The following is a 475480-nucleotide window of genomic DNA, read 5'->3' on the forward strand; positions in this document are numbered from 1 at the left end:
AAAGGCAACCAGCCCAACTGAACCGAAGCTCTTCTCATTCATGAATGGCGCATAACCAAACCTTCAAGTGTTTCAGCTCAAGATAAAAAAGCCATGTGAGAATCTAAAACTAAACAACCTCGTCAATGGCTTAAGAGGAAGAGGGGTCTAAATGGGCACTTAACTGCACTCTGACGGCTCACGTCCCCCAAACCATGGTGCTAAACGCTGTGCATTTGATCTCTTAGAAGGAGTGGCTGGCTCTGGACGCGCTCCCGGCATGCTATGGTTAAATAATCCAAAAAAACAAAGGTGTAAGACACCTGTCCGCATCTCCAGAGAACCTGCCAGCTAAGCTGTCTTGAAACACTAGTGTACTATTTTTGAAAAATACATAGAGTAGTGAGTTCGATCAGGGTGACCTAAATAAAATAAGCACGGGCGAAGCGTTAAATAACTCCTTCTCCTTCCCAATCTAGTATGTCTGTTTTGCTACAACCTTTTTTCCTCTGTGGCAAAAAGTCTCACTCTACCTCTGACAGCACGTTAGGAGCACCAGTCGCTGAGCGGACACTGGTCTAGTCAAACCAAATGGGCACATGAGAGAACAGGACTTAAACCCAAAGTTAAAAGCTCATATAGGTGCAAATCATATCACTACTTGGTAACAATGCAGACCTCATGAGAGAGAAAAAAATGAATAGAATACATAAAATAAAATAAAAAACTACAAAAAAAAGTTATGTTCTTTAAGATTTCAGAGTGTTGACTCCATTTGATATACACTATAATTCAATACATGGTCAAAGATGAGAAATGTGATATATTCTTATTGCCCTCCTCTTCTCCTGCACCATCTTTTCCACATTTCTGTCTTCTGTTGTGAGACACGCTTGGACGCTCGTCAGTGTCATTTAGGTTCGTGTTTATGAGGGATTCGCACCAAACGTGAGCGAAAAGTAACGCTGGTGAATTTGCGCATGCCTTGTTTTTATTTTCTCCAGCTTGTAAAGTGAATTAAACTTTGGGATAATAAAGGCACAGTGGAAACATTAAGTGAAATTAATCGGTCGGGTGGGTTCAGGACGGGCAGTCGTAGGGTTCTTCGAAAATCTTTATTGTGAAAAAAAAAACTCATGAAAGTCATTGTGCAATACTTAATGTAAACATGAACCACAGGTTACAGGTGGGCTGGGAGGGTGTGGACTTTTGAGTTTTTGTTTAATCTGTTTTCTTTATTTTATTCTCTCATTTTTGGGGGCTGTAGTAAATGGTCTGTCAGTCTGTGAATCTTTGCAGTATGATTCTGGTATTGTTGTACTCTTTACTGTGTAATAAATATGTTCATACTTGCATTGGAGGCTGTGGATTTCCTTTTGTCTTTGTTTTAAATAATCTAAAAGCAAAATAACCTCTTGCATCTTATAGGTGAGAATACATTCTGGTAGGGTGCATCATTTGCATTCGTTAATTTAACAATTTACAAATTAGGAATACAAAAATAAAAATTAGATTCATTCTAAAGCGGCAGAAGTGCTGTAATACAATGTTCCAAGATTATTCAAAGGATTAAAGACTAAAATAGAGATACGTAAGAAATAGTAAAGGTGTAGAGTCAATTTTGACTTTTTATCTCATAATTTTGACCTTGTTTCTCATTACTGTGACTTAATATCATAATTATGATTTGCCAGTCATGATTTTTTGAGTGCAGTCTCTATAGAAACCACAAGCGATTAGAAATGTCATGGAATTGGTCAAAATGTGTGAGAATTATATACTTCATAGCTTGATTTAAATGGCTTTTTTTACAACAAATGTGCCCAAATCTAAAACTACTGCAAGTAAGAAGCATTGGCTACTGTTAAAAGTTGAGTAAATTGTATTTCAGTATGTATGCATATATGAGTCGAGTAAAGCTTGAAGTGAAATTAGGCTTTGAAAACCCCTTTCAAATGCCTGCTAAACCCAAAATAAGTGGCCTTGGAAACTGAAGAGTAAATGCTTTCTGAAGGAAAGCTATTATCATGGAAGGTCTGTATTTAAAGTGTCACTTAATTCCCATGTCCCCCATTTTACCTAATGTTGAAATGTTAATATGTCCAGTATTCAGCCCACTTTGTTCTGAAATGTGACAGCAACATTGACAAGGCAACACACTAAGTCAAGCAATTACCTTCGTCCCAGCCGACAGGCTTTATAAATGCGGCCGCCCCCCACGCCACGCCAAAATGAAGCCCGGGATTCATCGATCGCTCAGCCGTGACGAAACCTTCAGAATCACACGACTCTTCCGAGAGGTCTATGCTTTTGTGTAGCTCTCACGCCTCTTATCTGCGTTTATTACCGTTTAAGAGATCATAAAGCTAAGGATGAGTTGAAACACTGTGATATTCCTGCCACTTACCACCTTTCGCGTTTCAACTCGCGTTTTTTATCAAGTGGCGAGAATTGACAGACCCTCAATTAAGTGAGGTCTGGAGAACTGTTCTCTGCCGATAACAATACAAATGGATTCTTTAAACAGAGAAAAACCGCTGTCTCTATTATTTGAATGCTTCACCTTTCCCCGCTCCATTAATTGGGTCTTTGATCACAGGCAGAGGTGCAGAGTGCCTGATAAGAAAAAGGTTATTAGTAAAGTGGCCTGGAGGACCAAGCAGCGGCCTAGCAAGGGCTGTGTGAGATGAGATAAACCCGTGTGTGCATGTGCTCATGAGCGATAGGGCTCCCATCTGCCTCCGAAACGCTTGCACGAGGAGAAGAGCAATACTCCGACGAGACGATAGCTAATGCGGGATATAAATTCGGCTTCCAGGGATGGAACGCAGGATTAAACTCCATAAAGAGTTCGCCTCTAAATGGTTTACATTTTTTGCCTCTAAATCAAACTGTCGCAGAATTTCCCCTTGCTTTTTTTGAACCCGATATGCGGCGAGGAATATTACTGTAGGCCTACAGTGACGGAAGAGAAAATAACACTCTGCCTTTGAGAGTCAAACGAGAGTGTCTCTTTGATATGCAGCTGAGCTAAATTCGAGGTTTTAAATCTGATATCATCTAAGCCTGTTTATAGTCCCATGTCCACGGATGAAGCGCTGAGTGATTCGAAACACCTCGTTGAAGAAGCTCCGCTAAAAAAACACAAAGGAATACAACTGGGGGTACGAGAGCATATTAGGTCTGTTATGGTGGGGGCAAAGTGACTCTATGGAGAAAACATTTTTGATTAAATTACAGAACACAAGGTTATCTTTTTCAAGCACATTCCTTACTGCCCTGGGCCTGGATAATCTGTTAATACCATTCAAGCAAAATGACATTATTAAGGAAGTGGAGTACTGTCTGCATCTCTACCCAGGCCTGAATGATGCATGTAGCTGACCCTCCGTCATCCAAGACAGAGAATGTGGGCCAAGATGGAGAGAGAAAAAGAGAGAGGCTGGCTGACAGTGACAAAAGCAATGCTTAAATGTCAGCTAATGGTACCACGGCACCCTGCTGATGAACAGGGCAAGAAAGGAAGAAAAAAAAGAGCAGAAATATATCTACCGTTTATCTCCAGGGGCTGAAGAGCTCAAGCCTATATTTATCCAGTGAAAAATAAAACAACACTGCTCTTTCTCACACTGTCTTAAAATCTGCTACATTGAGAAAATGTGTAATCCATTATAGTTCTTGGTGGACATAAAATCTCTGGTTTCAAAAATGTGTAAATCTTTGATCTAGGTTGAGTAAATCAAATGTAAATCTAGATTTTAAATCTAGGCTACGGGAAGGTGCATGTACAAGTCAGTGCAGCAAAATCAAACAATGTCTTATATGTATGTGTGTGCATATATATATGAATTTGGACATATTACTCTTCCCATACTGTTTTTCTCATAATGGTATGGAAGTAGGCATATATGGACTGAGTGCATGAGTGATTCGTTGAAAGAACTGGCTCATAAGAGTCATTTGATGTGATTCACAACAAATGACTCTTAAGAGCCCAGCGTTATTGACTTGTGAACTGGACCACTGGACCAGTTCTCTCACATTTCGCACACAATTTACTCATTAAGAAAAAAAACTAAACTCAGCTGAGTCACCACTATGTATTTTAGATATGTTTCATAGTGAAATAAATGTTTAGTAATACACAAATCAGTGTTTATAAATTGTTCATATCTGTAAAATCAGTAAAACAGTAAATCAGTCTAGGCGGAAAAACACCACACTCCAGTACTCCCAGAATGTTTTAGATGTCTCCCCATTGAGCACACTAACAAGATGATGAGTTGAATCTTGTGTTTTAATCAGCGAGATATCTAAAACATTCTGGGAGTTGAGAAGTGACCTATATGGCATACATTAATGAGAACAGATCAGGAGTAGAATTGCAGAGATGGAGACAGCACAGAAGAATCACCTGAAGGCCCTCTGAAACTGAACTGGAGCTGCATTGCGAGAAAAGTGCCAACATGCACATCGCCAGAAGCCCAGAGGTGTGGGTCTTACCCAGCTGAGATGACTGATGGCTAATGAGAGCAGAGTGAGGACCAGGCCGACTGCTACCCACTGTGTGTTTAAAGCGTGATTGATGCTTTTCATGGCTCCCCGACCCCCTGTTCACAGGAACAGCTTGCTCTAAACACACAGGGCAGCACTTGCTGACTTAAATACAAACTTTGTGCTTACGAGAGCCAGCCTAGTGCACAATAAAACTTTAGGAGGCATATGGAACCCACAACTTTCAGACCTCACTGGATGTGCTTTGCATACTGTCAGTTGGCTAGACTTGAACCTAATGCAGCTGTGAAACAGGCACGTGGCTTGTCTTATGACCTTGGTGCAGTGTAATAGGAAGAAAAACGCAAGGCCTTGGTAGTAATGTTTCAATCAATTTAGGGTCTGTTGAATCATCATAGTTCCTTGAATTTTCCATGAACCCACCAGGGTTTTGGCACTAGAAACGTCTGAATTCATGGAGCGGGACTGTGTGCTATCCATCATTCTGCTAATATAGTCCTCCACAGAGGATTTCTTGTGTGAGATATCACACCAACACGATCCCGGCTGCCATCGTCGGAATATTGCAGCCAGCTGATACATATTTTGTAATCTGTTTTGTAAACTGTTTTGAGAAATACTGTTAAAGAGATCTCAGCTGGCAAGTTTCTGAGTAAACAGAGTTGCCATACACTGTGTGCTTATTATGTTGATAAATGGTTGCAAATAATTGTAACTTTCATTTTGGGTCAGGTGCTGCCCAACATATGTGTCCTCCTTTTTCAGAGACAAATGTATTTATTGTGACGTGAAGTAAACATTCATTATTTCTCTTATTAATAATAAGAGATTTATAATCTCTTATTATAAAACAGTTAGTTGTTCTGCATTCCACAGTGACACACTGTGTGTCTTTAAGGCCCACTCACGCTAAGAACGCTAATTATATTGAGTACTGCAGTTGCTATTAAAAATAGGTGTCTAGATAATTTAAAAATAATTAAAAAATAAACATAACTGCTTCAAATTTTGTTTTTTGTTTTCGGGATGGGTCTGTTTAATTCATATTGTACAGCAAAAGTATCATCAATTTGCATTAAACACAGGCCTTATTGTACTCATGAATTGAAAGCAATTTAAGCCTTTTATGATATTAGGTGGCAACAAGTGAATGTCTTTAAGAATGAGTCATTGAATCATTCACCCATTCACCAAGACTCCTTTAAAAACAATGATTCATTCAGGAAGAAAACAAGTCTTTATGAGTAAGTTGTAAATCATTCACTCAAATGATTCCTTCGAAAAAAAAAACTGATTCATTCAGGACGGAAACAACTCTTTATTAATTAGTCATTGAATGATTCATTTAACCAATTTGTTCAAAAATACTGATTTATTCATCAGCAGAGCACCACTGCTGTATGTTGCCTGGAGACGTACAGCTAAAAAATAAAAAATAGACAAAGTAATTGGCCAATATTGCATCTGAAATGTAAGTTACACACTATGAAAATTTTTTGTAATTGAATTGTTATTGTTTAAAAGCAAGATCACACTTACAATCGTAATGTTGTTGTGTATATATAGAATAAAAACCATAAAAGAAGCATCATTGTCCACCTCATTTGCGAAAAGCTATGTACTGTGAATAAGCAAGACTTCCAATTTATTAGCAAATAACTAGAAGAATAAAGTGCAATAAATTATTACAATAATAAATTAAAATAATATGATAACAAAAACCAGTTTGCAACAGCAAACACAGCTAAAACAACTGAAAACACCTGACACCAGAAGTCCTGCAATGCTCTTAAAAATAAGGTGGATAGATTGTTGGGTTGAATTTGAGATCAAGTCATCCACAGGACTACACTGTGATGTGAATTGGACTTTTATCCTCATTGGATCCTTACTCAAGTTTCCTCTCACACACAACTGCACTGATCACTGAAGGATGTGAGAAATTCAATGTGGCAAAGCTGGTGATGTGCCTTTCATTCCAGCAAATAAACAGCCAGAGAGAGGTCATAAATCAGAGGGGCTCCGTCAGGCCTCCCCTCCCCCATCCTCCTCCCTTCTAAACGCACAGAGTAGCGGCACGAGGATAGAAAGCAGGAGGGAGGCGAACGAGAAATATAGAGCAAAAGAGAACTATCGTAGATGGGAGAAAAAGCAAGAGAAAGATTGGAAGTGAATAAGTGCAGCTGACGGGCAGAGGAGTGACAGGACACACCTGAGCTCCTGCACATGATTAATAGTGCTAGAGAGACACGCCGGTGTTAAGTACCCAGAGTTCCTGCGCAATTTATAGCTCCTGCCGTACTCTCCCCCCATGTTCATCTCTGCCGTCCCCCCACCACGGTCTTCCCCAGCTGTTCCACACCTGGACGAGGGCTCGAGAGAGAGACGAGCCATCCATCTCTCACAGGCCACAGAGGGAGGGGTGAGAGCGCACGAGCACCCAGCAGGTGCTCCATGGAGTTTGGATGGAGAGAAAGCATCAAAAACACACAAAGCCAAAGAGCATTGCCGATGAATGGATCTCAATGCAAAATGCAGCAATCACGCATCTGCCACATTTAAAATTAGCAAGCTCTCAAAGTCTGCTTATCAGGCCCCCAAATCATGTTTCATGCTGACAAGCGTCATAGCTCAGATTCCTATAGAGTCTCCAGAAAGCAAATAAACCACCTCCTTCGGTCACTCTTTGATGAGATGTGATAAAAGTGGCCCCTGTTGGAATGGGAAACTGTATGGATGGACGATTCCTCAAAATGTGGAACTGATTTGCCAGTAAATTAAAATTTTTATAGCTTTGAGACTTAAAAGGCAACTTACCGTCAACATGGGAATCCCACCCAAGACCCTCAGATGATTTGAAATCTCTAAAAAAAGGGGGGGGGGGGGTAATTGCAGCTGCAAGATCATGGAGAGCAGATGAGCAAGACTTGTTAAGATTGGCAGTGTCACCTTATTCACACTCGTTCTGATCAATCCAGTGGCAGAGACGACACCTCTAACCCCTCGTGAGACAGATCCTGTCGCACATGTCACAGCTCTTTCATTTTCACCTTCACACGTATTGATGGATGATCTCATCCTCCATACCCTCACAGGAGCAAAAACTACTGGATTTTACATTTTCTAATGGAAATGTGAGCAGTACTGGTGCAGAACTAACTCGAACAATCCTAAAGTGGTTTCTAGGGCATTGCTATGCGGTTGCTAATGTGTTCTTGGACATGTTTAGAACATTTCTTCTGCAGTTGCTAGGGTGTTTGTGGTGGTGGTTGCTAGGACATTATGAGGTAGTTACTAAGGGTTTCTTAATGATTAATAGGTGGTTGCTTATTAGCAGTGATATAATTTACTAAAATGGAAACTAAATAAAAAATTTAATTGAACTGAAATAATAATACAAAGTTTAGATGAAAATAATAAAAGCTAATAAAACCTAGACGAAATTGGAAAACTGAGACTAAACTGAAATATGTTTTCATGACTAAAATGTAACTAAAATAAAATAAAATAAAATTGGCCATAAACTTAGTATTTTTAGTACAGTATTTTGTAAAGTTTTCAAATGTTAAAGCTCATCTGTATTAAATATGAAAAATATTTAAGTGATCATTTAAGACGATGACTTTGGCAGCACAAAAATTTCACCTAAAAAAAAACAGAAAAAGAAAAGAAAAAAGAAAAACTAAACCATAGAAATAAATAGAAGAAATGGAAATAAATAGAATAAAGAGTCCAAAAGCCCCTATTATGGCTCTTGGGAGGGAATTATGGGAACTATCAAATTTTATTTCTCAGGTTTTTCGTCATCTTGGTTGAAATTGTGCCTTAAAATTAAAATTCACCCTATATATTTTCTAAATGCATGTTATAGATTTTACTGTGAAAGATTCATCCATGTATATGTTTCTTTCTCTTTTTTTAATGACATAATTTTTAATCAAAATGTCATAACTGGATGTTTATTTTTTCTTTTATGATAATCCATTACACTTAGATGTATGTCACAAAAGGGAATAAAATTAAGGCTGGCATTGTAAAAATGTAATAATTTCTCATCAGCATGTTTGAGATACTGTAACAGATCAAAAGCTGTATTCATGTAGAAAAGATGCAGTTTCACAAACAGATGCAGAACAACATAGTGTGGCATACTTAGCACATAGTACCTGTAGGCAGTGCAGGTCTGCAGCTGTATTCAGCATTTGTCCTGCAGATACAAGATAAATGTGTGACAGTAGCCCATGTAAATGAGACTCCATGTGCCAACTAAACCATGTTCCGTTCTCTTCCCTCAGGTGGTTCGTAGCTGCAACCTCACATCCAGTGTCATGCTTGCCTAAATCATGCAGAGATTTACTACCCTCTATAATTTCTTCAGTATTATACATCTTTGTTTTTCATAGCCTGCGCTTCCCTCCAGCAGTGAGTCGCTGGGCTCAGCAGTGTGATTTCCTCACCCTCTGTCCCAGCCATCCATCTACAATGACTGATGCCACCCAGATCTAAAACAAATGTTTGACCAAGCTGTTCCACTATATTATTCAGCTGTGCGAAGGACCTGACACATTTGACATAACGCATTTGCCCATTTAATTATATAGATTCCAGATAAATATTTACAGATGGTCTTTTGTCTGTCTCAGTGAGAGTGATTTATTCAGATGTGCCGGAGGTTTCTGCCTCTCTGACTGGATTAAATGCATCACGGATGGAACAAGCTGGAATTTCCTTGCATTGATTTTTCCTTTCCGCTGATGATTTCTGTGACACATGTCAAGCTGGCACTTCTAGACAGTTGTATAGAGCTGTCATACCGAACCAGTCTGTTAAGAGAAACCTGTGAATACAGGAAAAAGGAAGATTAGTTGATGGTATTCCAGAGAACACATATGGACTCATATGAAGACGTTTAGAATAACGAACATTTGTTTAATAAGTCATGTCTGCACACTGGAACTTGATTTTATTGTCTCTGCGGCATCTGATAAAAAGAAACACTTTCTAACTAAAACATTTCCATTACTTGAAATAAAATAAACGTTAACTGAAATAGAATAGAACATTAAAACTTAAATTTTTATTGCAGCTATAGCTGCCAAGACCAAAAAGTGTCGGAAAAAAGTTCCTCTAATTAGTCTGTTCTATTCTAATATGGTATGGTGTAATAATGAGAAATGTGGACTTATCAGCTCTCTCAAAAATCATGGCCGCTATATCAAAATGTTCAACCACACCAGCTCATCTCACAGGAGTTTCTATTTGCTACTAGTTCATAACTAGACAGTCTAAATATCAGTCTCAATGGGTCACAGTCTTCACCGTCTTGTTTTCGAAATGTTCCTTGCATTACCAGAGCAGTAGCATTAATGGGAGGGTCGAGGGGCTTGACTTAAGCCAGGTGCTCCAATTAGGCTGGCTGTGTTCCAGCACATAGGCTGCAGTGCCGCCCGTCACCAGTGATCAGAGCGCTTTCCCTTCCACAAACACACTCAGCCTCCCATAAGCATGCATAATCAATATTCAGTTTATTGAAAACAAAAACAGAACTGTTGTGGTTGAAGATCTGTGACCTTGCGTGACCTACTGTTGAGAAATATTGGTGAATAATATGTGAGAGATTATTGGTAAATAACATGTCCTATAATAGATCTGTTATGACTCTGGGCTGTGTGTAATGTCAAAATCCTGTTTTCATCTTAAGTCTAATCATGTGTGCACATATGAGCCAGACATATGGCAATGCGAAAGGGTAAATGTAACATATGACAGGGCAATGACTGATGCTGTGGTGGAGCGTTACTGAAATAGAGAGCGGGAGAGAGAGATTAATGAATACAGCGAACTTATTCCTCAAGGACGTTGCTCCTGTCCCTCCATATGAAACAGATGTTGAGCCAGTCGAGGTAGAAAGCCACAGGCGCAGCATGCTCCAAAAAAATTCAGAGTACAGATGCCTCTACCTGGGTCGTGCTGGTGTCAGCTGCCTTTCATATTGAGCATGATCCTCGGGCCATGTGAGCCATCAGGGAATGAAGAGAAAAACAGACACAGAGACCTACACTGGGACGGTCAAGACATTATGCTGACTGGCAAAAATTACATACAACACTTGATTTCCACAAGCAAAGGAAGCATTTATGGCAAATGTAGAGGTACTTTTCACCCAAACCTTTTTAAGGAATTTGGAATAAAAAATAATAAATTTAAAAAAATGCATTTTTTATCACTTATAAGCATTTAAAAAAGACATTTAATTTATATAAGCATTGACGTCAACAACATTTGCAACCCATTTTATTTTGTGTGTTTATTTTTTTTATGACAGAATAAGGCTTTTGAAGCTTTACAAGCATGAGACTTGAAGCTCAACTGACAATGATTCTTTATATGAAGTATTATATTAAATAAACATGTTGACAAGCAAATTACTTTACTAAAAATACTTGCTATTATTATTATTTTCTTCATTCTTTGTGTGTGTGTGTGTGTGCGCGCGCGCACATATTCGCCATTCTGTTGTGTATTTTGAATACTTTTTTCTTTTGTACTTTTGTGTTTATTTGATATTATTGTTCAGTAAAACTTTCCTGTCAGTGACTCTTATAGTCTTAAAGACACATGTCTTTTTTTAACTGAATCAGATTTGTAATGTAGATACCCAATAATTATATACATATTTGTGTGGAATGTTTTCTTGGCTCTGACTTTAATGTGACATATTTCTGGGTGGAACATGATATTCAAGGTGAGAGAAAAATAGGACTTGGGGGACTTCATCCTGAAACACCACAGACATCCACCTTTGAGGAGGTCAAGTTCACCCTCAAGAACATCATAACGTTCAGAAAGGTCAATTCAGAAGTGGAGCAAGTTGTTAATATTAATTAAAATTTTGAATAATATGAACTGATAAATTTTGCCCCATGTTTACAACAATTTTGTTTTGATTTAATCTGCTTTAAATAGCATAATGGACTTATAGAAGTGAATCATCGCTCTAGTTACTCAGTGCTCAGACAGTATCATCCCCAGTGTCTGCACACAATTTGCTGACCTTTTTTCCTATTTCTTTTTCTTTCAAGCAAGACGCATCAAAGGATTGTTTGGTTCAGTGCATCCGCAGTAGTTTGTTTCAAATTACAAAACTTGAAAACTAACCTCCCAAGAACAACAAAGCCTCTCAAAAGTATGAAAGAGCCCTAGGTTTATAATTCCCTGTGGATAGTCTACAGTCATTATTGTGACTCTCAAAGAGCACGAAACAAGATTAAAGCTTATTTGTTCTTTGAAGTTTTTTTTTTTTTTTTTTTCTTCTTCTGTGTTTTCTTGCTCTTAACAACATAAGGTGTTTTTACAGTTGGAAAAAGGGGCGAATGACCCAAAACTGCCACAGTGAAAGGGCCTTTCTGTGGTGCTCCAGCTAATGAGGAGAGGGCCAATGATGGTACAGCCTCATCTTCACCTCAAAGCCTCCACACCTCACTCTGTCTAACACTTACTCTCATTTGTTCTGAGCCGAGGCAGAAAAACAAAGCCTTACATGGCTGGGATGATTCTGAATGTGCCTTTTTCCCTTCTTTTTATTTTTTATAGAATAAATATATCAGTATACCAAATGAATACCACATTTTACTGGCTTTGATATTAGCCACAATTATATATAAAATTAAATCAGACAATCTACAAAGCTTGACGCTCAGTTAAAACCTCAGTCAATTGAAGTCTTTTGGGCTGAAGCGGTGCCTAAAAAAAAATAAATAAATAAATAAATATTTTCAGTGTTTCCGATTAATCATATTTTTTTGGTTGCATTATGGCACATCTCCAGCCCCTCTTAGCCATTTTGTTTAGCGTATGGTATTCTCATCCTCTTAGGTGCTTTCACAGGCTCTGCTTTAATGCTTCTCAATTCTGCTTGCTGTCAGGACGTTAACCAGAGAGACACATTGCCCCCTAGTGGTGCCTAGAAGTAGTGTGACAGATTGATTGTACAACCATCATGTTGACAACGCCTTGGTGCCATGCCAGCAGCTCAATAGGAGAGCCCTCGTTCAGCATAAGATGCCAGACAATAGATTTTCCTGATTGGAGAGTCCTCTTCTTAGCTTGACAGTGGTTCACTGCGTGGTATTGAGTAGCTGTTTTTTCCCTTCTCAGAAGCAGGCCAATACACCAATCAATGATGCTAATTTTAATACTTGAACTCAGAAGATAACATCTAAAAATCGACCCACACCAGACATATTCAGAGCCTTTTCTCCCTAGAGATTTCACATATGTGAGAAATGAAAAACAAGCATTGATGTATAAAAGTAATGATGTGGTCTCACTTTTCTATGAGGCAAGATGTAATTTACTTACACAAATTGGATATAGAAGTGGTAAAAAAAAAAAGATGAACAAATATTGTTTTTTTTTTACTCTTTCAGTCAATATTCTTACAATTAAAAGGGTCAAATTCTCTTACCAGCGCTCAAGGACATTCGTGGGTATAAAGATGAATCCGCAAGACTGGCCACAGCAAGGAGAGATGAGCAGGGATGCCTCCGGCTAAGCACAATCAAAGCAATTTCATTCCGGTTACACACGTGTTAGAGATTATGACAGCAATATGGTGTGATGAAACCTTGTTTGGCTGATCTGTCAAAGTCCAAGGTGACAATAAAGCACTGTCAGTATCTTATAAACAATTCATGTTGCGTATATGATAGATATAGTGAAGTATCAGACTGCAGGTAAATAAGGTGAGTACATTATGCAACCTATTACTGCTAATATTTAAGTGGGAAAAATTCTGTGTTCCATTATAAGTGATGCCGTGATGCATTACGTTGAAATCTCTGAAACGGGTCAAACGAAACCCAATTAAAGAGATCTAATCCATAACGTAGCCACTGAAGCGTCCTTAATGTGCGCATGTTTGTGTGTGAGGGCTTGATAAGAGCTTAAATAGTCTGACAAAGAAGAAATGTAATAAAGCTCAGGCTTTCCAATAGATCATCCTGAGTGAATTTGCCAACATTACTCTTCCCGTTTCAAGGCTATTAAAATTTATGCACACCTACTTTATCTTCCTTTACGTTCCCCTTGAGGTGGCGAGGAGCTATTCTCACCATAGGCAATATTCCTTTTCAGTAATTATATCAGTGTAGACTTCCTAATTAACATATGGCATACATATAGTTCTCCACAGCATCTCCCACTGTGCGGTATTTTCTCCACTGATAGATATTCTGCATTGCTATTAATGTCAATCAAACACATTCTCTCTATTCAGGCAACACAAATGCCCACCAGACATGTGGTGACATTCCCACATCGTTGATGTATGAAAACAACAGTGAAGTGTTTGTGTGAAACGAGGTTAGCAAAACAAGAGGAAAAGCTGGGCTCTGTTTTAACAAAGTGGTCTGACAGAGGAGATCCGCTCATGCACATCTACACATTCACAAACACATACACACACACTGACACCAGACAGGGCCCGAGGCGGTCCTGCTGCTCCAGTACCCCAACATCTGCTCTCTGGAATAATGCATGTTTCATTTCAGATGCTCTCTCGCTCTACAATGCAGCGGTGATCTGCCTGTAATGCAAAGGCCACAGATCATGCGGTAAACTCTGCTCTGGTAGCCTCAAAGCTGTCCTCGGTTGCTCAAAATCCAGCTACAGAGATGGAGGAGACTGGTGCGCCATTTGTTTCCAGTGCACTGAGTAATGGCTGCCACTGGGCTCTCCCAAAAAGACAGGCTGTTTCAGACTAGACATACAAAGAAATACGCTGGCTGGTGTGTACACAAATGTAAATGTGCGCAAATTAATTAACAAAAAGCCCTCTAGCCTGTATGTATTTTAAGCTTACAATATGCTCTGTAAATAGAGATTGAGATTTGTGAGTTCTCTCAACAATTGCTTTTAATATTAGCTGAACATCATTAAGTAGAATATGAGCTCTGTGCATTGCCACACAACAAATATTATACATAGTTATGTGTAGTTGTTGTTTAAAATCGATATCACACTCAATTATTGTTCTGAATGGCAGCACAGCTGTGATTACCTATGGCCTCGTGCCATGCATTTGGAAAACATCACTCTTGTTGTGCCAGTAAACAGCATGAAAAAAGTGACGGCTAAACAGTAATCTTTCAATGGTTACAGCTTAATTTATTCATGCATCACCGAATGTCGGGAGTTTGAAATCAGAAACAACCTTCAATATGAAATTGTTGGTTCAGACAACTCTACTGAGCTTGTTTGGGTCAACATTTTGGGGAAGAATTGCTGGTCTTTCAAATGTAGATCTTGACTCAACAAAGCTGCATGCTGGACCGGTTGCTTTTTTCGTGCCAAAGCATGAACTAAAGATCCTTATGTACTCTTGATGATTTACAAAGACCTGGGGATCTTAATACATGGGATGGTTCAGGAAGTGCTATGTTGAGAGCTTTGTCATTTGGTTGATTGATTTTGCTGATGTTTCAATACAATACTGTCTTATCGTGGCCGAGCGAAAAGTAATTTAGTAACATCAGACTAAAACAGACTTTTTTACACTATCTCCTCTCCTCCTTTCACAAGGAGTCCATATACCATTTGTGAGGCGCATTAACGCCCGCCAAGTGCACAATCACTTGGAAATTGAGGCAACTGCTATAGAATAATGGCTGAGTTTGACTGAGGGCTGCAGTGGACATCCACCCAGTCACCATTAGTTTCCTAAGTGCACTTTTCCCCTCGCTTCTAAATTGATTGAAACAAAATGTCACAATTATGCCCTGTAGCTCAAGCTTTAATTATTCATCAATTAGCACCCCCACCCCCCTTCTTTTTTCTGAACTGATTTTTCATTCAGTTTGCAGAGATGTATGGTTCCCCTGCTGTTAACCAGTCCAAAGTCATTAGTTTCTGGCTTTGCAATTAAACCTGCTGCATTATTCATCAGGCCCAACTTGTAGACGCTGCTCAGAGCTCAGGAGGCATGCATGAGAAATTAATTTGGAGAGATGAAGTTTCCTCTCAGGTCAGAACAGATGCCATTGGCCCAAACAGAGGGAAGGTATGGAGGAAATTATAATGGCAAGTGTAAAGCCAGTCTATAGAAAGGAGCAAAATGTGAATGGAAAAAATATCAAAATTGGGCATAGCCTGTGGCAGAGTGCTTCAGATTACTTAAAAAATGACTTTTAAAATCAACTCAGGAGGAAATATATAATGACTACATATAGTATAAGTCATACAGTGCACTTAAAAATGATTAAAATAAAACATTTTATTTCACTGTAATATAAAAATCGCTTTTAATTTTTTTTTAGGGAAAGCATAAAAGATTCTGATTAATGATAGAGAACTGCATGACATTTAAATCTAACTTAGAAGCATACCGATGCGTATTATTGTGACAGTCATATAAAAAAAAATACTGTATGACTGAAATGATTCACTTCTGCAGATCAAAGCTCGTCAGTGATCAAATGTTGCCATCTGCTGGTGTATAGCAAAAACATCAACTATTCATTCTTTATAATAAACAGAGATTTAGAAAAAAAATTATCATGATCAGTCATGGGGTAAAAAGATGCATTTTTTAATTTATAATCGTACAAGCCCATAGTACTGATGGTCATCTCTGTTGAAGCAGTCGTAGGAACACAGAAGAACTCTGACTGGAACAGACTGAGAGCTTTTCATCCCCATGTGCTGTTCAAAGACAAAAGAACAGACTCTGATTACTCTGAAAGGATAGTATAATATTCTCTTGTACTTTTATTGACATGCAATGTGGATCATGCAGAAAAAATGTAGTAACATATTGGCATTGTTGTTTTGGCTAATATTTACTAATCAGGGGCATAAGTTAAATTGTGACCCTGTTAATCTTTGCTGATTCAAATAACAAATGTCGTCTGTGTGCCTGAGGCATATTAAACACTTATTATGCAAGTGTCAGGTTGTCAAACTATTAAAGTGTCATAAAAACATCCTAAGTGAAGCATGTCCTGCCAATTTTCAGCGAGAGCTACTGACTGCCACAGGCACTGAATGCTGAACACTGGTGTTATGCAGAATGAGCTGATACCTTCCTGGTGTTGATGAACTGCACACACTCCAGCCAGGTGGTGAGGAAGGGCTGTGAGCACAGAGCACACTGGCCCCAGTGAGACAGCATGTCCTGCAGCTCTGGGTACGCTGGCAGAGCTCTGGACACCACTGACAACTCATTAGTGCTCTGCTGGAGGATCAGCCTGGCCGAGAGCTCCTGGACACATTCAACTACAATCAGCAGCACCATGGAAATGTTAAAGTTAAAACTAACCATTTCAAGATGCTTATTTCTAATGACTTCAGATTGTTTTCCCACTACTAACATCCTCTAGTCTAGTGGAATACTAGCAAGACAGGAATTGGATTTGTGCAAGAATGTGCAAAAAATAATAATCTTTTTTAAAATAAAAATAGTTACCTTTAATGAGAGGACTTCTTTCTCTTGAACAGACTCCATCAGTGTGAATGGAACTAAATGGTTTCCTTCAAAGAATAGTTCCTCCAGTGTGAGAAACTGAAACTAAACATTAGAGAGAGAGAGAAAGAGAGAGAGAAAACATTTTTAAAATATCATTAAAATATTTTATATAGTATATGACTTCATGAACAAAAGTTAACATTAATCCTATAAAGCCAACTGTGTTGTATTTAATACGCAAAGGCCTCTAAATGATCAAACTGATAAAAACTTTGCTGGAAAACTTTCTACACAATCAACTACATGCCTGCTATCACCTGGTTAAGTTTATTCTTTTTTAAGCACATTTTATATTGTTAGTAATATTTCAAGATGAAAAGATTACTGGACTGGAGAAACTTAAAAAATAAACTTTTGGAAAAAGTACGGAGCTTTGATCTGCTATGATTTGTTCGATTGATCTGCTATTCTGTTATAATCTAACAAAAGCCTAGTGTATCAAATATGATATTAAAAAAAAGTTTCTTTATTTCTTTTTTGTTTTAGTGACTTCTGTCTATTTTCCAATGTCAGACCCACTAATAAACATTTAGAACAAACTACATATTTCAGTATAATCAGCTTATTTTATCAGCACATTGTCTAAATTATTAGTAAATAACTAAAACATTTAAAATAGCAACTGAAATGGCTGGCAATTTGTTCAAATAACTTACACCAACTGGAAACACAGATAAACGATTTCCGGCAACATCCAAGATCTTAAGATTTTTCCAACCAAGAGCACCCTAAGCAAAGAACGAACACATAATACACTAATATGCATAAAAATTAGGTAAAGTATGATGAAGTCGTCTGTCTTGCCTCTGGTAGTTCTGTCAGGTTGTTTCGGGCTAAATATAATTTCCTCAGCTGTGGTAAACTGTATAACTGCTGTGGTATTTGAGTCAGTTTATTATTCGTGAAGTTAATCTCAGTCAAACACTTCATCAAGCCCAGTTCAGCTGGAATCTGCTGCAAAAGATTGTCTGTGACACTGATGCTTTTTAGACTACACAGCCTGCAAAGAAACAAGAAGCATTTCTAAAATCAGATATCATGCTAGTCAAATAGCAAAGAGGGGGGGATACAAGTGTAAAAGATGTCATAAAGTCAACAGACTCGAATCATCTCACCTTTTTATTTCTGCAGGAATTACTTTGATTCTATTGTGGTTCAAATTGAGAAGCTCAAGGTTTGGTAGGCCCTCTGTAAATACAACACAACGCAATCAGCACTACTGACCCGCTTCAATAAAACAAACCTGAATATGAAAGAGTCTGATCTTACCCAGCACCTCTGGGGGCAAATGGATGATTTTGTTTCCATATAAATAAAGCTTATTTAGACAACTTAAGTGTTTTAAGACGGGTGGGATCTCCTCAAGAGCATTATTTCCCAGATTGAGCTCTGTCAACTATTAATACACAATGAAAATGAAAGTATTGACTATACACAATGTATGCAGTAAAGTTAATCTAAGTTCATTATCTTCTATGATACATGCAAATAATATACAATTCATTTATTGCGCTGTTTCTCGCTTCCAATGTTTTATTATTAGTCAAACTTGTTTTTTTTTTTCTCTTCTGTTCAGTATGGCTCATATTTTGTTTTGGGCTCTATCATAGAATAATAATATTAGTATTGAAAAGTATTAAAGCTATGATACAGATAAAACGAACTCACCTTCTGCAAACACATCAGTTCAGACGGAAGACTCGACAGGGAATTATTATTCAGCTTTAATACAACAATCCATGTCAGCCTCGCAAAAACCTCTGGAAGAAGTGTAATTTTCCTAGAGCTCAAATTAAGTGACTTTGATTTCGTTTTTAATGCTTTGATAATTGAATCGTTTACCATTTTGACACATGCTTCGCAAACTTTCACCACGTTTCCATGGAGATGCAACGCGGTTTCTGACGTGGTGTTGACTGAGGCGCCGCCTGGCGGACAAACATGAGAGTAACATGATGTCACTGTAGCCTCAATACTACAGAGACGAGAACATCAAAATATTTAACACTTTCCACGATTAGTGTATAAAATAGGACCTGAAACGTTATTTAGAAGTATTTTCTATTTCAGCAAATGCTCAGTGTAAGGTTGTTAATATATTTTTTTTCTTTTTTAGCAAAAAACATTAAATAAACAAAATAGAATGAGATTTACCCGTCATCATGATTTGAAAGTGTCCAAGTGTTATTTTTTCTGTGTAATTTAACATTATTTTGTGATGGGGGGAATCATGTAGTAACAGGGTTTGTAGGAATATAAACCTTAAAATTTAGTCATTTAAAATTAATATCCGTCTGTTTACTACAATACATTAAATATCCATTGAATAGACTGTCAAAATTAAGTGATATGATTTTAATTGTTGGATAGTCTAACCCCTGATTTGTTTTTTCTGCATTTTAAAGTGGGTGACTATTTAATATGATGTTATTTTACACAAAAGCTTTTCATTGCTAGAAAGTTATCTTTATTTAATGATGTAAGCATGACCATGATCCAGCATCTCTTCAGGTGATGATAAACGGGGCAATGTTGCTTGGGCTCTTTCCCTTTGAGAATGGGCAACAAATTTCTATCTGGATACTTAAGATCAGTCGTGGGCCCTGTGTCTCAGTGTTAATGGCAAGATTGCCCCGTGTATCATTACCTTCCAGCAAATGACTTGCAGATATGCAGATTTCAAGAACAACACAAAGCACATAGCAGTTTATTCATGAATAACACTGGCAAGCATGGACTATTGCATTAAGCGTGTCCAATGCAACTGAAGAGACCAGCATGTGTTATTTCTTCATCCTCTGTGAGCATCCTGACCGAATCCACTGACCCTAGCAAAACAGAATCAAATTCCAGAAGGTCCACTTCTGCAGGCTAATTATGCACAGATGCATATATCAATGTGTCAGTGACTGGCTCAGCCCTCTTCCTCATTTGCCAAATCTTTCAGAGGCTCCACAGAGTTGTAGTGCTCACCAAGTCCATACGCATGCCGCATATAACTAAAAGAGACAGTGAAATGCATTTTAGTACAGCAGTAGAGAAATTAACTTTTTGTACCAAATGATATATTTTTAAATAAATAAACATATTCAGTCATTTACACGAGTGTGATTGGCAGCTTGACATTTTCTTCACCAATAATAATAGAGGGCGATTCTGCCTGAATGACTTCTATCGGTAACTGTAGGACCTGTGAAAGGGCTTTTAACTGACATGGAGAAAATATAAAAAACATTGATATTAAAAAACAGGCAAATTATTATGACTTTCTAATGTGCAATTTATACATATTGTCTGATATTCTTACCTCTAACTGTCCGCCCCAAGCAGCTGTGTCTGCAACATCACTGCAGTACTTCTCAAACTCATCTAAAGTGAAAGTGAATCCAGAGTTAACAACAAAATCCATTCATATCATGTAACACCAAGCATTTAGCTTTATGACATACTTCTGCGCATATCCATTCAAAAGTAAAAGGTGCTGAGAAATCAGCTTTTGCGTTTACAGGAATAAATGACATTTTAAAATATATTAAAATAAAAACCACTTATTTTAAATTGAAATAATATTTCACAGTTTTAACTGTGTACTGTATTTTCGATCATATTCGGAAGTGTGCGACACTCACCTGCAGTGTACATGTCTCCTGAATTGGGGTCAGTGAGGAACGGGAGAAAGTCGTCTGCATGGCTCCTAATGTACTGAGCTGTTTGAGCCCGAAGCTCTTTAAGGCTGAGAGGGGCGCCTCGCTCCGTCAGCTGATCCTCCACGGCGCGGTACATGCAGTGACCGTCAGAGGAGATCTCTCTGATCTGCAGGTGCCTCTCCATCAGCTTCTGTCTCAGCTTCAGACCCTCCTGATGACGGGAGCCGGCGAGATTCTCCACTTCTGCCTCAGCAATCCGACTCTCCCGCTCCTTCTCAAAAGCTGCCTTTTTGTCCTAAAAACAAGAATTTTCAGTATACTTCAAATAAACTTTAAACTACAGCCAGCCCAAATGAAAAAGTTCTTACCCGCCTCTTCTGGGCTTTAGATGTCCGAGTTTGCTTGCTTGAATCATTTGGTTCCTCATTATTTGCCAAAAAAGAATTTTTGCATCTGAATCATTTGGTTCCTCATTATTTGCCAAACTCACAAAATCCACTGCATCTGAAACCTCCTCCACCTGAAACCTCTTTGTATTTTTGCTATGACACCAAGAAGACTCGTGTTTTTGAGTGAGCTAGTTTATGTCTTCAGTCAGCTGTTTTCTCCTCTTCTTGTCATTTTTGGGAACAGAACTTTGTATTTTGCTATGACACCCTCTGCATCTGAAACCTCCTCCACCTGAAACCTCTTTGTATTTTTGCTATGACACCAAGAAGACATCTATGTTTAGTATGCAATGATAGTATTTTTGTCTTACCTTGCTGGTCTTTCTTTTCCTTGCGATGCTGTTTGGCTATCAGCTCCTCTGCTGTCTCCACTTCCTCCATGTCAAAATCAACGAAATATTCAGAGCAATAAAACTTTTGCTAAAATGGAGCTAAACCATAAATATGTTACTCATTTCCATCAGTTTGAGTTATTGCTCGACAAGGACTGGATTTATTTTCAGCTCATAGAAATCATTTGATTCTCAGTTCCATTGATCTGCAAGTCAAGCGCATGGATTCAATGGGAACACAGTAACAGAACACATCCGGGAAGAATACAACATTTCAAAATAAAAGCCTTAGATACTGTTTTCCTCTTGATATTTTGATATAATGGTTTAAAATGACAGAAAAAATAAACAGCAGGTCCAGTGATGCGTCAGAAACAATAAATAACATCTAAAAAAAATGGGGTCGCATATTTTGGTGCGGTTGATCGCTTTATTTTGGGGATTGTTCTCCAAGTGAAATCTGGCAACACTGTGAGACGGAGCTAATCGAAAATGTTCGCAACAGCGCTTACGACTGATCGACACACTCCATGTGATTATGTCTGACGTGCAATTCCTGTTGACAGTTTTAGCTTACTGGCTTTAATACCACAGAATCCTTTAAATAAGGGATCATTAGTAGTAGAAGCGAGGTTGTTGTAGCCTCGCAGGAAATGTTGGGAAGCCAGGGGATTCAACCTGTCACGCTAGTCTTCAATAACTCCAGAAACTGCTTTCTTCAACTGTCATCAAACTTCGCCACTCATCTCTGTCTTCAAGAGGTTTGTAACCAGCTAGCTGCTTTATAATATATGCACGCCAGTTACTAGTCTACCACTGTACAGTGTTTGTCTAAGTTCCATCATAGTTCTGAGTCATGTAACACTAATGTGATGTCAGAACCAGATCCTGGAGCTGTCATGGGGTGTCTCTGCACCCGTGTTCCTCAGCTGGACCAGGTCCAGGTCTTCAGGTCCAGAGGACAGAGTTGAGATCAGCAGACAGCTGGGAGAGAAACTTGGGCTCAAGCAGGGAGAACAGGTTTGGCACTGTTTAAAGGGATAGTCCACCCAAAAAATGAAAATTCTGTCGTCATCTCATGTCATTCCAAACATGTTTGCATTTCTTTCTTTTGCAGAACATGAAAGAAGATATTTTGAAGAATGTTGGAACCAAATAATTAACAGTATGGACAAAAAAATAAATAAAAAATGGAAGTCAATGGAATCATTCTTCAAAATATCTTCTCACATTTTCCAAAGAAGAAAGAAAGTCATATAGGTTTGAAATGACATGAGGATGAGCGAATGGTGCTAGAATTTTCTTTTTGGCGTGAACTATCACTTTAATATGTCACAAGTGATTTGATTATTAAACTGCTTTGAGCTGATGTAGAAGCATGTAACAAGGTAGTGATGTGTTGTAGGGGTATCTGCGGCCGTGTCATCAGGTGCAGTCAGTGCAGCAGGTGTTCGTAGAGCCTCTGTCTCCAGATGACTGGGAGATCTTGGTGAGTTCACGATGGCATCATTTCATTTATCTCTTTTTTTCATTCTCTAGGAGATGTTTATCTAATATTTAGCAATATATGTCCACTAAAATGCATATACAGTAACTAGAAACCTAGACTTTCATAATACACATTTCTAGTCTTGTGCATGACTCCTTCGTGATTCACTGCCACTTTGCATTAATGTCTTAAACATTATTAAAATTTACTATTAAAATCTGATTGAACTTTGTTGCAGGAGCTGCACAGCATGGCTCTGGAGCAGCGACTCTTGGATCAGATCCGAGTGGTCTTCAGTGAGGGTGTTTTTCCTGTGTGGGTGGACCAGCACACTGTCATCTATATCAGGATAGGTCAGTCAGCCCTGTTTTAAAGGCATGTCATATTGGAGTTGTTGTTGGGTATGAACTGATCTTTTAACGCTAATGATTGGATGTTTTTTTAGCATCCCTCTCTCCATCTGTTCCGTTCGGCCGACTGGAGCAGTTCACTGAGCTTGTTGTCTCCCCAAAACTACATCCAGGAGGTGAACAACAGCTCCAAACTCGATCAGAAGAGCCAAGCCAACATCTACAATACCAGAACATTGATGTCACATCTTCCTCCAGCTCAGTCGTCCATCAGGATCCCATCAGCGGTCATCTGGAGAGTCTGAATGAAGCCCATTGGGGAGGAATAGCTGATCTGAAAGGCCTGGTTAGATACCTGTTTACAAGAGGTTTTGAGCCTGCAAAAGAGAATCTTGCGGTTCCCACAATTCCCACCATCCTGAAAGACTGTATCCTCCGGACCTGTGGAACCCCTCCTGGGTCTGTCAGCCATCTAGGCTCATGTCATGGAGATGTTCATATACTGCCATGGAACCTGCAAGAGAACTGTAATCCAGGGCAGTCTGCACTAACATACGGCAGGCTTTCAAAGATCCTTTCTCCTAAAGAACTCAGGGAGAAAGTCAAGCAGGCCATGGAGAAGAAGAAGATCAGAGATGGACCTCACAAAGGGAACGAAACAGAGGAACATAAGGAGAACACTGTTGTGGTCAGGATGCTTTGTCACAATATAAAAAGGCTGCAGGAGGACCAGAAGTTCAATAAATGTGAGGAAATTTACTCTGGGAGAGTTTGGGTAAGTTATTCCATTCAAGTTCAGTTATAATGTTTCATAGAAGTATTCTTTATCACCATAATTTCTAGGGATGGGACCTTTCCACTTTGGCCAATAAGAGACCACCTAATAATCAACCAGAACACTATAGTAAATGTTTAACAATGTGATAAAAAACACCTTAGCAACCGTCTGGCAAATCCCTGTTAAAATATTAAAAAATATGAAATATTTAGAAATACAGTAGAAACTCTCCACGATATCAATAGTCTGTTGATTTCTACATTTAGATCACCGTTGTTTAACTTTTTATTAACGTATTAATTTAACGACCATGTTAAATGTAATCTTTAGCACATCTATCAATATCCACACACAAACACATACATATATAGATAGATATACAGACAGATATACTTTTAGTTTTAATTTAATATTAAAAGTATATAATTGGCTTAAATGATTAGGCCAAGAATTGTAATATCTGTACACCCTTGCATCTGCACAATTACATATTAGACAATATATACAGTATATACAATCCTAGTATAGGCTGATAATGGGTTTAGTACAGATATATTGTGCATCCCTAGTAAAAATCTAGTTACATTTTTTGTTGTTGCAGATCCCAAAGGTGCTGCAGAGGCGTCTGAGGATAGAGCCTCGATCAGCTGTGAGGATTCAGCCTTTGAAATCAAAGCCAAGAGTTGCAGAAGCTGTCATGGTGCAACCAGTACAACCGTTGGTAATTTTCTCTTTCTGACTTAATGCTTAATGTTGTCAGATAATGAAAATATTGTATTGTATACTTATGTCCTTTCTGTTTGCAGGCAGTGAATGAAAAAGAAGAAGATATTCAAACTGCGTTCCTCAACTGGTTGCATGCTCTGAGCCATCAGCCTTTGAGCTGTCTGACAGGCCGCACTAACATCATTCTCTTACCTTGTGCTGAAGGTGTGAGAAAGAACCATCAGAATTGATGTTTTTAATCATATTACTATTATTGCACACCAACCTGGGTTTCCCTCTTCTCAGGAAAAGAAGAGTTTGTCTTGACTGTGCTGAAACCAGAGCAACAGCAAGAGGATGAAATGTTCTTTCTATCAACCAGTTTACTAAAGAAAACAAATCTGCAGGTATAAAGTCAAATGTTGTTTTTACAAATTCATTTTTCTGCTCCTGCCTTAACAAACCAATCTCTGTTTAGATTGTCAGAGAGCCAGATGATTCTGACCACAGTGGCTCTGATAATGATAGTGAAGATCCACATCTTGGCTTTCCCTCCCTCAGCTCTCTTGGGTATGCTTGTATTCTTTTTAAAAATGAGAAACATCGTTGTGTTTTCTTTTATATCCTTAGCAGCAAACAAGATTCACTTTCTGATGAGTCGGTGTAGCCGTTCTTTGTTGTTTGTGATTGAATCTGTTTGCTCAGTGGGGTAGAGGACATATGCAGGTCTGCTTTCGAGCACATCTCTCACGCTCTAATGGGAGGTCCTCTCTCGCGTGAACTGGTCTCCACAGGACGTGGACTGAGGGGCGGAGCTCTGCTCATCACAGGTGCAAAGGTAACCTTCAGACACATATGCTACAGTCTTTTCAAAGTCAGATATGGGATACTTCTGCTTGATATAGCTCTCCTTATGCATTAAGGCAATGCCTTTTTCATGTGTTTGATTATCAACAAAGAACATTATTCAAGATCATGCAGTATAGATCTGTCTCTGTAAATATTTTCTAAGTAGGTTTTATTATCATTTCACGCAGGGAATTGGACTCATTGATGTATTTAACTTGTTTAAAAGTGATTAAGCATATATTAGTGAATAACTGTGTCCACACATGTTGCCATGTTTGCTTGACTTCATACACTGCTGTTTGAAAGTTTGAGGTCGGTATTATTATTATTTAATCTTACTGACCACAAATGTTTGAACGTTAGTGTGCATCTGAATCAGAAGTCAGAGTAAATATTTTTGCACAAGTTGTTTTTGACATCAAGTGCTGTTTCAAGTAGGACGTTTGAAATGTGAGATGAATGGAATGGATAAGTTCCCAAGCACATGATTACTTTACATTGTAAATTTATTTAGACAATAACAATCGAATATTGTGAAAATAATGAATGAATAAATAGATGCCGTACAAGGTGTCTGTGATACGTTTCCTGCTTTTCTCCACAGGGCAGTGGAAAATCTTCTCTCTCCAGAGCACTGTGTCGAAAGGCCAGTGAAGAGCTAGATGCCCACGTTCAAGTTGTGGACTGCAAGACACTGAAAGGTAGGCAAGAAAATTAGATTGAGCAGATTTGCTGTGCTTTCCAACTTAACATGCAAGATTTTTGTCTTTTATTTCCATCAAATTTATTGATGTTATGAATGAAATTCCTAGGTAAAAGAGCAGACAAAATCAGACTGAGACTGGAAGAGGTTTTTGAGCAGGCGATCTGGAGACAGCCCTCAGTGGTCCTGCTGGATGACCTGGATCACGTGACTGGTGCCGCAACCTCACCTGAGCACGAGCATGGGCCAGAGGCAGTACTGCGGCAGCACATCGCACAGAGTAAGAAATCTTCAGAGACATACCTGGCTCTACGTGTATCTCTGTGAGGAACCATCTGATGGACATCTTCGCTCTGCGTGTTCTCCGCAGGTCTGAGGGATTTGGTGGATGAAATGGTGGTGCGCTCCAGTCTCATAGCTCTGATGATCACAGCACAGAGTGAACATGCCCTTCATCAGACTCTGACTGCGGTGCAGGGTTCACACTTCTTCCAAAGTTTCTGCAAGATCCAAACACCAGATCAGGTGAGTTTATGAAACTGCAATCTAGGGCTGCATGATTTGGGTAAAAAATTAAATTGTGATTTTTTTTTATATATTATTTTTTTTTTTTTTTTTGATAAAAATTTGGATTTAAAATGTCTGTTACATGTTTTTATTGATACATAAAATTAATACATACATAAAATGCATATTTGTATTATATATCAATGGGTTTTAGAATTATTATGGATTATGTATCAAATAGATCTATAAAATTATTATGCTGATAATAAAATCAAATAATAATAATAATAATAGCAATTAAATTCAATATTTAAAACTATGAAAATTATGATTATTATTCCTAAAAAATTATAAATTTTGCTGCTGTAGTATTTCACTGAAAAGTTAAAAAAACAAAACAAAAGCAACAATAATAATAGCAATAAATTAAACTTTAAAATTACAATACTAATATTAATGACTGTCATAATTTCTTCTTTTCTTACTAAACAATGTCACCAATGAATCATGCAGCTCTACTGAAATCTAACAAAGACATTTCGACTTGTGTTCCCAGGTACAATTCAAGTCACTGGTTTTGCTTATGGATTTGCTTCGTTTGTGATGTTTCTGTTAATGAATCCTTGCCAGAATAAGTTGCAGTGTGGACCAGACATTATGCTTATAGTCAAAAGTTTTTTTCTTGCTTGGTGTTTTATTTCCCCGCAGAAAATAGTGACTGTAATATGATGGTTTCTCTTTATAGACTCAAAGGGTTGAGATTCTAAGGTCTTTAATAGCCAAAAAGAACTTCCAGGACTGTGAGACTACTCTTGACCTAGACAGTGTTGCCAGAGAAACAGAAGGATTCATGCCACAAGACCTGAACCTGCTGCTCGAGAGAGCCATCCATGCCAACACTCTACACAGCGGGAACAATGGCGGCTCTGAAGGTGAGTACTTAAACTAGTTATATCTTTCTATGATACAGATGTTTTGCTGAAATCTATGCTTTCTGCTTTCACAGATTTAAATTATAACGACTTCAGACAGGCCCTACAAGGCTTCACCCCACCCTCCCTCTGGGGGGCTCAGCTGCAGGCTCCCACCGGGGCCGATATGGAGCGTATCGGGGGACTTCATCAGGCACGTCAGCTCTTGATGGACATCATACTGCTGCCAGCTAAGGTACAGATGCTACTGTGTCCATTTCAGTGGAATACCAGCTTTCCCAGACTAAAAATCCAGCATATATGCAAGAAGAGTGGGCTATACAGTCTAGACTCGTCACAAATCGACTTTAATATTTTCAGTGTGTTAGTAAAAAAGAAAAAGGCTTAAGATGTCGTGGATTGTTTTTTTTGTTTTTAATAGTGAATCAAAAAATTTCTAAAGTTTTGCAACTTTTTTGTGAGTGCTTGTGTTGCTGGCAACCCATGATGATCATAGCAGTCTATCTTCTATCTTTTCTCAAATCTCAGTGTCAGGACCAGGGTTATTATCATTAGCTAAAATTAAAATCATAAACAAACAAAATAAACATTAACTGAAATAATATAACTTAAATTTATTTATTTGTTATTTCAGTTTTGCTTAACTTGAAGTAACTAATAAAGAAAAATTGATAAAAACTATATAAACATATTTTTAAAAAAATGAATAAAATTGTCAAAAATGATAAAATTCGTTAAAATTAAAATGAAAACAGAATATAAAAATAAAATCTAATTCAAAGTTTTAACAGAAACTATAATAGTATATCAGTGGTCCTAAAAAAACACTTTTCAGGATGTTTATAGTGTTATTCAAAACACTAATAAATATAATTGTTTAAAAGTACTAATTCAGAAAATTAGTTCAGATGTCTCTTTAAACTAATTTCTGCTATAGATACCAGTAATCATAACTGAGAAAGACATGGAAATTCATTGGTCAAAAACTGTGAACTCTGTTGTACACATGTTCATGTGTGGTGTCCTGTTGTGTCCAGTACCCGCTGCTCTTCTCCAGTCTGCCCATGCGTCAGTGCTCCGGTGTGCTGCTCTATGGAGCTCCTGGCACAGGCAAGACGCTACTGGCTGGAGCTGTAGCCAAAGAGAGCGGCATGAACTTCATCAGCATCAAGGTAAGGAATTAGCATTTTATGAATGTATAAAATTGTATTCATTATATTTATATATTGTGATGTACTATGTGTTTCTTCAGGGTCCTGAACTCCTCAGCAAGTATATTGGTGCAAGCGAGCAGGCGGTTAGAGATGTGTTTCAGAGGTCTGTCTAAATGCACAGTCTCTTCTGTATGAAATATAGTAGCGGTTCACTTGAGTCATTACCGAATGTGTGTCTGTGTTTCTGCAGGGCTCAACAAGCTAAACCTTGCATACTGTTCTTTGATGAGTTTGACTCTCTGGCCCCTCGAAGGGGTCACGACAACACGGGGGTCACTGACCGTGTGGTTAATCAGCTACTTACTCAGCTGGATGGAGTGGAAGGGCTCACAGGTACTGAAGATCAAATGCTCACCTAGGCTTTACAGCAACAGCTAGAGGTTCTGCTTTTTCGACCTGCTTCATGGTCTTAGTTTGTTGATCTGTGTGCTAGTTAATGTTTGTCACACAAGAACTTTTTTTTCCATTCAACAGCAGATTTGAAGTTGGATTGTTAAATATTATTACATTTAAAATAACTTGTCTATTTTAATAGATTTGAAAATGTAATTTATTCCTGAATTTTTTTCAGCAGCCATTACTCCACTCTTCAGTGTCACATATTTTGCTGCTTAATATTTTTGTAAAAATTATGAAACTTTTTTCAGGACTTGTTGATGAATCATTCAAAAGAACAGCATTTGAAATAGGAAGGACTTTTTGTGATGTTACAAAAGATTTCTGTCACTTTTGATCAATTAATGTATTAATATATATTTTTTTAATTTACTGACCCTAAAATTTTGAACAGTAGTGTATTTATAAGGTAGTAATAAAAAGTAGTATTATAAAAACTGTATAATTATATTGCAGTTTGTGAAAAAATGTACAGCATGTCACCACCACTGGGCACTGTTGAAACTGCTTTAAAAAATTGTATGTCAGCTACCCAATAGTTCATATTAATGTATTGTTTATTCTACAACAATTTTGAGAAGTTTCATAGTTTGTTGTTTTTAATATAGATGTGGTTATTACCTATAGCAACAACCCTATCTTTATCAGCAAGATAGATTAACTTAAAGTTATTAATTTATATTGCTATCATCTAATCCCAAATTTAAAAAACAAATTGTTTTGCCAAGAACTTGCTTAAAAACATCAGACTGAGACTGTAGAGCAAAGCCAGTTGTGTCAATTGTTGTACAATGTTGTGAAATATCTGGAGTGTATTTTTCTTTAAAAGATTGCATTGTTGTATTTGTGAGTTCTCTGTAGTCAATACATAGTTTCTTATTTTTAGGGGTGTATGTCTTGGCTGCCACCAGTCGTCCTGACCTGATTGATCCTGCTCTTTTGAGACCCGGGCGACTGGACAAGTCTCTCTACTGCCCTCCTCCTGATCGGGTGAGCATGGTGTCTGGCATACATCGGTATAACCTCTTTATTCCTAGATGATCTACAATATAATTTTACTGATTCATATCTGTCCTTCAGGAGGCCCGGCTGGAGATCCTGAAGGCTTTGACTCATTGTGTGCCACTGGCTGCAGATGTGGACTTGGAGCAGATTGCTGTGGCGACAGAGCTGTTCACTGGAGCTGACCTAAAGGCCCTTCTCTATAACGCTCAGCTAGAGGCGATCCACGGCAGCCTAGGGCCAAACCTTCTGCATGTGTGTTACACACAAACTCAAACATGTACACATACAGCTAAAACCCAAACCCCATGATAAGTTGTTAACCTATATGGATTATTCAGCGGCTGATGCCCATATTTAAAGACCAGCGGCCAATGTTCAAATGTTTGGGTTGGTTAAGATTCTTTAAAGTTTAGTCTCTTATTCTTACTAAGGATGCATCTATTTGATCAAAAATGCAATAAGCAGTAATATTGTGAAATATTATTTCAATTCAAAGTAACTGATTTGAAAACATTGAAGTTTAAAATGTGATTTATTTTTGTGATGGCAGAGCTGAATTTTCAGCTTAGTCGGTACATCAGTGATACATTTTCAGCTTATATGTGGAGCAGACTGTCTCTGTGTTTTATAGGATCTGTGCTCAGGGTCAGACAGTGATGTCAGCCTCTCCTCACTGATCTTCCTGAACCATAGCAGCGGGTCAGATGACTCAGCTGGGGAGGGGGACGCAGGGCTGGAGCACTCTATGGTTCTGCTGGACCCCAGTGAACTCCCACCTGAGGACCCACGCCACAACATCTGGCGCCTTTACTTCGGAAGCTCCTTTGAGTCTGAACTGGACAACCAGTCTCTATCTGAACTGGTGGGACATTAAATTTCCAAATGGGCTTATAATGCATATTTTTTTACAATAATGTATAAGTCAATGCTATAATATTTCAGATGTCTTCTTAATGTAATTTATTAGATGTTTTAGCACTTTTTTTAAGCTGCTTATAAGACTGTCACATTCTGTTTGCTCTGCTCCCAGAATTCTCAGTGCCTGTCTGGACCCAATTCTACCGCCCCTGACATGACAGGGGCATCAATGAGGGATCCAAACTCCTGTCATGTCCCAGTTTTTATGTCCTGTCTGCAGGACGGCTTTCAGGAACTGACCCATGAGCAGTCAGAACGCCTCCGAGCAGAAGTCAATACTGTTAAGAACAGTTACCGCAGAAACACGGTCAGTTACCTTTCTCATCCATCATCTATCCATCCATCCATTTTTTTATATATCAAGTTTCCTATCTATCCATTGTTACATCTGTCTAATCTTTCCATCCATCCACTGTTACAGTATATACAACTAGTATACATCTAGTTTTTCCATCCATCAGCTGTTATATCCAGTTTTCCCGGTGCTATGTTCCATCCATATGCATCCAGTCCGTCCATCCACCCATTAATGTTTTCTCATCTGTCCATCCATACATGTGTACACCCACCTATCTGTCCATCTATACATGCATACACCCATCCATCCATCCACCTGAGGACTGTGTTAGAGTGTGTAGCAGTCTATGGACACTGTTGCTGCTCAGTAGATGAGATCTGCCGTTCCTCTGTGTTTATAGGATGAATCATCTCTGGTGCAGACTGGCCCCAGTAAGCCTGGCTCTCTCATATGCCAAAGTCACCTGATCTCCGCTTTGGCTAACACTCGAGCATCTGTCAGCAGAGAAGACTGGAGGAGATATACTGAACTGTGAGTTACACATTTCACAAGCAGGCTTCTTTGATTCATGCACATAAATCAGTCACACCACTGCATTACTGATTCACATATTTGTGTTGGTTTTTTCATTCCGTTATGCAGATACGAGTCTTTCGGAGCCTCAAAGCAAGCCAAGTCTCAGAGCACTGCTTCATTTAAAGCAGGTCAGCGGGTGACATTGGCTTAATGAGAGCCTCGCATAAATTAATACAGCTCAGGGCATTAAAAGGTTTTTGTTTGTTTTTCACATTTTGGGCTTTTTTTACTTTTCTTTGCTTTAAGAGCAAATGCATACTTACAATGTTTTGATGTTAAGTAGAGGCAAGTATCAAGAACTTGATAGACTTGAATTCACAAGCATTGAACAATTAATTCAAAGATAATTATGACATTTAAAAAAGTGACGTTTTTGCTAAATTTGCTTAGCTGCTGTAGGCAATATAATGTAAAGAAATCAAATGTGTATATATAAATTAAATATGTAATTAACTTTTTAATAAATTACAATTCTTCTTTGAATTATGATGCCCGTTTCATTTCTCCAGAGCTTCTGATACATTGCACAAACTCATGACACAATATAACTGGAAATGGTGTGTATCTGAAAGTAAATACCAATATAGTTTATAATTAGCCTTTTTTTTTAATTATGTTTATGATTATCTACTGTTGTTGCTGTTTCTCTAGCATCCTCATGAAGTGATTCTTACCATAACCTGTAGGTGGCAGTGTATTCCTACTATCCAAGAGCCAAATGGCGTGTTGAAAGTCCTCCATGGATACTTCTCAATCTGTATTCAAAGACCTCGGTGTTCTTCTCTTTGTAGAAGAGAAGAATCTTCTATTTCATCAGCCATAACAGCCTCTGGCTTACTCTGAATAACTGACACCTGCAGACCCACAGGATCTGAGTTTTTCTAAATTGATTTTTCAATTTTTTCATAGTCTTCACTTCCCCTGAGCACATGCCCTGCAGCTACAGCTGTCTCTGCACCTTTGATTATCATTACATTTTCCAGCACACTCTCAGATTTGTCCTCGTGTGAGCTGGATTTCCTTCTCGCAAGACTCACCACGGCCTACACATATACGGCCTGATGCAGCAGTTTCTGCCGAGTTAAATATAGCAAGCCTTTGTTCTGGCCCCTGCTGTTAGTATTGTATGGGTTTGCGCCAAAACAGAAAGAAAACAAGTGACATCATGGGACTAGAATAGAATAAGTCACAGTACTCTGGGGTGAGAGCTGTGGATTAAATGAGAGAAGCAAAATTGCCCTCAGCAGTTACCTGACCTCTGAATTTTAACAGTCTTTGGGACCAAAGCTCAGTAACCCCTGAGGGGAGATACTGTGCAAAATATGATTGTGAAGATTCACTTAAAGAAATAGACGTCGTAGGTTTATAAAATATTAATATGGCCCTCAGGGAAACATGCTATAAAACGACTGGCTCACCAATAAATGTAAATTCTGTCATTCATTCACCCTCATATTGTTCCTGTTAGGAATGCAAAAGAAGATATTTTTAAACTATGTTTTTAGATGACAGTGGATGGTTATTGAAGATGTTAATCCTCAAAATTAGTGTGCTATATTAGCCTTCACAAGTAATGCATTAGCTTTACAGTATGTAAGCTGTTAAAGGGTTACTCCACCGCAAAATTCAAGTTTTGTCATTAATCACTTACCCCCATGTAGTTCCAAACCCATAAAAGCTTTGTTTGTCTTCGGAACACAATTTAAGATATTTTGGATGAAAACGGAGACTGTCCCATAGACTGCCAAATAAATAACAGTGTCATGGTCCAGGAAAGTATGAAAAGCATCGTCAGAATAGTCCATCTGCCATCAGTGATTCAACCGTAACGTTATGAAGCGACGAGAAAAGCGGAGAGGAATTGTTGAATAAAGTCGTTATTTTTGTTTTCTTCGTGTGCAAAAAGTATTCTTGTCGCTTCATAACGTTATGGTTGAATCATTGATGGCAGATGGAGTATTCGGATGATGCTTTTCATACTTTCCTGGACCATGACACTGTTATTTACTTGGCAGTCTATAGGACAGTCTCCCTGTTTTCATCCAAAATATCTTAAATTGTGTTCCGAAGACAAACAAAGCTTTTATGGGTTTGGAACGACATGGGGATAAGTGATTAATGACAAAATTTGAATTTTGCGGTGGAGTATCCAACTTTTACTGACAGTGAACTGAACTCCGGAAACGGATTGGACTAATTCATTCTTCAGGTTAGGGTTTCGGATCAAATGAATCGTTCGTTCGCTGTTGAAAAGAAACGACTTCGTTCACAAAAGCGCTACTTCTCTCAAGAAAGCGTGCATAATCATAATCATTATCATAAATAACGACTTAAATTTCGATCTGTTCCTCGCAGTATTATCATATGATTTCAGAAGACTTGTAATCTAGTGTACGAGTCATGTGGACAACTTCGATGTTGCTTTTATTGGTGATTTTTATTTCTGATACTTCAGTCAGCACTTGTTGAAATAGTAACGTTATGTAAATTACATTTTGGAAAGACATTATTATTCATCTTTATCCATCAAAAACAGAAAGTCAGATTGGCTTTGGAGCAACGCCAATAAATAACGGTGAGTAACGTTAAATAACGGAATTTTAATTTTTGGATGCTCTATTCTTAACACTTTGTTTTTTTTAAGTCTTTGAGAGCCATCATTTAGACGCAATTGTAGAAGTCACAGTGAAGTGAATCAGCCCTTATTCACATAAACCTCAATCGTTCCGTGTGCTGACTACCGTGTAGTACGTCAACTGTAGAGCTTCTGCTGTGATCCATCAGGCCGGTTAGCTCAGTTGGTTAGAGCGTGGTGCTAATAACGCCAAGGTCGCGGGTTCGATCCCCGTACGGGCCAAAGCGGTTTTTTATTTATTAATTTTTTTTTCTCCACTGAAATTCTACTTTAGTCAGTATATTTATATTTCATATATCTTCAAATTGGTAACATGTAACCAACTTGAAACTACTTGCTCTGTATTTCAAAATGAAAGGATTTTTGGTATAAATTTTGAGGTCAATGAGACCAGTGATAGTCAGTGGCTCATGAAATATATTCTCATGATGCATGGCCCATTTGAGATGTTCGCTGCTTATTTCCAGTCCTGGCATTATTATAAAATAGTGTATCAAGTTAAATACACAAGCAGGCATTTTAAGATGTTTAGGTTAAGTTTCAACCCCCTTCTCACAAACCTGGGATATAAGACATTTTCAGCCAGCATAACATCTAAAATGTAAAATCATCCATCCATAATATTGTTCTAATTTTTCCTTTCTTTGTCAGTGTTTTTTGAAATTCTGTCTACAAGATGAGCATTCCTGAGACTTCTCTTTAGTGTTTCAGAACCTGCTGTAGACTTTTCAATAAAGTGACCAAATAAGGGCCTGTGAATTAAGATTACAAAATTCAGTTGTCCACTTGCTCAGGTGTTCCTCTAAGCCTTCCACTAGTCCCTTTATCCTGGTTAAATCCATGCTACAGTAGTGCACACATTCATGGAACTTCATTTCTCAGCAGAGAGCACAATTAATAGAGTCTTTTCATTGTTGCCATTTTTATAACCAAAATTGAACCAACATGGAAGTGTGAGTAAACACATTGTATTTTAAATGGAACACTTCGTGAAGTAGCATTAACTTGATGCTTTGACTTAAATGCTACTTTGTAAAAAGTAGTATAAATTTCTATCAAAAATTGAATTTTTGAACAATAGCGTCTTTCTATAGTAAATTAAAAAAATTGGTTAAGTGCACTTTTTCTTTTTGGAATTTTTAGTGTGAATGTGTTACTTGCACTATTCATCAAAAAAAAAAAAAAACATAGATTAGAGCGCAAGTATGCATAAGTTCGATTTGGGACACATACTTTATAGCCTATACTTTCAGCACTTTTAGAAATGTAGGATTCCAAATAATTTCATGTGTGAATAATGCAGAGATGGTCCTGCTGCATCATTTCTACTCACTAAGCAAATCTATTTGCTGTTTTGTCAAGCATGCACCCTCCGTAAGAGAGAAAAGATTCTTATCTATGTTTGAAGGACATGCTTAGTACAAAAGTTTTATGCGCTCTAGCTTTTACAAGAGATGTCATTGTTTAAAATGCTATTGCTAAGGGGTAAATAAGACTGTGAATTGCTAAGATTCAAAAGATTGTGATCAGATTCAAGAATGGAACTTTTCTAGATGTTCAAAGACAACCTGAATTGCATGTTAACATACCTGTAGGTGAATTGTTAGTTTAAATCAGGTGTTTCAGAAAATAGTGAAGGCAGTGAGGAGGAGAAAGGCACTATAAATGCTGGAGTTACACAGACCAGCAGACTACAGATTATTGCTATCCTGGCCCTGCTATTAACACACAGAGCTGTAAAGAACACTCTTGGACGCTCTGAGTCAGCTCAGAGTCCATCATTTAATGCAGAAAGCTGTGATCGCCAGTGTTTTTGTTTGTGAGTAGCAATCCGCTTTCTTAATTGTGTAATAGGAGAGGAAAAAGGGTATACAAATCTTCTGGATATCACTTCTCATTGAAGGTGGTTCCCACAAACTCATACAGAATATTTTACAGAAAAATATACAATACAAGGAAATACATAGTGTATATATAAATGAAGAGTGTCCAGTCCTTTTCCTGGAGGGCCACCTTACATTTATTCATTTAGAAAACGCTTTTATCCAAAGTGACTTACAATTGAGCAATACAACAAGTGATTCATCACAGCAAGTGATCGTAATACAAAGTTTCAGACATTGTTCAGATTAGTACAAGTACTAGACAGGGGGTATTAAGAAAAGAGAAAGCAAAGTTTTTTTTTGTTTGTTTTTTTTTAGGATGCAGTCAAATGTTGACGAAAGAGCTTCCAGCAGAGTTTAGCTGCGACCATACTTAAACCAGATAATCAAGGTTTTCAAGTAGAAACTTCCAGGCAGGTGTTTTGGAGCAGGACTGGACACCAAAAGATTATTAGGTAATGTAAAGACAACTTGATAAAGAAATGCTGAAGCTACAAACTGAATTGGAATCAATCTTTAATGTAAACAGCAGGATGTTGCGTTCTTAAACCTATAACAAACATGAGGGGTGAAAAAAAAAAAAAAAATCATAAATCATAATACCCACAATCTTAAATTAAATTAATCATTAAAGTTCAAATGAAATTTGACGGCCCTGAAAATAAAATTCCTTAATAAACATACTCAAAATGTATAATACTGACTACTTGGCAGCAATCACGAATATCACGAAAGTTTATACCAGCTTACAAAAACAGAAGCTCAATATTGCTTTGGAATGTTACAGCAGTCTGCCATGAGTCTAGTTGATGTAAAGTGAAGAAAGAGCTATATCTACATGCCTGCAACACAGTCAGACAAAATTGTAATGTATGCACATAGCAGGTATGGTTTAAGACAAAAGAGGCAACCTCTTGCATGAAGCTGCCTATTTAATTTAACAGTCTACAAGTATAAGAGGCATGAATGGGATACTTGGAGAAATCATTAAGAACAAACTTGGACTTTGCTAGCAATATAGCTGCCGCTTGTTGGAGTGAGAAACATACTACAGTGAGTGCTACATGCCACAATCCCCTAGACATTTTGCACACTCTACAGGGAGCATCCCACTCCGAACAGCCAGAAATTATGATGGGACAAAAATTCTTGACACATAACCATTTTTAAGCCAGAGCAGGTGGGCTGTTTAAGGAATGTAACCATACAAAGAGATGTCTGGAAACGACTGCAACAGGAGTAGAGTTGTTTAGGACCTGAGGACCAGTTTGTGATGATTCTTCAACCAGACCAGATGGTTCATAGGCCGTGCAAGAAAAGTCCATTATGTTTAGCAAATCCATTGTGAGTTTTAGCAGGAAAGAGATGTCCGTTTTTTTCTTTTCTTTAACTTTTTGTAAAAGTCCTTCTTCCAGTATGCATTTAGGAAAAATCAGTCAGTCCAGTGAAAGGGAATTAGTTGCAGTCATAAACAAAGTCATAATTGCTTGGCTCTTTGGGGATTGGGGGAGGAACTTCGGGGATTTGGATGTTCTCCAAGTCCAGGAGGCGGAGCTTCATCTCCATGTTAAGAAGAGTGTCCATGTCTGAGCGAGTGAACTCACTGGTCATCTCCTTCCCCAGCAGTGCATTCAGCCCATCTGTCCACACGCAGTACTGAAAATTGGCCAGAAAATATAATATTAAACCACAGCATGCACAAAGTCCAAATCACACCAAAGATGGACAACAGCTACCACTTTCTAGATAGCGGTTGGCATTTGCTCACCTCATGCTTGTCAGGGGCAATGAAGTTTAGATACTCATCAGATTCATAGAGGACAGAGAAAGCCAGCTCCAGCACCTCCTAGAGAAGGAAAAAGAATTGACACCGTCTGTCAAATGCTAATGGGGCTGCTGTGTTTGTGTGCCTCCTATTGCGTGACTTTTGCAGATCTTCTGCGAACATATTACAACAGCAGATGGTCCAATCTGGTGTGTGTGTGTATGTATACAGGCCTCTCCTGCTGGGCACCAAGAGACAGCAGTAGGATGATCAGCACCGGAAGTGCATCAAGGCTTGAAGTAACAAAATACTTCCATCTCATTGACTCAACATGGAAAATACATGGAGTTTTTGGGGTAGCTGCCAGAAAGGGTATCTAGTGCATTTGGCAATTGTAAATCCCTGTCAAAATTATGGAGATACAAGCAAAAAGTCACCAATTCAAGTAAGAAGAGGTTCAACTGGCCAACAAACTAATTCTCTCTGTGGCACATTTGAAATGTCTATACCCAGATCTTATCAACACTTTTCAGACCACCTGACCTTTCTAGAGACCTGTTTAGGGTGGTAAATAAGATGATAACAAAAGCACAGAAAAAGGATGTACTTTTGTGGCAAACACTGAGGCATTACTGGTGCTTATCAGCCTTCACAGAATCAGCCCTCACATCATCTCTAATTGTCTTATTTGGGTCAACTAACCTAAAAAAAAAGGATGAAACTGGATCATCCAAATGGCTTAAAGGATCATTGGATGAGAGCTACATCATCACATCCAAAATGAGAGCAGACAAACATTTCTGACCCCTCACATTCTGCCCACAGCATCTTCCTGCTACTCCATGCAGAGATGAGATTACAGACAATGGAGACAATAGAAACAGAACAATCTCTTCTTCAGCAGTTGATGAAGGAAGTTATTTTCCAAGTCAAAATCCTATTAAGATAAATCTTGCTTAAAGAAAGGACAAAAACAATACTGATGCAGATCATTTTTTAGAGTCAGTGTCATCAGGACTAGGGGGATCCAACAACCTTTTGGCTGTGCCAGAAAGATCCAGTTTTTCTTGATATCCTGTCTTCAAGTTAAATCAATTTTGTCAACAGGGAGTCATTTATTTACAGTTGTGGCATAAATTTGATATTGCCTGCTTTATTCTGTGGGAAGAAGAAAGGGTGACTTTGAAACTGAAGTGAGTTGATGATCATTACTCACAGAGCTACTAGGCATAACTAATGCATCCATTGTCACCAAGCCACACACCAGTGCATCAAAGGAAAATTTGATCTTTTGATATTCAAGAGCATTTTTTGCTCTCTGTCATCAAGCACACACAAAAGGACTCACCTTGTTCTGCTTCAGAGCTCCCTTTTCCTTCATGTGTGGACAGTCTTTACCAGTGACAACAGCTTTGATATCAGCCACAGGAACTGCAACAGGAACAAAGAATAATTAATAAGACAGGGTGTGGCCATCTTTATAAAGTGAAGCCACTATACCATGGTCAGTATTCAGGCTGTACTCACGTTTGTCCTGTAGGGAATCATGGGGTACCTCTCCCTGAGGGCTCTCCTCCAGATCCCCATAGTGGAGAACTTTATGATTGGGCGACAGTCGACAGTACCAGAACTTGTCTGTAAAAAAGCATAACAGTGGGTCAGTCTTCCACAATGTAATGCTAACATGTTATCTTTCATTCTAGTACAATACTTAATACTCTTTTGCCTTTACTTGTGGATTGGGCAAAGCCATGACTGGCAAATTGTCTCCCAATCTCCTCTTGAATCTTCCTGTGCCCCAATGAAAGCAGACACAAGTGATCACTGCCAGGACTGCTCACATATAGACTAGAAGGCCATGGCTGGCACTCGACCCTAGTGCCTGAATCCAAATCCTAATTACTGGGAATAGCAGTTTGGCAGAATAAATAACATTGCGGGATGAAAGAGTGTCCTGCAGGGTGGTACTTCAGGCATATACACACACCCAAAGAGATAAAGAGTGTGCAGTAAACAGCCTGATCACTGCACAATTCCATACCTTCAGCTTACCAACAAACCAGCTCAATAGGCTGTTTATCCACCACTACGAATGTGCGATGAACAGCCAGCAGATACTGCAGCCAACAGCGATGCAGTTATGAGATTGAGCCCATTCTGAGATGTCAGAGGTTTTATGTGCATGATGTTTTAATTTGATTGTGGGAAAAAGGGGCTTCCTTTGTAGATGGCTTTGCTGTCTTTCTATTCTAATTGATGACATACACAAGTCAAGAAACAGAAGGAAGAATGTTGATGAGGAAATAAGTAATTTTTATTTATTAAGAGAAGTCTGATGAATACTAGTGCTCCGGTGCCCTCTCCTCAGCTATCATGCATGCACCTAAACCTGAATCTAGGACTAAGAACTTAAAATCTCAATAACCTCAAGATGAACACTGTTTTTTTCCTAGCTCATGGCCCTGTTTCCATACAATATAACTAAATCTCTCAGAGTTTAGCTACAGTCTGCTCCAAATCTAAACCTGTAATTCTGAATTCTGAAGACCTTGATTAGCTAGTTCAGGCCCTGTTTCCATACAATATAACTAAATCTCTCAGGGTTGGCAGGGGCCTTCCAGACCTTCTGAAGACCTTGATTAGCTAGTTCAGATGTTTTTAACCAGGGTTGGAGCTAGATTTTTAAGGTTGGTGGAGTTTTAGATTTTAAGGTTTTTTTTGCTGTCTAAAAGAGAGAAAGGAAACCTAGTCAATTTTTGAGATTGAATGTTGGATATTTAATGTTTATTTTGTGAACTGGAATGATTATTTTGTTCTGCATGAGACTATGGGGGGACAATAGGGAATACAAATGTCAATGTAGCACCTGTCACATTCAAAAGCCACAGGTGCACCTTCATTCTGTCGTCTAAGAGCAATGCTTGAAAGCTTGCTGAAAAGGTTAGTTGTGCACAGACAAAAGAAATCTTCTAACATTGGGTTATCTTGGGCTTAAAGATACCTGAATTGTGGTGGCTTCATGTGGTTGGTGCTTCCTGTGGGGAACCTCATTGTACAGGTTGTATTAGAGAACAGAACATATCTGAATGTCATGGAATGTGCTATTGAAATGTAATTCAGACTTGACTGACAAGTAATAACTTTATCACAAAGGTTACTATAACAGTTGATGAAAAACAGAACCGCTATCTCTGCTATGAAAATCCTGATATACAATATACTGCAGGATACCTCAAACATGTGGAAATGGGCAAAGGTAAATATTCAGTGCTATTTCATATGGGACATGCACACTGACAAGAATCAGTCACTGAACTCTTGGTTACTACTAGGCAGTTGGCATTCCTTGTTACTGGAGATATACAGTAGGTTCTATATTTGATTGATTGTTGAATGAGGTTTCCCACAGGAAGCACCAACCGCACAAAGCCACCGTAATTATCCAATCCTAGACAACTTGGAATTGGGAATTTCTCACCTCCTACTCAATAATAACCACTGTTATAATGCTTAAGGCCAAACGCCATTCCATTTGAAAAACCAAATGGAATTTTGAGATTCCTGGAATGCAGCATAACTGGAATACTTTGAGTTTGAAAGCACAACATTTCAACATCCAAACATTCCCAACCCTAATTTGATCTAATTGCAACTTTGTGTACAAAAGTACAAGAATGTTTGCACTCTTTGTAGTCACAGCTTCATTTTGTTGCACAAAGCTGAACTCTGCTTAACCTTTTCACACTGAGGCAACATGAGCCACAGAAACCACTGGCAAATAATGATTTATCACATGTATAATGCACATGTGTTACGTCAATCAAATTGTGAGAGGGTGCCACCAACCTTCGGCAGATAACAGAATAGTTGATTGTGAGCAAAACATTTTAAAAAATGTAGGCAATGAAACTGGCTAAGTGTAAAAAATATCAAATGAATAAAAAAGAGAAAGCATGAATGAGAGATTTAGTGAGAAAGTAGGGACCCTAAAAGAGAGAGAAAGGAAGAAAGAGAGAGGCAGGCAGACAGAGAGCAAGAGACAGACAAGGTGTCTAGTCTCAGAATCATCTAATCCTGTAGAAGTGTGAAGAGTGTTAAATTATCCAGGCTAACTGATAAAGCCTCCCTCTGAGCTCCTCAGACAGCCCTCCTCTTCAGCCAGCCTGTGTAAAAAGCGATATTACATTGGACGATCTTTCAACTCTTCAATCTGCGGCGTAAGCTTTATCACTCCCACCACTCAGCGCTTGTTTGAAATTGGCTCCATACTTCCGCTCTCTCAGCAACGGACAAGGCTTGCTAAATCATGCTGTCGGTTTAATAATAGCACTAATAAAAAATATAAACAGAACATATAAATTTCAGAGTGTGTTGAAGTAATATAGTTGGATTAAAATATCACTAGAAAGTTATGCTAGGCTCCAGTAAACTAAATACTCAAACAGAGCTGATGTGTTTAAAACTGAAAGCTGAAAGTGCATTCATTTTGAAGAGGAAAACACTTTTACTGTGTATTAACCAGACACAATTCAAGGAGTAAGCTAATTTTAAGAAGAAACTGAAGGTGAAAACGCTGTTACATGACAGAAACATGTTCAGAAGAATGAGGACAAATTCATATTGTTTACATGCTAAGAACACACTTCGTATTTTCATTTATTTCTATGCTGGTTCACCAAACAGCATCCTTTTTATGGTTCTCCCTAGGGAACCCTGAGGGATTTGTCATGCAATATTCTATGTTAATCTTCTACCACAATGAAACTCTTGAAAAAGTTTAATGGTATACACAGAGGTCGAAATTAACTTTTTTACTTGGTAGAACTGGTTCTCCGAACTTCAGGAAGTTAGGAGCACCAACAAAAATTTAGGAGCACCTACTGAATATTACGGAGCATCACAACTGCCAATTGAGCAGAAGGGCTGGCAACAACCTGATGATTAAAAGCTTAAACTATTTGAACCTGATCCTGAATTCTTTGCCACACACTTGGCCTGGCATTTCTTGTTAGTGATGCATCGATCTTTCATTCCGATTGCTAATGTTTTAGAAGCGAGTAAGCTGATTCTGATTGCCGGTTTTTAAAATATTTTTTTATTTTATTTTTTTAAAGTGAGAGACAATAAAAATGTAAATGAACAAGATGTTTATTTGGTATATTACAGTCTGTATCCATAGCCTAAAATTAGAGACAGCCACAGCATTTTAATCATGATCCAAACAAAGATGCTGCATACATGACCAGTTTCAGATGCAAATTAGAATGTATTATTTCAAAATCTGAATCAAAAACAGGTCTGACTTTAACTTTGTGAAATTATGCTACATAAAACATCTGCTTAAAATAAAAACAGCAGACGGTCTGAATGAAAATGCAGTTTCACTCTCTGACAGCAGGTGGCGCTTATGGAACAGCATGATAGAGCGTTTCCTTGGTTACCGCTGTAAACAATGCACTGCACTGCTTTGTTCTTTATATAATCAATATACAGAGGCACATACTCTGTAGCAATTCACAAATATTTAGCAGAGAAATCAAGACAGGTCGCACCACAACAATTATGTGCACTCACACAAATGCTCCCAAAAATATTTTGGGGTTGCACAGATTACATTTCGGGAGCATATGTGACCAAAACGGTCGCAATCTCAAGCCCTGATACAGGTGAAGAATTGTATCTCAATGCATTTTCTGTGTGGCCAGGTCTATTGACATGCAGAAACAGAATTTCAAGCAATAGACAAAATGTAGTGTTGTTTATAGCTGCTGGTTAGGACAGAAAGAGGCAGCTTTGAATCTTTCATTCCAAAAACTACTTGGAATCTTTATGGAATAAAAATGGTTTAAAAAAGAACAAAAATAACTTCCTCACCCTAATGCTCAGTGTGTGTGTTTCTTACCCTGTCTCCTTCGGCTGCTGATCTTCCTGAAGCAGGTGCCCTCACACAAACGATTGAGGCGTTGCTGTTTGATCAACTCCATGATCTCTGGCTGGATTTTCTCCCTAAGCTCCCTGGAGAAACAGCAGAGGATCACATGAATGCCGTTTAAAGTACACCTTTTTACTGGCAGTTAACACCAAGAAAGACTCAACAACATCATTTATAAAGTCACATAGAGACTTGGTCTTTAGACATTTCTTTGTACAAGTCTGTAAGAGCCAGAAAAAAATTCCTTTTATTTAGTGGTTTGATAACGCTACTGGCAAATTTACTGTGCTGCTTTAAATCTAAAACAGAATTTTGCTATATTAATTAGCATTTAAAGGTCTCTCTAATGTAATTTAGCTATTAAGTAATTCATGAGAAAAGAAAATATTTTGTTCACATTCTGTGAAAACAAATTGGCTTATCTGTTTGTTTTATAGTTTTTTTTTTTTTTTTTTTTTACATTTAATTTTGTCATAGATTACAAAAACTGATTTTTGTGAGTCCAACATTGGACGTTACAGAATGTTCTCTGAGATTGTACATTCCAGCTTAAATGATTACTGTAATGCAGTGTTTAATATAATTAATGGAGACTCCTCTTTGTTTAATGAGTAATGAACTAGTGTTATCTTCATTGCCGTTATTGCCATTGCAGTTTCAGTGGAAATTGCATTTAAAGGCTTGTTTTCAATCATGAGTGGGACACAGGTGCAGTACACATGGACCAAAACTGGGTGAGTCTGATTGTGGGAAATGAGTGCTTCAAATAATTAAAGAGTTTCTAGTGACTCACAGGATGGGCCGGGACTGGAAATCCTCCTGGTTCATTCTCTCGGACTGGCGCAATTTGAGGATCTCGGTGTAGCTCAGATTTTGCAGACGACTTTTAAACTGATCCAGAGAGTTAGGCTTGATCGTGAGAGCACGAGTGATCTGTTCCTTCACCACCTGCATCACCTATAGTACATAAACACAGAGTTCATCATTTAGGACATCATTTTATGCATCCAGGAAGACACTACAGTACTCATTATGTCATGCTTTTATTTGGCTCCAGCTTTTGAATCACACAAAGACAAAAGTTAAGACCTTTGACTGAAACAGTTCGGCATTATGACAGCACAAGGCGAGTATATCTGACCATGTGCTTTTCTTATGATCATGATTTTAAAAACCTTACACTTACATTCCTATAATTAGTTTTGGAGTCAAAAACAACATTTTGACAGTATTGTACAGTCTAGTACATTCTCAGAGAAAAGGTTTCAGAATAGATTAGGAAAAATGTGAGAGTTGGACAAGGAAAAGAGTGAATGCTGCTCTTGTGAATGAAAATAAAAAATGAAAATCACAATGTATATAAAGAAGAGTCTTGGGTGTAGAATTGATAAACATTGTCACCAAAATGCACACACACATACACAGGTAAGATAATTCAATACATTAATGTTATTAGCAATCCCTTTCTTACAAAATCATTTACAGTATATTATGCATAATCACATTACTGTTAAGCACCTGGACAGGCATTCACAGGCTTTTTAAACTCCAAATAAAAAGCTTTTAAAATACAATGCATCCTTATGATACAATGCATCCTTAAACAAAAATCAGTTAATACCTACCCTAGACACTACTCTACATGCATCTTAAATAAGATTCCCTAATGCTTCTTTAATCACTGTCCTACAAAATTCAAAAACGTAAATGCCAACAATGAAACTGAGCAAAAGTGCTTTAGAGTCTTGAGCTTTTGATTGATCTAAAATCAGTTTTTATGCTCAGTTTTTTCTGAATCTCAACACAGTTCAACAAAACCCTTCTGATTTATAAAATAACAAACAGGACATGGGATATTACAAATGGGCTCGAACACAAGCTACATGATTACAAGTCCACATCAAGTGCACCACTTGGGGAGGATCCAATGACTTACAGGGTATGAGTCATGCATACAGTTAAGATGTTAATATTTACATGTTAAATACATTATAATGTCTAGAGTAGGCAAGTCTTGAAGCTTTGTTTGTTTTCACAGGTATTGGTTCCATCAAGAGCACACATACGTTGCTTTGAAGAAGCTCTTCATGTGGAGTCATGACAGCTGTCTTGGGGATTGTTGTTCTTCAAAGATTCAAATGCAAACAAACAGAAGTGACAGTTAGCAATGGACTATGACACAAGAATTCACCCATATGCAGCAAAACATCAACAGCTTTCCTTCATCCTCAGATACAGAAATGCCCAGCTGCCGTGGAGCTACAGCTTTCCCAGTGATGCGTGAATAACACACAGCTCGAAATCACAAACATCACTTCTCGAAATCTTGCCTTAGGCTACAGATTATATGCGGTGATTAGCTGGGGAGCACAGTGAAGGATGAGTTGGGAAGCTGGAACCGAGTCCAGTTGCTTTTCACGCATGCATCCCCTCCCAGTCATCCAGAGAAGCAGGTGCCGTTGGCCCCCGCAGCAGGATTAGATGAGGTTTAATTAGTGCTAAGACTGGGCCAAGGTCAGGGCCCTCTCCCAAATCACTACCTGAAGAATGAGAGGAGTGATTGCTGGTGGGATAAACCAGAGACGGCTCCATTCGGATAGGTTAGTAGCATTTAAGTGGGATTTGGTTTTGAGGGGTTTTTGTGGGGTGTGGGTGGGGGAAACGTCTCCACTTGAAACAAACCCTTATGGCAGGAGAAGCAATTTTCTGAGCACATTGGCAGATTTTTCACGGTTCAGAATTAATTAATCCAAGGCGGTCTCTCACTTCCTTTTATCAGCCTCTTTAAATCAAGTCGTGATGGCTGAAATAGAAGCAGACCTTTTATTCGTGAGGATGAGGTGATATGGGGGAACAGTGGAATTTCAGCTGCTGATGTGGTGGGCGGTGATATTTGTGAATAAAGCGGAAATGGACCTTTTTTTAGACAAACGCACTAAGTGTGTCACAGCCTCACTAAGAAGTGTACGAGTCTTCAACTGCCCTGCCATCCTTATTGTCTTTCTCTCGCCTCTCCTCTCCCGATGATCTAAATGCACAGAACACACTCGCCCACTGCGTGTCAGCCTGCAGATAATACAGAGTGACATACAGTGGGGAAGAATGAATGTGTGTGTATTTGTGCATGTTTGTGCGCTTGTGAATTAAAAAATTGAAAGCACACTTGTTCTGCATTGGACTATATATTTTGATTTATATTTATACATAGGCACTTCAATACTTTTGATTTAATGCTTTTGAGCATCAAAGCTACAACGCCACTGTACAAATCTATTGTTTCCCACAAGCACAACAAATGAGGAATTAATCTTAATAATAAAGTGTTTCTGAAATATCTTTGGAAAGTGAATGGGCTTGTGGGATTGTGCCAGTACCATTAAAGGCCATGAATAGAGTTGTGCTACGACACCTAGCAGTATAATATCTAATATAAAATGGCAGAAAAAACAGCAAGATTTCGTATACTGCCATCTTGGACTACACTGAGAAAACCGAAGTAAACAAATACGAATTTTAGGGCCATTACAGACAAGTGCCGTAGAAGACATTTATATCCCTTTATAATTTTATATCCAATAAACTGGCTACTGAACAGCTGAAAAAATATAATAAATGGATTTTCTGGCTGATTAAAGCTTCCAACTATTTGTGCTGTGGGGTCCAACCAATTCAAAGCAAACGGCTATGGTACACAAGCCAAACGTTAACAAGAAACAGACAAACAAACCAACTGTAAACTAGACTGTAACATGAGTCAGTAAAATAGTGATACATTATAATTAGGTTTTCCTGCCTTTTTTACTGTAAGATCATATGCAGTGCAATGAAACCAATGTGCATCCAAATGCGAAAGAATAACCATCAGCAGACAGAAAAAAAATAGGGGGAAAAAAGAGAAACTAATCCAATATGAAAGTGATATGTGTTTGTTAAAGATGGATGCTTATGCATTGCAATACTTTTCCATCAAGATGTAAAAAATATGTAATGCCCAAAGATGTCTATCTGGCCTAAGTGTGCACAGACCAATCATTTAAAAAAAATCTAAATAAATAATAAAAATATAAAACAATGTTATTACATAGAAGCATATAGTGGTCCACTAGTTGGTTTGGCAGCACCTTTTTGCAGCTACAGCAGTTTGCTCACCTCCCTCTTCCAGACAGCCAATCAAAACTGCCTCCAATCAGGGCAGCAAGATTTATCACTCCTGTCTTATTTTAATTACAACTTCGCACAGCTATCCATCATGAATTCACATGTATGCCTCTCTGTTTTTCACACCAGTACATAATTAATAGTCATATTTATTTTCTACCTGTAATTATGCAAATGCCGTTATTCAGTCGCATCAGAAGAGTTTTTTATTGATTTAAGAAGATGAGTCACATATAAGTTTATGAGCAGCTTTGCTGTAAACAAAGCCTAGAAAAGGATGATCTTTATTTATGATCCTGATATTTTGTACGGAATTTGATGCATAATAAACACAGAAACGTCTGTAATGAAACATTCTGCATGCGCTGCTAAAACAAACAATGACAACAGCCACAGAATTGTCTCAGCAGACTTGCCAAATCCTTGATCAAACTTTACACTAAACCAGTCCTAACCTGATACAATGTGACAAGATTCCAATTTGTCTGTCCACATCAGACACAACATGCAACAAAATCAATCAAAATCCACAGACACTCAGAAAAGTGTCTGAAAGTACATAATCTAATTCATTTATTACGCAATTTTAACATTATAAAAAAATACATACACTGAGTTGACAGTTTTAACATTTATATTCATTTTAAATTAAATTATTCATAGTTGCTTTCAGTATGGCTAAAAAGGTCACGCAACATGATATTCAAACATCAGACCCTTTTAACACCAAATAAAGTACCAAATCAGCACCTATTATCTTTGCCAAAGTGTGTATGTTGTTGCTCCAGCCATGACATTGCAGAAATAGAAATAGAGTTCCATTGCTTGTTGTGTATCTCAATTGCAGCTGGTTATGACAAAAACTCTGATAACTTTTATCATGGGTCACGTCTGGTTAGGACATGGTGTTAGAATCAAATTCAAAACCTTCCTGTTGACACGGTTCTTTAAAGTCAAAGTCAAAGCTGCTTAATTAGCCTAGGGAGTCACATCAACACTCAAATCTTCACTGCAAATGCAAGAATCATCATTTACAACCTGTCAATCACCCAAATAGTGTTTAGATCATAGACTTCAAATCTCAAATGGAAAGGAACAGAAAACAAAATTTACAATTTACAGAGGCTGGAAAGCCTATTTTGCACGTCTCTGTCATCCTTCCTCACATTCATTCTGCTTGTTATGGTCTGTGGACCCAACAGGGCAATCAGGCACAAAAAGGAAAAGGGACATTTATCCATTCCACAATTGACATGCTAATTATGCCATTTCCTCCCCCTTAACGATTTTTTTTATTGTTGTTAATGATTATTATCATAGAAGTGGTGGTTATTTCTTAGAAAGACAAATAGATATCATTAACGGAAAAATCATTTGCTGGAAACCCTGACAGCAAAGACCAAGTGATGAATTTAGATGCAGTACAGTCTGGAGTCTTTTTTTCATAAATGCTGGGGGTAAGCTTATGAATAACAAGTAGAGTAGACAAGGATAAAACACCTGTGTATGCATATGCATGCAAAGAGAGAGGCCTGAAGTCTTAAGCGCAATGGGATGATATGTTTAGACTCTGCTCAGAGACGAAACTTAAAAGATGTAGCAAATTTAATGTGAAACCAAAAGCAGGAGGGTCCATCGCATCTCTTCCACTCTTTCTGACCTAGCCAGGGATACATAAGGTTGTGGAGCAGGTTGCTGGATGCTTGCTGAGGTGTTGGAGGCATGGCCTGGCACCTACTGATGTAACAGGAAATTGAGTATCTGTGCTTGACCATACAACCTGCAGTCATCTGTAGAGTGATGACATCTGTCAGACTCCTCGGAGCGCTCCATTTCTCCTTTCCTCTGCCTGAAACTGATCTTCTTACGGTGCCTTTTTAAAATAGTAATACATTCTTACAGAATGCACAGTGTTTTAGGGTGCATCTTAAGTGTGAAGCCTCCAGTAGTTATAACAGTATAGAGAATGACCACAGAGAAAGCCACTTGTGCAAACATAGGCATAGCCACAGTCTAGACACAAATGCTCTCTGGCAAGTAAACATTTCATAACAGGTTTTTGAAAAGCATCCAAAAAATTTGCCAGGTCCTGGAAAACTCTACAGCAGGTGGCACTCAACTCTTTCACCAAGGGCCAGCATGAAGCATGCTGAAAGCGTGCAATGCATTAAAGTCACCTCAGGTCTCAGGAGACTCAGCTCATAGCATAGAGTAGCACTGGTTTTTTATGTGTGTGTGTGATTTAAAGTCACCTCAGGTCTCAGGAGACTCAGCTCATAGCATAGAGTAGCACTGTGGTGTGTGTGTTGGTGGTGTGTGTGTGTGTGTGCTCAGCTCATAGCATAGAGTAGCACTGGTTTTTTATGTGTGTGTGAAAAGAAAAAAAACACAAAGAGAGAAGGAACTGAAGGATAGACTCGGCTCGGCTTGGATAGGATTGGATTGGATGGGGGATTGGAAGAATGAATATAAGAGAAAGGAAAGGATTAAATGAAGGATAGGAAGAATGAATATAAGAAGGGAAGAGAAGACAAGAAAGGAAAGAAATACAGAAGAATAGGATGGAATGAAGAAGGATAGGAAGAATAGATGTAAGAAGGGAAGAGAAGACAGGAAACAAAAGGAACTAGGAAAGGAAGGGAAAAGAAGTGAAGGAAGTAATGAAGATAGAATGGAAAAGGGGAAGGAAGAAGGACAGGAAGAATGGGTGAATGGAAGAGAAGATGTGGAAAAGACATAAAGGAGGAAAGAAAGGGAATATAGAAAGAAGAGGAAGGAAGGAAAGAAAGGATGGGGGAAAACAAAGAAAAATCTATTTTAAAAATCTTGCTTTGCAAGGGGAAGTAGGGAATTAGGGTGCGGAGGCTTGGGTGCGGATGCTGAGCACGACCAAACAAAACCTCGAAACATCATTCACTTTATGAGATTTATGCTTTGAAAAAAAAAATGCTACCTGCGATATTACCGTAATCAGTCAACATTAGGTGCTAGCTGACAGCCCATCACAGAATTCAAAAGTGTGGGGTGATATTTATTTACTCTTTAATCATTCACAAAAGGCCCATCCTGTGAACACTGAACCAACAAAGAATTCACAAAGGACAATGTCGTATACAAAAGAGATTAACCTCAATACAAGCTTTCCCTGTAAAAACAGTAACAAAAAATGCCAAACAGACAGTGTTGATCTTCCTACACGTGGGATGCATGCAGAAATAATGCAAACTTAATTAACAGCCACACAGAAACGAGAGCGCCTGGAAGTCAATTTACAACGGAGAAAGAACTAATGGAGAAACAACATATTAAAGCGCTCATTCATAATAAGTACCCAAGGAGGGGCTGGGCGACGGAGGAGAGCGTAGGTTCGATCTCTCACTCTGGATCGCTTCCTCTTTAATCGCTAGCTGAAATCTGTCTCTAACCTGATTACTACGAGCAGCTTCACACAAAGCCTGCCCCATCTGTGCGTCTGTTTCATGTCTCGTTTCCAGTCAACATCCAGGCAAATTTGCAAATGCCTCTTCGTTCAGTCTATACCAGTTTTTCCTCCATGCACCTGACAAGATCTCTTCAGCAGTACTCACATGCCATTGTCACCTCCATGTTTGGGAGCGCGGCTCCACGTTGGTCCAACCCAGTGTAGCAGAGAATAACCCTGACCAGATGCAGGGACGATGGGAAACAGTGCCAGTAGATGGTTTCCTGGTTGTTTTGTGTGTGTGCAAATGAACACAGACCAAATAGACCCCTTTAGCCAAGGGTTGCTTTCGTCTGTCCGTTCATGCCCATCAGCACTCTAAACTCTGAAAGCATCTCCAAGCAGCTCAGTTTATGTCCATTTCAGCGCTTAAGCCTGATTGGCCAGAAGCCACAGTAGCTTCAGCCAATGGCATTCCGGCAATATGAATCACGTGGTTTGTATACAAGGGAGGGAGACTGAGGAGGGAAAGATTGGAAGGGGGAGGGGTGGGGTTGTGCTAGCTTAAACAGAGTCACTACATCACTACTACTGCGCTTGGATGCACCGAAGTGGCCATTTTAAGTCAGGTGTCGTAGCTGCCTTCGTCAGAGCTGATTGGATGGAGAAGACAGCTGTTTATGAACCAAAACACACACGCACACAATAGCTGTTCTATGTCATCGTAGCGAAGCGGGAGGAATGTGGTTGCCATGGAAACAGGCAAACCAATGCCTGTCAGTTTTTTTCTTTTTGCCCCAGGAGCATTGGCTAGAGCCTCCCGCTTCTCATCTCCACACCTCACACACACACAGAGATGGACAGACAATATTTACAATATGTGACAGGCCTATCACAAAGAGATAGAGAGAGACAGTGGGGGAGGAGAAAAATAGCATGTGTGTAAAAAAAATTTGATGCGAGTGTGTGTGAGAAGAGGCAGAGGATGCTGAGGTGCAGTCATGGGTGGAGGTCCATCAATGCTGTATGGTGAAAGCGAAGCCTCATAATTATTTTAACTCGTGTCTGACTGGACACACCAAGACAAAAGCACAAAATGAAGGACTTGACAAAAGTAAACAACTTGCATTTCAGACACTGCTGAAAGACACAATAGCATCTACAGAACAGGGGTGCCAGGAACCCACAGTCAGTTACATATGTGTGTGTGTGTGTATACACACATACACACACATTACATTATACCTTATATAAAATTATATTTTCTCTGTACATTACTTTTCACTTAATACATATGCATATATATAAAAAAAAAACAATTATATAACAAAATAAAAGCAAATATTAAACTGGCTTCAAGTCATGCTTTAAGAGCTCAACAACAATGATTCAAGGGAGGCAAAAAAAGATGCTGCCTTCTACAGTTTTTTAGGGGAAAGCACTGCTGTACTTGCCTCCTCTGAGAAAACTTGCTGGAATCATTATATATGATTATAGAAACTGGAGCGATGAGGTATTATAAAGTTTATCCTTCTTTATTAGAAGTGAGTATTCTATAGCATTAAAGACTTAAAGAGTTAATTATTTATTCTGGAAGGATACAAGAGCAACATGTAATTAACAACTGTCTCTTAAAATTAAAAGTTGGGTGGAGAGGTAGGTCCAATCTTCTTCCATCAGGATTGTGTCCAGTGCACACACACAACAAGTAAACACAACCCATGGATGTCGAGACTTAGGTGTTGCACTATTTTTTTCTCTGAGGAGAAAAGGGATTGAGCACTCAACTCCTGCCATGACTAAAGGAACTACGTAGAGTCGTTCTACTGATGACGTTCCATTGATATGTGATGGTCTTATTACTCCATGCATGTCAGAATTTATGATTATGTGGATTATTTAGAGATCCATTTCTTTGTATTATCACAAATTTGCACATTGCTCCAAAGGAAAAGTGGCAAAAAAAAAAATTCACACACCACTAATGTACAAATCGTTACATGAAACAAGAGCTTGATAGGACTACAGTTTTGATTAGTGCATTTTACCATCTCCTCTTCAACTGTCAGAAAGAAAGCAGTGGTAGTTCTGATCACCAGATTAAACAGCAGTTTTATCTCTATATTCAGAAAGCCTATTTATATTGAGGTAGGAATATAGACAAGGGGCAAAAGTGAGCAGGTTTTTCTCAGATGTGCTGCTCATGTGAGAAAACAAAGGATGATGAAATTAATCACAGTGTCCAGAGAGACATGCTCCAGGGAGATATTTTAAAAATGAGTTTTCATGTCCATGAATCTTAATTAAGCTCAAATATACAGCTTTACACGAGACGGTATTTTATCCCTTTGCTACAACAAGGGAACAAGTTTGCTGTGTGATTATCATAATTACACAAACAGCCTAGCAAATCTCAACCGCCTCTTTTACCAGAAAAGAGTTCTGCCAAGAGCCTGAAACTATCATTTTCACCAGCAAATGACTAACTTCAGCGAGTCCTGCATTTCACAGTAGTGTGAAGTAGTGATTATTGTCTAATAACTGAGCTTGATTGGCCAATAAAATACTTCAAAATCTATCGACAGACCTGCCATTGCACATGGAGTGGAACATTTTCAATTTTTTCAATTCCCGTAATTCTTCATTTTCATTTAAATTTCATGTGAACAGTGAAATGTGCACTGTCTACTGTGTTGTTAAAATTAAACAATGATACAGACAAAATACTGTATAGTGACAGTGAAGCATACATAACACAGAATGGAGGACTTGACAAAAAACAACAACAGACACAGCTGAAAGACACAATAACATCTACAGATCAGGGGTGCCAGAACCCACATTTACTCCAAATCCTTATTGGCTTACATTAAAAATCTTGATGTTTTTGTTAATAAATATTACCAGAAAAATACATCCAATGGTTTTAATGTCATTTATTTTTAAAACTGTGAAATTTTAATATAAATATCAAATTAAAGCGCTGTGTTCATTAGCATACTAGATATCGTTATGGTACCGAAACTGGCATCAAATTTTACTGATACTGATACTGACGGCTGAAATTTTGGTATCATGACAACCCTAGCATCGGCCAGTCAAAATCCATATTAGCTGACCAGAAAGATTTGAGGGGAAGATGAGAGAATGAACACTCAAGAGAAATAGAAAAAAAATGATGATGGATGTAGATTTAGACCAAGGTACAGGGTCACAATCAAAAGGGTTATGCTCACCTTGTTAAAGTCTTCAGAAGTGGCTCGCATCTCTTTCCACGTTTTGTTGAGAAGCTGGATACAGATGCAAAAGAACTCCTCAAATGAGCGGTCGTGGGTGAAAAACATGGGGTGGAAGTCATGACAGTTTTCACTGGCTGTGAAAAAAAACAAAGGAGACAAAGTGAGTGTTTTTATTGTCAAATGTTGCACCCCAATCCACCTGAAGAAAGTTGATTTATTAGGTAAAGCAGCAATATCCATATCTCATGACAAAAATACACCCTATATTAATGCTGATCGGCACTGGAGTCTCAAGAGAAATTCTGGATCTCCAACAGGGACTTTGAGCATGAACTTTTAAGGAGGCTCAAATGTCTGCTTTCTTTGCCAGCTTCAGCCCTCACGTGGGCTTCTCATGCATGGACACATCAGATATGGCTGGGAACGAATTGTGCTACCTCACGATGCATCTCTCTGAAAAAGCCTCTTGGCAGAGCAGACAATTATTCACAAGCAAGAGAAGCACGCTCTTGGCTCTCAGGACACCTACACATTTGAAGTGAATGTGAACAGTTGGTTAAAAATGGCATTTTTATAGCTGTTTTCTTTTTCAATTCAGTCCCCTGCCATGCAGTCACTGCTCTTAATTCAGAAATTCAAGAAAAGAAAAAGAAAAAAAAAAAATCATACCTTCTGACATTCTCAGGAACCTCTTCTGCTCCCCACGAAAAAATGACTAACATCATGCTGTACTAGTTTGTGTTAAATTAAACTTGTGACTACAGAAACTCTTTTTGTCTTTATTTTGGATTTCTTTCTTTCTTCATTACATCTTGGTCTGGTCTGTGTTTTAAAATGGGCTGTTGTTGAAAGTCTGTAAGCCTAGTTTTTGAGGGGTGTCCTGTCCATAAGTCGGACCACTGTTGATGGTGTTTGGATAATTGAGCATGTTCAGCTGTTCAACTTAGTGAATCAGTGCTTGATAACAACAACAACAACAACAACAACAACAAAAAAGACAAATGCCATCACATATATCAAGACCCAGGACTGACAATGCCAATGCCATTAGCAACTTGAAAGTATATTATGAACCCATGTATCACGATCAAGACAGACATGAAAATGGTCAGCAAGTGATGCTTTGTTTACTTTTTTTATCTGCAGTCCTAGCTCTAATGATTTCTATTTTTTTAAATGATGAATCCAGACTACTGCCATCTGCTGGTATGGAGAGTTCCTTTGTCTTTCATGCAGACATGTGCAGAAATTACATGCTAGTTGGCCATTGGTTGTAGTTTTTGAGGTCTGTTCAAGCACCCCACACCTTAGTTGGCTTTCTTTGCCACTAGTTTTTTAATGTCGGCTTCCTGTCAAGGCCTTTATGATGCTTCATATAAAACTTTATCTAGTGTAATAAGTGGTAATGATAAATCCTAACTGACGTTTGTGCTGGCTACTGTATACAGGCCACCAGGGCACTATACAGACTTTATCAAAGAATTTGCAGATTTTCTATCCGAGTTAGTGCTGGCTGCAGATTATGGCTGCCCTCGACTAAAGATTTTTCTGGTCGACTAGTAGTCGTTCATTTTAAGCATTAGTCGAGTAATCGCACGTTTATTAATAAACCATTTAAATCATGCTAATGAGCCTTTAATTGCCTAAAGCGCTCAAGCGCATGCATAAAGCTTGCCACGGCACCCTGGCAGAAGTAATGATAATGAACGTGTCAGGGAAAAACAGTAAGGTTAAACTGCATTTATCTATTGATAAACTAGTGTTTTCTGTGACTTTGGCTTAAAGGATGAATCGGAGACACAGTAGTGGAGGCGCTTGCATGCAAGTTTCATAAGATTACAGAAATGGAGAATATTTGTTTTTCAAATTTAAATTGTTTAATTTGAAAGTAGTAATTTCACTCTCTACAGATATACTTTCCTTGTCTGTAAGGCAAGTATAAACAGAGTTCCGCGCTCAAGTTCACAGAAACTGAGATGGCAGAAAGCGCATCCTGTTTGCTTTCATTATTTTACAAAACCGCAATTTTTTGTTTTCATAGTGAGTGCAAACAAATAAACGTAGAGGCTTTACAGATTCGAAAGAAGTATTACTCTTATCCGTATGACCAAACTGACAGAGTATTTTAAGCTACTGTTCAGCTTTCACACTCTGCACAGACACTTGAATAGCGCACATTTTTCTAGGTTAACATTAGATTGAGTAGCCATGTAAAGTTGCTACTACTTACATCTTTCAGATGATAAGCCATATTTAAGGTCGATGAATGATAGGCTAGCATTTGGATGCACTGTATTTCACAAAATCCAGCCGTTAATTATCTGTCCGTCACGGACTGCGTGACCTCACCACTTCTTGTGTATTTTTTTTTTCTGTGACTAAGCAACTAATAAAATTTTGGTCGACAAAGCCTTTTCTCATCGACTAAAGGTTAGTCAACTATTAGGGGGCAGCCCTAGACTTAACCGGTAAACACAAAAATGCAGTTCACACAGGCAAGGACGTTCCATCTTTTTTCCGGTAAAGCGCCATTCACACTTCAATTTCAAAATACCGGTAAATTCTGTGACAGCATTAACTGGAAATGACCTCCAAAAACTGCTGCTCCTCCCGATGTTGTGTTTGTAAACATGGAGGGGTATATGGGTTCAGTGTTTTTGTTGATGTTTTCACTTTTGTGTCAAATTTTCACATTCATGCAGCTGCTTTTGGACCAGAGACATCGTATTAGACAACTTAAGGCATTTCTTTCACTTCCGTAAACAGCACAGAGTAAATGCATTATCTGCGTCACAATGTTATGATTGGCCCAAAGTATACATCTTACATTAGTGTGTTCTGAGCTCGTATGTGCCCATACCGGTAATCTCGTTCTGCGTTCACACAGAGCGCATTACCAGTATTTTTGAAAAGATCCTGTTCACACATGATCTCTTAATGGTAATTTACTAGAAAAGACTGTATATGTGAACGGGGCTATAACCTTACTATAGATTTAATACTATGATATCACATGATGTCATTGAAATTCTGATGATATCTCAGATCATTATCTAGTCTTGTGTATACTCCATATAGCTAAAGCAGCAAATTCAACTCCTTGTTACAAATATGGTAGAACCATCACTTTTTAGATCATTGTTTTGTTTTGTGTATAATCTGTTTATGTATAGATTCATATGCATATGCTATATCTCAGAAAAAAAACTTGATGGTGTAACAGAAACTTTTGACCTTTTGATGCTGTTGCTCCTTTACGCTTAAAGAAGATTAAGGAAAACAGTCCGACACCGTGGTATAATGGGCACACTCGCGCACTAAAGAGAGGAGCCCGGAAAATGGAGTGCAGCTGGAAGAAAACAGAACTAGAGGTATATAGTATTGCATGGAGGGAAAGTACTTCTACATTCAGAAAACCAGATGAGTCCTCTGCTCAATCTGACTTGCACTGTAGCCTGGAATTAAACCACACCATACTGGTTTCGTCTGGCCAGAGGAGAACTTTGAATAAAATTGTCTGCTAAATGAATACATGTAAATGGATCTGGGTCTCATTTTACAGTCAATAAATTCAACATTTCTCTTTTTAAATTCATTAAAATGGTTCTTGGACCGACAGGTCTCAAGGGGTCTAGTCTTGGTCTGAGTCTTTAGGGGTATGATACTGGCCTGGGACTTGGAGGGTCTGGTGGACTCCTACTAGCCTTTCACTACACTTACGAGTACATAAAATGTTACATAAGAGCAACATAGAGACTGCATATAGATGGATGAGGTGTTAGCTGATTACCCTCATATGAATAATAAGCGAGAGACTTTCTCTTCATCTTGACTCAGAGAGCTCTGTGATGATGCGAGATTAGTGTTTTATAAAAAAAATCAGAATGGCTGCGTGGGAAATTAAAGTCTGGGAGAGCGCTTTAAAAACTAAAGGTGCCATTATTGTGTTCATAAACAGCAGCAGTCAAGGTGAAAATGAAACTCAGGCTTTCACCCTGAGGCCCTGTGGTGGCACGCACCTGTCTGTGTGTCAGCTATGCCACTTTAAAACAAACACTACTCGAGTGAAATCGTTGCTTTGAATGAGAACCACTGCTTGACTTTCTCACTTAGGGGAACTGAAGCTTCAGCATACCGTCTAAGGCCCTGCAGAGGGCCAGTAATTGCATTGGTTAGGTAGAAATTGAAACTTTACAGTATAATGAATGATGACTGAAAGGGCAATGGGCCTTTCATTTAGTGTGACGTCATCTGACCGGTCAATCTTAGACTCAATCCACCAGACCACCCAAGTTATAGGCCCTGGTCCTTTGAGATGGCTCCAACTGATTCATTGTAATAGTTTCCTTCTCCTTCAGAAGTCAGAGGAGTTCAAGGTTGTGCTGAATGGGAGGGCAGCACTATCAGCTCCTGCCTGCTGAGGAATGAAATGTCAGTTTCACTTTGGTTCGCACCTAAGCCCTGAGCTCACAGGTTTGGACCGTTTTAACAGTCTGACGCAACTCCATAGTAGAGTAGCTGGCAGTCATGCTGAATGCAGAATCTCATTAAACCAGAATGTTCTATGATATTGTAACTAAAGGATCCTCAAAGATCTTCCTGACCTTTTATCTTCAAAGCTGTCAACCCTTTACAATGCGAGTAAATAACTCGCATATGCGACTAAATCTTCACCCTGGGCGACTAAATAATGTCTAACATTATTCATTGGCTAATAAATTCTTAAATTTTACTTGCCTGTGTGTGTGTTAGAGGATAATTACAAGTTTAGCACAGATATATTTTAACTCACTGAACACACAAATGGCAATCTCATTGGCTGGTGCTCACCTATTAACATCCCTGTTTTGATTTCAGCAAATCAGTTCGAGCAGCGCTGTCACCGTGATTAATATTCATGAACCCAGCAGCGCATTAATCCTTAGTGACTTGTATATTGTTAGTATAGTAGTAGAATTAGTAGTAGTATTATCTTTTAATAATAATTTTCTATTATCTATTTTTTATTACAGAAACCCTGAATGACCAACAATATCTTTGGCATCACCACCAGTCCTAAGTTCAGTTAAAATTATGCATTTAAAAGCTGTGTCATCTTTGAGTAATAAAAATGTATTTAATATTTTATTATTATTTTAACAACTTTAAACATTTTTATTTAATGCAGCTTGGAAGTTAGTCACATGGCATTTGCAACTCAGGTGATTGGCTCAAAAAGTTCGCATTAGCAAAAATGTCAGAATTCAATCCAATTTTTCCAGGGATCCTGCATCTGCTGTGCAACAGCCCTTGAAATGCAAGGGAATGTTTGTGCAGCTATTTTAGACCTCCTTCTATCCATTATGTCCACATTCACAAGTACGATTACATCATATACCTTAATTACATCATTTTAGTCAGTTTCCCATGACTGACACATAACTGAGGAGGCAGAGATATTATGTGCATGCTGTGTGTATTAACTCAGGCTTTATGCCCTCTGGCTAACAACCACAGCTCAGTGCAAAGCTGCAGTGTAAATGACATACAATTCAACATGTCAGCCTGTTAGTTGGGCTGGCAAAAGGATTCTCAGAAATGTTAAAAACCTGTTGCAATGTTTATGCAACAGACAAGATCGGGCAGTGCCTGACCTTAAATCCATCAGCACAGTCATGTCAGACCTCTATGAGCCCGTCGCGAATTAGCATCATACCAGTATTCAACGCAGAACAAGTTGATTCCTCTCATGGCTTTTTTTGTATAGAATTTTATGAAAATCCTTCAACACTTGTTTTCATTGCATAATAGGACTGCCAATCAATCGATTTTACAATTGACTTTAAGAAGTGGCTTTAGAAGTCAACATAGTGTTACTTTTATTTAATTTCTTTGAATATTATCACAGCAATCCACACAGGACGTGAAATGTTTTCAAGAGTCAACATGTGGAAAATTAACTACAACAAACTGTTCATGATAATGATTCAACTTCATTCACTCGTGGATTTTTTATAGAGAAATAATGTAATGGAGTGTCCATCTGCTGATCCCTCAAAGCAAATGACAAGCCACAAAGTGCAGAAGTGAATCATTCATGGCAGGCCAGCAAAGAGGACAAACCTTGTGGTTTGAACTGTCTTTCAGGCACTGCTGTCGAAGAAACATGCGGCCACTTCATACAATGAGCAGCTTGATGATTGAACAATGGTTCATCTTTGAGACTTGGGATCTCACAACTTGAGCTAGAAAGCCTTATCCGCTAGAGTACAGGCTTTGCAAAGACTTGTCTGGGTGCTCTATAACGAAGACAAACAGTCTTCTCACATATACTGGGAATCTGATCTGTGGGAAGGTCATAGGACTGTAGCACTGACAGATGCATTTGCCACCCCTACATCTCTCCAAATCTGACATGATCATGTCATTTCCTGATGATCTGCCACAGATAATTATGGCAGAAAAGAAGACAAACAGATGCATCTTAGGGGAGGAAAATAACAAACTAAACTAGCGAGTACAAGGCTGAAAGCCCAAAGGATGACATTCAAACACCACACAGAGAACAATGAGACATCAAGGCGAGATGACAGCTGCGGGAGGTCACCTTTGAGGCAGAAACTGCGTTGAAATGATGAATTTACAGTGATAGATGCCACCCTGGCTCTTCAATGCAGAAGGAACACTCGTCAAGACAGGGAGAATGATATAATCATTGCCACTGCCATGTGCAAAGTACACCTGTGACATCTCCAGAGGGCAATGAAGTCGAAAAACGTAGAAGGCCATTTTACAACTGGTCTTAAAGGAGCAGTGCAACCCCCCTTTTAATCACACATCTTTCTGTGTAATATAAGCATAGCAGATGTTCTACTGGACCTGAACTTTTGTGTGTCAGTGTGTGTGTTTGAATGTGAGTGAGATGCTGACAGCAGCTGCATCTGTTCACTCATCGATTTTGCATGAGAAAACTTGACCACACCAATGGCGAAGCTGTCTCACCTTTTTTTTTTATCCATTCATTCTATCCTGAAAAGACCTTCCAGCAGTCTGATTTTGTACAGTGTTCAGAAATTAACCATCCAATTGTCACCTCCAAGATTTAACTTTAAGCTTAACTTCTACAGGGAAAAGTTAACTTTAAACATACTTTATTTCTTCTGTGGAGCACAAAAGATGATATTTTGAATATATGTATGTTTTGTTTTTGTCTGTACAATTAAGTAAATATGGACCAATGTTTTTTTCTTTCTGAAATGGCCCAATGTATTTTCTTTCATTGTTACAATAACTTTCTGATTTGGAAAAACGCAATGGTGGTAAAAAAAAAAAAAAGAATGATATAACTTAGTTTTGGGGTAAAGTTATCTCTTTAAGTTAATTTCAACAAACGTTAAGAAGCTAAAGAAAAGTTTCATGATCCCTTCCAGATTAACATGTATTAAAAATTATATCAAATGCACATCCCAATGATATTCTAATGGCTTTGCAATGTAAACATCAAAACAGGTAGGTATGTAAACATCAAAGTTGGTATAGTACTGATATGGCACTGATATGCATTTTAAGCCTGGCCTATAATAATGTGTATTATAGGCCAGGATTAAAATGTAGGACACAATACAACAGGGCTTATATGGCTCATCTATTCTCATAGTGGTCCTCAGCCTCAAAATGGTTCAAGACCCCTTTTTAACCTGCTATTTTCAACTTTATCTATTCTCGTTTTTAACTAGACAAAATACTATGTGGAAGTGGTTCTTTTTGAACCTCTATGTGCTGCTAATGGGACTTTATAATCTGAATCAGCTGCAGGGATCACTTCAAAGGCAGTGTAAATTTCCATTTAACTCGACTTGGCTCTCTAGCGTCCATCGTCCTCTCCACGTAATTGCCCACACAGTGTGTATTTTTTGTCAGCATTTGTGCATTGTGCCATGAGTGGTCTTATTACAGAGCGCAGCTGAAGTAAAACTGAGGTACTTCAATAGTACAATCTGTCAATACCAACATCCACATCTGCTAACTTCTGTACAGAGGAGTAAAAGAGACTCAGGGAGTACTGAAGCAAAAGATGTCCCTAGGAGAACATTTCCCACTAAACAAATACACTTCAGTTGTTAACAAGACATGTGGGAGCTCCATGTCAATACGCAGAAAGGAGCACTTTTTACTCATTGTATTTTTTTTCCACTGCATTTCAGTAGCAGCTAGAGCAAACAGAAGAGCGTTCTGGTTTCATCCACAGACTCAAAGTTGATCCCTCAGGCATTATACAGGCTTGCCCAGGCATGGCACCATGTTCTCGTCTTAAAAGTGTGCCATATCTCAGTAGGGAGCTTATGATGGAGCAGCAAGGATGTCAAAAACATCATCCGAGAGGTGTGAGATAATGTGGACAGTTACAGACAAGCCTATTCCTGATGCTGTTAACCCACAGTATTGTCTGCATGGATCTGAGTATCACTAATGCACATGGGTTTATTAATGAAATCAAACTCCATGAGCCTTGAGGTGATCTGACTGTGACATGCTCACTGTGATAGTTTCACAAATTATAATAAAAAAAGGCCAGAATTTGCCGTCAATCTACCGCTGGATTGTTTTAAATTGTTTACATTTTTTACACAATTGTTCCCTGAATATCTCTTAATTTATATAAATTTTGATATACACAAGTGTTCAAAGTTTGGGTTCAGTAAGATTTATTTATTTATAAAAAAAAAAAATTTAATTACTTTTCAGCATGGATTAAAGATGCATTAAATTGACAAAATGTGACAGTAAAGACATTTATAATTTTACAAAATATTAAGTTTTCAAATAAATGTGTTATTCACCATAAAATCCTGAAAAAAGCATCACAGTTTCCACAAAAATATTAAGCAGTTTTTACCGTAAAAAAAAAAAAAAAATGTTTCTTGAGCAGCAAATTAGCATGTTGGAATGATTTCTGAAGGATCATGTGACTGAAGACTGGAGTAATAGCTGCTAAACATTCAGCTTTTCACCACAGGAATACATTTAATTTTAAAATATTTTAAAATAGGAAACAGTTATATTAAATTGTCCAAATATTTCAGAATATTACGCAGCCTCAGAGAGCAAAAGACACTTTAAGAAACATTAAAGAAAAATCTCATCAACCTACTGTACCTTAGCCAGCTTTTAAACGATAGTGTAAACAGTTCATTTAAAAATCATTATTATTAGTGCTCACATACTTTTTGGAGGAAAAACGTTTTGGGGCTTGACCTATTGTTTTACATTGCACATATAGCTCACAATGGCTTTAAATAAATGTAAAAAAATAGTTTTGGGCATTTGCTTAACAACATGTTGTTAAAACTTTCCCTGTAATATGTTAAAAGAACATTCACCAGGCATTTTTGCTACGTTTATGATTTAGATGTAAATGGGATCTTCGCAAGATGTTTATTCACAAACACGATGAATACACAAATTTTAAGATTGTATGCTTTATATATATATTTTTACAGACACCTCTTTGTCTGTGCACATGTGCTCACCATGATCATTTCAACTCTGTAGCTGGCCAAAAATACAGTACTGAGCCATCATTAATATGTAAGTTTAGTCATAAGGTGGAAACGCACCATTCTGTTCTCCCGGTAAAAGTGCAATAATAAGCAAGGACATTTCTGCCTGTAGCCATTTTGATCCTCCTCATAAATACTAGATACGCCTTTTTAAAAACAGAAATAGGAAGCCACTGCATGGCGCCTGACCACCGCAGATTCCATTAAAGCGTTTGTAAGGAAAAACATGGATGGCTATAAAACTTTCAGCACTTCTCTGAGAAGAGGTGAAGCAGGGACACCTGGATTCCTGATGAATAATTCATGACTGCTGACGGAAGTAGCAGTCAAACAGAAACACTTGTGCCACGGCTAGATAAAACATATTTAAACGTGATGTGGGATATTCCAATAAAAATCTATCAACATTAGGGTTATATTGACAGGGTTTTGAAAGATGGTTCAGCCAGAATTGTTTGCCTGCAACAGGGTACCATATCAGCATAATTAAAGTGAAATGATGGCCTAAAAGCTAAAACAAGTGTTGGGAAACTCTAATTAACATAAAATGAGCAATCATCTGCAACAGTGCTGCGGTCTCCAGAGCTTTCACAGGTGTGACAGGGCTCTTCCTGGACTGGTGAGCACACAAGCTGGCATACACACAGTCTGAGAGATCTCCAGGCCATGTCTGTCTATTTGCAGAAGATACCAAATGAAGAGTATGGTGTATAGTGTAGCATACTGGTTAAATGCACCCCTTTAAGGTTCACAAACATTAAAGCAAGCCATTCGACATCCTTCACATCCACGTCAACTCAAATATAGTATGTACACTCACTAAGCTCCATAAGTGCCCTATAAATCACTTTGAACAAAAATATCTGCCAAATGGCAAAAAGGCTTTAATACGCACACTTTACTTTTAAATGAGAAATTACTTTAAGCTTTCTCAGCAAGTTCATTTAATTAAGTTTCTGAAGACAGGATGGTGGTGCAGTTTCCACTGAGAATATGCTTGCCGTTCAATAACACCCAAAAGCTGTCAGTGAGGTTGTGCTTATAACCTCTCCTCTGCTAACTTGAATCAGAATACCAAATGGAGTTTTAAAACAATAAAATGCTTTGCTGGCTGCTCAATACTCTCTCAATATTGTGCTTAATAAATGTGATGAATCACTCCAACTGTGCCACATTAAATGGTGCGTGACTGAATATAGCAATGGATTTGGTTCTTTGTGATTCCTCAGCACTCTAGAGTACGATAGGAGAATCTTAGACCGGCCCACAAACTGAGGTAGAGATTATGGATAAGCAGAAACTCTTATCTAAAACAGTATATGACTAGAAGATTAATTTCTTTATAGTGAGTAGACTAGTAATGCACTGGACATGAATAATACCATGCAGTTTGAATGATAAAACGGATAAAAATGGACAAAAAAAAACATCCAACAGACTTACATTTAATTTATTTATAGTGAGTAGACGAGCAGTTGCATAAACATAGCCACTATGTTATGTCTTTGTCTTAAGAACTAGTTACAACTTCAAAACTAGCGTGACCAACTAGCAGTTAGGCAAGGGGTAATCAGTCTTACATTTCAGATTCAAATTAGACCAATCTACCTTTTTGTGACTGACTTTAAGAAGTTATGACCAGTTATGAAGAAAAAAAAAATTGAAAACTAACTTTTTAAGACTAGTCTAAGCTGTTTATGCAACGAGCCAAAGAATCATCGAAAAGGGCTCTTTGACAGTACCTAGTCACCTAGATAGTACACCTAGAACACCCTAGCAACCACATAGTCATACCAAAGACTTTAGATATACTAAAGACAGTGCACTCCTATTACTTATGAATAGGAGAAAGTGTAAAACGCAATATTGTGGAATAGTCCTGCCTTCTCAGTAAAAGAGCCAATTCCCAGTTGATAAAGTCATCACGTCACTACAACTGCCGTTCGAAGCCCTGGTTACTATAGAAAAAGTCAGCATTCTGAGATGCGCGCTGGGACTGCACATGTGCATTGGCTGGTGTTTCCTGAAAAATAAGCTTTTTTTAAACGCTACTGGGGCATAAGAAACAACATTCAAGAGGCAGTTGTTGTCAGACTGTCAGATTTCACTGGTGATTTCAAATATGAAATTTAATCGTAAGATTGATGAACAGTTTTGGAGAATTTGAGGTTTCCCCATTCAAAAAGATAGGAGCTGCACTTGCATGCCGAGAGCTGATCCATGATCCAATTGAGAGGAAGTTGAATGTGTGTCTGCTGCAACTGTAGTATGCATATATCAACACCTTCAGCAAATTATTTTCGCTAAACTAACACAATACAACAAAATGAAGCCATTACCTGACACTATTTAAAAAAGTTAATCCATATTTTAAAAAAACATGTAACATGAGTTAATACATATTAAAACACAAACCAACACATTCTGTGAAAGTTCATTCCATTTCTTCGGGAACTTAAATCGCAGTTTTTACAACCAGAGGCTGTGTAATGGTGTGGGATCTTGGAAATCTCATTGATGTTTACTGTGAGTGTCAACATGTTAACTATTCCAAGTTGGCGAAAGCATTGACGTGTCTAAAGCAGTAAATATGGCATCTATGTGCACATATCTATGGAAACCACCTACAACAAAGTTCTGCACTTTTTTCTTCATAAAGAAAATCTAGCTATAAATGTTTCTACTGTAACTCAATGGTCATCCATGAGTCATTGTGCTTTCACAGTCACACATAACACCTCACAGTGCCGCCCGTCGAGATTTATCCCACACCTCTCTGTCCTGCTCACCTCTATGCATCATCTCTGTCTCTCTCTGCCACTTTCCATTACTCTTTCCCCTATGTGCAAGGTCGAAACAACCTAACGAAGCATTCTGCCTTGAATTTGAGTCAGACTAGTCTCAATCCTCATACATTAACTCAAGTCAGACAACGTTGGTTGTTTTGCAGCCTCAACTTGAGACATAAAAGCAGGTTGTAAAAGCTCAGACACTGCAGAGGTGGAAGAGGGCAAACATTAGACTCTTTACTTCATTAATTTATGAACTCTGCAATTATAAAGTGTAATGTTGCCTTTTATCTTCACTGCTGGCAACTGTTTACTCTCAACATGTGTGGAAGAAAGCCAAAAACGATTCTTGCAATAACGAAACTCAATGGAGACATAAAAGATCAAGTTTTAAAATGATGACACTTACGAAGTTCTCCCACTTTGAGAATTTCACACAGCATCTTCGTCAGTTCGATACTACTGCGCCCAAATGGACATTCATGTTTATCCTCACGACTGCTGTTCTCCAGTACAATCTGTAATATACAGACAGAATGAAATGTGTTAACTAAATGTGTCCATTTAATAGAATTAAATCTATTTAAGCAAAATGCTTTGGAGAAAAAAAACTACTTTACAGTACATTAACTACTTAAATTTGGTGTGTAACCCAGTTACTACATGATTTTGCCCTATTTCAAAAAATACGCAACATTTTGTTTGACTGTGCCACCCAAGAAATAAACTTGGATTTTTCTACTTAATGACAGAAAAAAGTAAATAACTGCACTCTAATTTTAGTCATCATTTTTTTATTCACTCCCATTTAAGTTAATAGAAGATGATCCAAAACTATTTAATTCATGGAAAATTCCCATTCATCCATAACCACAAGGCTATTATCTACTGAGTAGCTTAATTTTCTAAATTTGCAACCCCAGGTACTTACAATCTTGTAACTCATTCTTTCATAGTTATTCAAAATAACCAGCATGTAACCAGAGCTGTGCTGAATTCTTAAGCCCACAATGCAATGCATTTGATCTTTAATTTTTCATACTGTTTATGACGAAAGAACCTTTTCTTAAATCTTTAGTTAACAGCATGTTAAATTTGGCTGCCCTCCTCATTTGGGGTCAGTTTTGCGTGGATTTCATGACGGTATGTTGGTCAGAGTCATCTCTGATGGTCTTGAGTCAGAGCCCTTTTATGTCATTGTTGGTCTCAAATAAGAGTGTGTACTGACACCCGTCATCTTTCAATTTTTTTCTGGCAGCTGTGACATTGCTGTTTTGCAACGGCATCTCCAGGGATAACGGTATCCAGTTTAACTATCGTCTTAATGGCAGCATCTTTAACCCCAGTCTTCTGAGATCTCAGTCAAATGTCACAACATCATCAGTTTGAACTCCAGTATGCGGATGATGCTGCTTTTGTCAGCCACTAACCAAATGCTACTGGTATGCAGCAAAACCTCAATATCCTTGGCGCTACATATTGCCACGCAGGGCTAATTGTTAATACCAAGGAAACAGAGGTCAAGTCTCTCTTCCAAGTCGGCTGTGCCCTCTCAGCCTTTCTTCGTTCTCGGCTACAAAATCAATGAAGCTGAACAATTTACGTATCTGGGCAGTATTCTCACTTCTAGCTATGATCTATCTTACAAATTCAACAGTGAATTAAACAAGCCTCTTCCTCCTTTGGTCGCCTGATGCACCGGGTTTTTCTAAAATGCAACTTGGCCTTGTCAATCAAGATCAGAGTGTACAAAGCAATCTGCCTGTCTGCTCTTTTGTATGGCTGTGAAACCTGGACCCCTATCACCACCATATCAAAGCATATCCATCCAAAAATTAATCTGTCTGCAGAACACAACAAATATTTTGAAGAATGTTGGTTTGGACCCCATTGACTTTAATTGGTACGGACAAAAACATTCTTTAAAACATCTCTTGAGTTTGGCAGAAGAAATAAAGTGACTGGAATGACAGGTTTGGAATGACATAAGGGTGAGTAAATGATTTTCATTTTTAGGTGAACAGTCTCTTTAATTTTTATGTTTATTTACTATTTATTGCTAGAAATAACAAAATTAACACCGAACAGGGTTGTAAGCTGCATTTCAGGTTAGATGGGGTTGTTGTCCTGGACCCTGTGGTGAGGGAGTACCCCAAAAAAAGTGTCTTATATATACATATAACTGAGTGTATTTGAGTGTTTATCAGGGCATCGCTTAAGAGCAGCGATGACCTGAAGAGTCACAGAACACAGCTGTGGAGGGCAGTGAAGTGAAATAGTACAGTTAAAGAGTTACGTGAGGAGACAAGAAATGTCCTCATTCAACACCACTTCACTTTCCTTACTGAGTCTATGAGTAAGAATAGAGGGCTAGATGATGCATTTTGGAGGAGACTAAGTAAAAAAGTGTTTTTTTAAGCAATAACAGCAGAGAAACCAGACACAAAATCAGATCTACCATTAAGATTCACTCTACTCTAGCACTTTCACACAAACTGTAAAATATATTCAATCTATAACATGCTTTGACAAAACAGATGAGGGTGAATTTCATTTCATGTCATCTTTAATGCAGCTCATCTTAATGTAAAAGCATGACTTCAGCGGTGAGGTAACACTTGGCTTTAGAGGTGTTAAATGAGCACTTGTCAGACTATAAATAAAAGAGATTATAAATAAAAAATAATTTTCTCATTTCCACACCCACGTAATGTGAGCATGTCTTACCCTGATATAAGCGTCCTGATGGTGCCTGGCGAAATACAGCATGTTGTCCAGAGCCAGCATCCCAGGAGGAATCTGAGTGAAGTCCACCGCAGGATTCACGTGATTCTATACAAACACACAATAAGACAAGAAGTGACTCTATTATAATCAGAGCAAGAGTCTCGTATTGCACTCTCAATAGCTAAGTAGAAATAAGACTATTTTCAAATTGGTTACATTGCACATACTGCCAAAAGAGTCCGTGCTTTAGAAACAGACACAGCAAGCTTTCTGCAAATGCTAGGACTGTGATATTGGCTCCCTTTACTCGACCGTCTACTTCAAAATAATCTGTGCTTTTCAGAAAATGTGAGATGGTTGCCTTTGAGGATGAGGGCTCTGTGGCTGTCTGACTGGATTTAGAGTTGCCAACTACACTGTGTTTGAAAGTTCTTGACTTCGGATGGACCCGGGTGAGTCTGGGGTAAAAAAAATGGTTTATTACGAGACAATGAAACAAAAAGAGAGAAACAGAGCCAGAGGGTATGTTTGGAAGGGCATATTAACTTTGTACATTTGCAGTTTGGAATGCATATACTGTGCAAAGGATGCCAGTTTTTGCATGCATGAAGCAAATAACCAGCATGTAACCAGAGCTGTGCTGAATTATGTATCCCACAATGCAATGCGCTCAACTTGATCTTTAATTTTTCAAACTGTATGTAACGAAAGGACCAGAAGTAATACCCATGTATTTTGGGGACCTCTTCTTAAATGTTTAGTTAACAGCATGTTAAATGAAGCTAAATGAGTAGTTAATTCCAAAATCACCATTTACAGTCCTAAACTTTATGTTATTCCGAAACCACATCACTTTCTTTTTTCCCATGGAACAAAAAAAAAGAAGTATTTTGAACACTGCTGCTTTCTGTACATTGACAGCATTAAGAGACCAGGGGTGTCAATATAAAATATTAACATTAACTATTGTTCAAAAGTGTAATAAACCATAACAGTGATAGTGTAAAATATTATTACAATTTAAAATAAAGATTTTTTTTAATGTTGTTTTTATGTAATTTAGTCCTGTGATGGCAAAGCTGAATTTTCAGCATCATTACTCCAGTCTTCAGTGTCACATGATCCTTCAGAAATCATTCTAATATTCTGATTTGATGCTCAAGAAACCTTTTTTATTATTATCAATGTTGAAAACGGTTGTACTGCTTAATATTTTTGCAGAACCCGTAATATTTCTTAATATTCTCAAAATTCCGAAATCTTCTGTAATATTTTACTGGCTCCAATCTTTTGAGCTATTGTGCATATACAGTATATTACATAGAACATTCTGTAGTACACAATATACACTGAACAGTACAGAGTATGCAAAACACTAATATTCCATTCTGAACACCTCCAGAGTCCACTGGTAGAGCACAGTACTTAAAAACACGTCTGTGGTGAGGCAACTGGAGACCAATTTCACATCCATCAATGTGACAATGGCCTGAGAGAGTTGGAACGCAGCCCTCATTAGCAACACTGCTGTCTTAACACATTCTGCACAGCTCCCTAACAGCAAATCACAGGGACAAACAAACTCCACACTTCTCCTAAAATGCTGTGAAAATGGTGTCTTGACCCTCAGAGCTACCTGTCATTTGACATTGGTGGCATGGGAAAACGTGTGTGTGTGTGTGTGTGTGTGTGTGTGTGTGTGTGTGTGTGTGTGTGTGTGTGTGTGTGTGTGTGTGTGTGTGTGTTTAATCGGTGTTTACACTGCAGGAGTTTGAGTGAAAAGTTATATAGAAAACTAGCAAAAACTAAATAATAATGATTAAATTTTTTTTTATAACAAAATAAAAATCAAATAGCATATATATTTAATCCTTATTGCCCAGTACTTGATGTCACTGCTTGAAACCTGACTGACAATTTCACATGAAAAAAATATAGTGTCAAAATATGACAGATTGGCATGCCATCTGGGCATGTCTGACGAGGTGACCTGCTCTGATGTGCAAAGGAGAGTCTGCCGGATATTCTCTTAAAGTGAAATGTGTCAAACAAATTTGATCAAAGAGCTCTGAATGTTCTGAACTCAGCCGAGCTTCAAGGGATTCAGACAATGCTTTGAACTACACAATGATAGTGACATCATTTGGGGACAAACTGCTTAAGCTAAATAAATAAATGCGTCATAAACAATTTCGGGTCATTGTTTATGAATTTCCTCAAACAGCTATTTAATTGAGATTGTTATATATGTATAACATTTTTTGTTTGTTCCAGACAATTTAAAGCTAACAAAAAGTATTACAATGTCTTCAACTTACGATGAAGCCCAGCTTTTTGTAGTCTCTGGTGTACATGGACTTGCGCTTCTCAATGCTGCCGCTGTTGTTGGACTCACACTCAACGTCAAAAGCGATCCTACGCAGCTCGAAGATGATGTCCCTCTGAGCCTGTACAAACACAGGTATGAATCCTTATTAATACACAGTTTGATTCTGGTCTCTCAATCACAACATTCTGCCATCAAATATAATTACATAATGGCTACTAAACAATAGCCCATTCTCCCAAGCAACTAATTTCCTACATAGCTACATATTCCTCATATCACACTTTCGTTGTCAAAATAAAAAAATAATTAAACCAAAACAAATATTTAATGTCCATTCATTTCTGTATAATAAGCAGGACTGAACTTTATCACTGAACGGTTATTACAGTTATAGACAGAGGTTCACCTGGTCTTGAGGATCCATCTTTGTCATCATGCGGTCCTCCAAAAGGTTAAAGGTCAAAACTTGTAGCACATATAACTGGTGGGCCATTTCATCATTTATGGGTTTGTTACTCCTGATCACATTCTGACAAACAAGAGAGAAAGCGAATTTTAGACAGATGGAGAATATTGCACTGCTGTGGTGATACAGTATTAACTAAAACATCACTTTTGTTTTATATTCAGACCTGTGAAGTACTTTGATCTGCACTTTATGTGTGAAAGAAGCTATGCAAATAATAACAATACCACTACTAGTACTACTAAGAAGTTGCCCAGGCCTTGAAGAAAATTATATTTTCTGCATCATTTACAGGAAAGCAATACCAGAGAGCGATGTTTATGTTCAGACTGGCAAACTGGCCATACTACTCGTACTATTTTCGTAATATGCATACTGTGCACTTACACTGAGGATGATTGAGCGCAGCTGCTTCTGTGCGAGAATGTGAGCCATCTCCTACAATCAAACAAAACATTGAGTCACCTTAGTTCTCACACACTTTTATACATACACACACGTTCAATAACCTTTTCAAAAGTTGTAGCTCTACGAACATTTGAAACATCTCAGTCAAATCACCTACAGATGGTTCACCTCAACTAGAGAGCACTTACTGTAAGAGGACAATCAAGGATGTTCACACTGTCCTCATCAAACTACCATTATGAGCACAGCGAGGGGAAGAAATAATAAGAGAATGAGACAGAAAAAGAGAAGAGAAAAGAAGCAAGAGAAAGCAGAGGCATTTTGTTAGTGGCACAGAAATGAGAGGTCAGCAAAACAGACCTGGAGAAACTGTACATTGACATTTAGGATATGAGGCTGTTACAAGAGCCCGCTGTGACTCTATAGTCACTCGCTCTTACTTAAAGCTGCTGTAAGCGATTTTTCAACACCACACAATAAATTGTCCAACTATCTGACAGATACACAAAAATAGGTGTCCTGAGAAACCACACGGCCCAATAATTGTCTGTCATTCATTTTGCATGTTCAGGTTCTGCTGGCATCAGGTTTTCTGGCATATCTTTGGAGAGTGACGTGTCTTCTGACATATCTTTCTGTTTTGTCTTGGTCAAATAGAAAACGTACATGACCAACATGCAATCCCATTGCGATATTTGCATAGAGTCCTACTGAAATTACTGGATTTTGCTCACAAAATCTCACAGAGCAATGTGAATGTGACTGCACATTTAAGGATTGTTGTTCTACCCACTCCACTATCAAGAATAATAGGCATTTAATATGGGTGGAGGATAAAAGGAAAAGTTGAAAAACTGTCAATTACAAACACATAAAAAGACACTAATGCACATACGGGTAGAAAATAACAAAATTATGCCAAATTAAGTCACATACTTGCATGACTTTTCACAAGCAGAACTTTTTTAACCAGGTTTTTAGGTTCAAACTGAAACTAAAAAATGCTGCATGACAAGCTCAGTCAATCAGAACATATTTGATGTTTAATATGCAGCAATGTGAAGTAGGAATTTAGACCAATGAGATTTCAATTTGGGTGACTAAAATGACTCAAATGTTGTGTGATGCTATTGACAGTCGCAGCTTGTTAGAACAAAAATTGAGATAAACATGGAAGTGATTCGCTTGACATTTTCTCACGTCTTGCCTGATGAAGACACTGTGTCATTATTTATTCCAGACAACAACAAACAAATGAAAAAAAAAAACAGAAAATGGGTTTGTGTGTGTGCTGTACCTGTCTCTTCTCCTCAGGGGATTTGAGGAACAACGCATTAATCACTGCGATGGTGTAAGTCTGGATGTCCTGATCTGTCCTGTTCCCAGAGAGGAAAAAAAATGTAAGAGTGGCTATTAAAGGTATAGTTTAATACCAAAAACTGTCATCGTTTACATCATATTGAGAAAAGCAGCATGAACATTCTTCAAAATGTATTAAAGTGCACCTATTATGCCATTTTGAAAAGCGTTTTCTGACCTTGCATACATGTAAACCTATTGTAGGAGACTCACAATTTTAAAAACAATTTTAGGAACCTTAAATATGGCATAATAGGGGCATTTTAAAGTTGTGTTCCACAAAAAAAAAAAAAAAAGCAATACAAGTTTAAAATGTCATATGGACAAATAAATGACATTTTTTATTTTTGGCTCAACTTTTCCTTTAAATAATCTCAATTTGATAACTACAATAGCAAAGAGCTATCAATTATTCATACCCTTGCAGATGAGGGATGAGCTGGCCAATGGTGATTTCCTGAGCCACCTTCTGGTAGAGATCCTGACTGTTGAGCACCATTGATTCCAGGATGGCTAGAGACCTCTGGAGTACAGCAGTGTCCATGGCAGATTTACACACATAACTGGCAATCTGAGGATGAAGTGACAGGTGCTTTGATTGGTTAAAAAGAATGAAAGAAATCTGGATAATGAAAGTTTAAAAGCTAGAGTGTCATCAAAATACAGCAAAAAGTTTTTAATAAAATAGCCAGTTTTAATGATCTAACAGACTATATTCAGCTGGAGCCTCAACTCTGTGTATTTTATTTTAAATGTAATTATTATATGTATATGTATTATTTTTTTGCATTTGATTGTTTTGCTTTTCTCCCCCAGATTTTGGAAACAGATATGCAAAAAATGCATACTTCATTTAAAATGAATACAAAAAGTTTTCTAAACGTTTTTCTCTTTTTACAGATCATAAAAAATACATTTCTTTTTAAAATAAACGAGTGCTGCAGGGATGACATAAAACCCAGAAACTAGCATTTAGCACTTCTGGTTCCATCATCCTGAAGTCAGTGGGTTTTTAAATGGGTTTTTGAATAATTGTCTGAACTAATTGTCTGTGGGCGGTGCTACACAAGCGTCTCTGCAGCAACCTATTTGGCACCCTAAACATTGTCTGGAAAGACTTCCACTGATAGCCATGTGGACGCACCTTCTTGATAAAGGCCAGAGAGAAGGTGTCCCAGGAGACAATACCATGGTCCATGAGCTCCACAAAGGCCGTCAGTGTGAAGGAGAGCAGGTCACCAAAGCTAAAAAAGACAAGACAACAGCCACTAGCCACGTCTCTACTGCTCACCTGCACTGAAACAGCTAAGCCTCAGCTTTACAGAGCGAGAGTGAGTGAGTGGTGCAGCTGAAGAACAGGAGGACATGGAGTCAATCCAGCTGATGCTCCTGTCCTTCAGAAGAGCAGAGAATGCCAGAGAGTTTGACAGCAGGGGAAGCAGAATTACACTGACAGAAATGATCAGTGGTATCATGCAGCAGTTTGTTTGGGACAGTACAGTTATGATGACTGAACATACAACCAAATACACTAGTCTTTAAAGGAACATTTAGGTTAAATACAACTCAAAGGAATAGTTTGCCCAAATAGGAACACTGTGTGATAATTTACTCCCTCGTGTTGCTATAAACCTCTATGACTTTCTTTCTTTTGTGGAACAGTGTTAATAAATCAAGTCAAGTGCGTTTTAATGTCATTCCACTAAATGTAGAGACATACAAAAAGATGAAGCGCTGTGACTCACAGGACCAAGGTGCTACAGGTTTAAACACATATAAACCTACACATAGCGAACTATAAATATACTTTACCTAAATACTATAAATATAATTTGGTTTGCACATATGGTACAGAATTGCAGAAGTGCAATTGTAGCATTATTTATTTACTTTTAATTTATAGCATTTGTTCATACTTTATTAATTTAACATATTATTAATAGATAGCGTTTTTATATTTTGTTTTATTTTTGTGATTTGGGCATTTTTATTTAGTTTCTACATTTGTATTATTAAGTTTTTCTAATTTTTATATTTTATTTCAGCTTTCAATTAACAAGATTATTTTATTAGTTGTAGGTTTAGTTAATAATAAGAAAACCGGTGGAACACACAGTTCTGTAAAATATCTCTTTTTATGTTCCACAAAAAAGATCATACAAGTGTGGAACGACATGGGAGTAAGTAAATGATGACAGAATTTAATTTTCATTTTTGGATTAACTTCTATATACAGCATCTGTAGTATGCTGTGATTGCACATAATTTATTTTTTTTAAATCTGTATGTGCCACAGCTTTCTAGGTTCAGATTTTGGTTTTAAAATGAATAACACTACCCCCTATCGTCAGAAATACCTCAGTTCATGCCTTTTCATGATTTATCATCATTAAAATACAGGTGGAACGAAAAGTAAAATTTACAACATAGGAAAAAAAAAAACTTCAGGTCAAGAGGTCTCAAGTTACAAAAACATAAATACAAATAATAACATTCTAACTGTTACAGAACATAAAAGGCAGAACCCTAGACATGAAACAGAAAAGACTTAAGTTGCCTGCATTGAGCTTAGTGTTGAGTGTTTGAGGGCAGCAGGGAGTTAATACAGCGTAAGTTCGACCTCATAATAAAAAAGACATTAGTTTGGATAGCAATTCATAAATGTACCATTGGGAGCAGGAAGTATTTGCAGCTGGAATTGGGCAAAACCCTACAAATAATTACCATGGTGACATTGAGAGATGATGAAATCTCACAAAGGGATATTTAGTGTTGAGTAAATGAAATGTACATGAAATGCGACATGATATATGAGTTTAGCTGAGGTCACTTGTTGTTTATGACAACCAATCATTTTAGAGGGATCTTGGGCAACAGGACTTTAAGCAACAAGTGGTGTTTTGATAAACTTTAAGAGGAATGGTGGGTGTTACAATCTTATGAAAATGTGAGCACATAACCTTGTCAATGAATGGAAGAAGAAAAAAAAAAGTTTCCCAAAGGTTAGTGCAAAGCTCCCCCTAAAGCACCAATGCTGCCCAATACCACATGCAAAAGAAAGAAAGATGATTTGGTTACATGGAAATAACATCCAAATAAAACCATAAAATCATCAGAAAAATGGTAGTGACTGCAGCAGTTGCCAAGTGTTCCCATCGCTTTGATTGGTTTTGAGCACTGAGGCCAGAGCCCGATCATGCAGAGACTCGGCCCGGAGATTAGAGGGTAAGTGACAGGGGGGTTATCCGGCTCGAGGGGAGGGGCTTACCAAGGCTTCATTATCTTCTGCAGTTTCTGATACCGTCTGAAAAGATTTAAAAACTTTGACGTCAGGGAGACAGAAACACATAGTCAGGGTCCAAATATTCCTTTATGAACCCATTATGACAATTACATTAGGAAAATCTGTGGAAAACCCATTGTTAAGGTTTAAAGCAAAACACAGTATATCTTAAACATCCAGTGAGGTGTGGGCTGAGAGAAAACATAGCTGAACATTAAAAAAACCCTTTCTTACAGACACAAAGCATGCAAAGCAGAACACTGGGGAAAGAAGACTGCAAACACACACACTGCCTTTACAAGCATTTAATGCACGACATGTGCTTAACTCCCTGTGGTGGTTATGAGCAAGTGTGAAGGATTACCCAAAGTATCCATTACAAATCATTGTGTATTGTATTACATTCATTTACGACTGAAACATGGCTCTTGTTTCCTCTCATGGTCCTGTCAGCAGGGCTATAATACACAGATATGACTTAGCTTGTTTGGTCTTTAAAGCTGAGGAACATTGCCTGTTTGCTGTGTCATTTCTGACCCAGGACTTGCACTGTATTTAATCTCATAGGATACGCTTGTGACCATACACTCAGAAAAGAAAAAGGTACAAAAGCTTTCACTGTGCCGGTACCTTTTCAAAAGTTACAAATATGTACCATTTAAGTAGTAATATGCACATTTTAAGTACTAATATGTATCTTTAAGGTACTTGTATGCACTCTATAGAGGTAAATAAAGTACAAAAGTACAGCGTGCAGACTGTCTTAAAAACTTATGCAGTGCATAAACAGACACGTGATCAAGATTGTTTGCCCCGTTGGAGTATGACGTCTGTCAAAACTCAACAAAACATTTGCAGATTTCAAAGTTCTGTTACAATAAGTGAAGCATAAAAAGTCAAATAACAAAAAAAAATATTGCTTTATTTATCACATTTATTCATGGTATATTCAAGGTTTACATTATGTATGTTTGTGTGCGCATGTACTGGTATTCACTACAATATGGGGACCAAAGTATAGTAATACCAGTAAATTTTGCCCCCATGAGGTCAAAATTTACTGGTATAAAAAACTGAAACAATCGTATAAATCATATCTAACACATATACATGCATGGATACCTAACTTGTATTAAATAAATGCAATAAATAATACAATGCATTGCTTCGTAATGCTTTTTAAAAATACATTATAATAAAATACATTGACTTTGCTTCACTTAATGTTTTCTGTTTTCAAGTTTCAGTTGGATCTTATTGAGCAACTGTGTCAATTTTAATAGTGTACTGCTCTCTAAACTAGTTTCAATTATGACCAAGAATAAATCACATACTTTTAACTTTTAAAAACTTCATGAATTTGCTCCATGCCCGAACCAAAGACTAAAATACATGTGTACACTAAGCTTGGAATAATTTGGAATTAAATAGGTAAATAATCAGCTGGTCTGCTGTGTCTCTGAAAAATATAACAGTTTAACATTATAAACTTTCAATAATAGTACAAGCTTAAGGTATCTTAAGTAATTTGTTATTTATATTTCTCTGGCATTCACAAGTTGTATACAGTTACTTTCTGCACTTGTTATCAACAACCTCAAACAGAGTGCTACAGTAGCACATGATCAGTAGAGGGAGCTGCTACATCAATAACTATTCAACCCTCCAGCAAGCAACATTCATGCCCCATGATGTAAGAGTACTCGCTCCATACCCTCAAGAGTGCCGTCATGCTTAAGTCTTTTGAATAATCATTGCCTGGTCAGCGGCTAACAGGAATTCACAGCAAGAATTTGATAGAGTGTGTATTTGTGTGCATGTGCGTGTCCACTTGGATTTTTAACGGTATGAAAGGACTGCATAGAAACCCACAGATAGGCTCTTTGAGGTCGGGAGCTGTTGACACAGAGCTGCTTTATATAAAACATACCCATGGAAATGATTTCCATGGTCAGCTCTCCAGTGTACTGAAATGTTGAAACACCTCAGCTGGCGGCGCAGAGCTCCGATAAGTAAAAATGCAGCTATTCAGTGAAGTAAAACCAACATCCCAGCGGCAGAATAATTTCACTCAACCGGCGAAGCACCAGAGGGAAATCACTTCTCCTCATGCAAGAAAATTAATGCATTAGGAAATTCAGATAAATATTCTTCCACAACTACGTGAAGTGTGAAGAGAGTCAGAGGAGTAGTACGACCTTGACAAATGAAGAAAGGACAGGCATAATTAAAGGGATAAAAAAATTTCATTTTGGGGTGGAGTATCCCTTTAAGTTAGCATATAACGGAAAACAAAGGCATGAGTCTGTGAAGTTGACCAGCTGGAGAGGAAACATTCAGTTTGATAGACAACCTTGTCTTTCTTCAAACAATTTCTTCCCTCTAGCTGTCTTGAATGTGTATATACTGTATCCTCCTCTGTGTTTCTTTAATGCATTATTATTCCTTGACTCAGCCTCTAAGTGTGTTCCCCCAGTCCCAGTTTTCTCCCTCCATGTTTCTGCGTTTCTGTACTCTGTCTCATTACTGAGGCGGTTTGTGTCTGCTGGCAGAGCTTGGCTTCCTCATGGGACCGTCCATACAGAAGTTGAAAAGGCGCCAGCTCAGCAGATAGTCTATCTCCGCTTTAACCTTCAACTGAGACGGTCAAGCCACATGGCTGCTTAAGAGGGAGTGAATTGTATACACTTCATTTATTATTAATAGACCTGTGTCTGTTATAAAATATCTGCAGTTTATTTGGATGGTGCATCTCTGATGTGATCGAGATGTGTTGTATTGGAAGGTGCATTGTTTGTGCTTTGATTGAAAAAAAAAAAAAACACTACAAAGAGTCCTCAATCACAATAAGTGCTCACATTGTTTTAAATCACAACACAACACTATGGCTCTAAACACAACAAAACACAACAAAGTGTGATCAACCCAACAGCACATGCTGTCAGACACAACATAACACTGACCTCAAAACAACAACAACTTGCCCTCAGTGTTGTTTCTGTGAGCATGTTTGTATTTAAGGACATCTAAGTGTTTAAGGACAGTTGTATTTTGTTGTTTTTGTGGGCCCACTGTTGTGTTTTGATGTGATGAAAAACACGTTTTGTATTTCAGGGCACATTGTTATTTGTGTTGTGATTGAGGACACTTGCCCTTTGTTGTGTTGGCTTTGAAGCCACAATGTTGGGTTGTGATTAAGGAGACATTGTGTTAGGGATGCACCGATACCACTTTTTTCAGAATGAGTCCGATACCGATACCGATACTTTTATTTTTGGTACTCGTCGACACTGATACCTGTAGTTTCACAGCATTAGAATTTTTTTTTTTAAATATTGGGTACAGAAACAAAATATTAATAATAAAAATATGAATCATGTTAGTTGGCTTCATTTAGCCAACAGATATTTCCTTCAGTTATTTACACACTTAATTATACCTGTTAAAATGTATTGTATAAGCATTTGTTACTTTCACTGTTCATTTTAATGGCGCATTAGAGCAGCTCAATACTGTAATCACAAGAAGTTAAATAATAACAGGGAACCACTCATTAAACATTATATGAGTACACACGTACAATTTTGATGTAATTTGGATCACATGAACTGTACGCAGACCCTCGTGTAGGAGTGAAAAGTATACTTTGGCCTTTAAAGCAAGCTAAACGTGCAGCGCGCACGTTTGTATTGGTGCAGAATGAGAGAGACACTTATATCCTAGCGTATTTCAAACAGTCTGCAAATGTCAGTTTTGCTTTAAATGAAGTTGTGTAAGCTTGATGTTTAAAATAAATGTTGTTTATAGTGATTGCCCCTATCATTTTTGTTTGTTTTATATTTACGATTTAGTTTTAATCCAAATGCATGCACTAATGGAGCAAACAGCAATCAAGATCATCTCTCTCGCGCTCTCTCTCTCCTTAGAATCAAATAACTTTAGTAACTTGTGCATTGTTTTACTTACTTGCTTTTGACATATTTTGAATTACAAACTTTCTAGTGATGTCTGTAAGATATTCACTCGACAAGCTCGCGCATCTGTGCACTCAATCCACTCAGCGCCCTCTGCTTATCAGCTCGCACACATCGGCTATGAAGGCATCAATATTGAATATTTAACATTATATTAATTACTTACATGTACTTCATATACATCTTTAATCTCTAATAACTCCATTCTACTCTCTGTTGTTCTGTTGTTGGTGTTTCTTTTTCTGGATACAGCTCTATTCACACATTGTGTGGTATCGGGGGAATTTTTATAAGTACGAGTACGAGTGCAGGAGCGCAGTATCGGGCTGATACCGATACCAGTATTGGTGCATCACTACATTGTATTGTTTAGTGTCTTAGCCCTTTTTTTGTTTGTTTAAAGACCACTATGTAGTATTGATGCCAAATAGTTTTTCTGATGTTCTCTCTGAGAATACATCACTCTTCAGTGTCACATGATCCTTAGAAATCATTATAATATTCTGATTTGCTACTCAAAAAATATTTCTTATTACCAATGACAAAAAAAGTTGTGGCGCTTAATCTTTTTTGTGGAAACTATCATATTTATTTAAGGATTATTGATGAATAAAAGGTTCAAAATAACAGCATTTATTTACATATAAATATTCTTGCTGAATAAAAGTAGAAATTCTTTAAAAAAAAATAAAAATCTTACTGACCCTAAACTTTTGAATGGTAGATTATCTCTATTGGGGTTTGAAGACTCCTATTGAAAATCACTGAGAAATCTGAATAGGCTTCATCACAGAGTACAGTGCAAGTCACTGGCTGTGCCTTTATTCGGGTTTGAATTGCTTAAGCCCTGCTAAGAGGACACATAAATGAGTGAATATTAAGAGCTCTGTAATGTAAACAGAGAGATAGAAGGAAAAGCAGCCAGAGGAACAAACACAGTTACTTACTCTGTGCCACTTTCCACCATCTGTGTGAGCAGCGAGATGCCATCAAGGTTAATGAACTCCTGAGCAAACGTGATGTCTCGTGAAGAGTTGGCCAGATCCTTCAGAGCGTCCAGCTTCATGTCCATGCTGGATGACTGGATGCGCTCGTGCAGCTGCTGGGCCACCTGGGCCTGTTACCATGGCCACAGAAGAGGCGTGTTAATGAAAGCGTGACAGATCGTCATGTAGGAGGTCAGGCCTTTTAGTCACACAACTCAAGGTAGAAGGAGAGACTGCACTTCTCTAAATTACTGTCTCACTGAATCCACAATCATTCCCTCATTAGAGAGTATTAAGCATGCCACTGTGTCAGTTAATGGTTTTTACATACTGCAATTATCAATTTTTCATATATCATTTCAATGTAGATGACTAAATATAAACTAATCTCCAAGTTATACTCAAATAAATGAAAAGTTAGTTTATTTAGCATAAATTTCTGCATTTGAAGTGGAACCAAAAAGTATTTGGATACTTAAGACACACTAATATGACACACAAAGTTGAGGCCCTGAGTACCAGGATTATTTCAGCATTGTTGTGACACCATTATAGATTTTATTAATATTTTGTTATTTTAATATTTTAATACTTTTTGTAACAACTGCTTTGATCAAATTAAAAAGCACCTTAATTGCACAAATGTAACTGAATACACCATTATAAATATATGCTTTACCAGGCACTACAGAATTGCTTTCCTAGGTGAAATTTATTGAAACCGTACTGAGCACTGACTGGTGCAGAACATCACAGAAAGAGAAACCGTCATTGTTGTCATTATGCTAGAGGGGACGGTTTCAAATGTCACAGACATCAGCATTGAATATCATCATCCCCAAGCTGCAAATTCAGATAGGTCATATCAACAACAGTTTCTGAATGAAATATTCATTCTAATATAATGCAGCTCCAAAACGACAATACATTTTTATAACAAAGAGCCAATCCACATGGCACATTTACGCCTTGACAAGTCACACAAGAATGTTTCTCAGCTGCTGACACTTTAGGAAGCTTTGGTAATGTAACCTATCACCCCTCACATCTGAAGGATTACAGGCCCCAGCTGGACGGAGCAGGGCTTCAGAGGATAAAGGCAGGTCCCCCCAGCTGGTAAAGCCTTTAGAGATGTCAAAAATACATATATGAACTCAAATGTGCTACTCACAGCTGAAGTAGTAAGCCGCAGAATGGAGCCGTTTTTGATGTTGTTGCGATTCTGTGAAAAAAAATAAGAGCGAAAAAGAGGTATTGTTATACACTAGTATGAGATTTTTTTTTTTTTATTACTGAGCTTTGCAATACAGCTTATTTTTTTTTCCAGATTTTGCATTTAACCTTTTCGGTGATGTAGAAGTTGGTTGAGTCAGCATTCTGCAGGGCAAAGGTTTCAGGGTTTGGCAAGTTCCACCTAATGAGAGAAAATCCAGACGATCATCAGAGATTACAGTGATATGTGTGCTACAAACACAATCAGCATCTGTGAAAAAGGTGATGGGGGTAAATTTCTTGGAATCAACAGTTGAAATCGTTTTGCAAGATTCTTCTATTAGACTAAAGCTACATGTTGTTAACGGTAGCAACGTTCTTTTGAAACAACATCAGTAGTAATATCCTAAACTGTAAAATAACTGTAAAAACTACTGTTTAAACAACTTTAAAGTTCAAATAAAAGTTTTGACAAAAACAATATGTTATATAAAATGATAAACTACTAAATAACTATTTATACTATTTATAATTGGTCTGAACAAAATGTTGGTACTTATGGAAAAGCAGAAATACAGCATAATTTGCAGATGTGAATGCAAAAAACAAAAAAACAAAATACTTGTTACTTACCCCTCACAGACTTCTTTAATGATGGCTGAGAGAGGCTTTTTCTGCAGAAAAAAAAAAAACCTTAATAAAAGTTATTCCTGTATTTTTCCTATATTCTTGGAGTTCATATTCTACCTTATTTCTTTATGGCTAATAAACATTCTTTATACCCAATAATACTGCTACATTGATATTAGATTGTACAACTTTTGATCAAACGTTTGGTTGAGTCAAGTCAAGAGCAACAAAGAACTAATAAAGAATTTCAGAGTAAGGATGAATGATGACTAAAGAACTTCAGGGTGATTTATGCAAGGTACTTTGTTTCAATAGTTTTATAGCATAGCGTCTTCATGATTCAGACACACACTGCAGGGCCTTCTCTCTCAAATTTGAAAGGAATAGTTCAGCCAAAGTGGAAAATCAAGTCATTATTTATTCACCATGTTTTTCCGAACCCACATTACTTATTCTTCTGTGAAGCACATAATTATAAAAGGACTGAGGGGTCTCTTTTTAGTGTTGCGTTTTCAGATATCAACAGCTCTGCTCATGAATGGCATTTTTTTGGTCAAGAAATGGTTTTAAAACAACATGAAGATTAGTAATAACTGACAGAATGTACATTTTTGGGAGAAAAGGCAAACATACACTATTGTAAGTTACATATACATGCATGGAGATGAAGGTAAAGTCAGCCAAAGGCACTGACCTGGTCGATCTCCATAAGTTTGGGAAAGGCCCCGGGCCACTCGATGGCCACCTTCACAATGTCTGCTGGGGGCGGCATGGCTGCGCTGATGGAGGATGTGTCCGCTCACTGCTGTCTGGCTCTCATCCAAGCCTGTAGAGGGAGATAGAGGGAAAAAGCTAGGGTTATACTATGCATACTAATTTATTAAACACATCTCTTTATCAAACTGATTAGTACAATTAGTATGTGAAAAATGCCAGTACTTTGGTAATAAGTCAATGCTAAAAATTTTACAATTCCACAATTTCGAAGTACTGGTAGTACAGAGTTCTATCTCGACTGGATACCGGAGTGCTGCTGTTGATTTTATGTATATGCTCTATGGGTATCTTGCTTACTATCCACCTCCTTGTTATCTGTTACAACAACTGAATTAACATCAAATATTTGGTTTCGAAAGCATGTTTGACCTTGAGGTCAGAACAAAGAGCTCTTTCTGTCACTAGATAATTTGCTGCTACTGTGTAAGAGCTGGAATTCTCCTGGAAAACCTTGAAACTGTATTTCAGGAATGCAAAGCTTTGACCGGCACAGTGTCACTCGGAACGAGAACATTCCTCTTTTGTGACATTTGATACTGGGACATTTTAATTACCGCAGTAAGATCTACATGTGTGTCTTTTAAACACTTCTTTATTCATGTCTGAATTTTGCTTTTAAACTAAAACTACTGAGATCAACTGCCATCAGACAATATATACAGCACCTATTCAGCTCAATGTACTTTTAAAATTAACACATTTAAATGAATGTTATAGAATGAAGTACATTTACATCAACAGTGCTGTTCTATATAATAACAGTGTGTGCCAAGCTGCTGAGTACTGAACAGTCACGGGATATGCAAACACAGGCCGTCATATATTACTGTGTTCGCGGTTGTATGTCATGATGACAAATCGACATGTTGACAAAATGACTCATTTTTGCTGTTTAGTTTATATAAATAGTCTTGGTGGACTGCTGACTGCAGCTTTGTATTGTGATACAATTCAGTACGCCAAACTCTTTATTTCAAAAGAGCAAGGGAAATATTCTTTTTCCATGATATGGACTATTGGCTGAAATTAAACTGACTATTTTCTTTTAGCCCATTTCTATTTGCAATAAAGAGCACAAGTGCAACATGAGCGAATCTCTAAAGGACATTAACAAATAAAGTCATCTGCACTATAAAGACAGGCCTTTTCTTTATAGCTGTAGTCAAATTAACAGAAATTAATTCCAGCTTAATTTTCCTTGCGTATCTGGCTCAAAATATTTACTTAATAGTATTATTATTATTGCACATAATGAATATGAAAAAAGGAATACATGTCTGAAGTCTCAAAATGTGCAACACAAATACAATAAAACAGTAAATCTTCTAAAAGAAAAGGATAGGTGAGCCAATAAAGAGAAATTGACATCTGTTAAATCCCTGTGTAAATTATTTAGAACTCCTGACACTCGGGACAGTGTGGACCTTCTTTGGTCTTTGTAGATAATCCCTGTTACATTTTTAATCCCCAATTCCATAATGCATGGGGATAATTCTGGGAGAGAAAACAAGAACACACGCAGCCTGTGAAACAAGCATTCATTCAACCCATTCAAACAAGCTGCCATGTCACTCTGCCATGACTCATCCCATAATAATCTCCACAGACACTACCCAGGCTCTGTTGCTATGGCATCTGCTCCATCAGAAGTTGCCTCTTTCCAGGGTGGTTCTCTTGGAAATGTTTCATTCCTGGTAAGAAGTTTCCCCATTACAGATGGCATGATTTCAGCTGACAGAAGTCAATAAATCTCAGTACCAGGATTTATGTAAAGCTCTCAGCTGTCGTTCAAATGGACACTAGCTGCACATAGTTGTAATTTTATCCTTTGGTCTTATATGATTTGAAATACAGTAACAAATTAAGAGAAAGAGGAATTCATGTATAAAGGGCAACTTTATTTTTTTATTTATTTATTTATTTATTTTACACAGCATGCATACTAAAGACCACTTGACCTTTACATTTAATAAAAATAATAATAATATTGGTACATAACCTAAAGCATGCTACTGGGACTTAAAAGCAACAAAGCGCAAAGCTTGTTGTGATTATTGAATGGCAGGAGCGCTATAAATAATGTTTAATGAAATGCATGCATCAACAGAAAACAGCATAGACTAAAAGACTTATCTTGAGATTTAAGAATCCATATCAGCATTGATTTAAAAATGAGAAATCAATCATGTTAATCCAACACTAATGTCCATACAGCTGACTTGTTTACCTGTGGTAGTTTATACATGTTGTATCCACAAAACAGACACTGATATAGTCATAACATGACGAGAAACGCTAATTAAACATCACTGCCAATGATCCTGGCCCTCTAAAATTACTGAAAACTGAAAAATTACTGGTTTGAAGATTTCATCCTATCACTCATTTGCATAGTGCATAAACATTAGATCAAACAATTAATCAAACTTTTGATATTTTATCACATTTTATCACAGAGGAGGATAAAAGAATGAAAAATATATATACTTATTTTTAAATTTATATTTATATTTATAAATTTATAAAACAGATATGGTCATGAAAGGGCTTCAAGACTGAGGATCTCTCCATTTCATTTTTTCTATAAATATTTATGCATTCTACTTCTTATTTTTCTAGGTTTGGCTTTACTACAAGAGAATAAAACTCATGCACAAAGCTATTACAGCATTCAACTGCAAGTGGTTTTATTCCACACTGTTTGTTGACATTACAGTAAAGCATGAAATGCTGGATATGTGGATACTACCACAAAGCAACAGCCATGTAAGGTGCTTTCACCAAACCATGTCTAGTAAAGTATTTTTTCACTAAAGCATTCAAGTCTTGTCCATCAAAAAGTTCTACAAAACAAAAGACAATTAAAGTGAAACAAATTTGCATATTTGATAGACGTAGTTTCTTAAACCTACACAATAATCCTGTTGAAAGGAACCGAGAAAAAAAACAGACTGACAGGATTTGATTTCTTCAGATGGCTTAATAGTCCAGTCACTTAAACAGGCAGCCTCTGTCTCTCTGATGGGGGCAGGGACACACACAGCATCGCCTGCTCTTCCATTCAATCCCTTCTGTAAAACCCACTGAATTAATCAATCACATGTTCACCACCAGTTTCCCCGAAACATTCAGCCTTCAATGTGAGAAAACCTGAAGTGGAGAAACACTTTACACTATACTGCACATTAATATCAGAGTTTCTTAGACATGTACAATGGCAATACCATGTTTTAGGACTTAAACAATGGTATCACCATATTTTGAGGACATGTACTGTTGTGGCAGTACCATGTTATTGGACACATTCCACAGAATTTTGTTTTTGTTTGGCATTTTTTCACTTTTTATTAGGATAGGACAGTATATATTGACAGGAAACAATGTGGTGGTGGGGGGCAGGACTCGGGTCGTCCAAAATGTAAAGGCGCTATATCAACGTGGTGCCCACAAGGTTATCAGCGGCGACAAATATTAAATTTTTTAGGACATGTACTATGCTATTGTGATGCTTTAGGACAATTCCAATACCATGTTTTGAGGACATACTGTAATACTACTATGCCAATGCCATGTTTTTGAACACATACCATTACAATACTAGTTTTGGGTTATGTACTATGAAAATACCATGTATGTGGACATGTACTATGGGAACAACATGTTTTATAGTGTGTACTACAATGGCTATACCATGTATACTATGGCAATGTTTTAGGACAAGTACTATGGCACTACCGTGTTTTTGTACACGTACCATGACAAGATTGTGTTTTTTGGACATGTACCATTGTAATACCGTGGTATTGACATGTTTTAGGACACATACAATTGCAATACCATGTTTTAGGACATGTAGCATGGTGGCATGTTTTTAGGACCATGGCAATACCATCTTTTCTGGGCATGTACTATAAAAATGCATTGGTATTCTTTAAAGTACCATGGGATACCTTGCAAACAATATGACACATATATGAATCTGATATATGATATATGATATCGACATCAGATACTATCATGACAAAGTCCCAGTAATTTTAAACAAGAGACAAATGATAGCAATAAATTGAGCGCAGGCCACTCAAAAGTATAATTACAAACTAATCAGTCAACCTGTTTTATTAGTATTGCTCAGAAATAACATAAACTAAATGTACTGTAGTAGAATTATGTATCAGTGATGTAACGTATGACCCACAAGAAAACTTACACGGGTACATGATCAAGGTAAAAGCTTGTTCATCCTTGCAGTCAAACTGAGACTACCTTTATTGGATGCTGAACATCATGGACGGGACAGCATGTGGTTGTCAGAGTGACAGTCCCAGTGTGGTTTAAATGTTAAGATTTCACTCCCGCAGAGAGTACAACACCATCAAGCCAAACAGCTGCAGTCCGTCAGTTGTGAGAAGAAAGTGAAAGAATGCTAAGAAGTTCACACTCTCACCAGGTTTCGCTTCACTGGATTGCGCACTTCCTGTATAGATTTCAAAAGAGCCCTCCAGTGATTCATCTGACACCTCTACAAAGGGCCCCAGAGCACAGAGGGCCCACACGGTGGTAGGGGCTACAAAGGAGCAGCTAGCTTTATCTGCATTGAGAAACAAAGACACGCGAGACAGCTATTGAGTTATTGCTACTCACTTTCTTTGTCTCACCGACGCTGGTCAGCTCTCATTTCTACCCTGCAGGTCTGACCTGTGCCTTGTTCCTACAAACCTTTCTAGAGACAGAACTGTGGGCCCCGTTTTGAGACACAAATACATAGGCAATATCTGGTGGATTTCAATCGGTTGCTATAGTAATGATGTAAACGTCAGAATGATGCCAAGAGATATTTTCATGCAACAACTGAGTGAGGCTCTCAGTGTGGAAAGAGAGGAGGGGGAATTGGAGATTCGGACTGTGCTCACATCTCGCCATGGTGCTGAACTCACAAGAGCATGACGAACATACACAACAGGCATTCTACACATTCATGCATGTATTGTGCAAAACCGCTGACTGAGTGAAAATGAGTGTTTTCAGACACAGACAATACTGCATACTTTGTATGTTCCATAAGGATCGTATCAAAATATTATTTTAGATATAATAATTATAATAATAATAATAATTATTATTATTATTATTATTAAATATTATTACACACGTTATTTTAAATATTGCTTTATAATATGAATGATAATAAATATTAATATCTAAATGAAGAATAAACCATACAATATTTTAAATGTTAATTATAGCATTAATAAAATAATTGTAAAATTAATAATAATATAAACTATTTGTTATTTTAAATATTTAAGTTCTATCAATAATGACAATAAACTAATAAAAATAATGATAATTATAGACAAAGAGCTATCAGTAAACATTAATAATAAACATTTGAATTTGTAATTGGATTTCACATTTTTTCTTGTTCAAACTACAGAAAAGTATTTTTTATTATTATTATTATTTTTACTTTGCTGTCTGTCTAAATGCCTTAGAAAGGGATTTGTAAAATGTAAGACTAGTAAAGTGTGAAGTGTTTTGGGGCATTTTTTTTACACTACCATTACAAAATGTACTGCAGTTCTACTGTACAGTGAAGGTATCATGTGGTAATTTTTATGAAATTTGGCATATTCCATGATACTGAATCATTACCATATTCAGATTCCAAAATCAAATGTACAAACAAATGTCTAACAGCATGGTATTATTTTTTTCTCTCTGTTTGGGGAAACACTGAGAGATGAACATCAGCAAAGAATGATGTTTTGATGTACAACAGACATTTTAAGTTACAATCAAACAGTAAGCTGTTGAATAATAATAAAAAAATAAATTAATTTCCTTAGAAATGTTTATTGTTTTACAAAAAAACTAACAGTGTAGACAGTCAAGAATTTTGCACTCATTATTTCAATCTGAGCTGCAGTGGACGCCTAGTGTCAAAAACAAGTCCTCTATTTCTCATACAGTAACCAGGATATCCTGTCAAATTACTCACACAGCTAAGCAGCAGTTTCCACATCTCACATTTTCATCTCACTAGTGCCTACCTTCCATAGCTACCGAAGGAAACTACAACTTCTAGTAAAAATGACCCTATTGAAACAGTAAAGATTAAAGTTACAATGTCAAAACAAGGATCCACCCACAAAAACTAGATATGCACTAAAACTTTGCATCTATTTAGTAAACACAGCACAACACAGTGTGGAAATGTCACTCAACAGGTGCACAGCTACAACATTGCAGATCCAATCTAAATTATGTATCATTTCAAAACACATTCAAGTGTCTAGGCCAGGGATCTCCAACCCTGCTCCTGGAGAGCTACTGTCCTGCAGATTTCAGCTCCAACCCAAATCAAACACACCTGAACCAGCTAATCTAGGTGTTCAGGGCTACTTGATAATTACAGACAGGTGTGTTGGAGCAGGGTTGGAACTGAAGTCTACAGGACGGTACCTCTTCAGGAGCAGGGTTGGAGATCCCTGGTCAAGGCCAATAAGGATTATCCTGCCTGCTCGATGGAGACACCTCAATAAAGCAAACAGACCAAATGAAAAGTTTCAGCAATGTATTTATATTTGCAAAAAGAAAAACACAGCCTGGTTCACAGACAAATCTGTAGTGATATGTTAGGGGTCACAGATTTGACCCCAGTAGCCAAAGCCACACCCTGAGCTCCCCGGACTCATCAGAAAGCATGAAGAAACTTACCCGGAAACCTCCGCAACTATCAGCCGCTCGAACGAGTTTATGTTTCCTGTTCTTTAAGCCTCAGCAGTGCAGTGTGTTGCTTCTCCACCAAGATGCATCATCAACAAAAGACTTTAAAATCAAGACTACATCCATATTTATCACACAACTTCTCATGAACCTTAACTTAACCAGTGAGAAAGACAGAGAGATAAAGAAAGAGAGGTGAAACAGGCAGAGGAAGTAGGCGTTCATCACGAGAAGAGGAAACTGCAGGGCCACGGTTACACGAAAAGGCGGCAAATTTCAAAGATGAAACGCAACTGAAGACACAAGGAGGAAACAGACCCATAGGCTCCTTCCTCGGCTTATCTGAGGGTGTCAGACAATAACAGGAAACATGGAGACACACTGATCGCTTGAGATAAAGCGATGATTTGGTGCATGCATTTAGAAGACAAATTGTAAGAATAAGGCTGCATGGTGATTAGGTCACAGGAAGTAGTTTTCAAGCCACAAATGAATGTCTGTACAAGAAAAAAAAGAAATTATACGTTATTCAAAATTAATCAAACCTATTTTATGACTATTAGGATTTTTTTTAAAGTAATGAACAAATTTCCATAATTAATTCTCATTGCTGTAATGTAAAGAATGTGTGACAAATCCCTTAAATACAGTAATGACAACAATCCTAAGCCAACTTTTTTCCCCATTTAAAAAAAAAAGAAAAATCACAAATTCAAAACAAAACAAAACAACAAAAAAGAAAAGAAAAGAAAAAACAAAACAAAAAGCAAAAACAAAACATAAAACAAAACAACAAAAAAGAAAGGAAAACAAAAACAAAAAGCAAGCAAAAAACAAAAAAAGCAAAAACAAAACATAAAACAAAACAACAAAAAAGAAAAGAAAAAACAAAACAAAAAAGCAAACAAAACAAAACATCAAACGCAAAGCAAAGAAAAGCAAAGAAAAGAAAAGACTGTACAGATCATCCAGAGGGTCCTGCATCCTGTTTCACAGATAAGGTGACCCTTAGGCCCCGTCCACACGGAGACGCGTTTCTGTGAATACGCACAAATTTTTTATCGAATAGGCGTTTCGTCCTCACGGATCAGGCGTTTTCGTAAGGTGAAACCGCTATTTTTTGAAACCGGGTCCCAAAGTGGATAAATTTGAAAACGCTGTCTTTGCGTTTTCGTCTGGACGGCTAATCCGTATATTTTCTGAAACGATGACGTCATCAACCCACGTCTCCCCCCCCTAGTCAGACACCTCTACGTCACGTAACGGCAAAAAAAACATGAACAAACACTGAACGATTGTCTTTTATTAACTAACATTAACACAGATTAATAAATGTATTGTTCCATGTTCGTTTGTGTACCATGCGCAAGGTTTATAGTCCATAGTCCAACTCTTCTTCTCCGTTTTTAGTGTATCTCCGTGGCAGAATTACAGCGCCACATACTGGTCTGGCATGTATACTACATCATTTTGCGGTTTCGTGTGGACGCGGATATTTCTTGAGACGAGGAAAAAAAAGATCGGATTGGGGTAAGCTCCGTCTCCGTGTGGACGGGGCCTTAATCATACCCATGTGAAACAATGGGCTCCACTTCACACTCAGCTGGGCCTTTCATAAACACTTCTGTGACTTGATTAGTACAAATAAACATGAATGCAGTCCACTTCAGTGTGAAATGTCTTCTTCTTTTCAAATAATTCCTTTGATTTCTCAAAGAACTCACGCTTCCGCTCTGATACATGTGCGGCCCAGATAAACAAAGCTGACACTAGGACACTGACTCAGAGTGCCATGGTAACAAAATTAAAAAACAACCCATGAAGCAGAAAAATAACATGCTCAGTTTATGACTAGCTGGGCAGAATGACATTCCCGGAAAGAGATGCCTGGTGCCACACACAAATAGCACCAATGATCAGTGTGCTAATTGTCACAAGGGCACATTTTCAAAGATGAAAAAAAGGAAACGAGCACAAGAGCTGCTGATTACAGCATGGGCCAACCACTCTCATTTCCCATATCTGCTCATCCTCTCACAATTTTGAGGAGCACACTTGGCCGTTTCTGTTGCAACAGCAGCAGCTGGGTGGCAAAATCAAGAGCTGCTAACATCTCGTTACCCATTAAAGGTTCAGGGGGATGATTGCTAAATTGGCTCATGTCAGTGAATGAGAAGGTGCATATGTTGGTTCCACCCATTGTGGACTCCTAGGGGCCGGCCGGCCCTGCTCTCACAGCTGTTGTGGTGGCTCTGGGTTCCCTCGAGCTATGAATAGAGATCAGTGGAGAGCTGGTCAATAAAAAATGTTAGGTCTGGCCTAGATTCATGCGTGGTTGGGTGCATCAAACCAGCACTGTTTAGACCTACTGGTAAAATTGGTCAAGGTCTTTGAGAGCAGCTAGAAAGAAAAAAAAAAAGAGACAAATGAGGAGAAAGAAAGAGATCCACACATTTTTCTGGAAAATGAGCACATCTAAAATTAAACAGTGACCTTCTTTTGGGGCCTTTACTGTGATAAATGAATGGCAGCTCCACTTACAACAATATAAAGTGCAATGTGTTCAGATGTTCTCTATTAAATCTGTTATCTTTGAAAAAATAACATTCATTTACACATTCATTGGTTTAAAGCCATATGACTAACTTTCATCTGTGGAACATAAAAAGAGGATATTCTGCAAAATGCTCATGCTGCTCTTTTTCAACATTTCAAATTACGACCCGCTGCTGTCAAAAATGAAATAAAAACACCATAAAACTGCTCCACAGCCCTGTTTGGATTGGACTAGTTTTCCAGGAGGTCATACTTTTCTGAGTTTATATTTTTGCCATTTTAATCCCATCCAAATCCAAAGTCTGTTTCCCCTCACACAACCTTTGTAAAAATCCCAGAGCAAATACCTGCTGTTTTTCCTTAAACTCAAATGTCCTTTGATGAATTGATTCCTGTCCAAATGCAGATGTCTGTGATTGCTGATACTGTATTATCACAACACTTGTCGCCATGTATTTTTCTTGACTAACATGAGCTACTGTTTTGTTTTTTGTTTTCTTTTCAATAGAGACTAGGGATGACACAAATCTTAAAATAATATTGAACCATTAGGTAAAACATCCACGGTTCAATACACGCTTGTAAATTGTGTTTGTTTTCACAGTTTTGCATTTTAATGTAAGCACACAAGCTTCTCATCTCACCTCAAATCAAAAGTCTCCTGACTAGAGAAACAAACACAGCTGACCCAGAAGCGATGTTCCCGTCTCTGTGGTCGAGGAGCCAGCTGTCTCCTTGGAGATGCATGTGTGATGTGCCATATTCCAATTAGCCCTTTCTTGTTATAGTACCTAAACCCCAACCCAGGAGCAAAGAGACCCCCTACATGCTGTACTGCCTCTGACAAACCTGATTAAGTCACCCAATCCAGCCCTGGGAGTTAGTTTGCCAAAAGCAGACACAGCCTGGTGGTACTCCTGAGCAGAGCTCCCAACCACCTTTGCACACAGAAACCTTGGTCTGGATTTATTCAGGCTCATCTCACTTTGGTAATTTTATCTAATTTGCTGCTTCCAAACAGCTTTAAAACCATTTTGTTGAAATAATTTTTGCACACGATCAAATACCAAAACAGTCTTTTCCATTAAACCAATGAACCATTCAAATCTATTTTGATATACACCAGATTCACATTAAAAGGCACCAGTTCAGATGGGTTAAAAACAGCCCATCTAAACACTACTACACTAATTGTAATCATCTTTAATCTACATGGAAAAACAGAGCGTTTAATAGATGTACACTGCTGCAAGATTAAAGAAGACCTATGTGTTTTTTACCTTTAAAATTTAATCTGCAGCTTTCCTTTAAAACACATCTTCTTTGCAGTTCCATTCCACGGTTATATTTCCAAAGTGAAATCATATAGCTCACTTAGGATGAAGTGAGCTATGATGAAATGTTATTTCTCAACTGTAATATTCTAGGAAAGGGTTTAGTTATATATGATGAAATTTTAAATTTAATGCAGCCCAAGCAGAGAGTTTGGTCACAGTGACATGTATTTGGCAGGTGAAGTGGTTCGTTTTTAGGTCTAAGACGAGTGTCTTCTATCTAAAAGTGTCTTTACTGTTACAAAAGCGTTTACGGATGCAAGACAAGAGATGGAGATGGGGAGAGCATGATTCAGTCACTGGCTGTGTGACCTTCTGCTCACAGGCTCCTCAGCCCAGTAGGAAACACTCTAAACAGGTCAGACCTATGACAGCCTTCAAACATGAGACGCTGTTACCACATTCTCTCACTGAGAGAAGGGAAAACATCCAGAAATCAAACTGCAAACTCAAACATCTTTCTCGCAACCCACTTGCACTGCAAAAATGGGTCAACCAAAGATCAACCAATAATGTATTCTGTAGAAACCAATGAAAAGCAAAAATGGGTCAACCAAAGATCAACCAATAATGTATTCTGTAGAATATATATATATATATATATATATATCAACCAATAATGTATTCTGTAGAAACCAATGAAAAAAAAAATACATATACCATATATAGACCATATATAGATATATAGACCATGTAATATGTGCTCACCAAGGCTGCATTTACCATACAAAAAAATACAATAAAAACAAAAATATAGTGAAATATTATTACTATATAAAACAACTGTTTCTTACTTTAATGTTATTAAATATAATATATTCCCGTGATGGCAAAGCTGAATTTCCAGCAGCCATTAATCCAGATGATCCTTCAGAAATCCTTCTAATATGCTGATTTGCTTCACAAGAAACATTTATAATTATTATCAATATCAATAACAGCAGTGCTGCTTCAGATGATGTATTTTCTTTTTTTCAAGATTCTTTAATTAACAGAAAATAATTGAAAACATTTATTGGAAAGAGATACATTTTGTATCATTAATTATAAATGTCCATTATACATATCTCTATTGTCTTTCATTTAATGCATCCTTGCTGAATAAAATTATGCATTTCTTACTGACCCCAAACCTTTGAACCATATTGAATGAAAATACAGCAAATTCAGACTGAACCAAAGAGTAACACTTTTTACACATAGAAAAAAAAGGAGAAGAAAAAAAGAACGAGGTCCACATGAGCAACTATCTATAATTATTATTTAAATTAACTGCAGAAATTTGATTATTTTCGTGAATTATAGTTTCCTCAAGAATAGCTTTGGAGCATTAAGATGAACCACTTCTGGTAAGTCACTTTGTGCACACGTGCCAATGCACACAAACACTAAAAATCACCATGTTGACCAGCTCCCACCCCCCACACCACATCCCACAAAGTGAACTGGAACATTTAAGTCCTCTTAAATCAACCCTCACCTCATTACACTGGTTTCTCTGGCTAAATTAAAAGTAATTAGTACTGATGGGATGGGATGAAAGAAATTCAAGCAATTTCCTCAAACATCACCACAAGATAATGGCCAGTGCTGGTCTTGGAACTGCTAGACGGCTAACAGGCACAGCAGAGAGATCAGGAGAGAGGATGTAGAGGCATCCAGCAGTCAGTGATGACCGAGAAGAAGGAACGCAACATCAGCTACTAATTCAGTATCCAACAGCACTGGATCTCACAGTGATGACTGTAAATTTCATTGCAAGTGAAGCAAAGTGTGCAAACACAAAGCCAGATTACGTTGCCTCTAGTGTCACCAAATGAAATTGAATTGCAGAAGTATATTGCAATATAGACTGACAGCTGACGGTCTGGAATTCATGGCAGAAGTCCTTTATTCTTGTTGTTATTATTATTATTATTATTATTATTATTATTATTATTATTATTATTATTATTATTAATAATAATAATAATAATAATCATATACTGTAACTTCTGAATAATTATTATGCACTACTTTAATATTTGTACTTAATTTTATGAGACAATTTATATACAAAATAATTACTGTTAGTATTTATTTATTACATGCATATTATTATTGTTGTTATTATTATTATTATCATTTTTGAATCATTATTATGCAATACTTTAATATTTATACTAAACAATATATTTATAGAATAATTAATATTAGTATTTATTATATACATACACATTAACCTAATATCATCCTAAACTTATTTTGATGTCTAAATAATAAAAAAAATTCTTTCATTTTAACCATATTTTTGAGCATACTCTTATTTAAAATTCAGGTCTTTTATAAATGTTATTACCACTAAATTTTACTTCCTCTCATCATACATTCACCGTCAATCTTACAATCTTATAATTAAATTATCTTGTAAATCTTATAATTTGCTATATTAATCTTTTTAGAATCTTTTTAATCTTTTCAAATATGAACTCATTGTGATTTTTTTTTAATCTATGTACGAACACTGAAACAAAAAGCAATGCAAGCCACCTTAGCATTTGTGATCTTTGATACATTAGTAGAAGCAAACTGAACAAAACTTTCTACCGATCACATAACAGGGAAGAGCTAATGGAATACAATCAATGAACACATCCCATGAATGAGTTCTGTTCTCAGAAAGAGGAACAGCCTCTGGGTGAATCCATGCTGAAAACATGCTGCTTACCTCTAGCTGTTGTAGGCATCACACAATGGTAGCCTCTGACCGTTTGACACCAGTCCTGATGGACAGACCCTGTTTGGGAAACCATGGGAACCGTGTTGATTTGTATAGTCTCTCACATGAAGATGGCCTCAGGCTGAGGAGATGGAAGAGGTGTGGGTCTCTCCAGGGATAAGCACAAAACCTTTATTTAGCAGCGGCACAGGCGAAGTGTTACAACCGCTGGTGAATGTTAAACGCAGGCGATGCGATGCGCTGCCCTCAGGAGCACTCACCAGAGAGTGGGATGGAGTGGGCAGCATTGTTCATAAACTGTTCTTTCAGAAATAGTGAGCGCTATATAAAAGTACTGAATTACACAAACACGTGTGTTATGAAACATGCTCTTCAATGAAAAACAAGCATTAGATAATCAAAGGAAAGGAGAGCTTGTTCAACAATGCATCTCATCTTTCACTAACAATAAACTAAATTGCAACATGTACAATGTGCAACACGGTATAACCATGACATATATTTTATTATATCATATTACATAACTTTACATTACATTATATTATATAGCCTACACACACTAGTGTTCAAAAGTTTAGTGTGGAAAGAGTTAAAAAAAAATATATAAAAATATATATATTTAATTTTGTTTTTTTTTTTTTTTTTTTTTTTTTTTTATTTATACAGAAAGGATACATTAAATTGAGCAAAAGTGACAGTAAAGACATTTATAATGTTACAAAATAATTATATTTCAAATAAAAAAATCCTGAAAAGGATTATCACTGTTTTCACAAAAAAATATTACGCAGCACTGTTTTCAGCATTGATAATTAATTATAAACAGGCTATTTCTTGAACCCAATCAGCACTGACTGAACCCAATCAAGAGTTTGTTCAAATAGCAACAGTAATTGTGATTCTTGTAGAAGAAGCAACTAATATATTAATAATTTCACAACAAGATTTAACAGAATCACAGAAGAGGCATATCATCTGCAATGCATTTGGACAGTTCCCTGAACAGGCATCCAAAACACAAGATTAAACTAAAATTGTGGAAGTAAAACAAAATACTTTTTTCCAAGTCAGTTTTATGTTAACTTACAAAAGAAAAGGGAAGTGGAAGAACTTGTTTCCCCTGACATATAAATAAATGGGAGGATGGATCCACCACAAGTCAAGGCTCTATTTGTGTCTGTCGAGGTGGGAAATGACAACCCTCTCTATTCTCATCTGCTTGAGATCATAAATTCCCTTTTCTGAATTCCCACTCATAAAATTGTCAGAAACATCCCTGAAAATGATGCATCAAGCCAGTAATAGATAAACACAGCCATTCTGCTCTCTGGAATGAATGAAACATTACAAACACTTTGGTCACATGATTCTCTGATCATCTTGAGTTCATATGTGCACAATGAGAGGGACGTTTAAGGACAAACCCAATCCATTGACTGGAGACAAGATAAAATTAGGACAGGTTTCAGCATGAACTTCATTCATTCACACTGAACTACACAGTGTGCAGCTGGGTCTAGGAAAAGGTCTGAGCAAACACAATGTTGGAGTTATACAGTACACCTTGCCTGACTTTTACAAGAAAACCACACCCCCAAAAACCAGACTAATCCAGTCTTCTCCAAACAGACACTCAAATTAAAAAAATGTGTAAAAAACTAATTTCGAAATTTCACTAATAAGTTCCTATGAGTTTTCCATGACGTTTCAAGTTGCGAATGAATAATTCAGAATTATCTGTGAAATGATTAATTTGATACTTTTCATTTTTATTATATAATATAATATAATATAATATAATATAATATAATATAATATAATATAATATAATATAATATAATATATATATATATATATTTTTTTTTTTTTTTTTTCTCTCTCTCTCTTTTTTCTCTTTTTTTTAAACAAGAACTGAAGGTTTGCTCATAAATCAGCCATCATAACTTTACTGCAAGTTTTTCTCTACTTAAAAGTAATATTTACCAAATATTTAGAAAACAGTACTAGAAAAATGTATATTCTTTTTATAAAATTCAATGACATTTCCATGACATTAAGTCAGCATCAAATGAAAATTCACACCATCTTATTGATCTCACTGCAAACGTTTCATCTATGCATTTTTTTTTTTTGGATGATATATGCCAAATGTCTCCAATCATTTAGTCAGCTTAAACCACTGTCCCTTTCCTACAATCGACCCTCAAGCTCAGATTCAGATCTACCTGTCTAATAAACAACCAATAAATTAAACTACCCTACATTTTTTCTACTTTCATTTCAGCTCCACTTTAAAATGTGAAGTAATTTCAATTCGCTGTTTTTTCAGATTTTCCATGAATAAGGGAACCATGAAAATATTGGAAAGTAGTGAGTTTTATGAACACTCTTCATGTCTTCAATATTTCAGACCGTCAGACAAATATATAGCCCTGCCCCTAAACTACTGCCTTTGGTTGAGTCAATTTTGCCATGTAAGGCCAAAGCTCCAACAAACAGAGCAATGGTTTAAAATCAATTGTTAACTCTATGGATTGTCTCTGCATATCAAGCTGGGACATGAGAAAGAATTTGTACAAAAAAAGTCTTCATTACTTCATTTCAGGGTTTGTCTTCATTACTCCCATTTTATCAAAGCACTCCTCCTTTTGCACAAGTCTGAGGCTTCACTGAGCTCAGATGTGTCTATCGGAGCAGGGATGCAGTGATTCACAGCTGAGAAGAACCTCTAAACGACTCTAGATTGCTCTGCTCAGAAGATGATGAGAATTCTGCTTCTAGCAGTCAGCCAGACGAGAGGTGATTTCAGGACATGGATAACAGCAGGAGTCACAGACAACATGAAAATAAACAGCACTCAGACCAGCTCCATTTCACACGGGATCATACCATGAATAATCAGTCATGCGACGTAAAGATTAATGATATCCGTCAGTTTGCTAATGGTGATGTGGGGGTTCCCAGGCTCTCGGCTTGAGGGGTCTGCAAGCATGCATACTTGACATCTGCAGGCCGAACATACTGTGATCTGGTATGAATGAGGCCACTTACTTCCCTGTTGTGATTCTATAGTCTGCTGACAACTAAAAACCTGAAGATTCAGTTTAGTTTGAAGTCTTTATAGAGGCAATACAGTTCCGTCCAGTTGAGTTTTGTCATTACATTCAGCTGTCAGAGTTTTGTTTTCTACTCTAAACGTTTTAGATATTATTAACCCTTATAGCACAAACATTGCAAGACAAGCTGCATGTTCATACAGTCAAGGGCTTTTTCGAAACCCTAAACCCTCAATATACCTTTAACAGTGATTCTTGCCTTAGCATAATAACACATGTGCAAAGCTAGCAGGGATAAGTCTGCAAACCCAACAAGGCCACTATGACAAAGCGAATTACATACTAAACTCACTGTGAGGGGTTACGTTTCTACCTATTTTAAGCCTGCAATTCTAGATCTTCAGCACTGAAAATATAGAGCAACATGTCACCACAATCCCAGATGGGTTAATTTATCCTGAATCTAGACCTGCACGAGTCTGGAACATTTTATGATTGATTCGATGCTATTTTTACGCGTCCCACTTCAAGGAACTGGTTCAAATACACGGTCCATTTAAATACAAGTACAGAAGGAGTCTTCGAGAAATGAGACTCGCTCTGTAAAACTACAAGGCATACCCCGATAATTTGACAGAAATTTCCCACTACCATCCCGCCATTAGTGGAAAATTTTCTCAAGAGCAATGAAAATAAACTCTCCGAGTTACACAAACAAAGTGTTTCAGGGTCAAAAGCAAGGCTTTAACCTGCACTGAGCCTTGACTGACTGGATTTTCTAAATATCTCAAGCCTGAAGAACTATCATTCAGTGGCAGTAAAGTTTAAGCTTCCATACCAAGCATTATGATATATATACATAATTATCCCAAGCACTGTAATTTGGGCAATCATAGCGTGCTATGGAAACAGTGCGCGCTGTGGGAGTGCTGGCGTAGATCATTGTCTGCTGGGCCTGCTAACCTTCAAAGCATCTTCCCTGTAGAGTGCAGCCGTTCTGTAGAGTCGCCGGGCTGTTCCTGAACCTGAGGTGCCAATGAACGGCTGTAGTCTTTAATGATCCGGTTGGTGCCAGGCAGAGGGGAGGGGAACAAAGAGACACTGTGCTTAACACACACACACACACACACACAAAGCCAGCTGTCCCTTGCTCCTCCCAAACCCCCAGCTGTATATGGTCTTTCACCAACCATCCCCCCCATCATCATGGATCGAGACCAAACACAGCCCTGTTTCTACTGTCCATTTTCAGGATCTTCTCCTCAGTCAAACCACCTTCACTGGAAACGCCCATCGCAATGCCAGCCTTCATTATGTGTGTGTGCCCACACATGCTTTCATCTCCGGGCCTTGGCCCTACTCTAACCATTCATTGGGGTTTGCTCTGGGCTGTAATTCTTCATGGTGGTACCGTTTACATCACTCAGGATGTCCTGTAATTGATGTAGATCTATTATAGGCATGGGGATGGTTACCTTTTTTCCTTGTTGTTTGATTTTGGGACAATGACAAATAAGACTGCCTGTGACAAAAGACAAGGAAAAATCTAATTTAAAACACATATCAAGCTAAAACTGCTATGGGGTGTAACAATAAAGAAAATGTAATAACATTAATAACATGCTTTACACCTTTCCTTATTTTTATAAACCTATTTAAATGTATTTTTCAAGGTCAAAATTTGCCTCTTTTTTTCCACATATCATGAATTAATTCATAAATATCAACTGTTAGTGGTCAGTTGCACCACATGACATTTTACTACATGATCAAACCCTTCCTTGTCAAAACATTTATCTAACATCTGAAGAGACTTCACTAACAGTAATAAAGGTCTCTCAATGATATCATTTACTGTTTTGAATTTTTTCTCAGCATGTTTCTGCATGTTAGTTGCACCATATGACTTAACGTTTTTTAAACATTTAGTAGTGAAACAGTTTTGTTAAGATATTTTTAAGTAACAATAAAAGACTATGCCAACCTACTTAAAGTTTTCTTCCAAGAATTTCATTCTTTTAATGAGCCTTTTTTTCCCTTCATGATATCAGGACAATTGTGTCTAGTGTTGTTATTATTAAAGTGTAAGTTCACCCAAAAATGAAAATTCTGTCAATAATTACTCACCCTCATGTATTTCCAGACCTGTAAGTCCTTCCTTCTTCTTCAGAACACAAATTAAGATATTTTTGATAAAATCCGAGAGCTTTCTGACCCTCCATAGACAGCAACACAACTGAAACAATCAAGGCCAAAGGCAGTTAGGACATTGTTAAAATAGTATCTGTGACATCAGTGGTTCAACTGTAATGTTATGAAGCTACGAGAATACTTTTTGTGCACATAGAAAACAAAAATAACAACTTTATTCAACAATTTCTTCATTCACGGAAGAGAAGAAATTGCTGAATAAAGTTGTTTCATTATTTTTGTTTTCTTTGTGCACAAAAAGTTTTCTCGTAGCTTCATAACATTACGGTTATGGACTATTTAAACAATGTCCTTACTACCTTTCTGGGCCTTGAACATTTTAGTTGCGTTGCTGTCTATGGAGGGTCAGAAAGCTCTCGGATTTCATCAAAAATATCTTAATTTGTGTTCTGAAGATGAACGAAGGTCTTAGGGGTTTGGAAAGAGTAATTAATGACAGAATTTTCATTTTTGAGTGCACTGTCCCTTGAACTAAAATTATTTTTAAAAATTCAGTAATTAAAATAAAGCTAAATTGTTGAAATAAAATATAAATATAAGTTGCAAACTTAAAATTAGATAATTAGAAATGCTGCCTTGGCAACTAACTGAAAAATAGTTGGGGGAAAAAAAAGCATGGAACTAAACTAAAATGTAAAAAAAAACTGAAGAAAAAATAAATAAACAAATAAAATAAATATATCTAAAAGCCAAAGCTAATAAAAAAAAATAGGAAGTAAAAGAACAATATAAATAATACCAAAGTAACAGTGGTTTTATCACCCTGATTTTTTTTAACTTAAAGCCTCACAAAAATCTCGTCATAACCCCCATGCACCTCGTAGAAGAGATGAATTCAAATCAAAGCATTGCAAGCATGAATTATTTATACATTTTTTATTTATTTTTGAATTTACCCATCCAGACAAAAAAAAAAAAAAGAGCATCACGTTATTGACATTCATCCAGTTGGTGCAGTGTGGCTTACACTTTTTTTTTAGGTGAACCAGAACAATTCAAATATGCATCTGAAAATGACCTTCCTCTATCTGCCACTATTCTCAGAATGCTGAAGATTCTCTTATTACACAGTTGTTCATATTAAATCCATTACATCAGCGATAAAAGGCATTCTCAGAGTCCTGTTCTGGCCATGGAGAGAGTAATAACCCTCTTGAATGTCATTACGATGCGATCAAACATCAAACAGGAAAGAACATAACACTCATCTCTGGAAAAACATTCTACACGTCCGTTAGAGCAGGAAATAGATGAGCGCACGCTGTAGGCGGCACAGGAAGCTGCTCACCTGACTCTCTACTCAGATTTCCTCTCTGCTGATGATGGATGTTCAGTGTCTTTTGTTTTAGTTTTTTTTTTTTTTCCAGAAACAGTGGCTCTTACATGACTCTACTTCAATCATGTTAACAAAAAACTGCAACAATAAAAAGCCTCAGTTGACTGTTGAAATCAATCTTGAGCGCTATTGATATATTTAATAATTCAACATTAATAACTCATGTTCTAATTTTATTTTATTTTATTTACACTGGAAAGAGGTAGATTTCCACAAGAGTGCTCATACACACACACACACACATGCCTTGCAGAAACAGGGCTGTCAGGGGTCAGACACTGTGACAATGTTTACAGCAGGTGGTCAGCAGACAGATGCACCGTCTGCCAGAGTTCATAGCAGCCTGACAGAGACTGAAACACATGGAGAAGAGTGAGAGAGAGAAAAAGAGGAACAGTAGTGAAGAAAACCACCTGCAGAACATTCCTAGCAGAACAGTAGCAAAGGTCAACCATGTTTTCAGAGGAGACATTCCAGCACAAAGAAAAAAACATTTTTTTTTTTGCTAAACCAGGGAGTGGTTTAGCACAGCTACCAGCTTTATCCTCACATATGGGCGGCACTAGACCCCCACCAGCAGGTTCACAGACTCATACAGGTCAACCAAACAATCCTGGTCCATTTCAAAAGAAGGAAAAACACACTATGTGAATCAATATTTAGATGATTTCAGGTAGATTTTTGTTTGTTTTCAGTTGATGAAATGTAAGGCTGTATGCTGTTTTTATTTTCAAGGTCAACTTCTGTCAAGCAATCAGACGTAAACATTCAACAGTTTTATACTACTTAAAAAAAATATTATTGTTATTAATAACAACAACAACAATAACAACAACAACAATCTTAATCTTATTAAATATTTTTAAATATTCTTAAATATTTTTAAATTAAATAAAACAAATAAATTATACTAAATAACATTAATTAAATATTTTTTATTCAATTAAGAGAGTGAGCAGTGGATCTGACATGTTCTTGTTCAATTCTTTAGACAAATAGCAGAACAGAGCCTTTTGTTTTACTGAATTACAGACCACACTGGAATAGTGATTTCAAATATTACCACAGAAATCATTCCCCATAGCGACTGAAAATATAGTTTATCAACAAAAGTTCTTCTATCTGTAAAACACCGCAAATTTGACTGTATTTATACTGTATCGTGCACTCCTCACTTTCTGCAGTGAGACTACTTCATTTGTTTACATAGACAGCCGCTGTTTACTGCTGCACATTCACAATCAATGTAAAAGGGTCTCATCATATCCGATACTGCATGCACTCCAACAGTGAATAAAAAATCCTTGCTAGCACATTACAGTCTCCTAGATCTTTATACACAAAAGCTTTTAAAGTCAAAGCCAGGCAGCGATGACAAATTCAGTCTCACTGTATGTTTCTACCCTCCTCAAATTGCAGCCTGTGCCTTTTGTGACAGTATCACGCTGCATTTGGTTCTGGTGAAACACAAATCTTTGTGATGAATCAGTCGTCTTTATATGAAACCTTGTGAAGGATAAAAGAGAAACGTACAGTCTATCAGCTAGATTCATATAGCGCATGTCCGACACACCCAGCACAAACTGAGGCTTGATGTAATTAGTCATAATGATGCTCATCAACAGGAAGAAAGCCAAAATGGGGGTGCAGTGTTTTCCTCTTTATGCAAAGCAACACACTTGGAAAGGCATGCGACACTGTTAGACCTCACTGAACCTGAGAGAGAACGAGAGAACAAGCATCCTGTCCAGACTTTCACTTCCTCTTCCTCTCATCCTTATGGCCTACATTTACATGCATGAATTTTCAGATTTATCCAAGCCGTATAAGAAAAAGAAAAATGTTTTCGCTTCAATACACATTCTTAGAAATGTACTCTGTTGGTTTCATTTGGTTTTACAGCATTTTGAAGAAACATTTTCATTTAATGACTCTTAATATAAACTCAAAATCTGAAAAGTTAGTCCTGTTAATCAATCAGATGCAAGCACAATATTCTGTAATAATATATTTCTGGTATCACAAAAATATATTAATTATTTGTTTTAAATTTATAGATATATAATTTAATATTTACCTTAATTTAATACTTTAATATAATTTTCAATTTAATATTTAATTACATTTTTAAATCAAATTAAATTAGATTTAAATTAAACATGCTGTGATAACTGACATTTCAAAACATTAAAAATCTATTAAAAATTAAGATAATTCTTGGCATCTTGAATATGTCAGTGTACTGATATTCATCATTATTTTATATTATTATTATATTTATTATATATTAACATGTTTAATTATAATATCTAATTAATATTTAAAATAGATTTATAAAGCATTTTTCAAAAATATCATAAATTACTCATTTCATAAACTAAGCTTGGCATGAGGCTTTTTCTTCAGCTGTTTAATTTTTTTGACTTTATGCCAACCCCCAAAAAATATGAAAATGATTTTTTTTTAAACAGACATTAAAAACACTCATCAGCATTGGAGAAGTTCAAGTCATTACATTTCTAAATGGCATTTAAATCCATCTTGAAACAAGAATGAATAGAACCAGACAAAAATAAAAAATAAAAAATAAAAAACAGCATCATGTCATTAACCAATTCCCATTTAGCTCAACAACAGTTACTCAGCTAATAACAAGTCGATTTTAAATACATGCGCTTTTGCGCTCGACCTGCATCTCTCTTCTTCTATTCTCTCTGACTCACACTGAGCTCACGGTCTGACCTGAAGCAAAAAAAACCACAGATGATGGCGCAGGTCTGTATGTGTTTACAGAAAGCCAGTGAATCAGCACTCCGGCAAACACAGCGAATCCAACGGCTCACAACAGGAACAAAACAAATCTCAACCCATGATGAAGTCCTAGAAAAGTGGATCAAGATGTGGGTCATTATTAGTGCCCAACTTTAAAACTGCAGGATCCACGTGGAGAGGATTAAAGCTGGATTTGTGTTGATCCCTACACATGCTCCAACACTGTTTATATGGCCATCCCAGACCTCTTGCTCTTTTAATGGCCTAAGTCTTGGCTAAGTGACGAAATGGCACGATAACAGCATCAGGATGCAGTCTGACACGCTCGCCAGAAGGAGAGAGGGAGCCGCCACATGTGACAGCCTTCCAAGAGAGAAAGCTTTTACTGCAAGCACACAGCTGGGATGATCGTAAGCATGCAGCTGCGATGACCTGAGGCTCTGTGCCCGCTCAGAGAAAACGGACTGTGCCAAATCAGTACCAGCAGGACCAGTTCAACCAAATGTTAGTACATACAAGCAACACCACAGGATCACTGGCTTCCCAAGAGCACAGGTGCAAGGAAAAGCTTCAAATCCCGCCTATTGTTGGCACAATCTAAAAATGAAACCCAACCCATTCACTGAGGATGTTTAGACAAAAGTAAAACCATAGTGCAAACACAAAGAGACTGGACCCATTTTAACAGAATATGGAAGAATGCAGTCTAAACAAAGCATTCTAATGACCTGGTTTTGGTCTTACATTGATATTCATCATCCGAAGCAGGGAAGTAACAGAACGGTTTCAACAGCAACAACATCACAGATTCTCTTTACGCTTCCACTGACACTTATTAAGCGACTTTAACACCTTCATTTAAACCTGTCTGCATCTGTAATTAATGTATTGCCAGAAGCAATAATTACATGCGCTGCAACATTATCCACTAAACCAGGAAATTGATCTCGCCAGGCTTTGCTGGAGGGACGGGTGTTGATGCCCATCAGATGATATCTGGTGCAATAAGAAACATTAGCAACAGAAATCTGGTTTTATGCAGTGGAAGGGATTATCTTGAATAAAATGTGTATATCTAAGTGCAGAATCAACATTTTTACAGAAAGAGAAATACTCAGTTATAAGTGAATTATAAGTGAATTTGGGTTTGGGTTCAGTAATATTCCTTTTTTTATTAATGCAGGGATGCATTGAATTTTTAAAAACAAAAAAAAAGCTACATTTTTAAAATTACAAATACAAATAAATAAATTGTTAAATAAACTGTTCTTTTGAACTTTCTATTCATTACAGAATATTTCGATACTGATAATAATAAGACATATTTGAGCAAATCAGCGTAGAATGATAATTAAGTACACTTCAAAATATATCGAAATACAAAACAGTTATTAAAAATTGTAATAATATTTTACAATATTACTGTTTTTAATGTATTTTGGATCAAAGAAATGCAGCTTTGGTTAGCTCAAGATACTTCCTTAAAAAAAACTCTACTCAGTAAAAGTTTGAACATATATATCTACTAAAAATTCACTGCCAACATTTACACTGGCTAGTTAAGCTTATAGAAATCGACTAAAATCCACAAAATTCCAATTAAACTGACGTGTGTAATTTTAATACACACAGAATTGCAAAAAATGTTTGATGTTGTTTGGAAACACATTTCAAAAAAATTATTTTTAGCACAGCAGTTCATCTTAAAAGTCAGTACGACATGTATAAGCACTTCAACTTCACCTAAACACACACACACACTCAAGTATCTCTTTATGAAGTATGAATATAATTTCTCTTTATGAAGATGAAGTATGGCACTCATCAATGGGCAAAGAAATCAAGCACCAATCTTTTAATGTGTATTATGGCACTAGTTTATGTTGAAAGATAAAATTACAAAAGACATTTTATTTATTCATTCATGTTTTTAATATGTTTTAAATTACAGATAATTTTCACAAAGCAATGCATGCATGTGGCTTTTTCCAGTTTCTAAGTGCAATAGATTTTCTATGTGACCACACTGGAGATGCAATGGAAGAAGACAAAGCCAAAGATCCTCTCTCTTATTTTGGTGGCAAGAAAGATAAGAGAAGACAGTAACAAACACATCAGACAAAGGAACAGTTGAGAATTCCCCCTTGAGTAAGTGAGTTTAGATGTGAGATAAGGGGGCTGGGTGGTGTGAAGGATATAGAGTGAGGAAAAAGGGAGGAATGTAAAACACTGAGAGAGAGAGAGAGAGAGAGAGAGAGAGAGAGAGAGAGAGAGAGAGAGAGAGAGACTTGCAGTCAAGAACTCATCATAAATTGGCAAGGTTGCACTCAAGAGGTGAGAGACTGAGAAACTGCAGAAAGAAACTTAAATATACATGGCGCACATGTGCAGAATTTCAATGAGCTGCTACACAGCAACTCCTTAAACTTCTGACTCTCTTAGAAAACTCATCTGATCTGTTACTGCATCCACTGCACAACCGAAACAATAAGAAACCCCGACTTCAACTCAGAAATGAAGACAATGAAAAGCAGAAGGATTTCTTGACTAAAGATGCCATCCTCGTGAGTTTAGCATGATGCAAAAACCTTAAAGAAAGGTTGAAAGTTGTGCACACATTCATCAAACAACTGTGGCCTAATAGTACACGTTCCGATACATTGCGCAAGGGTGCTCATTTGGGCTTTGTGGGTTCGAGTCTGGCTTGCAACACTACTAATTTCCTTCCATGCGCTGTCAATCCTGTCCTATTTCTTACTTTCTATATAACAAAAATTAACACATTGCTCCCAACAGGCAGCAAAAACATGCATTTGACATTATGTTGTGATGTTACTCAATTATTTCTGACCCAGAAAACATTCTACATGCCGCTAACATGCACTGGACATGCATACATCTCAAAAGACCAACAGCGCATGCATGTGTTCTTAAGGACCAATGGGGCAAGACGCTGGGCTCACACTTGCCTCCAGACACAAAAGTGACTCAACAACATGAGGATAAGAGAAACAGAAAGCCACTGCAACAATCTGGACTCCACAAGACCAGCACACATCTGAATTACAAAGTCAAGGAAATATATGCATGAAAAAAAGATGAAGACTTTGAGCTTCTGATATTTTTTTTTTTTTTTTTTGTATGAAAAGGAACAAACTATTTCATTCCTGGAGGGCATGGAAGTTTCTACTACTTACAGATGTCATTTCTTCCTCGATTTTGACACACTTTCAAAGCTATTTTGAACATACCACAACATTTGAATACAACATATTGGTGTATCAAGAATTCTGCTGGTATTTCAACAGTCTCAAATATGACTGCAACAACTAATTGGTATAATTGATGATAAAAAAAAATAGTTAGAAACATGTCAGTGATATCAATAACTAAAATTTAACTGAAATAACATCAGTTTTAAAAAATGATCTACATAAGTGAAAGCCAATGGTACATGAGCACCACCCTACTGAAATAACAGCAGAAATAAGTACTTTAATTTGAAGAAAATAAATACATATATACTATATAAAAAGTTTGACACACAACACAAAAAAGAAATTACAAAAGCAAAATGTGTTACTCCACTAAAGTTTGACATTACTGCATGATTTTACCTCAATAGTGCACAAAGTATCAAAAATGCATAAAACTGTCAAATATATAAATGATTACTGAATTTTTAAACACTGTTAAACAGTTTTCCCCATGTTTGTTTATTGCCATCATACAGTGTTTTAGTTTGATGTGTTTTCTTTGTAACTTTCAATTTTTGTATGAGTCATCATTATAAAAAGGTCATACATAACTTTCTTTCATTTACATTTTATAGTCTTAAGCAATATATCTGCATAGTTTCATCCATATATATCCATATATATATATATATATATATATATATATATATATATATATAATATATATATATATATATGATGCGTCATATATATATACACACACACATAAAATACAATTAGCTTTATTTATTCCATTAATCGAATCACTATCCATTATCAGCACTAATCTAAGTATTTAAAGAGATATTTCACAAGCAAAAAAAATTCACCCAATAAAGTAAAATCTGTCATCAGTTACTCAAGTTCATTCTTCCTTGGGTGGAACACAAAAGGCAATGTTAGGCAAAAGCCTGACAACTTCAGTCACCATTCACTTTCATTGCATTTTTTTTGCCTACAAATGAAAGTAAATGGTGACTGAGAGTATTATTGTGTTGAACTGAAGAAAGTAGCCTATATCATCATTGGAGTAATATACATACTATTAACGCCACACGAGTAAACGATGAGAATTAGTGTGATTGTTCCTTTAACTGGACCTTTATTTCACGCACACAGACACTTTTAATAAAAAGCCAAGCGAAAGTCTATTTATTCTCAAGTCCACGAGGATCTTCGATAAAATAAAAATCGTATATGAGCGCAATAAGTTTCAAAGTACATAAAAGATTTTTCTGACCTTTACTACAAAGACAATAGAGAAGTCACTGTCATTGTGCAACTCTGTAATGCACCATTCTCACTTTAACACTGCTGAACAGGATCAATAGTGAAAAGAACTGTTTGTGACACTCTTCTGACCTCACAAGTCTTCTTGTAAATTTGAGAGCGTGTGGAATAAAACACGCACAGTCTTTCACGCACTGAGCTCTGTCAAACTCTCCAGCCGCTGCAATCTGTCTGTCTGCGCTCAATAGAGGGACTACTCATGACTGTCTTACAACTGCACACTACAGCGCTTAAACTTAAGCCAGCAGGAGCGAAACAGCGCGAACTGGCCTGTGATCGCACCCGACAGCAGATCAACATCAGGCGAATCGGCAATGCGAAATAAATCGTACGAACCTGAAGCGGCGAGGCGACTTTTCCTCCTTCCAGGGATTGATGTTTGAGAGTTTGTTGCAGTCGCGCACTCCCTCCCTTCCTCTCTAGCGCACTAGATAGATCGTGCTGATGTTGTTTTCACTTCCTCTTTCCTCCTCCTCCCGGTTCATGATTGGCTCAGCCGCTTCAGGCATCCACCAATCACAGCACAGTAAATCCTCATCATTCAATAGACGGATAAAAGCGCATCAGGGTGTTTTCTTAGTCTATCTTGATTGTGGTGTTTTTGCTTCTTGATACAAAATATTTTTCGGCTATTATTTAATTACATAGTAAATAAGACATGTAGGGACGTTAGAATTTATCTGGAACACATATATTTCATTAAGAACAGGAATATTACTTTTTTTTTTCATTTTAGGCTTTAAGATCACCGGAAAGGTAGAAAATAGTTAATAGTTCGAATTATTACAATAATATAAATAAATTTAAATTTAAATAATTCATTTATTTATTATTATTTATATATTATTATTTATTTATTTCTAAATTTAATTAGAACACTTATCTTCTACGTTTTAAATATCCCCCGAACTTAAAATATAAAGTACCAATGAATTTTATTAATTTTCATTGAATAATTTTTTTTATTTTTCTTAAAATGCTTTTTGTAAGTAACGTTGGATAAGAATGTCTGCTAAATTACTGTAAAACAAATGGAAGTTCAAAGGATTTCAGAGTTTATCATCTACTGAGAATGAACGATTTGTTTTTGTTGTTACAAGAGTATATGAAATATTTTTATACTTAAGTATTTTTAAAAGACTTTAATTAACACCAGCAAACCTTTGTCTAGAGAAGAAGAAAATGGGATTAAACCAGAAAAATCATTGCCTGCGCCATTATTCTTCAGGGCATATTGGCATTTTGTAAATATCCTCTCAATGTCCATCCACACAAGGCAATAGATTTTCTGTCCCACACAAGGTGATGTATTAACCATCCCATGCTGACATCATTTGATTACTTCATTTTGATGATCAGAGAGGACACAGTTCTATAAAAAGCCTTCCAAGAATGTCTAGTTTTGCTAAGCAAAGCTCATGATGTGAAAGATTATGTAAACCAAAATCCAGTCTATATGCAATATCACTGCTGATGTTGCCCCTAGTTTGTCTCTATATAAAAACCATTATGCAAATACACATCATGGGCCAGTCTGTGCTTCAGCTCCTCTCTGAATGCTGTGACATGCTTCAGATTTTTCTTCAGACTGTGTGAAATGATGAACAACTCTGGTTCTTTAGGAAATGAAACTGCTGAAAACCAACACCATGCTCTGCATCATGAAAACTACACTGTTGATGACTTCTGTGCATGATCCTTATGCAGTAAAAGTATATATTTTTTCAAAGTTCACCTATGAAGATGATAAATGTAATTGATATACTGGTAAATTGTGATGGGTATTTGTGTGTGTGTGCATATATATGCATTTCCATTAACTATATATATAATACAATAAAATAACAAATTACACATACATAAGCCATTATTCATATATTTTATTTGTAATTGTATATATATATATATATATATATATATATATATATGACAACGTTTTGTAATTTATTTTAGAACATGTTTTATACATATTTTTGTAGGCAAAACTGCTGTGCAGGAATTTTCAATCACAATTAAGTTTCAAATTACACTTGTCTTGTCTGATTAAACTTCTTTAGCTAATCCAAATTTAAAATAGAAATTCAACAAAGCATAGAGCCGAACAGTGAGAACTCATTCTGTGAGATTCACAGCTCATCAGATAAAAAGGGAACATGTGACATACGCACACGTTTCTAATGGCCCTGGCCAGATCAGAACAATGAGAAGAGAGGAACTAAAAAGGAAACATGAGAATCCAGCTTTTATTACTAGCACAAACACATTATGAAGATAAGACAAGCTAACGACCTCATCTGAAAAAACAGCCCTGATAGACAGCATTAAGTTGATTTAATATTTATATTATTAAAATGAAAATGTACTATTATCTTAGTATTGTTTTCTTGTCTTTTTAAAAAGCATACATAGTTGCTAAATGAAAAAGCATTATAAAGAGCTCCTTTGATGATGTGATGCACTATTTATCTTGGCACAAAATGGTGCATGTACTCTGATGACAACCGCGGGACTCCGGATTTCAGCGAGGAGTGACGAGATCAAAGCAAAAGCCTCTTCTCCCCTCTCGATCTGCCTCTCTCGTGATGTGAATGATGTGCAAACCATTGTCAGCCCTTCAAGAGGTGCTAATTGGCTGCCCTTATGTACCACGGCCACATGCAAAAGCCCTAAACAATTTTATGGAAATAGAGGACGTAATTTGAGTTAGAAGACCCTATAAATGCCCAGATCTCTTTAAAAAATATCAGATTACCATACAAAGAAGTTGTACATGCTAAAAAGCCATAATTACTGATTTATTTACATGACACTTATGGATGTCACTGTTCACGACAGCAGATGGCATGTATCATAAGCTCTCGTCAGCAAATTTCACAATTACACATTCTCAAAATGTGAATCAACATACATTCAGAAAGTGTTCTGTACAAACATGTGAACAGTCTGATAAGGACCAGCTACAGGAAATCTGTCAGAGATTCACATATCCTAAGCATTCCATGTGACAGAGGGGATTAAATGCATCCATGCATTATTAAGCAGATCTGAAGATGGCCTGGGGAACTGATGGGAAGTCTCCTGTGTATATTTGATAGGGCTGACGCATCCACTGCAGACATTATGAGCTTCTGTGATGAGCACTGAGACGCCCAGACCACTGGCCTTGATTCAATCGGAGTCTGAGTCATCGCTAGCCTTGGCCTTGTGCTTCTTCTTTTTCTTCACGTGTTTCTTCTTTTCTTTCTTCCTCTTCTCTTTTTTCTTTTTCTTCTTCTTCCGGGTGTGATCGGAGGAGGCAGAGGAAGACGAGGCGGAGTCAGAGTCGGAGGTGGTGTCTTCAAGCATCTGTTTCAACTGCTGGATCCTACAGTGAAGAGGAAGGACACAATAAAATAATTTTCCATGCACAATATTGCAATAGGTTGACAATAAAAACAATAAAACTATAGATAATTGATCTCTTTATAGAAAACAACACTGAACATGAAACACACACACACACATCCTTTAAAATATTCCAGATTAATAAGTAGAGACAACTATAAATCTAAATTATGGTCTGTACTAAATCCTAAAAAGCAATATTTAAATAATATATATATAATTATAGCATTAAATATTTTGGCAATGCTCAAGAAAAAAAAAATGCATGCGTATATAAGCATGTTTGTGTTTATTTTGTCTTCAGCATTGCTACATTTTTTAAAAATATTATTAATATTTATAAGGATACATGCATTTATAATATTACTTATTATGGTTAACAACTAACATTTTATATAATATTACATTATAAAATGTAAATAAAATATGATTTTTTTTTATGTGTTAAATATTAAAATCTACAAAGAAAGTGTGAAATAAACTATATTCCAAAAAAAGAGAAAGCACATTAAACACATTTCAGTCATTATCTTTGCTATAACTTTTGGTGGCGCTAGTGGTACAGAAATGACGCTTCTCACCTTTGCACAACTGGATTTGTTCGGCTTATTTAAGAACTTCATTATCTTTAACTAAATTCAATTGCTATTGACTTGAAGAGGAAGCAGAAAACACATGCACCTTCTGACAGCTTTTGCCACATTAACAATTCATCAGATCACTGCTGTTCAGAAGGTTCACATCCTCTAACAGAGGCGTGTATCCTTGGCAACCGCACAAGCCCGTTTTAGATTTGCTTTCATTCACTACATGCTGTGAAGACCGCCTCAAATGTTAAAGCGGCTGACTTCTGACTTTCACGTTTTTTTTTTTTAAACAAGCTACTTCTTGTTTTCCATCATCCTGCTGAGAAAATCAAATCTCCAAACCCCGGGGGAAAGTTTATTAACGTGTTTATTAGCAGTATTAACAAAATAACCTGTCAAAACGGCCCACAATGGGTTTACATTCCTCATAACTGTTTCTAATTACTCCCATGTAGCAAGAGCTCGTCACCACACAGCAGAAGATAATCACAGTGGAGTAAAGAGTTATGTTATTGTCTGCAACAGGGTTCTTTTGTTGAAATGACAATTTATCAACACTGGTCTCTGAGAGTCCTCAACACACTAGCAGAGGATGGGTATTCTTAAAAGCTCTTCATCTCATATACACACTCAACCGTTAACAGATTTGGGGTCAGTATAGTTTTTAAAAGAAATATGCTTTTATTCAGCAAAGGCACATTAAATTGATTAAAAGTAACAGGATGTATAATATGTATAATATAATATGTATTCATGTATAATATTACAAAATATTTAGATTTTATATGAATTCTGTTCTTGTAAACTTTAATCAACGAATCCTGAAAAAAAATATACCTGGGTTTTCACACAAATATTAAGCAGCACAACTGTTTTCAACATTGATATTAAAGGGATACTCCACCCCAAAATGAAAATAGTCATTAATCACTTACCCCCATGTCGTTCCAAACCCATAAATGCTCTTCTGTATCATCCGTGCCACAAGGATGCGCTGTTTTCTTTCAAATCAAAGCTAAATACACGCAGAAACAGTGCATCCTTGTGGCGCGGATGACACAGAAGAGCATACGGTGATATGGATATGTTATTTACTTGGCAGTCTATGGGACAGTCACAGGCCTCCCGGTTTTCATCCAAAATATCTTAAATTGTGTTCCGAAGATGAACGAAGCTTTTACGAGTTTGGAACGACATGGGGGTAAGTGAATATTGACAAAATTATCATTTTGGGGTGGAGTATCCCCTGAATAAGAAATGTTTCTTGAGCAGCAAATCATGTGACATTGTAGACTGGAGTAATGGCTGCTGACAAATTCACAGGAATAAATTACATTTCAAAATATATTAAAAAAGAAAACAGTTATTTTAAATTGTAATGATATTTCATAACAATACTGTATTTTTGATCAAATAAATGCAGACTTTGTGAGAATAAGAGACACAAAAAACTGTATTGATTCCAAACTTTTGAACGATAGTGTAAATCACTGACTGATTGTAAATCAGGTCCACCCTTATTATGTATGTAAATTAAATGCAACATGGACTGACAAAAATATTTCAAATATTAAGTACAAGTGCTTAAAACACTTGATGACACAGACTGTGTTCTTTAAAACATGACTGACAGTTGTCAGTGACAGAGAGCATGACGTACCTAGTCTCTTTTTCATTGCGTTTGTTTTCACGGATGATATCGTACATTGGATCCTCATGCGCCTATGAGAGAATCACACAAATTGTACAAACATTCACAAACAATTCAGATTCAACATATTACAATTTTAACAAACTTGCAATGGAAGTAAATTACTTTATAGTTTTAAAGTAACAGTTAATTTTTTTATGATGTTGAGCTGTTGATATGGCAGTCGTCTTGGAATTTTACTGCCACCTAACGGCTTGGATTCAATGTCACACAAAAAATAAAAGATTTCAGCTGTGTGTGAATGAAAAAGTCTGATAATAGGAGGGAGGTCAAGATCAAATGAGTAGTTTTTGGCTGATCACGTGACCTCTACATGTCAGACCAACCTACTCTATGTAAATAAATCAGCTTTTATTAGGCCACTGATTCATACTTTCCCAAAAGTACTGCACATTTCTTTGCAAAAAGTTTAAAAACTACCCTGGTCAAAATGTGCATGAGTGTACTTAGGTGCAAAAACCAAAAAATTAACATTTTAATTTTAATCAGAATCAGAAAAAAGCTTTATGCCAAGTGTGTTTACACACACAAGGAATTCGTCTTGTTGTCAGATGGTCAGATAAAAGATGAAAAATTACATATGAAAAAAAAAAACATGACATTATCCATGCAAGAGTTCAATTAAGTATCAGAAATCTGTATATTAGACAGCTACCTGCTACTTCACATCTCAATTTCAAATTCAAAATGTCCAAATCTTCTTTTTTAAGATGCTACAGTGTAAAAGGAGGCCACTTGTGTTACTCACCACTCTGAACTGCTCCAGTTTCTGGTTGCCTTTGATAAAGAAAGGACATTCTTTATCTCCCGTTCTGTGGCCGTATCTCTTACATCTCCAGCCTACACACACAGTTTGTGCACTTAAGATTTCTCAACTAGCTTCATCAACACTGTAAAAGCTAAAATATCACTATGGAGAAGTGAAGGCATCCGAATGCTTGCTTACACTGCATGACCTTCACCTCTTTCCCCAGAGGCATCCACAGTCCTTTAGTGGGAGCGTGAGCCAAAAAGCTCCTAGCGTCCTCATTTCCAGGGTCATCAGGGATACAGTCCTCTGGTCTGTCATCCTCTTCCTGCAAAAGCAGCCATGCATGTATTGCCAAATGCTCACTTAAACGCTTATTTCTAATGCATTTACACAATCTCAGATCACATGTTGTAAAAGAGGGCCAAAACAACTAGTTCATGATGAATCTGGAGAATTTAACGACAACACTTCAAGCCATGGCCGAACCTTAATGAACCCAGGCGGAGGATTTTCATAGCTGGAAGAGACAATGAAGAGAAAGTCATCAAATCTATGCAGGACGAACGAGAAACTTTTGCGATGACATAAAACTACAGAAGTTTAGATTATTAAAAGCTCTCTTCGAAAGCATTAAGAATGCAGCAAATACTCACAAGGTCTCCACATGCTTGAGCTTCTGCACCTCTTGAATCAGTTTTCTGGTTTGGTGTTGGTATTTGCCTTCATCTTGTTTTGACTCCTTGTGTTTCTTTTTTTCATGTCTGTCCTCGTGGTGCTTTCGGCTTCGTTTGCGATCTGACATTTTACATTCGTTGGGGATAATTTCTTCTAAATATTTACCCACATTTTATGTCCAAAAAGTTACGATGTTTAGGGTGATTGATTGTAAAGGCACATATGAGCGTTTGACCACTTCCGGTTGAAAGCGCGAGCGCAGTGGATTAGCACGAGATGTCAAAATAAAAGTCTGCAAGTCACGCGCATTGATGTCAAAACTACATGGGTGTTCAGTTATATTGTGGTGTGAGATAAAGACATCTATATCAATAGAAATATTCAGTGTTTAGGCTCTCTTTAACTTTTATGGGAAAATGTACGTTTTGTCTTCAATTAATAAACTAAAGAGGAATAAAAGTTATTTTACTGATTTAATTTGCCTACATTTTGACCAAAATTTACATTTATAAATGCAAGTTCACTAATAAAAACCCAACTTCATGGTTTTGTGGCCTAAAGTTAGGCTGTACATACAGTGAACATACGGACTCTTTGAATAAAGCAGTATTTATTTGATATTGTTAGACCTTTGTATTTTATACTTTTACCCTGTTGGCATGTTTTGTGTTTTCCTTATTTATGTTTGTATGCATAATTGTTCGATATTAGCATTTGAATGAAAGTGCATTTATAATGTTAATGTTACACAGTAATAATAAAAGATATCAATACATGGTGTCAGAGAAAAAGTAAATTCCTTATGCATACATTCATACATACATGTAAATATAACATAAAAACTCTATTGTCCAATTCAATATTAAAAATCACCCCACATTCCCAAACTATTTCTTCTGGTGTTTATATGCTGTAATTATATGATAAAGCTGCTAGTTTTTGAACATTTTTATTAAAAGAAACTGGGAGTATAGTATATTAAGAACCATGATTTATTTTGTAAATCCAGTTTTGTACACGCATTAACACACACAGTGTCTCTACATCAATATTAATTTTTAAAGATTTATTATAATACAGTTTGAAGCCAGAAGAAACATTTTAATTTCTTTTAAAAGGGCTAAATAAACAGACAAATGTCATTATTTTACTTTTTATTGAAAATGATCTGTCAGAGATCAAACAAGACAAAAAACATCATCTTTCTTTTTAAATGTATCGAGAAGAAAAATAGTCAGTATGAAATATTTTTGGTCTTTTCTACATAGTTTGATGGCAAATTAAGCCATCAAATGTAAACAACCCAGCACAAATTTTGTAAGCGTATGAAATAATAATAATTCAGTGTGTGAGCCAATTGAAAAAAACAATCCTTCTTTTAATATCAGTGATCCAAACTAAGAGCTGCGGATATAAATGTGTGAATTCAAAGTGTACAAAATGAACATTAAACACACAACATATAAAAGTTGTTTTTCTTGTACAAAAATAAACAATATGTGGGAACATGAAAATAAATGGGAAATTTAAAAATGTAATAAATGTCACAGCATGGTTCTGTACTGCAAGTTACAATCCCCTACAAACAGACTTTTTTTCCCCCACTCATCCACAAGGATTCAGAAGCAGACACTTAATAGAAGGAAAGGAGACTTTCTGTTCAATATTATCCTGTCCTACAATATAATCCAGGCTAATGACTCCCCCACTAGGTGGCATGACAATACACAAGGAGAAGTGATCCTCATCCTCATCAAGCTTCATGCTCTGGATTTCAGTAGCTCCACTAAAAGTGGGCCAGAGTCCTTCATTTTAGCAGCCCTGAGGTCTTCAGAGAGATGAGAGGAAGTCCTTCAGACCACCTTTCTTGCTCTGCTGTTTGTTTTTTAGCATAAGGAACTTCTTGAGGCGGGTGAAAGGCGACGGCTTCGCACTGCCAGACTTTGATGGTGATGAGCTGGTGTTTGAAGATGCTGACCTGTGGAAAGAAAGGATTGTATAAATGGTTTCAATAGCTGAGCTAAAAGGCTAGTTCTTTGTCAACCTGTAACATACACACTCGCTAAGAGTAGCTTACCTTGGTGTGCCAATTGGTGTTCTGTCTACTACAGATTTCGGAGTAGGCCTACTGGCTGACTGTGGAGTTCTTTGTTTGCCCGCACTTCCTGGGGTACTTCGGTTCTTTGACAATGTAGACAAAAGCTCACGATTCATTCCAGGTTGTCTGGACATCTTATTACAGGTGTGACACGTTGCCATCTAAGAGAAGAGAGCATCATGGTTAAATGGTGGTAAAATAATAAAACATGTTTTTGTTCAAGTTATCATACCAGTGCATTCCCATGACTTTCCTGATCATTCTAAAAAATAAATAAATAAATGATAATAATAATAACAACCATAAATTATATAATAAAAATAATAAATTATAGTAATAATCATAATTATATTTATTTATTTATTTTATAATAGTGGTATTATGATATTTTCAGTTTTTCCTGATGACAAAGTTTGTATCTAAAATTATAGACAGATTAAAACCTAATTCTCTACATATGTAAAAAAATAAAATAATTAATTAAATAAACAAAATTTTTTTTATAAAAACACCCTGAATACAAATATATATTAACTACCAAAGCCAAATCTGAAGAAATAAAGTTTGTCTGACATTAGATGTACTCTGGATCTTAAAAGTTAAATGCAAATAATACTGGTATGAACAATCTCTGGAAATTAATAGTGTGGACAGCCATGTATTTCAGTCTCTCAGTTTACAAAAACAGTCAAGTCGATTGCCCAATCTTTTCATGCTGACTAGAATCATAATTGCAAAAATCAAATACAATAGCAATAAAATCCATTGTTTAACACAAATAAGTAAACAAACGTCTTGCCTTTTATATTGTTATACTGTTGTGCTAACCAGTTTTATACCATGATAGCCAGGTGTTGCTGACACTTAGGAACACTTATCTCAAGTATTTCACACATTGTATATGAACGTGAGCTCTATATACAGCAAGGTACAGGCCATAAGTACACTGAACACATGCCATTTACTCAGCCAGAGACTGCCAGAGACTAGCACTAAATTAAGCTGACCACTGGTGCTTCCAAACGTCCACTCTGACACATGACTACATACTCTTATGCTTTATACACAATAATCATCTTCTGTATACTCTTCTGTATACTGGCATACAATTTAAGCTTAAAGAAATGAATACTTTTATTCAGCAAGAATGCATTAAATTGATCAAAAGAGACAGTAAAGATATTTACAAAAGACTTCTATTTCAAATAAATACTGTACTTTTGAACTTTCTATTTAAAGAATCCTGAAAAAATACACATTAAATACACATTAAATTGTAATTATATTTCACAATATTACAGTTTTACTTTATTTTGATTAAATAAAAACAGCTTTGGTGAGCAAAAGAAACTTTTTAAAAACTTTAAAATCTCATCGACCCCAAACTTTTGAACAGTAGTTTACACAACAAGAAAAATCTCCCAGTGGCTCACTTTTAAATCCATATGGCTACATTGTTGCATTACTGTTATTAATATGAATTAGTTAAGAAGAGGGAGCTGCACAAATTATAAAACTACTTAATTTACATCCTTCTGCGTGGCATTTGAACTCACCGACACAAAGGCAGCCATTGCTTGTCGAGGTAACAGGTGGATGCAAGCTGAAATGTAGATGAATTTACTACATCGCCCTTCATGTCTGGAGATATAAAGAGCAGGAAGAGCCAATCAGCTGCAGCGGAGGGTGGAGTCTGTCTTACTGACTCTTGACTCTGATTGGCTACTGAAGGAATGCTCTGTAATATCCTAACAATCCTTCATGGAATTCCTCAGAAAGTTCAAGAGAGTCTTTAAAAAGTTACGCAATTATTAACAAACAATAAAGCAAGCATAATAACTCTCTTTTTAATACTACTGTAACTTTTTATACTGCACATGTTGAATGTGAACAGTGAACTAGATAGTTTGTATGAGAATGAATTAAAGTCTTTTTACTCATACTAGCTTAAAAAAAAAGAAATCTGTAAAAACAACCAGTGCTGCTCTGTTGTGAATATTTAACGTGTTTAATACAACTCAAATATAACTCAAAAGTCTTCTATTTTCATCTTGTGAGGCTAAATAAATATTTCAAAGCTTTGGCATCTGACTTAAACACTGACCACACTAATAAAAGAGCTTTAGGAGAACATGATATCAAGATTAAACAGCACATACTAGTTAACCGCTGCTTTAAAAAGGTGAGCGGTTGTCCATATAAAGTCCATATCCAGCTTAAATCTCAAAATAGACCATTCCCCATGATCAAAATCTGCCCATTACACAGGGTCATAAACACAATTCTCAAAACAGAGATGTCCAACACATCTGGGCTGAAAATGAATCCTTGGGATAAACACTGTGAGAGATAAAGACGGATTCAGAGGGAGATCAGTTTCTTTACGCTTGTTCCTGTCAGGAAAGTTCTGGGTTAAATGACCTGCTGAAAAGGTCAGCTTAGGCCAACTCAACTGAATTTCTTTGCTGATCCAGATGTGTTTATGTTGGTGGATCAACACAGTGGTGTTGTTCTCCAGCAAAACAAGCTGGTAAACCCATACAGTCTTTCTTGGGTAGCCTGTTCATTAAAGAATCCATACTGTTTAAGCTAGTTCAGAAAATAGCTTTTTTAGTGTTCCACCAGAGGAAGTCACTGGCTTGTTTGTGAAAAAGGCACTGATGTTGGAGTTCTATGAGGCAAGATATCCCATAATGCATCATAGACTATAAATAAAGCATCAATGACTTCCTCTCTTCTGTGGAACACTAAAAAATATATTTTCAAGAACGTTAGTAAACAAGAGTTCTCTCAATATATGTATGGCAGTGAGAATTCACAAGCCTTTATTAAGCAAGTTAATACTGGCCAGAACCCCATGGCTCCCTTGTGAGAGATTCATGCAATCAGTTCACGACGGCTGTCAAGAGAACGGAAAGCAAAACGAAGCTGGAATGACCACATATAAATTAAATCAATGCAGGGTGAAGGGTCGTGAATGGAACGACAATAATGCAAGAGGTTTCTTTTTACCCTTCCAACATGCCAAAATAAACACACGTGTACAGTGGGGTCCAAGAGTTCACTTTTCTAATTTAACAGTGAAAAGTTGACTAGCATATGAATTTCATAATGTCTTGCACTTGCGGTTGTCTCTCTCGCTCAAGCTGCATGGTCTCCAGTAGTTTGTGTAAAAACTGATGATCATGTTCTCCAACATGATTTGAGATAATGTCTCAAGATATTTATTAAGATATATACATATACATACACACACACACACACACACACACACACACACACACACACACACACACACACACACACACACACACACACACACACACACACATATATACACAAACTATATACATACATATATATACACGTATATATATACATATATACTCATATACACATATATACACACACACATATATTATATATATATATACATATATATACATACATACATACACTATATATATATATATATATATATATATATATATATATAAAAACAATTAAAATGCTCAACAACACCACCACAAAACACACTAACGCACAAATGAAGGTGTACATTTTTTTTACATGTATTTAAATGTTATATTTTTATATTTATATTAAATATTTATTTTATTTAGAACAAGTATTGTTTTATTAAAGAACAGAGTTCTTGATAGTTTTGGAATCACAAAAATAATTGTGGTTAATTAAATTACAATACTGATACTTCCAGTTTCTGTTAATAAAAAGTCTGAAAACAAGCAGCGTTGTCATAATTACAGCAGAACATAATGGAGATTATTCCAACAGAATCTTTGCATTCATGCATTATCAGAAATAATATAACAATAATCCAGGATATTCTCATTCATTTAACACCATTACTTTTTTGCTTTAAATTCTAAAACTTTATAGATTTGTTCATTTCCTAATGTAAATCAGATTTTAGAAATTCCAAAATTTCAATGTGGCCTTAGACCTTTGAGTTGTAAATAAGCTATATATTATCTTTAACTGATATTGAACATTTTCATGATTTAAAAATTGTATGGATATAAGTAAGGACACATAAGCCTTTTCTGCACTTCTACATGCTGATTTTGTAAATGCCATAGACAGGAAGTTTAAATGAGCTTTTCACCAATCCATCCTTCAATTTCTAAACATTTACTGACACTCTGCCTCTCTCACACACACAAATCAGTCCGGCAGATGGGCTTTGTGTGTTCTATTAATAGTCCAGGATCCTGAAATATACTCAACCCAGCAGCCACAAACCAGGCTAGACTGTCGTCTCTGACCTTGCTGCTGAGATTCTAGATGCCACAGCTGCCCTTGATATGCAAGTAATTTGTGTGTGAGTTCAGCTATTGATATGTGGAGACAAATCTGCTTTCCAGGGTGATCGATCTGTTTAACCCATCCCCCTTGACCAAACATGGAAAAGCTGCATCACTGATTCTCTCCCTGAGGGGAAACAGGATGTCACACACATGCTGGAAAAAACCAAGGCTGCTGACACAGATGCCTCCCAAAATGTTGAAAGATGCACATGCTACAGTACATCTGAGCTTGCTGTTTGAGGTATGGAAGCTTTCCAATGCAAAGGTGACAATAACAAAGGAACTGGAAATGCATGTTTAGCAGCAGAGGCACCTAAATAGGACATGAAACATGATGATTAGTGTACCACAAATCATGATATGCTGAAAATACTATGCTAAAGAATCTTTTAGCAAAGATGCTCAAAAAATGCACCATTTCCATAGGTTTTTTAAAGTGGGTATCCATGCATCTGTGACCCACAAGGCCTTCTGTATCAGAAAAGGAGTTTGAGAACATTGTTTCAACGTCTTAAGTTGTTTCAACGTCTTCAGTTAAACAAAAGCAGAGAGAACAATTTTAAAAATGTGTGAATTTAAAGGGAAATCGTCTCTAAGTTTTGGTTTCCAGGACTTTCAGAGGAGGGACAGAAACCTCTCAGGTTTTATTAACAATATATTAATTTGTGTTTAGAAGATTAACCAAAGTCTCATGGGTTTGGATCAACATGTTAGTACTGTATATGACAACAGAATTATCATTTTTGGGTGATGGAGAAGTAATATTGAATTGTAAAGTTAAGATGAATTTTGCTAGATGCGTACAGTCTCATAGTGTAAAATATGCCCAAATGTTTCTACTTACTCACCCATTGGCAGCAAAGTACATACAGTATACATTTGTGTATATTATAAGTAAGCAAACTGAGATTCAGCCCAGATTCAGCTAAGAACAGTCTATTGGGAGTACTTGGACTCCACACCATCTTTAATGCTCAGATACACGGTTATATTCAGTATCCATAAAGCATTTCAAAAGAATGAAATCACCTTGCCGTCCATGTTAAAATTAACCTCTAAAATACACTGGAAGAATGAAATCACCTTGCCATCCATGTTAAAATTAATTTGGGAACCTCTAAAATACACTAATCCAACTCAGGCCAACAAGTATATAAAAGAATACTTCAAATAACTTGCTAAAGACCTGGCAGAGTTGTCATAAGCAACAGCATGTCAAGCATTTCACTGCTAGAGACTGTGTGGCTCTTGAAAGTTTAAGACCAAGACCTTCCACTATATGACAAATACCACAATTCAACAGGTGCCATCACCTGCAACCAACTCATTTACACCCACCACAATGATTCACCCAATTAGCATTTTAAAACAATGTACTTTTTAATCTTGATGCTTCTGAAGTTTTATGTTGCAGATGTTTAATGACACTCTGAAAAAAATATACATCAGTGTGAAGCTAGAAAACAGCTGATATTAATTGGGATGCAAGCAGTTAGATTTGTACAGCAAACCATTTTCATGAATAATGAAAAATTCTATCACTTTTGTCTATTATTTGCACATTACTTTTCAAATATTTGGGGTCAATAATATTTTATAATGTCAATGTTAAATTCATTTGAAAAATAGTAATATTGTGATATACTATTACAATTGTAATTTAACTTTTAATCTCAACTCTTTTCTATTTGAATATGTTTTTAATTTTATTTCAATTATGTGTTTTATGTGTGAATTTTTAGAAATAATTGTTATTTTTTTCCTGTGATTGTAAGATGATTTTTAAGATATTTTTCTAATATGCTGACTTGATGCTAAAGAAATATTTCAAATTATTATTAATGTTGAAAAGATTTGTGTTCACTCATGGTTGCTGCCTACATAACGAGTGAGGTTTCATGATTTGATAGAATGCGGTCTTCAAAGCCAACTTTTTTATAAGCTTAAAATATCTGATTAATCTAGAATGACAAATTGTTCTTCATCTTAAAATAGATATGAAGCTATTTATGTTCAATTTAATCTGACAAATCATCTATTCAAAGCTGACAAACAGAGAAAGCTGATCTTCCATGACCTCTACAAAAGAAATGATTGCCTTGAAAGCCTCTTTCCCTCACAGCTAACACTGTCCTGTTTACCATATTATGGAAAAATAAGGCACAGTTAAAAGACATGAACTCTGCTGACATTGGCTGTCTATCAAGTTCATTATTGGGATAATAACTGATCCAGTCACACTTCTGAAGAGTCTCAGAAAACGGGAACTTTTCCGCTCTAAATCATCTTAAGCGGATCTTCCTGGCTTTCAGATCAAAGTCATCTGAGGCTAAATGAAACACTATAAAAGGAGCGTTTCTGTGTCTGATAAATGATGATTAACATGATAGTCTATAACCATATCTCTAAAAATAGAAATTTTACTCCTGGCTACACTTACAAACATTTTTAAGTGTTAAATTGTGCCCTACAGTCTTCTAAGTAGCGTTGGGCATTTTTCAAAAATGTTGTATTCAAATATTTGGGCTCATAAAAAAAATTATAATAATTTATTTAAATTATGTTTAAAGAAAATTATGTTATTTTTTAATAATCAAGTTTTTGTTACCATCTCTGAACAAGCTTATGATTAGGCATTATACACAACAATGTTGTATAACAACGTTACGTTATATTTCAAGGTTTTCTTTTAGTTGAAAAAGTGTGTAAACAATATATACATAGATATATATAGAACAAAAGCATTCAAGCTCAAGCAGAGCAAATGGAAAAAATAAAGCAGACTGTGCCAATTGCAGCACAGAACGTACATACACTAGAGTCGCCCTATGTTTATCCTGTTTATATTGTTTCACACGTTAATGTTGAGAAAAACAATAATATCCACATGCTTGGGAGAGAGTTGGCTCCTTGGTCCAATAACAATAAGACCGCAGACGTTCCTGAGACTCAAAGACAACGGTGTGCTAAGCAAAGTTTCTAAGAGCGCTTTGTGTTTTCAACTATTTGTGCACACACCTACATGTAACTAAAGCGCACTCATATAGGCCACATACAAACCTAAGTGCAGTCAATGGAAACTGCTTTTAGGGCCACATCAGTGATCCTGTCCTGAGCAGCAGACAAAGAAAAATAGGCTTATTTTCAAACTAATGTTCGATTACCACAGATTATAGTTTCATCCTGTCCATCAGTATGTTAGAAGGTAGATAAAATATGTTTATAATAATGCAATTACAGTGGAATTCTAGCAAAGCAAGATGGCTAAAGGGTTTAAATTATTGTGTATATGTATTTTGTTTGTTATATTGAATATGTTTATAATAAAGTGGTCAGGATACGCAAGAGCTGCTGCTTCACAAGCACCCCAGTTTGGTGTCTGACCTGGGTCATGTCTCGATCCCATTCTCCCTTTTTAGGAAGAAGGTAGATAAAATATGTTTATAATAATGTTATTATATTTGATGTTTATTAAAGCAGTTTTGATTAAGGGTTGATTGTTAAGTATTTAAAATGAATTTATGGTGCTGCATTTTTGCCCACTATTGTACCACTGTTGTATTTATTACTTTATTTTTGCCCACTGTTGTATTTATTACTTTATATACACTACTGTTCATATGTTTGGAGGTGAGATTTTTGGATGGTAAGATTTTTTTAATAGTTTTTGAAAAAAGTCTCTTATGCTCAGATTAAAATAAACAAAGTATTGCAAATGTACAACATTTTTTTAATATTTTGCCCATTATTTGTATACTACTATTCAAATTTTTGGGTTCAATAAGATTTTTTTTTATGTGTTTTTAATGTTTAAAACTGCATTTATTTAATCAAAAAATACAGTAAAAACACCCAATTATTGCGAAATATTATTACATTTTAAAATAGCTATTTTCTATTTGAATATTTTTAAAAGTGAAATGTATTCCTGTGATGATAAAGCTGAAGTTTCAGCCACCATTATTCTAGATTTCAGTGTCACATGATCCTTCAGAAATCATTCTAATAGAATGATTTTGTGCACAAGAAACATTTAATTGCTTATTAATATCAAATATTGAAAACAGTTGTGATGCTTAATACTTTTGTGGAAACTTTGAAAGAAAAAATAAATGTCTTTACTGTGTCTTTTGATTATTCGAAATGGTGGTGACTAACCCAAACTTTTGAGCGGCAGTGTACATATATAGCAACATGGTGTTTGTTTTTCCTGGTTTAAATTCATACACCTAATCTAATCTCAGGTTACTCAGGATTTGGTAGAATGGACTTAGTAGGTATCGTGACACCATTTGAACTGAAAAGGGACATAAAACAGGTGGACATGACCTCACCAGAGCATTGGAGGCCCTTTTAAACCATTAAAGGACTACACACTTTTCTGCGTCGAATCTCTTTCCTGCCGACTCCCTCTTCAGAAGTCTCCTTATCCTTGCCGTGAGCTTCCGTTTTGGCCGCAGACATGCATGATGATTGCCCAGTTGTCTCCACTGGACACAGAAGGGGCAGATCAAATACACAGGCAGGGTAGCCGCTGGAATGGAGAGAGAAATATAGTGGAGGTTTTTGGCATGGCAACTAGTTAAAATAAAACAGGTGATGCTATGCTCTATTCTGGGGATGGTTTGGCATTTTGGACTTTGGAATACATCTTTTCCAATATGTGGTCATCCCACCCCTCTGTCAGGCCATCTTTGAGGTTTGTGAAGGCAGTAGAAATGGATTCAAGTTTTATATCAGGAAATGTGGTCGGATTTAATGGGTTTAACTTGGGTTACCGTTCCTTTTCAAAACCAACTGTCTGTTCTGTTGCCTACAAGGACTTATATAGACTTGGGACTATATTAAAATAAGCTCTTTAAAAAATGCCATACAAGTCTACTGACATAAATAACAAAGCTGAAACTTACCAATGCTCTGATGCCTTTGCCTGTAATAAAAAAAGCAGTAAAAGAGTAAGTCTTTAAATCTCAGACTTTACTGGAGTTAGACTCAAATATCGCAGCTCATGAATCATTTATGAGCTTGCGCCCAATCTGATGAAGTAACACTGCGGTTTGTTTATATCTTATAGATTCCTACATGCAGGGTGTTTTTATACAGTCTATGGTGAAAACTCAGCAATTCATAGTTTTCACGTGACGTCACACCCTTATAGGAACGCCCACTTAGAGGGTAAAATGAAGCTTTGCTCCACTGACCGCCAGTTATTTTTATGCAAATTGCATTAAGTAGTAATGTAGTAAAAAGCAGACATTAAAAGACAAAATTCAGCAAACACCTTATTGATTATGTGTATTTTGTACAGGCAAGAAGATGAACCCAGAATATAAACACAATGTGCAAAGTTTCACATTAAATTGTTTCCCATAGAAAACCATTATAAGGAAAACACTGAACCATTAAGTGGATTGCGTTCATATCCCGACCTCATCTGCTTGTAAACTATGCATCATTAATATAGTGATTACTGAATTTGATCTTTTAATATTACTGTTTTAAATATATTAAGACACTTTAAGTGTTTTTACTATGTTTTTACTATATTGCCGCGGGTGCTTAATATGGATTGCAAATGGTCAAAATGTGCATTTTGTTCACACACCTTTGTTTTATTCTTTTGAGAGGTGATCTAAATATTTTGCAGCTGGGAAACAGATAGAAAATTGACATGCTTGTGCTGCAGTTCTATGGATGTTTTTTCCTCCAGGTCTTCGAGCTAGTCACGTGACTGAAAGATATTTATAGAATTTGATTGATTGTGGTTATTTTTTTTGGTTGTCAATGCTGCTGTCTGATATGCTCAATATTATGTCAAATACTAAGAAAATTGTATTCTCAGGAAGAATTACAATGTGATTCTTTAAAACAAAACAACTGAGGTCAAAGTGCTGCACAGATAATCTGTCAGCGGCCTGGGCTCATGGCCACAACTTCCTAGGGGCTTTAATTCCCCCCGAGACTTTGTGTGTGTGCACCTTATTTTTGGACATGGTGCTGCTCTGCCTATCTCCATTATCTAAGCTTCATAATCCTGTCTAAAATTAGTTCACATTGCTAAAAGCTGCCTGTTGTTATTGTGTGCCACGCGCTTGTTAAGGGGGGCAGGGTTTTTAATTCTAATCATAAACTGCACCAACATCTGCAACTGTTTGTGATGCCACAGCGGATGTTTCACAGCATGCCACAGAGATGGAGCAGACCCCTTGTTCCCAATGAGAAGACATGGAGCCATTATCTGGGTAGTGAGGAAGTGTGAATGAAATCATTCCTGCCTGCTATAAAGTCTGGTAAATGTCATCCAAACACATTACAAACCAGACAAAAATTCATCTGTGCCACAAACATTCTCTTTTTATTGGGTTCATCAGACTTAAATGCATTTTCTTTTCTTCATTCATTTTAATTTATTTGCTTTTTTTTGACTGAACAAATTCTTAAGGATTTGATTTTTGCTTTGATTCATTGCTTTAATTTTTTTTTTTTTTTTTTTTTTGACAGAGTTGTACATGTGCACAATAGGAAACAATCACACAGCACTCGTTTACACTTATCTGTATATTTAATTGATCTGTTGTTGTTATTTTCTTTAATTTAAAAGCTTTTCTGAAACTTTCTGAGAAGTATTTTTGTTTGTTTATTTTTTGCTTTATTTCATTGTTTGTTAAATTGCATTATAGGTTGTTTTGTTTAATTGTAATTATTTATTTGCCTTTTTAAATAAGAAAAAACACCAAGCACCTCTTTTATTTTTTGTTTGTTTGATTTCATTTATTTAAAAGTCTTATTTAATTTTATTATTTGCTTTATTTCTTTGTTTAATTCATTTATTTTACTATTTTTTTTTTGTTACTGATAATTTTTTTATTTAATTGTTTTGTTTAATTGGATTAAAGCTTTTTTAATTCCAAAAGGATGTTTTATTTTATTTTAATTATTTGCCCTTTGACTGAAAGAAAAAAAAAATACACAAAACACTTTTATTTATTTATTTACTTATTATTGTTACAATTTCAGAAATTAGTTTGATTTGACTATTTTCTTTCTTTTATACATATATATATATATATATATATATATATATATATATATATATATATATATATATATATATATATATATATATATATATATATATATATATACAAATACATATAAAGAAAATTTAGAAAACAACCACCCGGCACTGCCACTGCCTACTAAAGTCATGTCTTCTTCCTTGTGGTACACTAATTAAAATAATTGATCTATTAATAATGCAGCTCCTTTTAAGTGCTCTCAGAACAAAGATAAAGAACCTTTTAATTTGGTTTACAATGTACTGTCTCAGCATGATAATATCAACAAATTAATTTATTGATGTTTTTAACATGTTTTAGTGTCATGAAAGAAAATATAATGCTCCCATTACGGTCCACTGAATGCTCCAGCGGACACAACAGCTTATCAACGAGCCTGGCAGCAGAAGGCTGTGCCTTACAATAATGACACCTGTGGAAGATATTGAGAGTGAGCTTAACACAAGTGGTTTAAATAAGAAGCCAACTGTCTGAGCACTTCATCAAAAAAAAATCTCATGGCACGCATACTTTCAGGTAAAGGATTCCAGTAACTTACGTACATAACATGTACTGTATGCCGTGAGCCAGTGCAGATGTACCCTGTACTCACTGAGCACAAGCAACTAACGCTCAAAGCATGCAGTGCGCTGACCCTGAATATGGGGTTGTGAAACATTTAATCCAAGAAAAACATGCCACAACCCGAGGCTAAGCGTCATTTATCTTCCCTCACTCTGCTGCTAGTACTTTCCAAAACAACATGTGTCATAGCAGCTTGAAAAATGTTAAATAAAGCGAGAATCTTCAGCAAATCTTTACCAGACTTACTTTTACTTGCCTTTTCATGCGACACAGAATACATAGTTTAGCTGCTCTGGAAATGAACAGATGATGCTTATGATGCTATCTAGATTACACTAACAACTACTCAATAAATGATTAACAGGTACTGCAATACTTATTATTAATTATTAAAAATTAAATAAATATAAAAATATTTTTTACATTAATTCTTATTATTAGTATTATTATATTGATAATAATAATTAGTATTATTATAAATCATTACAAAATTATAACTGAAGCTGTAATGCTGTTAATTTGGATTTGATTGTTACACTTAAACACTAATAAAAACATTTTAAAACAGGTTTTATTCACATATGTGGTGGTTGATCAATATGGGTTTTTCAACAGAGATCAGACATTCTCCATCCAAGTATTTAAGGATGATTAACCACAGTAAACAAAAACTGTAAAATGACCAACACACTGTTTAGCTGATGAGATTTGAGTGCACGTGATTATTTCATCACTGTGATGGTGCATTTCTGATATTGATGCTATTATATCCACACATCCATAAATATGATGACTTGAACTGCACTTGTGCTGTTGAAAACATCACTAAAACATTTTAAACACTATATGAGATAACCATAAAGTTTACTGGAAATATAACAAAGAAAGCAACTATAAATCTCAGTAGGGAGCCATTATGTTTTGTCTAAAGCACCCAACAATACCATTAATGCAACTATTCAGCAGGAAATAATAGATCACAGGTACTGCATTTTTTTCCCAAGCACTGTTTGCATAAATTGTGCTTTTTAATAGCAGCAAGTGAGAAAAGTGCAGAATTTTAGGTTTAACAATTAAATATAGACCAAAACACAGATAAAAAATAAATGCAATGACCATTAAGATTGTAAAACAATGTTGCACATTATTAACAACAATAATAGAAACAATAACAATAACCATTATTATTTTATTTACAATACCAATGACCATTATTATTATTTTTATTATTATTATTGTTATATATTATTACTGTTGTTGTTGTTATGAATAATATAAAAACAAGGCTATTTATTGCTATTATGTTAATATTTTCATCAAGACATTGATCAGGCATATTACATTTTCACTGTTGTAGCCCAATAGCCTATATTTATTGTGTCAAAAAGCAGAAATAAAAAATGGTTCTGCATATCAGTTATGTGACCTAAAAATAAAGAATAATGGTCATAAAAGTAAATGTCTAAACCAGGGGTGTCAAACTCAGTTCCTGGAGGGCCGGAGCCCTGCATAGTTTAGATGCAACCCTAATTAAACCTACCTGATCCAGATAATCAAGTCCTTCAGGCTTATTTGAAGGCTATGGTATGTGTGTTGGAGCAGGGCTGGAACTAAACTCTGCAGGGCTGCAGTCCTCCAGGAACTGAGTTTGACATACCTGGTCTAAACTTAACTGTCTTCAAATGTAACACAAAGTGCATTCTAAAGTGTTAAAGTGGAGGAGTCTGACATCTTCTGGTAACTACTTGGCATTACAGCAGAAAGCATGGCGAGCAGTTTAAAATCCACACAGATCATGAGACGTATAATATGTACAGTTGATGAAAATGTAAAAGTACTTACATAAGAAAGCGCGACTGTTCAAGGCAAATGTCTTTGTAAAGCAGAGAAGCCTTAAATAAGAACCTCTGGGTCATCGCGTCTGCTTTAAAAGCCAAACCTTTGTGATAAAATGCCCAGCGTGCAAACCTACAACAAACGCAGCCTTAGCAGATAATTGTGATCGATAATAAAAGAGTGCGAGTCTCGCTCCAGCGTGACTACAGGAAACACCCGAGTCTTTACTTTAAAATTAACCACATTACCTCAATGCGAGCGAGGAATTATGGGAGTGTGAGTTGTTTTCATTTTTTTTTTTAAATTCTTTTACTTTTTTTTTAGTACTATACGCAGGACCCCAGTCATTGACTGCTCCAATAAAGCCCTGATAACACCACACAATGTCCTTTATTTACACTGTAGCTATTGCTGAGGGAGTTTGTCTCATCCAGTGCTACACACTGTATTTACATCCACAACAGCACTATCATTTTAGTGAAAGTTAATCATGTTCAGGATGTTACCATTTTTTTTACTACTACTGCAGACCATCATTATTAATATATAGGCTACTACTAAATAGGCCTATAACTATAATATAACTACATAACTATATGTTATATATTCCAAGGTGAGCATGTAAGAGGCTCTTATGCGATTTGTTTAATTTTTCTGCCGTTTGCTAATGCTACAGTAATAAGGGCTTGATCAAATACACTTGGTGTGAAACAAGTAACAATATATAGGCTACAAAACAGTAATCTCCATCTGCAGAAATTACAGTAAAATATCAAGGTCAAGATATTTAATAATAATCCTAATCATAATCACAATAATAACCATAGTCATAATAAATTATTAGAATTGTATTAATACTGTGTAATATAGCCTAGGTATTATATTGTAGTGATTATTATTTTATATAACAATAACAAATAATAAAAAATACAATATGATATCTAGATATATTATATTATGATTATTATATTATTATAATATTGATATTATTATATAATAATTAATCAGTATATTATAACAATTAATTTGAACATGTATTAAAGATATATATAAGAATATTAATAATAACAATAATAATCATTGCATAATAATCACAATAATGTAAATTAATTATTATAATATAATATAATATAATATAATAGTCATTATTGTCATTATTAATATGATTATTATTTGTCAAAAATAAAGAAATTAATTTCCAAAAAAAACAAAAACCCATTTAACATCACACGAGAACGGACTCCTCCTGGACCGTTTGCGGCGTCGCTTCTCTCAGATCACAGAGAGGAAATCATCATCATCATCATCATCATCATCATCATCATCATCACGCGGACTCAGATGGCCCGAGGGGCTGCGCCGATGAAATTGGATATTTAAGGCAGTGCAGAAAGCAGTTCACGTTCACTCTCAGCGGGCGCGCGGCTGGAGAGTCAGAGGGGGTAGACGCGCGCTCTGTAACTGACTGACAAATAATATGAGGCTACAGTGTTGTGAACGAGGCTTCATATAACGTGACCGGGAAGAGAACAAGGCACGGACTCGAGTCCTCGTTCAACGCGGAGGCTGAGGAGGAGGACGGTGGATGACCGCGAGCGCTCCCTTCAGCGCGCATTACCAATGCGTCAGAAGAGCGCGTGTCTCTGAACTCCAGCTGCAGGTAGGTGCATACACAACTCGCACTTTTTTATCGTAACTAAACGTTTAATTGTGCTGCTACTAACTGTTTTTTTTCTTTGTGAATAGCCGTTTGTTATTATTATTATCACCACCCCATTTCTTTAATTATTCTTTATGTATGTTGGAATTAAGCGATGGCTGTTTTTATGTAGATTTTGGCAGCCACCAGCAAACGTTTTCCATTTATTTGCAGCAAAATTGTTCCTTTTTAGCTTAATTTCTCAGTTTGATATTAGTTAGTATTTTCAGCAGGTATTTATTTTATCAGTTTTATATTTGTTTGTGTTTTTCTTTATTACCCTGCTGTCCTTGAACATGTGTTATTTGCATATGATGCAGACATTTGGCACGGACTTGCTTGACATTGCTAATTGGAGCTCAAAACGTTGCATGTCACTGAATGCAAAACTGTATGCAGGTGGGTTTGTGCCCCCCTAATGTTGTTCTGGCTTGATCAACCATGCCTTTTTAGGTGAAGGAACCCACTTGTAGTGGCGAATAAAGCCTTTCCCGTTTCACAGGTCCAAAATCTTGAGGGGGATGAACTGTGCTGTCAGCATACTGGAAACACTAAACCAGCTTGTAGGAGGCAGAGAGCTCAGTGAGTCTCTCAAAGAATATGTAATGCAACACCATCTCTGATTCTGCTGAGACCTGCGAATGAAGGCTTAGGAGGTGCAGAGGTCCGTGTGAGCCACTCTGATAAAACTTGCAGTCCTCTTATAGTCCTGTCACTGCACCCAAATGTAGATGTAAAGTGCACACATTGCTTGGCAAAATGACAGATGGATAGAGAGCAGGGAGTGAATTGGCACCATAATACATCCCTGTTTTACTTGTCATATCATGCAGAAACAATTTTAAAAGCCTCTAGATAGCTGATTTTTTTTCCCCATAGTGGTTTTTCTTCCTCATTTACTCTTAACAATGAAGGAGATATAGTGTAAACAATTTATTGAAGCCCTGGCTTTTCATCCGTATTGAAATCAAAATGTGTTCCTTTGCTCTATTCAATCCTGCAATCTGTCAACAGGACAAGAAGTCATCATTAAAGCGTGGAAAGTTAAAGTGTTGAAAGAACATTTCTTTCATTGAACAATTTTGGTACAAAAAACTTTGTTGCCTTCCAAGATGAATTTCTGAAATAGGATACAATAGTGTAAAAAAAAAAACCCTTCATCAGGTTAAGACACTAAATTTCTACAATTAAAGAGTAGCTAAATATTAAATGTAACAAAAACATATCATTAGAAAAATAGAAGCATTAATATTTAATATAGCCTAATCAAATATGATGCATAGCAGTGCGTTCTGGGAATGTTTTTAATTTTTTTTACTACAAATTGTATTTACAAACATACTTTTGAATAATATTTTAAATGTGAATTGTAAAAAGCTTCCAAAAATTTTTTTTTTTTGGTTTATATGGTAAAGTGACTTACAATTATTAAATGATCTTATTTATACTATGACTTTTTTCTGCTAAAATAATAACATTTTTCAAATAGGAAGCAAAGTGGGAGAGAAAGTAGCGAGGGCGAGATCAGAATCTGTCTCAGCTCCGATTGCGAAGCTCCGATGTTATTATTTCCACAATAACAAACAAGTTTACAGCGATTTTTTTAACTCTTAAGAAATACCTTGATCTACAATAAGAGATGATTCATCCTTTATTTTTATCATGTTCTTTTTTAAAATATCATCCAACTCTATAAGTGGTTTTTACCTCAAAAAACTGTGCACACATAACTATTCACCAAAATGGTGGCATTGCCCTGACCTCTGAAACAAATGGTCTGTAAAGAGGAAAAGAAGTTCTTCTTTAGATGTGCATCCCAAGGGACAACAGTGCTACTGTGACAGTGAAGAGAAAACTACAGTGAGTAACAATCTAGCAGCGCTGTGGATGTCATGAAGGGTAGAATGGGTTTCTGAAAAGAAAAAGCAACACTCGTGATACTGATGTTATTTTCCTTTTTCTCAAGTAGACTCTTCAAAACCACTAGAACATTTCTGAGGAAGGTAATAAATTGTACAGTATATGCCGCAGCTATAGTGAACCTATTGAACCTCATCAAGATTGGTTTCAACTAGTCTCAAACCATGAGATGCCTTGTCGCAGGTTGCCCAGCATAATCAGTTCGTAGCAAATACAGATTTCTTCAAAGAGATATTAATAGTTGGCTCTACAGAGATAGTCAAGTGTAACATGCTCTTCGAATACACTTCTTCTCAAAGATAAACTTTGATCATAATTCATAACTCCAGTTGAAAAGCAAAGCAAGTTCTGACAAATCGCAGTGTGGTATTTGACAGCATTTCTTTGAGTTTCCATGATCAAATTGATTTAATAGGGCCCTGTTTACCATGATTATAACAGAATGTGTCCAATTTGACCACCCTGCAAATTAGTTCCCACCAGGCAGCCCTATGCTTCCCCTGAATCTGACTGAAGTACAGTTCCTATCACTTGACACTGCAGGATGGCTGAGCCTGGTACAGAAGAAGGATGTTTGTTGGCCTGCGGATTGCAGTGGGCTTTTTGAAAACTGGGCTTCCATTGTTTGGTGCACAGGAAGAACTTGTTGTGGGACCAAGCACAATGGACCCTCATACTGGCCCCAAGGTCACTGCCCACAGCTCTATGTTGGCTTTATAATACAGGAAAGGGTCTTTAAAGTGCGTTTCATTCACATTGATATCGTCCTAAATCCTGCTCTGTGGGATTTGGCTATTGTTTTCGTGTGTACAGTACACCATTGTGAAGGAGGCAATAGGCACTTACAAGGCAGAACACGTATATGTTTCATTCTTTGCTGTCATTGTGTAAGTGGTTCTCATTAGCTTACATCAATTCTTTAATTACAATTTTCATTAATCGCCCACAGCTCCCTCAGCAAACCATGAAGATAAATCCATTTCATTGAGGCACTGATAAAAAGCAATTCAGGTAAGCAAAGAAATAAATGCCTAAATAAATGGCCTAGTTTTTTCTTAAAAATAACTCTGTTTTATTGTGAGACAAAAGTATGATTTCAATTCAGCTTTACTTTTTGACATTTCCTTTTCCCCCAGGTGCCATAATTTAAATCAGATCAACTGAAGAACCATCTCTCTCTCTATATATATGCGTACATTTTATGCATTAGATAGATAGGGTATTAGTTTTTCATCTTAGAATACTTTTTCCTCTGCAATGCCAGACAGCATTCCAAAGAACACATCCAGACTCTCTCAGGTCCGTATTATCTGATCGGGTTCAGACCGAATTTCAGCATTTTGTCAGCATGTAAGTTTTTCCTGCCAGATCTTCTTTCAGTTCACCTTGCTGGGTTGTCCTTGGACTGACTGCTAAAGCATCATGTAGTGCGTCTCACTGCAGTTTCAGAAGTAGGTTGGACCCATTTTCACACAAGGAGCTGCAAGAATTCACTGATTGCCGTCTTTCACCTTTATAGGAGGGAGATATATGGATGCTGTACTATGGAATATAAAAGTGAGAGAATTAAAAGGAGAGTTCACCCAAAAATTGATGGGCTGTTGTTACTTAATTACTTACTCATTAAACCCATCAAAGCTTTGTTGCCACATGCAAAGAGTACAGAATATATATATATATATATATATATATATATATATATATATATATATATATATATATACAGGTCCTTCTCAAAAAATTAGCATATTGTGGAAAAAGTTCATTATTTTACATAATGTAATGATAAAAATTAAACTTTCATATATTTTAGATTCATTGCACACCAACTGGGTTCAGGTCTTTTATTGTTTTCCATACTGGAGATTTTGGCATACAAGCTCATGAAACCCAAAATTCCTTTTGTAGCATATTTCATCCGCCGACATAAAAGAAAAGTGTTTTTTTTAATACAAAAAAAGTTCAACCTTCAAATAATTATGTTCAGTTATGCACTCAATACTTGGTCGTGGAATCCTTTTGCAGAATGACTGCTTGTCAATTGCATGGAGGCAATCATCGCCTGTGGCACTGCTGAGGTGTTATGGAGGCCCAGGATGCTTCGATAAGCGGCCTTAACTCATCCAGAGTGTTGGGTCTTGCGTCTCATCAACTTTCCCTTCACAATATTCCCACAGATTCTCTATGGGGTTCAGGTCAGGAGAGTTGGCAGGCCAATTGGCCAGTAATACCATGGTCAGTAAACCATTTACAAGTGGTTTGGCACGTGAGCAGGTGCCAGGTCGTGCTGAAAAACAAAATGCTCATCTCCATAAAGCTTTTTTGAAAATGCTCCCCAAATCTGTGATAGCTAGCTTTGACCCTGCCCTTATATAAAACACAGTTGACATGGCACCCCAGACCAATCCACTGACTGTGGGTACTTGACACTGGAAGGCATTTTGGCATTTCCTTCTCCCCAGTCTTCCTCCAGACTCTGGCATTGATTTTCCGCAATGACATGCAAAAGATTTCATCCGAAAAAAGTACTTTGGACCACTGAGCAACAGTTCCAGTGCTGCTTCTCTGTAGCCCAGGTCAGGGCGCTTCTGCCGCTGTTTTGGTTCAAAAGCACACATCCTGTGCACTGGGGGGTTGGACTCGTGGGATGTTTCTACGTTTCTAAGACTCAGTCCACCGCTTTCCGCAGGTCCCCAAGGTCTGGAATCGGTCCTTCTCCACATCTTCTCAGGGTCCGGTCACCCTTTCTCGTTGTGCAGCGTTTTTTGCCACACTTTTTCCTTCCACAGACTTCCCACTGAGGTGCCTTGATACAGCACTCTGGGAACAGCGCCTATTCGGTCAGAAATTTCTTTCTGTGTCTTACCCTCCTCGCTTGAGGGTGTCAATGATGGCCTTCTGGACAGCATTCAGGTCGGGCAGTCTTACCATGATTGCGGTTTTGAGTAATAACCAGGCTGGGAGTTTTTTAAAAGCCTCATCTTTTGCAGTGTTTAGAGTTAATTAGTTGAGTCCAGATGATTAGGTTAATAGCTCGTTTAGAGAACTTTTCATGAATGCTAATTTTTGAGATAGGAATTTTGGGTTTTCATGAGCTGTATTGCCAAAAATCATCATATTAAAAATATAAAAGACCTGAAATATTTCAGTTGGTGTGCAATGAATCTAAAATATATGAAAGTTTAATTTTTATCATTACATTATGGAAAAATGATGAATTTTTCACAAATGCCAAGTTTTTTGATAACTATATATATATATGAACACACACTCAAAAAAAAGGTATTTTAAAGAATGTTCATGCAGTTGTTTTCCATATAAAAGATATGACAGAAATGTAATTTTTGGGTATTATGTTCATTTAAATGTAATTTTTGTTTTTTATGTTCATTTAATATTTTCATTTAATATTTTAAATATTTTTATATATTGTTTTGTATTTTTAATTATTTTTTTTATATTTTTTTTTTTATTTTATAATTTTTTTTATATTATATCATTTTATGTATTATACTCTATTTTTGAAAGGTTTGGATCAGTAAGATATTTATAAGAAATGTTTTCTGTTTCAAAACAAATGCTGTTCATTTGAATGTTTACTTTCTCATCAAAGAATGTTCATGCAACTCTTTTCTGTGTAACAGATATGACAGAAATGCAATTTTTGGGTGAACTGTTAATTTAAGAAACTGAATTTTTATTAATTCGAAGACATTTACATGGTACTTCAAGATACTTTCATGGTACATCTAAAAACTGGCTATTAACATGGTACTTGTATTTTTGTAGCACTTATTAATCACATTTTTATTATCTGTATGTTCTGAATTACAAATTTGTCACCAACCCGTCTGTTTCATACCTGTGGGATTTACATACCTGTGATAAAAATGGAAATGCTTTGCTCTGACTTTGTTCGATATCTGAGGAAGACTCTCGAGAGATTCTCTGTCTTTGCTGGAAGGTGCCTTACGATGTCATTAACCTCACTTTAAGCAATTTGGGCCAGAGTGGCTGCGTTCCCCTGGCGTGGTCATGCGTGAGGGGTAGGGCTACTCTGATACCAGATGAAACAGGAAGGCTATTTTCAGTGTTTGTGATGGATGTGGTGTTCAAGGCATGGAAGCAGTCTTTCTCTCTTTCTCTCCTTCTCACATACACACCATTCCTAATCTTCCCCTCATTTTCTCTCCTTTAGCCTCAGTGCCTCTCTATCTCTTTTGCAGCAAGGCAGAAGTGGGAGAGCTGAGGGTGACCTGTGGCTGGGCCAGGGGCTGCAACACAGGACATGGGAGCTGCCTCTCACTCCCGCTCGTGTCTTGTGTTGCAGCCAGTGGAACTGCTGCACTGTCCACATCAGAGACGGAAGCATCACGCTCGGGGAACTTTACACCATGTGGCTGCCTGTGAAATCATTTCTGTTCTCATCTTCTTCTGAAAGGAAAACACAGAGCTGCTAATGATGTGTAAGTTTCTGAATAAAAGACATACAGTAATAGCTTTTAAAATGAATGTGATAAGCGCAAAAGAATAGCAGTAAGTACTTTGTGATAGGGTATGTGATTTAAGTCATTTTTGTGATTGGATATATATTCATTTATTTAAAGAAACATTAAAAATGCTATGTGAAGCTTAAAAGGGTTGTATTAATAGGCCAATATTCGTACAGTGAAAAATACTCTCTCAAGGTTATGCATGAACACAGATGAAGAAGCTTGGCTTTACCTCACACACTTATATACTGATAGACATACATACAGAGAAATAAAAAAATAAAAAAAAAACAGCCTCAGATGCAGCATTTGCTGCCATAAATATTCAGATCTGAGACCCGCCAGAGCTGAAGAAAGGCAAGTGGCCCATTTAAACTTGTGAAATGAAGTAGTTTCCTATCAGGAATGTCACTTGATTGGGATTTAAATCCAACAGTAGCTCAAAGAGAATTGTTTGTGTCAAATGCATTGTGATGGGCTGAATTCTGAATGCAGCATTACAGGACTGACTGCTTTCATGTTCAATATATTATGAAAATCAGTATTTTATTCTGTCACTTTTTGCTCTTATATCATGTTAGGTTAAAGAGTTTGTTGTAATACCATTTTATCCTATTCCACATCAGAATCAGAATCAGCTCTTTCTGATTCTGATTCTGATGTGGAATAAGACAAAACTGCATTACAGCATTATTATTTATCTATCTATATGTCTGTATCAGACACATTGCTTGGAGAATGTGAGATATTTAGCACAAGACAAGCCATCAGCTACAGCCGAGACAAAAGCCACATGTGACAAGCAGTGATCTGCATATCAAAGACTTTTCTGCTTGGTGTGAATTGTGAATGTGCGGCTTTGCACCTGGCAGTTGACAGTACATCGAAGTCAGAATGCTTTACTATGACAGACCGTGAAAGTAATGGGTACAACATTTGGTTTTGTCATGCCTGTTCTCTTGATTACCCTTGCAGCATGGACTAGAAAACGCAATGCTCTCATTGGTATAGTCAGGTAGCTGGCTCGCTGCCATGCCCTTTAGATTTGTACTTAACCTGAGTCTGTAGCTGTACTTCATCAAACCGTGTCTGGGTGCTGGTGTGAATGCACAAAACAAAGTCTCTGCAAAGATATATAAATCAAGCGATATTCATTTGTATCTGTTTACACATTCAAGGTCAATTTTGCATGTTAAGCTAGGAACCCTCAGAAGAAGCTCTGCTTTCTCAATATATTCCGGCTTTGTAACATATTGGGTTACCCTTAAAATGTGCTTTAGGTGGTGTTAACATCTAAGCTGGTTTATTCAGGTCAAAAATATTCATGATGACTGAATCAACCTGGCTACATAATACTCTAATGAAAGTCATTTTTAAAGAGATAGTTCACCCAAAAATTAAAATTCCATTATCATTTGATTTTATGTTGTTCCAAACTTGTATGATTTACTTTCTTTTAAACAACACAAAAGAAGATATTTTAAAAAATGTCTGTTTCTTCTCGATAGAAGTCAATAATAACCAAAATTGGTTGAAAATGATAGCTGTCTCTTGTCAGAGTGTTAAGACCTTCTGCCAGTAAAAAGACTAAAGCATGAGAGAAAACGGGAAGAATGACTGGATGTCCTTAACAAAGTGCTGAGCATTTCAGATGTGTGGGTGAGTCTCTGCTAAAGCATTCAGTTGTGACACAGCGCACAGACTCAGAGTTTTAATGCTACCTCTGCATGCCGAAGCCGAGTGCTTGAGTCAGCCTCTGATAACACAAACATCGCCTTGCGGTCGGCTCTGTGGGGCTTATGCCTATGATTGGAGAAATAATGGCCATTGATTTAGCCAAACAACCCGCTATTGTACGGTATAATTTTGGCTGACAAATTCTGTTATAAAAAGCCAGATGCTAAGAGCTTATAAAGGACAGACAAGGACTGTCTCGCTCATAACAGCAATGCCATTAAATAGGTCAAATACAAATAACTATAGGCAGTAAAATGTTGGATGTCTGTGTGAGAAAATTGCAATAAAGGATGTGCTATTTATATATGAGGTGTAATGAAGTGACTGTTGTCCTGAACATAGCAAACAGGCTTTCAAATTGACTGATCGCCTCAGTTGTCATCGTAAAATCTGAAACACACTTGGAGTGAGGTGGAGGGGAGGTGAAATGGAGGACAGGGAAACCAGACAAGGTGACTATCTGTGCCAGTCTCTTTCAGACTGCTGACTAGATCACACTCTCTTTCACTTCTCTATCATGGTTTATTCATTTATCACCCCAGGGCAGGGGAAACTTCTGCTAACAGCCGTGCCAAGAAGTAAATATGCTTATAGTGGCAAAAGATTGGGTACATAATTAAGGCGGGAGATAGGTTAGTGGATTGTGGAATATTCATTATATTGCTTTTCTGTAACTTCATTGTGCTACAGACATTAATAGTGATTAACGTGAATAAATAAAAATATGTAGGGATGGATGATGGGGTTTAGATTTGTCTCAGTGACTCTATTTGTATAAAAGTTTACTTAGATTGGCTAACGAAAGTCTCACCCAAAAACAGAAGTTGCTATACACTGTGCCTATTTACTGTGCATTTATATTTACATTTACACCACTTCTATAAACTTCAAACAGAATAAAAACTTCCTTGTTTCTAGTGGGTGTGAAGATGACAAGTGTGTGTAGAACTTGATTACAAAGTGTTGCGAAATTCAAGTACCATTTTTACAGAGCTTTGTTTTCACATTTTGATTTTCAGCGCTTTCCACTTTAAAATAAACTTCCAAATGATTGTTCAGTAGCCCCTTTATGTAACAGACAACACAATTCATTTGTGGTGCTTCTAATTAAGTGATAAAAGCAGCTGCAAGCATTTTGCACATACTCTTCTCAGTACCAAAACAATATGCAAAACAGACAAAACACCACTTGTTGACACCAGAATTTCTTCTTGGAAAGGCTCTTTTGAATGAAGTAACCATGAAGCAATGCACTAGCATCTGGATGTAGCAACACCCTAAAAACCACTTAGAACACCTTAGCAACAACTTAACAAAACATGAAAATGTTACAATTATTTTGCTGGTGAAACATTTTAGTCCGAATGTTGTTGTCTCATGTAAACTCTTAACATTTTCCAGACTGATATTCGTGCAAGCGCTGGGGATGTTCGTTTGATGGCCAACAGCCATGAAAGCACCTCAGCGTGCAGCAGCACTGAAGGATGTCATTGTACTCGCTTTTGATAAATGTGAGGGGGAGTGAAGCAAGGGACAATTCCAGCAGTGTTATCAGGAGCAAACAGGCAGAGTCATGGGGCCCCATCTGCAGGAGCGAGATCGCAGCCGTGTTGCTCTCCTTCCTGCGTGAGCGTGGACAGGCCGTGACTCATTCAGCTGGCAGAGGGATGGCGATTCTCCAGAGCATCTCCTAGACTGCCATCTTATTTATTGATAAAGACAAGTGATGCTATGTAATCAAGCAGCATCCTCTTTCCTTATCACCCCATAAATCTAGCAGATGTTTATGGCCATTTATTTTCAGTAACACTTTATTTTAAGGATCAATACTCACTATTAACTAGTTGCTTATTAGCATGCATATAGCTATGTGTTTAGTACTTATAAAGCATATATTAGTAGTTGTAGCCCTTTATTAAAGCCCTATTATTAATATTAATGCCTTATTCTGCATGACAATATTCTAGATCCCTTAATTCTACTGCATACCTAAACTTAACAACTACCTTACTATTAATAAGCAGCAAATTAGGAGTTTAGTGAGGTGAACGTCGTAGTTAATAGTTAGTTAATAGTGAGAATTGGTCCCTAATTTAAAGTGTGACCATATTTTATAAATATAAAAATATCAGGATTAATATGGATTATTTATCTATATAGTGTAATTGACACACACACACACACACACATATATATATACACACATACTCATAATATGATATATGCATAAAATTATATATGTATGTGTATGTGTGTATATATACATATAATATTAGGAAATAAATTATATACACTTAAAAAGCTAGATAGTTAGTTTTTTATATGATAGTTTTATATGAAGTGTTGCTGTCATATATATATATACATGCTACACTGCTGTCACTGCTTCTAATTTTAATCAGCTACCTATTGCATCTCATGTACTTTTTTCACAGCTCAACCTTTTTTGGATGGAAAAAAGGCTTGTGAACATTATTAATGAAATGAATGTGACAGTGGAGCTACCCAGGAGCCCTTTATGCTCAGCATGGCCTCCTTCATTCACAGAGGACACCTAGCAAGGCTTCCTCTTAGCGCCATGCTTCATTCCATCTGCATTTTCACCCTTCTTTTATAATTCAGCACAAACAAACAGTTCTGGCTGTTGCCAGGATGCCAAGTTCAGGTTTGTGGGGTATTTGATAGGGGTTTAGGGGGGGTCAGTGTTTTAGGCGAACACCCTAAGAGGACTGCTTTTGTAGCGACCACTCTGGTTTCTTTAACGAGAAGAAAGTAAGAAATGAGGTAAACTATGCTGGTCCTACGTACAATTTCTACTCTGTATACAATAATCAGTCCAAACAACTCTACACAAAGCCTGCTGACAACACTGCAGATGATGTTGTGCATTACTTCTGTCCTGGCCGGTGAATGACTGCATGACACGCTGCTTTCTGTAACCCTGGAGCTGCTAAGCCTGCTCGAGATTAAGAGAGCCACAGTGATCTCAGTGAAACTTTCTTTAGATGCAGAACACAGAGCACTCACTGCAATTAGCAAACGTTCTGTTTATCCTAAAAAGTATTGTAAAATAAGTGTTGACTATTAATATGCAAATGCCTTAGTGTGTGAATATCTGCTCCCCTGGGAAATTCATATCAGAGTCATTCACCCTGACTGTGTCCTTCAATATATAATTTTATAAATAATCTGTCTATGATTTATTATGCTGTTAAATGCGTGCGGCCTTAAATTCAAAGCATATCTGATGGTATGTCAATAGATCTGGAGGGAAAAGTGGTATATCTTCAGATATAGCCTATGCCATCAAAATTGATAATGATTTTGCAGATCTAAAGACTTGGTGGGGTTTTTGGAGAATAACATTTTCCTTTTAACCTGTTTGTTATAGAGATGTCAAATGCTCACAGATCACTGAGAGATCAAGTATGCTAATTGCATATTTAGTCATAGGGGAGCAGTGTTGGTCTACTGTATATAAACCTGTTAAATGTCATGAGTTTCATACAATAACCACTAGGTGACAGCCTTCACTTCATCAAGATGGCAGGGGAGAGACGCTTGCTGCAGACATACAGCATGAAAATATACAAACTGAAAAATAAACTGTAAATTGCTGGTGCTTTTCTGTAATTTTTGTCTTGTTTTCCAGTATAAATATCTAAACATTCTTAAATCAAGAAGCAAAATTGCTTCAAATGTATTCAAATTTCATACTTAAAAAGTGTATCCTTAAAAAAAGAAAGAAAAATATCCACCAATGGGATGAGAGAAAGATAAACTTAAAGAGAAAATAATGGCAGATTTTTTTGTTCTTGTTTTAAGCAAGAAATCATTAATTTTTCTTTTTCTTTTCTTTTTTTTTCCAGACAATAAGACTTTATATTTTATGTTGTTTTGATTCTCAAATAAATGTATCTTGATCTAGGAATGTTTAGATATTCGTACTGGAAAACAAGACAAAAATATTGCATAAGAAAGTGTTTTTGTTTTTGTTGTTGTTGTTGTTGTTGTTGTTGTTGTTGTTGTTTTGCCATGTAAGCAGCAAGGCGACATGCAGGAGAATTACATAGTGCTCTAAATGAATAGGAAAAAAGTGGTAGAGGTTGAGTATTTTTTACTTTAGTGTGTTAAAGTCTATGAAGTTTGCCAAAGCATGGAAATGCACACACAACATTTGATACAGATGATTACAGGTTTAAGTACAATGATGTTGCCCTTTATATTCAGAAAACGGCACACTTCAAGGTCTAGCACAACTTTGCACAGGCTTATTAAGTTTGTGCACTGAAGAAAAGCGGTAATGTAAGACACATACTGTACAATGTGTGCTCCTATCTAGTAAAGGTTGCTGGAGATCTTATCATGGAAATAGAGCTCCTTCTCTTGCAACAAGTTCCCACGAGACCAAAAACGAAAATCAATTGGTTTTGGCATGGAAAAGACAACAACACAACTGGCAAAATATCAAGTTCTGCAGGTTCTTGGCAAACACTAAACCTCAAGGTGCAATCCAAATTCCTGAAAACTGAAAAGGGCTGATAATACTGAACATGCAGTATATATCAGCAGACATGCATTATAGCTTTAACACCACAAGAATAATTACATATGTAGATATTAGTTTTGTATTTTGAGTTAGAGTGGGTTAAAATCAGATCATATGTGATTCTAAGAATGTTTAGGTTGTTTGTGATAGTTGACAGTTACTCAACTGTTCAGCTGCATCTGTGATTGTGAATTTGTTACTTTAAATCAAAAACTCATTTCACCTGGTGTCTTCTTTAGTGCTCTATCACACAGCAGCTGTGAAATGAAGGGTTGTGACTTTAAAAGCTGTCAGGCTTCACAAGCAACAGATGGAGTCCGGCACTAACAGGACATGGTGGGAAGGACACACCAATCCTTTCCAAAGAAAACAAATGGGTGTGGAATGTGTACAGAAATGTCAGGATCTTACAATTGCTTTGTCACTGTAAGGGCATCGTCATACACATACACTCTTTACACACATCTCTTGATCTTGCACTGCAGAAAAAAATAAATAAAAATAATTAAATAAATACAATTGTACATTTTTATAGTTAAAATACAACAATTTTTTTTTTTAAGTGAAAATATCTTCTCTTTACAAATAACTCTTGATCATGCACCGGAAAAAATAAATAAAATAAAAATTTAATTAAATTAAATTAAAAATGTTTAACTTTTTCCCAGTAAAATATTCACTAGTTTTCCAGTAAAAATATATAAAGATCCTTAAAAATACTTTTTTTGAGAAAAGACTAATTTCAAATCAGAGAATCTTCAATTACGCTGGCCTCATAAATCTAACTAAACATTCTAAAATGAATGCCTAAACATTTAGAAGAAAATAACAAATATAAAATGAATTTAAAAAACTTTTTATTTTTTCATTTTAATTAAAAACAATACAGAATACAAATTAAGAAAATTATTTACAGTGTATATTATGAAAACATGGTTGTTTAAATGAATTCAATATGTAAGAAACTTTTACTGGTAAACAAGAAAAAAAAATGCTAATTAAGAAGATGCTTTTTACAGTGTTATGTTATAAAAAACATTGAACGTGGTTGTTTAAATAAATTATAGTGGCAACATCTTGGCTATAAATGTATTGAAATGTAGTGTCTCAGTGTCCATTTGAATTATGTAGCATATAAAACTATCTGAGACGTAGTTCTTAGTTTGATAGCTGCCTTGGGACAGATGAGAATGAGCATAAATGTTTCAGACAAGAGTCATGCAGTGCATTTGCAGGGCAGTGCAGCTCAGCTTTCTGTTCAACACGCAGCTCTACACCAGCCAGCATGCAGTTCATGTTCCATCCTTGTCAATAATTACTTTTGATCTAGATATTATAGTAACAGTAGTGATCATGTGCAAAGAAAAACTGACATTACAGACAGTGGTTATTTCATGGTGACCACACAACATGATGTGTCATGGAAATGAATGGCTAAATGGAATATTTGCCTACATGAGTTTGCTTTGGGCTTAAGCTGTTCAATATATTGTATTTAGTATATTTACATTTGTTGGTAGTAACAGTAGTAATAGGATTTTGGCTTGTGTGCAGATTTACATCAGGACCCAGATATACCTGTTTCACCTGTACAGCAGAAGGGTAATAATGAAGCACACAACCCTGTTGTGTCCAGACACAGAGGGTCGTTTACAGTCTAACCTTGAGCATAAAAGTCTTGCCACGTTGCAGAATGGGAGGTTCTCTGCAAGTTGAGGGCGTTGTTGAGTCAATATCTGAAGAATTACCACATTTTACGCATATTCTGGGCATCTTGCAACAACAAAACCTTCAATGCCAAGATTACAATTGATTATAATTATGTGTCATTTAGACCTTTTAATAACAAAAACCTGCAGTATTCCTAGTGATTTGTAAATTCTCTTCATATTTCATTTTTCATATTTCTTTTCAAATTTTATTTTTGTTTTGAAGCTGAGGTTTTGTAAGAGCTTTTTTAAGAAAAAAAAAAACGACCTAACAAACAAATAAACAAATAATGGTTGATTCTCGAAAAAGAATAAAATTGCACAATTGGACAAACATGCAAACAAACAAACAAACAATTAATAGTTGATTCCCAGAAACATGATTGGACATACATACAAACAAACAAACAAATAATGGTTGATTCTAAAAATGTTTTGTTTATATTATAGATATAGTAAAAATGGCGAATTCTCAAAATATAATGAACTTGCATAATTGGACAAACAAACAAAAAACAAATAAGTAAATAATGGGTGATTCTCAGTAGCCTAAATAAATAAAGAAGATGCATGATTGAAAAAACAAACAAACAAACAAACAAACAAACAAACAATGTTTGATTTCCACTAAAAGTGCATGATTGAAAAAACAAACAAATAAATAATGGTTTCTTATCCAAAACAAACAAACAAACAAACAATTCCATAAATAAATAAATAAAAATGTTTTTTATGTTTTATGTTAATGTTTTTATTAGGAAAATCTTTGGAATCACAGTGTGAATATTAAATGACACACACAGGCTCTTGAGTGTGCAGCTGTAATGCACGCGCATTGAACTCCCAGACTTCCCATAATGCTCCAGTCACGTGGCTCACTTTATGTAGCTAGACTGTCAAATCTAAAACTTCCTGGGGTGCGATGCAGTACATGCAAGTCCGTGGCATTTACTTCAGCCATGTAACTCGTCAAAGAATCGCGTGTTTGTAAAGAGTCAAGCTTCTTACAGCGATCAGCGCGGGCAGTGGCGTGGAGTCGCGCGGGTTTGTTGTTTGAGGAGGATGTGTGTGTGCTGACAGAGGCACGAGCGGCAAAACAGCAGCTCTTTATATCTGTGTAAGAGCACGCCATGAAGAGATCAGGTAAGATAATCAAGGATTTAGTTACATGAGATGAGTGTCGTGTGTGTGTGTGTGCGTGCGCGCGATATAAAGTTGTTTTGCATGCATGTTAACGAGCCGTCAGTCAGAACACTGATACATGCGAGGGTTGTTTTGATGGCTCGTGATCCATTCACTCATGTTTTTACTCCGAAAATCACTGCTCAGTTGTATTGATCTTTGTATTTTAGATGATATGTGTTCATATGTTATGTGAAGTTCATATATTATGAGTTAGCCTAACGTTACTTATTAATAGTTTTATGATATCATATGCTTCTACTGCATCTTTACGAAAAGATGTAGATTACAGTGTGTCTGTCTTCTTGATAATTGATACATACGGTATAGTATACATACGGCATGTATATCATGCTTTTGAATGATTATCATATGTATACATAATAATTCAAGCTTCTAAATGACATGCATTATGGTGCCACCATGTTTTTAGTTTCACTTCTTGGTATTTTGGTATGTTCTTGTCCACACTGTATATTTACAGTTTGTTTGATGAATTGACAAATGGATGTGAAACAGGAAATATTTAAATAATTATTTAAAAATAGCAAAAACTGTAAATATAAGTATAAATATAGATAATTACTTTTTTATGTAATATATTTGAATCTATATGTTAAGTCGGAATGTAAGTATGTTATGGTTTGAGGACAAATGGTTTTACAGGGAATGAACAAAAATGTGATGCCAAATTTTTAGAAAGAGAAAATAGAAGGAAATGCGAGCTGCAAATGAGAACACTTGTCAGACTAGTAAATCTTTGGAAATGTTTAGTGAGAGCAATTATTTCTTTCAGCAGGAATTGTAACAACAACACAGCTGTTGTCTAATACACAGATATTCTGACTTCTGATCCACATGTAGCAGCAACATCCATCTTACTGTAAACAGTATTATGGCAATGTTCTGACTAAACTCTCCCTGGATGACTGTACACACAGTTCTGGCTGTCTTATTTTCTCCTGCTTATTAATACAGCACAAAAATTACTATTGTCATCATTTATTCATGCTCACGCTGTTTTTAAAAGCTGTATGATTTCCCTTTCTCTGTGGAACACAAAAAGAGAAGTTTAGCAGAATGTCTGAGCTTCTCTCTTTCACACAGGGCTCCAGATTAACTATTTTTACTATGAGCACTGTAGCCCCTGACTGAAATTTTTTAGGAGCACGACAAAAAATTTAGGGGCACACCTTTACTGTAAACCAGCCTGCAATGCAATAGAGCACATATTTTCTACATTTTAACTGTACTTCATACACAAAAAAGTGCAAAATTCTGACAAAATCAGTGATTTTTTGTGATTTTATCATTTCAAAACATAATAAGCCAAGAAGTGCTCATCTGCTGCCATCTACAGGTTATAATGGTGATTTGATGTATTTTTTAATTTTTAATGTTTTTTTGTTCGTTATAGTATATTTTGATCATCACATTAAAAATAACATTCAAATTGGATCATTTTGGAGCTTTAAAGTGCTGGAAACAGTTGGATGAAATGCATGAAAGTCATTGAAAATTTGAATGCATCTCACCAGATCTCGCAGCAATCTTTATTCATTCTGTGGCAAATTCAAACGCTTTTCACTAGATCTCGCAGCGCTGTGCTGTTTGTTTCTCAGGTGAAGCTGTTCTGAGCTCAGACCAGTTTGTTTGTGTCGTGGTCCGAGCTGATAAACGGTCTGCGCTGAGCAGCTCAAACAAGTAGCGGGATTTTGTTACACCTTTGTTTTGTTTGACGTTTTATATGTTTCTCATATGCAACAATAATGGCAGCACACGCGGTGGTCGCACCAGTGCAACTGCTCACAAAATTTAGTCGCACCGGCAGAAAAATGGTCTCAAAATGCGAGCATTTGGTCACAGTCTGGAGCCCTGCCACAAATCATTATCCACTGAAAATCCGTCTTGACAACTGTGGTCACTATTCACTTTCATTGAATGAATTTCTCTTTTGTGTATCGTGGAAGAAGGTAAAACGAGTTTCTAAAAACATAACACCGTTGTTTTCAAACACCTTTGTGCACAAAGCCACTTTTTGAACCTAATAATTTAAAGGTAATAATACCACAAAGGTGATCCTCAAGTTTCTCAAGCCTGAAGAGCTGAAGTTCCTGAGCTTTCCCACATCCATTCAACCTATCAGGTTTAATACGGAAGTTTTTATGGGTGCCCAGTCAAGGGTTGTTTTCAAAGAGCTCTTCATTTTGTAAGCCTATAGAAAGCTTTTGTCCCTTGGCTTGTGACCAGTCTTTTGGAAAGGGGCAGCTACATTTTCCAAAGATCTAAGCTGCAAAAGAAAACACTCTTTAATAAAGCTCTTTTACATATTTTTGATAGCTGCCGCCTACCGAAAAAAAGAATGAAAACATAATACGATGCAGCAATCTTGAATAAATAAATATTAACATTTATTAAATAAAATAAGTAAATAAAAAAATCTTTGTTAAAATAAGTATACTTTTATGGGTGGCTTAAGACTTTGGGCCCTCACTTTTGAAGGACAAAAATTTGTTTAAGAAATACACTGAATTAGTTTTATATATAATTGCTCATATACTGATGCATAGAATTAGTAGACTAAAATAAATGTTTGTATTTCTTTCAGAGTTTTGGAAAATTTTTATGAGTAGATGTTTCATACCAGACATATGGTTTCAACATAAAGTGTACAGTTAAACCTATACGTGTGATACTATTTTTTAAAGAGCAGTGAAAGCAATTTAAAACAAGCCAACAGATATTTATAGCATCTAGTTGGATCTTCTCAGAATGTTCTGAGTTTATATTGCTAGAGCTCTTCCATTCTTTTCGCTTGCTTTTGCCCACATTCATAGAGCAGTTAAGCCATCAGTTGTCATACTACCAGACATTTTAACCACAAGCTCCCAAATATATGAAGTGCATTGATGGTCCATTTAGATTATTTAATGTAAGGGTTTGTTGCATATATATGTGTGCTTAAGCAACATTCATCATTCAATGGGGTTAAAAGGTTGAAGTGTTGTGATTGAGGAATGGGATTACTGTCTCAGACTGTCCGTCTGTCACGACCACTGTTCAGCTAAATCCCTGCCTGCTGAAATATTAATGCAGCTCAATTATGTGATTACTCAGTTACCCTCAGCTCATGATGGATTGTCTGTATTCAACCCCTCAAATTCAGCTTCAGTGATTAAAGGTGGCAGTTAACATGAGCCTTCATTCAAAACTAAAGTAGAAATTGTACATCTGAGTAATTCTGTTACTTTTTTGTTGTTGCTTTTCATTTGAATGAATATGAAGTCTATGAAGTGCTATTCATCACTTTTCTAATTTGTGACATTGTAGCAAAGTGTTTGTGATTGTTATTGGCTAGTTACTGAATCACATACTACTGTACTCCAGGCACAGCCCCACACGCCGTAGTTATGTTTGGGATAATTATAGTTTAAATGGTGATAATGTCAAATGGAAACATTGCGATTGTGTTTTAATATACAACAACAAGCGCCATGAAAGCATTTAAAAAGGCGCATTCAGCAGCCTCTGTGACAGGATATGAAACAGCCAACAATAACCTGCATTTAAAGTAAAATTAACCCAAATGTAACTACGGTGTGCTCTATCAAATGAACGAAATCACATCTATTCATTTTACAATCTTACTACTAGCTTTTTATGTAGACTAAAAAACCCTTTCGTTCGGGTGAGGAAGGTGGCGTTTTTTTGAGTAGCATTTGCACATCCTTTCATGCTGTGACTATATGCCACCGCAATAGATGCATTTTGCAGTATTAAGGTTAATGGTTAATCAATTGATCATTAATTTAAACAATGATTGATCATGGGTGTGATCGAAAATTTACATCCCTAATTTACATATAGTATAGGTGAGGATATAATAGCTGAATTAAAGATGTTTTTTGAAAGAAGTCTCTTCTGCTCACCAAGGCTGCATTTATTTGATCAAAAATAGAGTAAATTGCAATTTAAAATAACTGTTTTGCATTTGAATATATTTCAAAATGTAATTCATTTCTGATAGCAAAGCTGAATTTTAAGCATCATTACTCCAGTCTTCAGTGTCACATGATCTTTCAGAAATCCTTCTAATATGCTGATTACATTTAGTCATTTAGCAGACGCTTTTATCCAAAGTGACTTACAAATGAGGACAATAGAAGCAATCAAAACCAACATAAGGGCAAAAATATGTAAGTGCTGTGACAAGTCTCTGTTAGCCTAATGCAGTAAATGTAGCAAGGATTTTCTTTAAAATAAATAAAAAGGAAACAAGTAGATAGAATAGAAAAAGAATAGGGAACACTAGTGTTAGAGGGTCTTCTTTTTTTAAGAATAAAATATATTAAGTCAAAACAACAGAAAAAGAATAGAGAATGCTAGTGTTAGAGGGTCATTTTTATAATAAATAAAAAGAAAACAAGAAGATAGAATAGAAAAAGAATAGAGAGTGAAAGTGTTAGAGGGTCGAGTGTTTGTTTGTTTTGCTGAAGAAATATTTATTATTATTATTATTAATGTTGAAAACACTTGTGCTGCTTAATGCTTTTCTGGAAACCATGAAACATTTTATTTTTTTTCAGGATACATTGATGAATAGAAAGTTCAGCAGAACAGTATTTAAGTATTTATTTGAAACAAAAATCTTTTGTAACATTGTAAATGTCTTTACTATTACTTTTTATGAATTTAATACATCCTTGCCGAATGAAAGTAATTTCTTTCAAAAATAAAAAGAAAAAAAGAAAGAAAAAGATAATCTGTGTCCAAGATAAAGAAAGGGAAACCACAGGACTAATTTGGCAGAAAAAAAAATCCAAATAATATTTTAACAGAAACACTTTTTTCTCAATAAATATTAATAACGGATTATGTTTTCTTTTCAAGAATTTACTTCTATTAAAGGGGTCATATGATGCTTTTTTTAAAGATCATTATCTTGTGTATTTGGTGTAACAGAATATGTTGACATGCTTTAATGTTCAAAAAACACATTATTTTTCAAATACTGTACATTATTGTAGGTCCTCTATGCTATGACCCAGTGCATTGTGATTGGCCGAACACTGTAAGCTCTCGTCGGAAATGTAACACCCCTTTCCATAATCGCAAGCTTCATCTTTCAAAATAAATGTAAAGACAGTTAATAATGTCCTTAGTTTTACCATCAGTTCAAGCCCAAAAGGGGAACAGACACAGTGATGATGCTTGTATGTGTTTGCAGTACACAAGCCACGGATGGTTAAGACAGCTGACTCCACAGTGTGATCCTCTCTCTCTCTCTCTCTCACACAGTTTTACCATCAGCTCTCACACACATGTGATCCTCTCTCTCTCTCTCTCTCACACACATACACGACATGCAAAACTCCGCATTTGAGCAGTCAATAGCAAATACTTAAACTAATAACAAAACATACTTTCAGTTGCTGATTAGTAAGAGTTAGATCCTCTCTTAGGTTCACGAAACGGTCGTCCATAAAATGTATTGCTGTTCTGTTGTAAGTAATCTTAAAGATTCCTAAATGCATCTACTTTCAGAAGGCCAAATAGAGTGCTTTTGCTTTCGCCTAGAAACACACAGCATCTCCCTGACATGGCTGCTTCAACACTAACTGCGGTTACTGAAACCATGCCTTCTTTCTTTGCATGAACATTTGGGCGGCATTATGCAAATATTTCCAAATAGTGACGTAGACATGTGGGTGCGTGTTTGAATGAGCCGTTTTAGGGGGGCGTGGCAGAGTCTTAACTTTGATAAAGAATATCTCTTTTGGTTTTGAGGCTTTAGTCTTTGCAACTTCAGAGATCTTACCTATGCACAATCAGCTTGTAACACTCCAAAGAGAAAGGAAAATTTGAAATCGCATCATATGACCCTTTTAATAAAAGCCAATAAATAAACATCAGTGACCTAGGTGGTCCTACAAGGAAGTAGCCCATTGCATAATCCGACATGGCAGTATTTACAAATTGTCTGCTTATTTTCATAAACAGAAACAGAGAAATATTAATTGACAAGGCTGTCAGTAGATCAGTCTGGCCTGTGCATCAGTCTATCACTAATCTGCACTTCTCTTCCTCTCTCATCCTTTAGTAAGTTGGGAGTCTGGGGCTCTTTGACTGGTGTTGTTGTTGGTGCTGGCTGCCAGATCATGAAGATCCGCTGGTCGAGGAAGGTGGCTTTCCTGGCCAAGGTCTGCTTCCTCTTTTCTCTGCTGTGGCTCTTCTACCTTCTTATAGTCCGTTCGTCCCCTCAGTCTCTTCCTGATAAAGATGGTCAGCGTGACATCCTGGTCCGTGACTTTCCGTCCGTTAAGGAGAAGGACTCCGACAGCCTCCTGCGGCCCGTTTATGAGAAGCTACCGCCAGACCCCAGTGCTCCTGGAGAATATGGCAGAGCCACTCGATTGAACCTCAGCCCTGAGGAGAAGAAAGAGGAGGAGGCCAGCATTGAGCGCTATGCCATCAATATCTTCATCAGTGACAAGATATCCCTCCATCGCCATATTCAAGACAACAGGATGCATGAGTATGTCTGTCACTCCTTACCTCACACTGATGGGCTCATTACACACCCTACCCCCTAGCAACGCCTTAGAAACCACATAGTAACATGTTAAATACACTGTAGTAACTGTATAGCAAATGTCCTGACAACTACTTAGCAACCAGAGAACACCCTAGCAAACACAGAGAAACGTGAAAAACATTTTGAGCACCTTAGTAACTGTATAGCAAAGCCCTGGCAACCACCCCACAGAGAAACGTGAAAAACATTTTGAGCACCTTAGTAAATGTATAGTAATGTAGTGGCAACAAAGTAGATGCAATTTAGGAACGCAATAGCAAAGCCTAGGTAACCAACAGCCAACTAGCAAATTCTGCCGTTGCACAGCAACATTAACTGAAGCAAATGACAACCTAGCACACCCTGCACAGACAAACGTGAAAAACATTTGAGCACCTTAGTAACATGCCTCTTAGTAGCAACCATCTAGTATAGTAAAGCCCTGGAACAACCACTAGCAAACAACATCTTGGAACAGCAACATGCCTCTTAGTAACTGTATAGTAAAGCCCTGGCAACCACCTAGCAACAACTCCTTATTTACTATAGCAAAGTACCTAGAAATGCCACAACAATGGCACAGAACAACCTAACAACTACACTCGACATGTAACTGTAGCTGTATAGCAAAGCCCTGGCAACCATCCTGTACACCCTACTAACCGTACAGTAACATGCTTCTTAGTAACTGTATATTAAAGCCCTGGCAACCACCTAGCAATGCCTTAGCAACCATTCAGAACAATTAGCAACTGCATTGCAACATTCTAACAATTCAGAACACCTCAATAACTATAGCAAAGCGCATGGTAACCACCCAGAACACCCTACCAACCACACAGCAGCATGTAACTGTAACTGTATTGCATACCCGGCAACCACCAAGCAATGGTTTAGCAAACATTCAGAGCATCCCAGAAACTGCATAGCAACATGCTAAAAACATTCTGAACATCTTAGTAACTGTATAGATGTATAGAGAATGATTGACGACTGACTAAAAAATAACAGAGATATAGAAAACACTATAAACACTATCATCCGCAAAACAACATGATTCTTAGTTACTGTATATTAAAGCCCTGGAAACTACCTAGCAACATTTTGGCAATCATAGAACACTCTAGAAACTGCATAGCAACATGCTACACTACACATAAAACACTGTGAACAGCTTAGTAACTGTATAAAAAAGCCCTGACAACCACCTAGCAACACTTTAGCAACCACCAAGAATACCCTAGCAACCACCTAGCAACATCTTAGCAGCCATAGAACACTCTAGAAAATGTATAGCAATACACTAAGAAAACACTTTGAACACCTTAGTAACTATGTAGAAAAGCCCTGACAACCACCTAGCAACGCCTTAGCAACCATCTAGAACACCCTAGCAAAAACAACTGCATATCAACATTCTAACAACATTCAGAACACCTTAATATCTATATATAATTCACCTAGCAACGCTGTAGCAATCTCCCAGAACGCCTTAGCAACCACCCAGAACACCCTAGCAACCGCACAGTAACATGTTACTGAATAGCAAAGTCTTGACAAATACTCTGTTCTTGCTATTGCAATGATGTTTATAGAAAAAAAAAATGCTGTTATACTGCATTACAATAAGCATGAAAAATAATCAAGAAAGGTGCTTTTTCACTTTGTGAAGAATTGAAATGATGTTCTGAATAGAGATTCCCTTAAGGGATTTCTACACTTCAGTCCACCTCACCTGTTTACAGATGTTGTCCGTTGTCTGAAATGAACCCATTGCCTGCAGCCAGACAACATGATTGAAAGACCAACAACAATAGAAAGCAGAACTGGGTGGGTTTCTCAGAACAGCAGTGCTTTTTTTATTGTTTCATGGCTCTTGTTACACAAAAACGAGTAGTGTTCAAGCTGCTGCTCTGAAAAGAGAAAGTGCTCCCTTGGAAGACGAGAAGCGAAACAAATTGGATGCGTTTTTCCCCCCATAGTGTTTCAACTGCGCTCCGGTTGCCACATCACAGGCTCTTCTGGAGATCACACACAGCAGTAGCACATTTCTGGGCATCGGCAGGGATTTTATCTGTTGATGTGAAGTTCTTTTGCTTGCTTTCTGAAATAACTTTCAGGCAAGTTAGTTCTTGTCAAAGACTTAAGCATTACTGCCAGAAATGTTATGCTGCGGATTTTTTTCTTCTCTTTTTGTAGGGATAATTAGTGAACATTTTGTCAAATGTAGCTGCTGTCAGTGAATGTAGAGTCTCTAAATATTTGTGATGTGTTCAAGAACCTTCTCAGGAACATAATGACTCACTTTATTCATAATCACTGCTGAATCTATTTTTCAACGCCCCAACTTCCCCATCAACACCCCAGTTTTTTTTTGTTTTTTTTTTAAATCAGTTCTATACATTTTTTAATTGTCGTATAAATCACAAGTCACCAATGCTCTTAAGGCTGCATTTATTTTATGAAAAATATACAAATTACAAAAATAACTTTTGTTTTAAAATATTTTTAAATGTATTTTATAATTTATTTAAAGAATAATGTTTTATTGTGAGATGAATTTCAATAGCTATTATTCTAGTCCATGATATTTTTGAAATCATTCTGATATGCTGGTTTGGTGTTCAAGAAACATTTGTAACGTTTTTGTGGAAACTTTTTTTTTTTGGTGAATAGAAAGTTCAAAAGCAGCATTTGATTGAAATAGTAATCTTTTGATCTCTTGTAACATTATAAATGCTTTTACTGTCACGTTTGATCAATTCAATGCATCCTTGCTGAATAAAAGTATAAATGTCTTTCAATTTTGAATGGTAGTGTACATTAAATGATGAGTACCTGTAATTTCAAAGTACAGTTCACTGTCCTTCCATCTCTGTCTTAAAGGGTCTAAAACTGTTTCTCAGAATGCTGGAAAAACTTCTCTGGCATGTCTGTTCATCTCCCACCTCTCATTCAACACTGTTTGTTTACAGAGAATCTGTCTATGAACCAGAAATTGTCATCTTGTCAATTGTCAGTTGTCATGAAGATCAAAGAAAAGAGGACAAAACTGTCTTGTTTTATGAATTGAATGTGACTTTTATTAATAGACATGCATCTTTTTTGAGTCAGATTCCTTCTTCACACCATAATAATTAATAATTGTCATGTGAAACATCTTAAGCAATACTGCAGGATGAGCATATGGCGTCAGTTTCACAGCGGTGTCCGGTTCCTCTATGTTTTAGATGTTCACATTTGTGTGCTCATCATGTGTAATGTGTAACTCTCAGGAAACTGTTTGTCTAGACCACATGTTTTGAATACATGCTAGTTTGCTTAACCGTCTGATTAGTTCTGTTTTTTAATGCCAGATGCAAAGCTAAGAAGTTCAACATCCACCGTCTGCCTACAACATCAGTGGTAATAGCATTTTACAATGAGGCCTGGTCCACTTTACTCAGAACCATCCATAGTGTGCTTGAGACAACACCAGCCGTCCTACTGAAAGAGGTCATACTTGTTGATGACTTCAGTGACAGAGGTGAGGGGACGCCTTCTAGGCAGTTTTCACATAAATGTATAATCCCGCCATAATAATTTAAAGCCTTTTCCATCCTACTGTAGAGGATTTGTCTTATCCTTATTCGTCAGCATTGCCACAACCAATTAACATGCAAATCATTTTTTTGGAAGCAAGGAAAGGTATTGAGTCTATTAGGTGCTACACTGATGAATGAATACAGATGAATAACAAAACCATATTATGTTTAATAATACTTTTATATAATGTCAATTTACTTTTAAAAGATTTACAATTTTAACAATTAGCAGACTTAATTTACTAATTTTGTACGATGGACCCAGAAAAACGTTTAAAATTTTTATCACAACTACGTTTAAAGATTTTTTTTATAGCGTTTTATATGTAAAAGTGTTTCTGAGTGTTTCTTTTCTTTTGAATTTTAAAACATGTTTTTTATTTATTATATTGTTTGTTAAATGTTGAATCTCTATCATTAACGTAATAGACTGTGAAGCTCATTTGTAAATATTTATTCCATTTAAATACATCCAAATACAAACTTGTCAGTATTTGCATTGAAAAATGCTCACACATTTGCCCGTGTTTGCATATTTTATGCTTTCTCGACAAAGCTCTGGATAGTAAGTTAGCGATAGATGTTATTCCATATCGGTTTTTACATTTGTTGAAATAAAAACTCATTCCATATGTCTCTAGTAAATCAGTTGTTTTGCTGTGCTTTTGCCATTATCTGTTGGATGCTGATAAAAAGGTTTGCATGAATTGCAGGCTATCTGAAGTCACAGCTGGCTCAGTATGTCAGTAACCTGGAGCGTGTTCGTCTCATTCGCACCAAAAAAAGAGAAGGTCTGGTACGGGCTCGGCTCATTGGCGCCACCTACGCTACAGGACACGTTCTCACCTTCCTAGACTGTCACTGTGAGTGTGTGCCTGGCTGGATCGAGCCACTGCTAGAAAGGTGTGAATTTTATTTTTATTTTTTTTAACTAAATTAAATTCTGACATAGAAACACTCCGATAATCCACGACAACAAGTTTGTAAAGTGTAATGTCAATATTTTATAAATGGTCTTTTCCCTCAGAATTGCTGAGAATGAGAGCACCATCATCTGTCCAGTGATTGACACCATTGACTGGAACACATTTGAGTTCTACATGCAGACAGATGAGCCGATGGTGGGCGGCTTTGACTGGAGGCTGACATTCCAGTGGCATGCCGTGCCTGAAATCGATCGCAAGATACGCAAATCCAGAATTGACCCCATTAGGTTGGTTTCTAGTCAACTTGTCCAAATCCAGCTTTGCTGTGTGGTTTTCTTGGCAATTAAAGAAACATATTAGAAATGTTTAAAGGGATAGTCATACTCACCAGTATGTCAATTCTGTTATCCTGTGGAACAGAAAAGGAGAAATTGGACAAAAAGACTGTATTTTAAACTATTACTATTTATATCTATCTATCTATCTATCTATTGATGTTGGACAAAAAGACTGTATTTTAAACTATTACTATTTATATCTATCTATCTATCTATCGATATATATATATATATATATTTTAAACTATTACTATTTATATCTATCTATCTATCTATCTATCTATAAATCTCGAAATGAATGTCCATTCTCCTTACTGTACATTCTAATGTTGTGAAGTCTAAATTCACTGATTTTAATATTTGAATGTTTTTATACTTTATTTTTTTTTTTATATTTAAACAAAATAGTAGTTTAATATTGGTGATTAATTGGTTGTCAGTCATAACTTGATCATAAAATAATTATGAACCAAAATTTTAATTTTGGAACATTCCTTAATAGAATTCATAAGGTTTTGGAATGACATAAGATAACTGTTCCTTTAATACATTTGGGTGTCTCCTTCTTCCAGGAAAACATTTTTTTTTAAGTTATTTTCACAAGGAAATGGACTGAAATAGGATTGCAGTGATATTGTGTTGATTGAATTAAGTTGCAGTGCAGTGAATAGAGTATTTATTAATGCTCAGACCCAGGGGTACTTTCAGATACTGTCCAGTTCTGCACTAGATTTCTCTCCAGGCTCATCCGAGGGCAGACCCAGAGGCACTCAGTGAAAACTAAGAAGCACTTACCTGCTAGAAAATTGGTGCTAGGGAATATCTCTGATGAATTGCCAATGCTCTGCCACTTTTCGTTTCACAGGTCTCCCACAATGGCAGGGGGCCTATTTGCCGTAAGCAAGGCCTACTTTGAGTATCTGGGCACTTACGACATGGGCATGGAGGTCTGGGGAGGAGAGAATCTGGAACTTTCTTTCCGGGTAAGACTCCTGTATTCTGTTTTCATGTTACCTTTTGTATTGGTATTTGCATAGGCTTATTATTAGCGGAGCGTGTCGACGGACTCTTGGTAGCTTGAGAGACTGAGAGCCACTGTTTATAATTAGACACTTCTCTCATATTGGATTTCTTTTTTTAGTCTATACCTAGAAATGAAGATTGATAGTGTATACCATGGAGTAATCTTGTATGCATATGGAAACGGAATACAATGCTGTATCTTCCAGGGCCGTATGACGTTCATGTATAATTGATGTGCTGTGAATTGGTATACAAAAGCATGTGGGAAATAAAGCTGGAAATTGGAAAATGGAAGGAATATTTTTTTTTTTTTTTGTGTGTTATGAGGTGTTGTGAGGTGTTGTTTAATTTTTGATTTGTGGAAGGTTGAAGTTTATTGTGATTTTATTTGTTTTTACTTTGTAAAGTGTTTGTTCATTGTGATAAGTTGAATCTCATTAAATAAATGATGATGCTCTAGAAAAATGAATGTGTCATTTTTCAGTGTAAAAATACTTTCTTGTATCCTATTTGAATATGCAGAAATGTAAATAAGTCAATCAAACTTTAGGTTGATTGTAGGTTGAGAGCCCGATGCAGCCTGTTTGAAAATAACATTTATTTTTTTCCATTAATTATTTATAATTACTAATCAATTATTTATGAATAAATTAAATATTTATTATTTTTAACGTTTATTTATTATTGTTGTGACGCTAGTGGTAAAGAAATGATATAGGTCACTTTTATTATAATTATTATTAATAATATAATATGTATTATGTAATAAAAACGTTGCACTATTTGCTATTTATTTATAACTTTTTATTACAAATATTTGTTCAGTGTATTTCTTCTTGTTGAAATAGAAAAGACCTACAATGTGTTATTTTTTTATTTTTTTTAAATCAGAAATTCACTTTGATCTCTTTTAGGATTTGATTGGCTATATGAAATTACAGTTTTATTGTGTGATTATTGCTTAATTTGAAACATTTTTTTTGAACTATATTTTGTCACTTGCAGGTGTGGCAGTGTGGAGGGTCTTTAGAAATTCACCCATGTTCCCACGTGGGTCATGTGTTCCCCAAGAAAGCGCCATACTCCCGATCCAACTTCCTTCAGAACACTGTCCGTGCTGCGGAGGTCTGGATGGACTCTTACAAGCAGCACTTCTACAACCGAAACCCTCCAGCACGCAAGGTACCTGTCATTGGGCGGCACCTCTTTAATATCCTGTGCCGTTGCATAATCTGAGGTGTACAGCCGTTGTGCTATTTCCTCATTTAACTGTTTCAGCGTTTATCTAGAAAAGTGCTGTTCTTAAAATTGCTTACGCAATCCTGAATGACGCTCAGGTTTTGCTTGAATGCTTCCTGTTCTATCGGTTTACAGTGTTTGTTCTTCCTTTGGCTGTCTTTGAAAAGCTTATTAGCTGACAAAGATAATAAAACTAGGCCAAACATATATTATATCACCCTGGCTGACATGAATCTGGCATGTAACTCCATATTACTTCGTAGAAAATTTACATTATTAATGACGCAGAGCTGTGATCAAATAATAAATCACTCTCTAGTAACCAGGACACCAGACGCCACAGGTAAGAATATTTGACCTCTCTGTTTGGCTGCAGTGGGTTTTTCATGTACATCAGGTCTGAATGCAAACACACCCTTTAAAAGCCTAAATTAATACTATCTTAGTTTCTTGGACACTTTGTTTGTTGGAAGTGTGTCATGGCAGTCCTTGTGTCAACATTACAGGAAGTACGTAAGTGGCATTCTGTTTGGTAGAAATGTAGTCCAAGAAGTTTCAACTAGAGTAAAGGTATGACTAACTTAATGTCAACAAAGTTGTCAATCTCGTCATGCAAAACAGAACAAAAAAACACACATTAGCTTTAATAACATTCACAGACAAGACAATTAGAGTGCTGTGACAGTTAATTAATGCAGAAAAAGTGTTGTCAAGGTGGTCCTAAATATGTTCCACACTTCCAATAAATAATGTGTCAGCTTTTGCCTTGAGGCCTGATTTATTTTTTTTTTTTTTTTTTTTTGCTCCTGCAGTTGTGGTATGGTTTTTTATTTGATTTTTTTTTTTTGTGAAAGCGGCTTCAGTGTAAGAGTTTTGAATGGTACCTGCAGAACATCTACCCCGGGCTGCATGTGCCAGAGGACAGGCCTGGTTGGCACGGAGCGGTAAGTGACTAATTTAATCTAATGTATTTGTCTGAGGAGTGGTTTTTTTTGTATTTATCGGTATTTTATTTAATTATTTTGTTTTACATATGTTATTGTTAATTTTGTAGGTGCGTAGTGGTGGAGTTCACTCTGAATGTCTGGACTATAACGCCCCAGACCACAACCCCACAGGAGCTCACCTTTCCCTTTTCGGCTGCCATGGTCAAGGTGGTAATCAGGTAGCTAACATCAATATTAAGTTTATGCTTTCTCTTACCCCAGTGGTTTGCGACTCCCTCCATAATTTGATCAGAAATTTGGCCAAATGTTTTAAGACTTAATACTGAATAATGTTAATGTTAGGGTTAGGGTTAGGGTTATCTGAATCTGAATCTGAAGATATTTTGGATGAAAACAGGGAGACTTGAGACTGTCCCATAGACTGCCAAATAAATAACAGTGTCAAGGTCCAGGAAAGTATAAAAAGCATCGTCAGAATACTCCATCTGCTATCAGTGATTCAAAAACGTTATGAAGCGACGATAATACTACGTTATTTTTTGTACACGAAAAAAAACAAAAAATAACAATTTTTTATTCAACAATTCCTCTCCTCTGTGTCTCTCCAAATCAGCGTAGTGTCATTTTGGCAATTCTGAGCAGTACACCGGCGGCTTACGCTCTTCTGTATCAACCGCGCCACAAGGATAAGTTTTTTACGTGTTTCCACAGAATACAATATTAAAACATTTTGATAATTTTTCATAACATTTAATAGCATTAAACTGTGGTAATTGACTCTTAAAATATCCATAAATAAATAAACATATAAAAACAGTATGTTTTATGTGCATAATATTTTAAAATGTATCATTCAGCCATATGATTTTCTGAACACAAAAGGAGATAAAGGATGAAATGATTGTGAATGTGACAGTCAAGCTCTAAGAAGTATATAGCAGCACCATCAAAGTGTTTCTCATGACTCGTGTGCTATATTTCTAGTCTTCTGAAGGCATATAATAGCTTTGTGTGACAAACAGACTGAAGTTTCAAATCAAATCTAACACCGTGGTACATGCTTATGTAAATGCAATGCATATGAGCAGAATATAGTGAAGGAGAAATAGTTCACTGGTTCTCACGTCATGCGTATCATTAATATGGCAAATTTGAATTTGAGGAAGTGAGTGAGATTTGTGAATAGCCTCCCACAGGGACTTCACTTCACACTTTAGAAGCTGCTGTATTACCCCACACCCTCACGTCTCGAAAAAGGATTAAAAGGGGCTTTCTATTAATGCCAGAGCTATCGAGTAACTTTAAAAATCATCATGAGGTGTATTTCACCCTCAGTTATATAACACCTACAACAGCAGATACAGGAGATCCTTCAGACTGTTTGTTGCGTTTGCAGTAAAACAAAGCAAGCTTTATTCTAATCCATCCTGAGATGTGCTGCCTTTCTGAGATTTGTTATTTATCTAGTATCACAGCTGGAGAAATGAATAAGTTGCAGAGGATCTATATATAATGAAAAGGGAAAGGTGTTTTTATATATAAATATATATAAATCTTTAAAAAAATAATATGTGTGTGTGTCTATGTATATGTACAGTGGGTATAGAACAGAATCACCCCCTTTAAAATAATCACATTTTGTAGACTGAAATGAAGACAGACACAGTTTTTGATTTAGCCAGCTGTATTTACTCAGTGCAACTTATAACATCCAAGATATAACACCAACATGTCAGAAAAAAAATAAACTGAATCACTGAGTTGGGAAAAAGGATCACTCCCCTCCTAAACATGACTTGTAAACTCTAATCACCTTCTCAATGCACACAAAGCCACTTTTAACTGTGATCAGTTGTGATCATTTTGATTAGCTCAGCATGAAAAGAGCTTTTGCTGGAGCATTTCAGTCCTTGGTAGTGCAACTGAAGCAAACAATCAACTGTAGGTGGCAAGACACTGTCAAAAGGTCTCTGGGATAAAGTTGTGGACTATTATTAAGAAGTGGAAGGTATTTGGTACAGCACAGACCCTCCCTGGATCAAGTCATCGCTCCAAACTGGATGAAAGAGCCAGGATGAAACAGTTGCAGCAATGTATGACAAAGAGTGGTCATTGTGTGCATGTGACAACAATATCACAAACTCTCCACAGATGTGGCTTGTATGGGAGGGTTGCAAAAAAAAAGCCACTCCTCCAGAAAGGCCACATGCAGTCAAGACTGAGCTTTGCCAAAACGCACCTTGAAGATTCTGAGGCCACATGGAGCAAATGGATGGGGCAAAATACTATCAAATTCTTGAGGAAAATCTGCTGCTCTCTGCCAAAAAGTTGTCAATGGGAAAAAAGTTTACCTTCCAACATGAAAATGACCCAAAGAACATAGCAAAACTGACCACGCATTGGTTAAAGGAGAAAAAGGTGAATGTCCTTGCATGGCTTAGTCAGAGCCCAGACTTAAACCCTATTGAAAATCTGTGGAATGACTTGAAGACTGCAGTCCGCGAACAGTCACCATTAAATTTAACTGAACTTGAGCAGTTCTGTAAAGAAGAGTGGGCAAATATTGCAAAATTAGTAGAGTCAGACCAAAGGCTTTAATTAAAGCAAAAGGTGGTTCAACAAAATACTGACACAAGGGGATGATCCTTTTTCCAACTCAGTGTTTTTTTTAATGTATTCTTTTCTATACCCACCATATGTGTGTGTGTGTGTGTGGGTATATGTATATCAATATATATATATATGGCTTGTATAATATTTACAAAAAACAACAAGATGGTGCCGCGCATGGCTGTCACCAAGACAAATTCCTTGTGTGTGTAAGCACACTTGGCAGTAAAAGCTCTTTCTGATTCTGATTCTTCAAACACTCCACCATCATCCATTTACCCAAGAAACCAAAAATCATGGGACTAAATGACTACAAACCTGTTGTTTTAACATCTGTGATCGTGAAGTCATTTGAGAGACTGGTGTTGGTCTACTTGAAGGACATTATGGGACCCTTGCTGGACCACCTACAGTTTGCTTACCGAGTAAACAAGTCTGTGGATGATTTAGTCAGCATGGGACTGCACTACATCCTCATCTGGACAAACCAGGGACTTGTGCAAGGATCCTGTTTGTGGACTTCAACTCCGCTTTTAATACCATCACCCTGGATACCCTCCTGATTAAACTGACAGAGCTTTCTGTACCCACCTCCATCTGTCAGTGAATCACCAGCTTCCTGACAGACAGGCAGCAGCTTGTAAGACTGGGAAAACTTACGTCCAACACCTGCACCATCAACACTGGAGCTCCTCAGGGGTTTGTACTCTCCCCACTGCTCTTCTCTCTCTACACCAGGGATGGGCAGCTTCGGTCCTGGAGTGCCACTGTCCTGCAGAGTTTAGCTCCAGCCCTAATCAAACACACCTGAACAAGCTAATCAGTTGCTTCAAGACCACTAGAAAGGTACAGGCAGGTGTGTTTGATTAGGGTTGGAGCTAAACTCTGGCCCTCCAGGACCGAAGTTACTCCTGAAGTTTGCGGACGACACCACTGTCATCGGTCTCATCCAGGACGGGGACAAGTCTGCTTACAGACAAGAGGTTGAACAGCAGGCTGTCTGGTACAGTCACAACATCCTGGAGCTGAACACACTCAAAACATTGGACATGATCGTGGACTTCAGGAGAAACCCCCTGCACTCCCCCCTCACCATCATGGACAGCACTGTGGCAGAAGTGGAGTCATTCAGATTCCTGGGCGTAACCATCAGACAGGACCTGAAGAGGGACAATCATATTGACTCCATTGTGAAAAAGGTCCAGCACAGGTTGTACTTCCTTCATCAACTGAAAAAGTTCAACCTGCCAAGGCACAGAGATGACAAAGTTTTACTCAGCTGTTAGTGAGTCAGATCTGTGCTCTTCTATAACTGTCTGGTTTGGGTCAGCCACCAAATCAGATAAAAGAAGACTGCAGCTGACTGTTAGGAAAGCTGAAAGGATAATTGGTGTGCACCTGCCCAACCTTCAGGACTTGTACATCTCAGGAGTGAAGAAACGGGCAGGTAACATCTGCTGCATTCACGCCATGTCCTAATTACTGTAATTTCAAGATGACAACACATGACACTCTACTTGGAGCTGTTCACAACCTTGGAATCTGAACTATCACACTATCAATGCCTAAACACAATGCCTATTGAATCTGAGGTGGTCAGCTGGTAGTGGTACAAGTTGTAGCTCTCAGAAAACAGTTCCCAGTTCATAAGTTGCAATTATGAGTTCTACAAGGACGTGAATGCTTTTTACAAGTTGGTATCTCGTAATCACGGTAATTCTGATATGGTGTGAATGCGCCTATCATCACAGACTCCTCTCATCCCAGCCACAACCTGTTTCCACTTCTTCCCTCAGGCAGACATTACAGATCTATGTGCACTAGAACATCTAGGCATCTATATATATGAAAACCAAAATATAAAATGGAAACAGAAATGCAAATACAAAAAACAGAAATGCAAATGTGCCAAATTTCTTTTCAAACTATATTTTATTTCTTCCTCTTTCTCAGTACTTCGAGTACACATCTCAAAAGGAGATTCGGTTTAACTCCGTGACAGAGCTGTGTGCTGAGGTTCAGGATGGAATGAAACACATAGGGATGAAGCATTGTCCGCAAGACGGTGCTTCCAGACCTCCTGGCATCATATGGGAGTTCAGAGACGTGAGTCTGCTCGCCTACAGCTCACATTATCACTAAAGTGCCATCAGCAAACAGGATGAGATAAGAAACAAACAAAGTTATTGTATTTCACATCTGCTCTGTTGTTGCAACTTCATGCCAAAAATTCCTTATCTAGCATTTGTGTCCTTTCAGGATGGCAGCATATATCACCCTCATTCAAACATGTGTATCACCTCCTACCGCACAGAAGACGGCCGTGCAGATATCCAGATGAGAAGTTGCTCTCCTGGAGACAAACACCAGCGCTGGAGCTTTGAGTGACTTTAAAACGCACGTGAACTTGGATGTAAGTGCAATTATCAAACAGAATTTTACTTCTGACTTGGCATTAAAAAAGGAGCGAAGAACAGGCATAAAAATGGGACCCATCCCTCCATATAGTGCCTTTGCAAACCAAAGTGGACATACTTGTAGTGCCAATTCTTGCCTTTCCTTGTTAGAGACATTCAATGTGCTATTATAAGTCCAAAGTGCATATTACAACTATTAATAACACATTGTAGCAAATTCAACCATCCAGCGTGTTGGAACAGCATTTTTGTTTACATTGATGCACTATACGCTTCTAGTGAATCATTTTTAGACTCAGCAGTAACTAATCTTTAGATCTACTGCACAGCAATTTTATTTAATTGTATCAGAAGTGACTGATTTGAGGATGTCGTGAGTGGGTTTGTCTTGATTGTCATCTGTTGTTTTCTTGTTATATTTTTGTGTCATTTTGAGGCTGTTTTTGTATTACTAGGGAATTTAGGGTCTTTTCACCTTATTTTGTGTGAGCTGCATGGACTATTTTGGCACACTGGTGTTGTGGAACTGTACCAGCATTTTAAGTCTCACTCACACTAACAGCAGTGTTCAAGTAGTTTGTTTATAATGTATGTACACTTGAATTTGAAGTAGATTACAGAAACTGTAATTCAGAGTTGGTATAAAATGTAACGCAATTGTGGACCAAATCTTTCAAATCCTAAACTGGTTGTCCTAAACCAAGTTTTTCTCCACTACACATTTGGGAATTATCCACTTTACCAGTGAATAGTTTCCTAGAAAAATGAATTGCTGGAAATGTATTGACTCACCAAGAAAGTGCCTCTTCAGACAGACTTTTTAAAAAAGGTGCATATTGGCCAAAGTAAAATTCATAAAATTGACTGAGTGCTTTTATCACGTGTCTTCCAGCTTTCACACAGAACTGAATAATGTATCAGTAAATTTTGGTAAATATCTTAAAAATGCTATATCGTAAATAACTGTACATGGATAATACCTTTATTTTTGCACTAAAATGCATTTAAAATGGCAACATAATTTTTTTTAGGTCTCTTCCTTTGTAATTTAATTTTTTAGGGACTGTGTGGGGGTGGTGATCATGAAATTTTTATTACTGATGATAAACAGTTTGTGGTGATCACGTGTTTTGCTGATCAACTGTAATGAAGTATTTTTGGAACACGGAAAAATATACAAAGTATTTTTGTCTCAATAAATTAAATTAAAGTTCCAAATGTTGCATTTATTGTGGTTTGTTTATTTTGACGATGTGACCTTTCCTTGACTCTGTTGCTGTGCCATCTAGTGGTGGGAAAATAAGATGTGGGATTAGATTCAAAACTTTTTTTTTCATTCTATTGTTTTATTTCAGTGTTTTTGCAACATTGAAGTGCATTCAGTCCAGATTTGACCAGGTAAAGTCACATCCCCTTAAAATAAGGTGTTCCCTGCACAGTTTTACATTTGTGACCCAAGCCTCTTATGTAAACCAGATCACGAGGAAACACATGAGGTTCTGCCAAGTCAGCTTCAGATGTTTAATAGCACACTTTCCAGGTGTGCCATGCAACTACATAAATAAAGCTGGGGGTCACTGAACATTGTCATGCTGCTTATATCTACAGCATGCATAAATACAGCTGTAATTTCCCCTATGATTTATGACTGGATTGTGGGCAATAGGTTTGGGATAGATCCTCTTATATGATACCAATTATGTTAGTTTCTTGTTCCTCTGGGAATATTGCAGCAATGAGGCTGGCAATGGCAATTAGACATGAAGGACTCATCACATTTCCCATGAGGTCATTCAGTGGTAGTCCAAACAACTTGATTTCCTCGGCTAAAAGCTGCTCTGTTCATTTAGATAGGTGGCAGTTTGCTATTAAAGGGACAGTCTGTTACACAACCCTCATAATATTTGCAAAACTTAATCATCTCAAAAATACAATATAACTTATATGGCATGTTATGAAGTATATAGCAACCTGTATTTTGCTCTGATGTCTGATTGGACATGTTAGAAAAGCTGTTTTATACAGTTGTGTGTTCATACTGTATGTGGTAAATGACTGTGCAACATTGTGTTCAGTGTACCATAGATTATTACAACACTCTTTGGATCTTTTACAATAAGAGTGTTCAATCAAAAAACTGTGGCACTCAAATTACCATCTCACCTCTCTGATGGCCTAATCAATAATTAAACACATTAATTTGGATAAACATACATTTTGCTTGCTACATGGATCATCTTACATATTTATTATAAAATATTGTTTATAAGAAGGGAATGGATGTGGAAAATATTACAATATTTTTGTGGATGTAGATTTGGGTATGACTCTAATATTTCTAGAAACTAGTATAGTATAAGTATAGTATCATGTTTTAATTCATACATCTTTATAATAAATAATAAAAATGCATTCAGTTTTATATTGTTTAAAATAAAGCTGTACAGGACCCTGGATTTTTAATAAAATGGTTAGTTTCTTAATTCATATTTTTTTTTAAATCCTTTTAATTTTTATTTATAATTTTATGACATCAAAACAGCTTTTTAAAATGGAAACTTCAGCATTATTCATTTACTTTCACATTAACTACCAAGAATGCTGAAAAGTAAACTTACAATCTTACTTGAAACCAGTTTCTCTGGTTCATCAGAATGTGTACAAAGATCCTGTATAAGCTCTTTCAAATTATTATTATTATTATGGTAATTTAGTATTTAGATAATTTCCATCAGGTCACTTTAGAACGTTTATAATTGTAACATGCTTTATTTCATAAAAACAATAAAAAAGTTTATAACTTATTTAATGTCCAGTACAATGAACACTGGTTCTGACACTAGCGACATGCAAGTGATTATATGGATTTAATGTTATTTCAATAAAACTTTCTAGAATTTCATGCAAATGTGTTCAAATTAATTGAAAAGAAACAAAACTGTGTATTATGGCAGAAATTGTGAGAAAAGTGACGTCTACAGGAATTAACAAATATACACTTCAAATAGAAACTTCATATGCAAACTTCAAATAGTTAAAAAGAAGTGTGTTGCTAAAAGGTTTGGCTGGATGTGAAATGTGAATGAGGCATTCTTGTTTAAATCATACATGATTTCATATATTAAGTAACAATGTATGTGAACTTTCACAGGTGTGTATATCTTGGCATAACGGTGTTTATAAAGCGGACATGCACTAAATGGATTTGGATTAGCGCTCTGTCACAGTGTGTGACCCCTAAGACTCTCTGTGATTTGACCTGGATTTCTTTCTTTATGCCTCTTCCAGTTCTGCTGGCCTTATCTGAGAAACAAGCCTGCTAATCTGATCATGTAAATCCCTCTCTACATCAATCTACAGCCCTGCTCAGTGCTCAAACCTGTAGGACGTGCCGCTGTACGGCTGTGGCTCAAAACCAGTAAATGTTTTTAAAAAAGAATATCTAAAACCTGTTCATTGAAACTACTATACTTGTTAAAAATTATAAACCTGTAAGGGTTACTACTGGGGACACTGACGTCAGGGATAAAACATTTTATAACATAAACTGTATTGTAACCAAAGAAAACATTTTCCAGTGTTTTTTCTTTTTGAAATGAAAGCATGAAAACCCATCTAACTGTGGATAGACATGAATATATGTAGCTACTTTCAAACGCAATGCTTAAATGACTTTATTAGTTCAAAACTATTTTTAGGTTTTCCACAAAATTAATAACTGATGCAATGGTCTTGTTTATGGATTGTGATACGAGTTTATTGGAGGTAGATGTAAAATGCATATCTTTTAGATTATGCATAACTCCTTAAAGAGAATTCTGGATGCATAATGGGCATCTAAGCCAAGGCACTGACTCGGAACTACAACAGTTTTGCAAAATAATATCCGCTGTTACGGTTCTGTTTATTACTATTACAGTTAATAATTACATCTGATCAGAATGCAATAGTAAACGGATCATTCACATGGTTGCATTACGTTCCCCTCGTTTTGCATAAACTTACATTTGGCGTCTGTGAATATGAATTTTGTTCACTTTCACGTGTCTCCCGTAAATTAATGTAGTTTCTGTAGATACACGGAAGCAGAAAGTGTTCGGCTTGACTTTGCCTCTTCTCAACTCCTCCCCGATTGCAACCCTGCGACTATAGCAGCCGATCAGTGACACGCGTTTAATGTCGAACGAACCCAAAGCGTTCGCTTTAACGGATGTGCCTTCAACTCCTCCCCTGTCTGCAACCGGCTCTGCTTGCCGTTCATGTCGATCACACCTCACCATACAGTGGATTTCGGTCACAAGATTAAATGACCAACTTTCGCTTTGCTTGGATAGTTTGCCCTTCACTATAGTCGACTTTAAAATGAAATCTGGCGCTTTGAAAACGAGGTCTTCTTACCTTGGCGAACTTTTTTCGAACTCCAACTCTTCATGAGATTTAACTTCGGATGACAAACAGTTTGAGGGCACCAAGGCGGACAAGAAGGACACATTATGGCAATATGTGGCAGACGGAGTCGGCCCAAGCTCATTCTGTACATTCTCGGGGCTTTTGTAGTGGGATATTTAGTGTTTCATAGGAACACGCAGAGTGACGTAGGACTGGCGAGTCGAAGAGAAGTTCCAGTCGAGCAGCACAAAAATGTGGACGAGGAATTACTGAAGAAACCCGTTTACGAGAAGCCTCCTCTAGACATGAATGCTTTAGGAGAGATGGGTAGAGCTGTTAAACTGGACCTGACTGAAGAAGAGAAGCGAGAGGAGGAGGAGAGCATCAAAAAACATCAGATAAACACTTATGTGAGCGATAGGATATCACTACACCGCAGGCTGCCTGAGAGATGGAACCCACTGTAAGTGTCCATGCTGGACATGAATGTTTGATATTTGTGAGATATCCAGCCTTAAAAGATCATTAAATGTTTGATCTAATGGTATTAAATGAGTTTATTTGAATAACATCTGAATGTAGACAGGATACACTTCGTAGTTTTATTAGTTTCAATCCTCCTCGATTTATTGCATGCCATAAAAGTTGTAAATGTTTTTGTAAACAGTCCCTATCTTGGCCCAATGTCTAATATGCGATTACAGATAGGGACCGTCTACAAAGTAACTAAGCAGGAGAAAAACGTTCAATGTGGCGCTGTCAGAGTTGGTCATGCTCACATAAATTTTGTACAGGAAAAAAAAATATCAACAACTTTTTAATGATGAATTTTGAAGATAATTAATAAAATCCATTGCGGTCAGATCCCTTTATGGACACACTGAATAAAAAACAATATGAAGTCAAATTATAAACCGATGGCCCACCCCTAATCTAAATGGTGTGCATTGTTATAATTATATTTGCAGTTGGTTTTACTCTGATAGGCAATAAATAAATTAATACAATAAAATAAACCAAATATTACTGATTTATTTTATTTTATTTATTGTTTGCATCATGTTTGTTATTTTGTTATCATGTTATTTTAAATTGACCATTAGGGTTGAAAAGATGCATCTGTGATGTTTATTTTAGTTATGTATTTTTAGGTTGCAATCAATATGTTCTGGTATTAATTTTATGTGATATTTTATCTTAGTATAGTGACACTGTAAACAAGAATGCAGTCACAATGTAGCAAACAAGGGCAAGGCATTATCTAACAAGATCTGTCTATTCAGATGTAGAAACCTGAAATATGACTACCTGAGCCTGCCCTCAACATCAGTAGTGATAGCCTTCTACAATGAAGCCTGGTCCACACTACTGAGGACAGTGCACAGTGTCCTGGAGACCTCACCAGACCTGCTGCTGACTGAAGTCATATTGGTGGATGACTACAGTGACCGAGGTATCAGTCTGAATGTATAATACAAATGAATACAAATGTCTTTCATGTTCCCTCTTTAACTTTAAACATTAACAAAGAACAAAAACTTGGGTAAATCGATAACTGGATATTAAAAGAATAGTGCACATATTTACTTATTTAACAGTCATTAGTTAAGTTAGTTCCAGGCACAGCACCAAGAGGACACACACATTCCTGATCACAAAAATCTAGGTTTGAATACAGATTCTTATCAATGAAATACCACAGCAGTAACAGTCTCAGCTCCACCCTGTGGTGAAACGCCAAGTTGCTCCTTTATACAAAAGCCAATTAGAATACTTTATTTCTGTCCTAAGTTCTTGTTCCCTGCAGCTGTCTCTGAGCAGTTCTCATGAATTTGACCCACAGATCATTTAAAGGAGCCTCTAGAGAACTACATCGCCAATCTCAAAAAGGTGCGTCTGATCCGAGCGAGGAAGAGAGAGGGTTTGGTGCGAGCGCGGCTCCTGGGGGCCTCCATTGCCACAGGAGAAGTGCTGACCTTCCTCGATTGCCACTGTGAGTGCCATGAAGGCTGGTTGGAGCCTTTACTCCAGAGGTGAGACTGATAAACTCCTCTCTACAAACCTCAAACATGCATTGTTTCATTAAATTTGCTTAGAAATTTGCTCTTTTTTTTTTTTCAATACAAAATGTGAATGCATTTTTTTCTGGTCACGCCTAAACTACATGCTACATCACTGTTTGTTTTGTGAGAAATGAATATTTATCTCCCCTTGTTAAAAATCTCTAAAACCTGTAGAATAAAGGACGAGCCTTCAGCTGTGGTGTGTCCAGTGATTGATGTTATTGACTGGAACACCTTCCAGTACCTGGGCAACGCTGGAGAACCTCAGATTGGAGGATTTGATTGGAGATTGGTGTTCACGTGGCACACTATCCCAGAATATGAACAGAAACGCAGAAGTTCTCCCACTGATGTCATCAGGTCTGTGCTTCACGGTTGCACCAAATGGAAAACAATGATTTGGTTCATATGTCATTACATTTTCAGCATTGACTGAATAATGAAAATTTTTTTGTGATTTTTATGGCAGCAGAACCATTTAGGTGAACATATTTGAATGTTTTCTCTCCAAATTAAACGTTTATGCAAATAACTGCAATAAAACAACAGTAAACCTGACCATATGTCCTCATTTCCCTGGACATGTCCTGGCTGAGAATTGCCTAAAATGTCATATTTTTTGGCTTTGTTTTGTTCTGTTGTTTTCATACTTCCTAAAGGTAATGACTGACAAGTAGTTTGACCAATAGCGAGGAGGCAGTGTACTTAATTGTCCAATCATGGCGTGCAAGAAGATGGGATGTACTGTACAGAGATGGTCAAATGCAAATCCACGTACATAAAATGTATAATGACAAAACATTTTACATTTTGAAATCCCAGCCAGGACTTGTCCGGGAAAAACAGGTTGTTCGGTCACCGTAATTTATGCTTTTCCTGGATTTTACTGTAATTTTCCCAGTAGAAGTAGAGGAATATTTTTTTTTTTTGTTTTGATTTAGTTCTGGTATAATGGATTGGCTGGGGGTTTGTTTGCAGTCAACAAGAAGTACTTCCATTACCTGGGCACATACGACACAGGAATGGAGGTGTGGGGTGGAGAGAACCTGGAGTTCTCATTCAGAGTAAGTGCATTCTGTTAAAGTTTTGTCATTGGGGTGTGTTCCTCTATTCTGTTAAAGTTTCTCTCCAAGTTTTAGTTTCCTGAGGGGAGAACGCCTTTCGGCAGATGGTCACAATCCTAGTTTGAAAACTGTGTGATGAGTCACACAAGGTTAGGAGGTCAGTCTGCACCTTTATTAAGTGTCCGCCAGCTAACATGATGAATAAAGCGACCTTCAGTGTTTATGCAGCATTTACTTACTCATTATTCCTCTCATTACTCAGCTCATCCCCTGAAGGATTCCAACACTGGTACATAGACAGCAATGGTTAACTTGTGTTTTGAGTGCCTTGAGCTGCATTTTAATCAGATTTCAGCAAGGAACGTCACAAAGACCAGACAGCTGCTCTGTCAGTGCAATATGACAGACCAGCCTATTTATTCTCTGGATCCGTCTGTTTGCAGGAACTCTGTGTGATTTTACAGCTGTGAAAGTTAACATGTTAACTTAAGAGTTCAATCAAATAGGTTACTATTTAATGTAAATTGTAATAATTTAGTACAATAACCAGATTTTATATAACTGTTTAAAATTGTTTGAATTAATCATGATATTTCATCATTTTAACAGTTAGAAATCAAAACCAAATCTGCATACAGTATAGTGAAAAATCTTTTCATCTAGAGAGTTTTCTTTTTCCTCTCAACACTGACTTTTAGTTTTAGCTGACTTCTCACATGGTATAAATGGGTCTGTACAAGAAAATATACACCTGGAGAAATGTCATATTCAGGGGTCCTAAGAAGGCAGCATAATTAAACTGCCTAATTTCAAATATGCCTAAAATGCTGCCTACGGATTATTTCGAATGGCTAATCTGTTTCCTGTCTTGGGGGTTTTTCAGATCTGGCAGTGTGGAGGGAGTCTGGAAGTCCATCCTTGCTCTCACGTGGGTCACGTCTTTCCGAAGAAAGCGCCATACTCGAGAAGCAAGGCCTTGGCCAACAGCGTGCGGGCGGCAGAAGTCTGGATGGACGAATACAAAGAAGTGTATTACCATCGCAGCCCTCATGCTCGTCTGGTACGCCTACTTGTGCGGTCTGTTGCATAACTCTGCTTTTGTTTGCTTGTCTGCTTGTTTTCACACTGTCTGTCTTTGAGGTTAGTGTAGATAGACTCACATAGCCCTTGTGAAAGATGCATATTTTCTTTGCACAAATCTAGATACATCTTCACCCATTTTTACAGAATCTGTTGATATGCTCTAAATGAATGACATTTAGCAGGTGAGCTGAAACTGGTGTGAAATTACTACAGTGAGAAGTGGCACCTCTTTCAGCCATGTTTGTCATTTAGCCACCCTTGTGGGCGAGCCCTGTAGTTAAAGAGAGAGGTGCTCTTGGTGACAGATCGGATAACCCTTTTCTCTTTGAACCTTGGAGATGCTGCCAGGTTGGCACCACCAAATCGAAATCTATCTGAGGATATGCCAGCAGATAAGGCTGTCTCTCTTTTCGGGTATAAACCACAGACAAACACTGGCCTTGCCAACGTGGATCAGGTTTGACAACATTCATACTCTGCTTCCACGCAAATTCGTAAGAGGATCGCTCTCTCTTTCAGCCTCCGAGTCTCGCTGCATATTTTATTCATGGCCGAAATCTCTGTCGATTGGGCCAGAGAGTCCTAAAGATCAACAGAATGAAGCTCTTTGATGGATCTTGATGATCAGAAAGCTTCATTTGACAGCCGCTTGATTGAGCGTGTAGCAGGATGATACGGGCCGCCTCAGGACTTTGTTGAGACTGAAGCCTGATCACAGATGGATCATCAATGGGTGTGATGTTGTGGCACCCGGCTGGCACTCACAGCGGGACCGTACATTATTGATGATTCGCTATCATCAAGTTGGTTCATTGGAAGTACATTTCTTGTCATTCATCTTAGTGCAGATCTGATGAAACACTTCACCAGAGCTTTACCTCAAACAGATGTTCCTCATAGGGGAGAGTATCTCTGGCACCAGTGTGTGGACCATCACTCAGCAGTAATTCTTGTCTGGCGGGCGGTTATGAAGAGATACCACTGCCACACACATACACAGGAACTTGGTCTTGTTTGTTGAGATGGGGTTACAAATTTATTTTGCAACAGGATGTTGCAGCATGTAGCAGTTTGTGGTGTAAAGCTGCAGTGTAATTGCACCAGAATGCAAGATGACAAAATGTTATTAGATGTTTGCTTTTATATGATCATTTTGTGAAAACAGTTGATGTAGTATGAAGAGAGAGTATTGTAAACAATCTGTTCATGTGGTATTTACTAAGACAAGAATTACAATTGATGGATGGATTCCTACAGGAAATTCACATTCCTTCCTATTCACATTGGGGACGGATATTTGTAAATATATATATATATTTTTTTTTGAGGAGCAGTCCAAAGTTTTTTGTCTTTGACAAAGAAAACAGACTGAGCCAGGGGCTTATGAGCTGTCACATCAGATACAAAATAAATCAAAAATATAAACTCTGAATGCAAATTACTGAAGCAGCCACCTGTGTCTATGTAAATTATTATTGTGATGTAAATGTACAATAGACCAGTGTGAAAACCCAAAACAAACAGGCCATAGCTGCTGTTACTGAACAGTTCAGCATGTTGTTGTAAATAAAGCTTCTTTCATTTGACGTGGAGCTGCTGCTATCTTTACATACCTCTGAAAAATGACAATTAAAAATGTTGCAGTTTATGAAAATAAATATTCTCTTTTAAAAAAGTGTGCAAGTAATAGGGTATTGTGCATATAGTTTATTAATATGCATAAATATAAATCTCAAACTGCCTCATACAATGCTCATGAAGTAATTAGATTAGAAAAAACTGAAAAGTAGTAAAATATCTTCAACAGGATCCATCATTTTTAACATTTGTTTCAGGAGGCATATGGTGATGTGACAGACAGACGGAAACTCCGAATGCGTCTTGGCTGTAAAGATTTTAAGTGGCTCTTGGAGAACATCTACCCTGACATTCAAGTCCCAGAGGACAGGCCTGGAATGTTTGGCATGGTGAGAAGAGACAAACTTCTTATGTTTACATGCATGGCTTTGTCGTAAAAATGCTATTATTATAAACAGAACTACATATTATGATATAAACTTGTACTCATATTATGCTGATAATGTCATTTCTGATTAAAAATCTATAAAGACACAAATCCTTTATTTGATGAACCGATGTGATTTCACAGATTGCATTTATTCACATATAAACATTGAAGTGTCAGTATTTTAGGTTAACAGAAATTTCTTAGACTTGATAAAAAATATGTTAGGAACAGAAATGAAGATGAACAAATTTCCTATGTTTTTGGAACAGCATGAGCATGAGTAAATGATGACAATTTTCATTTTGGGGAGATCTGTCCCTTTAAATAAGAAAAATTTGACTTTTGTTTGAATGTTTCTTTGTTTCTTCTTAATTGTAGCTGAAGAATAAAGGAATGGTCAACTACTGCTTTGACTACAACCCACCTGATGATCATAATATGGCCGGTCACCGAGTCATTCTTTACCCTTGTCACGGCATGGGACAAAACCAGGTAACTTTCGTTTTCACAACTGTAACGACAGACAGCCACACTGCTCCAATTAGTGTTCACTGCTGCACAATACACAGGGATTGTAATGCGTCTTCAGGAATATACATCAAAGTGTGTCTCACAGCATCCTGATACGGTGCAGTAAACAGTGTGTTGTGCACTCCACAGCACGCTTGTTTTTAAAGCAACTCCAATCGTCAGGCACAGCGGCGTGACTTTATTCGTCTCCTCCCTCTCTGTGGGGAGACAGATGAGCCCTGGAGACTCATCAGTGCACAATATCAGCCATATGTACAGCACAAAAACACTCTTCTAATGGATTCTCTCTGTGAATACAAGAGAAATGCTCGTCTGTTTCTTTCTGGTTTGGTACATTTGGGTCAATCCTGTTTGAGACTTCATCAAATTTTCAGTAATTTTACAGACTGAAATGCTACCAACTGAAATCACAGAATTCATCAAATCCATTACTTATATGCTTACTGAAGGATGGTGTTTTGAGAGCCTAGATTTTACAAAAGACAGAATGTTAGTAAAAAAAAAAAAGGAAAAACAATGAATTCATTCGCAATTATAGATATAATGCGTATTAAATGTATTATGTCTTTTGAATGTAGTGAAATTATTTGTAGTTCACTTTTTTGCGATAAAAGAAACGAAATATCTCAAATTGTGTGAATTCATATTTTAGACATTTATATGAAGGGCAAGTAATTTAGCAGGCGAAATTCAATGATTGCAATAGGAATCTGTGTTTGGATTAGTTTTATTTTCCATTTATCACTACACTATTTGTTGATTTTGTGAGTGTGATTTGTTGTGATTTGTATTGTTTGTTTATATATCTTCTTTTCTCTTTTTGTGACAGTTCTTTGAGTACTCCACACTCCAAGAGATCCGTTATAACACGAGGGACCCTGCAGGCTGCGTCGTGGCTGATCCTGTCTCCACATTCCTTACCATGCATCTCTGCAGTAAACCCAGGGAAGCTGTGCCTGAAGACCAGAAGTTCCTATTCAGAGAGGTGAGATCACTGAACATGTCACTACAAACTAATTGTATGCAAATAGAATTCTATTAAAATTTATTGCATGCATTAATCCTAAATAATCACATATACACTACTATTCAAAAGTTTGGGGTTAATAAGACTTTTGTCGAAATAGTTTTATTCAGCAAGGACGCTTTAATGTGATCAAAAGTGAAACAGTAAAGTAACAGTAACTTATAATGTTACAAATGATTTCTATTTGAAATAAATGCAGTTCTTTTGAACTTCGTATTCATTAAAGAATCCAAAAATATGCATCACATTTTCCACAAAAATATTAAGCAGCATAACTGTTTTCAACATTGATAATAAAAAGAAGTGTTTCTTGAGCAGCACACCAACTGTTCTTGGAAGCAAACAACGGTCCAAGAAAATGTCACATTAAAGTGTTACTTGAGAAAGTCACACAGCATGGCAACAGGTTTCAGTGTGTCTTGCAGTGAAATTTCAGAAGCAAGCCTTAGTGTGAACTCTTTGCAAGCACAGCGAGCACCTGAAGAGCAGCGTGACGTCAGCGTGATTCTTTCTAGTCTGTGGGGTATCAGAGTAAGGAGGAGGTGCTGGGAGCAAATGAAACACTGAGGTTGACCGAGCTTCCTGTTCTAGTGTGCCAAAGGCCTTTACAGTATTTGAACAAACCCCTGACTGTAAGTAGTAGACTTGGATGTGTAACACTTCTCATAATCATTGCATTGGCAGGATGGCTCTCTCTACCATGTTCAGACACAGAAGTGTGTTGAGGCAGTAGCCCGGACTGACAATGGGAACCCTGGCCCCGCTCTCCGGCCCTGCTCCGACTCAGCCTCCCAGAAGTGGTTCTTTGAAGAGAGAACATAGCAAAGGTTCTCTCTACACCCTTCACCTGCACAACAGTTCAAAGGGCATTTCATATCGGCTGTTCTGACTTCACACCAGTTTACTGAGCATTCCACTTCCTCCACTTAGGATTGACAGTGCCTTTCTTTTACATGACATGCACAGTACATACTCTGTTTGTTAAACTGAAGAAAATATAGTATGTTTTAATGAATTGACATATTCGATTTGAACATTTTTGGATAGTGTATTAAAATTCATCACTTGTAATAAGAGTTGTTCAGTTTGTAATCCTTGTTTTATTGTATTGAGATTTTTTATTTTTGTATTTTTGTAATTCAAAATTTTCAACGAGTTTTGGATTTCTGAGTAAAATAAGGTATGTGTGCTGCAACATGCACTACTGTTCAAAAGTTTGGGTTCAGTAAGATTTATTTTTTTTTTTTTTAAGAAATTATTATTTTTATTAAGCAAGGATGCATTAAATTGTCCGTAAGTGATGGATAAGATATTTATAATGTTACAAAAGATTTCTATTTCAAATAGATGCTGTTCTTTTTAACTTTGATTTGTCAAAGAATCCTGAATTTTTTTTATTTGGTACAACTTTGAATTCTGAAAGAATCCTGAAAAAATGTGAAGGATCATGTGACACTGAAAACTGGAGAAATGGCTGCTGAATATTTCCATCATAGAAATAAATTACATTGTAAAATCTATTAAAATAGAAAACGGTTATTTTAAATTGTAATATTTCACAGTATTACTGTTTTTTTACTGTATTTTTATAGTGAGCATGAAAGACTTCTTTCAAAAACATCAAAAGTTCTTACCAGCTTCAAAAGTTTGAACAGTAGTGTATGCTGTATGATGAAATGTGAAAGTCTCGAAAGCACAGACCTTATTTTAATTATAAATCCAAAACTGCTATTCTTAAAGCCCACAGGAAGGTCCTAAGGAAACCCATGGTGAATTAGTCTTCTAGGTTGGCCTGCACATAGACATCATTACTGAAAAACCTCCATTTCTCAGAAAGATATAAGCACTGTATTTAAGCGCTCATCATAACCTCTGGGTCTCTCTGTCGCAATTGACAATCATTACCATTTTATAAGATGGTAATTTGAGTTATTTTAATCAGTCAGTGCTGCCAGCTCCATCTGCTGGTGTCTCATCATCCCCTGTTCTCCTGCAAATTAGCTTCTATTTATTCAAATTCTTTGACATATTTAACTTTTTTTTTTCTTGTGACTAGCATTCTTAAAAACTCCTGATGTAAGATCTCGCTTGCGATTCGTGCCTCCTTTCAGCCTGGTTGTGTGTGTATTGTTGGCTGAGTATTGAGATTAGACTCAGATAAGCAGCAGTGCTGGCAGTAGCCATTCTCTTTCCAACCACTAGATGGTGCCAAACTCTCTGTTTTATTCCATGTCCGCTTTGTCCTCCATGCTGTAACATCAGCTTGTATTTACATGCGTGTAATTCCATTAGCCCATGATGCAGTGATTGAGATGCTGGGTTATACTTTTATACACAATTACAGTTAAAAATGTACAGTGATTATTACTTGTATCTGAAACCATATGGCAGCCTACCTCTAGTCATTTACCTGCTGTTGAGAATAGATCGTCGGTCATTTGAAGGGGATGAAACGGAGCTGGATGTCACAGCAAATACTAGATTGTAGTGGCCAAATGACTGTGATTTTTGCTTTATATTTCCCTAAAGATGTAGAGAAACAGTGCTGGTTAGTTAGTTTAGGGCAGGCAGGGGTGTCATACTAAATGCAACTGATCCAGCTAATCAAGTTCTTCGGGCTTATTTTAAAACTACATGGTATGTGTGCCGGAGCAGGGCTGGAACTAAACTCAGCAGGGCTGTGGCTCTCCAGGAACTGAGTTTGACACCCCTGCTTTAGAGTATGTGGAGATAAACCTCTTTACATTTTGACCAACTGTAGGTATGTTTTCTAGGCTGAATGATCATTTATAATGAATTTATCTGATTAACTTAGCTTTCTCAGTTATTTATTACTTCAGTAATTACTGGTGTCCTTAAAATTGCTGGAATGTTGAAAATAAGAAGTAGATTTTTAGTTAAAAATGAACTCTGTCATTTACTCACCTTTATGTTGTGTCGAAACCGTACATAAAAATATAGTTCTATAGTTGTTATTGATTGAAAACCACAATTTACTTTCATTCTATGGAAAAAAAACAGCTATGATGTGCTTAAATATCTCTTTTTTGTGTTCCACAAAGAAAAGACTTAAAGTTGGGTAAATAAAGACAATTTCTTTTTATTTTTAAAGACATTTAAAATGGTTTCAGTGCCTTACACAGTGTTTAAAGAAGGACGTTTTTAAGTAAAATATAGGTGAGAGGGAACTTTTCTTGTTTGGTTTACAGAACACGTTTTTTGTTGTATTCTATAAGGTTATGGGCTAACTGAACATTGTCATGGGGAGAATTGATTTACTGATGTGATTCTGATGTGAGAGCATGTGACATGAGCTTCAGTACTGGACAGATGTTTTCACGGCCTCTATAGATAAGAAGATGATTGAAAGATTGATAATATTATGAGAATGATTATGTTTGCAATGGTAGGGCTTTCCCGTCTGTCAAAGCCTCAGAATTGATTATGGGTTCCTTAAAGAGGTAAAAAATATTATTCTGTAAGGATGATTTTAAGTACTGTTTACACTATGTCTGTATGGTCATTTTATCCTCAATACAATGGAAGTATAAAATGCAAAAAAATGATACATTCTATAGATAAATGTGGTTTAAAATTCATATCATGCATTTTAATCTTCAAACATGCCCATTTACTGATGCATAGGACCAACCCAGAAAAATGAATGGCCATAAAAGTTGTGTGGTTGGTTACAGCAGCAGTGAGTATGCACTTTTCTTGGAATAATGAATGATTTTTAATGTTATTTTATTTTGCATTTAATTTTGCTGATGGTAGAATGTTGAAACCATGTGTTTTGAAACGGTATCAATGCTGGAAGAAAATTCAGGTAACTTTATGCTGTTATGTAAGTGACCTTAACATCAGAAATGAAGGTATTCCTTTTTTTTCTTTTTTTTTTTTTTTAATTAATGCAATAATTATGGTTAATAATGTCTAATATCTAACTTAAAGGTGCACTTAGTATTTTTTATTTTTTTTACGCTACACCATTTTGTCATTCACAATCAGCAGCTATTCATAACAAAATTTTGTATTTAACCCAATTATTTAAGTATTTAACACAAGCCAGTCCACTCCATGTAAATTACAAAAATAATAATAAAGCTGCTTTTATTAGGCATCTGATATGATTGCAGCCTTCATCTCGTGTGAGGATACTTTATTTTATACATATTTAAATTTGTTTGTGCAAAACATTTTAATTAGGAAAAAATCTGAGTGCATTTTTTAATTGTAATGACTTTTTTTCTAGATCAAAAGAATGAAAGTCGCTTTAACTTAAAATTGATTTCATGTTTGACTTTTTACACATTAAAGCCATTAAATAACATCCTAATGTGTGCCTGTCTTTCTTCACCAACAACTGACAACCCTGGCAATCTTTTTTTCCCACCGTATTACATACTCTCGTCTCTCCAGCAAGCGGTCGTATTCTGACACTTCACTCAGGTTATTGTGGAAAATAATAAATCGCAAACTTTTCCCATTTGGTTCACCCTCTGAATGCGTATTTGTTCTTTCCATCCATGTTGGAGTCGCAGTCGCAGCGAGACGATGGAGGTGTCATTGGCAGCCGATTGTCTTGAAGATGTGCAGCAGAGTATGAGGAAGCGCTCATGCCAAGATGCTCCTCACTATGCGCTCTGCCCCGCAGTCATTCTCAATTACTCATTCATGATGTGCGTCTGTTTGATATTTCATACTGTTTGTGGGCTTCTTTTGTATGGTGTCATCTGCCTCGCTCTCCGGGTGCAGGATGGGATTAGTTTGGAACACTCTGGCTTTAGGAAAACAGCATCATGGAATGAAGCTTTGGAAGCCAGCAGATCACACCGGCTCTGCTTCCAGAGAGACGTTAGATGTGCCTTCTGCATGAATCACTGTGGAGAACCTTATTTTAGTCTCGCTGCATCCGCACAACTTCTTTCTCTTCAGCAGCGGCGTCAGTGCCGGTGCACTGTTGTCATCGGCAAATGGGATTACGACCACATCACTTTTTAGCTTTAGAAAAGGGCATTAAATATTGAAATGATCTCTGTGGTGAAAATGGCGCTCACCTCCTTGTGATGCATTTGGGATCTAAAGGCAGCTTGCTCGCCTACATTCCATGTGTTGCTTGACAAGGTCTCTCTGTATTCCGAGCTTCTCTTTTCAGAGATGAAAATAAGCTTGATCTGGCAAAGAGAGATGAGAAATATACTGACAGATGCATGCTATCGTTCTCAACACTGTCTGTTCAACTGGCTCATGTTGTCGAACAAATGACTGCACAGCCTTCTCTGTGAACGGCTGATTTCACCCCATTCTCATTACTCCAGGTGTTAGCGAGGTTAGGGTTGAGCATTCCAAATGATCCTGATGCATTTGCATTGTAAAGTCAAGTGTTTAGCATGTTCATAACATGTAAGCACTTTCAAGCGATGAAGCTAAACCTGGCAGCTGAACCTCTTTCACAATTTCTGATGTGACGTATCAACCATTCAGGGGTTAAAAGTGACTTAAACCCAGAGTTAAGTGTGTAGTGTGTAGTGTTTTTAATATAATAATCCTCAAGTGTGTGTTGTGTGTTTTTTTTGTTGTGTTTTTAATATAATAATCCTCTAAAAATTCAATTGCTTGCTTGTAAATCTTACATTGGTCCAGACTCTCAGTGTGTGTGTGTGTAAATATTAAAAAAGCATTTGGTAGACGCTTTTACAAACAGCTTACATCAGGCCAATAACAAACTAATGTGTTCCCAGGGAATCGAACCCCCACCGTGACTGGTAACGCAATGCCTATCAGCTTGAGCTGTGAATATGAATGTACAAGATGACCGACAGACAGAGTGCACCTTAAAGCAGTCACTGCACCAATTCTGACCACAGCCTGCTGTGCTGTAGCCAAGACAGTTGTTATATTTTAGGATGCATAATTCAGCAATCTCTGTCAAGCAAAAGGGATATTTTTGAATGCTGGTTCATTAAAAATCACTTTACAGAACTTGTAAACATCTGATGGTTAGAACCTTATTCTGGTTTCCTTGGTAACACTAAACAATCATTTAAAAAGTAACAGAAATGAATACTGTTGCTTTTGTCTAATGATATGAAAAATATGATGGAGATGTTGTGAAGACATTAAAGGTAAGAGTGTAGTTGTTTTCCAGCTATTATGTGTTTGGATCCAGGTTTGCTTTGTTGTGGCCTGCAGTAAGAGGTTATGCCTCCAAGCTTTTTGAAAATGACTTTGAGACTATTATGTATAATTTAACTCCCAATGGAGTTGCATTCTGTGCATTCATTCCCCATTTTCTTCTCTTTCTGACTCTCTTCTGCCACTTTATTAAATGGAGGACTTTTTCTTTTGATTTGTTCTACGCTGTATCCATTTTAAATCTTATTGTGCTTCTGCATTTCTTTCCAAATTGCCTTAGAATTAGAATAATTTACACCATTTGTATCTAAGCTGATGTTTTCTTATACTCCAGTTGCATTTGTTTCTTAAACACTTGCATAACTCTAACAATTACCTCAACGGCAACATGATTTCATTTGATTTATTTATGGCCAATTGCCTTTACCCGTCTCAGCTGTTTGTTTCTCCTCTCAAACTAGAGCTTGACATCTTTCTAGAGCAAGACAGTCATCTTTCATAGGATGCATGTGAAACGCAGCCACTGAAACGCTGCCGTTACAAACACTGATGCCAGACGATCTACAAGGGAAGGTAACTTTGAGGTGACAGAGAACGTTGCCCATTCTAGACACACAGACTCTTGGAGTGAATTGATTAGATTATTTGCTCTAAAGCCTTGGGTACATCTGTATGGAAGCTGCCTGCTGCTCTTTACAAAGTCACAGAAGCACAACTGAGAATCAAGCAGATTGAAGCAGTACTTTTTTTGTTTTGTCCTTTATTCATTGTTTGACAGTGAGGTGCTTTTTACAAAGTCACAGAAGCACAACTGAGAATCATTAAAGGGACCATATCAAGCATAACCATTTTACACCCTATTTTTGATACTTAGTATTAAATAAACTATATTTGTAAGATTTTAATTTAAAATTTCCCTTGAAAACATGAGAACTTACACTACAGTTCAAAAGTTTGGGCAGGTAGTTATATTTTAAATAAATGCTGTTCTTTTTCATTTTCATCAAAGAGTTTTGATTAGAGTATCGGGTGCTGAAAATTCAGCTTTGCCAAAACAGGAATAAATGACATTTTATGATATATTAACGTAGAAAGCTTTTTTTTTTTAACGCTATTTGAGCAGAAGAAACAACATTTATGAGACAGTTGTTGTTGATAGGTAGGTATTAGCTATCATACTTCATCCTTACTACCTCATCTTACATCAGCAAATCAGAAAGAGCTGTTTTTGCAGTTAACTGTTAGTAAATGCTCCTTTTAGACTGAGGAGGAAGTGTTCAGTTCTTGAAGTTAGTTTATTTCCAAAGTTGAGGAAAAATTCAATTTCTCAGTTTGATCCCTTTAAGCAGGAAAAAATACGTTTTTTTTAGGGTGAAGCTTTATGTGACTTCAAATCGATAGTTATGTTGTTGTTGGAGCCTTTCTTTATTTCATCAAATTTATTGATTTACAGTGCAACTCATATCCTCTCATACCATTTCAACATGTAGAAAGAAAATTGTCTATGGCATGTAATCACAGTGACCGAGAAGCAATCAGTCTTGGGGAAAGCATATATCTTAGATGTATTTACAGACTCGTTAAAGGTCAAAGCGAATTAAACCCATTTTTCACAATTTTTTTTTCTTTCAAAAATGTTTGACCTTTTGCTTTAAATGCTGAGCTTTTTTTCTTTTGTCACAGGTTATTTGTCAATGTCTGTTAGCATTCAAGGACAACAATAAACCATAAAGTTTATTTGAAAAAGGTTGAGGTCAGAAGAGCCTTGCAAACCATGGAGAAACCTGGTGTTAAGCCCAGCTGCTGTAAGATCCTCCCAAAGCTATGCACTGTCAACCTCAGGTTCTGCACTGGGATCAACCACCTTTCCAGAGACCTTCAAAGTTTGGGACTAAACGCATGTTTCATCCAAACTGTAACAGCGACGAAAGAGTTTTGTGGGATTACAAGGTACAAGTGCTCAGGCTGTCTGTGCTTCTACAGTGAACTTGAGCAGCTGATGACACACATAGAGCAGGGCTGGAGAGAAGGCTACAGCTGTAGAGCATTCTACCGTAAGCTGAAGGACATGAAGGACTGCAGGGAGTTACTGACTGTACATGAAGAAGAAGCAGCTGCAGCTTCTGAAAGTGACCCTCAGCTCTGTGCCTCCTTGGCTCTGAGGCAGAGCAAGAGAGATGAGAAGCTGGACATGGTCCTCAAGTGGCTGCAGGAGTGCCTGTCAAGTTGCTGGCAATGATTTCATTAAAACATTTATGGCTGCATTTGTTGCGATTTTAGATTTTCAGAAGAAAATTTGCTGAGTGTCCTGCTTTTTTCAATACAATGACAGTGAATGGGGACAACGGCTGTGAAGCTCCATAAAGAACTCTAAAAGTATCATAGAATTGGTCCATATGACTTGTGCATTATATTCTAGATCTTCTAAAATCATTCAATAGCTTTATGGCAGGATGAGACTGGAATTTGTTATTAAGTGATAAACCTCTTCTCCTTAGCAATTAAAAACTTGTTTGTATTTTCTTAAATCCAAATATGGCTGATTAATATGTGATGTGCCAAGTTTGATGCACAGGTAAGTCATTGGACATTTGCATACACTACTGTTTAAAAATGTGCATTTTTTATGTTTTTGAAAGTCTCTTATTCATGCCAAGGCTGCATTTACTTATCAAGAATAAAGTAAAAACGGTAATAATGTGATTACAAAGCTGAATTTTCAGCAGCCATTATTCCAGTCTTCAGCGTCAGTCTTCATTCTAATATGCTTATTTGCTGCTCAAGAAACATTTATTATCAATTTTAAAACAGTTGTGATTTTGGAGGTCAGCAGCCCTAATCATTATTCACTCTCATTCTATGGAAAAGAGCTGTCAGGACATTCAGCAAACCATCTTTTGTATTTTACTGAAGAAAGTAAGTCACATAGGGTGAAGAAGGAGGGTGAGTAAACTGGACAGCATAATAATATGAATAAAGGACTCTTCAGAATAACCAGTTTAGACTTCTGAATGAAACCTTTCATCAAGCTGCAAGGTTGCATCAAAACCTGAAGATTTCCCCCACTATTTTATGGATTGTGATGCTGCATGAAAATGTAAAATTATTCAGAGACAATTACTTGCAGTGTAAACAATATTACAGTTTCCTATGAAGGATTAGTCTGAGAGGTGGAGAAAATGTGTCCATAATGACAGGGTGATGAGCACAGTCAGAACACATATCACACTTGCATAGCAGAGTATGGAATCTGCTCATCTTGTCATACCAAAACAAATATTTATGGCATTTCCTGTCAAGAATGTTTCATTCTGGGAGGGGAAAAAATCCAGTCGACACATTTGAAATATCTATCTATCTAACTGGTCTTTCTATCTACTTGTTGATCTGTATATTTGGTCCATCCATCCATCCATCCATCAAACATTATATGTAATCTTCTTATCCTTCCATCCATCCATCCATCCATCCAACCATCCATCCATCCATCCATCTATATATCCATCCATCCATCCATCCATCCATATATCATTCTATCTAATTTTATCCTTCATTCATTCATTCATTTTTTTTTTTTTTCATTGAATTAATTATTGTATTTGTATGTGTTTTGTAAGGGAGACAGTTGCTTGCAGCAAGCAAGACATGGGAGATAAAAGATATTTGTGACGTGTCAGGCGAAGAAAGAGGAGTGTCCTCTGACAGTTTTTATTTAGTGGTGGGAGACTGGAGTGCACGTGCTTTGAAAGCTGTTTTACAAAGAATTCATGTGTCACTCATAGCTCACACATGACAGCCACCTAAAAGATTTGAAGAGATCTACTGCTGACAGGCATGGTGGCATCACTGTAAAGCCCTCATCTATTTTTCCGTCTGGAGTACAATCTCTTTGTTGTCGGATAGCATAGATTACATATTCTCTCTTTTGAGAATGTCAAGGATTCCTCAAATTCCAGGAGAGGTACTGTGGAGGCATTTGCATGTGCGCTAAACCCAGTGTTTAGGTATCGCTGCTACAGGGCGTCCTGTCTTTCTTTGACAGGACGGCTGGTGTTTCCTGCCACAATAGATTGGTCGGCTGTCTCTGCAGTAGGTGAGTGGGCTGTGAAGAGATTGCGTGCAGGGGTGTCGGTGTCTTGCCAAGACACCGACCTTTTCAAAGAGGCAATCGATGAGGCCCAGCACCAGGGCTCCGGAACATTCAAGCCTGTCAGGTGGGTGGGAGGAAGTTCATACAGACAGCAGTGGCGTGCTAATTGCTCAGGGTTGCTGGCGCCCCCACTGTTTTGGTGCAGGTGGTGAGGGTCTGTGTCCCTGTGGTGTCTACACCAGCCTTAAAGGCCTTTCCACACTGAGCGTGAAAAAGCGAAACGAATTTTGGACGTGATGACGCACTGGAATAAAACAATACATTTCTATGGATGCTTCCACATAGTCCGCGAACATTCGTGCACAGAAAATGCTAATGTTTTTTTTTTCACACCAGTCCAACGAATATTTTAAGTTTCGCAAAGCGAAAACACGGGCCGTCGAATAAGATTTGAGCTAGGATCACATGACCGGAGCAGCTGCTGTTGCACAAAAGGCTGAGAATGGTGGCGCTGTTTCAAAAACCAGTGAAAACAAACACAGAAGAGTGTGCCGGATAAGAGAGAGTGGATGCGGAGGTCTTGTTATTGTTGGTATTTAAGAACAGATTTATTCTCACATGTTCTTTATACAGAATAACATTTCTATTAATTCTCCACTGAATTATGTGATCTGTAAAGCATCATCCGTTTTCTTCCACATGTGCGAGTGTTATAAGTCAGAGCGCGTTCACTCTTTTTCTACACATGAAATATGAAATCAAATAGATATAATTATGATGATACATTTTCTGTATGTGTTTTGTATGCAGCTCAGTATTTTTATAGCAATAAAGTATGTTTTTGACAAATATTAACAGTGTAGCGTTATTACAAACAGTGCATGTGTCTTTTTATTATAGAATCAAAATCAACTATAAATCACTATTGGAAGTTATTATAAGCACTCGATGATGGTTAAAGTGGGTAAGCAAATACATTTTCAAGTGTAGCTTGATGCTAATTGTACTTCTAATGATATTTTAGGATGTAGCCTATTCTTGTAAGCATTATACATAGTTTGTGTTTCTGGTGTAGAGCCAAACTTTATTTATCTTAATTTAGATGTTAAATCCATTTATGAGATACATATCTGAGGAAAAATGCATTGTTGGTCGGCGCCACCTTGCGTGCAGGTGTGAATTAGCAGAAGGTGAACAATCATTTCATTCTCGATGTGAAAGCACTGTTCGTCGGCAATTCGCATCGCCCTCAGTGTGGAAAGGCCTTTAGGGGGGCAACAATTTCACACTGAAGTCTTCCTAAAGCACGTCTATCTCCATATGAGACTACACCTACAACCAACACTCTGTTAGCAATGTAGCCATGTGGCACCACAGGATCAGAATCTTAAACTGTAGATTGAAAAAGACTTCTATAAAAAATGTGTGTGGAAAACTCACTGTTGCTGTTCTGGAGTGTTGAGGGTGGCTGCTAGGTGGTTGCTAATCGGATGTTTACTAGTTCAAGTCCAAAAAAGCCACATCCTTAAGGCTCTAGCTGCATCCAAAATCACATACTGTCTTGTAGGTACTACATTTGAATTGAAACTTACTTCAGGACTGTTAAAAAAGTATGATCTATGAAGTATGGAGAATGAAGTATGAATATGGAATTAACATCCACCACTTTGTCACTGAATCTTGCTGGAAGTAGTGGGTCATCATTTTGGACATACTTGTCTCACACTCTGTTTGTCACTTATTATATAGAAAGGAAGTAAACATATTTGGACACATGAGGGCTTTTCGCACTGCTTTTGTTCCAGAACTAAAAGTACAGTACTGGGACGATTTCGCATTTCCCAGTACCATTCAAAGGGTTGCATTCACACCGAGTGAACTAGTGTGTACTAGGACGTGACCTAAGCCGGTCGACAGCGTTATCATTTGTGCAAGGTGTTCAACAACGAAAACAAAGAAGAACAACGTTAACAAAAGGAGGATAGAGGACACTGTGATCGGAGCTGTATTTTTGTTGTGTCTCATGGGTTTCACAATAATGGACATGGAATGTCAACGTATACATAATGCAATTGAAAGAATGGAAAGGAGGACTAAGAATCTAGTATGACAACTGGCAGTGCTACATTTGCTACAAGTGCCTGAACTTCAGCTTCTGTCCATCTATCGCTGTTCTCCATACTTGCAAAATAAGTTGACACAATGTTTACAGTATGTTACACGGCATTTTAAATCATGGCGGGTGAGGGCGTTTTCGAATGTGTTTGGCCAATCAATGTCTACTTACGTCACGGTAGTACCAGTTGTGCTGGTTAGACCCTGCTCCGGAGTAGTAGCTAATTTGGTTCTCGAAAAAGGCAGTCTGGTACTAAAATTGCACATGTTCAGGTACTATGAAAAGGTTCCTGCGGTGCGAAAGGCCCTATGGTCTATGATATCCTGGTCTGTAGATATGCCATGGTTCTCTCCTTCAGTGAAAGGCCTGTTCACACCAAGACAAATATTCAGTGCAATATATATTTATAGTTAATGTGTCTGTTCAGATCAACCCAAACATTTGCATTCCATCAATGCAATATTTCTTTTTTTTGTTTTACGGGAAGTGTTTTAATCTTTTTTCCCACCGCACTACTAAGACAACTGGCCAACCAATAAGTTTATGCTGTTACTTACATAAAACTACGACTTGGTAGCTCTTACAGAGTATTTTGCTACACAAATTATTTACACTACACAAAAGTTTTCAGACAAATCAAACTTTCAGTTGAAAATCTTACAGAAACATTTGTGGTGGTCTCAACAGACTCTAAGTCTGTAGAGTTTAATCATCTAATTTATCATCTGCCAAGCAAAAAGCATACTGTAAGTCTGGTTACATTTTTCCTCAACAGTCCTCATTATATGAGCTATTATTTATGTCCTTAGCACAATGTAATATTTGTGATATTGTAATTGTAATTAATTTAATTAATACTTAGTGTTAAGGGCTTTTCCCTACTTCTAAGAATGAAAATAGTGAAGTTAAGCAAGCACCACTAACTAGATTAACTACAGCTGTACTGTAGTTATTATTTATGACATCCTTTCATTCCTTCCAGGAAAATTTATAGATTTTCCTTTGCAAAAATAAATAAATATAATAATTCTGTGAAAATATTGTAAAAAAAAGTTTCAACTTTTCAACGGATCAAACACTGTACTGTTTCTCTTGTGCCCAGGTCCTCTTTGGTATGCAAATTAATCTTCTGTGGCTTTCTTCATTCAAGCCCTAAGTGGTAATGTGGGGTCTCCATTTGAGGGAGTCTCTGGAATCAATGTCCGTAATATACTTCCAATGAGAATCTATCGAAAATGTGTTATATTATATATGCATTCTAAGCTATACTGCTAGTTCCCTTGGGCCAAAACATACTTTATTAATTTTTTTTAATATGCTTTCTATATCCTTGCTTTGAAATCGCTACATAATTTATCCTTTCTCAATAACTCAGACTACCAACCTCCACATACTTCTGTTAATGTTTCTGTTTCATGCGAATACTATACTCCATCTGTCAAGTTTGTCCATATCACCACAGGCTTCTGAGCTTGTGCATTTCTGAATCTGTATTACTGTATCCGTGATGAGGTGAGAAGGATAGTGGCAGGTTGCCTGGCAGTTGGTCTCCTTCTCCTAATGAGAGAAGTCTGCATCGTTATTGATTGACCTGTTCACTGGATGCATGTCTCAGACGCTTAATGGGATGATGGGGTGGCGTGCAGAGAGAAGGAAGAATCCGCCAGCAGCAGGAAAATACTGAATTGTGTGTGGGCAACAAGTGTGTAAAATTATGTGGATGGGTCAGTGTTTTTAAGAGGTTTTCTCTACAGATCTTGTTTTAAGGTAAAATATTATTACAGGTCAATTAATAGTGTACTTTTACCAAAAAATCCAGAAAAAAAACAGTATATAAAGGTTAGAAATTGATTTGCATTTCAGTGAGTGAAATAAGTATTTGATCCCGAAGCAAAACATGACTTAGTACTTGGTGCAGAACCCCTTGTTGGCAAGCACAGAGGTAAGACATTTTTTTGTAGTTGGTCACAAGGTTTGCACACATTTCAGGAGGGATTTTGATACACTCCTCATTACAGATCCTTTCTAAATCCTTAAGGTTTCTTGGCTGTTGTTTGGCAGCTCGATGTTTCAGCTCCCTCCACAGATTTTCTTTAGGACTGAGGTCTGGAGACTGGCTAGGCCACTCCATGACCTTAATGTGCTTCTTCTTGAGGAATTCTTCTTCTGGCTATTCATTGCTGATTTTGAATGCGATTTTGTGTAGCTTGTCAGTGAACTACGGCTCTGTGTTGTAAATGCCACTCCCGGAGCGGCATTTACATTTACTGGGAGCGGAGTGATTATTAAATGCTCAGAGCGTGGAGGGGAAATTGTTGCCACTCCACTCCGTTCACATACTCTGATCTGAACGCACATGCTGGAGATTAACTACTAATCACAGGAACAGATTTACTGACGAGATGCGCATGAAAATCACATTCGATTTTTTGCCCAGCCCTAATATATATATATATATATATATATCACTTTGTCCATCTGATTACTCCATCTATAATGCATGCCATTAGGGGTATTCCAGTATTTCTATTAATGTACAACAGAAAAGGAGATCTTAATGCACTTTCTGTCTGCGTTTGCTCCACTCACCTCAGAGAGCAAAGACATCAGCACCCCATCACCAATCCATACTGCTAAGTGTTTCAAATTGTCATTAGCCTTGTCTGTCTATGAAATTTCATTCCAGCCATTTTAACCAGACGCCCTTTCTGGAATAAACATTCCGTCTCCTTGGATTCAATCTCATTCCATAATTAATGGTTCTGGTCCTGAAGTGTAAAGGGAAGGACATCCATGGTGCATGTCTGGAAGCCTTCATTAGTGTGTGGGGAATGTCTGTTCCTTGGAGAGAGAAACTTAAACTGTGTTCACATGCAACACATTTGCATTTGCATTGTATTGCGTTCCCCCCCAAAACTTTGCATTCTTTTGCAAAAGTACTCCCTTCCCCCAATAAATTTTGCGCTGTCCTGCAGAACGTTTGTGTTCTCTAAAAAAAAAGGTACTGCGTTCCCCTGAGAAAATTTTGTGAGCTTTTTTGTTGAGCTGTTTCAAACAATTAGTGATTTGGCAGAGGCCTACTAGTTATTTACCTGCCTTCCTGTGCTGCAACTCCCCCTTGTGTTTCAGCCTTTGTTCATTCCACCTGTGGCTTCAATATCTCCTTTTATGGAGAGATGGCAGACACAAATCTGCTCAAATTGAGAGCTGTAAGTACTGAAACAGTACACTTACAAGTATACTACTAGAACACAGATATTTGTTTACTTGCTACATAAAGTATACTTAAAAATATACTTGAACTTTACTTAAGTATACTTAATAAAATAAACTTGAAGTATACTACTTTTTGTAAGGGAAGTCACAAAGAAAGCAATGCATAGAACAGTATTCCACAATATAATAATTTCATGCTCTTACAATATGAATCTGGTGTGTAAGCTGGTGTGGCTGTGGTCCTGATGGGATATCAGCTCCTTTGTTTCAAGCCATCGTAGTTTTTTTTCTCAACCCCAGCCTGACTTATTCTGAATACAAAGAGAAAACAGCAGATCTGAAGACAGAGCCCATGATTTGCAGTGGGCTTTTGGAGTTTGTAGTTGGAGCAGGAAGATTTAAGGAGGATGACTTGAATGCCTGGAGGGCTGACAGAGAGATATGTGTCAAGCAACGATTGGTACCGCCCCCCGCCCTTAAGGCAATCTGTGATGTCCACGGTAGTGGTAGACTTCCCAATGGGGTTACTCTTACAGGTCTGTCCCTTCGAGACCCTGGTCCCACATTTCGCTATTGTCTAGAACCAACAGCCATCGTGAGTGACTGAAGACCACACGACTCACTCCGACATGCCATGTGAAGCTTTTGAGGCTTGTGACATTTGTGGGGTATTTCAGGAGCCTTCAAGCCAGTCACATCATAGCTGGATCTGAATCCTAACCCCAACCAACAGCTGGATTTCAGTGAATTTCTTTTCACCGTCTTAGCCCTGAATTTCTTTCACCGGTTCTTTTTACTGGTTCATTATTTGCTTATCAATTCGAAGCCATACAAAATTTTTGTGTTTTAGTTGTTTAAAATTTTAATTGAATTTATTTCACTGGTTTTTTTTACTGGGACAACGTTAAAGCTCCCAACAGTAACCTAAATAAATAAATAAATAAATATATATATAATTGAAAATGTGTAATAAAGTGGCCGGTGAGTGTGTATATATATATATATATATATATATATATATATCAGCACTTCTATATATATATATATATATATATATATTATATATATATATATATATACACTCACCGGCCACTTTATTACACCTATTCAATTGCTTGGTAAAACAAATTGCTAATCAGCCAATCACATGGTAGCAACTCAATGCATTTAGGCATCTAGACATGGTGAAGACGACTTGCTGAAGTTCAATCCCAGCATCAGAATGGGGAAGAAAGTGATTTAAGTGACTTTGAACGTGGAATGGTTGTTGGTGACAGACGGGCTGATCTGAGTATCTCAAAAACTGCTGATTTGCTGGGATTTTCAAGCACAACCATCTCTAGGGTTTATAGAGAATGGTCCAAAAAGAGAAAATATCCAGTGAGCGGCAGTTGTGTGGACGACAATGCCTTGTTGATGTCAGAGGTCAGAGGAGAATGGGCAGACTGGATAGAGATGATAGGAAGGCAACAGTAACTCAAATAACCACTCGTTACAACCAAGGTATGCAGAATATCATCTCTGAACACACAACACGTCAGACCCTGAAGCAGATGGGCTACAGCAGCAGAAGACCACACTGGGTGCCGCTCCTGTCAGCTAAGAACAGGAAACGGAGGCTACAATTCGCACAGGCTCACCAAAATTGGACAATACAAGATTGGAAAAACGTTTTTCTGGTCTGATGAGTCTTGATTTCTGCTGCGACATTCAGATGGTAGGGTCAGAATTTGGCGTGAAGAACATGAAAGCATGGATCCATCCTGCCTTGTCTCAATGATTTAGGCTGCTGCTGGTGGTGTAATGGTGTGGGGGATATTTTCTTGGCACACTTTGGGCCCCTCAGGACCAATTGAGCATTGTTTAAACACCACAACCTACCTGAGTATTGTCGCCGACCATGTCCATCCCTTTATGACAACAGTGTACCCATCTTCTGATGGCTACTTCCAGCAGGATAATGCACCATGTCACAAAGCTCAAATCATCTCAGACTGGTTTCTTGAACATGACAATGAGTTCACTTATGGCTACTTCCCTCCAGAGTCACCAGATCTCAATCCAATAGAGCAGCTTTGGGATGTGGTGGAACACGAGATTCGCATCATAGATGTGCAGCCGACAAATCTGCAGGAACTGCGTGATGCTATCCTGTCAATATGAACCAAAATCTCTAAGGAATGTTTCCAACACCTTGCTGAATCTATGTAATGAAGAATTAAGCAAGGTGTACCTAATAAAGTGCCTGTGAGTGTGTGTGTAAAAACAAAACAACAGCATATTTAAGCAACTTTACAACACAATTGTGCTGGTCCCCATAGAGTGCTGAAAACAAGCATTTTATCACTTTTGGTTTGATTGTTCTGAAGTCAGTGGGTTTTAAAATGGGGTTTTGGTCAAATGCCTGAAATAAGGTGTGTGGCTCAAAATATTTTTACACTTTATTCTACAACATAAAATACATCAGTAATACCACTTGTGATTTTTTTAAAAGCTTCTACTTCTTAAAAAGGCGGTTGCTAACAAGTGGCTAAATGGCAATACAGAGGTTAGGATAATGCACCATGTCACAAAGGTGGAACAAGTAAACTCATCTACTCAATAATCTGCTTTTACAGCCTCATTGTGTTTAAAATCATGCTCTTGCAAACTATTTTTACTCAAACTAATAGGGAAAATAGACGGAAAGAGTTGTTGGAACTCAATTACATTTAGGCATCAAAATTTATAAAATTTGTGTTCATTTGTGAAGATTATTATGATAAACAAAACATGTAAGACTCATAAACTTTTGTTGGTCAAAGAGCTTATTTTCTGCAACAATCCAAAAGCCAATGGAAAAATTCTATTGGGTTTTTGCAGAGAGAACCAGGGTGATGTGGCCCTGTCCCAAATGGAACACTTCATGCGCACTTTCGGCCTTGTGAACTTATAATGGCTGTCGCGTGTGCGTGTTCGTGTTCGTTAAGTCCACGAGACCGTAGTGTGTCCCATTTGTCATTTTAGGTTTCAAAAGGGTGCTTGCGAGCGTCCCCTTTATGGCCGTTATGCGTCCTCGATCCGCACTTCTGCCGCAGCATAAATGGCTGCCCACTGCTCCGTGTGTGTGTTCACGGTGTATGTGTGTGTTCACTGCTGTGTGTGTGCACTTTGGATGGGTTAAATGCAGAGCACGTATTCTGAGTATGGGTCACCATACTTGGCTGTATGTCACGTCACTTTCACTTTATTTACTTAATTCAATGTTTTTATTGTTTAATTTCATTATTATTATTTTTATTAAAAATGTTATACCTCTGGTCAGAGTGAGACAATATATCTATAAACAGCTTCTATCTATAAACAGCAGAAATGGTAGTGTTGACAAAAAAACGAGTGTTCTCTTCTATCTTAGGTAGTACGAAACAGGGCAAGCCTTCACCACATTCACTAATGAACAGAGCATCTGTTTGCTCAAACACATACAGGTCGAAGGCTCAGTATGCTGAAACAGCACTGAGACGCATTTACAACCTCCTCTAGCTCCCCCTGTGCTTGAGTTTCTTGGAAAATGAGTTGTCTGCAAATTCATCAGCCTCAACCTGAAGTCTCAAGTTTGGACAGAATATTGCTCACATTAAGGACAGCCAAGCATCTGTCTGAGCACAGTGGAAGAGTGGGAAGTCTCTTACTGATGTTGAACCTTGCAGGTGATGGATGTGACAGTGAGTTGGACTCTACTGGAACTCTCCACAGACACTTAACCATATTGATCACGTTGTTTGTTGGGGGTTGTTGCTGTACAGTCAGTGGGGAAGCAGGCCTCAGGAGGTAGTCAATCTCCATCCGACAAGACGAAGGTGGGGCCAGAAATTTGAGAGCTTTTATTTTGCTTGACAGAAATGGCCAAAGAGGATGATATAGAGACAGTACTGGCACTCACATCGCCATGTTTTAAAATATGATTAACAACTGTGTTGTAAATTGTGATTATCCATCAGCATAATATCAGCATATTAACATGATTTATTAAGGATCAAACAACACTGAAGACTGGAATGGCTGCTGAAAACGACAACTAGAACTGTAATACTAGCTGTTAAACATATTTTTGACCAAAACAAATATTTAATGTATTTAGACATTTGTTACAGGATGTGAAAAACTACATGAAAGTTTAACTTGGTGAAAAACTTGAAAAAGTTAATCATATACAGTGCTGTTCTCCATGTTTGTGAGATCAGTGAAAAATCTTTCAGCAGTGAAACTTGGATTATTAAAATGCTAGGAAATTGTTGCCCTAAAATTGTGGCTATAAATGAAGAGTGGCCTAAAAGAATTCTTCTAAATCTCAATGCTGACATGTAGGCCACTCTCTTGTCTTTCCAACAATTTAATCCTTAATCTGTATATAATCTAAAGAAGATCAGGAAGTGTCATTATTATAGAGTTAGGCCATCACAGTTTAGACACATGCCTGTTGATACAAAGAGATTCACAGAGAAGTCCGTGCACCATCCCACCTGACATTTTTACATTTGTAAATTCCAAACTGTTTGCCTTGGACAACTAGAGTAAAAGACTGTGTTGTGGATGTGCACTGGATCTCTAATATACATAGTAGACCCAAAATCTATTCAGTTTACCTCTGCGTGGAGCATGCATTTTACACAGCCTGCTGTAAACGGGATGAGAATCAATCACACAGAATCTAGTTGGTATGCATGGGATTCACAAAACTGAGACTTCTGACTCACAAAACAGAAACAATTCTTCAACAGCCCTGAAACCTTCCCAACTACATGTGCATGCCAGACACAAATAAGAACAATTGCACCTTTTTGCCCATGCAATACATCACAGTACATGGCTCCTTTTTCAGTAGAGCACTCTAAGGCTCAAGAAGCTTTTTATACTGTGATTAGACTTGTGCTGGTATTCTTCAAGGTCAACATCGTTCATATTCTGCTCTCTAATAAAGTGTTCCTAAAAGTGTGTTATTTGTTCTTCTGAATATACCTTCTCTTTTGGGCACATGTCTGTTCTGGAAGTACAAAAGCTGTAGTCTCAGAGCTCAAAAAGCTTTGAAAGCTCTGAGACCAGAAAAGTTAATCACTGCAATTTCATTTTCAATTTTGGTGAGAGACTTGAGGGACCTTCCCCAGAGACAGAAGCTGTCTTACCAGTGGAATCACAGAGAAAAGGTATAAGGCCTTCAGAATGACTTTTTATAGAGTATTCAGCTCATAGAGTATTCACCAGAGCACGACCACTGAAATTTGAGCCTGTGTTCAGCTGCACTGATTTAGCCAGTTCTCCTCTTAGAAAGGAACATTTCTATTTTTCACCCAGAATGACAATGCTCTGGTGACACTTCAAAAAGAACTACAGTGCTATAAAGGGGTATACTGCGGATATGATTTTGTACACAAACTTCAAGAAGTCATTGTTAACAGGAATATATAGGTTTGGGGTTGTTAAGATTTTTTAAGAGCGGTTGCCTCTTCTGCCACTGCTGATTTTTTTAACTAAAAAATACAGTAAAATAGTAATATTGTAAGATATTATTACAATAGCTGTTTGTATTTGAATATATTGTAAAATATAAATTATTCCTGTGATGCAAAGCTGAATTGTCAGCAGCCATTACTCCAGTCTTCAGTGTCACATGATCCTTTAGAAATCATTATAATATGCTGATTTGCTGCTCAATACTGTATCAATACTGTAAACAGCTGTGCTGTTTTATATTTTGTGGAAAAATATAAAAATAGTAAATATATGTAATATAAAATCTTTTGCAGGATTACGCAATGTGTGGAAAGTTCAAAAGAACAGAATTTATTTGAAATATAAATCTTTTGTAGCATATACCGTCACTTCTGATGAATTTAATGCATTGTTGCTGAATAAAAGTATTAATTAAAAAAAAAAGAAAAAAACACTGACCCCAAATTTTTGAATAGTGTAAATACTTCCTCTGTAAATAATAATATACTATTTATATTATATAATTTCTATAAGAAACCTTACATTTTCATGATTTTGTAGAAGTGCCATGAATCACATGTTTTAATGAATATTTGTTGAAATGATTATCACTTATATTTGATAACATTTTATGATACCATTTCCTTAATAAATGGCTAGATCTTGGCATGGCTACTTCATAAGGCTTAATTTTTCATTCATGCTGTTTTGAATATATGACATTCAAAATTCAGGATGCATCCAGCAGGAATGCATTGGCAGTGCTGCACTGAAGAATGTCCTCGGGCTGTCCCATTAATCTCTATTAAGTGTAGACATGTCAGACAGGACTGTGAGTGTGTGTGGCAAGTCGGCAGATAGCTGTGTGTTCACCTGCATCAAGTGTGGACTTCACAGGATAGTGTGTCAGTTGATATACTGTAGTAAAGAAATAATTGTGTATCTACACAATAAATACTGTCTTTTAGACTATTGTCTAACAATATACATTCATTCTGTCTCACAACATATATTTGACAATATACTGTAATTACATATAAAAGTTTGAGGTCAGTAACATTTTTTTTTTTTTTTAAAGAAATTCATACTTTTTTCCAGTAAGGATGCATTAAACTAATTTCTATTTCAAATACTGTAAATGCTGTTCTTTTGACAACTGTTTTCAACATTGATAATAATAATAAAAATTATTGAGCAGCAAATCAGCATATTAGAAGGATCATGTGACATTGAAGACTGGAGTAATGATGCTGAAAATTCTGGGAATTGCTGGAAAAAAAATATTTAAAAATGTATTTAAATAGAAAATAAATATTTGCAGTTGCAATAACATTTTACAATATTACTTTTTTACTGTATTTTTATCAGGGCTGTCAAAGTTAATGTGTTAACACATGCGATTAATTTTACAATCCTTAAAATAATAAAATAATTTAACTCAATTAAAGCAAAATGATTGAAGCAAAATTTCTCTTCTAATACTTTAACCAATTTTGCTTCTCTGTTTGCGATCAGGTCATTGATTGAAGCAAAATTTTTATTTTATTAATTTAACCAATTTTTTTTATTTGTTTTAATCCAATGATCCGGTAAGCGATTGAATTATAAGTATATGTCAGTAGTAGTATTAATGTAAAGAGGCTGATTACATCAGAGATTGCAGAGAGAACAGAGACTTGAGTTGCGTTTTCAGTGAATTATTCATTCCAGTGTATTTCGCTTTAAAACACGAGCTCTGTCGTATTCTGTGAAGAGCGTGAGCCGTCACATGTTGCGCTGTGTGAAGTACAGACTGAACGGTTTGTCAACACATCCCACCACTGTATGGCCAGAAGAGACCCAAACTATGTTTTCTCAACTGGATAACCAGTCTCACTAGTAAAGTTTTGATGGATGAAGACTGCAATCAAGGTAAAGATGACTGCTGTGGTGTACAGGAGTCGTACAGTAAGCACGTGTGAGTCTGTTATATTAATGCGTGCATGAGTGCTCTTGGAACACTGATCGCATTGTATTTATACACAGCACAGACATTTCCGTACATTCACATAGTTTCCACACACATTCACGATAATGTTTTGATTTGTCATGTGTATGTTGCTGTGTTTAGTCATTCTGAATGGATTCTGTGTACTGTAGTGAATATATGGAGTCAGCAGGTGGTTGGTTGAGGAGTTTTTGACATCTCCATGTGGTCCCGTTCGGTATCGCAACTTGACTTCTCTAAAATGTAAAAAAGCTCTTTGCTGTTTTTTACTTTCATATGTGCTCATATGGGCTCCTTATATCATTTGGTTCTTTGGTGTCCTTTTGGAGTTTCTAAATGTGTGCTTTTTTGGAAAGACATCTAAATTTATCTTGAAAAAAGCTTACAGAAAATACAGGTTTTTGAGAATCACCCTTCAATCTTTTGGTTTACTTTGCTGGATATAGCAAATGATGACAAAATAAATATTTGAAACAAGATAAATGGTCTATGCTTAATTTCATGAAGTGTGTGATTAATCGCGATTATTTATTTAATAAAAAATTTTAATCTATTGACAGCCCTAATTTATAATATATTTGATTGTATTTTATTTGTATTTTGCAATCTTATTGTCCTTATTATAACTTAAATAACTTTATTTTGGAGATTAATTATTATACTGCATTCTTAATTATTTGTAAAATGCAAGGATGTGTATGTGAATGTCCTGAGAAGTTATTTATCAGCTCACAGCTAATGAATAAAAAGAAAAATTGTAAATTAATCAAATTAAATGATAAATTTTTTGATTTTATACAATGCTAAATTTTAAAATTGTTTGGCTTGATCTTCCCACTTTCTGTTTTGAGTTTCCCTGTATTTTAATCCACCACATTTATGCATGATTCTTACAGTATACTCTAGCAGAATGGAGGGAGGTGTCTTGCATAAAGCAAACAGATGGGACAACAACTTGACCTATTTCTTCATCTGGAAATCACACAACAGAAAGCAATATACAGACAGTGGTGAAAGACGTCAGCAAGGCTATGTATAGAGTCTCCGTATAGCGATCGAATCTGTAACATAAGAGCCCTCAGTTTACCAATACATTGACTGTGCATTCCTCTGAGGGACTGTTTTTATGATTTACTGTATTACGGCTGTATGGTATACTCTTATTTATAGTGCTCTTATCATTGGTATCATACTTGGTTAATGTTGTCAGGCCCCTACCAAGATGCAGTGAATCTGTCTATCCATCCATCCTATAATCAGCTTTTTTTGCAGTTCACTTAAATAGTCCTGCTATTTAAATATTCCTTGTAGTCTCTCACTTGTATTCATGGAAAACTGCATGTATAATAATTAACAAAAAAATAGAAAATGATTTTTAAATTAGTATTAAGTACAGCATGTCATACTGCAGGGCACATCTGAATATGTGAACCTTTTTAATAAATAAAAAACATACTTAGATACTGTTGAAAATGATAATATTAATATATGTTAATACAAGCACCTTGGACACAAACGTTGTCTAGTCTTCAGTCAGAGGTGACTTCCGGTGAGAAGCATATCATTACTGCTAATCTGTAGAGACATTGGTTGGCTGTTATTGTTTTCATAGCAAAACAAATCTAGTTAAATTCTAAATTTCTGAAATGATGCGTAATAAAAGAAAACTTTATTCACATACATGGCTATTAATTATAGCTAGATGGCAGTGTTTATTTTGCTGTTATCTTGTGTCTAAGCCCAAAAATAAAAAATGTGCAAGTTGATTTGCTCTTGATTGTAGAAAGTCAAGTCCTTACTCACAATTGAATCGTTCAACAAAACTAACTAGCTTTTATGACACTTGACGCCATTCTGTTTATGTTTACGTTCTGAATACATATTTTAAAACGCACTCTTTTGGGCACAGGTGGGCAATTTACTTCACGTATTTCCTCAGAGAAGACTGTGTAGGATACTGAACGCGTTACGAGTGAACAGCTCCTTTATCGGTCGGTTGTTTTTTTGAGAGAACCTCGGACGCAGTGAAGAATGTTTTCTGCCCGTGTCGCGCGCGCTCACACACACGCGCACGCATACATGCACAGCGCGGCCAGCGCGCGAAAGAAGTGAAGCGCATCCGCCGAGGCTGCAGCATCGGAGTCACACGGATATCCTCACTCGGATTGCTTTTACATACCAGGGCTCGCCCTCCACCGCCTCACCTATGCGCTTTTCACATAGGGATGCAACTCCTCACCTGCTCGGAATATATTCGGCTGTTACATTTACATTCGCAATAGCGGTTGTCTCAAATCAGAGAGAGCGCACCTCTGCGTAACGCACAGTCGGTGGATTGTGATGTGCGCATTTGGTGGTGTATTGGAGGTTAAAGGAAGGATTGGATCGAGCAGGATTTGATATGGACCAGTGAAAAGGGAAGCAGCTTAGTTTATAACCCCTGCGATTGGACACCTGGTTTTACGCATCATTTCTACTCTCGAGATCTAGTGCACGAGAGCCTGTAGTATTGCATGTCATGTCTTTTCTCTTTGACTGACCGCGGCATCCAAGAGGAACCTAAAGATTGCGATGCCAGGACAGTGAGAAGGTGGATCTCAGTTGTTCGGTAGCATGGCTCCGTCCCGGAGGGACTGCAGATGTGACATGATCTTTCTGTTGGGATACCTACTCCTGTCCGTCTTGGGATTTCAACCTGCATTGGCGAAGGTCTGCAACGATTACACAAGGCACGGCCTGGACAACAACTGGTACACGAGAGATGGTGAGAAGTTGCCCATCATGGTCCTGATGCCGATGAATGAATCAGCGCTGATGAGCAGCATCAGTCAAGGCATCGAGCCGGCCGTTCAGCTGGCCATCCAGCACATCCGCGAGTCCAGGCAGTACTCCTTCTCGCTCATCACCAAAATCTACGACACGGAGGTAAATGCGTGCGTTAACGTCTACGTGCATATTGCGGGGGTAAACTGCGGGCAGTCCGTTCGGCGCGCTCATGTGGAAGACGCAATTTTTCTAGGGTTTGTGCAGGGTCGAGCGATTGTTACCTGTCAGATGTTTGGAGGAGGTCAAACCAAGCAAGTTTGTGCTAGTGAAGTGTACACAGGTGTTGTCTTGATGAGCTGCGCACGTGCCAGTGGCTCGTGCCGTAAGTGCTGCATGTTTTCTTACATCCATTACCTGCAGAAAACCATCGTCTTGCTCATTTGCATGAATGGGTCAGTATTAATCCTCGTTTTGTCAGCGGTTTGTGGCTGGTTCATTCAGAACGATGAGTTCTGCATTTATTAGAAATTCAGCTGTAAGCTGGTACACAAGGATGTTAATTCATGTAAATTAGAAGTAATAATTTCCTTATACTATTTCCTTATATCTGGGGTCAGTTTTTAAACCCTGTAAAAAAAAAAAAAAAAAAAAAAAAAAAAAAAAAAACTCTTACCAACCTAAGATGGTTTACTGATCTTAGCCAGTTTCAGCTGGTCTCCCAACCTGTCCAACTGAAAAGTGCCTAAGAGCAAGTAGACTGGCCTGGAGAGACCAGAGAAGGTTAGGCTGGTATAAGATTTTGTATTTTGTCCAGCAGGGCAGTGTTGGTTTTCTTTACACCTGAAGATGGCAGTAATTAATTTACCTGTCTTTTTTCCCCTATTTGACCAGATTTCTTCGAGCCGAGGATAAATACATATTTTGAGTGCTTCATACTGATTTTTGGTCTCTGTAATTCCAAATGGAATACATTTGTTGAATTTGATGAACTTAACCTTTTGTTTTTTTGTTGTTCTTGATGTCGTCATATCAACGTCTGTGTCAGTTTATAGTTCTGCAGCACTGATTGAAATTGTTAATTGACTTGTGAAGGTACGACCTAATAAATAACACTGTAGGCAAAGGGTAGGCCCACAGGTAATTCTTTTAATGAAGTGTATATTAAATTTCATGCTCTTATGGGTTGTTTTTTTAGACAGTAACGAATGAGAAAATGTGAAAATTACTCCATCGTGCAAAAGGCATTTTTTGGCCTCTCAGCTTGTGCTATTTGTGGTAGTGTGATAACCTGGGGAGATGAGGAGCTAATCAATCGGTATTTATCACCATACTTTCATATGTGTGACAACAGGGAAAATGAGAACGTGCGGGAAAATGGGTAGCTAGATGTTTGTGTAATTACCAAAGTGTAAATTACCAAGGCGTTAAAATATCTGTGGATGCTATCTCACTAGGTTTAAAACAGACTGTCACTACGTGTTCTGCACATGCTCTAAACTGAATCGTTTTAGATGAGCATGAAGATCCATGACCCCTGATGTCCGGTGGTGCCTTGGCAATCTATTGTGCATTGATTGTCATATTGATTTACCAGTGTTTTGTTAAACAAAACTGTTTCTTTTTACAAATACACATTGTTGCTGTCTTGTCTTTGATTTGGCCAGGATGCACTCATGCATCTGAAAGGCTTTTGAATAATATTCCTGTACACTCTCTGTCACAGTCATAATGAGCTGAATATGTCAATAGTTGGCACTTGGCAGCTAATCTTTACAGCAGCAAGATGAACAGATTTTAAATCAGACACCTGTAGATCTAACGTGTAAAGCAATAAGCAATGATGCAGGCCTCATACATTAAAAAAAAAAAAAAATCATCATCCTAACTTTTGTAAAATCAGGAGCTTGGTATAAAATTCTACCTAATTGCAAATACAAATTATTGATGTTTCAGACTTTATATTGATGTAAGTGATATTTGTAATCATAAATATACAAACCCGATTCCAAAAAAGTTGGGACACTGTACAAATTGTGAATAAAAACAGAATGCAATGATGTGGAAGTTTCAAATTTCAATATTTTATTCAGAATACAACATAGATGACATATCAAATTTTTAAACTGAGAAAATTTATCATTTTAAGGGAAAAATAAGTTGATTTTAAATTTCATGGCATCAACAAAAAAGTTGGGACAAGGCCATGTTTAACACTGTGTGGCATCCCCTCTTCTTTTTATAACAGTCTGCAAACGTCTGGGGACTGAGGAGACAAGTTGCCCAAGTTAAGGAATAGGAATGTTGTCCCATTCTTGTCTAATACAGGCTTCTAGTTGCTTAACTGTCTTAGGTCTTCTTTGTCACATCTTCCTCTTTATGATGCGCCAAATGTTTTCTATAGGTGAAAGATCTGGACTGCAGGCTGGCCATTTCAGTACCCGGATCTTTTTTCTATGCAGCCATGATGTTGTAATTGATGCAGTATGTGGTATGGCATTGTCATGTTGGAAAATGCAAGGTCTTCCCTGAAAGAGACAACGTCTGTATGGGAGCATATGTTGTTCTAGAACTTGGATACCTTTCAGCATTGATGGTGCCTTTCCAGATGTGTAAGCTGCCCATGCCACACGCACTCATGCAACCCCATACCATCAGAGATGCAGGCTTCTGAACTGAGCACTTATAACAACTTGGGTTGTCCTTTTCCTCTTTAGTCCGGATGACATGGCGTCCCAGTTTTCCAAAAAGAACTTCAAATTTTGATTTGTCTGACCACAGAACAGTTTTCCACTTTGCCACAGTCCATTTTAGATGAGCCTTGGCCCAGAGAAAATGCCTGCACTTCTGGATCATGTTTAGATATGGCTTCTTTTTTGACCTATAGAGTTTTAGCCGGCAACGGCGAATGGCACGGTGGATTGTGTTCACTGACAATGTTTTCTGGAAGTATTCCTGAGCCCATGTTGTGATTTCCATCACAGTAGCATTCCTGTATGTGATGCAGTGCCATCTAAGGGCCAGAAGAACACAGGCATCCAGTATCGTTTTCCAGCCTTGACCCTTACGCACAGAGATTGTTCCAGATTCTCTGAATCTTTGGATGATATTATGCACTGTAGATAATGATAACTTCAAACTCTTTGCCATTTTTCTCTGAGAAACCTCCTTTCTGATATTGCTCCTACTATTTTTCGCCGCAGCATTGGGGGAATTGGTGATCCTCTGTCCATCTTGACTTCTGAGAGACACTGCCACTCTGAGAAGCTCTTTTTATACATAATCATATTGTCAATTGACCTAATAAGTTGCAAATTGATCCTCCAGCTGTTCCTTATATGTACATTAAACTTTTCCGGCCTCTTATTGCTACCTGTCCCAACTTTTTTGGAATGTGTAGCTCTCATGAAATCTAAAATGAGCCAATATTTGGCATGACATTTCAATATGTCTCACTTTCAACATTTGATATATCTATATTCTATTGTGAATAAAATATACGTTTATGAGATTTGTAAATTATTCCATTCCTTTTTTACTCACAATTTGTACAGTGTCCTGACTTTTTTGGAATCGGGTTTGTACATATATATATATATATATATATATATATTAATAAATATATAAAGTGAGATTGTTAATTGTAAATAATCATGTATAAAAATTAACATAGCAATTATAATATAATCCATTACATATTTTGACATATTTGTTGTCGCTAAACCTAACGCTAACAGAATCTTCAATAACAACTTCAAGAGAACTGAAGAAAAACAAATGGCTGATTTACGAACATCTCAAATAATGATGACCTCTTCAGATGTCCTCATTAGATTATGACATGTTTCATTGTATTTACAGCATTATCTTCAAACATTTGGCCCTCACAAGAATCGCCAAACCTGTTTATACACACTCTCACAGTGACACGATACTTGCAAACAGTAAACAAAGCAAACAGTAATAGCTGTGCGCATATGCATGCAAGGATTTAACAGGGCAGATGTAAGTAATCAGTCCCAGAGCAGAGGCTCTTTATCCCTTTATCCCCTCTCAACGCATCCCCAGGCAGGCAGAACCCATCCGCTTGCCTGCGCCTGGGTGCTGCCAGTCATGCACACAGCGCTTAGCCTTTTACAGATCCACTTGAAAGATCTGGAGAGAAATTAAAGAGAGAAGCCCACGTAACATTTGCACTGCGAAGGACCCCCTCAGTATCTTCAGTGGACTGGAGATCATTAGCTGTGTTAAAGGTCACGGTTTGGTCTTAGATCATTCCGACAGCAGGGATGCCCATCGCTTTTGTAGGGGTCCACTTTCATCTTCAGTAAATTATATTGTTTGCCTTGAGTAGTTTTCATCTGCTAAAATAGTGAAGGAGGCACAAATAGAAATGGAAAAAGCATTGATACCTTTATTGTGCAGTTATCTCGAAAAGGCCTCAACTCTTATCTGTTGTAGTGCTTATTTACATGCATACAGATATCTTTCAGGTCTGTAGATGCAGTTTCTCATTCATGGAAGTGTTTTTTTTTCTTTGTGGTATATAATGGATGATGTGGTTTTAGTTCTTCACATTTTGAGAATTAAATTTGTTTCAGACTAAATCGCTATGTTCCATATTGCTCTGTTAGAGGAATGAGAGGGTGTGACTTGAAGAATTGCCTCTCATAGAGTTTTAGCAAAAGGTAAAGGCACCGATATACTTCAAACTAAATCGAAGAACGAACTATGACATGACGTCATTTCGAACAATATCAGGCCAAAACAAAGTTCGTTTTGAGTTCGTTTTGGCAGTTCGAAACGGCTCACCAAAGCGAACTTTCTGGGGGAGTTCGTTCCGGCTCCTAAACACCTTTGAGTTTCTATTGGTCCGTGGTGGTTACACAATCTGTGGGTGTGTTCTGAAACAATTTTTTTTTTCTCGGTTCGTTCCTCATTCTGCAGATGTCATTAAGGAGAGCAACATCTCCTGAATACATTGGAGTGTTGAATAGCTGAGCTGCACAAATATATCCGCACCTGTATGATCACTCCCGGACAGACTTTAAAGATGTAGAGACAGTATTTCATTCCTAGAAAGAAATAGCAATGAAGCTTGGTGTCGACGACCCTGAGTTATGCAAAAAGCGAAGCAGAGAAACATTCGAGACAAGTTTTCCAAAGCCATGAAAAGAATGAAAAGAAAGAGTAAAGATATAGGGTAGCAAGTACCAAATTCATGTTTCAAATAAATGTTACACCATACTGCTGCTGTTGTTCTTTCAATAAGCGAATCTAAAGGGTATACAGTAAATGAAATGGCAAACGAATATACAATAATAAACCCTTGTTTTTATCTAAACAATTTATCCAGTTTAATAAAATAAATGAACACTAATAAAATAAAGCAATTTTAAAGCAAACTGATTCAATATTTTTTTTTCCCACATCATTCTAAAGTTTTCAGACTATGAGCCATTCACACTTCCAATAAAGGACTGATTAAGGAATGGGTTCTTTTGTATTGCAAACATGATACTTGTCTCTGAATTGCTGCTAAACATTATTCTTTTGTCTATAATATTCTGACCATTGGGCCCCGTCTCACACCTAGATTGTCTACACTTCTTCATTTCATCGTTGTTTTGTTTAGGGGATACACGTGAGCATCGTGACACATGTTTACATTAATCTACACCCCGCCTCCAGCAGAGTGGGGGTGTTGGAAAGTTTGTTAACAGTATACCGTCGCTCAGCCTTTTTGAACTTCTTTTTGCCCCGAAACGAAGAACGAAAACGAACTTCGTTTGAAGTATATCGGGGCCTTAAGAGAAAAAAGCCCCCAGACAAGTCATTTAGTGCTCATTTTAAAGCTGATGTTATGTGTCTTTTTGAAATGCCCATGCTAAAAATACAGCCATCTACAAATGATTTTATCTGTTATCTTTCTAATAGGCAAGATTCAGAGGCTGTATTTTTAATATGTAGAAAGCTATTTCCCTTCATTAGGGGGGCTTGACTCTATTGAAGTGATACTCTTGACCTCTTTGAGCCCAGCTCATACTACCACCCTGATCTCATGCGTCCAGATATCATTGGAGCTTACGGCTCACGGAGGAGCAAATGCATCTTGTCAGATTTGCACACAGAGTGCAGGGACCCTTGCAGAGCTATGAGCCCTTGCCATACATTTCAGTTATTCTCAAAAGACCAAAAGCTCTAAGCCTCAATTGTCTTGTCGTGTTGTCGCAATGAGTTAAGTTTTTTATAAAAAGCATTCCCATAATAGCTCACATTAAATTAAACTGTAATGCATCTTAAGATGACACCGTATGTGTGTGTTTGAATATCTATACCTTGAAATAAAATAACAAAATAACATTGGTCAAAGGAAGTGATTGATTGAAATTTGCTTAAATTATGTATTTATTAATAAAACTGATGTTTCAAGCTGCTATGATATTTTACTTAATGGTACAGTAACAATATATGGCAAGAATCAAGATTTTATCTGCACTTTCCCATATTTCGATTTGATGGAAAAAATGACTTATCCCAACTATAATAGTAATTGCTTGTTATTTAGTATTATATTTTATTACATACGTGTATATATATATATATATATATATATATACACACTCGTACACACACATATATAATTCTTATTATGCTTGCTATAAATATTATACTGTTCAATTATTATTGTTTTTTTATATGTTTTCACACCTAACAGACTTCAGTTGGTTCTTGCTGTGATTTTACTCTGTCCGGGGACACATTCCAACATTTATGAGCTCTGTAGTCCTGTTATCTTCAGCTCTGTGTCACTGTTCATGTGTAATGAGACTATGTGGACATCAACTAAATCCCTGCAACTGCTCTTATGACTTTTCTGAAATATAGTGGGGAAAATGAGCACTAACAAGAGTAAAGTGTAAAGTAATATCTCTATAGAGGCCTTCATTTATCATACAGTGAGGGAGAATAACAGAGACACTGGAGCCTGAATTCAGTATTTTGTCAAGCTTGTGTTGTTCAGTTCAAACTGCATCCACCCTGTGCTTTTTTTTGTTCTGCATGCTGATAAACAGAGGCCTTACCCTTCCCAGAGGTCAGGAGGTCAGGCATCTAAATCAAGACTCATGTGGGTTGACCTGCTGTATAATTGAATTGCTGATGTATTACTTTACTAAAGCATTGCTTTTTGTTATTTAACTAATAGTCAGTGTTTGTTGTTAGATTGTGAAATAGGGCTCTAATTGCTGACCTTTTAGTGAGTCACACTCATAGCCAGCAGTTATTCTATGATGTGGTTTTAGTTCTTCACATTTTGAGATTAAATTTGTTTCAGACTAAATCGCTATGTTCCATATTGCTCTGTTAGAGGAATGAGAGGGTGTGACTTGAACAATTGCCTCTCATAGAGTTTTAGCAAAAGGTAAAGGCACCGATATACTTCAAACAAATCGAAGAACGAACTATGACATGACGTAATTTCGAAAAAAAAATATCAGGCCAAAACAAAAGTTCGTTTTGAGTTCGTTTTGGCAGTTCGAAACGGCTCACCAAAGCGAACTTTCTGGGGGAGTTCGTTCCGGCTCCTAAACACCTTTGAGTTTCTATTGGTCCGTGGCGGTTACACAATCTGTGGGTGTGTTCTGAAACAATTTTTTTTTTCTCGGTTCGTTCCTCATTCTGCTGATGTCATTAAGGAGAGCAACATCTCCTGAATACATTGGAGTGTTGAATAGCTGAGCTGCACAAATATATCCGCACCTGTACGATCACTCGCGGACAGACTTTAAAGATGTAGAGACAGTATTTCATTCCTAGAAAGAAATAGCAATGAAGCTTGGTGTCGACGACCCTAAATTATGCAAAAAGCGAAGCAGAGAAACATTCGAGACAAGTTTTCCAAAGCCATGAAAAGAATGAAAAGAAAGAGTAAAGATATAGGGTAGCAAGTACCAAATTCATGTTTCAAATAAATGTTACACCATACTGCTGCTGTTGTTCTTTCAATTAGCGAATTTAAAGGGTATACAGTAAATGAAATGGCAAACGAATATACAATAATAAACCTTTGTTTTTATCAAAACAATTTATCCAGTTTAATAAAATACATGAACGCTAATAAAATAAAGCAATTTTAAAGCAAACTGATTCCAATATTTTTTTTCCCACATCATTCTAAAGTTTTCAGACTATGAGCCATTCACACTTCCAATAAAGGACTGATTAAGGAATGGTTCTTTTGTATTGCAAACATGATACTTGTCTCTGAATTGCTGCTAAACATTATTCTTTTGTCTATAATATTCTGACCATTGGGCCCCGTCTCACACCTAGATTGTCTACACTTCTTCATTTCATTGTTGTTTTGTTTAGGAGATACACGCGAGCATTGTGACACGTTTACATTAATCTACACCCCGCCTCCAGCAGCGCGGGGGTGTTGGAAAGTTTGTTAACAGTATGCCGTCGCTTAGCCTTTTTGAACTTCTTTTTGCCCCGAAACGAAGAATGAAAACGAACTTCATTTGAAGTATATCGGGGGCCTTAAGAGAAAAAAGCCCCCAGACAAGTCATTTAGTGCTCATTTTAAAGCTGATGTTATGTGTCTTTTTGAAATGCCCATGCTAAAAATACAGCCATCTACAAATGATTTTATCTGTTATCTTTCTAATAGGCAAGACAGCGTATGTGTGTGTTTGAATATCTATACCTTGGATTGATTGAAATTTGCTTAAATTATGTATTTATTAATAAAACTGATGTTTCAAACTGCTATGATATTTTACTTAATGGTACAGTAACAATATATGGCAAGAATCAAGATTTTATCTGCACTTTCCCATATTTCGATTTGATGGAAAAAATGACTTATCCCAACTATAATAGTAATTGCTTGTTATTTAGTATTATATTTTATTATACGTATATATAATACGTGTATATATATATATATATATATATATACATACACACTCGTACACACACATATATAATTCTTATTCTATAAATATTATACTGTTCAATTATTATTGTTTTTTATATATTTTCACACCTAACAGACTTCAACTGGATCTTGCTGTGATTTTACTCTGTCCGGGGATACATTCCAACATTTATGAGCTCTGTAGTCCTGTCATCTTGAGCTCTGTGTCACCGTTCATGTGTAATGAGACTATGTGGACATCAACTAAATCCCTGCAACTGCTCTTATGACTTTTCTGAAATATAGTGGGGAAAATGAGCACTAACAAGAGTAAAGTGTAAAGTAATATCTCTATAGAGGCCTTCATTTATCATACAGTGAGGGAGAATAACAGAGACACTGGAGCCTGAATTCAGTATTTTGTCAAGCTTGTGTTGTTCAGTTCAAACTGCATCCACCCTGTGCTTTTTTTTGTTCTGCATGCTGATAAACAGAGGCCTTACCCTTCCCAGAGGTCAGGAGGTCAGGCATCTAAATCAAGACTCATGTGGGTTGACCTGCTGTATAATTGAATGTATTTTGGTATAATTGAATTTGCTGATGTATTACTTTACTAAAGCATTGCTTTTTGTTATTTAACTAATAGTCAGTGTTTGTTGTTAGATTGTGAAATAGGGCTCTAATTGCTGACCTTTTAGTGAGTCACACTCATAGCCAGCAGTTATTCTAGTCTTATTCTTTTCTGCTGCTCGTTGACCTAGACGGTCACATCTCAAGGACTCAGGTCACCATGGAGTTTGGTGCTGAACAGGTTTTTAAGCACAGTAGCATGGTATTTGCTGTCAAAGCAGGTCAGGCAGCCAGGTTCGTTTCAAGCCCACAAACCACTCTTTTATTTAAAATGTAAAAAGAAATGTTACTATTAAGATGCTTGTGTAAGTGAACTTGTCCTTCACCCTCAACGTCCCAGTCAAAAAGCCTCCTCAAAAGTGATCCAGTCAATTTTTCATGGATAAAATCAAGACCCTACCTACTTGTTTTCTCATTGAATATCCTGTTTCGCTCAGATGTGTCATATTACGAAAGTAAATGGCTTGTGAATGCAGATTCATGTGGACTTCACACACATTAGCCAACTTTCTTTAAAGCAAATATATATAATGCAAATATCTCAAACAATGTTCTTCTGAAACCCTGTTGTACTTTAACTATAAACTGGATTTCCAAGCATATTTTACAGTTTCTCTAACTGTAGCATGTTGGCTCTGTATTATGGATTATTGTAGAGCTGTAATCCTTGAATTATTGATGGGGTTTTTGCTAAATGACATATTTTAGTGATGGAGATTACTTGAGTTGTGTTTTGTTTGACAGATGCTTTATTTTTGGTTAAAAAAGTAAAAATGCACCAGTTCCTCAATTTTAGTAATGGCACACATGGACACGCTCATCTGACACATTCTGCAGCTGTTTTTAGAGGCGGTATTCTTTGATTATCCAACAGGCTAAATTTGCAAATGTTTCAAAAAGTGCTGGTTTGGCGCATCTGGTTGCACCATAAATGCAAAACAAATGTCCATCGATTGTTTCTGCAGTTGAGGGCAGTGTGGAAAGGGACTGATTAGATGCCAGAAGAGAAGAAATGTGGGTGGAGACATTTCCAAGCTGACTTCTCTCACTGCCCTCCAAAACGCTGTGGGAAAAATGGACACAGCTTGAGTCTGGCTTCTGGTTGAAACTGAACTGAAGAACGTCAGACCTCGACCCTCCCACACAGTTATTTTGAGTGTGATTTGTCTAATAGAGTGTCTCTGAATACATGAGATTTGTCTAAGGAAACCTGATATTTGTGCTTTCTACATTTTAGTCTTTATAGACTATAAACTGTATGCTAACGATTGTGTATTTCTGAAATTCTGAGATAGAAATAAGCACTGATATGTGTGCATTACATAATGAAAATGTAAATGGACAGTATGACACACCTGTATATTAATTCAACAGTCAAGGTATGTTTTCTAACTGTAAACAAACAAAGTTAAATGAAATGAGGGGATTAGGTTTTGTCTTTAGAGATTGGCCAAATGCCATGCGACTGCTGCCTTTCTTCAGGGGCGAGCACTGAGTAATAAGCGTAAAGTTTGCCCTTGTCAGTCCTCTAATTACATTAAATCCTGTGTAATTCCTGGACAGCAAAGAAGGAGCCGCTGATGCACAGACAAAATGTGTGTGTGTGTGTGTGTGTGTGTCTGTGTATGTGCAAAAATGGTGCAAGCAAGCCCATGGGATGTGTCTCTTTGGGGACGGATGGATGGTCTGGTCACAGCTGTGCAGTGTGGTGGTCCACAGGCAGAGCAGATGCTGGCAAGTACCACAGCAATTCTTCCACTCACACATTCATCCAGTCTCTCTCACACTCTCAATTAGTACACTGAGAACTCTATTTTTTTGTAACTAGGTCAGTCTAAGTTACGTTTTAGAAATTTTCCTTAAAGATTTGTAAAAATCTTATATAGGTCTTGTGTGTGTATGTTTGTATATAATTATTTATTTATTCAAAATAGTTTTATTTAAAATTTTTTTTTATAAAAATTATAATTGTGTGTACACATAAGATTTTGTAAGTTGATGTTGTATGTAGCATGCTGACAGTATGCACTGTTTTAGCAATTTAACAGTTATTAAAATAGTCTTTAATTTCATCGGATTTAAAGCACAGCAGAACCTGCAGGTTTCAGCCTGTGTCCAACCTAATATAGTCATTCCTCTAAAAAAAAAAAGTAATTTCATTGGCTTTAAAGCACAGCAGAGTGTAAAGAATGTGTCTTATGTGAACCCAAAATCTTCTTAATTATACTTAAGCCCTGATTTCTCAACTAGTTGTTCAGGTAATCCACTGACTAGTGAAGTATTATTTTTTTATATGCCATATCATTCCAGCAGGTCATAATTTTTTAGAATGTATGAGATTGCAACATAGTTTTGATGTGAAACATCTTTTACTTACAGTGTCCAAACAAATCAGGTGCAGCTGTACTGCTCACTGGCTTGCAGTGTTTAAAGCATTTACTGTCATGATGTTGTTTTTAGTGTATTTACTTTTGTGTTGTAACTTTTTTGGTTGCTTGTTTTTTGTTTTTATTTCATATACACTCTAAGAGCAACTTGAATCCAAAATGAGGTCCTCTACAGTTTAGGTCCTCAGTTTAGGTCTTACAGTTTAGGCACTTCAGTTTGTGATGCTCCACTGCTGCTGAATCTATAGCAGCACAGCAAGAATTTTTTTTTTTTTACCGAGCATGTAGCCTAGTCTGAATTGAATATGATGGGATAAAGATAAATTTTTATTCACTTGTCCTCATGAGCTGCATTTATATCCAAACCTGTGAGAACAGTGTAGCCTGATTCCCTAATAGGGTTGCAAAAAGGCAGACATTTTCTACCCCTTTGCAACCATATTCCCTAAATGATGTTTTTCATTTTTACAAATTTCAGGAGGAGCATGTTCAGATAATTAACCCGGCCAATTCATCATCAGCAATTACACCTTCTATAGAACTTCTATAAATAGCCCAAGCCATCTTACCTTCATTCTCTCTACAGTATTTCAATGTACACAAATAAAAGCAAACCTTTTACAATTCTGATTATCTTTATCACTTAAAGGAGTAGTTGCTTCCGCTGTAAATTCATGTGATTATACCGTGCACGCACCGAGCATGCGTGCACACAGTTAAGCTTAGCTACCTTGACAACGCAGCCTGTTCATTATCATAATAAAATACAGTCAGTCAAACATATGAAAAAAAAAACACTGCTCAGTTTAAATATGTAGTAAAATCTGTGCCATTAAGCATTATCACCGTACCGCTGTGATGTTATGCTAAACACATTTTGTTTTATTATATTGGAACACGAGAGAAGCCTACAAAACCAGGTTTACATATTAAATAATATTTTGGCATTCAAATACATCACGAATACGGAAACATTTTCTTTTTTTGTCGAATTAGAGACCCAACGTTGGTTTCAGTTTTGTTTGAGCCTAAATGAATTCGTTTTGGCTTGTCATTTTTATAGCTATAGCTTCTTATATTTATAATTTGTGTTCTTTTCTGAATACTGTTAAAATGAAAGTATTTTTTGAGGGGAACTAAAATAGCCTAGCCTAGGTATATTTACAGTGTTTATAGTAATGTTTGTAAACATTTTGCGTCGGCATTAGGCTTAGCCTAAAGTATTTTTTGAGGGGAACTAAAATAGCCTAGCCTAGGTATATTTCCATGCAGCAAAGAAAAAAAAAAAAATATTTAGATAAATTACTGGAAAAAACTTTACTGAAAAGAAAAAAAAGAAGACTTATTAAACCATTTAACTTACTGAAAAGAAAAAAAAGAAGACTTATCTACCCCAAACTCGTGAATGTATGATTTTTATGAACTGTAATACAGTGTGGTTTATTTAGTGAAGTTATTGATTTTTTTGGGCTGATCTTTTTTGTAAATCAAAAAAATACCAGCGTAGTCTGATTTACTCACAGGTGAATCTTTTGAATCAGGTTTTTTAGTGATTCAAAAACATACAACATGACCAGTCTAGTCCGATTCCAGTACAAAAGTACAAATCTACTAACTACAAGTAACTTTCCAACTACATGTCAGCTACTGGTCATTTGAGTATTAGTAGTATCTGCTAATACTTAATTTTTTAAGGTCTCTTAACACTCATTCTACTTCCTCTAAGTAACTTTGCTAGTATGTATCAACTTATTCTACTAACCTAAACCAAACCCTAATCTAATGGTCTACTAATACTCAAGTTATTTGGCATGTAGTTGCAAAATTTATTATAGTTAGTAGAATGTCTAAAGTGGACTTTCAAAATAAAATGTAACCCAAATGACTCTTAAGAACTGGATCTTTTAATAAATCATTCAAAAAGAATGACAAACATACAAGTTGCAGAATCATCCACTTAATAAGCTGACTGGATCAACATCTGTCTCATTTAATGAACTGCAAGTTATTTTCAGGGACATTTAGTACGTTTTGTGTATCAGAAAACACTGACTTTTCATTTACCTTTTTTTTTTTTCCAAGCCCACAGTACAAATGGGCTTGGAGACCACTGGTAGTAGAGTCAGGTGAATTCTGATGTTAGTCTTAACGTATGTCTTGAGAAATGGTCTGCCATTCAAACGCCCCTTCTGCTCATATTGATTTGATGACTACAAATAAAGTAATGGCAGGATGCCTGCAGTTTCTTGGGCTTTGGCCAAGGACACAGAACACCAACAGTTTTGGCAAGTTCATCATCACAAAGCTCTTGGCGTACTGCGTCGCACAACTGGGAGGGAGAAGTTCTGAGCACAAGCACTGAACCATAAGCTAAACATATCGCCTGTCTCGTGGTCTGTAATTACACAAAATGGTGGGATGAATAATTGCATAGACAGGCTTCTGACAACGTTTAACAAAGTCCCGAAAAGGCGGACAGGCTGGTTCAGTGTAGTCCTTATGCGAGCAGGGTGTATTAAATGGAGGAGTAAAGTCCTGAGGGTGCGTTTGATGCTGAGAACCTCTTACCCTTTATTGTTACTGACATAGATCAAGTTTTTGGCCATACTGTGCCCTAAATGAACAGATTTTCTTCAGTTGAGCATGACTGATATTTGAAATGAAACAGGCTGTGGTTCTGCTGGTAGATTGAGGATGAAGGTCGCCTGTTTCTGTAATCTAATAGAAGTGATTGTTATTTCATTACTGTATGTGTTCTGGATCATTCCAGACCATTAGATGCTAGACAAAGAGATTGGGTTCATTCTTCATATTAATTATCTTTCATATTCCAGATGCCTGTGACAATTATATGGTGTCATGGTTCACCTTTTTTTTTTATCACAACACTTTAGATCAGATTAACTGTAATGGCTATTCCTGGAGCCATCAATGACCCATTAGACCCACTGTAGAGTATTTGCTCCATGCATTTTGAATTTAAGGTTATAGCAGCATCTTAAGAGGTTATAATATGATAATCTCCAACTGACCAAAGAAACAGAGTTTTACCTGGATAGCTGGCATCAGGTAGTCTCCAGAAACCTGCTGCAACCTTTAATGCATATTCTGTTAAAGTTGCAGTGAAATGGAATAGTGACAGATCTTTTCTTCCATTTTGTGACATACATCCAAGTCAAGCAAATAATTTAATAAGAAAAGAAAAAAAAAGTAGGGTGGGGCTTGGTTCTGTCTGCCTGTTGTTGATTGCATGGAGGCAGATCTAAATGTGAGAAGATTTTAAGAAAGGGGCAGGGTTTAGAGACCCAAATCGTTACGGGACGTGCCTTTGTATGCAAACGTTGTCTTTGCCTGATTGCTTTTGGATGCATTATTTAAAGGAATAAACCAAACAGTTTTAGTTATGATTGTTTTCCATTATATTTCTTGACCTTAGTCAAAGGGAACTGACATGGTTTGGTTACCCACATTCTTCAAAATTACTTCTTCTATGTTCCACAATATAAAGAAAATCATACAGGTTTGAAATGACATGAGGGTGAAAAAATGATGACAGACATTTTCATTTTTGGGTGAACTGTCCGTTTAAGCTTTGAGGTTTGACTACGTTTCTTGTTAGATGGGCAACAGATGTTGCTAGAGATAAAGTTGTGTTGAACCTGGAATATTAATATGTTCACCAGCAAGATTACTATATTGATAGATCCTGTTCTTCAGAAAATGCAGCAGTTCGTTAGTTTCTCTCTCAGTTTCCAAAACATACTCTGTGTCCTATCAGGTAGACTGAAGACAATAGGTGAGAGAGCAGCAATTAGTCAATGAGCATAACGCTGAAGAAACAAGCTCACTTTCACCTCAGCTTTATTAAACATTCTGCCCTTGTCCCACAGACACAAACAAACTGCTTTCAGAGCCACAAACCGTTTTTCCCACAAACATCACAACAGTGCTTTTACGTTTAACCACAGTTATCACACAGATAAGGATTAACAATCACTGGTGACGACCTGTTGCCCCTGAACCTCTTCGTGTAAAATAAATGAGCGGGTCTCACATTTACCAGATCATTGCTTCTCAGATGTATGAATCAGAATTATACATGCTCCCCTGTGTTTTTTTTTGCATCTGCCGTCTACATAAATATTATTTATGTGCCCAGGCACTGGACTCTTCTGCTCTGTTGACTCTCCCTCACGCAGGGGAGCTCTATTGATTTCTGCCTGTCCTTTATGCCTGCATTTTGAACTGTATGAATTAGCATTTCTCCTCCACTCTCTGTTTTATCTGCACACTGCTTTGAAGTGGAAATACCCTAAAAAAGTGACGTGACATACAGCCGAGTATGGTGACCCATACTCAGAATTCGTGCTCTGCATTTAACCCATCCAAAGTGCACACAACACACACACACACCCCCACACACACACACACATCATGAACACACACCCGGAGCAGTGGGCAGCCAGGCGGCGCCCGGGGAGCAGTTGGGGGAACGGTGCCTTGCTCAAGGGCACCTCAGTCGTGGTATTGCCGGACCGAGACTAACCCTAACCCTAACCCTAAACCCACAACCTCAAACTCTCTAACCATTAGGCCATGACTTCCCCAAGATAATAAGCAGCAATAAATGTGACATCAATAAATGATCACATTTCGTGTTTTTATAATATTATAATATAACCAGAGCCGTGTTATTTCTTCTATTGAGAATGGACAGTATGGCCCATTGTGATTCTGACAACCTGGAAAATGGATTCTCTCGCTCTTGCCGCCATGATTAAATAGCGGTTGTGAAGATTGCTGTGAGGATGGCCATTTTTCTGCTGCCCTTTCGAGAGAGATTGTTATGGGAGTGGAGAGATCTAAACCCTTGTTTCTCTTTCTTTGATAGAGGGCAAATGTAAATGTCAGTTATGTCAGGCAGCGGAAAGGTCTAGAAGCCTGGGATAAACTGCTAAATAAGTTCTGACAGCAGAGGAGGGCCTGAAAATTCAGCCAAGGAACACAAATAGACAAAAACATTATGCGTACCCCAAAAGTGTTTGTTGGGTCAGTGCTTATGCGCAGTTATTAGCTCTGTTCCAAAATTTTGTGAGCTGTTGACATTTAAGAGAGTATACACCACAATCCATAAAATAACAGAAAAAGTACTGGCAGCTTATTACACAGGACATTATCCATTCATTTTTCTGTTAACTCTAAAACACAATGCAGTGCAGTGTAAAATTCAAAATACTGGTAAAACACCTGTAAAAAAAACAGAAATTAAAGAAAAATTCCTTCAAATTATACAGTACATTGCATGCCGTATTTTTACAGATTTTTTTAGTCTTGTGTTCAAAAGTTTGGGGTCCGTAAGATTTTTTACAAACAATTTTATTCAGGCAGGATGCATTATAATGATCAGAAGTGACAGTATATTTGCAAGGATATTTATAATGTTACAATTTCCACAAAAATATTAAGCACACAACTGTTTTCAACACTGACAAGCACCAAATCAGCATATGAGAATGATTTCTGAAGGATCATGTGACACGGAAGACTGGAGTAATGATGCTGAAAATTCAGCTCTGCCATCACTGAAATAAATTACGTTTAAAAATGTATTAGAATAGAAAACTACTCTTTTAATTTAATAACTTAATAATATTTCACGATATTACTATATTTAAGAAAATAAGAGAAATCGTGTTAAAATTGGTATTAGCTGGTTATTAGTTGGTGATTGGCTCTTTTAACTCAAAACCAAGACTTCCATCCCTACAGCTGCCATATTGAGTGGCATAAGATGTGATTTATAAGTGTCAGTCAATGTGAAGAACATCACTTATTCCTAGATTTACTGTTGATAAATTCCATAATGCACAACAATTATCATTCAAAAAAGAAAAGGAGTAACAGATTTAACAAATAAATAAATAAATGTTCCTTTATTTAGTCATTAGGCTTATTATGAACAAATACAAAGCTCATAGAGACACATTCAACAGTTTTGATGAAAACTAATCAGACTTGGTTGGACTAATTACTCAATTAAATTGAGTGAAGTGCTCTTGGAGGGATTCTAGTCCTTTATCAAGAGCGCTCACCTACTGTAAATAACATTGCGATATTTATCTTATATTTAGATAAATTAGTATCTTAATAAACATTTAGTAATTGCCTGTTATATTTAATGTGAATATGTAAAGCTCAGCTTATCCTATCATATGGTCTTCGGACGTGCCGGAGTGTGTCATTAAACACATCGACTGCTGCACCTGAGGTGCCATATGTGCACTATTTTTCTTCCGGCACAGGAGAAGATGTGCCTGAGAGAAAGATGTTTAACATGCTGCCTTTCTAACAGACCTTTGAGGCCCCCCCCCCCCAAAAAAAAAAACCTACGCTATCACCGCCGCCAGACTTATCTGGTACAATGCGATAATTCCTGCAGAAAAGGAACAGGGACAATGTTAGGACCTATTTAATTCATTTATTCATGAGTGTAATTGAAATATTAACACCGGTAGCAGACGGTGAAGGCTTGGCGCTGGGACCCAAGTCTGTTCGCACGGCACTCTGCTCTGAATATTTTATTTAGATGCTCCATCCGTGGCTTCACAGCACAGGTTAATCTATTCACTGTTCCGACACTCATGGGACCCTTGTACTGCCGTCATTAAAGTCCCACACAAGATGTCTAATAATGATACTTATTAGAGCAATACAAGAAACGACTTCTCCGAAATTTACATTTTCATCCTTGTTTTGTGTCTAATTGCAAAGAGGACTAATTTCCCTCCCTAATAACGAAGGGAAAAAACTCTCATTGAAGCTAAACGATTAATCTTCTGACTACAGAGTAGGAGGGCTTTTGGTTGGGAGGGATTTTTTGGGTGATGTATTATGAGCAAGCTTGTTGCAGTATGCGTGCCCACACATTCGACTAATTTTACCCAAGTGTGCGTGAGGCTTTTGGTAAAAACAGACACAGCAGCCAAGTTTTATTCCGTACATAAATGGCTGTCTTGGGTCTTTGATGAACGTGGATGTGTAGATGTCGGGAATAAGGGTAGGATCAAATGGAGATGCACAGGGGGAGTTTACCAAGACGTTCTCTCTTGCCATGTGCTCCTGCTGTCACATGTTGTTGCCACGGCAGCAGTGAGGAAAACACCACCCACTGGGACGCAAGGCCTGCGCTGAGGCGTCGGGCTGGCACTCTTTCTCTCTCCTCGGGCTATATCAAAGGGAAATACTGAAACACAGGGAGATGGAGCTGCCACTAACCATCAGAATCGCAGCCGTACCACATTAAAAAGGGAGACTGCATAAATGTGTTCAGGAAAACTGGGTTTTGTGCAAGGGAGGGAACGGGACACTTTGTGTGTGTGTGTGTGTAGGTTTGGTGTGTAATGCATAACCGTGGCCCATGTGACTCCTCAGGTCTGGTAGAATCCATAGGGCCTGTGGACATGTTCCTGCTGGAGTCACAGTTCACACTTCTCACTGTTTTCCTGCCTCCCTCCCCCTCAGAGCATCACGGCTCTGCGTGCATGTCCGTAACCCTGCGTTTTACGCTGCGTGTGCTCTTTGACTTCAGTTGACATGGGCAGCTTCTGCCCGCAGCCTGATTTGTGGTATGTTTGTGTTGATTTAAAGTGGAATTCAGTTGTTTTAAACTTGGATTTATTTTGTATTATCATTTTTGTTTTATATTTTTAATAATATATAATTTTTTTAAAAAAAGGCTGCTGTTGAAAACATTGTTTTTTTGCATTTTCATTCAGATTTTTCTTTATTAATTTAGCTAATAATTACAAATAGAAAAAGTCTACAATAATAGAGATAATGATTATTTTTGTTGTTTCATTCTAAGCAAGTTAGTTAAAATGTCAGTATGTTACTGACTATACGTGAAAAATCTTACACAAACCGTCACCCGTTTATGAGCATTGAAGTAAATGGTGAGTATAAAGGGTCCTGTGCCATCGCTGGTGAGTGTACCTCTGGTAAAGGTTAGAGAGAATTAATGACGCCACAGGAGCCTGCAAAGACCAGGCAATTATTCAGCATGCCCTTTTCACATCGGCAAAACAAGGTGAATTTACACCCAAATGCAGCAGGTTTGTGTTGTTAGGTGATACTTAAGGCAGTGAAACTCTTATTTCAAGCTTGAAGTTGACAGAAATTGTCAAACTGCATAACAACAACAATGCGATGATCAAAGACATTGCTGAACAGCATATATACAGTAGTGATGAGTCTGATTTCATTATATGACTTAATCTTCAAGCTGGTGAGCCTTAGTGATCTTTTTTATTGTTAGTCACTATGCAGAAGCTTTCCTGCTGATATAAACTTGAGGAATAGATTGTTTAAAAGGGGGATAGAAGAAAACAAGAGACAGGCAGCAAGTTATTGGCTAAGACATTTAAGAACAGGACTATGTTAATAAGAAGACTTGCATTCTGAAGGTCAAATGCCCACTTTACAGTAGCCTACAGCATGTTTGAACCCAGCCAGTGACCTTTTAGTACTAATATGGTCCTTCGATCTCAAGTGGTAAAACTTAGAGGACTTTTTGATTTGCTGCTTTCTGAAGGACAATAATTTATGCTAATGTAGCTAAAACCTGTTTTAGCACATCATCTATTTTCTATTTCATGCTAGCTGTACCTGCTGGAAATACCAGCTTAGACCCACATGAATGTCCTTGCTGATCAATGCAAGGGTTCAAAAACAAAAGGGTTTGGCTGGTTAGGTCTGGGTCTGTTAGAACTTTGCTGATATATGCCAAAACTACACCATCTGAATAAAAAAAAAAAAAGGAATTTTATAAAATCTGTTTTTATTATTAATAGTATTTTTTTTATATAAAATAACTTTTTAATTTTATTAATGTGTATGTTTTATATTAGTGCTTGTTGGTTCCTGTCTGCAGTGCTGCATTTAATGTAGATTGGGATGCACCAGCCTAGCAACTGCCTTTGAAGTGAATGGGAATGCAAATTGATAGATCCTCTCCTTGCAGCACACCAGCATCCAAAACACAATGCTGGCTTTCAGCAGGAGATATCTGGTTTTCACCCAAATGGGCGCTGCAATGAAGTTGTTACCATGAAACATTCATTTAGTCTCTTTTATAAAGCTTTATGGCTTCTGTCTAGCAGACATGTTCACTTAGAAATTACCATTGATCCCAAGTCCCTCTGTAGATGGTGACCCCCTCACAGATAGGAGCCACTGCAATCGCTGTCCCCAAAAAGCCATAAAGCAACAATCCACGAGACGTTGAAGATACAGCGTATTGTATCTACTTCAATTTAATTCACTGTGATGTGGTTAAGTCTGTTTGTTCTGTTGAGCTAAATATCATGCTCCTGGGCCCTCCCCAAAGGTTGAGTGATTAATGGCGCAGGAGAATGGGGTATGGGAGATGGGGGAACAGTACAGGCTGTTATCGTGCAGTCTTGATCGGATAGCTCCATTCATTTGGAGGTCTATTCAGTCTTTATTTTTACTCCAATTCGCACAATGGGATGCACCAGCCTAGCAAACTGCCTTTGAAGTGAATGGGAATGCAAATTGATAGATCCTCTCCTTGCAGCACACCAGCATCCAAAACACAATGCTGGCTTTCAGCAGGAGATATCTGGTTTTCACCCAAATGGGCCCTGCAATGAAGTTGTTACCATGAAACATTCATTTAGACTCTTTTATAAAGCTTTATGGCTTCTGTCTAGCAGACATGTTCACTTAGAAATTACCATTGATCCCAAGTCCCTCTGTAGATGGTGACCCCCTCACAGATAGGAGCCACTGCAATCGCTGTCCCCAAAAAGCCATAAAGCAACAATCCACGAGACGTTGAAGATACAGCGTATTGTAGTCTACTTCAATTTAATTCACTGTGATGTGGTTAAGTCTGTTTGTTCTGTTGAGCTAAATATCATGCTCCTGGGCCCTCCCCAAAGGGTGAGTGATTAATGGCGCAGGAGAATGGGGTATGGGAGATGGGGGAACAGTACAGGCTGTTATCGTGCAGTCTTGATCGGATAGCTCCATTCATTTGGAGGTCTATTCAGTCTTTATTTTTACTCCAATTCGCACAAATCTTCTGCCTTAGTTGCGCTGCTCGCGTGTGCTTTATAGTACAAATACAGCACCCTTCTCCTGCCTGCAGCACTTTTCTTTCACAGGAAAGCCCTCTCTTTTCTAAATAGCCCTGCTCCATGACAGTACCTCCAGTTCCGGTTTCATATTAGCTAATGTGATCTTACAGTACTTTTGTCAGTATTTTATTCTCAGTGGACTTTATTTTTAAGAATGTGTACTCAGCACTTGGATATTCTTTGGAACAAAAGCATAATAATTACTAAACTACCCTTTAAAAAGTGAATCTGTGCAGTGATTACATTAAGGAGTCATTTTTAACCGTTAAAAATACTTTTATTTATGTGATATATATTATGTAACAACTGCACATTCACTTTTTAATTATAATACAGCTATTAATATTATTAGTATTAGTATTAATAAAAATGAGAAAGAATACTATATATATATATATATATAATATATATATATATATATATATATATATATATATATGTATGTATATATATATATATGTATGTATATAATTTTATACAAATTATTGTGTGAAAAAATATTTTTATTTTAGTACTATTAGTATTAATTTAATAATAAATCAATAAATATATATTCTTTGTTCTTTTATTACATTTATACTGTATGTAAATGAAGCAAAAAAAGCTTAAATAAATAGCAGAAATATGATTGTATTATGTAATATTAAAAATATATGTATAACAGTATCAAAACTCAATAATTGTGGTCCAAGTAAAAAAAAAAACAGAATCAGAATCAAAATTGAAAACAAAAGCTATAGAAAAAAAATAGAAAATTTTATGTTTTATTTATTTTAAGTGATTTCATGGGTTTCTCAATTTTTTTTTAAATCTACAATGTACAATATATACAATAAAACCATATTTGCATTGCATATATGTAATAAACCTCTACACTCTTGTGTCTTTCTGTGTAGAGTCTTGTTACTTTTATCACTGTGTCGTGTCAGATTTGCCATGAATAACTTTGAGGTTAATTATTATCACAGCGAGCTGAATCCAGGCATAAATCACAGGATGGAGTCAGAATGATGTTAATCTATGTTTGCAATTCCCCAGCCCAGGACCCCTGACCCCTGCAGCGCAAAGTAGGACACAAACCCACCTGATCATATGCCAGCGTGCAGGCCAGAGCGGTTCCACACAAGTGCGTCGTGAGACAGGAAACTCTGCTGACACTTGTGCAGAAAAAAGAGGGCTCTGAGGCCGGAGCAGCTTTTAGATCCGAGGCTTGCTGCAGGACTTTAAGATTTCATAGTAAGCTGTTAATGCTGTAGGCCCGAGTGTCTTTCTCACTGACTTATTCATTACGGATAACCAACACAAGCACTCGGGAGTGCTGGCTCTCTCTCTTTTTGGAAACTGGTGACTTCTTCAAAGCTGAAGTGAAAACTTTACCTTCACCTATTGGGTTTTGCACACAAAGGAGTTGTGTAGCTCTGCTGACCAAGTAGTATTTGTCCAATATGAGCTGAGGCTAATATAAAGCTAGACAGCAAATATTTCAAGAAATCTTAAGGGACTATTAAAAGTAGAAACTCTTGGCAGCCTATTTATGTTTTTGAAATCTATTTTCACTTTGTCCCTTTCTCTGTCTCTCATACAGTATCTGCAGGTTTTTTTTTGCAAATTTGTGCTGATTTTAGTGGTAAATCTGGGATAAATGTGGAATTCTGCAGTGGACTTATTGAATTTGTGTAAAATAAAACAAAGAGTCCTAGACATGTGCATGTATATTAGATGAAAACTTATTCAGTAACCAAAATATTTAATAAAGAACATGGAACTGATGTGGGATGTTGGACTGGTGTTCAAATTCTGTGGAGTTTCCTTCAGAACTAAGCAGGCACAGGTTCCATGAGGTCTGATGATTAGTGATACTGCAGCTCTGTGTGGCTCATCTGGGGAATTGTTTTTGTTATGCAGAGAGAGTTTTGAGGGTGAATGTGACACTAACACAAATGTCCATTAGAGCAGCTTAAGGCCTGTGAAGAAATCAGTTATCAATGTATTAATTAAAAAATAAAAATTCTAATTACCAAGTAAATTGACATATTAAAAATAAGTAGTCATTGACTACTTAATTTTAATTTATTAAATCGTAGTTCTGAATAATTCAACATAATAAAAAAGATACCGGTAGGAATCTGACAACAAGGTGTTCTGGGTGGTTGCTTACAGGCCCAAATCACAGAGCCAAGTTTTTGTGATTCTAGTACCTAAAATGGTTTTATTTACCTGTTTTTATCATCCACCAGGTAAAAAAAAAAATGTCTGATCACTTTGTAAAAGTACAAGCACGCCTCTCCTTAACAAGCCTCATGATTTGATGTATCAGTCTTGTCTGTAGCAAAAATGGTATGGGACTTATGGGGTTAGGGGTCAGTTCAAATCTCTATCCATAAGAATGAGCTTAGTGGGTCGAAGTCAGACTCCTCTTTTTATTTCCACAATGGTATTTGGCTCTATCCCATAAAACTGATGAGGTCCTGTCTAATTAAGGTCAAATTAAGTATATGCCTTAAACCGAATCCAGCACCTGATAAATATCAGTCAGTAGTGTGACCCGAATTTCACTGAAGGCTGACTCATTTCTTGAGTAAAAGAGATGGATAAGAGATGATGAGTGTTTTTCCCCCCTCTGTTCGACCTTTGTATGCATGAACTCCAAATGAATGGAGCCCAGTGAGGTCGTGTATTTGATGTTTTGTGTGTCTGGAGTCTTGCCTGCAACCGTTTCCATTATGAACGGCACAAACACAGGCAGTTGTGGTTGCTGTGTTTGTGAAAAGCCTCACATTGAAATGCAGAACTCTGTTGTGCTTAGGACTTTTAACAACATGGAACAAAAGACCATGCACACTTTACGGCCACACAAAAACAACAACTGATTTTTACATTCTCTCAATAGAATGTGAGTGATGTTTCCCCATGTAAAAGTCTTTGTCCTGAAATATCATACCTCTTCTCAACAAGAGGTATTATTTGATGCATCACTGATGATGTAGCAGAATTATTTTTTGTTGGTTGGAGATGCGTGAGTTTGTTTAGTAAGGTGTGTGTGGTATTATTGGTGTTTTTTGGGGGGAAAAAAAAGGTCTACTGTGTATTGTCAGTAGTGTAGTGATGTATGAAGCACAGCTCATAGAGAAGTCACTTTCAAACCAAGCAGCTTTGAACCCTGTGAAATCTGCATAGGGAACTTTTTTTGCCCTCAGGCAAAACTTCTGATCATGAAATGACTGGATTTCAGTAACGATAAATGTGACAGCACTTTGAGGGTTTGAGCAATTAAAAGCAATAATAAAAGTGATACTCGTCTTAGAACGGAAGCCCTAAAAGGCCATGTATCATTACTGTTTTTTATATATATATATATATATATATATATATATATATATATTTATATTTTAATCCTCACAACTTCTCATTTTCTCATTTAAGAAAAAAAACATTCAAGAATAATTCTTTAACCATGGCTATCACTGGGGCCAGTCATTCAGGACACAAGTGCCTGGTCAATGTAAAGAAGAAATACATTAATTCATCCACAACACAGCAGTAAAATATTGCACTTAGAAATGGATTTTGTTCACCCCAGAAAAAGAAAACAAACAAACAAACAAACAAACAAAAAAACTAAAGAAATAGCTAAAAGAGCTCAGCTTATGTCAACACTGCAAGAAAACATCTTTTGTATCAAGATCATGAAACGTTCAGTACAAATTTACTCATCTTCATGATGTTCCAAACCTGTATGACTATTTCTTCTGTGGGACACAAATAGAGATTTCGAAGAGTGCTGGTAACCAAACAGTTTAAATTTCCATTTACTTCCATTGTAATTTTTTGTCCATTCAGTGGAAGTCAATGGGAGTCAGAACATTTTGGTTACTAACATTCTTCAGAATATCTCCTTCATTTTTGGGTGTGCTATCCTTTTAAGTAAAGATATTGGAAAAATAACTTTTGTGTTGATCACAAGAAAATGAAGTCGATCACAAGAAAATCTTTTTTGTCAAGATATTGAAAATTGATCTTGACATCTTTTTATTCTGTCAATCACCAAAAAATTATTTTGTGTTATGTTGAGAGCTAAAGAAAATTTCAAATGGCATCTGGAGAAAACAACTTTTGTTATGTAAAGATCACACAAAAGCAATAATAATGCATAACCTCTTAGGGCTTCCATACCTTAGCAAACACCGCTAACACAATTTCAGGATGCAGCTTGCATCTCAGGCAATTTAAAAAGTACCACAGTTGTGTACAAGAGTGTTTGGTATATGCTTCTCTTGTTTAGTCTTTCCCCTGTCTGCTCTCGTGTCTCAGCGTTTGGAGGGTTTCATTGAGGCACCTGATTGTGAAAAACAGCATCGTAACAGTATGTTGAATGTGAGAATTGGCCGCTTACAGCAGCGTGTGTTTTGGCTTCCCGAGGTTTCCCACTGTCTGACACCGAGAGGCCAGAGGGAGAGTCTCCCATGGGAGAAACACAACTACTGCAAGCACTTGCCTTCAATTTAAAACATTGTCATTTAAGAAAGCACACTGTTTATGACTTTCAGCTGCGGCGTAACCATGGAAACAACTCAGACTTGAGCAGAAAAACCAGGATTGTGTTTAAAAACACAGACACACACGCAAACATACAGGCATGTTTACATTCCTACATACACCAGTTGGGCTTTTTTTGTTGTCTTATTTGTTTTAGCAACAAAATTGCGTGTTGCTGATTTTTAACGCAGTTGGATCATTTAACCCCACAACAGGTATACTGTTGCTATGGCAACAGCTCGAACAGGGATGCTGGCTAATTCCAACTCTCTCAAATTCCACAAATATGCCACACATCAAGAAGTGCAAACTACATCCGTGACCCGTTCCTCCCCTACTGATGATGAAACGAGCTGTAAGTTGGCAGGGGTTGTTCCGATCTTTTGCACACTTTGTTCTTCTGCAAGATAGGCAGATAGCAACCTGTTTTTTTCCCCTTCCTCTCTCTTTTTACATCAATCTGTGGCTCATGCTGGAGTGCTTTAATGATTACCATCCGTATTAAAATGAGGTGGATGATGGAGAGAGAGAGAGACAGAAGACGGATGAAAGACTGACAGCCCAAATCCCTGAGACGAGGCAGAGTGGAACTGAAAGAGAAGGAGGAAGTCATTCAAAAAGAGAGAAAGAAAGACAGAGAAACACAGAGATGCATCGGTTCTCTGGGCGCCCGCTTTCTCCTGTGCCCACGCTCTTCCTCCCACATCATGCGCATGCAGTTCTAACCTCTCCCTGCGATTTCTCTCACTCTCTCAATCACTCTCTCTCTCTCCTTATCTCTCGGTCCTCTGCTTCTCACAGATCCTTCACTAACATGCTGGGTGCCTGCCATTACTGAAATGTACAAATACGCTTATATTCCTTCACAGGAACCATTAAGGGTTCATGACTATGATGTTTTGTTGCTGCTGCACAGGAGAATCTCATCAAAGCTGTCAAGAACTTGTCTGGCTCATATTTTAACCCTAAATCAAATGAAAAAAAAAAGACAAGAAATTATGTTTTCTTTAAGAAAATTACACTTTTTTTTTTTTTTAGAACCATTGACTTTTTTTGCATCTTGACTGTTTTTTACATTAAATTAAGCAAGTTTTCCACCTAATTACCATAATATGAATAATTTTTTTATTATTTATGCATCATGGTAGTTTAATGCACATATATATATATATATATATATATAAAGAAAGCTTTTGTTTGGTCTTTTTGTTTGGTTTTTTGGTTAGCTGTTAACATATTGTTAGCTGACTTAAGTTGTGTTGGGTGTCAGGAATTTCTGTTATGCATTTTGTTGTACTGTGTCTGGATTAGTATAATAATAGAGCTGAATACATGTACGTGTGTTCTGCAGTGCAAGTGTATTGCAGAGAAAGATAAATCAAATATCAGGAATATCCTCATCAGATCCCCAGGGGGAGACAGAAGGGCAGGAGAGAGAGTGAATGGAGGAAAAAAAGGTGGATTAAGAGTGAAAAAGAAATTGTGAGACTCAGGACAGAATGATGGAAGAGACACAAGATCCTGTTCCCATACTGTCACTGCAAATATTCATCTAAACGCTAGACACTTACTGCACCCCCCATCTCTCTCTTGTTTTAAAAACTCATTTCTTTTCCTCTCACTGTATTGTTTTTTTCTAGCAACAAACTTCTAGCAACAACTAGATGTTTTAAATGTATTTGCGCCCCTCTTGCCCCTTATCCCTGCTCATATTGCAGAGAAAGAATTTGCGATGCGTGCCGATGCGAGGTTAAACGAGGAGAGTGGTTGACATGTCCCAGAGTTCTTTTCTTCGTTTCCAAATGTTCTCAGATTCCTATGGTCTGTTCTGTGCACAGCGGGCTTCACCTGTCTAACCCAGCCTCTCAAATAACTTTCAAATGCTCAAACTGTCAAAACTAGGGAACTCTGTGCAAATATCAAGCCAACATTAACACCTGGGATAAGTTTGCATGGCAAAAAAAATCAAAATAAAAACATGTTTTCTTTCATACACAATTAAAAGCATACATTATGGGAAAATATATACAAACCACAAAATAGAATACATTACAGCTGTTGCAAATATTCAGTTACATGTTGCTCAGTACTTTATTAAACTATTAATATGCTGCTTTATTACAGTCATGTATAAAAGACAATAAATAATATGCCTGGATAAGTCAGTAGTTGATGTACAGTACACTGAAAGAGAAATACATATTCATTATGAAAATGCAAAATATAAGTAAATATTTTAGGTGTATATGTAGTATATAAATAATTGGATGTGCATTACCTAATTGTTGCATTAGACAATTTTACTAATAATGATTTCTGTTTGAGTGCTGTATACTTTTTGCAGCAAAGAGGACATTTCAGACATCGACTTGTGCATTTTGTATCCCGTCTACTTAATCCAGCTGCAAACTTTCTGAATTATACATCAGCACATCTTCCTCCTGGGCTGCAGAGCTGTGCAAAACCTGGGCTTGTTTGAACTCAAAATGCGGAGGCTCATACGGACGGCCATGCTATTTCAGTACTCATGTAGTGTGTAGGTTGCTTATACGCTATCAGAAGAGAAAGAGCAGGAGTATAGGAGAACGTCACTAGTTTTCTGTATATGTGATGATGTGTGTGTTTGGCTGAATGACCAGTGGGTTCAGTCAGAGGAGATGGAGCGTCTCTGTCCTGCTGATATATCCTGGCTGCTCTCTAATGACACTCAAGAGCCCTCAGGTGTTAATAGTACATACTGTACTTCCTGCTCCAAAGTCGTATATTAGACTTTATTTTAGTTATGGCTGTCTATATACTTCCTAAAGTATGTCACCTTAGTGCTCTAGTTAGAACACATTCATATACAGCATAAAAGAGTGATTATGTAATCCAGTGAGGGACTGATATGTAGCTACAGCATATAGTGTGTAGAGCTTGTGTAGTGGGCTCAGAGAGTGAAGCGTTTCCCTTGTCAGATTCTCCTGAGAGAGACCGGCCTAGTGTTTTTTCCCCCTCAGCCTCAATCTAGGTGTGGGATCACTTGTGTTCTTTCTTTTGTGGGTGGCGGCCTAGCGCCCAATGTGGAGTCAGGCATCACTCAAATGTGTAAAGTTTGGCATTGCCTGCAGAGGGGCTGGTGTCTTAAATTAGAATTAGAAATATGCCTCATATTTTATCAGCTTTGGCTTTACTCAAGATTATCAGCAAATTAAAATTTGATTTTCAGCCTATTTCAGACACAAATCAGTTGTATTAAAAGACTTTAAACGACTTCTGTGTTATTTTATTATCACTGAGATACTGTTATAATTTAAAAAAAAAATTATTGACAAAAGAGTGATGAGTGATGTATTACAAACAGAAAGAGTTAACAATGCTCCTCTTGATTTTACAAATTTTCCCCTTCCCCACAACCCACCCCCAGAACAATAAAAAAAAAAATCAACAATTAATAAACATAATAATAAATAAAATCAAATTCCAAAATGAAAAACAGATTCACAGAGTTCTGATACTACAAACAGTGGGGAAATAGTTAACATCATTGTAGGCCCATTGTGTCTGAATGTGTTATCCATTCCAATGTGAACAGGCCTTTTAATTTCACTATTAATTTTAATTTGGGGGAAGAGTTATGCCCTTTTCGAAATATGAGATCATTGGGGTCCATACTGAATAAAAACGTTTGGTGGATCTTCTAAGAGAATATTTAATTTTCTCCAATTTCAAAAACAGCATCACATTACTAAGACAGAGTGAAATTAAAGGATGGATCAACAGGTTTGTTGCTTAAAAGAGCAGTGTGAACATTATTCAGAGCTTCTCTTTTTGTGTTCTACGCAGTATATAAAGTAATACAAGTTTAAAACTATATGAGGGTGACTGTATTATTAAAAAAGTATAATTTTTGAACGAAGTATCCCTTTTTACTGTAGTTATGTCACATTCAGAGGTAACCAGTATGAATGGAAATTTATTTTAAGCTTTCTCAAGGTACTGTAGTCCAAAACTACTGATAAGTGACAGAATAAATGTAAATCTGTAATTCTGTAAATCTGAGTTGACATGAACTGTGGCCTACTACAATGTAATCCGACAGTACTGTGTAGTGTGGCATCATATCATGACACCATATGTCATCAGAACCCGCTGATTAAATCCCTGATCCCTCGCTGGGCAGCAGGACTACAACACTGAGTGGTCAGTTTCCAACCTTTTTAAGGCCTGCTGTCAGAATATTTCCAGAAACCAGTACCATTGTCACCATGTGCCATGCATGTAACCTTTGTCGTTCCCTCAAGCTGAGTCTCGGACAACAGCATACGATAGCAGGCATTTAGTTTTGCATTACTCAGGAAGGGATTGGTATAGCAGGAAATGAGGAAGTGGTTCTATGAAATTTCTCCAGTGAAATGAGAGGATTCTGGGTAGAATAACATGATGAAATCTGACCTCCTTTGGTATATACAAGGCCCCCTTCATTCCAGGTTTGGCTTCTGCTGTAATCAAGACTCAAGCAGCTCACTTCGTCAAATATTAATCTGAAAGAGGAGAGTCAGTGGTTGCAGCTTTTATATACATAGCACTTGAGAGCTCTGTGTTTGGAGTGTATGGAACAGAGATATTATTCTAATTTGGAAGGTGACCCCGTGAAGGTGGCGGAAACACTTCAAAATGACTGCAAAACAGGATGAAGCAATTAGATACACACATTAATTTTGCATTTGAGTTAAAGCCATAGCTGTTTTGCTGCTTGCATTTCTTTGCTGTGTTTATTAAGCATAGCCTATGAACAATTAAACCATCAGAAAGTCAGTAGTCAAGCATACATGTGCTGTAGACTGATACATGTTTGATGAAATGCGGAAGAGAGTCACTGAAAGGCTCTGTGACCTACTTAGGTCATTGATTTTCACCTATGCTTCTTGACATGTTTCAGAAACACAAATAATGAGTTAGGGATTCAAACAGCAGTCAGCCATTTTGGCTCCTAAGGGTGTTCCTGTGAAGATTTCTTACTAATCATCTCTCTTTCGTCTCACTGTCTTAACAGCTGACCTAGACTGCACAAAAGGTTTTGTATAATGACGTTTTTCTATTTTCAAGCTGATTCTTTTTTTAACTTGAAAAGTTTAATTCCAGGAGGTAGAAAACAGACCACACGGTCTCGCCACACGCCACTGTATGTTTCTTTATTCTGTCTCCTGTATTGTTCTTGAGACTTAACCTGAATTTGTTGGAATAGTTAACTTAAAAACTATTTTTACTTCAAATTCAGAGTTTCTTCTGTGGAATGCTTATATGATAACAGACCATGATTTAAGTTATTTAAATCACCTCCCAGATCTCATTGATGTTTCCACATATGCTGTACAACAAACTCAGCATGTTGAAGTTAGTTTCAAGACATGTGATAACCAAATACATGTTCCTTTGTTCGTTTGGACTTCTTTGTCATAGTTCTTGTGTCTTAGTTTCCTGTGTCCTGGGGTTTGTAGTCCTGTTGTAGTTTTATTTATGATCGGTCCCCCATGATTGTTTGGCTCTGTTTTTAATTGGTCTGGTTTTCTGTAATGCTGAGGAACTCTGAGGTGACTGAGAAAGGATCTAAGTGCAGATGACAAATAACAATAATGAAGATAAACAAGACACAAGAACCATAAGACACAGGAACAGAACTAAGTAACCGCAACAAAAACCATGGCAGGATAAGAACAGGAAACAAAAAGACCAGACCTTCAACGTAATAGTCCAACACAAGACACACAACAGTGAACATATGACATAAACAATGACGTTTGATGTTTTTGAATTTTGAACATTCACATTAAAAGCTAGTGAATTTTTGGTAAATATGGACTTAAAGGGGTCATATGATGCTTAGATCATTATTTGTGTATTTGGTGTAACAGAATTGTTGACATGCTTTAATGTTCAAAAAACACATTATTTTTTAAAATACTGTACATTATTGTAGGTCCTCTATGCCCCGCCTCTCTCAAACATGTCGTTTTCTACAAAGTCCCTCTTTCCGACAAGCGCAGTCTGCTCTGATTGGCCAACTGACCCAGTGCACTGTGATTGGCCGAACATTGTAAGTACTCGTCGGAAATGTAACACCCCTTTCCATAATCGCAAGCTTCATCTTTTAAAATAAATCTAAAGACAGTTAATAATCCAGTTAATGTCCTTATTTTTATCATCAGTTCAAGCCCAAAAGGGGAACAGACACAGTGATGATGCTTGTATGTGTTTGCTGTACACAAGCCACGGACGGTTAAGACAGCTGACTCCGGGTCACAAAAGCGAGGCATGAACATTCAGCAAAACATCTTCTTTTGTGTTCCATGCAAGAAAGAATGTCTTACAGGTTCAGAATTACACAAGAGTGAGTAAATGAAGACAGAATGTTTAATTGTGAGTGAACTGACTAATTTTTAAAATAATATTTTCTAAAATAACTTTTAAACAAGACTGTGACCTAAATGATCAACTGCCTGGCAATGTAAGAGAAGTAAAATGTTAAAACTGACTAACCTTCCCTTTAATTTCTCTAAAGATTCAAGCTCCCTGCTCAATCCCTGTAGTCATGGAAACGCAGTGTCTGACATCAGCTCTTCAAATGAGTATTTTCCTCCTGCTCCTGCTGCAGCATTTGTATGGTCACTTGTTTGGTGTACAATGGCATCAATTGTACAGTCACCTTGAGTAAATGCACCACTAAAAAGGGAGTAAGCCCTACTGTTTGAATGGATGTTTCAAGCACAAGATGGTTTAATGCTTTTTTGTTTATCCATTTTGCTTTGCAGTTCAGCCTACGATGCTTATGAGGTAAAATGCTTTTGCTTATTACTTCCTTTAAAGAGGCAAATTAGTCTTTTCCTGCAAGTTTGTCAGCTACAGGCTACAATAAAGAGCAATTAACTTCCTTCGACCTACTGGGGGAAATATGCCATAGTGACTTTTCTGCATAAATTCATGTAAATTATTAGATATTTATACAGTTAACCTCAAATTAGGCTCAATACTAGTGATGTGCAGGCATGCTTTATGTAGAGCTCCTTAGACAACCCCAAGGACACTAATTATTAAGTGTGCTGAGATGTTTTCTTTACGATAATGTCAGTTAAGACAGCAAGTTCCTTGGTCTTCTGCAGTTCACACATGATCTGGCTTGATGTTTCATTTACATTTATCATCTCATTTAACTGGTCACCTGGTCTGTGGATGAAGCCGTGCTCCTTTGTTAACCGATTGGTGATTGCCGAGGGTCATTGTTGGCTGTCTGTAAACATGCAGGTTAATGCATCTATGTTCGTGGTGTCAGCTTTGTGCCACACAATCAGAGCTGGGGTGTAGCACTCAAAAGCTCTGCATTTGAACAGGCACTCCAGCACTGGCCATCACAATGCTGCTGCATAATTCTCCTTCATAGCATCAGCAGGCTGCGCTTCATTTGCCTGCCCTCTGACTGAAGGCATGCCACCAGGAACACTTCTTACCACGAGCACAGTGTGGAGGAGAAGCCATTTCCTCTCTCGTCTGTCATGAGTACACGCAGTGTGTCTGCTGTCATGAAACACAAGTCTTTTTTTTGGAAAAAAATAGCCCATTGCATTCATCATTGCATTCCTGATGCAGGTTCATCGATACAGGATTGATGGCAGAGTCGGTCAATATTTATTTCGTTTTTTCTTTTTGAGATTTTTATCATCAACAACAAAGATGAAATAAAAAATGATCCTGATGATAAACTATTTAAAGCAGTAAACTGAACCACTTGCTAATGGCTTATTTAGCTGTAACTGTAATATACTAAACAGTTACCTAGTTACTTCTAAAATAGCTAATTAATTAGCTTCAGTATTATTCATTATATGCTTGTATTTTTTGTTGATACATTTTTATATGTCTGATAAATGTTTAAATTAATAAATGTTTATACATGTTCATAATAAATATAAAATTCTGCACATCATTAATAAATGTTTATACATGTTCATAATAAATATAAAATTCTGCACATCATCAACTGAAGTTGTTATTTTGTTCAAATTATATGACATTTCAGACAGTAAAATGGGTTCAAATATATCAATATAATATGATGAAATATTGAATTTTGTTGTGATAGGTTTTATCTTGTTGGAGAAAAAAATCCCAGCTTGTTATGTTGTTAAATTTGCTAAAGTTAGTAGCATCTGTACTTTTTATTTAGTTGCTTCTTTGTGGATTTCATTTTACAAAAATGTATAGAAACCATTATACTGTATTACTTGTGAAACAGTAATTCAGTGAATTAATTCAAGGATTCATCTTACCCAGACCAGTAACTTGTTATTTTGAATTATTCATTAAAAGAACCAGTTCATTAGAATAATATGCATGTTAATGAGACCACACTGGCCATGCTTTTTCTTTCTTTCTTTTTTTTTTTTTTTGCTAGTGAGAATCACTCAATAGAAAGATGTTTTCTTGCCAGTATTTTGCTGTACACTGTCTCTTGAAGTCATCACATTAAATTTGAACATTTCAGGTACTGTAAATGTGATGTCTTTTGCTGTGGCACTGCAGGAAACACTGACCTATGCCTTTGTGTGTCCCTTTGTCTTCAAATTGTTCATATGTCTGTGCCTTTACAGTGTTATATATCTGAGGATTGTTATGAGGATATTAACAGTATGAGTACAACAAGTGTCTAGACGTGGAGCGATTGTGCAGCTGATTAAATGGAGTTATGTTGGACAGAGGCAGGACATTGTTGTCACAAGTCTCCAAATAATGTAAGTCTCGGAGCAGACTTTAATATGACCATGTCAGTCAGCCATCCACTCTTTGCTCTGCTCCGTGTCCAAGAGCAGTCAGGTTGATGAATGGCGCCCATTACTCTGAGGGTTATGGGCTGGAGCAGATGGGTGGGTATTTGGGCCTTGAGCGAGAGGAGTATTTTACCCCGACCATAGCAGTGAGATCTCTTGTCTCACAGAATGACCAGCACATGCTCCGTAGTCCTCATTTCCCCATTGGAAGCCGCAGCATCATTAAGTCCCACCGAAGAAACAAGGCTCCATCAGACATCTCGCTGATTTCATGCATGAGGATCCACTGTATCGTTGCTTGCAAAACATTTTTCTCTTCTCGTTCGGGATGTTTAATGGCCTCAGCCATGGCACCAGGCGTAATGACAAATAAATGGAAGCGGTATGAGCGTTTAGGGTGAGGCTTAGGCTTGAAAATGGGATTTCTGCACAGAGAGGGAGTGGTAGTCTAAGTAATAACATGTTGCCAGCAGAGCCATGGATCAACGGCACGTTAGCTGTCAGCAAGAAGGAAGAACTTACAAGTTCTGGGTTATTCAGGGTTTCTGCAATGCATCTCTTTGTGGCAGCTGGGAAGATAATTCAGTTGTGTTCACAACTCTTGGCACCTTCATACCTAAAAGTGCTCTGGAAATTGCCTTCTCTGGAAAGAATGAATGTATGAACGTACTGTATTAATCATGGAGTTATCCACAGACTGCATTTCATTTTATCACATTTGTTTAAATTACCATTTTGGCAGAAGAGATTTCCATCTGAAGGGCAGTTTTTCAGGCTACAGGACTGCTTAAAGGTGACATATTATGCCCCTTATTACATTATGTAATATAAGTCTCTGGTGTCCCCAGAATGTGTCTGTAAAGTTTGAGCTCAAAATACCCCACAGATAATTTATTATATAATTTTGAAAATGCCTATTTTGAGTGGAAGCAGATACACACTGTTTTTCGTGCCTGTCTCTTTAAATGCAAATGAGCTGCTGCTACCTGCCCCCTTTTCCAGAATAGAGCTGCTTCATTACAGCTCTGACCTGATAAAAACATCTCTTATGGTTCTGATTATCATTTTTATCACACTGAAACTATGCGTTTTAAACCATGTTAGTTTAAACTTCTGATATACGGTTTTCTGAGTGCACACATGTGAAGTATATGGACAGAAAGCGGCTGTCACAGCATGTGAGTACTAAACTAAGTTCTTATTCACACACGTTTACGTTAAAAACACACAAGTTACAAAAACAGTCGGTTATGTCACTGAAGGTTTTAGATCTGTGTGGCAGCAGCAATATACAGTAAATAAATCAATAAATCCACTGCTCTGTTGTCTCCTCTGAGGCTGGAACTCTAAATAGTTGTCTATGCTCATCTGTGCAGCCAAAGACAGAACAGTTAGCATGTTTTGCTCAAACTTTCACCATGGCATTAGAGCTGGTACACCGTTGTCTCTTGCGAAATCAAAATGACGACGCCGTGGGTATAAATTTACAGATTAATGGGCGATAATATTGCAATAGCCGGGTTTCCATCCAAAGTTGCGAATTTAACTTATGCGCAAAATTGGAATATCACACAAAACATTTGTGAACAAGCACCGTTTCCATCCAACGAGTCAAAGAGAACAAAATCATCACTTCCTGATAAACTGGCACTTTACGTCACTAAGAAAAGTAAGAGAAGCTACTGAATATAATAATTTTCATATATAATAAATTACTTGCACATCAGAACGAGCAGACGAAACACAATGAATGCAGTTATTGCTTTCGGAGGTGGATGCTTCTGTTGGGAACGCAGTCGTTTAACAGTTCTGGGAGCCAATTATACAGAAATACTTTGATGACAAACTTTGCTCTGACATTTCCGAATGACCATAACAACATTTCAGATACTGTGGAATGAGATCGGTCCGCTGGTTATTCAGGATTTACTGTCCCATAGCGCAAAGTCACATGACTTTTTTGATGTGCTTGGAGGAATTTATTCGCAAAATGCATCTCCATCTCCCATTATTCGCATTAACCCTTTTTCGCACTAGTCAAAATCCACCGCAAGCGAGCGTAATAACTTTTTTGCAAATTAAGGCATTTTTATTCGAAATTCAGCATTTCCATCACTCTATTCTGATGCGATACTTCAAAAACTAAGCTAATGAGATCCCTTTGCAAACTCACTAAGGGAGCGAAATCAGACGGCCTCGTTTTCTCAGACGCTTGCAGAAAAAGGCTTACCGAAACAAAGTTACTGGGTTAACCTTTTTCATGTTTCCTTGGTTGGTAGATGCACTGGGGACCTGATTATAGCACTTAAAACCTGGAAAAGTCAGATTTTCATGATATGTCACCTTTGTCACCAAGGAAATTTTCATGAAATGTCACCAAGGAAAACACTGTAAAGAAACTAGATGGCGTTCTACTTAGAGGAACTCGGAGCTGGCCTGTGTTCATCCCTGACTACATTCTGCCTTTTATCCCAGCCTGATGCTCTACCGAGGGCCACATCACAACAATTATCCAAAATGGCAGTAATTACCCCCACCTCCCCTCCCTGGCTCTCCAGAGGAGACATCCTGGGGAGAATAGAGGACCTCAGGCCAAGAAATAATTAACTTGATAATGGCCTTCCTTTCCACAGCCATTCTTCTCGCTCTGTCTCTTTCCACATTTCCACCAATTACAAAGATATATTGTTTTAAACCTTCTTTGGAACAGTATACTAATAGCTCTCCTTACTGTTTGTTTGTATACAGTGTCATTCGTCTTCAGGTAGGAACGGTTGATTATCTCAGAGTCTGAAAATACATTGACGTCACGGTGATGCAACTTGCTTGATTCTTTGCTCTTGCTTATCAGAGCCTCGAGCACAGCTTCTTCTGAAGGTGATGTATTGGGGAAATTTTTTTAATGCATTTTGTCATTTTTCATCCCTCTACCAAGCCGCTGTATAAGCTTCGTACCATAAAATGAGGCCCCCTGACAAACTGCAAAGCACTAATAATGGTTCAGTGCACTCAAAACAATATGGCTTTCACAGTTCACAACCAAGATGTTTAAGTTCCAGTCTTCTGGAAAAGATAGCAGTAATTCAACACTTATCTTGGCATAGCCCCCTCAAGCACTACCACCAAAGTTCACGAGTGTGTCATGTTCATGCTTAAGCTGCTACATTACATGTGCGGTGGTTGATTCACTTGGTAGTGCCAGGTTTTTGCCAACATGCAGAGAAAAAAAACAATCTTTTCAAATATCAGAATATACATATCACACATATATGAACTTTTTTTGTAAGGCAAGATTAGTTCAAATTCAAAAATGTCAAGGGTTGCAACTGTATTGTGTAAAATGTATTGTGCTTATTAATTAATTTTTCATTATGTTGGTAAAAAATACTTTTTACCTTAAAAAGTACATTTAAAAACATTTTTGAAAGATTGTGATAAAGATTGCGATAGAAAGATTCAAGGTATAAGGAAATGTGTTATTCATTTTTAACTGATGGTTACACCACATGACATTTTAAATAATTATGTCTTTGATCATTACATTTAAACTTTAAACTTCTTGAAAATTGCATGACTGTTTCTGTACAATCAAAACCATATGAAACCAACATGAATGCATGAGTACATCTGGCACGTGTTTTAAACTTTACTTTTCTTAATCTTAGACATTCTTATTTGTTATTGATCCATTAACCAGTTTATGGATCATAGCTTTAGTCGGGGTGGAGAATGTGTGTTTACACACAAACAAGACACAAAAAACATTCAGTGTTAGCAGGGTGACTAGCTTTGGTCTTGTGGTCTGTGCTTGGCATTAGTCAATCAATGCACCCTCTCAGCCACTCCATCATGTTACAGACCTTACAAAACAAGGGTACTTGGTTCAGTTTCATGTGACACAAAGGTGTGAACATTTCAAGCAAAAATTCCCACAGCAAGCATGGTGCTGGTTTGCAGACACAAATGTCCAAAAGCCCAAGCTACTTGTCTCGGGGTCTTAAAAATCGAGGTGGATTTATGCGCGTGAGTGGAGCTCGATGGATCCCTGAGCTTAGTGAAGGGGAACAAATGCACAGGGCTGCTTTTGCCCTCATGCCTGTGTGCTCTAGATGCAACGGGAGATTCAGCCCCTTGGCTTCTGGACAGGAACACTTTGATCTCTTTACTGTATTTATTGTAATTATTGCTACAAAGGCCTTAACCATATTGCCTTATTTTATGATAAATGTCAGAGATAAATATCTATGAAAAAAGAGTCTATAATAGCAGTGCTATGAATAATAGCCTTATTTTGAAATTTCATCCATTTGAACCCTGTTTCCTGTTTTAAAAGTTTTTTTTCAACAGACATCTTGGCAGTAGTTTGATATGGGTGATGACGGTGGTGGTGGGTGGGATTAGGCTGGTTCCTGCTTTGGAGGGAGCGTAACACTCAGCATCTGCACGAGTGCCATGCTGATCTCTTCCTGCTGTATGCTTTTAAACAATGAAATTGGACATAATAGCAGTGTTGATTTGATTCTCAAGCTGAACTATTGACATGCAATGTTGAGAGTTTGAAAAGAGCATCCTTTTTTTTAAGGACAAACAGGAAAGAGAAACAATTTGGAGAGGTTTGGCATTCTTGGGTAATCACTTTTAGCACTGAGCATAACCTTATGTTGAATAGTATGAACATATTCATTTATAATTGTCTTTGCTATTTAGCCATGTAGGTCTTTACCATTTTATTTGCATGAATAAATACAGTAATGGAGTATATTATATTTTTAGATTTTGATAATTGATATTTGGATATTATGTGTATATATATATATATATAGAGAGAGAGAGAGAGAGAGAGAGAATAGTTAACAAGTGAGTGATTTTATACACAGCATTTGTCCGCCCACCAATCACATATATTTGTGTTGAGTGTTTTAAGGAGAAATTAAACATTTTATGGAGCATTATATGTCATTAATTGTTAATTTTATTGGTCATTCTGTTAGTTTTATTAGCTATCATTTGCATACACTTGTAAATCACTTGTTTAACACAAAATACAATATTATAATCACCTGAAAGATGCTGAATGTTTGTGCTGGCATCCCACATCGCCTTTTGTGTGTATAAAAAAACGGCTGTACATAATAATGACTATTTATTACATATTATGTAAAATTCCCTTAATGCGGAATGAAAAATGTGATGTGAAAAAGAAAAATTTTCTCCAAACCTCCTTCAGCAACGCTCTCACCACAGGACTCATCTGTGCTGTAAGCACATGCATTAGTGTAAAACATTTACCTATGACCGCGTAGCTGCAGACTTTTATCTTTGTTGATTTTTTTTATTCCAGGAAGTGGTTTTATTAACATTAGAAAAGCTGAGCAGAAAGAATGTTCACATTGGACTCCATAACCTGAGAAGTTTTGATTTGATAACAGGCAATAAAAGGCCGTTACCGGGTAGAATCAGCAGAGGGAGAAAAGATTAGTGATTGAAGAAGAAAAAAATGGGGTGTGATTGATGTGCAGGCTACCGAATGAAAAGAGACAAGTGTTTTTGAATTAATTTCTTATTCTTTCAATTGTATGTGCATGCGCTTTGGTCATTTTCTGCATGTTATTAAGCCACTTTATAAGGAGCAGACTCGATGAGACATTCTGTTCCTCATTTACTCTCTCTCTCTCTCTCCCAGTACTGAAGTCTTCAGGTTGCATACTTGGGTGTAGTAATTTGCCATTGACTGGCGACAGGTGCAGCTGCTGCCGTTGCCACTGTTAACAAGCCGTTTCATCATGGTTAGCTTGCCGTGATTATCCCTTGTTGTTGCCACAATACCACGGGTGGCCATTTTATGATGCTGAAGATGTCAGAGGAAATAGTTTCATTAATAATCCTTAGCCTACTGTCCTTTCCGAGTCATTTGCTTCTGCAATTGTATTTTTATGTGTCCTCTTCTATTTTCCATCAGATACACGCAGATTAATGAGCAAATCAAGCTAGTGAACGATCTGACTAAAAAATGTTTGTTTACAGTTTTGTTCATAGAGATGTGGTTAAAGACGTAATATGTAAATTCTACCAGTTGTCCTAATTACTAATGCTTCCATAAATAACCGGTTTGTTATAGTTGAGTATTTCCTGAGGGAGCTGGTTCCTTCTAATATGTTTTTCTAGAAGGATATATTTGGTGTATTCAATAAACATCCTCTGAATCTACACATGATCGGTGCTTCAGAGCTTAAAATCTGGGTTTATATGTTTTTCTCCTCTACTGGAGGTCTAGAGTCCGTTCACAGAAGAGACGATGTGTCACCAGCAGTAAGTCATGTGGTCACTGTGCAGAGCTGACTTACCATGCTAATGGCTCGACTGACAGGACTTTGGGGCTCAGTCCTATAAACACAGACTTGCCCTTTGCCATACTCTTGTTGAGCAGCTGACCCGAGAGCATTGTTTGATTCTGGGTCCAAAATTGACCCAGATAATTAAAAGAATGTTCTAGGTTCAGTTGGTAGCATTTGTGGGATACATAGTAAATTGCAGAAAATATTTTTTACTCAGGCACTTATAATGAAAGTAAATGGGACAATGCAACCAACAGATAATGTACAGTTACTCTCTCATTATTGCAAAATAATCCTGAACAAGGTGATTTGGTTCTGAACATAAAGCAGAGTGGGACTGTATAAATATTAGTGTTAGGGGTTAGTTCACCCCTTCATCTTAAGAATACAAATTAAGATATTTTTGATGAAACCCAAGAGCTTTCTGACACTCCATAGACAGCAACTGAAATATTTTATGGCCCAGAAAGGTAGTAAGAACATCCTTGTTCAACCGTAATGTTATGAAGCTACGAGAATACTTTTTGTGCACAAAGAAAACAAAAATAATTACATTATTCAGGAATTTCTTCTCTTCCATCTCAGTCGACGCGTGTTCACCAGACTACCAAGATGCTTGCATGTGATGATGCTGCTGACGCAGAACCTGGATGCGCTGTGCCTTGTTTGCAAGCAGAGGAATGCACACGCATGCCTCATGGTACTCCCGTGAACACAACACAGAAGAGAAGAAATTGCTCAATAAAGTAGTGTTGTCAAAAGTACCGACTTCGGTACCTGTTTCCCCCACATTTTTAAAATTTCAGTACCAACAGGTACCGAAGTTAAACGTACCAAACTTTTGACAATACTAGAATAAAGTTGTTATTTTTAATTTCTTTGAGCACTAAATTTTTTGAAAACGTCATAAAATTAAGGTTAAACAATTAATGTCACATGGACTATTTTAACTATGTTCTTAGTACCTTTCTGGGCCATAAAACCTTTCAGTTGGGTTGCTGTCTATGGAGGGTCAGAAAGCTCTTGGATTTCATCAAAAATATCTTAACTTGTGTTCCGAGGATGAATAAAGGTGTTATGGGTTCGGAATGACATGAGGGTGAGTAATTTATGACAGAATTTTCATTTTTGGGTGAACTATCTCAGTAAGTGGTTTATTTTATGATAATTACAGCTGAATGTATATCTTTCCACCTTCCCACTCTTTTACACTGAAGTAAATGCATAAATACGTGGACATGAAATTTAGGTTTTGAGATGGACAAGTTAATTTTTGATCAGTTTACTTGTAGAGACAATGACGAGACAGAACATGAGCACAACTGAGTCAGAAACACAAGCTTCTAAAAATAGCACCTGGTGTTATCATTAACTACAAGTATTAAAAAGCATTTATGGTAATTGAAAGAAAGCTAAAATAAAATGAAATTTAACTTTTAGATGAAAAACTTAAAAATAAAAAAAATCATCTGAAAGGATTAAGTTGAAATATTAAAATTAACTAAAACTTGAAATAACATAATATAATATAATATAAAAACTGCCCCACTTTAGTTTGGTGACCAATTCTCACTATTAACTAACTATTAACTACTCAATAAACTTTTGCCTCAGTAAACTCCTCTAATTTGCTGTTTGTTAATAGTAAGGTAGTTGTTAAGTTTAGTCAATATGCTAATATGTATGCTAATAAGCAACTAGGTCGACCTCTAATCAAAAGTAACGACTAAAAGTTGAAATACTTGAAATAACTTGAAATAGAATTAAAATGAAAACATTAAAATGAAAACAAAAATAAAAGCTAATTCAAAATATGAATAAATACTAAAAGTATATAAAAGATACTAAAATAACTCTAATCAGTGTTATTTTATCCAGTGTATTTGACTGCTGAAATCATCCAAAAGATTTTGTTTTTGTGATGATCAACATTACAGGTTTGCCATTATATTATGCTTTTCAAACGCAGAATATTCCTTACATACATTAGTGACTATAATCCAGTGCTGTTATGTTGTTAAAAATGTTTATGTTACATTTTTTAAGTTTTATGTTTTTTTTAACAAGTTTAGTGATGAGATATATTCATTAAAATAGTTTGCGATGATGTTGTGGTGGTGTCCTATTGTCGTCCAAAATTAAACCCTCAAACGTTACTTCTGAATGTTGATTAATAGCATCATGATTGTAGCAAATAATCCATGCTATATCTATCAATGCCAGCCTTGCTTTCTCCTTCATTGTGTGTTCAAAGTGAGGAGTGTGTTCCCATGACAACATGGCCAAAGCCTGCTCTGCAGATCATGGATGTGCGCCTTGTCATTGTTTGCTTTGCAGATCATGGATGTGCGCCTTATAAATGTCACATGAACACCAGAATTTTGTTTTCAGTTACCTCGGCCAAAGCCTGCTCTGCAGATCATGGATGTGCGCCTTATAAATTTCATTCAGCATAAATGTTCAGGAATGGTATTTGTAGCTAGAGCTTAGTCTTGGTCAGTAGGTTGAAATAAAACTTAATTGACTGTTGATGATGATGTGTCTAGTTAAATGTTGTTACAGTGATTCATTTTCACAGTAGTCATTAATTTGTCGAGGCGTTTGTCTGTCGGTCAATTCTTACAGCATATTTCACTTCTGAAAACTTTTATTTCTACACCTGCTGTTATCTTGGAATTTTATTAGCATTTTTTGGAGAATGGACAATTTCCAAGACAAGGAAATTTCCAGACAAGAAGAAAAGCGTGTTTTTGTGGTTACTGATGACCAGAATTAAGTAAATATGGAGGAAATATGCAGATGAGTTCTTTTAAAAGCCTGCTGTTTTATTCAGCGTTATGAACAGCATAACTTCAATCGACTCACCCTGCAGTGCCTCATCTCATATTCCTGCTCTTCATACGCCACAGTCTATTTTCAACACTTCTATTTTTGACACTGAAGCTCACTGGCTAGTGAGCACTACCAAGTATGATGGAGTGTCAGAAATAGAGATGCACTGCTTGTGTAAGAACGTCTGTTGTATCATCATTGGTTGTAAGCCAAAAATAGCCTTCACATAAATGCTCAAAGGCATACTGGAAACAGAAGTGTCTTGCTGGTTCAACCTGAGGGGTCATATGACACCTCCGATTTTTGAACAGCAGATTTTGAACAGAACTTGAGCTTTGATGATTAAGTTGCACAATTATTTTAGGCAAAAAAGTGTTTGTCTAAAGTTCCTAAATTTGGCAAGTCTAATGGAGTCCAAATCCTTGAATTGTAGCCCCCCCGTGGAACAACAAAGTAGTTATCATCATATCAAAGCTGCTCATTTCAGATGATATTTTGCTTGGTTTATTATAATTAATGTGTAATGTGTCAATGTGTATCTATATTTATATTTATTTATGTAAACACAAACATAGATATATTTAAATGTATGTTCATGTTTATAATACTATTAATAAAACTATATATCTACAGTATATCTCCAATTTTTTTTATTAAATCATTTGTAGGGCTGTGCTATATGGCAAAAAAAAACACAACAAAAAAACAACAACAACTAGGGCTAGATTTTTTCAGAACATTTGAGTGATTCTTGATTTCTACGATTTTTAACTTATCAACTTGAAAATGTAACTACAACATGATTCAAGTAGCTTTTTCTTTATTAACCCTCTAGTTAAAGAAATTTCTATTTTAAGTGCACCACACATGAAGTTCTCAACATGATCTAAATGTTAAACAAATCACTTGTTAACTATAAATATCTTTGCATATGTTCAGAAATAATACAAGGAAAATGCTTTAAACAGATATCAAAAGTTAAGATAATTCAAATTCAAAATGACTGAATGTATAACACCAGTAGACTATTACCTATAAATGCTCTCTAAAAACAATGAACAGCAGCTTTTAGCATGATGTCACCATGATGCAAACATGAAATTACAGACAGTAGTAGTTCTTTACAGGTTTTTATTTGATTGTGCTTTTCCATTATTTCTCTATGTAAACACGCGTTTGACTGTTGGGTTCGCATCTCTTGCAGCATCTCATGCATGAAACGGCATTCTAAAAACGTGGCACTCAAGTTAAAAGAACTTCAGTGCAACTCCCACCTTCCTGCATTTTTCCTATTCCACTGCCAGCGTCACATCTTTGTCAACACAAAGCGCATTCTGTGTGAATGGCACCTAGTGATACATTCTAAGTATGGTCCTTTACAGAGCGTCTGTAACGGTCTGGTGTGTACACAAGCACACGAAGGAATGCAGTTCCACAAGTATTCTTTTAATGATCTACAGAATGAGATGGGCACAACCAGACATACATCAAACATTAGCAGACAAAGGAACATAGGGGAACACAGACTTTAAATACTAGGAACTTAATCATGGGGAGAAACAGAAACAGGTGTAGAACTAATTAATCAAAAAGCGGCCCACCGTGGAGTTGACGGCAGGAGGAGCCATGGTGGAGAAGGGAAACAACACCAGGGGGCCGACTGACGGAGACTGAGTTGATGGATGAGGAGCCCAGGATGGAGAGGAGCAGACAGAGAGCTAGGGCGATACCGACGATCCGGAGGGCCAAGGCGGAGCTGAAGGCTCAGGTGACCAAGGCGGAGGAGGGGCTCCAGAAGACCGTGGTGGAGCCAGAGCGACAGAGGATGAAGGAGGAGCCAGAGGGAAGGAGGAGCCCGACAGAGCCAGAGGGACGGAGTGACGAGGTGAAGCCAGAGGAGTGGAGTCCCGAGGCAGCGGATGGTCGATGACTGACCAAGGCGGAGCCGGAGAGATGAGGGAGCCCAGTGGAGCTGGTGGGATGACGGGCCACGGTGGAGACAATGGAGCCAGGAGCCAAGGTGGAGCCGATTGGTCGGAGGGCCAAGGTGGAGTCTGGGTCTCAAAGGCTGGAGGCTGAGACAGGGCATCCTCCAACCCCGAGGTAGCTGGTGACAGGAAGTGCCGAAGCGCAACCGACTCACCGGACATGGGGTGCTGAGGGTGAGCTGAGGGGCATTCCTGAGGCAGCAAAGACAGGACTGATGGACAGGCTGGCTGATACAGAGGAGGAGGGAGTGGGAGGCTGGGTGGGAACACAGCAGGACATGAGCTGGGCGGAACCAGTGGAGCCGCAGGAGATTCAGGGGCATAGAGTAATACTTCTCCAAACCAGTCTATTAAGTCCATTTTAAAGATGTCCATAAGTTCCTCTGAATACAGTCCAGAAACCAGATGCAGCTCACCCTCAGTCACGGGAGTGTGGGCGGGGCTTCCCTCCAAGTCCTCGATCTCCACCAAACGCCCTCGGGAACGGACAATGTTGCTGGCTCACACACTTGGTCAGACGATGCTTGAAGCTCAGGCTCCGTGGCGATGATTGGTTCAGTCGCGACGGGCTCATGCTCTCCGTCTGCAGTGGGCTCAGTGCAGCGAGATGACGGCTGACTGGTCTCTGGTTCATGAGTGGGCCTGGAGATGTTTTCATCGGTGGGGCAGATGGAGAAATACAGTCCATTTCTCTCCAGCACCAACTCCACGAAAGCAGCTAAATCCTCCACGGGACCATTTGCTTACACCGCTCGCTCAGGCTGGTGATGTTGAATGGGAAGTGTGTAAGGCACACCAGATCTAAAAAGTCCCTGGTATTGTCCTCCAGCGAACGGTCCTGTTGCTCCAGGCACAGGAGTTGAATGGCTGGAATATCCATCCCGGGAGTGGGGAAAAACAAAACAATAAAGAAAGAAAAATGCCGCTAATTTTACTCACTTTGACGGTCTGCTATTCTGTAATGGTCTGGAGTGAACACAAGGGGACGACGAAGGAATACAGTTCCAAAAGAGTTCTTTAAATGATCCACAGAATGAGACGTGCACAACCAGACATAAATCAAAAGATAGCAGACAAAGCAACATAGGGGAACACAGACTTTAAATAATAGGAATGCAATCAGGGAGAAACAGAAACAGGTGTAGAACTAATTAATCAAAAACCATGGCAACAAACTAACAAACAACAAACATGCACCGACATGTGGTTGGATCATTCTTTTCTATTTACTGTAAACATTGATATATTGTCAAAGTGTCTAATTCTAACGTTTGGTAATATTTCTATTCAAAATCATGATTCCTCGATTTATAAAAAATAAAATCGTGGCAAAACATTGAATTCGAATCAATTGATAAAATCGGAAAAATTGCCCAGGCCTAATCACTTGATATATTTTTTAAAGGTGTCATGACATGGGTTTTTTTATTTTATTATTATGGTCCCCTAGGTGCAATTATAGTATTACTACAGTTTTTTTTGAATTTTTTTTAATTTTTTTTAAAATGTAGTGAATTATGACATTTTCCCACCCTGTTTTCTCATCCTTTGATTCAAACAGTCTGTTTTTGGGTTGTTTCCCCTTTAAGAGTTCAGTGTTAAGGCCCGCTGTTATGATTGGCTAATGAAAGTGCCTATGGACCAATTATTAACACCCCCAGCCAGAACATTTGTGGATTGAGCGTAACTGTTTAGTAGCGGGTGATGCATTCGAAGCGATGGCTCTTGCAATGATAAAAACCTTATATGTTTGAGCACATCTGCGTGGCATTGTAATTTTCCTGTACACAGACCCACTCGCTGTCCGTCGACTGAACACTTGTGAGGCGCGCGGCGCAACAAGGATACGAAATGAGCGTAGTTGTCTTGTGGTGGAGGCGGTCATATGCAAATGGTTGGAACGTCACTTCGCACGGTGACGTCACTTCTTACCATGGATCCAGAACGAGCTGTATTTAGAGCTTGATTAAATAAATGGCTCGTTTATAATGGGGAGGACGTCTTAAGCTATGAAACTTGCAGGACGTTTTAATGGTACAAAGACCTCTTATATTTCATGACCCCTTTAAGGCTTTTTTGTATGAAGAAGTACTTTGCCACTTTTGCAATATGAAATACCTCTAGTTTTGTTTTCTTCCAGCTGTGCTCCATTTTCCAGGCTGCTTTCTTTAGGGTGCTCGTTATCCCATGGTGTCGGACTGTTTTCCTTAATCTTCTTTAAGCATAAGGAAGTGACCATGTCTAAAGTGCTAGAAAAGAGAGAGTCTATAGTTTCTATTACACCAAGTTTTTCTGAGCTATTGGATATGTTGAGGAATTGAGAAAAACCGGGAAGGTTTTTTTATGTTTCCCTGCATTTATCACATGTGAATCCTTCGCAGCTGACAGAGAAGGCTACACTATACATGTGGCAAGCAGTGCACATGAGAAGAAGCCAATACTCACTGTGATTATTGAATAATTCTGACTTACCACTGTTGTTTGATGAACTTGGTGAAAAGCGGAGCAAGAGAGAGAGAAGAAACGCTAGGCGAGAATGACAAGCTAACATGCTAACGGAATGTTAACGCACTGCGCCAGTGGTTTATGTTAAAAAGCTAACAGCCAAATTAGTTTGATTGATAATATCAGAAAAATGGTGAGAATTAAGTTATATTTTAGCAGTTTAAATAACAGAGAGTGAGAGTAAGAGAGAGATTCCAAAAAGGGAGCTACATTGAGCTACAATCGCAAACCACTCAGCAGCACGGCGGACAGGAACTATAGTCACAAGTTTTTGTTTACATAATATATGTGTGTACACTGTGTATATTTATTATATATATAAACACACACACATGCATGTATATATTTAAGAAAAATATATTGTTTATATATTAAATATTTTAATTATATGAATATAAATATACACATGTAAATCCATGTAAATATTTTCAAATTATATATACTGTATGTGTGTGTATTTATATATACATAATAAATATACACAATATTCACACATATATTATGTGGATATATTTATTTATTGGGGTCTCCTAATAAATCTGCACGCTCAAAAACATTTTTGCCTCTAACCAATATATTTTACAAGTTTTATTTATTTTTTTAATAATTCTTTGGTTAAAACAATTCAAGAAGACACTTTAGCAAGCAAGGCAAAAGGCAAGAGGAAATTCTTGACTGGGTCACTGTGTGCAATGTAGAGACATTTCTGGTTATGGCCAGGATGTGAGTCAGGTCAAGCTGACTGCTGTTAATTGACCTCCGGAAGTGTTTACCAGGGACTGAAATATCATTACCAGCATCACAAAATCAAAGATAAAACAGTAAGAGGCTCACATCACAATCAATAGCCCTGCTACATCTTTTCTTTCCTTCAGCACTTCTACACTGCCAAGAGTGTTGCCATAGTGATATGAAATGGGTGCATAGTGCCGCAGAAGTCAGGCTTTCCTGTACATCAGACATGTTTTCACATTCAGAAATTTAAGGTCCATGTTTTTTTCCCATTTACACTCTTCCAATACATTAAAATATGAAAGAAACATACATTTGATTTTGGATTATACAGTATGGTTGTATGTGATGAATATAAATCAAGAAAAAGCTCTCAAGGTTGAAACCCACTTTCTAAGTGAATGAATTGAGAGCAAATACGGCTGCTGATGTAATTATGATTGACATTACCATTCTATGTATATTTATAGACTTTTCTGACTTTATTTTCCTCCCTTTTTGTCTCCTCAGTGTGACAACGCAAAGGGATTGCGGGCCTTCTTTGATGCAATCTGCTATGGTCCGAAACATTTGATGATCTTTGGAGGAGTGTGTCCGTCAGTGACTTCAATCATTGCTGAATCGTTGGAGGGGTGGAACCTCGTGCAGGTTAGTGACATAGCCAGTATCTGGTTCATAAAACCTGCAATGTGATTATTAAATTGCATAATCATTAACAATCCTCTTTTTCCCTCAAAATGCAATGTTTACATGAGAGAGTTCTCATACTTGAAGAATTCATGCCACATATTTGCACTAATGACTTCCTCTGTGACATAAATAAATACTGATATCTTAAATCAAAAGGTTGGCAAAGCTGGGCTAAAAATTTAATCCCAATGCTGATAAAAACTGAAAAAAATTGCACAATTCCCAAAGACCTCTGTTTTAAGCAGACCCGAGGGGGTGTTTAGTGTATTAACACTTTAACAGGAAGTCAGTGTTCGGTTATTCTAAGCCTGTCTCCCCCTCTTGTTTGCAATATCCATTGATATCTCTAATCTGTGTATTAGCGTATCACTGACAAAAGTAGTACTCTCAGGTTGCCATCGGCACATATGGCTCGAGGAAGTTATGTATTTAAAATCTCTCTGATGTGAGGCATGGCGGACTATAAAGGAATTCCACTGAGGAATCTCCTCCGGGCTCCTACACTTTCACTTTTGTGTTGGCAGATGTGTGGTCAGTCTCTAAGCCAGCTGACATTTCACCAAGAGAACCTGGCAATTTTCCAAAACTGTTCCTCCAAAGTGGCTGGTTTCCATGAGATTAATAGAAATTTGTGTATGTCGAAAATATGGACAAAAAGCCAAAAAAAGCTGATAAAGGGTTAAATATGTGACTTTAAAACGAGGATATCCATTATTTTTTCATTATTATTGTTTTCCCCCAACACCCACATAATGTTAGAAATTAGTATTAAGTATTTTGCTCTAAACAGTAATACTATATCAGCCCTCTACATTACGAGTAAATCACTCGCATATGCGACTGAATCTTAACTCTGGGCGACTAAATAAATAAAAGCCAATGGCCAATAAATTGTCAGATTTTACTCGCCAATGTGTGAGTTGGAGACTCTTGACTATTTTCACATACATATATCAGTCTGATGAATAAACTAAAAAATTTACTAGCCAATGGCGATTCAATTGCCAAGGTGTCCATAGAGGGTTGTATATCTTTTTATGACTATTTTTCACCTTCACTTAGAATTAAACATGCAGTTTTTTGGCAAGCCAACAACCCTTGGTGTTTCTGAATAAGTTTTTTTAGTGCAGATTAAATTTCTCCGGGGGTGAATTTTTGGGTTCTTACATTGTTATTTTTCATAGTATCATGAATTCATTTAGATCAGAGAACGTTAGATTACTCATGACATGATCCCTTTAATTTTTCTGTTGATTAATCAGTGTAATAAAATGTTGAAATGCAACACATTAAAATAGCACATTGAACAAAATTTGAAGACATCAACACACTCAGAAAAAAATGTGCAAAATTTAGAGATAAAACAGCTTGTTACTGGTTAAAGGTTCATAGTAATGCCTTACATGGGTACATATTACTACTCTAATGGCTCGTTACGGTTTACTACAGTACAGTACTGTATGATTTGGGATGGTACATCCTGATCTGGCTTGCGTTTTGTTGCCAACAGTACCCTTACTTGATAGGCATATGTCAGAAAGTAGAGATTGACGTGCGAGTGAAAAAGAAATTGCAACATTGTCTGTGTGTGAAAATGTACAAATATAAAATACACTGTTATATTTTTTTGTGTTTTCGCACTCTGATGTGAACAAGCCCAACACGTATGAGCAGCATGGTGGAAAGAGTGAAGGAGGCGCTTTCTTTCCCCTTGTGTTGTCATTCCTGTTGTAGCACGCTCAAGTGACGATTCTCTGTCAACCAGTCAACGTTGTGAAGTGAGTCTAGCTCTACCCTTAAGGTACTGGACTACTGTGCAAGTTGCCCCATTGGAAGAGTCCCAAAAAAGGGTCCCAAAGTGGTATGGTTCACTATTTTGGTGGCATTTACAACTTCTGAAAAAATTGCGTACCGTACAGTACTGAACTGAACCGTAGTGCTCAGTGGAAACGAGCCGTAAGGATGAGGTACAAAGATAAGGTACAAAGCTGTGCCTTTGAGGTACTGCCCAAGTGACAAGCTGTTGTATCCCTAAAGGTACACTTTTTCCACATTGTTTCTGACAGTGAATGAGTCAAGGAAATATCATAAATGGGGGAAAAAATCTTGCCATTTCTGTAATTAATATATTTGTGGACTTGGACTCGGCATGCCTTCCTGAGGATAAGCTTACAGAAGTCCTAATTTGTGGACTAATCTCCCATTAACACCAGATGAGTAGATCTCTAATTAGCCAGGGTGATGGGAAGCGAACACATCCACAATGGGATTACCAGTGACATGCCTCAAAAAGGCTTTTAAACCTGTGACAAAATAATAAAACAAACAAGGGGAGGGGACTGGGCCCATGTAAGAAGTATGAAAAAAAAATGGGATGTGGGTTCCTCATTGTGCAGGAAATGGGGGATGAGATAAGTCAAGCAGGTCCAGGGCTAGTTGCACCAGTTGTGTGTTTGTTACAGCTTAGACTATTTTTGACAAAGGGGCACTAAGTTACAACTTCTGCACTACTAAATACTTTTGCATTGCACCATTAAACTTAGAGCATGTTCACACGGAGACATGGTTAGCTTTATATATAATACGTCCAGACGGATACGACATTTTGGGAGCCTGAAACTGCTATTTGGGAACTTATGAATGGCTGCTGCAACCCTACCTAGGGGTCTAGGATCACTTCATGCATTCATTGCTGGAATCTCTTTCATGATGAAAAATCAGTTTGAAACAGTGATGAAGCAGTGAGCACCAGGTGCACCTCATTACGCTCATCTAGCAGCGTTTCCATTTCCGCGCTCCTCCTCTTGGCCGTGCTGCAGTATTATGAGTCTGGATGGAGAACAGCAGAGGAGGGCCAGAGCACAGACGTCTGGAGATTCCTCAGTCACACCTGCTGATCTGTTTCATAAGAACAGACAAAATGAACACTGAGGCAATGCATTCTCCAGCTTCATCAAAACCACACGTCAACACTTAGATTCTGTACCCTTATTTTTAATTTAAGGCATATGTTTAATGAGAATGGGAGATGGTGTTGAAATGACGGTTGCTTGATGGATTGTGTAATTACATTTAATGAAAGCATCAGACGGTTCCAAAAACAAGAGCAGTTGTGTTTTCACCAATTAAATTATATACACGTGTTGGAACCTCCAGAGATGTGCCAACATGCAAACAGCTCTAGAGTAAACTTTTGACCTCAAGAGCCATTGAAATCTGTTAGGATGTCAGTTTCCACAGGCATTCTGCTCCTGTGTAATTAAATAGTGCTGAGCTTCTTTTGTGCTTCTCAAATCATCACTTGGCATTCAGTGGCACTGAATGGCTCCTCTGTTATGAAGTGGCTTACATCAGTGCTTGCAATGTGCAGAGATATTAACATGACTTGAGTGCTTTGAATCAAATTGAATGTCACCCAGACTGTGAGAGAATGATTATTTTGAGCTGAGACATTCCTTTCTCCCTAAGCGCTTGGATGATATCGTGCCCTCGTGTGATAGTGATCTTTCGTATAGCAGGGAAAACGATAAACACGGGAGAACGCTTTTTTTCTTATGTGACTAATAGGGAGACCTTATTGCAGGCCGGACTCGCAGGTGCTGTTTGTGAAGATATTATAATGTTGAAATGCCCCCCATTGTAGCTCTGATAAAGATAACAATGCTCACAACATCGTAATAAATGTGATTAGATGATATTAAGCATAATGAATCTATTGATATGCAATGCCTAGATGCAATTAGACATTTAGTTGCTCAAGTAACTACAAACCTCCCTTGATAGAGAAATGAGCATACCCGTAAAAAGAACAATCACAAAAGAGATCTTAACTTCTCACATGCTTCATCTCAAATGTAGGCTTCTGCTGGAGTTTCAAAAGGCATAGCAACCCTAAAATGGTTTCCATTCACATATGTTTATGCAAGTTTGGGAATATGTGCTCTAGGGCTGTCAAATAAAAATCTGAATTTTGAATATTCTTCAAACTTAAAATAAAAATCCACATCTGAATGCAAAAACAGTGCATTCACATTTTAAGTGTGCATCAGGCGGCTTTATTAGACGATGTAAGTGTGGTGTCATTTTAATGTTTTTGTTAGCTTATCCAGTTGAACCCACTAGCTGTTGGGTTGCTGCATTGTTCATTCAAAATATTGCGGAAAAAGAGAACATCGATGCAGACAAGCCATTCACACAGAACACATATTTTGCGCATTTTCTAGAGGGACATCTATCTCGCACAAGAGAGCCGCATGTTTAGAAAGCCATGTAAAATTAATGTAAGTTCAACTTTTAAAAAACATGTCTTGAGATTTTATGGCGGGTTTTTTCCCATCCTACTGCATCTCATGTTTTTAAATGAAAAAAGTACTCTGTGTGATTGGCTTTCGGCCCATTGCTGTTTTGTTTATAATTGTTTAAACAACTTAATTTTATTCAGTTTATAAAAGTTATTTTAAACATTATGCAGTTTTCCACAGAAAGTCATGTTATTTTATTGCTTTGAATAAACATGCATTAGTAATATTTTGCTCAATGCACCCTCTTGTGGCCAAAATCTTTTTTCCCCCTAACTGAAATTATGCCTTTTAAATTCGAATATAATTTGAATATTGATCATATTTAAGTACAAAATTCGAATTAAGTCTTTTAGCCATTTTGACAGCCCTAATGTGCTCTAAACAATTCCGTAAATTAGTGCACAATGTACTGTATTAGTTTGAAGGAATTTTCTGTATTTATTTTTTACCTGTATTTTGAATTTTACACTGCATTGTGTTTTAGAGTTAATGAAAATGTCAGTAAAATTAATGGATAATGTCCCGGTAATGAGCTGCTAGTACTCTTTCTGTTATTTTACAGAATTATTTCTTACAGTACATGGTGCAAAAACGCTGGGTTTGTTAATTATTATTAAAAACTTTAAATGTACTAATTTGCAACTTCATATTTACAAATGTGTAATAAAAATGCTAATATGACATATATGACAAAGTTTATTTTAGTTTAGCATAAATGCTTGTTAGTACATTCAGCAGAACACTACAACCACATTTCAATAGAACTAATAGAAAGATGTACTTAAGTCCTACTTAAATGGGTCAAAATCACTGTTAAGATCATCTAATTGCATTTAATACAAATGTAAAATATAGTTCAGTTTGCTTGTATGTAACATGCAATTAAGAGTCTGAAAACACTTGCACTTAAGTATATTTAACATATATTATTTCTGTTATAAGTACTCAAAAGTATGCTAAACTGTGCTTATTTTTCACTAGGGAATTTCAGCATTTCTCATCAAACTTAATAGATCTATACTCTTACTGTATGTAAACAATTGCCTTTTTGTGACTATTTTTATTTATTCTAAGGTATACACCTCTGAGACATTTGAGTTAATACTCAGTTTCATTCTAAGGTATAAACATCTAAGACATTTGAGTTGATACTCGGTTGTCAAATGATTGTGGTCAAAACTTACAGTTTTGGTTTTTATTTTTCTCTGTTGTCTGAATTGCTTGAGGTGATCCTCATTTTTCTCTCTCCTCCAAGGATTATAGTAAAACCACACAGCTCCTCAAAAATGTTGTGGTTAGGCATATTGCTTTACATAAACTGTGGTGCTAATTTGTAAATTTGCTGTGATTCCTGTCTCTTTCAAAAACGGCTCTCTCGTCAACTGTGTTGATATTTTGTTGATTTGAATTTTTGTTGTTAAAGTTTGTGTGTATTACTTTATTTATTTTTTGTTCTTGATAGTCTGTGCCGTCACAGTGAGCGTCACAGCCTCAAAATTAGGCCAGGAGAAGTGCCTGGAGATAGGTATTTTTTGTTATTTTCTATGATTTAGTTCGTCTCCCTCTTGCGCTTGAAAGATACTTGGTATTATTGAGATCCATGCAGTATGTCTGTAAGGTCAGCCTCTCATCTGCTCCCAGCCCGAGCTTGTGCCAGAAAATGTCGATCAGCAGATTTAGTCAGCTACAGGATGGAGACACAGCCAACTCCCAAAGGTTTACATATGCTGCTTCCCTATGGAGACAGATTAGTCTCAACTGTGGTTCACGGTGCAAAAAATTTTCACAATTTGAATCTTTCTTGTGATTCCTGTCGTACACACAAAAAAAATTCCCCTGCGTGAAAAAAAAATATTACTCACAAAAAGCAATTCACATGCGCAAAATAAAATTAATATTCATAAATACATTTAATGCAAAACACAATTCGAGATATAAACTGTAACCTTTGGATGCTAAATGTACGAGTGTCTCATGTACAAACGTTGATTTACTACGCCTCGATTTGTGTGTGTGTGTTTTTGAGACTTTCCTCAGAGCTCTCTTGATGGGTCTGTCGTACTCAGCCAATCAGTGCGAGCTTACCATTCAGCCATCATCATAAAAAGTATTCAGAAGCTCGCAGGCAATCGGGGGGACGTCAAGAGATAAGCCCATAGAAGCCCTGGCGTTACATTTTAAAATCTATACAATAATTAATCAGAGATACTTGCTGCCCAGTCACGCCAAAGAACTCCCCGCTCAAGCTCGCCGTCTCTTGCGATTGAATGGCATTTTTGGTAGCTACTTGAGATTTACATCTGTCAGACAGGTTGCTGACGTCATCAAGCTTAGTTTGAGCGCGTCAGAAACGGAAGTTCTAAAAATCTGCTCGGGCTTTCACTTGCTCGAGTTCCATGTGCTGTGTCCATTTCTTTTACTGAATGGGATTACTGACGTGCTTAATTTCCGTTCTAATTAATCCATATTGCGCCGTCTTCCTCCTTGAACGTCAGTGGCTTATGATAGGAGTGAAGAAGCTCGCAGCCTGATTCCTAAAGAGTACGTTTACATGGGAAAGAGCTCTCCAGGAAAGTCTCAAAAACACAGACACACAAACAGTGGATTCGAGTAAATGACGATTTGTTAGCACTCGTACATTGTAAAATGTCAAAGGGGCCAGTTGTGCATCTAGGGATTGTGTTTTGCATTTGTGAAATGTTATATTGAGAGAATTTTATTTTTTGCCTGAATTTTTTTTGTGTGTACGTGAATTAGGTTTCATGCATCAATTGTCTCATTTGAATCGTAGTTTTTTTGCGTGATTATTATTTGAGACTTATCTGTTATACTTGCAGCATGACAGAGAATGCACACAATGTAGGGCCTGCAACTAGGGATGGGGTGGAGATGCAGTCCTCATTGAAAATCATTAGCTAAGTATGGTTTTTAATTGATGCAGCTCTTTCACATGAAAGAGATGCAGTGTATTAGCAGCATAGCTAAATGGAATGATTTCTCTTTCCACTTATGTGAACACAAGAAGAAATGCAAAAAGACACAAGCAGTCACAAACAGACAAAAAACAGAAACAATACTCACAGCGCTCATTTAGATACAGAGAGTGATGCTTTCTAGAAGACATAACATAGACAGAAGAAACAAATTTGGAGTTATTTCCCACTAAATAACAATGAAGCTAAAGGTGACATTTACTGTAGTTTTTTATTTTATATATAGTTATTGTATATCAATTATTGTAAATCATATTAAAAGTTCTTAAATGATTATTTTTTGTGATTATTTATAAATGATATAAATAATGTATTTTTTTTTTAAAGAAATTAATATTTTAATTTAGCAAGGGTGGATTAAATTTGTCAAAAGTGACAGTAAAGACTTTTATAGTGTTACAAAATATTTCTATTTCAAATAAATGCTGTTCTTTTGAATATTCTATTCATCAAAGAATGCTGAAAAAATGTATCCCAGTTTCCACAAAAATATGAAGCAGCTCAACATTAAGAAAAGTTGTTTCTTGAGCAACAAATCAGCATATTAGAATAATTTCTGAAGGATCATGTGACACTGAAGTAATGATGCTGAAAATTCAGCTTTATTTTTTAAAGGAATTAAATGTTCAAATATATTAAAATATAAAACGGTTATTTAAAATTCTAATAATATTTCACATTGTTACTATTTTTACTGTATTTCTTATTAAATAAATGCTACCTTGGTAAGAGATTTCTTTCAAAAACATAAAAAATGGACATGGCTGCCCACTGCTCTGGTTGTGTTTACGGTGTGTGTGTGTACCCTACTGTGTGTGTGCACTTGGATGAGTTAAATGCAGAGCACAAATTCCGAATATGGGTCACCATACTCGGCCACACGTCACTTCACTTCACTTCACTTCACTTCACTTCACTTCATAGTGAAAACACTCTTATCATTTGCGTTTATACTTATTAAATGTAAAAAATAGTGGTTTTCAAATGTATTGTTAATTGACCTTGATTACCTCTTTTTATTTTTAGAAACTGCAGAAATATTGGATTCTGCTTGTTGGCCTTGATAGTACTTGGTATTCGATCAAAAAACCCTTTTTTGTTTTCATTTTTTAGTGAGTCAGGGAATATGCACAAATGACAGCTTTTTGAGTATTAAAACTGGCAGGCCAGACACTTACGTTGTTTCTTTAATTATTTATTTTGTTTCTGTGTGATGTTTATTTAAATGTATGTTACCTGCCTTTTCACATTTGCTGGGAGCAGGAAATAAAAGAAGCCGGCTGAGTTGTAGAATAACCTGAATATCTCAGCTGCTCCATCCATAATGAGTTTAACTTGAAACAATGCAGGCAATAATCATTAGTCCATGTCAAACACGATGCCGGCTCAGTGTTGAACCAGTGAGATTCTGCTCTGAGCACTGAGGAATTCAAACTGTGCATTCTCACATATACACACCTCTCACATTTCGCTGTGGGGGTTGCCGTGATCAGTTTGTGGGTACCATCTGCCCTCAGATTTATGTAACAACAGATACAAAAGCAACTCTCACACATCCTGATTGTGACTCATGTCCCATGATGCCCCAGAATGGTATAAGTGAGAGGACCACACTCTCTCTGCCTGCTCTGTTCCTAGAGGCCAAAACGAAAAGTGTGAGAGGAGGGAAGGAAACTACCCGAAGGAAGACACAGGCAGGAAAAATAATTTTAAAAAGGAGCAGAAATGAGCCTGTCATTCAGAAATTTCACCTATGGCTTCATGTGTGATAATGTTTTTGTTTTTTTACAGTGAATTCATTTGTCTGTTAACAACATCATTAGTATATTTACAGTGGAGATTTCTGTCATTTTGTGACTTCATCATTTCATCAGTAAATCATTTCCTTTACAACATAATTTCCACCTCTGATATTTTGTGATGCAAATTACATTTAGTGATGTGTTTCTTGGTTTTTCTGTTGTTTTCGCATCACCACATAATACATCATAAAAAGTATATAATGGCATATTTATTTAATTTCGCTATTTTTCTTTTGGATGTATTTTATGTATAGATTTTATATTTTTTTTAATTGTATTTTACCCTTGTCCCAGACTTAAATTTTATTCAATCTAAAAAAATATTTATTATTATTATTATTAATGTATTATTGTGTATATTAGTATTGTGTCCCGGACTTTCAGTTCTTAACTATGAATTTTTACATTTCAAATACTTTATAGATTGATAAATCAATTTAAAACCTGAAAGTCTGGAATGTGTCGACGTATTGATGGTGTATTAAGAAGAAGAAGAATAAATACTTTTTAGATTTATAATTCATAATTTAAAGTTGAAAATCTGGAACACAATACTGTATTAAGAAGAAGAAAGAAGAAATACTTGATAGTTTTACATATTGGACAAGGGTAAAAAGCTATAAAATCTATAAATATAATACATTCATAGGAAAAACAAAAATGAAAAAATGATTGCATGGGAGAAGTGCCCGAGGTTGAAGAAACGTAGATGTTGTACAGGCCACTTTTCATTATTTTATAAATGGAGGATTTGGCATGGATTTAAAGATCTTTGCCAACAAGTCTTGGAAGTGGTCTGCTCCAAAAGTGGACCTCCTTTGTCAATCAATTAGCTGTTAGTAGTGAATATTTCATTATCTGCAAGTTATATGTCCATTATAGATCGTGTGTGCCAGAAAGGGCTTTTATAGCAACATAAACCTTTCAAAGCATAATGTGTTGGATCCCGCTTCCCTTATTTTGAGAAATAATGGCTTCTCTTATAATTTAGAGCAACCACCATCACAGATGTTGATTTCTCTGTTGAACTAAAACAGAATGCAGGTCTGAAAAACGGCTTCTGTTGGGTGTGAGAAAAAATACTTTGGCATATCTGAAAGCAAAACAACTCACAGACACAGCCACTGTTGGAGGTCCATAACATATCCCTTCATTCCATTTGACATCTGTGTTCACTTAGTGTGGACATGATATGAAGACAACAGATTTGTAATTGCTTAATCGCAAGCAGCCTTGATGCAACACTGAGCAATATCCAATGGGAGGCTGAATGTGATCAAGCAAGAATTATGAACAGCCCGGCAATTCATATTCATTTATGAACACTGTACAACATCAGTTGTATTCTTCTTACTCACATGATAATCTCAGAACAAGAAGTGGTTCCTTTTGCACCATCACTGTTTTATTCTTTTGGAAAAGTAAAGCTAGTTTTGCTGCAATTCCTCTGAGTGCCATAGTAAACTCCTAAATAAAACATGTGCTGCTGCTGTGTGCTGCTCAGCTAACGTCAAACCCTTTCTTGTTCACTATCCATATTTCATGCGCTCCAAGTTGAAGTAAAAAATTAAATAAAATCACAGGTTGGGCTGTTTGCAGGGCTGCTGGGGGCATTTGATGAGCATGACCTAAATGAAGAGCTGCATCTGTTAGTGCAGCACTAGAAGCTTCACATAAACAGTCAAGTGAGACTAATCAGCATGAGTCATGTTGAGCCAAATCCACTCTATTGTTATTGTAGGGAAAAACTGCTTATGAGACTTTGGTAACACTTTCTGTGAAGCCTGTATCTGTCTACAGTATGCATTATAATGCATGCATGCTGTATATATTATATATTATGATGTATCATCTGATAAATAATCATAACAACAATTACAGTACATTACAGTATGTGCCTGTTTGTGGTTACAACTTTTAAAAGTGTGATGCATTATAACACCAGATGAAGCCTGCATTCATAATGCATCATATATGTATTCTTAATGCATTATAATGCATGTGTCAAGCCCCTGGACTCTTTCTGTGTTTTCCCTCTCCATTTGCCTGCCCTGACCTAGTTTTCCCATGTTAATTGTTTAATTTGATTCCAGGTGTGTCTCGTTGTTCCCAAATTAAGTTGTGTTAATATTATCATTAGCAATCATGAGTCAACAATTTGATGCAACTTCAATAAACATGACGGGTTCATGTTGATCATGTTCATGTTGATCAAACCGTGTTGACCAGCAAAAAGCTGGCTTGTTTGAAAGTCACTTCTGTGTGAGCTGTGCTATGAACAGTAGACTTTTTAGAATATTTTGTTGAATGGGCCACACCTTTAGTTTTTAGTCTTGGGCTGGAGTGTCTCTCAGGCTGATAGAGTCAGTCCACAGGAAGAGAAGAGATGCGCTGAGGAAAGCCAATTAGTGTGCACTTTTACACTATGCACATCTCCCGATCGCAAACAAAACAAGATTTTCCTCAGATCCACTGTACTGCTTTCATGAGTGGCTTTGCTTATTTTCTACGTTGGTTAATTTTGTACGTTAAATGAGTCGGTCTAAATGCTTAAACACAGTTGTTAAACTAACTTGCTGTTCACTAACTAGTAATTTGTCACTCGCTAGTGAAAAGAAGACTGAATACATGTTTTTGTGAAACAGGTCACAGAAAAGTACAGAATATATTTAGTAGTCATACTTTTTTTTGTCACAAACATACTCAAGGTGCATTGCACTGTGGTGCTGAAACTGGAGACAGGTTTGAATCTGGTCTAGTCCCAGTGGTGTTTTGGACTCTGTTGAGTTTCATTGTGTGAAAACTGAAGTCTTGCCCTGTATTTGTTTTTTTGTTAAACATCTCATTTTCAGTTTTGTAGTCGTGACCAGCTCATTTGAGTGTGAGCCAAGGCCGAAATCAGAAGAGGGGTGAATCCAATTCAAGACCAAGTCCACATGATGTCTATGACAAGAAAAAAAATGACTTGGGAGCCAAGACGACCATGAAAATATGGTGTTGGCCGTGTTATTATTGTTTACTAAAATTAAAATTAAAACTTAAAAAAATAGTTTTTGTTAACTGAAAGAAATTTTGATATTTTTTTTGTTGTAACATAAATATTAAATGAAAAGTTTAAAAACCTAAATCAAAAAAAATATAAATGTTGCCTTGGAAACTTACTAAAATTAGTAAAAGTACTAAAATTACTAAAACTGAAAAAAAATCAATTATAAAAAATAAAAATGGCAAAAGCACATAACAAAAATTACTAAAATTAAAATTAAAATAAAAACCTTATATCTTAAAATAGAATGTACTCCAAAATATTAATAAATGCTATAATAGTACATAAATAATACTAAAATAACTCGTAGATTTGGACTCGCGAACCAGAAACAACACTAAGACCATGAATCAAGCCTCAACTCAGTCTGGACACAGACTTGATCCTCTTCTTGTTTCGGCCTTGACTTGGACTCAAATGAGCTGGTCTTGACTACTTGAAAATGCATTACATTAAAATAGTAACATAGGTTGCTAATGCCATTCATTTGAACTTTATAGGAGCCAGGTTCCACTGCGGCAGTAGTAGCAAAGAATCAGAATAGACAGGAATGAGAATGTGTTTATGGACTGTACATATGTGAGCTGCACTATTTCTACAGGCGCTCCCAGCAGTGATATCTCGCTGTGAGTTTGCACTCAGTCTGAGAGCAGTGTGTCCAGTTTACACTCATTAGCCACATTAGCAGCCTCCCCGCTGTGCCGCCCTGTGCTCTGTTCTCAATACCACAGCATTTACCCTAAACTACAGACATCGCTATCACACAAATGAGTATTATATACATGGCTGGTTATTGTGATGATTACGTGCTCTGTAAAACAGCAGAAGGATGTACCACATGCGCAAGACCTCATGAAATTCAGTGTCAAATCAGAAGGCATTTCATGTGAAAGCAATGGTTTTCACAGGCTTGAAAAACAAAAAACAGAGAAGAAAAAGGCCACTGATGATGTCTGACTGTACTGAGATAATGTATTATTAAAATGTAAGTGCGGTAGACATGGATGAAAGATCCGGTTTCATATTTTTTCAGCCTTGTTCTGGTATTGGATTTTTTTTTTTTTTTTTTTTTTTGGCTTTGGGATTTTTTTATTTAGGGTCACATTTTCTGCATCACTTTGAAGAGCTGCAGTATGAATTATTTACTGGTGGAAAAAGGACTTTGAACAAGGAAATTCCATGATAAATGGAGCCTGTGATCATTGCCTTTCCAAAATAAATGTGCTTTAATTACAATAAATGTAATATTTACTGTCAAGTGATCTGTCACAAGACTTCATTTACAGTTGATTTCAGTAGACATTGATGTTAGCATGTAAACATTTTTGGCAAAATAAATTAAAGAAAATACATTTTGCTAAAAATACTTTTTAGTATTGAATGAGATTTGTTTAAAATCAGCTTTTCTCTCCACCATCTTTGATGTTTTTTTTTAAATGAGCTTGTCGCAGTGCATTCTGGGAGAGGCTTCTCTGCTAATGATACGTGTGATGCTAACTTAGAATTGACTAAAACTAGGTATTTTCAATCCCTATATTTTGGAGTGTGACTATAATGCCTTGTAAAAAGTGCACAAGGTTGGACCATTGCAAATTTTAGCTTGCCATCATGCACAGGATTTTCTTTCATATGTGTGTGCTGTTCCACAGTTTCAGATAGCAGAGATGCTGTTGCAACAGTTACACACCACGTTGTCTTGCAGCAAACAGGTCCATTTTCACTCCCTGTGGCTACTGGGCTACTGTGTTAGAAGATCTTTGAGCCTGAGCCTGTTACAGTGCTGGACGTGTTTGTGAAAAGGGCCCCAGATGGGTTTGGACATATGACAATGTGTTGACTCATGTCTGCTGGGGAAACAGCGACTTGTGGTCATTGGAATGCACTGGCCTCATTCACGCTGTGGGTACTGGTGTCATCATTCACCTCAGAATGCCATTGCCACACAGTGCCAGGGCTGCCATCTGATGCAAGATTAGACTTAGAAAAGGTCAAAAGCTTCTCCCAAATTTGTTTCCCAACATGTCACATCCTACAGTGAGTTTTAAGATGTCTCTAAAACTGAGCTTTTTAAAGGGATAGTTCACCTAAAAATGAATATTCTGTCATCATTTGCTCGGCCTCAAGTTGTTCTAAAACCTGTTTTTTTTTTAAGTTTTTTTTTCCCTTTTTCCTGTTTAAGCTTTGGAATTATTTTGAAGCAAAGTAACAGTCTAAAGTGTCATTTTTGACAATTTAATGCATACTTGCTCAATAAAAGTATTAATTCCTTCTTTCTATTTAAACCCCAAACTTTTGCATGGTTGTGTATGTGTATATATAGATATTCTGGTATCACTCTGATGTCAAGATCCACTCACCCTTGGAACCATTTCATTGGCTAAGACAGCTCTTTATTTGTAATGTATTCAATGCCGGATTACAAATGATAGAAAATCATTGTGCCTGGGTATTTAGCTCTAATTATGAAAATATGCTAATTCATGTCTTTTAAATAACATATGTGACCCTGGACCACAAAACCAGTCTCAAGTCGCTGGGGTATATTTGTAGTAATAACCAAAAATACATTGTATGGGTCAAAATGATGATTTTTCTTTTATGCCAAAAATCATTAGGACATTAAGTAAAGATCATGTTTCATGAAGATATTTTGTAAATATCCTACTGTAAATATATAAAAACTTAATTTTTGATTAGTAATATGCATTGCTAAGAACTTCATTTGGACAACTTTAAAGGTGATTTTCTCAGTATTTAGATTTTTTTTTGCACCCTCAAATTCCAGATTTTCAAATAGTTGTTTCTCGGCCAAATACTGTCCAATCCTAACAAACCATACATCAATGGAAAGCTTATTTTCAGTTTTCAGACTATGTATAAATCTCAATTTCAAAAAAATTTACCCTTATGACTGGTTTTGTGGTCCAGTGTCACATATTATATTATTACAGAAGTTAAATAGGAAAATTAAATACTTGCCCTTTTCAGTTTCAGTCTTCGGTTAGCAAGCTAACAATGCTAACTGCTTAAAAATAACCCGCTTGATTAGTTAAAAGAATAATTTAATCAGACACTGAAGAAGACGATAGGATCTTACATGACACCAGCAATTCCAGCCAGTTATTAAAAAGAGGACAGATGATTTGTGAACATTTCTATGTCTCTGATGTTGTACATAATATTGTAGATGGGCTAATGCTTCAAAAAACTGTACACACTTTGATACTTAGTCTAACATCAAAAATGGCATAAGAATAATTGCAAATAGTAATAAGTTAGAGAGTTCACATTTAAAGAATTGCCAAGGCAGATTGTGTTTGCTAAATATACATAGTCTATATGTAGAGCGACACAGCAGTGATGACCACACGATACTTGCAATTACTAATGACTTTCAGCCCACACACTCAACAGACTAATTCTAGATCATTCTTTCTCTTCCATGACTACCCGTTAGACTCACTGTGGAGGAGATTGAAGGAATGGACTCTTGGGAAAACAGGCAAGGCAAATGCCTTGATTGCAACCAAAAAGACTCTTTAAACTCTCATGCAAAAAACATCTCAGAGAAAGAGAGGAAAACAAGCAAAGGGATGGACTTCAAAGTGCAGATCCATTACAATCCATTAAAAAAGTGCTTTTGCTGGATCGAAACCGAGGATCAATAAAAGCCAGTTTAATGTCTGACATAGCTCACTAATATCTGTAACATAAACTCCTATTCAGTGGAGGAGTGAGAGTGAGAGTGAGACAAGACAAAATTGTATTATAATGGAAGAGTCCACTCCATATGCTGAACACACACACACACCGCCCACCTCTAAGCTGTATCTGAATGTAAAACACACACACGTTCACAATTATCATGCTGGATTTTCACGCCGTAGCATCCGAGGCTAATTCCTGCATGCTTTCCTCCTTTTCCCCTAGAGGGAATCAGGGTAGGAAATGTTGTGATGGGTTATTACCAGACAAGACTCACACTGTAAGACATTGAATGGCACTATTTTCTTTTAATTTCATTGCCATTCTTTTCTTTTGCTAGTTATTCGAGCCTGAGTAGATTTATTCTGCTTCTCAATCTGGTTCAAAGCCAAAAATGGTGAATGAAGTTCTTAGCTAAGCAAGCTACTGCATTGCTAGTTTAATATTCTGTGCATGTATTGCGTCGATGCTTTATGGCCCAAGAAAGTTTCAAATAAACAGTGTTCAGTGAGCAGTACATGGAGAAATGGAAACATTACATGATATCTCATTTAGGATAAAAACATGCAATGTTATGATATATTGACTTGTGTAGTTTACGTTTGTCTTAATGGTCCATTTAGACTATGTTTGGAGACTATTTACTGGACAATTTAGCTCACCTCTCTGCTGTGTCGCTCAGGTTAATGATATACATTTAGATCTTTATATGCTGCACATTTCAGTTGATAGCATGTGGAAATGTTATCATCTTTAACTGTCATGGGCAAATGTTTTGCCTGGAATGACATATTTACCACAGTGCTCATGAAATCTTATTTGCAATGGCAAAACGGGCCCGTCTCGACTCGGTGAAGTGCATTCTGAGTATAAAAAAAAAAAAAAAAAAAAAAAGAACAAGACAAAAACAAAATATTAAAACATTAGCTACAATTAAAATTAAAACTAAATATAAAATAAAAAGGTATAATAGTAACTGTAATACTATCTCAGTGATACTAAAATAACACTGGCTACATCTCAGATTTTTGTCTTTAGAAAAAAATAAACTGTAATTTTTGACAGTTTTGTCCAGTTTTAGAAGAGAAGTGTCAAACTTTGTTGGATTTGCCAAGATCTCAAAGTCTTTAATAAAAAGTTTTTCCAGTATAGAAGAGATTCCTGTATAAGCTCAAATTTGTCATCAGATTTTTCTAAGCTCTAAAGTCTATTCAGCGATGCTGTCTAAATGCTTTTTGTAGCGATACTCCAAATGTACATAAACAATTGTCTCATTTGTGTCTTTTTGTCTTTTTTAAAGTTGATTCTCAAAAGACAAGTAACTGAGATGTATTTATTTCTGTTTAAAACTGAAGTACCTCAGTTACAATTTTGTAATGCCCTTTTTTCCCCTAAGGATTATTTAATAGATCCGTTTTAATATTAATAGCTCTCTGTCTTAATGAGAAAATGTGACTCTACCAGAAGGCATGTGACTCTCTCAGTCATCTGCCGCACATTTACACCTAAGTCTCAACAAAACACAAAAGCACTATGCCAAGAAAACACCAACTGTCAAAAAGAATTTGGATGAATTGCAGGAGCAGAGTCTAATGCTGTTGAAGGTATCACAATTCCACTGCTGTCCCACGGGAAAAGTGCTCAGGAAAGCAGTGTGACTGGAGAGAACACACAAGTGTCTCATATTACATTGCCTAAAATTAGGTTTCGACCGTTTTAGATCAAATGTGCCAGTTCTTGTACACCGGCAGCATGATTACACAGCTGTGCCGGTCCATGCGGTTTGAGCAGCCATGATTGTGTTCACAGCAGCTGTCACTCTTGTAGTGTTGACATAGTTGATTAAGATGAGATCTGATAGGAACAGTGGGCAAAGGCAACCCTCTTGTTGTCAACATGAAATCAAAATGGACTCTGTTTACCTCATTATATTGTCCGGGTGTTACTTTAAACATCTTTATAATTGTGCTTCAAAAATTGCTCTTAAACAATGTTGCTGTTTTTTTCTAGTTGTATCCTGTTTCACTCTGAAATCACATTACAGAAGTGAAATGGATTGCAAACAACATAATGGCACTAGTAAGACCAAGGTCATGGGTTCAATTCCCAGGGAAAGCAAAAACTAATAAAAATGTATACCTTGAATGCACTGGAAGTTGTTTCAAATAAAAGTGCCTGCCGAATGCATAAATGCCAAATACATACATTATTTGTAATGTTGTTGTTTTAGTATTATGCATTGTATTAAATGTTTATATTTTCAGTTTTCATTTTAATTTTAGTAATAATAGTAATAATAATAATAGTAATCTGATTTGCTTTTGCCATTTGTATTGCTTTTGTCAGTTGTTTATATAAATTTTTACATATTTTCATTTAGCTTTAATTTATATTTATATCAGTTTTTGTTTTAGTAATTTTAGTACTTCCAACTTCTTTTATTTCAGTTATAGTTGCCAAGGCAACATTTCAAGTTTTTCATCAAATTTTTGTACTTTATTTTATTTCAGCTTTTATTTCATTTAACAAAAATAATAGCTTCTATAATAATGGCTCTCAACACTGTATTGCAGAGGTTTCTTAAGCTAAAGTCTCGATTTGCTCTCCATTTACCCACATTGTTGATTTGAAGAACCAACAGAAATATTAAAGCTCTCATTTGTTTTCTTTTTTCATTTAATTTCTCTTTTCTTTTATTTTGTTCTTTCTAAGTCAAGTCATTCAAAGTAATGAAAACAACATCCAAACAAGACATGATTGGCAAAGAACAACAGACAATAGATCTGTCGTAAGCTACACGTTCATAACATGTATTTGTTTTCAGCAGCGATTCACCAGCTACTCCCTTATCTGTTGCCTTATTAGCGCTAATATGTTGCTACACTTTGTTAGTCTCAAAATTACAGCAAATGTACCCTGATGGTTCAGGAAGATAATATAGTGTGTGCCGAGACATTAGATAAGTATTCCCACAGATATTGCACACTCATTAGCATATTAAAATGTACTTTTATCTCTATGTGTACTTTTTTGATTGAATTCTAGTCTTTCAAAAGCATGTCCCATCATGCCACGGCTCCATGGGAAGTGCATGTGGTGTGGGGCGATGCCATGGACACATTTTTTTTTTCAGGTTTGAAAACTCTCCTGAGCCACACAAGGACAGTCTGTTGCCAAATGTAAAGTCTGAAGTTCCCAGGTTTTATCTGCATGATAGATATGTGGATTGTGCTCTCCTGAGCCACACAAGGACAGTCTGTTGCCAAATGTAAAGTCTTAAACAGGGATGGTGCAGTCCATTTTAAATTTTAATCAAAACCTTTTAGCAGAATGAGGCAAGTGAAGCTAGTTCCAGAAAATGGCCTTGGAGACAAAAGAAAAGAGGCTCATTAAAGAACTGGCTGCTGCACTGTCCCAAACCACACACATATACGTAAGCATGCACATGCATGCACAAATGTGCATCCCTATCCTGATGGCTGGTGGAAAGTGGGACGGGATGTTCCAGGGATGACGTTTCTCACGGTTAACTGTGGACACCTTGAAGTAGTGCGCCCTCTTTGGTCTTAAATCTAAGCACTCAAACCAATATGTACTTAAAATAGTCACATTAGGGAGACCATATGAGGATAAATATACATTTCAGGGCAGTAAATGGAAAAGCTTTTCCATGCCATACCTTGCTGGACAGCTATGTCTATTTTTATGCACACTAAAGTGCTCAAGACAGGTAGGTGCTGCACTCTTTGCTTTCAGTTCTGGATGAGGTTTTTTAAACATGTCCTGGCAGGATGTACTGTAGTAGTATAACTTTAATACTTTTGTATAACTTCATTATCTCAGAATGTCTCATAATGCTTTGGATTTAAATAATGTACATTTTGCAGACCTTCAAAATCAAATTCACCTGTAAACACAGTATGGTACCAGATCTGCGGCCCAGTAGTAAGCACATTTGGTGCTCATGAGGGAAATGCAGGTTTGAATCTGATGTGATTTTCTGATCTTATTCCTTTTTCACTTAGTCTGTTAATAAAAAAGTGACAACACAACAAAAATGTATATTTATTATATGTTGATAAAATAGTCAACCTCACTATATTGGATGAGTAGTTGACTATTGTGACCTTTACTATCATGAACACCATTACAAAGATGTTGATGTAAATACTGTCTGCTGCATTAAACAGTCTGTGTTAATACATCTAAATGCCACTTCAGATGTAGCTTCTATGCCACTTCTGCAGTGCAAAGAGAGTTTTTGTTGATATTGATATCATTTGATTAGTAACGGCAATATAGTGTTATTATTCTAATTGATTTTATTCCTTAAATGTAAGAATTTGGCAAAAGATGATGCATACGTTTAATAAAGTTTAAAAATTGCCCTTCTACAGGTAACACACTTCCAACACTTTGGAATTAATTGAAGGGAAAAATGTTGTAACATTTAAAGCTAATAAAAAAATTCTGTATTTCCTTCAAGTAAATGCCACCAGATTTTGTATTTATTGCAGTGAAATGTGTAAATTTTTAGTTTATCTAAAACACCATATATCATAACATATATTTTTTTTTAGCTTTAGTAACATTCTTGATGCATGTATCTCAGCCTATTAATTTGCATTCATGTGAATGTCTGCTCGCATTTATTTCTTCACTTTACCATTGAAGATGTGGAACTTCTTCAGGTCCATTATATCCTGACACACATCCGCCTAGCATGCCAGTAGGAGAGCAGCAATTTGATTGGCTGTGTTACCTGATATTTGTTGCTTGATAGGTTAGCAGTGGCAGGTCATGGCTTCCTGTGGTGAATCCTGTGCATTTTTAAAGAGACCCACTGATTTACCAGCAAGACTTCCTTTTCCTTGTGTTGGGAAATGCACACAAACAGCCAGCCTGACCTTTAGCAGCAATAAACAGAATTAAAAATGAATAAGAAAATAATTGAAAGTAACCCACACTTTACTTAAAAGATTATAACCCGAGCCAACAAACCCAAGTTGAAAACTTGCAAGAAAGCTGTTGACATTTCCTTTAGCTTCTCGTTTAAAGATCACAATACAAATGTCCCAGATATGATGATGTCAGTGGCGCTACCCTTTAAGCCTTATTTAATTAGCATTTCTGTATAGTGCCTTTTTCTCCCGCTACAGCAGATAAAACTAGTTTTTAGAACTTCCTAAGACTCTCTATCCTTGCAAAGTAATTTGCACCTTCCCATTACTGTGCCGGAGTGAAGTATTTATTTTTGTAATTGACTGCTCTGTATGAATTTCTCTCCATACAAACGTACCCCTCCCTCCACATCCCATTAATCAGAGTGACTGAGTGCCCGAGCGATTTGAAGGTAATGCAGTGCAGACGCTCAGGCCCGTTTCTTAACTCCTTTGGGTTCTCTACCAGCCCCGTTCTCTCTTTCATTCCGCCTAACTTCAGGGACGAGTAGCCAACAGGTCGGACTGAATAATGAAGTCTGTGGCCATTGCTGCATAAGCAGAAGCCATTAGCTCGCCTTCTGCATTCCCTTACATTGCTTTTTCAAAAACAATTAGCTCGGCCATCCCAGTTTCTCAGTGTGTATCAGCAGAGCCCACGGCCATTGATTGTGTTATCTGTTATGGGCACTGAGGGAGATGCATTCCTGGTTTTTACTTAATTAATTACCACATCTATGCAACTGCTCTTTCTCTACACTGGCGGTAAAGGGAAAAAACAGTAAACAGGACACAATGTAGTCTTTCTATAAAACATTTATCTTGTCTGTACACACCACACTTGGCAGCTGTCTTTGGCCTCAACGGTCAGTAGTTTGATATAGTGCATGTCAGAATAAAGCCTGACCTCTTCAGCTCTCTTACAGCAGATAAAAGTTTTTTTTATTATTTCATAAGATTTTCTGTGACTGCACTTTATCCACTAACACCTCAGATGGCACGCTCAATGGGGAAGTGTTGGTGCTGCTAAGGGTCAAGTTCAAGGACTCTTTGGTGGCAATTTCATTTTAATGTCAAGATGTTTGGCTACGTTCATGGCCAACGCGTCCCTCCAATGTTCAAAATGAGGTTTTCAGTGGTTGATGGGCCAATAACAAAATAAAGTGTCCAAAATTTAAGGAAAAATCTAGTTGAAAAAAAAAATCTAGTTTAAAACAGCAATTTTGATGTGTTATGTTTGTGTTTGATTTACTGGACAAAAGTACTAATACTGTTTTAACAAAACTGCTTAAATGCAGATTTTACAAATAATATAATAGCAATAATATAAAATTGTATCAAACCACTTAATGATTATTTTTTTAAAGCATTTAATTCTTGATTTTTCTACCTTACATCCGAACACTTGTATCACTTGATTTTTATGATTTTTTTTTTAAAGCTTTTATTTCTTTATTTTTTTAAATTTTATGCGAATAATTGTATTAATAGGACTATACTATATTATTTTTAATATTTCAGTCAACTTTATGCCCCTAAAAATAATAAAAGGAATTTAAAAAAGTAAGTGTATATATAAATGGCATTTAAATGTCATTGGCCCTTATATTTGGTTCCTGCCAATTCTGAATATGTTACGGCTACATTTATTGTTGGGAACAATATGGGTCATTAACACTCCCTGTTTAGCACTTTGTACATTTATTGCTAAATAAATTATTAAATTACAGCATAATAAATATACATGTGTTTAATGCTGGCAGATCCACATGCCTATTTCACACAGTGTAGATATGAAGGCTAAAATACTTTAAGCTCTCTTAATTTGATGTACAGGGTCGACACTTGTGCAGTTAATCTAATAATCTTTTAATCACTTCCCCTTTATATACAAGCATCTTTGAAGGGGTAAAGCGAAATGCAGCCCATTCAGACCTCACGGCACTCACATGACGGGCATAGACATACCTCTGACCCAGGCCATGTCCTGCTCCAGCGAAAGGGTGATGGGATTTTAAATATTTACATCTTCGCTGTGAACTTGAGAGCGCCTGCCTCCTAATGTCTGGGCAAATTAAAAAAGCAGCTCCAAGTCCACTGCCGCTTTGAAGCTTGAATAGATAGAACAGATAAACTGCCTTCTGATACTATCAGAGATGTCTTTGTGAAAAGTTAAACTAAATTCAGTGTTTGTCTTGATAAGCTTCTCTTTTTTTCATTTAAACATTATACTGTAGTAATATGAATTAGAATTTCAGTTCATTTTAGTTGTACTTACATGCAAATTGGAACAGCATTTCTCAGTCCTGTTTGCTACCTTAATTCTAATTCTGTTCAAATTCTGGAATTCAAAAGGCATTCTTAATTAAATTCTGAATGGGACACCACCCCATAGTGCATGTCGCCGGCCTTTGATATGTACCGTTGGAGGGGAAATTGAGAAGTCATTATTGACTGAGCAGACTCGGGTTAATTAATTTCTATTCTGTGTTCTTCACTCAACTATGCTCCCAGTGCTGAGTCAATCAGTCCCTTCATATCTCTCTATTATGAACGTGCCATACATGTTTATGTTTATAGGTGACTGCTCCTTGCCTCTGTGCACTGCCAGCAAATAACAAGAGAGGTGAGGAACAGAAAAATGATGAGGGGGGAAGAAGATTATCTGTGGCCTGATTAGGGTTTGAATGATGGTTACCTTGCAGAACGTATATCACAGCTAGAGGACACTCTCACAGGCTCTGAATCCACAGGGCAAAAATCATTGTATTCAATGTCCTTTAATTCCAGACTGTCTAAAACAAACAGGCTGTTACAGACAGATGTGTGCTGGAGTGGGAGCCTGATGGCGCGTCTCACATTGAGAGTCCTTGGCGCCAGTGTGCCACAGATGAGCTCCAATACCCAGATAGGACAACAGGCTCCATTGGCAGCCTGGTCACGTCAGTGGCAAAGCAAGCTAACGCGTCGTAATCACAGACCGCCGATGAGTCCCACGGATGAGGAAGTGCAGGTGTCTGCCTCAGCCGGGCTGGGTGTCAGCCTGTAAGATGTGTCATCTTTCTGAGCACACTTCACCCCCCATCATTTCCCCTTGAAAAACACACAAGAGTGCTTGTGTCCACTCTTAGCCCATCATCTTAACCACATCACCCGCTTCAATCCGGTGTCTAGAGAATGCCAGGAATTGGCCTAATTTTTGAAGGGCAGAAAGTAGAAAAATGCTGAATCCTGCTGTAAAATCCACAAATTTATAATATGCTTGAGAAGAAAAAATGCTGAAATACAAACGGCTGAGGATCGAGATGTTCTAGACTTCAGAGTCTTTTCCAAATGATTGTTTGACTTTTTGTCGCCGCACACTGTTCGTTTCTCGTGCCCATTGTGTCTGCCACAGGGCTAAACCTTCATGCCAGGCAGAATCACAGAAAACACTCTTTTTCTTCTTCTGAAGAAAGTGAAACTATTTTGAGAGTGTGTCTGGGCTTGGGGGGAACATTGGTTTTTCAGGTTGACAGGCAGAGTCATTTCCCTGGTGAGGAGATATTTCGAGGAGCTTGGCACACTGCGGTGTCTTCAGACGGCAGGCTGAGGCTCTGTTGAATAGGGAGCTGCTGAAGCAACTGGGCCATAAGCTCTTGAGACAGAATGGGGGTTGTAGTCCTAATGAAGTCTGTCTCTTACTGACATGCTCTTTGCACAGTGGTGTTTCCTCTGTCAATTGTGGTTTTCCCCTCATCGTGACCTTAAAAAAGGACAGTCCATTGTTATGTAGCAAAGGTACTCAATTCTGATATCAATAGAGTCTCACAGTAAAAGAGTAAACAGTTTGGGCTGTACAACTGTGGCAAATATTGATATTGCAGTTAAAAATATATATTTTAATTATAAATTTAATAGAATAGAATAAATTGATAATAATAATTATTGTATTTGTATGCTTTTCTGTGTCTCCAGACTATGTTAGTGTTGGTATTTTTCAGTGAACGTTTCTGCAAGTTATATAGATATGACAGTAGGTGGTGACAAGTGACTGGCTTTATGAGAAGTGTTTCACGGAATCATTCATTCCGATTTGTTCAAAAGTGCTGTTTCACACAAAGTGATTGATTTCACAAGTGAGTCAGTGAATCATTAATTCATCCAATTTGCTTAAAAACACTGATTGATTCAGAAATGAAACACCACTTCTGTGTACTTGTTTGGAAATTATTTTGCTTTGGCAGAGCCTTTGACTTCTAATTTAGATTACTCAATATACACTTTCTGTTTATTGACCAACTGTAGAAAAGCAATATCACACTCTAAATTGCTCTGTCTTTCCTAATATCATACGACTGTGTTTATGTGCGGCACAATACTCCACAATCGGAAATAAGCACTCCTGATCATGTGATATTTTTATATATTATACATGTATTTATAATGAGGATAACATCATTGCATTCTCACAACCTGATTGTATTTTTAATTATTAATTTGATTATAAGTCTGCTAAGCTTTTTAATGTGTGCTAGATTTTTTTCACTTTCTGCCTAATGTAAAAATTTCACAGTTTTTTTCTCCATGTTAAGCAAGCTATTTTACCTCATTCCATTCAAACAGCTCCCATCAGGCGATCTTTCTGAGAAATGGTCATCAGCAGGAGTCCCACTGGTTTGACACGTGATGTAGAGTTTGATGCAAACGTAAAGTGAACGAACAAGTGTGGCTCTTAATGTTTCTCATTGCAGTGCCCAAGGGAATGAAGTTTAGACGTCAGCCACCATCACCTGCTCTGTTTCAGTGCTTCATCACCCAGTATGGCGTACAGGAAGAACAAGCCTCCTACTGAGGGACAGAATGAGAGAACGTGAACATGCCCCTAGCTTGGAAAGTCAGAAGAAGGAGAAGTAGTTTGACTAGTGCCTGAATACAATAGCTAGTCCTACTTGAATACTCCTTGAATACTCCTCTTTGCCATCCAAGCTTGTTCTGATGCTGTCAAGATGGGTCCCAGTGCCTTAGAGGATGCTGTGCCACATATGGGTACTTGAAGGACTGAAGTATCTAGAGGAAGTAGGGTTTGGGATAATGTAGCCATCTGGTAGTGTAGGAATATGATAACATCTTTCATCCAGCTGTAGACTCTGGTGTTTCTCTTTGAGCGCTTTCGTAAGAAGTGTGAACGTTTAGGGAAGACATCACAGTGCTGCTGAAAGAACCAGGACACTTATGAAACTGTGACAGACAGAGAGAAAAAAAGTAATAAAACAGCGTTTCCCATCAGGACTTTGAAATGCATGAGATTTGAGTGGTTAAATATTACTAGTTTTTCTCTGAAAATGTTACTTGGATATTTTCTGTCCTGCTTGTTTGTGTTGGTCAGAGTATTTAACGGAGTTTCACAGAAAATCGCATATGGGCACAGATTCAGATCTTTTATCTTCAAACTTTGATTCCACCCAGTCAGAGGATATCAAACATGTTTGATATTTTCAGTTGATTTTAGAAACGTATTGGTTTCATTTGTCATGCGTCTCCTAGCAGTGAGGCACATGTTTCTGCTTGAGATGAGGGATTTTTATACTGCACTTAACACCGGGTTATTATCGTTCTAAACCCAATTTTTAACCCTGGGTATGTTTCACACTTGCAATTGAGAAGAGAGTTTAGCACCTCTTTTTACCCGGGGTTATGAAACCCTGCTCTGATTAGCATCGTTTTTGCACTGTTAACCTCACAATGCAGTGCTAAACTTGTACAGTGTAAAATGATGCAGTGTTAGAATGTTATGGCTAAATGATTAGCAACAGACATCAGTCATTTCAGCATCCAAGTGGAAAATGCCAAATGGTGGAATTGAAGCGAGGATACTGTTTTATTCTTACCTTTATAGTCTGAAAAGTTCATTCAGGAAAAACCTGTTAGTACAGGCGGCAATATACCGTTCATTCAAGCAATGACACTGACACCGCTATTATACCAGAATGTATATAGGTACTTTAAATGTGAAACATCAGCTTATGGATACACAGGATTAGTGGTTATGGTTAAGCATAAATGTGTTGAATGTAGTTAGCTACTTTTTTTGCATCATGTAGTGTACTTACTGTAATTTCTTTTAAGAGCATTGACTGTGGTTGAAATATTTTAAATCATGGGCATCCCAACACTGATGACCTATAGGTACTATAGATATATTTCTAAAATCACTGGAAATGCATTAACTTGTTGTTTTATTACTTGCATTGAAATGTTTTTTGGAAAAATATGTATCTATTTAGGGATCTACTTAATCATTGATTTTCTTTTTGTGTCTGAAGGGAAAGATGGACTGATTAAGGGTGAAGATGGCAGAGAAATGACTGAAACAAGAGATATTGAAAAGAGTAAGAAGAGAAATTGTGAAGTAGTGAGAGAGGGAGACTTATGCTTGGAGTTTGTGTGATGGCCCAGAGTTTAACACAAAGTCGATAACCCTGCAAAACCTAATCACAATGTGTCAGATCAGTGTGATCAATGCTGTAGGGGCCGCAGTCACAGCAGCTGCAGGAAAATCTAATGTTTTATGTGGGGAGAATCCTTGACAACCACGAGTTTTTTTTTTTTTTTATCTCCTGTGCTAGAGCTGCCCTCACTTCTTTCTTTCTTTCTTTCTTTCTTTTCTTTCTTTTTTTTCTTTCTTTTTTTCTTTCTTTCTTTCTTTCTTTTTTTTTTATATTTTTTTTTATTTCTTTTTATATTTTTTTGGGGTTTTTATGGGTTGTTAATTAGTTTTGCCGCTAGTCGCTGTATGGGGTCTGTGTTGACAAATCATGGATCACATGACATGACCTCAAACTTTTGAATGGTAGTGTGAGTAAGAGAAAATAATTTGCTAAAATTCTATTCCATTTGCTACAATTACAATTTCAGTCCAAAATCTTCAAAGCACATTTTCGAATTTACATAAGGCAAACCCTGACCACCCAACAACTATATTTCCGGACCAATTAGTAGAAAATGAGTAGAATGAGAGTAAAAGTGATGTCAACATCTTGTTCATAACAGCTGTTTTTTTTTCTTTCACAAATACAATAGAAATGTTTGGAAGAGGTTTAGCATGTTGCCTGGAGAAGAATGTTTTGATATTTCACTTCGTTTTAATGTCATCTGTGTCCTCAGTCTTTCTAATGAAATGCAGTTTCCGGAACATCACACATGAGGTCTCGGGTCTGTTGGCTGACACTGTGTGAACGTCTGCAGCTTTGATATCAGTCACCCTTCCACCCAGATTCAAGGCGTCAGCATTGATTAGGCTAGATGGGCAGTGGGCCTCTGTGTATTTGGCATTATTTTACACAGGATTTAAGTGACGTTGTTTAAATGTTTGTTAAGTGGGAACTACTGTATGTTCATAATAACATGCTAATATACAATTCATATTACTCCTGCAGTGTGTTTTTGGAGTTTGTGCAGCTTTCTCATAGATGAATGGTACTTGTTTAATACCTGAGTATTCACAGCTGTTGTTTGTTCATCATAAGCTAAAGAATACACAGTTCTAAGGACCATAGCAGCATGTTGGATGTAGCAAGAAACCACAGAATCCAAAAACACAGGCTGATTTGAGCCTTTGGAGCCTGTGGCAACATTTCTGTAACATGATAACGCTGCTTACACATTTTGTGACTCTTTCAATATGAAATGTTCAGTAAGCAGCACTAAGAGTGCATTCGTTTTATCATAAACAAATTGCCTTATATGTATTGCAGCAGATGAGAAATGTCCTGTCCTGTCCATTGCTTTTGAAAATAATGTACCACGTATACTAAGCCATACTCTAAACCTAACCAATAGTGTTAACATTTCTTTTTAATAGTGTTAATGTATTTTTATGTTGCTTTTGCAAGTCTTTCGAATCGTGATACCTGAGTGCAATGCTGTACCAGGTGAGCTACCAAGCAAGTTTACTACATCAGAAAAGCCATACATATGGAGCTGGTTATGTTATGCAAACATCAAAATGTTTTCATTTACAAATTATGGAATCTGGTTTTAAAAGGGTTTTTAGAGTTTTAAGGGTATAGTATCCTAATTTGTGTATAGCGAAATAAAAGATGCTGGCATTTTACATATTAGCTGGAAACTGTAGAGAATTGTATGTATAGGTATGCTTTTGTAGTTGTTAAATTTTAGTTGGGGGTTTTTTTTGTTAAAATTGATGATAAAAAACTAGAAGGAAATGCTGCTATAGTGCTATACAGTATGTTTTTTCTAACAGGTATTACAAAAGGTTACCTTTTGGGGTCCAAGGGTGATTTGATTCTGCAGCAAGATTGAATCTGGCACACACCTGGAAAGTATTGATACTGCATATTTGCATACCTACAGAGTGTACTACTATGTACCTACTTCATAAATATTTGAGAAGAAAGCTCTTTACTGAATTCAGTACATACTTTGAAAACACAGGAAGTTGGACACAACCACTGTCTACTTGAAAACAAGAGGCACCATTGATCAATACACAAAATCCACCTCCATTTTGGAGCACTTTGATGGAAATGTAGAGCAAGTGTGGTGATGTGCAGCAGGCTTCAGGTGCATCCAATCAAGAGCAGCCAGCTGTGGACCACTTTGCTCAAACACTCCTATAGTGCTCCTTTTTAGATGGCTGGGAGGTACAATGGAGAAGTGGGTGGAGTTTTCACCATCACTCATGATTCATTGTTGAATATTTCATAGCAAACGCTCTCATGATCCCTGCAGTGAACCTCATCAGCTTCTCTCCACCCTTTTCAGCTTGCGCTCCCTGCCTCAGCAGCCATGCAAATTCCCGTCATCATCTCCTAAAATAAAGCTCTCCAGAGCTCTTCACTCAACCACGCAGCAGGTCTTACATAATTACTCAGGCTGTCAGTAGCACCGCACTGCCGGGCACTGTGTAAGGATACATCACTAATGCAAAATATGAAGATCATTTGGGTGGCCCACCTCATATTTCCTAACAGAGTATGCTTGTTCTTCAAACATTGATTTATTGGATATGTCACTAAAAGCTTTAGATTTTTAAGCCAAGTGGTTTGTAAAAGAGACTTCCAAAAAAGCTTATTTTTTACATTTTATATTTTGACAATTTTTTTTAAAGCTGATCTTTGCAGTGATCTAAAGTAGTTTTTAATCCTAACCCTGATTTTGTTTTATTTTGTCTAGTTAGAAAGACTGAAATAGTATTTTTTTTTTTTGCAAAACATACTCAGTTATTCTATATCTATATCTATCTATCTATCTATATATTTTTGTTTTATTTTGTCATATCTATCTATCTATATATATATATATATATATATATATATATATATATATATATATTATATATATATATATATATTATATATATATATATACATATATAATTATATATATATATATATATATAATGGAAGCATTATTGTTTCCATCAGAGCATATGGATGATGTGTAAACTCTCAGAGGTTGAAAAGGATGAAGATCATGTGTCAGAAACAGTTAGTGATATCACTTCCTCTCCGTAGCTCCTCACATTCACTCCTCTTTATGCAAAACAAAAAGCCAAATCATGCTGCAGTCATTGAGAGCACAAATATATTAAGATAAATTCATTATAAATGCAAGCACATGAGAAAAATGTACATTTATTGAATTGATTCATGGCCATTTTTCTAAGCATCACCTTTGTATGAGCACTCAAGCATGTATGCGTTTCACATCGGGACTCAGGTATAGCATCTGTCTGCATGATGAGTGACACGTAACCCAAACACAGACTTCCGCCGTGCTGTAATAATCCAACCGGCATAATCCACGGTGCCGAGGCCCGAGCACGTGGCTGGGAAGTAAAGGCAGCATAAGTGCATGGGTTAGATATTAAATTCATACATTATTCATGTGGAAGCTGCTGCTCACAAGGATTTTGGCATGGCATTTCCTTTGAAGCCATCTCCACCAAAGCTGATTAATAATGTGCTGATTTATTTATTTTTTGTAATTTTTTTTTTTTTCTATTTTTTTTCTGGTCAGCGTTCAAATGCCCACATGACGGTATAATATCCGACTACAGGTTTGTATGCTAGAGTACTATTGGAGTGGGTGGTATGACCGAAATCTAGCACTGTGTGAGTCATTTTATATCACAGTAACAGTTTAGTTCACGTTGTAGGTTTTATTTATTTTTTTATTTTGGTAATTTAATTCCAAAATATTTGTATATATTTCATAAGCATGTAGTAATGTCTGTTTTTGTAGAAAATCTCACTGTGACAGATGTGTATGTGTGTGTGTATGCCTAGTTAGTATTGCAGAATACATCAGCAGAACGCAGCTGTCCCATCAAGATAAGGACTTCCTCATTTGCTCACTTGTTTATTGATTTCCTGATATTCTTCTGTATGAATCGTGACCCAGCAGTGAGGCGCGAGTGTGTAAAACACAGCTGTTGATTGACGGAGTGTTTGTTGTCAGGATGTTTGTTTTCTTGACAAGACTGCTTAAAAACGTATTTGCTTTATCGACAGAATATATTTGCGGTTGTTGGAGTGAGAATACTGGCCCACTGCCCTCTATATTAAAGCTAAATGACACTAAATTCTTATTTTCTGACTGAGGAATAGCATAATCCAGTAACTGATTATACAGATACTTTATAAAAGATACTTTTTACTGAGTGAAAATGACCACCCCATGACTTTTAAGAAGTATTTTAGAAATTATTATAAATATTTCAGTATTTAAAATATAAGCGATTGTGAAAAGAAATCATGATTCCTTTATAAGTCACATTTACACCATAAAAATCTGTCATTATACCTACGTTTCAAACCTGTATGACTTTCTCTCTTTTTGTTCTTTTTGCTGTGGTACATAAAAGAAGATATTTTGAGAAATGTCTCTGTGTCAGCACAGTCAATGGGTACCAATACTGTTTGTGTGAGTAAATGACCCCAAAAATCATTTTTGGGTGAACTAGTGATTCATGTTTTCTGTTACTCTGATTCTCGTGAGAAAAAGACACCAGTAATCTTGGGTTCAAGGAGATATCTCAGCATTGTCTCAAATTGTGCTCAGACTTTCAAATTTATGAAGTTTCCAATCAAAAATATCAGAATCAGACATATTCTGATAAAATTCATATCAAAACACATTTTCTGCTGTGCAAAATGATCTTACAGTATATCACTATATTTTATCAACAATTTTTCCAAAGGAATTTTAAGGGCAATGTATGAAACAAACTTGATCCTTGAATGAAATCTACTATAACTGACACTTCCATTAAGTCTCCTAACATATGAAAGAGAAACCTTTGAGTAGTCAAATTTTCCTTTAGGGAGTCTTTAAGAGATTGTTAATGTTTGCAGTACAATTTTTGTAGCACGGCTAATTTAAAAACATGAAAAAGCAAATACTTGTGTCCATAGCTTGTCAAATTGTAATGAATCTGGGACCTGGTTTGCTTAGGTGCCTCTCGTGACATGTCCAGATGAACTCAAGACAGATCTTTCCATCTTTCTGCGAGGACGCAGTTGATGGACTGTAAATTTAATTACTACAGCTAAGAGGAATGTGTAATGTGTCGTGAGGGCTGTCCCGATCTCCATGACATTAGAAATGAAAATGGAGGATTAGGTTTTTTTTGTGAATGGAGAGAGGAAATGAGCCTGCCAGTTATATTGATTTCAAGGGAGCACTTCTACGGATGTATAACCAATTACTGTCTGAGCCTCCAAGACTTTGACAAGTCATTGTAACTTCTCACACACGCATTATATTCAATTGGCCACTAATGCAAAAACTTAGAACACTTCAGAGCTACCTAAGAAGAAAAGAGAGCTCAGGAGTCCACTGTACTTCCTGCAAAATCAAATTGAGCCAGGAAATATCTGCTTTCAACCATGATTTCACATTCCCTTCATATCTTAAAAAAGTTACCTTGGTTACACTGACTCATAGTCTTGTCAATAGCTCTCTGCTTTGATTAAAAATAACATCAGACTTCTGCACTCAGCTTTATGGATTCATGGCTATTTGGTTGTATTTACTCATTCTTTCTTTATTCTGCCTTCATCACCAATTTAATTGGAAGAGGGAAGAGCAGGCGTTCAAACAAACTCAGCCAAATAGCCTCAAGTGAAGATTCCCCTGTTTCTGCCTCCTAATGTTTCTGAGGATGATAGAAAGAAAGATAAATCCATTTACAGCATAGTCCATATGAACAACACACAGGCTCCATTCCAAAAGCTAGCGAGCTGCCTACTACCCACACAAGCATCTGACTTAGACGGCCTTTTCACTGAAATCGAAACGCCCTACATAGGCAGAATCTCAGTGTTATAGTGCTTGAATATACAAATAGACCCAACTCACAATTGATTTCAGAAGGGTTTGTTATTAGCATGTTGCTAAGCTAACAATGTAATTAGCGTAAATGTACACAAGTTTCAGGTAAAACAATGTGCTTTTTATTATATTATTTTTATGTATGCTGTTAAATATTCCATAATAATCAACTTTGTTTTCTGTCATCTATCATTTTGCATTTGTTTTCAAGATGCATCCCATTTTTTGCATACTTCTGTACTGGTTTACACACAAAAAAAAACCCTGAAAAAGTAAAAAGTGCACTTATTACCAAAATAATGTACTTTTAAAGAGAATATTTATGTCAGGACTATGGACTATCTGTGTGTGTTTTTGCCCCTGTGACCCAGTTTCTGTCTTTCATTGATTGTTGATTTGATCCTAGGTGTGTCTCCTTAGTTCCCTCGTTATCCTGAGTTTAAAAGCCCCAGTCTATTGAGTTCATGTTTGTTGGATCTACTCGGTGTCTACGTGTGTCTTCCAAGCTCCTTGTGTGGAATATTCTCCTGTGATTCCTGGATTAAAGACTGTAAATGTTTCCTCGTTTCCCTCATGCTCCTTACTACAGCGTAGTATGACAGAAGACCCAACCAGAAACAGTTACCTCTGTTTGTCTCCCCTTCATTTGTTTTCCGTTTTTTCTCAGTCCTTTTGTTTCTGTTGTGTTGTCCTATGGATCCCCTCCTTTGCCCGGAATACCTCCTCCTCCTGCTGGAGCCTCACCAACTACCCGGACGATGCTCTTTTTGTGTTCTACGCCGCCAGTTTGAACATCGCGTACAGAGCGCCATCATCCAAGGACGGTCCCAGAGCAAATTTTACCGCCTTTCTGGAATGGACACTGGAGATCGAACTGCCACCTCTCCTCTATCCATCGTCTCCACTGGTCCTGTCCAGCCCTCCTTGGTTCCCTCATCCAGCCCTGAGGGGGCTTCTGGTCCTCCAGTGCCTGCTCTTTGAAAATGCCCGCCCTCCCACACGCTCCTGCCTCCTCCACCACTGTCGTTTGGCAGCCCCTCTGCTCGCCCTCAGCCCACCATCATTGTGGTGCGAGCCCCGCAGGACTGCCATCCTCCAGTGTCGCCAAGGTCAGAGTATCCCTCACCTCCGCCTCCAGTCTCCGAGGCCTGGACTCCGCCTCGACCCATAGACCCAGAGGCTCCACCTCGGCCCGTAGACCCAGCGGCTCCACCTCAGCTCCAAGCTCCCTCGCATCCACCGTCACCCGTCGATCCATCAGCTCCACCGGGCTCCCTTGTCCCTCCGGCTCTGCCTTGGTCGGATGTCGACCCGCCATCACCACTGGACTGCTCTTCTCTGGCTGTGCCTCGTCACTCTGTCCCACCGGCTCCGTTGGGCTCCTTCCTCCCGCCAGCTCCACCTTGGTCCTCAGTCACTCCAGCTCCGCCGTGGATCTCCTGATCTCTGCCTTGGTTGCCAGAGCCCTCTGCATTACCCTGGCTCGTTGGCTCTCCGCCTCGGACTCCTCCTCCAAGGCTTCTCTCTCCGTTGGCACCACCGTGGGTCGACATCATGACTGTGGCCTGGGTCTAGCTGGACTCCTCCTGCTCCAAACTCCTCCATTGTCTCCTCCATGGCTCCTCCCCCCTTCGTTGCCCTCCTGGTCTCTGTCTGCTGGCCTCCTCCGGTATATCTTTCCTCCTCCGGAACCTCCTCCCAAGTTTTCACCCACGCCTCCCTCTGTTGTTACTACGGGTGCAAGGACGCACTTTTTGGGAGGGGGCGTTATGTCAGGACTATGGACTTATCTGTGTGTGTTTTTGCCCCTGTGACCCAGTTTCTGTCTTTCATTGATTGTTGATTTGATCCAAGTTGTGTCTCCTTAGTTCCCTCGTTATCCTGAGTTTAAAAGCCCCAGTCTATTGAGTTCATGTTTGTCTGGTCTACTCGTTGTCTACATGTGTCTTCCAAGCTCCTTGTGTGGATTATTCTCTTGTGATTCCTGGATTAAAGACTGTAAATGTTTCCTTGTTTCCCTCGTGCTCCTTACTACGGTGTAGTGTGACAGTTTAATTGCAAACTGAATGTAATATTTTTGGATACTTAATTGCATGTAATTTACAATTAAATAGTTTCAATTTAAATAATAAAACTGAATAAAAAATAAAAGTGAACTTTAAAGTGCTTTTTGACCTACTTAGTACTTAAGTAAATCTTTGTATGTAATTTCAGATTTCTATTATAGTCTTTTGAAATATTGTTAAAAGTTACCCCTGAATGTTCGGCTAAATGTTCTAATGCTACACTCTCAGAAAAAAAGTTACAAAAGCTGTCACTGGGGTGGTACCCTTTCAAAAGGTACACTTTTGAACACTACCTTTCTAAAATTCATGCACTAGTTGGCAGAGTAGAGAGTTTGTCCCAGTGCATTCTGGGATTTTCCAGCATATATTTTATGCTGCCTTCTGGAACATTATGGAGGGAAAACCATCAATTATAAACGATAAGAATGAAACTGGTGAAAATAAACATTGATGAATAGATTTTTACTCTCGTATGCCAGATCCATAAGACATGGAGATGAAAACATTACGCTCTCCTTTTTCTCTTTCGATAGAAGGGTGGGGGGCTGCAGGAGGGTTTTGCTCTGAAATATCCTGCTCAGCACAGAGAGATAGCAGCACATGAATTGTAATCCTCTCCCTCCCTGTTGGAAGGAATGACGAGGAGAAGAAAAAGAATAATAATGGTTTCTACAGTTCAGCATCTGCTCATTAATCTTTCATACAGACCGATCTGCCAGCAGCAGCAACGCAGTGAGATTTTGGGTTACGCTATCAAATCTCAATTCATAAATAGAGAGAGTTATAGAGAGTGATGGAACACAATCATTCATCTCTCTTTGAGTGCGCTGCTTTCATTTTTTACATCTGTTCAAGGGTCAGTGTTTCTGTTGCACTGATAACAGGTTATTTGATAAACTGCTGAAAACCACTGGCATGATCGATAGAGAAAACATGAATACACTTTGTGCTAATCGTGAGAGTTAGTCTTTGAAGAACAATTACAATTATTTATTTTTTTTTGTGCCCAATTACAGTTAATACGATACATTAAAGATACATATCAAGCATTTATGTGATGCAATATGATTCACCCCTATTACAATACAGTGCAATATGATTTCGATTATATTTAATACAATGTGATTCAGCGTACTGGAAAAAAAATATGATACTACGCAATTCAATATGGTGCAGATAGTTCGCTTTTATTTATTTGGTTCAGACTGACAGCTAACTTAAGTGCTTTCTGACTTCAAACGCATGGCCCTTTCACGAACAGACCTTTTTAGTGCAAAAAAAAAAAGGTTTCATTGAACCAGACATTCTTTTCCTGCTCTGTCCCTAGTTACACTTTTAACTGCTCACACATTTAACACTGAAACAACTGAAGGATGCTCAGGGATAAACAATGAAGAAATGTTCCATAACTTGCCAGCAGACAAATGTGCTTTCAGTAGGTAGGCTTACTCAGTGAGCAGAAAGCAGGTGCTGTTTTAACATAAACAATAAAAGAAATAAATAACCTTTCACAAACAGGTCTTTCATAACGGCTAGTATCTACAGCTGAATCCAAGGGTGAGGAAAAAGAGGTAAATGTCACTGCACTCACATCATGTCAGCGCTTCAAGTATGTATTAGTCGTACTGCCTGTATTTTATAGAGACACAACATATTTTACAAATTGCATGGGTTTTTACAAAGTTTCCATATCTCTTATAAAACTCAAAGTATTTCCAAACATTAGATTTGTAAATGCCATGTTAATCAATGTTCTGTGTGACTCTCAGGACACATCTCAGTCTCCGTAGTGTTGTGATACATCATATTCATGTAGCAGCAGTAGTAAGAGAATTTTTTTGAGAAATGGTTTGGAGAGGAGAAATCAATCAACATATAAAATATCGATCACAAATTATTGGTCACTTTCTAAATAAAAGTAAAGCGCATCAACTAATGTAACATGTTGGTGCTGTAAGGAGCACACAACAAATAAGTTGAAAACCAAAGTTATTTTTAATATATATCTACTACAGAAAACACTAGAGAAACAGAGGGAATCGGCAGCACAACCAACATCTAGCATAATAAATACAGGACAAGGGAACTGAGGAGAACACAGGCAGGGCTCCATACTCATTCTTCCCACTGGTGGCTCTTCTGCGACTAACTTTCTCAATTGGTCGCAATGTTTATTTTATTTTTTTTTTACACGCTTTTTGTTTTTTTTTTTTCGTTCTGATAAACTTTTATCATAGTTTATAGTTATAGTTTATAGTTTTATGGAAACGAAAGTGGTTAACTTTCAACCCCTTCATTTTCATCAGTAGTATTATTTGTGATTTGCAATTTGTGAACCGGAGTTCCTCTTTTGCTATGTTATAAGCCGGGCTTCGAATTTGCGATCTTGTTGTCACGTTTTACAAGAAAAGATGGATTCATTGTTATTCTTAATTAAAAAGCACAACAACAAAATGCTTACAAAACGTTTATTAACAAAAACAAATAAGATGAGGCATGGTATACTCCACAAGCTGTATTATACTTTTGACTAATAAGTTACAGAATGTTTAGCAAACATTGAGGAATCAAATAAAAAAAATTATAAAATAAAATAAAAGAGAGCCTCCATAGCGTTTTGCTGTTCGCACCTTAGCACTCATGCGGGGGAGGGGAAGAGAAGATACTGACTGGATGCGCTGTTAACTAAATGGCCTGTGCATTACTTTTAAATATAATTATATTAAAATTTTGCAGTCACACCAGAGCGACCACTAGGAAAAATTAGTTGCACCACCAGGAAAAGTAGTCACAAAATGCAACTATTTGGTCGCAGTCTTGAGCCATGACAGGGCTTAAATAGACAAACGAGATAATTAATAAACACAGGTCAAAGGAACAAAACAGGCAGGAAAAAAGAAACAGGTAAAACACAACTAAAAGTCCATAACCATTACACCTAATAATTATATAAAAATTAAATAGTTTTTACCAATGCAAATATGGTATACATGATCCATCACGACACAAATGGCAACTTGTGTCCGATGCACACTTTTATGTCGATGCACCGATGTGAATCATGCAGCCAAATAACTGTCCAGTCCATGAAGCTGTCCAGTCCTCATGGTCAGTTCCAGTGTCCATTCCACCACTTTGTCAAGGTTTCTTTGTCAGACTGGATGTTTTTAAAAAATAGTACTCAAAATTTGAAGGTGTTACAGCAAAAGTCCATCTTTTCATGTGGTTCATGTAAACTAGCTTTTTCAGTCATCTAAATTGTGGTCCGGAAACCATTCCAGTTTCTTCATACTGTCAAGGACAACAGAGTCAGTGCAAACTGTAATGGAGCAAGAAAGAAAATCTGCTTCTGCAATACAACAGTTGGAGAGAGAGACAAAATGTTGCACAATGATCCACAGCGCTCAGAGTGAGGCATAAATATGCCAGGCCGGCCTAGCCTCCTCTCTCAGCAGGGTAATTCATCTGTGGCATTGTGTTTTCCTGTGCGTGTCTGGAATGGGTGATTTGACGATCTGTAACATTAATCAATAGGGAGAGTTAGCTGTCACCAACGCTCTTCTGGATGAAAAGGAAGGGGAGGGAGTAGAAGCGTATGACCTGGTTAACATCCTGGGTTATTGATCATGTGACTCGGGTGTCCTTCAGACTCCTAAGTTTCTTGGAAGATGAGGATAGTATTCCTTCAGTGCACAGAGAGAGGGTCTAAGGAGCCCTCGTTTCATCAGCTTATTGATCTGGGCAGCCGAGCTGCTGCATGACCTGCAGGTCGTACGATTTTGAATCCTGTAATAATCACCTTTAAATGATCATGAACGCTGGGAATCTGTCTGCCATTACAAAGAGAGGAACACTTGAACTTCAGAGGTTTGATAAACACAAATGGCTTTGATACCTAGCTATAACTCAGTGTAATTATTTAATTCATGATCTTGTCAAGCACTTCTATTAAGAACTAAAAAGGATAGGTCACCCATAGATTAAAATTCTGTCATCTTTTGACCTTCTCTTTACTTCAAAACATAAAAGAAGATATTTTGGAGAAAGTCTCAGTAGCTATTTTTCCCTCCAAAGTTATAAAATTTAAATATTGCATAAAACATTTGTGAATAAAGCAGCATTTTCATCTTATGTGTTCAAAAAAAAAAAAAGTTTCTGCAATGAGGGTAGCACATGGCTCTTTTTCCTACATAATAAATTGCTTGCGCCTCAGAGCATGTAGACAAAATAGTAACAAACTGTGTTGTGTTATCTTGCATTCGGAGTGGGGTGATATTTAAGAAACGTCTCTTGTGAGAAAAAATAGTTTTAATGATGGACTTTGGCTCAGGCATTTTCGGAATGACTAAAACAACATTTGAGATGGTGTGCGATGGGTTTGGTGCCCTGGTTTGTCCAGTTATCCAATCACATGATCTGTTGAGTCAAAGTCATGAGTTTTTTATTGTGCATCAAGGAAATTATTCAGTAAATGTGTTTCCATCTAAGTTATGCATGTTTTCTTATTTTTATACACAACAAATGATTTAAGGTTTTAACCCTTGAATTTATACCTCACGTCTTTAGTGACCCGGGATGTCATTAACTACCCTCTCCCTCCATGTGACACTGAAGACTGGAGTAATGATGCTGAAAATGGTTATTTCTGTCATTGTCACCCAAATCTGAATCTGTTTTGAGAACTAACACAGCATGATTGAGACAGGAACTTGGGGAGATGCACTGCTGTTAGTTCAGTAAGAATGAATAATCAAGAACTCACTCTGTCATAGTCTCTGACCTAGAATCGGCTACCAGCAAGTCCACAGATTCCATTTACAATAACAAAGCAACTTAAACATTTGTTTGCCTCTCATATAGCCTCTCTTTTTTGTACAAGAAAACAGCACTTTTCTAATCCTGATATATTTGTGCCTCTTTGCATTGATATGCAGCAATGAATTATGGATGAACGGAAAGCTCTTGAACATGGCGCCGTGTTTCTCACCGATATAAGAAGAGCTGTGCCCTCTCACCCCTTCACATGCGCTCAATGTTGGCGGGAAATAACAGTGGCGAAATGCAGGGCAAGGGCTGGTCATTTCTGTTGTGACAGGCATCTAAACAACCTGCTGGATGGATCGCAGTAATTGGGGTTAAATGCCCTCAATTAGCAGTGCATTGGCAGAGTTGCAGTGCTCGTTCCTCTGTTCTATCTCTCCGTCGCCCCTGCGGGAGGGGAGGAGGGGGGCAGGTACAGGTGTGGGACTCAGCAGACTCACTCATGTGGTGCTTACGCTTCCAGCAGTGTGGAGAATGAAGCGGCGGCTCCCTTACAAAATCGATTGCCATATCATCATTGGGAAGGGGTGTTGGCTGCAGATGGTGGAAAGGGAGAGGCATCTTTTCAACGGTGCCCTCTAATGGGTTTTTCTCTGTATGAGAGTGTGTGTGTTGAATCTGCTACTTATGAGAAAGAGAGCTTTTATAATCATTGGCCACATGATGGCTAGAGATGCCAGCATGAGATTGATTATGAGAGTGACTCACATCACTTTGATAGTTTTACTGTGACACCAAAAGGTGTCGGTGAGTAACAGCTTCAGTAACCTCCAAATGTAGGAGTAATTATGTTTTTGTTTCTTATTAAATGAATATTTTCCAGTCATCATGCAAAGCTCTGGGCAAAGATGAACATATACAGTAAAACAGTATGGGTATGTTGGATCTGCACAATAACACACACTCATTTTCAAACCAATCAGTTCCATGTCAGTTGCTTTGTTCATTATTCGCCATTTATATGATATTAATGCAGCTGGCAGCACAGTTGCATGGAATACATTGTTTCAGGACATGCAGGTTTTGCACTACCAGAGACGGTAGATTATAGTTCAGAGTTAGCGGGTGTTTAAATGGAATATTCCAATAATAACTGGTATTTGGCGATATTCACATTGTGGAAGCATCATGTAAATGCGATTGCCATAGCCGCATTAAGATATTCCAGTTTTAAAATTTTAAATAAAACACATGACATACTGTATTCCTAACATGCACATTACCATTTAAAAGTTTGGGGTTGGTACGGTTTTGTAATGTTTTTGAAGTTTTTTATGCTGACTAAGGCTACATTTAATTTTTTTTTTTAAGTCTCACTGACCCCAAATGGTAATGTACTTGTATCTTTAATTAAGTCATTTTAATTTCTGAACATTCATTTATATTCATATTAATTTATATTTATATAATTTCCAATTTATATTAATTTATGTCTATATTAGTTTATGCATATATCATAATCATAATAAGATATATGACAAAGGTATTTTTGTGTGGTATTAGAATCTGCAGTATTTCCAGAAGAAAAAGTTTATGCATATGCTTATTACATACGAATATTCCAAATAGCTGTAAAGCATTTAAACTTATTTTTTCAAAACAATGGCATAAAAAATATGGACCTTAATAAAAATAATAATAACAATTATGCACATGTATGCCTTAGAATGATTTAGATCCTCCTGGATCTTCTAATCCTCCACTGAAACTAGATGCATCTCAGATATGTAACCCATGTTCCAGCCACCCAACAATAAAAGCCTGTTATAAAGATGAAAGCACTCTGGAATGACAGGTAATAAGCCTGATATTTCCCAAATGCCTTTATGAATTTGACTCTCAAAACACAACTGGTAAGTCTTAGCCTGTCTGGGGTGTATATTATGCTTTAATGAGCTGGGTTTGTGTGTGTACCACCCTAGCATTCCTCATGAGCTGCAGATCGTGCTGAGCTATCATGCCGTGTGCCAAATGCCTTTCTTGAATACTGAATATCAAAAGCATCCTTTGTGTGGACTTCATGATCCTCAGCAGCTGATTAAACCTCTTCCCCAGTGTGAATATAACCACCATGTATATCAGATGTAATGACTTAAACAGGATTTAAACTTGCATGTCTATGTGCGACGACGGCTTGGACTGCCACCTGTCCTCATTATGGTAAATACTGGTATAGGGAAAAGTATCAGTGCTGTTAAGAGTATTCTGTAGGATCATTAATAAACATTGACTTTGGGCGACCCCTCTTATCATGTGTTATTGTTGTCTCATTGAAGCCCTGCTTCAGTCTAACAAAGTCCTTTGATAAAGCCCAGGTCAATTAACATTCTAACAAAAGAGATGATTAATGTTTAACATTTTGCAATGTTTTTGAAAGATGTCTCTTATGCTCACCAAGGCTGCATTTATTTAATCAAAAAATCAAATGAAATTATTACAATTAAAAAAAACTTTTTTCTATTTGAATATATTTTAAAATATAATTTATTCCTGTAATGCACAGCTGAATTTTAAGCATTACTCATTACATTTACATTTTAAAATATACATTATATTACAATAGAATTCAGTAACTTTAAGTTACTTTTGTTATTGCTGTATTTTTGATCAAATAAATTCAGCCTTGGTGAGCAAAAAGCACTTCTTTCAAAAACAGAATTGTTCCAAACTTTTGACTAGTAATGTATATATCATTAATGTCATATTCTATAAATGTTTCTTTTTATTTATTTATTTATTTAGTGTTCTTTTCTCATTAGAAAGTGTTACAGTGAAGGTTAATCTATAGTTGGAATGGTCCAGGTCAGCATAAATGGCTTTAGATTATAGGAATGGTAAATAATGAGCAAGGATCCATCATGCTCTCTGAGGAGCACTTTGTTTGTGAGTCCTGTGTTATTGATGATTGGGTCTATGGTGAGAATAATGGTTTCTTCCTGTTGGAGGGTCAGAGGGTGAGATCCTGAGTCTCCCCTGTTGATGTCTGCTTTAAAAACTCCTTTTAACTAATTGGGCCTCCTTTGGTCCTGAGATCCAGTTCACTTGCTGCTAGTTCCTCCCTGGAGATACGTCCTGGCGTTATCGGTTCATTTTTATAAAGTATTCTGGTCATGGTAAACACCATGCCTCATGCCCGAAGATGTCCTCTCATTTTTCCACTACTTCTCCTACTTGCTGTACTCTGTGGCTGTTGTGTTAGAGTATGTGAGCAGCACAGAATTGTGTTTACCCTTTAAGTTACAGTCTTAACACTGTTACAGTCATGTATATTCACATATATAAATAACTATTTGATGCATATTGTATGCATTGTGCACAGCAAAGACATCAATTATTTGACCAAAATTCCAGAATCGTCAGCAAGTTGACAATCTAGATTTTGATGAGTATTGTATTCATTTTTTTGAGCAAAGTTATCAATTATTTGACCAAAATTCCCACTGCACTGCCCCCCCCCCCCCCCCCAATAAAGTAGAAATCATACTGACTTTAACAGGTGCATGTCTAGTTGCTTAACAGCCTGATGGTAGGTCTGGTTCATGTTTTCCTGGTAGAGAAAATGAATGCCATTTTTATTTCCAGAACCCGACTGCTAGACTCTGTTGGAAAGCATGTGTTTTAGGAGGAATGAACATGTGAACAGAAACATTATTTACCATTAATTAAAGATAATGTGAGGTGGACAAGCACAGCTGCATTTTGTTTATCTTTTCCATTTCCAGTCTGCCTACAAAGAGCAACGAAGCAAGTTGATGGCAGCGTTGCTGAGAACACTGTTGTGCAGTGTTGTTAATATTTCATTGTGCAAGGCCACAGTCTATGGAATTGGCTAGAAAACCTTAATGAGAATGAAATGCTGTCTATTGACTCAGGCAGCCGGAGTGTCAAGAGAGTCGGCTACACTAGACCTCACTCAGTTAGGCTGTGCTCCTAGAATGCAAAATGCCTTATTCTCTGCCCCACCATTCCTTTCCTTCAGTTTTTTTGCCTCCGTTACTGTATGTCTCGCAAACTCACTCGCACCACAAGCACGGTGCCTCCTCAGAGAAACTCAAATGAGATAATAATTAACAAAACAGTTAGTAGTAACAGATAAAGCTTCATGAAATTTTATTTATTTATTTATTTTTACTGTATTAATGTAGTTATTACTTTTAAAGCAATGTAAATATACATTTAATACATTTCACAACTTTGGGATCAGTAAGATTTTATTAAAACTTTTATTCAGCAAGTACACATTAAATTGACCAAAAGTGACAGATGAGGGTGAGTCATTGTTGTAATTATTTAGATTTTTGTTTGATTTTTTTTTTTTTAAGGTTTTTTTAATGTTATTATTTCTTAATATTATTTTACAATAAAATTTACATTTTTGAAAAATAAATTCAACATTGGTGGGCATTTAAAAAACATTTTTAATTTTTAAAATCTTACCAACCCCACACTTTTGAATGACAGTGTATTTAAGTAATAAGGATTATGTGATAAAAATTTTTTTAAATTGTTTTAGAGATATTACATCTTTAAATATTTTAAAAATAATTTAATAGACTTATTTAGATGTTTATTTAAATGTTTAAATTTATCATTTTTATTTTTATTTGTTCTCGTAAATAGTATGTTGATTTAAACATACAAAGATTTATAGTTTTGGTGAATTGATAATACTTTTTTTAGTTGCTTGATGATAGCATTTGGTAAATAGTGTTACCACACACAGAAATTAAACATTCATTTAATAAATGTTTTGAAATGTTGCCTGTTCACTTTACATCCAGTTCCACCTCACACAGCTGCCACGCACATCGTCCCTCTCAAACTCCATTTGTCCTGTTCACCTCTACGTAAAGTATAAATCACCGGTCCCTTTTATTGGACTTATTAGGTGAGCACTGTGACCTTCCATTTCCAGGGCTGTGGAGCTGAGAGGTGTGACAGGCAGTGGCTTTTCTGTGCAGTTTTAATTAACACAGGCACTGGGAGATTGATGGAAGGAAGACGCAGGTTGTCGGCACGGCTTTGCCTCTGGCAGGGGGTGGCAATTAAAACTCTGTGGCAGCACAAGCAACAGGATGAAGGGACAGTGTGGGAGGAGGAGAGAGAGCGGTATTAGGAGACCAATGGGATGTTGCTTACCTTAGATATTATATATGGGTGTGTTTGTGAGCATGAAAACACATGTATCACTATAGAAAAAGTATGTTTGAATGAAATGTATTTTGTTATATGATTAAAAAAAAATTTTATCCTGTTCGAATAGCATGTTTATTTTGCTCTAGATTTGCATAAATGCATTTGGCGATAATGCCGAAATGAGAGTGAATGTGAATTACGTAAAGTAATAAAGAGACCTTGCTTTTAAATAAGACGCTCTGGGTTGGATATCACCTGGTGATGCCAGGCCTCCTGCTGCTAAAGGATCTGTGTGGGAGTGAGAGCGGCTAATTTTGTCTGATAACTCCCTTTCTTATTCTCTCACTTTGAGAAAGTGAGTGCTCACACTGATCATGTGCTCTACAGGAAGTGAAGGGAATCTAATGCATTAGATGTCAGTACACAGAGTTCACAGATCAGCTGGCTTGAATTCAGAAAGAAAGGTGCAGTTCAGACTATTTAAAGGTAATTTTTTGAATGTTAAAATTCTTTCTTCTTTCCTGGTTTAATATGCAGAGATATGTAAGTCTCCTGAAAGGTGTCACTGGGTGATTCTTATTTCTTAATTGTGCATCTTTGTTTCTTGTCCTCTAGTGTTAGCTGTTCCTTCTTAAGAAGCCAGGAAAGTGTGGGGGGATGAAGTGTAAGGAGGGAGGGACTGATCAAGATGTATTAGACATGCACTAATATCCTGAAACATTAAGTTTTTAAGTTGGCATAAAATGGAAATGTTCTGAGTGTGTGTTTTTGATCTTATTGTGATCCATTCAGCCATGCATATGTTTCTTTTTTTATAGCTCATAATTTTTAATCAAATGACAGACTTCATCACAATACATAACTATCTGTAGCTACTTCCATTACATTGAGGCTTTAACTGAGTAAAGTTGCTCATTCTTTTTATAGGATGCACAGATATTAAATTTCTGACAAATGCAGATAAGCCAAGCTTATAAATGCATGATATTGTATATCTAAAAATACTTTGTACTAGTTGCAAATAAATTTAGTCATCACAAAATAATTTACAGTATGAAAGATTATTATTAGAATATTAATTTTAAAGTTTACTATAAAAACTCCTCTGCAAACTTGCTTTCTTCTCAGGCTTTATAAAAACTCCTCTGCAAACTTGCTTTCTTCTCAGGCTTGATGCCGAACTTCGATTGATTTCTGGGTTATGGGCTAGAGGACGAAGGAATGGAAAACAAGTAAACATCCTCTGCAAACTTGCTTTCTTCTCAGGCTAGTGCTATCAAAACATTTCTCTGTGTATTTGAGCAGCCCATCTGGCACAACAAAATAAAATTGGTTTAATCAGTGGCATGATTCTGGAGGTGGGGCTGTTTTGTTTGTCTAGGCAATAGCTGACGGGGGTAGTGTTGAAGAAACCTGTCAGGAAACAGTCGTTAATTTTGCCTATATGGGTCAAGGTTTGGCCGGTGGATACTGGAACTAGGTAATCTGGTGGCAATGTTTTTCTGTGACCCGTCAGTTTCTTTTGAATAAGATTTTAGGTTCAATTATTATCCTTAAAGAGATTTTAAAAGCAAAATACAATGTCAGCCTCTCCCTCATCGGGTTTCTTTAGAGAGAACGTGGTTGTATCTGAGTGCATTATGCTCTGACTTTTCCCTTGTGAGGATGGAGCATTCAGCATGTAGGCTAGTCTCCGTTAAACAAAGATTAGAGCAACCTCCAAGAGACCCCTTAATGCTCAGTGAGTCCCGTAGGTGCATTTGGATTTAGTGGCACTAGCATGATAAAAATCCTTAATTGGCAGCACTAATCTGTGTGTTTTGAACAACAAGCACTTCAGTGAGCTGAGATGAGTGACGGGGTGACGTGGCATGACTCTCGGAGTCGGCCATTGTTGTGAAAGCAGGATTACACTCTGATTAAAGGCTGCGAATCTGCTAATATTCTGCATTGTATTAGCAAGTACAAATTGCCTATTAGGTTTGTTAGATATTGAAGTGATTGATCTCTCATTTATGAGGGTTGGTCTTTGTTTAAAAACCAGCACATTCGAGTTCATAAATTTTTGTCATGTTTTTCTGCTCACCAATAAGTTATAGCGCAAAATAAACATGAATGGACATCAGAAGGCATGTTGAAAGACAGTATAGCTTACCAAAACGTATCATGTCTAATGTAATCTTTCATTCAGTGTTTCAGCCATGGAAAGAAAACAGCTTGTGGTCAGTATGTCACCTAACGTGGTATTTACCTCAGCAAACTGTTCACAGTTCATTAGTTAGCTATAAAACAACACCGGAGAAAAGATCTTTTTAATCATAATTATATATGTATGTTTGAATAAATATGGCATGAAGACAGTGTTGCCAAGTCCGTGTTTTTTCCACAGAATTGGGCTACTTTAACATTGTTGCCACGGGTTTTTTATGTATATTTACCCTCTGAAATGTGATTGGGCTAGTTTTGAGTAGCAATTGGGAAGGTTTTTTTGTGAAAACCTGGCAACCCTGCATGAAGACAGGTATTTATGAAGACTGAGCAAATAAGTTGTAAACCTACATTTAAATTTTTAATGAATAACCATTCAGACATTTTTCAAATGATCTTTTGTGTTCCACACAGGAAAGAAACAACGTTAGAGTAACTAAATGATGATAGCATTGTAATTTTAAGGTGAACATCTCAAGTCTTTTTAATTGAATGTATATGTGCTTTGACATGTTCAACCGGCGTGACATCACTCTTCTGAGATTGGCTTCTTCTTTCAAGATTGTCAGTGAGAAAATGACTTTTTTGAGGCAGGTCTGAAAAGGCCAAACCAGACCAATCTAGATAGTGTCTGTCTGTGAGTTAATACACACTTGGCTTCAAAGAGAATCACAGACTACTAATCTGTGCCATTATCAGGAATCGTAATGTCTTATCTTTTCAGCTCTGCAATTAACCCTACGTTGATTAACACCAATAACTCTCCTAGAGGACACACAATCATTATATTAGATTCCTTCAATCCCTCGCAATCCCCTTTCATTTGCTCATGCCCATGTTAGAAGGAAAAATGGATGTTCTGCTCACTCTCCTTCCTCTTGAAACATAGAGCAGGTGGTGTGATTATGTCAGCTCTGATGTCTGCTGTCAGCTATAGCTTTAGTTCACACATTTCCCATATAATATAACAGTGTAAATAAATCCTACCTAAATCTGTCTGTTCCCTTGTCTAAATATTCACAGGTCTAAATGTTGCTAACAGGGTTTAATGGAATTCATCGAAATGTTAGACTGTTGTTATTCACAAGTTCTCTGGCTATCAGGGTGTGCACACACCAGTGCGTCATTGTGAGATCAGGAAAGGAATTAAGAGGCTGTTTTTTCTTCTCTGCTTGGCCAATTCAGCTTGCTTGTATCCATAAAGGGGTTAAACCAGTGTAAATATGTAAAAATTTGTCAAATGACATTAACGTCAAGGTGAAATGAATGCTTGGATTAATCCCTTTGTAAATACACATTATTATTTAAAGGTATAGTTCACCCAAAAATTGCATTTCTGTCATCATTTACACAATATGCACCCTCATGTCATTCCAAAGAAGAATTTTGGTGGCCAAACAGTTTTGGTGACCACCAAAAAAAAAAAAATTATCAAAATATCTTCTCGTATGTGCACAGATGAAACAAAGTCATATTTGGCATGAGGGGGAGTAAATGATGACAGAATTTTCAGGATTTTTTGGTGGACTATCCCTTTAAACATCAGCAAGTGTTTATTTGTGATATTAAGCAATTGCAGGCAAAGATTAAGGCAAAATGGTCATTCATTTGGGCCCATGATGAATACACCAACTTACATGAAATGATATATGCTATATAGCAAATCTCATTTGTCTGATTTTTTATTAACACTCAGCTATAAAGTTATAGTATAAGGTATAATAGATAGAAAAATGTCCAACTTTATTTGCATACATGTATACCATATACTCATGTAGGGTGATATATACTAAATAACATATCTCAACTGCTTGATTATTGCCCAGCTCTAATGTGCTAATGCGACTATAAAACATGAAGATACAGTATTAAGATATTATAAACACTAACATGACTTTCTGTAAAGCTGCTTTGAAACAATGTGTATTGTGAAAAGTGCTATACAAATAAATCTGACTTGACTAGGTTTCGGGATGGTGCCTGAATCTCCTCGCTGTATTAGAAAGTAGACCTAACAAGTTGTATTTAAACCATGTTCTATACAGCTCTGTGTTTGTGATTACGTCACCACTTTATTCACCAGAGGGGCCTCAAATGAGATGAGATGAGAGGTCAGGGGTCACGGCCACTGCACACTACAGAGCAAAAGTCAATTCCATTTCACCCGCAATTCTATTCACAGGAAAAGTAATTTAGCTGATCCAATCCTGAGCAAAGGAAGGTCCTATTTTGAGTTAATTTAGGGTGGAAACCCTGATGTAGACCAGAGCTGAATAGAACTTGTCACATTTTTATATTGAGGTGCTTCCTTGTGCTCTGGAAATGCAGTTTACTCTGTTAGTACCATATGTACTGTAAATTGCTGCTTAAATCACCTGCACATTCAACAAGCCATCCATATAAATTTTCACAAAAACATCAACATACAACTTTTGAAAGATTACATTTCCATTCACTATTTAGTTGAGATTTTTTTTTGCCTTGCAATAAAAATTTCATCGAATTGAATGTGCAGCCACGTAGCCGACAGACATTTTATGACTGTAAGCAAAGAGTGTGCTAACAAGTATAGGACGGCTTTTGCTATTTGAACTCAAAGCATTTCCATATGTTTATCTCTGAGAGACTAACAACCCTCAGGATGTATTATAACCGGAGGAACATTTGTTAATCTACTGACAGGAGCACTGGCATAAAAATCATACCATGATGTTCCAGGCTTGTTTTTCACTCTAGCTGAGGCTTAAAATGCTCTGCCTGGTGTTTGACAATATTAAAGAGGGCATGTTTTGAGCAAAAAAATCTTCAAAAGTGTGAAGCCTCTTTTAAATGGTCTCTTTTGAAAGCCTGAAAAGATATAAACATGCTTAGCATGCAATATTTGAACAATACATAGAAGCGTTTTTAAAAGGATCCTATTAACATTTATGTTTCTTGAGGCAGAGGAGAGCTAGATGAAGCAGGACTCAACAATTAAGAATTGTAAAAGAGTTTCAGGCAATTCACTTGATCAAATGTTCTTATGGTCCAATGATTTGCTGATCATGTACATGATTTTCTGCCTTGCAAATGTAAACATTTGGTTTTTGTGATATTTTAAACATTGTTTTGTAAATCACAAAGGTAAAAGGTTTTGGCAAAATTGTTACAGTGTTGTGTTTTTGTATTGTTTTTTGAGTTTATTTTGTTTTTTTTTTTTTGTTTTTTGTTTTAGGGTTTTTATTTTTAATAAAAAATTAATATATTTTTTGATTCTTATTAATACTGCCTAAATATTGCAAATATCTTACTAAAAATAAAATGCACAGTAATATTATATAATAGTGTTTAATGTTATATTTTTGTGTTGTGTCTGGTAAATACATTGGCAGGGCAAATACAAATTTTATTGTTGACCACTATGGAGAACAAACACAAATTTTATTGTTCCATAATGCATCTTAATACACACATACATCTACAAGCTGATATGCTGAGGTTGACCATCAGTGCAAACGTCCATGGCTCCAGTCACCACTGGCACTCACCAAAGGTGTGAGAGCTGTCTTTTTATAGAGACGTGTTAGTATGTTGATTCGTTCACACCTACACTGAAGGCTCCTGGAGTCCTGGCATACTGGCTATGGGCGGCCACTTGCCTTCAGTCCAGCATGCTGCTCAAATAGCAAAAAGTAGAAGGTGAATGCAATCTCATTCCAATGACGCCATAGTGCTTTATTAAACTTAATAAGACATTATTTTAAAGAGTTATAAGAGTTTTGGAGATGTTGGTCTTATTCAAGCAGATTAAGAGCTATATAATACATAGAAAATAACCAAAAATAGCCACTGGATTAATTTAATTTATTTAACTGTACTCTCTTCTTCTTTTACAGCTTTCTTTTGCAGCCACAACTCCTGTCCTGGCAGACAGGAAAAAGTATCCAAATTTTTTCAGGACCGTCCCATCAGATAATGCTGTGAACCCTGCTGTGGTGAAGTTTCTCAACTATTACAACTGGAGCAGAGTGGGAACCCTGACCCAGGATGTCCAGCGATTTTCTGAGGTATGTTGAGAAAAGTAACCTGCCCTCTTTATGGATGTATCTTGAATCACAATACTGTGACTCAGTCTTTAATCTAATGTTAAGAAAAAAAATGTCTATCTATCACACACTTTACATTTCTGCTTTTAATTCCTCCAAAAATTGGCTCATTCACTGTGATTGTAGGTGCCTCACTGCAACCTTGATTTTTTCTTGTTTTTTTTTTTTAAGAAACATGGGGACAAATCCATGGTATTCACCATTAAATACCACAGATACTGTTCATTGAGCTTTACTTGCATTAAAAAACAAAAATTCCTTTAACTGATTGCTTTTCTATTGTAGTATTGTAGCATGAGATATTATCTTGCTCCACATAACCAGCTTCACCTTCATACCACTTTTTGGAAGAGCACTTCTCAGAAATATGAGGCCTGTTGTTTTCTGTTTGAGTGTGGGTGTGTATCATTTTCCTTCTGTTGGTATTTCATATGAATAGAAACAGTAAGGTTCCCCTTTGTAATTCCTTTTCGATCTCATTTTAGTGACTGAGATAGAGGTAGATTGAATTGATTGGTTGAGACATTTATATATAACAAGATCAGGAATGGTGTCGTGGGTGTTTGTGTTTATTGTAAGCTTCTGGAAATTCCTTCCTCCAATGGGACACGTAGCAGAAAGCCTCCAGGGGCAGAGAGACGTTAGCGTCTCTTTCTCACACGATCGCTCCATAGTAACCGTTTGCTGTCAATGTATCCTCAGGTGATAGATGTAAAACCTGGATTATCATTACAGATCCACGTAGCCATGGATCAGTGGGACTGCTAGTGCTAGCAAATCCTGCTGCTTTGAGATCAAAAACTGAATTGAATTTTGTTGTCAGTTCACACCAATATATTAGATAGGCTAATCTCGCTGAAATGCTAGCTTATAAAAAATTACTTAGCTTAAAGAAAATGACAATTTGTATGTCAAAACTGACATGTTGTGGTTGGGACAGAAAACTAGAAGGTGAATTATGAAAAGAGGATGTTCAAGATGAAGGCTGATTTTGAGTTTTGCTAATTTTTAAAATATTTTCATGAATATCTGATAAAAATAAAGCAAGGACACGACTGTAAATTATTAACTGAATTGTTTTTTTTTTAATATTTGGTACGGAAATGGAAATATGCAAGACAAATGCCTTTCAGGTGGGTCAAAAATATAGGGATTTAAAGCACTTTATTGGAAATTTAATGTCTGCTGAAGAATATATATTTTTTATAAATGCACTTCTTCTATCCTCTTTGACTCCCAGTGCTTCCAGAGGCTTAAAGAACTGTATGTTGTGTGATATTATTTACACTTTTATTTGATAAAATACTGAAATGCACTAAGAGTGACAGGCAATATGTATTATATTATGTATACATGCTGTCAATAAATTGCATTGTCACATTTTTATTTCATTTTAGGGGAAGCCCAGTTTCCCATTCACTCTTAAAGCAATTGCTGTATCTGTGATACCTTATAAGCTATTTTTTTTATTAATCTCTTCATTTTGTCAGCACATTGTGGTAAAGTTTAAAAGATACATATTTATGATTTTCAAAAGTTCAATATATATACTAAATCTCTATAAAGCATGTTAATGTTTAAGGACTGATGTCGCGTGAGTGGTAATGCCATAATCTTTATTTATTTTTTTTTTATTTATTTTTTTAAAAGAAAGAAATATAACGGCTAATTTGTAATATAACATTTTAGTGATAATATGATTTTTTTTTTTTATTATTTTTAAAGTTAATGGCAGGTAAAGTTTTGCTGTATGTCTAAAGATTCAGTAAATAAATAAGTAAAGCAAACATTCACACAGATCCTCTGTATCTGAATGGCTGAACAGAGTTGTGCTCCTGGAGCTCCAGTGAGAGTTGTGGAAGGTGTAAATCCCTTTATCTTTGCCTCTGGATGGAGTTGCTGAACAGACACAGAGGAAGAGCTTGATCCCGTCATCAGCCTGCCTGAGGAGGGCACTGGAAGCCTGATTAGCATGCCGGTGTCACACTTCTCACCCTTAGTGGTGCCGTACCACAGGATAGCTGCCCGCGCTTTTTGATGTGACATTTCAGGAGGAGGTGCATCTGTTGTGTCACACAAATTAGGAGGTGCGGATCTAGAACCTCACTTGCTAGCCTTTTCTTGGAGACTTGGGTTGACTGAGGGTTGCTGGTTTCACTGAGAATTAAGAATATTTTTCTCAGAAGTGCCTCAGTCTAATTGCATATATGGGAATCCTTCCTTTAATACTTAAAATAAACAAAGCGGTTTTAATCTGTGTGTGTGTGTTGTGTGCATGAATGCTCTGGGCTTCTATCTCAGCCCTCATTCTGCTTGTTCCAGTGAAGTAATTTAGCACCTGTCCTGTCTGCTGCTTGATATCTGACACATTGCAGGAGGCTGTCGGTGTTTTGCCTGAGTGTCTATCAATAAGTGGATTAAGGGCTGTTCACACTCCAGCATGAATCACACTCCAGTATGCTGTTTTACAGATTAAGACCCAATCCCCTTTTTTATGTGGTAAAAGATTAGATGACTTGGAATTAAACCCATTTGTCAGGCCTCACACTTTGAGTAGGATTGTGTGTGTTTGTGTGTTTGTATATGTCTAAACATAAATTGCTATGCATTTACAGTAGGTGTCTGTGAGGTGTTGAGAGCACCGTTTTTTACAGTAGGTGTCTAGCGTCTGTGAGGTGTTGAGGGCACCGTTTTCAATGTTACTGACATGAGGTCAGGTCTGTCTATCTATCTGTCTGTCCCTTCGTCTGTCCGTCCAGTTGTCTGTACGTCTGTCCTTCTGTCTGGAGTAGTAATAACAGCTAAAGGCTCCTTTATCTTATATCTAAAAATATGAAATAATGAAAAATGCTGTTTTATATATGCATTTATAATATGCATATTATATTATAATAATATTTGTTGGCATATACCTGTAATTTTCAGATAGATAGATAGATCTTCATCTCTTTCACCCTCCTCTCTCCCTCTAAATGTGTGAAAACGAAATGAGAAAAGGAGTGTTTAAAGCAGGTCACCATATGTTTTCTCTACTGTACATGCACTGTCCTCTTTTACACCAAGGTGCTCCATTAGTGACCTATTGGACGCTCTCCAGCAGCTTCAGTAATGGGGCTCTATTCAGGTGTACGTGTGTCTGTGTATAATGAAGTTTCTGCTTGTTTGATCACTGATTAAACATTCAGGCAACACAAGCACAATCGGCTGGCTCAGCCAAGCTAATTGCATTCCCTAAGGAGATGATCCAAGCACAAGTCATCCAATCCTCCTTTCACGGATTGGACCTCATGGGCAGTTCTATCTGTGCGCATCAGCTTGTGTGCGTGCGGTCGTTGGCCATTGTGTTGTGCTTTGTGCCTGTTTGCATCTGTTTCAGTTTAAAGGCTCATTAAAACCTGTGCTATAAATAGATGCATATGTCCCCTCGGCTGCAGCGGTGCATTAAACACTTCGGATTTCTCTCACTCTTTGCCTGCGTTGTGTCTGTCCTATCCCGTTGCTTTCTCTGCTCCTGGAGGATGTGGGAATCCCGTTGCTACTGCCCAATCCGGTATAGACTTGTCCACAGTTACATGAGGCTGACTGTGTCTTTCTCTCGCATCTGTCCCCCAGAACACAGGTGCATGAGGCTGCTGGGAATATTTTAATACAAAAATAACACATGGACAAAGACTAGTGCACATAGGACATTTGCATTTAGGCATCAAGGGCCTCTTTTCCTGTCTTTACTTGTTTCAAGTATCCAAGTACTTTATAGAACAAGCAGACAATTATAAATAATTTGCTTCTATTTGTTCTTTGTGTCTGTACTTGTATGTATGTATGTATATATATATATATTCTTTACTTGTTTTGTGTGTGTGTGTGTGTGTGTGCGCGTGCGTGATTACAATACTTTTTTATAAAATACAGCTTTACTGTATATTTATTAATATTAGAATAAAATTATTGCATAAAATAATTACACTTACTTTTCTTTACCAGTATTTAATTTTGTGTTTACAAATATTTTTTAAACATATTTAATTAATATCTTAATAATATTATCTTTTTCCACAGTCATTCAGAGAAACCTCTTCTTATTCTCGCAATTATGACAATCAGAAGCAACAGCATAGCAACCACTCAGAGCATCCTAGCAACCACCTAGAACACCCTAGCAACCACAAAACAATTTAGAAACTTTATCAATACACTAAAAAGCACTCTAAATATTTTAGCAACCCCATAGCTGTCACATGTTGGTGCTGTAAGGAGCACAAAATGACAGAGAATTCCAAATAACAGTCCTTTAAGAAATCCACAGAAGAAACACTGGAGAAACTCAGGGAAAATGCAGCACAACCAACATCTAACATCAAACAATAACCGGCAAAGGACTGAACAGAACAGGGAGAACTTGTACAGAAACTAAACGAGGGAACTAATGAGATGGTCAATGAACACAGGTGAACAGAATAAACTAATCAAGGGAACTAAGGAAAACTAGGTCACAGGAACACGTGGGATAAATAAAAATGAACTCAAAGTCCAAGAACAGAACAAAACCGAGAAAGTACTCCCCCCTCCAGCCAGGCGTGACCTCGCACCATAACACAAACAAACAAAGGAAGGGACAAAGTATTGCAGGCACGAAGGCAGATGACCAGGGTGGCGACGACGGAGGGGGGAGCCATGGCGGGATCAGGAGGAACCATGGCGGACCAGATGGAGGGAGGAGGGACTTGGAGCAGGATGAGCCAGGCGGGACCCAGACCGCAGCCAACATGACGGCCCACGGTGGAGCCGATGGAGGGAGGGGCCATGGTGAAGGAAGGGCTGACGATTCCAGGGGGCCGACCAACAGCGGCGTGCCAAGGCGGAGCAGATGGCTCAAGCAACCAAGGCACAGGTGGGGAACTGGAAGGCCGCGGTGGAGCCGGAGCGGCAGAGAACCAAGGTGGAGCTGGAGGTAGGGAGGAGCCCAATGGAGTCAGAGGGATGGAGGGATGAGGTTCAGCCGGAGGAGTGTAGTCCTGAGGTGAGGGCAGGTTGACAACTGACCAAGGCGGAGCAGGAGGGACGAGGGAGTCCGGTGGAGCTGGTGGACTGATGGGCCATGGCAGAGTCCAAGCCTTGGAGGCTGGAGGCGGAGACAAGTGGTCCTCCAGCCACGAAGCCGTTGGAAACTGGCAGACCCGCAGCAAAACCATACAACTGATAGTAGGCTGAGGGTGAGCAGAGGGTCTGACAGCGGACAGCGGAGGCGATGGTGAAGACTGGTAAAGAGGTGGAGCTGAAGGGACGGTGGGTGGGTTTTTTGAACAGTAAAAGGGTTCAGGGATGGTGTGTGCTGCCCACACACCAGATGGCCACTCCCAGCACTGGAAGCGCTAGAGATAGGGAAACGACCTCCATGGTCATGACAGGACAGATAGACTGTTCAGGGCAGATAGAAAGTTCAGACAGTTCAGGGCAGAAAAAAACTGTTTGAGCATGACCTCCATGGTCGTGATGGGACAGACAGAGATCTCAGACTATGGTGGAATATTGGGTAATTCTGAATAAAAGTCAATTAAATTCAGCTCTTGCTCACTCTCAGCAGTGGTACAGTGAGCAGGGCATTCCTCCTTGCCCTCGTACTCCACTGCCATATCTGCCATCGTGTGCGTAGTTGCCGGCTCTCGCACCTGGTCAGATGCTTGATGAGGCCCTGGCTCCAGGGCGATCCTCAGCTCAGTTGCTCCTGATGGAGATAGCTCATCAATCATGGCGGGCTCGGGCTCTCCGTCCGCAGTGGGCTCAGGCAAGTGCTCCGCACTGTGGGTTGATGTTCTGCTGGGCTCTGGGTCTGGAGTGGGGCTGGCGAGACCAATGGTGAATGGCCAGTCATTGTTCACCAGCACCCACTCCACAAAAGCGGCGAAATCCTCTTGAGGTCCACATCTGGACAACCGCACTATGCAAGCGGTGTTCAGGCTTGTCTGAAAGAATGTGCAGAGGCAGTTGTCAGGGTAGCTGGTATCGTTGGCGATCTTAACAAAGATTGCGTGTGGACCTCAAGAGGTAGATCCCCCGCTCAGGACGATCCATACTAAAAAATGACCAAAAGAAACACTTTCAAAAACAGTAAAGAAATGGGGATACAAAGGCCACATGTAACACTTTTATGTGGCTGTTTATTCTGTCACGTGTTGGTGCTGTAAGGAGCACAAGATGACAGAGAATAGCATGACAGTTCTTTAATAAATCCAAAGAAGAAACACTGGCAAAAATCAGGGAAACTCAGGGAAAATGCAGCACAACCAACACCTAACATCAAACAAGAACCGGCAAAGGACTGAACAGAACAAGGAGAACTTATACAGAAACTAAACAAGGGAACTAATGAGATGATTAATGAACACAGGTGAACAGATTAAACTAATCAAGAGAACTAAGGAAAACTAGGTCACAGGAACACAAAAAAATTATAACAAACTCAAAGATCAAGAACAAAACAGAAGCATGAGAATAGCAATATCCTGACAAATAATTATAGCATGTGTCTAAAAATCTAGTTAATTAACACAATTCAAAATCATAAAAAGTAAACCTTTAAAAACAGCTCAATTAAAAGTGCCCATAAACACATTAAATTTGTCACTGGCGGGTCACATTATGAGGGCACTGACCTCTGTCAGACCTCATTGTGCCATCAGCATCAGAGAGAAGATCCGGTTGACACTCACACACCTTCCTATATATCTTCAAATGCAGCCAATCACAGACTCATGGCGCTTTGCCTCACGGGGGCCTGAGCAGCACTGAAAATGTTGCTGATGATAGACTGCTGTGGGTTTAGAAAAAGAGGGAAAAATAAGGAAGTGACACAACAAGCCGTGATCCAAGCTAGTCCTGTTAATTCATCATCTACACACCTGGCAGCTCAAAAGAGACTATATTACTGCTTGTTGTCACGATGACTGCTGGATATCTGTGATGAAAGAAAAGGATCACTTTTGAAAAGTGGTGAGTTCAGCTAATGCTGAGGCTAAAGCTAATGCCAATTAATTACATTTACTAAAAAATAGCATTATTAGTTTTAATTTAATATTATTTGTTTTCTATTGTAGTATTTATTATTATTTTGAATTTATATATAAATATTTTGTAGATTTTCAGTTTTCATTTTAATTTTAATTTGTTTTGATAATTCTGTTGTGCTTTTTTGTCAGTTTTTTGTCATTCTTTTTTTTTAATGTTCCATTTGCTTTATTTTGATTTCAGTTTTAATTTGAGTGATTTTAGTACTTTAGCTTAAACTTATTATATTTCAGTTAGTTGCAAAGACAGCATTTCTGATTTTACAAGTTTTATTTTATTTCAGAACAATAATAACACTGCACTGGAAAAAAATGGTGTAGAAACAATTTGGACTCAGAAATTGCTAGTAAATTTCATAATTAAAAAAAATGGCAAGTAACAGGTTGAATTAAATGTGAAATATTGAGATATCTGAGATGGTATCCAATAATATATATATATGTATACAATTTTAGAATATAATTTCAGTCTTTACAGTGCAGTTGTCCTAAAATGTATTTGGTCGCTAACGCTTTATGGTGCCACTGTACGTACAACCCCTTGGCCTCTTTATTCAAATAAATTTCAAATAAATATAATACATATATAAATAGGTTATGTTGAAAACTGGACAATGGTCCCCTTTTAAAACATTAAAGTGTGGGCATTTAGCCAGTATGCCTAGGTGGCTTTGCGTATCCGGGTGAGATGGAGAATACTGTCAGTGTTTATGGTAAATTAGCCCGCAGAGCTTCTTGACACCCAGTGTTGTGCTCTTGTGTCTCTCTGCCTGATTCATGCGGCTTCCTGTTTACCTTTTTTCTCTGGGTTAATTTGACAGGTCAGTGCATAAATGCATTATGCCTTTCACATCACATCATGCTCATTTCTCCTCAGCTTTAGGACAGCTCTCAAATCCCATAATCCTTTGGAGGTCCTTTACTGCACAGCACCCACCCGTCCCTCTCTGTCTCTTTCTCTTTCTGTCTCTCTTTCCTCTTGCTTAAATCTTCCCATCAGGTGGTCTGTTGTGCTCACACACAAGCATACACTTGTATGCTCATGAGATCCACACGTACAGCCGCACACACACACACACACACACACACACTTGCTCAAGTGCAACAGGGGTTTGCCAGCATTAAGATACAAATATGCTCCCCGCATCAGTAATCAAGACAATGTGGATCAGACAGGTTTTTCAGGTAATGTCTGGCAGAATGAGTTCAGGTTTCTGTCACAATCTGACATTGCCCTGTTTATTCCTGGCTTTAACATCCGTCTAGGTTGATCGGATCATAAGTGGTTAGCTTAAAGAGATTGCCATCTTTCAAAGCATGTTTAAACATCTAAATATGTATTTATTAACCATATTATTTTTAAATATTATTACAAGTTAAAAGAAGTTTTTAATTTGAATAAAATGTAATGAATATATACATGATCCATCAGAAATCAATCTAATATGCTGATTTGGTGCTCAAGAAACATCTCTGCTCATTATTCATGTTGAAAGCAGTTGTGCTGCTTAATATTTTTTGGAAACTGTTAGAACATTTCACATTCCACAGTTTGGAAACTGTGATAAAAAATTTTCAGGATTTTTTTAAAAGTTCAATTGAAAGTTCAAAAGGACTGGATTTGTTTGAAATAGAAATCTTTTTTAACATAAATGTCTTTACTGTCCCTTTTGAGCAATTCAATGAATCACTGCTGAATATAAGTATTAATTTATAATAAAGTATTGGTTTGATTGATGCTTTCCTCACTTTTGTAATTTGGAAAGTATTGGTTTGTTTTTTTTGTAATTTGGATTAAAAAAAAAAAAGAATGTTATTTTATTATGTAATTATTTTTTTATTTTTTTTGGTAGGTGTTCAGGAGAGAGTGGGGGTTCAATTTCTGCTGAAGTCAAGTGGAAATGAGATACTAATTCTCTCTGCTTGTGGTGCATCAGTCACATTGTCAGGAAAATGAGTGAGAAAACATAAATACACAGTTCGACCAATTCATACATCATCAATAGCAGTTCACTTCCACGATTTAGTACAAAACCTTGACATCAAACAAATCTGGGTACTTTTATCTTTAAAGACATCTTTAAAACACAGTAGTTATGGTGTGAGATGCTAAGAAAACCCATGATGCAACAGACAAAGATGTCCATCTTAATGAGTATAACTGCATTTGAAAGACTTTAAGTTTAAAGTTTAAAGATGAAGCTTCACTGATAGTGTTTTACCATGTACCATACTGTAATTGTGATCTTTAACAGCACAGCTTATTTTGATTTTGGCACATGTTCAAGTGAATTTCTGGGTGATATGTGTGAACCAAATGTCTTGTCAATGGGTTGGAATTTCTGGAGTGATAGATTTGAGAGTATGAAAAGATCCCTTTGTATTACACAATACACCAGAGCTCAATATAGTATATGCTTTGATTCTCATGCCATAAATCTTTGTCGAGAGCGGTAGAGGTGAGAGAGATAGAGAGGTGTTGAGACTTTATTTGCAAGGAACTGGTCCATTTTTCAAAAGCATCCATGGACAAGAATGGATTAAATCTGTGGGGAGCAGAGCTGGTTGGAGTCGTGTTTTATACAAAGCCCAGTGGGACCTCTGGAGGAAAGAGTTCCACGGATGCTCCAGGCTGATTGGGATGCAGGGGGAACGTCAGATCGGCAGGAGATTAGAGTGAATTGAGACATGTATCAGAGCAAGGGAGTGCTGCCTTTGATTGGGTACTTTTCTGGGTGGTTTGCCATCCACAAACTCTGCTTTCATTCAGTTCCCTTTCCTTTCTAGCTCCCTCTCTCACTCATTCTCTCTCTCTCTGACAGGTGCGGAATGATTTGACCAATGAGCTGGAGAAGGCAGACATCCAGATTGCAGACACTGAGAGTTTCTCTAATGATCCCTGTGTGAATGTGAAGAAACTAAAGGTAAGGGAGCTCACAAGGGAGCTTACAGTGCACAATTTATCACTTAAATATAAACATAATATGCATGTCTATATTTGAAGAGTTCTAATGCAAAAGCCTCTAAGTGCCGCCTGAAATTTTCATTTAAAATGAGCATTTTTATCAGGTTCCTATGTTTAGATTCAGGCAACGCATAGGTCCTTTTCTATGCAATTAAAGTGAAATAACTGAACATAAATAAAGGAGCCGGATAAGAATGCTCATATTAGAAGAAAATTTCAAACGGCACTTAAAGGCTTTTGCATCTTAACTCTTAATATATATATATATATGTCATATATGTATATATATATATATATATATATATATATATATATATATATATATAGTTGAATTTTATATTTAACTTATTTTAATGGGACCAAAATTGGACCAAAATATGACAAATATCTAAATCTCATTTGTGTTTTTGTTATGTAATTTTTCAAGTAGAAAATGTAGTCTATTCCTTGTTTTCAGTTCAGTCGCATTATGCTTTGACAGTTCCTTTTCAGTTATATATGCAAGTACAAATATATAATATATCATAGGTAAAGATTTTACCACATTCGTACATTTGTGTGAACAGTGAGAAGCTGACTCTGTAATCATGTGATATGCTAATGATATGCTAATGAGTTGTGATGACGTTGTTTAACCATTGCAGCTTTAGCTTTGGATGACTCTTAAAGAGAATACTAAAAAGTTTTCTTAGTCATCACCATAAACACATAAAGTGGCAAGAATTCCATGAGCAATTAATTTGAGTATGTTTGTGATCTGAATAGCCATTGTTCCATTGTTGTCTGCTGCTTCTCTTACTTTGCAATTTCCACCTAAAGGTTTGTTCCCACCTTTTTTTTTGGAGTCATTTTTTTACACTGTGAAACTATTATGACTTCTATTACCTGCCTGACTTAGTACCTCCATTATGGCAATTCCCCAAATAGCAAAGCACAGTTTCTTCAAATTCTGCTTGGTCAGATTTTTCACCAGTTGACAGCAACTCTTAGAGTCTGTAAATTCAACATTATATTTCACATTAACATGGCTGTGCACAGAGTCCAGGGCAACAGTCACCAGTTTTGCATTCTATAAACCCATATAAACAAAATGTTTAAATTTTTGAAACTCACATCCACTGTATAGTTGGGTTACTATTCGCTGTGTAAATGTGGGAAAGTCTCACAACCATGTTCTTCATAAAAGCAAAGCAAGTGGTGACAGAGGTCCTGGGGCACCCTGGTGTGGACCCAGCCTCCATTTTGCCTGGCTGGAAGAAGCTTGTGTCTGCCAGGACTCCAGGACAGCTGGAGACACTTACACAGCTGGAGGGATTCAGGTTAAGTGCCCACGCCGTCGGGAGCGGCGGCAGGGTTTGTAACGGCTGCTGATTGTGAAGCAAGAAGCGCCTGACCCAAGCAGTTGGTCCTGAAAAGGGAAGCGGGAGTATTTCACACAATAGCTCCAATATCTCAGCATGTTCTTTGGCACTGCTGAAGTGCAGAGGGTGGTATTGTGGCAAATGAGACTCTCTGAGAAACATCTCAACAAAAACGTTTACCACAGGCCACACATACATTTTTAAACAGTGTTTAAATGCAGCCCCACGGCGAATGCCGTTTATGTCATTGTTCACGAGTTTAGAGCAGGTCTGGGATCAGATTTAATGCATCCGCTGTGATCTTACCTATAAATGCTACTGTTTTCAGAGTTGTCGACAAAACGCTATCCCACCCACTGGAGTCATAATTTTCACTCCTGCTTGAACATGATAGTTTTCATCTTGAGCAGCTCATTAGCTGTGCATGTTAAATGCTCTTCCTGTAGCCTCATGCTTGAGGATGACATTCCAAGAGGTAAAAGTAAAAACTAGATTCAGAGATGATTTCTTTAAGTTGCTGGTGGGCATTTCAATATCCTGGCAGCTGTGACATATCTTTTGATGGATTGGGCCATGGCACCCCTTAAACAAGACTGACTTTCACCGAAAATTTTAATTGCCACTTGCTGGAATCAAGGGCAATATAGTAAAGAGGGCGGGGAGGGATATTATTACATCCTGATATGCAGAATGAGAAAAAGGATACTTAATAACCTCTAAAAAATATGCAGGTCTCGTTGTGTTAGCATGGCCTTTAGCATATGACAGATGCGTTCTGAGCTTTTATTTCTTTTTCGTGGGTTCAGTTTTGGCTTCATGGCCCTGTGTATAGAAATCTTGTTCCAGTGATGGATTGATTCTCAGTGACGCAGAACTGGACGAGGTGGAAACACAATGCTGAAGTGGGCTGAATTATTTACAGACTCAAACATGCAGTGTGAATGCTGGTTACTGATGCAGATCTCTGTTTTTCTCTGGATATGAAGCAATTCACTCTGCTGATACTGTTTCTCTGTAATACACTTGGTGTTAATATGTCTTACCTACAAAAGCAACACAACCTAGCTGCGTTTTTGGAAGATGCTTACATATTTTTTCATAAGAAAAGATCCACCTTTTCTCTCAGCCACCTTTCAACAAATGTTTTATGTAAATAGCCATTAACTACCTGTTTCATTTTTGTTCTCTACCCCTGCCTATAGGATAATGATGTTCGGATCATCATCGGTCAGTTTGATGAGAATCTGGCCTCTAAAGTCTTCTGCTGTGTAAGTTTGCCAGCTTCATGCACAATCATGTCTCTGTAACTCTGTAAACATGCAACCATCAGCTCTCCCATCAGCTTCAGACTTCCTGCAGAAGGCCTGTAGATTTCTTTAACATACAGTGCATGTGGCAAAAATATTTAGCTGTGTGAACACTGAAAAGACTGCAGTTAATGTATTTTTTTTTTCTTTGGTTAAAATTAGATGTCTGTTGAGTCTCTGATCTTGTGCGTGTGCTCCAGGCCTACAACCTGAACATGTATGGCAGTAAGTACCAGTGGATCATCCCAGGATGGTACCAGGGGAACTGGTGGGAACAGGCGAACTCCACAAACTGCACCACTAAGAAGCTGCTGACAGCCATGGAGGGCTACATCAGTGTGGACTTTGAGCCTCTCAGTGCCAAACAGATTAAAGGAATATCAGGAAGAGTGAGTGTCTGCAATGCAGTGGGATCTCAGGAGTTACGAAAGACATTTCTGATTTCTGACAGAAACAAATTTCACCATGTGAAAAGGAAAAAATGATGCATTGCAGTTTCACCTACTTTCAGTGGATTCTTACTCTGAGCTTTTCTCGGCTTTCCCTGTTGAAATGGCCTGCTTGGACCAGCATGTCTAGGCTGGTTTATGTTGGTTAGCACTGATTTGGGACTAGTCTAGAAGTTTTACCAAACTTATTGATATTTATGATCATAATTATGACATTTAAAAAAAAAAAAAACATTTTCATAAACTTGATAAACATTTTTGATAATTCAAGATTTATTTTTCATTTTTACTTGATAATTACACTGCTTCTTTATTAAATTCAATTTTAAAATTCTATTAACATTATATAGTATAGATGTTTTATATAGTGTATAATAAATGCACTACCATTTTAATTATTGATAATAATAAGAAAGCTTTCTTGAGCAGCAAATCTGCATATTAGAATGTTTCCTGAAGGATCTTGTGACACTGAAGACAGGAGTAATTATGCTGGAAATCCAGCTTTGCATCACAGAAATAAATTACAGTTAAAAATATATATAAACAGAACACTGTTATTTTAAATTGTAATAGTACTTCACAGTATTACTGTTTTTTATTGTATTGTTGATTAAATTAATGCAACCTTGGTGAGAATAATTACCAATAAAAGTCATTTAAAATGTTTGAAATCGGCATGGACACAAATATTAGATTTCTATGTTTCAAAGTCGATTTTTAAAAGATTTTTCATTTTTATTTTCTTGGGGGTCCTTTTTTTGTCAGTCACCCAAAATTTAAAACAGTGCTGCTTTATCTGTCTGTCTTCAGACGCCACAGGAGTACGAGAGGGAGTACAACCGCGAGCGAGAGCAGAAAGGAGTGGAGGCCAGCAAGTTCCACGGCTTTGCCTATGATGGCATCTGGGTGATTGCGAAGACCCTCACACGCGTCATGGAGCTCCTCAGACATAAGGACAGGCACGACATGTACCACAACTTCACAGTGGATGACCGCGAGGTGGGCAAAATGGTCCTGGACGTGATGAATGAAACCAACTTCTTTGGAGTGACGGTAAGTTAGTATTGATGGATGATCTACAGCTCTTCTTGGGGCCAAATACAGTGTCTGGTCAACCTGTTTACAATTCTTTAACGTGTTTCACTGAAAAAGCTACTAGGGCTTTCACGATTTCATTTTAGATTGAGCCATCAAGTGACGTTTCCTACAGCTGAAATGTTGTAAAGGCCATTTTGTGATCTCAAAGTCAAAAGAGGGCCACTTTTATTGCTGCAAACTGCCTGCGAGAGGCTGAGGGAGGGAAAATATTTGAGAATGCAACTTGTGATTGGAGGCTAGAAATGTTAAACATACGATGTAGCTGACCAAATAAGAGCCAGATAAGAGTTAGGGAGATAGTTGGTATGCAGGGAGTGTCCCATCTGCAGACATCACTGAATGTGTGTTTTGTTTATGAGAACACACTGCTGCAGGCTTCCGAAAGAGAGAATCACAGAGCGCAAAAGGGAACCTGGTAAAGCTGAAGCGAACTATCTCTAACGAAAACGGAAAGATTTTTTCGATGTTGCTGTAAATGCTTTTGGTTTGGGAAATGAATAGGGGTTAATGGGCATTTTGGGTTTTGGTAGAGTATGTCCTCCAGCACTCCATCTTCAGCTTTTATCCAGACGTTACTGTATCTCTCATGTGTAGCAGATTATGTTTTCTGTTTGCCCAGGCTGCTAACAAACAATGCATGTGCCGTGAGACCTCAGCGTAGAAGCTTAATGGAGAGGAAGCAAAACCAAACATAAATAAAAAAAAGGAAAAAAACTGCTGGAAGACCAGTGGAAATATGAGCAGAAGGGCAAACAAGAGCATGAGGTCATTCTTTTCCCTCTCTATAGAAAGGAAGAAGGTATATCAGTACGGTAATGGTTACTGGCCAACAATGTTAATGTTATGTGCGATTAAACAGACTAACCCTACTCAAAATAAATATCCATTTTTCTCACTGTACGTTATGTGTGTTGCCTAAATTCACTTCTAGCCTTTGAAGTGCTTGTTTTTATTTTTTAGTGTTTTATTTTTAACTTATTTAGACAAATGGAGTTTTGATATTGGTCATTTATCGGTTATCCTCCATATCATTGCAATAATTACCATCATTAATATCACTACATACACTATAAGTGATGTTTTAATGGCTGATAAGATTCCCAATATTCATGATTTCGATTTAAAATAGGACTTCTTCCTGTCAAAACTGAATGATTGCAGAGAATCGTCTGGAACATAGTCCCTTAAAACTAGATTGCAATCTGACTACAACAGATTTAGTGGTCCCACAAGGATCTGGTTTGTCTCGTACCGGTGGCTGGGTCTTTGTCCAACAGAACGGGCTGTTCTAGCTTCTCCATCAGACTTTGAGTCCTCTGAGAAGAGCTATCGATCGTGTGCCAGCGTGCCACAGGAAGTAAAACATTATCTTAGAGAAGTCTCTGTGGATCATTTTAAGTGAAGAGTGGTGCTGTGCTGCATTCATTAGGTTAAGAGAAGGTTAGCACAACTTTCTGATGGTACGTTCTAAAAGCAAATATACTTTTCCATTCAAAAGTTTGGGGTCTGTAGTATATATAGAAATAGAAGAAATTAATACTTTCTTAAAAAGCAATAATTTTAATCTAATTCTAATTACTGAAGACTGGAGTATAATGGCTGCTGAAAATTTAGCTTTACCATCAAATAAATAAATCATATTTTAAAGTATATTAAAAAAAAGAAGACCTCTTAAATTGTAATAATGTTTCACAGTATAACTGCCTTTACTGCATTTTTGATCACATTAATGGAGCCTTAATAAGCATAAGAGTCTTCTTTCAATAACATCTTACCAACCTCAAACATATGAATGATAATTTAATGGTCAGATTTCACATTGTTTTCTTGTATAAGGATCCTGAGTATAATGATTTTGAGAAGAATCAAGAAACACTACTTGTCAAAAGTGTTGAAAACCTAATTTGTTCAGTTTTTATTGAAATTTACAGAGTTTAATTTACTTTGAAATTAAAGCATACAAAAAAATGATCGAATCAAATCAAAATGTAATCTAAATTTCTAAATCAAAGCTTCTTTTTGCAGATATAACAGTCAATGAAAATCAAATAGTGGTGTAAAGCTATTCTCAGCACTTGCAAAGTTCCCAAAAATTTGTCACACTTGTACAGAAGGTGTAGCATTACTTTCACGCTTGTGTCCAGTTCAAAATGCTGTGGTAGTCTTTTTGGTTCAGGCTGACACTTACTGTGTAAGTCACAGACTCTGGATCCAGCAACAGAGTCAGAGACCATCACGAATCCTCCTCCGTGTTTGACAGTTGGTGTCACATTAAGAGGAACCATCCTTTCACCTGCTCATTTCCATATACAATGTTTATTATGTGTCAGCTTCTGCAACTTAAACATGTTTCTTGGCAGTTTTACCACTTACTTTTTTAACTTTTCAAGCTATTCAAAGGACCTAGACTGCTTAAATTTCAATAAAAACAGGAAACCTTTTTTTCCAAAACATATTCTTCCAAATGTAATAATATTCGAAAAGTTGAAAATAGACTACTGCACTGCAGATGTAGACTGTTGGGACTAGTAATATATATATATATATATATATATATATATATATATGACTGTGTCAGCGCAGCCCTAGTTTACAAATCTTAATGCATTTAGTCATTGCAGCATCAGTAGACAGTTGATATCACTGAATATGTATGAGATATTTCAGGGCAAAATTAGATGCTGTCTGCTATTATAAGTGGCTGTTTGGTTGGTTCGACAGCGACATCATCATTTGCTTCCATCACCTCCACCCACAACCCCTTTTACAGGCCTGAGGGTGCCTTGCACACCTGTGTGACCTCCATAAGGCCTCCTGCCCGGCCTGTCCACACCTCTGCACAGACTCACACTCACACACACTGATAAAAGGTGCCATCAACATGTTTGACCCATAATCCCACACCTGCAGTGCAACGCAATCTATTTTCAGCTGTTCTAATGTTATGAAACCAGCCTAAAAAAAGAAACTGAGAAAAAGAGAGGACTTCATTGATTTAGAAAAACTCTCCAATTACTGTTACAGCTTGAGTCTTAAAGTGACAGTTCATCTTTCTTTCTTCCATCAAACACAAAAGGAAATGTTTTGCAAAATGAATAATGAAAGCGATGGTCCTGAACAACAAAATGTGACCTATGTGTCTCCTTGCTGTCTCCAGAATGTTACAAAAATGACATCCTGCATAGCTTATATATCAAAATGATGTCTTGGAAACTATGAAGGATATGTACATTTCCACAGGTAGGGCTTTAGAGTCAGTAAATTTCATCTGAGGAAAAGAGTGCTTCCATTCACATTATATATCGTTTACACACATAATTCTGTAATTGCATCTTTATTGTGTTTTGTGATGGCGATCATATATCCGATGCGCCCACGTCAGAGCTCCTAAACAAAGAATCATATTGCAGTGGGACCGGAGTTTGCTCTATACTTCAAAGATAGACATTTTTGAGATACGATCACTTCTGAGTTGCCTCCCATGGTTTTAATGTGCTTCTAATTATTGGCATGGTAATGCAGTTTGCCTCTCACCTGTTATTTTATTGGGCCGAGTGATCCCAAATCCTTTTAAATGGCTCATTAGGCAGCTTCAGGGGCAGACAGACAGCAAACCACATTTACACATTTTCTTTTTTAAGACATAATGAACAAAATAGATAATATTTTGATCCAGTGATGGAGCTTTAAAAAGTATTTATGTAAAAATGCTATATACCTGTCTGCAGTTTGATCAGATATCCATGCAACATCTGATGAGGCTTCACGTCATATTTGAATTCAAGATTTTGCAGGAAATTCCTCTGTTAATGATTGTGTTTTGTAACTGGATGAAGTGATTTATTATTTATATGTACTTAATATTCATTGGTTTCTTCCCCTTTAGAAGATGCATTTCATCCAAAGTTTCTTACCATGCTTTTATTGTTCTGATTATCTTTCAAGGGCACAAGAAAGAACTTGCAAGTTCTCAGTAGACTTTTTATATGTCCTGGACCACTGTTTTTTTCAACTGAACCTATAATTTTCCTTCACCTTTGTGCTACTTCTTTCTAAGGCTTTTATTAGTAATGCTGGTAACACTTTACAGTAATGTTCCATTAGTTAATCTTAGTTAATGAATTAATTAAATTGAACAAACAATGAAAAATACATTTATTACAGTATTTATTCATCTTTGTTCATGTTAGTTAATGAAAATGAACCTTTTTGTAAAGTGTTACCTTTAATAAGAAGAAATTAACCTGAATTCTAAATTTTATTATACTGTTACAAGATGTTTTATTTTGAAATATCTGATAAATAATATGCAGAATTGCAACAATAAAAAATAAAAATGAAATTTTATTTTTATTTTATTTGACTTTACCTAACCAGTAAAGCATCCAAGTACTCCTCAGCTGGCACAACCTGGCAACCTCTCAGACCTCTGTGTGCTCCATTAATTTAACAAATCAATTATGCTACAATTAATTGTGTTTGCATCAAGAACGCGATCAATTCACAGATCTTTAATCTAATAAATGGCCTTAAAAACAAGCACTGTGACAGACTTCAAACTATACACTCCCAATTTGTTGCTGTGCCAAGAGTGAAGGATATGGCAAACCGATGAAAAAAATAGATCCTTGTAAGATATATCTCTCCAACTCAGATTATGTGCCATGATGTTAATCATCTCAACTGTGCAATCGAGATTTCTGCAAATTGTCCATTTACACGTGATAAGCAGGTTTTGTGAAGGTTGTTCATTGTGTGTTTCTGCAGGGTCAGGTGATGTTCAGGAACGGGGAACGCATGGGAACCATAAAATTCACCCAGTTTCAAGGTAAGTCCATTAGATGGTCGTTTTTCATGGTTAACAAGCCTTTTTATTGGAAATGCTGGATCAAATGTTGGTCATTCAGCCAGTGTTGATCATCCTCCATCTCACATGAACATCTCACTCCGTGATAGTATCATTTCATAGAATATGTGCGACAAATACAGTGCTGTAAAAATGTTTTTGATCCTTCCTGTTTTTTTATATTTTTTGCATATTTGTAACACTTTAAAAAAATCAGATCATCAAACAAATTTTAATATTACACAAAGATAATGCAAGTAAATACAAAATACAGTTTTTAAATGATGATTTCAGTTATTAAGGGAAAAACGCTGTCCAAACCTACCTGGCCCTGCGTGAAAAATGTATTGCCCCCTCCCGTTAAATCTTTAAAGAACTGTGATTAACCACATTATTTTAGAAAGCTGAGTTAAATTTTACTAGCAACATCAAGGCCTGATTACTGACAGGCCTGTTGAATCAAGAAATCACTTAAAATAGAACCTGTCTGACAGTGACAGTGAAGCATGCTTAAAGATCAAAACATCATGCCACGATCTAAAGAAATTCAAATACATATGAGTAACAACAATAGGTTGGACATGTATCAGTCTGTACCTAAGGGTTATAAAGCCATTTCTAAGGCTTTGGACTCCAGCGAACCCACGGTAGTCGAGAGCCATTATCCACAAACAGAGAAAACTTGGAACAGTGGTGAACCTTCCCAGGAGTGGGCAGCCTAACAAAATTACTTTAAGAGCACAACGACGGCTCATCCAGGAGGTCATAGAAGAACCCAGAACAACATCTAAAGAACTGCAGACCTCACTTCCCTCAGTTAAGGTCAGTGTTCATGATTCAACAAGAAAGAGACTGGGCAAAAATGGCATCCATGGGAGAGTTCCATGGCAAAAGCCATTGCTGACCAAAAAGAACACAAAGACTCATCTCACATTTGGCAAAAAATATCTTGATTATCCCCAAGACTTTTGGGCAAATATTCTGTGGACTGATGTGACAAAAGTTGAACTTTTTGGACGGTGTATCCCGTTACATCTGGCTTAAAATCAACGCAGCATTTCATAAAAAGAACATCATTCCAACAGTCAAACATGGTAATGTTAGTGTGATGATCTGGAGCTGCTTTGCAGCTTCAGGACCTGGACGACTTGCCATAATTGATGGAAGCATGAATTCTGCGCTCTTATCAGAAAATCCTGAAGGAGAATGTCCAGCCATCAGTTTGTGACCTCAAGCTCAAGCGCACTTGGGTTATGCAGTAAGACAATGATCCCAAACACACCAGCAAGCCCACCTCCGAATGGCTAAAGAAAAACAAAATTAAGGTTTGGAGTGGCCAAGTCAAAGTCTGTACTTAAATCTGATTGAGATGCTGTGTCATGACCTTAAATGGTCCATTCATTCTCCAGTGTGGCTGAATTAAAACAATTCTGCAAAGAAGAGTGGGCCAAAATTCCTCCACAGCGATATGAAAGACTAATTGCCAATTATTGCAAACGCTTGATTGCAGTTTTTTTGTGCTTCAAAGGGTGGCACAGCCAGTTATTAGAATTTACACACAATTACTTTTTCACATAGTGCAAGGCAGGTTTGGGCAGCTTTTTTCCCTTTATAAATTAAATAATTATTTCAAAACTGCATTTTGTATTTACTCGGGTTATCTTTGTGTAATATTAAAATTAGTTTGATGATCTGAATCATTCAAGTGTGACAAATATGCAAAAAATAAAAAAAACAGGAAGGGGGCAAAAACTTTTTCACACCACTGTATCTCAGCATGACGATTGTGCCATACATCACATAGACAGTCAGTATGCTCTGCGGCAGCGTCGGCGCTGTCCTGTAGCTTAATGGGGTCAGAGAATTCCCCAGCTCGGCCCTTTGATGTGATTAATCCAGTGTGTATGTGTGTGTGTGTGTGTGTGTGTGTGTGTGTGTGTGTGTGTGTGTGTGTGTGTGTGTGTCCTGAGGGCAGAGGAGATTAACTCTAGTTTGTGGGATTTAATCTCGGAGCAGGGATTCCCCCTCACACCCCACGGCAGCCGCAGGCCAGCGTTCCCCACCCTCTTCAGTCTTATCTGCTTCAGCGCAGAGACTTCCTCCCCATAGTGTGTTACATCACCTCTTCAGACTGTATTTGTAAGCAGGCCGCAGGATTGGAGGGCTGTTTGGCTGAGGGGTGATTGAACTGTCTGTCAATATGAAGGCAAATGGCAGTCAGGGATAAATAATGAAAAAAGAAAGGAGACGCTGTTATCAGCAGCGCACTAGAGAGCGTCTCCTTCTACACCGAGAACAATCACAACTCACACTGGCTCAAAGCGCAAGCTTGCTTTGGGCTCCTTATTTCTTTGGGGTTCTCACTCTATTACTGTGCTTTCTGTCTTTCTTCTGTCTTTCTCATTCACACTCATATTCTCTCAGTCGCTCTCTTTCTCACTCATTATTTACTCACATTAACTCACTCACTCATACTCATCAGTCATGTATTTTACTCATGACTCAAATTCTTGTTCAGTCATATATTCATTCACTCTCTTAAAAGGTTGGTTTTTATCGAAATTTTGGGATTTTTATTTTGAGCAAAATTTTGGTATTTTGTATAAAATTTGGAATAAGCACAGTTGCCATCCAACTAGTCAAAGAGAAGAACAAATTGTTAATTTCTTATAAACTGACACTACTTATTATTAAGTAAAGTGTGGGAGGAGACTGACTTATTATATTTTATTATTATATATGAGAGCGTGCAGACGAAACACAATAAATGCGGTCATTGCTTTTTGGAGGTGGATGCCTGCTGTTTGAGAACACAGTCGTTCCCATCCCATCACACAAAGTCACATGACTTTTTTGATGCACATTGACCCAAAACCACCTCAAATGCATGTAAAAGCTTTTTTGCAAAATCAGAGAATTTTTTTTTTTTTTTTTTTTTTTTTTGATTTTCCATCACTCGTTTCTGATGCGATACTTCAAAATGCGCATAAAAACAGGGTGATGGAAACATAACTACACATTCATTTGTTTGTCCATTCACTCACACTCATTCATTCATTCATTCACACATATTTATTTACTTTCTCATTTATTAACTCACTTTCTCATTCATTCACTTATTCATTCGAAATATACATGACATTTAAAATCTGAGCAGATTTTAAAACACTAGACATCATATAGTTGCTGACTGTGTAAATGGTTACAAAGAAAAATGGTCATCATTCAATAAAAGACTGAGGATGTGCCTGGTGGCTATGAGATGCATGACAAATGAAAGCAATATGTGCTCTAAAATTGGCTCAGAATATCAAAATGTTTGATATCCTGGATGGAATTATAGTCTGAATCTTTAAAAAGCCGTGCCCATCATACACTACATTATTTTGTCAAAATCCAGACTAGCTATGACTTTTATAAACTAGGATTGTCGATTCCAGACTGTAAATTGAGGCAACACTTATGTAACATATTTCAGCTTTGAGTCATTCATTCGCTCACTCACTTTCTCACTTATTTATACATTCACTTTATTTTTAAATGACTGTACTTGCAGTCATGCACTGAATCACACACTGACGCAGTCTTTCTATCATTCACACAAAAATCATTTCCTAATGAGTTTTTAATTAGTCTTTTAACTTGTTTACCTGTAAAAAAAAAAAAAAAAAAACATCTGTCTGAATCAAGATATATTTACTTTAGAAGCAATACTGCATGTTTTCATTCACTTGTTTTCAAACTTATTTTATCTTACTGTACTGGCAGATTTTTTTGCTAATTTGTTTACTGTTCTAAATTGTTCTGCTTATTTACACTTAATATATATATATATATATATATATATATATATATATATATATATATATATATATATATATATAATTATTTTATTAATCTTTTTTTTTTTATTATTATTATTTTTTTAATCTGCCAGTAAGACAAAATAAACTTGAAAGATAATTTAGAAACTTTATCTGGAAAATAAGACACAAATATTTGTTTAGAGTATGATTTTTGCAGTGCACAGGCGCTTTGCTAATTCTCTCAAAATGTCCAATCACTCTCTCTCTCTGCTCATTTCTCTCTCTCTTCATCCCTCACTGTTAAAGTATAGGAAGGGGTAGCCCAGGCTGAATATTTAGAGATGTTCCGATCCTCAATTGAGCCTGCCATCCATCTTTAGAGTGTCAGTCTGTCAGCTCCTATATCACACCCACTGCCACCAAACACCAAACCATCTGGACAAAACACTCAGAGCCGTCGCGAAACCATTCAATGACCCCCCAAAAACCTAGTTGACTAGCTTAACACGTGTTTATGTTGCCAATCCGTTTCTTAACCTAGTTATTTGACAATGACCTCCTGGCAAGAACTGTTTCTGGCCAAACTGTTTCTTTCTGACTGCTTTTTTTGATGTAGATTTTAGGACTTTATAATTTACTGTAAATCATAATAATTTCTTTTCTCTGTTCCTATTAGTATTAGTTTACATGCTTGCTGTCTTTGTAGTGTCCCATTGATCTCATGGTCAAAGTACCTGAATGATGACATTGTCTACAGCAAAACCATGTACACGGACAGTGCTGATTATTCATAGTCAATGATTCTCCTGACAGAGCAAGACCATCTCGAGCACAAAATGTAATCTAGTTCGGTACCACCAAGTACTGCTTAAATTGTTATTCACATTAAAGTTTGGCCTGGCTGAACCCACTGCAGTTATATGGGAAAACCTAAAGCCATCAGATGAATGTGGGTTGGTATCTCAATTCATAATCATATAGTAAATGTTTAGCATTAGCAGTCTTGGAAACACGCATATACAGTATATCCAGGAGCTAAGTGATAAATATCTTTTAATATTTTATGTGTTCTATGTTTTTATGTGTTTTTATTTGTTTTTTTTGAGTGTGAGTGTGAATGTCAATACAAAAGCAGAGCGCACACTCGGGAGAAAATGGAGTTTTAAGTTGACTTTTGGACCAACCATTTACTGCGGATTTTGGGCCTCTGAGATTAGTTGCCTCTGACCCCTTTTTCTGTCTGGGAAGTTATTGATTGCACACTAAGCTTTAATGTTAATTATTGCATCTGTGGATACGTAATCTACCTTGATAAATATTCACCTAACCATTTCCTGTTTTTCATCTTTAATCGTCTACAATAACAAAAATAGTTCAATTTGATACTCAATAATAAAAAAAAACAAAACAAGGAATGCCCTCCATGGTGAATACAATTGCAACATGTGGATCGGAGAAAAAATAACACCTAAGAATCCTTTTTTGATAACCATCCTGTTTTCATCTTTAATACCTAGTTCAATGATATTCCTGTCAACAAGGCTTTTTATTTGATCAGCTGTTGTTAATTATTTGAAAAAGAAAGTATGCTACATGATTAAACTCTTCGTTTTTATATCTTTATTAGAATATTGTTTTTAGAAGAAGAAATCTGTATTTTTGATAACTGATTAATAAGCTCATTCAAATGCTTTCTATTTATATGAGATTAAGTACTAAATATTTACAGTTTGGCACATTTTCATGTTTACATATACATATTTTGTATATAAAGTTTGGGGTCAGTAATTAAGCAGCACAACTGTTTTTAACATTGATAATAATAAGGAATATTTCTTGAGCACCTTAAAACCATTATTTTAAACTAATATTTTACAATATTAATGTTTTTAATGTATTTTTGATAAAATAAATGAAGCATTTGAGCAGTAGGGTATGTCATATTTTGCACTAAAATATTTTTGTGGAGTATATTGTATAACATTTAATTCATAGTAAAATTGGCTAAATATAACAAGTCTAAATACTGATTAAATTTAAAGGACATTTTTGTCAACACAAATAGTGCAAAAATTCGCTATCTGTGTCCTTGTCTGTGAAGCTGTTATGTTTTCTGAGTAAAGTAAAGCTGTTTTTCTTAGTTAGACAATTGTTTCAAATCATTGTTTTTGCAGATTTGCTAATCAGGTACCTTTTAATTGATGTGCAAATGCATAAGGTTGCAATTTACATACTTTTTCAGGTCAACATCAGCCTGAGCATTTTGGGACAATATGTTGGACTAGTTTCTGCAGTGAGTGCACAGAAACTAAATTTACTGTCTATTGTCTTGTTTCTCTCTGGGGGACGCCGGCTTTGAACACAAACCTGCTCTTATCGCCGCTTGGTCCCTCTTGTTTTTGTTGTCTTTCACAGAGGGTCAAGAGGTGAAGGTGGGCGAGTACAATGCCATTGCAGATGTACTGGACCTTATCAACAACACCATCAGGTTCCAAGGTAGGAAAAGCCCCGTTTGTGTGTGTTTGCGGGTCAGTATTTGAGTGAGAGAGAGACAGAAGGTTCACACGCCTGCCAATGTTGTGTACTCACTGTTCCATGTGTGGTCATCTGAATAATTCAAGAGGTATTTTTGTTTTCCCACATTGACATTCTTTGTTTTTTTCCTATAATCCCTGGATATTTTTTGTCCTTTTAAACTGCCTTTGTGGAAAACAGCGCTAGGCAGAAAGTAAAACATTTTATTGTCTTTAATGGAACTTAATGTCTTTTAAGAGGATCTGAGGGAATCATTTGGCATACTTACCCTGTAAAACCTGACATAATAGCCAGAATTTCTTTTTTTTTTTTCAAATGGAACAGTTTATTGAACCTAAAATCCCCCCCAAAAAAATGCATGTGTTTTTGTTGAGTATCATATTTGATACATGGCTCAAATACTATGATATAGGAGAATATGGAGCTCAAACCCGGGGAGAAAAAACACTCAATATTATTCAGAGCAATAATATGCAAAAACATATAATCTAATGCAATTAATGATGATTGCACAAGTAAGTGTTCCTCAAAAGACTGTTCATATTTGATACTCACATTGATACAACAGGATTTTCCATACATATTTTTTTTTAGAAAATCAGTTTATTAAGTGTTTATCTCAAAATATTACTGGCAATATAAAAGCTATTCTTACATTTACTTTATAAAAATCAGTAAATATTTCACAGCAAATAAAAGTGTACCACAATCTAAAGGGGGTAGTTTTTATGAAGGTACTGAAAGGCCTTTTACTGCCTTAAAAAGTGTGAACTATCAATCATAAGGCATAGATGGTATACAACAGGTTTTTCAACAATGTTTTGATTATGTTGTAAATTTATAGAGTTTATAGACATGTGTGCAATTAAATGTGGTACAGTGGAGTTTTACAGTAGGCCTTTATAGGGTTAAGTGAGGGAAAAAGTTTCAAACACTGACCACAACTGAGTTTTGTTTTTCTAAATTCGACTGGAAAAAGTGTCTGAACCATTTGCTTTTGAGCTAATAGCAAGTAAAAAACCTCACAGTAGTACATGAAAACACCCAGTTTGTCAAGACCCAAGTCCATGCCAAACAACTCTTGACTTCATTTTTAGTGACTCCATTTGGTTTAAGTTGCTCGACTGTCTTCCAACTTTTCATTATAATGTAAGATCTAATTGGATCTTACATCATGATCACCCATTCACAAACATTATGTAACCTTGTGCAGAAATAGAGCTAATATGTCACATTAGTGACTTGATTAACCCCATCAATTCGCTCCTCTAGTTGGCATGGCAATTTTAAAAGCCTTAGTCATTTAAATTACACAGGAGCGTCTTCCTAGGAGATTTTTTGAAAGTTTTCTCAGAGGTGACGTTCTTAGAAGTGACTCTGAGAGACTACCTGACTGTGTGAACCCATCATGACTCTTGTAGGTGTTGAAACCGCCAAAAGGATCGACATTTTTGTGCGTCTGCAGCGCCGGCAAATAAATGTCCCCCTCTACAGCATCCTGTTCCTACCATCACTATCCTGGGCATGCTCATGGCGGGGGGCCCTTCCTCTTCTTTAACATCAAAAACCGCAACCACAGGTCAGTGCTTGAGCAAAACTATAAAGGAAAACGTTTAAAGAATGAAACAAACAAAAGTCTGAGACTACATTGAAAGTCTGGGAACTTTTGTTTCATGTGAAAATCAGTTTTTAAGATTTTGAAAAATGTAAAATAGAAAAGTTATGATAGGAAAAGTTCATATTTAAAATTCTGCATTAATTTTCAGTCAGTATAGATACACTACTGTTCAAAAGTTTGAACAATAAAAAAAGTTTGGTCAGTAAGATTTTTTTTTTTTTTTTAAGAAATAATTGTATCATCAAGAATGCATTAATTTAATCAGGAGTGACAGTAAAGACATTTACATTTGCATGTCAATAAATATTAGAATGTCGTGGAAAAGTTCATTTATTTCAGGTAATTCAACTCAAATTGTGAACTCGTGTATTAAATGAATTCAGTTGCACACAGACTGAAGTAGTTTAAGTCTTTGGTTCTGTTTAATTGTGATGATTTTGGCTCACATTTAACAAAAACCCACCAATTCACTATTTCAACAAATTAGAATACTTCATAAGACCAAAGAAAAAAAAAACATTTTTAGTGAATTGTTGGCCTTCTGGAAAGTATGTTCATTTACTGCATATGCTACCCAATACTTGGTAGGGGTTCCTTTTTGCTTTAATTACTGCCCTCAATTCAGCGCGGGTCATGGAGGTGATCAGTTTGTGGCACTGCTGATGTGGTATGGAAGCCCAGGTTTCTTTGACAGTGGCCTTCAGCTCATCTGCATTTTTTGGTCTCTTGTTTCTCATTTTCCTCTTGACAATCTCCCACAGATTCTCTCTGGGGTTCAGGTCAGGTATGTTTTGCTGGCCGGGTCAAGCAACACCCAACAAACATGGTCATTTTGACCAACTTTTGGTGCTTTTGGCAGTGTGGGCAGGTACAAAATCCTGCTGGGGGGTAGTTTTTATGAAGGTACTGAAAGGCCTTTTATCTGTCTTAAGGAATTGTTGGTTTTCAATAGTTAGTTTTTCAACAATGTTTTGATTATGTTGTTAATTTAGAGTTTATAGACATGTGCATATTAAATGTGATACAGTGGAGTTACATTAGGCTTTATAGGGTTAAGTGGGGGAAAAAGTTCAAACACTGACCACAACTGAGTTTGTTTTCTAAATTCGACTGAAAAAGTGTCTGAACCATTTGCTTTTGAGCTAATAGCAGTAAAACCTCACAGTAGTACATGAAAACACCCAGGTTGTCAAGACGCAAGTCATGCAAACAACTCTTGACTCATTTTAGTGACTCATTTGGTTTAAGTGCTCGACTGTCTTCCAACTTTTCATTATAATGTAAGATCTAATTGGATCTTACATCATGATCACCCATTCACAAACATTATGTAACCTTGTGCAGAAATAGAGCTAATATGTCACATTAGTGACTTGATAACCCCATCAGTTCGCTCTCTAGTTGGCATGGCATTTTAAAGCCTTAGTCATTTAAATTACACAGGAGCGTCTTCCTAGGAGATTTTGAAAGTTTTCTCAGAGGTGACGTTCTTAGAAGTGACTCTGAGACTAGCTGACTGTGAACCATTATGACTCTTGTAGGTGTTGAACCGCCAAAGGATCGGACATTTGTGCGTCTGCAGCGCCGGCAAATAAATGTCCCCCTCTACAGCATCCTGTCTACCATCACTATCCTGGGCATGCTCATGGCGGGAGCCTTCCTCTTCTTTAACATCAAAAACCGCAACCACAGGTCAGTGCTGAGCAAAACTATGAAAGGAAACGTTAAAGAATGAAACAAACAAAAGTCTGAGACTACATTGAAAGTCTGGGAACTTTTGTTTCATGTGAAAATCAGTTTTTAAGATTTTGAAAATCAAAAAAATGTAAAATAGAAAAGTTATGATAGGAAAAGTTCATATTTAAAATTCTGCATTAATTTTCAGTCAGTATAGATACACTACTGTTCAAAAGTTTGAACAATAAAAAAAGTTTGGTCAGTAAGATTTTTTTTTTTTTTTAAGAAATAATTGTATTCATCAAGAATGCATTAATTTAATCAGGAGTGACAGTAAAGACATTTACAGGTGCATCTCAATAAATTAGAATGTCGTGAAAAAGTTCATTTATTTCAGTAATTCAACTCAAATTGTGAAACTCTTGTATTAAATGAATTCAGTGCACACAGACTGAAGTAGTTTAAGTCTTTGGTTCTTTTAATTGTGATGATTTGATTGCTCACTTTTAACAAAAACCCACCAATTCACTATCTCAACAAATTAGAATACTGCATAAGACCAATAAAAAAAAAAACATTTTTAGTGAATTGTTGGCCTTCTGGAAAAGCTGGAAAGTACTGCATATGTACCCAATACTTGGTAGGGGCTCCTTTTGCTTTAATTACTGCCTCAATTCAGCGTGTCATGGAGGTGATCAGTTTGTGGCACTGCTGAGGTGGTATGGAAGCCCAGGTTTCTTTGACAGTGGCCTTCAGCTCATCTGCATTTTTTGGTTTCTTGTTTCTCATTTTCCTCTTGACAATACCCCATAGATTCTCTCTGGGGTTCAGGTCAGGTATGTTTGTTGGCCGGTCAAGCACACCAACACCATGGTCATTTGACCAACTTTTGGTGCTTTTGGCAGTGTGGGCAGGTGCCAAATCCTGCTGGAAAATGAAATCAGCATCTTCAAAAAGCTGGTCAGCAGAAGGAAGCATGAAGTGCTCCCAAAATTTCTTGGTAAATGGGTGCAGTGACTTTGGTTTTCAAAAAATACAATGGACCAACACCAGCAGATGACATTGCACCCCAAATCATCACAGACTGTGGAAACTTAACACTGGACTTCAAGCAACTTGGGCTATGAGCTTCTCCACCCTTCCTCCCAGACTCTAGGACCTTGGTTTCCAAATGAAATACAAAACTTGCTCTCATCTGAAAAGAGGACTTTGGACCACTGGGCAACCAGTCCAGTTCTTCTTCTCCTTAGCCCAGGTAAGACGCCTCTGACGTTGTCTGTGGATCAGGAGTGGCTTAACAAGAGGAATACGACAACTGCCAAATTCATTGACACATCTGTGTGTGGTGGCTCTTGATGCCTTGACCCCAGCCTCAGTCCATTCCCTGTGAAGCTCACTCAAATTCTTGAATCGATTTTGCTTGACAATCCTCATAAAGCTGCGGTTCTCTCGGTTGGTTTTGCATCTTTTTCTTCCACACTTTTTACTTCCACTCAACTTTCTGTTAACATGCTTGGATACAGCACTCTGTGAATAGCCAGCTTCTTTGGCAGTGAATGTTTGAGGCTTACCCTCCTTGTAAAGGGTGTCAGTGATTGTCTTCTGGACAACTGTCAGATCAGCAGTCTTCCCCATGATTGTGTAGCCTTGTGAACCAAACTGAGAGACCATTTTGAAGGCTCAGGAAACCTTTGCAGGTGTTTTGAGTTGATTAGTTGATTTGCATGTCACCATATTCTAATTTGTTGAGATTGAGTGAATTGATGGGTTTTTGTTAAATGTGAGCCAAAATCATCACAATTAAAAGAGCCAAAGACTTAAACTACTTCAGTCTGTGTGCACTGAATTTATTCAATACGCGAGTTTCACAATTTGAGTTGAATTACTGAAATAAATCAACTTTTCCACGACATTCTAATTTATTGAGATGCACCTGTATAATGTTACAAAAGATTTCATTTTTAAATAAATGCTTTGCTTTTAAGCTTTCTATTAATCAAAGAATCCCAGAAAAAAAAATAAAAAGTGTATAAAAGAGTATAATGTTTCAGCAAATCAGCACAAGGATCATGTGACACTAAAGTCTGGAGTAATGATGCTTAAAATTCAGTTTTACCATCACAAAAATAAATTATGTTTTAAAATATTATAAAAGAAAAAAATATATTTTAAATTGTAATAATATTGCACATTTTATGTTGTTACTGTGTTTTTTAAATTAATGTTTATTTTTTATTTATTTATTTATTTATTTTTACATCTATCTGTGTATCAGTCTTCTTTTTTATTGCTGTTCTGTTGTCCTGAACCTGAGCCCAATTTGGGTTTAGGATGTGCACACTTATTTATTAATTTTTTAAAAAAATTATTGATTCCCAGAGGACGTTCTTTGATTTCAAACCTATTCTGATACTAGTACTTGCAGTGGGATAAATTTGTATAAAATTATTGCAATAATGCAAAATAAAGGCACTTTTACTAGTGGTTCAGACTTTTGGATCCCGCTGTATATGATACAGTCATAGGTGTAGATGCACATTTAATTGCAACACAATAATAATTAATGAAATGTTGATATTTAATGTAACAGTTGTGTGCTTCCCTCCATCTGCAGGCTGATCAAAATGTCGAGTCCCTATATGAACAACCTGATCATTCTGGGGGGCTTGCTGTCATATGCCTCCATTTTCCTCTTTGGTCTGGATGGATCTTTTGTGTCAGACAAGGAATTTGAGACCCTCTGTACTGTGAGTAATGACTGATTTCTTTGAATATGATGTGAACATGGGTAGACCATGGGTTAGCTGTTACACTTTTTACTCCCATAAACGTTGTTTTTTTTTTTTTTTTTTTTTTTCTGGCTACAAACAGCTATAATGGATAAATTGTCACAATAGTAAGCATTTTAGCGTGAAGAACATTGATAATTATTATAATATAGGACTAATTTATGACATTGGTATTTTAAAAATACAAAACCAGTGCTGGAGTCTACAAACATTTATGCAACTGGACCTTTGACTCAAAGCCTTTTAAAGAGTGAGACAACTTCCCCTGAGACAACTAGCCCCGGTCTCCTCTGTATCTGAATCTGAACACTTTTCAGCTCTGCTTCTCAGACTGTGTCACCAAACTGAGTAAGCATGATTGGATGTGTCACAATTTTAACATGGATTTGGTGACTTAATTTAATTTAGTAGGATTCACAACAGTGCTCAACACATCACATGAAATCACATCAAAGCTTCAATCCACAGTACACGATCTTCAAACAAGATCTAGAGACAGCACTGCAGTTCCATAAACTGGCCCCAAACAATGTCTCCAAGCCAGCAGTCCATCCTCATCGTAGATTCCTGCCTTTTACATGCTGAGATTTTCTTTCCCAGAGGAGCTCAAAATAAAGAGTACTAGATCTGTGGGAGAGAGATGAAGGGAGGACAAAGAGAAAAAATTATGCCTCGGGAACTTTCACAGAATTCACTACACGCCCTGGCACCCAATTTTTCTTTTCGATTGTGGACGTCGGATCATTAGATTTTATGGTTTTGCGGTTTCTGCTGCTTTGTATTCTGTAGACTTAGTCCAGTCTTAGCATTTCAGGCGAGAAGAACTTTTGGTAACTTTGTAGCAACCTTGTTTCACTTTCACATTTAATGTTTTAGGTCCGTACATGGATCCTCATTGTGGGTTACACAACAGCGTTTGGCGCCATGTTTGCAAAGACCTGGAGAGTGCATGCTATCTTCAAGAACGTAAAGATGAAGAAGAAGGTGAGAAATGGGCTTTCAAAACATGTCAGATACAACACTGCACACCATCTACATCTTGAAGTAAGCCTCATGGAGCAACATTGCATGATAACTTGACTTAAAACACTATCTTTTCAGGTCACACTGGGTTGGTCTTACATAAAAGATTTCAGATCATCAATATTTGAATTATTTTTTCACTGTTTAAACGTTTAGGGTCATTAATGTTTTTTAAATAAGTTTCTTATGTTCACCAAAGTTGCATTTATTTGATCAAAAATACTGTAAAAACAGTTTTATTGTGAAATATTGTTATATTTCAAAAAAGTTTTTAATATATTTTCAAATGTAATTTATTCCCGTGTAATTTTTTCAAAGTTGAATTTTAAACAGAAAATGGTTGTGCTGCTTAATATTTTTGTGGGAACTGTGATAATTTTTTCCAGGATTCTTTGATGAATAGAAAGTTCAAAGGAACAGAATTTATTTGAAATAGAAATCTTTTGTAACATTGTGAATCTCTGTACTGTCACTTTTGGTCAATTTAATGCATTCATGCTGAATAAAAGTATTAATTTTCTTTTGAAAAATCTTTCTGACCCCAAACCTTTGAACAGCAGTGTATATCATCACCTCTAGTGTCTACTCTTAGTCATATGGCATAACTGATTGGGTTCCAGTGAGGCAGAACACATAGGAACTGGAATAATTTGTCATCTGACACATAATGGTCACACTTCAGTGCATGTAAATGGTGGTAATTATATAGAAGAATTATAATGCCAAAAACAGAAAAGAAGAATACTGCAGTTTATACATGGATGTTAGAATGGAGATGTAGATAATGAGATGGAGAAACAATGAAAGAGACTTATTATTAAAAAAAAGGAGATACAAGTTACATGCTTTAAACTTCATGGGTAAGCAGTTTTCGACTGCCAAAAAGCTAAAATATAGAAATGCTGTCTTCACTTAATTTCAGTTTGCTGTCTCCATGCAATCCTGACACATCCAGAATCAGCCAGCACTGCCAGTGCTAACCAATGAATCTCTGAAATCTTCCTGGTCTGCTAGAGACTTCAAAAGTCTGTGTGTGAATTTCCTCCACAAGAAAAAGCACCGCACTGCTATGGGGAATAGTGCAGTGGGAAGCTACACACAAGCGCATCATGCAGCTCTTTAACACAACAGATTCAAGCATGCACACTGACCTCCTTTCATACGCTCTTTCTCTCAGTGCTCTTGTTTTTCAGTGCAGTGTAAGAATGTGGCAGTGCTGTAAAGGATGGCTAGCCATGGCTGGCCATCTTTATTTTTAGAGCTAGCAGCCTACTTCCACTGCTGCAGTCAGAATCAGTAGGATGAGATCAAGAGAAACATACACAGAAAGAGAAAGTAAGACAGAGGGTGATAAACATTGTTGCAGAGAACTAGCCATAAATTCAAAGTAATCTTCCAGGTTCAATACGATGTAATTTTATAGTATTTATTAATATTTTGAATTTGTTTTTATATTATTTTATTTATTTATTTATTTTTTCATTTTTGTAAGATTTTAGTCATTTTGTTATATGCGTTTGTCATTTTTATTGGCTTTATTTGTTTTTATTTATTTATTTTAATATTTCTATGTACAGTATCTTTAATTAATTAATTAATTTTTTATTGATTTTTTTTTTTTTTTTCAACCCAATTTGTTTTATTTTTTTATTTCTAAGGTAAATTTATATTTTATTTTATATCTGATTTATCAACGAAAACAGCTTTAGCTTTTTTTCCAGCTTTTTAAGACATATTTACAATGTAAGTAAACCAGGCAAAAGGTTTTTAAATGCTGAAATGCAAAACTTGTATTTTTGTTAAAGCTTGTTTATTAAGTATAAAAGTTTTGAGATAACTAAACACTCCAAGTGATCATTAAGCAATTCTATGTGATGGTGTCTTCTCTTCAGTTGCACTTTCACACTCAATTAGCAGTTCTTAACTGAACCAGCTACATATAAATAAATTCATAGACAGGTAATGCCCAGGTTCGGGGCTTTAACTCCCTCTGGCACTTCAGTGTGGAAGAAGCTGGCAGTGAGCTGACTCCAGCTCCACACAGTGATGGACTGCTGGACTTTGGCACTCTAAAGCGATGGCTGCTGTCAGGACTGTGTTTTGTGAGTGTGTATGTGGGTGTGCCATCTCATTATTAAGCTGAGAAGCAGTCTCAGTATGTGACTCCGCAGACAGTCCGTCTCAAATCAGCTGCCGTTCAATGCAGGTCCGGCAGTCCGATGGGGTCTGTAACAGTCTCTTCTTGCCTCGGGGCTCAGCAAGGGCTATGTCAGTCACCTCGATGGGTCGTACATCTGCCTCTGCTAGATTTAAATCTGAGATAGGAACAAAGGGAGATGGAGCAGATACACACTCAAACACGCATGCAAAACTATACAAAGAATATACAATCCTTGTTTAGTTGTTTCTCTTGTGCAGATTTTAGTTGAATGAAGATGTATTTATCTTCTGTAAAAAGAGTTGGACCACAGATTATTAGTCTTAAAGGGATAGTTCAGCCAAAAACTATAATTCTGTCATCATTGCCTCAAAACCAAGGTTGTCCATTGTTGTTTTGGACCCCATTGACTTTCATCACATGGACAAAAACAGTTCAAGGTCAAAGTGTATAAAATCTGAAAACCTTCCTGGTCGCTCCCTTCCTTGCAATTACATTAAATATGAACTGAAAAAAAGGCAAAAATATATGAAAAAATAAATAACATGAAAAAAAATGCTTTAAAAGCAGTATTTATATGAATTGTGTGCAAGTCTTCTGAACTCATGTGAAGAAAAATGTAGGTCATTATTAATCTTCCTCTCCAGAGAGCTCTTATTGAGTTAGTGAACTGACTTGAGAATGAATCATTCAGAGAGGTTTTGTGAGCCAGGTCAGTTGATTCATTAAAAAGATTTGATACTAAAGAATGATTCTTTCATGAATCGGACAATGTTACTTCTCTCAATAGATGTCTAGACATTTAGTAAATAACTATTTGTCACTCAAAGCTATCATATGACTTCAGACTTGGTATACAGTGCATAGGTCAAATGGAGTTTATTTTTTATTTTTTTAATTTTACAGTGCTTTTACAAATACTTTTTGAATCTTGAAAGACTTGATGGTGAGTTCGCACATATTTTTGAATGAACTATCCCTTTGAGCCTTGAATTTCTTTGGTCTATCAGTCTGATTTCTCATTTTTACAGCATATATACACAGTTATATTCATTATTGTATGGTAAAATCCTGCATGCGCACCCGCATACTGCATCATGCATCATGCATCATTCAAAGACTCTGACTACATTATGGAACACACAGTGTCACAAATAGATGGCATCAAAGATGTGTGCATCTGTAAAATTCAATCAGACACAAGCACATGATGGCCTGCATAACTTAGACTGAGCACAAACACAATCTGACACTAATGCACCACATGCTCTTGTAGACCTGCAGCAATAATCTTGTACAAATGGTGAGCAATTTGAACTGTGAATACAAAAGATTAAGCAGAGCTAAAAATGTTATTGGATTGGAAGCTATTGGGGTTACCAAACTGTAGACTGAATAGGTTTAAATTTTCATTTGAACCACTCATAATAGAACAATAAGGGGTGTGGGTTTAAAGTGGGATATTTATGTGAATTGTGTGCATCTGTTATCCCTGCCCAAGATAAATTTTCCATCAGGAGACAATAGGCAAATAAATCAAATCAAATCAAATAATTTAAGGTGAATTGTGTTCCCAGTTTAATGTACATAGTGTTGTTAATTAGCAACATTAAAGGTGAAGTGTGTCATTCTTCCCAGTTTAATGTACATAGATGTCTATAATTAAGTCTCATGTCGTTCCAAACCTGTATGACTTTATTCTGCAAAACACAAAAAGGAAATTATAAGAAACAAAACATTTTTTTTCATATAATGAAAGTCAGTGTGGTTTAAAACAACAGTGGACCCCATTGAGTTGCTTTTCAGTCAGTCACTCTTGACGTCATGTCGTTGACCGACGAATTGGGATATCGCTTCGATAGACCAATCTACTTTGAATGTAAACAAAACGAGCCAATGCACATTGGCATGCAATTATTGCATCCAGCTGCCACAGCGTGAGCATAATAAGGTAGCAGGTGCAATGCATACCAGCTTTTCGCTTCGGAGCTGAGCGTTAGTATCGTTCTGCTTAAACTGTGTTTAGCTGTGAACTACGAGTTCAGCACGCTCTCGGAAGCTTTGTGTGTTGGCAAGATGGTGCTTCAGCGGCGGTCGTTCCCAAGTCGAGTGCGTTGCGCACTTCAGACTGCACTACCCCCTGTCGTGTTGCAAGCGGACAATTCCCCTCTGCGCCTCAGCACTAAAAGAGCATATCCCTAAAGATTCTCTAAAAGAGCTTCATGGGTGCGTCTTTGTAAGGACGACGGATCGTCCTTATAAGGATGTTCTTTTCACCCGTGCGTTTCTGGGTGTGGTCGTTACCTGGCAACAGGTGATGGTCACGATCACTGCCTCACGTGTCTGGGCATCAAGCACGCTGAGGTGTCCTTCGTGGATGAGTCATGTTCCCACTGCGGGAGCTGTGAACCAGGCTCTGCTACCTTCAGGGGGCAGAGTCCCGTTGCCACTGCCATGATCTGGGGCTCGTTCTGGCGGCCGACAGACGAGAACCACTTCCAGCAGTAACGCGGGTGGTTTAAGGATTACAGTGGTGGCAAACCCTGCAGGGAACCAACCCTCTGGGGACCATCACTCCTCTTGCACCTCCGATCCAGTGGAGCAACCCACAGAACGCGCTGAGCCCTCTTCAAAGTGCGTACCAGCGGTATCCAGTGGGCCTGCAAGAAACTGGCCGGTGGGCTCCTCCACCCTCACCACCCTCGACGGCGGTGCAGGGAAGGGGTATTCGGTGATTCCCCCAGTGGAGCGGGCAGTAGCAACGCAATTGTGTCCTAAGTCTGCCTCCTGCTGGCGGGGAGACCTGGTGCTTCCTTCCCGGGCCTGTAGGCATTCGTCTGGTCTAACCGGCAGTGCCTATATGGCTTGCGGGGAAACTGCTTCCGCCTTACATGCTATGGTGTTACTGCAGATGCACCAGGACCTTCAGGGATCCTTCAGAGAACGAGGGTTACCATACGTAACCGAGAAGTTTCATTGAAAAAACACTGAGACAGTTTTGAGCATATCTTCTTTTGTGTTCTGCAGAAAAAAGAACGTAATTGAGGTTTGGAATGACATGAGGAGGATGAGAAAATGATGACTGAATTTACATTTTTGGGTGAACTGTCCCTTTAATTGGTCTGTCATGTCAGCTAATGGCTCTGCCAATGGCTTGTTTTTGGTGTGGTATTACCAATGGCAAACGGGTGAAAATTAGTTTTTGGGAAACCATTACTATTATTTTTGCAATGTTTGCACCTCTGACTAGACAGTGAGTTGTTTACAATTATTTTTGTGCAAATTGTAAGTACAATAAGTCCATCTTGTTGGCAGGAGCTATTTACACTAACTCCACCCACCATTGCCTGGTTGGGCCAGACAGACTGACAAAAGAAACCACTCTGGTAGAGTGGTATGAAGAGACAGGAAATTTAATTTACATTTCGACATGAACAACCCACATTTGATGGGTCCTCATCCCAATATGCTGAGGTGCAAAGAGTATCTGCCACTATTTACACTGAGTATAAATAGCATTTGGGCAAAGAAAATGTTGCTAATTTTAATTACTGTAAATAGCATCTGTCGTTATTTGCACTTAGTGCAAATAACCTCTGCCTTAAGTTCAGGGGATATTTGTAGCTGTAAAGTGTAGAGGGGGGATTTTAGGACTGCTATTCGCTTTTTTTGATCCATCATCACCTTCCGTTTGCTGAGATGAAAGGAGATTTTGTGCAATAAAATGAAGTTCAGTGGTCATACGGCAAACCTCTCGCCATGTAATGAAACCATCAACCTCTGTTTTATTGTAGATAAAGAGCATCTGTTCTGACAGAATTCAGCATGATGCTCAATGGTAACAGAGTAACTCACCACCTCCTTGTTTTCCACGACGCAAGGTTTTGCCCATTGGTAAGCCATCAAAAGACATCAGATCAAAACGAGTTAGTGTTTCTATTCTGAATCACTGAAGAATTTGTCCGTTTCCACCGTCTGATTCCTCTAGAATATATGCAGGCCTCCTCGTGTTGACCTTTCCTTTGATTTGGATTCTGTTCAGGTCAACCACTGTTAAATAGAAGAAAAGAGAAAAAGATCAGACAGGAGCAGGGCTTTCATCCACAAAGGTTCAGAATGCAAGAGAAGATCATGCGTTTGAATTGAGCAAACAGTCCGTTGATGGTTCCTGCCCATCTCGGCCTCATTCTCATCCTTTAATCACCTCATCCATTGCTGTTCTTTTTTTTCTCTTCCAGATTATCAAGGACCAGAAGCTCTTTATCATTGTGGGTGGGATGTTGCTGATTGATTTGTGCATCCTCATATGCTGGCAGATCGTGGATCCCCTGAAGAGAACTGTGGAAGAGTACAGCTTGGAGGCGAGTCTGATTGCTTATTATTAATGTTGTATGTAACGATTCAGCGGAATTCCTCGACCGGGTCATAATGGTTAATCAATCCCAATTAAATCATAGTCACAGGGAGCTGGGATCATTGGGGAGTACGTAGTGGCCAAGGTTTTATTACCGTGTGCATTATTTTTGGTTCAGGAAGTGAGACGTCCTGCACCGCCCCCACATCCATGGCGGTTGGGGACACAGGCCAGCTGGAATGTGGGACATTGGCACAATTGCTTGGAAAAAAGACACTTGGACGAGCCTGTCCCGTGCTGACACACAGAGGGGGAAGTGTGTGATTGAGCAGGGCTTCAAAATAGGCCGGACATTTGGAACGTCTGCTTGCTTTAGTCATGTGCATTCATGGAATTTAGTCAGACGCTGTCGCAAATGATTGGATGTGTTGAGCTGGAAGCAAAGGTAAAATGGACAATGTCAGACCTGATTGTGTAGTACAGTACATAGTTGTGCACTATAGTGTTTTTTACTTAAAGCAATAAGTTCACCAAAAAATTTTAATTCTGTCATCATTTCCTCACCTTCATGTCGATCCAGACCCATGTGATTTTGGTTAATGTTTGAATATCAAATTAAGGTATTTTAATGAAACCTGATAGCTGTCTGTCCCTCAAATTAAATTCCAGGTAACCAGAACTTTATAAATACAAAAAGGTCATAAATGTATTGTAAAATTAATTTATATGAAAGAGCATTTTACATTTTCATTTTAAACTTCCATGTTAACCGTATTTGATGTGGTTTATGCATGTGAGTTTATAATTATAAAAATTACCTAAATTAAATCTCACAAAATTTGGATTAAGCTACTTGATTCAAATGGATTTCATTTTGGTTACCTGGACTTTCAAAGGAAGGACAGACACTTCACTTTCAAAGGAAGGGCAAAAATTTCATTTTTTGGTGAACTATCCCTTTAAAGGCATGTTTTCAGCGACATCCAACTGTCCATTTCATCTGTCTGTCTCTTCTTGAGGTGTATGATCCCTGTACTTAGTGTGTTAGAGAGAAAAACATCTAGCAACTAATAGGCGATGTGGCTGAGTGGACTTTGCCATCACACCGATGGAATCATGGCCGCTGTCTCTCTGGAGAACTCTTGGCAGGGAGATTAGCGCAGATTGATTGGTGCTAGGAAAGGGCCCATTAACTTTCCCTTCACTCTAGGGTGTTTAGACAAGCTTCTCCTTCCTCCTCTTCCCCATCCTCTACTGTATATGTAGTGTATTTCAACCCATAAGCATTTCTCAGAGGTAAAATGGTTGAGAATGGTTGTATTTTACCATGTATTTGGGCTTAAAGCAAGCCATTTAAGTGGAGTTTAAAAGTCATTAATTTTCAGTGAAAGTTAGTGGTCTGATGGCAATATTAAGCAGTGACTGGTGGGGACAGTGAACCTCAAATGATTTGTGGCCTGATATTGTTGAGTTAAGTGGGCACAACTATTAGAAACCAGCAGTACAGCAATTTGGCAACCTGTTAACTGTTGAATCTCTGTCAGTGCCATTGCAACTTTATAGCTAATTTGATTATGAAGAATCGCTACATAACATTTGGCTTTGGAAACACTGAGTATGTGCTTATTTAAAATTAAGTAATATCTGTGAGGCTGGAGACAATTACAGTGGACAGTCTGTCAGGAACTTGAAACAGAAGAACATAAACAGATCTGAGCGCAGCGGACAGTATTGATGTGTTTAGAGATTCACAAACTGCTCTGCTGAAAACAGGCTCCATTTCAGCTTCGTCTGATCCATATTAAGAACTCAAACTTTGGAGACATTTGTAGAAAGTTAAAAAAAAAAAACATTTTAAAAATAAAAGCTGGGCCATATGCCCTGCGTATGGCACTGGCGTAATAAAAAAGAAGAACATGCAGAGGACTTTTAAAGTTTTATACCTGTTTCTTTTCAAAGTGTATGAGGGTGGTTGACATGTACAGCAGTTCTTTTCAAAGTGTATGAGGGTGGTTGAACAGTAAATAGAGACTTTAAAGTGTTATTGTAGTATTTGTGTTTTTAATAATGGATTTTTCGTGTTATATTTGTAATTTTGATTTATGTTTTCTCACATTTTATATAAAAAATTGTTTTATGATTTTTTTTATCAAAAGTAACAGTAAATACATTTATTTCTATTTCTATTTAAAATATTTTTATTTATTATTGATAATAGTGTATTTTTCTTGAGATGCAGAACAGCATTTTAGAATGATTTCTGATGGATCATGTGAAAACTAGTATGATGTCATGTGACACTTAACTGGAGTAATGACTGTCATGTGACACTTAACTGGAGTAATGACTGCTGAAAATTCAGCTGTACCATCACAGGAATAATTTACATTTTTTTTACTATGTTTATGATCAAATAAATGTAGCCTTAGTGAGCAAAAGACAATTCTTTCAACATTAACAAATCACATAAATCCATAGATTTATGAAACAACTAAATATCTGTAGAACTGATCCTAAAACGTTGAAAAAAATATTATTTCATTGACATGTTTGTCCACTACCCACAAACAGAAGGATCAAAGAAAATGAGATTTTCAGAGCATAAATTATGGTAGCTTGCAAAACAAAATGTTTCTCCTTGTGGATATTGGTATGTGTTCTAGAATAGAGATAGATTGGGAGCACAAGTTTAATGTAGATCCTAAGTGTTTCTCTGGTCTGATGAAGGACAAACTGTGGAGGGGCTGATTAGAATTCAGCAGGTTTCTCCTGCAACACTCACCGTTCTCGGCCCTGTTCTTGTGTCGATGCTGCAGCAAGTGCAGTATGCCTGCACACAGTATTGCAGTGTGGCATTGCCATGGCAAACAGCCAAGGTTTCTGACACCCATAAAACCAGCGCTGTCACTGCTGATCCCCAAGACCAAAAATACAGGGAAAGGCTTTGGACAGGCGCTGCAATGACAGGTACCTAGACATACACACACATGATGGCATGCAAAGTATGTAGAATTTGTGTAAGATGTTCAGTGTATCTTGAACAAACTAAATGCAAAAATGAGTAGATTAATATGCTCCTATTCTTGAAATCTAAACAATAAAATACTTTTACTCTGAGGGTGAATTCACAAAACATTTGCATTTTTTTTCTGCAATATTCCAATGCAAAAACTCACTTATTATTCAATTACCATCCACAATACAGTTTATCCAGCTGCAAAATGTGCTGAAATATTGCTGCATTGTGAATATTTCAATTAAGTCATTGTCATTTTTTTTTTTCCACAAACATACCTGCTTTCTATGTAAATTAGGCTCATTATAGCACCTTATTCACAAATGTCACCTCTATTTACCCGCTTTAATTAATGGTGAGCCATTCCTGCTCAGAGAAAGCAGATGAATACTATTTAAAAGAGATGTTTGTGTACATTTTCTATCAATCATGGCAGCAGTAATCCATCAAAATATGATGGATAAAATGATATGCCCATCTTGTGTCCAGTTTCTAAACACAGGAACTCATTTACATGAAATAAGTCACTCTCTGGTATTACTGCTCACTTTCTGCTTTGTCTTCCTGAGTGAAAGTGAGCCATCTGTCAAATTGTCTTAAGTGTTCAAATCCCAGTTTTCTCACTCTCTGTGTCAGACTGAGAACAGGCAGACAGCCATGAGTCCCCAGGTCTTTTCATGTGCAAATGCTTATTTTTAGAGGAACCTTAATACAGGAAATAATTGGTCTAAACATGTGCTTCCATTATAGAGTGATTTAGACTCAGGTCTGGAGTGTGCTGGGATCTGCTCTGACTGTACAGTGGGAAAGATCCACTTTGCTGGCAGGGGATCTAATGAATAGGGTCAGATTTGCTTTTAGGGGATGTTATGAATAGTGTGTTCATTTTTTATTGTGTTTTATGACCTTGTTTTCTTCTGTTTTTTTTTTTATTTGAGTGACATTATATTTTGGGTAAGATCCACTTTGCTGGCAGGGTTTAAGTGGCATGGCTCAAATACCAAAATTGCCCCATCCCTCCTACTGTATATGTAGTGTATTTCAACCATAAGCATTTCTCAGAGTAAAAGGTTGAGAATGGTTGTATTTTTACAATGTATTTGGGCTAAAAGCAAGCCATTTAAGTGGAGTTTAAAAGTCATTAATTTTCAGTGATTGAAGTTAGTGGTCTTGATGGCAATATTAAGCAGTGACTGGTGGGGGACAGTGAATCTCAAATGATTTGTGGCCTGATATTGTTTTGAGAGTTAAGTGGGCACAACTATTAGAAACAGCAGTTACAGCAATTTGGCAACCCGTTAACAGTGAATCTCTGTCAGTGCCATTGCAACTTTATAGCTAATTTGATTATGAAGAATCGCTACATAACATTTGGCTTTGGAAACACTGAGTATGTGCTTATTTAAAATTAAGTAATATCTGTGAGGCTGGAGGCAAATTACAGTGGACAGTCTGTCAGGAACTTGAAACAGAAGAACATAAACAGATCTGAGCGCAGCGGACAGTATTGATGTGTTTAGAGATTCACAAACTGCTCTGCTGAAACAGGCTCCATTTCAGCTTCGTCTGATCAATATTCTGAACTCAAATTTGCAGACTTTGTGAAAGTTTTTGAAAAAAAAAAAACTCTTAAAAATAAAAAGCTGGGCCATTGCCCCCTGTATGAACTGGCGTAGTAAAAAAGAAGACCATGCAGAGGACTTTTAAAGTTTTATACCTGTTTCTTTTCAAAGTGTATGAGGGTTGAATGTACAGACATTGCCCATGCTTTATTTCTTCCAGAACTTTTTTAAACAGTAATTCATAAATTTTATAGTATTTCTAGGACCTTAGAGACTGCGTGTTAATATTTGAACCTTTTAAAAAAGAAATTTCTCACACTATATTCTCAAAATGATTTACTGTTCAAGTACCATAAAAAAATTGTTTAAGAATCTATTAAAAAAGTAATGTAAAAATTTTAAATTGTATTTAAAATATTTTTACTTTCTATTCATCAAAGAATCTTGAAAAAAAATGCAGCACAGCTGTTTTCATCATTGATAATAATGAATGTTTCTTGAGCAGCAAACCAGCATTTTAGAATGATTTCTGATGGATCATGTGAAACTAATGATGCTGAAAATTCAGCTTTACCATCACAGGAATGAATTAGATTTTAAAATATATTAAAATACAAAACCGTTATTTTCAATAGTAATAATATTTTACAATTTTACTGTTTTACTATGTTTATGATCAAATAAATGTAGCCTTAGTGAGGATATACACTTCTTTACACTTCAACATTAACAAATCACATAAATCCATAGATTTATGAAACAACTAAATATCTGTAGAACTGATCCTAAAATGTTGAAAAAAATATTAGTTCATTGACATGTTTGTCAACTACCCACAAACAGAAGGATCAAAGAAAATGAGATTTTCAGAGCATAAATAATGGTAGCTTGCAAAACAAAATGTTTCTCCTTGTGGATATTGGTATGTGTTCTAGAATAGAGATAGATTGGAGAGCACAAGTTTAATGTAGATCCTAAGTGTTTCTCTGGTCTGATGAAGGACAAACTGTGGAGGGGGCTGATTAGAATTCAGCAGGTTTCTCCTGCAACACTCACCGTTCTCGGCCCTGTTCTTGTGTCGATGCTGCAGCAAGTGCAGTATGCCTGCACACAGTATTGCAGTGTGGCATTGCCATGGCAACAGCCAAGGTTTCTGACACCCATAAACCAGCGCTGTCACTGCTGATCCCCAAGACAAAAATACAGGGAAAGGCTTTGGACAGGCGCTGCAATGACAGGTACCTAGACATACACACACATGATGGCATGCAAAGTATGTAGAATTTGTGTAAGATGTTCAGTGTATCTTGAACAAACTAAATGCAAAAATGAGTAGATTAATATGCTCCTATTCTTGAAATCTAAAAGAATAAAATACTTTTACTCTGAGGGTGAATTCACAAAACATTTGCTTTTTTTTCTGCAATATTCCAATGCAAAAACTCACTTCTTATTCAATTACCATCCACAATACAGTTTATCCAGCTGCAAAATGTGCTGAAATATTGCTGCATTGTGAATATTTCAATTAAGTCATTGTAATTTTTTTTTTCCACAAACATACCTGCTTTCTATGTAAATTAGGCTCATTATAGCACCTTATTCACAAATGTCACCTCTATTAACCGCTTTAATTAATGGGTGAGCCATTCCTGCTCAGAGAGAAAAAGCAGATGAATACTATTTTAAAAGAGATGTTTGTGTACATTTTCTATCAATCATGGCAGCAGCAGTAATCCATCAAAAATAGGATGATGGATAAATTGATATGCCCATCTTGTGTCCAGTTTCTAAACACAGGAACTCATTTACATGAATGATGGATAAAACTGCTTTGGTAGTGAAAGTGGGCCTCACTCTGTCAAATTGTCTTAAGTGTTCAAAATTCCAGTTTTCTCACGCTCTGTGTCAGACTGAGAACAGGCAGACAGTGATCCCCCATCTGTTCATGTGCAAATGCTTATTTTTAGAGGAACCTTGAAGGAGCAGGAAATAATTGGTCTAAAAGTGCTTCCATTATAGAGATTTAGACTCAGTCTGAGTGTGCTGTATACGCTTCTGACTGTACAGTGGGAGGAAAATCCACTTTGCTGGCAGGATCTAATGAATAGTCCCCAGGTCTTTTGTGGGACATGTGACTACTTCTGTTCATCTTTGCTGTGAATTTTTATATCCACGAAATCAGTGGTTGGTTTTGCTTTTATGAACCACATTTTACATGAGACCCATGTAGACTTTAAGTGGCATGGCTCAAATACCAAAATTGTATGAAAGTAAAAAGTATAGTACACTGTTCATTTAGCTGTATTGAGAAATGGACCTCTTATTATTAATTGTGTTCAAATCCAGTTTTCTCATAGATAAGTCTGGAGACCGCCATGTGACTGTTGTTTGGATGCTCAACTGGATTACATTTATACACTTTATATATGGAGTTGCTGGGATCTTATAGACTATACAGTGGGAACGATCCACTTTTGCAGGATTAATGACTGGCGCCCAGTGCATCCCCAAAATTTACTATACTTCTGTTCATTTTTTATTGAGATAATGACCTTATATCCACGAAATCAGTGGTTGGTTGGTGGTTTGGTCCCCACAATGACCCACATCCTTCTGTTATATGATCAAAGTCAAGAATTTGATAAGAAAAGCAAAAGAAAAGAAAAGAAAATCAATTCAAAAATCAGTGGGGCTTATATTTGCATAGACATGACCCCTGGACAGTTCTTTTTTTATGTTTTCTCTGCTTTTTTCTAATGGGTTAACACATACATTATATATTTATGTAGCTATATATTTTATGTAGCCTGGAACAACATCCTTATATTCACTTTTGTTTAAGAATGTCTCAGTAGAGCCTGTAATGCAGGGATAAAAAGCCATCTGTCCATTTGTGTCCTTCTCAGCCCGTTTTGTGTATGATGTGTTTGGACATTTGCAGAAGTGTGTGTGTTCAGTAATCTGAAAGGCCTTTTAAGACTCTTTATGTTAAAGGCTGTGATTTTTGCAGGAATCAGTGGCTCAACAAAACAAACTGGGTCATTTAGGGCTGAAAAGCCACCCACCTCAATCCATTGATCATGTGTGAGGAGCAGTGGGGAAAAACTCGCTTTCAGGAGCAACTGGATCATGTGGACATGGTTATTGTCTGCTGTGCCCATCAGTCATTTCAGCAGGAGCTGGTTGAGGCTCTGCTTATTGTGCCAAAGATGTATAGTTGTAGTAGACAGGAGATGATTGATGGCAGTTTATTGAGTGTATGTAACATTATCCTGAATGTGTCATTGTTGATTGTTTAATGCGGCAGGTCCTATTAGATGCATGTGCTTTGGGCCTTACCGCTAAGCTTTATGAAATCCAGTTTGTGATCCAAGAAAGTGTCTCTCTCTCTCCATTTCCCTTAAATCATCCTGTCTTCCCATTGTCTTTTGCATTTATGTGGTCTGGATAAGCAGACTCTTGTCTCTCTGCTCACTGTTGCTATGCGACCACTGATTGAGCATGAGTGAGATACAATTTACCAATTAGAGGCCTTCTAAATTAAAGACGGTGTCAAGGGTTCCTGTGCTTAAAAAGGAGCGCTGTCCGTCAGGGACATCTGATGTACAGATTGTTAATGGCCTGAGACCCCTGCCACTGAAGATGGTGTTGTTTATGCAGCTACTTCAAGAGATTTGGAGCTCTCTGAATCCCATTTATTACACACTGACATGCCGACAGGGTGAATTCAGGTCAGTTTGGCTACTCTTGATGTCTCTGTGGCAAAACAGAGCCCAGTTTTTCTTAGTTCACCCCTAGAAGTTTTGGTATAATTTAATGGATAACTGCATACTTTATTTTGCTCACCAATGCTGCATTTATTTGATCAAAAAGTATTTTATGGTAAAAAGTTAAAATTTTAAGTAACTGTTTTCTATTTAATTATATATTTTAAAATTTAATTTGTTCCTGTGATGGGAAAGCTGAATTTTTTGCAGCCATTACATGACAGATTTTGAATATGAATATACTATATATAAATGTTTACCTTTACATAGACTGAAAAAGAAAAATATATAGACTATATGAATGCTTCACTTAATCATTGCAAGATGATTTGTAGTGCATGAGCATGTAAACACATATTTGAGTCTTTTGTGGGATTATGTACACACAGATGTTTGTGCGAAAATTGTCTAGTTTGCATAGAGGAGAATTGCACAAAAAAAGAATGTTTCAGACAGTTTTTCTGTGATGTGGTAAGGTTGGGGGGGGTGTTTTGGGGGTGGAGGAGGGGAAATGGTCCATGTTTCAGGAGGTAGAGGGTTTGTGTGGGGTTTCAGAGGAGAGCGGGGTAATTTGAGTTCAGGGCTCGCAAAGCCTTGGGGAACAAGCTGTTGAGCAGTCTAGCGGAGCGGGCTCTGATGCTCCAGTACCGTCTTCCTGATGGTAGTACCTGGAAGAGACCGTGGGAGGGATGGGTGGGGTCCTTCACAATACTGTTGGTTTTGCTGGAGCATCGTGTAAGGAAAATGTCCAGGATGGAGGGGAGAGGTGCACCGATGATCTTTGCAGCTATGTTCACTGTCCGCTGGAGGGTCTTGCGGTCTGCTGCACGACAGTTCCCATACCAGACAGTGATGCAGCTGGTCAGCACGCTCTCAATGGTTCCCCTGTAGAATGTGGTGAGGATGGGTGGAGGAAGACTTGCTCTTTTCAGCCGGCGGAGAAAGTGTAGGCACTGTTGTGCCTTCTTGGAGAGTGACATGGTGTTGGTGGTCCAGGTGAGATCCTCTGTGATGTGCACCCCCATAAATTTAGTGCTGCTGACTCCACAGTCGAGCTGTCGAAGGTCAGTGGGGGGTAGTCAACAGAGTTTCTCCTGAAGTCCATCACAACCTCCTTTGTCTTCTCCACATTGAGGGACAGGTTGTTAGTGCCACACCATTCAGCCAGCTGTGCCACTTCCTCTCTGTAGTGTTTAATCATCTCTGTTGCTGATGAGACCTACCACAGTTGTGTCATCCACAAACTTGATGATGTGGAGCGGAACTTGTAGTTTATTAATGAGCTGTTGTGGGATTATTGTGTTGAATGCTGAGCTGAAGTCGATGAACAGCATTCTGACGTAGGAGTCTTTATTTTCTAGGTGGGTAAGAGCCAGGTGGAGGGTGGAGGAAATTGCATCGTTTGTAGAGCGGTTTGGACGGTATGCAAACTGGAGCGGATCAAGTGTGTTGGGGAGACTGGTTTTGATGTTGTGCATGACTAACCTCTCAAAGCACTTCATCATGATTGGAGTCCGCGCTATGGGACGGTAGTCATTTAGACAGGACACAGGTGATTTTTTTTGTTACCGGTATGATGGTTGTGGATTTGAGACACGTGGGGACAATTGCCTGGCTCAGCGAGGTGTTGAAGATATCTATTAGGACATCTGTCAGCTGTGAAGCACAGTCTTTCACTACACGTCCAGGTATGTCATCAGGACCCGCAGCTTTGTGTGAGTTTTGTTTTGCATTTTTGATGCCACAGGACAGATTGGCTCTTGCTGTTTGCATCAATGCACTTTTTGATATAAGCACTCACAGTTTCAGTCTACTCCTGCAGGTCTGTGAGGTTGTTGTAGGTGGCTGCCTCTTTAAACATGTTCCAGTCTGTGCGCTGAAAGCATTCCTGTAGTTTTGAGGTGGCATCATCTGGCCAAACTGTGATGATTTTTTGAACCGGTTTGGCAAGTTTCAGAAGTGGTCTGAATGCTTGAATTAACATAACAGAGATGTGGTCAGAGTACCCGAGGTGGGGGCGGGGTACAGCCTTGTACATGTTCTTTTCTGTTGTGTAAACATAGTCCAGTGTGTTTTTTACCCTTGTTACAAAGTTCACATGTTGGTAGAACTTTGTCAAAACTGTCTTTAAGTTTCCGTGGTTGAAGTCACCAGCTATTATGAAAAAGCCATCGGGGTTATTTGTTTGTTCTTTGCGTTAGCACAAGGGGCGATGTAAACTGTGACAATAACAATGGCCGTGAACTCCCGCGGCAGATAGAACGGTCGACACTTCACAAACATAAACTCAAACAGTGATGAACAGAGTTTTCTCACTACCACAGCATTATTACACCACTCTTTGTTGATGTACACACACAATCCACCTCCACGAGACTTACCAGGCAGTTCTTTGTCTCTGTCCGCTCGATAGCAGGCAAGTCCATGTAGCTGAATTGCGGAGTCTGGGAAGTTGTCGTTTAGCCATGTTTCAGTGAAAACAAACACACAACAATCCCTTGTCTCATGCTGTGTAGACTGACTGAGTTGAATTAAGTCCAGTTTATTTTCCAGAGAGCGAACGTTTGAGAGCATGAGTGATGGAATCGCTGGTCTAGTGGGGTTAGCCCTTAGCCTAGCTCATGTGCCTCCATGCCTGCCGTGCTTCTGTCCCCTCTCACACTGTCAGCGTCGCTTTTTTGTGCGGGTAGCGTCAGTAGGCGAGGCCGCGGCCTCGGGGTTCGGCTTCAGCAGCAGACAGAGGCCTCTTAGCTTCTCAGAAGTCTCCGGCAAAAGCTGTTGTTTGTACACACTGCCGATTTCCAAAAGGCTCTGTAGATCATAGATGTGTTTCAGAGTGTTTATCTGATGGTTTTGCGATAAGGTCAGACTGTTCGAAGACAAGGAAATGAGACTAACAGACATAAAAACACTGTTTTTGGGACCTGGAGAAGCAGCTGCGTCTGACCACACCGCCATCTTGGATTTTAAAACAAGGTACTTTCAAGCACCAATATAACTAATTTTAGTGAGGTTTATTTTGCTCCTCATTTACTTGTTTTATAAATGTAGAAAATAAGATGAAAATTCTAATTGAGAAAGTGATTTTTTTTGCAATGTTATCTAGAGATGGGCACGAGTACTCAAGCACATTAAAGCAAAACGAGTGACCATGAAAACAAGGATTTTGCATGATCACTCATGATGCAACTAAATGGAACGGAATGCACGGTCTTTCAAATGTATAGTGAATTTTTGCCCACAAGACAAAACATGATGCCTCATGTTTAGAATTCTATTGTAACAGGGCATTTAATAATGACCCCGTGAGACATTGAAAAAAAAACAGCAAAACATGATTCAGACGTCTCAAGTACTCAGACAGGTACTCACCATTCCCCATCATTTCCTGTCTTATTGCTACCATACTATAAATGTGTAGAAAAAAAATCAGCAATCTTGAAGAATATGGTGAACTCCTTACTCTGTCTCTCCTTCTCGCTCTCTCTTCTGGTCCTGAACAGACACTCTCAATCACGGCCCCAGATCCATTACACTCAGCTCTACAGCTCCCTTTTTACAAAGAAGAAAATCCATTAGTGTGTGTGTGTTTGTGTGTGTGTGTGTGTGTGTGTGTGTGTGTGTGTGTGTGTGTGTGTGTGTATGTGTGTGTGTGTGTTTTGAGAGCGAACATGAGGGCATGTAATAGAAAGAAAGATGGGGAGAGAAACACACAGCTGCAATATCTCGGTGTCCTCCATGTGCCTCTACTACAGCTGTTTTTAAGCCTTGTCATCACACAGATGCATGTTTCTGAGTGTGTGTGGGTATGTTTGCTGTTTAGCAGTTCTTACCAGGCAGTATTTACCATAGTTCTTGTATAGTGTATAGTGACTAGGTTCACATTAATATTTGTAGTAAAACCCATAGATAAAATACAAAAAATTGATTCCTTCATTCCCTTAATAGTTTTATATAGCACTTCAAAAATATCATTGTAAATTCATACCAAATTCATCCCAATCCCCCCACTAATTACTATCCATAAAATACAAATTTACTAACGTGTTAAAATATTAAATAATTTAATTATAGTTTAATATTTTTTAAAAAACATATTTTTAATAATTTTGGAAAAACTACAATTTACTAATAATTTAGTAATTATAATGATTTTGAATACTTATTTTCTGATAATGAAACCATGCTTTATAGACCTTAAATGAACAAAACTGCTTCATTTCAAGTAAAATATGACTGAAAGACTTGCGGTTCAGTAAGTGAATCAGATGGTAATTCAGTACCCATTCTGATGAATTCAGTTCATCCAGTGAAAGATTCGTCAGACTGGTTCAAACCAATAACAGGTGAGTCTTTTTTATGGTTATTCAATAACTGTTCTGATAAATTTCAGTTTCAGTTACTTCAGTTATTTCGGTTATTTCAGTTACTGTAGTTCATTCAGTAAAGGGTTCATCAGACTGATTCAAACATATTTATGATAAATAATTTATTATAAGAACTGACTCATCTATTCATGAATAATGTTTCAATTCATGTTTATTGTGCAGCCAGCCCATAAGAAAAGTCTGCCTTTACATTATATCATCATGTTCAGACTGCAATCTCACAACTTTGGGAAAATAAGTTTATTTTGCTGTGGTGCAGAAAGATGTGAAGTTATAAAACTATACGCCTGTTAAATACAAATTATTGTCACAGGTGGGTCTTTCAGCACTACTATTAAGAAAGTGTTGAGTAAATGTGTTTATAATAAAAAAAAAATCTAAAAATAATGGCAAGGAGTTCTGATAACATGCATATGGGGCAATGGGCTGGCTGTTCATTAGCATAGCGAGGGCAGCAGTGTGAGCTGCATTCTGCTCCCCCGTGTGCACATCTTTCTTGCTGCATCAGCAGTGTGGTGGCAGGGTGCATACAGATGCAGGGCTCACAGCTGCATTGAGTCCTTGAGGAGATGCCTTTCTCTCCTCGTCCCGTAGGGAAGAGGTGATGCTCAAGGCAGATCTCATCTGAGCGACGGTGTCATGGCTGGTCAACGTCATGCCGTCGCATGTGACATAGATCATCCTCCCCCATCCCTTGAGGCAATCTGGGACTCCGCAGCCTTGAGGATCAGCTAATTAAACCCTCAGCGGTGGCAGGGGAGCTGGCTGGGTGCCAACCCACCTGGGCATAATGACGCACACAGTTAGTGACATGAACCGGAGAGCAGCACTCATACGATTTGCCCTTTCTGAGTCACAGCAGCTCTTCAGAAGAAAATTTTGCTCACAGTCGCCTTAGTCGCTGGTGGCCACCGTCCCTTGAGGGCAATGCTGCAACGAGACACTTATGTATTCACCCATACATCATGTCATTGTAAAAAACAGTGGTAGTGTTGAAGTGTGGGTGTTGGTTTATTTGGCTACTATCAGGGTGATGAACTGGACGCGTCAGGTTGATTTGTGATCCTGTCTGCTGCATCTTCTGATTAAATGTGCTTTGGATTTAGCAGTCTGGGTAAGAGGTATGTACAGGGCTTGGATGCAGACCTTGAGGTTTTATTGCTCTGATTTGTGGCTGTAGTCTGAGCTTCATAATTAGTAGCCTTGAAATTATGTGAAATAACATATAAATAACATTATTAGTGAAATACCATTATAAGTGGTGCTTGCTAAGGCACACTATGCACTAACCCTAAGTATTACACTTTGGCATGTAACTCATCCCACCTCACGTTTGTGGTTTGTTGTGCTTTTAAGTGGTTGACCATATGATTTTCATGTGGAAGATTATAAAAGAGGCAAAAGTTCCTATGGACCTAAACACTCTCTCTGCTGGACAGTGGCCTTCCAGTACCGAAGTTGAAGAGTCTTGTCATAGAGACTTTTGTCTAGCTAGCAACCAAATACATTACCCTAGCAACCACATAGCAAGCATTCAAAACACCCTAGCAACCATCCAGAACACCCTAACAATGTCTTAGCAACCATCTGGAACACCCTAGCAACACCTTAGTAACCATCTAGAACACCCTATCAACTGCATAGCAACACCTTACCAACATCCAGAACATTATAGATTCCACCTAGCAATGTAACTCAATAACAATGCTCTAGCAACATTTAGCAACACCCTAGTAACCATCTAGAACATCCTAGCATCCACTTTGCAGTGTGACTCTATAATAGTATATAATAACAGTGATATATATAATATATATATATATATATATATTAAAAAAATTAAAAAAATGATATATATATATATATATATATCATAAACCATCTAAAGCACCCTAACAAATGCATAGCGACACTCTAGCAACCATCTAGAACACCTTAGCAACTGTACAGAAATGCCCTAGCAACCTTATAGAACAGCCTAGCATCATGGTGGCTGGTTTTGTACCACTCACATTTTTTACAGAAAATACAAAAATGTAGTTTAGTTATACAATGCACAGACCAAGAAACAGAAAATGGAATTTTGCTACTCAGACACACTCATAATCTGTCGGCAGCTGTGAGGGGAATGTGTGTTTCTTTGTGCCCCACAGTTCATTACATTTAAGAGGCCTTAAGACTCAGATGTGTGCAGTGGCGGCTGGTGCTTATCCAGAGTGGAGAAGCACAGATGTCGCTTATCAGTTGAATTTATTTGCTCCCAAAAGCTGCTTCGCAAACTGATGCTAAACAGTTCATATTGAAAATTATTGACCAGACTTAAAACTGCAGTATTTACAAATGCTGGCAGGCAAGAGACAAGATTATGAATGGCAGGCTAAATGTTATGAGCGCTAACAGCATCTGTATCTCCAAGCGGTCTGCGTAAGACTGAATGCCAGCTGTTTTTATTTTTTATTTTCATTGATGGCATATGATGAAATTCACAACAGCACTCTTGTTAGTGGGTGCTTTATGTAATTTTGTTTTGACTGTACTAAAGCACAAAAATATGATAACATGTTTGCAGATATTTAGGAAACATGCTAAGTTCACATACATGTTTCTCTGAAAAACAATACTACAGCCAGTTATTCTACTTTAAAATGTGTGTTCTGTGTCGGAATGTCAGTTTTTGTTTTGATCTATGTGATTCGGACTACCAATTTTCACAGTAGTATTTTGACACCCTTGGATGCCAGTTGGAAGAAAACACAGTATTTTGCATCCATGGAAGCAAACAAACTGGTTCAGAGATTGCAGATTCCACCTAAAGAGCAATGGCATCCATCTAAAAAAAACTCTATGACCAGCGAATATTAAAACTCAGCTAAATCAACTCATCAACATGGCTCGTCGCCTTCCATTGACAACTGTGCTCATTCCTGTTGTGTGTCCTCAATCTGGCAACTCAAATGATTGTTGTGTCTGAGGAGAACGGAGCATTAGAAAAAACTCTCTCCAGTATTTTAAATTAGGACTGCAGTACCCATTTCATCCACTAATTGTCAATATTACATAGTGCAACTTTAAATATTTGTAGTTTAATTTTTAAAGAATCTTTGCTACCCATCTAGACTTAAAGCAATCACTGTATGCAATCAGCCTGTTTATTCCCTAAAAACAATCCTAGTCAACTCAATGCACATCACAGATGGATATCTCAGTGTGGTGGGAACGTCGTCTACCATCTCTGCCCAGAGCGCCTCTGCTTCCTGCTCTTATCAGCATCAGTCTGCTGCAGAGGCCACCATCCTTTCTGCGGTCCGGAAACCAAGAGATTTGAGAGAAAGAGCAAGGAGGAGGGGAAGAAGAGCCCTCAGGATCAATACGCATATGAGCACTGGAGGAAAGACATGGTGTGAGCGGAGATGTAAACCATATGGCACTATTAAACCCTACACCAGTCACTTAGTGCAGCGGGCCGTGGGAGTCCATACACAAGTCTGCTCTCTCCCCTGCGCCCTCCTCGACACACTCATGCATGGCTGCCTTCCTAATCACCACTCCTCGCCCCGCCCTCCTGCCCTGTCCCGCACAGAGCCTCTGTCCTTCAGGACATGTTTAGCCTGAGATTTCATGCTTCTGCGATCCACGCTGCAGGTGCCCGTTGAACATATTTAACCCTGCTTTTGTCCCCAGTTATGGCTCTCCCCTGCGTGAGGAAGCAGTAATAACGCTATTGTGATCGCCCTGGCGATTCCCTTGTTAAGAAAGCTGTGAAATCAGTTGTGCTTTCTGCTTACAGGATGCACACACTCACACATGAAATGGCAATACGCAGCAGGTGATCGCAGAATGAGCTGCGAAGCTCCGCAGGGTGGGAATAAAGTAGATGAATGAGATGTTAAAGGAGAAGAAGAGACATGAAGAACGAGAGAAGAGGGGAGATGGAGTGGAGGGAGGCGCAGCCCACCTCCTGACTGCCATCTGCACATTCATTAACCTGCATGCCACAACACACTGCTGCGATGGGACGGGCCAATCAGGATCCTGTGTGTGTGTGTGTGTGTGTGTGTGTGTGTGTGTGTGTGTGTGTGTGTGTGTGTGTGTGTGTGTGTGTGAGAGAGAGAAAGAGAGAGCGAAAGTGTTTGTCTCTGCTCATCTTCCAAATCTGTTATTAAGATTGTATCTCTGTAGATATTTTAGAACAACAAAGAAAGACTGTGTTTTTAGGATTTTGCATGATGTAAGAGGTGTTTGGAACTATTGTTATGATTTGTTAAAGTGCCAAATTGTCTTTTCTTTCTTTTCTTGCATAATTCTTTGTGTGTGTGTGTGTGTGTGTGTGTGTGTGTGGTGTGTGTGTGTGTGTGTGTGTGTGTGTGTGTGTGTGTGTGTGTTGGTAGAGATGTTTGTGTTAAGCAAGTGGGCAGGGCAAAGGAGACATCAAAGAGGTCTTTGGCCCTTGATGCCCTTCACATGCACAGCTCCATGGGGCCAGAACAAGGCCACATCAAAGGGCTTCAAAGGGCCTCTGAAGCAAACACCTATTAATAACATATTGTAACCCAGGCTTTTTATGAGTTCACAGTCACTTACATTTTTAGATGTATCATGTACGTGATTTCATATTTACAAAATATTTGTCTTGTCAGTTTGATTCAGACACCCTTTCTAAAAAATTTTAATGCAAAAGTAAGCTATTTCTTGTGTATGTGCAAGGCTAAATTCTATGTGTTATGTAAATAATTACATGACTAAAGAAGTCGATTAAATGGTAAAACAATTTGCACAACAAACCAGTGGGTTTATGATTATGATTATGATAATAAAATAAAATAACAGGATAACAAATGCCAGTTTGCAACCTCAAGAAGCATGACAGACTGTTTTTATACAGCTAAAATGACTGAAAGTGGCTGACATTGGAAGTCTCGCACAGTGAAAAATGGTTGAGCCCATTCTTACATTAAAATAAGGTGGACGTTTTGCTTAACACTTGGCAGCAAGGTCTTTCTCAAAGTGGCACAGCAGAATTGGACTGCATTCAAATCCCAGGACATTTTGTGGCATCTGAGACATTTATGCACTAGACAATAGTCTTTGTTTAAATCTTCAAATTTCAAAGGATAAAATGATCTCTATTAAATGACTTTTAAAAATGATCTGGTAACCATCCTTGTTACAGCCATTGAATTGAACATACACAGTAAAAAGTAGTAGTCGAAAATGAGCATTATCACCAGTAGATCAAAGGTGCATACCAATTCACGTACTTATGTACTATTTTAGGTCGTTTTGTAGTGTAAATAGTGAGAGTAGTGTGTTCACACTGAAAATTACAAACAGAAAAGGTGCACTTTCTTTGCTCCATTTAGGGCGAACACAGTTGGGGAATAAATTACTCATGGAAGGACAGGTGTGTTGTGGAGAACCACACATTAGATCAGGGGAAGATTTTATTCTGATACATAGTCCTTTTTGGTCATTTTTTTTAATCATGCATTATCAGAAGCTGGATGGAGAGAATGGTACCATAGCACCCACACATACTGTAATGATCACATCAGAGCTTGACAAGTATTGATTCTGACTGTAATTTGTTCTGCACTGCCATCTCGATATGGCCCGTCATTTATCTAGAGAGCGGCTCAATGGGTGATTTGAATTTGGTTGCTTTTGCAAAGATGTTTTAAATCATATAATACATAGACTACAATGCTACAGGTTCAGTGTTAAAGAGTGTCTTTTCCTTTTATCAGTCTGCTCTCTTATGAAATCGCACAGACTGTCTGCCCGTTCCTCCTCCTGTGCTCATCAGCTCTGAGATCTCGACAGACTTGGCCTGCAATCAGACCAGCTGTAATGAATTTATACTCTGCAATGGGTTTCGTTCCTTTTGGGATCCAGATCTGATAGTGCCGCTTGGTGCACACGGTGCAAGTTTTCCGGTCTTTTGCAATTGTAGCTTGTCAAATTGTATGACCCCAGTGTGTTCTTGGGTAAAAGCCTTGGCAAACTCTGCAACATCAGCGTCATTTATATCACGCTGTAGCCAATGCAAAGGGATAGTTTACCCACAAATATAAGTCTGTCTTCATTTACTTATCCTCATGCTGTTCCAGATTTGAATGTTGTTGTTTTTTTGTACCATACAGATTTTTACTGTTTGGATGAAAAAAAAAATACAAAATTCTAAATGTCTTCCTTTGTGTTCTGCAGAAGAAATAAAGTCATACAGGTTTAGAACAGATGAAAGATTTTGCAATACAATGATATACATTTTTTTAAAACTTTTTTTTTGTGACAGTAAGCATTATGGATGAGGTTCTGAGCTTTTCCCTTTATTTGCTGATGCTACTTTGTGTGTGATGTCTGCTGTCTGCTTGAGATTTCGTGAATTAGTTTGGAGAGCGCATGTATTTTTAATGGTGCCAAGATCACTGCACCATTCAGATCCACTTGCAGGAACAGCTTTTTTGATTAACCTATTTGATGGGCTTGTTTCTGACATCGTCTCTTAGCTGGATGTGAACACATGCTATATTTGTGTTTTATTGGCCCTAAAAATGATTATAGAGAAGAATCTTCTTACACAACATGCTCTCGCTGAGTATTACACCCTGTAGCACAGTTTCTCTCTCTCTCCAGCCCTAATATGAAGTTGTGTGTTGAAGCTCACACCCCCAAAATGGTTCTGTGTGTGAAAGAGAGGCTGATTTGAAGCGTGGGTCGATAGCGCTGGCACCGCACAGACCTACTGAGCCAGATAACTCAGCCACAAACAGCTCTTCATTACTCTCATAAGACTTGAGTCTCTGTGAGAATGAAATGTGTCGTTTGGCCGATATGAGAGGCAGGTGCTGCATCCCGATCTGAGGGATTGGATCGATATGATGGGCTGCAGGCGGTCCGTCATTACCGCACGACTCCAAATGAGCTTTTGTGTTTTTAGATTCGTCTTTGAGAGAAATTGTTAGATAATTAATGTCTGAAAGTCTGAGACCATGTTAAAAAAAGATTTATTTTTAATCTTTATAAAAACAGGTTTATTTGGAAGAAATTTGGAAAATTAATAAAATTAATCCCCAAAAACCACATGGTATTAATTATTTACATTGTGTATGTTAATTGTTATGTAGGAAATATTTTATTTATAATTTTTTTTTAATTAAAAGAAAGAACTTTTCAACTACATTAGTATACAGATAATATATTTTGTCAGGAATAGATATTTATTAAATAAGTAGAAAAAATTTAATAGTTAATTTAAAAAAATCTGAGTTTATTTTGAAATTATTTGGACAGATAAATAAATTATACAAGCAAGCAAAAATGGATGCACCAAATACTACAAAATTTTGAATGTCATTAATATATAGTTAATATTAATATATGTCAATGTTAATTCATTTGTCATGTTAATACACAAACACACACACACACAAACACATATATACAGGTGCATTTCAATAAATTAGAATGTTGTGGAAAAGTTCATTTATTTCAGTAATCAAAGTTTCACTCAAATTGTGAAACTTGTGTATTAAATGAATTCAGTGCACACGGACTGAAGTAGTTTAAGTCTTTGGTTCTTTTAATTGTGATGATTTTGGCTCACATTTAACAAAAACCCACCAATTCAACAAATTAGAATCTCAACAAATTAGAATACCTCATAATACCAATAAATAAATAAACAAATAGTGAACTGCTGGCCTCCTGGAAAGTATGTTCATTTACTGCATATGTACCCAATACTTGGTAGGGGCTCCTTTTGCTTTAATTACTGCCTCAATTCGGCGTGTCATGGAGGTGATCAGTTTGTGGCACTGCTGAGGTGGTATAGAAGCCCAGGTTTCTTTGACAGTGGCCTTCAGCTCATCTGCATTTTTTGGTCTCTTGTTTCTCATTTTCCTCTTGACAATACCCCACAGATTCTCTCTGGGGTTCAGGTCAGGTATGTTTGCTGGCCGGTCAAGCACACCAACACCATGGTCATTTAACCAACTTTTGATGCTTTTGGCAGTGTGGGCAGGTGCCAAATCCTGCTGGAAAATGAAATCAGCATCTTCAAAAAGCTGGTCAGCAGAAGGGAGCATGAAGTGCTCCAAATTTTCTTGGTAAACGGGTGCAGTGACTTTGGTTTTCAAAAAACACAATGGGCCAACACCAGATGATTACATTGCACCCCAAATCATCACAGACTGTGGAAACTTAACACTGGACTTCAAGCAACTTGGGCTATGAGCTTCTCCACCCTTCCTCCAGACTCTAGGACCTTTGTTTCCAAATGAAATACAAAACTTGCTCTCATCTGAAAAGAGGACTTTGGACCACTGGGCAACAGTCCAGTTCTTCTTCTCCTTAGCCCAGGTAAGACACCTCTGATGTTGTCTGTGGGTTAGGAGTGGCTTAACAAGAGGAATACGACAACTGTAGCCAAATTCCTTGACACGTCTGTGTGTGGTGGCTCTTGATGCCTGACCCCAGCCTCACTCCATTCCTTGTGAAGTTCACTCAAATTCTTGAATCGATTTTGCTTGACAATCCTCATAAGGCTGCAGTTCTCTCTGTTGGCTGTGCATCTTTTTCTTCCACACTTTTTCCTTCCACTCAACTTTCTGTTAACATGCTTGGATACAGCACTCTGTGAACAGCCAGCTTCTTTGGCAAATGAATGTTTGTGGCTTGCCCTCCTTGTGAAGGGTGTCAGTGATTGTCTTCTGGACAACTGTCAGATTAGCAGTCTTCCCCATGATTGTGTAGCCTAGTGAACCAAACTGAGAGACCATTTTGAAGGCTCAGGAAACCTTTGCAGGTGTTTTGAGTTGATTAGCTGATTGGCATGTCACCATATTCTAATTTGTTGAGATCACAATTAAAAGAACCAAAGACCTAAACTACTTCAGTCTGTGTGCATGTTTCACAGTTTGAGTTGAATTACTGAAATAAATGAACTTTTCCATAACATTCTAATTTATTGAGATGCACCTGTATAAACTTTAATAGTTCATGCAAAAATCTGATATTTTCTTTCATTTAAACCTGAAAATAATAAGGAATAAAGCAGCAACTAAAAAGGGGATGCACAAAATACTTAGACATTCTGAGTTAATTAATGTTAATGTTAATTCCATCTTTCCACCTTAATTAGTATGCTGATCTTATATTTTGTAATAAAAAAAAATTACTAAATAATGCAATAGAAGCAACAGAATTAAAGTGATCTCAGACACTGTCAGGAGTTTTAAGTTCATATCAGAAGGGCTGTGTACAGACATGTGGCTTCATTGCTAGAGATACAGAACATTTTCTTGGTATGTGAATGCTTTCAAACCTCTCTAGCGCCCCTGATGGCTGACGACCGCCTGTGGTGCGGGCCTGTGGCACCAGCCTGCCGACTGACACAGTTTCCAGTCTGAGCAGCTGAGACCCAATAACAAACCAGCTCGGACCATCTGACAGTAAGACAGCCTGCCTGGCAGCCGGATGGAGCCGAGCCCCCCTCTTTCGTTTTCAACTGCACCCTCTGACACCCTGCCAGCCCACAGCCTGGAGAGCGTCCAGCAGAGTCAGACGGGCATCAGTACCCACTGCACTCACACACACATACACACACAATTATACGCCAATGCACACTCTTTCACACCTGCAAAAACCTGACAGGTACATGCACGCATACACATTTAGTACATATGCCACAGATCTGAAGTCACATGGTACGGGCAGCTGCGTTACTAACGTGAATGCAAATGAAGTGTGAGTGAAAGGAAAGAGTGTAAAACGAGAAGACATCTCATCACATTCATAATTGCATGTGTGGAGCGTGACTGCGGGATTATTTCATTGGCTGTCTGTGTAGTTCGATGTATCATAAGAAGTGAAGCTAGGAGAGACCCGTTATCAATGTTGAGCAGAACATTCCAACAGACTTGGAACTGAGCTGCTCGTTTGTATCCATGGAAACAAATTAATAGAGTTCCATACTATTAATCATTAAGTCATTTGTCAGGCTAAGATCTCTCTGTCTGTATTTTTCTCTCATTCTCCCATTCTCTTTCTTGTGCACACACACTGAGTAGATGAATTTAAAACTCAACCGTCAAAATGTCCTCAATAACTTGCTCTTTTTTGATAGGTTGAGATGTTCACAATGTTCAAAATCTATCTGCAAAAACACAGTCTGTTCCTCTTCATGATGTTCTACAACATCGCATTTCTGTCTTCTTACTCTGAGATTTACTGAATGCATTAGAAATGCCAAAAAAAAAAGGTCCTTTCAAAATCATTTGCCTGTTCTTTTTAGTTAAAGAGGCAGCCTGCTGGCCTCTCGGCTCATCTAAAATGGGCCGATGGGAGGGGAGCATGGCTGCCACTCAGAGAAATGTGAATAGGCTGCTCCTGTTTGAACATGCTTCCAAATGCAACAGAGCAGAAGACAAGCGTGTATCCTTTTTTATTTTTTATCTTCTAGTCTCTCTGAACTCAGTGCAAAGTATTTGGTTCAAATGGCCACCTACAACCACGGTTATCCAATTTGGCAGTGAGTTGAGCTAGGGGACAGAAACCAAGAGTCGTCCACATCCTGACAATGTGCAGTAGACAGAAAAGAGCAGTTTGGTGTGGCAGTGCATCAATAGTCCTGAAGCCAGTGAATTTCACTGTCACATAATTCAGCCTACTGGGCTACAGGAGAATATCAGAAGCATGTGCCATACCATGACATCCTGGAGTTACTGTCATTTGACTGCATTAAGGAGCGTTGATAGTTTATGTAATTTACAGTGATAGATATTTCTTTTATGGTTGGTTTTATTCAGTCTTCAATCATTCAGTCTCATATACTGATAATACTATACTGCAGATCTATCTATCTATCTATCTATCTATCATTGTATCGTTGTATCAATCTGTCTCGTAGTTGTCAAAGTTTGTGTTAATTTATTGTGTTCTTGCTCTAGCAGCAAGTTAAGGTCCAAAGAAAACCTTCATATCTGTATAATAACATACTTCACAGTTGTCATGCAGCTCACAGCTTCAGAGTTGCCTAGGAGAACAGAGAGAGAGAGAGAGAGAGACAGAGAGTCATATGATCACATTTAGAAGTGTTTAGTCAGGTGAGTGTCAGGTGACCTGGCCCTGAAGACAACAAGCAAGCGTCACATTGTCTGCTCATGTTATGACAGCTGTTAACATGGTAATTATGAGGTGTGGATGGATAGAAAAAAAATGAAGAGAGCAAGCAGATATTATACAGTTATAGTATACATTTATTTTAGTTAAAATATTTAGAGGACCTTTGTGGGCCCCTCTAAATATAAGTGATATTTAAATATAGGCCTATACTTTGTATAGAGTGTGTCCATTTCAAGTAAGAACAAAAACATGAAAACATTTTTTTTAAGAACATTGTGACTTGATTTATATGGTTCCATCTGCCCTAAAACAGTATTTGGGAAATGTTAATTATTGACCAGTGACCTTATCAGTCTTCCCCATGAATGCTGTAGAGCGTAAGTCTCCTGCTATTAAGCAGCCCATCTGTGTTTTCTATAGTCTGCATAATACAGCCCAGTACACATCACAACACAGGCCTCTCATAGAAACCGAGCCTCCAAGGACTCAATTACTGCTCTCTCAGCTAGCAACGACAGAAATATGATGTGTGTGTGTGCATGTTTGCATCTGCCAAAGCCAGAAAAGCAGAAAAAAGCGAGAGTTTTGTCTCACTGCTGGAAGTATATCTTTTTTAAATCACAAGTTTCGGCTTAACTTTCATAAAACTACATTTCATTTTAAATTCAACCCCTGCAGGACCAGCCTAACAGATCTTAACAGCAGCCTAGGCACATAATAATCAACAAATTTGTTATTTCAACGAGGAACATTCTGTATCTTGTACAAAATTAACACCATCAAAAGATATCACGTTCACGCAGAGCTTTATAATCATGTTTAATTAATGTTAACACAAGGGGTAATATCCTGGACGGGATGTGCACCTCAATGAAGTCAATGGAGCTGAGGAGAACAAGAGAAAATGAGGTTCAGATGATCCCGGGAAAGATAAAGTGAATGTGCCACAAGTGGGACTTTACCGTGAGGATTAGATCAGTCAGTGTTTGAAGTGTGCTGGCAGTTTGTTTAATGTGAAGTGTACTGGGTCAGTTCAGACTTCAGATGCAGTGGATTACTGCCGCCCATTTTGAACTTACCATTTCACTGATAGGTTCAAAGAGCACTTCAATAAATTTCACTGGAATAGTGGTCAGGATATTTTTCTTAGTAAGTACTGTATATGGATGTTTCTTCAGCTACAGGCACTTTCAAGTCCCAGGGCCTTTTTCCTTTTGTCATGTGATGGTTATGTCAAAATTTCTTACCATGACTTTTATTTATTTTCACTTCTACTTTTCTAATGCATTTTATGTAGGGGTTAATTCAGGATAACTCATCTCAATTGCAAAAAGTGTCCTGATATACAGTATCTATCTATATATTTTATTGTTTTTCCTCAGCCCAGACCCAACGTTCAAAATTCACAAAAACATGAATTACATTTAAAACAAGATTCAAATGATGGTTAAGCCATTTTGATATAATGTGATAATAATTCATATGAATTTTACACAAATTACAACAGCATTTTGGTTGTGGTGTCATTTCCATAATCATTGTCATTTGGCCCTAATTAAGTTACATTGTAACCTAATTGTTTACCAAAGTGACAACAGTGTCAGTAAAGAGCTAGAGATGAAATATTGGATGTGATGTGTTTATGAAAACAGGAAAACCAAAGTGAATAATGTTTTTCCATTACATTTTCCATCTACTTTGTGAAATTATGCACAGAGATTGAAAATAATATTTTCAGTGTGTATCAAGGATGCATAAAATGCTAGCTATGAATGAAGCCGTACATGCTATGCTATTTGAAATGCTGTGGAAAGGAAGCCATTTCATTTCAGAAATGTTTCAAATATGATTTTCACCACGGTCATTTCCATCACAGAAAAGCAGCATGAGATGTGAGATATGGTGGAAATATTCATGATTTTCATGACTTGTGGTGTATTTATAAACACTTTTGAACATTTTTAGACAACAAATGAGAGTGTAAAGGTGTGTTTTAAGAATTTTTTTTTTTTTTTCATTTTCTAATCAGTCCACAGTGCCAAAAGTACCCACAGTTGAACAAACACCTATCTACTCTTTTCCGTAACCTTATGACCACAGCACAGAAAGGTGCGTGTGGCTTCAGTAATCACGAGGGCAGCAGAGTGCACCATGATGGAGAGCAGCTGTCTTCCATCACTCACAGTTTGCTATGCCTGCCCTCATTGGGGAAAAAAACTGCAGTCCTAATGAGTTATCAGGACTGATGGCTTATCGTGTGCAGGACCTCACAGTGTCCTTGACTCAGCAAGGATGTATAGACGACCCGAGTCACAAATCTTGATGGTCCCTCAGAAAAGAAAACAAACTGTAAGCGTTATGGCGAGTGTGAGAGTGCACGCAAGCGTTTGTGTGTCTGTGACTGTAATACTAAGAGCGCATCTGTGTGAATACCTCAGTATAATCCCAGTAGTCACCAGATTCAAATGTTTGCCCATGCGTGAGCTCTAATAACATTTGACAGTGAGCACTCCAACACCATTTAAGAAGGTTGTTATTCACAAATTAGCTGCATGTTCATAAGTGAGTGTGTTTGTGTAGGGTGAAAGGTATGCGGCACAGCAGTCACGTGATGGCAACATAACGAAAGTCATTTGCATCGGAGACCCACGGAGAGCAAGCAGATGGGAGTTGTGATTAAAACCGAGATATTCCGGAACATTAGATTAAAGAATGATGTCAATAAAAAGGCTGCAATAACAAAGGCAATCTGAAACACGGCACTGCATGTTCTCATTTGCATATTTAAATGCATGTGATATTCGGGGTTAGATTCCTCGTCTAATGATGCATTTAGACGGTAATGAATCAGTGATGGCAGCTCCCAGGCTCAGCCACAGGGACTGCAGCAGGGCTACTTTGAAGTCACCGCATTTGAAGTGGAGTTTAGAGGGGTGGACTCTAAAAATAAGCACACACCAGAGAGAGACAGATCTGCAGAGCCTCAGCATGCAGCTGCAGGTTCATCCTCAAACTGGAGCAGGTAGATGTAACCCTGGAGGAGCCAGACAGAGATGGTCTTGCCTTCAGTCAGTAAACAGGAAAGTTCTAAACATTGTCCAAAATTTCTTTTTGCCAGTCATGGAAGTGTATTTTGCATTATTTAAAAAAATAATAAATAAATAAACTATATATATATATATATATATATAGATAGTATGCTAATATATATATATATTAACTATATATGAATATAAATAAAAAACTACAAATTTTTTACACATTATTTAATAAAAAGTATCTGAACTTGCAAAAACTACAAATATATTTTCAGCATTTATAACAAAAAGGATAATTTTTTGCTCAGCGAATCAGCATATAGCACTGTAATTAAAAAAATATATTTTTTTTTATTATATTGATTGTACAGGTGTTCCACCTGTATGAATTGTGTGCACTTCATTGTATTACGTTTTAAGGGTTAACAGAAATGGCGATGAAAAATGTGGGTAATGTACTAGCAGAAAATTACAAGTACATTTTAATTTTTTTTTCTTATTATAATTATTGTAGAATTTTGTTTCGTAATTTTTATTTTTTTTGGATTGTTTTTTGAGGTTTTTTTGAAAAATTAATTTTTTTTTTAAATTTTTTTAAATTGGAAAAAGTTTTTTTTTATATCATTTTTAACTATATCTGTGTTCCCTTTAGGGTGCTCTGGGGAATGCCTCCAGGTTGACCAGTGTCTGAAGCATAAGTCTAAACACGACAATGAATTCGACATTGGCAAGTGGCAGCCTATGACAACAGATGGTGCGACCAAGAGTATAAAAGAACACCTGCGAAATACGTCATCCTCTTTCTCGTCTTAAGGAGACCGTTTGTTTGTACATGAGTTATGAGCACACGCGTTTACCTCCTGAGGGAGCAAAATGCTCACATTGAAAACATTTCTCAATAAAAGCTCTGTTCGCACAGTTCCTATTCTCAAGGAATGTGGGACTACTTTTTGGGTGGAATTCTGTCTTCTCTACATGCAAGCTGGATGCTCTAGTTATAGGGATGTAATGATTTACTGCGAGCCAATTGAAAATCGATTCAAATATGTGACGAATCAAATCGGTTGAGATGCTAAACAAATCGCGATTCATTTAGGGGTAGGAGTTTATATGAATGCATGTCTGAGGGGAACTTACTGTCTTTAGAAAAGTTCAGATGGTATTTTTTCTTTTCATCTTGCCTCTGTATAATGCATATTTAAGTTAATAAGTGCAGCGCTGCTTTGTTTACAGCGGAAACCAAGGAAATGCTTTAAGCATTGCCTGCTGGCAGAGAGTGAATCTGCATCTCATTCAGCTCATCTGCTGTTTCATGCAGATATTTTTATGTATAGTTTAGGGCTGGGCGATATATCGCATGCAATTGTCACACGCATTTCGTCAGCAAAGCCGGTTCCCTGATTACCACTAAATCGCCATCACCTGCTTTCAAATGGAGCAGCATTTAATAGACAGAGCCGTAGTTAACTGATTTGATATGGAGTATCGTTTTATTTATCGCAGATGAATCGCCTTCGATAATGAATGCGATATATTATGTGCAAATTTGAAGTGTAGACTAAGTATGTGTGTTAGATAAATAAGTGTAGGAGGTTGATTGGCTTTGGTTATTGATTGGGTTTTTTTTTTTGAAATTTTGAGTTTTGAGACTGAAGTGTTTCTGTGTGGCGTTCTGGTAGCCTTGGTGTTGGTTGAGTGGTGGCGGAGTAGACTTCCTCAGCTGGAGAAGGTCAATGTGAATGTCCCACTTTAGGTCCTGAGAGATGTTTGCCCAGGAACCTTTTGCTCCACTGCAGTCACAGTGCTGTTCATGATGGTAAAAAGTGGGGATGTACCAGTGATTCGTTTAGCAGTGGGGTTTACCCTCTGAAGTCTTCTGAGGTCAGATTTGGTAGCTGAGCTGAACCAGACAGTTACTGAAGTGCATTCAGTGATGGCGGAGTAGAACTGTTTCAGCAGCTCCTGTGACAGCTTGAACTTCCTCAGCTGTCAATATGAAACTTTGTCATTGTGGTGCCCAGGAACCTGAATGCTGCAGTCACTCATGATGGTTGGAGGGAGAAGGGGGTTTCTCCTGAAGTCCTCCTGTCCACTGTAGGCGTGACTCAAGTTGTTGTCACCAGACAGCCGTAACCCTGTCTGTAGGCAGACTCGTCACCGTCCTGAATGAGGCCGATGAGTGTATATGACATTTATCATAATGGGTTTATGTAAAGATTGTTTAAAGTTCACTTAAATTATAAGTTGTTGTTTTTTTAAGTCTAATAAATGTTAAAATTGACAGCTGTCAATTATAGTGTAATGTTGACTGGCTATAGTAAATGGTTAAATATTAGTGAAAAAAACTATTTCATAGAGACATCAGTGATACTTGCCTTCAGTCATAAAAAAGATGCCATTAAACAAATATTAAAAATATACTGTGTTGTGTCTACATTAATTGGAAGTTTGAATGTGAAATTATTGCAATAATAGGTGGGATTAATTGCGATTAATTTCAGAAAAGAAATGTGTGATTATTATTGAGTTTTTTAATCGATTGCACCAATATATATATATATTTTTAATGGATTGACAGCATATATAGTATATACCTGTAAGTGTGTGTGTGTGTGTGTGTGTGTGTGTGTGTGTGTGTGTGTGTGTCTATTGTTGTATTTTTTTTCTTATTGTGTGTGAATATTCCACATTGTTTTTTTCTCTTTAGACAGCCTGGATCCACATTGTGCCAGTTTAGACAGCCTGGATAAATTGTTTTGAGTGTTTCTATTTTTATTTTTTTTATTATTATGTCATTTTTCATTCATTTTTCATGTTTTGTTATGTTGGATTTATTGTTTTCTGGCAGGTAACTCTGTGGTATTTACTGACCAAAGCCGATTTTTACATGGTGTGTTGGCGAGTGTTGGTTTTGAACCGCTGCTAAACCTTGTTCCTTGATGTGTGTTACGGCTTTGCTATGTGTTATGGCTTTTTGCTGGGGGTCAGTGAAGAATCTCTCCGAATGACCTTAAGATTAGATGGCTGAATAATTGACTAACTCAATAACTCAATAACAACTTGTTAAACAACTCTCAGCTCCACTGAACAATATCTGCCTCTCCAAAGTATATTTAAGCAGTGGCACGCAGGCGCCAATATATCACAGGACGTTATGTAAAAGGATTACTACAGATAAGAGATTGTGGTCACAAGAAGCCATGTCAGAGAGAAACAGATGGGTGACTGACCCATCCAAATGAGTATTATAACCATCATTTCCCTTAAACAAGAGCTTTGTTCAAAATCAAAGGTCTCAGAGGCTGGATAATAGAAATCTCCTTCATGCTGTACTAAACTCTCAATGGAATAAAATATATGCTCATGGAAGCAAACTACCCTGAAGTCTCTGAGTCTCTCACTTTCTTTCTGTCACTCTCCCTGGCATTTTAGGTTGATTCTGCTCTCTTGTTAGAAAATAACAAGCATGGCTTTAGCTTTCATGGCTTTAATTGGAGTTTAGCCTTCACTTTGACTGACTGTATATTGGCTTTTCCCTTCAAATTGTAATAATATTTTAATAATATTTTTGATTAAACAAAAAATTAAAAACTAAAAAACACAGGCTTGGTGAACATAAGACAAAAAAAAAACTTACTGACTGTTAGTGTCACATATATCAACCAATCATCATTTGGTTTTTACTAGTTATTTACATTTATATTTCTGTGTTTATTTAGGGTTACCCACCATGTGTGCAAACCTGCAGCTGTGTGCTAATACACACTTAATGGCTGTCTGTTTCCAGTTCTCAGTGGCCATATGGTTCATTCCAGTCTATAAAGTGTGATATAATTCTCTCTTGTCAGCTAACTGTGTCCCTCTTGTCTCCGTCTCTCCACAGACACTCTGTCAGTCACACATCCTTCCAGCTTCCACTGAACAATTACATTAGACGCCTAATGCAGTGAGAAATAACAGAGCGCCCAGCACTCTCTTTAAGCCCAACCCACCGACTGTTGCCGGGCAACACCACACAGCTCCACTAACTACAGCTTAAGCTATGATGGAAGTGGAGGTCTTGTTGTTGTGCAGTTGGAAATAAGCATTTCTTAAGCATTTCTTTAGTTGTGGGTTTCTGAGGCCAGATGTTTAACAGAAGCAATTTTTGTATAGGGAATTATATTATTTGATTTTAAGTTTTGATGTTTAAATAGTCAGCCTAATAGGCGGACATTCTTTATGTTTTTTCATTACTTTGTTCCATTTCTTTTCCTAGAGGTTGCTATTGTAAAAGCATCTTTACATCAACAATTTTCCCATAAACATGTAGTAAACTACTTCTAAGACTTCAAGAGTTCTGTCATCAGCTTTTCCTCTTTGATCTGTTCTCTGGCTCAGTTTAAAAATTGTCCGACAGTTTGACTTCTAGGATTCATCGCTTCATGGAATATATCATTTATAAATAGAGCTTCTTGCATTGATTGGCCCAGTTTACTCGCGCTGTCACTTTGTGAAGATGTCTTCTGAGCGGTGAACTCCTTAAACCCATGCTCAAATCATGCAGATATAGCCACACGAGGCGGACGAAAGCCGCGGGTGTTGACTAAACTGGGAAGAATTGGCAAAGCTTAGGGATGCATTTGGAAGTTGGATCCCTGTCGATCTTTGTGTCCGGGTTGTTGCATGGCAAGCTTGAGGTTTTCCAAACTGGGGCAGCAGAAAGTGGGTTAGAGCTTGGCTACTTTTAGACTCACCACATTGAGGTGAATTCAGTCGAGGTCTTCTATCTTTCACAGGCCTACTTTAAGAGTCCAGTCCTGACCTGCTTCGCATATCAGGACTGTAAATATCTCGATCAATATCAAGCAATCGATGCCTGTCCCATAAAGAGTTATTGTTAATCGTTAACACTCAAGTGGTATCCTGTATAGGTGACTATATTATTTTTACTATCTCTGTGAAAGTCCATTAAGGTTGGTCTCCCATGGGAGATCAAATGATGCCCTTAGCCTCAGTATTGGTACTCAGTGCAAATGCATTTTTGCAAATTTACTTCTAAATCTAAATGCAAATTTACTTAATAAATTCTTAAAGGGGTCATATGATGTTGCCAAAAAGAACATTATTTTGTGTATTTGGTGTAATGAAATGTGTTTATGCGGTTTAAAGTTAAAAAATAACTTTAAACAGCAACAACGAGAATCAAAGGTTGTGCCTTCTTTCTTTGCGTGAACATTTGGGTGGTGTTATGCAAATCTTTCCACATATTGATGTAGACATGTGGGGGTGTGTTTAAATGGGGCATTTTAGGAGGGCGTGGACGAGTCTTAACTTTTATAAAGAATATCTCTTTGGGTTTGTGACTTTAGTATTTGCAACTTTACAGATCTTCTTTATGCACCAAGAGCTTGTAACACTCTAAATAGAAAGGAAAACTTGAAATTGCATTATATGACCCCTTTAAAGTCAAGCCCAAATCAACCTTTATATTAAAGCATTTGAAGTCAAGGCAAATAAACCCGGGCTCACTGTTATTGTTGTTAGTGACAAAGGTGTTTTTAAAGCCAGGATTATTTCCACTCATTGGTTTCCTCACTGTGTCTCCACAGGCGGATCCTCAGGGACGAGACATCGCAATCCGGCCCTTCCTGGAGCACTGCGAGAACACGCACATGACCATTTGGCTAGGGATTGTCTATGCCTACAAAGGCCTCCTTATGGTGAGTGAGAACATTCTAGAGAGCGTCAACATGAACGCCATCTGCTCCTGCCGACAACGGCATCTGAATATTTTGACGCTTCTTTCTACATTTGTTAAATTATCATTTGTAATACCTCACAGTCACTGTCATGAAAATGCATTCTCAATATTGGATTCTGAGTCTCTTGTGGTATATCAGGAGAAACAAATGCCATGCATACAGAAGGCACATTTTACATTGCCTGAACTGCAACACTGTAGTGATATTCCTCTTTCTTTTTTCTCTGCAGTTAACTTATGTTCATTACCTATAGACAATATTATAACAGTGTTAGTGGACACAAATTAGAGTTCTTGGATATTTGTTTGGGAGCAATGTTTTATTTTTCATATTGAAGTTCCTGCTGTTGTATAAGCTGCAAATCAAAATGAAAAAAAAGGTAAGCCACTTGAGGTCTGCCGTATGATTTCATCATGTTTAGGTGGGTAGACAGCAACATAGTGTTGGCCCAGATTCGGCCCACATCTGGCCCGCATGAAATCCATGTGGGCTGGATCTGGGCCATCACTGCTTGCTATCTGGGTTTGGCTTAAGAACAACCCTTTACACAGATTTTCAAGCGGCTTATTGCTTTAATATGTCTTTTTGTCTGTATGTCTGCATATATGTTTAAACTGTACCAAAGTCTACAACCAAAGCTTACTGTAGCCAGTGGTTCTCAAACAGGGGCCAAGGCCTACTAGAAGGCCTCAACAAAGTTTCAAGAGGGGCACAAGATTGCTTAAATAATTTAAAATTATTTAAAATAATGCAAATTAGCTAAAACACAGTAAGATGTAAACTGACATTGCATGTTATTATAAACTCCCTCAACAACTGTCATTTTTATTTAAAGGGGACATCGGAAGCCCATTTTCCACAAGTTGGTATGATTCTTTAGGGTCTTCAAGAAATGTCTGCAAAATATTTTGGTTAAAATTCCTCAATGGTCATGTAAAACAACACCCTTTTTACTTTGTCAAAAACAGCTCTGTTTGCAGCGACCCATTTTGGTCCATTTTGGTGCATTGGTAAATGATATTGAGTTACTGCTCACCCCACCACTCTATTCTGCTTTTTTGTGTATTTGGTGGTGCATTACCATCAAAAACAAAACTAATCCACTGTGTCCTCAGTGGCTCTAATGTAGGGAGAAAATGAAGACTCTTATGTTCACTTTTACATCCAACTACAAATCACCTGCATCTCTTTTTTGAGACATTGTTGTCGCTACAGCTGCTCAAGCTTGGAGAAAATGTCAGACAGCGTAGCTACAACTGGCTGAGGATGGAAATACTGTATGCTAATACAGCACAGTCAGTCAGCGGTCGTGGGCAGGGCCTGAGCAGTATGACGTCATGCTGCTCAGAAAATCAAAACGGCTTAATAATTGAGACTGTTTAGGTTTTTTGGAAATTAAAAAAACAAGTGAATGGATTTTTTTCATTGTAGGGCGGTTGTGTCCACATACTGCTAAGGCACATTTGTATGCAAACATTTAAAAAGGAATTTTGCATCCAATGCCCCCTTTAAGAGTCACACGGTCTTCCCACAGAATTTTAAATATGTGATTGCCATGCCATTTTTAGGCATTCAAATATTTTTAGAATGAATATGAATTCTTAGATATGTCAAGCTCTAAATGATTTTACTTTGTGGAAAGTGTTATTTCTGAGAATGAATGAATACATACATATATGTACATACATAAATAACAACCCTGTTATCATAAATGACTCAAATTAATGAAGAACATTCAGTTGCTGAAACTTCTGGAATTTTGAAATTACATTATTTTATTGAATTATTTTATTATATTGCTACTCCAGATTTCTGTAAAGAACGTTTGAACAGATGAATAGAAGTACCAGAAGTATATTGGTGGACCTTCAAATATTGTGTTTTTGAAAATGAGTGGTCTTGCAGTTAAAAAAATTGAGAACCCCTACTGTAAACCTTAACTTTGTTCTTTTGCTGCCTTGCAAGCACTGGTATTTCCTACTGGAAATGCAAATCTAGCAAGCTCACTGACTGGATTTTGACACATTGTACCCATAGGAGGAAAGCGAGATTGCTCTTTCCAATTAACCTCACTTTAGATTAAAGGTAAGGTGCCCCAGAAACCAAAATGTTTCCAGTCAATTAATTGCCCATAGCACTGACCATTATCTCTGAGTCAATGGTGCCAACATCCTCCAATAAAAACCTGCCCTCCGACTCACTTTGTGCTCTGTAGAAATGATCTGTCCGTTTGTTCTTGCTGCAATAGCGGCACGTGGTTCAGTTGACTGGCAGGCCATTACCTCTCATCTCTCTTCTCGTCTGTGATAGATTTGGTGGGAGGCAGTGCTGGGAAAGAAGTGATCAATGTTAAATTGAAGCTATAGTATGAGACTAGTCATCAAATCGTAATAGTGGGCAAGTGAAAATGCCATCACACTCACATTCTCATTCTCAGATATGTGACATTTCAAAACGTCCTCTTCCCACCTCTTGTCATGTTTGAAAACCTGCTGCTAAATCAGCAGGGCTTCACTTACAGCCGACATGTTCCAGTAGAACAAGAGTAGAAACAGAGAATGAGAGGGTGAACGAGGAAAAAGAGTGAGACGGGCTGTGATTGGATTAGGATTGAATAGAGTTGAGGCGAGTGGGTGCAGAATCAAATCTCGGAGTGTGCGTCATTGAGTTAGCTGAGTCATATTTCTCAGAGTTCACTCTAGTCTCACACAAAGGTGCTTTGATTGCTGCTCTGACTTCCCGGGAAAGTTGGACAGGTGTTGTTAGCTGACTATAGAGGCATTAGGGTGCTAAATAAGTCAGCCACAGTTCATTCTCACTGGCTTTATGATTCATCACTGTAAACTGAGGGCTGCACACAGTGATGAAGGTGAAAATGGATGTCTGTGGAAAATGTCATATAACCAGTAATTTTATTCCGCCTTAGATCTGACATAAAATACATTTGCATGAAACTTTGCATGCCCTAAAAGTTGCAAAACCTAAGATTTGAACTGCTCTTATACCTGTAATGACAAGTAATTCTTTGCATTTTTCTCTCTGTCTAGCTTTTTGGATGTTTCTTGGCCTGGGAGACCAGAAACGTGAGCATTCCAGCCCTGAACGACAGCAAGTACATCGGCATGAGTGTGTATAATGTGGGCATCATGTGTATCATTGGAGCAGCAGTGTCCTTCCTGACCCGGGATCAGCCTAATGTGCAGTTCTGCATCGTGGCACTGGTCATCATCTTCTGCAGCACCATCACGCTGTGTCTGGTTTTTGTGCCAAAAGTAAGTAGTTTCATGTAAGGCCTGATCCATCCCTATGGGGAAAGAATTGTAGAGGTCAGCGAAAGTTAAATTCTGGCTTTTGATTTGTTCAAATCCCTAGCAAGTTCACCTGAATATAATTGAAAACAGTGCTTACATTGCATCCTCTGGAGCTCTCTGGAAATAAACACACTGAATTTTGAAAGACTGCAAAGATTTGACTCTCTCTCTCTTAACAAATACATCCTACACAGAATCAATGTCTTTGTCCTCTCTCTTTTGTTAGTTTGTCACAATGCGAACAAACCCGGATGCTGCCACACAGAACCGGCGGTTAAAGTTCACCCAGAACCAGAAGAAGGAAGATTCCAAGACGTCCACCTCAGTAACCAGTGTTAACCAGGCCAACACTTCCCGTCTGGACGGATTACAGTCAGACAACCACCGCCTCCGAATGAGAATTACAGAGGTGATTGACGTCAATCATAAATTACAAAATGATTCAATTCTTAGAATGACAATCTACTTTAAACAGTAATTAAAATTATGCTAATATGATGCCTAAATTTACTAATACACCACCATGAAGATTAAAGGGTTTTTATAATTGTATAATATTACTTTATTCCCTCTAAATCATATATTAATAGCAAATGCTGTGAAAAAAGTAAACAAGAATCTATTCATCAAATGAAAATACACTGCCCCCTATATTAGATTAAGTATAAATATATATTAAGACATATATTATTATATAAAGACTGTTGCAAAACGGTATGCATTTTTGTTGTGATATCAATTAATGTTTTTACTACTGAAGGTATTTTACAGTAATGAAACATATTATGTGTGTTTTAAAATCGCAAAAAAAAAAAATAAATCCTTTAATTTTTTTCATGAACCTGGAATTCAATTATTAAATAAACCAAATAAATAATTTTGGACTTTGTGTTACAGCTGGATAAGGAACTGGAAGAGGTTACCATGCAACTCCAGGACACTCCAGAAAAGACTCCATACATTAAACAAAACCACTACCAAGATGTCAACAATATCCTGAGCATACGCAACTTCACTGACGGCAAAGGTAAGAGAAGTGGATATTAAAGCTTGTGTTCCTCACCTGTCAATCACACACAGCTGTCAGTTGGTGTCTCGTTTCAGTGTGAACGACACACTCTTATTCTGTTACTGTCAACCAGAGAAAAAGAACAATTTATTGGAGTGTTATACATTATTCACCCCAAACATGTCAAGTTGAAGTGTCATATAAGGTGCAAGTTCTGACTCAGTTCTTCAGCTGAATCCACCACTGACATCTTGATGGAAAGGCAGCATTCTGAACATCATGCCTTTGTTTTCAGATGGAGAGAAATCTCTGAAGAACCACTTAGAGCAGAAACCTCAGGCTCAGTGGGGATCCATGGATCCTTCAAGGATAAGCAGAGGTCAACTAGAAGACATCAACTCACCAGAACAGTAAGTTCACACACCGGCGTGTACAGAGTGCCGAAAATGTGTTTGGACACCTAAAAATCGATGAATTACGTTTGTTAAAAAAATATCAGACCAAGTGAAATTTTTTAAGATGTTAAGAAGCACAAGCACACTTTCCAAACATAATATTTGACAAATGATTTGTTTGCTTCTACATTATAAAACATTACAAATATTTTGTTCAAAACTAAGATGAAAGTAAGAGTCTTAAGAAAAGGCTTTGTTTGCACATGCCACTATAACAAAATTCATTCACTCACCCTATGAATCAAAATTACATTTTTGGGTCTGTCTGTTTGTTTAAAGGTTCTCCACATCCTAGTAGATACATGCATTCTTCTTGGGAAGACAGACTAAACAATTCTACGGATTTTTTTCCAGTCAGACACTCTCTAGAATGAGAATACCCCTCTTTGCAAAACCACCCGCAACTGACTAAGAGGTTGCAAATCATGATCATGGCTATGATGTAACTAAAATCTATGAGCTATTTAAAAATGGGGTGGGGGTACTTGATTGTCTAAATAGTTTTTGGTGACACTTTAGATAAAACATGCATTCTGTTGTATAAACTCATTGACAGGACAACGCAAAATAAAGATCAGGATGAAAAAATAAATGAAAGCAAGAGGTTCAGGGACAGAGGAAAAAGAGAGAGAAAGGGGGTGGGGGCGCTGTGGTTACATAACATGTGATTTCTAGCGAGAGCATAAGGCACTGGACCCTGAAAATAGACAGGAGAGTAGAATTAAAGGACGACAGGCCGTCCCACCACATGAATGTTTGATTGTACAGATGAGCGATTCTGCAGTGTCTCTGTTCATCGAACACACACACAACACTTAAGCCAGTAGCTGATGGTCCCTTGACCCTGCAAAATAACACCATCTCTGCCATTGGAATATGCAATGAGTAATTTATGGAACCTGTTCTCTATGTCTCCAGTAAGGGATAAACAAATACATTTTTAGTTTAATGACATTCACATTTTTTTTATTCTTAAGTGAACCTGCAACGTTTGGCTAATCGATGTTAATTATTTCTAAACACAGAAGACATTTTCCTTAATTGATGTATGAAATTAATATTTAATTGAAAGTAATAACTCAAAGAGATTCCAATCTTAAAACCAATCGTGAGAGGTGTGGTGTGTTGCTTCTGTAATTTATTTAAAGGGCTTCAGCCTCTTGGGGTGCAGTTTGAATCTGACATAAGACAGGAATGAAATGGACTTTATTTCAAGTGATCCCCACAGTGAGGTGCATACTGGACTGATGGCACCACAAGAACAAGCACAGTCCCAAACCCTTCACTAGCGGTTTCAGCATTGCTAATAATAAGATTTTTTTTTAGCACTAAATCTGCATATTAGAATGATTTTTTTAAAAGATCACGTGACACTGAAAACTGGAGTAATGGCTGCCGAGAAACATTAAAAAATCTTACCAACCCCAAACATTGAGCTGTAGTTGTAGGTCCAGATGGTGTAGTTTTATCATCTAGCAGGGACTAACCAACTAAACCCTGAATCCTTAATTGAGAAGGGAACACAATGTACATGGCAAAGTCACTGCTGGTTTAAATGTGCCCTGTGCATATGTGATATAATTATAGACAAACTTCTGTTACATGCACATGCAAGAGTGTCCCACTGTTAAACATCATTACAGAAAATGAGGAATTTAATATATAACAACTGTTTGTGTTTTGTGTTCACAGCATACAGCGCAGGCTGTCCCTACAGCTGCCTATCCTGCATCACGCCTATCTGCCCTCCATAGGAGGGGTGGACGCGAGCTGCAGCAGTCCCACGAGCAGCCCGCCCTCCAGCCCTCACCACAGACACATGCCCCCCTCCTACAGGGTCATGGTGTCCGGCCTGTGAGGACCACCGCCTGCCCTGCACTCCGAGGAAGCGATCAGCTTTTTTATTTTAAGACAGACTGAGCAATATCAGCGGTTAACAGAAGCGTGTGAGCAACCCAAGGGGGTCCAACTCTTCATGCATTCGTGACCCCCCTCCCACCATCCATGGCCACATCAGAACAGAACTGATCTTTCAGGCTAGGAGGGAGGTGACCGGAGGTCCTCACATGGCACCCCACCCCAGACTCCCATCCTCTCGGTCCTGTCACCTCCCGTTCCTAACTAGATGGACTCAATGCCCCCTAAAACAGCAGTGCGTCTCAACGCAGGACAGGAGCTGTAGCCTTACCTGAAAAAAAAAGAGACGCTTCCGCCAGCAGCCTTTCCACGATATCCGTGCACATCGGTTCTGCTGGAACTTGCGGGAAATGGGCAGCGTATGTGACCGAGGACTCCACCTCTTTATTCACCACGTCAACAGCCATGTAAATACCATATTCGAACATCAAAGTGAGCTTTGAATATGCTGTGAAATGAATTATTCTGATGACGCCTGGTGCTCGGAGAACTTTACAAACAGTCAACGAACCAGGAAGAGACACGTACGCCGTTGCAACGGGTGTGAATTTGTTGTATTGCTTCAGTGTCCCAATGGTGTGAAAAAGTGGTTAATGGTAAATCATTTTAGTAAATAATAATAGTAAATAACTATTAGCATCTCAATTTTTTCTAAAGACAACTAGGGAGTGTTTCAGGGTAACGCGGGCCAACTGTTCTCACCTGGATAGACGAGTACCGCACATTGTTTTTCTTTAAAAACAGCAAGCATCATGTAGGCCTGTCAGAGTATCGAAAGTACTACTTTGATTTATCGTAAATAATGTCACGTTCTCAAAGAGCCACAGGTCCAGCCAAGAGGTACGGTAAGAGACAAAACGGGCGATTTTAGAGGGTCAGTCTTCCATTACAGCCGAGCGAGTTGATCCTGTGTATCGGGACTGAAACACACAGATGCAGCCCTATGCTTTGGATATACGATAGCCGTCACATGACCAGCTGTTACAGAACAAGAAGACTCAAAAATTGTGATAATAACAGGGAAGCGGTACTCCATGCGGAGCAAAACCAAAATATCCTCACAGAAAGCTGCGAGGTTACACAAAAGAAATAGTCCACACAGCAAGACAAAAGACCGATATTGTATTAAACAGCGGGACTGAAAAATTTGCACAAGTGTAATTAACTTAATAAGAGCGAGTCATGTATGAACAAAGCCTCGTTTTGACTTTGCAGCGCAGTCTCTCAGTTTACCCGCCCTCTGTTCATTTCTTGCTTTTTTTTTGTTTCTTTTGGTTGATTAAAAACCCAATGTGTGTGTGAATCCTCTACGGTTGTAGCTTGGGCTAAAAGGGCTTAGGTGGAGGGCACACGTTTGCCCGTTCCAGGAGAGAAATTGCAGAAAGGTCCGCCCCAGTATCAAAGTGACATTGTGAAATACATCACCTAGCTCTTAGCAACAGTGAAATTACCTCATAGTTGCTATAGAAATGTTACTGTGTGCAGTGAACTTTGCACAATGTCTTACAGAGATAGGGAGCATCAGCAAGAGCTGGTGGAAATGTGCTCAAAATATGAATTATTGGAAATAAGCTAAGTTTCATCTTCATATTAAAGGCAAGAGTTTGTTTCTGCTGATATCTCACCGTCTGTGTCTTGGTTATAGTTTCTGTCAGATTTGTTACTGTAATGTGTGTCTTACTGGAGCCTGCACATTTGGTGACTGCACAGACTGTATGATCCATATGAAGCCAATGTATCGAGAATTTCTTTAACTTTTGACTTCCTTCTGTATGGCTGTTATCTAGTGATAACGCAATATTCGTGGGTATTTATTGTTTCAACTTTTTGGGAAAGCAGGAGGAGACTGAAACACAACAGAGGTGCGTTTACTAACAGCAGTTGTCATAGTACCTCACCCTCACTAATAATCACGATAAAAAAGACCTTTAAATATACAACACAAACAGATACGCAAAAATCCCACCACGCCACGGGAGCTTGTCTTAGTATGACGGCCACAACCTAGACTGACGTTTCTAATGCACAATGAGTTTTTCACTTAACGGAGGTGATTGTCTACATTTTGACTTGACTTTTTTTCAGCTTATGACTATGACTGAGTTTTCATTTTGAGTACAATCAGCTCTTATTTCCAAGTTCATTTCAACATTGTTTATTCTTCAATGTTTTTATATGTTATTTGGCATGTTCAGCAGTCAGTATCCCACAATATGAAACATCTTTGGCACATGTGAACACCACATTTAATGTCCAATATAAGGGGGAAAAAATAATTTTAGAACATTTTAAGATCAACACCACAGAAAATGCTGTATATTGGACATTACAAATCAAGATTTCCAGTTTATAAGCATACTGACTTTATTTGTTCATTGTTTCTCATTGCCCTTTAACCTCCTGTTAAAATCAGTTATGGTAATAATCTATAATAATGCTCATTTGTATGTCATTAACAAACATATGATGCTTAGATTGATTCATGCACATTGAAAAACTAAATGTGTATATGTAGTGACATTAATTGATGATCTGTCTTGTATAATGTTCTTAAACGATTGTAACATAATAAATGTATATTTTTATGGAGAGATAGAGGGTAATAAGCAACAATGAAATTGAAGTGTTAGAATTCAGCTCAGAGAATCAATAGAAGTAAAAGGGCTAGCTCATATTTACATATTGTATTTCATTTAAAAACGTACATACAGTATATGGCATATCTGACATGTATTACAGTATACTGTCATTACAACCTTTTACAAACAGATTCAATATAAGCATTATTTCATACAACTTAAAGTCATAAAATAGGCAGATACTGAAATCCACTGGTCACATTTGATCTTCAAGTTGCTGATTACTGTGTTTTTAAACTTCCAGGCATAAACAGGAACTTGTAAAATAATCATCATCATCTTTCAAAGGAGCAACTCAAATATCTATTTTAAATAAGTGTCTTTTAGACAGAGTTCAAGTGAATGGGATGTTTACAAGTTATCTGCTCAAGGAGAGGGCATTATCATTACTCTACTTTTAAATCATAATGATGACCGTAATATTAATTAGTCCAGACTACATAAGCCTAGAGATTATCAAGAGATTATAAAAACCTTATTCAGAGCAGTCATATGGTAAAGTATGTATACATAAAGAATGTATATGATTTATTAAAAAAATAATTTATTTTTTAATCTTTCATGCATGGTATCCTATGCATAAATTATAGATTTAATTTTGCAAATAATTGTTCTCAATCATTTCTGACAAATGCACAATATGATTATGAAAGTGGCAATAAGCTCATTCTAACTGTATAGATAAGTATATATACAGTATGTTCTTGATGGTGCATTAAGCTGGAAGGCAGAATCATATCCTAAATATGTTTTACACTACCTGTACTTTTGGTGTATAGTCATGACACTAATGTTGACATTGCACAGGAATTCATCAGTCATGGGGATCATGCTCCTCAGTACAATCCTAACTACTTTCTTACACTTTGAAGTGTGCTAAAAACAAACATGAAAACATTCAGAGTGTACCATGCACCACACATTTTTTTTCAAAAATGGAAAGGTAAACGCTGGTCCGTCTGTGTATTCATGTCATTACCGTTCGTTATGGGAAAAGTGAATTTGTGATGTAGTCTCATTTTAAAGAGATCACTAGAAAAACACAAAAACTGAATAAAGACCAAGGTAGTCCTTTATATGATTTCTTTTTGGACATGTTCTATACTGTGGATTCAAATCACTGTGTGTGCATGTGTTTGTGAATCAAGCGAAACATAAGGTTAACCCGTTAATATGTTGCTTTTGAAAATGTATCATGGTCTGTGGAATGCACATATGGTTGTTTAGGACCGTCTTGGCAATAACCTTGGAAATGAAGTCAAGAGCTGATTTGTTGGACATTTAAATGTGTGACGTTAACTAAAAAACTGAAAATGATCTAAATGTTGTGTTTTTCTAAAGCAAGAAAACACTCATTTGTGCAATGAGATTCATGAATACAGACTACAAGATTTGAGAAAACTGTTGGGCTGGACTCCATGCATATTCTGGTGTGAACTGGTCTATCTGTGCATCATGTAAGAAACAATAGCAAGGCCTTGTCATCACCCCAGGAGAATGAACAACCACTTGTAATGTATATAATGTAAACAACTTATTTTTTTCTGTAGAGGTATAATAAAATGATAGTGGGGGATGTTACAAATGACGTAAAAAAGACAGAATGTTAGCAGTGAGCGTGTATGTCTGTTTGCCACTGTGTGAAAACGTGCTGTCTACAAGTTTACACATCGCTATACAAGCTATTTATTCTGTGCTGGAAGACTTACTGATCTTTTTTTGTTTTGTTTTGGCTTTATTTTGTTTCTTGAATTTGTCATCTCTTTTGAGTTCACAAATCTCATAAATGCCCATCAAAAACAAAAAAAGAGGAACTCCACAACTACAGTATGTTGTTTTGTTTTTCTATACAGTGCTTTTTTGGAATTGTACACTTGTGTGCTCCACTGCTGTACCGTCCCGTGTGTTTGCACTGGCACACACACAGACACACACAGGAGCCCTTGAACAAATCAAAGTGGATGTGTTCATTTCATATTTCTTGTACCCTTAAACTGCATGGAAATCATAACATTTTTAACAAATTATTGCAAAAAAATTGTTTTATTAATAAAATAATTAAAATTATTCTATGCTCTTTATTTATCAAGCACCTGATTTGGAAATGAACACAGGAAATCTACTGACATCTATTTAAAGTTTCACAAAAATGTATATTGTTATTAACTCATTCATGTTGATCCAAACCTGTATGATGTTCTTTCTTCAGTTTGCTTTATGAACTGTTGTTGCATGGAAAAAGAGGAGCATTTACAAAAAAATTACAGTATAACAAAAATAATGTACTTATCACTGTAAAAATAAAATCCATTAAATTTACGGTAAAATACCGGCAGCTGTGGTTGCAAGAACTTTACCGTGAAAAATACGGTAGCAACATTTTAGGTTTTACAGAACTATTTAAATTTACAGTAAAAAAACGTAAAGTAAAGCATTAACTGATACAATGTTAATATGCAATCCTTTGAGTCAACTCATTTTATTTGCAGAAACAGACTGGACTTAAATTGGCCAATTGGCATTTTTTTATTAAGTAATATTTACAATGTTTAAGTAATGCGAGCATATTGGTGTTGGGAACTATTTTGCTTAAATCCATGAAGAAAAACCTACTGATTTACGAAAAGCCATTAATAGCATCAATTCAACTCAAACTTCTTGTAGACGACAGCAGCACACATTCATGTGTGATTGAAATTATCAAAGAGATTCACACTGCATCAGTAACCACAGTCACTGCCTTTAAATAAAACAAAATGCAGCATAACATCAGAGATGAGCTGTCCATCCTTTACTTGAACACAGGCTCTACTCTCCAGCACAATGGTGACCCAAAACACAACAGGAAGTTGACTGTTAAGTTTTACAGTATTTTGCTGTTTTCTTCTTCTTGATTTTACAGTGAAATACCGGCAGCTGTGGTTGCCAGTAATCTGTTTTTTTACAGTTTGCATTTGTAAATTAAATTAACAGTATATTTCTGTTAAAAATACATTTCACAGTGTGTTGTTTTTTTATTTTCATCTCACACATTTAACCCCTTTAATTCCACAGCAAAATCCTCAGGTTTAAAGAGCACGTATATGTGTCCACACTAAAGAGTGTTGAAGTGACATTGAAGCAGTGATGAAGTCAATTAGATAATTAAGTTACTAATTAAATGAGGATTGAGCATCAGTGATGAACACCTGTTAACAAGCAGAATCACTGAAGAAAACAGAAACAACAGCAGAGAATCAAAACTTACACCAAAAGCCAAAGATGAAATAAACAGAAAATAAAACGCATTAAATTTATCAAAATCTCAAAAGTGGAGGATTAAACAACTCCACATCCAGCATCACTTATCACTAACCAGTTTGACTTTATTTCTGTCACAAAAGCTCTTATTGAGATTTTAGGTGATGTACTTTCATTTGAAGCCACCATAATGGCGACTGGTTTTTGCTTTAGTTTTTAGTTTAAAAAAAAAGGTTTTGCTTTGACTTCTTTAGTTAGCTGTGTTTATTTAACACTGTTTTTATAGCAAACAAAGCATAAAATATCAATCAGATAAAACTGGTGTTTGTGATGTCAAGACCATCACAAGCCAGTCAAATAGAAGTACCATCGCCATATTTAGTCTTTGAGGAATCACTAGTTGTCACAACTTTCAATGGAGTTTTTGTTTACTAAAAGTGTTTTTAGAAAGATGTTTCACCAGCTGAACTTTTGGCAAAGAACAGTACAATTCAACATGCTTATCCTTACCCCAACATGCACCTTGATATCAATTTGACGTCAAGACTTGATCAAGATGCTGTAACATTATTTTCAATTCCGCTTTGGTTTGAAAGCAAACAGTGCATCGGCACAGTGCGGCTGACACAGAAGCATGGGGGTAAGTGGTTAATGACAAAATTTTGGAGTAACCCTTTAAGTCATTTTCACAACAATTAATAAAGATGCAATATGGCACCAGATGTGATATGAGAGATACGAAAGTAGCACCTGTTTCAGTTACCCAGGATGAGCGGACTTATACGAGACCCCGATAGACTAATCAGAATCAAGAAATCCAGAGAGCGATCCAGATTTAGAACAACATGAGGGGTAAATGATAACAAAACGTACATTTTTGAGTGAACTTTCTCTTTCATTCTGACACTGGCTCGTTGAAATACTCTGCACTGCAATGTTGTGATCTCTCTCACAAACTTTTTACACAGCCAAAAAACCGAAACAGAAAGGCAAGGCAGATGAATCTGTAACGAGCGCTTCTGTACGTTGAGTATAAATGATTGAGTGTGCAAGGACTTGATGCCAAACTGGATGCTACAGGATGAAGCCTTCATGTCACAGTCAGCTTTCCCATTCCATCAAATGCTCAAATATTTAACATGTAAGTACAGGATACAGAAGACCTTTTCACAACAGCACAACACATGGGTCAGCTTGTGTCCTCAAATAGTACACAACCAACCAGCTCACCTCAACAGAACAGATTAAGTTTAGAATGGTAAACTTTCGCACACCATAATTTTAACGATGCTAACAAGGCTTGGCATTGGTAAGTCAGGCCTGGCTTGCAGTCCTTGTTCCATGTCTGTTCAAATCTGTTTAGCCAAAGTAACAAAATCTGTTCATTAGAAATACTTACATGGTGTCCCTTTCTGGATACATATAATAGGAAATTTACAGGGATTACTGTTAAGACAGGCTGACAAATTGCATACAACCTTACAAAAACAAAGTTAGAAATGATTATGTAATGATTGTTATAAATGTTTTTAAGAATTTCTTGCAGAAATAGTTAGTATTTTTTTGGTTTTTTTATGGTTTTGGTGTCTTTTTGGTTTTTTGTTATATTCTTTAGGTAATTGAAAGCATGTCACAGATGCTGTTGATACAAGTTAAATTGAATCCAGAAAACATTCCTTTAATGTCTCAGAAGGATGAATGTCATTTGTTTCAATAAAAGAAGCGCTCAATAAAAAGGAGCACTTTTCCTAAATGAAACACTGTTTCTTCTGTGAATGATTCACGCCTGGTGAGTCTATGGCCCTCACGGCTCATTGTACATCTTATCCGAATGCTCATCTGTCCTTCAGGCACTGGAAGCGAGAGGATATGTGCCGGATTTTCTATTCTCTTACTGTCACTTACAGCTGTAGGTTATTACAGGAGGATTTGGCATTCATGGGATGTGGGGTGCTTTAAAACAGCCAATAAAAGAATTATGGTTAGCTTGAGATGAATCACTACTGTGACATTCCATTACTAGAAAAGAGCCATTTATTACAATACAAGGCAATGTTTTTTTATACATCATAAATAGTACATTAGTTTGTGTTTACAGGTCATAAGCAATAGTGCTGAAATTCGAATAAGAGAAGCTGATTTAAGAGAATGAGAAAACTGCTCCCAGAATCCTCCATGAAAAACAGTGTTTACAGCAGCACTTTTTGCTGCACTGGCCAGCTGAAGACTTCACAGCAGTTCAGGTGACTGTGATTCATTCATACTGAATATCAGTTGGACGCACTGCAGATTATCACCAGAGGCAGCGTGAAGTCACAGGGCTGATATTTTGATGTTGAAGATTTTGATGACATGGTCGGCACCAGCGCTGGCTAGCTGAACCCAAGCTCGCTCTTCGTTCCCGCCATGGCCTGCCCGGCCCGGCCTCGGCCTCCAGCGCAGCCTCTTCACCGTCAGAGTGTGAGACTGACTGTGATGGGTGGTCAAGGAAAGCCACAAGCATGACGTTGATTCAAGGCAACACAAATCTCCCCTCGCACACTGTCTGGATGTCTCTGGCACCCCGTTTCACTTCAACTCTGCCTGTCCAAATACTTCCAGTGGTGAATACACACTTGCCAATTTCCAAAATAACACAGGCAGACGAATAAACACGTGAAGCAATCTTGCTTTTCAGAACTCAATGCGACACATGGCAAATTTTCACTTCTTGTGCTTCTAAGGTGAGTGACTTGGAGGTGAGATACGTGTAAGTGCCTACACAGACGGCTTATCAATTAGTTTAGTTTAGCCAGTCGGGACTCAACCCACTGTGGGGGAGAGAGAGATAGCTAGCGAGATGGCTCGGTGCGAACAGAATGCACAACATGGCCTGGCCCCTCTCTGACACCTCATTCTTTCTCTTCACGGATCAATGCGAAACCTGCCCACGGGAGCCCCCGTATCAACCTGAAGCTTCTCCCAAGCAGCGTGGGCCAGGGCAGATACATGAGCCCCTTTTGTTGTCAATTATACCACCAGCTCTGGTCTCTAGGTGGAGGTATGACTGTCGTGTTTAACTTCAGATCATGTCACTTTCTAAGATGCTAAGAGGAAGACTGTGAAACGGTGAGATTTTTTATAAGGGCTTATGAGGCATTTTAACAGTTCTCAATTAATTTTGACCAAAAAGCTTTGAAGAATCTGCTTGCTTCTGTCAAATTTTCTGTGCTGACAATGACAAAAAAATTAATTAATCTAATTGTGATTGTGATTAAAATGCTTCAGGTGTGCGTTACTTGTTTGTACCAGTGCACAGTTTGGCCAATTTTTTTGTGATTACATATAATTAAAATAAAATTACATACAAAATAAAAAGTGTTATTACACTTTTATTTATTATTATTATTATTATTACTAAATAAAAACAGCAAACAAAACAAGAAATCTAGTCTTCTTTTGATAAGCAGAGCTAATTATGCTTTGAACAGAGATTTACGAAGACTGAAAAACTTTTCTTTAAAATAACATCCACAGACATGATAAAGTAAAAAGTCCATTTTGATTTCACAAGTTCTTAGTTTTAGTTATGTGGGTGCAGATTTGGTGCAGGCCTATCAATCACAACTCTTAGCAAGAGTACAACGATTTTTTCAAACTCACCATTTCAGGATAATATTCAATATAAGCCAGAAAAAGGATACCAAGCATCGGTTTCTCCACATTTGCTCCAGTCTGATCCAGAAGACAAATCCTCTAATGGCCTCCATTTATACAGCGCTATCTTCCCATTTTCTAGACCTACAGCCAGCAAAAAACTACACAAATGCAAGTATAATTCAATATTTGAATTATAACACATCACACTAATTCTAATGATAGTGTCACATAAAGACCACAGGTCACCGAATAACATTACCTCTGGTCTGAACAGAGATATGGGCAGATAGACACAGCAGTAGCTGAATCTCCGACATCCAGAACAGAGGAGCAGGGGGTCACGCTTTCACCCTCACATTCACCGACACTGACTCCAGAAACACGATGACCCCAGATGATTACCTACAAAAACACAACAAGGTCAGATGTCAAAGCGTAGACCGCAGAAAAGAGTTGGACTTAACAAAATGCTGCATGCAGTCCTTTTTCCCTCATTAAAAATGTTTTACACAGAATAATCAGTATCAGTAGCCTGATAGCATCGGTTTTATTTCACATGAAGCGCTTCTCAACACGTTGTAATCCCATGACCAGTTAAATACTTCTTCCTTTTTTTTTGTGTTGCCCCAGTTATTGGAAATTTTAGCTTTCCACTAAAGTATCAATAACTGAAAACTTTCATGTGTTGCTGCGTTCACATCAGTTCAAAAGACTGCCATGCCACCAGTCTAACAACATTTGCTAAACGCATGTTAAACTGGACCTACCTTCTTGTCTCGACTTGAGGTCACAAAGTACTTGCTGTCAGAGCTCCAGTCACATGACCAAATAATGCGTGTGTGTACCGCTGTGTCCTTACTAGTGTTTGCGTAGAGAGAAAAGCTTGCCTCTGGAAAAAGAAACAAATAAACAAACAAAAAAGGTAAAATCGAAAAATACAAAACATAATATTCACAACTGTATTTAGGTTAATTTAGTCCATTGTGATATTCTGCTAAAATAAAAGTAACTAAATCTGTGCGCAACCAATGTGAGTTGACGTTCTTAATTTATGCTTATGTGAAAGTGTAACAATTCTGATTAGTTGTAAAAAAAAATTAGAATGAAAATAATCATGATTATTATCTGTACTTATATTTTTTAGCAAAATAATCATGATTATCGTGCAGCCCTACTTCAATGTTTGTTGTAATTTAGCTAATTTTTGCTCTGCTAATTAAAGCTCAAGCAACCACAACTGGCCAGTCACAGACTGGAGAGTCTTAAGCCAGAAACACAAAAGTCCGACAAATGTAGAGCGGGCATCAGGGGAGGCAACATGTCTTTGTGGCCGAGATTTCTCCACGCACGACACCATTCAACCATCATGCTGGGCTGTTCTCTGATCAGCTGTGACACTGACTAACCTCTCCACATCTGCACTGCAGCATACAGGCTGTGAGTAATACCAGCCTCAACGAGAACAGACTGCGGCGTGCCTCGGCCCTCAGCGGCCGGCGATGCCACAGACACATCAGAAAATAGAGAAAGAAAAACAGACGCTCCTTTGGTTACCTTGTGTCAACAGTGATTTAGATGTATATGCTCAGAATACACATGAACACAGCAGTGCGGTCACTGGGAGGCGCTAACTGACTCTTTCTAAATGCCAGGAGAATCTTACAAGTGGGCGAACATCAGCAGTCCACAGATTTATACTGTTGACAAAGAGAAATGGAGGAAGGTAAAAGCTGTCTTTGAGTAAAGAGGTCTATAAGCCCTGGAGGAAGCTGTTAGTGTTCCCATTCATCTTATTGGATGTTACTTCTACGGGGCGGTTTACGGAGGGCTATACGATTAATCAAAATAAAAACTTCGATATGATTCACAGTTTTCAGTGTCTCCGAGCAGCTCAGTTCCGTTCAGTTCGGTTTGCTCAAACTCATGCACGCTTATAATGTGCATTTGGAAACGCAAAATGCACCAACCACCTTCCCAAACTTGTAATGAGAAACCAGCTGTGGTCAACAAAAGAGAAGCTATAAGGGCTCCCTGCGGTATTTACTAATTTAAAAGCTTGATGATTTAACATTTTTGAAAATGAAGTAATTAAGTCATAATTATTATTGTAATTGCACAGTTGTACTTTAAAATAAAATTATTATATTATTATTATTATTATTATATTTTCTTAAATACTTATTTTTTTATTTTACAGTAAAATATTACAATTGTAATATTTCTTATTTTGTTTAATATTTTTATACATAATACATATTTTTTAATTTATAAAATATATATAAATTTATATATAACTTATAATTTATATATATAAAACAAAGATGAATAAGGGATAAGGGGAGGTGTGCTGACCTGTATCTGAGTCAGGGTTTCCTTGTCTCCATAGGGACCAGGTGCGATCTCGAGAAACAGCGAGCAGAAGGTGTCCATTCGGGGAGAACGCCATCTGAGTGACGGTCAGGCTGTGGCAGGGCAGTGACTGAAGCTGTTTCCAGGAAGTTGTGCTCCACAGAAGAATGGCAGCATGTTCAGGTTTAGAGGCCTGTGACACACGTAGATCATGTAGATTTTTCACACCAGCATCCACAAGCAAGTTAGTGCTCTTTTTCTGAACCTCAACCGCAGAGCCCGGTTGCAGCTCAGCCAGCAGTTAGAGAATAAACCTCACGTCCACAGCAAAGTCATCTGAGCCTGCAGGACCCCAGCAGCAGGCCGCCATCAGCTCCACCGAATGAACCTCACAATCTCCGCTCAAGCGTGAACAATGGCAGGTGACATGCAGAATGTGCTTTCATTCGGAAGGGCTTTGTGCGCGATCAGCGTGGGTTTGGCAGAACTACGGGGGCCAGACCGGGACACAAACCAATGATCTCCTTTCAACTGTCTCAGAATGTGTGTCACACCGCCCAGAGGGCACGTAGGGCTGACTAAACAACCCTGGTCATGCAAGTTCAATGTGTTTTTAATACGACAGGCGGCTCATTACATCAAAAAGAAGGAAAATTAACTTACAGATGGATGTCAGGGTCTAAATTGACACGAGCTTGTTAAAATGGCAAATGACTAAACATTTAAAACCACTTAAGGATCGGTGCAGCTTCATGCATGCATGCTCTTCTGTGTTCTGCTATTACAGTCCACGGATACATTTGTGTGACGCTAAGGACCATCTGGTAACCCATGTGATTGTACCTTACATGCTGAAGCCACCACCGTCCTTGCAGAATCCGACGCCAGACTAAACATCTCAAAGCCGTGCCCGTACCTGTTGAGAGAGCGACACAGAAAGAGGGTGTTAATGAGGGCTCTGTCAGTACCCGCTCACAAATAAAGCCTGAGCACTGTGACAGGTTCAGAGAGACAGTCGGGGCGGTGATTCAAACACGACGGATGCTTTGTGTGTCAGGGCTGCCATGCGTTCTCTCCTGTGCTTATGGGAGTGGAAGAAAGCCATGCGCTCTGGCAGCTATTAGCAGATCTGCTTAGTAATTTCCAGCACTGGATAAATAGCTCGGCAAGCCAGGCTGTCAAAGCCTTCAGCTGCTTACAGCTTTGTATGTAAATTATTATAGTTTATCCAGTGTCGCCTGTGTATCAAGGAAATCGACTTTGAATTCTAATGAGCAAGATAAAAAAAATGCAAGTCTGTACATTTCAATTGATTGTAAATGCCTTGGGGGGCATGAATATTTAATTGTGAAAAATATTGTCAATGTGTAATAATTTTGCAAAACTTCTTGTGAATAATATACCCAATTTTCCACCAACCAGTGCAAAATACCACTAAGCATCCAATTCTGTTAAATATTGCCTACAGTTTCAGCAAATGTCAGAGTCATATGTCATTTGTTTGCAACACAGGCATATTCTGTGCTAACAAAAGCTACAGAATAAACATAGGCCAGAAAATACTGTACACAAGAAAGCAAACACAGGCACAAATGCTTGGCTAATGCAAACACCCCATTGCATTGCTGTGGCAGTAACTATCCTCAGTTCACAAGGCATTAATAGAGACTTGTATTTTGCAAAATTGCCTTTTGTTGTTTAAAAACACATGCATAAAACAATTGGAAAATATCAGTGCTAAATATTGGTTACTAGACACTTAAAAAATAATTGCTACTGGTTGTAAAATAAAATTATTATTATTACTATCAGTCAGTCAGAGTGCAATGACACAACATCGAACTTGCATAACCAGAAGCATTAGCATTCACATGCTTGCATACAGTATTTTTGTGCCTTAGTTTGGACGTAGAAAGATAAGGAGAGATGTAAAATATATATTTAATGAACAATTTTAGGCTTTTCCTGTACAGTGTCATGAGCTCTAAATACCTATTACGCTGCATTATTTATGTCACAGAAGCTGGTTAAGCAATAATGCGGTGCAGCATTAGTGCCAGCTGCAGAACAGCCAATGAGGGCAGACGAACACAAATGATAACTGATGGGAAACTCACAGCTTCTGTACCTCTGGCCACAGTGTGTTCTGCAAGAGGTCGTCCTCTTTCGGAGGCTCTGGCAATACACACACACACACACACACACAGTCACAAAATATAAACATAGCTATAATGAGAGATGAGCAGATGCCTATAGACTGTATTTTTCAATAGGCTCATTTTAATTTAGCAACAGATACACAGACGAGCAATTTACTTAAAGCTGTTTGGAACAACGGAAGCTTTATCTACAATTTTCAATGATACATGCTGTAAATCAAATTTAGCTCTCTTTATGCAAGCCTGAAATAATATTGTCTCATTTAGATATACAGACACTTATGCAACACATGCTCCAATTGAAATGGAATGGAGACCAGAGGTTTTTTTTTTAAATTCATCCCTGGTTTGCAGTTTTATTTTAATTATTTTCCTCTTTGCCCCTCCAGAAGAAGCGAGATGGAGGGAGTGGTATTATTCCATTAACAACTCTGTGTCCGCCTCATTGCGCTCCCCATCGCCCAGAGTCATCAATATTTTAACTTTGCAATTATATAAGCTTTCTTTCTAATTATGATTCCAGATTAAGGAGCTTTTTCAATCACATTGACAACGTTTGCCACTGTTCGCCTGGAGCAAGAGCGGCATAAACCCCCCTGCTTCAACACTCACCCTCCACCCATCCCCGCTTATGCTGTAATAACATTTGTCTCCAGTATCTCTGATTCATGCCCCAGATACATTAATAAACCAGAGAAAACAGTCTTTAATAACTGCTTGTCACAAATATCATTGTGTTTTCTAGAAATAACTGAGGAACTGTCAACTTACAGTGTCTACCTGGTGTTGGTGAAGTTTTTGACTATTGCCATAAAGTCTGATGCATTTTCTATTTCGTTTCAGGAAAGAACTGTCTACTTGGCGATAAAGAGGGCAATTGACCGAAATGTAAAAATGACCAACCACAGTTCATGTTTAATGCAACAGTTGAGGGGAAAAAGGCAAGGAAAATAACTATACATAAATACCAGTGAGTTTGAGAGATTGAAAGTAGGACTCTTTATATTGGTCGGACAGGCTATTGAAATCTTCACTGTCCTGCTGAGGGCTCTGAGATGCGAGGTCACCTGTAAACACATCAGACACCACTGTAAAGGTTAGCAACTGCCTCACCGCTCTCAGGATCAGCTCAATGCAAATTCTCCTGTGGCCAACGAATTCAAAGGGTTCATACCTTGAAACACGGCCTTGTTGGACAGGCCAAGGGCAGGAGTGCTGGCTCCCTCTGGGAGATCTGCTATTTCCTGAACACCCAGGAGACACAGACACATTGTATAACCTCTCTATATAAACCCTTCTACTATATTGCAAACTTGGCAAATTTTGTCTGAAATGCAATATTCTCTATAAAAACTGTTGTATAAATGCACAATGCTCACAAAATGCAGGTCTAAATGGGAGCATGGTGGTGTTTGAAATTTTTTTTTGTATTTAAATATTGTTTTTTAAATTTAGTTGTATAAGTTCAAAATGATGTGAGAATGCTGTTTTTGTTGTGTCATTTACCATGACCTCAAGTTACAGAAAATGAAACTCCTTTAGCTATATATCTGAGAGCATGTGCATAAACATTAGGATTAAGATAATGGGAAAATGTGAGAATCATCTTAAAATCTCTCGCTGATCCAAGACAGCGCAAAGAGTAATTAAAACACAGGTTTTATTTGATGTAACTAATTAAAGTTTAAAGATGAGATGTTTGTTGGTTCTAAGTTATTTTATTGCAGCAGAGGTTTTTCTCCAGAGAGGTGCATGATATGTTAGCAAAGTTCTCCACAAAATTCCTTGGAGCTTTGAACACCCGCAGGACCTTCTCATCGGCACCCGACACGAACTGAAAACGCCCAACCATAGTCAGACACTGCATGTCATAGCCGTGAATCTGAGGCCTTGAGATCTCATGCCAGGTAATCTGCAAACACAGAAAACATTAATCAACAGTAAAAGTCTGACGATGTATGATCACTGGAAAACAAAGAGTTGACCAACAAAGTGTTTAAACCTCTGAGCATCCTTTTCTGGTCCAGGGTGTAAAGAGTCTGGTGGTTTGGTCTGATCCGACAGTGATGATAAACTCTCCCTCAGGGTCCCAGCTCAAGTCCTGCACTGCGCCAAAGTGACCCGAAATGACCACACTAGGCCTCCATTCTCCCTGTGCAAAACAGAAGTCTCCAAATTCATTTACTCCATTTAGTATAAATCATAATACACTTGAATTTTAAAAGTTTTTATTAGGAAAACAGGAATAAATGCATAAAAAGCTTTGCATTACTGACAGATGTTGTCAGTTACGTCTGACCTGGTTGCTGTCACAGTGCCAGAGGTGCAGCGCTCCGTGAAAGGCATGAGCCAGAATCATAAAGCCGTCTGGACTCATCTGGCATCCATAGAAACCCAGAGTGTTTCCTCCAACTTCCCCAACACGAACTTAATGAGGAGTCAACAAGAAATAATGGAGAGACTAAATATTCAAACTATCCATATTATAGTGTACAACACCACGCATCAAACCTGAAACATTCTTGTAGGACTACTTAGAGCTACCTGGTGAATTGATAACCCATTGAGGGACTCACACCTTCAATATTTTGGTTACCCACCCTGAGGTGCTTTTCTCATACAACAATGTAATTTGCAGCTTAACTACCATAGTATGATGTACTGTTGGAGACATTAACAAGCTAGTTACAACTATATCCAGAAACTGTAGTAACTTCATCACATATCCACTAATCAAACTACCTTGGTTCAAAAAACACTCTCTGGCTACGTTATTAGGTACACCTTTTCAACTGCTCGTTAACAAATATATATCTAATCAGCCAAATACATACATAATTTCAATAGGCATGTAGGCATGGTCAAGAGAATCTACTCCAATCAAGTATCAGAATGGGGAAGAAAGGTGATTTAATTAGCTTGGCATTGTTGTTGGTGCCAAACGGGCTATTCTGAGTATAGTTAATTGCCTGGGATGGCTAAAATCCTATCCCAAAGAGGACATTTACATGAAACCAAAACCTTGGAACTACACTCTGCGCTCTCCATCATGTTCTTGATGATGAGCGTCTGATAAGAGAGGCCTTCGCTGGTGTCACTGCCCCCGATAAACCGTCTGGTCAAGCAGGCCAATAATTAGTAGTCATGAATCCTGAGCAATCTGAGTTGAGAGTCTACAGCTGTGCTTCATCTCCGTTAAGTAACAGTCTGAGGACACCAATTAATCAGGCCAACAAGCGAAAAGCAGGACGTATGCAAAGAGGAGACTATTAAATGAGAAATAAATCGTGTTTGCTTCCTTTGAATGCATTAATGTGATGTTAAACGTAATTCACACACACATTAAATCAAATGTGAGCCTCGGAAAGCTGGGAGACAAAATGGTCACATGAAGAATGAATCAGTGCAAACTCCCCTGACTGGGCTGGGCTATGAATACCAAAGCAATGTAATTGTTTTTCAGCACACTGTAGCACGGCTTGCCCTCCGTCTGGCCCGTGTCTAACATGCTTAATGCTGCTCGAGTGTCTCACGGTAATGGGGGAAGTGAGTCGTGCTGCGGCGCAAGCGGTAACATTGTATAAAACAAGATAATTAGTCATGATTATGCCATCAGCGATAACCTGCCTCTACTTTTATTTATGGTTGTGCGCAAGCAAAGACTGATGCTCCAGCCTCAACATCTGCATTGCCAATACACACTCAGAGGGTGAAGAAATCATTTAGTAATTTTAATCAAATCACACTTTCAACTGTGAAAAGGAGGTATGAAAATTTCAGTTGACAGTCATCGCAGAGGTGTTTCCTGTTGACCTTGAGCAGGACAAGACATTTCCAGCAGCCGTGTTAAGAGCAGCAGTGATTCCTCACATTCAGGGGTGTCACCGCTCAATGATTCAGTCTTTTGTCATGCCCAGCAGAGCATGTCTCAAAGATATTGCCAGATCAGGTGGCTAGCTTAAGCTCTTCATCAAAACGACAACACTAGATGGACAAATCAGCCATCTAATGCTGAGATTTTAACACCGCCACGAGACATGCAGGACAGTTCAGACAGAGCCACGTTGGCTGGAAAACACTGATTCAAAACTAAATCCACAAACCATCAAACGGTAAGGGCTATCGACATTTTAAAGCTCCCGTTTACACCAATAGAGAGACATTTGAGATGCCCTTCACAGGCATATCCTACAGAGTGAATATGGCGGAACTAACGATTGCGATAAAGAGAACCCTTCACTTTGAATGGCACAGATCTCTGTGAGCCATTCTGGAAAGAGTGATGCAACATTAACCAGATTGATTTTGAATTCCGTCCACATGGCTACTCGTATATCACAGCCAAATCTCATGGGTGAAATGTGCAATCACTCTTGTTTAGGGAAGGAACACCAATATAGATCTGTGGCACGATGTGTGTTGTAACACAAACCACAGTGTTTTGGATGGGATTTGTACGAAACCAAACAATGCAGGGGAGTGACAAAACTCTTTTGAGGTTGGGATCCTGGAAATCAAACAGTGGTCTAGAAGTTACAAATCTAGGCTGGTAGCCAAAAGACTGTAGGTTCTTGTAGCTCAACTGGTAGTGATAACAATGGCAAGATTCCCAGGGACCCCACACTTAAAAAAAAATGAAAACACTGTAGATAGTACCTATGAGAAATTTGTACACATAGGTTTGAAGCCCAGCAGAAGCAATCCATGAACTATCAGCCTTATGCCCTTGAAAGGTACTTAGCGCTGGTTGCTCCAGAGTGATTCAATAAGTATACTACAAGTCACTGTGGATAAAAGCGTTTGCTAAATGACTACTTGGATTATCTTGCACTTTATCCTACAAGATAAAGGTAATCGCTACCGGACAAACTAATGCTTTACTCATGGTTTCATTCCTGTGGAGATGAGGATTCATGAGACTGAAGGTGAGCAATCCAACAATGATGATGGATACTGAGAGCAGCTCAGTAGTATGTCAGTTCTAGGTGTTGTGGGTGTGGGTCATGAGGTCTAGGGGTTAAAGATTTTTCATGGTAACTCATCCGTTCTCTCTCTTCTGGGCTATCAGGGAAAATAAACCATTAGCACAACACTAATGGCTCACAGAGTCTTAAAATGGTCCCTGCAGTCCCCCCACACTGCTCACTGGCAACATGACTTATTAGGAGGGTGTAGTTTACACAGCAGTTAGCCTGGCCACTGTACTGCAAACCAGCTCTCCACTAAATCTGACCAATTAGGCTAATCATTATGGAGGAGACTGTGACGGTGGTCATTTTCTGCTTAGTAGGGCACTTGCAGTAAGTCCATAACTGTGCCATGAAGGCAAGTTTTAGTTAACATAAACTGGCATATTTATGAACAAGTAATTATTGCAAGTTTAATGGTTAAGGCCTATTCACACCAAACGCAATATGAAAAAATTTAAACTATAGCAATACTAATGTAAATAGTGGAATTTAATCAAAGATCAGCAGCAAAAACAATTAGTAAAGTCAGATTAATTAGTATTCGTTAAATGGATTTTTTAGTTATTGGACATTTGCACAAACCTTTATGTTTGTATTTCCTTCTGCATTTTAATTTGAGAAATATAGGAGTAAAGTGCAGTTGTAGAAATCTTCATTTGCGCTTTTGCAGAAATCTACCAATATAGATTTATATATATTAAATGATAAAGTTATTAAACATTTATTTATTATAAATTTATAAATATCACATAATAAAGATATATATAAAATATAATATCTGCCAGTTTCACGGTGCTCAACCACATCTGATAACCCAGTTCACACCTACCTCTTATCATATGCCCTTTACCACTCTATACAGAAGAGACATGAAGTGCAGAAAACACCAGATGCAGAACAACCCCGCTGCATCCAGGTACAACACAAGACCTGAAATCAACCTTTCTTCCTACAACTACAACTCACTGTCTCTCATTTTTAATTGGACTTAAGACATGCCTTAGTACCACAAAGCATGTGCGTCATCACATCCGTCTACAACATGCAAAGTGTCAGAATCAGGAGCCATTGATCTGAGCCCAGAGTCTGTACCTATGTCTGTATGCCAAGATCAAAGTGAGTACCTCTTATTAATCAACCACGAAGTCAAGCCTGTTATCTGCTGCTGCAATGCCAATCAGAATGTCCTATTATGACTGAAGTGAAAAAAACATAGTTTTAAGGTTATCTGAGGTATCGCCATCCCATTTCTGAGAGAAACTCACCAATCATTCACAGTCCCTCACACAGATGGCAGAGAACAAGCTTGTCTGTGCAATTCTCAGTGTGTGGGTTAAAATTTGACGCAGTTAGCAGAGAATGGGCAGATGTTCCCTGCATTACCCAGAGAGCGTAACAGCAGAGGAGCTTGTGCAGCACTTCCTGCCACTGCTGTGGATTCTATAAGTCCATGACTGGCAACCAGAGAGTCTATGAAAGACAGGAAGGAAATGACCTCAGGATGGGGTTATTTCTTTCCAGGAGCTTGATCTGCATGCTCTGATTTAAAAAAAAAAAAAAAAAACCCGGAGACTGAAGCCAGTTTTTTAGTCTGGCTTTTATGTGGTGCTGTAACTTTTTATTCTATTATTTATATTTATTTAATTAACGTCATTATAATTTATGTTTTATCTTTTTGTTGATTTTTTTTTATTTTACTGAATTCTATTATTTTACTTTTATTATTAACTACTTTAATGTTATTTTCATTGCTTGTATTTTGTGTCACTTTCTTGTTTGTACAGCACTTTGAATTGCACTGGACTGGATTTAAAAGGTGTTTACGAATAAAAGTTTGATTGATTGATTTTTATTTTATTTTTTTGATAGACAAAAATGCTGACTCCAAGTCATGGTAGAGTGGTAGCACAACTCTGGAGTTGTCCGAATCTCATTTCTTCTCTCTCTATCGCATAATTTCCCTCCCTTTCTTTATTGGACACCTACAGAAACTCTGAAAGGCTGGAACTGAAGCTAGATTCCTTAGATATGTCTTCTGGAAATTCACACGCATTCTACTGCATTCTAATCCACCTTTTCCAATATCAGTATTTATTTAGTAAACAAGATGACTTTACCAGCTCCACCCACATCCCTGAATCCTCCTCTGGCCCCCATAAGATCATGGTCTTGTCCATTGAGGCAGAGAGCAGCTTCAGGGGCTGTTCCACTAAGTCACCTGCAGGGGGAGACATCAAGTAACAAAACAGCAGCAGAGACTTGATAAATCCAAATAAAATATACAAACAATATAAATTATATATCAAAATTTATATAATTTCAAACAGTACATTACAGAGATATGAAGAAAGAAAAGAAACAAAATCAGATCATGCTCACTGATCACAAAATGAAAGCATGCAGGAATACCTTTGACACATGGAGGTTGCCAGTGAACTCCATAAACCCAGTTTTCATGGCCAGCCAACACCGTTTCAAGAGTCACAGCAAACTCTAGAGCAGAAAGAAATAAGCAATGAGGAGCAGATTATTATCCTTATACATTTTTCATCACTTAAAGTCTTTACTAGACCAATCAAATTTTTTCTTGTATTTGGTTCTGGCAAGATCATTTTTGGACTATGATTATAAAACACTGCATACATAATCCTTGATTTTGTCTTTCTACACATCAAGACATGGTTTCAAAACAGATAATCAAGCAACTAATCAACTCAACAATAACCAAATTCTATAAGTCATCACACAACTAAATTACAATCATGCAAAACCTCCAGCCTCACCATCTCCAGACACTTGAAAAACATCCTCCTTCATCTTGATAACAGCGTCAGTCTGCTGGTCTGGTTCAGTGGCAGTCTTGGCAAACAGTCTCCACACTCTGATCAGACAGTCCTGTGAACAGCTGGCTAGCCAGAGCTCTCCGTCTACACATTAAGCAGTGAAAAAAGTAGTATGTGAAGCTTTCCCGCTTGTATATTTCAGTTGCCTTTTAGTTGGCAGCAAGAGCCTGTTTCATGCATTATAAAAGAATGTGAGAGTGAAAACAACAATACTGGCTCCTTAGGATGGTGCATTTTATACCCTTGGACTATTTCACTGCCAGTACTGTATCATATGCATCAAATGGGTCTGTGACTTCAACTCTTTTGCCAAAATTCACAAAACAAGTGCACAACATCATATTTCACTCCACAATTGCTTTGATGTTTTACATTTGAGTTTGTTTGTAATTCTCATTATTTCTGAAGTCAATGTTTATTGCTGTAATACAGCGATGAGAATCGTCCTGATTAAAATCAGCTTAAAATGTGCATAATCTGCATTACAGTAATGAGAAGTGCTTAGACCACATTCTACTTTTCTACGTGGCTTTATCTCCAATTAAAAAAGAAAATTTTGAAGGTACATATATCTGATCTTTGTAAATAGATAATAAAATAATGATTACATCTTTTAGTCAGAAAGAAGCAACTAAATAGTCAATTTATTTAACTAATCTTTAAGTAACAGAGGGAGAGACATTCTACAAAGCACTATTTTGATATATATGAATTTTTAAAATATTAAAATTGTGCTGCTTAATATTTTTGTGAAAACCATGTTCCATTTTTTCAGAATTCTTCAATTAATAGAAAGTTCAAAATAACAGCATTTATTTAAAATAGAAATGTATGAAACAATATAAATTTTGTCACTGACATTTTCAATAAATTAAATGCATTTAAAGCAATAATAAAAAAAACACCAAACCTTTGACTGGCAGTATAAATACTAAATGCTACAATGAGGACTAAAGGCTACAAAGGTAACATTTAGATTTCATGGGGTCTTACTTCTTAAGCACATTTATTCCATTTAGAGGTCCTACCTTTAGTGGCCCACTCCACACATCGGATCCAATCCTCATGTCCTGTCAGAGTCAGAAGCCTCTGAAACTAAACACATCGACAGGTAACATCCACACACCCACATGACACACAAAATGTAAAGTAAAGCCACCTGACAATCTTACCTGTCCATTGAGCTGCACATACAGGTGAACTCTGCTGTCATCTCCCCCACAGGCGAGTACTGGAACTGCAAGAGATGTAATTATCCTCTTCATTCACAGAGACACATCAGGCAGACAAGTCACTAAGTCTATTCACGGCATCTAGAAGCAAAATACAGCTACAGTCCAGACGTGAATAATGTAAGAGGAAGGCTAACGTCGCCTCAGGCCACATTTAAAGCACAGAATAAAATTTGAACATGATAGGGCTGGACAATACAGCAAATCAACATGGAGCAGTGGGCGCAGCTTACCTCTGCTGCCTGGCAACAGCGCAAAGGAGACATCCATCATGAACCCGCTCCCAAAAGATATGGTCTGGAGGCATTCAGCTAATGAAGAGAACAGAAACACCTCACATGAAAATGAACCCGTCCAACTCAAGATGATTCTAATTTAAAAAAAAAATTATAATAACTTATTTTAAAGTAGGCTATTATTAATCCCCCAAAAAATATTTTGAAATTAGACATTTACCCTGACAACCTGAAATCATCTCCTGAGCTAATTTTAAAAATAATGCATTCAAAAGAAGCTGGTTTCTGCGTGTTGGCAGACAGCTCATTAGAATACTGTCATCTGAATGTTAGAGGAATGATGCAACTCATCATCATCGTGTGACTTGAAAGTTTGTCAAAGCAATGCAGATATATTGCATTTGCCCTACTGTATATCACTTTTTAAAATGTCACTGAAATATCTTTGTTCTGAACAGTGAGTATGGACATCAGAAAAAAAAAGCAGCAGGGATGAATAAATGACACCTGTGCTTTCTCTTAAGTTTCTAATTGTTCTTTAGGGAGATACATAGAATTTTGATGAATTTTGATCTTGATGAGCCTCTTCTTATTACAAATGAAGGTGATTTGTATAAAACAAGTCAATAAATACATGGCATGTATACGGTACATATATTAGATATAAGGGTTAAAGACGAAAAGGGGTTTTCAAGCATCAAAACAATAAAAGCTTAATACAGCTTTAAATTTTGTCCCGTTTAATTTGATTTTAAAAACTGTCATTCAGTGTAACAACAGTTCATATACTAAAAGTCAGGTGTATTTAGAACAAGAATCATTAGATGACATTAAAAGACTCTGTTTAAGGATCACAGTGCAGCCCGCAAAAACTAATTCATTGTAATTTCAAATCTTTAGCACTATCTGTCAAACAATCAGGTTTTACCCATTTGTCAGCAAGAAGTTATTAATCATTTAAACTATAATAAAATCTAGTATGATGATGTATTCTTTTATATATTTTATTAAGTACAAGTCAGAACAAGTATTTTGTATGTTTGATGCAGCGTCTTGTCTTTGACCCATAGACATAAATGAAATATATACAAATATATCATGTCTCATGATGCTTCAGAAATATATTTTTGTTTAAGATGTGATTATTTTTTTTACTGTGTTATTTTTTTTTTAAGGATTTTTTGATGAACAGAACTTTTGTAACATCATAAAATGTCTTTACTGTCAACTTAATGTATTCTTGCAGAATAAAACAAAATCTTACTGACTACAGTAGTGCATATGAAATATATACACATATTTAGAATTTTTTTTTATTTGTTGTACTATTTGCTTTCTGTTGATCTTGGTTGCTGACATCCAAGGCAAATTCTAGTGTATCTCTGTGATGACAAATAAACTGATTTTGATCTACTGCATAAGCACTGAATTGGAATTTTAAACTCTACTTAATTTACAAGAACCAACCAGCAGATGTCAGGCTTGGAGAATTTGAAAAGTCCATAATGAAAAACAAACATGGAAAAAAAAAAAAAAAAAACTTTTTAAAATCTAGACTCTTCTGATGACCAGAAAGCTCTCTTCTAATCTTACCTGTGTCAGAGCTGCACATCCAGAGTTTAACAGTGGAGTCAGAAGATGCTGAGGCCACCAGTAACTGAGAGGAGGACAGAGACATGGCATCCACTGCACACACGGGTCCTGAGTGTCCCGAACACACTGCACACGCTGTGAACTGCACCACAAGATGGACAAACTCAACTTTTTCTTTTTTTGACTTTTGTGATTATCCATTTACAGACAAATGCAGATTTCCAGATCACAGATTTGAAGTCCATAACTGACAAAGCTGGGTCATTCCTGTTCTACAGTTCTTTTTTTGAGTTTTTATCATGCTGCAGAATTCATTTTATCAAACAGGATGATTTGACAAACAGTGTGACAAACAATCAGATAAATATTCAAATCAATTGATAAAACTGCTTTTGCTGGGGTTTTTTTTCCATCAGATTCAGAAATAATGAGGATTTTGCCATTGAGGATCTGGGCAAATTACAACAAACCTAATAAATTAAGAAATCGATTAGTTACAAATTGTTATAACTGTTATAATTGTAAGAGTGTTATGACCAAGGGCTTTCTTAACATAAGGGATTTGTCGCAACTGGTTGCTATTCAAAAGATATTCTAAAAAACAGAAAGGGATATTGAAACCCGGTGGAAAGTGATATAAACAAACAAAAACAATAATAAAAAAAGGCAGCTTGAAATTCACCTTTAAGTTTATGTTAAAAACAAATCTTTAAAAGCTGTTGATTTATTATTTAATATTTTATCCAATGTATTGCATAACAGAAACGACCCAATTATGTTGTTGGCATAAGTGTTCCTATTTACTGTTGTTATTGTACACACATACCTTCCCATCCTGCTTCTCCCAGACAATAACATTATTATCTGACCCACCGGACACCAGCTGGGTTTCCAGACCTGCAGAAATAAACAGCTTATGTTTCTACAAGTTCCTTTGTTTGTATTGTGTCTAACAGTGACAGAAAATGGAATAATGTCTATCCACGAAGATAAAAGATTTCACACTTTTTTTTAAACCACTGAAACTGAAATATCTGTCAACAGCCTATTTCACATTTATTAATGATGGTCAAAGTAAAAGACTTACCGCAGTCTTGTTTATGAACCCACTGGACAGCATTCACTCTTCCAGTATGTTTATTCAGCACCTCAACAATCCTTATTTCCTGATAACAAGTAATAAACAAAGTCTAGATAAGACACACCTGTCACACTTTCCCCGATTTTATCTGACAGTTTATCAAATGCTTGAGACATTTACTATGAAACAACTTGATCAGAAGAATGCATACTCTAAACACAGGTTTGAGTTCACAGTTTGCACATCACTGCATTAAAGAATCGGAACTTGTGAGTGCATATGAAAGTGTAATAACATGCCGCAGAGCATCAACTAAATTAAGCGAACAATCATACAGACAGTACCTGTGGATTATAAAGGGCAACTGAATTACATGTCCCAAATGCGATGAGACCTCCTCTGCCCCATGACACAACATTAGGAGTGCGATTAGCACAGCAAAAGACATGACATGTGTCCATTACAGGCGCAGCCATCTTCGACGCTGCTGTGTGTTACAATCAAAAAGAACCGGGAGAATATGCCACGATAGTAGTTCCTGAAAGAGTTATTTAAAAACACGTTTCTAAACGGGAAATCATGTGAGGATCATTGCATTCTACAGCACTCCAACAGGTCGATATATTATATTCTCTATATATTCGTATTACTGTGTCATTTTGTGTAAAGTGTTTCTTCATCTACATACACTTTTGCAAGGTTAACTTACGGTTAGCAACGGGTTTTTTTTATATGTGAATATCACTATATTAGAAACTTTTCAAATGCATTTTATGTATAGATTTTAATCTGTACATAAATCCCAAATCCAGACTTTCAATCTTAAAATCCTAGATTTTATAAAGATACTACTGCATATTTTAACAGTTATCTAAACCAGCCATGTATGTTTATTGTATGAAATGGTTTTTATAAATTTTTACAGCTGCTACACAATTGTACACAGTCTATAATCTGAGATATAGATTGAAATGACACCATGTTGCAAATGTTCATTATGAAATGTCCGTATTGCCACTGTTCTTTATTTTAAGAAAATCCAAAAGTGTTAATAGTTGGATAAGCACCCCCCATACTCCTCTCCAAACTCGTTTTCTTCTTATCAGGATATGTGTCATCACACTTGCGGAGTCTCATCCTATCCTTCAGAACGGATGAAAAATCAAAAACATAAACTTCCAGATCAGTGATGGATGCAGTCGTCTGAAGAACAAGGTGTCTGGAAAGTCAAAGCGAGTGAGTACTTTTGCCTTGAGTGATTTTCAGACTGTCAGTGCATCAATCAATACACTAATGATTGTGATTATTTACTTGTATATCTTAATTCACACTCTCCCTGAACATCATCAGTAAGGATCATTAATCTGTAGGGTGGTCAGTCCCTGACAGAGTTTGCTCCACTGTGTAGAATAACGTGCACAGATGAACAGGAGTACACTGTATTCAGGTCAGTTACACAGACTGCCGCTGGATATACATAACATTCTGATTCTGTAATGATGTCAGTTCAACCCATATTTCCCCAGCTGCATCCGAGGACGTCTCCTAGAAGTAAATGAAGGCATTCTGAACAAGCCAGATCTGTTATTAGAAAAGATGACTTACAGTACAGCTTAAAAAATAAAACGGAAAATCTCCTTTTAACCTTTAAGACCACATTTGAATTGTTCACTTTTTTTTTTTTTTTTTTTGGCACAGCCTTCTACAGAGGGATACATTGTAGTTATATTACCTAAATTTGAAGAGAGTAAGAGTGTCACTGAAGGCCTTCTGACCAGAGAACAATATGAGGATGTTCTGACGAAAAGAAACCAACAAGAGCCTTGCTTGCTGACATCAATTTGCACTTTGAAGCTGCTGACTGAGTCTCTTTTGAATCAGCCACTTAAGTTAAAAAAAAAAAACATCTTGAGAAAATGAAGACATGTCTGCTGGATCCAGAACAGTCTTGGATTTCACTGGAGTGCATTTTGTTTGACCACTATTCATGAGATACATAATGCCAGTGTCATGGGTACTGTTTAGTGTTTATTGTTAAACAGTTTTAATTTGAGAACTACCAGGTCTGCGTCCTCGCAGACACATTATTTCCCTTCCGGTTGCTATAAAACTGCTTATAGCCCTAACTTTTTGGAGATCATTATAGTTTGAGTAAATGCTTAATAAAGGAACAGCTCCCTTCTGAGCATTTTCAACTGGCTCTTATGTTAGTTATGTTTTTATTCAGTTGATTTATTTCACACAAACTAAGATCAGCGCTCTCAAAACAGCCTTCTGAACATTTTATCATTTTTCCAAACAGAGTGCACAGATAACAAATTACAAACATTTACATATACAACGTACTGACACAAAACTTGCATACACAGTGGTGTATGTAAACGTGTTTTCAATATAGCTGAACATATAACCAACAGAAAACATTTCAGTAGTCTTGATGTTAGTATGTGCTTTTAAGAAATGTGTTGATTGAAGAGAATATGTCGTTAGTTTGGAGAAATGTGTAAAAGTGAATAAGCATGGTTTGTGCATAAATAAATCACTCGGACATAAATATTTTAAGAAAAATAATGTATATTTAGAATTGTTTTGTTTTTCTGATTTCACAATCATTCAATGGTCCAACACTAATACAACTTTAGGTCATAGCTGCACAATCATCTCTAAAGCTTATGGTTTGACTGACTGTAGTATAAATCAGAGGAACATTTTAGCAAAGGATCAACTAGAATTGGTGTGTGAATGGAAACCCTTTAAATCTGTGCCATACTAAAAAGTTGCTCTTCAATACACGACAGCTTAAACTATTGATTTATATACTGTTTTACTCTAACCTTTTAGGTTAATGTACCAAAGCTTGACTTACATTGTTAGGACTGAAGTAAAAATATAAATCACAGTGACCTACAAGGCAGTCAATACTATTACAAGGCTGTCACTCCTGCAAAAGTACATTTAAAGGGTCAGTTCGCCCAAAAAAGAAAACCCCTTTCATTAATTACTTGCCCTCATGTCATTCCAAACCTTTATGAGCTTCTATGGAACATAAAAGATGCTGTTTTGAAATATTTTTGTCCATACAATGAAAGTCAGTGGGGTCTTCAACAACAAAGGAGTTTTTTGAGACTTCAAAATCATTTATTTTTGTGTTTCGCAGAAGTCATACTAGCTTGGAATGACATGAGGGTAAGCAAACGATAACAGAATTTTCGTTTTTGGGTGAACTTTACCTTTAAAAGGAGCAGTCTTTTTCATTATCATCCTTCAGAAATGCCTCTTTGGAAAGTAAGATTCCCTAATGTAAACTTTCAAACAGAATCAAGATGCTGATTTCTCATACTAATGTCCAAAGTCACTGAATTTCCTTCACTGCCTTGTGGCAGGAACAGTGTAGACAGATTATTAAAACTGGATATATTTGGCATTGCACAAGAGGCAGTTTTGTTAAATATAGTGTGCAGAGTTTTTTTTTGCATCAAAACTTTTTTCATGTACACCTCAGTGTTGTCTAACCACGAGAAACGCAGTTGAATATGGTTTCGGTTAAAACCGTAGCTTATTTACCAGCCATCACATTTGAAAGTGTCACAAAAAGACTTGAACACATGCAATCAATGAAGGGTTTTTTCCTCAATATTTTTTGGTATCTGGAACGAGGCTGGTAATGCTAACGCTATTGTACACCACAAAGCGAATGGGCAGAAGCACAAAGAATGGCACGTTATGAGCGAGTGCATTGCACTGTGTGTGTGAAAAGAGGCAGAAGCGCCTTTGGTTTTCAGAGCTATTTGCTCTCCAGGAATGTAAGACTGGCCATGTGCTGCTCAAGGGATTTCACCCCAAAGCCGTTGGAGCCATTGCCATTCAGAGTTTCCTCGCTGACGGTCGTGTTCAGCTGCTTCTCCCTCCAGTGCTGAGGTGAAGCCACACAGCTGCATTCTGATTTACACTGGAATTAAAGGTAGAAAGTAGAGTTTAATAAAACATGCTCTAATTTTCTCTTTTTTTAAATTAAGTGTTAGATGACGGTTTGAAAAAAAAACAGAGCTAATGAGCAAACACAATTAAATATATAATATCAACCTATATGGATGCAATTAAAAAGTTAATCTAGATCTTCATGTTGCTACATACCTTTCTGATGAGCTTATAACAGATGGGCAGTAAATAAACCACCACTGTCAAGATGCCTTTTGTATTCTGTATGGATGAGTCAACCTGAAAAAGACAAGAAAAACAGATGGATCATTAGCTGACCAAACTACCCAAAATACCGTTTTGTTAACAAGTACACCTTGTGGCTGCTTGTTTGGGCCCTCATTTCAGTCAAGCTATCATTTCGCAGTGACAACAATCTATACATTTCTGACAGGTGATTTGTAGAACACACTGGTTCACATATAATTGGTTTTTGTGAAATAATATGCTTGGAAACCATGCGAGGGCTCCAGAAGACATGCTGGGAGATCCTGATTAAGCTTGTTTTTCCGGAAATCGTTTTCTTGGTTCCACAGCACGACACGAACACAGCCTCTATAAACCTATTTAAACCTGCCTCTGGCTGTGACCTTTGCTTTATCAGAACAGAAGGATGACCCTGGACAGCATGCCATTTTATCAGGTTAAATGGAGTCAGGAAATAGAGTAAGGTCAGCGTCTATGCAAGAGCAACAGAGCTACAGTATTATCTAATCACATGTGGCAGTAACCTGAGACTTTAAACTTTAGTTTATATTGTTCTCTTTAAATGTCTAAATTCAGATGAATCCATATCATTTGAATCCTCAGATTCTAAATGATGAATTAAAGTGCATTACTGGATTAAACTGTCAAGTCAAACAAACAAAAACCCTACTCAAGTCTTATCTGCTCCATTCACTGATGAACAAGAAGAGTCTGTAGCTGTTATACTGCATTACCTTCTGAAAGATGGCACTCTTGCCCTGAACCGGAGTCTTGGCACAGACCTGCAGCTGTTGACATGCGTCTGACAGCTTCTCTGTCTCCGATAGAATAAGGATTCTGTCTTCATCCAGCAGCTATAACAGACAAAACATTTGGCCTTAGCATTTAAAGCAGGACACTTGAGAGATGAGAACTCTAAACAAACTGTAACACAGCCGCTCTTTTGCTTGAAGACTCATTTTCTACATAAGACATCATTTTTTATTATGTTTGTTAAAAATGGAACAGTATAAACATGACATAGGCTGAATAGGACACTTAACAATTTTTTAAATTCAAGTTAAACAAGCTGATAAACTACACTTGTGGACGTGGCTTTTATTTTGCTTCAAAAGTTACTTCTTCATTATATACCTATATATCAAATGTTTCTAAATATTAAGCAGCAAAAGCTGTTTTCAACATTGATAATAATAAGAGAAGTTTATTGAGCACTAAATCAGCATATGCTTTCATCGGGCAATGAAGACTGAATTAATGATGCCGAAAATTACAGGAATAAAAAAAAAAATACTGAAATTACTGTGAGAATAAAATATTTACTATAAAAAAAAAAAATTAATTTTTGGTCATATATATATATATATATATATATATATATATATATATATATATACATACACATACACACACACACACACACACACATAGTATTATATTGTGGCATTTAGTTTTTTATGCACATAGCATTGCTTTCCTTTCTAAAACCCTTTTAGAAATTAAATAAAATTCAATTCAAGTTTATTTGTATAGCGCTTTTTACGATACAAATCGTTGCAAAGCAACTTTACAGAAAATTAAGTTTCTAAAATATTTAGTTGTAGCTTATCAGTGGTGACTGTCAGTTAATGTACATATGGCAGAAACAGGAAAAATCAATTAAAGACGTAATCAAACAGACGATGAACACTATTAACAGCAATTATTATATGATGCAATCAAACTTATAGCAAAATTTGGTAGTTCTGTATGTTGTTCCAGGGTTGGCATCATCTGAGGTCCTCTGAGGGGTTCCTGTGGCAAGGACAAATTATCCAATCTAATAGCCCTAATTAAAACTTTCACCCAAAACTACATTACAGGTTTGCCAAAGTGAGGTAATTGCTGAATTTGAACTGATGGATAAATAAATGGACACAAGCAATTTGATTTAGCTGTACTCTGCTTACAGCTGGGGAAATGCATTGTGGGTCAGGAATGTTTGAGATTATTAATCAAACTGTGCAGTGTACCACGTGTCAGGCTCTGTGATTACGGATGAGTGGCCCCTGTCCGCCCCAGCCGGAGCAGGGTTAAGTAACACTGATCCACGTCTCTGTGGTCCCAATAAGATGGATGGCAGTCATTACAGTCCTTTATTTACAGGCGTCTAATTAAACTGTGGTAAATAAGGGCCTGGTGGGCATGTGGGTGTGTTACCTGTGTGGAGAGAGAGTGGAGGATGTGGCACAGCTGGAGACCCTGGTCTGACAACACCTAGAAAACATTCCATAATGTAAGGCCTTACTCTGAATGATAATGTTCAGTTTATTATTAAATGCTCAAGCTATTTAAAGTCAAACTGATTCTGATTGCCTGTCAATGTTTTTATCATTCATCAGCTGAAAAAAATGTATTCCAATGATATTGTTTTTATGTGTTATCATTATAAAACACATATTCTCATAGAATTAGAATTATTACAATATTTGCAACATCTCCCACCATTTATTTCAAATGTCCAATACTAAGTCCTATCTATTTGAAATCTACTCACAAATATTACTCAGTGCACCTTTAACATCTCACTGATAATAATTATAATAATAATCTTTATTTTCTATAGCACGCCACCTTTAAATTCACATAATAGCTTCCCTAAAGCAATGAGTTTTAAGGCGAGATTTAAAAATATTAAGAGAGTTTGCCTGCCTTATTTCAATTTCTTATTTTCAATGATATTGAGGACTGATGTCTCAGTGTAAATGCCTCAAGAAAATTACAAAAGTGGCATTCAGTAGTCAAATGAAATGATTAGTGTCATTCTGTGTCATGTCAAAATTATCATAATTGCCAGGAGTTTTTTTTTTTTTTTTTTCAGAGCAGTTAAGATCCTCAGAAATTGTTTGTTACTATGGCAATGCTCATAATGTCATAACTGATCCATGTAAAAATAGAAATACCATGGCAAAATACTTAATCGTTATATTAAATCACCTCTATATGCTCTTGCACAGTCTTGAAGAACAAATCAAATCAGGTAAGACTGGCATAAAAAAGGCAAACCAAACTTTGCAACGTAAAAATTAGTAATGTATTAAGTAACATGGTCAATACCTTTATTTTTTTTCTACATGAAATCACAACGATCAAGTGAGATAACTTGGAGACTTTATGTTACTTAAAATTATGAGTTTCCAAGCTGTAACTGTGAGTTTTACGTGAACTCAGGAAACTCAGAATTGTGGGAATTGCAACCTGAAGTCAAAAAAGGCCATAAAAAGAGGTACACGGACATATTAAAGGAACGCTGTCCTGTTTTACTGTGACGTTGAGCAGATAAGCTTGCTCTGTCAGATAACAGATTGTGTTTGGCTGTAGGCTAGTGTGCCCTACTAATAGAATGACACACTGCCTAATCAGCATTTCCTTCCCATTCACAGACCCATCCTGCTCTGGATCACAGTATCTCACAAATGACAGCTGGCACTTTTAATAATATATTGATCCATCTTTCCCAGGGGATTCATTGCTCTTAATGGCACTTCGAACAGATTCAATTAAAAAACCTATGAGAGAGAATGAATGCTGGCGTACCTCAGCTTGGTGGAATAGATCCAAAGTTGTCTTCAGTAGGCCTTCCCCCTTAATCACAGATGGCAAAACAGCAGAGTTAATGAAACATCCTTAGAAGATTCATAAAGCTGATAGTGTAGGTTGACAGAAAGTGCAGATAAACAACAACATGGTCTTGTTTTTCTGAACAGACATTTTTCATAAAGCTTAAACTGTCCAGCATGCTGTCCTTAATTTCCTGTGTAATAAAACACTACTTGAACAATCTGATAAATGGACTATGAATTTTATGAAATGGTTTCTAGTGGGTTACCTGGTGAAGAGGTACATGGAATACGCCATGCTGGATATGATCTGACACAGTCGAACCATCTCGTGGTCCTGCTCGTCCCAGCGCTCCACCTCTGAGTCCACATCTGAGGTGAGGAGACACAGTTCCAGCCCCAGCTTAGCGATGGTGGTTTGCTCCTATATAAATGAACATTAGAAGACTCTTCAGATCATGGCCACAAGAATGAATACTGACAAATTACATACTGGTTATTTAAATATGTATCGCAGAGGTTACGTTAACAGAGAATTTTCCACTGCTCACCATATTATAAAATGCTAAATAATAATGCATCAGGTACATTGCAATTCCAAGCTTTTAAAACATTCCCACACTAAAAAAATAAACCTGTTAAAAATTGTTTTCAGTATATAAAAGTGCTGAAATAAAATAAATGATAATTATTAGATGGAAAAACTTAAAAACCTTGCCAACTAATTGAAATAAGGTATTAAAATTTGTAAAACTAAAACTGAAATAAAATAAATTAAGCTATTGTAAATAGAAATATTAAAACTGAAATAAAATAAATTAAGCTATTGTAAATAGAAATATTTAAAAAAGTTAATCAACCTGTTTTTTGAGTTCTTTAAATCCTAATAAACTTAAATTGTAGCTTATGTTTTGTCAAGTACAGGTCATTACAAACTTTATCTCAAAAATGATTAGGTTTTGGGGCTCATAGACTGAAAATGCAAATATTGTAATCTACATATGGAAATGTAATGGCAAACATCTATATCATTTTCATTCCGAAAATTACAAATAAGGTAAAGAATAGAACATGACGAAAAATATTCAACCCAGTCTGTCAAAAAAATGTCATTACTCCAACTTGTTCGTACATAATGTTTTATTAGGAGAAATTGTACCTCAGCATCAAGTTTGGCAGCCTTGACTGTCTTCAGGTTGGCAGAATGTTTCTAGAAAAGAGATGAATCAGTAAATATGGTAAGATATGATATGGTAAGAAAAATGTATAATAAAATAAAAAAATAAATAAATTGCTTGTAAGGCTCACCCCTGGTCTGGGTAGAGACAGATATGTTTTCTTATCACCTAAAATGAAGAAATTTTAAGTATTACGACCAAAAAACATTCAAATTTACATACAGTACCCTCTAAAATATAAAACTTGGCTCAAATACATGTCTAGCCTGAAAATGGCTGTGGATAATGATTTGGATGAACAGAAACAAAGGGAGGATCTTGGGGGATGACAGTTTGTTTTGGGAAATATCTCAGTTGGCACTGATGATGACTGGAAGCCTCTCATCTGGAACAAAAACATCTCCCCAGCCACCGGGTTTCTGTCATGTTACTGATGCCTTCCTTCAGACAAATATCATTGCCACATAAAGATCTTTATGAACTGTGTGAGAAAACCACAGTTTCACCCGGAAGAGCCGCCATCGCTCAAACACATCCTTGAGCGCTATGTCCAAATACAGATGAGTGAAAGGACTTTCACAGCGCTGTAATCTCACTGGGGTCGCTATAATGCACCCTTAACCTTGCCTACAGAGATTTATCCAGCCTCTATTCAATTACCTCATGTGAGGGATGTGGATGCAGTGTAAATGTCAAAGCCGCACATCTTTAGCGGCTGGAAAAGATTGCAATCTGGCTGCGAGGAAAAAGACCTTTAAAAACTGTTATCGCTGCCCTGCCTATAGGCATGAACAAATACATTTTGTGCACATGAAAATAACAGCTACTGATGCATTCAAAGCACCCATGAAATCCAGATTACAATATTGTGGTATGTACTGAGGTAAATGCAGATAACATAAAATACATAAATGTCTTTTATATCTTGGGCTTGAAAAAGAAGCTGTTTGAGTTTGTAGTCCTAAAAGTCGGCCTACAAATTGATGTCATGACTGAATGGCTTGATTAACGCACCTCTGCGGCCCTCAAACACATCGTTGATCTCCTTCAGTAGGATGGCAATGTCACACAGCTGGGACTCCCAGGCCTCGCAAAACACATCCAGATTTTCTTTGGCAATCTTGCTGGTGGGGTGCAGGGCAAGGGTCTGTGCTGCTGAGATGATCTGAGAGGAGAAATCGCGAGGAAACGCTTTTTTAAAACTCTTATCGATTTTTAACTCAATTTTAAATATAAGACCATTCCAAAGTTTAGGTCAGTCTGATTTTTTTTTTTTTAATCAATACTTTTATTTTGCAAGGATGGATAATCAAATGTATTATCAAAAATGTATTAATGGATTATCAAATGTAACAGCACATTAATACATGTAACAATCTTAAAAAAATATTTATTTTTCAAATAAATGCTGTTCTGCTATATTCATCAAAGAATCCTGAAACAAAAAAATTTATCACATCTTGGCCATCACAGGAATAAATTATATTCAAATATAAATAAAAAAATTTATTTTATCAATTATTTATTTATTACCTTTTATAGTAATATTGTAATGCAGCCATGATGTGCATAAGATACTTTTTTTAAAAAAAACATTACAAATTAAACAGTAGTATATATAATAAAATAAAAAATAACTATATATATATATGCATATACTTGTCTGAGGTAATGGTTGCTGAAAATTCCGTATTGCCCTCAGAGGAATTAATTACATTTTAAAATATATTCAAATAGAAAACAGATAGTTTAAATTGTAATAATATTTCACAATATTACTGTTTTACTGTATTTTTGATCAAATAAATGGAGCCTTGGTGAGCATAAGAGACTTCGTCCAAAAACCTCAGTGTAATATAATTTTTGATGCGACTGCATAATTTGACTTTTGTGCAACATCTGAATATCAATATTCATTGTTGGTTTCTTTCCATGTCCCACATTATAAATGCACCATCTAACTCTGTCGGCGACTGCATAATAATGATTTACAGCTTACTGGGAGGATGTTTCAAAAAACAAACACAGCGAAACAGAGCTCGTCTATGCTGAGGGTGTGAATTCAGCTTTTGGAATTACTGATAAAGCAACTCATTATCATGCACCCCTGAATCTGCCGCTCACCCGCTGTGCTCTTATTGGCTGCCTGATCTTAGGGCCTCATCATTATTGGCTGGTGAGGTGAGGTTGCCCTTTCTAAGAACGCTCATTCCTGCATGCAATCAGATATGCTAATGAAGCATGCTGATGAAATACACTGCAAATATACTCGGTTAAATATAACATTCTGCGTATTGCCCCAATCTTACCTTTTCTTTTTCATTTTATATGTTAACTACTGTTTGTACTGGAAAAGAAAACAAGCAAGACTTGAACCACAAAGATGATTTCGATGCATGATTTGTTTTTTCATCCATCTGAAAATGCATTTTATAAAAATTTCTTGCTATTTTATGCCTATGTGTGTGTTTGGCTCTGCTGCTTTTTTTCAGAGCTGCAAAGTCAACAACAACAGTGCAAAATGTGTCAAATAAGCATCTGTGATTTTTGAAAAATAAGCACTAACTGAGGCGAATAACAATCTTCAGTTCTTTTATTAACAAAATCTATATTGTGTAAGTCTCTGAAAGCCTTGACAATGAAGGTCTCAGCTAAGACGCCAGATTGCTACTCTAATAGCGGACAACCTCTCTCTGTTTACCTGCGGACCAATGACACGGAAAGTTTCCTCAGCGTGAATGCAGGTTATCTCTAGCGGCTCGGTCCCCGAAATGTGGCAGAGCAAACGACAAGTCTGAAATCAGAATAAACAGCACCACATTGAAGTTAACCTTATAATACAATTCAAACACTTTAGAAGATTACACGATATAGGTATTGTTAAACACACTGTGATGCATCAATCTGACAATAAGCACTGAATGCACATATAATAGAATATAATAAGTATATTAATACCCCTATTAATATTGAGGTTATTGAATAATAATGAGTTTATTGAATACAGAGTGAATTTTAATAATTTATTTTTGTATTATTGTGTCAATATTCAACATTGGTGTAAACTGGCCCTGCTGTTACGGTGGTATCTTTGTCAGAACAAATAATATTAAATTGAGCCGCTCACCTCCACCAGTTGCTCTTTGTGTTCATTCAGTGTGCCGGCATAATCAGCCACGGCCTCCAGGTTTCCATCCCCACCGGAGGCCTTCAGGGCCTGCAGCACCAGATGATCTGAATGCAGCTTCAGCAGCTCAGTGGCCCTTCCCACCGCTACCCTATGAAGCTGAACAAAAATTCCCCAAGTATTGGTATAAATTCCATGCAAAACAAGACAATATTGTTTTAGCAACATACTTCAATGTTTTTATTTGTTATGAGCAAAAAGTGTATGAACAACCAGTCAGCAATTGTATTGATGGGGCATTTACAACTAAAAATATACAACCCTTTATGCATTTTGGTCATTCACTTACATGACAATGGCACTTTGGGTGCTTGAAAATGGGTTTCAAAGTGCAAGTTTTTGGTAACAATATTGTTATTTTCTCCATGTAAAACGTGAATTTGTGAAAACGGTGACGTCATGTGCATGCGTATTATATGTTCAGTCTATAGGCATGTGCAAGTTTATTTACAAACTGCTGGTCTTGCTTGTATAATATATATATATATATATATATATATATATATATATATATATAAAATAAATTATTCTTTTTTGTACTGCTCCCAATAAGGTTTTATTATGTCATATATACAGGACATAAGACCCCACACACATTACTTTTATTATTTCTGCATATATCGAGAGACTGTGGAACCTCTTTGAATTCTTTGCATTTAAGATTTTGTTTTTTTGACTGTTTATTCTTTAGTTCTGTAATGCCTGTCAACAAATAACGTAAAGAATCTATGTTATGTTACAGTATGTAAAAAATGTACTTACAAGAGTCACTTGTTTGAGAATCAGACTACAGTGGCTTGATTGACATCCATGACATTTAATTCAAATGCAAATTCACAACTTGAGTAAATATGTCATGGCACTGTAAATTCAGGATAATGATGCAGGAAACACTGGGATGGACGCCTCTGACGAAAGATTTCGATTTTGTTTAAGATACTTTGGCTCATGGGATTGATTCCCTGCACACAGCTTGTCACAAGAATCTCACCTCTCGCCTGAGATCACTGACACTCTGACAAGTCTTCAAAATAGTGAGCTCCATCTCGTCTGTGGCCTCTTTGGCTTTAAGCAATTGCTGCTGGAGGAGAAAAGAAACAGAAACAAAGATAGAAAGGGAATTTAATACACTGCAAACAGGATGATTTTCAGCCAGTTGATCATGCACCATCTACATTGAAGAGCTGTCAAGTTTCAACACAAGTGTCAGTGGCCCAAGCAACCTGAAAGATGGACTTTGTAAGATATGACAGTCTTTATCCACAGTTTTCTCTTCAGAGGACAGGCAGACAGGTGGGTGGGATTGCTTTCAGACGGGATTACGACGGGGTGTCAACATAAACACGCCACAAAAGCAGAGCGCTCTCATCTTCTGTGCTTTACTCCGAGACATCACACTGGGACTTAAACACTCATTGCACTTTAGTGAACACACTCCGAATATTTCTGTCACTGAAATGTTGGACAAGTAAAGTGGGGAACAACCCAGATATTACCACGTAAAAACAACACCGTGTCTAAATAAGCTTTGGCTGATGACAGCAGAGACATGTACATAGTCGTAAACATTCAAGGACTGGTAGACAGTAAGAAGAAATAAATTGCAGTGCTTGAGGGAGGCAAATTCCTGCCCATGGTCTGTTTATTGACAGTTGCAATTGTTTAAATGGACAGTTCCAACCCGACTGTCTGTTTATAAAGAGTCCATGAGTGATACTTTTGAGGACGAAAAAATCACTAGATTTGGAGTTTGTAAGGTTGGTATCTGTCTGAAAATTAACAAATTAGTATTCTACAAGCAGAGGCGGATATTTCACTTTGTGTTCTGTGTTGTTTGTGGGCAAAAAAAAACAACAACAACAGTATTTATTACTTTTTGGAGAACAGGAATTATGATCATAATGTCTATAATTTTAAAAGACTCTTTCAAATTTCTAAGCCAAACTATTATTTTGGTTCTCTTCCTGTCTAAGTGGGCGATGAGGACCACACATCAAACGTCTGGCTGCATGAGACTAATGAAAACTGGGAAATGGTTTAATCAGAAGCAGCAGAAGCATAACGTCCTCAAAAACAACAGCGTCTGAAACATCACATTTTGACCAGTACATTTCCATGACCTTTTCAGTCAGCTGTGATTTCTGAATTTATAAAAATCATTTAAATTCAGACCAAATTATATTTATCTCCATGACTTTTCTAGGCCTGGAAAAGAATAATTTTAAATAACCTAATAATTAGGTTTTCCCTGACTGAGGGAACCCTGCATTTCATATTTTTTGGCTACTATTCATATTCGCCATGTGTTCTTGTGAGATGGTGGTGACAGTAATGCTGAGGTCATGGCTTTGATTCTCAGGAAATCAATTTAAAGCATTGGAAATCACTTCGGACAAATGCATAAGAATAAAAGTTAACATTTCAACATTCCATTTTTTGAAAAATTGTGAAGATGTTGACATTTTCCTGTATATGTAAAGTGAAAGAAAAAGTCAAAAACTGCGGTGAGTCAATCTTTTTCCTTGAACAGGGTTTTTCTTTCACAAACCATTCACTATATAGCAATGAATACCATGTCAGTTATCAACCTTCAAATGAATGCATTTTTTCTTCATTTTTTCATATATTTCCTTTTTTCCATGTTTTCCTTCTTTGTGTCTCTTTCCTTTCTTTTCATCCCTCTATGATTTAAAGCAGTGGGCCAGCGGCCCCCTACCCATTATCGCCACCCATTAAATAAAATGAAAAAGATAAAGTAGATTATTGTTTTGTGTTTATAATGAAGACTATGATTATATTTACAGTACCGTTCAAATGTGTGGGGTCATTACGATTTTAAGAAATGAAATACTTTAATTCAAGGATCCATTAAACTGATCAAAAAAGACAGTAAAGTGTTTTTTTTTTGCTGTTGTTGTTTTTTTACAGTAAATTATTTTACTCTCTACAGAGTTTTTAAGTATGTTGAGGTTTCTTTGACACTGACATGTTGCCCCAAAGGTTAAAGAGACTGGTTAAAAATTCCTGTTTAGACTAAATGCACAGGAGAATTTATACAGAAGAGATTTCAGTTTCTTCTTCCTTTCCTGGATTTTTTGGTTGATATCGTCTCTATCCGTTAAAATAAACCTACCATAAGAATTACAGACCCTTCATTTCTTTGTAAGTGGGCAAACTTACAAAATCAGCAGGGGATCTGTACATGTCTGATGTAAACCCAGAACATCTCAGTGCCCCCCTTTCAAAAATATTGCTTCCAGTGCCCCCATGATGCTATCCGAACGCCCCCATGAGAAACACTATTTTAAAGGCATCAGAAGGTTTAGAGTCAACTCTACCTATGCACAAACTCCTTATTTGATGTTAAAGAATATGTATACACAGTACCACACACAGAACTAATCGATATTATGTATACACAGTCCTGAAAGTGTGCTGCTGCACAATATAAGAAATCGTATACACAGTACCACACACAGAACTAATCTAAGAAATATAAGAAATATAATGGCACAATGACAGCAAATGAAAAATTTGCACTGCAAGACTTATTTTTCCCAATGTAGGAGGCACAGTGAGGGTGTTTGAGGTTTATTAACAGTTACTCCACAGGAGGGTATACATGCAGAACATCCTTCACACACTGCACAACAAAGAAGTGAAGGACAGATGTCCAAGCCAAGTGAAAAGTATGTGTTAAGATATGAATATAAGAGCAAGTTAAGGACACAGAATCAATGTCATACAGCTACACCAGGATGCAGTTTGGAGTTTTCCTCCTGCTGCCACCATCAAGTGAGACTCAAGACATGCGGTGAATGACTAGTCAGTGCAATCCCTAATGTGTGTATGTGTCCCTCTTACCGCGTGTCTCCATGTGTTGATGAGCTGTTTGGTCTCTTGACGTGTGATCTGGCAGAGCTGTATGATTGTCTCTCTCTGCTCGTGGCTGGTGTAGGCAGAGTCTGTAAAGTCTTCGGTTTTCTCCATCAGAGCTTCCAGCTGAGCTGCCACAGCCTCACAGGACACACAGTACAGAGAGTCTCTCAGACCCTCCACTTTAACCTGAAAGACAAGCATACAACCATCTGGTGAGATACTGATTCATGAAATACCAATCACTGGCTAATGTCTGCATTTTTTATATTATATAGGATATTTAATTTTTCAACCCATTCGTAACATCAGTTAAAATTTCTTTTGCAAAATTGTGTTGACTACCTTAATGAGCAAAGTGTGTAATCTCAGTACCAGTAGTAGCACCAAAAATAATTTGTATTCAGAAGTTCCTGGTTGGCAAGATTTTGTAATGTTTTTAAGAGAATCTCTTACGCTCATCAAGGCTGCATTTATTTGATCAAAATTACAGTAATATTGTGAAATACATTATTAAAATTTCAAGTAACTTTTTTCTACTGTAATATATTTTAAAATGTAATTTATTCCTGTGATGGCAAAGCTAAATTTTCAGCAGCATTACTCCGGTCTTTAGTGTCACATGATTCTTTAGAAGTCACTCTAAGACGCTGAATAGAATGTTAAAAAGAACACAATTTATTTGAAATCAAAAACTTTTGTAAAATTGTATTCACTGTTACTTTTGATCAACTGAATGTGTCTGTGATGAAAAAAGTATCAATTTCTTTCTTTCAAAAAAAAAAAAGACCCTAAACTTTTGAACAGTAACATATATTTTTTTCACTGGTTGAACAATACTTTTTTTTTTCTTCTTTTTAATGAAGTCATTGAAAGAGAAACTTTATCCATTGAGACATCCATCCAAGAGCCCTTGGCCAACACCTGCACCTTAAAGTCTTTAATCCCAGCGTAGATGCTGACAGGAAGTGCTCTGGCCTCCCCACCGCTCCTCGTGTCAGTCACAATTTCAATGACTTGCTCCAGGGCCAGACGCATACGCTGGAAGACTGCTTCTTTGTTGATCCGTGCCGACTCACAGTCTGGATGTCTCAGACAAGTCTGAGAGACAAAGAGGAACAAAAATGATCTTGGAAATGCAGAGGAACAACAAAAGTGCAGGTGCAAAATGTGACATGTAAACAGAATGTTATTACACTTTACTACATTTTTCAGAATAAGAAAGGAAAACACACTTTTTAGAGGAACGGACAAGCTCAAATATGGAAAAGACCCTTATGTATAAGTATCAGTGATGGTATCAGATGGTATTATCATGGTACATCCATAAACAATAGACAACCATGGTGCTGTGTGATTCCCATATAGCATACCATACTCCAAGAGACATCAACACCATGGTGTAACATGTCTAGAATCTATAATATTACATTGGTGAAATAGTATAATTTATAATAAGTGTAATAAGTGATTCTTTTCATAAGTATGCATTTATGTGATTCAAGCAGCACTTCAACAGTCCCTGTTCCTTCTGCAAAAACAGACAGCAAACATTTGAGTGGTTGCTGAAGTCAAGGCCTCATTTCCAAAACAGAAGAACACTTTTCACATAACTACTACTTAATAATTACTCATAATAACTTATTTCTCTTACTACAGAAAATCAAAATGAAAAAAAAAAAATCTATAAATATATCTGAAAATAGAGCCACTGCCTAATCTTGGACTACCAGATGAATCCTTTTATATATTCTATGAGTGCAAATTCAGGTGAACATAAATAATGGCTCTCCTTCAATAATAATTGTGTACAAGTTTTCTTACTTATGCATGCAGGAAAGGTTCTAATGCAAAATATCAATATATATACGTGTATAAATATTGCATTATTTTATTTGATCAAACATACAATAAAAACAGTAACATTGTGAAATATTATTACTAAATAAAATAAGTTTTCTATTTTAATATATTTTAAACTGTAATTTATTCCAGCGATGACAAAGCTGAATTTTCAGCATCGTTACTCCAGTCCTCACATTGTCACATGATCCTTCAGAAATCATTTTAATATACTGACTTGCTGTTCAAGAAACATCATTATCAATGTTGAAAATAGCTGTGCTGCTTAAAATATTTTGTGAAAACTGATATTTTTTCATAAATAAGTTATTCCTAAATTGACATTTTAAGTTGAAACTTTTTTGATGCACCATTATTTCTCTATGAACACATTTACACATTTTTACACACAAATACATGCGTATATGTGTTTCATGAGTGAGAACGTTTGATATTAACATTTTAGTTTAGATAGCAGATGGTACTCTCTTCCACAATCTTACCTTAGAGGCTGTGAGGAGCATCATGGTGCATTTCTCCAGCACAGCACGTGCAGCGGCCATCCGAGCTCTTTTCTTTTCATCCTTCAGATCCTGAAGAAAACAAGAATCCACAAGACAAATATGAGAAAACACGTAATGCCTCAAGTATTCTGAAATCTTAGCTTAGGTTTAACCTCAGATGACTTTATAGGGAAAATAAATAATTTGCTTGCCACAAACAAGGTTTGAATTACACCGTATGATCAATTTAGTTCAGTTAAGAACTGCTTATGAAACTCGTTTGACTGAATCTTAAGTGCACTTGACTTGAATCTTAACTATCTGATGCAGGCTGTCAGGAGATCTGCAAAACTGAATTCATTCCAAGTGTTCATTTTTCAAGGTCTTGCTTAGAAGGAAGGGTAAAAGATAGGACCTTGGAAAAGATAGAACTGACATAATGCCTTCCACTGACACTGAGCGAGCTGGAATATAACTCAATAGAGCTGCGCTCACTTGACGCGCCATAAGGCATTAGGGATTTGTGACTGACAGACTGTGTGTGTGCATGACGGAGAGAATGAGAGGAACCTGATCTCTCTCTCCCCGGCTGGGAGCCATGGCTGACAAAAGGAGAAGTGATTATCTGTTATTATGTTCTTCTGAATAAAACTGAAAAGATGGAAGCTGCAGATTAGCAGGAAAGCTCTGCAGAGATAGGAACGTGATGTGTTTGTGAAACATTATCAAACACATACAGTTGCTTCCTGTCTGAAATGAGACAGCCTTTCCTATCAGTTCTCTGTGTCATTCATATTCATATTCCTCTTAGGAGGAGAAACGACCATGCACTGCTGGAAAAATCAGATGAAACCAGTTTCTGATGGTGGCTGGTTTCATGGGGTAATAGAGCAATCATGACGGCCAATATTGGGCCACAGTGAGATTGACAGTAGTGTTAGCAGACTTTTGGACCCCAATGTAAATCAACATCGGTCATAGCCCAACATACTCTATTGATCAGGAGACTGTCAAGAGCGGCTCGACGGTGTTTATTGTCCCGCCAGCAGCAGCGCAGCTGAACAGTTCTCCGTTCAAATACACGCAATAGGCTCAAGCTGGCCGCAAAGCACCGGCAAAAGTAATTACCATAAATGTGACGGGGGAAAGAGTAAGGAGATATTTGAATTAGCTACTAATAAACTAGTGTTTTCTGAGTTTGTGTCACAAGGATGAAGTTGTTGATCTTGCCTCGCCATCTCCTCAGACGCGCCTTTAGAGGGAAGTGCATCTTTATTGATTATGATTATAATGAAAGAGTTTTTGTTTTCGATTTGTTTTATTTCATTAAGTATTCATTTAAAGCTTTCTATAGATATATTTATCATGTCTGTGAGGCATGTTTTCACTGAGTTTCGGTTCATTTTTGTACTCCTGTTAAAGACGAGACGCAGAAAGCGCAATGTGTTTGTTTTCTTTATTTTATAAAAGCACTACGTTTTTTTGATATCGTGAGTGCACCCAAACGAAACACCATTTGCAGTTACGAATGATGTATTACTCTTACCTTTATGTGCAAAAATGACGGTGTATCTACTGAAAAAAATGCAAGTGATCACGCTGGCGTCTCCATGTCCTGAAGCGTCTCCACACAAACTATTGGATATTGCGCACATTTATCTGGGTCTAACGTTTAAACATTGTTATATGCTTGAACTTTTTTATATCTATAGATTTTATTTTAGGCGAGTCGTGATGATTTTAGAAGGCTAAATTGATCAAACATAGGCTTACTGTCTAATGCTGGCTGCTTGGTCATTACTTTTTAAAAAAAACTAAAACTTATATTTAACAAACAAAAAATGCTCCAAAACGTTTTTCTAAATTAACTTAAAAAATGTAATGAAATATAATCACTTTGATATTACATACAAAACTGAACTATTTTAATAGCTGAGACAGTAGTACAAGCTGTTTAGGGACTGTTTAGCTGTTCAGATCAAACTCTAGAGCATCCCTTCATTCAGACACAGTGGAAGATCTGATAAGAATCAGTGTAGAGGGGCCAAGTCTGCAAGATTTTGCTGCTAGAGAGAGTGTGGCCAGCTGGTTTAGCCAAATCCAAAGATCAAGAAGGCCAAACTACAGGAGTTGGCAATCCAAGGGGCATGTGACTGCAATGGAGGATAGTCCATAAGACACTGAGCCATGAGATGTTCAGTTTGAAGCCCTTAAAACACTTAATTTAGATTTTCTTTTTATTTAATTTATCTTGAGATGTTTTAAGTTTGAATTTCAGCTCAGTGAAGCACTTTAAGCACCAACACCTTTTCAGTAAGTTCTTGTAGAATTATGCTTCAAATAAAGAACTTTATGTTGACCAGATTGTTAGTTAATCATTTACAAGTCAATATTGCCTATATGGACAGTGATTTAAAAAAAAGTGAACTTGTAAAACTGCGGTGTTAAATGCAATGCGATCGAAAATTTGGGTCCACCTAACTTTTGTGCTGGTGCATCTAAGAAAACTGCGGTGTTAAATGCAATGTGATTGAAAAAAAAGTTAGACGCACCAGTGCAATATATATATATTTCACATATAAAGGGTATAAAGACCCTTTATACTCTGTGAGAAAAATAGTAAATGTAATATTATAAAGACAATATGTTGTTTGCAAAATAAAATAAATGGCCTTTATACATGTAAATACATTTGAATCTGAAAAATATAGATACATTTTACCTTTTTTTAGATTATATTTTTTATTCTGACTGTTAGATTTTATGTATTAATTTCAAATTTATTTGTAAAATGTATAGCATACAAGTGTAGACTACATAGCAACAAAGAAGACATTAACACTTCTAAACATTTCTAAGAATATTTGCAAAAAAAGAAAAAAAAATGTTTTCAATTATTACTAAAAAACTATGGTGGTCCATATGATTAAATTAAAAGGTAGTTTTTATTCTTTAAAATTAATCACAATTAAAGCAATTAATGAAGATTTCCAGTCTTCAGAAAGTAGAATAAGGGGTCCTTATTCCCACATAGAACACATTTTCCATTCCACTGTTTTTCTAAGTAAAGATGCTACATCGACGCTTTACCATTGCGTTTGCCTCTTTCGCAGCGCCTCGTATGACATGACGCTTTAACCCATAATAAAAACCATGTTCTTGCAAATGGCCCTTAAAACAGTAAAACCTTCTGTTCCTTACTTCTTTTTCTCTCACAGTTTCAGCAGATCCATTAGCAGCCCCATGCAGACCCCAGTTTAACAACCTTTGCTCTAGATATCAGCATCAGCTTTTGACAAACCCATATCTAATCTCCACCCAGCAGCAAAACCAGCATGACCATATGAAGGCATTATCAGAAAACTGATAATGAACAAAATTCTAGCATTTATTTATAAACACAGTTCAATTCCTCGATCTTGCATATGTTTCTGCACTGCAAACACACTCTGATATGAGAAATTTTGAATTCCTGTTAATAAGCACCACAAATGTTTCGCTCCAACCATCTGCTCTGCACTGCGGTCTTACCCCAAAGGTTTTTATCAGTGGGGTTTGAGAACTACTGATTGAAACTGCAGTGTGTAGCACAGTTCAGTTCTTATTACTAAAATCCCTCCATTATCTTCCCCTTCTCCCCTCATCCGACATATAAATCTGCACGGGCTTTACACATCTGTTACAAGAAGTGTCCTTATCTGTGTTTGATTATCTGCAAAGTGAGGGAAAGATGGAAGGTTAGCAGGGGGATGTGTGTGTGTGTGTGTGTGTGTGTGTGTGTGTGTGTGTGTGTGTGTGTGTGTGTGTGTGTGTGTGTGTGTGTGTGTGTGTGTGTATCTGATGTCTGTGTGATTCTGTCTGTCTCCTGTGAGATGGGCAAACTCTACCATCTCGTTCCCAAACTGGCTGAAGATTTGGACAAATTCCTGAAAAGTGCTGACTCTCTCCAGCTGCTCCAAGGTAACCAGCACCTGCACACATACATAAAGCCCATGTCTTTCTCAGCTACAGCCCTGAGAAAAAAAAATGTATTGCATAAAGGTTGCTTTCGTAAGATGTGTTTTATTTAGGAATCTTTATCTCACTAAGAAATAAAAACAGACTCAACTGAGACAACTGTTGATATACAGTAAGAGCATAGAGCCACTGTGGCAAATATGAGCACAGTGTGTGAAGCTGATGAGATCTCTTCCAAAAGTCTTTAAATTACTAGAGATCTGAGAAGCAGTGACTAAAAAAAGAAGAAAAAATTACTCCATTTAATCTCAGTGTATAGAAAAATAATTTATATATATCAAATCAGATATATTGTGATTTTACTTTCACATGGCAACATGATTTCCAACATTTTTTTATGTTCTGAAATGAGAAAGTGTCATACCTAGCTCTTTTTGCAAAATCAAAAAAGGCCACTTGTTTTTAATTTTTAAATAATTGGAATTATTTATTAATTTTTCATTTAAAAAATAAAATATACTAAAATTGTTGTAAGTGTTTGTGTGTGTGTGCGCGTGTGTGAAAAATTGCTGATTATTATTATCATTATTCTAAAAATAAATTAAACATTTTTGTTGGACAACTGCAACATACAGGTGTACTTTTAAGTATTTCAATAGCTACAACAGTTACAATAGTTTCATATATATATATATATATATATATATATATATATATATATATATATATATATATATATATATATACACACATAAAACAATAGAAAAAGTCTTAAATTCTTAAACCCCCATACCATGTTTAAGTTACTTATTAGTAGTGATCATACATGCTGAGTCACACACGCAGAAACTGTGCTTAAAGAGCAAAGTGTTAGTATGTGTAGGAACGAAAACTCTTGTATGTACCGACAGGCTCAGCGGAAGCAGTCCGAGACACTAGCATTGGAGAAAATTGATAAGGGAAGCCTCTATTTGTGGTTAGCTAGTTAGGAGTGGGCGTTATCATGGATGGTCAGGGACAAATTCAATTGTGTTTCTCTCTAATGGAGAGCTGTTCTGTTGCCTGGCCGTCCAAACATCACTAACTGAACATGATTAGCTCCAAATCTGCCCACTTCCTCATCTCACCGACATGAATGTTAAGACAGGCCTCCTACTTTATCCTATGCCGTGCCTCTTCAATTATCTCCAAAGGAGGAGGACTCTAAATATGTGGCCATCCAGCGATAGCATCTTATCTGCTCTGCACTGCGGTCTTACCCCAAAGGTTTTTATCAGTGGGGTTTGAGAACTACTGATTGAAACTGCAGTGTGTAGCACAGTTCAGTTCTTATAACTAAAATCCCTCCATTATCTTCCCCTTCTCCCCTCATCCGACATATAAATCTGCACGGGCTTTACACATCTGTTACAAGAAGTGTCCTTATCTGTGTTTGATTATCTGCAAAGTGAGGGAAAGATGGAAGGTTAGCAGGGGGATGTGTGTGTGTGTGTGTGTGTGTGTGTGTGTGTGTGTGTGTGTGTGTGTGTGTGTGTGTGTGTGTGTGTGTGTGTGTGTATCTGAGGCCACTTACATTCTGTCTGTCTCCCGTGAGATGGGCAAACTCTACCATCTCGTTCCCAAACTGGCTGAAGATTTGGACAAATTCCTGAAAAGTGCTGACTCTCTCCAGCTGCTCCAAGGTAACCAGCACATGCACACATACATAAAGCCCATGTCTTTCTCAGCTACAGCCCTGAGAAAAAAAAATGTATTGCATAAAGGTTGCTTTCGTAAGATGTGTTTTATTTAGGAATCTTTATCTCACTAAGAAATAAAAACAGACTCAACTGAGACAACTGTTGATATACAGTAAGAGCATAGAGCCACTGTGGCAAATATGAGCACAGTGTGTGAAGCTGATGAGATCTCTTCCAAAAGTCTTTAAATTACTAGAGATCTGAGAAGCAAGTGACTAAAAAAAGAAGAAAAAATTACTCCATTTAATCTCAGTGTATAGAAAAATAATTTATATATATCAAATCAGATATATTGTGATTTTACTTTCACATGGCAACATGATTTCCAACATTTTTTTATGTTCTGAAATGAGAAAGTGTCATACCTAGCTCTTTTTGCAAAATCAAAAATTAATTAATTTTTCATTTAAAAAATAAAATATACTAAAATTGTTGTAAGTGTTTGTGTGTGTGTGTGCGCGTGTGTGAAAAAATTGCTGATTATTATTATCATTATTCTAAAAATAAATTAAACATTTTTGTTGGACAACTGCAACATACAGGTGTACTTTTAAGTATTTCAATAGCTACAACAGTTACAATAGTTATATATATATATATATATATATATATATATATATATATATATATATATATATATATATATACACACATAAAACAATAGAAAAGTCTTAAATTCTTAAACCCCCATACCATGTTTAAGTTACTTATTAGTAGTGATCATACATGCTGAGTCACACACGCAGAAACTGTGCTTAAAGAGCAAAGTGTTAGTATGTGTAGGAACGAAAACTCTTGTATGTACCGACAGGCTCAGCGGAAGCAGTCCGAGACACTAGCATTGGAGAAAATTGATAAGAGAAGCCTCTATTTGCGGTTAGCTAGTTAGGAGTGGGCGTTATCAGGCATGGTCAGGGACAAATTCAATTGTGTTTCTCTCTAATGGAGAGCTATTCTGTTGCCTGGCCGTCCAAACTCGCATTTAACTGATTAGCTCCAAATTAGCTCCAAACTGGCGCTGCCCACTGATTAGCTCCAAATCTGAGAGCACAAACTGGCGCACACACAGACAGGCCTCCTACTTTATCCTATGCCGTGCCTCTTCAATTATCTCCAAAGGAGGAGGACTCTAAATATGTGGCCATCCAGCGATAGCATCTTAGAGCAACGAGCATCCTGTGTGTGCGCCTGTGTACTCTTGTACTTGACAGGAACAGATGAGTGCCATTTTGAGTGCTTGAGTGCACAAGTACTTGGACCCAGCAGACAACACGTACTTTGTTGCGAGAGCTTATGATCTGTTTGATAACGATGCAGTCTGCAAGCACCAGGACTTTGGTAACAGAGGAGAGCAGCATGCGAGCAGCTTTCACCATGCCAGTCCTGTCACTAAACACCGTGCTGCGCCCATCACCCTCACACTGCTCCAGACTGGACACATCCGTCAGCTGAGCTATGGCAGTGCCTGCAGAAGAAAAAGCAGAACATATTTAGATGCAATAACCAGATATTGTTGTTAAAGTGTCCAAACCCCTAATTAAACTTCAGCATGTAACTCATCCCATTATGGACTGAATGATGCCACAAATCATATGGATTGTTGAGATGAGATGTGCTATTACTCCTCTGAGTGCTCAGACTTAAGATTTCTGCCTTGAAGATAAGATCCTTAACTGAACTAAGAATGTTATATATTCTCCTTTATATTATTGAGACTTGAGGGTGGGCTTTACTTACTTACTGACAAGTAAGCACCCATATGGAAACCACCCAGGTCTTGTAAGTAACTACAAAAAACACTAAGAAAACACTTTGGCAACCACATAAAAATGCCCTTTAAAACCTTCAGAAAATGCTAGAATTATGACAGGAAATTTTCCATATGCAAGATCACTTACATTTTCTTCTTCTTCTTCTTCTTAAAAAAAAAAAAAAGAATAATAATATTTATATATATTTCATGGTTTAGTCTCTTTGCATTTATTTGATCAAAAAATCTAACAGTAATACTGTAAAATATTATTATCAATTCAAATAACCGTTTTCCTTTTTAATACACTTTAAAATGTAATTTATTCCTGTGATGGTACAGCTGAATTTTTAGCAGCTATTACTCTGATACTTCAGAAATCATTCTTATATGCTAATTTGCTATATTACTTATTATTATAATGTTAAATACTTATTTTTATGATTCTTTCTTGAATAGAAAGTTCAAAGTTATAATAACAACACTAACCCAAACCACAGTTAAAAAAACTATACATTTTAGAATAAAAAATAAACTTTTATGAAGCATTTTTCCTTTTGAGACACCATAAAGTTAGTTTGTTTCTGTTTTATTTAGATTATTTATACATTTTTTCTTTCGTCCCCAAAATATAGCTAGAATAGGCAACAAAAAGTATTTAGACACTTTAAAATGTATGATTGTCATTGAGGCAACTCTAAATAAATCCTCACTAGCACTGAAACTGCCCTGTGAGAAACACTTCAGATCATGTAATACAACATAACATGTCTTCTCCTCCCTCAAAACAAACACTTATAGATAAACCAACAAGAACCAAAAATATGCCATTTCAATAAGTTCATTCAACCTCACAGCACATTAAGACATTAAGACAGACACCATTTGATTAATTACAAAGCAGTCCATCACTCATGGTGGTCACTTTTTTAAAACATCAATAAACATCTCACTTTCACTAGCACACAACCCTGTCTAGACACAAATACTATATGCTGGCTTATTTTTGGGCAGGTATAGCATGGCTGGCGTGTCATGTCCCAGTTGGAATGTGCTGAAAGGACACTTGATGAGTGCAATTCCCTGCCTCGTGTCTCAATAAAGCAGTGTTATTCTAAGAGACGGAAAGACTGGTACATTCAAAAGTGAAAGGAGAAAGAGGGTGAAAAATACAGGTAGAATTTCAATGACACATTTGTCCATCTGAAGACACTGTCTTGATTGCATCCGACAGCTTTTCTTTGTTGACTCTCAAAGTGGTTTTAACAATCAAGGTGCCTTGTGCAGAACGCTTTATCGTGGGCCAAATTACTTTGCCAGTTTGTGCACACCTATCAGTAGTCATCTGACTGGGCACAATGCCCACATTTCATGCTTTGTTGGTTTTCGTCTCTTGTTTAGCAGCAGCCATACTAAAACATTCTTGTTTCTGGAGGCGATTGTTTGTTTGCTGCCTCTGTTTCTTTCCTGAGCTTTGAAGCAGAGTCTTTGTGGAAGCTTATAGCCGAATCTCTTGAGCGGCATCAGAGACGAGGCGCTGTCCTGAGTGGCTGGCATTTTCAGCCAGCTCCTTTCAGAGAGTTTCCTGCTTTAAGAGACACAGCCTCAGGCGTTCGACTTGCATAGAGGGTGAAACATTGAGATATCAGCATGCATCTGCTCCTTCTGAATGCACTTAAATTAAAGTACTATAATATCGAAATGTAGCTCAAAAGCACCTGTCAGGCCGAGAGGTCCCTGAGAAGCAAGACAAAGAGAAAATAATGCATTCTCAGCAAAACTTTATCTAGAGTTCCCAACCTTCAGGTTAAGAAAACATTCAACTTTGTTTTAACTAAAAATACTTTTATATGCCAGGGATTGATTATTATTCAAACTAACAGATTTTCCTTTTTTTTTGTTATATTAAGATCACATTAAAATGTCTTTATCACTTATTTTGCTTTTCAAATGTCTTCTTTGCATAGATTTTGTTTTACCCTTGATCCCGGCCCAGATGTTCAGTCTTAAAAATCCATCAGAAGGATATATTTTTAAAACTATAATAATTTAAAAGAGTGAAATATACATGAAGAATTCATTATAATCATTTTTTTTTTAATTAGTTTATTTAATTTAATAAATCAATTCATTTTGTTTTGCTAATAAAAAATATTAAGGTTATTATAGGTTGTTATATGTTGATAGTATTTTTATTGCGTGAACTCTAATCAAGCTGTAATTTCCAATTGTGCAGAAGTAAGAAAATATTATTTAATTGTATAAAATTTGAATGCTAGTTGTGATAAGACAAAGGAGTCAGTAAAAAAAAAAGGCATTCAGATTAAAAAAATGTTTAATCTGTTGTTTCTTTTGGAAATTGTTAATAAACAATTAAAAAAAATGTATATATAATGATATTTAATTTTATTTCCAAAAACACTAAGGGCCAAAAGGGCCCATAGTTGAAGAAATTTAATCTGTTGTTTGTATTGTTTATTGTTTGATATTAAGTTAGATTTAAAATCGAAAAGAATCATTCTCGATACTTATTGTTGTTGATAATTTGTGATGTTGTGATGGTGATATAATATCTTAGTAATTTAATATACTCATGGATTTAAAGACACGCAGGCCACTGTGTCACATTTGCGGTTACACACAGAGTCACAGGTCATTTCTCAAATAAGGGCTTCTCCTTTTCAATGAAAGCTCTCTTTCATCTCCTTCAGACGATGTGCTCTCATACCTCAGCTGAACTAGTTTAGTTATTCTATAAACAAAAGAACGATTTCACCACTCCATAACATCTGACTTCTTCCCCTGAAATGAGTCTACGTTACGTCTCACATGGATGGCCCGTGTAATAATCAGGAGGATTAAATGTGTGGGTGAGCATTCAAACACTGTGGGGAGTCTGATAACTAACTTGAAGCCAGTCTAATTCCGGTGTTGTTGCCCTGGGAGGTATGAGAAGGGAGGTAGGATGGACCACCAATTATCTGTATTTATAGATGCAGCACAGAGCTCCTATTATTTCAGACCGGAGGGACAAATGTAAACCACAACACACTTTGAGTCTTTGAGACAGTCACATTTGATCAACACAGTGCTTGTTTTGCTACTAAATATACATTCATGCAAAAAAATAATAATAATTTGGACTCTAAGCCACACTTAAAAGTGTATCAATTCATAGCATTATATGATAAAATACAAGATTAAGCAACATTTATTTCAAAGAAATGTATCAAAATTTTTAGGTTTGACAAAAGAATACACTTGAAATTAAGAGATCTCTACACAATGAAAACAAAATGTGTATAATTCACTTTGAAACAATTTTCCCTCAAATAATATTTTCTTGTGATGTTTCTCAATAATCTTTGTTTTATTAACAACTTCAAAAAATATTTTTTTTACAGTGCATTAAATTCCAGGGTATTAGTTTATTAAATAAGTTAATGCAGAAATAAATCATTCTCAGAATCGTCTAGTTTTTATGCAAAGCCTCACAGATGTCATCTCATATTAAATTTATTTATTTCATAACTGCAGCTGCTTGCCATTGTAAACCTATTTAAACCGTCAGAACAGATCGAATCTCTTTGTGCTTGTGTTGGTTATTCCAAAAGCAAGCACAGCAACACTTCATCACAAACAAGAGATACGGAAATGCACATTTGTGGGGTATTTTTAGGCAAACTCTTCAGAGACAGATGGAACGAGGAGAGTTAAATAGGAGAGAAGCTGCAGCACTCTTTCACACACCCCAACAGATTCAAGCATAGCACAAAGAAAAAAAGCCTAGGAAATACTGCTCTAGGTCCCATCTCAAAACTGCTGCAACCATCTGGTTGTGAAAACCCCATTTTAAAGGGGTCAGGAGCTGAGAAATCAAAATTCCATTGATCCTTTGAAATATAAGAGGTCATTGTACTATAAAAACATCCTGTAAGTTTCAGAACTCAAAACTTTCTCATCAGTCTAAAAACAGCTTATAAAAAGACAGGTTGTGGAATATGCCACTAGATGTAATAGTGTTGCCAAAGACCACACTTATTCAAACAGAGAATTCTGATAAGGGGGTCCAAAAAGGACAGAAAATAGCCTATTACTTCTAAATTATGATGTTTTTGATGGAAAAATTTTGATAACATTATAAGTGGACCATAGAGCACAATACAAAATAAACAAAGGCAGTTTATGAGGTCTTTAATCAAATTATAGGCTTTTAATATATTAAATTGTGCATATTCATTTAAACCATGTATATTAATTTCAGCTTATAATAAAAGTTGATAGAATAACTTTTTATCACAGTTGGCAGTTGATTTTTCAATAGGCTCTATCCCACATAATGATAAGCTGATTTGGATAGACTGGAATTTAATTAGTCCAACACAGTTTTTATATGAAATATAAAAATGATAAGGTTTACGCTTGCTCACAGGCTTGTTTCATGTTGTTTGTCTCCATTTTGAGGATTATACACTACTTATACAAAAGTTTGAGGTCAGTGAATTTTTTAATACCTTTATTCAGCAAGGATGCTTTAAATTGATCAAAAGTGTCAGTGAAGACATTTATAATGTTACGAAAAATTCCCATTTCAAAGAATCCTGGAAAAAAAACTATCACAGTTTCCACAAAAAATATTAAACGGCAACTGTTTTCAACATTTCTGACAGATCATGTGACACAAGAAGTAATGGCTACTGAAAATTGTAAAAACTTTGAACAATATTTCAATGATTGATTATATGATCTAATGTTTCTTGGAGTACCTCATCTGTTATGTGTATGATATGTTTATGATTATACAGAAAAAATACAAGTATTATTAAAAAATACACTTACGGCAGTTATATGAATGTCTCTGAATTTCATTCCATTTTAATTATACTTCCTTAAATTCAACTTGAAATGCAACTCCTGCATGCTACATCAATCAAATTAAATTTGAAAAGAATTTAAAATCAATTTTGCATGGTGTACAACCCTGACAGGCAATTCTGCGCTTGTTGACAAGTTCCACTATGTTTAACCCAGCTGTCCATTTCCTGCTCCTTGTTGCCTGGTAACTCTACCCAGGAAAACTGCTTATGTGTCATTGCTCTTCCAGTTGAGTAGTGTCAGACCAACCTGCTCTCCGGGCCTCAAAGCAAGCCAGTCCCATCTCGTCCTTCAAGTCTTCATTCTCTGCTGCAATGGCTTCACCCACCGCCACGAAGCGGCCAACTGCAACACTGACCGCCTGCCCTACTCTCTGGACGGCCCGTAAGGTCTTCTCTGTCTTCTTGAGCTTGTCTTTGTGATTGATCAGTGTGGTAATCTGGAATGAGGCAAACAAGGCACTGTTTAGCAAAACGTATAGATAATTCAACACAAAAGAACATAAGTAGTCTTTGCATTGTGGATTACATGTTTAGGTTTGGTGTTGTTTGTATTTTTTTTGTTTTTAGTATGATTTTGTTATGCAAGGCTGGGTTTATTTTATTTGATTGAAGTAATGTTGTATTGTAAAATATCAGAATCTGAAAATCTGAATTTTCATCAGAAATTACTCCAGTCTTCTGTGTCACATGATCCTTCAGAAATCATTCTAAGATTCTGATTTGGTGATCTTTTTATTACTATTGTTTAAAACAGCTGGGCTGCTAAATGTTTTTTTGTGGAAATATGATTATTTTTAGTTAATTTTAATTTTAATTTAATTTTTTTGTTAATAAAATAGGATGGATGTATTTATTTACTTTTTTTTTAATTCTAATGTTTCCTTGCTGAATAATCTCTTTAAAAAAAAAAAAACTGACCCCAAACTTTTAAATGGCAGTGTACAATGCCTGTACAATGGAGAGAGAAGAGGATAACAAAGAGTACACGAATGAAAGTAAGTGGCCAGAAGAGAGGTGAGAACGGCACCCTCCTCCTATCCTCTTCATCAACATACGTTTAACGTCACACACTATCGTGCTTTCAGACACAATCACAGCTACGCTCTTCTGTCTGTGTCAGGATTGACTTCATCAATCATTTACTCAGAGCTCTTTACAATTTCCGCATTCAAGAGCTGAGATCCCTCACCTCCTGCTGATGAGTAATGGCAGGTGGCCTGCTAAAGGAAACATTTAATTGGAGTACAACAGCAGGGAGGCATGGACAACACAAGTGCCTGAGAATAATACTCTAAAACAGGCCGCATGGAGCAAACAGCAGCCTACATGTGCTACTGTCAACCAGTCAACAGCAATATGACAAGTAAAAAAAACTCTTCACTGATAAGAATGCTTTTAGAAGAAGTATGCAAATAATGTCCTTCCCAATATTTGGAATTTTAGCTTACAACTGCACATAATCAGTGATATATTTCTCCTACTTGGGGGAAGTTGTGGCCTAATGGATAGAGAGTTTGACTCCTAACCCTAAGGTTGTGGGTTCGAGTCTCGGGCCAGCAATACCACGACTGAGGTGCCCTTGCAAGGCACCGAACCCCTAACTGCTCCCCCGGGCGCCGCAGCATAAATGGCTGCCCACTGCTCCGGGTGTGTGTTCACGTGTGTGTGCACTTTGGATGGGTTAAATGCAGAGCACGAATTCTAAGTATGGGTCTCCATACTTGGATGTATGTCACTTCACTTCACTTCTACTCAGCAGCAATTATTTCAGCATGGATAGTGAATGATGAATAAATCTCGTATGCTTCATATTAACATTCCTCATGAGCGAGTCATCTGGGGTTTGATGTTTGGCATCATCCATGTATCTTTTCTGAATTTACTTAAAGGGGCCACTTACCAGCTAACAAGAAACTTTCTCTGTACTTTGGCTATCGTTCTGACAGGGTTTTCTAAAAACAATATTTAAGTCTTAAAGGTGCGGTGGCAAAAACAGCCTGTTTAATTCTTAGGCTCAAAGATATGGATGAAAATAGTCATGAAAAACTAACTTACAACAAGAAATATTGACTATCACCACATATGGACTTCAGGGAAAGTAATTAAACGGTACACAGGTAAAGCATGGACCTTTTAAGCTGTGGAGACTTCACACTCTGTTCATTTTACTTAGTGCTGTTATAATTTGTCATTCTGAGGGAGTTCTTTGAATCACTCCCATGCATTCTTATGTCGACACCCACATGCAGAAGGGGAGAGTGATAAATCGAGGGGGGGGTGTTTCTACATCATCCTGTGGTCTAGCGCTCACTCTGTGTCTGACACATCTACCTGAAGATTGCTATAATCAGATGTTGGGTGAGAGATAAAGGGCCCTGTCCCTGCCTCACCGCTCCTGCACCGATATTAGTCTGCTACGAGGCGTCCTGCCAACAAACTGAGGGCCATCCATGAGTCATAGATGGACAAAAATGAAACATTCTCTGAGGAGGGAAAAAAAAATCCAGTTGGAGGATAAGGGTGTGAGGGGGCTGTGAACAATGGAGGGTTGAATGGTTCAATCAATGTTTAAATTACATCACCATTTCTAGTAAAGCACCATGTATAATGCTTATTCAGAGTTCAAGATGGTTATCTCATAATCTTTGGCTCAGGCAGTATGATGGTGTATGTTGTGCAATGGAAAGAAAATAAGTAGAAAAAAGGTAATGATTCTGCTGATTGTGCAAAATAATAATAATAATAATAATAATATTTTTTGTTCACCAAGGCTGCATTTATTTGATCAAAAATACAATAAAAACTGTAATATTGAGAAATATTATTTTCTATTTTTTTTTTTTATCAGAACAAGGTACATTGAAAGTATTCAGTGACAGAGGCAATTTTTTTCTATTTTCTATACTATTTTTTATTTATAGCTAAATTTTCAGCATCATTACTCTAGTCTTCAGTGTCACATGATTCTTCAGAAATCATTCTAATAACCATAGTTTTTTCAGGATTCTCTGACGAATAGAAAGAACAAAATAACAACATTTATCTGAAATAGAAACCATTTGTTACATTATAAATGCTTTTACTCTAACTTTTGATCAAAACCAAAACGTTTGAAGGGTAGTGTAAATATCACAATATAAAATTACTCATACCACCTACATATTTGGTCATACTCTTAATTCTGCTGATGGAAATGTTGGTAGGCCACTGCAGTGAGTGTAAATGAGTGAGGGAGTGTTTGAGGCAGTGTGTGAATGTGTGTGTGAATCCAGCATGGCCTCAGTAAAGGTAATGTTGTGGTGACACTCGCATGTCCTTCAGTAGTAGCAGTGCTCCAGAGTGAGACACTGACCTGAGACCAGCTCTAGTCTTATTCACTGAAGTCAGACCAGAAACATGAGAAAGGTCTTAAGATCTAGGGCTAGGCTATGCACACGTGTCTCTGAGTGAGAATCACAGGCTAAGTGAAAGTGAGACAGCACCGTGTGTATTTTTATGTGTCAGAGGGAGAGGTTGGTGGCACTCATTACTTCCTGTTGCTGGATTAGCACACGGCCCACTCTGGCTATGTCAACAAAAAAAGAGGCTGCATAAAAAAAATTCAACACAGCAGTCTCCTCTGTCTAAATGCCGCTGGCAGTCCCGACTGAGCCAGAGCTCAGAGGGCTATTTTTATTTTGTGCAAAGATAAAACTCAAAACTCGCTTGTTGAAATTCTTTTCTAAATTTGAACAAGTTTTCTGACTTATGGTTTGTTCAAATAAAGTGAACTATACCTTTCAAAGATATTATACAATGTGTGCTGATAACTTAAACAATATGCCAAACAATCCCAAAACAGGAAACTGTAAATCAATTCAGAGTGATTTTTACCAGTCAACAATGTCAAGCCAGCTGAAATGATGCTAGACAACTAATGCATTTTATCATTACGTGCAAGGTGTGGACTTTTCCAGCACTAAATACGTCATCAGTGGACGGCCTCCCGATTGCTCCAACAAAGAAATATATTTCAGGGACAGAATTTTGACTACAAATCAAGCTATTGAACAAAAGCTGGAAATGCCTGCACGAACCTCCCATGGTTCCTGTTAGATTGGATTTGAAAGAAATGGAAAAGTAAAAAGATGTCTAAAAAATAGGCTCTATATCGATTTGTAAGAGTGCTTACAAAAAACAGCAATGTGACTGCCTTTTTTTGTGTCTGGGCTGTAATAAAAGAACAATCTATTTGCCAGGCTAACTAACCAGTTGATATTTCACCAATTTGAGATTATCTGCATAGGCCAATAACCATTCCCGCATAGTCAATTAAGAGTAACATACATACATGGGGCCAAAAGTTTAAGACTATTGGTGAAAATGCTTCTATTTAACATTTTTATAATCTATTACCTTTTTTTTTTTTTACAATTCATTATATGCATAACTTGAGGGACCTGTTAGTTGTTGTTGTTTTTTTTACAGCCTTTAATGTTGTTCTCAAGCACAAATGCATTTGATTCTTAACCTAAAAATATATTGCAGAAACATACATTTTATATCATAACGTTTCATTAATTAAAAAAAAAAAATGGAATTCCTTGTGGGCAGTGCTCTGACATATCACGCAGCAGAGTTTCGTGTCACCTCAGTTCGAGCCTTGGCTCGAGGTCCTTTCCTGATCCTGTTCCCCTCTCCATTCGCTTCCTATCTCTACTCAGCTGTCCTGTCCTATACACGCTTACAATGACCCAAATTTCAGATTTCAAAAAACATATTTTGGACTTTGAGCGCCATTAAATCAGCCATCACCCATACTTCTTTCAAGATATTGGCATTGCAAAGCCTATTTCCATAAACTATTACTGCGGAGGACAATCAGATTGTATTTATATTGACATTAGATGCATATGACAGCTGTTCTCAAGCACCCTATACATCTATCATATTTCATTTATTTACAGAGACAATTCCATTTTTGGTCAGATGGATTTGGGTTCAACAAGCTTTATATTAAATTACTTTTTGTATATGTTTTTTATATTTTTTATATTGAATTTTTTTTTGTTAAACAATAGTGATTTATATATATATATAAATATTTCAAGAAAACACATTTTTAACTGGTTCAGTCTTGCATGCCCATGTTTGTGTCCAGTTTAAATGCACTAAAATATGAGTGACTGCCCTTGTAAGTGAAGCTCAACCTCAATTTAATGGCATGACACAATGTGACACAATTCTGCTGCCAAAAAACATTTACCAGGAAAAACGCAATGCATTTCATTTTATCACAGTCTATCAGAGTGAAAGATGAAAAAGATCCTTTTAATTTCACAAGCCGTACCTGCGAAGAACAAATGCGCCATCACACTCTTTTTCAATCTCATGCTGGGTTAAAGGACAGAAAAAAAGAGGTTAAAAAAAAAAATATTTAAAAAAATTAAGAAATTATCTTGGAAGTTGGCATGCTCTGAAAGCATCCATGTGATTCTCTCATCAGGTATAAGAAGATATTTGTTCCAAATACACAACATGATGACACTATGACAGCTCACTCAATCATGCCACAGGGCAAAAACTGTTTAAACTAACAGTAATTAAACATTTGTCTGACATTGTTTGTGGAATTGTCATTATCATTCATCATCATGATGCGCCCCAAAGATGGTCTTCATTTTCCAAGTTAAGAGACTACTAAAGAATTGTGCACGATTTACTATTCGTTTATATAGGAATATACACTTCTAAAGAGTGAACGAAATAAATCGAGGGAATGCAGTAGTAATCATGTGCACGTTTGGGATATTAGAAATTTTTTCCTGCAAATCTACAGGGGGAACGAATTAGTAAATTTTTTCCTGCATGCCATGTGCGGGGCTCTGTAGATGATACCTTCTAGAGTTAAATTCAAATCTACACCATTAAATCTTTTAGGTTAATTATTACCAAGTTTTCCATGTCTACCAACAACAGAATTATTGTACAAATAGCAGCACTGATATATAAATATGCTTTCTGAAATTTAATCAGAACTCAATGTGCTTGAGCTTTCAGAGACTACCTATGCAAAGCTTTACACAAGGGAGTAGGTGAAGTCATAATGAAATGGGCACAATGGAGTCTGCATTTCTATTGGCTAGGTGAAGTAACATTGGGTTCTCTGGTTTGATATCCATAAAGATAATTAAGACCAGGAAGTAAAAAAGTAGCAAGGGCCAGGTCTGAATAGGACACTGTCACATTGGCACTTCACTTATTTAATGTGACTGAAACTGGACTGGATGAGCTCATCTTACAGTAAAAAGCAGATATAATAATGATAAACATTTTGGGCACATACCCAGAAGACCTACTGCATCTGTCAACAACCAGCGAGCCTTTTTGCTATCCCATTAGGCCACTAAATCTGAGGAGCTGTCAGATTCAAAAAGTTATATTATATTTTGTCTAAAACAAATAAAAAGTAAACTTAAACAAAAACTAAAAATCTATTTTAAATACCATAAGTGGGGTTAAATGCTTAAATGTGAATTTATCAGGCATTCTTAAACGCATTTATACTATAAACCTGCCAAGGCTGCACAGTTTGGGGAAAAATCTAATTGAATTTTCTTTTTCTTTTATGTTTGCAAAAATATAATATCAAAAAGTAAAAAATAAATAAACTCAAGGTTTGCTTGTTTGTAGGGCTACTAATTTTGTCCAAGAATTTTTTGATTGCACACCAACATGATTATAATTATCATTTTTATTATATTTTATATATTTTTTTAATAATAATAATTATTATTATTATTACACAATAAAGTATTAAACTAAACATAATGAATTTGTAATGTCACTGTAAAATCTATTTAAGAAAAATAATCATCAGAGCATGAGCTGCTTGTGCATAAATGAACACAGTGCCATGCTTCTCTCTTAAACACATTGCATATATTTATTTAATTCAATTGCAAATTGTGATTTGATAATCACACTAAACTGTATCATGTTTTTCGTTTTATTTCGCTTAATCATAAAGTCCTAACACCTGGATACCTAAAAAAAAAAAAAACACACATTTCTTTAACAGTCAAGATGCAAGTTCTTCAGTTAAACAGTACATTCTCACTGAATAAAGTATTTTGAAATTGTGACAGTGTAGGCTAATTATATTTTTCTGTTACAATCACAATACTATCGGTCTGCACTGCAAGTCAGCGAAGCTTCTTCCACCTTTAATTGCTAAAAGGACCTCAGGGATCTCCTTACAATAAAATGTTACAATAACAGGCCCAACTAAGGAATTGTTTCGCTGCTCCCATACAGACTCTCTTCATGATGATTACAGCTCAGAATACACCTAAATCAAACCAGAAGGGCTTGTGATAAGGTACCACGGGTCATCAATGTACAAAGACTCACTGATCTATTCCTGTACACCCATTAAATGTGTGGCTAAAGCCGAACAGGCAGCGAGCCAAATGTGAAGCCAGAGCACATGTGCACTGTACATGGCAGCTATTGAACTTGCTATATAAACAAAAAAAAACGAATGAGAAAAGGGTGGCTTTTGTAACTTGGCATGCAAGAACAAACATACTGGCCATTGTGGGATATCTTCTGGCTCAACACGAAGGCTACAGACCACCACATTTGTTTTGCATGCATTCCTGGCGCTTTATCCCTTTAACACGCCTGACAGGTTAAATGTTGGTGGTCTTCTTATCATTAGATTAGGTGGAACCACAATTTCCCAGGCTTGGAAAATGTGCTCATCATGCAAAACTCAAGAGCCATTCAAGTTCACAGTGAGTAGAAATGAATCATAGTTTTCTTTTATACCTTCAGGCCGTGTGGTGCGATTCTGAGATTAGCTAGGCTAACTCATAATACAGTTCCAACTTCCTCGCACAGACATGTATTATTTGAAAGTGTCAGCACAATGGGAAAAGTTCTCTTTTATCTGTGTTTGCCGACTACATCTGAGCTGATATGACAGCGATGGCAGGAAAGTGTGGTCTCCTTTACCTGCAAGTTCAATACAGCAGAGATTCAGGGCTGCTTTTTACTGTGATTTAACACAGCCTTAGCAGAGAGATGAATGGCTGCATGGAGAGGGAAATAGGAAGACGAAGTACATAGTGCTGTTGGAATGCTGGGGCTAATAATACCCAGTGATTGGTGAGCTTTGTGCCCTGCCAAGAATCACTGGCTGCACAACAGTACGGATGTCAATATGCTCGGCCATTTAATCACTCTTTATACGGCCAGCATTTAACTCACACTTGCTCTGCATTAATGGCATCTGTTAAAACAAGATGTACGGTTTTGGAGTGGCACAACCTAAAATATAGGAGTGAGTATTCAGTATAAATACTTGATATCATCCACAGTGACTTACAGTAAAGTACACTAAACACAGAACATTAAAGGGACTTGAAGGGAAGTGCTTGAGGGAACAAAGGTGTTACATCAGGCTTATGACCTCAGATGCTCTTCACTTCCCAGACCATGCATATTTGGAACCAGCCACTTTTGTGTTTGCAGCCCAGGTCCTTGAAGACAGCAATCACAACACATTTGAGAGTGAAGCAGAATATTCTATAATATAGGGAATTATACAGGACAGGATATGAATATATCTTTTGGGATTTGACTGGATACACTACTGATTAGACTGATATTAGTAGAACATGAAGCCAAAAATTACCATATTTACTTCTCAACATATGTTATTACTGAGAACACTACATGCAGTAATGGTGCATATTATTCCAAAGAAACAAGCAAAAAAAAAAAAAAAAAAAAAAAAGAAAGAATTTAATAAATATTCCTGTGAATATTTATTAGTTTAGGTATTAAAGAAAGAATTAAATAAAAGTAAGTATGAATATAAATAATTTTTTTTTTTATATTTTTTGTTTTATTATTTTTCCTGACACAGTATAAAAGCATCTCAAAAAAATAATACATTTAAAATATTCTTTACATTATATTTATATATGAAAATATAAAGCCGACGTTACATTTTAAAAAGGGGGTCCCTTGCAAAGGATCATATATCATATTTAATATAAAGACCACTTTTCACAAACCAATCAGTTCCTGGTGTATAAAATCAAGTCCTACATATGCTGCATATTTTTCTCTTTGAACATCATAAATATCACATTACAAAAGTAAAATGTGTTGCTAATGTTATGTCGAATTTGCTATTATTTTTTCCACCAAATGCGGTATCTGTTACATCAAAAAATGCACTAATAAAAAATGCACAATAAGACCAAAGGCATTATTAAGATATTTCTGTCTTCCAGAAGTGAGGTGAACACATTCTTAAAAATGTCTGCTAGTTCAAATAAATAGTCATCTAAAATCCATGTATCCCAGGGCAGACTGATAAAAAGCTTCTCGATCTCTTTGCAGTACATGTCCTCCTCACTGCTCCACGCTCATTCAGTGGATTCAGCGAAGCACAATAAAGCCCTTTCATTCTGCAGCTCTGATGTAAGTGTGATTACCGACTCGAGGGGGGGGGGGGGGGGGTGCTGGCAACGTGACCGCTCACTGAAACTTCTCCCACAAATACCAAATGCACACAGCCACTCTGACCTTGTCATTACTGTAAGAGTACACCATTAAATAGAGGGCAAAGGTGAGGTACATTAAGGTGGAGAGAGCACAAAACAAGCATCCTGAGGTACACTATGTGTTTGGAGAAGTGGTCAAACACTCCACACCAGTCTTAAGGGTTGGACCTGTAAGGGTTTCAACAAAATTCATTCTTTAACATTAAAATGTTAAAACTGATTTTACATTTTGCAATGCAATTTTCACCCTTTTTTGCCTTTTACACTGCAAGGTGGCACAGAAGCACTTCTGAAGTGTACAGACTGTTTAATGCTGCTAAGAGGTGACATAAATACATTTTTTAGAGCAATCACAACCTGTATACTTTGACACTAGGGGCTGAGGTGGGTCAGCCCACCTTTACATTCAAGGAACCAAAATATAATTTGTGGTTTAATTTTTTAATGGATTTAAGCTAGTGGCCACTTAGTAATGACACACAATACCCTAGAAACTAGCCTAGAACTAGAGTTGGGTACCGAAACCCGATGCCAATATGGCACCGGTACCTATGTAACCGGTATGTACTCGAACCGAATCAAAACGCAGTTTTCGGTGCCTTATTTCAGTGCCACTTAATTGCTTGAGCGATCGACTGAAATATTTGTTCTCAGAAACGGACATAAGGATCACCGGCACCGCACATGAAAAATGATTTCCAGACTGAGAAAATTCACAAATGCAAGTCGGAAAGCTCTAATTATACAAATCCAACATATCTTTGTAGTAACGCGAGTGTCCATGTTGTTTTCACATTTCGACTTAAAAGCACAACTTGGGAAATGAGAGCATCCGAGGAGTGTGTGAATGCAGCAATTACACTTGCTCTGATGGCAGCAGGTAGATACCATTAGCTAGCTAAGCTAAACATTCTTAAATTAAAATGCCTAAAGCTAAACTTCCCTTTTAATGACCTGCAATGAGAAGCGTCTCTAAACCTGTTCTGTTGTCCAACAAAAGAGAACACTATAACGTTTTTACTCCACAACTGCTTCCTTTTGTGATCTGATGTGGCTTCTCGTCACAGAATGAGGCAGAAAATATGTTCAATACTGTAAAATGCATATGGTAAAAAGGCTGTCGATTAGCAATGGATTATAAATATACTTAATTATGATGAAAATACCAAAGATGGCTTGAATAACACAGCTAAACTATACATTGTCGCAGTCGAGTGTTTATTGTCTTTGTTTTATCATTCAAAACATTTACAGGTGCATCTCAATAAATTAAAATGTCATGGAAAAGTTCATTTCAGTAAATCAACTCAAATTGTGAAACTCGTGTATTAAATAAATTCAGTGCACACAGACTGAAGTAGTTTAAGTCTTTGGTTCTTTTAATTGTGATGATTTTGGCTCATATTTAACAAAAACCCACCAATTCACTATCTTAACAAATTAGAATACCTCATAAGACCAATAAAAAAATACATTTTTAGTGAATTGTTGGCCTTCAGGAAAGTATGTTCATTTATTGTACACTCAGTACTTGGTAGGGGCTCCTTTTGCTTTAATTACTGCCTCAATTCGGCGTGGCATGGAGGTGATCAGTTTGTGGCACTGCTGAGGTGGTATGGAAGCCCAGGTTTCTTTGACAGTGGCCTTCAGCTCATCTGCATTTTTTGGTCTCTTGTTTCTCATTTTCCTCTTGACAATACCCACAGATTCTCTCTGGGGTTCAGGTCTGGTGAGTTTGCTGGCCAGTCAAGCACACCAACACCATGATCATGTAACCAACTTTTGGTGCTTTTGGCGGTTTTGTCAGGTGCCAAATCCTGCTGGAAAATGAAATCAGCATCTTCAAAAAGTTGGTCAGCAAAATGAAGCATGAAGTGCTCCAAAATTTCTGGTAAACGGGTGCAGTGACTTTGGTTTTCAAAAAACACAATGGACCAACACCAGCAGATGACATTGCACACCAAATCATCACAGACTGTGGAAACTTAACACTGGACTTCAAGCAACTTGGGCTATGAGCTTCTCCACCCTTCCTCCAGACTCTAGGACCTTGGTTTCCAAATGAAATACAAAACTTGCTCTCATCTGAAAAGAGGACTTTGGACCACTGGGCAACAATCCAGTTCTTCTTCTCCTTAGCCCAGGTAAGACGCCTCTGACATTGTCTGTGGTTCAGGAGTGGCTTAACAAGGGGAATACAACAACTGTAGCCAAATTCGTTGACACATCTCTGTGTGGTGGCTCTTGATTCCTTGTGAAGTTCACTCAAATTCTTTAAAATCCCATTGCAACAAGCTAAAAATTCTCAAAACACCTCTAAACTCCTAAATACCAGCCCACAACCAATGCACAACCAACCGAGTGAACCACAGCCTTATGAGGATTGTCAAGCAAAATCGATTCAAGGAAAATATAAAAATCTCAATTAGGAAAAAATATCTCACTACTAAGAGCATCACATCTTCCCACTATAGCAAAGCTTTCCTTGGTGTGATTGTCATGAGAAATCTCCTTTTCACCCTCTAATGGCTTGGCCAAATGTGAGAGGTCGTGTCCAGTACACATAAACCCATTTTCGCCTCCAGCTTTGACAAAGATGATAGTCGAGTCCTCAGAGTTCATGCACCAGGTGTCCCAATAGAGGGTGAAATAAAGTGTACATTTCCAGTTCATCCCACACCAGCCATGCAGCATTGTCACTGAGCTGAAATCTTCATGTGTTCATGAAACCACATTCAGCTTACACAATAATACAAAGCTAATACAATATATGTACACATATACATTTACTAACCCTCATGTTGTTCAAAAAATGTTTGGCTTTCATTGTTCCATGAAACACAAATGGAGAAATGCTGGTCATGCAATTTATTTGTCATACAATTACAATGAATAAGGGTAGAAGCATTTAAACTTCAAAAAGGATGAAAAAGTAACATAAAAGTAGTCCATACAACATCTTTCAATAAAATGACAAACCTATCACATGGATATGAAAAACTTAAAATATACTCATGTAAACACTTTTGATTCTTATATGGTGGCTCATGGAGATATGCTGAGGATCCTGTAACAATACATTTTCAGGTTTCAAAGAAGGCCTAACAGTGTAAATTATGAATGTTACTCTACCCTTGGAATGAACTTCATGCGAGCAATTCAGAGATGCAGAGTTGTCAGTCAAGAGAAAGACAAGCAGAGGAAAAACTGGTTCCACATTAATGCTCAGCACAGGATACTCTCATGACCCACCAGCAGTTTTCTAATCGAGCAATAAAACAGAAATTATGAGATACAAAGGATACAACCTCTGACTGTTTCTTCGAGATTAAAATTCTATACTACTGTGCCTAAAATAAATTCAAAATAAAAAACTAAAAACTAAAAATCAACCTTTTGAAATGCTACAAGTAAATAATGTTCAGTATGAAAATAGATATTAATTTAGAGATTTATTATCAGTAATATATAACTAAATTATTGGTGTTTTTAAAGATTAACAAGAGGACATCCCTTCCCTTTTCAGTTTTGGACCATATTCCCCTTGACACTGCATTTTCCCCTATTTAATACTTTATGCTAGACCCTCTGTTTCAGTCTTCATTAACCATGTCACAAACGCTTAAACAGACACAAGATAACAATCGCTACTTCCTAAGACAAAGTTTCCCAAAAGAATGAAAAGAATGATGTTTTCTTATCTGTTTAATTTGCAGCCAGCCATATTCCATCTTGTCAAGCCTCCGGGCTGAAAAGACAACTTAAAATTACAATGCTTCACGGGGTAAGACACTTAACCTCACAGAATGTTTCTGCAATCAGGGTACCATAAACTGCTTTGGATAAAAGCCTCAGCTAAACGACAAATTAACCATTAGCTTGAGAATTTCACAATGAAGCCCAGAGAGGTGCCCAACAGCACCAAGATAATAAGACTCAACTACACTGCCATTTAAAAGTTTGGGGTGAGCATGATGATTTCTTTGAAATAAATCTCTCCAATGCTCACCAAGGCTGCATTTATTTGATCATAAATACAGTAAAAACAGTAATATTGTGAAATGTTAAGACAATTTAAATAACTGTTTTCTTTTTTCGTATATTTTAAAATGTAATTAATTACTGTGATGGCAAAGCTGAATTTTCAGCATCATTACTCCAGTCACAATCCTTCAGAAATCATTCTAATATGCTGATTTGCTGCTCAAGAAACATGTCTTATTATTATCAATGTTAAAAACAGTTTGAGCAGCATTTATTAAAAATACAAATGTTGCTTAATAAAAGTATTCATTCCTTTCACACACACACACAAAAAAAAAACTTAATGAACCTAAACTTCAGAGAGTAGTGCATGTTGGGAACAATGGCTGGTTACTCCTTAAGAGAGATAACACAATGTCACACTGGCGTGTTTTCGCTGGTGACTCACTGCAGAGTGTGGGAAGAGCACAGGCTATTTCTGTTTAAAGAGTATTAGTTGGTGGAGGGGACCTTAAGGACTCGTGCTTCGCCCATTCTCTTCGGCTGTCATGGCCCATCATCTGCCCGGACTAATGAGCAGTGAGGGGAGAAAGAAACTCTTGTTCACCCTCTTATTCAATGGAAGGGGAGATCCTTAAAGGGATACTCCAAAATATCTTAAATTGTGTTCGGAAAACGGACAAAGCTTTTACGGGTTAGGAAAGACATGGGGGTAAGTGATTAATGACAAAATTTTCATTTTGGGGTGGAGTATCCCTTTAAGCAACCCATCTGGAAATGGAGACAAACTTTACCAAGAATGTAGACAACGTGTACCAAGTTCAACTAAAACTTTAGTAAAGACAAATTTGCAGAAGTTGAACAAAGTCCTGAGGGGTTCTTTCAAGGATTCTGTTCATATTTTTCAGAAGTGCAACAGCTGACTGCATCAAAACGTATTTTTGTGAAATGCACGGTGCTGCCCAGCTGCTCAGTTACTGATAAGTGGATACTAGCTAGCATCACATTCATCTTTAATGCCAGCAATTAATTATTGAAAAGAGCTTAGCTTGTGCCCACAAGTCAGATGGCAGCACCAGAAATTACAGATAAAGAGTACAAAATGAATCAACAGCATTTTAGCAGTGTAAATGGGATACGGAGATGGGCATGTTTAATGTTTAAGTTTAATGGGCATGTTTTAGTGTCACACAAGCAGAAACTTGTGAAACAAACTCAGTATACCTGGTCAAAAACAAGGCAATTTTAATTAGCAAAGTCATTAAAAAAAACAAGTTGAGATCAAAAGTACTTCAGTCCAATGCCAATATCAAAATGCCCATTGTATTTGAGTCCTTTATACGGTTATGTTCACACACGGGTTTCAAACGACATGGTGGTAAGTGGAAGTGGTAAGTGGTAAGTGTAAAGAATGGTTATTTACTGGCGTGATAACCGCATTCTGCAACCGAACTCACGTCAATACATTTTCAGGACTCACAACAACGTTCTCAGAAAACCCACACTGTGTGAACGGAATAGGACTGGACAACTATTTGTCACGTCAAACAGTGTGAGAGAGAGCCGCTCTGCTGCACAAACGCGTGTCTACCGTGTGTTTTGTAAACATGTGTTTTGTTTTTTGGTTTGTGTTTTCTTTAAGTTACAGTGAAATGGGATTGAGCTGCGTGTCATCTGAATGTTTTAGATCCAGTCAGTCATGGCCTGATGGTTAGAGAGTCAGACTTCTGATCTGAAGGTTGTGGGTTCGAGTCTCCTGCAGGAATTGTCGGTGGGGGAGTGTATAACCAGCGCTCTCTTCCACCCTCAGTGAGACACTTGAGCAAGGCACCGAACCCCGCTCTCCAAGCACCGCAGCAATATGGCTGCCCACTGCTCCGGGTGTGTGTGTTCACTACTGTGTGTGTGCACACTACTGTGTGTGTGCACTTGGATGGGTTAAATGCAGAGCACAAATCCCAAGTATGGATCACCATACTTGGCCACAAGTCATGTCACTTTTTTTTTCTCCACCGGTGCCGCTTAAGTCAGTTTTGTGTCCTGCACGCGACTCAAATGCTCTGCTCTCCACCCAAAATATAAAATCTGTTGTCGGTTAATAAAGGTTTGACAGATTAATTTGCGTCTCGATTGGACTTTCATTTTTATGGACATCACCATCTTTGATATTACTTTGGTCACTTTTGCTATGGTAACTGGTAAGGAATACGGGCTTGACTCCCATTGCACATTCATACAGACAGTATTCGAGATAATAGTGTAAGTTGCTGTGTGAACGGGACATTTCGAGACTCACACCTGTAAGTAAATGCGGTTGTCAATCCCAAAAACTGACAGTGAGAAATTAGCCTAACAGACATGACACCATATATTGTGTCAGTTAAATGATTCCAAAAAACAAAAAAAAAAAACAAAAAAAAAACAAGAAAACCAGAAAACTCACTTATTGCTCTCTCATTTTTTTTCTTTCTGGTGGTTTACTTGAATAATTACTTTAAAAAAATTTTTACATATTTTTTTTAAACAATTAATTGCTTGAAAAGCAATGTTTACTTAAGAAAAGAAGGATTGAAGGACTTTTGTTAATATTTATAAATAAAAATAAATAATGAATTAATATTAATGGTTTATATAGAGCAGTCCTTCACGAACCAGTGTTGTAGTTTTTAACAACTTTTTTGTAAGACAAAGCGCATAGCAACTAGCGACCTTTTAGCTTTCATTCAGGAGAATAATATCACTGGTTTCACCCCATGAGCGCGAAGTTTTCCTGAACCAGCAGAGCTAGCAGCACATTCAACTTACCGAACCACAACAGACTTGTGAATGAATGAGTACAAAACCTATCACTGTTGACTGTCTGGGGATATGAATATGAATGGAGTTTGTCTGTAAATATGCACATAGGCTAAAAACATAAAGGCTTTATATTACATAATGTAATTCACTGCATAACAGCGTGTTGCAGTTTTAATTAAAGATTTTAGCAATTTAGTTGAAGTGACTTTGGGTTACACTGAAGTACTATTTCAGAAACAGAAAATATTCACATGAGAACTGCTATATTGGGCATTTATTTGTTTAAAAATGCAGCACTGTATGTAACATTTCAGAGAGTAAATGCAAGTGCGATGATGAAGTAATGAATATGATAATTAGCATATATAAAGTTGAATCGTTAAAGTTAAAAGCATGTTTATTAAAAACAAGTTTTGTAATAACTATTTTTGACCTTTTCACACTGATGAGAATTCAGATTCGGACCTTTGAATGTAAACTTAGAGAATCCCTGATATAGAGTATTAGTATTCCGATTGAAAGAATACTAAGAAAGAAATTTTGATAATCCTAAATGAAACGCATAAAAAAAGTAACATGGTACTGTCATGTTTTCAACATGGTACCATGGGCTTACCATGGTATTATTAGTCAGTCTAGGGGCACCACATAAATACCATATATGAATATAATCATCTATATGTACCTTTTGAAATTGATACCATGGCACCACTTCAAAGGAAAGGATGAGGTTTTATTGCTAATGTATGATAAAACAACAGGCCACATAAAAAAAACTACCTTTAACCAAACAAAATGCAATTATTGTGGTCTTACAGCTTTTCCACAAACAATGAACCCTTTATTCTCTTTGTCTTTGTTTTATTGCTGCTATAAACACTCTATAAAACGGCTCATTCAAAAGCTCATGTGCACATTGTTCCAACACCACCATCATCCAAACTCTCACTATACCACATCCATATGTGTCTGTATACTGTGGAATGAAATACGCCATGTCTTTGAATTCATGAGGGGTTGTGGGTTTGTTTTATTATGTGAGTAGGTGTGTCTTGGCTATAGATTCCACCTTCTGCCTGGCATACTGTTACCTATGATGTATGCCTGCTTTTGATGTGGCCTGAATTTTAAAAATGACTCCAGAGCCATAACAGAAAAAAGGAAAGCTGATCTCTTTACAATGTGTGTGTGGTCTCAAAGGTATGTCAATAAATAGAGGAAAACTTTAAAGGAATATGTCTACATCTTGGCAAAACCTAACTTCAAAATAAGCTGGAATCATTTCAAACATGAAGGTATACTGTAAATACATATAAAAGAGAATAAACAGGGTGACCTTGATTTGCCAAGTTGGACGTGTTCCTGGATCAACATCTTTTGTTAGTCCTGGACCAGTGTTCTTATCAGACAAACATAGTCCTAAATGAGGTAGATATTAATGTTGTTCAAGCCCCAAACCTAGCCCTAAACCAATCCCTAAAATCTTATCTGATTAAAAGGAATGTTCATGAAAAATTTGAATTAAGATTAGCATAAGAAAATGTTGGTCCTGGAACATGGCAAAACCATGATCAACCAACTTCAACTACATTACACTAGGGTTAGACTACTTTAAGGACTGCCTGCTAAGAGTGAAAAACAATACGACCTCTTTCTGTCTTATTCCTTATCACCCAGAGTGTCTAGATAAAGCCAGCACAAAATTGCAATTATCACCTCATTTTTTTACAATCACATCTTTGAAAAAAACACAGCATAATTCTATTATACCTGGTGAACAAGGTGTCTGTCTAAAGCTCTGAGGCAGTTCTGTTGCTTGATGACAGAAAAGCAGTGTCTTAGGAAAGGCCCCCAACAATCAATCAGATTTTCATTTCAATCCAATGTTTTTAATCATCTATTCTCTTAGGAAAACAATTAAGATAGGCCTGAATCGGAAATGTAATATTGATATGATGTCACTGCTGAATGTGACAGGTGGTACTAAAATTTGATTGAGTAAAGAAAAGATTATTCATTGCACATCACAATATTGAAACCATACGTGAGACAAGGGAAAGAAGTCTTCTTAAAGTGAACGTGATAGGGCAGGGCTTGATTTTCTCTATCTGAAATTGACTGGATTGTGAAAAGTAGGTGTTCCATCCCAGAATTGAGACCAGAAATGTGCATAAAACGCAAATAAGGTCCATTTTCATGTCATATTGGCTTTAAATTCAAGTTAACAAACATAAATTAAATTGCACTGAAGGATCTATAGAAATCAGTTCTATAAAATGGGTAATTCTGAGAAGTCTAAAATAAGTCTAAAATAAGAAATATAAAGCACAATTACATTAAAGTTTTTTTGTGATTTAAGTAATTGTTTATATATTCTGTTTTTACTTTTTAGGTTTATGTTTTTATTTCTTTTTTACTCTGAGAAGGAAACATTCTTCCAATAAGGATCAACAAAGTTTAAAATTGACAGTGATGCAAAAAGTTAATATTCCCTCATTGAGAAACCAGACTAACCTCAGAAAACAGTATAAGTTGTGGGTAGACCACAGGCAGTCCATGTAGCCCTCCAATGTCAACACATCCCTCCTTACACGTTGCCAAGTGTGTACCCATGTCTGGCCATGGAGAGGTTGACTTATAGCCCTGTTTCCCCTCCTAACATTAAGTGAGACACCCATTGGCCACACATAAACATTCTCGTTCATCCAGTGAGAGTGATGAAACATAAGCCTCACTGAAGAATGAAGTGACCACACCAGTGTTTGCACAGTGAAATGTACCTTACCACACACACAGAGGGAGCTGAAATATGGATGCTCAACATATGAGCTGCTTGAACAAGCAAGTCTTGTAATTCATTAATAATGAAGAAAAGGATTCACAATATTCGAGTTGATCAAAATGACCTAGCTGTACAACTCATTAACTCCTTCCCTGCCATTAATGGAATTTTCTGGATTTCCATGTTTTACAGTAGGAGGTGCCTGCCATTATGCATCTCCTGAAAGGATATTAAATGTCTGGATCAAAACACGGCAAAGAAGAAGCAGAAACAAGTGATCACGTATGTGAGCAGCATATAAATCAAAACTGCCAGTGCCTAATGCCAAAGGAAATGTTGGTCCAGGAAGTGGTATAGGACTGTGCAAGCTTTGGATGTGTTGATGAAAGTTATCTATTCCATCTATGTTTTGATCATCGTTCTGAATCTGATCCAGATATAGTCTTTTATAAACATGATTTTCTCAGCTTTTTGTTCAAAATATTGCTTTTTCATTAAACATTCCCACATTCAAGTGTTGATAAAAAAAAAGATTGCATGAAGCTAGAATAAAACTGTTTTTTTTTAAAAAAAAAGCAGAGGCTCTGATCTTTGTTTTCGCATTTTGCATGTTCAGATATTCATACAACAAAATATTAAGGGTGGACGAAATAGCAAAATCTCTAATGATGACACTTTATACCATCATCACAATAAATGATTAAACTGCACATTTAGCTGCCGGTAAATGCAATAACTACCCATAACTACCCAAAACATTTTCCAGTGATAGTTCGTTGACCATTATATTATAGAAGAGTAGAGTCACCACCTTGCTGAAAGGAAATCTTCTTGATGCTTTTCTATGAAGACGGTCTTGCTAGCTACCCAAGCCTGGTTGGGAAAATAACAGCCCATTCAATGCACAGCTCAGGTGATTGCTCAAAAAGAAAAAATGCATCCAGAATTGTGTGACTATGCAGCCAAGATGGCAGCACCAAGATCATATATTTCGCAGGCTGCATGTGCCAGACGAGCACAGAAGTATAGAAATGAATGAATAGCTCTTTCCAGGTAGACCTTCTCGGATAAATCGGAAGATCAGTCAGAGTGTAATGAGAAGAAAGCTGCGATGGCTAACTCTAGCATCATTAACATAGCATTATCAGGATTTATCTGGCCATCTGTATGATGTGAGGCATGAATCCCTTTAGCTCAACGTTGAGGTGATTGATGGAAGTAATTACCACAAGGAGTTGCATTTAGATCTTCCTAATAGAGGGAGTGTGTTGAGGGATACGCCATCTGAGAGAATCAAAAGGATAAGCACTCTCCTCCTTACAGTCATGGCAAAAAATTTGCTTCTCTCGCTTGGTTTCTTCACTGCCTTTTATGTCAGCCGTGCACAAAAACAAACTTTTATTTGTGAGCTCTGGCAACAGTCAACATGCCAGAGACATTTAAAATGCACCATCTAATTTCAAAGACATTCGCAGTGCATTCCCCTTTTTGACCAGGTGACGTATCTGTGCTTTTAACCACTTTAAAGTCGACATACCCATGACAGGCCATGATTAAGGCTGCAGCTCTAATAAGTCTTCTAAAAAGCTACTTAAGATAGCTCTGATCTAAGTATGGTCTGAACGCTCCAAAAAGTTTCTTTTGAAATAATGAACTCCTTTTTGTAGTTTAGAAAGCTTCTTTTAACATTTTAGAGAAATCTAACAGAATGGTGCACTGAGCCCTTTTTACTGGTGTCTTTTCAGGCCTATGTATTTAAATGGTGGTTTTACCAAAGCCTGTCTAGAACTTCAGTGCCCCGGCAGATAGCAGAAAGGTAAATGCTTTCACAAAAGACTCTAGCACATGGTGCTGGTATCAGGTGATTTATTTAAGCTGAGCTCTGAGATCATAACCCTTCTGGAGGAACAAAGAGCTCAACAGGTGAGAGAATCACTAGTTTGAGAGCACAGTAAGGAGGTCTAGAACAACTAGATAAAGCCATCCGTTAGCACTACAATTAATCTCAGTGGCAGTTGCTGAGCTAGTGCGGGTCACCCAGAAGTATGCTTTTGCAGTCAAATGGTGTACAAAATCTGCCAGCAGGAGCTAATAAGGCCATGCTAATCAGACAAACCTTGACCCTTTAATGTAGAAGAGGACACTGTCTATTGGGCTAAGCAAAGGACGAATGAGTAAATCTCAGAGATAAAGAATTGGATCGTTGTGACATTGTTTTCATGCAAATTAAGCACATATCCTTCCATATTCTAATTACTGCAAACTTAATGAAAAATCATATTTTTCAATAATGCAATACAGAAAAACATCTGTTCCATCCATACAACTAAATTAAATTCAGTGCAACAAATACTACAATGACATGTACTTAAAACTTAACAAATGTTAAATGTTTTTTTATTAGATTTATTTTATTTTAGTATGACAGTTAGAACTAAAGGACTGGGGGGAAATAATAGCTTGAATTAATTGAAATAACTGTCATCCAAATAGAGTCAAAATGCAAAAATATTCCATAAAACAGGAATATACTATATGGTGGGGGGGGGGTGACCTAGGTATTCCTTTACTGTTCCCCCTGGTTCAGGTGATGAATATCACAGGTCAGGTGATGGGTGACTGAAAAACAAGACGTCTCATAACATTTGGGCTCCTCCAGGCTGAAACCTTAGAAATATCCCAAGCTGATCATGTGAGAGAGGCCATTTATGGGGACTCAGCTCTGCTCATTCAGCTGCAAGAGACGTAACTGCACTGTTTCGTTATAAAATCATTATACAGAGGTACTGCATCAATATCATTGCTTATATCGATTTGTCGTTGTCTAGGGATATTGAGTACTTGCTCTAGTTTCACTGTTGTTTCAAGAGAATACAAGCCACTGTACAGTACAGAAGAATAATGAGTCTTTTGTAATTACTGTTAAGGTAAGTGGGTATTTTGTCACGAGCCCCTCACATTCCATAAGCACAGCAACTTGAGCCAGCACTGTCCCTGTGCCAATGAACATGGTGGAAGATACAAATGAATCCCCAACCTCACAAACAGAGAGATTCATTATCTCCATGTGTGTTGTTTGGTGTTATTTAGACTGAAGAGCGATACATTGTTAGCATGGCAATTCAGCAACCCAGACAGAATAGAAAAACAACAGGAAACACTAAACGTAGCTGACCTGTTCTTCGAACTGACAGTTTCTTTGTCCAAGAGTATTACCCATGAGCCCTAAGATCAGTGGTGACAGGGAGACAGCGGGGGGCCGAGGGAGTCCACCTCTTTCCCAGAATTTTCCCTGAACATAGCGTGAGCTTAGGGAAGAAGAATGCCATCAAACTTATGTGGTGATTAAGATCTCTTCCTGTTCAATGACAGATCCCGTAGCCATGTAACGTAAATACAGCCTGAAGCAGAGCCAAGCTGTCACTGATGCAGAAACTCAAACTGAGGGGTATGCTGCACCCCTGATCAGACGGGCAACTTCTGAGAGCCACCTCTGAAAGGTTATGCCCACAGGCTATAAATTACCAAATGCTGTGAAAACCAGATGAAACTCAGAATGATCATGAAAAGAACATAGAGTCGTAGAGTCAACAAAGAGCGATCAACTGGAAAACTTTCCGACATAATTCAACTAAAACAAGTGAATTATCTTAATTTTTAAAAGTTAAAAGTTTTAAAAGAGTATTGGGACACTTTAGGCACAGTGGGGGTTTTGTCTATACGATGAAAAGTCAATGGGGTCCAATGTCTAGCATGTCAACATGACATGAGAGTTAATAAATGGTGACAATTTTAATTTTTGGTTTAACTACCCCTTTATCTATGAACATGGTCCAAATACTTACACAGTTGTATCATTTAAAACAGTGGTTCTGGTTCTCAACCTTTTTGACTTGAAGGTTCCCCCATTGTCCAACACAATATTCGAAGGCTCCTCAAATGACAAAACTTTTTAATACAAACTTGGAGTGACAATATATTAAATTAATTAACCGCAATTATTTTGGGCTTCCTCAAGTTAAGAACTATATGCTCTTTAATAAAATAATAGTTTTGATTGATTTTAAGTGTTTTATAATTAGAATGAATGAATGAATTAATAAATTGATTAATTAGGTTTGATAGCTTTTAATACAAAATAACTTAAATAATTTAAAGTCATCCTATGGCCCCTTATAAGTTTGCATTGTGGGCAGTCGTGGCCTAAGGGTTAGAGAGGCAGACTTGTAATCCGAAGGTTGCAGGTTCGAGTCTCAGGTCTGGCAGGAATTGACGGTGGGGGGAATTAATAATCAGCGCTCTCTTCCACCCTCGATGCCATGACTGAGGTGAGATGCTTGAGTGAGGCACCGAATCCTCAACTGCTCTCCAAGCACCGCAGCAATATGGCTGCCCACTGCTTGGGTTGTGAGTGTTGGTTGTTCTTTTTGTTTGCTTTGATTGTTTAAATGCAGAGCACAAATTTGGAGTATGGGTCACCATACTTGGCCAAAAGTCACTTCACTTTCACACTTTCAAATACCACTTGGTTTGATATTTTCTAATACAGTGCATCTTTTCTGAATATTTTTTTGAGGACATTTGACCTTGTAACTCAAGTAAATCACTTATATTTGCCATGGTATGAACAGTATGTTAGAACAATTACAGCCACAGAAGATTCTGGATGGGGGTTGTAGTTCACAATACGGCTCTTATCAGTTCTGGTTTCCTTTTTTTACACCTCAATTGGTTAAACAAACACATGGAACACAAAGTACTACATGGAGCCAAGTAAACACACAGAACATACTTTCACACATACATAAGTTTACGCATACTGAACATGAAGCTTGCTTTGTTCTAGCACTGAAGGGTATTTGTCCATGTAATCCTAAGCAGTTTACACTGAGCACACATTCATCCATCTTCCTTGTCACCTTCTCTACAGGAGGCACCAGGTTTACCCTTTCTACACTTAGTTGATCCATCATCCTAACAATGCTCCTTGTGATGCAATTTCCTCCAACAGAAGTTCTCTTGTGATTACATGTAACTCAGTGTCTCAGTTTTGATGTTTTCCATGCAGGGAACATATGATATGTTTTTACTGTACAGCTTTGTAGCCCTTAAAAAAATGCTTTTCTATGACATAAGGGATAGCAGAGGCTTTGCATATGGAATGTAACTTTGGCTCAATTGTGTACTTAACTGAACACGCATCTCTCACTTCCACCACCTTTCAGGGGTTCACAAAAGTGCATGGCACAGAGCTTACAAAAGCATGAGGGCTCAATCTAACGAACTAAAGCAGAGAAAATATTTACAGCCAATTATTGCTTAAATCTACTCTGGAAAACAGCCCTTAGTCCTGCAGAATAAGAACAAGTATGTAATAACAAGCCTTCTTGTCACAGGAGTTTAAAAGCATTCTGATCAGATCAAAGACTTCATAATTTCATAAATCCTGTCCTGGCTTTGGCTCAAAACTGTGCCAACTCCAACTGTGCAACTATACTAGACTTGTGCATACAGGGAATTTGGCAGCTGCAGGCAAGACAACATCTTATACATTTGTATCTGGTCATTATTATTTACAAAACTGTAGTTGGGTGAAAAGGGCTCTGACCAAGGCCACTTTAACAATCTATTGTCCAGAATCTGTAAAGCACTGAAAGAAGTCCATTGAATGGATGATTTGCATGTCTTCTAAAACTGACCTTTTAGCCTCATTACCATCAGCCGTCCTAGTGAGCACCACTAACTAGCAAAATTTCAAAAAGATTCTCAAAAGACATTTCAGCAATCATCTTCCATCATAACACTAAACTAACTAGCAATTCAATTAGAATGGCACATCCATTCTCCAAACCATTCATCTCCCCTAAGGTTGTAGGGTAGAACGGCGAAATAAAAAGAAATTTTAACAATGTCAAATCTAAAGGCTTGTCTAACGAAATGCATTGGAAGGGTTTTAAAAGTATAACAGTTATGCATGTGAAAATCACATAGAAACAGATTTCTCACAGATGCTTCTGCACCAAAACACCCTGTTCTTACTTCTGGTGTGTGAAGTAATGTCACCATCACCTAGGTGAATCCTGCTATTTAATGAGGAATGGAAATCAGCAGCTGTGAGCTGTGAATACCTATTGACTATAGCAGCAACTATAGTGTTTAAGAGCACTGGAATGCTTCACTGCTTCTATCAATCCAGCATTTTCAAAAAAAGAGCCTGTTTTTGTTCTCTACAGTATAGCTCTGAAGTGCGTTTCAACACAATCTAATTAGAAAACATAACTATTTTATGAGGTGGCAATATGATTGATATGAAAAAAGTATTTTTCTTTGGAAAAAACATAAGCATGATGGTCTACCCTTGAACCTAACCAGCAATGGGAAATAAGCAGATTGTATGAAAATGCTTGAATGAGATTATTAATTTATACAAATTAGCCACCCATTCACCAAAATGTTAAATAGTTGTGCCATAAGAGTGTGTTGTCATTGCCCATATAATGATGAAACTCACTGAGTAACTACCGTCGAATAATGTAGAATTGGAGAATGTTAGATTATTGCTCCAAATAACAAACATGGCATCTAAGGACTACTACTATTTTGTTCTCTTTTCTCTTACGTCATGTTATACCAGCAAGAAACTTCTAACCACAGGTCGAAGACGGTATGGTAGTTCCAATCACATAACTTTACAATGCTGTTTGTGAATGTTTGATGGATCACAAAACACAGAATTGTTGAGTTACATGCCTACGACCAACTCACAGCCATGCAATACTCATCACCACACAACTTGTGTACGAAATTGCTTAATTTCACCTGCAGGTAGAAAATCTATTAAAAGTAAATAAGGTACAAAATTCCAGCCAAAGGAAATAATAATCAGGCTGAACTAATGAGAAAATTATTATTTTATGAGGTGACAGTATAATATTAAATAGTATGATGTGGTTCATTCACAATTATTAGGGGGAAAAAAAGCATGAAGGTCCACCCCTAAAGCGAACAATCAGTTTGAAAGCAGATTGTGAGGAAAATGTACGAATTAAACTGTGCAAAATCTTACAAATTAGCCAGCAATTTGCCAAAAATGTAATATGCATGTATGTATGTACTGCCATGACATTGTGTTATAATCATCACAATTAGGATGTTGCCTATTTTTTCATAATAAAATACTGTCAAATTTAGTAAAATCCTTGTTTTTTTTTTGTTTGCTTGTTTGTTTTTTTGACAGTGTACTAATGCAGAACTTTGCACATTCTCTCAAATAACCTGAAAAGTTTCAGTTCTTATCCATTCAGCATATGATCCTGTAGAACGCAAACAACAAACTTCCCTGACAATAAAATTAGCATGGCAACAACAGTTTCCTGCAAAATACCATAATTATTAAGAAGATTACTAATTAAACTGAAGCAACTCGATTTGTGCCACCACTACCACCTAAATAAAAGAAATGTACCAAACTGACACATATACAGTATCTTCTTACAATGCGTTAAACTTCATAACAGTTCCCATATTAATTTCTTATTTTACTTTAGTAACTGTAGCAGCTATGGCTTTTTGGCGGAAACTCTGGTTACCATGGTGAAGTGTTGTGGATTCAAACAGTGTTCTTGTTAACCTTCTTTACACATGATACGGCAAAGTTACAGTCGTCCATTAAGCGGTCGCTGTGGTTTTTAAGGCTTAATTGCCCCGCCGAGGAGTTTCTTTGACCCGGACTCACCTGAGACACGAGCGGGATGAGTGTTTGCTCCACCGAGCGAGTTTGAATCTGCAGCCCGCAATCAAAGTTCCCATCGCCGCACGGAGACGAAGCCATTCCCGCCGATCCGACCCCCACTAGTGCTCACGACAACACTGAGTTTGCTGGGAGTCTCTCGATGCTGCGAGCGCGTGTTTGGTTTAGTTTAAAAGCCCTCCGTGTGTTCTCCACTATAATCCGCGCGCGCTCGCTTATGAGTGAAGGACTGTTCATGTACACACAATAACAAACTACAACCACAGGACTGACTGACTGCTGCAGCCACTGGCGAGTCGGTATCCAAGAGCGAGCGACTGACACACACACAGAGAGAGAGAGAGAGAGAGAGAGAGAGAGAGAGAGAGAGAGAGAGAGAGAGAGAGATCGCGCGCGTGATCAGAAGCAGACTGTGCGCAAGCAGCACAATATGTCTTTGCCTTCCACAATATAAGGGACAGGGTGTCTCTGTCTCAGTAATCTTTTCATCTTGACTTTCTGTTAATAACTGTTTTTGGTCTTTTCACTTTTACCTTCACAATTTTCTTTCTTTTTCATTCATTCGTGTTATCTTGCAGCTCTTAGAGCACAAAAGTTGACAAATTACAAAATTATAATAATATTAAAATTATTCCAAAACTTAAATGTATTGTTTTGGTGTAATTCCTAAAAAGTAAATTTATTAACCAAAAAAATAATAATAATGATTGTAATCCCCTTTTTATGAAACTATTTTTATTGTAGTATTTTACATTATTATTATTTA

General features: G+C 37.2%; 11 protein-coding genes, 3 long non-coding RNA genes and 1 other non-coding gene across 23 annotated transcripts; 8 read left to right on the forward strand and 7 right to left on the reverse strand.

The window, feature by feature from the left end:
* Positions 1-16038: 16038 nt before the first annotated feature.
* lrrc69 (leucine rich repeat containing 69) lies at positions 16039-18829 on the reverse strand. 2 transcript variants are annotated; one of them, XM_042776913.1, is made up of 7 exons: positions 18686-18808; positions 18133-18205; positions 17822-18017; positions 17674-17745; positions 16958-17059; positions 16574-16753; positions 16039-16194 (listed from the first exon to the last, which is right to left on the reverse strand). In XM_042776913.1, exons 3-7 carry the CDS (start codon positions 17945-17947, stop codon positions 16087-16089), a joined length of 588 nt encoding a protein of 195 aa, XP_042632847.1. In that variant the 5' UTR covers positions 17948-18017; positions 18133-18205; positions 18686-18808; the 3' UTR covers positions 16039-16086. The 2 variants fall into 2 exon arrangements, with proteins under 2 accessions (XP_042632847.1, XP_042632846.1); XM_042776912.1 differs by having other exon boundaries at positions 18133-18829.
* An 865-nt stretch (positions 18830-19694) lies between these two features.
* Positions 19695-21568, reverse strand: LOC109085874 (deubiquitinase OTUD6B-like). The gene is made up of 8 exons (XM_042777183.1): positions 21565-21568; positions 21425-21488; positions 21142-21206; positions 21033-21094; positions 20647-20959; positions 20325-20386; positions 20119-20225; positions 19695-20016 (listed from the first exon to the last, which is right to left on the reverse strand). Exons 1-8 carry the CDS (start codon positions 21566-21568, stop codon positions 19932-19934), a joined length of 762 nt encoding a protein of 253 aa, XP_042633117.1. The 3' UTR covers positions 19695-19931.
* A 223-nt stretch (positions 21569-21791) lies between these two features.
* LOC109085873 (peroxisome biogenesis factor 1-like) lies at positions 21792-32648 on the forward strand. The gene is made up of 24 exons (XM_042776911.1): positions 21792-22206; positions 22325-22465; positions 22851-22934; positions 23173-23287; positions 23380-24059; positions 24664-24783; positions 24869-24992; positions 25074-25174; positions 25246-25337; positions 25473-25605; positions 26221-26317; positions 26429-26599; positions 26690-26844; positions 27572-27758; positions 27833-27993; positions 28796-28930; positions 29011-29075; positions 29163-29305; positions 30255-30358; positions 30449-30625; positions 31005-31235; positions 31404-31598; positions 31990-32120; positions 32232-32648. The coding sequence occupies exons 1-24, from the start codon at positions 22099-22101 to the stop codon at positions 32314-32316; spliced, it is 3735 nt and encodes a 1244-aa protein (XP_042632845.1). The 5' UTR covers positions 21792-22098; the 3' UTR covers positions 32317-32648.
* A 2300-nt stretch (positions 32649-34948) lies between these two features.
* trnai-aau lies at positions 34949-35022 on the forward strand. Its single transcript has one exon. It is a non-coding gene; the product is annotated as a tRNA-Ile (tRNA).
* Positions 35023-37182: 2160 nt separating this feature from the next.
* On the reverse strand, positions 37183-113390 carry LOC109085915 (engulfment and cell motility protein 1). Of its 6 annotated transcripts, none has more exons than XM_042776914.1 (23): positions 113253-113390; positions 85595-85726; positions 84904-84944; positions 84400-84472; positions 84230-84280; positions 83020-83189; positions 78084-78119; positions 75960-76059; positions 75235-75386; positions 74754-74832; positions 73645-73686; positions 73436-73486; positions 72989-73111; positions 72572-72700; positions 70254-70358; positions 67936-68044; positions 55196-55332; positions 45174-45337; positions 44351-44463; positions 39976-40083; positions 39797-39879; positions 38452-38529; positions 37183-38339 (listed from the first exon to the last, which is right to left on the reverse strand). In XM_042776914.1, exons 2-23 carry the CDS (start codon positions 85670-85672, stop codon positions 38139-38141), a joined length of 2223 nt encoding a protein of 740 aa, XP_042632848.1. In that variant the 5' UTR covers positions 85673-85726; positions 113253-113390; the 3' UTR covers positions 37183-38138. The 6 variants fall into 6 exon arrangements, with proteins under 6 accessions (XP_042632848.1, XP_042632850.1, XP_042632851.1 ...); XM_042776916.1 differs by lacking the exon at positions 113253-113390 and adding an exon at positions 92398-92617; XM_042776917.1 differs by lacking the exon at positions 78084-78119.
* Positions 113391-115139: 1749 nt separating this feature from the next.
* LOC109085921 (retinitis pigmentosa 9 protein homolog) lies at positions 115140-120288 on the reverse strand. Its single transcript, XM_019100410.2, has 6 exons — positions 120003-120288; positions 119836-119866; positions 119545-119674; positions 119347-119438; positions 118548-118609; positions 115140-116280 (listed from the first exon to the last, which is right to left on the reverse strand). Exons 1-6 carry the CDS (start codon positions 120149-120151, stop codon positions 116085-116087), a joined length of 660 nt encoding a protein of 219 aa, XP_018955955.1. The 5' UTR covers positions 120152-120288; the 3' UTR covers positions 115140-116084.
* Positions 120289-121018: 730 nt separating this feature from the next.
* Positions 121019-131862, reverse strand: LOC122148823 (UPF0711 protein C18orf21 homolog). 2 transcript variants are annotated; one of them, XM_042776918.1, is made up of 3 exons: positions 130828-131862; positions 122102-122283; positions 121019-122002 (listed from the first exon to the last, which is right to left on the reverse strand). In XM_042776918.1, the coding sequence occupies exons 1-3, from the start codon at positions 130912-130914 to the stop codon at positions 121855-121857; spliced, it is 417 nt and encodes a 138-aa protein (XP_042632852.1). In that variant the 5' UTR covers positions 130915-131862; the 3' UTR covers positions 121019-121854. The 2 variants fall into 2 exon arrangements, with proteins under 2 accessions (XP_042632852.1, XP_042632853.1); XM_042776919.1 differs by lacking the exon at positions 130828-131862 and adding an exon at positions 123679-123976 and having other exon boundaries at positions 121021-122002.
* Positions 131863-137138: 5276 nt separating this feature from the next.
* On the forward strand, positions 137139-141234 carry LOC109085852. Its single transcript, XR_002017016.2, has 3 exons — positions 137139-137589; positions 140498-140559; positions 140685-141234. It is a non-coding gene; the product is annotated as an uncharacterized LOC109085852 (long non-coding RNA).
* Positions 141235-152886: 11652 nt separating this feature from the next.
* LOC109052747 (polypeptide N-acetylgalactosaminyltransferase 4-like) lies at positions 152887-173940 on the forward strand. Its single transcript, XM_042776921.1, is given in 11 exon segments — positions 152887-153179; positions 159319-159753; positions 163149-163318; positions 164090-164279; positions 164404-164589; positions 165506-165623; positions 166669-166845; positions 167715-167846; positions 167957-168067; positions 172413-172565; positions 172719-173940. Coding segments are annotated over 10 exon segments (1743 nt in total). The 5' UTR covers positions 152887-153179; positions 159319-159376; the 3' UTR covers positions 172848-173940.
* Positions 173941-176891: 2951 nt separating this feature from the next.
* LOC109052739 (polypeptide N-acetylgalactosaminyltransferase 12-like) lies at positions 176892-186112 on the forward strand. Its single transcript, XM_042776922.1, has 10 exons — positions 176892-177728; positions 178549-178718; positions 179109-179298; positions 179503-179692; positions 180270-180392; positions 181276-181452; positions 183311-183442; positions 183862-183975; positions 184844-184999; positions 185726-186112. The coding sequence occupies exons 1-10, from the start codon at positions 177370-177372 to the stop codon at positions 185861-185863; spliced, it is 1749 nt and encodes a 582-aa protein (XP_042632856.1). The 5' UTR covers positions 176892-177369; the 3' UTR covers positions 185864-186112.
* Positions 186113-190953: 4841 nt separating this feature from the next.
* LOC109052740 lies at positions 190954-193796 on the forward strand. Its single transcript, XR_002011587.2, has 3 exons — positions 190954-191169; positions 191641-191752; positions 192863-193796. It is a non-coding gene; the product is annotated as an uncharacterized LOC109052740 (long non-coding RNA).
* Positions 193797-210009: 16213 nt separating this feature from the next.
* Positions 210010-395871, forward strand: LOC109112229 (gamma-aminobutyric acid type B receptor subunit 2-like). Its single transcript, XM_042776923.1, has 19 exons — positions 210010-210982; positions 261160-261297; positions 312572-312742; positions 322668-322769; positions 325374-325439; positions 325679-325867; positions 326741-326983; positions 331796-331856; positions 338096-338176; positions 341375-341525; positions 344125-344257; positions 345176-345283; positions 351719-351841; positions 384321-384431; positions 387521-387745; positions 388011-388193; positions 388682-388811; positions 389089-389203; positions 390941-395871. Exons 1-19 carry the CDS (start codon positions 210671-210673, stop codon positions 391104-391106), a joined length of 2808 nt encoding a protein of 935 aa, XP_042632857.1. The 5' UTR covers positions 210010-210670; the 3' UTR covers positions 391107-395871.
* Positions 395872-399060: 3189 nt separating this feature from the next.
* On the reverse strand, positions 399061-417673 carry LOC109111611 (elongator complex protein 2-like). The gene is made up of 22 exons (XM_042776924.1): positions 417491-417673; positions 417153-417231; positions 416892-416962; positions 416066-416207; positions 414470-414547; positions 414177-414241; positions 414033-414099; positions 412945-413088; positions 412571-412654; positions 412279-412379; positions 407491-407619; positions 407194-407343; positions 406927-407103; positions 406366-406450; positions 406160-406258; positions 405150-405207; positions 403876-403948; positions 403036-403225; positions 401451-401572; positions 400943-401085; positions 400728-400841; positions 399061-399514 (listed from the first exon to the last, which is right to left on the reverse strand). Exons 1-22 carry the CDS (start codon positions 417620-417622, stop codon positions 399358-399360), a joined length of 2460 nt encoding a protein of 819 aa, XP_042632858.1. The 5' UTR covers positions 417623-417673; the 3' UTR covers positions 399061-399357.
* An 11-nt stretch (positions 417674-417684) lies between these two features.
* Positions 417685-418810, forward strand: LOC109111615. 2 transcript variants are annotated; one of them, XR_002021437.2, is made up of 4 exons: positions 417685-417761; positions 418253-418382; positions 418497-418593; positions 418673-418810. It is a non-coding gene; the product is annotated as an uncharacterized LOC109111615 (long non-coding RNA). The 2 variants fall into 2 exon arrangements; XR_006162652.1 differs by having other exon boundaries at positions 418517-418593; positions 418673-418806.
* Positions 418811-420573: 1763 nt separating this feature from the next.
* On the reverse strand, positions 420574-475057 carry LOC109086004 (alpha-catulin-like). Its single transcript, XM_042776925.1, has 19 exons — positions 474700-475057; positions 448087-448276; positions 442490-442677; positions 439368-439487; positions 435517-435606; positions 434102-434272; positions 433160-433360; positions 430287-430373; positions 429236-429394; positions 428810-428902; positions 427123-427273; positions 426239-426276; positions 426090-426140; positions 425200-425354; positions 424908-424956; positions 423531-423587; positions 422066-422185; positions 421281-421364; positions 420574-421095 (listed from the first exon to the last, which is right to left on the reverse strand). The coding sequence occupies exons 1-19, from the start codon at positions 474793-474795 to the stop codon at positions 420931-420933; spliced, it is 2265 nt and encodes a 754-aa protein (XP_042632859.1). The 5' UTR covers positions 474796-475057; the 3' UTR covers positions 420574-420930.
* Between the last annotated feature and the right edge of the window lie 423 nt (positions 475058-475480).

This window comes from Cyprinus carpio, chromosome A19 (assembly GCF_018340385.1).
Source record: "Cyprinus carpio isolate SPL01 chromosome A19, ASM1834038v1, whole genome shotgun sequence".
In the NCBI taxonomy this organism is placed as follows: domain Eukaryota; kingdom Metazoa; phylum Chordata; class Actinopteri; order Cypriniformes; family Cyprinidae; genus Cyprinus; species Cyprinus carpio.

Bases quoted from the DNA above. Each gene is read 5' to 3' on its own strand.
- LOC109111611 (XM_042776924.1), bottom strand. From the start codon at position 417,622: ATGGCTGCGCCTGTAATGGACACATGTCATGTCTTTTGCTGTGCTAAT. The intron at 416,208-416,891 runs GTATGTGTGTAC...CTTGTGGTGCAG, and splicing joins GGGAGAAGCAGGATGGGAAG to TTCACAGCGTGTGCAGTGTG. The intron at 414,100-414,176 runs GTAAGATTGTCA...CGATGTGTTTAG, and splicing joins ATGTGCAGCTCAATGGACAG to TTTCAGAGGCTTCTGACTCT.
- LOC109112229 (XM_042776923.1), top strand. From the start codon at position 210,671: ATGGCTCCGTCCCGGAGGGACTGCAGATGTGACATGATCTTTCTGTTG. The intron at 338,177-341,374 runs GTAGGAAAAGCC...TGACTCTTGTAG, and splicing joins CAACACCATCAGGTTCCAAG to GTGTTGAACCGCCAAAGGAT. The intron at 344,258-345,175 runs GTGAGTAATGAC...TTAATGTTTTAG, and splicing joins AATTTGAGACCCTCTGTACT to GTCCGTACATGGATCCTCAT.
- LOC109085874 (XM_042777183.1), bottom strand. The intron at 21,207-21,424 runs GTAAGACAAAAA...TTGGTGTCATAG, and splicing joins GGAAAAGAAAGACCAGCAAG to CAAAAATACAAAGAGGTTTC. The intron at 20,387-20,646 runs GTGAGTGTCGCA...CTTTCACTTTAG, and splicing joins AGGAGACATGTACACTGCAG to ATGAGTTTGAGAAGTACTGC.
- LOC109052739 (XM_042776922.1), top strand. From the start codon at position 177,370: ATGGCAATATGTGGCAGACGGAGTCGGCCCAAGCTCATTCTGTACATT. The intron at 183,976-184,843 runs GTAACTTTCGTT...TTTTTGTGACAG, and splicing joins ACGGCATGGGACAAAACCAG to TTCTTTGAGTACTCCACACT. The intron at 185,000-185,725 runs GTGAGATCACTG...TTGCATTGGCAG, and splicing joins AGAAGTTCCTATTCAGAGAG to GATGGCTCTCTCTACCATGT.
- lrrc69 (XM_042776912.1), bottom strand. From the start codon at position 17,947: ATGAAGTGTTTGACTGAGATTAACTTCACGAATAATAAACTGACTCAA. The intron at 17,746-17,821 runs GCAAGACAGACG...TTCTTTGCTTAG, and splicing joins ACCTGACAGAACTACCAGAG to GGTGCTCTTGGTTGGAAAAA. The intron at 17,060-17,673 runs GTAAGTTATTTG...TCTAATGTTTAG, and splicing joins TATCTGTGTTTCCAGTTGGT to TTTCAGTTTCTCACACTGGA.
- LOC109085873 (XM_042776911.1), top strand. From the start codon at position 22,099: ATGTTGGGAAGCCAGGGGATTCAACCTGTCACGCTAGTCTTCAATAAC. The intron at 27,994-28,795 runs GTACAGATGCTA...TGTTGTGTCCAG, and splicing joins TCATACTGCTGCCAGCTAAG to TACCCGCTGCTCTTCTCCAG. The intron at 28,931-29,010 runs GTAAGGAATTAG...GTGTTTCTTCAG, and splicing joins TGAACTTCATCAGCATCAAG to GGTCCTGAACTCCTCAGCAA.
- LOC109085915 (XM_042776914.1), bottom strand. From the start codon at position 85,672: ATGCCGCCCCCAGCAGACATTGTGAAGGTGGCCATCGAGTGGCCCGGG. The intron at 40,084-44,350 runs GTAAGAAACACA...GCTTTTTTACAG, and splicing joins CAGCAGCCGAAGGAGACAGG to ACAAGTTCTGGTACTGTCGA. The intron at 39,880-39,975 runs GTGAGTACAGCC...TTCCTGTTGCAG, and splicing joins TGATTCCCTACAGGACAAAC to TTCCTGTGGCTGATATCAAA.
- LOC122148823 (XM_042776918.1), bottom strand. From the start codon at position 130,914: ATGTCTGCGGCCAAAACGGAAGCTCACGGCAAGGATAAGGAGACTTCT. The intron at 122,284-130,827 runs GTGTGTAGTCCT...CTCTTCTCTTAG, and splicing joins AAGAGATTCGACGCAGAAAA to ATGGCAACGTGTCACACCTG. The intron at 122,003-122,101 runs GTAAGCTACTCT...TTCTTTCCACAG, and splicing joins ACACCAATTGGCACACCAAG to GTCAGCATCTTCAAACACCA.
- LOC109085921 (XM_019100410.2), bottom strand. From the start codon at position 120,151: ATGTCAGATCGCAAACGAAGCCGAAAGCACCACGAGGACAGACATGAA. The intron at 119,867-120,002 runs GTGAGTATTTGC...TGTCTCTTCCAG, and splicing joins CTCAAGCATGTGGAGACCTT to CTATGAAAATCCTCCGCCTG. The intron at 119,675-119,835 runs GTTCGGCCATGG...CTGCTTTTGCAG, and splicing joins CTCCGCCTGGGTTCATTAAG to GAAGAGGATGACAGACCAGA.
- LOC109086004 (XM_042776925.1), bottom strand. From the start codon at position 474,795: ATGGCTTCGTCTCCGTGCGGCGATGGGAACTTTGATTGCGGGCTGCAG. The intron at 442,678-448,086 runs GTTGGTCTGACA...TTTCTTCTGCAG, and splicing joins CTTTGAGGCCCGGAGAGCAG to GCACTGCCATAGCTCAGCTG. The intron at 421,365-422,065 runs GTAATGCAGTAT...TGTCTTTTTCAG, and splicing joins AGAGTGCCATCTTTCAGAAG to GTTGACTCATCCATACAGAA.